We start from the raw sequence: 576716 nt of genomic DNA on the forward strand, positions 1-576716 counted from the left end.
TGGGGTTGTGAGTATGGATTTGCTTAACTAAATAAACTTAAAAAAAAAAAAAAAGCCAAGACTTGATTTGGGAAACTCTCAGGCTAACCAGATCACAGAATGCAAAATAAGGAGATTTGCCAGCTGTCCAGAAAGCAGACCACTTGCTGGTGTTGGAGAGACCAGCCATGTGAACTGTGGGTCCCCTCAGCCACTGGAACAGAGGCCCAGGATGGTGATGGGAGAACTCAGGAAATGTCTGTGGAGGAAGCTTGTGTTTATGGTGTCGCACCTGTGACATGCACAAGGCGTTGGAGAATCCTGTGTCGGCAGAAGCCTGCCAGCTCAACCTGAAAGAGATAGAGGATTAGAAGGCCATCGGGCTCCCTGCATTCTAGAGGCAGTAAACAGGCTGGCAAATCTGCTCAACTACCCCTCAAGAAAAAGGAACATGACTCAGGGGGTCCTGGAGCCATAAAGGATCCCTACTGGGTCTTGCGACCCAATAGAGTTTACCCAGATGGATTTCACAATTGCTTGGGGCTGGTGATTCCTTTCTTCCTCCATTTTCTCCCATTTGGAATGGGAGTGTCTGTACCTGTTATCCTGTGTTGGTCCCACAATTGAATTTTGGAAACAGTTAACTCGTTTTCTAGTTTTACTGGTCCACAGACAGAAGGGAACTTTGTTCCAGGATGCACCATGCCCAGGGTCTCCTCCTTACCTGATTAAGATGATGCACATGATGACATTTGGAAATTTCAGACTGGGGAAATTCAGACACGATTTGGGGCTTGAGTTGATACTGTCATGGGTTGAGACTTGGGGATGCCAGAACGGGGTGAGTGTGTTGCATGTGGGATGGACGTGAATCTTTGAGGGTTGAGGGCTGAATAATGCCCCCCACTATAACAGGTCCCAATCCCTGCAACCTGAGTGTTGCCTTATGTGGATAAACAAAAGCTCAGTCCTCCTCTGGTCTCCCACTACCACCCCCATGATGCTTCTGACACCAGACTTGGTGGGAGCATTCCCCACACTGAGCAGTTCCATGACACCAGCAGCATGTCCTACAATTTGGCTTGATTCTTTTTATTTCTTTTAAGATTTTATTTATTTATTCATGAGAAACACAGAGAGAGAGGCAGAGACATAGGCAGAGGGAGAAGCAGGCTCCCTGTGGGGAGCCTAATGTGGGACTCAATCCTAGGACCCTGGGATCATGACCTGAGCCAAAGGCAGGTGCTTAGCCACTGAACCATCTAGGTGCCCCTCGGTGTTTCTTTCAAGTGCTCAGACGCTGTAGGACCAGGAACATACATGGGATGGTGATATCCTCCTGATGTGTCTCTTTCACTGTCAGAAAATGTCCTTCATCTCTGCTAATATCATCATACAGTTTAGGGAATGGCCAGGGATTCGAGGTGGAATTTATATATAGATTTGGGGAGCTCACCCTGCATGGCTCCATCCTCAGGTTTCGGGTACCTGACTGTGCATCTCAAAGAAAGTCTGAATGTGGCTGTGACTCTGTCTTTCTGCTTGACTTTTAGTTACCCCATGCTGTCACAGACTGGTCATGCCCCCTGGGAAAAAAACATAAAAAACAAGACCCCACAGTGCAGTTTTCTTCCCCAAGTCAAGTACCTTCCAGTTTCTGCCTGCTTCTAGCTGCTCTTCCGTACTTCAAAATTATGTATTTCTAAAACACCTTGTCTAGAGTTATCATTATTTGCTAGAGGAATAAACTAGTATAGGCTACTCTGTCACTATCATAATGAGAAATCCCCTGAATTACAATAAAAATTTTTTAGACTTCAAGAGTCAGAAAAAAAAATTAAATTGCAAACAGCTGCCTTGGAAAATGGAGAAGTAGAGAGGCTGGCTTGTGACAACTTCTCTGATTCTGGAAGGACAGGGAAAGTAAGAAGGCAGGTGACCTGGTCTAGTCTCCTCATGAGGACATTAATAACTAGGTATTTGCTAGGAGCAGAGTGGTTAGTGATGAAACTCTTTCAGCATGGTGTTAAACAAACATAGGCTCTATAGCTTTATGACCGGAGAAGGCATATTAGTTATACAACTATCTGGGGTATAAGATGGAGATGTCTCAAACCTGAATGCCACCCACCTTCTGTGTGAGGTGCCCTGAAAACCTTGTTAGAGACTTCATATATTACTGTGAGCCAGAGGGCACATGGGAAGAATGGACCTGGGGCCAACAAGGCTTCCAGCTTCAAAAACTACCAGGGGTACCTGGATGGCTCAGTCAGTTGAGTGTCTGCCTTCAGCTCAGGTCATGATCCCAGGGTCCTGGGATCAAGCCCCACATGGGGCTCCCTGATCCATGGGGAGTCTGCTTCTCCCTCTCCCTCTGCCTCTCCCCTCTGCTGGTTCTCTCTCTCTCAAATTAATAAATAAAAATCTTTTTTAAAAATTCTACCAAACTCTCGATGAAGAAAATTGTAGAAGAAATACCAGAAAAAGACATAAGATGGGCAAAGTGTCTTCTACAACGTATACAGTTTTCATAACAAGGAAACTGCTTGTTTTATAACAAGAAATAACTGCTTATTTTTAAGTACCCACCATGAAAACCATAAGTTCATTAAATGAACCTTCCAGAAAAGTTTACAATGAAAAATATTGCATGGAACTATAGGATGCCAAATGTCAAAGGTATAGATCAGATCAGCCTAAGCTACTCTGCAATGACAAATGGCTCTGGGTCTCAGTGGCGTACAACAACGCAGATGTGTTTCCTGCACAAAGGACATGGCCCTCGTTACACTAGCTGTGGATCCAGCCTAGTGGAGCTGCTTCTGTCTGGAACACAGCTGATCTGTTGGAAGGATAAGAGAGCAGGCGAAACATGCCCAGGATGCTAGAGCTTCTGTCCAGAGCTGCCACACAGTACTTCTGTTGACATTGGTCAAAGTCACACTGTCAGTCCTGCTCAACAGGACAGAGAAGTATGGCACCCCAGAAGTGGGTGGTGTAGAATATTTGTGAACAGTAAAAGTCTGTCATTTCAATGTTAAACAAAATCAAGCTCCCACCTCAAATAGAGGAAGGAGGTAGAGGCAGGAGGATGGCTTATATTTGCTGAAAGCCAGTTGTTCTCTGGCCACTGTTATCCTATTTCCCTTTTAATCCTCCCACCATCTTCAGCAGATATCATTATACCCTTCCCAGATGAAGAATGGATGCCCAGCAAGACTAAGTACCTATCCTGGGCCATGCAGTAATAAGTGGAAGAGATGGATTTCTTTTGTTTTGTTTTGTTTTTTAAGATTTTATTTATTCATGAGAGACACAGAGGCAAACATATAGGCAGAGGGAAAAACAGGCTCCCTGCAGGGAGCCCAATATAGGACTTGATGGCAGGACCCCAGGATTACACCCTGAGCCGAAGGCAGATGCTTAACGACTAAGCCACCCAGGTGCCCCAGAAGAGATGGATTTCAAGCCCAGGTGCACCTGGTTCTCAAGTTCATGTGGTCTCCACTACCCCCCACTGTCTCCCAGTGTTAAACACACACACACACACACACACACACACACACACACACACAGACACACATAATCAGGGTCGGGGGGGGGCGGCTGGTGGCACAGTCAGTTAAATGTCTGGCTCTTGGTTTCAGCTCAGGTCATGATCTCAGGACTGTGGGATCGAGCCCCACATTGGGCTCTGTGCTCAGTGCAGAGTCTGCTAAAGGTTCTCTCTTCTGCTCCCTCTGTCCCTCCCACTTGTGCTTTCTCTCTCTCTCTCTTTCCCTCTAAAATAAATAAATAAATCTTAAAAAAAGATTTAAAAAGAAAACATAACCCCCCAGAACACCAAAAAACCTGAGACAGAAGCCATCCCATCTCAAACTGAGAGCAGGTTGAAAAAGACACTTCCCTATCCCTCACAAACCAGCATGTGAAAAGCAGCTGATGGTGATGACCTCAAAGGAGAACCATTAAGGGAATTAATTCATCAAGGATCACTTGACTTAGCACTGCTGGGGCCCTGCCATGGAAGTTTCTAGCAGGGGAGAGAGGTGTGTGGTATCAGGCCAGGCGGACTTGAGTTCCATACTTAGCACTTCCGCTCATCATCTATGCACATTTGAGAAGCTTCCTTGTCTCTGTGAACCTCTGTTTCCTCATATGTAAAAGAGCAAGAACAATGTGCTGCCCCTCACAGAGTTGCTCCAACAATTAACAAATAAAATGTAAAGCACATAGAATTGGGACCCAACCAATGTCCATTCCTGATCCCACCCTTTCTTGCCTTAAAGAAGCTGATTGCATGGCAAGAATCTGAGAAATGGACAATCTTTGTTCTGGAGATTTTCCAAGGCAGTGAGGCAGGCAAGTGAGTAAGCCCTTGTAATAGCTTGCACGGGGAGTTTAGGGTAGCTGGTGGAGCCAATGATGTAAGGGGAAGAGGGCTGGGATGGCTTGGTGTTATTAAGTAAGCTTTGTTTAGTTGCATGTGAGGGAATCACAAAATAACAATTACCTAAACAGATAAAGGTTGTTTTTCCATCCTGAGACTAAGGATGTAAGCAATTCTAAGCTAGTACCTCCACAATTGTCAGAGTTCCTTCCATTTTGTGCTTCACGATCCTCACGATCATCACACTCCAAGAGGGCAGCTTGAGCTCTGGCTATTACCTCTGTACTCTAAATAGGAAGAATGAGAGTAAGGAGATGCCCTTTCTTCTTCTTTTTTTAAAATTTTATTTATTCGTTCATGAGAGACACACACAGAGAGGCAAGACATAGGCAGAGGGAGCCTAATGTAGGACTCAGTCCCAGGACCCCAGGATCTTGAACTGAGCCAAAGACAGACACTCATCTGCTGAGCCACCTAGGTGCCCCAGGACATGCCTCTTCTTGTTCCATCCTTTTAGACAGAATTTACTTACATGGCTTTACTAGAATGGCCTGTGGTATTTCTAAGTGGAACAGTCTGAGAGCAGTTGTCCACATGTCTGGGGCTCTAAGGACTAAATTGGAGACTCAGTGCCAGGCTTCATCAACACAGATGTGGTAGCTCTAGGAGTACTTGGGTTCCCCAAGAAAAGTGTATACAGTGAGGACAGCCCCTCCAGCCCCCAAGGCCTGGAAGCAAGGATGGGCAGTGGAGGTGAAGTTCACAAGACAGGAAGGAAATAAGAAAAGCATAGTATCAAGGACAAAATTTCAATCAATAGTGATCAGTGCTGAAAGTGAGGCTACTCAGGAAGATGTCATGGAAAATGGCAGATAAGAAGCTCCAAGGCTCAGTCCCTCCATTTAAGCAACCATTAAGCTGGCAAACCCCGATAGAATCGGCTTTTTTTTTTTTTTTTTTTTGAACTCTGGAATCTAATAACAAACCTAGAGCAAGCAGGAGCACGTATAATGAGGAAAAAAGCAGCTTAATTTAGTAAAAAAAAGTTGCACAATTTTTGCTTCCTGCCTACCATCTCCTGTTCCCCAGCCCAGCAACAGCCCTGGGAACAACAGCCTGAATCCCTAGTGGGATTCAGATATGGACCTTGTTCTCAAACATGTGGTTGTGCACATTGACCTGGCTGGCAGTTTTCTGAGGGACTGCTGAACTTTGCTTCATCTTCTGGATGGAGCCATTCCCAGGTAGTATCTATTGAAAGCATTTAAAGACATGTACTACACATAGCTGTCTGGGGCAAGGGAAGGAAGATAGGGTAAGAAGCTGACAAACCAGAAAGACCTGGGAAAAGGAGACTGAGGAGGAAGGGTTTTGAAGGGCTACTTCATATACCAGGTAGTCGAGGCATAGACTGTGCCCAGGGCCAGAAAAATGCTGAGAAAAGACCTGAGAGACCCAAGGTATACACCTTTGGCTAATCTCTGGGCTTCATGCAAGCAGAAAGTAAAGGCTAAAGCAGAGTGGCAGGTGTCCTAGAAAGGTGGAGCAGAGATGACCAGCTTAGAGACAATCTTAAAAGATCAAGAGTGTTTCCTTTTAGTTTGGGGTTTTGTTTTGGTCTGGTTGTTTGCTTTTTGTTTTGTTTCTTCTTGCCTCCAGGTGTTTAAAGAAATCTGTGTTTGGCCGGTGGCTGACAGATAACAGAATAGAGACTTCAGTGACTACACATGATAAGGAATACAGTCTGCAAAAAACAGTTTGGAAATATCACTAAATAAATGGATGACTGTAACCCTTAACAAGAAATAACAGCAAACCTTCCAAAGGGGGAACAGAATCTAATTTCCAGAGTTATAATATTCAAAATGTGCAATTTTCAACAAAAAGTTACAAAGCAAAGAAAAAGAAATGCGTAACTCAGGGGAAAAAAATGGACAGAAACCATCCCTGAGGAAGCCCAGATATTGGACTTCCTAAGACCAAGACTTATTTATTTATTTTTTAAGATTTTATTTATTTATTCATGAGACACACACACATACACACACAGAGGCAGAGACACGGGCAGAGAGAGAACAGGCTCCATGCAGGAAGCCTGATGTGGGACTTGATCCTGGGACTCCAGGATCACGCCCTGAGCCAAAGGCAGATGCTTAACTGCTGAGCCACCCAGGCATCCCAAACCAAGACTTTAAAGGAACGATCTTAAATATGTTCAAATAGTGGGGTGCCTAGATGGTTCAATTGGTTAAGCGTCTGCCTTCAGCTCAGGTCATGATCCCAGGGTTGTGGGATCAAGCCCCATGTTGGGCTTCCTGCTCAGGAGGGAGCTTGCTTCTCCCTCTCCCCCTATCCCTGCTCATGTGTTCTCTCTCTTGCTCACTCCCTCTCTCAAATAAATAAATAAAATCTTTAAAAAATATGTTCAAATAGCTGAAAGAAACTTTGGACAGAGAACTAAAGGAAGCCAGAGAACAATCAAAATATAAACAGAGGGTATCAAGAGATATAGAAATTATTAAAAGGAAGCAAATGGAATAATTCTGGAGCTTAAACGTACAACAATTAAAATGAAAAATTTGAAAAGCTCAACAACATTGATGAATCTTTAGGTAAACTAAGAAAAAAAAGGAGAAGATGCAAATAAAATCAGGAATAAAGGTGAGGGCATTACTATAATGCTTGCAGTGGGGAGAAGAGAATACTATGAACAATTGTACACCAACAAATTGGACAGATGAAATGGACAAACTCCTAGAAACACACAAATTATCAAAACTGACTCAAGAGGGAAGAGGATATTGGAACATACTTATAAAAAAAAAAAACAACAAGATTGAATTAGTGATCAAAACTCCCTCCAAAGGCAGGATAAGATGGCTTCTCAGGTGAATTCTACAACATCCTTAAAGAAGAATTAACACTGGGGTGCCTGGGTTGCTCAGTTATTAAGTGGCTGATTCTTGATTTCAGCTCAGGTCTTGATCTCGGGGTCATGAGATCGAGCCCTGTGTTGGGCTCCAAGCTCAGTGAGAATCTGAGGATTCTCTCTCCTCTCCTTATGTCTTCCCTCTGCACTTGCTTGTTCTCTCTCTCTCTCTCTCTCAAATAAATCTTAAAAGAAAGATGAATTAACATGAATCCTTCTCAAACTATACCAAAAAATAGAAAAGAAAATCTTCCTAACTCATTTTATGCGTCTTTATGTTCCATTAGGGCTAAAATTCAACCCCTCACTAATGTACAACACCAAAAGCTCCCAAAACAACAGATCTGGCTGAGCAGACCTTCCTTAGGGATTCTGCAGAGGGTGCTTACATATTAGAGTTAGAGTTTGTGACCCTCAAATGTCTCTTCCCTTTTAAGAACTTATTATTGTAGGGGCACCTGGGTGGCTCAGTTGGTTAAGTATTGGACTTGTGACTTCAGCTCAGGTCATGATCTCAGGGTTATGAGATTGAGCCCCATGTCAGGCTCTGTGCTCAGTGGGGAGAGTCTGCTTGAGATTCTCTCTCCTTCTGGCCCTCCTCTCACTTGTGCATGTGTGTGCATGCATGCTTACATAAATAAATATTTAAGAAAGAACTTATTATTTTGTGATTCTGTTCATTGTAATTCATTTCCCTAATTTATCAAAGATCATTATTTGCATATTATTTTATCTGTCAAAATGTTGGCCTGTACCATTTCCAGCTTGGGTTGGGTTAATTTGCATTTAAGCAGCTTTTATTTTTTTATTTTTTTATTTTTTTAAAGATTTATTTATTTATTTTAGAGAGAGAGCATAGAGGGGAGGGGCAGAGGGAAATAATCTTGAGCAGACTCCCCACTGAGCATGTAGCTCAACCTCACACAACCATGAGATCATGACCTGAGCCAAAGTCAAGAGTCAGACACTTAATTAACTGAGCCACCCAGGTGCCCTGCATTTAAGCAGCTTTTAAATAATATTTGATTTTTTCCATTTGTCTATGGCTAATTGATTTTTGACAAGTGGGCCACAGCCATTTATTGGGGAAAAGACAGTCTCTTTAACAAATGGTACTGGGACAACTGGATATCCACATGCAAAAGAATTAAGCTAGACCCAGGCCTTATACCATATATAAGAATTAGTTCAAAATGGATCAACCACCTAAATAGAAGTGCTCTTATAAAACTCTCAGAAGAAAACACAGAGGTAAATGCTCATGGTTTTGGATTTGATGATAGATTCTTAGATATGACACTGAATGCATAAGCAATGAATGGAAAATAGATCAATTGGAATTAATAGACACTAAAGGCATGTGTGTTTTAAAGGACATTATCAGAAAGTGAAAAGATAACCCACGGTGTGGGAGAAAATATTTGCAAACTGTGTATCTGACAGGCGTCTGGTATCCAGATAGGTAAAGAGCTCATACCACTCAGCAATACAAAAGCTAACTAAATTTTTTAAATGGGCAAAGGAAAAAAATAGGCAAAAGACTTGAACAGATATCTCTCCAAAGAACACACACAAATGGCCAATGAGCACATGAAGATGCTCAACATCACTAATTAATAGGGAAATGCAAGCCAAAACCAGAATAAGGTGTCCCTTCATACCCACTGGGAAATCAATAATAATAATAGTTTTCCAAATAACAAGTGTTGGACAGTGTGGAGAAATGGGAACTTTCTATTGATTGCTTGAGAGATGTAAAATGGTTCATCCTCTGTGGGAAACAGTTTGGTGGTTCCTCAAAAAGCTAAACATAGAATTTCCATATGACCCAGAAATTTAACTCCTGGCATGTACCCCAAATAATTGAAAAAGACACTCAAACAAATACATGTACACATGTGTTTATAGTAGCAGGATGGACAATAACCAAAAGTTGGAAACAGTCCAGAGGTCGATCAGTGAATGAATGAATCAACAAATAGTAGGACATTCCTACAACAGAATATTATTTAGCCATGGAAAGGAATGAAGGCTAAAAACACCACAGGAAGGATGAACCTCAAAGACATTATCCAAATCAAAGATGCCAGACCGCAAAGGTCAAATATTGTATGATTCTATCTATATGAAATGTCAGAATAGGGAAATCCATGGAGATAGAAGTCGATTGGTGATTGCCAGGGGCTGGGGGAGAAGGGGATGAGAAGAAACTATATAACATGTAGGAGGTTTTCAGGGTGGTGTAAAGGTCTGGGAACTACGTACATACAGGTGGCTGGGATCACACAGTACTGTGAATGTACTAAATGCCACTGTACACTTGAAAAAGGTTAATTTGGGATCCCTGGATGGCTCAGCGGTTTGGCGCCTGCCTTTGGCCCAGGGCGCGATCCTGCAGTCCCGGGATCGAGTCCCACGTTGGGCTCCCGGCATGGAGCCTGCTTCTCCCTCCTCCTGTGTCTCTGCCTCTCTCTCCCTCTCTCTCTCTCTATCATAAATAAATTAATCTTTTTAAAAATAAAAAAGTTAATTTTATGTTATGTGAATTTTACCTTAACTTTAAAAAATGGGAAGCCACTCAGAAATGTCAGATGGCCACCATCTCAGCTCTGCCCGCAGACCCGCAAAGCCAGGAGTCACAGCTCCTTCGGCCAATTCCCAGGTCATCGGTCGCAACGTCATCCCTGTACAGTTTTATCGAGAGCTCCTTCCTGGTGGCTCCGAGGCTCTAGAAAACAGAGCAGGAAAATTCTCCTGATGTTAGCTCACAGCAGGCCACGAGAGCTCCGTTAACGTGAGCAAAGCCTTGGGGGGGGGGGGGTCAGAAGGGCGGAAGGTGGGGAGGTCGGGGGACCAAGCCCTCCGAGGAAAGCGATGTCTTCCAGGCAAATGCGCTACTGCTCCAGGGAGCTGCGGGGCCCTGTGCGATCGCAGGCCTGGCCTCGGCTCCTCCGAGTGTCGGTGCCGGGTCAGACGTCAGGTGCACCCCGGCGTCCCCGCCGCGCCGCACCCGCAGGTCAGGCGGCCGCGAGCCACCAACCTCCCCGCGCCCGCGAGAGCGCCCTGCTCCGGGCGGGGCGGGGCCGGGGGCGGAGGGGCGGGGCCGGGGGGCGGAGGGGCGGGGCCGGGGCGGCGGAGGGGCGGGGCCGGGGCGGGGTCTGCGCCGGCGCCGGGGCCCGGGCGGGACGGGCGCTCGGCCAGCCGCGTAAACACCGCCGGGGCGCCGCGGCCGAGCAGGTGAGCGGGCGGGGCCGGGGCGCGTGGGCCGGGCCGGGTCTGCAGCGCGCGGACGGCGCGGGCTGGGGCTCGGCTCCCCGCGCGCCCCTCGCCGCGGCCGGTCGCGGCCCCTTCCCCGGCGCGGGGCTGCGGTGCCTGCGCGCGCGGGTACGGCCTCTGCGGCCGGCGTGGGGGCGGGGCGGGGCGGGGAGCGCGCAGGGCGCCGGCCGGGGCCTGGGGGGCTTAGAGGAGCGCCGGCCGCGGCCCCCCGGCCTGGGCCTGCGCCGGGCTGGGGCCGCCTCCCCGCGGCCGGACCCCGCCGGAGGGCCGGGCGTCTAAAGGAGCAGCGCACGTGGGTCTGGGCGGCGGGGGCGCGCCGGGGCGCCGGGGCCCGGGGCCCTGCCGGGCGGGTGCGGCCAGGGGCTTCCCGCCGGGGTGCGGAACCCGCCGCAGGCCCGGCCTGGAGCCGGCGATTTCGTGATCAGCGGCGCTTGGCCGTTTTATCAGGCATTTACAGATGCAGCTTTTGAAGCCGAAGGAACCTGAGACCGAGGCTGCCCCCCTCCACCCCCACACATTTTATCGATAAGGAGACTCAGGCCACCGCGCTAGCGAGGCTGTCCAAGGCCACCCAGGTGGGACCTAGCGGAGCCAGGCTCCGAACCCGCTCGTGGTCTGGCCTGGCTGCGTGCTGTCCAGCCCTGGCACCAGACCTCAGCCCTCTGGCGCTCGGATGACACGCTCCTGTCTGCTGAATTAATGATGTCCCCTTTTAAAGAAATGAACTGTTGGTTAGGGGACTAACTGCTCCCCATTTACAGAGGCATCCCCTCCAGAACGTTGCAGAGGCAGCTTGACTTAGAATCCTCAGCCTGGGCTCTCAGGTTCTGTCCTGACAGGAACTTGATCAGGACAGACCCTGGCCTCTGCTACGGATGCCCTTGAGGTCTATTCTGTGGACACCTGAGCCTCCAGTGCTTTCCGCCAAGACCTTCAACCCTAATTAAAGGCTCTGGATAAGCTGTTTCAGGTGTGGGAGCCTTAGGTGCCTCTGCGTGCAGGTGGCTATGTGGGAGCCCGGAGGTGTGTCAGCAGCTGTGTTTTCTGGGCCCAGCTGGTGAAGGGGGTTTCTGGCGGCAGCTCAGAGCTGCAGCCTCTGCCATCCATCCAGCAGACAGGCAGGCTGGCAGTCCAGATTCATCCCTGGGGTGCGTGAGGGGGCCTTTAGGTCAGGGGCTGGAAGTAGGGGGCTTGCAGGAGAAGCCATTGCTGCAGAGTGGGATAGAGGTTTCAGGTTTTCAGGGAACATTCCATTTGGTGGGTGTTGAAGTAGCCGTGCACCAAGTCTGGAGTCTTACTTGGTGTATGTACAGGGGATGAATGAGATGAATGCTCTGTTCCTATGTTTGAGAAAGAGCCTGGCTGGAGGCCTGCTGTGTGTTGCCATGCCTGTAACCCGTCCCCTCAACACCTCGGCTGCTCCAGTCTCGCTGCGCACACAGGGTTTGCCAAAGGAGAGGCTCGCTCCTCGTACCTTGGCCTCTGAGTTATTTTTTTACTTTTATTTTTTAAGGTTTTATTTATTTAAAGATTCTCTATGCCCAGTGTCACTATGCTTGAACTCCCGACCCCGAGATCAAGAGTCACACACTCTTCCAACTGAGAACAGCCAGGTGCCCCAAGCCTCTGAGTTATTGATGATGAGCATGAAGTGTGTCATATGCAATGAAAAGCCACTTGGTACAGTACTTACGTCTCTTTACAGTTACAGTCACACTCAAGTAGCTACTATTTTTTATCTGCTACAGATCAAGAAATTGAAGTTCAGGGAGTTGAGCCACTTGTCCTGTTGGGTGACCAGAGCACAAGGATTTGAACCCAGCTGGCTGGGTCTTAATCTTTTGAATTTTTGCATAGGGAAGTTTCGTACATTCACCCCCTACCGTGTCCCTGCTCTTCTGCCCAGGACATTTCTTTGTGCTTTCCATTAGTAACTACTTGACAAAGCAAAATAAAAATAAAAATTATTTTTTTAAAGATTTTATTTATTTATTTATTTATTTATTTATTTATTTATTTATTAGAGAGAGAGTGAGAGCCCCAGCATGAGCAGGGGGAGGGGCGGGGGGAGAGGGAGAAGCGGAATCCCAACTAAGCAGGAAGCCTGATACACACAGGACTTGAAGATCCCAGGACCCCAAGGTCACAACCTGAGCTGAAGTCAGATACTCAACCAACTAAGCCACCCAGGCGTCCCCCAAATAATTTTTTTTTCAACAGATCAAAGCAGTGTGTGTGTAGGTCACATGCATGTTTTTGCCAAAGATATTTTTGGCTGTTTCTCAGCTGTTGCCTTGAGGTTCGGACACTGTTTAGTTGAGGACTGGCAGGACAACCAGTGTTTCTGCAAGTGTTCCCACCTGTTTCCTGACTCCAGCAGCTGAGGGAGGGTTGGTGGAGGGAAAGTCAGGGCTCCGAGGCTGGTGCAGGCTGCCCCCAGCCAGGGCCTGCTGGACATGGGCTTCAAGCCTCGTGTGATCAACATTGGCTTCCGGGCCTGGAGGTGGCAAGGCTGCCATGGTAAAGTCTGGGGAAAGTCTTCTTTCCAGTCAGTTCTCAGGAAAGACAGATGCCAGGATGTCAGGGAGGAGATGTGTTTTGTCCAGTGTTTTTGTTGCCTGGGAGGATGAGTTGCCAGTTCGTCTTTGCCACAGTATGGTCGTCTTCCGGAGCATGGGAAGAAAAATGGGAAGAGTGCTTTCTGCTACACCTTACCCAGGGAATTCTTGACTTTGTAGAGATAAAGGTCACACATGTTTGTTCTAGAAAATTCAGGAAATATTTTTTTTAATTAGCTCTCAGCCCTGAAATATCCACTCTCAGCACGCATTTATTTACAGCACCTCACACACACATGTATTCCTTTATTAAAGCGTTGGAGACAGGAAGCTGGAGATGAACTTTTTTTTAAAAAAAGATGCTTTTATTTATTTATTTATTTATTTATTTATTTATTTATTCATGAGAGACACAGAGGCAGAGGCAGAGACATAGGCAGAGGGAGAAGCAGGCTCCCTCCTGGGAGCCCGATGTGGGACTCAATCCCAGGACCCTGGGCCCATGCCCTGAGCTGAAGGCAGACTAGTTTAACCACTGAGCCACCTGGGCATCTCGGTGGAGATGAAGTTTTGTATTCTGTTTTTTATGCAAATGGTAGGTCTTCAGAATGTTCCCTTCACGGGCATTCTTGTGTATAGAGCACATGAGTGTGCCATCACTTATCTGGAAGCAGTGCCCCGACTCTGGCCCCCTCTGTGCCATGTGGAGCCCTGTTGCCTACAGAGGGTGGGGTGGGCCCCCAGGCTAGGGTTGAGGGGTTCGGGCAGGAGACAGCCTGGGTGAGGCCACAACTAGGAGGCCTTTGTAATTTGGCGACCCCTTGCCTGTGTTTGGAGAAGCTGTATGTTAAAGATGCAGGCAAAGGCTTATGCCTTGCAGGTATGGGCGTGCCCCCAGAAAGCCCACGTGGGGTGCTGTGCTGGCCACCTGTGTGACTATGGCCCTGGGCCAATCCCTGAGTGTGCCAGCCTCATGTGTGCTTGGAGTGGGCAGTCCGCAGACCTGAATCAGAGCTGTGGCTTTGGTCCCTGTGGGCTTCAGTTCCCTTGACTACAAAATAGGGCACTGACCAGATGGCCTTTCAGGTCTGTGCCAGCTCTGGCACGCGTCCTGTGACACGGTGTTCGTGGTGCCCGCATGTTCAGGCTGGGGCTAGGTGGGAATGGTGTCTCCCCAGGGCCCGGGTGAGGGGTGACCTTGGTCTCTCAACTCTTGTGTCCGGAAGACACAAGAGTTCCAGGGGGTGGTTAGCACATCCCGTAACCTTCCGAGGGGGCATCAGCAGCTTTCCTGCCCCTCCTGCCATACACCTGCATCTGTTCCATCTTCATGGTCACTACTGTTTACTGAACACCTGCTCTGCACAGACACCTTGCACAATCTCTCCAGTTTCCACAGGACTCTTGCAAGGTGTGCTCCTTCTGCTTTTTCCAGGAGAGGAGATGGCCACGGGAGGTTAACTCACTGGTCTTGGGCCAGGGAATGTGTGCATCACATCCCATGGCTCCTTGGTCGCTTAAAAGAATCTTTTTTTTTTTTTTTTTCCTGTGCCCTATCCACAGGTGGTGCGTTAGGGCCCTGGCCTCTGCAGCTTTCCCCAAACTGCCACCTTTCCTGGCTCCTTGAGAAAATGAGGGAGATTGATGGGTTTGGACAGTTCTGAGGGCCATCTAGAGCCTGGGTCAAAGTTTAGGAGGCCCCATCAGGATCCCCTGGGGCGTCTGATGTGGGAGGGCAGAAGGGCCCTCCATCCTTTCCACCTGGAGGCATTCTGGCCGGTGAGGCTGCCTCCCTGTTGGGGAGTGATGCACATCCCCATTTGGGCTCAGGTGGACAGATGGAGGAAGGCCAGCCAAGGTCAAATACAGGATCAGCTGCCCTGGGCCTGGGGAGACAGGCAGGCAGGGAGGCTGTGGGCGTTCCTTAAGGGAGTTTTGTCACCGTCACAAACACTTCCGCGGCTTTGAGAGAACCTCGTGGGGGCTGTGGGCAGGCTGCTAGGTCCAGGTGACTCTAGGGAGGGGCTACCCCCTTTGAAAGTGAGGGTCCCCCGTTCAGTTAGGCCTGCTGCAACCAAGAAAGAAGGTACGTTGACAGAACCCTGACCTTTCTCATCGCCCCACTGTTCCTGGTAAATGTGGTAAGTCCCACTTTGCTTTTGGAGTGGCGATTTCCATCTTTTTCTAGCAAAACGCCGGCGCTCACGGTTACTATGGCGTTTTACAGTCTGGCTCTGAAAGCAAGAGAAGGTCAAGGAAACTGGGTGACGGCGGGGTTTCCTTAATCGCAGGAGCTGCTGACACAGGCACACTGGGGGAATTCTCTGGGTCAGACTCGCCTGGTTTGGCCAATTCAGCATTTCGATCCCATTCAGCTGATTAATGGGAGGAAGTGGTGGCTTCCCCGGCTGTGGGGGTTCTGCATTCTAAGGCCTGCGGGCCGCCTGCAGTCCCCGGGAAGGCCGCCCCTCCTCCCGTCCTCCCGCCCGCGGCTCCCGTGGCTCCCTCGGCCCCCTCCCAGCCGAGCCGAGGGCTGGTTGCTACGTGGTTGGTAGGACCAGCCTCGGCGCCCTGGGGAGCCGCCCCGCCCCAGCCCCCCCCCCCACCCGGGCGTTCCTGACGTCACTGGCGCTCAGCGGCCGACAGATACCGAGTAAGATTGTTGATCCGCAGGCATTTAGGTGGTGATTTTCCCTCCAGGGATTTCAGATTGCCGGCAGGCTTCCATTCCGGCTTGGAAGCAGAGAGGTGTGCCTCCCAGCTGCTCTGTTCTCCAGGAGCCAGGTAAAAAGAGGGGCTGTGTCCACCTGCCTGCCCCCATCCAATGAGGGCATGCAGGGGCAGCAGGATGGGAAGGAAGTCTGTCTCGGTGTTGACATTCCGTATTTCCTTTTAAAAAAATAATGTTTTGGGGCGCCTTGGGGGCTCAGTCGATAAAGCATCCGACTCTTGATCTCAGCTCAGGTCATGATCTCAGGTTCGTGAGTTCAAGCCCGTGTTGGGCTCCACGCTGGGCATGGAGCCTGCTTTAAAAATAAATTAATGGCTTAAAAAATAAAACTATAGAGACAATCCATGTTTATAATAGGTTTGAGAAAAGCAGAAAAATGTGCAGTAAAAGTGACCTACAGCCTTAGTGTCTAGAGGTAACCACATTTGGTGTTTTGTCATCTATCTCACCAGTCTTTCATACACAAGCATTTTTCTGAGACCGTTCAGATGGTCGAGTATGTGAAGTTTGACATCTGTTACGTTCAACATCCTGTCGTGTTGTTTCCTGTTATGAACTATTCTTTGAAAAGAGGTTTTTTAAGTGGTCCTATAACATATCCCATTGGACGGACGTGTCGTAGGCCAGAGTTGGCTGTTTTGGCAATTTTTACTTTTTTGGACAATTACAAACAACCGCAACAAACATGTTTTTACAAAAATGTTTTATTATCTCCTTAGAACAGATTCCGAGAAGTAACATTTCAAGATCAAAAGGTATGAATGTTTTTAAAGCTTCCCCTGTTTACTGCCTTCAGAAAGGGCGGTCCAGGTGGCAGTGCCCAAGGTGTGTGAGACCTAGTTTTTCCGCATTCTTGTCCCTGGTGGGCATTGCTTGGGGACTGTCTCTGTCTGGAAATCCCTTTCTCCCCCTGCAGCTCGGTTTGGTTTCAGGAGAAGGATTGTTCTTCCGCTCTGAGTGGAGCTGAGCCCCACCAGGGGACAGGGTGTAGACCATGACCTGACCCATGTTGTCCTGAGCCGGGGGCCAGGCCTAGCCCCCTGACCGTCAGCCAAGGGGCCATCTCAAGGGGCAGACCCCTGGACCTTTGGTTGGAATGGAGCCAGGGATCTGGCCTTTCACCCAGCGGTCTACCCTAACACTAAGTACAGACCCATCACTCACTGCCTGCATTCAGGGGTGACTTTGAACCTGTCATGTTTCACACCTGTTACCTCATCTGTAAAATAGGCAAGAACAGCAGTACCCAGCTCCCCGGTCATTGGGTTTAGTACATGCTCAGGGCTCAGCTGGAGGTGTCCCCCCTCCCCTGCCCCAGGTGGCATGGACCCCTTAGAGAAAGGGCATGTTAAGGGGCCCAGCCTGTCCTGAGTCCTCAGTCCCCTGTCAGGTGTTCACCTGTCCCTGCCCAGCCAGCAGACCAGAGGGTAGGGATTGGATAGGCCCTTTGCCCCCTGACAGCCAACAGGACAGCCCTGGTGGCTGGCAGCCATAGCCCCCTTGCGCCCAGTTTCAGGGCAGGTTTGGGAGGCATTTTAGGGAGCTGGATGAGGGAAGGAATCTGCCCAGGGAGCCTTTGTTTTCTTGCGAGGAGGCCGACATCCCTAAGTTCTGACTCCTTCAGACGTCAGGGAGCCGCTGGGAGGCAGACGTGCCCCCTGGGGACTGCCTTGTTAGCTGCTGGCAGCCGCTGAAGAAATAGAAATTGGAAGGACTAATCCATCCTTCCTTCCTTCCTTTCCTTCCTTTCCTTCCCTTCCTTTCCTTCCTTTCCTTTCCTTCCCTTCCTTTCCTTCCTTCCTTCCTTCCTTCCTTCCTTCCTTCCTTCCTTCCTTCCTTCCTTCCCTTTTTTAAGATTTTATTATTCACTGTCTTATTATTCACAGAGAGAGGGGCAGAGACACAAGCAGAGGGAGAAGAGGGCTCCCCGGGGGCAGCCCTATTCAGGACTCTATCCCAGGACCCCGGGATCACGACCTGAGCCCAAGGCAGACGCTCAACCACTGAGCCACCCAGGCGCCCCTCTTTTTCATTTTTGAAGTATAATTAACATACAGGGTCCCATCCGTCCAGATGGGCAGCGTAGCACTCTGGCAGTCCTGTACGACATTGTGTGTCGCGAGAAGCGTCTCTTCTTCCCCTTCCCGGCTTCCCGTCCCCGCACCCCACCTCCCTCTGGAAACCACCCTGTGGGTCTCTGTTTAAGGGCCTGCTTCTTCGTGCGTTTGATTGTTCTGTTTCATAAACTCTGCCTGGGGGCCAAGTCCCGTGGCATTTCTCTTAATCTTGCTCTGCTCTGTGCCCTGCATCAGGGGAGCCTGTCGCATTTTGAGTCCTGCCTGGGAGCCTTTGGTCACAGGTCCTAATCCGTGAGGTGGGCAGATGCGGGCCTGTCATGGGCGGATGGAGGTGGGGTCCATTCTGGAATGATCCTGGCCAGAGCCCAGGTCATTGGCTTTGATGGAACAGCTGCCGCAGGCCCTGCCAGGGCACACAGAGCTGGCTGCTGGTGGAAGGAACCTGCCTGCGTCACTTGGAGATCACACGTCCTAGGGGGACTGACATGGAGGCTTTTGTCCATCCCCAGCGCCCAAAGCTCAGCCCCCAGGGCCTCTGGGAGTTTGGGGGGGGGGGGGAACAGGTCTGCCCAGGAAGCTGGAGGGGCAGCCAGGTCTGCCAGGGCTTGTCTGAAGCTCTTCTAGGCCTTTCTGCCACGTTGGCCTATAGACCCTCCAGCCCTGGCCTCCCTGGGGTGCCTGCCCTCAGCTGTGTTTTCCCACACATACACCCCGCCCTGCATGGTCTCACTCCTCCCCTGCATCCCAGACTCCTTGTGCCATCTTAACTCATGTAACCCCTTCCCACTCAGCAGGTTCCAGACTCCGTCTTTCCCCTGAGCTGCTTGTCTCCTGCCCATGACTCCATGCTTGGCTGTCATCCTGGGTTCTGGCCTGTGTTTCACTGCCACATCCAGCACTGACTGCTGTCTTCCCAACTCCCTCTGGGTCCGGTCCCCTCCCTGGCATCCACCCTGCTGTCCTGGGTCAGAGCCTGTCCCCTCCCACAGTGGTCTTCAGGGAGGTCACCTTCCCTTCTGTCTTAGGGGATGTGGTGCAGGAAGCCTACACCTCCCCAGGCCCTGACTGGAGTGTCTGTCATGCCCTCTGCCCTTTCCCCTCACCTGGAAAATTCTGTCTCCATCAGGGGTGCTATCTTCTCTAGAAAACATTCTTGATCTCCCTCTTTGTGCTTCTGTACCTCTAGGTGAATGCTTAGATTATATAATGAGTCACATGGGATGGTTGTTGGGCTTTTTTTCTTTTCTTTCTTTTTTTTTTAAGGACAAATGTATTTCTCGCCCATCCTCCTAACCCTGGAGCCCTGCATGGTTGTTAACTGCAGGTGCTCAGCAGATGTTTGTTGATTGAAGAATGAATGTGCTGGCAGTTTGGAATGGCCATGACTTTTCTACCTGGGCCTTTCCCTCCAGAGGCTACCACGGTCCCAGAGGCAACCCATGGGAAGTCCTGCTTTCCAGCAGCTGCTTGACACATGCGTCCTGGGCGGTTGTCAGGCAGGACCTGTGTCCAGGTCTTCTTCTCGCCTCTGGCTGTCCCCTTGGTCCTGTGTGGACTTTGCTTTGCAGGAAGATGGACCAACCTCCCCTGTGCTGCTTCTTCCAGGCGCTTCCCGAGGCAGGGCCATGCTCACATTCATGGCCTCTGACAGTGAGGAAGAAGTGTGTGACGAGAGGACATCCCTGATGTCGGCTGAGAGCCCCCCGCCACGCTGCTGCCAGGAGGCCAGGCAGGGCCTTGAGGATGGAGAAAATGCTGCCCAGTGGGTAGGTTCCTGCCAGCAGTCAGGGGCCTTGAATCCAGGCCCTGGGCTCCTGGCCCTCCTGGGTGGAAGCCAGACGTGCCCTGACACAGGGGGAGGGGAGACTAAGGGAGAGAACAGGTCACCAGGGTGGGTCTCCCAGGGCAGGTTGTGGTCCCAGTGGGTGAGGGCTTTGCATATCTGCAGCCCACCAGGCTGGATGGTTCTGTCCCAGCCCCCACCCCGCAGGCTCCCCTTCCTAGTGCAGGTGCTGTGCCGCGGGAGCTCTGGGAGCATGAGAGTGAGTCTGGATGCTGGGAGGGTTGCACGGGCCCAGGGAGGTAGGGGGAGCGGAGCACTGTAGAGGGCCAGGGGCCAGACTGGGAGCCACAGGACCAGCATGTGTGTCATTGGTGACTGTTGAGCTGTGACGTGCTGTGGTGCGTTCAGGCTACCGAACAGGGGTACCATAGACTGGGGGGGCTTGTACACAATGCACATGTGTTTCCCTCTTCTGGAGGTTGGAAGTGTGAGTTCACAGTGTTGGCAGATCCAGTGTCCAGTGAGAGTTCACACGTGTCAGTGGCTTCTCCCTGGGTCTCCTTGTGGCAGGAAGGCCAAGGAGCTCTCTGGGGCCATTTTATTTTATTATTGTATTTTATTTTTAGTTTCAGAGGTAGAGTTCAGTGATTCATCAGTTGCATATAATACCTAGTGCTCATCACATCACATGCCCTCCTTCATGCCCATCACCCAATTACCCCATTTGCATACCCACGTCCCCTCCAGCAACCCTCAGTTGTTTCCTATGATTAAGAGTCTCTTATGATTCGTCTCCCTCTCTGATTTTGTCTTGTTTTATTTTTCCATCCTTTCCTCTGTGCTTCTGTTTTGTTTCTTAAATTCCACCGAAGAGCGAGATCATACAGTGTTTGTCTTTCTCTATTTCGCTCAGCATAACACCCTCTGGTTCCATCCATGTAATTGCAAATGGCAAGATTTCATTCTTTCTGATGGCTTAGTGGTATTCCATTGTGTACATACCACATTTTCTTTATCCATTTGTTGATGGACATCTGGGCTCTTCATAGTTTGGCTATTGTGGACATTGCTGCTATACAGATTGGGGTGTGGGTGTCTGGGGCCCATTTGTAAGAGCTCTCATCTCATCAGGAGGGCCCCACCCAAAGGTCCCAACCCCAAGTGCCATCACATTGGGGGTTAGGGTCCAACATGTGAATTTTGGGGGGACACAGGGGTTTAATCTTACTTCTGTAGGCCACAGGGCAGGAGGTTATAACTTCATGAAGGCAGGGGTGCCCTGGGGGGGAAGTATCTGGATTAGCCTGAACCCCCACCTCAGTCTTGTGTTTTACAGTATTTAAAACCTTCCATGTGGACTTTTCCTGCCAGCCGGCCTTAGTCCCTATAGTTGGAATTAGAGCTCATTCCTTCCACCCTCCAAGCTCCCAGTGAGCTGGTCTCATTGTCTGCCTCTCAAGGCTACCGCCAGCCGCTCCTGACTGCTCACTTGTCTTGTCTCCCGGAGCTCGGAGCTCGTCTGTGCATTTTAATTGTTGACATTCCCGCTCCTTTATGCTTTGCCATTTCTTAGCTGAGCATCTAGCCTGCAGTTCTCCCTGCAAAGAACCAAAGCAACGTCCTTTTGAATTTTTGTTTTGCTTGGCTCTGTCTTTGGCGGTTAATCTAATTAACAAGGCAGTGAGTGACTGAATTGGCACAATTCTGAAGCAGAAATTCTCACAGATGGGTTTGGGCCAGCGCGTGCGGGTGTCTTGCCCTCCCACCTTCCTGGAGGATGGACACCCCCTGCCCCTCAGGAGCTTGGCGCCAGTTAGCCCGTCTGGGTCTGGTTTGCTCCTGCCAGTTCTGCACGCCCAATATTGTGCGTGTTGGGGGAGTTCCAAGTAATGTCTCCTCCGCAAATTCTGAACGTCTTACCGTCAAGGACAGTCCCCATGTGAGCTCACTATTCTAGGGTGGGTGCAATCTGTTTTCCTCCTTTGTCACCTGGCCAGCTCCTCTTGAATCCTTATGGCTCCTCAGTCAGAACTGAGTAGCATCTGAGTCCCTGAAGTAAGATGGGGGGCGATCCCTAGAAACACTTCAGGCCCATGAGCCGCATGTGCTAGGCCTGCAGGCTGCCCTGTCCTATGGCTGCTGTGGCCCCTTCCTGCATGTGAGGTGGCTAGTGCCGGCTCTCTGCCTTCCCTACTGGTCCTCGTAAACATTTCAGATGCCCTGGCCTCCTGGCACCCGTGCGTCTGGACCCCAGCCCGCAGGCTGGTCCTTCCGTCTGGAAAGCACCACTCAGACCGCCCATGTCCACTTCCACGACACCCGTGCACGGCGTCGCAGAGCCCACCGTGGGCGCAGCCTGTGGCCCTCACCGTGCGGTTTTCCACAGAGAAGCCAGGACAGCGAGGAGGACTTTGAGGATGATGCTGACCACTACGTCTGCGGCGGGGTACCTGGGCAGCCATCGGGCCTGGAGGAGGAGCTGACCCTCAAGTATGGGGCGAAGCACGTGATCATGCTCTTTGTGCCGGTCACCCTGTGCATGATTGTGGTGGTGGCCACCATCAAGTCCGTGCGCTTCTACACAGAGAAGAACGGACAGCTGTAAGTTGGGGAGTGGCGTGGGGAGTCAGGGGTCCCCTGCACCTGCAGCTCCACTCCAGGGGCGTGTGCAGAGCTGGGCTGGTTGCTACCTGACTCCACACTCTGCTCTGTCCACTGCCTCCCGACTACGTGACCTGCAAGGGCTCTTTCCTAGCTGCTCCCTGCCTCAGTTTCCTTGTTTGTATAATAGTCCCGATACCAGGAGAACTAGACGAGTTGATGCACACAAAGCGCTTAAACAGTGCCTGCCCTGGTGCAGCACTAAGGCATGCTGGCTTTCATGGCAGAGGGCATGCTCTCACCCTGTGGCACGAGCGGGGGTCCCAGGCGCAGGGTCATGGGTGCGGGCATGCAATGCCACACAGTGTGACTGGACAGGCGGTTTTCTCTCTGGGCCTCTGCTCTCGTGGATGGAAACCTGAGTGGTGGGCCGGGTGATTTCTTAGTGTGCTTTCAGCCTAGTGAGGGAGGTTTTGATCAGTTGAGTGAGCAGAATACAGACAGGGAGTGGGGAGCAACAGCACAGACAAGCTGCCTGTAACTACCTGCTCTGAACTTTTTACATTTTTTTAATTTTTTAAGATTTTATTTATTCATGAGAGACACAGAGAAAGAGGCAGAGACACAGGCAGAGGGAGAAGCAGGACTCAGTCCCAGGACCCCAGATCATGACCTGAGCTGAAAGCAGATGCTCAACCATTGAGCCAGCCACGCATCCTTGTTTTTATTGTTTTTAGTTAGGGAGCTTTCCTTTCATCTTGGTTTGATTTTTCCAAAGAAAGGGGCAGGAGGAGAAGCCCCACCCTCTGCTGGGCTGGGGTGCAGAGCAGGTGGGAGGGGCACAGCCTACAGTATTCAGGGGAGGTGAGCACTTAGCAGGCAGCAGGCTTCTGCAGTCCTGGGCAGACAGGTGGATAGGGCCAGGGGCTGGCTTCCCAAGTGTATTGGCTGTAGCAGGTGCCACTGCTGGCCTGTGCTGGGTGGGGTAGGGGAAGCAGTGGGCGAGTCCTGGGCTGGGTGTGGGAGGAGAGCACATGGGGAATGGGAGACCTGGGGGAGAAGTGGGGGGAGTCCTTGGGGAGGAGGGAGAGCATGGGGGAGAGGAGAGGGAGGACTAGGGTGGGAGCCTGGTGGGGACGGGGTGGTCTGGTGGGGAGGGGGAGGCCTGGGGGGGCCCCTTCCTTTTCCACTCGGGGCTCAGGCATCAGGCTGAGGCTGGGTGGCTCACGGGCAGGCCCTATGGAGCAGGCAGGGAGCAGAGCCTGCAGCCCGCCATCTCCCTCAGCATCTACACACCATTCACCGAGGACACGCCCTCTGTGGGCCAGCGCCTCCTCAACTCTGTGCTCAACACCCTCATCATGATCAGCGTCATTGTGGCCATGACCATCTTCTTGGTCGTGCTCTACAAGTACCGCTGCTACAAGGTGAGTGCCAGCTGTGCCCCGCTGCCCCGTCCTGTCCGCCCGGCCCCCAACGCCAGCCCTCTGCCCCCCAGCCACCCACCAGGTCACCTACTGCCAAGCAGACGCCTCAGTTCGGTTCTGCCCCACCCTGGCCACCGTGGGGATTGCCCACTACCACCATCCTTGGCGCTTGCACATAATCCCCCCTGCCCAAGCACTTCATTGCTGTGCTCCACACACCCCTTCTCACGTTCAGAAGTTATTTTATTTTGCAGCTTCTTCCAAAGAAGCGAGATGTTCTATTTTCGGGTTCATTCACCCCACACTTCCCCTGCAGGTTTACTCAACCTTCCTATTTTCCTCTGCACAGGGTGTGCAGGTGCCATGTGGGGTCCTGCAGCCCCGAGAGACTGGAGGGCCCTGTAGCTGCAGCGTAGCCCCCAGGAGCAGCGGAGGAGCAGGGGCCCGGGTGCAGGCCAGCCTAGTGGCCCACCTGGCCTGATTGGAGGCCTTGTTTATCCCTGGGCAGACCGTTAACTTTCAGACTAGGGGGAGGGGTTGTTTAGGGTCTGAAACCCTGAGGCCTGAAAGAAAGACTAACTGGGATTGGTGACTTAAAGCCGTCCTCATGCAGGCTGCCTGCTGCCCCCTAGAGCAGATAGAGAGCAGTGAGGAGGCTCAGCCCAGGGCCTGGAGCCCATCCCTGCTGGCGAGATGCCAGGATAGATGCCAGGAGGGCTGTCCACAGGGGCTGATCAGGATGCTGGGGCTGATGAGTGCATAATTACCTGGGGAAATAAGACAATTTTCACTGGGGCTGGGAAGCAGCATAGGGGGCCGCATGGTTGGAGCAGAGGCCACAGTGCCCTTGGAAACAAGCTGGTCAGGGGATTGAGGAGCTGGGAAGCCAGCACTGCTGTGGTCAGTGGGTGTCAGGCAACCAGTCCCAGGACTGGCAGGAGGCAGATTGGTGAGGTTTACCTGCAGGTTCCGTGGCACTCAGGCAGGAGGTGATGGCAGTCCTGGGGGCCAGGGGTGGCTGGGATGAGGAGGGTCAACACATCCCAGAGGTAGCTGTGTCCATAGCATGGCCTGGACTGCTGTTTGTTCTAGGTAGACCAGGTTCCCACTGAGGTCCCTGGTGGCTCAAGCAGGTGACTGACCGGTCCATCCCCTGAGGAGAGGCTGGTGGTCGTGACACCCCTGTGCCACAGACTGCCGGCTAAGGGACTGGCTTAGGATCAGTCTACTGTCATCCTTGACCCTCCCCGGTTGGCCAGGGCAGGAGGCATGGGTCACTCTGAGGGCCTCAGGTGGGAGGGCTCCTCCTGGGGTGACCAGAGAAAGCTCCCTTAAAGGCTGCCCTGGCCACTCCAAGACAGCACCCCAACAGGTCTCCTGCCACTTTGTCCTGACGCTCTTTTGCTCTTACACATATTCACAGGTAGTCACGAGGGCTATGTGTTCCCCAGCTGAGGCCCTCACGCTGACACACGGCAAGTGGGACTCCACTAGCTTCTTCCCTGGAGCCTAGGGCTGTGCCTGGTGGGTGGGAGTCATCCAACACATCCTCTCTTGGGGTTGGGGGGGGGGAAGGTAGGGGGGACAGGGGTCTGGCCGCTTGGACCTGAAGGATTTTCACTCCATGCACTTGCCAGGTGACCTCGAGAGAACTGTAGGAACTTCTTTGCACTCTATATCTGTCCAGTGGCCACTCCTTCCAGCGTCATCACAAAGGAGCCTAATGAAGATTCTTGAAGCTTGGGCGGTAGTCCCACAAGCTGGGTACCCATGCTCACTGTACCCATTTCTGTTGTCTAGTTTATCCATGGCTGGTTGATCATGTCATCCTTGATGCTCCTGTTCCTTTTCACCTATATCTACCTCGGGTAGGTAGCCCTGAGGTCCCGTCAGACACACAGGATCTGGGTGGGGAGGGGCACCCCACCACCACCGGCCTCCAAGAGCCAGACCTCCTCCCAGGGCCTTGATGGGAGGCAAGGGTGCTGTGAGGCAGGCCATATCCCTTTCTGATCCTGATTTAAAACAAATGAACCCAATCACTGTGGAGGAGGATCTCTATGAACCCAAGAGACTCCAGTCTTTGGGCCAGGCTTGGGAACTTCCTCGTTTATGGAAAAGTGATCTGCTCTGTTGCCTTTGATGTGGGTTAGCAGCCTGACCCTGGGGCCCTGAGAGACGGAAGAGACAGGAGGCCTTTTCCCAGGGGCAAAGGGTCTTTCAGGTGGTACCAGCACACCTCTGTGTGAGTTGAGCCAAGCATGAGGCGTTGGTACATTCACCCCCTTATTCCAGAAAATACTTGACGTGATTAGATGTGGGACTCACAGAACCGGGCAGTGGGGTGTGTGTGTGCCTGTAATGAAGCCAGAGGTCAGGAAAACCCAGCTGGGGACTTAATGGTCAGGAAACGGGATTTTGCACTGTGTGTGATTGGGGTCTGACGTCTCTGCTGAGTTTCTTACCTCACGGGCTTGGCTTTGGTCATGCAGGGAAGTGCTTAAGACCTACAACGTGGCCATGGACTACCCTACCCTGTTCCTGACCGTCTGGAACTTCGGGGCAGTGGGCATGGTGTGCATCCACTGGAAAGGCCCCTTGGTGTTGCAGCAAGCCTACCTCATCATGATCAGTGCCCTCATGGCCTTGGTGTTCATCAAGTACCTCCCCGAATGGTCTGCCTGGGTCATTCTGGGCGCCATCTCTGTGTATGGTAGGCGGGTGTGAGTGGGCCCAGACCCTGGCGGTGGGTGGCGGGGGCAACGTCCAGGATGACGAGTCCTCACTGGTGGATACAAGGGGCGGGTGCTGAAAGGTACCCCCTTCCTCCCTGACTAATCCTTCGTGAGGCACGGGGGCTGTTGGACTTGGGGCCATGGATGTGGTTACTGCTGATAGCACGTCTGGTAAGCCCTAGGCACGCTGTAAGCATTCACTCCTCAGAGCAGCTGTAGGGCCGGGCACAGGACCTATAAATAATGAGCACCCAAAACTTGAGTATTAGCATGGTTTTGTCTCTTGTGTCTCTTGGAAGTGATAACTTCCATTTTAAAAGGGTAAGGAAAAAATAAATAAAAAATAAAAGGGTAAGGAAAGGGAGGCTCTGGACACCAAGCCCACCATGGGGTCCCTGAGTCACATAGCAATTCCCTGTTTGCACTCCACCCCGTTTAGACCCCATTCTGGGCTTCCATCAGCACAAACTCTTAAGGGTATGGCTGTAAACCAGTGGGTTGGGAGCTGGCATGTGGGACACACTCTGAGCCTCACTCTGAGGCTCGGGGCTATGTTTCCCCAGGTGTTAGCAGGCTGGCTCCTCTCTCTGTGGGCTGCTTGGGAATAAATGTCACTTAGCACATGCCGTGACATCTTGGCTCTTGCAGATCTAGTGGCTGTGCTGTGCCCCAAAGGGCCTCTGAGGATGCTGGTGGAGACCGCCCAGGAGAGAAACGAGCCCATATTTCCTGCCCTGATATACTCCTGTGAGTGACCTCTGTTTCTGCTTTCGAGCTGGGAATCAGGGGCTGCTTCCCCGCTGCAGCTTTCGGAGTTCACTAGGGACTAGTTGTCTTTCCTCGATTAAAGGGGAGGAGGTGGCCTTGGTGATCCTGGGGTGCCCCATCCTCCAGGGACAAAGAAGGTGCATCTCCATCTCATTAGAAGGTGCTTAGAGAGTTGAGGCTGGCCAGGGCTGCAGAGGACGTGGTCTGCCCCACAGTTCCATCCCATCCAACTTCCAGTGGCGTGTGGGGAGTACTGCCCATGGCCGCCCACTTAGCTCTCCACATTTCTGAGAGGGTGCTTTGGAGAGGGGCTGTCGATGGCAGGGTTATGGGGGAGCAGAGTGCACCTGCTTTTCTTTTCTTTTTTTTTTTTTTTTTTTTAAGATTTTATTTATTCAGGGACACCTTGGTGGCTCAGCGCTTGAACATCTGTCTTTGGCCCAGGTCATGATCCTGGAGTCCCGGGATTGAGTCCCGTGTCAGGTTCCCTACAAGGAGCCTGCTTCTCCCTCTGCCTATATCCTGTGCCTACAAATAAATAAATAAAATCTTTTTTAAAAAAAGATTTTATTTATTCATGAGAGACGCACAGAGAGGCAGAGACATAGTTAGAGGGAGAAGTAGGCTCCCCGTGGGACACCCGATGTGGGACTCGATCCTGGGACCCCAGGATCATGACCTGGGCCGAAGGCAGATGCTCAACTGCTGAGCCACCCAGGTGCCCTGGGTGCACCTGCTTTTCACTGTGCTTCCTTGACAGCTCTGTGGCTGGGTGAAATTAAGTCTCTGAAGGGAAGTCACACGGGTTTGCTGCTGGCTATAGGGCCGGTGTGTAGGGATTTGGATTTATATGCTTATTCAACAGATGTGTGTCAGATCCCCACTTTGCAGCAAGCACAGTGCTGGGCTTTGGGGGTGCAGCAGGAAACAAGACCCTCGTGGCCCCTGGCCTGACAGGGCTCACAGCCCTGGGGTCCTGATGGCCTCCCATCTGTTGACAGGCATATTTACGTCATGAGCCTGAATGCTGTGGCTCAGGCGTCTGCAGCGTGGACAGTCTGGATGCAGAGTGCTGGGTTATGTCTACAGAGGCAGGATGGAGTCTGGAGTGGACATGTCAGCAAGGGCCCGTGGCGTGAAAGCAAGTTGGAGGCACGCTCTGAGGAGCAGAGACCCTGTGAGATAGGGCTCAATCCTGCATTCACCATCTCTGCTCCGGGGGAGTGCACATTGTTGGAGGGGAGATGTGCTTGGTCAAAAGTGAAGTGGTAGGGGACCCGAGGACTTTAGGGTAGTGGGGGGTGCTGTTGTGTGGCAGGTGGTCAAGGAAATCTCTGTCATAGGTGGCATTTGACCGGAGACCTGCCTCAGGAAGCCCAGGGGACAGAGTTCCAGCAGACGCCCCAGGGGAGCTGAATCTGGCAGGGGGCAGAGGGGAGGAGGAGGCAGATCAGGATAGGGAGGGGAGATTCCCGGGCAGATCCCAGGGTGGGGAGCAGGTCCAGGGACACTGGGCCTTGCAGGCCATGGTGAGAGCTCGACTTTTATTCCTGGGTGAGCTTCACACTCCTGGAAGGTTTTGGACTGAGCTGATGTTAACATTTTAACAAGATCACGTAGGTTGCTAAGGGGGCAGAAAAGACATGGTGGCAAGAGTGGAAGAGGTCCTGGGTTAGGGGGGTAACTAGCACCCCAGGAGGTTGGGGGAGCTCAGGCCCCAGGGCAGCGGTGGAGGCTGTGAGACGCAGATCGTTCTGAAGATATTTTGGAGGTAGAATTGGCAGGTTTTGCGACGGCAAGGGTGCGAGCTACAAGGAAGAAGCCAGGACGTCAGTGGGGGGCCGGCAGGGCCACCATGGGGAATGTTCTAGTGTTCACGGGGTGGCCAGATAGAGACTTGGAGACACTGTGGGCTGGGAGTTCAGGCAAGAGTTTCTGGGCCAGGGAGACAGAACCCAGGGGAAACCCCTGCCTAGCGAACCTACCCTGGATGGAACCCAAGGGAGCTGGAAAGTTGGTGAACACGTGCCATGGACTATCATTCAGCCCTAAAAAGGGAGGAGTTGTGCCACATGCCCTGTGGATAAGCTGGAGGCCACCAGGCTGAGTGGATGAAGCTACTCATGAAAGGATGCGTGTGATCCACCTTTCTGGGGTGTCTGGAGGAGTCACGTTCATAGAGCTAGTATAGTGGGGGGCGGGGGGAGGAGAGGAGGTGTCCAGAGGGTGCAGTCTCAGGGCTGGAAGGAGAGCAGTTCTGAGGTCTGATTCAGTGACGTGAACATACTTCATGTGTATGGTTAAGATGGTACCTTTCAGGTTGCATGGTTTTTTTGTTTGTTTGTTTGTTTGTTTGTTTTTAACCACAATAAGACAAAATTCATTCACCAGCCTGTTCATTGTCTTCATGAGGAGTGTCTTCATGTGGAGGCAAAGAAAGCCCAGGAAAGGCATGGTGTGCCCACATCTGGCCAGTCCGGACCCCTCCCCGGGGCCCCCTAAGGAAGGGCAGGTCCTGCGCGGGCCCCAGGGGCAGCTGCCCTTAGCAGCGCCTGAGGCACCATCTTTGGCACCACCTTTTGTCCCCACAGCCGCCATGGTGTGGACGGTGGGCATGGCCAAGCTGGACCCTTCCTCCCAGGGAGCCCTGCAGCTGCCCTACGACCCAGAGATGGGTGAGTGTCCAGAGACTGGCAGCCTGTCGTCCTCAAGGGCCGCTGCCCACCCGCGTGGCCTGGCCTGGCCTCCCTGGGAGGTGCGGGGTCAGAGGGGGCAGAAGGGAAACCCACTCTCCTGGTGGGCCTGTGCCAGGCATGCGGCAGCAGGGAGACTTCCAGCTCTGTTTCCCTTCCCTTGTTCCACGGAGTGGGGAGAACCTGTCTGTCTGCGTCAGGGCTGGGCTGGCTGGAGGGTGGGGGGCCAGGGAGCCCGGGGCTCAGCCTCATTCCTCAGAGATCAGAGATCCCCCTGACTGGGCTTTTGTCTCTCTCCCTTGCCCCCGCCTCACACCATGATGGTTGCGTTCTCATGGACACTCAGAAGAAGACTCGTATGACAGTTTTGGGGAGCCCTCGTACCCGGAAGTCTTTGAGCCCCCCCTGCCTGGTTACCCAGGGGACGAACTGGAGGAAGAGGAGGAAAGTAAGGTGGTCGTGCCCAGATGGGTCTGCATGGGCCCAGGGTGGGGGTGAGGGTGGAGCTGGGGCTCCCTGAGACCAGGGGAGTGTACATGCAAAGAAGCCCCTCTTCACATCAGAGAGAGATGGGCGCAAGAGTCCAGGAGAAGCCGGCAGAGGTGGAGTCTTGGTGGCAGGCCATGGGACTCATGATCTGGCTAAGCCCTATATTTCGCAGACGTGAGTGTGGACTGTGTGTCTGTGTCGGGAGCAGGGAGTAATGTAGGCCTGGCTTGGGTCTAACGGCTATGGACCCTGATTGCCCTCCCTAGGCCCGGGTCACAGTGACCCAGCTCCTTGACCTGGTCTCAGGGGCTCCGGGAGTTACCTGAGGTGGGGACCTCGGAGCTGAGCTCCAGGGTTGAACTCTGGGTCAGGGATGGCAGGGGTGGAGGTGCGGGTAGTGGTGTCGAGGCCGTGGGGTAGGCAGTCCATAGTGAGTTAGAGGAAGCACAGGCAGGACACCCAGATCAGGAGTGCAGACATGGGACTGGCCAGCTTGTTGGGGCTCAGAGGGCCTCCCAGAGATCAAAGTGAGGGCTCTGGTCTATGCACCATGCACAGTAGGGGCCACTGTGTGTGTGTGTGTGGGGTAATTTAGTGGGAGGAGGGATGTGATCCAGAGAGGGCAGAGTTGCAGCTGGTGGAGAATTCTATCCCAATGTGTACTGGCATGGCCTGAAGGAGGCCCAGTGTAGCCCTTAGGGCACAAGGTGTGGTGTCTGGGCCTGGGGACAGGCTGGGCAGGGCACTAACAGCACTGTCCCCACGCTCAACTAGCCATGGGCTCTGGAGCATAGGACAGAATTGGGTGGCGACCCCCAGGGACAGACCGAGCTGGAGGGACCCGTGTAGAAGACAATCTTGAAGACACACCTGGGGACATGTTCCCAAGGACACTAGGACACGCGTGGGGCCCACTACTGTGTGCCGGGTGGCCTATGGGACCGAGGGATACAAGGTGTTAACCTTTGCTTTGCGGTGGGTGCCCTGGGGAGGGCTTAGGTACAGGGGAGTCAGGGCAGGTGCAGGGAAGAAGGCCTGGTGTGGGCCATGGAGGATGAGCTGGCGGTCACCCCGCAGACAGACGCTGGCACCAACCACTGGGCTCAGCACAGGCCCCACTAGTTACAGGGCACAGTCCATGGCCACCCCAGTCACAGGTTTGGGGAGTCTTCAGGCCACTGGCTACAAATCTGGGGGTCCCACACTTTTCCAGTGTCAGTAATTCACTAGGACGACCCACAGGGCTCAGGGAAGTGCTGTATTTACGGCTTTATTATAAAGGAGACAACAGAGGGCTAGCTGTATGAAGAGACCCAGGGGCAGGTGAGGGAGGGCCTTGAATGCACAGCCTGTGTCGTCTCTCTCCAGGTGGCATCGGGACAGGTTATGCCCACACACCTGGCACATGGATATGTTTGTCAGGCTTCAGAGTCTTGCTGGGGTTGTGTCATGTAGGCGTGATCGAATCCTCGCTCGGGGCCTAGCTTTGTCTCCAGGCTTGGCCCAGTCCCAGCCCCCTTCTCACACACGTGGTCTTTCTGGTCTGGCAACCCCTCCAGCCCCTCCTACTTGCATGAACTCAAGTGTTTAGGATCCTGAATAACAGACACTCCTGGTACTTGGGAAATTCCAGCGATGTGGTCTCCCTCCCAGGAACCAGGGCCAGAAAAATTCTTTATGACCCAGCAGCCCTGGCAGAGGCTTGAGGAGGGAGAGGGGAGTCCCAGGGAGCTCAGAGAGCCGCTCAGGAGGGCCTGCCAGTGGGGGGTGTGCTGCACCCAGGGAGTGGCTCCAGTTCTGCCCCAGAGGCAGCAGGGAGGCCTTCGTGGTGTGTCGGCAGGGACGTGAAATGAGCAGAGCCACGTTCCAGGTGGACCCCTGGCTGCAGAGGGAGCTGACCCTGCGGGGAAGCTAGGCCCCTGGTGCAGGCAGGGCTGGGAGGAGGTGCTGTGGGAGGGGCCGGGGAAACGTGGGGGTGACCCAGGGGAACGCGGAGTGGGTGGCTGGAAGCACCTCAGGACCTCCAGGGGGATATGCAGCAGCCACACAGAGGGTCAAGGCCAGGGTTGGAGTCAGAGTTGGCATCATATATATGTTGAAACCTGGGCTTGCAGGGGGATCCTGGGGAGGGTTCAGGGTTGGAATGGAGACAGAGGGGCCGCACCCGGGTCTTGCACAGTGAGGATGAGGGGACAGTGCCAGGGGAGGATCAGAGGAAGATGGGAGCTGGGCAGGGAGCAGCCTGAGGCCATGTGCGTCTACAGGCTGAGTACTGGCCTCCCCTCTGTGCACAGGCTGGTGGGTTCCCCCAGCTTCTGGACCTCTCAGGTGCACAGGACGGGAGCATGGAGCTCTTTGGGGAGAGAAGTGATGGAAAAAAGAAAGAAGGAAGAGGGGAGAGCAGGAAAGCAGGGGGTGGGTGTGAGCAAGAGCGAGACCTACAGACCACAGTGAGGAACGGGGTGCAGACAGGTACAGGGCTGAGGCCACAGAAGTCAGGCCGAGGGAGGCGGTGGACTAGAGGCATGCCAGTGATCTGGGGGCAGGAGCCAGCCAGAGGGGGTCCTGCCCCAGCCAAGGAGCCCCGTGAGCAGGAGGAGGCAGGAGAGGGGCCTACGAGGCACATCCTTGTTCGATAAGCTTTCTTACTGTTCACGGTGAGCCGTCTCCTGTAAACGAGCACACCAGCAGCCTGCCTAAGGGAAACGAGCATCCTGTGAGTTCTCGTTTACCACCAGCAAGAGATAAGCTAATTACCTGTTAAGCTGCCCTATTTTAAAAAAATATTTTATTTATTTATTCATGAGAGACATGGAGAGAGAGGCAGAGATACAGCAGAGGGAGAAGCAGGCTCCCCACAGGGAGCCCGACATGGGACTCGATCTCAGGTCTCCAGGATCACACCCTGTGACTGGGGCTGCCCCAGCTGCCCTATTTTTAAGAGGAAGGGTTGCCAGAGGAGCTCTGAGCATCATGTGTGTTCTTGAAATTAAATTTCCTACAAAATACTCATAACTTAAACTTAGAACTGAATCGTACCGCCTCCCACCAACCCCTGATGATATATTTTATTTGTTTTTTTTTTCTTACTCAACTAAGTGTCAAGCACCAGTTTTACCTGAATTGTCAGAAATGCCAGCTTTTCACAGCCAAGGTGGCAGGTTGCCCAGCCCAACGGCCCCCTTTACCCACTGGCAGCCAGTCCTTGTCCCAGAGGCCAGGTGAGGTGGGCTGGCGGTGACACTGCCCCACCTGACCCCCATGGGCCACAGGACTCTGGCCCCCAGGGTCCCATGGGCCAGGCAGAGCGGCCGGGCTGTGGACTGGTGTCTGCCTTCTTTGCCACTTCCTCTTGGGGCTCCCGACACCAATGGGCTCGCCGTCTTCCCTGCACAGGGGGCGTGAAGCTTGGCCTGGGGGACTTCATCTTCTACAGTGTGCTGGTGGGCAAGGCAGCGGCCACAGGCAGCGGGGACTGGAACACCACACTGGCGTGCTTCGTGGCCATCCTCATTGTGAGTGGGCTGGGGGTGCACCTGCCCCGTCTCCTGGGTTGGGGGTCCCTGGATCCCTGGGGAACTTTCAGATGCTGCTGCCCCCTGGAGGGGCAGAGTGATGGGGGCTGGGCAGAGCTGCCAGGAGACCCTTGAGATGAGACCAGGCTTTTGGGAGGGTCTGGACAGGGCAGGTGTGGCTGAGGGGCTCTGGCATTACTGACCATGCGCACAGCAATGCCAGTGGCTTGGCCAGGCTTGTGTGCTGTGAGGTAGGGAGAGGCCCCATCACTTTATACCCAGGCAGTGACTCAACGAGGTCAGGTACCCGTAGTGGGGGAAGGAAGTGTCCTAAGAGGGTGGGGAGGCTCCGAGCGGCATATACTCCATGCCCTGGCGCAGGAAGGCTGAGGCTGTGTTCCTGAGAGATTGCCTACCTGCTCACAGCATGGTGGGCCCCCCAACTCTTCCACCTCTGTACTGTCTGACCTGAGGCCCTACCCAACCCAAGGACAGGGCGGGTGCTCTGGTTCACCGTCCCTTCCCTGGACCCTGTCTACACCAGCCTGGTGGGACAGGACAGCAGCCACTTCCCAGGGGATGGGTTCCACAGCATCTTTGGTTCCCTCCATGCCAGTTGCTGAGACCCTCACTGATACTTCTGCAGAGCTCATCTAGTTCTTTATAAATACGTGTCCCTTAAGGGGAGCCTGCCTGCCACTGGTCACATGTGCTGCTGCCATAGCCAGGCAGGGGAGGTGGTCTGAGGGCCAGGGGGCTCACGCATTAGCATGCAGTGTTAAACGAGAGTGAGAGCCCCCCCCCCTTGGGCACATCACAGAGCTTTGAGGGGACCTGGGAAGGTGGCATGTCCAGCGCTGTTGTCTGACCCACCTGAGCCCGGGGGAGCCCTCACTGGCTGCCCCCCCATCCAAACTGGTGGTCACCACCTCCCCTCTGTGTTCTGCAGGGTTTGTGTCTGACCCTCTTGCTGCTTGCTGTGTTCAAGAAGGCACTGCCCGCCCTCCCCATTTCCATCACATTTGGGCTCATCTTTTACTTCTCCACGGACAACTTGGTGCGTCCGTTCATGGATACCTTGGCCTCCCATCAGCTCTACATCTGACATGAGGCCAGGCCCTGGGCTGGCAGCCGTGGGAAGTTGTAATGGGTGCCCTCGTGTCGTTTCACACTCTAGTGCCATATGTTTTTAAGACTTTCCTTTCCTTAAAAAAAAAAAAAAGTATCGTGTTTACTTGACGAAGAGGAAGAACCAGCTTTTTGGTGCTAGTGGTTTTGTCACCTGACCACCGCTCACCGACTGGAAGCACCGGTGGTCTATCCGTAGGAACCGAGGACAGCTGTGCCACGTGGGGAGGGTGTGAGAAGCTGTCTGGCCTCGTGCCACAGTCCGGGATGCTCCAAGGGCCAAGGTGAAGGAGGGGACCAGGAGTTTGTGCTTGGGATGGCACCTAGCACCTGCCTGCTCTGGTAGGAGAAGAAAGCCAGTTTGCCCTGCGTGGAACATCCCCAACGCTTTGTCTATGATGTCATCGTTATTTTATTACCTTTAGAAACCAAGTCCTGTTCATGTCACAGCAGATACTGCTGGGAAGTGGCTTAATATTAATATAAATAAATAGATGAATCCTCTTGGAATTCTTGGAGTTTGGTGTGTTTGTAGGTGTGGACTCTGCTCTCTGCATCTCATGGCCGCTCCTGGGAGGACCTGTGCTGTGAGCACAGACGGGAGATTGGCCCCATTACAGAGGAGAGAGGTTAACCACTCATGTCTCTCCGCAGTCATTTCTCCAAGTAGAAGCTTCCTGAGCTGGGCCATGTGGAGCCGGGACAAGCAGTATTGTGCCTCAACAAACCAGCGCACTGGGGCTGGGTGGGGGCAGGGTTTGAAACCCCGTGGTCATCCCTTCTGTGTCCATCTCTGGGTGCTGTGATTGGGGCATGGACTGGTTGGCTTTTCCCTTTCCTATCCATATTGTCCCAGGCCACAGAATCTCAGTGATGCTTCTCTCATACGTGGATATAGGTTTTACCCCTAATGTGTGATACAGATTACCAGCGTATTATGGTTTGGCTTCACCCTACATGTGAGATCATGGGCAAGGAGCTTATTTTCCTGACACTTGTATTCTTTAAGATGTGGATGCATTATCGACCTAATAAAGCTCCTGTGAGAAACGAGATAATGTATGTGATGTGTTGCACAGTGCTTTGCAAATTGACCACTTTAATAGATATTGGTCCGAAAAAAAAAATGCCATGAGGGCTGGTCCCTGGTGGTCTAAAGGGGAGGAATACCTGGGTTTAACTTGTTCAATTTGGCAATTGAAAATAGTTTGGGGGGCAGGGGGCATGTCCCAAAGATGAGCTACAGTAAGTTCCAATTTTTTGAGTGTGGATAGGTCTTTGTCAGAGGCCTGACCAGGGTGCTGGGGGTACAAGCTACATTTAGGGGTGCAAGCAGAAGGCAGAGGGCCTGCATCCATGTGAGCAGGTCACAGGGTGGGAACTGTTGCAGGGGACATAGCTACTTGAGGAGGGCAGCCTGGGGAAGCTGTCCCCATAGCTGGCAGCAACCTTGGGCCCCAACACAGTGTGGGGCAGGAGGAGGAGGACACCAAGGTGATTCTGACATCCTGGAAGGAACAGAGAGGGGCTACCCCTGCCTGGGTCTCCCCACGTCCCCAACCAACTAGTCCTAGTATTTTTTCCATGTTTGCTTCAGATTTGTTTTTAGAAATAAAACCTTATGATCCAGAAGTCATATTCACTTTATAAAAATGATTGCATGCTGTCCTCACTTGACAACTTCTGAAATTTTATTACTTTGTTCCTGAGACATGAATGTAGCGCAGGTTCAGTTACTCGAGGTGTTTAATGTTCTATTGTGTGACGGTCCGCCGTGGACTGGTTACACCATTGATGGACATCGTGGGTTTGGCAGGTTTTTGAGTTAGAACCATATCGCGGGGAGCAGCTGCTTGGTGCATCCGGGTGAGTGCACACAGGCCCCTCCCTGACAGCATGTTCCCCTCCCTCCCCAAGCTTGTGGGGCCCTTTGTCCTCAGCAGTCTGACAGCTTCTGAGTGGCCATGCCAACAGCAGATCCTTACCCAGGCATATAGAAAGTGAGTTTGTGTGGTTAATACCTTTAATCCCGGGACGCCTGGGTGGCTCAGTGGTTGAACGTCTGCCTTCAGCTCAGGGCATGAACCAGGGGTCCTGGGATCGAGTCCCATATCAGGCTCCCGGCAAGAAGTCTGCTTCTCCCTCTACCTATGTTTCTGCCTCTCTTTCTGTGTCTCTCGTGAGTAAATAAAATCTTCAAAAAAAAAGAATCTTTAACCCTCATACCCGGGAAAGTGCATTAACATTGCCTGGAGAGAAATTAGGGTATCCACCTGCCAAGGGAGGGAAAGGAGCCAGTGGGAGGCCCACAGCTGCACTGTGGTGTGACCTCACCCGAGCCCTGAGACTTGGTTTTGGGGATGCACCTTGTACAGTGTGCGCTGGGGACTCCAGAAGCTGGGGGTCAGAGTTCCCTCACCCCCAGGTGCCCTCTCCGTAGCCTCGTGGCCCTCCTGAGTGAGCACTGTGTCTGCTCGGAGCTTGAAAACATTCTCCTATTTCCTCAGCTCTCACTTTGAGGAAGTTTTATTTATTTATTTTCTAAAGATTTTATTTATTCATGAGAGACAGAAAGAGAAAAGCCAAGACACAGGCAGAGGGAGAAGCAGGCTCCATGCAGGGAGCCCGACGTGGGACTTGATCCCGGGTCTCCAGGATCACACCCTGGGCCGAAGGCAGGCGCTAAACCGCTGAGCCACCCAGGGATCCCAGGGAGTCTTATTTTTGAGACCTCTGTCAGATTTCTCAGGCTGTTCCTTGTTTTCTCTGAATGGTTCTCTTCTCTCCATCCCTTGTGTCCCCTCCCTGCCCCCATTCTAGAATGGCTCTTTCAGCCTTGCAGCATTTTTTTTTTGGCAAATATATATATATATATTAAAATATATATGTATAAAAATACATTTTAGATTTTATTTGCTTATTCATGAGATACACAAAGAGAAAGGCAGAGACACAGAGAGAGAAGCAGGTTCCCTGCAGGGAGCCCGATGCGGGACTCAATCCCAGGACCCAGGGATCACAGCCTGCGCCAAAGGTAGATGCTCAACCCCTGAACCACCCAGGCATCCCTAGCAATTATATATTTTTATTTTAAGTAGGCTCCTTATCGAAGGTGGGGCTTGAACTCAAGACTCTGAGATCAAGAGTCACGTGGTCCACTGACTGAGCCAGCCAGGCATCCAAGCAATCATATATTTTTAATGGGGGTGTCATTGCTGTTACATCTGAGCCACTGCATGCAGCGGGGAGGCTCGGGACTTGCCTGTGCTGTGCAGTGACCCACCCCATGTCCAGCTGGCACTGTCGCTGTGATACGGTTACAGGATTGTTGCAAGGAAAGGCGATCATTTTAAAATTTCCCAAACCATCCATCTCCCTGCTCCTCCCCTGTGGGACCAGTCATTTTTCATATAGGCTATGTCTTTTCAGATTTCCCTGGAAAAGCAAAGTCCCTTTAATTCCCGGAATCCCATCAGTTTTCTCCACAGTCGTCTCAGTCTGCCTTGTCCTTTCCTTTCTTTCCTCTTCTCAAATGGCCGAGGGTGGGATTTTTGAGTGAAGAACTAGTGCAGGTGCCGGCCCTGACATCCCCGTGTTCCTGGGAGGCTGGGGGGCAGTGCTGCTCAGGTGCGCCCTCTCCCGGCCCTGCTCCAGGTGTGCTTCTAGGGGGCAGCTGAGACCAGTGCCTCCCCCGACATCACCTGTGGCCCCCTCCCTTCTCATCAGGCAAAGAGACCATTCCTAACGTGAACGCATGTGAGACTCCCCCATAGTTATGGTTCCCTAAGAGTAGAAGAGTGAACATAACCAAATGCATGTGAGTTTGGTGCCTAGAAGGCTGATTCCTGTTCTGCCACCAGTTCCTGCCACCCGCTGGCTAGTTCAGCTCTCTGGGCCTCAGTTTCTCTCATTTGTAAAGTGAAAGACATAAAACATGTTAGTGATAGGGACATCTGGTGGCTCAATCAGTTAAGCGTCTGGCTCTTGGTTTTGGCTCAGGTCATGATCTCGGTCCTGGGATTGAGCCCCATGTCGGGCTCTGGGCTTAGTAGGGAGTCTGCTTGACATTCTCTCTCCTTCTGCCCCTCCTGCTCATGTGCTCTCTCTCTCTCAAATAAACAAGTAAAAATCTTTTAAAAAACCACACATATTAGCGATCCTCATGCTAGTGATTTGAAGTGTAGTGAAGGTGATCCTGATGGCATTTTAAGTTTTTAGGAAGCTCTGATGAGGCTGCTCAAACTGTTGGCTAGTACCTACAGTGAGTCCTAAGACCAGAATGAAACACAGGGTGGGTGAAGGACACAGACCTCTTGGAGCGGGGAAGGAGGGACCCTCCACACCAGTGGAGCTCTGCCCACCCCTGCCCCTCATGGAGGACTTGTGCTCGCTGCCCCAGGCTCCGCCCTACTGGGGGCCCCGTATGTAGGGGGTGGTTTGGAAGGGCTGGTACAGGCACAGGGAGACCCAGTTGTCACCACAGACACTCTTCCATCTGCTCTGATCCAGGAGGGGATTAATTGATTCATCCCAGAAAACTTCCCGTACTTGGTATATTCCGGGCAGTGTGGAGATACAGAAATGAGAAGTCTCTTTTTAAGGGGCTTGGAGTCTGGTTCACTGAAAGAATTTTTAGTTTCCAGAAGCCCAGGCCAGATGCAAGAGGGCCACGGTGGCAAAACCAGCAGCAAAGTGGAGCTGTTTGGAGATGCCTGCATGGGCCCCCAGGAGACCGCCTGAGGGCAGAGTCTGGCCTCCCTGGCTCCAGGAGGCCAAGGTGAAGAAGTATATCAAATGTTCAGGATGCTTTGGCTGCAAGCCCCTGCAGGCCCTCATGGAGGGTAACAAATTGGTTAAATTGCTTAAGCCTTGGCTTAATTTAGGCTCCAAGGGGCTCACACTGTCAGGAGTTTCTCTCCCAGGATAAGAATGGAGTGCACTGGTCTGGTTTGCTTTATTCAGCAGTTCAGTGAAATCCTCATTGATAATTCCCTTCTTCTTTCCATTTCCCTCTCTGGCGTTCCCACCTGCACAGAGCCAGTTGCACAGAGACAAGAGGGGAGGGAGAGGTGGAGAAGGAATCTTCCTCTGTCATTTCTTGAGGTCAGTGGAAATCACCCATAGCAGCCCCCTAGGTGGGCTTCCTCCTGAATCTCATTGGTGGGATCTGTGTGATTTCCTTAGATGACAAGTGTGGGCGTGTCATGGCCAGTGTAGATCAGTCAGGACATGACCCTGAGTCTTATGGGGGCACAATGTGCACTTGAGTAAAATCAGAGTTCTGGGACACCTGGGTGGCTCAGTGGTTGAGCATCTGCCTTCAGCTCAGGTGATGATCCTGGGGTCCTGGGATCTAGTCCCACATTGGACACACCACAGGGAGCCCGCTTCTCCCTCTGCCTGTGTCTTTGCCTCTCTTTCTCTGTGTTTCATGAATAAACAAATAAAATCTTTTTTAAAAAATCAGAGTTCTGATTTTTAGTGAGGAATGAGAGAGGAGAGGGAAAGCTCTACATGGACAGCCACCAGCAGCAGCAACAGTAACTTCCTCACTTTCCTGCAGCTTCAACCTCATTTTGTTTCATGTTGGAAAATAAACTGGCCAACTCAGTTTTGTGAGTTGTGCCCTGCTCATGTCTCCCAGGAGTAGCACCTGTGTGAGTCATGGGGCAGCCCTGGTTTTGGGGCACACCTGTCACAAAATGTATCACTTTAATCATCTCACTGTTTCAGGGCGATAGTGTCAGGGGCTTCACCTAGTGGTGGGGAGGTCTCCAGAAATTCCATCCTGCAACCCTGAAACAATGTACCCAGTGACAACTCCCCGGTCCCCTCCCCCACCCCTGGCAGCCACCATTCTGCTTTCTGTCTGTGTGATTTGGGCTGCTCTAGATGCCTCCTGTAAGAGGAGTTGAATGGTATTTGTCTTTTGGTGACTGACCAGCTTCACTTAGCATAACGTCCTCCTGGTTTATCTATGTTGATGAACTTGTGACAGTATTTCCTTTGGTTTTAAGGCGAATAGTATTTCATTGTGTGTATAGGCCAAATGTTCTTTGTCCATTTGTCTGTCACTGGACGTTTGGGCTGCTTCCACCTCTTTGCTACTGTGAATAATGTAGTGAACATGGGTGTGCAAATGCCTCTTGGAGACCTTGCTTTCCAATCCTCTTGGAGGGACCCGAAGTGAGATGGCTGGATCCTGGGGGTAGTTTTATCTAACTTTTTGAGGAACCTGCATACTGTTTTCCCCAGCATCTGCACTAGTTTGCATTCCCACCAGCAGCACATGAGGGTTCCAGTTTCTCCACACCCTCACCAGCACTGGTGATTTTCTCTGTTTGGTTGTGTCCAACCTAACAGCTGTGAAGGTAGTAGCTCTTTGTAGTTTGGGTTTGCATTTCCTTGGTGAAGAGTGATGTTGAGCATCTTTTTATGTGCTGGTGTGCCACTTATGTATCTCCTTTGGAGAAATGTCCTTTGCCTATTTTAAATCAGATTGTTCTTTTGTTGTTGAGTTGTAGGAGCTCTTTGTATATTCTGGGTATTAACTCCTTTTTAAAAAGATTTTATTTATTTATTCATGAGAGACATAGAGAGAGAGGCAGAAACATAGGCAGAGGGAGAAGCAAGCTCCATGCAGGGAGCGTGATGCGGGACTCGATCCCAGGACTCCGGGATCACTCACTGAGCTGAAGGCAGACACTCAATCACTGAGCCACCCAGGTGTCCCTAAATAAATAAAATCTTAAGAAAAGAAAAAAAAAGAGAAATATGAAGATGTAACTAAGTGCCACTCTTTTCATCAAAATGTAGCTATTTTTCATAACCATGTAATTTATGGTAACATAAAATATTTTTTTAAAGGAATTGAGACATCACTACTTAAAAAAAATTCTCAGCTGTAATTTCTAAATAGGATAGAACTATTCCACATAACAGAAGACCTCTGGAGCCATCAGGAATATTCTTGAGCATACAGGGGTCCTGAACTAAAATGTTGGCAGGACTGCTGCTTCCATCTGGCGGCTTTCCATTCAATCGTCCTTCCACCACAGTTTCCCACCAAGGCCCAGATCCCCAGGGGCTCCATGTGCCTGACCAGCCTCTTTCGTTAAGGGCCCCAGTCACAATGGCCACATGAGGGCAGCAGATTCTTTCAGGAGTCAGGGTTTCAAGGTTCGGCCTGCAGCTCTGGATTCCTGTCCAGTCCCTGGCTGGTGGTGCTCCCCGCCCTGAGGTTTGCCCAGGCCAGAGCCTGATCGCAGGGCAGGATTGACATGGTCAGTGAATGAGCCTAGCTCATCATCTTGTGCAGCTGAGCTGAGAAGCCAGTTTTCTACACTCTCAGCATCTCCTGGAAAGGCTAGTCTTTCCGTTGCCTGCGAGGGAAGGGCACCCCGCATTCCCTTGTTACCAAGAGGGAAGTAGCTCTTTGTTATCATGCAGGAAAGTGGGGAGGCAAGGCCGGGAGCAGGGGCATTCCACCTCCCCTGCATCTCATCTTGCACGAAGCTGGTGGTAAAGGGACATATGTGGATTTTACACAAACCTAGGATCTCGTTTCTCTTTGGTTGTGGACATGGACACCTCTAGCAATGGGAAAGGATGCCTGTGGCCATTTAACACAGATAATCATCTCCCTTCCTTTTAGCTCTTGCTTCCAGCGACCTCTCCTAACGACCTTAAGGCAACCTGGCACGTACGGCTGGCTCCACTCCTGGTCGGTACAAAGGTCTTGTGCCACCGAAGATTGCAAGACAAGTCTTCAAGGCCTGAGACTCCTGGCTACTGTGCTGGGTTCCCTCCCTTTTACCTGTAATGCCAACCCCACATTGGTTTTGGTCCCAAGGATTTGTCGTCCTATAGAGTCAGCCCAACGATACACAAAAATTCAGCAATTTTTTTTTTCAAGATTTTATTTATTTATTCATGAGACACAGAAAGAGAGATGCAGAGACACAGGTAGAGGGAGAAGCAGGCTCTATCCAGGGAGCCTGATGCGGGACTCAATCCCAGGACCCCAGGATCATGCCCTGAGGCAAAGGCAGATGCTCAACCACTGAGCCACCCAGGTGCCCCCCAAATTCAGCAGTTTTTGTTCACATATGTATGGCTTGATGTAGTGTAGGGCTTTGAAGGAGCAGGCCAGTAATACTCCTGGTTCCACCGTGTGTTAGCTTTGAGACCTCGGGGAAAATGGTTTCACTTCAGTCTCAGTATCTCTGCCGTAAAATGAGGATTAGGGAAAATGTCATGAGTTTGCTGTGTCATAATGCTTTTCATAACTAACGTGCTTAAATCAGGGCCTGGCTCATGGTAAGGAACTTGTAAACATTCAAATGTAAACTACATTTGAAATTCATAACTTTTTCAGATACCAGAGTCTGAAAGAATCTCAAAAGTCATCTAATTCAGTGTCCTCTGAAATGTGTTTGAAATGCTCTCTCCCTTAAGATGTTCCATGAAAAAGGGTTCTGTGGCCAAGCATGATGGGGGATTTAAATTTCAAATAGTATATTAAAGGCTCACAGAGTTCACGGGGTCAAGAAACTGTTCAACTCTGTTCCAGCATTGGTCAGGCTGATCGACCACAGGACCTTTACACGTGATTCCTTTTAACTTCTGCGTTGCTGGTATCGGCTCCTAACCATGCAGTAGTCTGTCTTGTGACTCCACCTGTTAGTGATCATGCAGATTCTGTCAGGACATCCAGCGATGAGGCGCTGTGTCCTCATGAACACCACTGCAGATAGCAGGTAGCAGCAGGGGAGGGTTTGCTGCACACCAGGCACCATCATAGGCACCAAGCATGCATTCATTCTTACAATAACACTACGAGTCTATCTTCTTCTGTGTTTGAAGAAACCAAGGTTTAGAAGAGTTCAGTAATCTGCCCGAAGTCATGTGGCTAGAAAGCACCAGGATGCAAACTCAGGTCGGCCTGGCTCCCTGTGCTGCTTCCTGTAGCCTCCGTGTCCCCTCCTTCTGTTGGAAAGCCTTCCCTTGTCTCGAGCTACCCGATTCCCACTGCTCCCCTTTCTCCCCGATGCACACACATCGGTTTCGGTTCTGACATCCTCTGTTCGCTGTTGTTTCTAGAGCTTTAGCCATTCTGCTCCGTTTTCTCCTGACTTAGGTACTTTGTCATCCCTTTTGGACTAAGATACTCAGAACTGAACACAATTCCGTCCACTCCAGTATTGTACGATAATTGCACTGGTAGGGAATCACACATTATCAAAAAAACATAAGAAAAAAATTTTTGGACGAGGTTGAGGGATAGAAAGTTTTAGATGTTCAGGAACAAAAATTTTCCATCAAGACTTTCGATGACAGCTGTTTCTCATAGCTCCAGTGGTATTGCTCTAGAAGCTTCAGCCTCACTTGATCACCCCGGCTTCTGCTCTGCCCTGCCTCCCCCAGCACTGGTTTGCAGTTTCTCACCAGGCTCACCCCTTCTTTTATCCTCATGACTCATCGTTTGGTAAACAAGGCAAAAGCCACTAAAACCTAGCAGCTGGGCTCTTCCTGACAGGCTTTCCTCTCCCGAGCAGCTGTGATCTGCTTATAACCAATAGCAGTGCCCAGCAACACAAATTGCTCTTTTCTATTTAATCAATCGTATTATAGCCAATTCTAGTTCTGAAAACACCACTGAAGGAGAGCACTGGCACTCTCAGGGTGATTTGACCCTCGTTCTGAGCCTTCTACTTCATTAATTCAGCTCAAGAGCTTCACTGTTTTGGGGAGCTGTGTTACCCCAAAGACCCACATAGAGCTCGTCTTCAACCAAAATTAATCCCCCCACAATTCTGGCATCCACCTGCGGGTAAATTTTGGAGGTCCCAATGAGGATAGTATGTTTACATCGGCTCAGGTTGCTGGAGACCCAACTCTAGACTGGAGATGCTCCTTCGGTGCTTATCAACCACTTAGTGTTTATAAAAATTGAGTTACACCTTCATAGTGTTGGACTTTGCTGGATGCCTTGTGAAATCCACACCTGCCACATACGTGCAGCTGCCCTGTTACACCAACCTGGTGATTATTTTTTAAAGAAAATAGTTGTTTTTTTCTATCTGTAGAAGTAATTCATGCCCACTGTGGCAAAATGCAGGAACGTGCATCAAGGAAATTATCAATGACCCATAATCCTGCCATCGGATACAACTACTGTTCACATTTCAGCACATAGCCTTCGTCTCCCTTCCGTGGTGGTATCTTCATATCACTGAGTGTATATGTTCTCTGATATTTGCATACTGATTTTTTTCATTACCAGTATTTCATAAGTACTTTCTCTTATCATTAAACATTCTTCCAAGACAGTCTTAAAGGCTGTATAATAGTTCATTAGATTAATGATTAATAATTTGCATAACCATTCCCCTACTGCTGTACTTTTGGGTTATGTCTTTTTTGCTATTATAAATAGAGCGACGGTAATATGTTTTGGTCCAAAATAGGTTTGTTTATACTCCACATTGATTCCTGAGCAGTATGAGTAAGTCTGAGGATATGGCCATCGTTAAAGCGAATTCTTTCAAGAGAGGATGGGAAGTTAGCCTGGACCACATGCTGGCTCTTTACAGTCAGTGCTTTCCTTCCGAATGTGAATGTCCCGACCCACCTATTGATTCTCTCGTAGCCCTCATCCCACGTTCACGTCAAGTCCACCAGAGGATGCTTCTTTGATTCCAGTTCCCTAGCCTTTGTGAAAATCAGGGTGACACTGTCCTCTTCAGTTCTCCAGCAGCACTTCTGTGTATTAGAGTTCGTTGATGAGGAGGTCAGCTTGTTGTGAGTCCCCTCAGTACCTTCATTCATCCTGTGTTGTCCTGCTGCCTCCTTCTGCACTCAGAGCTTCAATTCTTCTTGCTGGTATGGTTCTTCCACTTTCCACACTGGTTTCTCCCTAATAAGGAAAGTGGAAAGAGCTTGAGGCAGAGACTGCTCACCACTGGACAAAATCTGCATTCTTCTCCAGCTTCTGAACACACACCTGGAAAACATTCCCCAGATCCCCACAGTTGGGTGGCCATGTGATTGAGTTCCAGCCAATGGCCTGGCCCATTAAAACCTATCCTGTGGGATGGCCCCATCTCCCAGGCAACCCTGGAAGTCACATGATGAAGATGCTAGTGCTTCTGTTATTGGGTGTGCAAAGGAATACCCTGCTGACCTATTCGCCCAACTATAGTTGTGTTTGATTGTGGACCTGCTTTCCTCTTTTCCCTCTATGGGATCATCTGCAATTTATAACTTCATTTAGTCCTGCCTGAGCTGTCTTTCCTTTATTCTTGGATCGTGTGATCAATCAAACCTAACTTTTCGCCAATTATCTTGGAGGATAGTTGGAAGATTCTCCATCCTAAGTCTTGGCACACACTTGACCGTCCAGTAGGCCCTCCTCAGCTGTCCCAGATGCCTGGATGACTGGGAGCTTTCTTTCACTGTACCTTACAGACAGATGCCCCTGATTCAATGTGGAATTTGATCCTAAATCATGCTCCTCTTCATTTTCTTTGCTTTCTAAGGAATGGAATTGTCAATGTGGCAAAAACTTAGCAGAAATTGTATTGTAGTTTTGATCAAGTGAGGAAAAAACACTGATAGCCAGAACTGCCTGCTACCTAAGGAAGGTAGATTTTGCTGAGTGGAAGGGCCATTCCCTGATGGGTCTGATGGCAAAGTTTACCAGGAGGAGTGGTAGACGAACACAGAACTCCACAGAATACGGTGAGCATTTGGTATCCTGGAGGCCATCTGAAAGGGAGAGTTAAGGTCGAGTGGTGGGCTGGGGGGACAGGAGAAAACTAGACCATGTCCCAAGGGGAGTCAGCTGCTAGAAGTCCTCAGAGGAGGGGCACCTGGGTGGCTCAGTGGCTGAGCGTCTGCCTTCGGCTCAGGGCGTGATCTAGGGATCCTGGGATCGAGTCCTGCATCAGGCTCCCTGCACGGAGCCTGTTTCCTCCTCTGCCTGTGTCTCTGCCTCTCTCTGCGTGTCTCTCATGAATAAATAAATAAAATCTTAAAAAAAAAAAAAAGTCCTCGGAGAATGAGATAGCCAAAGAACCCTGGGGAACAGATGTGTATAATAGCGACCGTGCAGCTGTCTAGATCTCTCCATTTCCTTAAAGGGCTTGGCTCAGCTCTGGACAGGGACAGCATGCAGATGGCAGGATGACCACGGCCTGATGGGACTCAGCAGCTGCAGGAGCTCAGGGCCGGAGGTGACCATGTAGATATAAGCCTCCTCTTGCCTTCTGCCCTGGCCTCCCAGGAATTGGCCAAACTTCTGGGGAGGATGTTGTGAACCCATTTTATTTAGGGAGGCTTCAGCTGACATCTGAGATGCAAAATAAACCTAGCCATTGCTGAAAGAAAGAAAGAAAGAAAGAAAGAAAGAAAGAAAGAAAGAAAGAAAGAAAGAAAGAAGAAAAAGAAAGAAAGAAAGAAAGAAAGAAAGAAAGAAAGAAAGAAAGAAAGAAAGAAAGAAAAATCATAATATCATAAAGTAAAATGAAGAATTAAGTAGGTGGTCAGATATTTGGCATCTCAGAACACTGAGGCCACAGAGAGCTTCCATGATGTGCCTAAGGGACCTGGTGTGAAGGCAGAGCTTGGCTCGTTCTTGGGTTCTCTGGCTCCTGGCCCCTTGCTCTCACAACGTGCCTGGGAGGAGAAAGCAGTGCTGCCAGGGTAGAAGGGGCCAGCTCCTCAGGCACCTGGTGCTCCCGAGTCCTCATGGACTCAGCTCTTCCCTAAGCGGCTCCCACAGGGGCTTGGGGTTGATAGCGCAGAGCTCGGGGGTGCCTGGTGAGAGTGCAGAAGGGGTCCTTCCCCTGGGGACATAAGTGTTCCCCAGGAAGGAGAAGCATGTAGGAACCAAATTCAGGAGTAAGCCCATCAGGATCATAAGACTCTCTCCTGAATGTCAGAAACTTTCTTCATTTCAGTCAAAGGCTTTGGGCTCCCAGCCAAAAGTATGGAGACATTGGGGCCATTCAGGCAGCCATGGAGGAAAAGAGTTTATCAGACCCACTGTTCTCTGTTCCAGATAAAGATGTGTGTTGACTGGTGTGGAGAGGGGGAGGTTTCCTGAGTGCAAAGTGCCGAGGTGCAAACCCTGAGATAAAAAGTCATAAATAGACTGAGGGCCTGACGGGTGCCAAGCTCAGTGCCCTTGGGCCGGTAGGACACACAGGCCAGGTCCCAGGTGGGGGGGCTGGGGGCTGAGCAGCTGCTGTGGAAGTTTCCACGGGCCATCCACCAGCTCTTGGGAAACTCTGAGGCTCCTGACAGCATGGGGTTATGAAAGAGACACAAGACGTGGTCCCGGCTCGCAAGGAGCTGGGCCCCTGGAGAGGAGGCTCAGGGATGCTTGCCAAGAAAGCAAGTGAATGAGCAGGTTGGAAGAGCTTAAATAATGTTAAGGCGTGGGACCAGTCAAGAAAATGTCAGTATTTCCTCCCAAGAATCAGAACCCTATCTCACCTTATAAGGAAGATGTTGAAAATACAAACTTCACATTACAGTAAAAGAGGATTTTGGGGTGCCTGGCTGGCTTTGTGGGAAGAGCATATGACTCTTGATCTCGGGGTCATACTCTTAGGCCCCACATCGGATGTAGACATTACTGAAAAAAATAAACTTTAAAAATAAAGCTGAGTTTATTACTTTAAGTCCTAAAAAGGGTCACGAACAATATATTAATTTTTTTAAAGGAAAAATATTTTACAATTTGTTACCAGTTGCTAGAATCTGAGATAGTTTTAAGAATTCAGGTTAAAATTGCATAGTCATTTTTAAAAATATTTTATTTATTTATTTATAGACAGCATGTGTGACTGGGGGGAGGGGCAGAGAGAGAAAGCATCTTAAAGGAGACCCTCTGCTAAGTGGGGAGCCCTAGATGGGGCTCGATCTCATGACCCTAAGATCATGACCTGAGCTGAAACCCTGAGATCACTGATTGAGCCATTCAGGTGCCCTGCAAAATCTTTTTTTTTTTTTAGATTTTAAGTTTTTTAGAGAGAGTATGTGTGTGCATGTGTGCACAAAGGGGGGAGGGGCAGAGGGAGAGGAAGAACAAGTCTTTCTTTTTTTTAAAGATTTTATTTATTTATTCATGAGAGACACAGGCAGAGGGAGAAGCAGACTCCAGGCAGGAAGCCCAATGTGGAACTCCATCATGGGACTCCAGGGCCAAAGGCAGGCACTCAACTGCTAAGCCGCCCAGGCGTCCTCCCCCAAATTCATTTTTAATACAGAAAAGTATTAAAAGACATCAGTTCCATGTATTAGTAATTGTTACCAAAGGAGGTGTGTGTGTGAGGAGTTCCTCTCCCTGGTGAGGTTGCATGCGTGTGTGTGTACATGTGTGAACCCACAACACTCACCACAATGCAGCATTCCCAATATGCTGGTTAGGATGATGCTTTGGGTTGCAAGTAAGAGAAATCATGAAGAGAATTTATTGGTTCACATGGCTCAAAACGTAAGCATTAGGGCAAGCTTCCAATATGGCTTGACCAGAGCTCAACTATGATTCTCTGATTCTCTCGGCCCTGTCCTCCTTTGTGGACCAGATTTCTTTCTAGGCTGGCTTTCTCCCTGGTGGAAGATGCCCACTGGAACTGGATGGCTTGTTCGGATTTCTTGACAGCTAGTCTGGGGAGAGTGGGGCTATTGCTTCCTGTAACCAGTGAGCACAAGTCCTGAGTTTCCTTCTGGCCAGACCACCCAGGGCCAACAACTATGGACATGCCACGTGCTGATCAGCTCAGGCTCAGAAAAACCTATCTCCTGTGGCAAGTGGGTGGAGGTTGGCTTAGACCACAGGGGACCATGTGTGGAATTGGGTGAGGCCAAGGCCTCTGGCACTGGTGGTGACTACACTGTGGGGAGGAGGACAAGAAGTATTGCAAAGGCATTCCCTACAGCTACCACACCTTGGTAGCGGTGTTTTGTAAGATTTTATTTATTTATTTATTTATTTATTTATTTATTTATTTATTTATTTATTTATGAGAGAGAGAGAGAGAGAGCTCACATGTGTGCACAAGCAGGGGTAGGGGCAGACTACCCTATGAGCAGGAGAGAAGCAGACTCTATGCTGAGTGCAGAGCCCGACATGGGGCTCGATTTCATGACCTTGAGATCATGACCTGAGCCAAAATTGAGTCAAATGCTTAACCAGCTGAGCCACCCAGACACCCCACAATTTTTTTTTAAATATAAGGGATACTTTCTAGGTACAAGGCCCTATGGGAAATATTATGATACGTGGTTTTTTAGATATAAAAAGATGAGCTGGCTCCTAACTACAACACACTATTACACGGAATGTAAAAAAGAGGCACGCACTTGCTAAAGCAAAGTCCTCCAAAAGTGAGAGGGGATGGGTCACATCTAGCTGAGGCGACCAGAGAAGCATTGTGTAGCAAATAGTGTTGGAATTCGGTCTTAGAGAGTGAGTAGGAGTGTGAGGGAGGGCATGGGAGGCAGGGGGCAGTAAGAGCAGAGCCTCACAGTCAGAAAGCCGAGGGGAGTGGCAGTCCAGGGTGGCTGGGCGCATGTTCTAGAAGTTGCTGCCAAGGCAAGAAGTATGAGTTCAGGACAGAGAGATCCCTGGGTCAGGTGGTACCGGAGTGAGTAAGATGAACCGTGCCACCAAGTCAGGGTACGGGGTGATCTTGCCTTGTATGGACCCCCATAAAAAGCTGGCTTCATCCCCCATGTGCCTGACTAGCAGCAAGTTTAGTAGGTCTTCAAACCTGGGCACTAACACATCTGACCGGCCGATGACAGTGGGGACTGCTGGTCTGTAGTCCAGCAGCCCTCCTACAAGTCCCTGAGTCTCTGTGAGCCCTTAGGAAGGACAGTTGTCCTCCTGTCACTTTGAGCTTGGTGCGCAGTACCCATCACCTGTGGTCCAGAGCTGGGATCTCAGAGCTCTGCATTTCAGGTAAATCCATGGCTCCCTACTCCCCGCCCAGGCAGCTGCTGCCCCAGGGATCTGGGTAAGAGATACTGTAGGGCACCCCTGTGGATGCAGAGCTTCTGCCCTTTCCCCTTCTCTAGGGCCCCAGCACCCAGCAGGCGGGGAGCTCCTCCAGGCCAGCTGAAACTCCCCACCGGTCTTCTGCCCTCCCTTCTACCACGGCCTCTCTGCACACCCTTCCCCACCGCACACACTCCTGGGGGCCCCGAGGTGGGAGCAGCTGTGTGAAATGCTTTGCCACAACCAAGCTGACTGTCTCACATCTATTTCTTTCTTTTTAAAAAAAAGATTTTATTTTTTTATTTATTTGACAAAGAGTGAGAGAAAGAGTGTGCACACAAGCAGGGGGAGCTATAGGCAGAGAGAGAAGCAGACTCCCCACTGAGCAGGGAGCCCCATGTGGGGCTCGATCCCTAAGATTATGACCTGAGCCCAAGGCAGACACCCAACTGACTGAGCCACCTGGGAACCCCCTGACGTCTGTTTCACTGGCACAGAAAAAGGAAATAGAACCCAAAGTTCAATCGCAAGGGGGACATGTTGCAATACCCAGATTAGAAGTTTCATGCCTCTTTGTTTCCCCGTGGAATGCTTGCTCTACCTTAGGGAGCCAGGCTCTCTCTGCCCCTTCATTGAAAGCTCAGATTGACTCCCAACCTCCTTGGTCATTGGCAAAATGGAGTCCTCTTGGCCTGTCCTCACCTCCAAGTTGGAATTCCTTTCCCTGTAGGCCTCCTCCCTGCCTTGGGCACCCAGCTCCTGCCTGTCTCAACCCTGGCTCTGTGTGTCTCAGAGGGACGTGGTATGAGACCACACACTGTGAGGCTCCACCCATGGATGCCAGGTCCCAGCACGTTGCTGCTTCTCTAGTCTCTGAACTTGGGGCCCAAGTCCAGAAACTACACTAAATACAAGAGAATTTAGAAATATGTTTAAAAAATATATTTATTTATTAGAGAGAGAGAGCATGAGCAGTGGGGAGAGGGAAAAGCAGACTCCCCAGTGAGCAGGGAACCTGATGCAGACCTCGATCCCAGGACCCTAGGATAACTACCTGAGCCAAGGACAAATGCTCAACACTGAGTCACCCAGGCGCCCCCACCCCCAACAGAAGAGTTTTGAGAAAGTATCCAGTGGCTGAAGAAACAAAGACAAATATATAGTCAGCAATTAGGATGGCTTCCCACACAAACTCCATAATTTAAGGACACAACAATGAATTACATACCCTTTTGATTCAGAGGACGTTCCTTCCCAATTCCTGTCATATGATTAGCTATTTCTCCCTTAACCAAATCAGCCTAGAACAGTTGTCTGGGGTGAGGTGGGGGGTGCTTGGGAAGAGAGCATGGAGGAACATTTTGGAGGGAAAAGAATTGTTCTGCATTTTAATCAGGGTGTTGGTTGCATGATATATTCATTTGTACAAACTGGTGAACTCTAGACTTAAGATCAATGCACTTTACTACATGTAAATTATATCTCAGTTTAAAAATAGGAAAAAAATCAAACCAACAAATAGGCTTACTTGGCTAATGTCCATAGGCTACAGTGGGTTGACAAGAAATTAATCAGAAAAAGAAAAATAACACCCTATTGAGAAGTAAGACATGTGTGTCAAGCATAGGCGGGTGTACTTCATGGGCTGGGCTGGGCTGTCTCAACTTGCGGGGAGCCTCTTCTGTAATATGCTTAATTACTTCCAATTGTACTGTCAGCTAATTACAGTCATTAGTTTTCTCTTCACTGAGCAGGTGTGGGGTTTCCCTGAACTCATTCTCTTAGCAAGACCGGGTTGGATTTTCCCAAGTCTGGTGACCTCCTCAGATTGTGACCTGTGATAGTGCATCTCTGGAAATGATCTGTTTTCACCGCAGGGTGTTTGGGGGGATGTGTGATTAATCTCGGAGTCAGCGAGTCATGCATGTCAGGCCTCTGGGCACAGCGAGGGTACTCGTGGGTCCTGCCCTGGCATAGCACTCTCTGCCCGCCAACCCAGCTTCACCCAGGTCCAGGCTAATCATACCTTGGAAACAAGGGTATGGGATGCCTGGGTGCTCAGCAGTTGAGTGTCTACCTTTGGCTCAGGTCATGATCCTGGGGTCCTGGGATCGAGTCCCATATCGGGCTCTGGTCATGGAGACTACTTCTCCCTCTACCTGTGTCTCTGCCTCTCTCTCTGTGTCTCTCATGAATAAATAAAATCTTTTTTTTTTTAAAGAAACAAGGTTATTCATTACAGCACCATTTGAAATAGCAGAAGAAAAGAGACAGTCTGCACATATATTGGTGGGAGACTAGTTAAAGAAGTAATGGCCCATCTGAATAATGGGATACTGAAAAAACAGTGAAGATTCTTCTCTGTGTACACATTTGGAAAGTTTCAGGCTGTATTGTTCAATGGAAAAACAACAGAGTGTATAATATGACTGCATAAAATATGAGTGTGTTTGTCTTTGCTCATATATATAAAGACACATTGAGGAACGTTTGGGAAGCGCAGTTCGTTAAACTTCTGACTCTTGATTTCAGTTCATGATCTCAGGGGTGTGTGGAGCATTGGGTTCTGGGAATCGAGCGGGAGAGAGAGGGGCCAGGGGAGACTTTAAAATAGTTTTTAAAAAGTCACACGACTATGTTACCTAATGGAATATGGAATACAATGAGTAAAATGTTCAAAAGTTTTTAAAAATAGGGAAAACTTTCAGGGGGAGGAAGACCCTCATGATTGCCTGAACCAGCATTTTCTACACTGTGGGTTGTGAAGATGTCGTGGGAAATTCATGTATTTAAAGTAATAATGGAATTTGTTTTAAGCCCTACTTTCTTATATTCAGTGAATGAAATGGTTATTAAACAAGTGTGTTAAAACAGACACATAGATCAATGGAACAGAATAGAGAATCCAGAAGTGGACCCTCAACTTTATGGTCAACTAACATTTGACAAAGCAGGAAAGACTATCCACTGGAAAAAAGACAGTCTCTTTAAAAAATGGTGCTGGGAAAATTGGACATCCACATGCAGAAGAATGAAACTAGACCACTCTCTTGCACCATACACAAAGATAAACTCAAAATGGATGAAAGATCTAAATGTGAGACAAGATTCCATCAGAATCCTAGTGGAGAACACAGGCAACACCCTTTTTGAACTTGGCCACAGCAACTTCTTGCAAGATACAACCATGAAGGCAAGAGAAACAAAAGCAAAAATGAATTATTGGGACTTCATCAAGATAAGAAGCTTCTGCACAGCAAAAGAAACAGTCAACAAAACTAAAAGACAACCTACAGAATGGGAGAAGATATTTGCAAATGACGTATCAGATAAAGGGCTAGTATCCAAGATCTATAAAGAACTTATTAGACTCAACAGCAAAGAAATAAACAATCCAATCATGAAATGGGCAAAAGACATGAACAGAAATTTCAGAGAGGAAGACACAGACATGGCCAACAAGCACATGAGAAAATGCTCTGCATCACTGGCCATCAGGGGGATACAAATCAAAACCACAATGAGATACCACCTCACACCAGTGAGAATGGGGAAAATTAACAAGGCAGGAAACAACAAATGTTGGAGAAGATGTGGAGAAAGGGGAACCCTCCTGCACTTTTGGTGCGAATGTGAACTGGTGCAGCCACTCTGGAAAACCGTGTGGAGGTTCCTCAAAACGTTAAAAATAGATCTGCCCTACGACCCAGCAATTGCGCTGCTGGAGATTTACCCCAAAGATACAGATGCAGTGAAACGCCGGGACACTTGCACCCCGATGTTTCTAGCAGCCATGTCCACAATAGCCAAACTGTGGAAGGAGCCTCAGTGTCCATCAAAAGATGAATGGATAAAGAAGATGTGGTCTATGTAAACAATGGAATATTACTCAGCCATTAGAAACGACAAATACCCACTATTTGCTTCGACGTGGAGGGACCTGGAGGGTATTATGCTGAGTGAAATAAGTCAATTGGAAAAGGACAAACATTATATGGTTTCATTCATTTGGGGAATATAAAAATTAGTGAAAGAGAATAAAGGGAAAGGAGAGAAAATGTGTGAAAATATCAGTGAGGGTGACAAAACATGAAGGACACCTAACTCTGGGAAATGAACAAGGGGTAGTGGAAGGGGAAGTGGGCGGGGGGGTGGGGTGATTGGGTGATGGGCACTGAGGGGGGCACTTGGCACGATGAGCACTGGGTGTTATGCTATATGTTGGCAAATTGAACTCCAATAAAAAAAAAAAGTGTGTTCATGTAATGCCACACTCTCTGAGAGCCCTGCAGGCATAGGGGGAGCACACCAGGAGGCCTGCGGAGAGGACTCCTGTACAGGCTGTGACTCAGTGGCTCAGGTATATTCCTGCTTTGGAACAAGTGCTTCTGCACTGGTGGTTTTGACTATCACACAGTTTTGAGTTTTTTATTCTTAGCCACAAGTTGTTTGATTTCTACCCCAAATGTCCCAGGAATTGGCAAAGGTTCTTTGCTTGATCAAATTTTAGTTGGGCTCCTGAACCTTCTTCTAGGCTGATATGTGCACTTCTGTGTAAATCCAGAAAGTTAGGGGAAGGTAGCATTGTCAACTGCCTAGGTCAGTGTCGAAGGCATGCCCCATCATGCACACAGTCCATCACCAAAAGCTGGGTGATTTGTTGGTTTCAGGCATTCAAGGAAACCTCTGGATTATCATTTGCTGGCCACTAAGGTAACTGAATAGAGACCACATTAGTGGTCACATACAATGAAATTAGACTTTACTGAATTCATTTCCAAAAGTCACTTCACAAAGAACAGCAGCTTTGTTAAGCAGCAGCAAAAACAAACCTTGGGAGGAGGAGAATCTGTATTCTCAAGATGCCACAGTATATTGCTTAAAATGTTTAGTTTTTAATAAAAAATTATGAGACAGGCAAAGAAACTAGAAACCATGGCCCATGTATAGAAAAGAAAGCAATAGAAGCACAGAAGATGTCCCAGATGTTGTGCTTACTAGCCAGATAATTAATTAATTAATTAATATTTTATTTATTTGAGAGTGAAAGAGAGAGTGTGAGCACAGGAGTGGGAGGCTGAGGGGCAGAGGGAGAGGGAGAAGCAGGCATCCCACTGAGCAGGGAGCCCAATGCAGGACTTGATCCCAGGACCCTGACATCATGACCCGAGCCCAAGGTAGATGCCTCACTGACTGAGCCCCAGGCACCCCCAGACTTAATTTTTTAAAAAGATTTGAGAGAGAGAGAGAGAGAGAGAGAGAGAGAGCAGAGGGGAGACTATTTAAGCAGACTCTGCTGAGCACAGAGCCCCAAGTGGGCCTTCTCAGGACCCTGAGATCACGACCTGAGCTGAAACCAAGAGTTGGACACTCAACTAACTGAGCCACCCAGGCACCCCTACTAGCCAGGCTTTAAATCAGCTATTTGAAATATATTTAAAGAGCTAAATGAAACCATGTCTAAGTAATGGAATAAAATTTTGAGAATGTTATCTCAACTAGAGAATATCAGTAAAAAGATAAAATGAAAAATAATCAAGTAGGAGTTCTAGAGTTGAGAAAAACAGGAACTGAAATGAAAAATTCACTACTGGGGCTCCACAGCAGAGTTAAGCAGGCAGAAGAAAGCATCCTGACTTGTGGAAAGATCAATTTAGATGATCCACCTTGAAGAAAACTAAGGAAAAAGATTGAAAAAAAATGAACCCAGTCCCAGAAATGTGTGAGATGTCATCCAACATACTGATATACATGTAATGGGAGTCCCACAAAGAGAAGAGAGAGAGAGAAATGAAGGATATAAAGAATGTTTGAGGGGCATTTGGGTGGGTCAGTTGGTTAAGTGTCTGACTCTTGATTTTGGCTCTGGTCATGATCTCAGGGTCGTGAAATTGAGCTCCACACTGGTTCAGTGGGGGATTGGCTTCCCACACTCTTCTTTGGTCCCCCCACCACCACTCACTCTTTTCCTTTCTCTCATAAATAAATCTTAAAAAAAAAAAAGAATATTTGAGGGGCACCTGGGTGGCTCAGCCAGTTAAGCATCTGCTTAACCGGGGATCAAGCCTTGCATCAGGCTCCCTGCTCAGTGGGGAGTTTGCTTTTCCCTCTCCCTCTGCTGCCCTCCCTGCTTGTGCTCTTTCTCTCTCAAATAAATAAATAAAATCTTGAGGGAGCAAAAAAGAATATTTGAAAAAATAATGGCAGATAACTTCCCAATTTTAATGAAAAACACTAAGCTATATGTCCAAGAAGTACATCAAACTCCAAATAGAATAAACTAAGGGATAGGATAAACACCTAGACACATGGTAATTAAACTGTCAAAAGACAAAGAATATTGAAAACAGAGAAGAAGCCATTCATTGTGCACAAAGATTTTCAATTAGATTAACATCTGATTTCTCAACAGAAACCATAGAGGCCAGAAGGCTGTGGCATGATGTATTTAAAGCACTGAAGGAAAGAAAACCTGTCAACTCAACATTTTATATCCAGTAAAACTGTCCTTCAAAAATGAAGGACAAATTAAGACTTTGCCAGATGAACAAACACTGCCGGCATTCATCATTAGGGCACACCTGCCCTGTAAAAATAAATAAATAAATAAATAAATGGTGTCCTTCAGGCTGAAATGAAAGGACGTCAACTCAAATGCACATGAAGAAATAAGGAACCCTGGTAAAGGAAACTATATAGGTAAATAGGCAGCATTAATATATTTTTTGTTTGTAACTCTTACTTCTCCTGATTTTTAAAAAAAGACTTGAGAGAAAGCACGAGAGAGAGAGAGAGAGAGAGAGAGAGAGAGAGAAAGAGAGAGAGGGAGAGCACGCACATGCAAGGGAAGAGGGAGAAACAGGCCCCCCGCTGAGCAGGGAGCCAGACATGGGGCTGATCCCAGGACTGGGAGATCATGACCCAACCTCAAGGCAGACACCTCACCAACTGAGCCACCCTGGGGCTCCTCTTCTCTTGATTTGAAAACAACCACATAAAGCAATAATGTTAAATCTGTGTGTGTGGGGGGCAGACAATATAAAAAATGTAATTGTATGACAATACCAAACAGAAGAGGAGTAGGATGGAATTATATAGGAGCAAAGTTTCTGTGTATTATTGGAATTAAGCTCCTATTAATTAGGATCAGGATGTTAATTATACCCCAGGGCAATCACCGAGAAAACAGAAGGCGTGGCCACCCCTGTCACCTGCCACCATAGTTTAGATGAGCCCTGAGGACAGACTGCCTGGTCTGGCAGCCTGGAGGTCACAGGTCACAGGTGCACAGTTCTGGGGGACATGCGGGGCGGGGCGAGAGCTGACCAGATGGCTTCAGGCAGAATGGGAGAGAAGGAAGCAGAGAAAATGAATGCAGTTACTTCTTCCATAAGCTTTGCTGAAAATGGGAGCAGAGGTGGGGATGGGGCAAAGGGTGAGAGGTGGCTAAGCTCATCGCAGGCTGGTGGAAAAAACATTAGGAAGAAATCTGGAGATCGCAGGGGGATTCCTGGAGCATCCTGCTTCTCAGCGGAGTGTCCCATCTGAGTCTGCGGTTATGGGGGGGTGAGCACACACGTGCGCAGGTATGCACACCCACGTGGCACGACACTCCTATCCTGGGGGCAGGGGAGGAGGCGTGGGGGGCTCCGCGAGTCCCGGGCGGGAGCAGAGGGCGGGCGGAGGTTCCGTCCCGGGGCTCACACTCATCCCCCCGTCCTCCGCCCCCCGAGCCGAGGGCAGGTGGAAGGCCCCGGCCCCGGGCACAAGCCCACCAGGCGGCCCCCAGGCTCCGCCCCTCGGCGCGGCCAGCCGTAGAGGTTTCCCAACTAGGGCAAAGGGCAGCGCTGAGCGCCCGGGGGCCCCCCATTGGGCGCCCCTCGCTCCGCCCTCGGCTCTCATTGGCCGCGGCGCGCGCGCACGGGCCGAGCACGCTGCTCCGCGCCGCGCGGCGTGTGGCCGGGCACGGCGGCTCGGCCAATGGGAGCGCCCGCGGGGCGGGGCCGTGGCCGCAGGGGGCGGGGCCGCGGGCGGGGAGTCTGGGCGCGGGCGGCTAGGTAAACAGATCCGGGGCGCTTGCGGCGCCGGCCCTGCGGCGGGTATCGCGCAGGCGGCGCGAAGGTGACCCAGAGCCCCGCTTCCTGCCGCCGGGTAAGGCCGCCGCGCGCCGCGAAGGCACGGCCGGGCTCGCCTTCCGCCTGCGCGCGCCCCTCCCTCCGGTGCCCCGCGCCCGGGCGGCTGCCCCCGCTCCCAGTTCCCTCGCGGTGCTCGCTCCCAGGCCCACCGCCCGGTGCGCGGGGTTGGGCGTGCCGCCTGCTGCAGGCTCAGGTCGGAGCTCCGACTCCCGGGTTTCGCAGGTGGGGGTTCGGGGTGGACTTGGGAAAGGGGCCCTTCTTGCTCCTCTGCTCCGTTCGCTTTTCATGGGCCCTTCCTCCTGCTTCTGCAAGCACTGGGGTCCCCGGAGTGCCTGAGCTGGTGCCTGTCCCTCATCCCAGCCCTCTGCCCCACGCAGTGTGTGCGCGGGCCTGGGGGACCCGGAAGGCCGCCAGGCAGGTGTGGGCGCTGGGGGTGCCAGCCTCCTGAAGGGCGAGAGTCCCTCGGCTGCTGCCTGTCAGCCTGTCCCGGCACAGCCCGTTGGAAAACTTGGGCTCGTTTGGGCCCTGGGGTGTGCGTGACAGAAGACCCAAGAGCTGGGCCTGCCACGCCTAACGGGTTGCCAGAGGATCCCAGCAGCGTGATACTCGCCTGCCAGTTGTCCTGTTGTGGATGGACAGGTCATCCTGGCAGGATGGCCCTTCTCCTGAGAGGAGAAGAGGGGGGTACTGTTGGTTCACAGGAGCAGTGTCCTTAAGACTCTGGTGGTGGCTCTGGGTATTTTGTTCAGTCTTCTAGACAGTGCAGGGTTATTACAATTTTTGGCCTGACCTTGGGCAGCTTGAGGGAAAAGTGACCCAGGTGGTTTGAGCACTTCCTATGTGTCACCGCAGACAGGTTTCCCCGTCTTCATACTATTGACGTATGGACAGGACAGTTCCTTGTTGTGGGAGGGCTGCTCTGTGCATTGCTGGATGTGCAGCAGCATCCCTGGTCTCTGTCCGCTATGTGCTGGTAGCAATTCCCCACCCCAACCACACACACTGGTTGTTAGAGAAATCAGAAATTTCTCCAGACGTTGCCAAATGTGTCATAGGTAGCAAAATCGCCCTTGGTTGAGAACTATTGAGCTAAGACTATAAAAAGAGTCTTCTCATGCTGCTGGAGAGACGTGCTGGGACCTGTGAGTGAGTAGTTGAGAGGCTTAGACAAGAGATAGTAGTGTGCCCCCTGCCCTGAACCAGTGATAGAAGCCATGTAGATGGGCTTCAAAAGGGACCCCCCCTGACCCCCCCCAGCACCCCCTCCCCCGCAACTGGAGGGAGAGGAGAACCATAGGAGGTAGAAGCTCATGGGCATTGCCGGGGCCTGCTGGATGTGTGGCAGTGACGGTCCAGAGCGAACAGAAGTAGAAGCCTGGTGGTTTCTATCTTTGGAGACTTTGCAAGACAGTGGGGGATATGCATGTGGAGTAACCATGGATCAGTTTTAAAATAGTGACTAAACAAGTTTCAGGCTTCTGTATCTTGGCAGAAAGGTCAACTCCATTATCCACAAGTGGCTCTTCGAGGTGATGCTTTGGTCATCTTCTTGTGTCTTATGATGTGGGAGGGGACCAGCCCTGTGTGCAGAGAGTAAGTGGCTGCATTTCAAGCCTCTGTGTGGGGATGCTGACATGAGCTGTGTGCCCCTCATGAGAGGCACATGTATCACTTGTACAGTTCCTTTATGGTTGATTGAAATGTCAGTGACAAAGATGCAGAGAAAGATGCTTTATTTTTAAGTCTAGATTTTGCCTTCAGTCCAAAAGTTCAAAATTTATGCCCCAAAGTTCAAAGTACCAAATCGATGGGATGCAGAAAAGCTGAAAAACAGTGATTATTGCCTAGGGCAAGGAAAAATATCCCAAGCCCCGATCTCCCACGATTTCTGTCTTGTTAATTGACTCATGTGGATGTGTATCAGGATTTTCCTGTAACATTCCTTGGTTTAGTTAGGCGGCCTTTTGGGTGCCCTTGGTTGCCAGTAGAAAAGGATCTGGACAGAGAGGTCACTTCTCCTTTCTCAAAACGAAGCTTAGAGAAGTCCAAACTTGGCAGGATAATTTTCCATCAAGAGTCATGGACACTGAGTCATTATCTTTGTCAGTTGAAACAAGAGCTGTGTGCAAAATTAGACAGGAATATTTAGATAGAGAGTTGTCTTGATCTGACAGTGGCATCTGGAAATAGTCCGTGCATTCCTGCCGAATAACGGCCAGTCCTTGACTTGGAATCAGCAGAAGGGAGAGAGTGGCATGGGGAGCACAAGGACCTGCTTCTTCCAGTGGCGCCTGTGGGGCGGGAGAGGTCTGGGGATCCGCAGGCAGGGCCAGGATCCTGGATACGACACATCCGCAGGACATGAGAGGCTGCTTCTCCCTACACTTTGCAAACCTGAGTGGGTGCCCACTGGTCCATCCACAAGCACGTTGTCCCTTGTGGGTTGCAGGCTCCTAAGCCCCAGACCATTTCTTTTGAGGTCAGGGGCCCACGGGGGATTTAAAGTCAGAAATGACCCTGAAAATGTCCTTTTTTATTCTTCATATTTGGGAGTGAGTGATTCATTTTCAGTGTGTGCATGTAGAGAAGATTCGCAGTAGAGCTGAATGTTTTTCGCTCAGATAGACGTTTCAGGGTGTTCTAGAATAGTGACTGCGTTCTTGTCCCAAGAGCCCTAGACTTGTGGCAGTTTTGGTTTTTGTTTAATATCCTCCTGTCCCATCTGGGCAAGGGCAGCAGGGCTACATTTGGTCCCTGTGTGCCCTGCGGGTCAGTGCCCCTCCGCATCCTGTCCCCTAGGGAAAGCCACTCTGGAATCACAGGCAGATACGGTTTTTACTCCTTGCTGAGCAGTTATTGATGGATCGACTGCCTCAGGCGTGGTGTTGGGAATATTGAAGTGGACAGTACTTTCGTCTCCAAACTCGGGGAGCTTGTAGTAAGGGGGGGTGCAGATCCCATCTCAACACCCTCAGTGTGGTTTGGACAGGGGGCTTTGGGTGGAAACTGTGAAGGATTCTTGGAGGAGCAGTGTTGGTGGGGAGCTCTGCGGATGAGCAAGATTTCGGCAGGAAGAGGCAGGAGTTTGGAGGGTCAGGGTGCTTCCCAGAGTCCCAGTGACAAAAGACCGAGTTTGCTGTAGAGCAGTGTGTTCACAAAGCACAGTAAATGGAGATGCTTAATTGCCATGGAAGTTTCTAGGCACTCACTCCGTTTTGGGGGTGGCCCCGCCCTTACAGTTTGGGTGAGTTTGGGTGAATTTGTGTCAGGTAGAGCAGTGCTTCCACGCATTTTGTCTCAGCAGTGGCCTGGGGGCCAGGAAGGCTTGGCATTGCACTACTGACATTTTGTTGAGGCCTCAGAGGCACTCACTGCTCATGAGTGCAACTGCAGCCTAGAGAGCCCCCAGGGAGAGACAGTGAGATAGAGTGAGAGACAGCAGCGAGTGAGCGTGAGCTCCCTGCCTCAATATGGCACGGTCTGTGGCCCGACTGTGCAAGACCCACAGGACGGTACCAGGCCTCTGCTGTGGGGACCCAGGGCGAAGCGCAAGCTGGATCTGCTGGACAAAGGTGGAGAAAGTGCTTTCTATGGCATGAGGCCCAGGTGCTGGGACCCAAGGGCCATATGCGTGTCCCCCAGAGAGAGAAATGCTTAGAGGCTGGGACCCAGAGGGGTCAAAGGTCTGGCCGCCAAGGGACGTTGCCATGGGGGGGTGCCAGGGTGGGCTGGCGTTTGCAGAGCAGTCGGACGGCAGGTCAGGGTAGACAGGCAGGGGGCCCAGTGAGGTGGTTTGTGAGAAGTGAGGGTGGCCTGAGTCCCTGGTGGTGGGGACCGGGCTGGGAGCATTGTAGAATGCAAGGCGCAGATTCGAGAGAATATAAATCTGTGCAGGTAGAGTGTCCAGGTTAAGTGGCTGGTTGGCCACTGAGGGCTGAGGTTTCTAGTTGTGGGGAGGATCTATTTGGAGTGGATGGTGGTGTTACTGCAGAAAACCGAGGGTGCAGGAGGAGGAGGAGCTGGTTTGGGGGGAGATGGTGATGTTCCAGACAGGAGGGGGTTGAGGTACCTGTGGGATTCACCTCCTCTTTTTTTGGTTTTGTGTTTTTTTTTTTAATGTTTTATTTATTTACTCAACAGAGAGTGAGCAGGTGAGCACAGGCAGGGAAGCAGCAGGCGGGGGCAGGAGAAGCAGGTTCCCTGCTGAATAGGGAGCCTGAAATGGATCTCGATCCCAGGACCCTGAGATCATGACCTGAGCCGAAGGCAGGTGCCCCCTCAACTGCCTCTTTTTATAAAGATGTAATTTGTGTGCAGTAGCTTCCCCCTTTCTAGTGGGTGGTTGTGCCATTTGAGAAGTGCACGTGGTCACAACGCGCCTGGGGGGTGCTTAGGTGGTTGGGCAGCCAGCTCTGGATTTTGGCTCAGGTCATGATCTTGGGGTCTGGGACTGAGCCCCACCTCAGGCTCTGGGCTCAGAGTGATGTCTGTGTGAGGAGTCCATCTCCCTCTGCCCTCCCCCTGCTCATGCTCTCTCTCTCTCAGATAAATAAATAAATTAAAGAAACCTCACAAATGCATAATGTCACATAACCATTACCACAGTCAAAGTGTAGAACGATTTCATCAGCACCACTTTCCCCTGTGTTCTGTCATCAATGTCTGTGGGGCTTGGAGGGGTTACATGGTGTGTGTGTGTGTGTGTGTGTGTGTGTGTGTGTGTGATTGGGTTGGTTCTAGAACTAGCTCCCTGGCAGAGATGGCCTGCCTGGGCTGAGAGCAGAGATGTACAGACCCGGGACAGCCCAGAGAACGGGGGCAGTCGGCAGGGAGCATGGGGGTCAGGACTGGGCCCAGGGCCTCCCTGGCCTGGGTGGGAGGTGGAGGAGGAGGCACTGATGTAGACATTGGTACTGGACCGGGATGAGAAAATGAATCATGGGAGCCAAGGAAAGGCTTTAGGGGAGAGAGTGGGGCTGGTGGGAAACCCAGAGGGGAGTGATACTGGATGGGTCAGGTGCCCTGAGCTGTGGGCTGGGCCATTGAGAGCATCAGGGAAGGGCTTGGGGTCCACAGTGTGACAGACAGGAGGGCACGGGAGGGGCAGCTAGTGGGGGGATCTTTGTATTTGGTACACGAAGGCTGAGGGAGAGGGTTTGTGGACGTGAGGAGGTAAGTTTTTGTGGGAGGAGAGAGTGAAGGCAAAAGCACAGCTGCGTGGGGAGAGTCCTAGTGGAGGATGGAGGAGGAGCTGGGCCCAGGGAGTCAGGAGAGGGTGTCCTGCTGTGCCCTCCTGCCCATTGGGCCCTGCCCCTGCCCGCCACTGGGGCCCTGCTTATTCCCAGTGGGTGAGTGAATGTGTGTCTGTGTATGTTAGTGTGTGAGTGGATCACGTGGAGTGTGAGTGCACGAGTGTGAGGATGTTTGAGTGCATAAGTATGAGTACATACTTATGTTTGAGTGCATGAGTACATGAGGTGTGAGTGTGAGTGCACAAGCCTGCATGGGTGTATGAGTGTGTAAGTGTGCCGGAGTGTGAGCGCACAAGTGTGTGTTGGTGGGTATGCATGTGTGAATACAAATGTACGAGTGTGCAGGTATGTAAGTGTGTATGAGTGCACACGTGGATGTGTGTGCATATTTGTGACTGTGGGTGTGTAAGTCTGATATAAATAGGTGAGTGCATGGTGTGTGAGTATGGTGGAGAGGCAGGGAGGTGGGTTGCCCAGGGCTTGTGCCCCGAGACATACCCCTGGGAGGAGCAGGGTCCACCTCTTCACACTTGGTGTCCCCGATGCCTGGCTGGGCCAGCGCTCTGGTTCTTCAGAGCGTAGGTCTCCCTGGGTCTGGACAGCCCTGGCCATGCTCCCGGATCAGCCTTCTGCACTCGGGATAAAGGGGTGCTAGTCTGCAATTTGGACACCATCACGGGAAGCCACCCCGTTCTGTACAGGAGGAAACGAGGCAGTGCAGGCCCAAGGAGACCAAGTACCGAGATCATACGTGGTGGGTGTCCCGGGGGCCTCACCGTCTGTCCTCCCCCGTCCACCGTCCCCAGCTGCCCAGGTCTGGGAACTAGGGGCCCAGTGGCAATGTCCCGCTGTCATGGGGACTGTTGACACACAACTCCTCAGGTGAGGGCCAGAGCCTGAGGTCAGGCCCGGTAGTACCTCCTCCCTCCTGGCACATTCTGTCTTTGGTGCTGGTCCTGGCTGGGAGGAGGGTGGAGGTGAGGATGGATTGCCCTGTGAGCTGCGGGAGCCGGAGTCGGAGTAGACATCTCCCATCTCTCTGAGGTCGAGGAGAGATCTCTGGCCCTGGCTCCTGCACTCATTCACTGCCAGCAGTTGGTAAAGTGTAGGGCTGGGCCCTGCGCATGGTTGGGCCTGAGTGGACTTCACCGCTGCTGGGCCAGGCCTGCTGGTTTGCCCTCTTTTCCCCTCTCGATTTTTTGTCGAGAGTGGGCACAATGGCCAGTACTAGAAGCGCCACCCCACCTGGGGCCCCTGTGCACACCACCTGTGGCCTCATCTCCGCCCCCCGCCCCCCCCCCCCGCCCCCCCGTTAGCACAGGGGATACTGCTGCCACCATGGTGATAGCTGTGTGTGGACAGGACCCCCTGGTTCTGGGTTCTAGATGTTGGGGCTCCAGAAGTTAGGGAGTACCCCAGGTGCAGACGGGTATTCGGCTCTGGGGGTAGATGAGGTGTGGAGTGGGCCTCTGTGGGGAGTAGAGGACCAGGTAGCAGAGGCCCTTCTTCTTTTTTCTTTTTTTTTTTTAAAGGTTTGTTTATTTATTCATGAGAGACACAGAGAGAGAGGCAGAGACACAGGCAGAGGGAGAAGCAGGTGTCCTGTGGGGAGCCCGATGTGGGACTGGGATCACGACCTGAGCCAAAGCAGACGCTCAACCACTGAGCCACCCACGTGCCTAGGAGAGGCCCTTCTCCAGAGGCTCACCGTGTGGTAAGGGGTCTGGGCTGTGTGTGGTGTTGGAGGGGCAGTTGACAAAGTCTGGTCCTGGGTGTCCTTGTGGCAGTCTTGAGGGCCACGTACCCAGCATCTCCTTCTGGCTCCTGCATACCCTGAGGTGGCCCTCAGTGTGGGGCTCCTGCCTCTCTCTGCCATTTATGTCTGAGACCAGTACGAGGCTCAGACCCTGGGGGCTAGGAAGCCAACACTCTTAGTTCAGGTAACTGGGGAGTTTTCCAGAAGGGGCAGTCTGGCCAGATGGCCTTTGAGAGTCCTGCCAGTTCGAAGATTTCTGCAACTCATGATTTTTGCAACCGGGTGGATATGCTTTTCAGGGCATGAACCTTGCTGTGTCTCCAGAAGACTGGGTTTAAAATGGTGACTTATTGATGTGGGGGCAGATTTCTTACCTGGTTTTCCCTTAGCGCCCTGGGCAGCAAGGGGAGGACTGGAGCCTGGAGCCAGGCCATGGTACAAGGGCCGGCACCTGGCATTTCTGGGCCTCTCAGGACATTTCTCCCCCTTTCTGAGCTTTCACTCCCCCGCATATGGGGAGCACACCTGTTTCGGTAGGGCAAGGAGTGGTGTAAGGGACAGGCACACAGGGGACCTGAAGTGGTAGCCACTCATTACTAATACTGTTTCACGGGAAAAGTAGATGTGAGGTGGAGGTGTCTTGAAAGATTAAGAGGGTAAAAGCTGATGAAAAGCATTTTGACAGTGGGGAGCTCTTCCTTGGACTTAGCGCCCCCTGCGGCCTTAGCGGCCCCTGCGGCCCCTTAGCGGCCTTGCACAGTGCTTGGCATGTAGCAGATCATCAGCAACGGTTTGCATGTGGACCTGAGCCTCAGGAAACATGGGTGCATTGATCCTGAAAGCTGGCAGGAATCTCATTGGGAACGGGGGTGTGTTTTGAGCTGGCTGTGGGTAGTCCAGAATCTGGCACTTGGTCGGCACTCAGTGCTGCTTGTGGGGTGACCACACCAATTATTTTAGAAGAATGATTGGGAAAGTAGTCTAGAATACAGCCCAGCCCTCTTTCCAACCCAGCGATTTGCTATTTAAAAATAGGCCCTGTATTCAAGTTTCCTATGGCTGCTCTGACAAAGGACCACAAACCCAGTGGTTTAAAACACTGCAGATTTATTATTCTATGGTCTGGAGGTCAGAAACCCAAGATGGATGTCAGCAGGACCAGTCCTTTCTGGAGGCTCAAGGGCAGAAGTGGCCCTGGCTTTCCCAGCCTCCGGGGCCCAGCCTTTTTCACACCTGCACCCCAGGCTCTGCTGAAACACCTCCTGCTGGCTTGGACCTGCCTGCCTCCCTCCCATAAGGACCCTGTGATTAATTGGGCCCATCCTGACAATCCACCCATCTTAAGGATCTTTAACTGAATCCCATGTACAAAGCCTCCTTTGCCACGGAAGGTGACATAGTCATACATGGCAGGGCTCAGAGTGCGGACATGTCTGTGAAGTCCCTGCTCAATCTGCCACATTTAAACACAACCCTTTAGATACCTGATTTCACTGTAAAGGAAACCCCTCGACCACAGCTCCAGGGTTGCCACCCAGGGTCCTGTCCCCCTTCCTGAGTGACAGTGCAGTGACACTTGTCGTTCGTGTGGTCACGATCAGTCTGGGTGTCAAGGTGGGTGGGTCAGCCTTGGAGACCTCCAAGAGGGCCTAGGAGTTGAGCTGGAGAGAAAAGGCATGTGTGCACTGGGGACATAGCGTACAGAGCAGGACAGGATCTGGCTGGCCTGGGAGGTGAGGGCAGTGATGGGAAGACGCCTGAGAGCACAGGGTCAGGTTGGGGCCCGTCTGGAAATATGCGTCCTCGAGTAGATGTGGTGTGTTCGTACATTTCAGGGCTCTTCCACCTCTCCTGCTTAGATCGGATGTTCTGACAATTGATGCTGTGATTTCTAGGCGAGAGACAGGTTATGGGGTGGTTCAGGAACAGGCCTGGAGCAGCTGGCCAGTCAGGGCAGAGCTGATCCCCAGGCCCCGAGGCTGGTGGCACACACACAGGGGTGTCCATCTGCATGGCTGGTGGAGGCGTGTTTTCCATGTGCAGAAGCCAAGGGGTTGGAGTGATGTTCCCTTGGCACCGGTGTGAGTGGAGGCTGGCCGGGAGGCCGGGTCCTGACTGTGATGCCCGCAACCTTAGGCTCAGGAGCTTGGGCAGGTCCTGTTTATCCTTTAGACAGCTAGGAGCCATTGGAGTAGGGGCTTAGCATGATGAAGTGGGCTGCGGGAAGATTATGCTGGTGGCGGAGTGTGCCATGATGTGCAGACAGAAAGGTCATGGGGATCAGAGAGCTCCCCCAACCTACCCCCTGCCCCCGTACTGTTCCTCCCATAAAATACCAACGAAAGTTCCTATTTTCTCCTCTGGGAGTGGCATTGACCATGGTAAGGATCACCAGTGGGTATTTATTTCTAGCCTCCACGTGGGCTCTGGCACCACAGCATAGACAAACCACGCTGGTGCCTGGAGAGGGCGAGATGGCTCTCCCTGAGTCAGACGTGATAGATACTGTACCCGCCTGAGTGCCTGGATATAAATAAGTAAGATTGTCCAAACTGCTGTCATTCATGTGCCCTCTGGTCTCCCCGGGCTGAACCTCATTCCAGAATGTCTGCTAGGTGATGAATGCCTACTGTGTGCCAGTTCTTGGGGTCTTAAGTGCCACTGTATGGATTGTCTAACCTACTTCTGTTGGGAACAGATGGGGAAACTGAGGCACAGACACTTTTACAGCAGAGTCAGGCTTTGAACCCTGGGGCGCCAGGCTCCAGAGAATCTTGAAGCTTCATCAGCCTCAGTTCCTGAGACAAGCACTGTTTTCATGTTTTTTATTTTTTAAAGATTTTATTCATTTATTCATGAGAGAGACAGAGAGAGGCAGAGACAGGCAGAGGGAGAAGCAAGCTCCTTGCAGGGAGCCCAATGCGGGACTCAATCCCTGGAGCCAGGATCACTCCCTGAGCTGAAGGCAGACACCTAACCACTGAGCCACCCAGGTGTCCCTGTTTTCATGTTTTTTTTTTTTTTTTAAGATTTATTTTTTTTATTCATGAGAGACACAGAGAGAGGCAGAGACATAGGCAGAGGGAGAAGTGGGCTCCCTGTGGGAAGCCTGATGTGGGACTCGATCCCAGGATCCTGGGATCACACCCTGAGCCGAAGACAGACACTCAACCACTGAGCCACCCAGGTGCCCCTGTTTTCATGTTTTAAGCAGAAAACTTTGATGAGATTTTAGTCAGATGATGATGTTGCTGTCAGGACCCTGTGCTTGGCAGGTGGGCATTTAGGCCCTCCTTTGCTTACCAGAGGGAGGAGGGGCTGCTCAGGACCCCCTGTGCTCCAGAGCCCTGGGCATCCTTGGGGTGAGGGAGCCTCTCCTGCTTCTTTGAGCACCCACCCCCCAGCCTGGTGCCCACCTAGGGCAACATACCAGAAAACCCAGACCATCCTGATCTCCTAGTGGCCAGGAGTGGAGGCTTCTAGCCTGAGATACTCGGACACCCTTCAGCTTGGTTTTCTCTGCTTTCCCTGTTAAGTGGTTGCCTAGTGTCTGAGCCCATAGACTCAAGCCCTTCCTGGCTCCAGTTCTCATAAGCTGTGTGACTTTGGCCAAGTTATGGAATCTCTCTGTACTTTAGTGCCTTCATCTCAAACACGGACATGAAAATAGCACCTAGCTTATGAGAACGATGGAGGGAGAATGCAGAGAACACTCAGCTCTCAGCCTGGTGGATGGTAAAGTCTCAGTGAGGACCTCCACTGTGGCTAGCACCCCGGGCCTGTCTTCTGCTCCTTGCAGAATGGAAACACTTGGGGACCTGGCGAAATGCCCTGGAGTGGAGTGTCAGAGTGCCTGCTGCTCGGCTTGCTCATGAGTGTGCACTTCTCACCAGCTCCGAGAAGCAGCCCTCGGGCCAGGAAGCCTCTCCCGAGGGAACAGGAGCTCCTCTGCCTAGGAGATGCCCTGAGTCCCCTTTCCTCTCTGTGTCTGGCTCTGCTGCTGCAGGTGCGGGGGCTCCCGGGGTGACGTGGCCCTGATGGCCTGTACTCTCGTGGAGAGGTGACCCTCCAGGCCCAGCTGCAGCTGGCAGATGTTGGGGGCTGTTTGTCTCTGTGTCTTCCCTGGTCTTTCTTCATGTATTCGGTCACCAGCCCAGGAGGCTGTCTCTGAAGCTGCTGGCGAGAGCCTGGGTGATCCTCACTGGCCGGAGCCCAGAGCCTGGAGCCCCTGCTGGAGGCCAGTGCTGGGCCCCGGGTGTGACTTTGAAGGCTGAGGCCAAGGGCACAGCTGCAGATGGTCCTGGATTTGGATCTCAAAGTTTGGATCTCCCTGGCTTGCACATTCCTCGGTCCCCTGAGTCACCTGCTGTTTTCGTTTACTTAGAGTGGAGGAAAAAAACTTTCAAGCGTGTAAAGGAACTTTTCAGGGCCCACACAGGCTGAAAATTGAGAAGGTTCCAGCCCAAAGTAAGGCTTGTTCTTGCCGAGGAGGGGGCAGAAGGTCACAGGCAGCCCCACCCTGGGGCCTCCCGAAGAGGACAGTCCGGGCCCTGTGGGGAGTGACAGTCTGAGGCTCCTATCTTTAAGCTCATTCATTTCTTGTCCAGCTTCTTGAGGCAGTAACAGAAGAAAGTGCAGGCCGGGGTTTCCACGGACCCAGAAGCCAGGTTCGGGGAAGGGGCAGCGGAAGAAACTTTTGGGAAGGATCTCTGCCACCTGGTCTTGCCTGGGCCACCTCTGCTCCCTGTCCGCCTGGTCCTCCAGAATGGGGATCTTGAGCTGGGGCTCCAGCACGAGCAGCAGCCCCAGGGAGTGTGCGAGCCATGCAGGTTTCTGGGCCCCTGAGAGCCAGGGCCGGCCCAGCAGTTTGTGCTGTACCAAGCCCCCTGGGGACTCTGGTGTCCCTGCCTCCACCAGGCCCCCTGGGGGCCTTTGATTCCAAATCTACATGAAAGCTGCAAGCAGGTGTGAGCCCGTCCCACAAAGGGCAGCCTTCGAGGGACTCGAGGGACTCGTTGAGTTCATTCGGTTTCAGGGTTATTGATTACCTGCCTGCTCTGTGTTGAGCCTGGAGCTGGGTGCTGGCGATAGAGCATGGGGAGACAGGTGTAGTCCTTGCCCTGCCCTGGCCGGTAGCCCCTGGGGGAGGAGATGGTGATGCAGGCAGGGGTACAGCAGGCACTGCCATCCTGGGGGAAGGATGGCCTGCCTCAGGAGAGGTGATGTTTGGGCCGGGAGTGGTGAAGGGAAAGAGCGTGATCCCGTGCCCAGGCTGGCCGGAGAGTTGGGTGGGCCTGACTGGGACACAGTGAATGGAGAGGACAAGGAGAGAAATTGGAGTGTGGGGTGGCCAGGTCACAAGAGTTCTTTCAGCCCCTTAGGAACCTCGGAGAGGTCGAGAAGCTGGGGAGTGGTTTGGGAGGGGGAACAGAGACTAGGAGCAGCAGGGTTAGCAAGGGGCCAGGGCCAGGGGAGGTGAGGGGACAATTGGAGAGAAGTGGTTGGTGGTCGAATTCCTCAGGATGGGGAGCCCAGGAGGGGTCTGGGGGTGGTGATGGCCATTTGGATACACGGAGCTTGATGCTGGTGGGACATGGGGGTGCCGTGGGGGGTGATGTGTCCGTGGGAGGGGATAGACAGCTGGATGAAGCTTCACACATTCCCCAAGACAAAGAGCTTTCTGTGCAGCTTCCTTTGGGGTCCTTCTACCAGCGACCCTGAGGCTTCAGGTCCCCTCAGTGTGGAGGAGACCAGAGTGGGGTTGTGTGTTGTTGGAAACAGAGCTACCCTAGCTCTGGTTGGCTTTGTTCAGATGGGGCTGCTCTGTTATGCCTCACTTTAGAGCCATGGAGGGGATCTAACCCTGGCTTGGTAAATCCCCACCGTGTCTCTGGCTGTCCCCTTGAGAGGAGAGACGAGTGATTGATGGTGGGTCCTGGCTTCAAGTGGGGGGTGCTTGGGATGTGTGTGGGAACTCTCCCCGAAGATGCATTCCTGCTAGTGGGAGTGGACAGGTGCTTGATGCCTTGCTTTGCTTTCTGGCTGCAGAGCTGCCTGTTACTTTGATCTTTTCAGGAGAACACAGTCATTCTCCTGCTGATACATCTTATTCTGGCCAGGTAGGTGTCCCTTTGTGGGTGTTCTTTCGTTTTGGAGACCAGATGTGAAGGTCCCCACGGCCCAGATAATTCCCTGCAAATGTGTGGGTCTGAATACCCAGGTCTATCCTCTAGCACGAGTGAGCTCATATCCCAAATCTTGGGGAAGGTCAGAGAGTGAAGGTTCATTAGGAGAATTCTTGGAGCTTGGGGACTGTGTTTTTCAGCCTCTCTGCCCCTGGGGACAGTGAGCTGTGTCTGTTCCCGTTCTCTCTCTCTCTCTAGATAACATCTTTATTTACATCCCTTATGACAGTTTAGCATGTTAGGACCAGAAAAGGGGAGCCACCCAAAGCCGCCTCCTGCTGGAGAGGGATGTGTTGGTGAGTGATGCACTTAGCGTTAGCAACCCTGGCAGATGGAACCCTGTGTCCTGCTCCCAGGACCATCTTTTCTGTCAGTCAGCGGCCTCCTCTGCACCTGACCCTGGTGTGTCAGCCTCAGTTGTCCTCGGCCCTCTCCCTGGCGTCTGTCTCATCATAGAAGTGCCTGCATGGCACCATGGCTGGGAGTGCCCTGAGGCCAAGGGCAGGTTCACCTGGGGCCTGCTAGGACCGGCCCAGAACCCCAGGAGGGGACCTTCGTGAACATGTGCAGTGGGTGACTGAATGCCTTTGTCTTGTCCCTAGTGGGCACCCCCAAACGGGAGTGCTGCCTCCCCCAACTGCTACATCTATCTGTTGGCTTACCGAGCACTTCTGGCTGTCCCCTCTTCGCCGAGGCATTCTGGGGCCCGCCTACCAAGTAGGCAGAGGGCCGGACACTCAGTTGCTCTGTTACTTCTAGACGAGGCCCGAAAACCTGCTCAGCGAGCAGTGGGCTCTAATACTTGTAGATGAAATGCTGGTGCAGGTAAACTTTTTGCTTGTTTGTTCGATTTAAAGGTTCTATTTATTTTAGAGAGAGTGAGTACGAGCAGGGCGCAGGGACAGAGGGAGAATCTCAAGCAGGCTCCCTGCTTAGTGCTGAACCTGACTCGGGGCCCAATCTCACTACCCTGAGCCAAAGTCAAGAGTCAGACAGTCAACCGACTGAGCTACCCAGGAGCCCCCAGCTAAGGTCTTTAATTGGTGTATTAAAAATGTTTTTTGGGGGCTTTTGCTTTTATTTAAGATCATGATGAAAACGCCTCTTGGTGTAGCCAAGTGCCTGGATCTTGCATTCCTGCAGGGGTTTTGCAGAAAAATTTCAGGGTAGCTGAATTCTGAGTCCCATTGGGATGCCTCAGATCCACAGGACCCACTTTTTGAAAACAGAAGGTGAGAAATGTTCTGGAAAGGTACTGTCTTCTGGCAGCCGTTGCTGTTCCTGCTGCCCGGGGGTAGACACTCCTTAGCAACGCGAGTACCTGGCGTCAATGAGGGTGTGAACGGCTGACTTTGTACCCAGCAGAGCAGCTGGGGGAGGTTTGGGTACAGCCTCTGCTCCTTAGATAAATAGCACTTGTCAGAGCCCGGGCAGGCCCACTATGGTTTTGAAAGACTCATCGGCGTGTGAATCTGCTCACAAATGACAGTATATTGATTAGTAGCATCTGTTGACTTGAGGAAAGCAGGTTTTGGCCCACAGCGAGCAGGGAGGTGGTTTCTCTGTGATGTGATTTCCGCCTGGACAGGGCCTGCCTGGTAGAGCCACCGGCTGGAGTCCCCTCCTCCCCTCTCTGGTGCTCACTGGTTGGGGTTGCACTTGTCCCCCACTGCAACATTGCTGGGGACAGGATGCAACTGTTTGCACAGGAAGAAAGGCATAACTAATTAGGTTTTTTTTTTTTCTTTTTAAGATTTATTTATTTATTTGAGTCGGGGAGAGAGAGAGAAAGAATCCCAAGGAGACTCCCTGCTCAGTGTGGGGGCCATCGAGGGGCTTCATCCCATGACCCTGAGATCAGGACCTGAACTGACCGACCCCCAAGGTGCAACATAGCTAATTACTTTTTAATGTGTGCTATTTTTAGATGACTTTCTTCTTGTCACTTTGAAAGTAGTATATATGAACTAAAAAAGTTAGGAAAATACTGGAAAAGACCATAGTTACTCATACCGCACAGATGCAGGAATTAACAAAAAATATGGTCAATTTTTGTAGCATTTTTTAAAGGAATTTTTCTTTTCTTTTTTTTTTTTTTTAAGATTTTATTTATTCATTCATGAGGGACACACAGAGAGAGAGGCAGAGACACAAGGAGAGGGAGAAGCAGGCTCCATGCAGGGAGCCCGACATGGGACTCGATCCCGGGACTCAAGGATCACGCCCTGGGCTGAAGGCAGGTGCTAAACCGCTGAGCCACCCAGGGATCCCCTAAGGAATTTTTCTAATGCATCATTGTGAAGTAGTTGTAACTCTGGCCCGTTCAGCAGCTGGGCCCTATGTGCCTAGAACTGGGGACTGAGGACTGGACTCCAGTGGGTCCTAGGCCTGCGTCTGCAGCGAGCGCGGGGCCAGAAGTGGGCTTTCTGGATTGAACGTCCACGGATCGGAGCGGCAGGTCAGTCAGGCCAGCACTGAGTGGGCGGACTTGCCCCACATCACTTCTCAGCTCTGCTCTAGTGATGCTTTCATTCATGCTCATAATTTGGATGAGAGATTCAGACAGTTAATTTTCAGCTTGGAAAAGTCTGAATTAAATAGGCCTTAGGAAGCTCTATGGGAGATGTGGTATCCATTAATAGACAAGGGAGGTTTGGAATTATCGGAGCCTGTGGCCTGTGGGAGGCTTCTGCCTTGGTTAGCTGGATTGGACTGGGGGGACCTTGGGGCAGTGGGGTACGGTGGATGCCCTGGGGCCACCAGCAAAGGGTCTTTCTGAACAGTGTGGCTGGGGCCCGGCCTCCATCCCTCCTCGGAAGTCCCTAATATCTCCTTCAGAAATCTCCTCTCTCACTGGGGTGTGTGGGCTGTGATGGGCGCCTCGCCACTTGACAAGGGGTGCTGAGACCAGCGTATCTGTGTGTTGGAGTGGGGCTGGGGGGCTGGCCAGTTTGACCACTGGCAGCAGCCCTGTGTGAGCTCTGATTATGGATCTCATGCCAGGCCTGTTTATTGCCATAAAGTATGGGATCCCAGATCAGAGCCCAGGGTGTGAGATGACAGCAGGAGGTGGGCCCGGCTGGCCCACTGTCCCTTTCAGGGGTACGGTCACCTTCCAGGAATGCCCTTTGCTTTGATGAGAGTGTAGGCAGCCTGTTTGTGCCTGAGCGGGGCCCTGGCCCTCCACTGCTTGGAGCCGGTGGGCCACGCGTTTGGGGAGTCAGCATGGTGTGGTGAGCACAGAACAGAGGAGAGCCAGGGTCTGACCCCAGGGCTGGACCCCAGGGCCACCATTCAGGACACCACTTAGGATAGTTAACCTCTCTGGCTTTGGTTTTCTCCTGTGTGAAGCAGGAACAATGATACCTGTGTCACCAAGCTGTTTATAAAGAATTGAAACAGATGAGAGTGTGGAGTGCCCAGCCTGGTGGCTGCTGTCGGTGACAGTGACGGTGAGAGCAGGTGATAGTGGGTCATCTCAGCTCTGCAGGCTCCTGTGCCTTCATGGGGTTCTCTGGCCGTCACTGCAGTTCTTGTATCTATGAGTAGCTGTACCTCCCGGGCTCAGGGAGAGTGGTCCCTGCAGGCCTCCCTGGCTGAGTGGGGCTGCCCTCCTGGGGCGGGCGTTTCCTTCAGAGCCGGTGCTTCCCTTCCTTTGCGTGAGGAGAAGGCTGAGTCCGCAGACGTCTGTGTGCCCACGGTCCCCTCCTACTGCTGGGGCCTCCAGCCCCGACTCCATGGAGCCTTGGGTTCTGTTCAGAGCCTGGGCCGCGCAGGGGAGGGGCTCACCCAGAACCGTCCTTGAGCCCTGACCCGCCCTCGCTGTCCCCTCCCAGCCTGGATCAGACGGGGGCCAGTGGAAGGACCAGACCTCCTGTTGCCTCTGCCCAGGCCTTTGCGTGAGTGTGGGACGTACCCTGACTGGCCCTCTCTCTTCCAGCCCTGAGGATGGCTGCCATGCTGGGGGATGCCATCATGCTGGTCAGAGGCCTTGCCAAGCTGACCCAGGTGGCTGTGGAGACCCACCTGCAGCATCTCGGCCTCGGCGGGGAGCTCATCCTGGCCGCCAGGGCCCTGCAGTCCTCGGCCGCGGAGCAGATCAGCCTGGTCTTGGGGCAGGTGCAGGTGAGGAGGCCGGTGGGAGGGGCTGGCTCAGGGGACCTGCTGTCCTGTCCTGTCCCAGGTGTAGCGGGGTCCCCCATGGGGCTGTGGCCGCATGACTCAGGTTGTAGTTCAGGAAACCTCACGGAGCCGGGACAGCCCTCGGGAACCGGTGGCCCAGACCAATTCACCTGCCCGGAGACACAGGCTGTGCACCAGCTGGTCCAGGCCCGTCCTGCCCCCTCCACCTGCCCTCCTCATTGCTGCCTGGCCCCTGTTCCGTCCCTGGGCCTCTCCTGAACATGCTCAAGAAGCCTTTTTATTTTTGTAAATGAAAAAAATCACAAATAAAGCAACATCCACCTGTGTTCTTATGGGAGGCAGCTGTAAGGAGCCTGTGCTTCCTTCACTGAAGCAGTTCCTTTGGGAGACCGAGCACCTTCTCCCTGTGTATCTGATAGATGTTAGCAGTTTTTTTGTGAGGTTGGTTTTGGTACAAAATTGGCAGAAGCTGCGCAATGTATAAGCTGAGAGCTCACGTGTCCCTGGATGTCACACTGCAGCATCGAGTGTCCCCAGACTCCAGTGTCCAAGGCCCTTCCCGCCACGCCAGCCACGCCACAGCCAGGGCCACACTTCCCTGCTTCACATCCGTGGGTCTCCAGGCGCTGACTCGGGCTCCGCTCCTTTTGGGGGGGACGCTGGTGCAGCCTCATCTCCCGCCCCACTTCCCTCTCACCTTTCCTGCCCTGTTCCGCACCCCGGCCTGGGAAACCCCTACCTTTCCCGCCCAGCGAGAGGCTTGTAAGCGTGAATGAGTGTGGGGAGGTGGCTATCAATAGGGTTTGCCACGTGGGAGCGCTGTCTGCCTAGGTGTCACCATGTCACCATGCGTGCCACCTGCCCTGTTCCTGGGAGTCCCTGCAGGTGGGAAGGAGACAGGGTATGAGCTGCAGACAGTACCTCACCTCCTCCTTCTATTTCTGTCCTGTGCTTGATGGCCTTCTGCATGAGGCTCCTCTAGGCTATGAGGCTGTCGCAGCCCCCAGGCCTCTGGTTGGGGTTTTAGGATTCCCAGCCCTCCCTCTTGCTCCCTAAGGGTCTGGTGATGACACCATGTCTCTGTCACCCCACAAAATTGCTTTTTAACTTACAGAAATCTCAACCCCGTGATTCCCCCTGCCCCACACCTGAGCCCAGCTGCTGTCCTGGGCATCACCCCTTCTCAGATGGGAAACTGGTCCCTGACTTCTGAGTGACAGGGCCTGAGCCCTGGGCAGTCCTTCCATCTGGGGTCTCCTGGCCCTGCCCCCCCCGCCAAGCTGTCCCAGGCAGTGTCCTCCCTGGTACAGAGCCATCCCCTTCCTGGTGTGTGTCTTGCCTGTGAAACACCAGGAATAAGAGCATGCTAGGCCTGCGGGGGGCCTTCTGAGACCTACTGGGGACCCCTCGGTGCCCCAAGGACAGGCCGGGCATCTCTGGCAGGATCCCTTGGAGGGAGGAGGGAGTGCAGGTCCCACCACAAGGGAGGCACTGAGTGGGGTGATGGGCCTCAGTGTGCTGCTCTTTCCCTAACGCTTAGATCATTGGGGCATCTTTCTCTCTGAGGGGATGGGGGCCACATAATCCAGAATGCCCCTCCCTCTGGATGTTCAAGGGCTTTGGTCACCTCTTCATTGAGTGGACACTGAGTTCAGGGCCACTGAGGTCCTGCGGGCCAGGAGGCCATGGTAGGAGTCCTGGGGTAGAAGGAGGCCCTGCTGGGGAGCTTCCGCGGCCTCTCCCAGCTTCCCTGGCTCCAGTGCTTCCCCAGCACCTGACCAGAGCTGCTGAATCCAAGTACAGGTCACCTGTGTGCAGAACAAAGTGCTGTCGGGGGTCACAGGGCAGCCAGTGGGACTGGCGATTCCTGCTCTGCTGCTGCGCTGCTAGGCCTTTACTGGATGACGTCGGTTCTCCCAGCCTCACTGTCCCCTTTATGAAGGGAGAGTGTCGGTCAGGCTCTCTTGGTCCTCTGGAGGGCGAGTAGCAGGACGGCAGCGAGCAGGCTCGGGGGGGTGCCCCGTGTGACCCCGTGCCCTGAGCCCATCCCTGTGGCCCAGGGCAGCCAGCCACAGCCCGGCCCTCAGGAGCCGTGCCGTCCCCCCAGCCCTGTCTGTGGCCCATGCAGCTCCGTGACCACGCGCAGCCTTATTTCTAGATGAGGAACTGGCTCAGGGTTACTCAGGGTTCAAACAGGAACCAGGCCTGCAGTTTGGGTCCATGTGACTCTTAGAGGGAAAGCGTGGTGCCTCCCTCCTGGCCTGTCCCTGCACCCCCAGCTCCCAGGGCCAGCGGTCCAGCCCTGCTGAGAGCCTCTTAGGGGAACGGCCAGGGAGCCGCATCTGCAGTGAGGTGCTGGCCTGGGGTGGTGGGTGGATCCTCTTGGTGTGCTGGTCTGGTGAACCTTTTACTTCTCTGAGCCCTGCCTCCCCCTTCTGCTGGCCTGGCTCGCTCACTGGGACCTCGAGGCCCCTCCTGAGCCCCAATTTACAGATGATGAGCTTGCTGCCTGGAGCATGGTGGTCACTCACCTGGGCCTGGAGAGGCACCCAGCAGGTGCTCAGCGACCTCCTGGCCTCCCTGGGACCAGAGCGGAGCCTGTCAGAAGCAGGGCCTCACCTGGCTCTCCTAGGTTGGGGTCAGGAAGGTGCTCACCTGTGGGACTGGCTGAGGGCCACTTACCCTGCGGAGTGTGTGTCGTTCTGTGCAGAGTGGGGTGCACACAGGGAGGAACTCTGGGCCAGCTCTTGCTCCTCTCACACTGGCTTTATTTCCATCATAGGGTCAGGATCAGCGCCCAGAGTCTTATGCTGAGAGCCTCAATGATGTGGAAGTGGAGTTCTCTGGGCCTCAGACCGCGGGGGCCCCCCCAGATTTCTCTGCAGCCACCTCCCCTGACCGGGGAGATCACACTGGAAGTGAAGGCCCGGCTCCTGCCTACGTCGCTAGTGGACCCTTTAGGGAAGCTGGGCTCCCGGGCCAGGCCGCCTCCCCTCTGGGCACAGTCACCAGGAGGCTCTTTGGAGACCCCAGAGCCCCCCTTTCTGTCCCGGGCCTTCCTCGAAGGTTCTTCCACCAGGACCAGTCCCCTGTGGGGGGCCTCACTACGGAGGACATTGAGAAGGCCCGGCAGGCCAAGGCTCGCCCAGAGAGCAAGCCCCACAAGCAGATGGTGCGTCCCAGAGGGCCCTGTGGAGCGGGGCTGGGGTGGCTGCTGCTCGCTGTGGCGCTGGTGTCAGGCCCTCCCGGGGCACCCTCTGGATGCCATGGCCTGCCATTTTCAGGGATCCAGGGGCCTCCTCTTGGGGGAGTGTGCTGCCTGCCCGTGCGGCTGCCTGTGGGGGTGGGGAGGGCTCCTGGGGGGCAGTGTGAGACCCTGCAGGGCGGTCCTGGGCCTGGTCGCCGATGGTGTGAGGTCTCTATCCTTACTCCTTCTAGCTCAGTGAGCGGGCTCGGGAACGGAAGGTGCCAGTTACACGAATTGGGCGCCTGGCCAACTTCGGAGGTAAGCTGGCTAAGGGTCCCTGTGCCACTGCACCTGCCCTGGCGTGCCCTTGGCGGGGCCTTTGTGGAGGTGGGAGAGGGTAGGGACCAGGGTGTCCTGTAGGGGGGCGCTGGCTCCTGTGCTGCCCTTCTGACCCTGTGCTCTGAGGGAGGAGCATGGGACTGGACTCCACTCTGCCTCCGCTGGCCCCTGGGGGTGAGCGTGCCTGACACTCTGCTGTGAGCTCCTTGGGCCACCCTCGGGTGTGCTGTCTGTGATGTCAGCCCTGTCCTCTTGGCACCACCCCGGCCACGGAGCCCCTCTGCAACCAGTGGACAGTCGTCGTCGGGTAGCTGTGCTCCCACAGTGGTTTTGGTCCCTGACTGGCAGCACGGGGCTTCGTTGGCTGGACCCCCACAGGCCTGCAGGGTGTCAGTGGGGGGCTCACTGGGGGCTCTGGCCTTGAGCTGCCATCCAGAAATCTGTGGCTGGGAGCTTGGTGTGTCCTTTTCCATGGAGATTTAAGTACTACTGTGTCCAGGCTGCCCGTGCCGAGTCGAAGGTGATTTTAGAGCGAAGGTTTATAGCACTCGGACCTGCTTTTATGACCTTGTGTCGTCCTTTCTATCGCTTGCCTCCTGAGCAAGATGCAGGTCACCGTGTGTGTCTGAGCTGGGACCTGCTCGCCTTGTGCTTTGCTCAGGCTGGCTTCTGAGTCCCCCTCCCGTGTGCCATCACACACGCCGTCCTCAGCCACCCCTTCTCCCAAGATGCTGTCCTGCTCCTTGTTTGGAATTGGCTCTGCGATGCCCAGGAGCCTGGCCTTGTGTGGGCTCTGAGAGCATGGTCATGCTCCGTCTTCCTAGCATGCAGGGCCCACTGCGTTCATTGGATGGAACTTTCTTGAAGCTTTTGTTCCATCATCACAGTCTTAAAATTTGGCAGCTGCTGCTCCTTAGCAGCTCAAGAATCTGGCTGAAAGTATCATCTGTGTTTTAGGACAGAGTCTGTGCTTTGTTTCCTCATGTGGGCTTGTGTTCAGCCAGTTCCTCGCAGAACATTGTAACTGCCTGGGGTGCTACTACCAGGACACATTTGAGAATCTGCGCTGGCGGCCTCCATTGGGGGGCTCAGTCCGCGGGATGCTGGGCATGTGGGTAAAGGGTGGTGTTGGTTACCAAAGTGTGTAGGCCCACTGCCAGAACTGTCCCTTCCTGCTCTGTGGCCTTCCTCTCCAGCCCTCTCCCCACCACTCGAGGTTGGCTCACCAGAGGCTTTGCCTGGCTGACAGGTTTGGAGTGATGCAATTCTCCCCTGGGGGTCTTTGCGGTGAGGCTAGTTGAGGGGGTGTTTGGGACAAGTGGCCAGAAAGAAGGTCGTGGGGGTAGATTAGAATTTGGTGGAATGCCATGAATTCTTGGGGAGAGGGCAGAGCCAGGGAGAGCAAGAATTCAAATGCCATGAATTCTTGGGGTCGGGGGCTGAGGAAGACCAGTGAAGTAGGCAGGTGTGTGGGCACACAGGCAGCCTTAGCAAGGCCCAGTGCAGGGCTCCCCTCAGGCCAGATGCCGCCCAGGTAGCAGTCGGGGTTGGGGTGAGCAGGTGCTCTTAGCCACCAGGAGCCTCTGGAGCCCTTGCTGACAGCTTCCCAGGGCCCCGAGCCGTCTTCGGTGTGCGCTGGAGGGTTGCCCAACACTTGGTGGCTGCTGTGTCAGGCTTCCAGGGGGTGGGTGGTGGCAGGGAGCGGCTGGGTCTGGGAGGAACGTGTCACTTGGGCTCCTGAGTGAGTTCCGGGCCTTCAGCCTCACCCCGAGGTTCTCACAATGTGTGTTCTGACCCTTCCACGGGCGGGAAGTCAATGTAGTGGGCTAAGGCAGGAGTTTAAAAAAGCAATAGAGTGGAGTTGAGTAGAAGGCAGTCGGAATTAATATCCTGGATCCTTAGAACCATGTGTGTTGCAAAAAACTGTTTCCAGAGCTGCAAGCATCCCTTTTATGTGGCTCTTCACTGGGTTGCGAAGTGTGTGGTTTACCGGCGGGTCGTCATCCAAGCAGAGTGAGGTAACATTCCCACTTTGTTCTTCTAGCAGACACCGCCGACCTCTCTTTCCCTCGTGAGGGTGCGAAGCAGACCGACAGATGTCGGATCTTTCCCGGGGGGGGGGGGGGGGAGGGGCATGAAGGAAAGGGGTGATTCTAGACCCCTGGGAGGCAGGCCCACCTTTGAAAAGGTCAGCAGTGGGTGTCTTACAGCCCATGTGTTGGGAGCAGAGTGATGTGTGGATGTTGGGTCTTGTGAAGGAGTGATATGGAGATGGGGTCAAAGACAGGGTTTGGGGTCGGGACTGGGCTTTAGATAATCACAGTATCTGGGTTACAATTCCTGCCCTACTTCCTTGGGACTTTGGAGCCTATCTACTTTCCCTTCTTTAAAATTGGGGTCTTTTTCCAGAACCAGTAAGGTTTTACTTATTCATTGTATTTTTCCCCAGGGTAAAGAGAGAAGGGAAAGGGGTCAGCGTGTGTTACAAACACCAGTGAGTAGGAGGATGTGCCCACCAGGCAAAGTCAGCCGCTCCCTAAACTGCCTGGAGGTGGAGGCCCTGCTGCCCTCGGGAGCTCGGTGACCTGCAGTTCAGAAATGAGGGAAAGAACAGAGAGACACAAGCTTTCCTCCCCCCGCACCGCCCCATCCATTCGAGATTTCACACACAGGAAGGGAGGGCGCCTGTCTCCTGTTAAACTGTCTGTGGCCACCTGGATGAAAGTTTCTCGCCCCCACATGGAAGTGCCCAAATGACATGGATGTAGCTCATCTTCTGTGTCTCAGTCTCCTGACCGTAGTTCATACATGGAAGCCCCCCCCCCCCCCCCCCGCCATTGCTTCTCTCTACCCTGACTGAGATCAGGACTAAAGGGGATTGGTTCCATCATAGAACAAGTACATTGGTATGAACCACATCCAGGAATGGTCTTGACACAGGAGATTGGGAACAAGGCTTGGCATGTTCGTAGCTTCTTCAGACGTGTGTGTGTGTGTGTGTGTGTGTGTGTAGGGCAGTTTTTGGGAGTGGGAATTAGAAGAGGGGCTGGGGTAGGAGTCAATTGTTTAGGACAGACCTGGCCGAAGTACGGAGGGAGCACAAGAGAAAGGGAGGTTCAGCCCCCACCTCAGGGGCCCCCAGGATGTGGTCCAGATCCATTCCTGGCACAGAACTTTTGGTCAGAGATGCTCTGGCTCTTTTTCTCAAAATGAAAAGTTTATAAACAATAAAACCCCAGAGGAACAGGGAGAAGACCAACATGTTTGTCTTTTGGAGGCCAGACAAATACGATCACCAGAGTGAGCAGCAAGTGAACGCGTCACCCCAGGTGCTCTGTGAAGTTGTCCCCTTCTGGCACAGGGAGGGAGGTTGGTGGGGCTCTCCTGGCACAGGAATGGAGCCTTCTCTCCTCCTCACGAACCCAGCCACTGCTGCGGCAGGCAGGATGTGGCTCTGGGCACCAGAGAAGTAATGGCTGATGGTCTCTCTGGAAGCTGACAGGAAAAGCCCAGAATTTATAAAGTAAGAAATGTAGGCTTTGCCTCAGACACCCATCCCTGGGCAGCTCAAGAAGGGTCCCGAGGTGTTGTTTCTAAACCTGTCCTTACCAAATCATTTTTTAAAAAAGATTTTATTTATTTATTTTATTAGAGAGAGAGAGAGAGAGTGCACACACATAAGCAGGTGGGGCAGCAGGGAGAGGGAGAAGCAGACTCCCCATTGAGCAGGGAGCCCAATTCAGGGCTCGATCGTAGGACCCCGGGATCATGGCCTGAGCCGAAGGCAGATGCTTCACTGACTGAGCCTCCCAGGTGCCCCCCCCCCCCAAGTCATTTTTAACACACAGATACACAGACACACACATAGACACACACACACACATACACACACACACACACACACACACACACACACACACACCCTGTTGTGCATGGTAGGCCCCGCACAGTCCCGTGAAGGCTGGATGTGGTAGGAACAGTGAGTCCTGGGCTCTGGGACTAGAAGTCTGGAGCAGGAACCCTCTGTGACATGGATAGACAACCCTCAGTCAACACTGGCTTCCCCTTGGCACCACATGTTCCTGTTGAGACCAATTTCCTGACTTCCAGGAGAAGATCAGGCCGCAGACAAGTTCAAATCTCCTCTATCTGGAACACCACAGGTGGAGGGAGGGCTTTCGAGAGGACACTGTGGCTGAAGAGCTGACTCCAGTGCACAAATGAGGTGGCTCCATAGGCTTCGCCCTACACATAATTGCTGTCCCTGGTGACACAAGTATTCTGCTGTGTAGACCTGGAGCTGCTGCCCCCTGACCCCTGGGATCTCTCGTGTACCTGAGAACACAGCGTGGGAATGAGAGCCTAATACAAAGCCAGGATATTCATATTATGGGGAAAAAAGGTTAAAATGCACATGATCCATCATTTGCACGGAGCTTGTGGTTGGCCTCCTGGAGAGAGAGGGCCTAGGGTACGGTCATCTAGGGGAGCAGATAGGATCCTGTGGGCCCAGAATGAGGTGGGCATCTGCAGAGGAGCAGCTGCTGCATGGCCCAAGGCTTGGGACAGTTCTCAGGGTGGGCTAGGCAACAAGATGGCATAAGAGCCAGCCTCACCCCTGGGAGAGTTCCTCCCACAGGATGGAGGGACTCCTGGCTTGGGCTGTCCGTTTGGTGGGCCGCAGCGTGGGGAACATTATGATTCCCCCGTGCAGGCCACTTTCAGAAGCTGCAGACCTGGGAGCAGAGACTCTGATAAAGCCCAGCAGGGAGGGATTTTGCCCACAGTGGTTGGCAGGCATTCGCCTCCTTCCTCCCCACACTAAGAAGGAAGGGGGGTGATGCTGCGGACCCCAGCCTGAGCAATGTGGCAGAGCCAGCCGCCCCTGCCTGCCCTGTCCCCAAGTTCTCCATTCTGCCGGCTGCTGCCTGCTTCTCATGACCCCCTGTCCACCGCAGCTCGGCTCTGGGCCTCTGGGAGCAGTGCAGGCTGGGATGTCGTCTTCCTCCTCCCAAGAGGAGGGTCTGCTGGGCCTTCTGTGGACACGAGGCCACCATATGGCGAAGGCTCTGGCAGGACTGGCACTTCTAGGGCTGGGGTGGCCTAGACCTCTGGACGTAGCACCTGGCTCCCTTTGTTCTGCACGTTCTTCCCGTTGGGCGCCTCTCACTCCCGGGATGGGACACTCCGCTGGACTGGCGACCCGGATTGACTTCAGACCCTTTGTGGACTTCGTAAACGTGGACTCTGCTGCCTACCCGCCTGTCAGGCTCCGGAAGCCCTCCAAGGGCAGTTGGCCGTGTGCTCAGAGACATCCGCCAGAGGTGGCGGGGTGGGGGGGCGGAGTGGAGCCCCGTGCACATGGTGACCGCTTACAGGCGTGCTCTGGCGTCTAGGCACCACCACCTGCAGCCTGCTGGGTTGATACAGAGCCCACAGTTGTGGCTGAGCCCTGGGCCGTGGGTGGACGCTGGCCCTGCGGAAGTCCCAGGCCCTGGACAGTACAGGTCTTGCATTGGCTTCAATGAGGATATTTCAATCTGTGGCTTGATACATCTGTTGTCAGCATCAGGAAGTTCTGGTCATTTCTTCAAGTGCTGCTTCTGCCCTGTTCTCTCTCCCAACACATGTTTGACGTATAATGTGTCCACGGTCCTGTGTGTCTCCCACGTTCTTATCTGTATCTTCTGTCCCTGTTCCAATTCCCGCTTCAGAGGAGTTGTCTTCCCAGCCTCCTGTGTGTCTGGAAAATGAAGGAGGCCTGAAAGACAGAGATGAGACTCCAGTGGGTCAGGCTGGCCTCCGAGGAGGCTGATCTCCCAAGGAGCTGAGCGCCGCTCGTTTGCGCATGTGGCAGCCAGAGGCCTCTGCCAGGAACCTGCAGTCCTGCCAGTGAGGCAGCAGCGAGGGGGTGCTGAGGGCACCAGGACGGAACGGGAGGAAACCAAACATGTAGAAGCAGGAGGAAATAGGGTGATGTGATGTGTAGGGCCACTTGCGAAATCCGATCCAGGGAACAGATGTGAGAAGACTGTGCCAGGAATGGGGTGTAGAGCAAATGGACCCTTGGGAACCCTAGTATTTTTAGAAGGTGAAAGGTTAAGGTACCCTCAGTCCCAGAAAAGAGGCTTTGCTTTAAAAAATAGCTCAGGAGGGGCACCTGGCTTATCAGTCAGAGGACATGTGACTCTCAGTCTTGGGGTCGTGGGTTCAATTGCCACGTTGGGTGTGGAGTCTATTTAAAAAAAAAAAAAAGACTTGACCTCAGGAAGGGGCAGGGGCACTGTGGGACTCCTGTGTCACCCGTGGTGTGCTTCGGTGACCACGTGATGCCACTTGTCCATGTGTGGTTCTGCTGGTGATCACGGATTCCAAATGTGAAAAAAGTGAATAATGTCAGTAAAAAAGAGATATATCGAGAAAGAGAGAAGGCCACAGAGGTGTATCCTGTCGGAAGACAGGGTGGCGAGGGTGGAGGTGTGCAGCGGAGGCTGCCGTGACTCTGACCCGCACGGAAGGGGCAGGGGCACCCACATTCCTGTGTCTCAGAAGATGTGTTACGAAAGCGAGGCCCCGGAACAGTGCCTGGCGCGGTCTGTCGCCCGTAGAGATCTCTTCGCCCGCGGCTGTTGCGCAGAAGCCCCCACGAGCCTTGCCCGTAGAAGGGGGCCGGGTTTCTGGGCGCCCAGGCCAGAGTCACCAGAAACCTGCGCTTCCTCTTCCCGCGTGGGGCCCCTCTGCGCCGCCTTCCCATGGTGTTCGTTCTTCCTTTTCTTTTCCTCTGCTGCCTGTCTGGGAGGAGCCCAGTGGCTGCTCCAGGGTGGCCTCGTTTGGCTCTGATGACCTCCAGAGGGACTTCAGGGAGCAAGGGCCTGGGCTGGGGGCCTGGGAAGCTGGCCCAGGGCTCCGCGGTCTCTGGGGGAGCCGCCTACTTCCCCCGCGTTTCTTGACGGCAGAACCTCTGCTCCGGAGCGAAGCGCCAGCAGCCTTCCTGGCAGAGCTGGCTGTGCCTCGGGGCGGGGCCGGGACGGCCGCCAGGTGTTGCCGGGGCCGCGGGCTGCAGCGCTGGTTCCGCCGGGGCTGGTCGTCTTCCTTGCTGGCAGGCCGCGTGGGCCAGGCGGGCTGATGGGGGATCACGGCACGGAGGGCAGTGCCATCCTGGGCCTTGTGCTCCCCCCTCCACGGGGCTCTGAGAATGGCCTGAAGCTCGCCGGGTGGTGGCGGGGGACCGGGAGCTCCTGAGGCCAAGGTCAGGGCGGCCAGGCTGGCTGCAGTGGGGAGCCCATCAGCTGGCAGCACATCGGGCCTGGCGCTGGGCAAGCTCCCCGGGGAGCTTGGAGGGCCACAGGAGCCGCTGAAGGCCTTCTCTGCAGAATGTTCTTTTGGTGATTTAATGACACGCCCTTGCACTTGGAAAGCTTCGGTCCTGCCTGGTGGCCTAGAAATGGCCAGGGAAGGGTTTGACAGAGCATCTGGGGGAGATGAGGGGCAGGGGAGCTGGTGGGCCGCCTCTGCTTGCAGAGGCCAGGCTGGCTAACCCTGGGCTTGTCTTTGGACTTGATGCAGGCAGAGAAAAGTCTAGAAGCAGAGAGACCGTGGGGCAGGTTACTCTTGTTTGAAAGTTAACCTTGCTTGTTATCACTTAGTTTGCAAAGTCAGATACGGTGCTGGGTGGGGTGAGGTGGGCAGGCAGCAGGGGAGTTAATATTTAATTGGCATGGCTGCTCTCCGCTCCATGCCCAGGGCCTTCCAGAGCCGGTTGGCAGGATAAATAGGCCCTGGCACCTGTGTCTGGGTGGGCGTGAGGGCCATTTCCGGGTGCCTGGCTCCTTTCTGTGGCTTCCAGAGCTCGGCTCATCCTGCGCTGCCCTGTGCTGTGTGCTTGAGCGCCTGAAGCATCGCCAGCCCCAGCCAGGCCGGGGGCGGGGGTGGCGCTGTGTGAGGGCAAAGTACACACTGGGTTTTGAAGACTCCATACAAAACCAAAACAGAACAGTGAAACACCTCTGATAAGTCTTATACACAAGAGGACTTCCTGATAGTATTTTGGATGTATTACGTTAAATAAAATACACGTTAAATAAAATACACGACATGCATTCACTTCCCACACTTCCTTTTGTCTTTTTGTCTTTTTTTTTTTTTAACGTGGCTACTGGAAAATTTGACCTTGTGCACATGGCTGGCCTTGTACTTCTTTTGGGCAGCCCAGTTCCAACCATCTTGAGCGGAATTAGTGACGGTAACAGCAAGCACCGGAGCGCTGCCGGTGCCCGGCCCTACTGGGAGCTCTTGCCCCGACCCGTGGGCTTCCAGCTGGTGACCTGGTGGCTAGGATGGTCACTAAGCACATTGTAAGGTTAGGTTACCTTGAAAATTGTTGTTCACTTTTACCACTTATTTGCTATTATTTTTTGTTAAATAACATTTTCAATAAATGCAGTAATATTTTTCATAACAGTAATACATGATCATTGTGCAAACCTTGGAAAACACAGAAGCACGTGCTGGTTTTCTCACCCGCTGAACAAGGTGCCCGGGGTGAGCTCACCCCTCTGGGTGTGGGGGCTGCTGTGCCGCCCGCCTCCCTGGCCCACAGACCATCACTGGGCTGTGTCTATGCCAGGAAACTGCATCACACTTGTGCGCTTTCTAGCCTCTTCACGGGTCTCACAAGCAGGGGTGGAGTGGGGGACGCCTTTTCCCACAGGCGCCCACTTGGAGCCAGACATCTGAAATCAGCGCCTGTGTACCTCCTTCCTTTTGTCCCTTTTCAGAAGGTCTGGACTGTCAGCGAGGGTCCCCAGGAGCTAAGGCGGGGCCACGTGGGGCCGTTCTGGGCCTCGTGGATGTGGGGGTGGTGGGCAGGCCCTGCACCTGTGCCCAGCGCCTCGTCTCCTTGCAGGTCTGGCCGTGGGGCTAGGCTTTGGGGCTCTGGCCGAAGTAGCCAAGAAGAGCCTCCGCCCAGAGGACCCTTCAGGTGAGCTGGGCCCTGGGAGGTGGGCCAGTCAGCTCCCAGCACCCCCGTCCCCCAACCCCGTTCTGGAGTGTTGACCACCCCCCCACACCCAGGGGCTGCCTCCTGCCCCATGTTCCACGTATATGGTGCCCCTGTGTCTGCTAAGGCCTCAAGGCTGCTCTGCTTGGCCCTTCCTGGCTCCTCTGGTGGTGGGCACACCCACCCACTTCCTGTTGGAGCCTCTGTTTTGGTCCTGCCTCTGCCCTGCTCGTGGGGCTGTTGGGGTGCAGGGCTCCCCATGGGGCTGTGGGTGAGGGATGTCTAGGCTACTGGCACAGACCCTTCAAGCCCTGCTGCCCTGGCCCAGACACCCACAGCGGCCCCTTCTCTTGCCCTGGACCCTCTTGCCCTGGACCCTCTGTCTCCGAGGTGAGGATCGCAATTCCTCTGTCCCCTGCCTTCCTGGGCCCATGAGGTCCCAGCCGTCAGCCCCCTAGTTGGGGTGGCCTGGTCGGGGTGTACTTCATGGAGAATGTTCTGCAGACTGGTGGTTTTTGTGACACTGGATCTGGGGGCCCCTGGAGGTCCTCTCATCGACCTGTCTGGGTGCTGGGCTGGGTGTGCTTTCCCTTCACTGGGGCCCCAGGGGCATCGAGAGCAGGGCTAGTAGAGGCCTCTGCTTGGTGAATTTCCCCAAATGTATTTGAAGATCTAAGCTGGGTGCCCCTGGCCGTTCAGGGGGCATCAGCTCCTTCCTCTTTCTGTGGGGACCCAGGGACTCCCACTGTGCTATTTTACTGTGGCCCCCGAAAGTCCAGGGCTGGGCTCCACTGGGGGCTGCAAGGGGGCCTGCCGGACACCTGGATGGCCCTGCTTCACCTGCAAGAACCCCTGTGGGGATGAGGGGCCTCCTGGAGGCAGTGGTACACAGGGCACACCGAGCGTCCTTGGAAGGAGCCGGAGGACAGAGAGGGTTTAGTGAGGGTATTTTTAGTGTTGGCACCGAGATACTTTGGGAAGCAAAGATGGGCTCTCTCTGGAATGAGAAGCCAGTGTTCTCTGGGCACAGCCCCCACCTGTCCCCCTGGAAGCTGGCTGCTCTCCGGCCCACCTCCGCCAAGCAGAGAACTGGCTCCAGGGTTACAGCTGGTGACCTTCGTCAGGGAAGTGGGGACCCTGACTGGGGGTCAGGGGGCTTAGGGAGCATGGCCCTAGAGCTGCTGGGTGGCCTGGGCAGTCCCGAGGGGGCTCCAGAGCCCCTGACCAGCATGGCCCGGTCTGCCCCAGCAGGGCCTCCCGTGAGTGGGGGGACTGCCTGCCGTGGCCCGGCTTCGCCAGACCGCTCTCAGAACCGGCCATGCCTGGGCTGTGGGGGTGCTGTCTGGAAGGCCTGGGAGGACTGAGCATGGTCCCCAGATCTCAGGAGCGCCCCAGGCAGGGGCTGTGTGTTGAGGGCCAGTAGCCTCCCCACCAGCCTTCTCCTCCCCGCTTTTCCACAGTGGATTCGCAGCTGCTCTCAGGGGCTTCTCATCTGCAGACTGAACGTCCCCGGGGCCTCCTGCCCCCCCACCCTCTCCCACCCCCCTCACCTGTGCCCTTCCCTCCGTGAGGACATGGCTCCCCTGTGGAGCGCTGGGCCAGGCCGGTGGTGATGGCGCCTGAGGACAGTGCCTGGCACCATGGGGACAGTGTGGGGACAGATCTGACTGGGCTCACAGGACAGAGGGCAGGGAGAGCAGTGGGTGCCCCGGGCTGGAGCAGCTGGGGTGGACAGGGGCAGCGTCCCAAGCAGGTGAGGTGAAAGCCCTGCTCCGGCCTCTCCCTACTTCAGAAAAAGGGGACTTGGTGTTTGGGCTGCGCTGGGGTTGGGGTGGGGGGATGGTGTCAGCAGGCCCTGATGCCCTGCAGTCCTCCCCCCCCCCCGCCCACCAGCTCCTTGCCCTTTCACCTGCCACCTGCCACCCCTGCTTGTGCCAGATGGAGGTCATTTGCACCCGGGGCCTCCTGGGTGGAGGGAGGGGTACACCACCACTGCGCTGCCCTGGACCCTGTGCTTCCCTTCCCGGAGGACTGTACTCTCCTGCAGCCAGCTGCCCATTGTCCCCTACCTGGGTGGGAGGGACAGTGACAGTCATCCTCACGTTGGTCCCTCAAGGTCCCTCTGTCCTTGTACCTCTGCCTCTGAGCAGCTGAGCATGGCCTTCAGTGCTACCCCCGGCAGGCCCTAGGGACCACTACGGAGGGAGGGAGGGGCTCTGTGTGTGTGTGTGCATATGTGTGTGTGGGTGTGGGCGTGTCTGCGTGCATGTGAGCATGTGTGTGTGCATGTCCGTGTGCATGTGCCTGTGTGCGTGTACCTGTGTGCATATGCATGTATGTATTGCGTGTCTGTGTAATGTGCATGTGTATGCATGTGTGTCTGTGTGTGCATGTGTGTGTATGTGCATGTGTGCATGTGTGCATGGGTGGGTTCCAGAATCAGGCCTGGGGAGAGCTGGGTGCCCGGGAGGCCCTTCCACAGCACCAGGTAGGGTGTCAGCAGCATGCTGGTTTCTAGGAAGTTTGGGAGGCCGGAGCCTGTGTGTGGCCCCGACATTCCGTACTGTCCCTGTCTTCATGAGGCGTGGAGCCCCGGGAGGCACCCGGGCTCCCTGGCACCCACAGACACCCCCAGCCCCTCAGGGCTAGCCTCATCCTCCTCGGGCTGCTTGGCCAGGCCAGGTTGGGTCGGATGAGGTGTGTGGACACCCGAGAGGGGCCGGTGGATGCGCACTGACCTGGCTCCTGCCTGCAGGGAAGAAAGCTGTGCTGGATTCCAGCCCCTTCCTGTCTGAGGCCAATGCGGAGCGCATCGTGCGCACGCTGTGCAAGGTGCGCGGGGCGGCGCTCAAGCTGGGCCAGATGCTGAGCATCCAGGGTGAGTGGGCGCCGGGGGGCGGGGGCACGGCGCTTTGATCCCCCTCGGGAGGGGACGGGGGTGTGTCCCCACCACTGGGCCCTCTTGCTGGAGTCCTGGCTGTTAACCAGCCGGATGTGTAAGAACATCTGAAGTAGGAGCCTGTGCTCCTGTTTCTCGCCTCGTGGGTTGTCCTGACCTCTCACAAGTTGGTGAGGGTCCCCCTGCTGCTGCGTGTGTGGGTTGGAGGTGCTGGTGGGGGAGGTCGCAGGCTTGCCCCCGCAGGACCCGGGGTATGCGGGCACATGGGCCCCAGATCAGGGCCACGGCAGGCGGGGAGTGCCCCCAAGGCCTGGCTCCTGCGAGGGGAGTTTGAAGACAAGGCCCCTCCTGGCACCGCAGGGCTCACGGGGGGCGTGAGCTGGGAGTTAACCCCCTGGCCAGTGGGGTGCCTCCACAGCCCTTCTGTGGGCCAGCCCCGAGTCCAGGACACCCTGTGTCGTGGCCCTTCACAAGGACAGTGTCAGAGATGTGCACCGGGCTCTGCGCAGGAGGAGCGTCCTCTGTGGTCCTGGACACACAGACATGTAGAATGTTCAGGACGCCCACACCACGAGAAACCACCGTGGGGAAAGCATGCTGCAGCGGCCTCCACGCAGCGTGACCGCAGCTGTAGGGTCAGAGGGAAAAGGAATAGTTCTCTGTAGGTGGGCAGGCTCTGTATTTTTGATACCTTATTTCACTTTACTTCCAAAATTTGCTTGTTTTATAATTCTGAAAAGCATCTATTATTTCTAAGAAGCTGCCCTCAGGTCGCTGGGTGAGCTAGTGAGCCCACCTGCTGCTGTGCAGGGGCCCTCAGGCTGCACGGACGCCCCCTGCGCCCCAGGTGCCACTGTCTTGCACCTGTGTCGGCCGCAGTGCCTGGGTGCGTGCCCCCCTGGGGCCTCCCTGGGGCTTCGTCCATGGTCCACGGCCTCGGGGGCTGGTATACTGGGTGGGGAGAGGCTCCTGGCTGCACGGGGGAGTTGGGGGGCTGCACTGTGGCCTCGGTTGGTGCATGGAGCAGCACGGTTGGTGCATGGAGCAGCGCATCTGCCTCCATCCCGGGGCCGCCCCACAGTGGGACTGAGGGGGCTGCGCTGGCCCTGCCCCACGCTCCTGCCCTCTGAGGGGTGAGGCCTCTGCTCTGTGCCTTCTGGTGCCTTCTAGATGATGCTTTCATCAACCCCCATCTGGCCAAGATCTTCGAGCGGGTGAGGCAGAGCGCGGACTTCATGCCGCTGAAGCAGATGACTGTGAGCAGGCGGTGCTGGTGATGGGGGGGCGCGGCGTCTGGGTCCTTGGCCGTCCCCCCACCCTTGGGGGGCAACTGCAGTAGCCTGGGGGGACAGCCTGGGGGTGCTCGTCAGGGTGTCCCTGGGGCGGGCTGTGCTCACGGCCCCTCCCTCACCTCTCCTGCCAGAAAACTCTCAACAACGACCTGGGCCCCGGCTGGCGGGACAAGCTGGAGTACTTCGAGGAGCGGCCCTTCGCCGCGGCGTCCATCGGCCAGGTACACCTGGCTCGCATGAAGGGCGGCCGCGAGGTGGCCATGAAGATCCAGGTAGGCGCCCGGTGTATGCGGCCATCCTCGGGGGCCCTGCAGTGTTGGGGTGTCCTCACCCTCCACCCCTGTGTGCCCCCGCTCTGGGGTGGGGCCTGGGTCTTAGCATTTCCGTCCCCAGCACCTGGTCAGCACTGGGCACTGGGCAGTACACACTGAGAGTGACTTCTGGTGGCACAGCCTCCCTGCAGACTTCGTTTGGGCTGGTGGCAGGGAGGGGACAGGTCAGTGTCTGTCAGAGGGGTGGGGCCCTGACTGGGGAGGTGGGGGGAGGCACAGTGGCATGAGGGCCGCTGGTGGGGCCTGGGCGTCCTGGCGCATCATAGGTCCCATCTGTCACTCACCCTAGTCATGGGGTCTGGGTGGGCCTCGGCTGGGAGAGTGGGGCTCCCTAGCGGGGCCCTGCCTGGGACCCCTCTGCTTCCTCGCAGTACCCTGGTGTGGCCCAGAGCATCAACAGTGACGTCAACAATCTCATGGCTGTGCTGAACATGAGCAACATGCTTCCTGAAGGTCAGGGGCAGGCCTGCAGGATGGACTCTGGGAATCCGAGGGGGCCACCTTGGGGAGCCCTCAGCCCCCACTGACCCCCTGCTCCCTGGCGCAGGCCTGTTCCCCGAGCACCTGATCGACGTGCTGAGGCGGGAGCTGGCCCTGGAGTGTGACTACCAACGGGAGGCCGCCTGCGCCAAGAAGTTCAGGTGGGGCTCATGGCTGGGGGCTCCCGTGGGGGACACGGGTGACACGCTTGAGGCAGCCTCCAGGGTGGGGTGAAGGCCCCTGCGGCTCTGAGGGGCAGGTGGCTGTAGTTGGGACCTGGGGTCACTGCCGCATCCTGCCTGGCTCCGTTCCTCAGTGCCCATATTGGGGGTGAGGGTGGGAGGCTCTGGCATCAGAATGTGACCCCCCCAACCCACCTTCAGGGAGCTGCTGAAGGACCATCCCTTCTTCTATGTGCCTGAGATCGTGGACGAGCTCTGCAGCCCCCATGTGCTGACCACAGAGCTGGTATCAGGCTTCCCCCTAGACCAGGCCGAGGGGCTGAGCCAGGAGATCCGGAACGAGGTGTGTGTCACAGTGGCCGTGTCACCGTGAGGGACACGGTGGGGAGGGAGGGAGGGGTCACGGGGGGCTCTCAGGTCCCCCTGCTGGGGACACTCAGCATCGGGAGTCCTGATGTGTGCAATGGGGGAGGGCGGCTGGAGGGGGAGGACAGGAGGTGGCTCCCTGGGCCCCAGACTGGGCCTGGTGCCACCATGCCCCCCCCCTCCCCAGATCTGCTATAACATCCTAGTCCTGTGCCTGAGGGAGCTGTTTGAGTTCCACTTCATGCAGACAGACCCCAACTGGTCCAACTTTTTCTATGACCCTCAGCAGCACAAGGTGAGCCCTGGGCACTTCCCTGGGGGCCCCTGAGGTCGGGGTCCAGCCCTGCTGTAGCAGGTAAACCTCCCTCGTGTTGCTTGTTCCAGGTGGCTCTTCTGGACTTTGGGGCGACTCGGGAATATGACCGGTCCTTCACGGACCTCTACATCCAGGTTGGCAGGGGCCAGGGGTGCTTGGAGGCTGGGAAGGGGGCGAGAGATGGGTTTGCTGTCCTCCTGCATGGTGTCTGGTGTCCACTGGGAGACAAAGCCCGGTGGCTCCCAGGCCAGAGCCTTGGAGGGAGTGTGGGGGGATGCCTCCTCTGTGCCACTCACTGCCTCTCCCATGTGCCCAGATCATCAGGGCAGCTGCCGACAGAGACAGGGAGGCGGTGCTAAGGAAGTCCATAGAGATGAAGTTCCTCACTGGCTATGAGGTCAAGGTCAGCGGCCCATGGCTTCCGGGGCTCCATGGGACTTCGTACGGGGAGGGTGGGCAGCAGCTGCTTTCCCCAAACCCTGACTTGTGAATGGATGAGAGGTGTTGGTGTCCTTGAGGACTCCGCCTGGCCCAGCCCTACCTCCCCCCCAATCCCACCCTACCCACCATTCATCAGTCTCCTTAATAATCACACACCCCCCTTAACCTCCCCTCGCCTTCACCGCCACTCAGTGGGAGAGCTTCGTGCCAGGGTAACCCCCCCTCACCCCTTGCCACGCCCCGCAGGCCATGGAGGACGCCCACCTGGATGCCATCCTCATCCTGGGGGAGGCCTTTGCCTCGGAGGAGCCCTTTGACTTTGGCACGCAGAGTACCACTGAGAAGATCCACAACCTAATCCCCATCATGCTGAAGCACCGGCTCGTCCCGCCCCCTGAGGAGACCTACTCCCTGCACAGAAAGATGGGGGGCTCCTTCCTCATCTGCTCCAAGCTGAAGGCCCGCTTCCCCTGCAAGTCCATGTTCGAGGAGGCTTACAGCAACTACTGCAAGCAGCGGGCTGAGCAGCAGTAGCCGGGCTGCCCCCTGGGGTCCTCGGTGCCCCCGCAACCATCCCTGGCGCCCAGACCCTCCCAGCTGTCCCTGGCACCCCAACCTCCCACAGCCGGACTGCCGTCTCAGCCCTGGCTCCTCTGGGGTCTGCTCCGTGTGCGCTTAGCCTCTGAAATGAGTGAAGACAGCAGGTTTCCCCCTTTTCCTTGTAATGGTGGTTCTCCTCCTGGGAACGTGAGGAGCCCTTGGATTCCCTGCCACCAGAAATAGAGAAGCCCCTTTAGATTTTACCGAATGTTCGTAGAGGTAAGGCTTGCGTGTCTCTGGGATGAGGTGTGTGTTTCCTCTGCCTGTGCTCCGAGCGGTGCCGGCAAGTATGCTTCCCCATGTGAGGCCCGGCCTGCTCGCTGGCTGGGCTCAATGCTCTGGACAGTGGAAGTTTCTGGAGATCTGCGGCCGCCCCTGGGAGGGGTGAGGAGCAGTCTGTGCCAGAGATTTGTGTGCAGGGCCCCTCTTTCCTGCTCCAGGGCAGGGGCTTTTGTGGAAGGAGGTGAATGTGCAGATGTCACCTGGTTAGACCCGAGGGGTCACCACAGGCTGTTCATTTTTGTACAATTGTAATTGTTTGATTTGTTTCAATATTAAAAAACCTAAAACCCACTCTCCTAGAATTGTGGTGTGACTTCTACTTGTAAAGGGCGCTGGGCTGATTGTGACCTGTTCGAGACCGGTGTCACACAGGTTGTTGGGCCCAGATTGATCCTTGGTGGGGAGGGGAGGGCCGGGAGGGGAGGCACCCACCCCATCACATGCACAGAAGAGCTAGCTGGGACGGCGGTGACCCCTGCCAACAGGGTCTGCCCACCTGCATCTGAGGGGACAGCCATGCTGAGGGACAACACCCCCTGGGCTGTGGCTTTTCCCAAGCCAAGCTGAATCCTCTGCCTGGGCATTTGTGAGCATTGCTGTGGGGCCGTCACAGCTGGCAGCCCCCCAGTGGGTGTGCAGCAGGCAGTGATGAACACGGGGAGACGGCTCCGCAACAGGACAGGGGTTGGGCTGGTCTCAGTGACAGCAGCTGGGAGCCTGGCACCGGAGCTGTCGAGGCTCTTTTGGAGGCTGCTGCATTTTTGACAGAGGTTGCGTGTTTACAAAGGAGTGCCTTCTGTGGCCGTCAGGGCGGGCACATATGGGGCAGGCTCAGAGCCCACGGGATGATGGGCAGGCCGCCGGGGACCCAGGTCTGGAACGAGACCGGACACGCAGCCCGAGCTCCCCATCCACTACTCAAGGGCTGGCAGACTGCAATTTGTGGCCATGTGGGGCCCTCTGTCTATGGGCAAGTCATCTGGGGACACAGTGGCCACATAAGCCCGCAGAGCTGACCCTCCCACCGGCCTCTTACAGAAAGCCTGGAGCTCCCCCAGAGCATAGCACCCCTTGGGTGAGACAGAGGGTCAGATGTGGCAACACCCAGGATCTGCCAGGGACATCAGCTGCTGTCCGCTGCATGTGAACAGGACTGGGGGGGGGGGATTGAGGGGCTTCAGATTTCCTTAGTAAGGCCCTGAGGCTGCCTGGTGTCCCCAGATGTGCCATTCTAACCAACTCAGGATCACAAGCACAGCGGGTACACCAGGCAGCCCCCAGGTCTGTACAGTCAGAAGTGACAACTGGGACGGAAACCCGGCCGCACAGGGGGTCCCAGCGTGGCAGGTGCATGCGGAGGGGGCCACAGAGGCCGCCGACAGGCCTGGCCTCGTTCACAGCCACCCTTACCTGAGCTACAGGGCGAACTTGCAAAGTCCCTGGTTAAACTAATCCCGCATCCTTCTGCAGGCTAAGGAGCACGCTGGGATGAGGACGGGGACGACAGGAGGCAGGATCTAGCAAGATGAGGAGTCAGTCACCTTTCCTCCATCGCTCAGACCTTGCAATCAGGAAAAGAAAGACAAGACCGTCAGGTCTAACAGTTCCCTGTTTTATTGCAATACATCAAATTCTGGTTAATATTAAGTGATACCAACATAAAATATTGGTGAGGAGTCTTGTTACATTTTTGACTATCCCACCTTAAATATTTCTGTGCAAAAGAATCCACACCATTGTCTGGTAGCAGAGAATTGCTTATAAACCTCCTCCTATAAGACATTGAGGGTGTAAAACCAAACAAAAGTCAATAAAGAGGAGAGGCCAAAGCATCTTTTTCCCTTCCATACACACATTTGTCAGCATTATATTCTAAACAAAAAAATGATTACACCTAGGCCATGCAAAACTGTACAATAATATTACAATGAGAAAAAACCCTAAAAATTTATAAAATAAATGATATTACACTATCAAATAACAAGGCAGGTCATTTTGTTTTCATGAAATTTCCAGGTTTGTTGTTCAGCGGCCCTCATAAGTGACGTGGCTCCTGTGTGTGGCGATTGTCCTCCCTGGGAAGGAGGGCGGGGCAGGCCTGCGCCAAGGGGTGGATGGCACCCGTGCAAGCCAGCCCTCCTCTCCAGCAGGACTCTGCAGAGGATCTCACTTGAGTGATCATTAAAGTCCTAACAAGGAAAGAGGCCTGACGGGGTCGGTGGAATGTCCTGCAGCTCACCTGTACGAACTTGGGCCGGGCAGGGAGCCAGGGACGCAGGGCCCCGTGGACCCGGGCAGCGGCCAGGTCCAACCACTGCCGAGAGTGCCGCTCCGGCCAAAGCCGTGATGGGGAGCTTTCAGGGTCCTGCTCAGCCGGGAGGCCACAGAGCTCGTGACCACCACTACGGGCTGACACGTGGCCCTACTGGGCTGCTTGGGATGTCTGCCTGCGCCCCCTCCGGCTCTTCTAGGCAGATACCGGAGAGTCGGTTTAAATGCAACCTGTCTTCCACAGAAATAGATGTGGCCACTAAGTAACAAAATGACATGACTCTAACCATATGGAAGGCAGAGAGGCCGAGAGCCAGACAGGAATGACAGGCTGTTGCTGTCAACAGAACAGGGATTTCAGATTCGTCCCAGAAGCCTGGGGACAAGAAGCATGGGGGCCTGTGCATCTCCCGCTCCGAGCCTTCAAACTGTGCTCTCGGAAACGGGCCTGCCTGGCTGAAGGGGGAGCATGTGCCCGGAACTACAAACGTGAAATCTACTAATCGTTTGACAAGGAGGAAGGCTTTTGTTTTTGGCAAAAGGAAAGAGATCTGTATATGCTGGATGATTTTTCTATACCCAAAGCACACGAGACTAAATTAGAATTCCAGGATAGACAACAAATTGGCTGGACATAGCACCAAAATACCAACACATACAGACTATTCCAGAAATGCCCCACTGATCTGTCCTTCCTACTGTGAAATGTGTTCCTGCTGCCATATGCATTTTTCAAAGGTCTTGCAAGAGAACAAAGGAGGGCTTCAGGCAGCAGTCCTTCCTCCTGAGCCCTCTGAATGGTCCCTCTGTTTCCCTGGATCCCATCCTGTCTTTTCAGATCCTTCTTCTCAGAAGCTTCTGAGGGTAATTGCTTCATATCTGCGTGTGGGGTAAGCCCTAAGCCCTGAAGGATCATTATCTCAGGAAGACCCGCCCCCCTAAACTATCACCTGTGGCAGTGTTTCCCCATTCCCAACAGGACAGCTGTTGGAACTTGTCCTGCTCAGAACTGACCTACACGGCCTCAGATTGTCGAGGGAAGACGCGGAAGTGCCAGGGTGCAGGTCCCCGGGTCACCACTGCCTCCAGGGTCTCTCTCCTCTGCCCTGTGGTGACTCCCTGAACTGCTGTCCAGACCGCAGGGAGGGTGACACTTTGACCCTAAAAGCATCCTTTACAAAATAAGCACCTACAGGCCACACCAATTCACGTAGTTGTCGAAGCTACAAACTAATGCCGTAGTGCGGAGTCCTGTGACCCCTGGCCCGGGGGAGGGAAGTGAGAGCCAAGGGAGGGTCGGGAGGGTGGGAGGCAGCCACTGGCTGGGGGCCTCTGTCCTTGCTGGGAAGTGCTGAGTTCCCAGGGCAACTGGGTCCCAGGGCAGGAACCACTCATGGCCTGGTCCTTGACACAGGGATGTCCAGGGGTATTTCACATGACACGTCTTTCCCCGCAGCAAAAGATTTAGAGAGGAGAACTGTGTGGTGGCTCGTGCCCCTGTGTGCAGCAAATTGTCAGCAGCTGGCCTCCACTGGGCCTCTGTTCCCTCACCGAGCATCGGGCATGTCTCAGAGCAGCGGCAGCCTGGACCGGGTCCCAGCTCCGCAGAGGACTATGTGCCACGGGGGTCACGGTGCTCGGGAACTGCGGTTTAAAAAGAGGAGGAAATCTCGCTGCCGGTTCTAGGAAAAATTTAGATAAAAAGTAAGAGAGCCAGATTCTCTTCACTTCCATGAGATACTTTTATTTCTTTCTCTGCTCATGTGCTTAACTGATGAACTACTCGGGAAGATCCGAAGCCCCTGGGGCTGTGCATTCGCCTCCTGAGTGGTTCGAACAGCAGCAGCTCTACCAGGCGCCCGGACCGTAGTGCCAGGGCCAGGGCCACGGCTGCACCTGCCACGGCCCCACCTGCCCGGCTCTAGGAGCAGTTCTGTTCTCCCCCAGGGGTGGGAAAGCATATTTGGTTAAGGCTGTTCAAGTTCTTGCACGTCAGGTTTTCTATTATTTGGTAATTAGACTCTCAGGCTTCCCCCAAGGAGTCCAGCCAGGGACCGGAGGGGGGGGGGGGGGGGGGGGGAGCGGGCTTAGCCCGGGGGAAAGCACTTCCAGGAACCTGGGTAAGGACCCTCGGAGGCCGTGCCATCCCTTGCGTGCTTTCAGTAGAAGGACTTGGGAGGTGACAAGACTGCATTTCTACATTCTTCTGCAGAAGATACCAAAATACAATAAAAACCAAGGAGTGTGGTTTGAATTCTACTGCTAGTGAAAGACGTGGAAGTGTTTTTTGCTGCCACTGAGGCAGCTTCCAGGGTTAAGTCTTCAGCGCAGGCCACAGCCCAGAGAAGCCAGACGGGCTTTCAGAATGTCTTCCTGAAGCCCCCGGGGGACTGTGGCCCGACCGCAGGGAACTGTCTTGTCTCCCTCTCTGGCTACCAATGTCTACGAACGTCTACGAACATCAGCGTGAGGCCTTCCTACCCTTGAAATCACTTAGCTGGAAAACAGACAAGAAACAACACATTTCTTTAAATTAAATGATCTCTCTCTTATATAGGAATCCATCTTTGTTGAATACAAGATGCTTTTTACTATGTACATTCAGTATTTAACCTCTACATTTGTGTACTTAAACTCTGTATTGTAGTAAAATATGCACTGTTGTAGTGGATAAGGATTTACTGGCAACGATCAGGTCGACTGGCTGTGGGCGCAGGGGGGAAGAGGGGGCAGGCGGCTGGGTGCAGGGCCCGGGGGCAGTGGGGACGACGGGACGACGGGACGACTCTGCAGTGGGAACAGATCTGCCGGGCCTCCGTCTACTTGAGCTACCTTTGGGGAGGGGACACGATGATGGGAAGCAACTCTAAGTGTAGGAAATGGAATCAATAGTCCTCGAAGCTGCTCAGTGAGTCTGCCTTTAGGGCTGTTGCTGTTAAGTGGAGGGAGCATGGTGGGGGCAGAGGGGGCGTGGGGGGAGGGCAGCACAGAGTGGGGCAGGGGCTGCAAGAACTATGTCACTGTCCCGAGCTCCCACTCTGCTCCTGCAGCAGGCCCTGGGCCTTCTGGGCAGGGGTAGGGGACTGACGTGGAGACAGGGCAGCAGAGGGGGCTGAGAGGGAGGAGCCGGAGCCGGTCAGGGTCACGGGTCCCAGGTCCCACGGTCGGTGCTCTCCAGGGACAGGCTCTTGGTCTTCCGAGGTGACACTGGGCTGGGTGGGCTGCTGAGGTTGGAGCTGTTGGAAGCTGTGGAGTGCCTCGGAGAATCCGAGTCCTGTAGGCCCGAGAAGACAGTAGTGAGAAGCAAAGGACTGGCATGGGCTCAGTGCTGCCCCCCACAGGTAACCTGCAGGCACCTAGAGCAAATAACTGAGTGACTGGTCCACGGTCAGTAATGAGGTCCCTTTTCTGAGCCCAATAAAGGGCATGGAATATGACAAGCGTTCACAGCCCTTCCTGCAGGCCTTTGGAAATGTGGGTCACTTTCACACAAAAGCTATTAGAACATCTCTGCAAAACTGCAGTGTGTAGCCTGGGTGACTGGCCACATCAGGCCTCCCCAAACCTGCCCTCACTACAGCTGAGGCCATTCTTAAGGTGGTGGCATCCCTGCGGTGAGTGTGTAAATCTGTTTAACACACGACTTCTCCAGAACAGACACAGTTGCTGCCCACACCCCACTCACCTCTCCGTCATAGTCCCTGGCTGGGGCGTCACTTCCCTGGTCCATGCCTCCGGAAGACAAGGAGCCCTCTGATGGGGAGGGCATGGGTTGCCACTTAGCATTATAGCTTCCTCCGGAGAATTCTCTCTTTAATGCACTGCCATTCTGTGCAGATGACCCTACGGGACAGCACTGAGGTCAGACCTCACACAGGTGGACAAGAGAACACCCTGTGCAAGTGTGTTGACCTGGGAGGGCGGTGGTGGTGAGCCGGTAACCCATGGGGGGCCAGCCGGTGAGGGGCAGCCTTCTTGAGGTCTGTTAAGTGCTGGAGCACCCAGCACCTTACTGCTAAAGGATTTGCATACAGAGTGAGGAACCCGAGAGCATCTCTATCCTGCATCCATCCCGCAGGCCCAGAAGCCTGGGCTACAAAAGGTGAGCTTCCTGAAAATCACACTCTGGTTCAGTGTCAGAGTGGGGGCACCTAAAGGAGGGACCAGCACCATTTGGAGGGAGGAGGATGGAGACAAAACCCTCGGAAATACTGGGGAATTGTTCCTACTTGTTCAAAGCTCTTGGTATTCCTTATTGTTTTAAAAAATATTTTATGTATTTATTCATGAGAGACATAGAGAGAGGCAGAGACACAGGCAGAGGGAGGAGCAGGCTTCCTGCGGGGAGCCTGATGTGGGACTCGATCCCAGCATCCTGGTATCACACCCTCAGCCAAAGGTGACACTCAACCACTGAGCCACCCAGGTGTCCCATTCCTTCTTCTTTAGTATTTTTCCTAAAAAACATTTTAATCTTGCTGAGCTTCCATATTAAAACCACTTGGACTGAAAAGACTGCTGACTTGTCCATATAAGATACAGATTATGACTGTTTCCACTTGCTGCTGGTTGAAAAATAAATCTCCCCCCCCCCCAAAAAAAATCCCAATCTAGTGGTTTTACATTAAGAATTCTGTAAGAGCATCAAAGACGACTGTGTTAGGCACCTCATGACGATGAAGACACAAAGTCTTCTCAGCCTGGGAATGTGCTCTAGGCCCCCCACATGTCCAGAGTCACCCCTGTCCCGTGTTGGGGAGCTTACAGATGCCCCAGCCTGGACCTGTCACTGACCCACAGCAGCAGAACCTCAGGCTTCCTTGTTGGAACCTCTTGGGAGGATTCGGGGGGGGGCCCTCCTCCTGCACCCTGGAACCTGCCCCCCCAGCACCCCATTTGCTGCAGAGGTCACTCACTAGCCACTCACTGATCTTCATGGTTGCCATGAGGGTGCTCGTCGCTCCTTGGAGGTGGCTCTTCTGGGCCCCTGGGTCACCACCTTCCCAAAGGCTAACTCATTCCAATTCCCTATTGCTTCAGGGCCACGGAAACTATCCAGTACGTTGTTTTTATAAAAGTTTGTTATTCTGAAGAGAACATCTGAAGCACCAGAGGCTTCTGTGGCTGTGCTTATTAACCATGTGACTTCAAGTACCTTCTTTACCTGGGTCTCTGTTTCTACCTGTAGATAATGCCTAATTTCTGCTTTATGGGATTTCTATGGGAACAGCTTAGCCCCGGGTACATGGAAAACCCCAGAAGCAGAAGGCACACCGTGGGGCCTGCACCCCAGGGGCAGAAAGTGCATAGTGGGGCCCACACTCCCAAGAGTGCAAGGTGCACTTTCGTGGGGGGCTCTCTCCAGGCTGCACCTTCTTCTTAACCGTCTCCTTGCCTTCATTCGAGTGCCATTTACAGAACACAAGAAATTCATGCCACCTCCGTGATGTACACTTTTTTTAAGAACGAACTTTGGCAATGTTCCTTTCAAAGAAAAGTCACAGTGGACCACTCCAATCTTAACACATTAAAGCAAGGCTGCTGTGACAGGCCAGCAGAAGGGGCCTGGGGACAGTCTGAGGACTGTGGTGCGGCTGAGACTATGTCCTTGGGCACAGCCTCCTCTAAGGAGCACTGGCTGATGGCTCTGGGGCTTGGGCAGCAAGGTCTCTGACTCTGCATGACCTCAGGAGAGGTGAGGCTCCCTTGTGAGTCGGTGGCTGACAGGAGTGGGTCTTCCTCTTCAGGGAGACCGGGACGGACCGGGACGGAGCCACTTTGCATCGTGAAGCCATCCTGATTCTGGCTCTGAAAGATCTGTGCTTCTGGTTGTGGAGACTGACAACAGGGTTCTCTATTACTTCTTGTGTCTCTCGCAGCTGGCTGTCCTTCTGGAACCTTCTGGAAACTTCTCACATGACCTGGACTCTTCTGAAAGCCAGGAGGTGGCACCTGACACAGAAGAAGCCCCTTGGAATTCCTGGGAGGGCCTTCTCCCTAAGGATCTCAAGGACAGCACCCCTGATGGGTTCCTGAGAGGTGGCGGCCCCGGGCCCTTCACAGCCTTCCATTACAGGGCCCATCTTTACCTGATGTTCAGTAAAACCAAAGCCCTGAAGACGGAAAGTGTTTTCATAAGCTTGATGTGAACTCATGCGGTGGCAAACCTAATCTGAGCTAATTGGAGGCTGACTAGAGAGCTTATCTATTTACAGCTCATGAATTTGGCTGTATAAATACTGATCTGTTTGTGGGTGTTGTCCAGATCTTGCTAGGAATGTAACATATTATACAGCAGATTCCTTTTGTGCGTGCGTGTGTGTGTGTGTATACATATATATATTTGGAGCAGGGATTATACACAACTGTTAATGCTGTAATACTCTCTTTGCATCTCAAATCTTGAAAACTTAATTATAATGTAAATCCACTATTTATGTAGCCAGCATTAATAAAAAGAAAATAAAATGGTTATTACTTTTCCAACTGGCTAGATTTTTCACTGTCAGGGCCCTGCACCCAGGGCAGCGATGCTCTAAGGAGGCAATGACAAAGGGTCAGAAGTTGACGCTGAAAGCCCCATGCATGGGAGCCTCCCCTCTGGGGGCTTACACCTGCCGGTAGTCTGAGGACTCTACAGCGCACCACAGAGGGGTGGGGTCTCCCCAGAGAAGAGCTTATAAAAATGTTGCCATTTCCATCTACCTGCCTCTCTGTCTACCTGCTCTGGGGGAAGCAACCACCATGGCACAAGGACATTCAGGGACCATAGAGACAGGCCTACATAGTAAGGAACACAGTCCCCGACCACAGCTGCACGAGAGGCTGGCTGGCTCTCGCTCCAGCCACAGCCATGGGGACCCTGACATGAGTCAGCCAGCTCAGCCGCTCCCAGATCCCTGACCCTTAGAAACGGACAGAGATGATCAAGGATCATTGTTTTTCTTTTCTTTTTTTTTTCTTTTCTTTTTTCTTTTCTTTTCTTTTCTTTTTTCTTTTCTTTTCTTTCTTTCTTTTTTTTTTTTGAGAAGGAGAGAGAGAATCCCAAGCAGGTTCCATCCCATCACCCTGACAACATGACCTGAACTGAAACCAAGAGTCAGCTGCTCAACTGACTGAGCCACCCAGGCACCCCTGATCATTGTTTCGATCTAAGTTTCAGGGTACCACTTTCTGCACGAGAAGTAACTACTATACTAGCCCCCATCTCTGTATCGCCAGGGCCTGGAAGCAACAGGCAGCACAGAGCAGGGTTGACTCCAACGTCTGCTGCAGACACAACAAACTGGATCCACAGCAGGAGACTGCCTCTCAGATATCTACTGTTCAAGGACGGGAGGCAACAGATACGATTTCTGACTGAGAAGTTGTATTCAGATATGATTACTGACGATTTCTGAATGTGAGCTCGTGCCCCCAGAGACCAGCTGTGGGCACGGTGAGAGGTCTTGTTAAGGTTATGCTTGACACAATTGGAATGCACTTCTGGTGGCACCTTGCACGTACAACCTCCAACCTCTAGGCCGATGTCAAGCTACTTTTGCAAAACAGACAGAAAAGCAGCCCTTGGCTACAAACAGTCTTCCCTGAGTCAGGAGCAGTGCCGATTGTCTAACAATTTAGCTCGCTGTTTGTGATCCAGGAACTCCTAAAGATCTCAGCGGACTCGAGACATTTCATTGTCATGATCAAATACTGCCTCTCTGCACTCCTCTTATTCTGAGGCTGGCAGCTGCTAGCATCCCTGAACCTTTCCTGGGACAAACAGTACCTTTTGACACCCCCCACGCCCTGGCTCCTGAAGTTGCTCTGACTATAGGGGGACAAGCCCAGTGTGGAGCAGAGTTTTCTCTCCGTGGCCCCTGAGCGCAGGGCTTTGTGTGAAGTAGAAGACCAGTGGTGCCGAGGTTTGGGGTGGAAGGAGAGAAGCTGCCAATAAAGACAGCAAGCGAGCCACCTGAAAGCAGGTGCTCGATTGCATATGACAGTGCCCCAGTGCCCCAGCAGAAGACTTGCTGTCTCCTGGATGGTCACTGGATGAATGACGAGTGCCATCCTGCTCATGTGTCCCCGGTCTCCTTCCTCATGTCCTGCCAGCCATTCCAGACCCTGGCACCCACTGTTCCCACAGGAAACTGAGGGTCACCTGTTACTCTTCCATCTCCTTCACCTCCCACAACTAATGCCCTGCCAAGCCTCACTGTTTTCACCCTTGAGTGGCTCCCTGTTGCCTTCCCTTCTCCTCCACCGCTGTCCCCCAGGCCCTGTCACTCCTGCTGCCCACTCTGAGCCCTACAAGGAGGCACACTTCCACTCTTGCCCTGTATCCAGTCTCCATTTGGCAGTTGGAGAGGTTTTTTAAAAATGTGAATTGGATAAAGGTCCTTCCATGCTTAAATTTTTCAGAGGCTTCCTGTTGTATTTCTAATAAAAATGTCTCTGCTTGCTCTGCAAGTCTCTGTTTGATCTGACCGTTGCCTATACCACTTGTGCTTTTTGTCTGGGGTCACTCCCTGACTACTACACCAGATAGCCACACTGGCCACCTCTGAATCAATCAAAAGTGACTAAAACATGGCATCAACCCTAGGGTAGGCCCGTGACCTTCCTAATGAATCTCAGTGTGAATCACCCCTAATAGCCCCCTGCTTGTTACTCTGTCATGGTGCCCTGTTGATTTCCTTTGGGGCATCTATCATCACAGATTGAGGTGTTAAGCATCTGTCTCCAGGATGGACTGGTAACTCGAAAAGGACCCCACGATCACTTGCTAAACACAGTGCACCCATGCTTCCTGGCCCCCTACCCAGCAGGCCACCAGAGCATGCATGCATGGACGAGGCCAGAGCAGGGGCACCCAGGGCAGCACTCACTTGCCGAAAGGCCGCTGCTGGCGCTCATGGAGCGGCCGGGCTCAGGGCGGGATTTAGTGATGGATGGAATACTGACTGAGCCGCTGAACACGGTCCGGCTTTCCTGAGGCCGAGGGTTCTGAAAACAAAACACAGAGGAAAACTCTTCAGCCAGAGAGAGAGAGTGATTTTCAGCAGAGATGTCTATTTTTCACTTGCATTTTAGCAAAGAAATGATCTTGACCAGAGTGATACAGAACAAGGAAGAGACTATATAATCCCTCCTGCCCCCAGAAGTACTGAACCCGAATGGAAGCAAACCTCACCCCAGTCAAGGATAAGTGCTCATCCTTGTATGGATTGAGATGGTTATTGGCAAATAAGAATACTCTTTGTTGTGAGAACAGTGAGTAAAAGTTACGTGGTTAGAAGTGACAGCGAAGCTCAGAATTACATGGACATTTGCAGATAATGAGACAAAGCATTTACTACATACTACGAGATTTTTATTAGGATGACTCCATTAGCTGAAGAGAATGAGCCCACTTGGAGCAAAGTCAATTTAGAGTCTATTTTTCTCCAGCCAGCAGATGTTTTACAGTATGATACAGAATGTGCTGTGTGAGCAGCACTGTGGCACATCTGGCACAACCACAACCGGGGTGAAGCAATCTCACCAGGCAACTCTGGTTTGGGAAGTTTTCTATCACATTATGGAATGGTTTTGGGGCTCCAGGTAGAAAAGTGGGCCACTGGGTACCTTGGAAGTCATACACAGTGAGAGAGGAGGCTACTAGTAAGAGCTATCTGAAGTTGACTGAGAACCCAAACCTGTGAGACCAGAAAGAGGGTTGGCTGACTCCTGAGAGAAGGTTGTGTCAGAACAACCAACGTCAGGCCAAGGTTGGCAATCAGGGAAACACGCACTAATACTGCGTGAAGAACTCCAGATCCTACATTCTGAGCAGCCACGCCAGCTGAGTTAGTGGGCTGGTGGGCCGCAGAGCCAACCACTGCCATTTTGGTCCACATATCGAATCTGCAAAGTCCACTTAATTCTTAGTGTGTTATTTGTTCAAAGCAAATGCTTTCCCCTTTTTTTTCTCTAAGAAAATAAAACGATCAAAACTGAAACAGCACCAGCATTTTAACATTCAGGCGTAGGGAAGCAACCCTCTAAGACATGGTGACAGGCAAACAGTGCAGCAAAGGAAAGATCAAAAGAGATGGGAAGATCAGTTTCAACCTTCCAGTTCTTATTGTTTCTGCTGTAAACCATAAGATACCTGGGGGGGGGGGGGGTGTCCTTTCCTATAGAACAAACCTAGCCTAGAATAAATGGCCTAAATGAAGCCTGTAAAAATATACCAGCTGTGCAATAATCAAAGACTACACACAGAAGAAATATTTTGTGAGAAAAAACCCACAATGGAACAGTTTACCATTCATTCAGCTGGAGTTTGACGTCAGTCTAAAGTGACAGGAAACCAGCTTTGCTGGGCTTTTTTGGGCGCAAATACATTTCAGATCAGGGGAAAACTTTGACGGCAGTGTTTTTACTTGCAGAGGACTGACTTACAGGACATCTCTGTCCTCTTTCATTGGAAAAATTCTTGACCGATTAATTTAGACAATAGTCCTCTGGAATGCACTCCCTGCAATGTTACCAGGCAAACTTAGGCTTGTTTTTATCATCGTTCATCTTATTTTGTTAAATAAGATGTTTAAATGACATTATGGTTTAATGTCAATGACTTTTCAAACATAATTTAGGGTAATTTCATAATGCAAACAAAAACACAAAAATAAACTTCATACCCTATGGTTAGTTTTCTATGCAAATAAAAAATTGGTGCTACTGTTTTGCTAGTAAGTCAGGGGCGCTGTGGGACATGGGTATACATGACGGAATCTGAGTGTCTTGTTTGTAAAGTGAACTTGAGAAAATGTTCCTGAGGACTTAGCTAAGCGTGTATTTCTTGAGGGAAGCATGGGTAATCTGCTTCAATGGCCACCAGCTCTCCAGCCATGGCAAGGCCACTGGATTCCAGGATGTCAGGCCAAATTGCAGGGGCTGAGAGGAGAGAACACAGTCCTTCCCAATGCAGCCACTCTGTGTTTGTTCTCTCTCTGATTTAGTTGTCATATCTCGGATCCTGGCTGAAATTAAAGGTATAGCAGCACCTCGACTAGTGAGATTATCTTTTTTTAAAAAACTTTCCTGTTACTCATTAATACTATTATAATTTTTACCTGGGAGATTTTTAAGCTTTTCAAAAAGGGGTTTATTGTGGAAAGAAGGCCTGTGGCTAGGCCCTATCACAGACCTCAATGCCACTAAATGAAAAAATTTTCTCTGAGTTGAACTGGTTCTAGTCTAATGAGCTATAAAAAATTAAGATATTCTGGGAGACCTCTTTTGTCTGTTTAAACAAAATAAAGACCCATGCAGGGGCTATTTTTAACGATGGTATCTGTAAAGGGAAAATTGTGATGGGGAAATCATCTATTAAACATAAAAAACTCTCCAATACTGTTTAAAAACTAAAAGTGAGGGATCCCTGGGTGGCGCAGCGGTTTGGCGCCTGCCTTTGGCCCAGGGCGCGATCCTGGAGACCCGGGATCGAATCCCACTTCGGGCTCCCTGCATGGAGCCTGCGTCTCCCTCTGCCTGTGTCTCTGCTTCTCTCTCCTCTCTGTGTATTCTCATGAATAAATAAATAAAATTTAAAAAAAAACCCAAAAAACTAAAAGTGAAATCCTCCCCAGTCTTCATGCTTTTCCTCAAAAGAAGAAACGAGCTAGAGCTTGAAGAGTAGGAGGAGGATACAGAGGTTTGGCAAAAGAGAAACAGGCCAAAGGAAAGAGTCAGTCACAAAATGCACCACCCTCAGCAGTGTTACTTATCAAGCCAGGTATAGGAGGTCCGCACACGGTTAGTGGAGTTAACACCTGACTCAGCTGTCCATACCCTCAGAGTCATAAAGCTTGGTGTACCGGGGACAGAGCGCAGAGACGGGGAATATGCAGGGTTTATGGAATCAGGAGAGAGAAATTTTTCAGCAGAATTAACAGTCATGTGATAGATGTGCTCAAAGTTGATCGGAGAGGAGATCAGACCGGAGTGATGATTTGGGGATGGATAAGGGAAGCCTGGCTATCAAAACAACAGAAAGAAGAAAAAAGGTAACAAGGTCATGAAAATGGATTCACTGATTATATATGACATTTCACACGGCATGCATGTAGAAGAAATGATATATCTCACATCAGAACTGAGTCCTACATGAAATACTTTCACTTAGAAAGTTAAATTTTTTAATCCCCCTGCCAGTAACTGAAACAGCCGATGTGCAAAAGATCATTCATTTTATAAAATCATTCTCTTTTATTACTATCATTAAATGAGCAGAAACTGGACTCTGGGAGGTGCAAGGAGACATTCAGAGTTTAGTTCAGTATTTTCTTATGTGATAGAATCAAAATATGGCAAAAACATACCAATAACAAGGACAGAAAAAACAAGAAAGTTAACAAGGAGCAAACCTAAAACCAACCTCTCGCTGGAAGTGCTATGAAACTGTTTCCTCTAAAACCTAAAACCATTTCCTGGTATTTACAGGCTCTGACATGTGTTTGCTTTCACTGATCTGATTTTCCCCCAACAGGAGCAGTGAGTGACTGAGGAAGAGCCTGATTACAGGTGGACCTCTCAGAGCCTGTCTCCACTCAGACATCCAGAAGGACATGTTTGTTTTTAACAAAAAAAAAAAATCTGCCCTTCAATATCTGGGTGTATTAAAACATAAAAGAACGTAATACTAAAGACACAAAAAAAAGCTTTTCACGTGGAGGACTCTAGTTTTTCAGTCAGAATGACTTCTGAGTAATTTGGGAGCCTGTCACTCAACACCCAGCTGCCTTCTCTGAGGGGCATTTTCAGGGTTCAGGAGTTGGAGGGGAAGGATTTTTTGGGGGAAGCCTGGTGGAACATGTGCCCTTCTGAGCTGGGATGAGCTAGCTTTGCTTATTAACAAAATCTTGCAAACTATGGAGACTTAAAAAAAAAAAAAACTCTTACATGAGATGTTGGTTTAAGTTTAGAGATGTGAATGAGCCAGTGCTTTTGGAAGTGATTTCCAAAAAGAACACACTAGTGATGTCAAAGCAACTTTGACCTGATGAAGCAGTATTACTTGATAGAGCTCTCAGGGATCCTCAAGCTAGAAATGCGGTCTTCGTTAACCATGTTAGGGACGGAAAAAAGGCACAATGTCATGTGCCAAAAATAAATCTTCTGGAGGTAAAACAGTATTTCTGGATTCAACTGGAGAAAAATCTGCCCTCTCTTGCCAGCAGCCACTAATGAAAATAATGACAACCAGGAATGGAGAAGCTAAAGCAGGATGTCCTTCAAGTCCTGCAAGCTGCTCGTACTGACTGCGTGTGTTCTCAGTAAGACACATGTGAGGAGGGCTCATATCTGACTCAGGAGAGAGAAGGAAGCAACGAGGACTCCCTCATCTCGATGGTCTCTTGCACATCCGTGAGGCAAACAACCCTCTCTCAGTATCATTTTAGTGCAGAGAAAAGCCTCTGAAGACAACCATGAGCTCTCTAAGCTCGCAGGTATTTCCTAGGAAAGAACTGATATGAGTAAAACAAAAAAAATGTCTGTGGTACATGCTGCTCTTTGCACGATGATAACATGTAACTTTGGGATCTGAAAGCTCTTTTTACATATGTAAATGATAGATGAATTTAATTTATCTTAATTTTTGGAAACAGTTCTTTAAACAGATAATTCCATTTCAGTGGAAAGAACAGATTAAAATCTGAGAACATAATAAAATATCACACATTTCTCAATAAACATATAGACACACAGGTACATGCATGCATACAATTAATTTTTTTCAGATGTGCATACTATATGTTGTTTACCAGTGTCTACCCTGAGACAAGCATGGGGCTGGGTGGACCATATATCAAAAATATTGGTTAGGTCATGAAATGGGTGCCTAGAAACAGCCCCAGCTTGTACGTCCCCTGCTAGTAAAGGGAAGAAGGCCAGGTGAAAATAAAATTAAGGCAAAGAAATTGGTTTAAAAAATTTATACCAACTTCTTGTCCTGGAAATACAAAAGTGCTTACAGGGTAAGAAAGGGATGGAAGAAACATTAAAAACTGGACTTCATTCTAGGACAGAGAGGCACTTGCATCAATGACAAAGAGAGCCAATGAGGCAGTTGTCGGGTCAGCAAAATTGGTGACACGAAGTGCTAAAAATCAAGAGGCCTAATGGGGACACAAGGCCAACACAGAAGCCCATGTGTCCTGGAGTCAGGTGGGGGAGAATCTTTGGGAGATGCTGTTGGAGCTTGCTGTACTCAGTAATTAAGACCAGACCTTATTTTGAATTAAATATACATAAATAAAAGAGAGATTTCTTTTACTTTACGTGGTGGGAGGGGAAAGGGGAAAGGGAGAAACAGTGGAGTAAGGAGGGATGATGCTTTGAGATACAAGTCCTTATAATGTTGGAAACCTGGCATTTCTTTTTATGGTGCTCATGCAGGGTGTATATGGTGATTACATCTTATTGTATATGAAGGCCTGAAAAAATTTTGGAACATTAGCAATTGGTTTTTCACTTGATGGCAGAAGACTACCAAGCAGAGGAATATTTTATGAAATCCTGAAACTATTTCACCTTAAGGAAAATATTGTAATTTCTGGGACATAATAGAATATATAGAAAATTTTTTTTTTTAGAAAAATTCTTTATAATTTTGTTGTGGGAATACAGAAGATAAAAAAAACACCGTGTATATTTTTTTTTTTGGTGCACCAAAATGAAACACAAATGAAAAAAATTTTAATTTAAAAAGGGTAATACCTATTAAAACTTTGTTAACTACTGAAATAATTTTGTATTTGTTGATATATTGCTTTGCAACATATTCATGTTTAAGATTTGTATCTCTCCAAAATCTGAAGTACATATCAGGTGTTGAAAAACCATTTACCAACAAAATTAAAAAAACTTTCATTAAAATTGTACATGAACACTTGAGCAATCAAACAGAAGCTATTCACATTTCCAATGTTTATCAAAATGGAAAAATTCTCTCTCAAATGACAGAGGCTTTGGACTGTATGGAACATTATGTCATGTTTCTTGAGAATAAAGGAAAAGCAGCCTGAGGACTTTCAACACATGCTCAGAATGGGCAAAGAGTGGAGAGAAATCTGAAATCTCACTCCCAGGCAATAGATGAAAAACCAGTGTAAGTTTTAAATATGATAGGTATGTCTAACAGTTCAATACTTAATATGGTTGGTCTTAGATTTTTTTTACTTAGTTTTAATTACTATGTGTAATCTTTCTGCACGCTTTATTTCTATTTATCTGGCACAGCTAATGAAAATCTCCATTCTGGGAGGATAAATGGCTATTGTTAATGATTTGAACTCCCTATGGGAGGGATGACACTAGGTCATCGGGATGCCTTGGTGGGGACAAGAAGAGCACTGTATATGTTCATAAACAGGGTCAACTGGTTGATCGGGATACTTACAAAGAGGAACTCAGACTCAATGGCTGTTTTTTTTTTTTTTTTCCCCCGTGGAACAAATGCAGAACTATCTTCAAAAGCTTAATGGTTATTTCAGAAAATGTGACTGCACACTAAACTTATTACCTAGCATTTTTTCCTGTCAGTGATGGACACCTGCATTTCCTGTCACGGCAGAGCTGGTAACGTGCGCAATGAGACAGACTCCCTTAGAAAGAGCTCTGGGTCCAGACTCACAGATCTAATGCTACCACCAGTGATCAGAGGCTCCTATTAAAGTTTCAATAATTTGCTGAGGTATCGTAATACTGAAATGTTAAGTATAAAGAGAGCCTGGAAAATTGGCTAATTCCACTAATATTCTTTCTTAACATAATGGGTCCAAGAATCTAATCTTCAAGTGAAAAACAAGTTTTCCTATGTTGTACTTCCGTGTGTAAGATGGACCAGGCGGCTTGTCTGTAACTGGGCAGAGGAGGAAAATTTGACTGCCCCGCCAGGCAACAGGTGTGACCATTACTGACCAACCTAACATGGCTCTGTGTGTGTGTGTGTGGGGGGGGGGCAGGGTGCAGATATCTGTGTGGAATTGCTAAAACATAGTGAAATGTTAAGAGATTTGATGAGCAAGTTCTGAATCTCAGATCAGATCCTCTCGAAGTCCACCAGTAAAGTCTGGATATAGGACAGGTTTATGGGGTGTGTAACTAAGCAAGAACTGGATCTGTCTGGTTTCTCAAAGATGCCCAAATGCCGAGTTTTTCTCATCAGGTATATATCATCATGCACCTTACACATACTGTGATGTATGGACACAAATGTCTCATCATCATACTAACATACCCTTTTTGGTCTGCATATGGCTTTCAGCATACACGTACGCTTTCTCCCCCTCTGTCCCACTTGTAACCATGTTCCCATTCCCGCTTCATTTCTCTTACCATGGGCAGGTCTTTTAGGATCTGTATTCCATCCCCTGGGCCCATGTGTGCTATGTGGTTAAAATTAGTTGGGTTAGAAATTAATTTATTTCTCATTTCTGGATCTCGTAGCATCTCTCTGTAAGATAAAACACCTGTTTAGATACTTTTTCTGTGATCTATCTGGATCACTTTAGAAAAATATTAAGCATCCTTTATTTGTTCACAAAAATAAAACCATGAAGTCATGTTCAATAAGGACAGAATAATAAAATTCACTCAATTAAAACTTTACTTAGAAACTTTTGTTTTAAATAAAAGATCTTGTGCATTTTGATGAGAGAGGGTTCACTTAGTACTGACACAGCAAAGCTCTGTTTTACAGATAGTTCTGACCATCTTATGTGTGTCTTTTAAAATAATTGATAACACTTTAGAGATGTTTTTATATGTGATTGGGAATACTATAAGCCTTTAGGCTGTTTGCTCATGAAGAGAATAATCTGAAGTTCCACAGACTATACAGGTATACTACATGCAGATATGTTCTGTCTATATTATTACACAAAGGCCCATATTTAGAAAATTGTAAGTATTTCATATACACAGAGAAATGAATTAAAATACGGTACTTTAATCCAATGCATACTCACATTGTGGAGAGTATTAATTAAAATTACACTGAGAAGTACATTCATTACTGCAGTTTTGACACCAGAGATGCATGACAGATTTTCAGAGAGCAAGTCTGCCTTCCGCGTCAAATACCAGTATTGTCACCACGTAGGCCCAAGGTCGCACCGGCACTCATAGACGGGGAGCACAAGCCGCGCACCCACCTCCTCTGCTGCATCCTCTCCTCTTCTGGGACCCTGAAGGAGAAGCGTCGCTTGTTGTTGATGTTTCTAACCATCTGCTTCCGACTATTGTCCGATGTTTCAGGAACCACCAGTTCATCCCCTTCTGTTAAAAAAATATGAAGAAGAGTGATGTTCTTTAAAGCCCTAAAATGCGTCTCATCCATTAATCTCCAAGATAGTACCAACAATTCAGTCATAGGACCTACATAACTCTCATTTTTAAAAGCTGTGTGTTGATACAGTAAATAATTTACATATGTGCCAGGACATATGTAAACAGGGATATAAGAAAATTAAACATAGCTTACAAAGTATAGTTTCACTTTTATTTGATTATTAACATAAAATGGTACAATTTTAGTGGAAAAAAAGAAAAACACAGTTGCCTGAGTGTCCTGTCACTTTGCAGCTCCCCTGCCCCATCTCTCTACATTGTCTTCTCCTGCCTCAGCACTGATTCCAAGGCTTAAGGGGTTAAAAAGCTTCCCCCGTGAAGCTGCACAGCAATCAGGCAGAAATGGTAAATTATTCATGTAAATGATAACTAAAATTATTTTGACATAATAAAACATTTCCTTTGCAGGATCCAGTCTGCCAGATGTGGAGAAAGAACAAAATCTCATGCTCCCACCAGCTTCCTTCACTAAAGGTAAGACTGTTGCTATTTCTACTCTTCTAATCTTGGGGAGGTGATGATACTTAATTGTATTGCATCAAGTTTCAATTTTAATACCTAGTAGTAAAACCGTCAGCCAAGGGCTTCCCAGACAAGCTGAAATTTCTGAACATGCTCTAGGAATCAAATAGACAGCTGTAGTCACACAACACAATGGATGCCATTCTCTAAATAAGGAATGGGAGAAAAGGATTCGCACCAGCCACAAAGCTGAAGTGAGAAAAAGCAGGAGGGCAGGAGCCTACAAGCAAGCCAGGGCAGGTGATCAGCGGAAAGCAATGTTCTTCTCGAATGGAAATAATGTAGCTTCATCAGCTTGCTTTCTTAACTATGGGGGAAACACAGTTTTGGAATTTGAGAATGGTGAGTGCATAGCAGGTCTGGGTGGATTATGGTGATAGCCAGGAGGCACAGCAGCGCTCTGAGTCCCTGAGAGACGAGGGACAGAGTGAGACAGAGAAAAAGAAAGGGCCTCTGGGGAGTGGGGCCCCTTCCTTCTCCCGAGGACAGGACACCTTTGCTGAAATTCGGTCAGGTCTTCTGTTGTTAAGCTCCGCCTCCACTGCCAGCTCAGGGCAGAAAGCTGAGAGCATGGGGAACACATGTGGAAAAAGGCTTCATCCTGCGAACTCGACCCGGGACATGGACATATTCTATGATCATCATAGCCATACACCATGAGAACAGGGTGGAGCCAATCCTACACAAATACCTGGACTTCCTCTAAGAAAAAGATGCAAAAGCAAGTGCAGGCCCTTAGGGATGAGAAGTGTAAAGCTCAAGTGTCATTAGCTTCACAGTGAATCCATCACTGAGTGGGAATCACTTCTAAATTCTGAATCTCCCTTCTCAAATCTTGGTGGAATATCCCCTATTATGTAGGACCTCTCCTATAGCCACCAGCCTGTAAAACCAGTAACCTCCAGAGCTCTAAGAGCAGACACTGGCTACAAACTGCAAGGCAAGCAGTGACTGTGAATACGGTCCTTGTCCTCTCTAGAGCTCCCATCCCAGGGGCTCCTGTTCCTGCTGCTCCTGAACCTGCCTCTCTGTGGTCCTTGCGTGTGCCAACACAAGCACTTCAGAAGCTTGAAGCCCTAGGCATTGGTAGAAGGTATTCCTAAAGTTCCCGATCAGAACTCTTGATTAGTTTTCACAATTTTAGAGCCACACCTTGGGTTAGGTTTTATAGTATCAAGAGTACAGAAGATACATTCAACTATACTTTCTTGACTTGACTCAGTACTCCACAGAAAATAACAGGTAGGTCAGAAACAAGTATTTTGTATATATAGTTATGCAAGATTAAACGGACTGCCTTTTTGTGCAGACATTTATCCTAATACATTGAGGTGAGTATGATAGTAGCCAAGATCATAGACTTTGGAATAAGAGAAACCCAAGTTTAAATCTGGTCTCTGTCACTTACTGATTATCTTAGGCAGTCAGCTTAGAGAGAACATTCCCATGGAAGCTATCCCATTAATGAATGTTTTCTTACCTGCCATCTTATTTTTGAAATATATTAATCTAATTGTCTCCAGTCCTAAAAGGTTTAATGATCCTTCACTGTTTAAGGGTCGAACCTAAAATAATAAAAAATAAAATAAAATTAGTATTTCAAAAACCTTCAAATGAAATAATAAAATCTCTGGCCTATTTAGAAAGCACACACTAGTGAGCCTTTCCATTAATCCTTCATCTTCAAAATATGGCTCCCTCGGAAAACCAAGAAGAGATTAACATTAATTCTGATGGGAAATGAGTATAAAGTTATCTAATTTGAACAAAAGTTATAATAAGAACATTTTAAAGGAAGAATATTCTGGGGGAAATAAAGCAGAAATATATTTAAATTTTAATTGACTTTTTAAGGCCATTAGTGACTAAATAATTATGCTATGAAGATATCAACGCAGCCACTTTATGAATGTGGTTAGAACTATAAGTCCACATACGACAGAGATGAGACTGTGTATCCCTGGAGAGAGGAAGGCTGTCAGTAAATGCTGACAGAGAAACTGCTCACATACATGGAGTAGATGAATGGAGTCCCTACCTCACACCATGAATCAAACACAACTCCATGGAGATTAAGGACATAAATGTAACAGGTACAACTTTTAAACTTTTGGAATAAAGGTCCTATCTTTATGACCCTGAATTAGGAAAGAGTTTCCTAACAGAAAAAATATAAGCTTAAAAGATAAGAATGATACATATAATGACATTAGAATCTATAACAATAACCCTTGAAAATAATAATACACTATGTTAACTAACTTAAATTTAAATAAATTCTAAAAAAATTATAACAGTAAGTTTTCAGTAAAAAAATAAGTTATTGTTATTTTATAAAAACAAATGTTTAGTAAAATACACAATCAAAATGGGTAGGTCATAAATGGAGATTTACCCCACCCCTTACTAACTCAGTATTTACAATATATAAAGAATTTCAACAAATTAATAAGAAGCCAGTCAAATAGAAAAAGGAGCAAAAAGCATGACTAGTTTTCACAGAAGAAGAAATAAGAATGAATAAACATAAACAAAAATGAGATGAATAACCATACAAAGATTAGGGACAAGCAAATTCATGCTTCAATGGGACAGCATTTTATGACCATATAATGGCTGTAAAACTATGAACTCTGAGAATGGCAAGATCAGAGAAGATGTGGGTCAGCAGGAACTCCTCTGTACTGCTGGGGGAAGTATGAACTAGTACAATTACTCTGGAAAATAGTGACACTATTTTGTAAAGTTGAACCCCTGCATTCCCTGTGCCCCATCAATTCTGCTCCTAGACATGTGATTTAAAGAAACTCCTGCACATGTAACCAAAGACACAGGCATCAGTATTCTCTGTAGCAAAACCTGGAAAGTAATTCAAAGTCTGCTAATCAGAGAACAGAGAAATGAACTGTGATCTAGTCTCTCAATAGAATATTTTTATAGGGGATCCCTGGGTGGCGCAGCGGTTTGGTGCCTGCCTTTGGCCCAGGGCGCAATCCTGGAGACCCGGGATCGAGTCCCACATCGGGCTCCCGGTGCATGGAGCCTGCTTCTCCCTCTGCCTCTCTCTCTCTCTCTCTCTCTCTCTGTGACTATCATAAATAAATAAATAAATAAATAAATAAATAAAGCAATGGGCTATCCACAGCACAGAGAACAACACAGATGAACCTTGGAGTATGCAGGAAGACAGCAAGGCAGATGACACATAACATTTCCATAAAGCTCAAAAACAAGCAAACTGAACAGTACAAAACAAAACAACTGTTTAGGAATATTTAAATATGCCCCATATCCATTCTGTATTTTAAGCAAAGCAATGATACCTACATATTCAGGACAGTGATTTTCTCTGGGGAGGGGCAGGGGTATGGGATATGGGAAAAGGATGGAGGTAGAGAGAGTGACTGGTAATGTTCTGGCCTTAAAGTTTAGGAGGTGGGTTCATGAGCGAGCAGTTAATTATTGTGCTTCACAAAGGTCATATTCTTTCATACACACCATAAAATTCACATGATAAAAATAAACTCGAAAACGAAATGTAATCAGCCCACATACAAATCAGAGGGCCATATTTTAGGTGCTTTACATAAAGTGGGAGTATTTGTAAGAGTTTTCATTGCTGATGTGCTTTAAAACCAGGCAGATTTTGAAATATGACGTGTTACTTTCTTGTACCTATTCTTCTAAACCCTGCCCCCTGATTGATGATACAAGCTATATATCTGTATGAAATGATAGTCTTCACTTATGCAAGACAATTGTTCTATACCTGTAAAAATTCTTTCTGTTATCATAGGGAGATATTAAAGGGAAAATCATATTTTATTAGGAATATATAAAGCCTTTACTTTTAAATCATGAGAGGCTTAAACAGTTTTGGTTCTAAGTTTAATCACACCTCTCTAGCATGTGAGAGCTGTCTCAGGATTAAAGCCTGCATACCATTATGTAAAAAGCAGTTACAAGAAAAAATGACAGCATTCTCCTTCAGAGCTCCAGAAGTAGAAGATGGCGCTGGCATTTTACGTTAAGGTTATATCCTGATGGCTCACTGTAACAATACTCCTATCAATATAGTAAAACTAAATGTGACAAAAATAGTATGGTATTGAGCTACCTACAAAAGTAACCAGCTTGACTTCTGTTTCTAGTTTTTCTCCTCTTAGCTAAATCCCAAATTACCGATTGTCAGAAAATGCTTGATTAGGGAAATAGCTAACTAGTCACATTAGTGTTTCACTACACTCATTAGTGTGCTGAGCCCATATTTTAATGTGAAGTTACCTTTTTGAGTGGGAGAGTCTGAATCCATTCCATGGAGTTCACATCGAAGATATCAACTGCATTCTCACTATACACTGAGAGATATGGTGCGTTGTAACCTGAGAGAAGGGAAGGAGGAACAGTTACTTTTCCAGTACTGTTACAGTTAATTACTTCTAACCCATAAACCCAAAACATTTTGAAAGATCTATGCCAAATTACTGTAGAGTGGAATCACACCCAAACCCTACTGTGTTCATGTAGTAGCCATGTCAAAACATTTTTGAGGCAGGCAGAACATAAGTCATCGATGAGCAGGTGACATGCCATGAGTCAGCTCAGATGGTGGCTTTAACACATAGGGATTCTGCTAACACAGATGGGAGAATATTCCCTTCGCCAATACTAGTTCTATAAAGGGATGTCAGTACATTTTAAAGTATTTGATTCCTAAACCAGTTAAGCTGTTGAGAGTGAAACAACTTACAAAGCAGTCTTGGGTGACACCTGCAGTCGCATCTACGAATGTATGATCATGCACCTGGCACAGGAACATGGCGGGGGGGTGAGTGCTCAAAACTGCTTACTGAAGGAATGAACAGCGGGAGGCGGTGACACAGCAAGGAGAAATTAGATAACTGACCTCAATGGAGGTCATGAAGGACATCACTGGCCGAGCCATTTGTCAGCCAGATATTCTGACTCCACATCAAAAAAGAATACTTTGAATTATTATTTGACCAGGTTACAAAACACCTTTATTCTACATAGGACACCACAGATAAAAATACATATTTTAGAAGAAACAAAACTTTAAAAATATTTAGGTCTGGGTGGGTAGGATTTACAAGGATTTTTCTTTTTTTAATCCAGATTTTCTAACTTATCTGTAATTAGCATGTACAGCCCTCCTAACATTTCTTTCACTGAACCTTACCCTTGACTGTATCATGCCCATCATTCCTCCTACCTGGTTTGAGCAGTAGCGATTTCACGCCTCCTACTCCAAATCCTTCCCCCTGAGTTCTGAATTCCAATCTCTCTGGCCTCCGTGGAGATTTTGCTCTATTTCCTGTGTTTACCACATAGTCAACCTTTCCCTAGTTCCCTAGTTTAGTATCAAGCATGCTTAAGTATCTTCCACTAAAAACAGAGCATTTAGGGTCAGATCCTCCTCCTGCAGGCCTCCCCAGAACTCTGTACTTTTGCTACAGAGCACTTCTAACCCACTGCAACTTCTAGTTTGTCAGGAATCTTTCCTACTTTATACTATGCTCCAGCAGAGTGAAACTGCCTGCTGTGCTGCTGGCTGTATCTTGTCCAGTGGGATGGCATGGAAGGAGTATCCAGTAATTTATTAATGTCTTAATATTTCTTGAAAGAGTGCAACAGGCAATCTCAAATATCTATTTAGATAAAACTATAAAACAGAGAAACACTTCTTACAGATGCTGTGTTATACCTTTACATAATTGATTAAATAATTCACTTAGTAACTACTTCTCCAGAGTAAGGCTCATGAACTATTAATGCTCACAAGCCCTATGTTTTGGGGGGAACCATGAAGATAACTGTTTAGTGCTACTTCAAAATACAACATGAGTTAAAAATCTCCCTAAGTAAACTATTCTATAGAAAGAATAGCTTCAACTACAAACGAGGTAATGTTGACCTGCCGGCCTAGGTCAAACTACGGATAGTTACTTTAATGTTGACCTGCTGGCCTAGGTCTAACTACGGATAGTTACTTTAATGTTGACCTACTGGCCTAACTATGGATAGTTACTTTACATAATTAAACAACGTAACTGATACTTAGGCAAAACCTTAAGGATGACTTAAAAAAAACAAGCTGTTATTAATAGTGAATGTATTTAGGAGATGAAGTCAAAGGAAAAGGAAAGGGACAAAAAGGTAAAACAGCTGAAAGTAGAAGGCTCTTACAACAAGAGGAGGGATTTGACGGCCACATCAACTCCTGCTGTCTCGATCTCCGGCCCTGGCAGTCAGTGTATATCCCAATGCTGTTAAAACACAGCAGATACTCTTTACTGGAAATCTCAACTGCGCAGATGGCATCCATTGGCTGGTGGGCAATAAATGACAGTGTGTGGTCATTTGAATGGAGCATACTGTACGGGCTTCCCTCTCCGTTCAACGGGTATCTTAGGAATCCCGACTGGAATCCCACGCAGAGCTGTTCACTGAAGATTGCCATCCATTGCACGTTATATGGGACTTGAATTTCCTTAAATTTCCTGTGACGGGTCTTGCTCTGAAATAGTTCATAACAGAGGACCTGCCTTTTCATAGCCACACACAGGCATGTGAGAGCTCCATGGCACACTTTGCCCGAAGTTATGGTCTGACACCCTTTAGTTTCTGCCAGCTTATAAAAATCAGTCTCTCGTCCATCCAAAGCTGATATAGGAAAAAGTCGTACGTGACGATTTCGTCCTGAGATCACAGCAACAAGCTGATCATTTGGAATGAGTTCAATCTGATGTATCTTCTTATTATCACCAACTCTAATAATTTCTATGCAAAGAAATGATAATAAATCAAATGCAGAATGTTTTATTTATTAATTGTATCCTAATTATGCTCAACTCAAAATGATATGTCAACTTCTAATCAAAACACAGATACACACAGAAGAATATGGGATCTGAATCATGGAGAAAGAGGAAGATAACCGTGCCCATTATAAGGTAATTGCACACACTTATAGTGAAGTGTTAAATTCAGCACTACAATTTCCAGCAACCAAAGCAAAATGTCCCTGTGTGATAAAGCATGCCACATCTGTAGGAAAAACCTTCTTACTGGCACTAAATTCTCAGGAACTTCACCATGGTACTCCTATTTTAAAAACTGAGTAAGGCATATTTTACTGAAGGTATTTCATTCATTCTTTCTCTTTTTAGAGACAGAGAGAGACAGAGGTTGCATGAGCACAAGCAGCAGGGAGGGGTATAAGGAAAGAGAGACTCCCAAGCAGGCTCCATGCTGTGTGGAGCTTGTTGCAGGGCTCGATTCCAGGACCCTAAGTTCACAAAGTGAACAGAAATCAAGAGTCCGATGCCTAACTGACTTAGCCCCCCAGTAACAAATGGATACAGTTTAAATGCACTGTTCTCCCACCATCTCACTTGATCTGAAAATCGGTTCCTTTTTATTTCACTTAGTATTTAATTTTTCCCTGGGAAAAAATCTGTTATTTTAAGTGTGGGGGGAAAAAACACCCCCAACAACGAACACATTTTAATGACTGCCATGTCTTCTAGTGCTAACAGAGCAATGAACAAATCAAGCTATTATCTTTCACATCCATTTTTAGGTATGCAACCTGAGTTTGTGCAACAGGGCTGTTAAACAAGTGACAAAAGAAACACAACACAGGGCAGCCCAAGTAGCTCAGCGGTTTAGTGCCGCTTTCAGCCCAGGGCGTGATTCTGGAGACCTGTGATCGAGTCCCACGTCAGGCTCCCTGTATGGAGCCTGCTTCTCCCTCTGCCTGTGTCTCTGCCTCTCTGTCTCCTGTGTTTCTCATGAATAAATAAATAAAATCTTAAGAAAAAAAAAAGAAACATAACAACACATACTTGCAAGTTTAAGAACTCAGGAAGATTAAAGAATTTTAAAAGTTATCTTTTGATTTATAAACACATCAAATTGGTGTGGAAAATTTCAATTATAGAATATATAAGAGCAAATCCTGCTCTTCTTAGGATTTAGAATCTAGAGTTTAGAATTGTCTACCAGTATCTAGTTGAAAGTTACTCCACAATAATTAAGTTTTGTCTTACCATCTTTGGTGACGTGCACAACAAACAACCCTTCTTCATTGCCCAGAGCTATCCTTTCGTGATCTATGGAAGACATGGATACGGAACACTGTTAACAGGTAAAACTATGTAAAACTAATAGAACAAAACAGATAATAAAAAAATCTGGTGCATAAAACTGAAGTAAGTAACTTAAAAATAATAACAATTTGTACTATTAAATCTCCTTCCAGATTACAGTGGTAAATGTTACCTCATGTCTTTTTTAATGGAACAATCATTAGAAAGTATATCAATACTTACAGAAAGAAGTAAATGTTTATTCAATAAAGGGTGAAAAAAATTAAAAATCTAGTTTGTTAGCACCCTGGATCTAGTTCTATTTCTTGTTTTGGAAGGGAAAAATTGTGGCAGGCATTTGAACCCTACTCATTAGCTTTTCATTATTTACTAGAAAGTAACAGCCAGATGTGTACAAAACAAGACAAAAATTTAAACCTCCAGACACAGAAGCTGCCATTTTTTTTTAGGGGATTTGATATGCAGGGTGTCCTGTGTCACGTGTCCTGCCTTCCTGAAACCTCCCCATAACTTCTGAGAGGTAATCGGAACCTGCATCTCACCTAGGAAACTCACACACTAAAAAGTTAAACAACTTGCTCTATGTCACACAGCAGAAAATAGATGCAAGCCAGCCCTGCCCACAGGGGAGGTCAGTCAACAACTATGGTAACACTGTCAACGGGGCAAATCCGTACCTATGATTGCAGCTGCCTGGGTTGTTTTAATGAGGGGCAGAGTGCTGTCATAAGCCTCCTTGGGAACATAGACGGAGCGGTCTCTGAATTTGCTTTTCTTCAAAATCTTATGCAGCTCGTTGAGCACGCCCACCCACTTGTTCCTCTCGCTCTCACTCTCTGCGAGCATTAGGACCGAACACCTGCTGTCAGATGCTGAGAGCTGGGAAGCTGTGACCTAGGAGAGTTAATCAGCTTCTGTTAGGAAACAAATCATGCCGGCTTCATGTTGATGATGACTGGCCAGGCTTTGGCCAATAAGGTGACACTCATTTGATGACACCCTTACCAGAGGTCAGCTCTCTTCAGGAGAATTACTAGTCTTTGCATTAGAATTCATGACAAAACAAAGGTAGCAGATACCTCTATCTATCTATCTATCTATCTATCTATCTATCTATCTATCTATCTATCTATCTATCTACCATTTTAAACGTTAGTAACCATTTTTTATTTTCTTTGCTATAAAGTGCCAGGCTGCCATCACTAAGGAACTCATTACCCACACTCATACATCAACAGCAGCTGATACTTATACGGAGCAATCGCTGAGCAGTGATTGGAGACTTTACAAGTATGAGACAGATGTTGCTATTATATCCTGATTTTACATATGAAAATACTGTGGCACAGAGTTACAGTCTCTAAGGATGTCCCACCAGACTGGGATCCAGGTTTATGCTCACAAGTACTACATCCAACTGATTTTCAACTTATTTTAAAAAGTCAGAAATGCTTAGACATAACATTCTATGTTACTTCATAACAACTCATTATCTTAGAGAAGATCAGCTCACTTGAGTTAGTATTTACATGAAGATTTATCACTACACAAACAGCACTTAAAATCAGAACAGACTTAAATTTTATAAACATAGATCCCTTCTTAAAAGTGATTTCAGCAGCAGTGACCATAGAGTCCCATTATGTGGGGCACTTGGGTGGCTCAGTGGTTTGTCTTTGGCTCAGGTCGTGATCCCAGAGTCCTGGGATTGAGGTCCCACATCAGGCTCCCCACTGGGAGCCTGCTTCTCTCTCTGCCTCACTCTCTGTGTCTCTCATGAATAAATAAAATCTTAAAAAAAAAAAAAAGAATCCCACTATATGAATCAGCTCCAGGCAAGAGGGCCTCTTAGGCTCTCTTGGTGACCTTCCTTGAATACAAGATTCATAGCAGGCACTCAGTATATAGGCATAACACTAGGGCAGTGGTCTTTTTTGTTTTGTTTTGCTTTGTGTTTTAAACCTTTATTGTCTTAATTTACCAATCCAAGATCACCCTGTGGGAGGGCAGACAGCCTCCAGAGATGGCTAATCAACAATTCTTCCTCTGGAATTAGATTCTTCTCATCAAGCTCTGGAGTCTATTTCCCCTCCCCTTAAAAATCCAGGTTGACCTCATGACAGCTCTGACCAACAGAAAGTACAAGAGTTATGCCCGTTTTGGCCTGGTCCTTAAAAGAAAAGTCTGGCCGTTTTCTTTTGTTCTCTTGGAGGCCAGCCCCATAGAGCTCAACCAGATGGTTGAATGAGAGACCACATGGACAAGTTCACAGAGAGAACGGAGATTGCCAAGCAAACAGGCAACAACAAAGCCCCAGATATGTAAACAAAGTCATTTTGGGATATTCTAGCCCCAAGTCAGCTCAATGTAGCCACGGGAGTGATCCTAGTCGACCTTACTCAAAGTGGATAGCTGCCCCACAGTGGCAAAAAATAAATCATTACTGGTTTAAGCCACTAAGTTGTGGAGTCATTATTACAAAGCAATAGAAATAATATTAATTTTAAAAAATTTTTTTAAATTTTTAAAAAATATTTTATTTATTTGAGAGTGTGTGAAAGCATGTGAGAGAGAGAAGGGGGGAGGGGCAGAGGGAGATCCTTCTGGGGAGCCCGATGGGGGGGCTCAATCCCAGGACCTTGGGATCACTACCAGAGCTGAAGGCAGATGCTTATCCCACTCAACCACCCAAGTTGCCCCAAAACATTAATTTTTTTAAATGAGATTTTATTTATATATTTATTTTTATTGATTATTTTATTATTTTTTTAAAAGATTTTATTTATTCATTCATTAGAGACATGGAGAGAGAGAGGCAGAGACACAGGCTGAGGGAGAAGCACGCTCCCCACAGAAAGTCCGATGCGGGACTTGATCACACCCTGAGCCGAAAGCAGATGCTCAACTGCTGAAGCACCCAGGTGTCCCTTAAAAGAGATTTTATTTTCTTTTTTTTTTTTCTTTTTTTTTTTTTTTTTTTTTTTATTTATGATAGTCACAGAGAGAGAGAGAGAGAGAGAGAGAGAGAGGGGCAGAGACATAGGCAGAGGGAGAAGCAGGCTCCATGCACTGGGAGCCCGATGTGGGATTCGATCCCGGGTCTCCAGGATCGCGCCCTGGGCCAAAGGCAGGTGCCAAACCGCTGCGCCACCCAGGGATCCCAAGATTTTAAAAGAAATCTCTTTTTTTTTTTTTTTTTTTTTCAGAAAGGAGAGAAACTTTACACTTACTCAGTTTTCCACATGGTATATTTATTTGGAAATTGTAGTCAAAAGTATCACCCAAGATGAAAACTAGTTTAGAGGCCAAATATTTATGCTTTCTACAGGTCTTTTACTAATGAAATATTTACTTAGTGCTAATTGTCTATACATTCAAGTACTGGATAACACAAAACACATTCAGGAATATAGGACTTGGTACTATTCCTAGTAAGTTTATGATCTATATGGAGAGACAAAATATATAATCCCTAAGAACACATAATCTAGTGATCAAATTATAGCACACAACTTACTCTGAATATACAGGGTATATCTTTTCGACTTGCATGAATAACATCAGAAGCCAACACTGAACTCACAGAAAATTCTTCATCCCTGAGAAAAGTGAAACATTAAAAGTTGGCATATGTAGGTATATATGTGTTGTGTTTTGGGTGTGTATCCAAGTAACACACATGGAGCAATCCTTAAAATTTAATTGCACTAAACATCCAAATCGAATTTTAAAAGTTTTGATTTTTCCACCATTGTAAGTGATAGTGCTCGAAGTAATTTATCAGGAGCAACTCAGCAGTGGTGATCATACATTGAGCTAGAAAAGATTGCTGCTTCCCATTGCAAGGCCAGTATCTGTACATGCGAAGAGGGATCTGAACCCTCCCTAACAAGGGGACCCTCTTGCCTCTCGCAATACATCTCACATACCCACAACATAGCTTATCTGACATTTCACTATTCTTTCAACACCTGAAACAGAATTCTTCCACAAGAATTTACTCCTTGTGACTCCCTTGCTTTGGTTCCTAGTGCCATCACTCTCCTCATCTTGAGGACTTGATGCCTTAGTCTTAGCTTTAATTCTCCCTGCATTTCTGTAGCGAGCCCCTGAGCAGGCTCTGTTGGACTTTCTTTGCTAATATTTCTCACACCTATCTCCTTGTATTCTGTATCTGTGGGGAAGAGGATGTGCCTGAGGAGCTGGTGGTATGAAATGCCACTGTGTGCCATTTCTGGAGAAAGAGCTGGATGCAGGCCCACGTGGGACTCATCAGCACAGAGGTGAGAGCTGAAGCTCTGGGGGTTCATGTCACCCCAGGAGAGTGCAAGAGTTAATAAGAGAGGTAAGGGAGAGCACTCCATGGGGGAGGGGAATAGCCTGAAAAGCAAGAGGTGTACTCATTCAAATGTTTGCCTACTCATTATATGTTCCAAGAGCCTACCTGATTTTGAGATTTCTGCTCCCTTTCCTCACACTGGAATTCCATTCCACACCTTGAGGCAATGATTGAACCATCACACATTAGGCCTTCATTACCCCAGCCAGCTTTACGCTGGTCTTTTGGATTCAAACTTTAGTTTCTTTTCCCTGACCCCAAGCCCCATCCCTCTACACACACCAACCTGTCCTAGAACTACACCTTGCTTCCTGGTCTTAATTATATTACTCTGGCAATATTAGCCAATTAGATTATTAACATGAAATTATATTCAAATAAAAATATGGCAATATAATTAGGTGAAAAATCAGACACTTTCAAAAGCTCACCTCATGTCAATCACCTGACTGACCACAACGCTGGGCTGAGATGCTTTTCCTTCAGCGACATCATACAGGAAGAGTTTAAAGTCACAAACCACAGCCAGGGCTCTCTGCCATCCTTTCTTTACTCCAGCTGGTTTCGGAATCTTCGGCAAACAGACAGATAGAAACAACTCACACTAAAATGTCAAGCGCAGCCCCCTTAATTACCTACGGAACTGCACAACAGAAACCTCAAGACACTGCACACGTGCTCTATGTCTGCGGCTCTTATTGGTAAAGTGCAGACAGAAACACAGACCATTAAAAAAACATGAAAAGTCAACGGTAAGAATAATTTCTTCAAATATGTATGACTTTTTATTCTGAAAAAACTTTTAAATGGTACCATTTTAACTTTCACTAGTAATTCATTAAAATAACATTCACAGATTTTTTTTTTTTAAATTTTATTTTAAGTAGGCTTCATACCCAATGTGGGGCTTGAACTCACAAGCCTGAGATTAAGAGTCGCATGCTCTACCAACTGAGCCAGCTAGGGACCCCATGGATTTCTTCCTAAGTAGCATAAAAGTCAAATTTGAGAGTATAAGGAAATGCAGCTTATACTTTGAATACTATTCAAGATTACCAGTAAGAAACACCCTGATAATATCTCAGGCTTTGTAAGCCTATGCTACATCTCCAGGAAGACCAGGGGCAGAGACTAATTTTTGGAGATTCAACATCTGTTTGTTACAAGATAGAGATAGTACAGAAAATTTTAAGACATTTTGGAATTTATTTCTAAGCAAAGGCCAGGTTTTTGTTTTCAAATCACTCTGGATAAAATACAATTATTAGATGAATTTTATTTGCCTAATTTTCTGACAAGGAGTATGTTTGTAAAGTGACTAGACTCTATCCTCAGTCATTAATCAATCTCAAAAGATGAATCTAAACCCAACCTAATTATACTTACCCTGACATGACCTTCATAGGCTGTTCCTATTCCTTTCTGTGGATCTATCCCCAGAGGACCTTTTGTCTGCTCAGGAGGGACTGGACAAGCAGTTGGAGCTTTGTTTACACAAGTTATATGACATGAGAATCCGCACACTTTTGAAGAGGTGGGAAAAAAACCAATGTTCAATAAAAATATACTTTTACAAAAAAGAAAATTCACTGAGCACTCATTATATACAAGGGGCTTATCTGTGGTTTTGTTTTAAATAATTGTTCTGTCATTTGGGGAGCTGATTCATTTGCTTATCAATAAGAATTTCAATGAGAAACAGTAAAGATTTTTATTATTGTAATATTATTGTTCTGTGTTAATAGGAGTAATCAAGAGGAGCACATACATAGGAAAAAAATCTAAATTTGTGACTACAACAGTGATTTTAAACTTGGAATTCCAAAAAGTGGTTTCTAGAGTTCTAACTCTTCATCTTGCCACAACTTAATATCTGCCCTGAAAATTTCTCTTGCCAGGCTCACTAATGGACATGAAATTACTTGACATCTTTGCAATATCTGGAAAATTTTATCAATCCTTTTTGAAAATGAAATTGTTCAATGATTAAAAAGGTACAAATTAAGGATAATCTTTAAGAGTTGTTAATATCATTATAGATTCTTCAGCTATAACTAAGGTCATAATAATGGTTAACTTAATTGAATGCATTTAATTTTTCTATAAGAGAGGTACAGTTACTCCTATTTACGTATGACTTGCCCTGGTCACAGGACTCAAAAGTGGTACTGCTGGAATTCAAACCCAGGCAGTCAGGCTCAGAGCCTGCCCTACCTACCAACAATAGTGCCATGACCTCTACCTGGTACTCACATGATGAACCTGAAACTCTAAGAGACAGGATAAACAAAAATAAGTATGTAAGTTTCACCGAGACTTGGTTGGGTGAACTGAAATATTGAAAGGCACCTGGGTGGCTCAGTTGGTTAAGCCTCCAACTCTCTTGATTTCAGCTCAGGTCATGATCTCAGGGTCATGGGATCGAGCCTCACACTGGGCTCCACACTCAGCTTGAGATTGGAGCTCAAGCTATGTCTGCTTGAGATTCTCTGTTTGCCCTCCCCCCGCCACTCGCTCTCTCTCTAAAATAAATAAAAAAAATCTTTTTAAAAGTTAAAATATTTAAAACAAACAAGTTTGTTGGAAGGGACTGAAGACTAAGAGAATCCATTTAGACAATTCCTACTCTAAGGCTCAGTGCTAGAGAATATTTGGGAAAGATTAAGAGAGGAGCTAAAGGGATACCGTTCTAGGAGTGCATGCACATGGGAAAATGTATATATACATCACTGATGGGCATTATGAAGCCATCAGAGGGGCAGGATGAACTAGTACTGACCTCCAAAACCACCAAACTTCTGTTAGACATCTCATTCACTTATAAGTGGAATGTCTTATAATTATAACAAGTTATAATCTGTTTTACTAATAGGCAAAACCTCACCTCCAAACAGCAGCGGAAACGACAAAATAATTGTCCTTTACAGGATCTAACTTAAATCAACCAAGAAGAAATTAAAATGATAGGAGTCTTTTGGAAGCTGTAACCGCATTACCATAACATTTATAAAAGCCTAGGCAGAGTCTAATGTGTCCCCACAGTGTATAGGGCAGAGTACTAAGGGTCTGTGGGAAAGACAGGCACAATTTCATGACATGAGACTCTAGAAAGGGGCCTGGGGAGATCCAAAAAATCCTACCATGTAATTATTATTTTTTTTTAATTTTTTTTTATTTTTTTAATTTTTTTTATTTATTTATGATAGTCACAGAGAGAGAGAGAGAGAGAGAGAGAGAGAGAGAGAGGCAGAGACACAGGCAGAGGGAGAAGCAGGCTCCATGCACCGGGAGCCCGACGTGAGATTCGATCCCGGGTCTCCAGGATCGCTCCCTGGGCCAAAGACCGGCGCCAAACCGCTGCGCCACCCAGGGATCCCCCTACCATGTAATTATAAATGATTCTGATGCATCAGAAAGGATAAGGGATTAATACCAAGTAGCTATCCAGGATTCTTTCTGATAAACAGATTTTAGAATATTTATCTTTATTTGCATTTTATTTTTTAAAAGATTAATTTATTTTAGAGAGAGAGAGTGAGAGAGCTGGGGAAGTACCAGAGGGAGAAGGAGAGAGAGAATCCTGAAGCAGACTCCCCACTGAGTGCGGAGCCCAATGCGGGGCTTAATCCCAGGACCTTGAGATCATGACCTGAGCCAAAACCAAGAGCCATCTAGGTGTTCCTAAAAGTGACACTTGTAAGTATTGGCTAAATCCAAAATGGGACAAGGCTTAAAAACTGTACAAATTCTCTCCTTTGGCTTCCATCATACCTTTCTGGTCAACGACATAGATTATTCCTTTTTCAGATTACTTTGCTGTCTTTACCTTTTACCTCCTCTGAGCAGTTTCCTAAGGCTCTGTCCTCACACTTGGTTCTCTTTTCACTCTGCCTGTTTCCTGGAAAACGCCATTCCTGTTCATCACTTTGTATGATCATTAGCTCTAAAATCTACTTTTCAACCCAACCATTTTCTTTGGCTCTAAACGCATGTATCTATAAGACTATTGGAGATGATGCAGTCTGGATCTTCTGCTTTGACTGTGAGAACTAAGCAGACATAGCATGCACTGTCTTAAGATGCTACTGACATCCCCTTAATTCAAAGTGATCAAATATAGACTAACTACGAGCGCATTCTAGAAGGGTCACAGTTGCATCTGAATGGACTCATGACCTTCTCTTCCAGGTCCTTTCCAACCCTAAGGGCTAAGAAATGGAAACTCATAATTTGAATTAGCAAATATTTTATCTTTTAAAAATTTTTAAATTATTTTTTTTAAAAGATTTTATTTATTTATTCATGAGAGACACACTGAAAGAGAGGCAGAGACACAGGCAGAGGGAGAGGCAGGCTCCACGCAGGGAGCCCGAGGTGAGACTCGATCCTGGGACTCCAGGATTAAGCCCTGGGCCGAAGGCAGGCGCCAAACCACTGAGACACCCAGGGATCCTCAATATTCTATCTTTTTCATAAGACATAACAGTAAATGATATATAAGGCATTGTTACAGTGATAAATTTCATTTGATTAAAAAAAGTATATTCCTAAGCTATTCACAAATAATGTATCCCATTATAATTTACACCATATTCATTTCAGAAGTCTTAGGGAAAGTAGAGTGGTGCCCAGACAAGTATACTTTGTTTTCTGTTCAAATGAGCCCTGGTCTTTCATCTCTCAGAATGTGAGCTCCATGAGGGCAGGCTCCTAGTCTTTCTCCCTCCATGACTACATCCTAGGGTCTGGAAGGACGGGGCAGGCATTCCAGGAACATGCAATGGATGAATCAAAGAGTCAATGAGTGGTAGGGAAAACCCAGTGCTATGAATACTGGGAATAACGTATCTTTTGAGGCAAAGTGGCAGACACTTAATATTTCCGAAAAGATACCAAACTGGCTACTTTTGAAGAACGATTTCTCTTATTAGAGAAATTAAGCAAGGTGAAAATTAAACAAACACATTCAAGGATAACTTTTATGTCTTCTGTCACTCAGTTTAATGCTTTGCCGAAACCACGAATTCACCCAAAGAATGAAATAAAGACTGATAAAGTTCTCCCCTGTTTCTAGGGGCCGTCTATATTCTCCCATGTTCAACATTTAGCACAGTGTTTGGTTTATTATCTGTACTCCAGTTATCAGAAAAAAGCAAAGCCAGCAGATATTTAGATGTGTTTTAAGGAGAATACGGTTACGTGATCACAGTTGAGGTAGCCTATGCTAGGACCCTAACGTCACACTCTCCTGTCATTTTGTTCTTACCCTCACAGGAACAGCCTTGTCTTATCAAACCAACCATCAGAGAGGTGCACTGGTGACATCTGGTAGGTGTTGTGAAAGATTTGACAAAAAACTGATGAGTCTTGCGCTGCAAAACAAATGGATGAAAAAGACGCTGATGATCAAAAACATCAATTATTTAAAGGATTTCTGCAATGTGAATCTCTGGGCCTCACATGAGCTATTAGGATGTTTTCTAAATATAAGTAGAATCAATTGTTTTCATTTCTCACATCTTTTTGTAATTTATGCTCCTTATATATTTTTACTAGGCAATACAGAGCTAGGTTATGCTAAAAATAACATAGGAAGTTACATGATAGGTTAACTGCTCTTGAATGCCATTTGAAAAGTTATAAATTGTAGGTTTTTATTTTTGTTCACAGATTTTGATTCAGGATTTTTACAAATTCTTCAAATGATTCTTCAGAAAAAAGTTAAATGAAACATTACATATTTATACTTTCACAAACACAAAAATTTAATATGCTTTTATACCTTCTTAGGAAGAACAAAGAGTAACTGAAAATTCTGGTCCCTGCTAGAAGTACTTCATTCTCTGGGACTAAGAATAAAGAGTATACTTAATGAATCTGTTTCCTTCCATGAAAGCAGTTGGTACTCCCCTTCAGTAGACAAACATACAGATGTACCATCCTAGAGACAGATGGCAGCCTGAGACTTCTTACTGCAAACCCAGTAAAGTTCTCCAAGGCTTATCTGTTCTATCTGGTTCTAAGTCACTAGACTGTAGCTCTCCAGAACATGCCTCTTCTCTCTTAGAAGGTTTTAATAATAAATGAATTATAATAGCTATTCTTCCACTCAACTGTATGAGCCTAGGGACAACTTACTTAAGTTCTCAGTGTCTTACTTTCCTCATTCTGTAAAACAGGATCAATAACAGTATCTACTTCATAGGTTGTTTAAGTAAATATGTGAATATAAACAAAGCCTTTTGAACAGTGCTGGCATGGAATAAGCATTCAGAACACAGTTAGTTACTTACTTTTATATATATATAAATATATATATATATATAATTTTACTGGAGTTCAATTTGCCAACATATAACACCCAGTGCTCATCTTGCCAAGTGCCCGTCACCCAGTCACCCCAAACCCCTGCCCACCTCCCCTTCCACTACCCCTCGTTCGTTTCCCAGAGTTAGGAGTCTCTCATGCTCTGTCACCCTCACTGATATTTCCCACTCATTTTCTCTCCTTTCCCCTTTAATCCCTTTCACTATTTTTTATATTCCCTGAATGAATGAAACCATATAATATTTGTCCTTCTCTGATTGACTTACTTCACTCAGCATAATACCCTCCAGTTCCATCCACGTTGAAGCAAATGGTGGGTATTCGTCGTTTCTAATGGCTGAGGAATACTCCATTGTATATATAGACCACATCTTCTTTAGCCATTCATCTTTTGATGGACACCGAGGCTCCTTCCACAGTTTGGCTACTGTGAACATTGCTGCTATGAACATTGGGGTGCAGGTGTCTTGGTTTTTCACTGCATCTGTATCTTTGGGGTAAATACCCAGTAGTGCAATTGCTGGGTCGTAGGGTAGCTCTATTTTCACCTTATGTTTATGATTTGAGATCTGACCTTCATTGCCTAGTTACAAAGAATTTCTCCATTTTCTCCTACCCATGTTTTTAATTTTTTAAATCTACATTTTATTTATTTATTTATTTTTTAAAGATTTATTTATTTATGATAGACAGAGAGAGAGAGAGAGAGAGAGAGAGAGAGAGAGAGAGGCAGAGACACAGGAGGAGGGAGAAGCAGGCTCCATGCCCGGAGCCTCATGGGGGACTCGATCCCGGGACTCCAGGATCGCGCCCTGGGCCAAAGGCAGGCACCAACTGCTGAGCCACCCAAGGATCCCCTAAATCTAAATTTTAAAACTAATACACATACACAGTTTAAATAGTAAAATAGTATCACAATGCTTAGAATAAAAACTGAAGTACCCTTCCACCCCAAGTCATCCTTCCTAGAGGCAATTTCATGTAACTCTTCCAGCTGTTTGCCTCCTTCTTTATGTATCTCTGTAATTTTGGAGGAGGGTGAAGCAAGTCTATTCTGCTATTTCTTGATTTGAGGCATTATACTGATTTCCTGTCATGGAAGATGAGGATTTGGCACTGTCACACCAACTACTCCCTTCATGGTCTTAATATTGGTATAGCACAGTTTTGGGTTAAATTTTACATTTAATGTTTAAGTTATTATGACCTTGAATTTTTAACTGAGTCGAGAAGTATACTATAGTTACATGTTTTTTGTGTCATTTTTTGACTTTTCTGAAACTAATGATGCCCTCCCTCTTTTAAACTTAATTTTCTAGGTCTCTCTCATGACTTACCCCCAGACTCTCCAAAGCAACCGCAAAATCCTCTCAAATCTATGTACCACATGGTCAAGCAGTGAGGAAGGAAGGCTTCAGTATTCCTCTGCCCTGTGTTATTGACCAGAAGTTTCTCCTGGAGCCTCTCTGCTTTTCTGTTGAATGTTCAGCTGCAGGGCTTGGGTCCTTCTCCCAACTGACCTGTATGCAATTCTCTCCTGTGGACCCTCTGCCTTTCTCTTTCTTCACCTCCTCCCTTGCTTTGATGGAAATCATTTCTTAGTAGTTTACTTAGGAAGCAGAACATAGGTGAAAATACTTTGAGAAAATCTAAATCTTCTGAAAATTTTATTATTTTCCCCTAAATTGATTAAATATTTGCCTGGGAATCAAAAATTCTAGCTCAAAATAGTTTTACAATTGTCCTTTCCATTTTGCTGTTAACAAGTATGATGCCATTTCGATTCCTAATCATTTGAATGTGATGTTTTTTCCCTAAAGATTTATTTATTTGAGAGAGAGAATGTGCAAGCCGGGGGAGGGAGGGGGAGTAGCAGAGAGACAGAGAATCTCCAGCAGACTTCTGGTGGAGTGTGGTACCCAACATGGGGCTCCATCTTCCAACCCTGAGATCACAACCTGAGCTTAACTGACTGAGCCACCCAGGAGTCCCTCATTTAATGAATTTTTAAATGCCTGTCTTATTTTTAACTTTCAAAGGACTCTATTTTTCTGGTTATTCCTTTTTAAAAGTTTCCTCTTGCTTTGGCAGTGCCTCTTTTTCCTTCAATGAAAATAGGAAATCTGTTTGTTGGGATCTTTTTCTTTTGCTAAAGGATTTCCTAAAATGTCTCCTGATCCTTGGGAATTTGTTCATATTTAAGTGTGAGTCAGTAAAAAAGCTGAGTTGAAAGTGTTTTGGTTTATATTTTGTGCGGGTGCCCACGCACCATCAATGAGAACCAAGCTGTCTCACTGGGACTCTCAGCTGCCATTATCTGTAAGTCTTTTCTGGGTGAATTTCTTCAGAGACTCCACTGAAATCCTCCCAGGAGGCTAGAGGGAAGGAGGAGGCAATAAACCCAACTGCCAACATTTTGGGAGCTACACAGGAGAGAGGGGTTCAGAACCTCACTTTTAGGTTGCAGACTTCTGCAAGATCTCACGACTCCTAGCTCAACACCTCCTCTTCTCTCACCAACCACTGATGTCCTTCAGTTTGTGGTCTTTCAGTGACCCCACAAAGTGAATGCACTGCTAAGTTGGTGGTACACTGTCTGGTTTTGAGAGATGCTCTAACAGTGCTTCATGTGGACTTTGAACCAATTCCCCAACTCATTCTAGACTCCCTTTCCCACTCAGACTCCTCAAAGGTATCAGGTGTCTTATTCTTCTGCATGATGTGAAGTTTGTCCTTCATGTGTTCCCCCAGAAGGGCTTTATGGGAACAACAATCCTTGACTTCTTGCACATTCTTAATACTTCTCCGTGGCTTTTATTTTTGAATGATGCCTTATTATGCTTAAAAACTCCAAAACTCTTAAAAATCTTTGACATTCTAAATTCATCAAATTGTAACAACTATGTGCAGTTTTTTGTATACGAGTTATACCTCAATAAAGTTGTCAAAAAGAAAGTCACAAAGGAGGGAAAAAACCTTGGACTCACACTTTCCTTGGGTATTTTAAATGTCATCCAATTGTTTTCTGGCATAGTGTTGCTATTGAAAAGTCTGACAAAAAATTCATTCTTTTCTTCCTCCTTGAGTTACTTATTACACTTCTGTCCAATGTTTTTTTCTTTATAAGCCAAGGGTTTACTAGAATGTGTTTTCTCTTGTCTGAGTTGATTTTCTTGGCTATTCTGGGTGCCTCCATAGTATGAGTTTCAAGTCTGCTTTATTTTAAAGAATATTTTACTTACTTATTTGATGGAGAGAGTGAGCAAGTGAGAGCACATACACAAGCAGGGGGAGCAGGAGAGGGAGAAGCAGCCTCCTGGCTGAGCAGGAAGCCTGATGTGGGGCTTGACCCCAGAACCCCAGGATTATGACCCAAGCCAAAGGCAGACATGCTTAACCAACCAACTGAGCCGCCCAGATGCCCCTCAGGTCTGCTCTATTTTAGAAAATTTTCCTGAACACAGATTTTAGAATTTTCTGTTACCTTGGTGTTCTCTATCACAGACTCCTATTATATAAACATTGGCCCTTCTATGTTATTTTTTTCCACACTTTTCTAAAATCCTTTTTACCTCTTTCCTCATTTCTGTTTAAAAATTTTTATTTATTCATTTCAGTGTGGAAGTTAGAGAGAACATGCTCGAGTCATGGGAGGAGAAGAGGAAGGGAGAGAGAGAGAATCCTTAAGCTGACTGCTGAGCATGGAGCCTGACATGGGCTCAATCCCATAACCTCGAGATCATGACCTGAGCTGAAACCAAGAGTTAGAAGCTTAACCAACTAAGCCACCCAGGAGCCACTCCTCATTTCTTTCTTTCTTTTTTTTTTTTTTTTATTTATTAATGAGAGACAGAGAGAGAGAGAGAGAGAGAGAGAGAGAGAGAGAGGCAGAGACACAGGCAGAGGGAGAAGCAGGGTCCATGCAGGGAGCCCGACATGGGACTCGATCCTGGGTCTCCAGATCCCACCCTGGGTCGAATGCAGCACTAAAACGCTGAGCCACTGGGGCTGCCGCCCTCCTCATTTCTTGATTAAAAGAAAAAAAACTATTTTCTATTTTCATAAGTGATTTATTGAATTTATTTACTCCCAAATTCCTTATGTGCCAGTCTGTATTCCTTCAGTCTTATTTTACCTTAATTTCTAACTCTTTCCCTAGATTCTGTCACCTTTCTTCAAATCTTGCTTTCTTCAACACTCTCATTTCTAAGGTTTGCTATTTTAAATTTTTGTTTCTTCATAACTTCTACTGTTTCCTTAATTTCTTCTGAATATTGATTGTTGGTTTCGCAGAAATGTTTTCTGGCATACTTTCATTTTTAAAGATGACACTTCTCTTTTTTGTGTATGTGAGATTTGACTGTGGCCACTTCCCTCAGTTTAAAAAAAAATTAATGAGAGACACACAGAGAGGCAGAGACATAGGCAGAGGGAGAAACAGGTTCCCTGCAGGGAGCCTGATGTGGGCCTCTATCCAGGACCCTGGGATCACGTCCTGAGCCAAAGGCAGATGCTCAATCACTGAGCCACCCAGATATCCCCATTTCCCCCATTTTTAAGTGAAATGACTTTTCCTATACCTCTATGAGGGAGAGATGGGCCAGGGTAATCTTTCCAGCTCCATGCCTTTGACTCTGTTTTCTATCATTTTCATTAAGATGATTTTTTTTAAATGACCTCATTCTTTCCAAGCTCCTCCTTCCCTCTTCTTAATCATCTGGACTTTCTCTTTCCTTTTCCTGCCTTGCTCAATTCTGAACCCATTTCCTACTGACCCTCCTTAGGATGGGGCTGTGATCTGGAAGAGTATTCTGACCATCTGGTTTTGAGAATTTACAACTGCAGCACTGTCACATCGTCCACTGTCTTGCCTCCCTGATCCTCACCTGCAGGATGGAGCTTGCAAAATTCTCTTGGTTTCTAATGTTCTTGAGATGCCCAGCAGTGCTTGCTTGTGTTCTGGTGGTTTTCTGGCTCTGAGATTACCACGAATCTCTCTGCTTCACCTCCATTTTCTCTAGAACAGTGTTTAATACCACGGGGAGTCTTATAGATGACTGTTTTTCCTCCCTATCAGTTTATATTTTGGAGTTCGTGGGAAAATCTCATCTATTGTTCAAGTGTCATCTGTCAGGCTTTTTTTTTTTTTTTTTAAAGTTTTGATGCCTATCCAGTTGGTCTATTTTTATGGAGAGATTCTCTAAGATTAAAAAACCATGCCACCACTGCAACCAAGTTCCCAGAATCCTCTACCCTCTACTCACTGGATTCTAGACTCAATGACATCTATTTTTCATTAAAATGTTTTTAGATTGCAATTAAAAAGGTGGTACTAATTCATATTTCCACCATAATGTTTCAGTATCCTCCTGATAACAAAGACATGTATACCACAAATGTAAAGAGGTAGCTCACTGTAATCTGCTTTTCTCCAACTCCTCCTAAGTCTGATCATCTTTTCACTCTCATTTTAATTTATTTTTCATCAGCCTATTTCTAGCTTTTGTCCAGTTGACTATTGCATGTCCATCCCCTTGCTTATAAAAGCTCTTGGCACATGCAGAGATTTACCTTCCATCCTCTGCTCTGCATTTTCTCTATTATATTGTTTGTCTGAGTTAAAATCTCCATTCTGTCTCTAACCTAGTTCTCCTGAGTTCTTAGGTCTTGCTTTATACAGGTTAGGGCATAAATGTGAGAATCATATACATTCATGATCATTATCTTCTGTATATCTGTTATTCCCTTTGTTAGAATACAATGTCCTCTTTTGTGCCCTTTGGTATTTTACACCTTAACCTCCGTATTACAGTACGTATCTGTGATCTATACTTTCTTTTATTTTCTTCCCTTCTATACACCTTTGCTTTCAGCCACACAACTCCTCACTGGCTCTTGTGTTAGGCTCACTCTGGGGAGTCAGCTGCCATGTAAGAAGATTGAGGCTATCATCTGGACAGACCCTATCAGCTGCCTGTCACGGAAGCAAGCCATCCTGGACATGCAGCACAGCTGAACCTCCACACATCTGCAGTCTCAGCTGATGGCTGACCATACCCACATGGCAGACCCTCGGTGAGAGCCTTCCCCTTAAGCCCTTCTCAAATTCATACCCACAAAATTGAGAGACTTAAGAAAATTTTTAAGCCATTAGGATCTGAGACTATTGCAGTTAAGAGCACCAGGTTATCATGTTTTTCATTCTTCCTTTTCTGTTTCCTGCCTCCATTCAATGAATAGCATTTCCTTCTGCAGGTATGAAAATTACACATTTTATATGCCAGTCTTCTATTTATTCCTTTCAACTTGTTAAGATTTATATTTGGGCTTACTTTCCTTATCAAGTTATCAATATTTATTTAAACATTTATATGATACTACTATGTCAGGTACTGTTCTAGGGTGTTTACAAATATTAAGCTTCTTTCTTTATTTTTCAAGATTTTATTTATTTATTCACGAGAGACACAGAGAAAAAGGCAGAGACACAGGCAGAGGGAGGAGAAGCAGGGTCTATGCAGGGAGCCTGATGCAGGACTTGATCTCGGGACTCCAGGATCACACCCTGAGCCGAAGGCAGATGCTCAACCACTGAGCCACCCAGGTATCCCTATTAAGCTTCTTTAAAACTCCAAAGAATTCAGTGAAATGGATACTAAGATTGTACTCATTTCTTTTTTTGAAGATTTTATTTATTCATGAGAGACACACAGAAAGAGAGGCAGGGACATAGGCAGAGGGAGAAGCAGGCTCCCTATGGGGAGCCTGATGTGGGACTTGATGCCAGGACCCTGGGATCATGACATGAATGGAAGGCAGATGCTCAACCACTGAGCTACTCAGGCATCCCTGTACTCATTTCTGATGAGGAAATGGAAGCAGGGAAAAGTAAGTAACTTGCTCAAGTTCATACAGCTAGTCTGTGAAGTAGCTGGATTACAATTTAGGAGGCCCTGGTAGGAACACACCGTAACTACCATGCTATGATCCTTACCCTTACTTCTACTGTGCTTGTATTTATATTAATTCTGGACCACTGTGAATATATATTTCCTTTGTCTTTGGTTTTGGTGCTTGCTTTTACAGACCACAATAAAATCTCTGAGATACACCTTTCACCCTATTTCCCAAATCTCTTACAGTGGACTTGAGGCTTTGCAGCTCTTTTTGATGGAGAACATCCTCCAAAAAGATTTACTTTCTTTCTTCCACTTTTTTAAAGATATAACTGACATATTAAGGTATACACCATGATGGCTTGATAGATGTATACAATGCAAAATGATTATCAAAGAAGTTAACATCCATGAGTTCATATAGTTGTAATCTTTTTTCTTGCGAGAATGTTTCAGATCTACTCTCTTAGTAAGTTTCAAATATATAATACAGTGTTGTTTACTATAGCTACTATGTCTTCCATTTGTCCCTAGAACTTACCTATCTTGTAACTGGAAGTCTATACCTTTTCCCTCATCTCCCAACCCCACCTCTGGCAACTAATATGTTCTCCGTTTCTGTGAGTTCAAATTTTTAATATTGTACATATAAGTGAAACCATACAGTATTTTTCTCTGACTTAATTTCACTTAACATAATGCCCTCAAAGTCCATTTGTGTTATCACAAATTGCAAGATTTTCCTCTTATGGCTGTATAATATTCCTGTGTGTGTGTGTGTGTGTGTGTGTGTGTGTATGTGTATACACATTTTCTTTATCCCTTCATCTGTCAATGGACACTTGGGTTACTCCCATGTTCCGATTACTGTAAATGCTGCTGCACTGAACATGGGGGTACATGTATCTCTTTGAGATGGTGATTCTGTTTCCTTCAGGTATATACCTAGAAGTGGAGTTGCTGGACCAGATGGTAGTTCTACTTTGAATTGTATGAGGAGCCTCCATACTGCTGTCCACAGTGGCTGAACCAATGTATACTCCCATCAACAGTGCACGCGGTTTTCCTTTTCTCCACATCCTCCCCAACACTTTTGGTATCTCTTTGTTTTTTGGATGACAGCCATTCTCACAGGTATGGGGTGATACCTCATTGTGTTTTTGTTTTTGTTTTTTTTTTTAAAGATTTATTTATTTATTTATTCAGAGTGAGAGAAAGAGAGGCAGAGACACAGGCAGAGAGAGAAGCAGGCTCCATGCAGGGAGCCCGATGTGGGACTCGATCCCAGGTCTCCAGGATCACACCCCGGGCTGCAGGCGGCGCTAAACCGCTGCGCCACCAGGGCTGCCCCCTCATTGTGGTTTTTTTTTTTGTTTTGTTTTGTTTTTTTTGTTTTTTTTTCCTCATTGTGGTTTTGATTTGCATTTCCCTGATAATTAGTGATGCTGAACACCATTTTATGTACCTTTGGCCATTTTTTTGTATGTCTTCTTTGGAAAATGTCTATTGTGGTCCTCTGCTCATCTTTTAATTGGATTATGGAGTGTTTTGTTTGTTTGTATTTTTGGCTATTGAGTTGTATGAGTTCTTTTATGTTTTGGATATTCACCCCTTACCAGATTATGATTTACAAATATTTTCTCTCATTCCATAGCTTGCCTTTTCATTTTATGGTTTTCTTTGCTTTGCATTAATTTTTTACTTTGATGTAATTCCACTTATTTACTTTTGCTTTTGTTTCATTGTCTTTGCTTTTGATATCAAATCCAAAAAAAAAAAAAAAAAAAAACATTCCTAAGACTAGCAGATTACCCATTGTTTTCTTCTAGGAGTTTTATGGCTTTAGGTTTTATGTTCATGTCTTTACTGTTTTGAGTTAATTTTTGTGTATGGTGTGAGAGAGTGGTCCAGTTTCATTCTTTTGTATGTAGGATATCCAGTTTTTCCAGCACCATTTATTGAAGAGACTCCTTTCACCATTGTATATTTTTGATGCCTTTGTCATAAATTAATTGATCATATGTGTGTTCAGTAAACAGACATATGCATATTCATTTCTGGCTCTCTATTCTGTTCCATTGATATATGTTTCTGTTTTTTTATGCCAGTACTATACTGTTTTGGTTACTATTGCTTTGTAATATAGTTTGAAATTAGGAAGTGTGATGCCTCCAGCCTTTTCTTTTTAAGATTGTTCTATTTGAGGGGACAAATTTTAGCATTGTTTTTTCTATTTTTGTGAAAATCTTAATTGTTTTCTTGCTTAGTGTTGCTGTTGAGAAGTTTGATATCAATTTGATTTTTCTTTAAAGATGATTTACTCTTTGAAAAATTTTAGGATTTTCTCTTGATCTATGATCTCCATAAATTTTACTATAATGTGTCCAAGTGTGAGTTTTAAAAAAAATTATTCCACCTAATGATGTATTTCAATATGAGGGTTTCCTCTTTAATTACTGGGAAATGTTAGGTGACTATTTCTTCAAGTGCTTCTATTTTTTCTTTCCCCTTCCAATCCTATTACAGAGATACTGAAACTATTTCTCTCATGTCTTATATCATCCATGCCATCTTCCCCCTCCAACTTGTTCTGCTATATCCAGTTTGCTCATTGCATTAGAGCAATCTGCTGAGTTCTTTATTCCAGCAGTTACAGTTTCACATGAAGCACTTGCAAATTATCTTTCTTCCTAGGTGCCTCATCCTGTTCCATCCTGTTCCATACTTTCTTTTTAAAAATCTCTTTCAAATATGTATTGTGCCTATTTTATTATTATTATTTTTTTTCGTTTCATTCTAGCAGATATTTTTTTTTAATTAATTTTTATTGGTGTTCAATTTACCAACATACAGAAAAACACCCAGTGCTCATCCCATCAAGTGTCCACCTCAGTGCCCGTCACCCATTCCCCTCCAACACCCGCCCTCCTCCCCTTCCACCACCCCTAGTTCGTTTCCCCGAGTTAGGAGTCTTTATGTTCTGTCTCCCTTCCTGATATTTCCCAACATTTCTTTTCCCTTCCTTTATATTCCCTTTCACTATTATTCATATTCCCCAAATGAATGAGAACATACACTGTTTGTCCTTCTCCGATTGACTTATTTCACTCAGCATAATACCCTCCAGTTCCATCCACGTTGAAGCAAATGGTGGGTATTTGTCATTTCTAATTGCTGAGTAATATTCCATTGTATACATAAACCACATCTTCTTTATCCATTCATCGTGCCTATTTTAAATTCATATTTTGGCCTCAGAATTTTGCTTTATCTAGTGAAGGTTATTCAGCTAGTTTTTCTTTCATGCCAATTATACTTTTGTACATTTTATTAGCTTTTCAGATCCACCAACCTGTCTCTCATTCTGTGGCTTATCCAAGGTTTCTGTGCTGGGGAGAGAGGTCATTTGTTTTCCAGTTTCTAGAATTTCTTTGTAGGAGCTTGAGATAAGCAACTAAATCTTCATGTTCTACCATAATCAACACTTTAGTCATAGTTATGTTGAATAGAATGAAAAAATAATTCACCTGAATTTTTCACTAAATGTTTCTCTTTCTCAGTTATTTGTCAACTTTGATCTTAGATTCTTCTGAGTGGCCTCAACTTAATGTCTTTTTTATTTTTTACAATGCATTCTCTAAGCACTACTCCTTACAATAACAGACTTCAAAATACTGAATTTAGGAAGATGGAAACAAGGAGACCACAACAAAGAAAGCAAGAATAGAAGCAATAGTTTCCATTCATTCTAAATTTCCATTTATTGTACTATATACATGTACTAACTATGCCAGATACTAAGTAATGCCAATCTGTGTTTTCTAAACCCCAAACCTTCTCAAATTATGGTGCAATTATGTACTAATTTTATTTGTTAGTTGTATATCTAACTTTAATATTAGGTACTGTTTAAAAGAAAACATTTAGAAACATACAGCTCTACATGCAAATATTGACATGTAGCTTACTATTTCTGTAATATTTGGAAACTTAATTTCTCAAAGCCTTAGTTTTCTGCTCTATGGAAACATATTAGATATCTTCAAATGCTGTAGTAAGAACTGAATTAGAAACTTTTAGATATGTGATAGAAATACTAGTGATAGAAGTAATGATATAGTAGGTAGATAATGCCTGGAGAATAGTTCTATTCAGTAAGTTGTAGATATAATTATCAAGTTGCTCTTTATATTATTTTTTATTGATAATTTAGAGATCTTCTAAAATGTTTAATCCCATAAATATTTATTTAAATAGTTCTAGAATAATGTCAAGGCTATTTTCCTGTAGATACAAAAATAAAAGTATAATCCCAAGGAACTAGAAAAACACAAACCCAGCATTCTTCTGAACTTTGCAGATCTGCAGTCTTTCTCCTGAATCAAAACTGCATTGAGTGCAAGCTAGTGCTGTGCTTATGGTATATTCAAGTTGCATATTCTTTCACTGTGTATTTCATGTTTTACATTTTAAAATGAGAACAATTGATGAAAAATTATATGGAATTTTGAAAAAATTGGTTTATCAATCATTTTATTTCTCCTTCAATTTGTTAGTGCCCAAAATGGATCTGAAAAAACATTGAGAGCATAAAGTAAAAGGAGAATATACTTCAAAAATAGTAATCTTTCAAAAACTCAGAAATTATAAAAAAGGGCAGAAAACTCCCAACTTGTAGGCTTTTCACTAATAAATAAAACCAACCAAACCAAACTATCCATTTCAATATAGCCCTCCAATCTTCAACTTTTATAATTTTTCATTTTGATTAAAATTATTAAAAAATTGAAAAAAGATGGAAGAAAAATTAAATGGAACAAACTTTACAACACTCTTCCTACCTTTCTTAGTGGTGGTTATTTCCAGTCACATAAAATTTATTTTCTTTCCAAGCTTTTATGTTTGTAAGTTTGAGAAAAATAGCATAAATCACAGCAAATACAAAAAGCAAAAGAAATCCATTATAGTATTTTTTTTCAGAAGTATATATATTGAGTACCTTAGCTGGAAAGCCAGTTGAACCAGGACATCCCTTTTTCCTTAAGGTTGGTGTGTGAGCTGGAAGAGGAGTACTGTCTACAATCTGAATTCAGGAGCAAAAAAGGAAATAAATGTCATGAAGTATTCCATCTGTTTCAAACATCACTAAAAATAAATCAAAGTAAATAAAGCCAAGCAACATCAATAAGGCAAAAAATATCTCAATGAAGCTAAAATTCTCATAGTGTTGATAATTTAAATTTCAGCCTGCAATGTCTACAAATGAAATAGTTCTTCAATTAGCAAAAAAATATTGGTCTGGAAATTTAAAAAGAAATGATTCAGAAAAGAGAATTCACAGAAGAGAACAAATGTCACAGCACATTGCCTACGTAAAAATGAGGATATTAATCTTCAAGTTCATCTTAAAATGTCACATTAATTCTTAAAAGTATCTGATTTTTTAAAAGCATGATTTATAACCAAATACTTAGAAGATTCTCTTAACTCTAACTTCTATATACAGAATGTATGTTGCATATATGGAACACAATTCAGTGGATTTGTGTGTGTTTGTGTATGCATGTGGAGGGAGAGAAAGAGAGACTGATTAGTGGGATTTTGTGCAGAAATCAATTTCCAAAGAAGGGAGTTAGAGTATTTAATATTATTGGAATTCAGAACTTAATATACATATTTAAAAGTTAAAAGCCATATCTTTATAAAATATTAATGTATAATATTACTTTTAATGAAAGGAACCAGTGATTTTACTGGAAAAGAGACAGCACTTATTTAGCAAAGTATTAAAAAAAAAAAGGCATAAAGAATTACTTCATTTTAGGATGCTAAGCAAGCAAACAAAAGGAAAAGGCTAGCTTTGAATAAAGTTATAGTTTAAAATATTAAAAAATAGATGACTCTTTGCCTTTGTTATTATATAAACAGAGTATTTTATATGCCCTATAACCTTAGAATGGAACCTCTCAGAGTTTTCTGCTTAATTGTGAGTTTAGTTCTAATTTAAATTTACTTTTAAATAGCTTGAAAAAGCTTTGAACCAAATATACAAATTAATGTTTCAACAGGTAAACATGAGAGATAAAAGAGAGGAACAGTGAAAACCTACACAAAAGTTAATTAAAAAAAACAATTAATAGGAAACAAAAATGAGGGATCCCTGGGTGGCGCAGCAGTTTGGAGCCTGCCTTTGGCCCAGGGCGTAATCCTGGAGACCCGGGATCGAGTCCCACATCGGGCTACTGGTGCATGGAGCCTGCTTCTCCCTCTGCCTGTGTCTCTGCCTCTCTCTCTCTCTCTGTGACTATCATAAAATAAAAATAAAAATTAAAAAAAAAAAAGGAAACAAAAATGACATTATAATTTACCCAGAAAATCTAAAAGAAGTTTAGAATAAAAAGGAGTGAAGTAAGGGTGCTGGATACAAGATCAACAGAGTTCACAAAGACCATAAGAATGTATATTTGGAAAAGATCCCATTCACTGTAGCAACAAAAACTTTAAGGTACCTAGGAACAAATGTAACAAGCAATATGAGGTAAATTCATAAAGAAAATAACAAAACTTTACTGAAGGATATAAAAGAAAATCTAACTGATATGTATACCATGTTCATAGATGGAAAGACCCAATCACAAAGATGTCAATTCTCCTCAGATAAATCTGTAAGTTTAATGCAATTCCAATCAAAAGCTCCACATGGAACTTGACAAACTGATCCTAAAAGTCAAATGTAAAACTAAAGGGTCAAAAAGAAAAGGAAAAACAAGGTGGGTGGGAGTGGCTAATCATACCAGATGAAGTATTTTAGGGTCATAGTAATTAAGACAATGTGATATTGATGCAGGAATAGATACAGAGAACAGAAGAGAATAAAACTCCCAAACAGACGCATATATATAAAGCAGAGAATGGTTTATAAATCAATGGGGGGAAATGTAGTAGAGTTGTTCATATGAGAAAAATAGATGTAGAACCCCATTTCACATAATATGTAACAATAAATTTCAGTTAAGGTCGTAAACATGTAAAATAAAAGTTTTTAAGCTTTTAGAAAAAAGTATGGAAGAAAAATTTTAAATGCTGCATAGGGAAGAACTGCTTCAGAAAGATATAAAAAATAGAAGTCATAAAGGAAAAGATTAATAATATATATAAGCCTACTTTAAAATAAATAATGTTGCAAGATGAAAAGATACCAAATAAAAATTTAAAATAAGCCACAGACTGGAAGAAAATATTTGCAGTGCACAGAGCCACCTAAGGATTAGTATCCAGATTATGTAAAGAACACTTACAAAAGAATAGGAAAAATAATTCAATAGAACAACAGATGAAAGACATAAACAGGCAAACCACCACTGATCAATAAACATATAAAAAGATGCTGAATTAACAGTTGAGATCAGAGAAATGCAAATTTAAAAATGCCACTCCATACCCATCAAGTTGGCAATAGTTAATGTCTAACACTACCAAGGGTTGGTAAGGATGTGGGAAAATGGGGAACTCTCACACATTGTCGGTGCAAGTGAAAATTGGTCCTACCACTGTAGAAAATAATTTGGCAAAATCTAGTTAAAGTTGAAAATGCGTATACCACACAACCCAATAATTCAGCTTCCAAGTATATACACTAAACAAACTGCACATTTGCAAAAGCAGACAGCTACTAGGATGTTCACATCAGCACTGATTGTAATAACAGAAATTGGAAACAATCTAAATATCTAGCAATAGGAGAATGCATAAATGGTTATATTATATTCATACAATGAAATACATAACAGTTATAATAATGAACTAAATGGACATGTATCTGCATGAGTAAAGCTCAAAAGCATAATGCTGAATGAAAGGAGTTACAGAGAGATACAGATGCATGTTTGCATAAAACATAAATATAAAACAAATGTTCTCATATATCGTTTATGGATGCAAATAAAGTGAAATGTAAAACCAAGGAAGAGAATGCACACCAATTTTAAGGTCTTTAGATATGTCTGAGAAAGGAGAGAGGGGAATAGTATAGGGAAGGGTGTTTCAATTGTGTGGAATATTTTTTCTTTGAAAACAGAGCTGAAAAGAATGGCAAAATGTTCACATCTGTTCAATCTGTGGATGGTGGTTACATGTGTTTATTATTCTCTGTGTGCTTGAAATAGTTCAGCATTTAAAATGTATAAATTCAAAATATTAAAACAATGATTTAAAAAAAGCAGAGACTCATCAGCTTAACCTGTCTTAAGGTAGTCTATCATAGGGTTGTAAAAAATCAAGTCAGAATCTAACTACAAATCACACTTCACTTCAGATAGCTTTCCAAAGTGAACTATCTGCTTCTCTTGGAACGCTAGACACAGCTCTAGAGATAATATGGGAAACAAAGGGGCTATGTCAGAATTGCAAGCTGAGTGAAGAATCTAAATTGCATCTTGAGGCAGGAGGCATGACACATTCTTCTGACTCATTGAGGAAATGACCTCTGTTGAGAAAACAGGCTGACTGGCTGTTTGAAACCACTGACTGACGTGAGGTGCAAAACAACACTGGTTTTTTGTACTATTACAAGACATTTCATGGTTGAATGTCATCTGACTGAACAGTTAGAATAAACTATTCAGTGACCAGCAGTGGCAATTTTAATTTTAAGCTGTACTAAGTAACAGTTACGTATGTCTTATTAGACTTCTGAGATGAATTAAAATAGGAGAATGGCACCTGACACTGCCATGTGCCTACCAGGTTTGTATCTGACAATTCTAGAATGTAGATAACTCTGCCCTCTGATCCACAGTTCTCTACTTAATGTTAAGATTACCTTTATAATTAAGTAAATATTGTTTATTTTAGGTTGAATCTGAGGGGTGATTTTCTATTTTTGTTTTACAGTCCTATTTACATTATCAGTGAAATGCAATGATCTCCAACATACTGTGACTTATTACATAATAAATTAGATTAAAAGAAGAGTCAGATTTCACTTGTTTTTTGCAATTCCCTCTTTTCTGACACAAGTGAAAAGTTGAGGAGCATGACTGCTCGAGTGAGGCACCTTAAGTGGCTCAGCTTCACTAGATGTAGAAGGAGATGTGGACCTTGACTGGACGTTAACCTTGACGTTCGGATTCCGTACATATGTTCTCTCAACGGGGTCGGTCTAGGAAGATAAGTCAGGAAAAACAAAAACCCAAGAAATCACTTTCAAACAATGTGCAGCTCTTAGCAAATTTCTGTAAGGCATCATCATGATAACATTTCTTGAGAAGAGGAAAACGAACCTCAGTTTGAATATTCACCTTCAAGATCTGTCATTACACAAAAGCATAACCTCTAGTTCTAATGTAAACAAAGATAAAGATAGCAACAGTTAATAAAATGCTCCCATCTTCACTGCCTGCCTCCTGCTTTGGGCACTGGTCTCTACTATATGTTCTTGACTTGTATTCTGCAAATGAAATACATGTGAACTAAGTGCAGAGTACTTAACAGAGTATGTGCTGCAGATCAGAGATAATTTTGTCCTTCATAAGAAGGAAATCGGGTTGTCTACCAGGCATTACTTGATTGTAAAAGAAACTAATTTATCAGCTTTGTGTTTGTCATTGGGGACAACACTGCCCTTTTATTCTGCAGCAGGAGAAATACCAGCACTTAAATTCAGTTGCAGCCTTTTAACCAAGTGTTTTTAGAAACTCAAAATGCTTGGGGTTAAAATTTAGCATTCAAGATCTTATGGAGCATACTGATGGATGATATATTCAGCTTGGCAATTTTCAAAATTACCAGGACTGCATTTTTGAAATGAAAGGCAATGAAAGCAAGCTGGAAAAGAGGCTGGAGGAATTTGTTTCAACTGTGCTGTACAGAAAGACCAGGAGTTACAATTCAGTAAAAAGAACAATCAGCTTCAGGATTTTAAACATGTATTTTTACTGAGGTGGACACTTGACGGGATGAGCACTGGGTGTTTTTCTGTATGTTGGTAAATTGAACACCAATAAAAATTAATTAAAAAAAATAAAATAAAATATTTTCTCTTTTCCTTTATTATTATTATTATGGTTATTCTTTTAGGGACTGGCTAGTGGGCTGGCTAACACTGCAGGAGTCCTCTACTGGGCACAGGCAGGCAGGCAGATATTCTGGCAAACCACAGGGCAAGATTTTTGTGGGGATAACTCACATGGTTCCCAACCAGGCTTTATATCTTGAGTTCCTGCACTCAGGAGAAGTGGGGGAGAAGAGGCGTCCTAGGGAGAACATCTAAGGAACTTGCAGCCACAGCTATGTACCATCAGCTAAGGAAGTATTCCCATGTTTTAAAAATGGGGAACTGAGGCATACCAGCTGTACATCGGCTCTGAAGTGTGCAATGTGGCTAATTTCATAAAACTAGTACATTTTTCAAGTGGGAGAGCCAGGCCTGAATCTCACTTGTTGACCTCAAGTTCAGTATTCTTTTTGTGGTACAAAAGCATCTCCACCATAAAGGTACTCAGAGCAACTGAACAGTCATGCAGAATGAGTTACACTGTCTCTTTTCCTGACTGAACTTCCACCAGGAATAGAAGAAAAAGAAAGAAGAAAATAAGACTCTTAGACATATTTTGCCCAATTCACAATTTCACTCAGGGACAGTCATGGAGAAGGTACTCCTTTTAATTATTAATCTGGAATATAAATCTGGGCTGGAAATAAGGCCAGAAAGATCCTACTTCCTAAACATCTCCTCCTTCTAGTTTTCATGAGATTACAGAAATTGCAAGCTGAATAAGAATTCATGGGGCAGGGGGTTCAGTTAACATGGAATTGATAAGCAAAGCAGTACTGATGCATCTTACATTAATAAGAATTTAAAATGACCTCAAATAATCAAGTTAAGTAGCTCATAAAGTATTTAAGAAGTGTCCAAGTAGGGGATTTACTAAGTGCAAAAAATGGGTCATTTTAAATAAAATTTAAATTTCTGACCTGTCACTCCAAAGCCTTTATTATATTAGCCCACAATTTGAGTGAAAGACATAAAAGCAGACGTTCCTGTGCACAGGATAATGCTATGAATGGGACTGAATAGCTAATAGTGGCTTTTCTACCTCTGAGTCCAATTACTTTAAAACCACTTCAAAAATGAGAAAGGCAGGAGCTCTCTGCTTTCAGTAGTACTGGCTGACAATTTAAAGCAGGTCTGCTCTTTGAGCCCTGTGAATATGTGCTGCCCAGAACTGAGCAGGCAGTTTTATTACTTACACTTACTTGTGCTGAAATTAGAACACACTGCCTTAAGACATTTTGTCAGTATGTGCCCTGGTGAAAGGTTTACTCACAAAAATCATCACACCTAAAAACCAATCCCACTTCCCATCCCCACTCCATAGTTGGTCCTTAAAACATTTACCATCATGCTTTATGACCCCATGAAAATGTGACATGATGACAGGGTGATATTGAACAAAGGGAAAAATATACCATCAAAGTTTAATCCTTGATTACAGAAGTTAATGACTCTTAAGAACTCTCAAGGCTTTAAATACATACCTCTTGGCTGTTCTTTAGAATTATTGCCATTTATAAAAAATCTTTTCCTCCTAACAAGTTTTTACTTATAAATAAAAAAGAAAACAACAGGAATGAAAATAGATTTTGAAATTATTTTCTTAGTTGCATGAGGTAAATAAACCTGGTTATTCAAAAGAGGAAACATTTAGATTTAAAAACTAACCCAATATCAACCTAATAAAAGAGAATAAGGAAAATTAACATACTAGCTTTTTGGAACTATATGCTCTTAAAACAAATTCCAGAGATTAAACAAAATCAGGTAGTTTTTGTTAAAACTAATTAAAAATAAGTAAAAATATTTAAGTAATATTTTGAGATGACATTGAGTATATTTAAAAAGCTGAACTATGCCATTTACAATGATACTCTGATTTAAAAAAAAACCCCCCCAAAAAGAAATAAAATAAAAAAAATAAAAAAAAACCCAATTATGGATTTTTTTTCACTTAATGTAGAACTGAAGTTCAAAAATTACCACTTTATTTTTCAAAAGTATGTTTCTTAGAAAGACAAGGAACAAAGTTTGGTAAAGATGAAATATCAGAAAGGGAGACAAAACATAAAGACTCCTAACTCTGGGAAATGAACTAGGGGTGGTGGAAGGGGAGGAGGGCGGGGGGTGGGGATTAATGGGTGATGGGCACTGAGGGGGGCACTTGACGGGATGAGCACTGGGTGTTATTCTGTATGTTGGTAAATTGAACACCAATAAAAAATTAATTTATTAAAAAAAAGATGAATAAAACTCTTGGCAATAATGTTTTGAATATCAGACTAAAAAATTTTTTTCCCATATCTTCTAAAAGCTATTAGCAGCTAATACCAGTTAAATTAAGAGATTTACACATTTAATTTCCTTTATTGATTACTGCCAGTATAAACAATATCTCAAAAGAGGTTTAACAGGAAGAATAAGAAAAATGTAATACCACTTACATATTTTCTATATCAAAGTGTTAATTATCACCAACAGGACTGGTTTTTTAAGATGTTATTAATTTTATCTATAATTATATGCTTACTGATACATTTATAATTAAGAACTTATTCTATCCACTAAAAAGCAATTAGTTTTACTGAACTTTCAGAATACTCAATAACTATAAGCCAGACTTTGCAGACAGCCTAAAATTAATTTAATAATTAATTGGCAATGATGCAGATATAACATGGCAGCAAAGCAACTGATTAATAGCACATCAATTATGTTTACCTTCTGAACCTTTATCATGGTTATAATACAATCAACAATAGTACACTTAAATCATGAAAGTGAAATTCTTTGTGTTTTGAAAAATTGTATAGCATTACATGTAAGCAATGACTTGAATTAGTAATCAGGAAAAGCTGATAAATATGATATACATCAATAGTAGAGATATCACAATTCAGTAACTGCGTTATGGTTGTAGAAAGAATGATAAGGAAAAAATAGTGGAAAGCAATATGTAATACTAACTGGACAGGACATTCTAATAGTATTTGGAGGAAGATCTTGGAAAAAAATCTTAACTGAACAGTATAAGCAATTCACTCAATATTTCTTTTTTTTAAATAATAAATTTATTTTTTATTGGTGTTCAATTTGCCAACATACAGAATAACACCCAGTGCTCATCCCGTCAGGTGCCCCCCTCAGTATTTCTAAGCTGCACTCTACTGAGAAAGATGGGGAATATCTTTATGTAGCTGTGATTTTTTTCTATTTTTTGGTTAATTCTTTTTTCCTGAGTAAGCCTACTTCAAGGCATTAGAAACACCTACTTCCTCCAATGTGGTTTTTTACCTACTGCTCTACTGTTTGGGAAAAAAAAGAAAAGAAAAAAAAATAAGCTGAGTTATCAGCAGTATCATCCACAATGCCTAACACTGTCATGTAAAAAGTCTATAAGGCTTCCTGAATCTATTAGGATTTCCCTATCAAGTGATTTACAAAAATGTAGTTTTAGGGTACTTCAGTAAAATAGAAAAGTTTTCTTTCCCCCTAGGATTAGGTATGATTTTTAGGTGAACTTCTCAAATTATGCAGTATGGTGTTCTAATAAATAATAAAAACAACTAAGACAACTCATCTTGAATGTGTACCAATGGGCCTTTTCTACTTCAAAAACAGAGATTTGAACAAATACAAGAAGCAAAACACTCATAAGAAACCTGGTTTTAAAATAAAGGATACCAAGATTTGATACAGATTATAGATTTTTTAAAAAAAGCTTACACTAAAAAAAATAAATAAATAAATAAATAAATAAATAAAGCTTACATCTAACATGTTGTCTTGTATTTGTAAATATAAAACAGAAAAAATATAATTATCATCAATTAACTTTAGCCAGAAGTATTTTGGATACAAAGTGGCAAGTAATCCAATTTTTTGTATTCAAAAACACTTTATAACCTCAAACTTTCACTGATATAATTTTTAAATTTTTTGTTAATTGCGCTTATGATAAAAAACAGTATTATGGAAATACCTTATCATTTGGAAAACAGCAAATCTTTTTATCATCCTAATAATAAACCACTGAAGACTACAACTAGTAAGTACAATCTTACTAATTACAAATAATGTAACTTGCTACTCTTTAAGAAAATTCTCCTTACTTTCAAAAGATCTATTTGAGTATTCTGTAGAATTTACAAATGTTCTCGGAAAACAAAAGTTAAGCTACATGTTAGCTCTTTATAATCTCTGTTCCACTCTGAAGGAATAATCTAAAATGAAACATTCAATGTGTCTCACTATTAATGAGAACACTGTGGACCCTTCCATAACCACTTATATTCAGGCATTAATAATAATATTAGTAACAAACCTTACTTGTGCTATGCCTAATTGAATAATGCCACTTATTAAGTATGTAAATGGAACCTTATAGCAGACTGGAAATAAAAATATAGCAAACCCTAAATAGTGATACCTCATTTATATGATATATAAGAGTCACTTAAAGAATTTTAACTATTACCTATTGCTCATCTGAAAGCACTGTATAATACACAATCATATGTCACTGTTGGATTCTAGACCACTGTTAGCAATGGTAGCCATCTATGTCCTACTGTAACACACTGCCATCTCTCAGGACCACTGAGGTACCTCACTATTGCCACTGAGATGCTTCTCTGCATCTGCTGAATACTTGGTGATTCTTCACTCAACTCCTTCAGAGATACCACTTTTCAGAGGTGGTTTTTAAACTTTTTCAGATATATAACTAAGAAAAAATTGAAGAAAGCCTGGAAAGCAGATTATTAAGCCTATCACAGCTGTATTAAAAAAACCCATATATGCATCAATAGGCTCTAGTTAAGTATGGCTTATTCATACCCTACAGAATGAAGATACAGACTAAATAGTAGGAACCTTATAATAGCTCTTTCCTTCAAAAATTTCTCCTTATATTAAGATTCACAGAAGGGCTCTAGGAGCCCAAAGCCCCTAGAAATCTGCAAGGAAGTGAGATATAACTAATCTATATGTAACCAGAAAACTAAAATCTCTCTGAATTATAACAATATTTTTAAAAAAGAAACTAGCTAAAAATTCAGTCAGTTCAGTCTGATGATTTGAACCTAATAGAATTGGGCATATAACATTTTGGTCTTCCTTTCTAGAGGTTATATGATATACTTAACACATACTCAGATTAATTTGATAAATCCAAGCACCCAAAGGTTTTAACTCTCTAAATGTCAAAATCATTAAAAAAAATCAGTTGAATGGCAATCTTTCCAGAAACTTTATCAATCAATGAGATATTAATTGAAGTCATAGTTTCCATCTGCCACACCACTGGTATCTGATCTGCTTATTCACTACTGAACAGTAGTTTGGAAATATGTGCTATGTAAGGGTTAATCATATTTATTTTGCCATCAATGCATCATGACATCTGAAAGATAAGAGCACCAGGAAGCAGTGGGTGACCCTACTACTCCCCATGCTCTTTGTAAACCAGAGTTTACAGAATTCTCAAGAATTCTGGATTTAAGGTGTTGATCAATACCAATGATTATGAAGCTGACAGGTGAAAGTTTCAAAGCTTGTATCTACCACAGGTATTCCTTTTAATGCTACTATTTAACATGGTGTGTGAAAACCAGAGCAAACAAAACCAGCTAGCCCACTGCTTCTCAACTAGGGAGCGTGTATGTTGTATATATTGATGTTGGGGTGGACGTTGGTTTAGGAAAATTTGAGATCTTTCTACAAACACATTCCCCATTCTGGGGCATAACAGAATCTTGCAGGATAGAGGCAGTGGCTAGCCCATTTAATATTGAGAAACACTGAGCTAGCCTTAGCACAGGATGATGCTTATAGTTTGTTATCAATTCATACAGAAAGAATGTCATGATATTTAAAAAATCTTGGTATCTTAGAATATAAACAATTTATTATTAATATTATTGCCTTAAATCTATAAATAAACTTAGGGATATTCCTTTGAACTACATTAAGTAATCTATCAAAGATTTCTGCAGAGATTTTACATAAAATTATAGTCAATAAAATCTATAACTTGTCCCAAATTCTTTTGAACTCTGAATAATATGAATCATCAAGTTTTTTTTCCCAAAATAATTAAGATCTGTAGGAAATCTCTACATATTTGCTTATACTATATTCTTATTTAGAAAGTCATTAACTCTGCATGTGATCAATTTGCAAAGCATATGTTAGGATCACATTTTACCCCTAATAAAAATTTAAAAGATACCTTATCATTTTAGCAGTTCGGTTACTGAAATATACGAACATTCCTAAAGCTCTACGGCCAAAGCCACAAAAAGAAAAAAAAAAAGAAAGAAAGAAAGAAAAGAAAAAGAAAAAGAAAAAGAAAAAGAAAAAAAATGCAGAAAGGCAGAGTAGCAATAGCAGGAGCAGCAGCACACAGCATGCAGTAAAGGTAATAGTACATCACGGAGACGTTAGCGTGTTCTGCAACCACAGGCAAGAAGGGTAAGAGACAGGGTGGAGGGCATGGGGTGGGGACACACAGTGTAGTAGTCTCTTACACGTCTGCCTTTGCTAGCTGGAGTACAGGACGGAGAGCGCTTCAACAAAGAAAGGAGAATACTACACGTTACAAATACTCACACATGACTCTCGATGGCTACCGCTGTATTAACAGACAAAGTATATCAACATACACATAAAGACATATTTTGCGATACGTTGAAAGTACATGTATTTTCAGGAAAAACTGGAGGGTAGGACAGTAAAGAAACAGTTGCTCAGACTTGGCCTATGATGACAAGCTTTCACTAGACCCTGCACAAACAGTGACCCACAGAATAACACTCCATCAAGTGATGGATAATTTCTTCTCTGTAAAGGTTGGCAGTAGCGGCTGGAAACATGAAAAAAGAAAGGATTCAAATAATTCTGATTTAGTGCCGGGTAGCATTTAATAAAATACTTTAGTCTTTTACCTACCAAGGTCTTACTCTTTTCCAAGATGCTTCTTTTAAAGTATAAAAGTTTAATTAGGCCTTCAGAATTACTGATAATGAATTAAATCAAGAAGTCACTTCACCAATACTGTTCAACCTGATTAGACATCAGGCTTAAGTCAAGAGGGACCTTCACCTTTCTGACGTTAAAGATTAAGTAATTAGGGTAAAACAGCAGTAACAACAAGCAGTTCATAATTAATTGTACTGAAAAATCTTCCAAGTCTCTGGAACTTGGTGATGTACGAACAGCAGAGTTTTACACAAATAAACTGTATCTGCCTTGGGCAATTCCCTATACGCAACTGAACCTAACATTTGTTTACTGAGGGTTTGCACTACGTCAGGTTTTTAGAAGACACAGAAGGCATACTATTCACAGACTGGTGGGGAAGACACCATGCCATCAAGTGTGATGAATGCTGGGACAGAGGTGAGCTGCAGAGTTTTCCAGGTAGCTGGGGGTGGTGGTGGCATGTACAAGATTTGTAGGGGGACTAGAGGATGGATTTTATCAACTGAGTCTACAGGAGCCAAAATTTCAGAGAAAACTTGAAGCATGACAAACATCCTTCCAGATGTTCAGTGTTACTTGTACAATAGGGAATTTTATTTCTTTCTAGGCGGAGGGAGCATGACCTGACCACAAATTGCCAAAGTGTTCATGGCAAATCAGGATTAGAAGGCCTGCAGATTCCTCAGCAGGCTTTTGTTTCTTTGGTCATCCTCATTGCGTATGCAGAACTATCCTTCCCAGCCCGCCTAGTGCACACTCGTCTTTCACAGCTGCTCTTGCTCTGTGGACTACACCCGTCCATGTGTAAAGACCCCGCTCAGACACTGGCTCTTTCAGAAAGGCTTCCTGCAGGCGTCTCGTTCAGTCAGATAGCTCTGCTTTATACTCCCATGATACACAGGCCATACCTTTTATTAGCGTGCTTCTCCCAATTGTGTTATAATTATTTATTTACATGTATGGTTTTTCCATCAGACTCAGATCCTTAAGGATCTAGAATCTACTAGATTCTACTTCTTCTGATTTATCTTAGCAGCTACCATTGTGCAAAGTATGGTACTGCATGTGTAGAAAGTGCTAAAATGTTTAACACAGAGAAGCTTTTACTTACTGGGTATCCCTACACTTCTAGAACAGATTTGGGAGTGTACTGAAATCATGAAAAAAAGCATGACTAGCTCGAAGTAAATATATTACCACTATCCTAAAAACATGTTGACATGTCTCTCAAAACCATCTTTCCATATGAAAGACAACACAGTGTCTAAACTGGCACAATATAAAGCTAATAATGGTATTAAGTTACCATAGTGACAATGTTCTTCCTAGAGCGTCTACCTAGAAATCAAATAGCTATTTTTATATTTTCAATAGAGAAGGGGAAATTAGACTATTTCCCGATAATATAATTGGAGAACACACATTGCACACACTTTTTCTTATACACACTCACCTACAACCACGGTGTGAAACTGGTCTCATAGCATACACTGGGAAGCAGTATGCTGTTTTCACAGACCATTTAAAACTATGCATTTTATATATGGTGTATAAATTGCCACCATAAATTTCAGACTGATTATGGAAGCAAGGCAGAAACCAAAAGAAGTAATTTATCTTACAGACACATAATTTGGAAAACAGATTTTAAGATTCAGTTAAAAAGGTCTTTTTAAATAAGATACTGAAGAGTAAAAGACTAGGTAGTCATGGTTTTTTCCCTCTAGATTGCCTAAATATATTAGGATATAATGTACAATATACCATACAAAACATATATATAAAATAATATATAATACTGCCTAAATTAGAGAAGGATACAACAACCTTCTAAAATGTGAGAGTTTCAAGTTGGGTTGTATTTAATATGTGGATGGAAGATTTTTTTAAAAAGCATTGAATGAGGAAATATCAGGAATGCCATAATTTCTCAGAAGGATTTAGGCTTGGTTTGGGTCATAGGATTAAAAGATCTTTTTAATCCATGTTTTAAAATTCTGTCTTCCTTTGATTTTTACATATGGTCAGACCTCCCCAGATATAGCTACACAAGGCTTCCAAGCCTCAGATTTCTGTGATGGGTTAGGACAGAATATGAAAGAAGCCAGAAGGAGAGAGAATGCTAAAAGCCAAGAGATGAATGAAGGAACCTAGGAGCCAGGACTGAAATTAAATATTTTAGGACATCTTAACAAGATTTTATTAGGAGGCCAAAATGAGGCACAGAAATCAGCTTGCCAATACTCTCAGACTATTTGCTGCTTGTAATATGCCAGGATACAAGAAAGCAGTATTAGGAGGACCAGACAGTTGGACTACTGGGACTAAGCCTATTCCTTGATGTCTGACCTTTTCATTCACACCTTTAATTCCTGGGTTTACTATTTCCTTAGTATGCTAGATTAGGAAGACAGCCTCCAAAAGCAAGTTGGTACACTCATTTGCCAGGTAAGAGGGCAATTTACATTTTTTGTGAATTTGGCCTAAATGAACAGTGTATAGAACTGTCATTTAAATAAAATTCAAAACTTACCTGGCACAGATTTAATAAATGACAATATGTGTACCAAATATAAAGAACAAGTAGTTCATTTATACAACTATAATTAGTAGGACCTTTAATACAGTCAAACCAAGTATTTTGGGGGTTCAACTAAAAAGAAGAAAATGAACTGAACAGGATGGGAAGTGTGTAAGCTTGGTCTAATTGTGCCTGGACTTGCCACTGGAATGCAGGGAACAGACGGGAGAGAGACTGAGCTGGTGAGCTCCACCTGCCCCTCACTCTCTTTGGTGTTGGGCCTGACACGGAGCCACCCCCAGGCAGTCTAGGGTGTGTGAGGCTGAGAGAAAAGACAAGGTCAAGAGGAAATGATTTCCGTAGCAGAAGGACCCTGGAATCTATTCTACTCTGTCACTGGTGTCTCACCGCACATGGGAATGCCTGATCCAAGAGACAAAGTGTTCAGAGTAACGTCAGTTTCTTTTACCATGAGCTAAAACCCCCTTTTATCTACCATAAACAGTGTCATCCATAATCCTGTTGCCACCACTTCCCTCTTCCTCCAAAGACTGAGAGTCATACAACTTTACTAGTGGGGGAGCAAACGATCCAGTTTCTTAGTGGGAGAATGCTGTGATCAGCAACGGTCACAACCACTGGACTGAATATTTTCTCCAGTTCTTTTCTCTTTCAGAAGTCTATGACTCTACATGCAGAAAAGCCCAACCACCTGAGCTGCCCTGAATTACAGAAGCAGGGTTTGGGAATATCTTCTGCTTCACCTGAGTCGGGGGAAGGATGGGACCTGTGTCATACACACTGCTCTCCTGTCAAGACTGCTCTTATTAGACACTCGACTCAGAGAAAGAGCTGTCTAAACTATGCAACTTAAAAGGAAAGCTCAGCTCCAAGTGTGTTCCCATATTGCCAGAAATTCTGGCATTCACTTGAATTTTGAGCTAACAGGCAAAGCACACGAGGAAAAGCTGTGGCATGAGAGTGATTCTGTGCACTATGTTATGTGAAAAGAATTACTGTGTTAAAGGCCGATTAAGGGAGCGCTAAGGGAAAAAATAAGGGGTAATTTTGGAGGAGAGGAGGTACTGGTGGTATGTTCCTATGAGGTCACTAGGCCATGGGGAGCAGACAGGGAAGATCAATGATATGGATACCAGAGAACCCCTCATTTCCAGATGCAATTCAAATTCTAGGTCTTCAATGTAATCTACTTCTCTTCTATTTCTACAAGATAGAAATGAGCAAAGAATGACCAGAGGATGTGTTGTATGAGCTAGTTAAAGGGTCAGAGTCCACTTACTACAGGGGGCGGTCATGCACAACACTTCACTAGTTTTGGTACAAAGAACAATCAAGATTTATCCTATCCTATCCTACTCCTAAACAGAAGTTTAGCTCCATACCAAGTAAACCAGATGCGGAACATAAGCACGCCAAGGATCAAATATTATTTTTTCAAAACATCATCATTCTACTCTGGCCTTGAGGATGAAATGAATGGTAACTCTGGGAAGAGTGGTGATAGTCATCAACGATAAACAGAGGTTAACACCATAAAATACGAAGTTAAGAATACAATATATATATATTTTTTAAATGGGAGCTCACTGCTAGCCTTCTCCTTGACATGTGAAAATCAAATATGGTGGTCGTGTGGCTGAACAATTCGGGGTGCAGGGTGCAGTGACTCAGACTAGTGCGGGGGTTTGGGGACGGAAAGGGAGCAGAAGGCCAAGGAAGCCACACTGGATTCTTAGACAAGGAAGGGAGCAAAAGGGAACACAGGAAGGAGGGGTGAATGGCCCCATTCCAAGTAAGGACAGAGTCACTAGTGTTCCTGAGGACTTTCCACATCTTGTTCCTTTAAATTCTCAAGTCACTGCTTAGTCAGGACCCCTACTATTACCCCAATTCTTCTGAGAAGCAAGCTGGGGTTTACCTAACAGGAAAGGCTGAATGACTTGCTCCTGGTCATACATCCAGAAAGTAGGAAAGGCAGAATTCAAGTCCCCTTATGTGCTTAACCAGTAAGAAGAGAATTCAGGAAGCAAATGAGGGGAAAACATTTTAGGCTTTTTAGGAGCTGGAGCCTGATGCGTAAAGCTTCACCCTGTGTGAACCCAACACCTTTTCACTTTATGAGAGGAGTTCCTTCATGCTGGTTTAAAATTCAGTCCTATAGGCTGAGTGCTAGTGGATGAAGGATAAGAAGGGGTTCTCCCAGAGGACTCTGGAAGCTTCTATGCTACAGCTGGGTGGCAGTGGGGAGAGCAGAGACAAGGCAGGCATGGGACAGCATGTATTCTTGCAAACGTGCTGAGCAGAACAAACCTGTCAAAATACACATGACTTCTAGGTTTTACATTCAGAACTTTTTTGTGGGAAGAAAGGGGATGTAGAGAGGAGTTTGTTAGGAAAAAAAATGGAAATGGTTTTCTAGGGAAAGGAACAATAAAATATTTTAATCAAATTTTCTTCCCATTCCCTCTCATGTGAATAGTGTTTCTATGGATGTGCTATATTGAATATTTAGTACAGTGAAACATACAGTGGATCATAACATGAAATATTTTTGTACCTCAAGAAAGTTCTCTTTTTATTGCACTGTAGAATTAACTAAAACTGTCTCAAGAATAATGAAATAGTTTCCATTCAGAATGGAAAGTAGTACACTTGGGTATAGTATTTCAAAGACAGAAAAAAACCACTTAAAAGTTTTTAAAAATCTAGATCAAGAGCTTTCTTTAGTGGAAAATTATGCGAAATATTTTTCCAAATATAAGAACTATATTTAACACAACACAAAAAATAAGACATATAAAAATTTCTCTGGTTTAAAAACTGTTGCTATGTAGAACATTTGCATTTGAATTCATTTTATTTTCCGGTTTCTAGAGAGATTAAGTGTTCGACATGACAAGGATTTTTGTGCCATTTAATATGGAACAGAGAAAATGCATACATCTGGTATTTCAGTAAAGAGAATAAACAATATACATTAGGGATTTCTCAATTATCAAATTGATAGAATTAACTTAGAAGAGAAAATGGTAGTGCAGTCAATTTATAGTGCATGTAGCACAAATGTTAACAAAAATCACTTTCCACATTAGAAGAGAAATTCTCTCAGCATTAAAAATGGATTTGTACTCAATCATGTTACAGTAAAAGCAACTGAAAGATTTAATAAAACATGTCATTTTAAAAATTTTACCACCAAAAGTTTACTTCTGACTAACAGATAAATTAAATAGCAAAGTGCCAGAAACGGGAATGTGAAATAGAAATCACCATGAAAAATAAAAATGAGCATTTTATATATATATATATATATACGTATATGTATATATATATATGTATATGTATATATATATATATAGTGACAATAATCAAGTAAGCATTCCAGTCTTCAGAATTGTTGCAATGAAAGGAAACACAGATTCTCTGATGGCCAAAGCATTTTTTAAAGTACATTTCATTTTCTGATGTTTAATAAACTCTTTATTATATTTCAGGTAAGAAGCAAATTTTGTCTCAAATAAATTACCAGGTGTGATAGTTCTAAAACTGACTGCATTACTAGGCAAAATTCTTCAATTCAATCCACTGATGTCTTTTACTGAAGGGCGCATTGGTTTGAAAATCAAAGACTTACGTCATCCAAAAAATCAATCAGTGAAGATGAGGAAGAAGAAAAGGAATCCTATTTAACGAATACAGCAATAAAAAATAGAAAATATGGATGAAGCAATTTAATAAGAACAAATAATAAATCAAAATTTTGTAAAAACAATTGAAAGGCAAATGACATTAATTCAAATAAATAAATGAGGAAAGCAGTCATTGGCATTGTTTCTCAAAAAACTCAGAAATTCATTAATTACTTTTTAAAGCGTGGTTCTTTTTCTCTTTCCCAAAGGAATGAAATACAATGCATATATTGTGCTCAAAATGTAATAAAATGAAGCGCATGGCAAATCATTAATAATCAAATTAAATGAAGCACTTTAGAAGGGTAACAAAAGTGAGCAGCAGAACCTCTCCGCCTCTAGCTGTTCCCACTGGAATGTAACCTCTCTGAGAACAGGACTTGGTGAATGTGGTCACTACTGTTATCTCCAGCAACTAGAACAGTGCTCTGCACAGAGACTTATAATTATTTAATAAAGATAGAATCATGAACTTAAATTTTCTGAGACAAAAATATACTTTATATCATAAAATTTGTTTTTTTTTTTACCAGCAAAGAACTTGAGCACCAAAGAATGACAGTCATAGAGTCACTATTTCATTATTATGGAATACATTGCCTAATATCCTCTATGTAATGCTTTTTACAAAAACTATTCCTATCGTAAACTTCTAAAACAACTGAATTGATTTGGAGCTTGAACCAGCATTTCCATATTATGAGCTTTGACCTTTTTTACTTTTTTTTTTTTTTAATAGTGGCTCTATACTTGGGAGATTAAAGTGTCAAAATTATTTCAGATTTGCTCTGCATTTACTGTTTCTCAGGGGAGGAGACGAAATTTCTTTTAAATCTTATGAGTCTCCTATTTAGACCTTTCTTAGATTTTTCTTAAATACAAATGTGATTATAGTTTCCAAAAGAATGCAGAACATACTCCTTTCCTTATATGTTATTGTTTATATAAGATTTTAAGTCCTTTTATGTGGGAAGCAATAAAAGTTTCCTCGAAAATGAATTTTAAATCACAAAGTGAATTCTAAATGGACTACAGGGAATACTTGAAAAGTTTAGTACTTACTTCAAATTGATCCAGAGCATCGGTAGGCGTATTCAAAAATGCCAAGAAAGAATGCTGTGAGTCTTGGTGCTCTATACCTAGAAGACAGCAGCAACTTTTTTTTAAAACTAGAACAATTTAAACTAATTTTCATGGATAACCTTTCCTGTCTGAATCTACTAAGAGCTGTTCATAAACTACCACATTGTAAAGCTGATCAATATTATTAACTCTACATATTTAAAAAATTATGTTAGTGATTCTTGGAATATCACTTAGCAGTTATAGTAGTCTCCATGACATACTTGTTTCCTGACTCGAGTTCCTGAATTTCTTTCTTTTCCATACAGCACATCATAAGAAATACATTAAATCTTTGTAGATTTGAAAGAATTTTAAAAATAGGGTTATATCTGACTATTCTAAGCTAATTTATCACCAAACAAGGTTTCTGTTTTGAAAAACTCTTACCAAACTTATAGTACACACTAATATAAAAAATCTCTTATAATAATCTAGTGATAAAACAAATATATTTTGTTATGAAAAAACTTTTGTTGGGCAGCCCAGGTGGCTCAGCAGTTTAGCACCACCTTCAGCCCAGGGCCTGATCCTGGAGACCCGGGATCAAGTCCCACATCAGGCTCCTTGCATGGAGTCTGCTTCTCCCTCTGCCTGTGTCTCTGCCTCTCTCTCCCTCTATCTGTCTTTCATGAATAAATTAAAAAATAAAAATCTTTAAAAAGAAAAAAACTTTTGTTAAGACCTTAATCTGATTTCAGGCACTGCTTTAATTGACAGAATAAATAACTTATACCCTAGTTTTTCCTCAGATGAAGTTTTAAAAGTTAAAGCATATTTGTTGGCTATGGTATTAACTTTAAATGTAAGGCTTCCAAAATAATTCTTAAAATATATATGCAATGATAAATACTAGAAAGGAAAGAGCAGAAAACAACCAAGCACACATTTTCGATTTCTATATCCTTAGGAAGTGACATCAACTATTTTGTGTGGCTTTCATCCTACTCTCTAATAACACACCATGGATGCCAGATGAGGGGCTATGTTCAGAAATTCATCCAAGCAATAAATATTTATTGAGAGTCTATTATATGCCGAACCTTGTCTAGATACCAGGACATATTAGTAAGCATAGCAGAAAAAAATCCTTGCCCTCTTTTTAAGATTTATTTATTTATTTATGATAGACATGGGGGGCGGGGCAGAGACACAGGAGGAGGGAGAAGCAGGCTCCATGTCGGGAGCCCGACGTGGGACTCGATCCCGGAACTCCAGGATCGCACCCTGGGACAAAGGCAGGCGCCAAACTGCTGAGCCACCCAGGGATCCCTGCCCTCATTATATATTACATTTTACTATTAAGTAGTATATACAGTACATTACAATATGAAGTGAAATTTCATGACTCTCCAATGTTCAAAATCCAAATAAAAGATATAGGCACATGCTGTCATAAAGCAATGTGATAAACTTATTTCTTTTGCACATTTAGATATATTTTACAAAGGATGGGGTCAGTCAGTGACATGGTATGTTACAGTCACACTGCACTGATGTCTCTTCTACATAAACTGTCTCTGGGGATGCCTGCCCTCCAAATCTTATACATTCTTCTTCCTTTACTCACTAAATAATGCAGCTTTCCACTCTTCCCATCTGAAAAGTCTGCTTGATTCTCAATTTAATGTGAAGTCCTAATTCACCTTCCTTTCTTGTTCACCAGGAAATTCAATCAACAAAAAAATTGTCTGAACATCTAGTATTTTCAATGTTTTTTTTCCCCATGTCAATTCCTTTATGTGATACCCTCTCACATGGAAACAGAAACTCAACCAGCTTTACATCACTGTGTGTTACAGGACTGAGAAATTATGGGGAAGCAACACATCACATAAGTGTAACATAAAGCCATTAATTAGTTCACTATTTGGTCAGGAATACTGATGTTGTCATGACAGTGAACTCCTTCCTTCCTTCCTTCCTTCCTTCCTTCCTTCCTTCCTTCCTTCCTTCCTTCCTTCCTTCTTTCCTTCCTCCCTCCCTCCCTCCCTCCTTCTTTTTTCTTTTCTTTTCTTTTCTTTTTTCTTTCTTTTCTTTTTTTTTCTTTTTTTTTCTTTTCTTTTCTCTCTCTCTCTCTCTCTCTTTCTTTCTTTCTTTCTTCTTAAAGTAGGCTCCATGTCCACAGTGGAGCTCAATGCAGGGCTTGAACTCATGACCCTGAGATCAAGAGTTGGATGCTCAACTGACTGAGCCACCCAGGCACCGAGGACAATGAATTTCTAATAACTGCATAAAAGAGATCCCTTCATTGAGAAAACAACACTCCACATTTTTTTTTAAATTAAATCTTCACATTCTTAATGTCCACATTATGGAAAGAAAGTTTAAAAGAAGTTTCTGTAATGGCCACCACATACTCTGAGTTACTTTTCACATTAATGGAAGCATGTTCAGGTAATGCTTTTAAGAAAATGGGAATAAATCCTGAGAAATCCTGCAGGGCAGGAAGTTTAAGAATCAAACTTGGAAGAAAACAATTAAGTACCAAAACAGTTCATCACTGAATTCCCTTTTAAAACAGGATTAGATCAATCTTTAGTTACTTCATACATTATTTCCTCAACTACTCTGGAAGTGAATCCTACAACTATTTGAAGAGGGTATAAAGTATACTATAAAAATAAGTTTGTTTTTTTCCCAATCACAAAAATCTTATTTGTGGAATAGTCCATGACATTGAAAAAACAGTCCCAATTTGTGGCAAAATGAATTCTTCTGTTATTATGAAACTTTTAAACAATGCATATTAAGTATGACAAAATGACTCAGAGACCAATCCAGCGAATGTGTGCATCACCTATGTGGATATACATCCAGCAGTGAGTGCCAGCCAGCGTGCTTCGTGTAAACAATTCTCTGACCTACACATGTGGGTTCTCGGGTAATAACACGTATTCACAAAGAATAAGCCCTGATTGATGCAAAACACATTCTCATACCCTTTTCAGATCTAAGCTCTTCAGTGTCCTTTATCAGTTGTTCGATTTCTGAGAGGAGCTCCAAGTTCTTCTTCTCTGAATCTTTTAGTTTACTTCAATGAGGAAAAAAAGGGAAAACTGTCATTATTTTTTCTGCTGGTTGGTGAGCCATCCTACAATATGTAGCTGGAGTTTTCTGGTTTAAATGTCAGTCATGTCAAATTAGGGAAGTACAAGCTACTGCAGGAAAGACACATCCAGAGGGTGGTCTACTCTTGTGTAAACAAACCATTGCAACACAGCCAAGCTTGTTCATTGACAGATCTGTGGCTGCTTTGCACCACAATAGTGCAGTTGATTAGACACAGATAATATGGCCCAAAAAGCCTAAAATATTTTAGTATCTGGCCTTTTATAGAAAAAGATGCTGACCCGGAGTTAAATGATTCAATTTTAAAATGTCATAAAATCAAAGGTTAAATTTAGAATTTTGTTAGGCTCTTCCACAGAGAACCATGAAAGTGGAGCATTTTTATGAGTACATCTATAGTTTCCAGTTTCATTTAGTCTGGTTTATGAGTGGATGCACAAATGCCTGTGTCCCAGGTACGGGAAGGCTGCTCATACTCATTCCAATTACAACACAGAGAATGACATTCAGTAGATCTTTGTGCCAGAATCGAGTCACATTCTCCAGAAAATGTTCTCTTGCATTTTTAATGTCACAATAGCACTTTTAAGCAAAGCATACTTAAATTTATGTCTGGATTATTTATTACAAGAGTTTATAATTTAACGAGGGTGCCAGGTATATGACCTCCAATTGGATTCAAAACATTAATGATTACAGTTTAAGGACTAAAGCTTCACACCATTACAAACTGAATTTATGTGACTATATTTCTTTTCATGATTGAATGCCTTTGGAACTTCGCTATTCCAGTGCCAAATGATTTTTTTATTTACATGGTGATTTGTAACATGAACTTTCTATTGTTCCTCTATATCACCAAGACTTATTCTTGAAGCATGTTCATATCCAATCCAATTAAGATCTTCATTTTGTCATTTATTTATTCAGAATATAATTTGCTCTACTGTTGTGATGAGGATTGAAGGAATGTATTGATCTGGTAATTGTCTCAGACTGTGGAGGACATACTTTTCTCAAAACATAAAAGAACATGAAAAAGCAACTATAAATAGAATATACCATTATGAAATCTATCATCAAGAGAAACTCCATTTGTAAAAAACCAATGGTAGAGGACAGAATTCCCAGATGACTGTCTTTGTTCTGAATATATATGTTGCATTTTATACTAATATGATATTCTTGAACATGAGAGAATTTTGGATTTAATGGAACAGAATCTGAGAGTCAACTAAAATTTACTTATAAATAAGGGGAAAAATAAACAGTAAAATATTAATTACCACTATTAATTTTACTTTATGGACAAATCAGAGGAAAATGAGGTTGTACTAAAATCCCAGTACTGCACACAAGGCCTGAAAGCATTTATTTATTTTCAAATATTCATAATTTTTTTCTGGTCATTACTTAAAAGAAAAGGTGATAGGTATGAACTAAACATGTAACTACTACCCAGATAATTCTGGATCAACTTAGAAATTATTCTAGTAGACTCTATTATTCAATCTTACCATTCTGTGATGATGTTAGATGCTTTAACTTTATTCAGTTCTTCTTGGATGGCCTGTTTAGCTCTTATTTCTGCATCCAGAGCTGACTGCAACTCCAGTCTAGCTGACATATCCAATTTTGCAAAACGACGCATTTTCCAGGGCATATCCTACAAATAAGAGAACTGTTGTTAGCTCCATCCTATTTTTTCTTTAAAATTCAAAATTTAGTAATGCAAGTAAATTTAGAAACTAATTACAAGTACTCTCTCTAATAAATGAGTAGAACTGAAACTACTTGTACAAATGTATCATTTTTCATTAAATTCAGAAATAATTACAGACTCACATATGAGTTTATTTTTCATCATTATTACCAATAATGGCTATCTATATAACTTACAGTTGAACAAAGATCTGTTATGATATCCTAAACTGGCAAAGACTTGGACTAACTGAATTCTCATGAGAAACTTTACAGTTAGCTTAAAGCCTAGACAAACTGATAGAAGTATTCAGACTTATTATAGTGTACTGGAGCTTCCCCACCCAGTAGGATAATTCTCTATGCAAAATGGCAGAGCTTACTGTTGCTCGTGCACCCAAGCTGGAATTCCTCAAAGCTTCCAATTCTTCAGTCATTTTAGAAGCTAAGGCCTGGAGATACCCTCGTGCATCCTTTTCATCACTGACCCTAGAATAAACAGACAAAGGACAAAAGTAAAACAAACAGGAAAACTGTAGTGAGTTATATATTGTTTTTAAAGCATCACACAAGAAATAAGTGAAATAAATATTTTCTTTCAGAAGATCTACGACAGCACTCCTGCCTATCAACAAATGGGAACAGGTTTACTAAACTCTCTGTTATCTGAATGAAAGCTGGTCACACTTAGGGTCGTTCAAATTACTTATATCTGATAAATTAGTAAAATTGTGCCCTTAAACCAGAGAATTAATACTCTTTTAATCTACATTAAAAACACATATATTTACATAATTTCTAAAAAATATTAAGATTCCCCGTTAATTGAGTTCTGCCATTTTGTCTTATGAAAACAAAATGCATCTTTCTTAAAACTGAAGTACCCTATATTTAGAAAATTTAAAGTAAAAATACTCTGCTCTGTGAAAATCAAGGTTGTACTGCAATAAAACTCTGTTTTCTAACATGGTCAATAAAATAATCATCAAAAGGAAAAGATTAGAATCTATTGAAACTCACAACTGTCTTAACACTATCTTACTGATGCAACTGTTATGATTCTAGATAGAAATGTTTTCAAATTATATTCAATAACACAATTATACATTTAAGAGTTTATCAAAAGAAAGTTTGTGTTTTGTTACATCTTCAAAATAAGGTCAAGAGTAGGATAAGGCCTGCCAGCATATGAAAATCTACAAAAGAAGGTCTATCCTCAAGAAGAATGAAAACAACTGGTATATAGAAAGCTAAGTGTATATATATGTATGCATATATATATATATATATATGCATACATATATATAAAGATATATAAAGGAGTACAAATCTGCAGTGCTTAGAAGTGTGTTCTAATGCACCCTGGGGAACATTGTTTGCCTTTGGGAAGGCTGGCTGTTTTAATAAATACAATTCAGGCCACTGACTAGTGATGAGGAAAGGATATTTCAGGTAAACTAGTTAAGTATCTGATGCATACAGCAGACAGATTGAAATCTCGAATTGGCTTTAAGATCTTCTAGAACTTATAATCCGGAAGAGCCAAATTCACATCTATCAATGCGTCTATCTTAAAGAGGCCCTTTAGGAGGGATTTGGTTTTCTTTTCTCTCAGCTGGGAAGGTGTACTGAGGACAAGGGGAAGAATCTAACAATCTACAAGTGATACAATCATCATAAAAAGTTGCCCAGCCTAATTAGTTACATATTTTTAGGCTCTACATACATGTATGTATCTTTATTGCCTTTTATAAAATATTGTTTATGTAGGCGGGAGGCTGTTTCTTCCAAAATTCTTTAACTTTGGACACCACACATGACTACAACAACCTTCTGATGTAATTCTCTGATCTACAATATAAAGAATAAGTAGAGATGAAGGAAGATTATCTTTTTTTAGAGTAGCAGAAAGACACTTAAGAAAACTGTATTATCATTTACAGGACCAGGTTAATCGGCCTGTTGCAACCTGTACTGCTTTACTGTCTACCACAGCAATCTCTGCTTATGCACATTCTAGGAACCTAGGAAGTCCCATTTGCTTTATTAACTCTGGAAATCAGTAACTTCTTGTACATGTGTTTCATGTTGTTTAACATTTCAAGTAAAAAACTCTCTTGTAATTTTGTTTTTATTTGCATGTTGAGTATGTTCACATTCCCTGACTCATGTGGTTTCCCTCTAAGTCTCAATTTTTTATTAAAGCTATGTCTATTTTCTTGGCTACAGAAAATTAATGAAGGGAAGGGTTAAAAAACAAACAAACCAAAACCCAAAACACTCGGTCAGTTACAAAGTCTAAGTTCTACTGAGCCCTGGTCTCCTACACTTCCTTTTCAGCATCATTGCTATTTGTTTCCAACCTTCAGCCTACTTCCCCTCTGCTCAACACCATCTTGCCCTTCCTCTACTAGGCTATCTGGATAAGATGACTCATGCTCATTCTCTTAACTTTTTTTTTTTTTTTAAGTTTTAGAGGAAGTCCCTCATCTTCTCTTTAGCCAAGTCATTTAAATGTATTCCTCGTCCCACATTTACCTTCTCTGAAAACTGCTTCTGTTTTCAATTTCATCATTTTTTTGGCTGCTGTAAACATATACGGACTTTTTCTAATCCAGAAAGGTTCCTGTCCCAATCCCACTCCTTGTCATTGTGATACAACCTGTATCTAATTATGCTTGTATTTAACTCCTCACTAACTCATAATACTTTCTGAAGTCTGATTTACACAACTGTTTTGCTGAAACCATAGTTTATTCAAGTAACTACTCAACTACAAAAGGCCAATTTTGATCGATTTTGTTCTGCCATAGCTAGTCCTCTCCTCCCAATCTCTTTCAAATAATTAATGCAGAAATACTTATTACTTCTATTATGTGGGGCATCCTCAGGAAAGAGAAGATTTAGAAGATAACAGTTCTTAAAACGTCAAGGACATAAAATATACATAGTAGCGTCACTTAAGGACTTGATTCTTGAGTCAAACAGACCTTGGTTCAAATCCTAACTCACTGCTCACCAGCTCCAGGACTTGGGCTAAGTCATTTAACCCTTCTTGCTCTCTGCTATCTCACCTACAAAATGGAGATAATAATTCTACCTCATAGGACTGCTGTGTTAACTAAAAGAGAATCCTGTACAAGTAGATTTTCAGCCCAATGCCTGGAATGTACTGTAATCAGTATAACCTATGACTATCCACAAATGAAGATTAATGAATGAGGAATAGTTCAAATAATAAGAGGGAATTTAAATAAAGGGAAATAAAAGTGTTATTATTGAAACCCTTTGCTGATTGTGAAAACACTTTCCTGCTGCCCTCACTAAATTATCCTTTCTTCTGTGCTCTTTAAAAAGAACTCAACAACTTCAATGGCTTTACTGACTAGGACTTAAATCCCCAAATTTACATGCTCCACCCTAACCTTTCTGTACCCTTTTCAAAAGTGTACTGGAACTCTGTACCCAGATGTCTCAGGATGAGTTCAGACATACCAGTAAGCAAAATAACACAAACAAAACTGATTATATCTTCCCCAAAGTTGGTTCCTTCTGACTTTCCTACTTATATAATATCATTTTCTTAATCTAATTCAGAAATACTAATTCTCCCTCAATTCTTGCCCTTCCTATAGATTCTTCTCTTACAACATCTTCTCCACCATTTGTTCAGTTTTCCCCAAATTTCCCTCCATTTCACCCTGAGCACCATTGTAAAGAATTGTTTTCCTTTTTTTTTTTTTTTTTTAAGATTTTATTTATTTATTCATGAGAGACACAGAGGCAGAGACGCAGGCAGAGAGAGAAGCAGGCTCCTCACAGGGAACCCGATGTAGGATTCGATCCCTGGACTGGGATCATGCCCTGAGCCAAAGGCAGACGCTCAACCATTGAGCCACCCAGGCGTCCCAAGAATTGTTTTCCTAATGCATCATCTAATTAATACCTTTATCCTTGCAAAAACCCTCTCTTTCTTATACATAAATAAAGCTAAAATTCTTACCCAATATTCATGTACCTTCACTAGTCTTATTTCCTATTGTTTTATATGAAATCTCCAATTCACTCAATGTACATACAGGACCCTTTATTAACCTTAGGGTTTTCAGAAAATGCATTACAGGTTCAAATGATTACCCCCCATTCTCTCAAGCACCCAGTCTAAGGTAACTCTATAATACTATAGGAAAATCAGTATTGAATAATGCATAAGGCAACTTAAAGTCTTCTAACTGATCTCCAGATATGGTCACATTAGTTTTTAAACTTTTCAGTGGTATGGTATAAGCTACTTGAAGGCAAAACTATATTTTATAGGCCATTGTACCTTTTATTATACCAGAAAAGTGCATTATATGTGAGGAGATGCATTTAAAAAAATCAGTCTCTGGACTAGCTTATGAGTCTGACCTTTCTTTGTCAGTTCATTTCAAAGAAAAAGTGAAGTATTCTGATGAGCCAATGGTGAGAAGAAAGGCCCCTACTCTAACACAGTGAGGAGCAACAAGGTCTCACTTCCCTAAAAGTTATTCTTTCATATGAAAGGGATACTTCATAGGAAAAGGCAAAGGGGGCCAAGTAAGATGTTAGAAATGCATCCAAATGAGGTCTTATATACAATAGTGCTTGTTCTGTTTTAAAGCTGTTTTTTGAAAAAAAAAAAATAAAGCTGTTTTTTGTCCAATGGAAACATTTAAAATACTGTGTATCACAAGTTCCTAAAACCTTGTCTTGGCATCATTTCATTTTTTAAAGTTTTAACTTAAATTTCAGTTCATAAACATACAGTGTAATATTAGTTTCAGGTGTGCAATATAGTAATTCAACACTTGGATATGACACTCTGTGCTCATCCAGGTAAGTGCAGCCCATAATCCCTATCACTTATTTCACCCATCCCCCCTCCCACCTTCCCTCTGGGTAACCAGCAGTGTGTTCTCTATAGGTAAGAGTCTGTTTCTGGATTTGTCTCTTTTCCCTTAGCTTGTTTTGCTTCTTAAATTCCACATATGAGTGAAATCATATGGTATAGGTCTCTCTCTTACTGACTTATTTTGCTTAGCATAATACACTCTAGCTCCATCCATACTGTTGCAAATGGCAAGATCTCATTCTATCTTATAGCTGTGTAATATTCCTCTGTGTGTGTGTATACACAGATACTTGGGCTGTTTCCAAAATTTGGCTATTACAGATAATGCTGCTATAAACATAGAGGTGCATGTATCTCTCTGAATTAGTATTTTTATACCCTTTAGGTAAATACCTAGTAGTGTGATTGCTGGGTCACAAGATAGTTTTATTTTTAACTTTTTGAGGGACCTCAATATTGTTTTCCACAGTTGCTGGGCCTGTTTGCATTCCCATCAGTAGTCCATGAGGGTTGCTTTCTTTTCCACATACTTGCCAATTTGTTGCTTCCTGTGTTTTTGATTTTAGCCATTCTGACAGGTGTGAAGTGGTATCTCATTATAGCTTTGATTTGTATTTCCTTGATGATCAGTGATGTTGAGCATCTTTTCATATCCTGTGGTGCTCTGGGTGCTCTTCCTTCAGGCCAGTCACCTGCAGAGGCTGTCCTTTCCTGCTATGGGCAGTGTTTGATCTCTGGCCTGAATGTGGTAAGTTTTCACGGGGTTGGGTGGTTTGCTTTGGTCTGCTTGTGAAATGAAACCAGTCACCATATCCACTGGAACTGAGGCACTGCAGAACTCTCTGGTCAGGAGATGTGGTATGGACAAGGGTTTGTGCTATTCTTCAGGGTGGAGGGACCACCACACTACAGCTAAGCTAAGTGTGACTAGAAAGAATGGTTCCATTAGAGCACCTAGGGGTGGGGCTTGGTGGAACCAAGTTAGGCAGCCAGTATTTTCCCACAGGTGGCTCTGTGTTTATGCTGAGGGGCAGGGGTGGGACATGGTGCTGGCCAGCTCCTTTTATTCTCAAGAGAGGCCTCTCCATGAATGCTGTCTCTCTGGGCTGCACTACAAGAAGAGAAAAAAACCGGTGTCTGTCCACCCCGCTTCCCCCAACCCCGACCCCAGGCTGTTTGCCTGCCTTCTTTCCAAGAGAAGTGCAGTACCCTCTAGGCTCTTTCTAGCCAAGCCTGCTGACCTTTAAAACTCCAGTCTTCAAACCCTGCTGGCTCCAAGAACTCACGAAATTTAGCCCCTCTTATTTTCCAAGCCAGCAGCCAGGGTTTGTTTCTTTCCTAAACCACATCTCCACACTTCCTACCTTTTTCAATGTGGCCCCTTCTCTGCCTTTAATTGTGGCATTTGTTTTGTCAGTCTTCAGTGTGATTTCTGGGGTATTTATTATAATTTGACAGTTATCTAGTTGTATTCATGGGATGAGGTAAGCCTAGGGCCCTCCTACTCCACCATCATCTTCCTGTCTCTGGCATCACTTCATTTTTTAATATACTAAGACTAAAAAGCTGGGAATACCCTGAGACTCTTGACCTTCTTTTTTTTTTCTTTTTATTAATTTTTTCATGAGAAAGAGAGAGAGACATAAGCAGAGGAAGCAGCAGGCTCCCTGTGGGGTGCCTGATGTGGGACTCTAATCATAGGACCCTAGGATCATGCCCTGAGCCGAAGGCAGACACTCAACCACTGAATCAACCTGACTCTTGACCCTTTTTTTTTTTTTTTTGACTCTTGACCTTTTTAAGCATGGACAGAACGTCTCAGATTTAACATTCTAGTAGGTGAGAACTCTGAGAACAATACCCTATTAAGTATTTAATAATTAGTTATGTAATATATTAGCCCATTTCTTTTTGTTTTTTTTCCCCCCAAAATTATCTATTTATTTATTTAGAGAGAGCATGAGCAAGGGGAGAGGCAGAAGGAAAGGGAGAAAATCTCAAGCAGACTCCGTGCTGAGTATACAGAGCCCAACATCAGGCTGAATCTCATGACATGAGACCATGACCTGAGCCAAAACCAAGAGTTGGACGCTTAACTGACTGACTGAGACATCCAGGTGCCCTAATATATTAGTCTATTTCTAAATAACAACTTTTATGCAAACTGACTTGCTTACATTCCTGGTTTCTTCTGCACATTTCACTTGAATGTGAAAAGCCTAAAATGAGTGTTTTGTAGTATCATGTAAAAACTTTCACCTTGGGATGCCTGGGTGGTTCAGATGGTTAAGTGTCTGCCTTCAGCTCAGGTTATGATCTCTGGGTCCTGGGATTGAGCCCCTAGGGCTCAGGGGGGAGCCTACTTCTCCCTCTGCCTCTGCCTCTGCCTCTCCCCCTGGCTCCTGCTCTCTGTCTCGACTGAATAAATAAAATCTTTAAAAAAACAAAACAGGAAAAAAAAAAAAAAAAGAAAAAAAAAAAAACAAAAAAAACAAAACAGGGACACCTGGGTGGCTTAGCGGTTTAGCACCTGCGTTCAGCCCAAGGTATGATCCTGGAGTCCCGGGATCGAGTCTCATGTTGGGCTCCCTGCATGGAACCTGCTTCTCTCTCTCTGCTTGTGTCTCTGCCTCTCTGTGTCTCTCATGAATAAATAAAATTAAAAAAAATAACCCTTTCATCTTCATCCTTTCTACTAACCCTTTCCAGAAAGTCTACATTAAAAGCTTCTTTCTTTTACTAGAACCACTTCCCATTCCATCTGAACCCATCATGCCTGTTGCTGGAAAAAAATCAATGGTCTAGGAACTCAGGCTCTGGCCACATCATCTTTTTCTTCTGTAAAAAGTCATTTTCAGCAATTGCTTAATTATACATTTGATTACATAATAATGGAGCTATAAATGAAGAGTTATAATTTTTGATATTATAATCTTGGATAAAGATTAGAATGATTTTGCTTCAGAAATGAGCAAATGTCCTTGTCATCAAGGACATAAATTTAACATTAATGAACTATTAACTGTATTATAGTGTTTGGAACACAACAAAATTTCCACAATTTGGGCATTTTCATTTAGATATGCACTGTATAGTCACATTCATGAGCCACAGATGACTGAACATAGGAGTTCTATAGTTAAGTCTATATCAAAATACTTGAGTTATTTGGGTAAGATCACTTAAAAAGGCAGTGTTTATCCACCTCTGATTTTATTTAAGATGGAGGGTATTAATTTGCAATAAGTAGGAAAATAGAAAAATTGCTTAAGGAACCAAAGTAAGAGTACAAGAAACTAAAATTCCTACTAAATGCTTGGTCTATAGATACACAAAGAAACAGTTTTCATATAAATTAAACCTCCATGATGTGCCAAAAGGAATAAAAAAGTTGAAAAGTAAATATTAAAATTCAGAAAATATGTTTTCCTTAGAAGATAAAGTCCCTGCTGAATTCAACTTTCTTCATAAAAATATGCATTTTTATAAATGCCAGAATCATTTCATGAAATAATGTGGAAAGTTATGGAAGTAATTCATTCTACACTGAATCCTGAGACCTTAAAGAATAGTTAATAAAATGAAACTATAATCATTTAAGGTTTTTATGATGACATGTATACAACAATCTGCTGTAATTATGAAAGAAGATGATAGGACAACATCTTCAGGTTCAAAATTCTTCTCCAGACTGTTTCTTAAAATAATTACAAATATAGCAATTTTGGTCTTAGACAGGAACTTCTATTGCTAGTCAATGAGTTCCTTCAGTTCTTTAAGAACCAACAGTCTTAAAATAATAGCTTTCAATGAAATTGTGGAGAGTTGACATGGGATACTTGATGTAGTTGCGGTTTTCCGCAGAAAAAACTTAAAAGAAAATAAGAGAAACTTAAAAGAAAATATAGAAGGATGCAGATGAGTAACAACAGGTCAATAATAAAATTATGCTTTTCAGGGAAACTTATTTTTTAAAGCAAAAAAATAAGAAAAAATGTCATGTTAATAGTCTTCTGGAATTCATGCCAATCTGGCCATATGTCCAAAATCACCCATAAAAACACATTTAAAAAGAGTACTCACCACTGAATTATTTCTGTGATTTGGGCTTCCCAATGTGCAACTGATTCTTTCTTGTCTGCTAGGTCTTTCACCTCTTCTTCTAACTGCTGGTTGCGCATACTTACATTTTCATACAAAGTGGTGAGCTGAAAAGCAGTTTTAAAGACACATGTGACTTTTAGGAACAGGAATACAAGGTATGCAAATACCTCAAGTTAAATCTGATAGCTCTCCATATTCCACTAAAAAATGCTTGCTTCCTGATTTCATATTATATGAAATCTGGTCACTGCATTTGGAAACATCAAATATTCTGAATTCTCCTCTGCCCTTGCTTTTCCTTTACCCCCTTACACCGAATTACTTCCATTTATGAACATTCTTCAGTTGTCTGAAAATTTCCCATGTTCTATTGGTGACAACATCTTTATTCTTCTTTTTTTTTTTTTCTTGGTCTGTAAATGTCTCCATGTTATCCTCTTTTTTAAAAAATCTTACAAAGAATTTCAAGCATATACAAAAGTAGACAGTATAAATTAATTCCCATGAGCCCACAGCCAACGTCAATATTGAATTATCACTTCAATGACAGTCATTTCACTTGCATTCTGTCTTCTTACCCCTTCCTCCTGAATTATTCTGAAGTGAATACCAGACATCTATAACTTTACCTATATGTATTTCTGTGTATGTGTCTAGCAAATAAGGCTCTTTCAAAATATAACAATATAATCACACTTAAAGAAATTTAATGAGTTTCCTTATATCATCACAAAGGTAGTAATTGATCAAATTCCCAGTTATCTTAGAACATCAAAAAGCTAAACAGTTTACGAAATTGAATCATGATATCTACAAGAAACCACAGCTTAATGGTTCCTGTATCTTTTAAGTCTCTTTTATTTTTAAGCTCTTAGTCCATTTGGGTCCCTATACTAGAATATCAGAGATTGGACACAAAACATTTATTTCTCACAGGCTGGAGGCTAGAGTCCAAGATTGAGGTGCCAGCACATTCAGTGTCTAGTGAAGTCTGCTCCTGGTTCACCGATGGCTGTTTTCTGGCTGTGTCCTCACAAGGTAGAAGGCATGAGGGGGCTCTTCAGAGTCACTTTCATAAGGATAATACTCCCACCATGAAGGCTCCACCTCACGACCTAATCACTTCACAAAGGCAGCACCTCCTTACACAATCACATTGGGGGCGAGGTTTCAACACATGAATTTTGAAGGGACACAAACATTCTGTCCATAGCAATTCTGCTCCAGCACTTTTTTCTTATACTTTATTTGTTGAAGAAAATAGACTGTCCTATAGTCTGCTATAGTTTCAATTTCTGCTTTCATTTTTGAAAGACATTTTTTTTTTAAAATGATAGTCACACACACACACACACAGAGAGAGAGAGAGAGAGGGAGAGAGAGGAAGAGACACAGGCAGAGGGAGAAGCAGGCTCCATGCACCGGGAGCCCGACGTGGGACTTGATCCCGAGGCTCCAGGATCACGCCCTGGGCCAAAGGCAGGCGCTAAACCGCTGCGCCACCCAGGGATCCCTGAAAGACATTTTTTGCCATATATAACACTCCAGGTTGGCAATTATTATCCTTCAGCACTTTGAAAATGTCATTCCTTTTTATTCCGTTTTGATTCCTTTATGGATTTCTTTTTTTTTTTTTTTCTGGTGGGAAGTCAACTTTCAGTTTAACTTTTGCTCATTTGAATATAATGTGACTTTCTTCTCTAGCTGCTTTTAGGATTTTCTTTGGCTGCTGGTTTTTAGCAGTTTTTCTATGATGCCTCTAAGAAAGGATTTAATTTCTATTTATCACCTTTCTTGAATTTGGCATTTCTTGAATTTGTACCTAAATGCTTCTCATAGGTTTTGGAAAATTATGGGCCATTAATTCTTCAAATACTGCTTCTGCCAGTCTTTCTGTCCTTTCCATCTGGGAGAACAAATATTTGTATATCAGATCTTTTTGTCACTTTGGTAGTAATTTGTCACACCCTTGGTCTTTGCCCTCTTTTAAGTATTTCCATCCTTTTTAATCTCTACCCATACTTTAGTTTGAAATTTTTTTACTTGTTCACTCTTTACTTCAGCTATTTTCAATCTGCTGTTAAAATCTTCCATTGAGTATTTTGGCTATTTTAGATTTTACTTCTACAAGTTCCATTTGACTCTTTTGCATATATTCTAGTTATATGCTGAAATTCTTCATGTCTTCCATTTACAATCATACAGTTATTTTAAAATTTAATATATGGAAATTCTGATGGGAATCCCTGTGGGCTTGCTTATACAGACTGTCTAGCTTTCTTTCATTTTTCTTTCTTTTGTTTTTGCTATTATATTTTTAGTCTTGGTTTTCGCTGATTTAGTTTTATCTCCTGGTATGCGTGGTAATTGTTTAATGTATACCACACATTTGTATAAAAATTTTAGAGGTAATCTGAGGCTCTGTAGAGTATCTTCCTCCAGGAAGTATTTACCTTTACTTCTGGCAGGCATTGGACTCAAGAGAGGTCAGGTACTGAGTTACTTGGAGGCTATGTATCAGTCAGTGAGAGGTTTCATCTCTTTCTGGTTCACTCTTATTCCTAAAATGTAGCCTTGCAATGAGTCCAACTGAGAGCTTGTATTCATCTCTCTAAACTTGTGAGACTGTGGAATACTGTGCTCAGCTTCCTGGATACTCAGCTACTGCTTTCATATCAGCAAGTGTCTCAGGAAGAAAAGCAACACTGAATGCAGAGCTCATCTCTTTGCACTTCTCTATAGGATCTTGGTCAGTAATGATGGCTGCCTTTTTATCTCTCCAATGCTTTCCTGCATATAAATGCTGTAGGAAATAGTCTTAGCATATTAAGATAGTTTTTACAGGAATCTAGCTCTTGGTGAGGTGGTGGGTATGATGTAAGCTAATCTGTCACAGAAGCAAAAGTTTCTGCTTGAGTAAGTTTTAAAAAACTAATAAAATATTTGCATTCAGTTTTTATCTCACAGTTATGGTTTTTCTGATAAATGGTTTTTCTGATAAAAGTTTTTTAAAACTTATAAAATATTTGCATTCAATTTTTATCTCACAGTTATGGTTTTTCTCACAGTTAATCTGCATTAGTTATTGCTATTCCTTTCTTGATTTGGGGGATGTTTTTAGAGATACTGTGTTCATTTCTTTTTGAGTACTCAACCTGAAGGAGGTGATTTTTTTCCTAGAAGAGCTATTTACAGGTTTGTGGGGATGAGGGGTCAGGTGATGGTTAATTGGTTAATTTTTGGTGTTAACCTGACTAGGCCTCAGGCTGCTAACACATGTGACCAAACATTCCTGAGTGAAGGTGTCTTTGGATAAGATCAACATCTGAATCAGGAGGCTGAGTAAAGCAGATTGCCCTCCCTAAGACAGTGGGCCCATCCAATTATCTAAAGGCCTGCAGAACAAAAAGGCTGACGCTAGTAAGATGAATAGTAGGGAGCTTCTCCTCCCTAAATGAATGTCCCTTCAAGCTGGAACATTGGTTTTTCCTGCTTTGGGACTGTTATTGAAACAGCAGCTCTTCCTGGGTCTAAAGTCCTCTGGATTTGGACTAAGACCACATAGGCTGTCCTGGGTCTCCAGACTGCAAACTATTGATCTTAGGACATGTAGCCTCCATCATCAGATGAGCAAATTCCTTACAATAAATGTCTTTATATATATGTGTGTGTGAGTTTGTATGTGTGGGTGTATGTATACATGCATATGTGTCTATGTTTGGTTCAGTTTCTAATACAGGCCAAAATCATGTTCTACGTGAGGGGTCTGCAAACTTTCCAATGAAGAATTAGATGTACATAGTTTTGGCTTTGTGGGCCATGCATGATCTCTATCACATCTTGTCCTTCTTAGAAAAACTGACTTAAAAGTGTAAAAATTCTTCTTAGTTCGTGGGGCATAAAGAAACAGTCTGAGAGCTGGATCTGGCTAAAGGTCATCATGTGTCAACTTCTCCATCAAAACAGATGGAGGAATCTTCCTCATGAGCCAGGGTTTTCTCATGTATTTTTGGCCTGTACTTCTGTGAGAGAGACAGTCTTGGCACAAGTCCCAATGCAGTTTTATTTCTTCCCCTCTACCAAAGGAGCACAGCTGTAATTCTGTTTAGCTTTATCTCCAACCTCACTGTCTTCCCAGAAGGCAATGGGGTCCAGAGAAGCTATCACTGCCAACATACACCCTTATCTGCTTATTGAGAATACGGGATTTAAGTTCTATATCCCAAGGTACGCCATATACCTCTGTTCTATAATTTACATAGAATAAAATTCATCCATTACAAGTGTATGATTCAATGATTTTCAATAAATTTAAACAGCTGTACAATCACCACAATCTGGTTTTGGTATACTTCCAACAGGAGAAATTTTTCCACTGCTGGTTTGCAGTCAATTCTGGCTCCCAACCTAAGTTCAGGCATTGCTGATTTGCTTTCTATTTCTATAGTTTTGCTTTTCTAAGAAATTTAATACCAATGAAGTCACAACAAGTAGTTTTTTTCTTTCCCTCATCACAATATTGAGGCTCAATCACAGTATTGCATCAATCAGAAAGTCACTCTTTTTTACAGCTGAGTAATACTCTATTCTATGGATAATAGTAAACTTTAGTTGCTCATTCACTAGTTAATGGGCATTGGTACTGTTTCCAGTTCTTTGCTCTTGTGAATAATGATGCTATGAACATTCATATACAAGTTTAAAAGGACTAGGTTTTCAGTTCTCTTATATAAATATCTGTAAGAATTTCTGGGTCATGTGGTAAATGTATGCTTAACTTTTTGAGAGCTTTTGAAACTATTTTCTAAAGTGGCTATACCACCACCTGACACTCCCACAAGTAGTATAGGAGTTCCTATACTACTTCTGATTCCTCCACATCCTTGCCGATAGTTGGTATGGTCACTCTTATTGATTCTACTCATTCTTGAGAGTATACAGCAATATATGGCTTTAACTCACATTTTTCTAACGATACTGAACATCTTTTCACATGTTGGTCATTCACAGATCTTTCATGAAGTAACTACTCAAATTTCTCCTTATTTTTTCACTGAGTTGTTTGCATTTCTTATAATTGAATTTTAAGTTCTTTCTATATTTTGAGTATGTTTCTTATCAGGTCAATAATTTGCAAATGTTTCTCCGTCATCTGTGTATATCTTTTAGTTTTTTTAAATGTTATCTTTAAACTGTGATGAAGTACAGTTTATCGTTATGTTTCTCTCACGGGTTGTATAATTTCTATCTATGAATCTTTAACCCTAAATCATGAAGATTTTTCTCCTATGCTTATCTCTCATGTTTCATTTTATGATCCACTGAGTTAATGTTCTTATATGGCATAAAAATTTAAGATAACTTTTTTACACATGGATATCCAAATGTTCCAGCACCATTTGTTAAAAAGATTATCTTTTTTCCAGTGAACTGCCTTGGTACTTCTTCTTTTTTTTTTTTTTTAATTTATTTGTTCATGAGAGACAGAGAGAGGCAGAGACATAGGCAGAGGGAGAAGCAGGCTTCCTGCAGGGAGCCCGACGTGGGACTCGTGGGACTCGATCCCCATCCCAGGACCCTGGGATCACGACCTGAGCTAAAGGCAGATGCTCAACCTCTGGGCCACCCAGATGCCCCCGCCTTGGGATTTCTGCTGAAAAATCAACTGGCCATTAATATGAGGGCTTATTTTTAGATCATTACTCTATGGTTCCATGATGCCAATACTACTAGTAAGTTTCAAAATACTGTCAGGTAAATCCTCTAATTTTTGTTGCACAAGGCTATTATATAGGTCTTTTGTATCCCCAAATAAATTTAAGGATAAACTTCTCCATTCCAACAAAAAGCCTACCAGGATTTTGACAGGGATTTCCCTGAGTTTATACACTGTAGGAGAATTGAGCTCCTATAACAATTCCTACTCTTTTGTCCCATTAACAGGGTACATCTCTCTCTCTGTTTAGATATTCCTTCATTTATCTCAGCAATGTTTTGTAGTGGTCTTCCTCTGGTTAATCCCCAGAGCTCCTAAATAGTTGTTTTTGACAACTGTGTCCACTTTGAAGTGTTCTTTTCTAGAGAAGATTCATTAATCTCTTCATTTTAGCATAAACAGAAGTCTACCAATTTTTTTGTAGATGCAATATCTTTGCTAATTCCTACATTATTTTTTATTATCTTTTGACAGTCCTTTTTGACAGCCCTTCTAACTAATTTGTGAGTGAGATCAGCTAGACATTTTCAGGAAGGAGAGGAAATGCAGATTTTGCATAGCCATGTTACAACAGTTAGAAATAGTTTTAAGTAGATTTGTTTGGTGTTAGTCAAAGAAATGCTAATCTTTTCATTATTATTGAAAAAGAGCATGGACTCTGGAGCCAGACTGCCTGTGGTCAAATTCTATCTGGCAACTTCCTGGTTCTCTGATTAGGAAAGGAGCCTCATCCTCCTCTGCCTTGGTCTCCTCACCTATATAATGGCTAGAGTAACAGGGTACACCTCACAGAGTTTTTGTGAGGATTAAATGATTTACACAAAGTAACTCAGAAGAGGACTTGCACTTAACAAATTCTACCTAAGTATTAGTTCATTTTGCTTGTTTGGGAATGAGACGGTTTCACTATTTGTAACTTGACATATCTGGCTTATAGTAATGAATAGTACAGTATAATATAGAATATGGAAACATGCTCATGACATTTTAAATGAAAGGCATATTAGAAAATAGAATGCAAGTATAACTGCACCTATGTAATAATATATATACAAACAAAACCTGGAAAGGAACATATAAAACTAAATAATAGTTGTTTTGTAAAAAAAAAAAAAAAAAGTTGTTTTGTAGTGATGAGATCATGGGTAGCTTTTATTTATTTTTATAATTTTGCTTTTTTGTAAGATAATAACTTAAGAACAAGAAACAATACTTTTCCTTACTAGAAACCATTTCCTTTTACTCCCTAACATATATGGTTAATATATGTTTGCAAAAAAATTATCTTTTAATAAAAAGTAAAACTTAACAGGGGCACCTGGGTGTATCAGTTGGTTTAGCATTAGATTCTTGATTTTGGCTCAGATCATGATCTCAGGGTCATGAGATCGAGCCCTCCTTCCCAATCATGTTGGGCTCCGAGCTGGGTGTGGAACCTGTTTAAGATTCTCTGTCTTCCTCTCCTTCTGCCCCTTGCTCTCCTCATACTCCACTTGTATATGCTCTTTCTCTCTTTCTTAAAAGAAAAACTGAAACTTAACAGACTTCTAAAAAATATTAACAAACTTTTTTCCAATTTCTTTTTTGGAAAGGAAGCCCAAGGTGGGGCTTGATCTCATAACCCTGAGATCATGACCTGAATTAAAATCAAGAGCCTTACACTTAACTGACTGGGCCATCCAGGTGCCCCTTTTCAATTTCCTTTTAAATTTAAATTTTTGGAGTTTAAAAATGTGAATGTGAGAACCTATTCATAATATTAACATAAGTTTCAAAATAAACGTAATAGTTACTTTCTGGCTTCTATACCAGAAGTTCTGGTGAGAAGAAATTCTGCTTTGAATCTTCACTCAGGTTCCAGACAGAAGAGCTGGTATAGCAATGTTACGTAAAAGTATTCTTTGGTTATCCATCTTGGTGAAAACACACAGTTCAAACCAAACCAGAAAATGAATGAACAAAAAGAAACAGTAAAGATGCTCAGTTAAGGTAAACTGAGAGTGAAGCAGAAAGAGAAACAAAGGCTGAATAAAAAGAACAGAAACAGGGGAGAGGCTTAAAAGGTTGCAGCAGAACCCCAATCCGTCTCTATTTCTCTAGGAATAAATATTTCCTTGTTATCATATGTCATTAAATACTTGCCCACCATATAAATTTGCTTTCAAAGTTCTGCTCATTCTTCATATGTTCTAATTTAGTTAAAAAAAAAAAAAGGTAATGTTCTATTTATTTTTAAAAACTTAAGAGACAGGCTTTAATTTTTACCCTTCACGTCTCATCAGAATCAAGACAGTATTGCTTATAAATTATCTCTAAATATGTATTTCTGGTAAACTGGGCAGAACTTTACGGTTACTAACAAAAAAAAAAACAAAGGGTGAATACAAGATTTGATCTACATTCATGTTGATTATTATTTAATTCAATTTCTCTTGAACTACATGTATTTTTCTTATTTATTTATTTTTAAAGATTTTATTTATTTATTCATAAGAGACATACAGAGAGGCAGAGACATAGGCAGAGGGAGAAGCAGGCTCCCCCTGGGGAGCCTGATGAGGGAATTGATCCTGGGACCCCAGGATCATGAATTGAGCCAAAGGCAGACCAATCACTCAACCACTGGGCCACCCAGGAGCCCCACTATATACATTTTTTACTAGGTAATTTGTTTAGAAACTACATGCAGAGGCTTTCTAGAGTTTAATTACATTTCTTATACCTCAAAGTAACTCCTTACAGAATCTTAAATTCTGTCTAATTGACAGAAATAATGCATGCATTATCTTTTAAAAGATTTTATTTATTTATTTATGAGCGACACAGAGAGAGAGGCAGAGACACAGCAGAGAGAGAAGCAGGCTCCATGCAGGGAGCCCGATGTGGGACCTGATCCTGGGTCTCCAGGATCACACCCTGGGCCAAAGGTGGTGTTAAACCGCTGAGCCACCCAGGCTGCCCAACACAAATAATATTTAATTTTATAGTCATATTAGTTAAACACGTGAAATCACAATTATGTGACCCATTTGGATAAAATTCAAATATCCAATTTAATTTTAATTTTCTTTTAGCGGAAATAACTAAAAGTTACACGATAACCATCATAAATTCTTCATACTTAAAGCATTCATGCTACTTATTCTCTTTGGCCACATCCCACAGTGGCTGGGTAAATCAGCTTCATAAGATTTTACAAAATAGAAAATGGAGTGGTTTCTCAAATAGTTTTCAAGCAAAAAAGCAAAGTCATTATTAAATGTGTAAAGAACCAATTAGTCATGGAAAAGTAGTGAAAGATGCATGGAATATAGGGGAAAACTGAGAGAGAATAAAGAGTCTCTCTTTTATGACTACTTAGTCATGGTCTTTCAATCTGTTATTGGAATAACTAATAACTGAACAAAATATTTTTGCTGAGGGAAAATCCTAGAAATCATTATAAAACACAATTATCCAAATGTTCTTAATTAAATATAAATAAGATTACTGAAACATCTGGATAACATTAGGGTTTTTTACAGCTGTTTGTTAAGACCTGACAAAAGAAACGCAGAATGATGGCAATTCAAGAAATTTCAGCTACTAATTGGAAAAACATTCCTTTTAAGTATCTGGAATTTTGTTCATAAATCTGGCTAATCTATATGGTTCTGCTCTTTACTCAAGCTATAGCATTTAGGCAGTTGGCTTCTCTGGATTCCAATCTACCAATGCTATAGGTTGTTCTCCACCATGAATATGAATCACAGTTGTCAAAACTTCTCCAGTTTGGTCTAAGTGTTCCTGCTCTTGCCATGGGCCAGCTTAACTCCAATAGCCATGACAGAATTAAGTGCCAAATATGAGAGGGAAGAGTGAAAATGAGAATAGATGGAAAGTGAAATAAAGCATAGAGGCTAAAAAAATAAATGAGACAAAGAATAAGATGAGATAAGCAAAACCCTCTCTCCAGAATTCCTGTACAGACTGGTGTAACTGGTGTAATGAAAACTTGCCTGCACCATCCAAGTCATCTTTGTATATAAGGAGGAGGAATATTAAACCCAAACTGTGCATCAAATATAAAATTATATCTACAATTTCTATCACGGTGCTAGAACATATAGCATGCACTCAGGGAACAGAAATTGTATGGTATCACTCACCTTATCAAGTTCACTTGTCAGTTTTTTATTTTCTTCCGTTAATAATACTTTTTCTCGTTCATATTGTTGTTTGAATTCATTTTCAAATTCTTCCCTTTCACTTTGACTAACATAATTCGAAATGTAAGGAAATAAAAGAAACTGAATTAAAGGTAAAGTAATTGTATACCATATGCTTCTATTCTGAAAAATAACATATCATAAACATGCCAAATCCCAATCTTCCCCCTTAAAATTAAAAGTCATAGTCATTTCCTTTTATTTAATAGACTTGTCTGCCTACCAACATCTACTTTGTTTTTCGTTTGAAAACCTTAGGAAGACATTTGTGATTTGCAGACTTTGTGACTGTGTTCACCTTACTTGGTTGCATACATACCAGAAAGTACGGGAAAATGAGATCAGGGCAAGAAAGGGACACGTGGGCCCCAATATGATTCATATTTTAGTATCTATGCTGCCAAAGTGAGCCCTCCAATGTGATTCCTTATACCCAGCTCAAGATTGCTAGCAAACCCTTAATGAAATTTTCAACAGTTCTCTAAATATATTCACCCCTCCCTTCATTCTTAAGTACCTACCTACCTACCTAACACATCCATGCATACATACATGACACATTTAATATTATAAAACTTATTTAAAATGATAGTTCTGAGGGGCACAAATAATTCACCCTCAGAGGTAAACTCAGTGCTAAGAGACTTTTTGTAAACTAAGGGAGAAAGGGTAATCTCATATTCTAAACAACCAAAGAACCAATGAGGAAATTAAAGAAATAAAATACATGGAAACAAATGAAAATGAATACACAATGGTCCAAAATCTCTGGGACATAGCAAAGGCGTTCTAAGAGTGAAGTATCTAGCGACACAGGCCAACTCAAGGAGTAAAAAGCAGCTCACACAAACAATATAATTTTATACCTACGGTAATTGGGGGGGAAAAAAAGACAAATGAAACCCAAGGTGACCAGAAGGGAAGAAATAATAAAGACCAGAGCAGAAAAAAAAAAAATGAAATAGAGATAAGAAAGAAAGAAAGAAAGAAAGAAAGAAAGACCCACAATGAAACCAAGAACTAGTTATTTGAAAAGACAAGCAAAATTGATAAACCCTTACCTAGACTCATCAAGGAAGAAAAAAGACTCAAATACATAAAATCAGATACAAAAGAGAACATCTGACACCACAGAAATACAACCAGTCATAAAAGAATACTATGAAAAATTACATGCCAACAAATTGGACAAACTAGAAGAAATGGATAAATTCCTAGAAACACACTATCTTCCAAACTGAATCAGGAAGAAACAAAATATCTGAACAGATCAATCACTAGTAACAAAGTGAATCAGTAATCAAAACACTTCCAAAAAAAAAAAAAAAGCAAAAACAACAACACTTCCCCAAAATAAGTCCAGGTCCAGATGGCTTAACATGTGAACACCACCACACATTTAAAAAAGAGTTAGGGACGCCCGGGTGGCTCAGCAGTTGAGCGGCTGCCTTTGGCTCAGGGTGTGATCCTGGGGTCCTGGGATCGAGTCCCACATCAGGCTCCCTGTATGGAGCCTGCTTCTCCCTCTGCCTGTGTCTCTGCCTCTCTCTGTGTCTCTCATGAATAAATAAATAAAATCTTTTAAAAAAAAAGAGTTAATACATACTTTCCTCAAACTTTTACAAAAAAACAGAAGAGGACAGAAATTTTCCAAATATATTCTACGAGGCTAGCATCACCCTGATATCAAAACCAGACAAAGATACCACAAAAAAAAGAGAACTACAGGCCAAAATCCCTGATGAACCTGGATGTAAAAATGTTCAACAAAATACCAGCAAACCATATTCAACAATACATTAAAAGGATCATTCACCATGATCAAGTGGGATTTATTCTGGAATGTAAGGATGGTTCCATATGCACAAATCAATCAATATCATAAACCACATCAACAAAATAAAGGATAAAAATCATGTGATCATCTCAACAGATGCAGAAAAAGCATGTGACAAAATTCAACTTTGTATTCATGCCAAAAACTTCCAATAAAGTGGGTTTAGAGAGAACAGACCTCAACATAAAAAACGTCATCTATGAAAACCCCGCAGCTAACATCCTCTATAGTGGGGAAAAACTGAGATCTTCTCCCATAAGGTCAGAAACAAGAAAGACATCCACTCTCAGATCAGTGGAACAGAGATACGTGAAATAAACCCACACTTAAATGATCAATTAATCAATGACTAAAGAAGCAAGAATATACAATGGGAAAAAGACAGTATCTTCAATAAATGGTGCTGAGAAAACTGGACAGCTACATGCAAAAGAATGAAACTGGACCACTTTCTCATACCATACATAAAAATAAACTCAACACAGATTAAAGTCCTAAATGTGAGATCTGAAAAAATTGTTAAAGAGAGTACAGGCAGTATTATCTGACATTGGCCATAGCAACACTTTTTTAGATATGTCTCCTAAGACAGGGAAAACACAAGCAAAAATAAACTGTTGGGACTAATCAAAATAAAAAACTTGCACAGTGAAGGAAACCATCATCAAAATGAAAAGGCAATCTACTGAATGGGAGAAGATATTTGTAAATGACATATCCAATTAGGAGTTAATAACCAAAGTATACAAAGAACTTATACAATTCAACACACACAAAAACCAAGTAATCCAATTAAAAAGCAAGAAGAGGACCTAAATAGACATTTTTCTAAAGAAGACATACAGATGGTCAACAGACACATGAAAAAGATGCTCAACATCACTTATCATCAGGGAAATGCAAATTCAAACCACAATGAGATTATCATCTCACACCTTCAGAATGGCTAACATAAAAAAAAAGAAGTAAGTGTTGGCAAGGATGTGGAAAAAAAGGATCCCTCACGCACTGATGATGGGAATGCAAACAGTGTGGAAGACAGTATGGAGGTGCCTCAAAAAATTAAAAACAGAAATACCATATGATCCAGTAATTCCACTACTGGGTATTTATCTAAGAAAAACAAAAACACAAATTTGAAAAGATATATGCAACCTTCTGTTTACTGCAGCATTATTTACAAAACCAAGATATGGAAGCAACCCAAGTGTCTATCAATAGACAAATGGATAAGGAAGATGTGGTATATGTGTATATATATACACATTGTGTATATGTATATACACAATGCAATATTACACAGCCATAAAAAGGGTTGAGATCTTGCCATTTGTAGTAACATGGATGGGCCTAAAGGGTATGAAGCTAAGTGAAAGAAGCCAGACCTAGAAAGACAAACACCATATGATTTCACTGACATGCAGAATCTAAAAATCAAAACAAATGAATACACAAACAAACAAAAAGCAGAATCAGACCCATAAATACAGAGAACAAATAGTTGCCAGAAGGGAAGGACAGTGGAAGATGGGTAGAATGGGTGAGGCAGAGTAGGAGGTGCAGGATGCCAGGTATGGAATAAATAAGACATAGAAATAAAAGGCACAGTCTAGGGAATACAATCGATGTTTATTGTAACGGTGTTGTACAGTGACAGATGGCAGCTGCACTAATGAGCACAGGTAAGATTGTGTGTCAACCTAAACTCAATTTAAAAAAATTAAAGAGGCTTATATCTTAGCAGTAAATGAAATTCAATGTGGATCTGTTCTGGGTAATTTCATATGACTGATTCCAAGTCAACAAAGAACATAAGTAATGGCTGATTTTAAAAATGAAATCTTAAAAACCTCTTCTATCACTGTATTAGTGAATATAAATGAAATTATAATTTAAGTGATAAATTCTGGGAAAATAGACCATCCTGTGTGCAAGCAAATCTGCCACTTTAAAATGTCCAATTGATGGATGAATGGATATAGAGGATGTACACACACACACACACACACACAGAGGAATATGACTCAGTCATCAAAAAGAATGAAATCTTGCCATTTGCAACAACATGGATGGAACTGGACTGTATTATACTAAGCCAAATAAGTCAGTCAGAGAAAGACAATATTACATGATTTCATTCATATGTGGAATTAAAGAAATAAAACAGATGAACATACGAGAAGGGAAGGAAAAATAAAATAAGACAAAATCAGAGAGGGGGACAAACGATAAGAGACTCTTAACTCTAGGAAACAAACAGGGTAGGTGGAGGGGGGGGTGGTCACTGGGTGATGGCATGAAGGAGGGCACCTGTTGTGATGAGCATTGGGTATTATATAAGACTGATGAATCACTGAGCTCTACCTCTTAAACTAATACTACACTATATGTTAACTAACTTGAACTTAAATAAAATTTTAAAAAATCTTCCTTGATTCAGAAGAAACTTCAAATAATGATAAAAACTTGAAAAATGACAAAGAAGCCTTTTAGAAAAACATCTACACAAATAAACTGAGCGAAATTTCTATGTAAAACTTTTTTTTCCTACTAGCATTACACAAAGCTAAAGTCTCTTCCATACGAAAACAAAACAAACACACTCTTCCCTGAACCCTATGTCATGCTTCATTTTCCAATTCCCTGACTTCCTGTTCACTGGAAACCATCTGGAAACCTTGAACAGGTGTGCTGTATCCACTTTCTCATTACCTAACTGTTCTTCACAGGAATCTGGCTTCTGCCAAGCCACAACCACAAAAACTTGTTCTCTCACAACCAGCTGCTGTTCTGTTATCACATGCAGTCCATTGGACACCTTGGACAGTGTCATCCATTTCCTCCCTCTTCAAATGCTACCTTCTCTTGGCTTAGGTAACACCACACTCTATTTCCAGACTTCAGCTCTGCCTTTTTGGTCTCCACACTCTTTCTGTGCTTCCTGTAAGTGCCCATGCTCGACTTCTCTCTCCATACATTTCCCCTGAGCTGGCTCATTTACTGCACCACCTGAATCTAATGACCTGTGATGCTGGTGAACTCTGAATTTAGTTGAACCTCTCCTGGGCATATCTAAACTGCTGGCTTGGTATCTCCACAAAGATATCTTGCCAAGAACCTCAAATTCAACAAGCCCAACTCATGAGAGCGTGACACATAACCAAGTTCCTACTACCCTGTTTACTGTTCTCATGCACTCTACCCTCTTCTCTTTCCACAGGTGAGAAGCACAGCTAAGCATCTGCTTGAGTACAGTTCCAATACTTTTCTCCCTCTCTCTCCTGAATCATCTGTTGGATAATTTCTATCAGATTATAAATAAGCTTGATGTTATTTCTTCCATCTAAAAACAGCAACAAAAGGCAAAATAATTTCTTTTGGGATAAATTTCTCCTCCAGCTACTGCTGCACTGCACTACTTGCTTTTCAGAGACTCCAACTACTACTCTATTTTCCAACTGCACCGCTTCAAATCTTGGATCCCACTGTGGGGTTTTTGCCCACTTGTTCCACTGAAATCGTTCCTATCAAAATTACCAATGAGTCTCATCTTGTTAAATTCAATGATCATTGTTTGGGCCTCATCTTACTCAATTCAGAACTCATCTCATTTAACACATAGACTGATTTGATATGTTTTCATGACATGGTTTCCAGGACACCAAATTTGCCTGGTCTTCTTCCTATCATTCTGTGCTGTCCATTTGGCTGTTTCTTCCTCATTTCCAAACTCCGAAAGACTGGAGCATGCCAGGGCTCAGTGCTGGACCTCTTTCCTATCAATAGCAATCACTAAGTGACTTCATATAGTCTCAATGTTTTAAATACTGTGTGAGTATAAATACTCCCAGGATTTTCTCTCTCACCCTAAAATCCAGGTTGATCTATCCAATGGCCTACATGACAAATCCATGTGAGTGTCTATAAGCATCTTAAACATAACTTTTAAAAAACGAGCTCCTGATAATAGTGCTATCTCAAACGTACTTCTCTAACACTGTTCCTCTCTAAATGGTAACTACATTCTCCTGTGAAGGTCCCAAACCTCACTATCATCCTTGATTCTTCCTCTTCCTTTCTCACTCCACATCTAGTTCATCAGCAAAAATCAGTCTTTACTTTTAAGGAGTATCAGAATTCCAACATTTCTTAGCACTGCTTCGGCCTCCACCCTAGGCCAACCCACTGTCCTCTTTGGCCTGGGTATCGTGGACAGCCTTCTAAATCATTTCCGTGCTTTTATCTAAGTCAGACTGTTCTTAACCCAGTAGCCAGAGTAACCGTGTTAAAACACAATCCAGTATTTGTCAGTTTTCCACTCAAAATCCTGTAGTATGTCCCTGCAATGGTTTTACTCAGGGCAAATAACCAGAAGTTGGCTGTCACAAAGCCTTGTATGATCTGATCCTGTACCCTCTCCTAGTCTTTCCCCTTGAGTCTACCTTGGCCATATTGGCCTCATTATTTTTAATAGACTTTTAAAGAAAAGTTTTAGGTTCATATCAGAGATTTCCCAGAAAACACAGGTAGAGCCTCCCCACAACACCCCCACCAGAGTGGAACAGGTGTTTTGTCAGTAAACTTACAGTGGACACATCACCACCACCACTCAAACTTCACAGCTTCTATCAGGGTTTGGACATGTGTACGATAGCATGCACCCCATCATCATAGCATCATGCAGAGTAGCTGCGCTGACCTGGATATCTTCATGGACATCCTCTGCCCTCCCCCAAGCCCTGGCAACCACTGATCTTTTTACTATCTCTATAGTTTTGTCTTCTCCTTATTTCTTTTACCAGACTGTTTTCTGTGTAGAGTGTACTTCTCCTAGATCTGTACAGGGGCCCCCCTACTTTCTTCAGCCCTTACTTCAATTACCTTCTCAGCATAACTTGCCCAGACTGGCCTATACATACAATTAATCTCCCCCTCAGTGCTTCACGGGCTGGTCCTGTGCCATATTTTTCATTCTTGACACTTATCATTACCTAGTGTATTCTATATTTTACTTATTTTGTTTGTAGTCTTTCATCTAACTGAAGGAAAGCTCCATAAAGATGGAGATTTTTTTGTCTGTTCACTGCTATGTTCGCAGGGCCTATAACAGTGCTTTACCTACCACAGGTTCTAAAAAAGTTTTGTTGAATGAATGTACCAAACTAAATAAATTTTGGCTTTCCATAGAAGTTGAGATTGACAACAGCATATATTCAGCTGCCTAAAATCCAGAAACAGGAGCATCACTAGCAATTTTTCACATCTGGCCATTATGGCACCCAGGTTCTGGCTCTCTGGGATCTTCTGAGCCCACACGCTTCCCTCCACCTGCAGGGCCAGCACCTGCAGTCCTGCTCTTCTCTCTTGGCCAGGTTCCTACCTGCCAGCTGCTCCCCTCAGCCCCGCCCCCAAAGAAGCAAGGGTGATCTTTCATGACCATGTGTATCACCCTGTCACCTGCCTTCAATGGCAAAAGGATAGAGTCCAAACTCTCTGCCCTCCTTCAGGATCTTGCCTCTACTTCCTTCTGCAGACTCACTTATCACCCTCTCATCTTTCTACAACTCCCCGGTAGGGAAGAGCCTTTGTCTTCTGAATGAGCCTTGCTCTTCTCTTCCTCTCCATCTCAACACAATCCTGCTACTTCTGTCTGGACACTCTTCCACAGTTAGGTATTTTCTTATTTCTTTGGTCTTGACTTAGATACAATTTTGTCCAAAACACCCAGACACACCAAAGTTTCCTTCTGTGTCTCGTGCACGGGTGCTCCTGCATCTTCCTTGTGCTCCTACTATTCTGTTTGCTTTCCCATCAGGCTGCGTTATAATCTACTATTTACCAATCTAGGGCTGGGAGATGGAGACTGCCCATAAATCTCCAATCTCTAGCATACAACAGGCACTCAAGGAATATTTGTGAGACAAGTAAATGACTTGATTCTTACCTCTCTCTTCTGTTTTTCTCTAATTTGTCTTTCAAAATCATAATTTCCTTGTTGAGAGCAAGTTGTTGGCCTTCTGAATCATGAAGTTCTTTCTTCAGATTTTTAATTTCATTTGCATGTATTCCTTCTCTTTTAGACAATTCCTCTTCATAAAAGATACTTTTCTTTTCCAAATCCGTCTTTAGTTTGGATATCTCCTGCTGGTGTTCTATGCTGCACAGTCCTGGGGAGTAACTAATTTGTTTCTGCTATAGAAAAAATGACAAAAAATTGGTTCATCTGTAAGAATAATAAAATATCAAGTAATAACTTCTTTCTACAATATAAAAAACTGTATAGCTGAACATTATTTTTATATATTATCACCTAAAAATATTTTCTTTACTAAGGCTCTTAATCTTTTGTCTGCCATATGCTATGACTCTCTTTCTCAGTAGGTATTCCTTTATCATGTTGTATTTTACAGCCTTCTTCACACCAAGATTATATATTTATCTGTAATTTCTGCTCATAGCTATATAATTATATGTTTATATTTTAATTTCTAGTTCATACATAATTATCACTGGTATATGGAGTACCAGAAAAATCTAACTGCATCCTATTTCCGATGTGGAACTAATAAAGGATTATAAAGATGTGTCTTTAGACGATTATACTGGGGTAAGAAATGACAGAGCTAGAATGTACAACAGGAAAGAGAGTGCTTTTCCAGTGGTCCAGGAAAACAGACAAAGGTTTAATCAAACATCTTCACATCCACTAGAATAAATGATAGGTTACTTGGCATTTATGTAGGGCATTAGGGACAAGAAATTTAGTTGAAAGCCAACTTTTTAGAAATTATGATGAAATATATTCTCAGTAATAAGGTGCAAGAAATATACAAAGTCCAAAGCTCCTTCCAGACAATGGCTAAACGGTGAACAGAAACATACAGAGATTACACTGAACCTCCTGAGCTTTATAATTTTTCTATTACTTTGCTATATGCTATTTTCCCAGGTGATAAAAAAAAAAAAAGTTTGAAACCCAAAACACCTATGGGTTTATGTTTAGTGACAACAAGGAATCATGCTCTGGAGGATGTGGTCCTTTTTTTGAAAACAGTATTAAGGGCTGAAAAACTGTTAATAGCTGGTTTAAAGTTGAGAGAAAACTATCCTCACTTCTTCACATAATTAAAAAAAAGACATCAATTGTTCTGGAGATATGTCTCTGGGGTATTCATTGTAGTATGCAAGACTCAGACTGTCCAGCAGTTTCTGTGGCAGCCTGGCACACAAAGCTCTGCTGGGACTGGGAGGAGCCACAGCAAGTCAGATTCTGGCCCTACACATCTCTACAAAAAAGAGGCCTAAATCCGCATCTGTGGCACTGACCACTTACCTATACTACTCTTTCATTTTTGTAATCAACTAAAAAACAATCTTAGTTTGCTGTTCTGCTTAGTAGAGCTTGGCTGTTGGAATGGTAGCAGCATACACTAAGTTTCAAACAAAAATTACCCTGACATCAAAACCTAATAAAGATATCATCAAAACAAGTCATAGCCTCAAGTCACTTGTTGATAAGGTTGTAAAAAAAGTCAAATAAAATGCTGATAAAATCAAACCTTATATAAGAAAGAACAATCTACTACCATGAAAGAATAGGTCTTATTGCAGGTATTGAAGGTAACTTAATACTGGTAAACTTGTTAATTAAAGATACAAAAATTGCATTACTTTAATAGATTAAATTAAAATAAATCCAGATGACAATCTCAGTAAGTACCTATGCCCAAAACTATTTGATAAAGTCCCATACCCATTCCGAATACTACCTCACATCCCACAATAAAACAAAACAAAACAAAAAAACAGTAAAGTGATTCTCCTTTACCCATTTTCCAGCTATCAGACAAAATAATACCTACTGGTGAAGCACCAGAAATACATACAAGAGATTTAGGAATAACAACCAAAATGGTGTCTACCACTACTTCTTACTTAGTATTTAGATACTGTCTGAATAAGTAACGTGCAATACTTACAAGAAATGAGTATCAGAAAGAAAAGTGATAAAACCATTATAATTTCCATAAAATTGCCCACAAAATGTAAATAAATCCACTAAAAAGTGTTGTAACTGATAAAGCTGAATAAAGCAACTGCATGTAAGATAAACATAAATCAACAATACTTCTGGGTAGTGGAATGAGCAGTAATAAAACAGTAAAAAATTTCATTGTTTATAGCAAAAACAATCTAAGAAAAAGTATCAGAAACTAATACATGCAGGGGGGAATAACAATAGTGAGTAATTTGAATTATATGAAGAAAGGACAAGTTTATAAAAGACATAAAAGAAGACTTGAAACAATATAGGAAAATATCCACTACTTTAAAGGAAAGACTAAATGTAAATGTATTCAATATTTCTCATATTATACTCCTTGTAAATATAATAAAAAAATAAATATGGGAGATGGTGCACGAGTGTTCCTTGTATACAAGAAAAATACACTTGTAAAAAATGCCAAACAAAACCCTGGGGGGAAAGGGAATAAAGAGGGAGAGAGAAGAATGTTCTTTTCAGATATTAAAACATACTATAAAAATCTCTAATAAAGTCTCAGTATAGTAAAGCTCTATCCCAAAATAATTCAATATATGAGACGTCTTCAGTCACTGAGGAAGGCAGTGATTAACAGAATTGGAACCACCAATTAGTAACAAAAGAATAAAATTATTCTCATAACATCCCATCCAGCAAAACAAATCCCAAGTAAGTTAGATTTAAATATATTTAAAAATATATAGAAGTATAATTGACTAGAGTTAAATATTTTTAAACCCAATAGAAACATCCAGGAGAAGGCAGAATTACATACTTAACAAACTAAAAAAAGGACAAGCCAAGTTTTGAAGCAGTAAAAGAAATAGTAAGGAAAATAAGAAAAAGTCTCCTGTAATCTGAAAAGGAAACAAGACCAAAATTAAAGGGCAAATGATAAGTGAATAAATAGTTGTGGAAAAATGGAAGGAAAATATAGTTTTCACTATGCAAAGAGTTTATATGAATTTTAAGAGAAACAGCCTGCAAATTAAAAAGGCAAATGACAAAAAGCAGTAATTCACAAAGAAAAAAATACAATTAATAATCTAATAATGCAAGAAATGCCTCTTATACTTGCAACAATTTGTGGCCTGCATCAAGTGCCTTAAAGTGATCTGACAATTTCATTTCTAGATATCTAGTTTAAGAAACAATATCCAAAAATGCAATGCACAGAAGGGCTCATGGTAGTGACAGTGTTGAAAAAGTGAAACATAAATATTCAATAGTAGAGAACTGGACTAAGTGGATATTCTTCTATACTCATTAAAATCATGTTTGTGACAGTTAAAGAGCGTAAACGCTTGTATCACACTGTCAAGTGAATAATTACATGTGTTAAGAGCTGAATTTTGTCCTTCCAAAATTCATGTTAAAGCATGTTAAGCACTAGTACCTCAAATAGTCTCAAATACTGCATGATCTGACTTATATGTGGAATCTAAAAAAGTCAAACTCTTAGGAGCAGAGGGTAGAATGGTGGTTGTTGGGGGGTGGTATGGAGGAAATGAGAAAATGTTGGTGAAAAACAAATTTTCAAATAGGATGAATAAGTTCTGGAGATCTCAGGTTAAAGTAGGGTGACTAAAGTTAACAGTACTGTACTGCATACATGAAATTTCTAAGAGGGTAGATCTTAATTGTTCTCAGCCAAAAAAAAAAAAAAAGTGACAGTATGTTAATTACCTTGTTGTGGTACATATTTCACAATGTATACAGATATTTAAACATTACATTTTATACCTTAAATATATATAATTATTATTTGTCAATTATATCTCAATAAGGCTGGAAAAAAGAAAGTAAAAGTAGGGTCTTTACAGAGGTAATTGACTTAAAAGGAGATCTTTAGGGTAGGCCCTATTCCAATAAAACTGTATCCTTATAAAAAGAAGAAATTTGGACTTGCAGTCTTGCAGAGGGAGAAGGCAGAGATCCAGGTGATACATAAGCCAAGGAACGAATGCAAACCATCAAAAGCCAAGCCTGCCAACACTTTGATTTCAGGTATCTAGTTGCAATAATTGAGACAATAAATTCTGGTTTCTCAGGCTACCCAGTTTCTGGTAATTTGTAGCAGCCCAGCAAACTAATACAACAGGGTAAAAAGTTCTTGTAGCATATGATCACAATTGAAAAGTTGTTTGTTTTTTTAAAGAGCCTTACTGACATACTATTCATATACCATACTATTCACCCATTTAAAGTGTACAATTCAATGGTTAATTTTAAGTAGTAAATATATATATATATATATATATATATATATATATATATATATACCATGAAGTTTTATCATTTTAACCATTTTAAGTGTAGAATTCGGTAAGTATTAATTACATTCAGAATGCTGTGCAACCATGACCACTATGTATTTCCAAAACTTTTCATTATCCCAAAGAGAAATTCTCTAACCAGTCAAGAATAATTTCCCATAACCCACTCTACCTGGCCCCTGGTAACCTCGTTTACTTTTTATCTCAATGAATTTGCCTATTCTAGGTGTTTTATACAAATAGAATAATACAATACTTGTTCTTTTTTGTCTAGCACCTGTCACTTAGCATAATGTTTTCAAGATTTGTCCATGTTGGGGCATGTATCCTTATGATAGTTGAGTGACATTCCACTGTATTGATTTATTTACTTATTTATTTTTTTAAAGATTTATTTATTTATTTATTTATTTATTTATTTATTTATTTATTTATGATGGACAGAGAGAGAGAGAGAGGGAGAGAGAGAGAGAGAGGCAGAGACACAGGCAGAAGGAGAAGCAGGCTCCATGCTGGGTGTCTGACGCAGGAATCGATCCCGGGACTCCAGGATCGCACCCTGGGCCAAAGGCAGGCGCTAAACCGCTGAGCCACCCAGGGATCCCCCATTCCACAGTATTTAAAAACCACATTTTGCCTTTCCATCTGTTAATGGGCACTTGAACTGTTTCTACTTTTTGGCTATTGTAACACTGTTTCAAAGAACACTTATACAATTATCTGTTTGAGTTCTTGCTTAAAATTCTTCAGGGTACATACCTAGGAGTTGAAATGCTGGGTCATATGGTAACTCTATGTTTCCCTTTTTGAGGAACCACCAAACTATTTCACATCCTTGCAAACACTTGTTTTGTTTCTTTCCCCACCTTCATCTTAGCTATCCTAGTAGGTATGGGAGTGGTATCTTGAGTTTTTAACTTCATTTCCCTAATGACTAATGATGTTGAACATCTTTTCGTGGGCTTATGAGCTATGAAAATATCCTCTTTAGGGAAATGTCTATACAAGTTATTTGCCCATTTTTTGATTGGGCATTTTGTCTTTTGTTGTTCAATTGTAGGACTTGTTTATATATTCTGGATTTCAAACTCTTATTAGATACTTGATTTGTAAATAATTTTTTCCATTTCCTTAAAAATGTCCTTTGATGCAATGCACACAAGCTTTTATTTTGATAAAGTTCAATTTATGAAAAAAAAAAACCTTTTTTTTTACTTATGCTTTCAGTGTTATACCTAAGAATCCATGCCATGGTCATGAATGTTTACCCCAATGTTTTCTTTCAAGAGTTTTATAGTTATAGCTCTTTTATTCAGGTTGATCCATTTTGAGTAAATTGTTTTATATGGCATGGGCCAGGGATCCAAATTTGTTTGCATGCAGAAATACAGTTGTCCTGGCACATATGCTAAAGGGACTGTTCCTTCCTCTCTGAACAGATTTAGTATGATGTCCAAAATCACTTGGCAAGAGATGCAAGAGATCCTTTCTCAACTCTTAGCTCTATTCCAATGGCTTGTGTTTCTATTCTTGTATCAGTACACAATCTTTTTGTTACTGTAACTTTGTAGTCAGTCTTGAAACTGGAAAGTTTGAGTCCTCTAATTCTGTTTTTCTTTTGGTTTGGCACTTGGGGCCACTTGCAATTCCATTTGAATTTCAGGATTATATTTTCCATTTCTGCAAAAAGGACTGTTGGAATTTTACTAGGAATTGTGATGAACCTGCACATCACTTTGGGTAACACAACATCTAAACAATATTAAGTGATACTGACCATACACATAGGATGGATGTCTACTTGTCTCCTTTAATATCTTTCAGCAATGTTTTATAATTTTCATCACACAACTCTAACCTTCTTGGTTAAATTTATTCCAAGAAACTCTATTCTTTTAGCTGTTATTGTAACTGAAATTGCTCCCACAATTTCCTCTGTGGATTATTCACTGCTGGCATACAGAAACACAACTATTTATTGTGTGTTGGTCCTGCAACCTCAGGGTTATTTGTTTTCTAACTATTGAGTTTTAAAAGTTCTTTGCATATTCTGCACAACAGTCTTTTATTGGATAGGTCTACAGTTTTTTGCAGTCTGTGCTTCATCTTTTCATTCTCTTCACAATGTCTTTTGCAGAGCAAAAATATTTAATTTCAATGAAATCTAGCATATCAATTCTTTATTTCATGATTATGCCATTGGTGTTGCATGCAGGAAGTCACTGTCCTACCAAAAGCAATCTAGGTCTTCTATGTTATCTCCTAGGAATGTTATAGTTTTACATTTTACATTTAGGTCTGTGACCCATTTTGAATAAATTTTTATAAAGGGTACAAGTTCTATGTCTAGATTCATTCATTCAGTTTTGGATATCTAGGTGTTCAGCACCATTTGATGAAAACACAATCTCTGCTCCATTATATTGCCTTCGCTCCTTTGTTAAAAATGACTTATTGGTATATTCATTTGCCACTAGCACACAGCCATGATTACTGCAGACTTATGGTAAATCTTCAAGTCAAGTACTGTCAGTCTTTTCTGTGTTCTCTTCCTTCAGTATGGTGTTGGCTATTCGTCTTTTGTATTCTAGGTCTTTTGTATTTTATTTCTGTGGGTACTAATATTAATATTATTGAGTTTTAAATGTCAAATTCCACTTGTTTACTGGTCATAAAGGACAGTGACTGGCTTTTGTGTATTAAAACCTTGTATCCTTCAACCTTCCTAAATGGCTTATTAGTTCCAGTTGTTTTGTCAATCCTATTTGATTCTCTATGTAGATGCTCACCTCATCCCTAAACAGTTTCACATCTTCCTTCACAATCTGTATACCTCTTATTTTGTCTTTGTATTAGCACATTAGCTAGGATATGCAATACAATGTTAAAAGGCAGTGGTGAGAAGGACATCTTCACCATGCTTTTGATCTTAGTGGGGAAATGTCAAGCTTCTCACAAGTATGATGCTAGCTCATTTTCTGTTAGACATTCTCACGTTTAGAAATTACTGACAGCTTTTTATTTGAACAGATGTTGGATTCTGTCAGGTGCTTTATTTGCATGTATTGAGATGATCAAGGGATTTTTTTAGTCTATTGATGACACATTTTATTTGCTAATTTTTAAATGTCAAACCAGTCTTGCATACATGGGGTAAAAATACCACTATGGTATCATGTGTAATTCTTATTACACACTATTGGATACAATTTATTAATATTTTGTTCAGGATTTTTGCATCCATGTCTATAAGGCATATTGGTCTGTGGCTTTTTTCATGTAATGTTTTTCCCTAGTTTTAGTATTTGAGTAATGCTGGGTCATATAATGACTTAGTAAATATTCTTTCTGCTTCTGACTTCTGAAAGAGATTGTAGAAAATTACTATGACTTCTTACTTTCATATTTTGTACAACATACCTGGGCCTGGTGCTTTTCTGGAAGGTTATTAATTATTGATCCAATTTGATAGAATCCTTTTTAGATTATTTATTTTTTTCTGTGTCAGCTTTGGCAGCTTGTGTCTTTTAAGGAACTAGTCCATTTCATCTAGGATATCAAATTTGTGTGTATGAAGTTCTTCACACTATTCCTTTATTAATCTTTTGATGAACATGGGATATGTAGGGATGTCTTCTCTTTGATTTCTAATATTAGTAGTATCTTCTCTTTTTTTCTTTGTTTTTCTTTTTATTTGTATTTTATTTTATAATAAGTGTTTAAAAATATAGCAGAAAGAACAGCATGTAAAACAGAATAAGCATATTCTTTGCAAAAAGATTTACTACAGAAAAGAGAAGAAAACTTTTTTTTTTTTGAGAAGAAAACTTTTAACAAAAAACTAGTGTCAAGAGAAATGCAAATGTGTGAAATAATATAGACTATTATCTAAAGGTAATCCCCTTCTTTTCAAGTATCTGGGGAGGTTATTAAATTTACATAAAGTACTGAACCCTGGGGAAGAGGGCAAGATGGCGGAAGAGTAGGGTCCCCAAATCACCTGTCCCCACCAAATTACCTAGATAACCTTCAAATCATACTGAAAATCCACGAATTCAGCCTGAGATTTTAAATCTCAGAGAACAGCTGAAACACTACAGTGAGAAGAGCTCGTGCTTCTATCAAGGTATGAAGACGGGAAAAAGAAATAAAGAAACAAAAGGCATCCAAGGGGGAGGGGCCCCGCTAGGAGACCGGCTAAGGCCGGGGCGAGTGTCCCCAGGACAGGAGAGCTCCGTCTGGAGAAGCAGGAGCTGCACCAATCTTCCCGGGTGGAAAGGCGCCCACAGGGAGTTAGAGCAGGACCCCAGGAGGGCGGGGATGCCCTTAGGCTCCCTGGGACACTAACAGACACCTGCAGCGCGCACAGGAGGGTGCACCGAGCTCCCTAAGGGCTGCAGCGCGCATACATTGACCCGGGAGCAGCTCGGAGGGGCTCAGGCGGCGGCTCCGCGCGGAGGGGGCTGCGCGGCTGGGAGCGCGAGTACAACAGCGCAGACCCGGAGCACAGGACGCTGGGACACAGCCAAGGATCCGGCCTCCCCCCGGGACAGGCAGAGGCCGGGAGGGCCCAGGACAGCAAGGACGCTCCTTCCCAGAGCTGAGCAGATCAGCGGCCCCGCCCGGAGCCTCCAGGCCCTGCAGACGGAGAGCTCTATAGTTACTGCGGGGGCTGAATCCAGGTTTCCAGAGCTGCCGCAGCCACTGGGGTTGTTCCTCCAGGGGCCTCACGGGGTAAACAACCCCCACTGAGCCCTGCACCAGGCAGGGGGCAGAGCAGCTCCCCCAAGTGCTAACACCTGAAAATCAGCACAATAGGCCCCTCCCCCAGAAGACCAGCTAGACGGACAAGTTCCAGGGGAAGTCAAGGGACTTAAAGTATACAGAATCAGAAGATACTGCCCCGTGTTTGTTTTTTTTTTCTTTTTGATTTCTGATTGCTTCCCCCACCCTTTTTTTTCACCTTTCTTTCTTTTTCTTTCTCTTTTTCTTGTTTTTTCCTTTTTTCTTCTTTTTTTTTTCTCTCTTTTCTTTCTTTCTCTCTCTCTCTTTTTCTCCTTTTCCCAATACAACTTGTTTTTGGCCACTCTGCACTGAGCAAAATGACTAGAAGGAAAACCTCACCTCAAAAGAAAGAATCAGAAACAGTCCTCTCTCCCACAGAGTTACAAAATCTGGATTACAATTCAATGTCAGAAAGCCAGTTCAGAAGCACTATTATACAGCTACTGGTGGCTCTAGAAAAAAGCATAAAGGACTCAAGAGACTTCATGACTGCAGAATTTAGATCCAATCAGGCAGAAATTAAAAATCAATTGAATGAGATGCAATCCAAACTAGAAGTCCTAACGACAAGGGTTAACGAGGTGGAAGAACGAGTGAGTGACATAGAAGACAAGTTGATGGCAAAGAGGGAAACTGAGGAAAAAAGAGACAAACAATTAAAAGACCATGAAGACAGATTAAGGGAAATAAACGACAGCCTGAGGAAGAAAAACCTATGTTTAATTGGGGTTCCCGAGGGCGCCGAAAGGGCCAGAGGGCCAGAAAATGTATTTGAACAAATCCTAGCTGAAAACTTTCCTAATCTGGGAAGGGAAACAGGCATTCAGATCCAGGAAATAGAGAGATCCCCCCCTAAAATCAATAAAAACTGTTCAACACCTCGACATTTAATAGTGAAGCTTGCAAACTCCAAAGATAAAGAGAAGATCCTTAAAGCAGCAAGAGACAAGAAATCCCTGACTTTTATGGGGAGGAATATTAGGGTAACAGGAGACCTCTCCACAGAGACCTGGCAGGCCAGAAAGGGCTGGCAGGATATATTCAGGGTCCTAAAAGAGAAGAACATGTAACCAAGAATACTTTATCCAGCAAGGCTCTCATTCAAAATGGAAGGAGAGATAAAGAGCTTCCAAGACAGGCAGGAACTGAAAGAATATGTGACCTCCAAACCAGCTCTGCAAGAAATTTTAAGGGGGACTCTTAAAATTCCCCTTTAAGAAGAAGTTCAGTGGAACAATCCACAAAAAACAAGGACTGAATAGATATCATGATGACACGAAACTCATATCTGTCAATAGTAACTCTGAACGTGAATGGGCTTAATGACCCCATCAAAAGGCACAGGGTATCAGACTGGATAAAAAAGCAGGACCCATCTATTTGCTGTACACAAGAGACTCATTTTAGACAGAAGGACACCTACAACCTGAAAATAAAAGGTTGGAGAAACATTTACCATTCTAATGGTCCTCAAAAGAAAGCAGGGGTAGCCATCCTTATATCAGATAAACAAAAATTTACCCCGAAGACTGTAGTGAGAGATGAAGAGGGTCACTATCTCATACTTAAAGGATCTATCCAACAAGAGGACTTAACAATCCTCAATATATATGCCCCGAATGTGGGAGCTGCCAAATATTTAAACCAATTAATAACCAAACTGAAGAAATACTTAGATAATAATACACTTATACTTGGTCACTTCAATCTAGCTCTTTCTACCCTGGATAGGTCTTCTAAGTACAACATCTCCAAAGAAACGAGAGCTTTAAATGACACACTGGACCAGATGGATTTCACAGATATCTACAGAACTTTACATCCAAACTCAACTGAATACACATTCTTCTCAAGTGCACATAGAACTTTCTCCAGAATAGACCACATACTGGGTCACAAATCGGGTCTGAACCGATACCAAATGATTGGGATTGTCCCCTGCATATTCTCAGACCATAATGCCTTGAAATTAGAACTAAATCACAACAAGAAGTTTGGAAGGACCTCAAACACATGGAGGTTAAAGACCATCCTGCTAAAAGATGAAAGGGTAAACCAGGAAATTAAGGAAGAATTAAAAAGATTCATGGAAACTAATGAGAATGAAGATACAACCATTCAAAATCTTTGGGATGCAGCAAAAGCAGTCCTGAGGGGGAAATACATCGCAATACAAGCATCCATTCAAAAATGGAAAGAACTCAAATATAAAATTTAACCTTACACATAAAGGAGCTAGAGAAAAAACAGCAGATGGACCCTACGCCCAGCAGAAGAAGAGAGTTAATTAAAATTCGAGCAGAACTCACCGAAATCGAGACCAGAAGAACTGTGGAAGAGATCAAGAGAACCAGTAGTTGGTTCTTTGAAAGAATTAATAAGATAGATAAACCATTAGCCAACCTTATTAAAAAGAAGAGAGAGAAGACTCAAATTAATAAAATCATGAATGAGAAAGGAGAGATCACTACCAACAGCAAGGAAATACAAACGATTTTAAAAACATATTATGAACAGCTATATGCCAATAAATTAGGAAATCTAGAAGAAATGGACGCATTCCGGAAAGCCACAAACTACCAAAACTGGAACAGGAAGAAATAGAAAACCTGAACAGGCCAATACCAGGGAGGAAATTGAAGCAGTCATCAAAAACCTCCCAAGACACAATTCCAGGGCCAGATGGCTTTCCAGGGGAATTCTATCAAACATTTAAAGAAGAAATCATACCTATTCTACTAAAGCTGTTTGGAAAGACAGAAAGAGATGGAGTACTTCCAAATTCGTTCTATGAGGCCAGCATCACCTTAATTCCAAAACCAGACAAAGATCCCACCAAAAAGGAGAATTACAGACCAATATCCCTGATGAACATGGATGCAAAAATTCTCAACAAGATACTAGCCAATAGGATCCAACAACACATTAAGAAAATTATTCACCATGACCAAGTAGGATTTATCCCCGGGACACAAGGCTGGTTCAACACTCGTAAAACAATCAATGTGATTCATCATATCAGCAAGAGAAAAACCAAGAACCATATGATCCTCTCATTAGATGCAGAGAAAGCATTTGACAAAATACAGCATCCATTCCTGATCAAAACTCTTCAGAATGTAGGGATAGAGGGAACTTTCCTCGACATCTTAAAAGCCATCTACGAAAAGCCCACAGCAAGTATCATTCTCAATGGGGAAGCACTGGGAGCCTTTTCCCTAAGATCAGGAACAAGACAGGGATGTCCATTCTCACCACTGCTATTCAACATAGTATTGGAAGTCCTAGCCTCAGCAATCAGACAACAAAAAGACATTAAAGGCATTCAAATTGGCAAAGAAGAAGTCAAACTCTCCCTCTTCTCTGATGACATGATACTCTACATAGAAAACCCAAAAGCCTCCACCCCAAGATTGCTAGAACTCATACAGCAATTTGGTAGTGTGGCAGGATACAAAATCAATGCCCAGAAATCAATGGCATTTCTATACACTAACAATGAGACTGAAGAAAGAGAAATTAAGGAGTCAATCCCATTTACAATTGCACCCAAAAGCATAAGATACCTAGGAATAAACCTAACCAAAGAGGTAAAGGATCTATACCCCAAAAACTATAGAACACTTCTGAAAGAAATCGAGGAAGACACAAAGAGATGGAAAAATATTCCATGCTCATAGATTGGCAGAATTAATATTGTGAAAATGTCAATGTTACCCAGGGCAATTTACATGTTTAATGCAATCCCTATTGAAATACCATGGACTTTCTTCAGAGAGTTAGAACAAATTATTTTAAGATTTCTGTGGAATCAGAAAAGACCCCGAATAGCCAGGGGAATTTTAAAAAAGAAAACCATAACTGGGGGCATCACAATGCCAGATTTCAGGTTGTACTACAAAGCTGTGGTCATCAAGACAGTGTGGTACTGGCACAAAAACAGACACATAGATCAATGGAACAGAATAGAGAACCCAGAAGTGGACCCTGATCTTTATGGTCAACTAATATTCGATAAAGGAGGAAAGACTATCCATTGGAAGAAAGACAGTCTCTTCAATAAATGGTGCTGGGAAAATTGGACATCCAAATGCAGAAGAATGAAACTAGACCACTCTCTTGCACCATACACAAAGATAAACTCAAAATGGATGAAAGATCTAAATGTGAGACAAGATTCCATCAAAATCCTAGAGGAGAACACAGGCAACACCCTTTTTGAACTTGGCCACAGTAACTTCTTGCAAAATACATCCACGAAGGCAAAAGAAACAAAAGCAAAAATGAACTATTGGGACTTCATCAAGATAAGAAGCTTTTGCACAGCAAAGGATACAGTCAACAAAACTAAAAGACAACCTACAGAATGGGAGAAGATATTTGCAAATGACATATCAGATAAAGGGCTAGTTTCCAAGATCTATAAAGAACTTATTAAACTCAACAGCAAAGAAACAAACCATCCAATCATGAAATGGGCAAAAGACATGAAGAGAAATCTCACAGAGGAAGACATAGACAGGCCAACATGCACATGAGAAAATGCTCTGCATCACTTGCCATGAGGGAAATACAAATCAAAACCACAATGAGATACCACCTCACACCAGTGAGAATGGGGAAAATCAACAAGGCAGGAAACAACAAATGTTGGAGAGGATGCGGAGAAAAGGGAACCCTCTTACACTGTTGGTGGGAATGTGAACTGGTGCAGCCACTCTGGAAAACTGTGTGGAGGTTCCTCAAAGAATTAAAAATAGACCTGCCCTACGACCCAGCAATTGCACTGTTGGGGATTTACCCCAAAGATTCAGATGCAATGAAACGCCGGGACACCTGCACCCCGATGTTTATAGCAGCAATGTCCACAATAGCCAAACTGTGGAAGGAGCCTCGGTGTCCATCAAGAGATGAATGGATAAAGAAGATGTGGTTTATGTATACAATGGAATATTCCTCAGCCATTAGAAACGACAAATACCCACCATTTGCTTCAACGTGGATGGAACTGGAGGGTATTATGCTGAGTGAAGTAAGTCAACCGGAGAAGGACAAACATTTTATGTTCTCATTTATTTGGGGAATATAAATAATAGTGAAAGGGAATATAAGGGAAGGGAGAAGAAATGTGTGGGAAATATCAGAAAGGGAGACAGAACATAAAGACTCCTAACTCTGGGAAACGAACTAGGGGTGGTGGAAGGGGAGGAGGGCGGGGGGTGGGGGTGAGTGCGTGACGGGCACTGAGGGGGACTATTGACGGGATGAGCACTGGGTGTTATTCTGTATGTTGGTAAACTGAACACCAATAAAAAATTAATTTATTAAAAATACAACAAAACAAAAACAAAAACAAAAACAACAACAAAAAAGTACTGAACCCTGTGCTTACAGATTTGAAAATCAGTTTGGAAGACACTTTCACTGGAAAAATGAAAGTGAACCAAATTGTCTCAAAATGAATGAAAAATAAAATAAAGCAGTAATAGGGGAGGGGCAAGATGGCAGAAGAGTAGGGGTCCTCAACTCACCTGGTCCCACAAACTTACCTAGATAACTTTCAAAACATCCTGAACACCTACGAATTCGACCTGAGATTTTCTTTTTTATATTTTATTTATGATAGTCACAGAGAGAGAGAGAGAGAGAGAGGCAGAGACACAGGCAGAGGGAGAAGCAGGCTCCATGCACCGGGAGCCCGACGTGGGATTCAATCCTGGGTCTCCAGGATTGCGCCCTGGGCCAAAGGCAGGCGCCAAACCGCTGCGCCACCCAGGGATCCCTCGACCTGAGATTTAAAGAGAGAACAGCTGGAATGCTACAAAAAGAAAAGTTTTTGCTTCTAACAAGGTAGAAGGCGGAAAAAACTAAATAAATGAAAAAGAGTAAAGTGGAGGAGGGGAACCGCGAGTAGCCGAGATAAAGCAAAAGCCTCTGGGACAGGAAAGCCCAGCCCTGGAGAAGCAGGAACTTTAAAACTCCCCGCTGGAGTCTTCCTGGATGGAAAAGTGCTTAGCAGGGAAACTGGGCAGAATTACAGGAGGGGCAGTGAAGCCTCTAGATTCCTGGAGTCACTATAAGAGGAGGGGCACCTGGGGAAAAGCTCACCACAAGCCACAGTCCGATACGGGTAAAGGGCAAGAGCATCGCAGCCCTCTGAGGCATTTGGGAGAAGCCAGTCAGTGAGGAGGGCCGGCTCTGGGCAGAGGTGGCTGTGCCCCATTCCCTTTGGGAGAGGTGGCCCCCAGGAGCACGGTTCCAGCAGAACAGGGCCCTGGATCTCAAGGTGCCCAAGCAGACAAAACCAGGGATCCTGCATTCCTCCGGGACCAGCAGAAGCAGGGAGGGCACAGGACAGCGAGAACTCTCCTGCCAGTGGGTCTCCAAGCTGTGCAGATCAGTGCACCTGTGCCATGCTCCCCCGGGAACATCTAGGCCAGTGTGGACTAGGAAACTGCAGTTAGTTACTCGCAGGGAGCTCAACTCCAGAGCTGAAGATGTGGCCATCACCATTGTTGTTCTTCCTCAATTGTTTCACTTTGTGCCAGGGAACAAAGGCCTCATGGGGATAAACAGCTCCCACTGAGCCCAGCACCTGGCAGGGCGTGGGGCATCTCTCACCAGGCACACACACCTGAGAATCAGCACAGCAGACCCCTCCTTCAGAAGACCAGCTGGAAGAACAAGGTAAGAGCAAGTTTCTTGACCAAACAGTCCTGGAAAGCTCCAGGACCAAGGGAAAGTTGAGGGGAAAATAGTATATAGAACTAGAAGGTCCCCCCCCCTTTTTTCCTTTTTCTATTATGACTCGTTTTTATATCACACTAAAATTTTCCAATATTTCTTTTTCTTTTCCCACCTTAACTACAGTATTTTACCAACTTTTTATTTTTAAGTTTTTTCCTTTTTGACTTTCATATTACAATTACATGTCTTAGATATAGTTTTCACTTCTAGATTCCCTTCAATGTATTCAATTAATTTTGGGATCTATACGAGATACGGGTTTTTGTTTTATGTTTTTTGTTTTTTCTGCCTTGTTTTGTTTTACAATGTTGGAAGCTAATATCTTCTAAAACAAGACCAGCATACACCCAGGATCAAGTGGAATACTGCGCTGGTTCATTCTGTGAAATTATATTCTCTCTTCCTTCCCATTCTGCCTCTCTCCTTTATCTTGTTTATGTTTTGGTGGTCAATATTGGGGCTTTCTATAAGTATTGCTGGTTTATATAAATTTGGGATTGAGCATCTTCTAACATACAGAACAAAATACACTCAGAACCAAGAGGATCACCTTCTAGGACCCCTCAGGTAGACTACATTCTCTCCACTATCACTTCTTCACCACCACCATCCCCCAGCATACCCGCTTTTTAAATTTTTTTTCTTTTTAAATTTTTCTTTTTTCTTCCTTGTCGGTTTTGGCCTTTCATTTTTACTACTTTGTTTTAAAATTTGTTTTTCACTTTAGTGGGCCTTTTATTTTGTTCTGATCTTCTTTTTCATTTTCTGGTCTCTAACCTCTTTGAAATCATCTACAGTGTATTTTACTTAGGTTGTGGTTGATATTTTTGACTCATCCCGCTCGTACAGCCACTCTTTACTGGACAAGATGACTAGAAGGAAGAATTCATCACAAAAGAAAGAACCGGGGGCACCTGGGTGGTTCAGTTGATTAAGAGTCTGACTCTTGGTTTCGGCTCAGGCCATGACCTCAGAGTCATGAGATCGAGCCCCACGTCAGGCTCCACACTCAGTGAGGAGTCTGCTTCAGGATTCCCTCTCCCTCTGTCCTTCCCCCCACTCACATGTGCTCTATCTCTCTCTCCGAAATAAAGAAATAAAATCTTTAAAAAAAAAAAAAAAAAAAAAAAGAAAGAAAGAACCGGAAACAGTACTCTCTGCCACAGAGTTACAGAATATGGATTTCAATATAATGTCAGAAAGTCAATTCAGAAGCACAATTATAAAGCTACTAGTGGCTCTGGAAAAAAAGCATAAAGGACTCTAGAGACTTTGTTTTTGCAGAATTTAGATCTCATCAGGCTGAAATTAAAACCAGACTAAATGAGATGCAATCCAAACTGAATGTCCTAACTGCTAGGGTTAATGAGGTGAAAGAGAGAGTGAGTGACATAGAAGACAAGTTGATGGTAAGGAAGGAAGTTGAGGAAAAAAAGAGAAAAACAATTAAGAGACCATAAGGAAAGCCTTAGGGAAATAAATGACAGCCTGAGAAGGAAGAACTTACTTATAATTGGGGTTCCAGAAGAGGCCGAGAGGGAGAAAGGACCACAAAGTATATTTGAACAAATAATAGCTGAGAATTTCCCTAATCTGGGGAGAGAAACAGGCATTCAGATCCAAAAGATAGAGAGGACCCCCCTTGAAAATCAATAAAAACTGTTCAACACCTCAACATTTAATAGTGAAACTTGCAAATTCCAAAGATAAAGAGAAAATCCTTAAAGCAGCGAAAGACAAGAAATTCTTAACTTATATGGGGAGAAATATCAGATTAACAGCAGCCCTCTCCACAGAGACCTGGCAGGCCAGAAAGGGCTGGCATGATATATTCAGGGTACTAAATGAGAAAAACATGCAGCCAAGAATACTTTATCCAGCAAGGCTGTCATTCAGAATAGAAAGAGAGATAAAGAGCTTCCAAGACACACAGAAACTGAAAGAATATGTGACCACCAAACCAGCTCTGCAAGAAATATTAAGGGGGACCCTGTAAAAGAAAGAGGAAGCCCAAAGAAATAATCCACAAAAACAGGGACTGAATAAGTATTACAATAACACTAAATTCATCTTTCAATAGTGACTCTGAATGTGAATGGGCTAAATGATCCCATCAAAAGATACAGGGTATCAGACTGGATAAAAAAGCAAGACCCATCTATATGCTGTCTACAAGAGACTCATCTTAGACCTAAGGACACCTCCAACCTGAAAATGAAGGGATGGAGAACCATTTACCATTCAAATGGTCCTCAAAAGAAACTTGGGGTAGCAATCCTCATATTAGATAGATTAGAGTTTATACCAAAAACTGTAGTAAGAGATGAAAAGGGACACTATATCATACTTAAAGGGTCTATCCAACAAGAAGACCTAACAATCATGAATATTTATGCCCCTAAAGTGGGAGCTACCAAGTACATCAATCAATTAATAACCAAAGTAAAGAGATACGTAGATAATAATACACTAATAGTAGGAGACTTCAACATGTCCTTTTCTGCAAATGACAGATTTTATAAGCAGAACATCACCAAAGAAACAAGGGCCTTAAGTGATACACTGGATCAGATGGATTTCACAGATATATACAGAACTTTGCATCCGAACGCAACTGAATACACATTCTTCTCAAATGCACACGGAACTTTCTCCAGAATAGACCAAATACTGGACCACAAGTCAGGTCTCAACCAATACCAAAAGATTGGGGTTGTCCCCTGCCTATCTTCAGACCACCAATGCTTTGAAACTAGAATTCAATCACAAGAAGAAATTTGGAAGAAACTCAAACACATGGAGGTTAAAGAGCATCCTACTAAAAGATAAATGGGTCAACCAGGAAATTTAGAGAAGAATTAAAAAGATTCATAGAAACTAATGAAAATGAAGATACAACTGTTCAAAATTTTTGGGATACAGCAAAAGTGGTCCTAAGAGGGAAATACATTGAAATACAAGCCTCCCTCAAAAAACTGGAAAAAAACTCAAATACACAAGCTAACCTCACACCTAAATTGGAGAAAGAATAGCAAGTAAAACCTATGCAAAGCAGAAGGAGAGAGATAATAAAGATTCAAGCAGAACTCAATGAAATAGAGACCAGAAGAAATGTAGAACAGATCAACAAAACCATGAGTTGGTTCTTTATAAGAATAAGACAGATAAACCCCTAGCCAGCCTTTTTAAAAAGAAAAAAGACTCAAGTTAATAAAATCACAAAAGAAAGAGGAGAGATCACAAACAATACCCAGGAAATACAAACAATTTTTTAAATGTGTTATGAGCAGCTATATGCCAACAAATTAGGCAATCTAGAAGAAATGGATGCATTTCTGGAAAATCACAAATTACCAAAATTGGAACGGGAAGAAATAGAAAACCTGAACAGGCCAATAACCAGCGAGGAAATTGAAGCAGTCATCAAAAACCTCCCAAGACACAAAAGTCCAGGGCCAAATGGTTTCCTAGGGGAATTCTATCAAACATTTAAAGAAGAAATAATACCTATTCTACTAAAGTTGTTCCAAAGGATAGAAAGGGACGGAATACTTCTAACTCATTTTATGAGGCCAGCATCACCTTGATTCCTAAACCAGACAAAGACTCCACCAAAACGGAGAATTATAGAGCAATATCCCTGATGAACAAGGATGCAAAAGTTCTCACCACGATACTAGCCAATAGGATCTAATAGTAGTAGATTAAGAAGATTACTCACCATGACCAAGTGGGATTTATCCCCGGATGCAAGGCTGGTTCAACACTTGTAAAACAATCAATGTGATAGATCACATCAACAAGAGAAAAAAGAAACACTATCCTCTCAATAGATGCAGAGAAAGCATTTGACAAAATATAGCATCCTAATCAAAACTCCTAATCAAAACTCCTAATCAAAACTCTTCAGAGTGTAGGGATACAGGGAACATTCCTCAAGATCTTAAAAGCCATCTGTGAAAAGCCCACAGCAAATATAATTATCAATGGGGAAAAACTGAGAGCCTTTCCCCTATGATCAGGAACATGACAGGGATATCCACTCTCGCCACTGTTAGTAAACATAGTACTAGAAGTCCTAGCCTCAGCAATCAGACAATAAAAAGAAACAAAAGGCAATCAAATTGGCAAAGAAGAAGTCAAACTCTCCCTCTTCTCATCTGACATGATACTGTATAGAAAACCTAAAAAACTCCACTCCAAGATTGCTAGAACTCATACAGCAATTCAGCAATGTGGCAAGATACAAAATCAATGTCCATAAATCAGTGGCATTTCTATACAGTGACAATGAGACTGAAGAAAGAGAAATTAAGGAGTCAGTCCCATTTACAATTGCACCCAAAACCATAAGATACCTAGGAATAAACCTAACCAAAGAGTTAAAGGATCTATACCCTAAAAACTACAGAACACTTCTGAAAGAAATTGAGGAAGACACAGAGATGGAAAAACGTTCCATGCTCATGGATTAAAAGAATAAATATTGGGAAAATGTCTGTGCCATCTAGGGCAATGTACACATTTAATGCAATCCCTATCAAAATACCATGGACTTTCTTCACAGAGTTGGAACAAATAATCTCAAGATTTGTGTGGAACCATAAAAAATCCCAAATAGCCAAGGGAATATTGAAAAAGAAAATCAATGCCAGGGGCATTACAATGCCGGATTTCAAGCTGTATTACAAAGCTGTGGTCATCAAGACAGTGTGGTACTGGCACAAACACAGACACAAAGATTAATGGAACAGAATAGAGAACCCAGAAACGGGTCCTCAACTCTATGGTCAACTAATATTCGACAAAGCAAGAAAGAAATATCTACTTCTGGAAAAAGGACAGTCTATTCAATAAATGGTGTTGGGAAAATTGGACAGTCACATGCAGAAGAATGAAACTATATCATTCTCTTACACCATACAAAGATAAACTCAAAACGGATGAAAGATCTGAATGTGAGACAAAAATGAATCAAAATCCTAGAGAACACAGGCAACATCCTTTTTGAACTTGACTACAGTAACTTCTTGAAAGGTACATCTATGAAGGCAAAGGAAACAAAAGCAAAAATGAACTATTGGGACTTAGTCAAGATAAAAAGCTTCTGCACAGCAAAAGCAACAGTCAACAAAACTAAAAGACAACCTACAGAATGGGAGAAGATATTTGCAAATGATGTATCAGATAAAGGGCTAGTATCCAAGATCTACTAAGAACTTATTAGACTCAACAGCAAAGAAACAAACAATCCAATCATAAATAGGCAAAAGAGGGGATCCCTGGGTGGCGCAGCGGTTTTGCGCCTGCCTTTGGCCCAGGGCGCGATCCTGGAGACCCGGGATCGAATCCCACGTCGGGCTCCTGGTGCATGGAGCCTGTTTCTCCCTCTGCCTGTGTCTCTGCCTCTCTCTCTCTCTTTCTGTGTGACTATCATAAATAAATAAAAAAATAAAATTAAAAAAAAAAGGCAAAAGACATGAACAGAAATTTCACCAAAGAAGACATATACATGGCCAAAAGGCACATGAGAAAATGCTCCGCATCACTTGCCATCAGGGAAATGCAAGTCAAAACCACAATGAGATACCACCTCACACCAGTGAGAATGGCGAAAATTAACAAAACAGGAAACAACAAATGTTGGAGAGGATGTGGAGAAAGGGGAACCCTCTTGTACTGTTGGTGGGAATACAAACTGGTATAGCCACTCTGGAAAACTGTGGAAGTTCTTCAAAGAGTTAAAAAGAGAGCTACCCTAAGACCCAGCAATTTCACTACTTACTTACCCCAAGGATACAGATGTAGTGAAATTTTAGGACACCTGCACCCCAATGTTCATAGCAGCAATGTCCACAGTAGCCGAACTGTGGAAGGAGCCTCTGTGTCCATCGAAAGATGAATGGATAAAGAAGATGTGGTCTATGTATACAATGGAATATTACTCAGGCATTAGAAAACACAAACATCCACCATTTGCTTCAATGTGGATGGAACTCGAGGGTATTATGCTGAGTGAAGTAAGTCAATTTGAGAAGGAAAATCTCATATGGTTTCATTCATATGGGGAATATAAGAAATAGTGAAAGGGAGTATAAGAAAAAGGAGGGAAAATGAGTGGGAAAAATTAGAGAGGGAGACAAACCATAAGAGACCCCTAACCCTGGGAAACAAACAAAGGGTTGTGGAAGGGGAAGTGGGTGGGGATGAGGTAACTTGGTGACAGGCACTGAGAAGGGCACTTGATGGTGTGAGCACTGGGTATTATATAGTGTATATTGGCAAATTGAACTTCAATAAAAAAAATAAAAATAAAAAATAAAAATAAAAGTAAATAAAGCATTAATAAAGCTACAGTATAACAAAGGAAAGGGAAAGCTTCACTTTATATAAAGTTAACATAACCCTGAAACAAAACCTGACCAAGAGAGCATACAAATAATAGAACCACAACCTCATCTCAGTATAAATTTAATAAAACTTCTTAATAAAATGTAAGCAATTCTAATTCATTGCTGTATTGAAATTGTATTATTATATGAGCAATTGATTCCCAGAATGTAAGAACAGTTTAATGCTTCAAGGCTTGTTAATATAATTACTCTCAAAAATAGATAAAAGGGATCTTTTTCTTAATGAGCCTGCCAAAAGACTTCCTGATTTTACTATCTTTTCAAAGAATAAGCTTTGATTTCATTGATTTTTTTCTATTGATTTCCTGTTTTCAATTTAATCAATTTTGGCTCTAGTTTTATTTCTTTTCTTGTTTACTTCAGATTTAATTTGTTCTTTTCTTTCTAGTATCTAAAGTGAAAGCTAAGATGACTAGTTTTAGATATTTCTTTCTTATATATGCATTCAATGCCATAAGCTGCCCCTAAATAGTGCTTTCACTTATATCCCACAAATTTTGGTAAGTTAAATTTGTTTTCATTTCTATTTAGTTCAAAATATTTAAAAATTTCTCAAGGTATTTTCTTTGACATGTGTTACTTAGAAATATTTTGGAATTTTTCCATCTGTATTACTGGTGTTGACATCTAATTTAATTCCACTGTGGCCTGAGAGCTGCCACGGTAGGTTTCCTACTCTCATAGGGATTTGTTACGGTTTGTTTTATGGACCAGAATATGTGTTCTAGTTTGGTAGATGTTCCATGTGAGGTTGAGAAGAATGCATATTCTGCTGTTATATGAAGTAGTCCGTAGATATGTCTTATATCCATGTGACTGATGATGTTGAGCTCATCTATGTCCTAACTGGTTTTACGCCTCCTGAATTCATTCACTTCTGAAACAGGGGTGTTGACATTTCCGTCTATAATAGATTCATCTATTTTTTCCTTGCAGTGCAAGGAAATGGTTTTGCTAAGATCAGAGTGAAGAAAAAGAGGCATCAGATTCAGATTATAATTTAGTGTTACAGAAATAGGACATCAATTTAATCCCAATTCTCTCACTTTGACAGACGCATTATCACAGCTAAGAGTTGCTGAGCACTTTAAAAATGTATGCATATACTCCTTACATAAAACCATTGAGATAGGGTTTTACAGATAGAAAAATTAAGTCCAAAAAGGTTAAATGTTTTGTTCAGCATTACATGGCTAGTAATTCATGAGGCTAGGGGTTAAAATCAAGCAGTCCAACTACAGCTGGTACAAGGATTACCCTTGCTAACACTTCTGCTCAGATGGTTAGCCCAGGTCCATTATCATCCCATTCCAACCTAAGTATCTGTGGAGCTACCCCTGAGCCTCTCCTATGCCATTTATAAGATAGAGGGTCTGGGTACCTAACCATGTCTCCCATGCAGATGACTGATACATCTTGTCCAGCTGTGCAGCCCTTCCTAAATATTTGAACTCTTTCCTGATAGATTTCTTCTCCCCACTAAACTTAATCTTCCCTTTCCTTCCAGAATGATGAGGAAGTCTACATTAGCTTCCTACTAGTAAGAAAGAGAATTAAGAATACTAGGTTTGAAGGATAGCCAGTTTTCACTCCACATCAAAGAAAGTACATAAACTAACACTTCTGTTAAACCTAAAAAGAAGAAAATTAATTCAACTTCACAAATATGAAATCAAACCCTACCTTTAGACCCTCCAATTCATTTTCCAGTTGCTTAGAATAATGCTCACTCTGTTCACGCAGTTTCCTATCTTTAGATGCTTCAGCAGCCACAGCTTCTGTATGAACTTCCAGCTTTAAAATAAAATGAAAAAAGCAGATGTCATGGTTATAATTGTTTTTCCAATAAAATGCTTTTCCCCATGGGAATTTACCTTGTAACAAGAAGATAACTCAAATGTTGATATCATATTAAATAAAACTACTAAACTAAAAAAAACAGTTTTCAACAATTAAAGAATGAGACATGATTTCACTCATCTGGAAAAAGCAGCTTTAATCACTACCCCGTGAGCACTAGAAAATCTGCCTGACTACTAACCTCTTTTTTGGCTCTCTCTGTCCTGCGCAGTTCTTGCCTTAAGCTTTCAACTTTTTGCATCACCAGGTCCACCTCTTCTTCCTTATCTCGGACATGGCGAGCAAGTTTCTGTTTTTGGGTGTGCAATTCTGTTAGCCGCTCATTGATCTCCATGAATTCCTGCATGGCCAGTTTCCTTTGACAGTGTGCGTCTTTCAGCTCTTTGGACTGGTTTTTTAATCGCTCACTAGCCTGGACTAGTTCCTACAGTTTTGTAAAAAGAATATAAGTTACCAATTCTGCAAGCTAGGGACCAATTTTGGCCATCAAAGTAGCTATCATGAAGTCAAGAAGAGCCAAAATTATTCATCTCAGGACAAAATTAAAAGAAATTCACTACTTCTGAAAAGATATTAAAACCAAGGTGATCTGTTCATATTCTCAATTTCTGATGCTACCATGCTGTGATGAAGAGTTGATTTAATTCCAGTATCTTAGTTTCCACAAATAAATAAAGAGTATAGGAATACCAAATAGGATGGTTAAAATAAAGATTTTGTGAAATGTAATCATTACAAATGATAAAAAACAAGGAATGCTCTTATGTGGAGGTTTAGGCCAGAAGCAAGGAGGAAAGGCTAAATAAACTCCCAGATCAAAGTGAGAAACTTGGGAGTGAAAGCACTCTAGTCTGCCTTCTGGCAAAAGGAAATGCAAACCGTTTTTGAGGAAAGAGCCTCAACAAAATGTAGGATTTTTACGAGCACGAAAATATGACTTCACCATAGATTTCCTAAACACCCAAAGAACAAACAACCATAGCAAAGAACAGAAACAATAAAAACAAACTCCAATGATATTTGGACATTAGAATGATCAAATATTAACCTAAAATTGGCATGTATGAAACATCTGAGGAAGTAAAAATAAATAATAAAAATAGGAAAATGACAAAAGACTACTAAAAAACGACCAGGCAGATTTATAAAACAACTGTGCAGAACATTTAGAAATGAAAAAATGGAAGTGTTTAAAGACTTGAGTCCATCAATGCAGTAAGTGCTACATTTATAAAGCAAGAAAAAATTGTTAAAGCTGAAATCCAGAAATTAAAAAAATATATTGTATAGCACCAAATAAAAATAAATGTCCTTAAATCAATGAAAAAAAGACAAATCACCTATTCTCCATCCTTAAAAACAAAAACAGACTAAGAAGTAACAATAGAAACACAGAGGAAAATGTTTCTAATGAGGTAAGAAAATAATTAAACTTGTATATCCAGAAAAATCCCTTTCAAGTATGAGGCTAAAATAATTAGATTCATATAAACAAAAACTGACAGAGCCTATCACGATCAGATCTCCGCTAATTAGGAACCTCTAAAGATTTACTTCAGGAAAAGGAAAAATAATTTTAAAAGCAAATGGCAGAGAAATGGAGGACTAAGAAACTGGTAAACATAAATGTGCATGTAAACAAACGTGTATGAGACTGTATTATAAAAATGTCTCATTTGGACAGCAGAAAAAATGATACAAGTAAAATATTAGTGAAAAACCACACTGAAGTTGGGATGAGGTAACAGAGTTAAAGGTCCCTAAATTGATTGGGAGGTGTGGCTTAAGATAGTAAATTTAGACTTTGTTAAATATGCATGATAAAATTCAAGACCAACTACTAGAAACTGTTACAAGTAGCAAGTAAAGTGGGAACAAAAACACACATTTCAATTAAAATTCAAGAAAAAATTTTGCAAGATGAAAACAATTTTGGAGATTGGTTGCACAACAATGTGAATGTACTGTACACTACCTAATTGTACATTTTAAAAATGGTTAGCACAGATTTTATAAAATATATATTTTACCACAATTTTTAAAAGGCGAGAAAGGAAGCAAAGATAGGCACAGAAAAAGCATGACAAGTATAAAGCAGAAAGTAAGTTGGTAGAAACATATCTACATACATTAGTAGTCAAAATAAATAAGAAAGAGTGAAGGCTGTTATAATAAATTACAAAATAATATCTAGACGTTAATTTAAAAAAGCATTAAGGAGAATGTCCTACGCAATGATAAAATTCAACACTAGAAAGAAATGCTATTCTAAACTTTTATGTATTCCACAAGGTACACTCAAAATAGATTACAAAGAAATTCCAAGATCATTGAAAAATTGGTAAACACATGATCATAAAGAGAAATTTCAATTTGACAATCATTAATAAACAAAGCAGTTAAAACATAGTGAATATGATCAAAAGATGATTAAGCTTCATATGTAGAAGCTTGCATCCAATATTGGAAACATACATTCTTCTCAAGTATACAGTGAACATTTAAAAATGGTTGGCACCTGGCTTGTTCAGTTGGTGGTGTGACTCCTGATCTCAGGGTTGTAAGTTCAAGTCTCATGTTGGGTGTAGAGATTACTTAAAAATAAAATCTTAAAAAATAATAATAATAAAAATAAATAAAAGGTAAAAAATGGAACAGTCTGTCTAAGCTGTGAAACAAGTCTCAGCAGATTTCAAAGAACAGATATTAAAAATCAAGTTCTTTAATATCATCATTAAAACAGAAATCAAAAATAAAAAAGCTAATAAATTCCACAACAACTCACTGGTCAAGGAGAAAAGTCATAAAGAGTGTTAAAATATTTAGCACTTAAAAAAAGGTGAAAAATAACAAAAAAAAAATAAAAATATTGAGTACATATATTATAACTTGAAGATGCAATAAAAGGTTTACCTAGAAGATTTATAGCTAAATACTTATATTGAAACTAAAAAAATAAAAAGTAAAAAAAATAAAAGGTTTTAATTCAATGAAATTCCACATAAAAAGAGAGAGAAAACACATTAATACTTCTGCCAATATGAGAAGATAATAAAAATCAGGACATAAACTAATGAAACAGAAATGTTAGGATAATGAACATCAACAAAGGCAAAAGTTGGTTCTTTGAGAAAAATAATAAATAGGAAAATAAAACAGGAAAGTATCTAGTGAGATCAAGGAGAGAAGAATAAATGCAAAAAGAAATATTAAGAAAGAAAAAAGGTTGTAACTACAAATCCAGAAGAGATCAAAAAAGCGAACAAAAAAATACAATGAAACACTTATGCTAGTAAATTTGCTAATTTTTGAAATTAATGAATCCCTATAAAAATACAATTTATCAAAATTGTTTCACCAAGAAATAGAAGGCTAAATAGTCCTTTAATAATTAAAGTACCTAAATCAATAGTTAACAAACATTCCCTATCCACTCTGTGGGAGGGAATTTCCGAACTCAGGTGGTTTCACAAGTGATTCCTTCAGTGTTTCAAGGAATAAAAACTCCTCTTATACAATAATTTATAAAGAAGAGAAAAAGAGGCAATTCTACCCAACTCATTCTATGAGACCAGTGTAACCTTAATATCATAAAAACATCAGAATAGAAAAAAATGACAAGCCAATCTTACTGAGGAAAACAAAAAATCCAACCAAAAAAAGACATAAGCAAATCAACTCCAGTGACATATAAGTTGATAAGCATGAACTCTGGACCTTGACTCCTTGTGTTGAAATTCCAGCTCCACCACTTTCTAGCTCTATGAAGTTGAGCAAGCGTACTTGACTTCTCTGTGCTTGGTCTCATCATTTATAAAATGAGAATAGAATAATACCACCTAAATCACAAGGCTCCTATAAAGATTAAGTGATCTAATACATGTAAAGCACTCCAGTAACAATGCTATTTCATTGTTTCATAACTAGCATGTTATTATTTAGGAGATAATACACATTATTTAGGTTTAACCCAGAAATGCAAAAATGTCTAATATTAGAAAAAGTCCATCGGGGCACCTGGGTGGCTCAAGTGGTTAAGCATCTGCCTTCAGCTCAGGTCATGATCCCAGGGTCCTGGGATCAAGCCCTGCATCAGCTCCCTGCTCAGAGGGGAGTCTGCTTCTCCCTCTCCCTACCGCCCCCCCCCCCCCCGCCCCGTTAATGCTTGCTCTGTCACTCTCTCAAATAAATAAATAAAATCTTTAAAAAAAAAAAAAGAAAGAAAGAAAAAGTCCATCAATGCAATTTACCAAACCAAGTTATTAAAGGACAATTATATAAATACATCAATAGATATTAACAAATTCCTAGAAATTAGCTGCAACAGTGTACAGAAAAGTGAATTTATTAAGTCCAATACTCATTCTTGATAAAAATGATTAGCAAAATAGGAAGAGAACTTTCTTAACCTGATAAAAAATATTTACCAAAAACTTACATAAAACATTAGTGGTGAAACAGTAAAGGCATTTTCTTTGAAATCAGGAATAAGACAGGGAAGCCTGCTATCACGAGTTCTATTCAACACTGTACTGTGGGTTCTAGCTAGTATAGTAAGACAAGGAAAGAAAGAAAGGTCATAAAACCAAAGGAAGAAACAAAACTGTCATTATTTTCAGAGAACCATAAAGAATCTCAAATATTAGTACAATTAATAAGAATTTAGCCATGTTGCCGGAGCAAAATATAATTTTAAAGATACCATTTAAAATATGAAAAAATAGAATAATAAATTTAAAGAAAGAGAAATAAGACATGCATAAAATTTTATGGAAAAACATTTTAAAATGTTTTTGGTATATGGAGAATACACCATGTTTCTGGATAGAAAGACTGTAGGGCTCTAGAGAAAATATTTTTATGTTTTTCTACAAATAGGCCTTCGTAAACAAATTTTACTGAAACTTGGGACCTGGGCTCACAGCAAGCCTTGTAGTTTAGGACTAATTAAGAATAAGCAACTCCACAGCAATGTAACTGCTGGAAATATGTGCTTATACTTCGACAGGGGTAGGGAGAGAGAGAGGAGCCTGGATCAGGGAGTGATCCCCTTTATAGAGCTTGAGACTCTGGGCTTATCTTTCCACTGGAGTGATTCATTTATATTCTAAAGAGTCCACTTCCGATCCTTCTCTTTACATTTCCAAGGAGACTCTCAGAAGGGTGGGTGGAATTGGCAAGGAGGAGGGGAATAGGAAGCATCCGCCATTCTCCTTTTTAGGAAAGCTCTAGACTCACTTTTTCGGGGTTCCTCACATCCACAAGAGATTCCATACATGTAGGGTTTCGTCTATGTAGCTCTCATTGCACTGCCCCAGAGGTAAGAATTAGCATACATAGGAAGGATGTGGTTATTTCTGCTCTATGTATATCACAATACTACACTCTGCTCTTGAAATCTTTGTGAGTTTGGAATGATATTAATATATATGAATTCTAAGAACTTAAAGACTCAATGCTATAATGATGTCAGTTATCTTGAAATTACTCTACAGATTTAATGCAACTTTCATCAAAATCCCATCACAGTTTTTAAGGAATGAGATATAGACTCATTCATAAATGGAAGTGTAACATATGACAGAAGTGACATCACACATCACTGTGGGAGAGACTATTTAGTAAATGAGCAACTGGTTAGCTACACAGAAAAAACTGAAATTAGATCCTTATCTCACATGATATGAAAAAATAAATTTTTGCTGTATTAAAAATTTAAATATGAAAGATCGAACTTTAAAACCTCAAAATAAAAAGAAAGTGAGCACTTTTTTTAAGAAAGTAAGCACTTTTAACCTCAGATTTTTACACAAGCCAGCAAAACTTTAAAGAGTGATAAATTTGACTACATTAAAACTAAGAATTTCTGTTATACAAAAGACCCCATTAAAGAAAGTGAAAAGACAAGCACTGAGAAATATCTGTAACATACACAACTGACGAAAGATTAATATAAAATTTTCAAGAATTCTTAACCAACCAATAAGAAAAAGACAACCCAAGAGAAAAATATACAAAGGGGATTGAGAGGTACTTCACAAAAGAAGAAATATAAATGATAGATAGGCATATGTAAGAGACTCAAACTCATTAGTAGTTAGAGAAGTGACTTATAACAACACATAATTCTAGACTCAAAATGTCAATTTCAACTAGGTTGGCCAAAATAATATACATCTAATAATATGAAGTATTGTTGAGTATACACTAGGTGGTGGGAGTGGGAGTATAAATCAGTATAATCAGTGGAAAGTGATTTGGCATTATCATAAAAATAGAATATTTGCATTACTTATGACCCAGTTATTCTCCTAGTGTTTGTATATGCAAGTGTATGCATTTCAGCATATTGTTCATGAATATTCATTTATAGTAGTGGTCAAGTATAAGCAACCTTGATGTCTATATATAAAAAAAATGGAATAACTAACTTCTGGAGTGTTCACATAATGGTTTACTATATAGCAACTAAATGAATGCTCTTAGAAATATAAGTGAAATAGACAAATAGCAAAAAGCTGCATATACTATTTTACAAAGCTCAGAAACTAGCAACACTAATACATATATATTTAATTTCCCATGGGATCAAAAATTCTTTAGCCACCAAGTTTAATGGCTATACACTATTTCATCATATGAACTGGTTGGGCATTTCAGTTATTTCTAATATTTTTCTTTTATAAATGTGGTGAGAAATTTCTCTGTGAGTAAATCTTTGTTTAAATGTCTGATTATCTATTTTTTTAAAGATTTTATTTATTTATTCATGAGAGACACAGAGAGAGAGGCAGAGACGTAGGCAGAGGGAGAAGCAGGCTCCATCCAGGAAGCTCAATATGGGACTCAATTCCGGGACTCCGGGATCATACCCTAAACCGAAGGCAGAAGAACACTCAACCACTGAGCCACCCAGGCATCCCTGATTATCTTCTTAAATTAAATTTCGACAAATGGGAGTTTACTATGTCAAATATTTCAGTATTTTATAAGGTTTTAGATACTTTTTGCAAATTAGCTTTCCAGAAATAATGTATCAGATTATAATTTCATCTTTAATATTTGTCACTGGTGTTTTTATTTTTACTGAAATATAATTAACACATAATGTTATAGTAGTTTCAGGTGTATGACACAGCATCAACAATTCTATACCTTACTCAGGGCTCACCATGAGAAATGAGAAATGTAGCTACCATTTGTCACCATATAAGTTTATTTTATTATATATATTAGTGATATATTAGTATGTAATAAAAATTTTTTTTCAATAAGGAAATGATTGACATAAAATTCAGAACAGTGATTACCATTTTCAGGGAAGTAAGGAGAAAGGGATTAAAAAAAAAACAATGGTCCAGGGGCTATGCTACAAAATTGGTGATGTTCTCTTCCTTAAATTAGATGGTAGGTTCAGAGGTGTGCATTTATATTAAAACTCATATAATGTTACATTTGTTCTTTTATATGTATCAGATGAAAAAACTCTTAAAAGGAGTATCTGCTGCCTATAGGATATTAAGCAAATCACTTAAGATTTGTTACCAATATAATGTTACCTTTCAGCACTACCCTCCTCTCAAAATATACTAAAAGGATTTTTAATATTAAAACTTATTAAAATTGGCAAGATACTCATTACTATAAATCTAAATATCAGATTTTATCCTTTTTATGTTTACTAAGTTTGGCTGAATAATCCCACCTTTAAATACATAATAATTAGTACTAATATTACCACATTATTAGAACAGATAAGACATGTTATGAATTCAAAATATTTTTAAATTGACTTTAAATTTAAATGGATCTGTACACAACACTGCTTGTAACTGTATTAAGAAAAAAGTAAAAATATACTAATCTAATTCAATTTAACTGTTATAGCTTTCTCTGTTAGTCTTTTTGATTATCTTCATCAGCAAATGTTGTTTTATTTTTAATTGCCTCCATTTCTTTACTGGCAGCAAGACTTTAAAATCTTTCCCCAAAATAAATTCATTATATTATCAATTATATTCTGTATCATTGAATACTATTTATACTATGCCCTAAACCAATCATTTCTTTTTGGTGTTGGCTAGTATTAATTCCAACATTTTAAATTTGTTAATGAAAGGCAAAGTCCATACACTGAGTGATTCAGGTAAAGTATTCTCTGGTGTTTGAATATCATTCCCTACTGGATGTGTTAGAGTGTCTTGGCTATTAATAAATATTGCTGATGTTACAATGCTGTTTAAGTGTTACATACAGTTTTTATGAAAATAACTTTTGCCTGTTTATCCATCATTTGAAAAACAAATTGACATTTCAAAAAATAATTAAAACATTAAAGAAAATTTTGTTATAATCTTTTAAGAATGTTCAGATCAGGGGATCCTGGGTGGCTCAGTGGTTTAGCACCTGCCTTTGACCCAGGGCGTGATTCTGGAGTCCTGGGATCAAGTCCTGCATCAGGCTCCCTGCACAGAGCCTGCTTCTCCTTCTGTCTGTCTCTCTTTCTCTCTCTCTGTGTGTCTCTCATGAATAAATACATAAAATCTTAAAAAGAAAAAGAATGTTCATATCAAAATCACAATGAAAATATGCCTATATTTATTTTTCCATAGACACTAAAATATTTTACTATTTGCTTATTCTTTTTTAATATTTTTCAATTACATTTACTTTTAATCAAGTCCTTCAATTATTAACTTTTAAAAAGAATAAATGATTCTAAACTTTAAAATCTTGAGAATATAAAAGTTTCTTCATTGCCAGCTACTAATCAAATGACATACACCAAAATAATTGTTAAATTTTTACACCAATATTTTACAGACAGAATATACTTGTTGTAATTCACTAGGAAAGCTTTCAGTATACAATTAAACAAGGTTAAGAATCCAAAAGCATTGGGCAGCCCAGGTGGCTCAGCGGTTTAGTGCTGCCGTCAGCCCAGGGCCTGATCTTGGGGATCCAGGATCGAGTCCCACGTCAGGCTCCCTGCATGTAGCCTGCATCTCCCTCTGCCTGTGTCTCTGCCTCTTTGTTTCTTTCTTTCACTGTGTGTCTCTCATGAATAAATAAATAAAAATGTTAAAAAAAAAAAAGAATCCAAAAGCAGCTTTAACAATCTATCTACATATTTTTACCTTGTTTAATTCTTCCCTTTCTTGTTGAAGTGTTCTGATTTGTTTTTCATAAGCCTTGATTTGTCGAAAAGCATCATCTAACTCTCTTCTCACAGAGTTGGCTTCTTCAAGTTGTTGTTCCAAATGACTTGATTCTAAAAAGAGAAGATAGTAATTATTTTATTATTTGTATAAAAACAAATGTTTGAAACCAAGGTTTTATACAACCAAATTAAAAAAAATAAAGTATTTTGAATTTGGTATTAGGCTTATGGACACCACATACCCCTATGACTATGACTCATAAATGTTTTTAGCAAGTTCACCGTAAGGCTGGTGAGTAGCTAATAGTGAAAGGGAATATAAAGGAAGGGAAAAGAAATGTTGGGAAATATCAGGAAGGGAGACAGAACATAAAGACTCCTAACTCGGGGAAATGAACTAGGGGTGGTGGAAGGGGAGGAGGGCGGGTGTTGGAGGGGAATGGGTGGCGGGCACTGAGGTGGACACTTGACGGGATGAGCACTGGGTGTTTTTCTGTATGTTGGTAAATTGAACACCAATAAAAATTAATTAAAAAAAAAAAAAGACTTGTGTGCAAAAGTGCCTTACATTTCTATTAGAAAAAGAAGTATAATATTTCAAAAAAAAAGTAACTTTAGAAACAATTAAAAGCTTAAAACTAACAAAAACAATAAAACAGTTTTCCTCTAAGGAAGGTTATTAGCATTTGTGTGCTGATGTCAGGTTACTTGTAAGATGGCCGTGCTTCTATTGGTTGCAGACCCCCAGCCCAGTTTCACTAGTGGTTACCTGAAGAACAAACTCTGGTTTGTGAAAGCAAGTATTTGAAAACCTCTGATCTAGAAGAAGACACTGAAGCCCAACAAAGGGAATATCTAGCCTGAGGTCACATTGCTAAATGGGTATCAGAGCAAAGACTACAGCTCAGAACTCTGGCATCAACCTAACTGGGAAAGTAATGTTATTAAAGGACACTTAACATCATCACTTCAGGAGAGTTATTAGGAAATGAAACAAAATTACTATTTTAATACATGCTTAAATAAAATTTAATAAATTGATACAAAACATTCCTGGCATCAAAAGTAAATTAGCAAATTAAAGAATTGAAGCTCATAAAAACAGAGAAATCTAAACACATTCCTTGTGAATTTTTGTTCTCGGTATTTTCTATTCTATACAACCTTGTTACTCTTAGTGTCCTTTCCAGACAAGTAGCATTAGCATCCTCTGGGACCTTGTTAGAAATGCAGTATCCCAAGCCCCATCCCAGACCTAAATGAATCTGATCTGTATTTAACAAGATCCCCAAGTTTTACATATTCAAGTGTGGGAACAGATGCATAAAGTACTGCACGTTGTTGAGTTCAATGCTTTCAATAAATGAAGTAGTGATTGTAATACATTAGGCCTACTGAAAAGAGCGTTTCATGTGTATAGATAAGTCCTGTGGTCAAAAAGTCACTAACATGCATTAGTGTATCGTATACTAACTGGTGCTACATTGCTTAAATAAAATAATTTACTGATATTCAGTGCCCTAAACTCATAGATTTAGTAAGAGCTTATTTATTGTAGGTATTTTGAAAGTCTAGATACATTTATGGATACCACAGTTGGTTTTTTTTAACAATTTTCAAAAATATCTGCAAAGTTGCATTTAACTAGTTTTCATTTTGTCTTAAAACTATGATTTTAATGGTCTAACTTAATAAATGTTTCACTTGAAGAATGTTTCACTAAAAGATCATTGATGCTTACTTTTAAAGATAACAGGGTATGTAGTCATACTCAGAAGTTTTTATTTTATCATTTTCTCAAATTTTGGCATTTCGTGTTGGAATTTTTCTGCCTATACTAACTTCTTCGAAACATTTTAAGTGCTATTTTTCTTGAAGTTTTTAACACTGTAAAAACTTAATTTCAACAATTTGTTATTTCTAACAATTTGGAGTCAAAATTTAGTAGGTGATGTGGCTAACCTCAATCCCATTTTATGGTTAAGGGCATTCTCTCTCTGAGAATGCCCACCTCCTTTCTTTTTTTTTTTTTAATTTATTTTTTATGGGTGTTCAATTTGCCAACATATAGAATAACACCCAGTGCTCATCCCGTAAAGTGCCCACCTCAGTGCCTGTCACCCAGTCACTCCCACCCCCTGCCCACCTCCCCTTCCACCACCCCTAGTTCATTTCCCAGAGTTAGGAGTTCTATCTCCCTTTCTGATATTTCCCACTCATTTTTTCTCCTTTCCCCTTTATTCCCTTTCACTATTTTTTTATATTCCCCAAATGAATGAGACCATATAATGTTTGTCCTTCTCCGATTGACTTATTCCACTCAGCATAATACCCTCCGGTTCCATCCATGTCGAAGAAATGGCCCACCTCCTTTCTGCACTCCGAAGAGCTCTTCCCCAGTTATGTTAAAGTTTTTTTTTTGCAAATTATTGAGTCATTTGCTTATCTCAGCTGCTTTTTGTTAGAAACAAAACTTTCTGAAATCAGTGTTTCATAAAATTGCATTACATAAAAGTTTACAGCAAAATGATTCCATGGGACCACTTTGACAGCCTTCAAGGATGGTTGTCTTTTTTCAGTTTAGGTTAAATTCTAGTTTTATCCCAGCCATTTTGCTTTGGCTGCTTTGCAATGGCGTTGTTAGGTATATAATATGAATCTTATGTCACATTTTCATGTTTCACATAGAAAGGCTGAAGAAAAACTCACTTGATTATTTATAAAATCTTCCAATATGAAGAGAAGTAGAACACTTGTATTTGATATACACAGAATTTTGCATTCCCTAAAGATAAAAATCCCAAATCAAGAAAAGTCCAGAATGCACTAAACTTCGCCAACCACTCTAAAATGGCTAAGGTACGGGAATGTTTACTTTCACTATAACAAACAGTGAATGGTTCAAACTTTGTGAGAAATCCTCCAAGACTATCAAAAAATATCTCATGCAACATGATGAACCATGCCATTTAGATGAACAATTAAAAAACAGTTTTAGTGAATAGAAGAAGCAGTACTAGCAAAGGGGGTTATTAGCTCATCCCAACAAAAAGGTTCTTAACTCACTGCTGCTAATACAATCATCAGATTCAATCTCTTAGTAATAAGGATTTAATAATGGATCAACACACAGTAAATAAATTTTCTTTGCACTGTGTAGTGTTTAAAAAAAATATAAAATAGAGTCTCTGCTTTGAAGGAGATGACCAACTCAGGAAGACAAGAGTAACAATCTTCAAATGATAAATGAAGCAGAAAATCAAATGTACACTGTGTGGCAGGTTATGGCAGCTCAGGGAATCACTCAGAGTGGAGTGTGGGTGTGCTCAGGGGAGTAGAACCACCAAAGCACCTCACCCTGATCCACAAGGACACAGTGTCACAGCTTCTCCCTTATGCTCCTACTCCTAAAATAATCCATAACTCTTCTGAAATGTGAGGAGATCTGACTTTGAATCACAATGGGGGAAAACAGGTTCCTCTATTTTCGACCTCCTCCCTCCATTCACTATCTTTCTCCTTTACTTACATGATATAGGGAAGTGTGTGTGCAAGAGAGACAGCCAGACAGGGAGAGAGAAAAAGAGAACTTAGTGTTGAAGAGACAGGACGTGGAGGCACAAACCACTCATCTCAAGGCAACAAAAGAAAGGGAGTTAAGAAGTACATTACAGGTTATGAGAATTATTTTATTTAGGAAGAAACTATTTTCTCATGGAAAAATATTAAATGAGAGTATGAATTTTTATTTTTATCAGCAGATGGTCAACAAGTATGTACTGACTGACTGTTGGATGACACAAGGAAACTCTGTCTTACCCTCCTGGGAATTTAGAGTGGGATGAGGAAAGCAGATTTTAAAAAGAAATTGTAAGTAATTTTAAACTTACAGGAGTTTAAATATTTGTAAAAGATTGCCATAGGGAAGAAAAAGATAGAAAGACACTGATGATGCATATTTGTTCACACAAAGATCCTGCTTAAGAAGTAGCTAGAGGAACATCATTTAGAAGGTGATTTGGACACTTTTCCTTTACAGTCACGACTATAGTTAGGGCTACTCATCAGGCAGGTCCCTAGGGAGCCTGTGCTCTATCTCTAGCTCTTATTATCAACTGTTTAAGGCAGCGTGGGTGTAATAATGAATGAGACACAGATAATAATCACCCTCAGCCTTATCACTATGCCTTTGGTACCTACTATAATTTTTGGTACAGAGTAGCAACTCCATAAAAAGGTTTATGGATTGAATTAAGAATGAATGAATGTTGCTGGTGGGAATGTAAATGGAAAACAGTATGGCAATTCCTAAAAACATTAAACACAGAATTTCCATATAAATTCAGGAATGCCACTTCTTGCTATATGCCCCAAAGAAGAGAAAGCAAGGACCTGAACAAATACAGGTACCCTCAGCATTATTTACAATAAACACAAGGGAGAAGCAATCCCAGCACCCATAAGCAGATGAATGAATAAACAAAATGGAGTATTGATACATACACAGTAGGATGCTGTTATTAAGGAAGGTCATTCTGACACCTGCTACAACATGGATGAATTTTGAATAGACTACGCTAAGTGACATAAGCCAGCCACAAAAGCACAGATATTTTATGACAGCACGTACATGAGGCTCCTAGAGCTGTCAAATTCAGAGGAACAGAAAAGAGAATGGGATTGTCAGGGGCTGTGGGTGGGAGGAATGGGGAGCTGGCATCTGATGGGTGGAGAGTTTCCAAGTGGGAAAATGACAGGCCATGGAAACAGCAGGTGATGGCTGTACAGCAATGTGAATGTGTTTAATGTCACTGATCTGTTACTTAAAAGTGGTTAAAATGCTAATTTTTATGTTACTTACATTTTACCTCAATAAAAAAAGGTTTTAAAAAAGAAAAGGGCTTAAAAATGAACGGATGATACTGGAGAGATGGAATGGAATCATGGTGCAGAGAATAGCACCTGACCAAGAAAAGAGAGGCTGAGAAAGAAGAATACTAAAAAGATTTCCCTTTCCCTCAATGTTGTTTTCACTGGTTCTGTCCCAGTCCCAGGAGAGGCTGAAACACACGGAGTGAAGAGCAGTCATGTAAGCGTGAGCTCAGGGAGAAGGCAGGAGTAAAGAAGGAAATCCCAAGTGCCAGGAGTTCAATGGTAACCAATCTCTCCATTAGGAGGACTCTGGGCACTGCTGATTCATACATAAGGGAAGAGTGCGGAGCTGCCTGTAGAGGAATGTAGGAAGACGCCTCAGGATGCAGTCAGAGGTTTCCAAGAGCAAAGTTTCACTTAGTCACTCACTCATCCACAAATACCAACTTGGGTTTTTTTTTTTTTTTTTTAACATGTCAAGCAGTCTGCCACACACTCAGACATATCAGTGATGAAAAGGGTCAAAGTTTCTACTTTCAAGAAGCTTAGTCTAGCAGTGAGGTGATGGAAGTAAAGCAACATTCAAATAAAAAAGTCAGTGGTAAAATATATCACAGAGGAGTGTGAATGTGCCAGGTAAAGTGTTCCCAGCAAACAAGCAAAAATGAATAAACGAAGAAGGAAGGGAGGAAGCAAGAGGGCATGGAGAAAGAAACGAGATAAAACAACACAAAATATGTGAAAACCCTGAAGGTGAGCGAGCAGACTAAGAGTACTTCACTATGGCGGCATAGCTGCTGGGCAGTAGTAACAAGACTTGAAGCTGGAGAGGCAAATATGCTCAATAACGAAGGGCCTTGGAAAGAACACAGAAATTGTGAGGATCCTTGGAAGACATTTGAGCATGTGTGCTGAAGCTGCGAAGTGACCAGATTTACACTTGAAGAGCTTACTCTAGGGACTTCTGCTTCCAGAAAGATGGAATAGATGCACTTTCCCTCTTCCCATTAAATTCAACTAAAACTCCTGGATATTAACATAAAACAAACATAAGAAAACTGAAATTTGGGGAGAAAAAAGATGACCGACAAGGACAAGGGAATGTGACACAGTGGTGTCGGGAATGTGGACCAACATGGTGTGATGTTCCCTGGGTTTTCTTTCTGATTTCTATTTCCCAGACGCAGAGCTACAGAAACCAGAAAGCCAGGAATGCCAACAAGCCCCAACAAAAGCCTATTCTTTCTACCCAAAGGACCAGGAAAAGAGCAAACTGCTAAGACAGAACACTTTCAGTAGACAGAACCATTCTACTCAGGTTAAATAGCACAGAGATAACTTGCCCCAGGAACACTTCTGTCAGCAAAGGACATGTGACATATTTCCAATCACATAAGGCTGGAACAAAGTGCCCCAACACGCTGTGCAGGTATCCAGAGGAGGACTGGTAAAGGGCCAGGATTTTCAACTCCACCAGTTGGTAACAAGACTGTCCCACATATAGGGTCAGTGGAGACCACGTGGCCAACTAGCATGTCCGCCCCCACCAACAGTAATGAGGTTCTCCACCATCCCCACCCTGGGGTGGTGTCAGAAGAAGTGAGAACTTCCACCACTGCCCAGGGGTACTAAGGCCATGCCTACCACAGTGTCAGTAGAAACCAGATGGGGGCCTAGAACACCCCATTCCTTCCAGGAATAATGAGGAGACCTTCTTAGATGTGAAGGGAGGCCAAGTGGCAATACTGAGCTTTTTTTTTTACCTCAACCTGGCAATCCACCACTGCTGGAGGGGTGTCAAGGAGAAGCAAACTAAAAATGGAAGGCTTAAACAAAATCCAGAATCACTAATTGAAAATCACTCATCCTATCAGGAACCAGGAAAATTTCAACTTGAATGAGATTAGAAAATCAACGGATGCTACACTAAAATAGTAGAGATGCTAGAAATATCTGACAAGGGGTGTCTGGGTGGTTCAGTCAGTTAAGCCTCCAACTCTTGATTTTGGTTCAGGTCATGATCTCAGGGTCTGAGACTGAGCCCCATGTCCAGCTCTGATGAGTGTGGAGCCTGCTTGAGATTCTCCTTCTCCCTCTGCCCCTCCCCCTGCTCACCTGCCCTCTCTCTCTAAAGCAAATAAACAAAATCTCAAAAAAGAAAACAAGAAATATCTGACAAGACATTAAAAAGTTATGATAAAAATGCTTCACTGAGCAGTTATGAATGTATCTGAAAGAAATTAACAAACAGAAGAGCCAAGTAAAGCTACAGGAAGTCTCAGCAAAGAAACAGAAGTTTACAAAAAAAAAAAAAACAAAACAGAAATTTTAGAAATAAATAAGACAAAAATCTGGGTAGATGTATTCAACAGTACAAAGGAGGGATCAGAGGAATCAGTGAAATGGAAGATAAGACAGTAGAAACTGGCCAATCTGAACAGCAGAGAAATAATGGAATGAAAACAAAAATGAACCAAGATTTGTGAGATCCAAGATTTGTGGGTTGATAACAAAAGATCTAACATCCATATCTTCAGAGTCCCAGAAAGAAAAGAGAAAGTAGGCAGGTCTGTAAAAGTACTCAAAGAAGTTAGGTCTAAAAACATCCCAAATTTAGCAAGACACATGAACGTACAGATTTAAGAAGAACAAATCCCAAACCGAATAAACCCAAAAAAATCCATGCAAAAACACACCATTACACATCAGAAAACTATAAAAGGAGAAGAACCTTGCAAGCAACCAGAGGAAAAAAATACTTTAGATAAAAGAAAAAATACTCAGAATGACAGTGAATTTCTCTTCAAAGACCAGGGAGTCCTAAGAAAGTGGTACAGTATTTTTCAGATGCTAAAACAAAGTAACTATTAATCCAACACGCTATGCAAAAATATTCTTTAGTAATAAAGAAAAAATTAAGACATTCTCAGATGAATAAAAGCTAAGAGAATTTGCTGATAGCGGGGGTATCTTTAAAAAATGGCTTAAGGGGTTCCCTGGGTGGCGCAGCGGTTTGGCGCCTGCCTTTGGCCCAGGGCGCGATCCTGGAGACCCAGGATCGAATCCCACATCGGGCTCCCGGTGCATGGAGCCTGCTTCTCCTTCTGCCTATGTCTCTGCCTCTCTCTCTCTCTGTGACTATCATAAATAAATAAAAAAAAAAAATTTAAAAAATGGCTTAAGGAAATTATCTAAACAGAAAATAAATAACAGAACAAGTAGCTCAGCAAAATATATCAGAAAGCAAGCAAGTGAGGATGGCATAGAAAAATATGGGTAAATCCATAGGGATTTTTTTCCTCCTCTTAAGTTCTCTAAATCATATTTCACAGTTGCAGGAAACAGTATAACCTTGTCTGATGTGCTTTTAAAACATATAAAGAAAAAATACTTGGGATCCCTGAGTGGCTCAGCGGGTTTAATGCCTGCCTTCACAGCCCGGGGCATGATCCTGGAGTCCCAGGATTGAGTCCCATGTCGGGCTCCCTGCATGGAGCCTGCTTCTCCCTCTGCCTGTGTCTCTGCCTCTCTTGCTCTCTCTCTCTCTGTGTGTCTCATGAATAAATAAAATCTTCAAAAAAAATACTTAAAGCAATTATGCAATAAATAGGGAGCAATTGGTATCAACATACATTGGTATCAGCTCGTTATAATTAAGGTATTTTGTATTAGCCTCATGATAACCAAAAAGCAAACAACTATAGTAGCTATACAACAGATAAAGAGAAGGGAATCAAAGCATAATACTACAGAAAACCACCAATTTACAAATGAAGTCAATAAAGGAGGAAACTGAAAAACTCATAAAAATGTAGAGATTGAACAGAACACTCCCTGAATGGATCACAAAAAGAAATTAAAAGGGGAATTAAAAAATATTTTTAACAAACGAAAGTGGACACACTATAAACCAAAACTTATGGAATATGGCAAAAGCAGTTCTAAAAAAAAGTTCATGGTAATAAACACCTACATTAAAAAATGAAAGATCTCAAACACCTAACTGTATATATCAAGCAGCTAGAAAAACAACAAACTAAACCTAAGTTAGCAGAAGAAAGGAATTAACAATGATCAGAGCAGCAGTAAATGAAATAAACATCAGGAAAACAAAAGAAAAGATTAATGAAACCTGTTTTGTGAACAGTCAAAATTGGCAAAATTTCGGCTAGACTGAAAAAAAGAGAAGACTCATATAAACAAAATCAGAAATGAAAGAGAAAACATTTAAATGGGTATCACAGAAATACAAAGATCCTAAGAGACTACAATGAACAATTACATGCCAGCAAACTGGGTAACCCAGAAGAAACTGATAAATCTACAGAAACATAGAACCAAGTATGACCAAATTAGAATTAAAAAATCTGAACAAACCAGTAATGAGTAAGAATGATGAAAGGAAAACCCAGGACCTGATGGTTTTATTGGTGAATTCTACCAAACATTTTAAGAGGAATTAATATCAGTCCTTCTCAAACTCTTCTAAAAATGGAGGAGGAGGGAATACTTTCAGTCACTTTATAAGGCCAGCATTACAATGATACCACAGCCAGACAAGGGGTACCAACTGCAAAAATCAACAAGTGGGACTTCATCAAACTTACTTCTGAACAGCAATGGAAACCATCAACAAAATAAGGCAACCAACAGAAGGGAAAAAATAATTGCAAATCATATATCTGACAAAAAATCCAATTTAAAAAATGGGCAAAGGATCTGAGTGGACAATTTTTCCAGAGAAGACATATAGATGGCTAACAGATACATGAAAAGATATTAACATCATAAATTACCAGGGAAATGAAAATCAAAACCACAGTCAGAGATCACCTTGCACCTGTCAGAATGGCTGTCACTCTAAAAACAAGAAATAACAAGTTCTGGCAAGGATATACATAAAAATGAATATTTGTACACTTGTGCACTGTTGGAAATGTAAGTTGATGCAGCCACTTTGGAAAACAGAAAGGGGGCTCCTCTGAATATTAAAAAATAGAACCACCATAGGATCCAGAAATTCCACTTCTGAGTATTTATCCAAAGAAAACAAAAACAGTGAATTGAAAAGATGTTTGGTACAGCATCATTCACAATAGTAAATAGATGTTTGGTTCAGCATCATTCACAATAGTAAAGACACAGAAGCAATCTAACTAAATGTCCATAGACAGAGAAATGGATAAAGAAAATGTGGGGCATATGTACAGTGATATATTACTGAGTCATTGAAATGAATCCCTTGTTAATTGCAACAACCTTGAGAGATTATGCTAATTGAAGTAAGTCAAAGAAAGACAAATACTGTATGATCTCACTTATATGTGGAATCTGAACTCAGAGAACAGATTGGTGGTTGCAAAGGCGAACAGGGTGAGTTAAGGGGGAATGGTGATCAACAGGTACAAACTTCCTTAAATAATAAGTAAGTCTTGGAAATGTGATGTACAGCACAAGGATTATAGTTAATACTACCATACTATACATTTACAAGTTGTTAAGATAGTAGCTCTTAAAAATTTCTAATCACAAGAAAACAATTCTGTAACTATATGTACTGATGGATGTTATGTGGACTTCCTGTGGTGATCATTTCACAATACAAATATTGAATCATTATATGTACACCTAAAACTCATATAATGTTGTATGTCAATTATATCTCAATAAGCAAACAAAAAACCAAAAGAACAAAAACAAAGGCAAAAGAAAGAAAGAAAGAAAGAAAGAAAGAAAGAAAGCAAGCCAAAGACCAACATTTTTCACACATGCAGATGCAAAAATTCTTCACAAAATACTAGGAATAAAATTTAGTAATATATAAAAATAAACACCATGACCAGTGATGTGTATATTCCAGGGATATAAGTTTGGTTCAGTATTTCAAAATCAATCCATCTAATTCATCATATTAACAGGCTAACTAAAGAAAAAAAATCACATATTCACATCAATAAATGCAGAAAAAATATTTGACAAATTTCAACACCATTTGTGATAAAAACCCTGAGAGATATAGGAATATATGGGAACTTCTTACTTGGTAAAGAGCATCAATAAAAAAAAAAAAAAAAAACCCTAGCTAACATTACCCTGTATGCTTTACCCCCTAAGAAAGCCAGGATGTCTGTTATCAGCTCTCTTCCTCAACATATGTTGCAAGTTCTAGCCAGTGCAATAAAAGGAAATAAAAAGCACAGAGATCAAACAGGCAAAAATACAACTGTTCCTGTTTGCAGATGCATGAAGATCAGCCCAGAAAATCCTAAGGAATCAATTAAAATAAAATAAAAACCCTCTTAGAGCTTAAAAAAAAAAAAACCCTCTCAGAGTTAGTAAGAAAGATGGGCCTATGAGTAAATCATCCCAATCCATACTACCTCTTTGAAGATAAATCACTGACAGTCCCAGCTGGTCTACTCCTTCTTCAGTGTCCAAGAATTCTAACACATTCATTGCTATTGATGCTTTAGTATTGATAGCAAAGCAAAGGATTCTGCTTATCATTTTCCTAATCTATCTTAATTTTGGGAAGATACAGAAATTTGATAAGTGGATCTCTCTTAGGAAGGGAGCCACTTAAAAAAAATAGAACAGCATAAATTACCAAATTCAAGAGCTCCATGTATATTCAAGCAAAGTATTAACATGGTATTTTAAACAGTCCTTTTTATAAAAGAGACTCTATCAGATTCTTTCTTCTCCATCACTTATTTTGGTCTTAAAATGGTATTTCTGGAGGCCTAACTATCCTAGCTAAACTAGTACCTTTGTACACTTGTGCACTGTTGGAAATGTAAGTTGATGCAGCCACTTTGGAAAACAGAAAGGGGGCTCCTCTGAATATTAAAAAATAGAACCACCATAGGATCCAGAAATTCCACTTCTGAGTATTTATCCAAAGAAAACAAAAACAGTGAATTGAAAAGATGTTTGGTACAGCATCATTCACAATAGTAAATAGATGTTTGGTACAGCATCATTCACAATAGTAAAGACACAGAAGCAATCTAACTAAATGTCCATAGACAGAGAAATGGATAAAGAAAATGTGGGGCATATGTACAGTGATATATTACTGATACAGTAATATACAGTGATATATTCCCTGTCTCTCTTCTTATATTTTGGTAAGGTGCCTTGCTTCTAAACCCTGCAAAAAGCTCCTATTACACTGAAAGAAAAAGCCAAGAACCTTTAACAGTCAGGCTCCCCAGACCTTTACTTCTCTAGTCTCACCTCCTCCACTCTCCCTTGCTTGCTCCTGCTCCAGCCATATTGTCTGTCCTCTGGTTCTAACTGCACTCATGAGGCACATTCTGACTCCAGGGCCTTTGCACTGGCTAGCTCTTCTGCCTGGAACATGTTTCCCATTTAAATGCATGGCTAAGTTCTCATCTTCTTCAAGGTTTTGTTCACATGTCACTTCCTCCATGAGGCTTACACCCAGACTACCCTACCGAAAATTATAGAATTCCTCATCTTCTACATCTGACCCATTCTCCTTATTCTGCTCTATTTTTAAGTATTTCCCACCTTTTAACATACTATATCATGTACAAAGTTATACTGTTCCTGTTCTATGTCTGTTGTGAGGCTTCCACTTCAGCAAAAACAAAGATTTTTGTCATTTTGTTTGGTACCAAATTCCAAGAGCCTAAAACAACACCTGGCACACAGTAGATGCTCAAAAAATACTTGCTGAATGAGCAGAATAAGTGCATGAATGGATGTAACAGGCATATCAACAGTTGCCCAAATTAATTTTAATTAAATCTCATCAATATGCTGAAAGTAACTATTACAGAGAAAATAAATTTTCACATGCCTTGATGTCAGCATACATGTAGTTCCCTTATCTACACTGTCCTTCCTCACTCCTTACACTCCTTCCCCTATTCATATCTATGCTATGCCAGAAAAATCCCAACTAAATGTCACAAACTAATAGGTCTTCCAAAACATCATCTTTGTTAACTTAAACCATGGTTAGGTGCCCCTCCTAAGTATTCTCCATGTACCTATGCTTCTTTTTCTTACAGCTTTTTCATAGTATTGCAAAAACTATTTTTTCCCCAGATCAAAACATGAGCTCGTTGAAAGCAGAAACTTTTTTTTTTTTTTGAAAGAGAGAGACAGCACACATGTGCAAGGGTGGAAGGCAAGAGGGAGAGGGAGAGAGAGGATCTTATGTAGGCTCCACGTCCAGCACAGAGACCAGTGCAGAGCTTAATCTTATGACCTGAGCTGAAATAAAGAGTTGGACGCTCAACTGACTGAGCCCCGATAGGCACCTCAGGCAGAAAACATTCTTACTTGCTCTTCCCTCAGTGCCACAGAGCTCCCATCACATAACACATGACAGGTACCCAATAAATGTTGTGTGTCAATAAAACATTTTTTGAAAAACCTACTCAACTGAATTAATAGTGAATCACAGAAATTTACCTCTTATTTGTTTCCTTAGGTTTTCAATTTCTTCTTTCAAGGTTTTTATTTCTAAATCTTTGCTTGCTGTTAGTGGGCCATCAGCAGTTGAATACTGTAGAGCTTGGACAGTCTGTGTTGACTCTTCAAAAAGAGGAGAACAGAAGAAAAAATGAGAAATATGGTCATACTTCAAGTTTTTTAAAACTAATATATTTATTTCTAGAGAAAAAATGTAATTATACTGATCAAAACATCTACCCATTGACAAAAAGCATATAAATACATCACAATTAGGTCTCAAAACTCCAATGCATGTTTTTTTTAAAAAGTATAATAGACATAGGAAAGGATCTGCCTACTAACATGAGATTTTCTGTTTCAAACACTGCACATGCATGTGCACACATACTCTGCCCCTCTCTCAAAAAGAAAGAAAGAGGGATCCCTGGGTGGCGCAGCGGTTTGGCGCCTGCCTTTGGCCCAGGGCGCGATCCTGGAGACCCGGGATCGAATCCCACGTCGGGCTCCCGGTGCATGGAGCCTGCTTCTCCCTCTGCCTGTGTCTCTGCCTCTCTCTCTCTCTCTCTCTCTCTCTGTATGACTATCATAAAAAAAAAAAAAAAAAAAAAATTAAAAAAAAAAAAAAGAAAGAAAGAAAGAAAGAAAGAAAGAAAGAAAGAAAGAAAGAAAGAAAGGTAGGTTGGGAGTAGAAACAGGGAGATATAAAAATAGCCAGTTGACACGAGTAACAGCTACTTTTTCTCCTAGATTCCACCTCCTGCAGGACTTGGAGGTGGGTAGGCATCCTGGCTCCTCTTTGCTACCTCTGTCTACCCTGTAAATCCCAGTCTGCTAAAATGCCCATTACTTGTCTGCTGGAGTTATCATCTATTGTTTTTCTTATTCTGTCTTTGACTAACAATTTCACATATTGTTCACTGCCCTTCTTTTCATTACAACCCTTATTATTCTTAGTGACTTTAACATCAAAATAGACAATCCATCCAACACTCTAGCTTCTTAGGCACACATATCCCCCATGTAGACACTGCTGGGGTTTTTGCCCTCCTGCTCATGAACCAAATGCAGGTATCAGGTTACAATGTGCATTGACAAGGTAGGCTGGCCAAATTGGAAGATAGTTTAAATCAATCATGGTGGACCCATTCTATGTTGCCAGTACTGGTTAAGAATTAGGGATGTGACCCAGTGAGTATTAATAGTTCCTAGAAAAGAAGTCCACCGGAAGGCTTCCTGGAAAGGTATAAATCTTCTACACAGTGAGAGATGAATGAAAGAAGTGAACCTGCTTCTTTTGGTCTCTACATGTGTGCAGACAAGAAGCCGGGAATTTTAGCAGTATGGTAGAATCATGAGAGGAAAGCCATGAGAATCATAGAGAAGCTAACCCCAGTATTGGCACAGTCTACTTCTGACTCCCTACATGAGATAATAAATCCTTATTATTTAAGAATTCTATGATTTGCAGCCCAAAACAACCTAGCTGGTTGACCTCTCTCCAGGAAAACCACCAAATCTACTGGTCACACTCTAGACCCGTGATTCTCAAGTCGTCGGAACTTAGAAATGTGTATGTGTGTACAGAGGGGAGCGAGGGGTGTTGACACTGGTGTAGCTAGGAGATGGCTAAGTGTATTCAGTGTCTGGGAACCAAGAAAGCTCAGTATCTTACAAAATGTGGAACAGTCTCCCCCATCAAAGAATCTCCTTGCCCCAAATGCTAGCAGTCCACCTAGTGAGAAATGCTACTGTACAATTTTCCATTACTTAAAAACTATATATGGCCTCCTAAATCTTGATTTCAAGTACACCATTCTCTATCTCTTATCTTTACAGGTGCTTACTCCAGGGATCACTTCAGCGATGCTTCATTCCCACCAAGAGATCAAATCCACCGTCCTAAGGTTAATCAGTTTTTTTCTCTTTTCTTCCTTACTTACCCAGGTTGGATTCCATGGTCTATCACTACAATACCTGCTTTGTGCACAGACCTTGCACCTCTTTGACCTCTTCTCCTCCATTTCAGCCACCCTAGAAGGCCCCAATCTTGGCGGACTCTGACTCTCTGACTTGTGCTCCCACCCCAGAAGCTGACAAAGTGGCTGAAGAAAACACAGTCACCTCAAATTCAGGTCTACTGGCATCAAACAGCTTGGCATGACTGGCAGTCCTCGGCTGTGTCCCTAGACCATTTATTCGTTCCACATATTCTCTTTTTCTTGTCAATAATCTAATACACTCCCCACTTTCCTCATTCTCAGCTGATGGTCTTGCTCTGTATTTGACTTGGCATCTGTCTCCTCAAAGTAGAATGTAAGCACTGCATGGGCAAGTATTTTTCTCTTTCTCTGCTCACTGTTACCTCCCTAGTCATGTGTAGAACAGGCCCTGGGTCATCAGTGTTCAAAAAATAGCTGACAAATGCATGAAGCAGCTTGAATGAAAACCTATGCCACTGCATGAAACAGGAGTTAATACAAAAAGGCAATGATCCCACATTTTCATTATGCTTGCTTTGTGCAAATGATACCAATCACAGATAATGATAGTTTCTAAGAACATGATAATTCAAAACATCAAAAAAGCCTGGTATATAAGAATTTCTCATTCAGAATAGGAAGGAATAGGAAGCACCTGGTCTATCACTCCAACCACAAAAAGTAAAAATACGTGACTTGCAAAAATCTTATTTTTAAAGAAGTCATGTATCTAAGAAAGCAAAGAGGACCAAGTACAATAAAACAGAGGGGGATGGACCTTCTGAGGTGGGAACTCTGGCAGCTGCCTCTGACGTATCAACTTTACCCAATTCTGTAAGCAGGCTTAGACTCTAAGTTGCCCTAAACTGAGGGATATCATGCTGGAGTAAAAACACAGGACAACTTCTGGAGAATGGGTGGGGCTGCAGAAATAATTTGGAGACTTCGAGATCCCTAAATATGTGGTGCTGTTTTCATCGTGGTGCATTTGTTGTATCTGGAGAACTGCATAGGAAGTTAGTAGCTTCTAAAATTCAGACTGAAGTCTCCTCCAGTATTAGAGTATTTCAGAAATAAAAGTCTTGCCCAAGGAAGAGAGTCTGTCTCAAATACATGGTCAGTCTCCCCATCAACACATTTGCCAGATAAAGAAATGTCATGAGGTAGGAGACATAAGGGCAGAATAAATTTTCCACAATTGACAGACTGAGGAAGAGAGAGCCCCAGCCAGGCTTTGTCCAGATCTCCTTTTGTGGTATTTAGAAACCAAAGGTAGGCTGAGTTCTGAAAACTGCAAACCAGCCTTGTCCTAGCTCCATTCTGGGTTAGACAGAGCGCCAAGAGAAACTAAAAACTTGTGCTATGGCGCCACCTTCTGGAAAACAAAACAAAGGCTTCTGATTGACAACCTGCTGAACCCTCCCTTAGAATCAAATCCAGGGAGAAAAACTACCTAAACAGGAAAGCTGTTTGCTAGCAAACTCTAAATGTGACAGCACAGGTACATTTCATGATACATTATGAAAAAAAATCACAGTAATAAGGTCTCACAAAAAGAAAAGGACTATTCTCCAGCAATCAAATTCAAAGACACGAAACACGGTGTTCTCACTGATAAAAGATTCAAAAATAGCAGTTATAAAGAGATTCAATGACCTACAAGAAAACTCAGAAAAGCAATTCAATGAACTCAGGAATAAAATTAATGAAAGAAGTTAAAATTCTGAGAAAAAAAAAACAAAAATTGTGGAGCTGAAGGACTCAATATATGAGATGCCCTAGAAAGCACTAGAGAGAGTAGATGGGATGGAAGGGAGACTCTGTGAGGAAGAACTGAGATTTTTTAAAAGTGAAGAAATGCTACAAGAGTTATTCTACTCTATTAGACAGCCAAGCATAAGGAAAATGGGGATATCACAGGGAGGGTTATATAAGACATAATAGTTGAGAACTTCCCAAAACTAGGGAGAGAACTAAACACACAAGTCCACACACCTAAACAGAACACCTTCCTAACTCAATATAAAAGGACTTTCACTAACACATCTTATAACAATACTGTCAAGAGTCAATGGTAAAGAATGTTAAAGGCAACCAGGGAAAAAGGATGTGATATACACTCATGAGAGTATCAGCAGATATCTCAGCAGAGACTACAGACCAGGAGAGAGGGGAATGACACATCCAAAGGACTGACATAAACACCCAGGCCAAGAATATCCCATCCAGCAAAGCTATCCTTCCAATATGAAGAGAGATAAAGGCCAGACAGACAGACAGTAGCTGAGGGGGTTCACCATCACCAGGTCTGCCTTACAAGAAGTGTTGAAAGGAGCTCTTAAAACTGAAATGAAAAACTGAAAGCACAGAAAATTCTGATTAAGATGATAAACATTCAGAATTAGAAAACTGTGACTCCATTTCAGAACAGTGTTACATACCTAATTGTAGCATAAATGCTAAAGGAAAGGGGCATTAAAAATATAACTGGTGTCCCTGGGTAGCTCAGTTGGTTAAATATCTGTCTTTGGCTCAGCTCATGATCTCTGAGTCCTGGGATCGAGCCTCAAGTCAGGCTCCATGCTCGGTAGGGAGTCTGCTTCTCTGTCTTTGCCCCCCCCCCCCCCCCTCTGCCCCTTGCTTGGGTTCTCTCTCTCTCTTAAAAAAAAATAACTTTAACTATCATAATTTGGTAACAAATTCATAGCAAAAAAGAGATAAAATTGTGACACCAGATATATAAAAAAGGAGTCATAAAAGGATGGAACCTTTATAGGTGAATAAAGGTAAGTTGCTTTCAGCAGAGAAACGATTGGTTTATCTAGGAGACATTTTATACTAACCTCATAGTTAACGCATGGCAAAAATTGAGAGCAGAAACACAAAACATAAAAAAAAGGAAAAGAAGCAAATCACCATGGAAAACCACCAAATGGCAAAGAGAGAAACAAAAGTTAAAAAGAAACAATGGAAAGACAAAATAACCAGAAGGCAAAAGATAAAATGGCAATAGTAAGTGCTTAAATAAATATCAATACTCACCCTGAATGTAAATGGATTGAATTCCCAATAAAAAGGCACAGAGTGGCTGGATGGATTAAAAACAAATAAACAAACAAAAACCCCAGGAGGTGCCTGGGTGGTTCACATAGTTAAGACCCTACTCTTGATTTCAGCTCAGGTCATGATCTCAGGGTCATGAGATGGAGCCCTGTGCTCCGCACAGAGCCTACTTAAGATTCTTTCTCCTTCTTCCTCTACTCTTCCCCCTCCCCTTGCTTGTGCATGTGCACACTCTCTCTCTAAAAAACAAACAAACAAAAACAAGACCCAAGTATATGCTGCTTAAAAGGTCATTCATCGGCTTGGAAGATATACATAGGCTCGAAGTGAAGGGATGGAAGATAATACTCCAAGTATTCAAGCAAGTGAAAATCAAAAGTGAGAACAGCCATACCTACATCAAACAAAATGGACTTCAAGCCAAAAATGGTAATGAGACAAAGATCATTTTATACTGATAAAGGCATCAATATATTAAGAAGACATAATAATTATAAATATATATACTCATGACACCCAAGCACTGGAATATATTCAGCAAATACTAAGAGATCTTAAGGAAAAAACAGACAGTACAGTAATGGTAGGTGGCTTCACTACTCCACTATTAGTAATGGATGAACCATCCAGACAGAAAATCAGCAAGGAAATGTTGCAATCGGACCCTACTTTAGAACAAATGGACTTAACAGGTATTACAGAATATTCTACCCACCACCAGCATAATACACATATTTCTCAAGTGCACACAGGACATTCTTCAAGACGGATCATATGATAGGACATAAGAAGAAATTATATCATCTTTTCTGACCATGATGGTATGAAATTGAAATCAACAAGAGGAAAGTGAGATCTACAAATATGTGGAAATTAAATATTCTAAACAACTACTGGGTCAACGAAGAAATAAAAAAAGACATAAAAAGTTTCTCAAATGACAACAAAAATACAACATACCAAATCTGTGGAATGGATGGATTAAAGCAGTTCTGAGAGAAAGTTCAAATGGATGGATTAAAGCAGTTCTGAGAGAAAGTTCAAGCAACAAATGTACATATTAAGAAATTAGAAATATTTCAATTAATCTAATTTGCACTTCAAGGAACTAGAAAAAGAATAAATTAGCCCAAAGTGAGCAAATGAGAAGAAAAAATAAGGTTCAGAGCAGAAACAAATAAAACAGAGGCCAGAAAAACAACAGACCACAATGAAATGTTACAATGCTCATACCTGTCAGAACAGCCATCAAGAAGAAGACAAGAGATGACCTGTCATAGGTGCTGACAGGGATGTAGTGAAAAGGGAATCCTTGTATGCAACTGATGGGAATATCAACCGGTGCAAACACCACTGAAAACGTTATGCAGTTTCCTTAAAAACTTAAAAATTGGGCAGCCCAGGTGTCTTAATGGTTTAGTGCCGCCTTCAGCCCAGCGCATGATCCTGGAGACCTGGGATCAAGTCCCACGTAAGGCTCCCTGCATGGAGCCTGCTTCTCTCTCTCTGCCTGTGTCTCTGCCTCTCTCTCTCTCTCTCTGTCTGTCTCTCACAAATAAATAAAATCTTTAAAAAGAAAACTTAAAAATTGATCTGCCAGACCATCCAAAAATTCCACCTCTGGTTATATACTCAAAGGAAATGAAAGCAGGGTTTCAAAGAGATATATGTGCCCCCATGTTTACTGAAGCATTATTCACTAAAACCAAGATATGGAAACAATCTGAAGGCCCATGGGGGCATATGTCCACAATGGAATGTTAGTCAGCCGTGAGAAAGGACAGTATCCTGCCATTTGTGACAATACAGATGGATGGACCATGAGCACACAACGCTCAGTCACAGAGAGAAAGATAAGCACATGTGATGTCACTCATATATGAGATCTAAAAAACTTGTGAAAAACTAAGAGTAGAGTAGAACTGTAGTTACCAGGGGACAGGGCAGGAGTGGGGAGATAAGACTGATCTCGTCTAAGGGTACCAACTCACAACAGGTAGTAAATAAGTCACAGAGATCTAATGCAGTGTCATAATATGGACAAAAACACTATACACAGGGGTACACACATTATCTAATGTGACAATCTCATTACGGTATACAAACGTATCAAATTAACAAGTTGTATATCTTAAATTTACACAATGACATATGGTAAAGACATTTAATTAAAAATCAAAACAAACAACTTGCAAGGAAGAAGTAATACACATACACAAAAAAAGAAGTAATACACATGCACAGATCTTAGCAACTTATTGAAAAATAGAAAGCAGTCTGTTTTACTGACGTCTGTAGTTTTTTTCTCTACTGGTATACCAGCAAAACTTTATTGTAAAACTTTGACTCTTTCTCTCTTAAAAGCTATAAGCTTTTTGATTATTTATACATACATTCCTTCATTCACAATAGAAGTAAAATAAATTGTATGTTATGTCCTTTATTCTGGAGAAAATACAGCAGGAAAGGGGGACAGGACAGTAAGTGCTGGAGATAAAGCAAGATTAGGTTTCAAACAGAGTGGTCAGGGAAGGCCTCACTGAAAGGTAACACTCGAGGAGGAGCCTGAAGGAGGAAAGGGAATGAATCATGTGAACACCAAAGGAAGAAAATTTAAGGCAGGGCAATAGATGGGTCAAAGGCCCTGAGGTGGGGACATGCCCAGTTTGTGGAAAGAACAGCCAAGGAACCCAGGGTGGCTGAAACAGAAAGAGCAATGGGAGAAGAGGGAACAAGGTAAAGTGAGGGAAGCAGCTAGAAAGCTTTAAGAGAAGGCAGGAGACAGTGGTGGTGATGCGAACAGCGTGGTAGCTGCAGAGTGAGCAGTGATCAGACTCTGGATCTTCTGTGATGGCAGAGCTGCCGGGGTTTGCTGGCAGATGAGTCATGAGGTGTGACACAAGGAGAGGGCTTAATGATGCCTGGAAGGTTGTAGCTCTCAGCAGTCAGAAACTGGACAACTCTGCAGGACCTGGACATTCAGAGGTCAGAGAGTCCAGGAAAACTCAGGAAGCAAGACAGAGTAACTGGTTTGTGAGGAAAAAGAAAACCAGGAGATTCAAGTGTCCCAGAAGCCAAAAGCAGAAAGAGCTGTCAGGAGGGGGATAAATAGCTCAGTCAGAGGCTGACAGGTAAGAAGGTGCAGCCTGAGAAATGCTCCCTGAGAGTCGCCTGGAGACCCATGCAGGTCAATCAGAAGTGCCACCAGTCAGTACCTGGCCTGTCCCAAGTACAAGACCTCCAGAAACGTGGTTGCAGGCACCTTAGCAGGCAAGGGAGTGGGACAGACAGAGCAATGGACATGAGGATCCATCGAAGGTTGGCATGAGGCATAGGTGACAGTGTAGCTGAAGGAAGGCAGGAGGTGCCTGGAACTAGCCCACCACCAACAGGAAAAGATGCAGGGCTTGCTTGAAATGGAGACTCATAAAGAATCTCAGATACTGCAATGTCAAGACCCAAGCAGATGAGGTCAGGCAGAGGACAAGATTATTGGACGTGTAAGGGACCAAGAGAAGTCATGTGCAGTTTCCAGTCATCAGGTATCACAACAGGAGTGCTCGTGCAGAGAAGGCCAGTGTTTGCCAGGAAGTTGTGCTTGCCAGGCTAAGGAAATAAGACAGTGACACAGAGCGCTACCCTGGATGGGAAGGGCTCCTTTCTCCCAATGAGCCCCATCTCCTTCTCCCAGGGGGGTGTTCCCAGGCACACATACCCAAGGAGAGATGATCGATTTGTTGTGGGTTACTGCTCATATCATGAGTCTACATAAACAGTATTACTTTGTATTCTGCATAAGTGTATTCAATTGCATGTGTTTCACCTTCATACAAAAATCTCAAGATACAATGACCCCCCATAATCAACAGTTCTTCAAATTCTGAGTCCAGCCCCCAAAAGGAAGACGCCATCGTTATAACATACTTACCTTGAAGCTTCCGACTCAGCTCCAGCTTCTCCTGTTCGAGGCGCTTAATTCTCCTCTCATATGCCTCAGTGGCCAGGTTGTTGTCTAGAGTCCGCTGGACACTGACGTCAAGGTCCAGGGACGCAGGACCAGCCGTGACCCGTAAACAGCTCCGATCAGAAAGAACACTGAAGAAACAGACAAATGTGAGTTCACACAGAAGAGAAAGTCCGAAGAAGCAAAGAGAGCCTCCTGCAGCTGTCTGTTTAAAACATGGACTTTAATACCTAGCTACAGGTAGCCATCTCGGGAGACAGGAAAACACACTGTTGGCAAAACTCAACACAAACCACTTTTTAGAAGCATTTTTAAAAAATGAAAAGTAGTCCCAAATATTTTTTTATTTCAATAACTGCATATTATAAAATGATGTTCACTGAAAACAAGGTGACCATGTAAGTGAAACAGGAGTCAGAAGCACACACATGGTCCTCTTCATCAGAATTTGGACTCAAAATTGAAATGCTTCCTTTAATTCAATACAATTTAGCTAAAAATATTTGAAGTGCTGGACATTGAGCAGTGAGCAAAATTGGCACTTGCCCGATTTACAACTTATGCTCCCATGACAGAAACAGAGAAAAACAAAATAAATAAGCAAAATATTCAAGGCATCAGATGGTGCTGAATGCTAGGGAGAAAAGCTGCAGAAGAGAGGTGAAGTATGAGGGGGAAGAAATAAATCTAGAAAAAGTGGCCAGGAGGCTATCACTCAGAAAGGAATGTTGAATAAAGTCAGGAGGGAGGAAGGGGACCAATCCAGGGAATAACAGGGGGGAAGAGCATTCCAGGCAGATGGAACAGAAGTAAAAGCCCTGAGACAAGAGTGAGTATGACATGTTCATAGGCCAGAAAGAGATGTATGCGGCTCGAGTGCAATCAGCAAGGTCAAGAGTAGTGGGAAACAAAGATAAAGTGAGCCAGTCATGCAGGGTCCTGTTAAGAATGTTGGATTAAGATACAAGCCACTGGAATTGGGGGGCAGTGGGGATTCATCCTGAACAGGGAAGTGACACGTTCTGACTTTTTTTTTTTTATTTTTTTTTTTATTTATTCAGAGAGAGAGAGAGAGGCAGAGACACAGGCAGAGGGAGAAGCAGGCACCATGCGGAGAGCCCGATGTGGGACTGGATCCCGGGTCTCCAGGATCACGCCCTGGGCTGCAGGCAGCGCTAAACCGCTGAGCCACCCAGGCTGCCCCTGACTTATCTTTTAGCAGGACCAGACAGGTTCAGAGAAATCTAAGAGACTAGATTATAAACATGTGAAGGAGATAGTTCAGAGAGATTTTAAGTAGGAGAGAGCAGAAGAGTCTCACAGTCAGAGGGCAACAGCAAGTATCTGGGAATGCACCACAGTATAAATGGAAACGGACCCAAGACTAAGCCGTGGGGCACAAGAGATCAGGAGATCAGAAGGCATCAGATGCAGAGACAGAGAAGGAGTGGCCAGAAAGGTAAGAAGTCAGGCAAGTGCTCTGGAAGCTAAGAGACGGAAGTGTTGTGATGGGAAGAAGCCACAACAAACCAGATGAGACAAGTGAGACACGGCTGACTGGGAGTCCCTCCACCCCCAGTATCATCCACACAGACGAGTGCTCAGGGCCAGAGGCAGGCAGGTGATACACGTGCAAAGGAGCCTGTGAAAGCTGTCTGCCTCAACCTCTCCATGCAAGAGGAAGTGAGATCAGGAGACAGCAGAGTAAGAGGTTTCAGAGGCAAGTAGAGAGTATGGAATAGTTGTCCAGGAGAGCAGGATAGTGAGCACAGGCAGCAAAAAGGGTACTGGTAATCATGAACATGGAAGGTGAGACTAATAAGAATGGTCAGGTGTTTTTCTCTGGACGCTTTGAAATGCACGGGTTTGGGCAGGAAATTGAACTGTAATGATGATGTCAACTCAGCAAAATTGTATAAGAGAACAAGAGGCAGGTGAAGCACTGAGGTAGCACACAAGAAGTGATTATTACAATCATACTCAGCCCAAACCGAGGAAGGAGGACTGGGAAGTGGGCAGTGTAATGACAACCCAAGAAAGCATGGCTAGGATTGCTGGTCTTGGTGGTTGGTGCCTGGAACATATTTGCTCAATAGCCAGGGACTCTTCTGATTCCTGCCCCACTGCTAAGAGGAAGATTCTGAGCTCTACTTGTCCAAAATGACTTAAGATTCTCCCATGTTCTATTCATCACAGAACATCTTTTTCCGGCAGTAACTTCAGCCTATATTTAAATTTTTTTTCGACTTATAAGATTCTCTTACATATTTTTTAAAACCTCAATTCATCTTAATTTGCTTTAAGTTGTCCAAATTATGGACTGTCCAAATTATGGTAACTTTTCCAACTTACCAGCTACTGGTATATGTGAAACCAACAAATGGCAGGTGGTGGCCAGAAAATGCAGTATGTGTGGGTGGGGGCATCGTTTCCTGAAGGAGGAAAAAATACCTGGTAAAAATCAGTAACTGTGACCTGGAGGTTGGTCTATAATATTAACTGTCAGTAGCAAATAACATGACTGTTGGATTTAGAAACATAGATTAAGTGTGGTGCAGATGTGCAGTGATCTCTAGAATCCAGACAATGAACACTAACATTCTGATAAAATTAAACTCAAGACTTTAAGTCTGACATTGAGAGCACATGATTATTCACGTATGCATATGTGCAGATTTGCCTCGTCACTAAAAGTTATTTGTAACCCAAATCAATATTCACAGTACTTCTGCAATCACTCACAGACATATCCAAAGGAAAACAACAAAAAAAAATTTAGCTGCTGGATGCCTAAGTTTCCAGCTGGGCCTAAACAAGGAGATGTTCTGCCTTACAAATACATGTCTGTTAGAGGAGCTTTGCTCAGGCATGAGTCACACTGCTGTTCACTTTGAATGTGATGTTAATCAACAATATGTATTAAATAAGGTGTCTTTAAATAGAAACATACATAAAACAAGGTTATGTACTGACTGGCTCATGACATGAAGCGGCTCAGAAGAACCTAACTCTGAAATCCCCCCTAGGAACAGGAGTTCAATACTCATACTGTGTACATGGGAACTTTATTGAACATATAACATAGAACTAATCAGAATCAATTGTACTACATATTTAACTTGGAATGACTCAAATTTCTGTTTATAGTAAATATAATTCTTTTAATTCCTATGATAACTGATGAGGAAACATCATTTCATTTTTTCTTGGAGGCCCAAAGAGGGAAGCATAAGAAGTTCTTACCTGCCTTACATATGCTACATACTGGGAATGAAAAGTGATATAAAATCAATATAAAAATTCTTAGTGCAGAATTAAAATCATAAGAAACAAAATAATGGGTGGGGGATGCCTGAGTGGCTCAGTCAGTTAAGCCTCTGCCTTCAGCTCAGGTCATGAACTCAGGGTCCTGGGATTGAGACCACATCAAGCTCCCTACTCAGTGGGAAGTCTGCTTCTCCCTCTCTCCCTACACCTGCCTTGCTTTATGTTCGCTCACTCTCTCTCTCAAATAAATCAATAAAATGTTAAAAAAAATAAAATAATGGAATAAAAAATAAAGTTCAAATTAAGAAGGCTAAAAAGGCCTTCAACAACCATAAAATTTTATGTTCTCATTGTCCTAAATTATAACAGAACAACCTAAAAGTTTAGAGCAGAGGTTGACGACCTATGCTGGCTCACAAGCTAAAAAAGGTCAAATGTTTGGCAACTCTGCCGGTTTGCCACTCACCTCAAGTGAGGCTATAACCTCAGGATAGCAAGGCTGTAGATTTATCCCCCATTCACTTCCTACCAAGTCTGCTATTTTTGGTTACATCACCACTGGGCATGGATAGCTCTTCAAATCAAGTCAGCCCAAATAAGCAGCCTCCTGCCAGCAGCTCTACAGCCCCAACCAAGCTGATGGAAGGGGGTGGGGGGCAGTTTTTAATCAAAGTCTGGTTTCTCCTGAATAAATGCTTCTCAATTTATTTACCTTGACAAGGGTTGAGTTGTCAAACAACCCCAAAATGGTTGTTTCTGACAATTCTGTCCAGTATTAAGGAGCTTTTTAAGGAGAGATTTGCCAATCTCTTCACTCTGCCATCATGAAGTCCACTTTTCTAAGCATCTCATTTCCCTTCTTCCTAGGAAGCCTCACAGTGTAACTGATCTAATTAGCAAATCTGTGAATTTTAATTTTGCTCCTTGTCATGAATAAAAATCTTCACCTCAGTGAATTCTCCTCATTTTTTGATGTATAAGAGAACAGACACTAGAAGCCATGATAAATGTCTGACTGGGAATTGATAAGGAGGTCCATAATTGCTTTATAACCACATTGGAAAGAATGAGAGGGACAGAATTTCTTTGCAGTGTCATACTTACAGAATTCTTTAAACAATCATCATCCACATCAAAATTCGATGTATCTGTTGGGCTACTAACTTCTGGAATATAAGGTGCTTCACAGTTTCGAATATTATCCCAATCAATTCCATTGAAAAATGGGTGTTTCTTAAAGTCTTCTATTCCATTTTGGCCAAGTCGATGTTCTCGGCTGCAAATGAGCCTACGAATCAGATCTTTAGCATTTTCAGACACATCAGTCACTTGAGCTGGAAACTGAAACCTCTCCTAAACACAGAATAATCAAAACGGAATATAAATCATTATTTAACTCCCTAAGTGGATTGATTGGTATTTACTTTCTTAAAAATGCATTTTCTTTTAAAAATGTCCAATAAGTGTATGCTGGTACAAAGTTACTCATACTACAAGAGAAAAGAGCACTTTCCTAAAAGAATTTTTTAATTTTATATGTGACTTAGTCACACATGCACTGTAGAAAGAACAAATTAAATGCAAAAATCCCTCAAACTGTTGTCAGAATGAAGAGGACGTATCAAAAGTAGCATCTGACTCAACATTTCAGTCGAGTGCATACAACTGATGAGGTTCCTAGACGTCACAAACTAGGGATTACGTAACAGCAGTAAACACCTGTACAGAATGGACCACGCACTTGACTCCTGGATGTGCTTAACACCCGTAACCCTCACAGCAATCCTCTAAGGCAGGTGCCACCATTAGCCTGATTTTACAGAAGAGACACAAGGCCCAGGGAGTTCAAGCAAGCCACTCCTGGTCACAAGATTTCTCTCTGTAATGCTTTCCGTGCTCTTTACAACCCTGCAGATAGCTATTCCCAGTCTTCCAACTCTCCATAACTACCTAGCAAATTATCCTGGCAGCCAGGTATAAGAGTGTTAACTCCACAGAAGGGTGTCAACTGGTTTATTTGTAGGTAAAGCAACTGCTCACAATGGTCTCACCGTCCTCTTACAGGATTTCTATTCTAGGTGTTTGCAACTGCTCACAATCTTCTGAGACCAATCAGAACCTTCCTCTTTTAATTACAATTTACTTCTATTTTGCTTGGAACTCAATGGATGAAGGTTCTATTAATTTGTTCCTATGGTGAATCTGGATTGTCTTCCCTGTTTTGATTGTAAATAAGACTAGAACAGGTATCCTCGTACATACATCTTGTTTAAACTGAGTATTTCCTTAGGGCAGATTCCTAAAACTGAAGTTGCTCAATCCCAAATTCTAATCATTTTTAAAGGCTCTAGATGCATACTTACAGACTTGTTGACAGGAAGGTCACATCAATATATTTTCCTATCAACAATATCTAACAATGTCCACCTCGCTGGGTTACTCAGAGTACAGAGTATAATTTTTCTTTTCATCTTTGCCAGGGGGAAAAAGAACATCTCAGTTTTATTTTGATTTGCATTTCATTTATTGTGGCTAAGGATGAGAATTTTTAAAATGTATTCTAGTCATGAGTATACTTAGAGTAAGGACATAGGTTATCTGCTTACCAACTCTGTTATTCTACTGGAGAGACCATTTAATTTCCTATTTATTAGCATTTCTAATAAAATGTAGGAGACGGTTAGAATAATTTTATGTATAATTTATGGATTTTGATTATTCATGTTCATCATGTCCCCTATTAGTATAGAAATTAGAATGCTCATTGTTTTTAAAAAAGATTTTCTTTTTAACTATCACATTACTTTAAATTTATTGTATGTACCATTTACCACATTCATTTGAAAAACAGTAAAATATACTAACTTTATGATTCATGATTTTTCCATAGGTCTCCACCAGAGATTCTGCATAAAATGGTGTTTCTCCATAAAGCATTTCGTACATACAGACCCCCAGAGACCACCAGTCACATTCAGGCCCGTATCTTCCTTTCCCATCTTCCATGGCTTGAAGGATTTCAGGAGAGATATAATCTGGAGTTCCCACAGCCACTGAGGACTGGACCTGAAGAAGTTCACACATTTTTAGTAATCTACTATATTAGAAACAAATAATTTTTAATTAAAAATATTTACACTTACATACACAACAAACATTATTTCAAAACAATTACAATTTTGTCATACCTGAATTTAACCTCCTTGTACATTAGTTAAATTGTACATAATGTCCACACTAACAGTTCTCCAGGTTCCAAAATACTATAAAATCTTTATTTTTGCCAGTAGTTCATTGACTACACTTAGGGTAACACTACAGTCATTAAAAACAAACTGAATATTTAGTACAGAACACTCTTATTATTGGTATTATCTAACCAACACATTCATATAAATAATGGAAGTAGGAAAATTCTACAATTTGTTTAAAAGAAAATTAGCCTGAAAAAACAGGCCAATACTTATAAGCAACCTGGAAATTATTTTGAAACACCTTAATTGAAATCTAAGGAAATAAATATTGATAAAATACTGCAAACTACTTACTAATTAAAAATTACAAAGGGGTTTGAAACATATTCTTCAAAAAATTAAGTCCCAATAGAGAAAAATAGTTGGGCATATAATTATGGGAAGTTAGATGCAAATAAGAAAATAATCACTAAAAATGATCCTGGGCACACTTTTTTTTTTAGAGCTAAAGGAGAATAATTTATTTATAGGATGTACACCTTTGAATGAATTATCCCCAAATCCCATACAATTATAAAACAGAAGCACTTAAATGAGTTCAATACAATAGAACAGAGTGAACCAATCAAAAAGAATATCCAGACAATGGGTCTCGATTGACTGTTTAAAGCGTGGACCAGGAGAAACCCATTTCTAAATGGCTTTTGAATAATCAATTATTTTTTTGTGTATATATTTTTTATTGGAGTTCAACGTGCCAACACATAGCATAACAACACCCAGTGCTCATCCCATCGAGTGCTGGGCACACATCTTGTAAGGTACTCAGAAGTAAAAGAAAATTGTTTCTTTGCATGCTTTAAATAAGCATATCAAAAAAAGAACATTCTCAAGATAGAATAATTGTTAATATTCTGGAAAAAATCATTCTTGAAAAAAATATCATTCTTAGTAATTATTAGAATGGACTTCCTCTTTGGTAATACTAAGATAAAGTAACTTGAAAACTCTTGCATTGGGAACTCTTAAGAATACAGATAAAATACAACAACCATTTTTATAAACATATAAATGAGCTCTTTAAAAAAAAAGATATTCTTAGGGACCAGTAACCAAATGTTTGAGAACCAAGGTGATAATAAGCATTACAGCAGGAGTGGAGTTGGGGAATGCTCGTTTCCATTTTCTTGGTATTTGGATTTTAATATACACATGAGGACAGGAGGACAGTCCTCAGCTTATATGTTTGAAGCAAGAGGCTACCCCACATGATAGCCTCTACTCTACAGGGTATATTGTAAGTGAAAAGGTATATTATAAAAATCTGCCAATATTTGTCAACTAATTATGACCTACCAATTAGGATTAAGTACAGACATTTTCCACAAAAAATGAGTGAATTTCCAGGTACAGACTCTCTCAGATAGACCTAAGGACACACTTCAGGAAACAAGAAATTTAACCCATGTGTAAGAATGTGACAATAGAAGCTATTGTGAACAAAGATATTAGTTCATACATATGGTTGTTAATTAGATAAAACAATGTCAAGTGGATGAGGACAAGGAGGAATAGGAAAAAGAGAAGGAGAAACACAGATGGCAAAGGAGGAGAGAAAAACCATCTAAAGGCTGAGAAATCAGATGGAACTAAAGTACCAGAAAACAGTAACGTGTTACCAAGGGAACAATTAGGATTCAAGTGGTTTAAGTTTCTTGTTTTCTCATCTTTATTTTTCACTTACTTTTCAATTATTATTTTTAATTGTGATAAAATACACACAACATAAAATTTACCATTATAACCATTTCCAAGCATATACTCCAGTGGCATGAAGCACATTCATGCTGTGGTGCAATCATTACCACTTTCCTTCTCCAGAACTCTTTTCATCTTGCAAACCTGAAACTCTGCATCCATTGAGCAATAACTCCCCACTGCCCACCTCCCACCCCACTCCAGGCCCTGACAACCACCACTATACTTTCTATCTCTAAATCTGACTACCCTAGGGGCCTCAAGAGCCATGAAATCATACAATATTTGACATTTTCGTGTCTGGCTTAAATCACTTAAGATAACATTTTCAAAGGTTACTCATGATGTATCATGTGTTAAAATTTCCTTCTTTTTAAAACTGAATAATATTCCATTGTATGTAAATACCATTTTCTTCATCCATTCATCTGCTGATGGACATCTTGATTACTTACATCTCTTGGATATTGTGGATACTATGAATGTGGGTGTATAAATACCTCTTAGAGTCCCTGCTTTCAATTCTGCAAAGTATATAGCCAGAAGTAGAACTGCTGGACCATACAATAATTCCATTTTTAATTTTCTGAAGAAGTGCCATAATGTTTTTCAGAGTGGTTACAGCATTTTACACTTTACATTCCTACCAACAGTGCACAAGTTCTAATTTTTTCACATTTTCACCAACAGTTCTTATTTTCTGTTTTATTGCAGGGTTGTGGGGTTTTTTGTTTTGTTTTGTTTTAATAGTAGCCACTTATTGGGAATGAAGTAGTATCTTTGATTTGCATTTCCCTAATGACTAGTGACGTTGAGCTTGCTGGCCATTTGTATATCTTCTTAGGAGAAATGTCTATTCTAGTACTTTGCTCATTTTGAATTTTTTATTGAGTTACAGATATTCTTCACGTATTCTGAATAATCAGCCCCTAAGTAAGATATATGATTTGCAACTATTTTCTCTCATTCTATTGGTTGCCTTTTCACTAAATGACTATGTCTTCCAAAGCAAAAAAAAAATTAATGGTGGTGTAGTCCTATTTATCTATTTTTCCTTTTACTGCCTATTGTCTGGTATTATATCCAAGAAATCATTGCCAAATCTAATGTCATAAAGTTTTCCCCTAAAAAAAAAAAAAAAAAAAAAAAAAAAAGTTTTCCCCTATCTTTTCTTCTAAGAGTTTTATAGTTTTAGGTCTCATATTCAGGTCTTTGATTAATTTTTAGTTAATTTTTGTATATGGCATAAGATAAACTGAGTTTCTTGTTTGGCTTAGGAATATGGTGGAAAATCTGAGACTCTAGACTTTTGGTAAACTTTAAACGTTAAAAATTTAAAGATGAACATTAAAATATTTGAAATAGAACGTACAGCTTTCAAAGAAGCAAATAAAATGAGAAATTAAACTAAACTTGACAAAGTCAATAGCAGGCAGAAAAGGTGGGGGGGTGGGAAGGGGGGAAGCATGCATGCAAACAAGCAAGCAAAACTTACAGTAAACAGTACAAGATCAGATACTAAGAATAATTAAATAAAAACAAATGCAAAAATGCAAAAAATAGATAATAAGAATAAATACAAATGTATTATCATGAAATTCCTAAATGGATTAAAATTTATCTATTAAAAGACAGCAATATCACACTGGGTGACAAAACCAAAATGAACAAATATTTTTTAAAATTAGCAATAATCTGTTTAAAAGGGATATACCTAAACATTGGACACAGAAAGGTTAAAAGTAAAAGGATGGAAAAGACACATCAGGCAGATGTTAAAAGAAAGTTAAGGGATCCCTGGGTGGCACAGTGGTTTAGCGCCTGCCTTTGGCCCAGGGCGCGATCCTGGAGACCCGGGATCGAATCCCACGTCGGGCTCCCGGTGCATGGAGCCTGCTTCTCCCTCTGCCTATGTCTCTGCCTCTCTCTCTCTCTGTGTGTGACTATCATAAATAAATAAAAAATTTAAAAGAAAGTTAAGCTAGCTATATTTCTATCAGTTAAAACAGATTCCTAGGGTAAAACTGTTATTAGGATTTTTAAAAATTCATTAACATAATTGTAAAAGAAAATACTCTGGAATAGTAATTCTGAATAATATACCTAACAACGTAGCTACAAAATGATTATGAAAACATTGATGATGACAAGGAAAAATTAATAAGTTCAGTATCATGGTAAGACTTTTTATTTATTTTTTTAAAATTTTTATTTATTTATTAGTCACACACACACACACACAGAGAGAGAGAGAGAGAGAGAGAGAGAGAGAGAGGCAGAGACACAGGCAGAGGGAGAAGCAGGCTCCATGCACCGAGAGCCCGATGTGGGATTTGATCCCGGGTCTCCAGGATCGCACCCTGGGCCAAAGGCAGGCGCTAAACCGCTGCGCCACCCAGGGATCCCATGGTAAGACTTTTTAAATAAAGATGATATAGCAGAAAGAAATAAAACTGGTAAGAATATAAAAAATTTGAACAACAAATTAACAACTTCAATCTTATGGACTTACATAGAAACCTGCACCCAGAAATTAAAAAGAGTGTATTATTTTCAAACAAGCAAATAACACTATAAAAACAAGCCTGTTATAAAGCAAAAAGCAAATCTTGACAAATGCCAGAAAAAAAAAAAATCAAATCAGCCCATTCTCCAGTAAAGTAAAACTGACAGAAATAACCAAATAAGTAAATACTATACTATTGATATTAAAAGGTACGTATCTAAATAATCAATGGTCCGCAGAGGTATTCCAACTAAAGTTGGAAAATATTTAGACTGAAAATAGTAAAATGCGCTATATATCAAAAATGATGAAGGAAAAGAAAAGCACAAGCAAACAACATTAGGATTGAAAAAAAAACATATAATAGAGACTTTAAAGCTAATAAGAGTACAATAGGAACATTATACCAACAAAATTGAAAACTCAGAGAAAATAGACAATTTTCATAGAAAAAGAAAATAACTTACCAAAACTGACTCAGGAAGAAATAGAAAACCAAAGAGACCTATAACCATTAAAAAATTTGAATCAATAGTATAAAATCTACCTGGAAAACAAACCAAAAAAACCAAGAGGAAAACAAAACCTCACCAACGCAAAGATGATTTAAAAGTGAATTCTACCGATTTCATAGGAAATAAACAACCCCTGTATTATATACACCGTTCTAAAGCCAAAATGGATAAGGGTAGAGGATATGACTACTCCCCTATCCATTTTATAAGGATAAAATAACCCAAATACACAAATCAGACAAGAACAATGAGAAAAAAATCATACTGCAATCTCAGAATAATCAGTCTCAGATACGAATCTTAGGTAACAATCCAATATAAAATATTAGCAGAGTAAATCCAGCAATTTTCAAAAATAACATCCTCACGATAAAGTTACATTTGGCCAAAGAATGGATGATTTAACATTAGACAATCTATCATTCATCAGTATAATAGATTAAAGGAAAAACACCCTTATATCATATTCTCGATGGATGCAAAAAATCATTTGATTACAACAATAACAACCATAACAACACATTCTTTTGCTAGTAAGAAACAGAAATTTCATAAAAAGAAACAAAAACTTTCTTAATCTTGTAAAGAATATCTACCAAAGGCTTACGGCAAATATCATACTTAACTTGAAACTAAAGAAAAAACACCAATCAGCATCAAGAACAAGGCAAAGCAGCTCCCTAATACCATATCTATTTAATATTGTACTGAAGGTCACTGATTGCATAAGGGGGGGAAATAGCATATGTAAGCATTTGTAAAAGACAAAACCTAAAGCTGATCATTATTTGTGGATTATATGATTGTGTACAAACCTAGAAGAATCTACAAATTATTTTGAACTAATAAAAGAATTAGCAAGCTTGCTAGTCTGGAGATGAGCATGCAAAAATCAGCTGTGTTCCTAAACAAAAGCAACAAGCTATTAAACTGAAAAAAATTTAAAGTTACCATTTATAATGCTCCATGCACCCAAAATCCATAGCATGCCTAGGAACAAACTTAACAAATAAAGGTAACAGATTTACAGTGAACATGATTATAAAACTTCAATAACAGACATACAAGAAAACCTAAAGCAAGGGAGAGAGACACCATGTTTGTGAAAGGGAAGATTTCATGTTATGGACATAAATTTCCCCAAAATTCACCTCTAAATTCAATGCAAGTCTACAAGCTTGTGTTTCTGAATGGGTATTTGTATATATGTAGATGTATGTATGTAAACCAATAATATAATTCGAACAATCATATGGAAAAGCAAATGGCCAAGAAAAGCCAAGACAATTATAGAAGAAGAAAAAGAACTACAGCAGGACATCCATCTTGGAAACTGACTTCCTACAAAGGTGTAGTGCTTAAGATGGCATAGTTTCAACTCATATGTAAGAGCCAAAAAGCAAGCTGACACTTGATTTGGAAAGTCACAAAATTTGGGAAAGGCTAAAATTGAAGCAGTTGCTGAGGTGATAAATAATGACCCACACAAAGTCATATAATCATAACATTTCAGAACACTGGGGAAAACAGAATGTCCCAAAAGCTTCTAGAAAAGGGGGGGGTAGTTTTAATAGAAGAACTGAGATTCAGAATGGTACCAGATGTCTCAACAATAAATTAGAAGACAATGCAATGCCTGCTAAATTCTAATAAAACTCATTTGAAATCTGTAATATTATGCCCAAACAAATTATCAATCACGTATGAAGGTAGAAGTGAAAGCATCTTTTACACATGCAAGATTATAAAATATTTACTTCCATTGGAACCCTTCTTGGGACCTACTATTAGATGAAGAGAAAGGTAGACATGGATTCCAGGAAACAGAGGATCCACTGCTAGACAGCAGCACAGTGATTTTTAAGATGAGTAAGATAATCCTTGTATATCATTACTACAACAGCCCAACAGAACAGTCTAGATTAGGAAGGGAGAAGGCAAGACTCTAGTATAGCTCTCTCCAAAAGACAAAAGAGAACCACTAGGTTACTTAATGTGTCTGAATGACAAAGGAATTATGGGCTGGAGAGTTTGGGGATAAACTGGTGAGAGTTATAGAGAAACAAGGAAAAGTGGTCACTTACACCAACAACAAAAAGATGTTCAAGAAAAGTATTGAAATTACAATCAACTGCATGGCAAAACTATGCATAATATTTGTATAGAATCACAGGGAATTGAACAGGATTTAAGGGAAGGCTTACAGTAAGAATATAGAAAGCATACGGGTTGGATGAGATGATATGAAATTAACAGGTAATATATAAAAGTAAATAATCAAAAGATAGTAGCACGAGTATGATAAGAAATCTTTAAGTAAAGGAAGCAACAGAACAAGCAGCCAGCAGTCTGAAAGTGTTTGCCAATAGTTTGAAAGTAAAAGAGATACAGAGGCAGAAAGAATAGAACAAATGAATGCAGTTTTTAGGACAAACCTTCTTAAAATACATATAAATCATTTTGATAAAAAAAATAATAATAGACACAAAACAAGTAAAAACAATTGTTCGTTAGTTTTCTAAATGGAGAATAAACATGCTATTATGTCCAGGAAAATTATTTTGAGATCATTAGTAAAGAACAAGTGACTAAGAATCCATCCAGGATTTCATTTTTAATTTTTTTTTTTTGTATTTATTTATGATAGTCACACAGAGAGAGAGAGAGGCAGAGACACAGGCAGAGGGAGAAGCAGGCTCCATGCACCGGGAGCCCGACGTGGGATTCGATCCTGGGGCTCCAGGATCGCGCCCTGGGCCAAAGGCAGGTGCTAAACCGCTACGCCACCCAGGGATCCCTCATCCAGGATTTCAAAGAACAAACTGGACACTGTCTTTGGGCTGATCCGTGGTAGACGTTTTGAGGGCAGCTGACCCACAGCCTATGCGCCCCACACCACCTCCCATGGAAGACTGAGCTGGCTGTGGAGCTTTCTCTCTTTGTCTCATAACCATGTCCACCAATGAGAATGCTAATTCACCAGATACCCGCCTTAACAGATTCAAGAACAAGGGGTAAGACAGTACAGAAATGAGGCAGCGCCAAATAGAAGCTAATGTGGAGCTGAGGAAAGCTAAGAAGGATAACCAGATGCTGAAAAGGAAAAATGTAAGCTCATTTTCTGATGACACTACTTCTCCACTGCAAGAAAACAGCAACAACCATGTCACTGTAAATTGGTCTGTTGATGACATTGTCAAAGGCATAAATAGCAACAATTTGAAAAGCCAACTCCAGGCTACTCAAGCTGTTAGGAAACTTTCTAGGGAAAAGCAGCCCCCCATAGACAACATAATCCAGGCTGGTTTGATTACAAAATTTGTGTCCTTCTTGGGTAGAACTGATTATAGTCCTATTCAGTTTGAATCTGCTTGGGCCCTCACTAACATTGCTTCTGGAACACCAGAACAGACCAAGGCTGTGGTAGATGGAGGTGCTATCCCAGCATTCATTTCTCTGTTGGCATCTTCCCATGCCCACATCAGTGAACAAGCTGTATGGGCTCTAGGAAACATTGTAGGTGATGGTTCAGTTTTTTCAAAACTTGGTTATCAAGTATGGTGCAGTTGACCCACTGTTGGCAGTTCCTGATATGTCATCTTTAGCATGTGGTTACTTATGTAACCTTATTTGGACACTCTCAAAACCTTTGTCGCAACAAGAATCCAGCACCCCCGTTAGATGCTGTTGAACAGATTCTTCCTACCTTAGTTCGTCTCCTGCATCATGATGATCCAGAAGTATTAGCAGATACCTGCTGGGCCATTTCCTACCTTACTGATGGTCCAAACGAACGGACTGAAATGGTTGTGAAAACAGGAGTTGTGCCCCAACTTGTGACACTTCTAGGAGCTACTGAATTACCCATTGTGACTCCTGCGCTAAGAGCCATAGGAAATATTGTCACTGGGACAGATGAACAGACTCAGGTTGTAATAGATGCAGGAGCACTTGCTGTTGCTGTCTTTCCCAGCCTGCTAATGAACCCCAAAACTAATATTCAGAAGGAAGCTACATGGACAATGTCAAACATCACAGCTGGTCGCCAGGACCAGATACAGCAAGTTGTGAATCATGGATTAGTCCCATTCCTCATTGGTGTTCTAAGGCAGACTTTAAGACATAAAAGGAAGCTGTGTGGGCTGTGACCAACCATACAAGTGGTGGAACAGTTGAACAGATTGTATATCTCGTTCATTGTGGCATAATAGAACCATTAATGAACCCCTTAACAGCAAAAGATACCAATATTATTCTGGTTATTCTGGATGCCATTTCAAACATCTTTCAGGCTGCTGAGAAACTAGGTGAAACGGAGAAACTTAGTAAAATGATTGAAGAATGTGGGGGTTTGGACAAAACTGAAGCTCTACAAAACCATGAAAATGAGTCTGTGTACAAAGCTTCATTAAACTTGATTGAGAAGTATTACTCTGTAGAGGAAGAGGAAGATCAGATTATTGTACCCAAAACTACCTCTGAAGGCTATACATTCCAAGTTCAGGATGGCACTCCTGGGACCTTTAACTTTTAGATTGTAGAGCTGAGACAGAAAGTTGTTTGTTGTGTACTCTGTTTGGTAGAAGTTTGTCTTATTGTTTCTCTACTAAGAACTCTTTTTAAATGTGTTTTGTTATTGTAGCACTTTTTACAATGAAACTATACTTGACCAGTTCCGAACTGTACAAACTGTATGAAGCTCCTCTTCTCAGTGGGTTTCTTATTTCTTTTCTTTTTTTAAAGATTTATTTATTTATTTATTTATGATAGACAGAGAGAGAGAGAAAGAGAGAGAGAGAGAGGCAGAGACACAGCAGGAGGGAGAAGCAGGCTCTATGCCGGGAGCCCGACGCGGGACTCGATCCCAGGACTCCTGGATCATGCCCTGGGCCAAAGGCAGGCACTAAACCGCTGAGCCACCCAGGTTTTCTTATTTCTATGCGGAATCTCCTATCTTACAGTGTCCTATAAATAAAGATTAAATTCCAAAAAAACCAAAAAAGAACAAACTGGATCAAGTTAACCCCTACAGACACAGTCCTCACTGCATTCTGGAACGCACGGGGATTTGGAAGGAAGGTTGCCTGCCTACTAGACTCCAGGAGAAGGGCCCCAGCTTTTGAGTGTATGGGGCGTACGACCTGCAGGACTCGGGAAACACTAGCTCTTCCCCTAGAATTCTTCTTCAGTCTAGCACTCTGCTCTACAGAATCCTGATCCCAAACTTCCTGATGCCACAGCCTCCCTGACTTGACTCTGTGTTTTCTCAGCTCGGCAAGTTCTCCCTTATCACGTCATACCTGCTGTTATCTGCTGCCCACCTGACGCTTCACATTCACACAGGTGTCCCAAAGCAGCACAGTTCCATAGACACAGTTTACACTGTTTGTGTTACTGCTTCTACAAGTATCATAGCCCTACCTGATGGTGTGATTATTTTTGTTTTCACACCCATCAGATGGCTTTTATGTAAATTTTGAAGAAAAGATGAGAGTCTTCTCTTTATCCTCCAGATCTTATTTATCATATCTGATATTCTTTATCCTAGGGATCTAAGTATTCAAATGGTATCCCTTCCTTTGGATTAAAGAACATTTTTTAGCATCCAAGCCTGCTGGAGATTAGTCTCTTTCATTTAACTGAAAGTCTTTTATGCACCTTCATTTCAGAATATTTTTGTTTGACATAAAATTCCTAGTTTACAGATTTTTTTTTCTTTCATGACTTTAAAGATACCATTTCATTATTTCTGATGAGAAACCTATGGTTATCCTTATTGTTTCCCCAAAGTATGTAATAGGTTTTTAATTCTGGCTGCTTTTCATTTTTCCCCCCCTTACCTTTAATTCTCAGGAGTTTAATTGTGGACAAGTGTGGTTTCTTTTAACCTTGAGGTATACTAAGATACTTACATTTCTGTTTTTCATCATATTTGGTAAGTCTGAGCCATCAATCCTACAAATTTTGCTGCTCCTGTTTCATTCTCTTTTCCTTCTGGTATGCAAATGATGCAGCTCCCTGAGCCTAGATGTATTTTGCTTCAATTTTTTTCCTCTCTCTTCTTCAGACTGGATCATCACATGACCTTTCTTCAAACTCACTGGCACTTTTTTCTCTTATTTCTAATCTGCTGTTAACCTCCTTCTGTGAATTTTTTATGTCTATTATTAAACTTCGCAAGTTCTAAAAGGTCCATTTGATTTCTTTTCCTTCTGAGATTCCTTATCTGAGCCATCTTTAAGACTATACTTTGATTCCTTAACGATATTTATTTTAAAAAAACACATTTGGGGATCCCTGGGTGGCTCAGTGGTTTCGTGCCTGCCTTTGGCCCAGGGCGCGATCCTGGAGTCCCGGGATCGAGTCCCGTGTCGGGCTCCTGGCATGGAGCCTGCTTCTCCCTCTCCTCTGCCTGTGTCTCTGCCTCTCTCTCTCTATGTCTATCATAAATAAATAAAAATAAGTTTAAAAAAACACATTTATGATAGCTTCATTACATCTCTGTCTGCTAAATCCAACATCTGTGCTACCAAAGTTTCTACTGACTACTTTTATTTTTTAAGTCTGTATTACAATCTCCATCCTATCCTCATTTTTGTTTGATCTGGTGATTTCTGATTAAACGTTGGTCACTGACAGAATTATTCAGAGGATGGACTCTGTTGTCTTCCACTGAAGATCCTCAATTATTATTGAAGCAGATTAAAAAAAAAAAAAAAACCACCACCTGATCTCCTTGAATAAGGGTTAGCTTACAATTACACTCTTTGGAGCAGCTTTGTGGAAATGCTAAGATTCATCTCAATCCCCCTGACTTGGAGGACCACTTTTCAAACTCAGTAAATTTTATCAGGACTTGGATTTAGACTGTTAGGCTTAGAGTAAGTCTCACATGTTATAAAGGTGTTAAATAGCTCTCCAGCCAAAACCCCAGTGTCCCCACGTGCTATGTCTCCTCCAGCACTGCTTGACTTTCAGCAACTTGTTCAATTTTCAGATGCACAGCATCTATTATTTGGTACATCTTACGTCTTATACTGCATATCCACAGACCAATCTTCAGGAGACAGCCCCATCGGCACACTTCAGGCCCTCTCTCTGAACAACTTCCTCTTCTCCAATATTAAGAGCTACAGACTAACAACTAAGTCGGTCCTGATGTCTTCCCCCTCAGCTCTGGAGGACTTCTACCCTTGGCTCTAACTCTAGCTTTTAGCATAGAGCCTGCAAACTGCCCCCGTTCTGGGAAACTGTAAGGTATATCTCATGGATACATTTCTCTTAAAGATAACAGTCTTATGTTGCCTATTTTCCACTGCCTGAAAACAGCTGTCCCAAATATTATGTACAGTTTTACAGTTGTTCATAGTGAGAGGACAATTTGGTACCAATTACTCCTCTCATCATGGCCAGAGGCAAAAGTTACATAATCTGTTTTGTTTTTTTTTTAAGTTTATCTCCTTAAGATGAATTTTCAGAAGTCAAATTACTGGTCCAAAATAATAGGACATTTTCATGGCCTTTGGAGTGTATTATGCTAAACTGCTCTCCAAAATAGTTTCTGCCAAGTGAAATTATATCTATTTGGACCTCTGTTATACAGCCAGGAAACTGAAGTAAAAACAAAACAAAACAAAACAGGGAATAAAATTGGGGCATATAATCTTTTACATTTATATGAGGGACCCGGGGTTATTAGAACTAAAAACAAATGGGAATGTAAAACTAAATCAATGTTGAGAGTGTTCTGATGAAAGCATTCACTTGTTTGCATATTGTCTCTCAAAAAAAACTTGACAACTAGGAAAGAAAAATCTAAAAAATAAAGGTGAAGAAGCAGCCACATTTTCTTTTTCCGACTGGGACTTATTTTTTCACCTCTCTAAAAATGACAATATTTCAAGTACAGTAACAAACAGTTCAGCTAAATAAGAAACGAAGTTCTCATAAAAGATACACGCATCAATCTTAAGCTCATTAATATAAGAATGAAAAATGGCATAGGACTTTATAAACAAACCCTACTATGAATAAGTATGCCTAAAAGCCATTGTAGGAAAAGTTGGAGCATAGAAAGACAAGTGGATGGATGGATGGATGATTACGTAACATAAATAGACATTTTCTAAAACAGAGAAGACAAGTAGCAACAGAATTATCTGTTGGTAAAATGGCTTAATATTTATCTTTATTTACCGTTCCATCTTCCATCAGCTTCAGACAAGAACCAAAATCTGCTAATCGAATATGTCCATTCATATCCATCAATATATTGTCTGGTTTGATGTCCCTGAAAAGACAGACACATTCAATTTTTAGTAGGGAAAAATAAATATAACCATTTACTTGATAAGATAAAAATTAGCCTGAAAATCTCAACTTCTTTTAAAATTAATACTCTAAGAACACCTATTTGACTATGTTATGGGTTCAAATCCTGGCTCTGATCCATATGGAAACTTTCTTTGAAACATGCACTTTCAGTGTTCTGGAGATAAAAAGCTTTTTGGCAGTTTTTTGTCTTTTAAGGTTTTTGGTTTTGTTTTTAAGAAAGGGAGGGCAGGGCACAGAGGGAGAAGAAGAGAAGTTTTAAGCGGGCTCCACCCTCAGTGTAAAGCCCAACACAGGGCTCGGTCTCACAACCCTGAAATGGTGACCTGAGACAAAAATCAAGAGTCGGACACTTCACTAACTGAGCCACCCAGTCGCCCTTTCTCGGCAGGTTTCATTCAGATTAAATTAATTTAGATTTGCACAGATTCCAATAAGATCACAGTAGGCCTACTTTCTGTATACAGAGAAGAGCCATAATTACTTGATACACACAAAACATACTTTCCTCTAGCCCATGAAATTGGAGAGGGAAAAATACACTTCTTAGACCTTGAACATAAATATAAATAAATAAATTTTCAATTGCTTCAGGTCAAATTGCAAAGAAATTGCTTCATAAAGCTAATTTTGAAATACAACTGACACAACTGCTTAGTAGTATTTATGTTATATAAAGCTATTTATAGATGTTAATTCAAGATATCTAAATCTAATTAACAAATTAAATCACACCAGTTTTTGTATTTGTTTCTACATTTGAAGGAAAAGGGGTGTAAACCCCTTTTAGTAAAATAATACATAAAATGATTCCTTTAAAGAAGACCCATCAAAGTGTTTTCTAATCACAATCTAAAGATTAATTCTGGGATCCCTGGGTGGCGCAGCGGTTTGGCGCCTGCCTTTGGCCCAGGGCGCGATCCTGGAGACCCGGGATCGAATCCCACGTCGGGCTCCCGGTGCATGGAGCCTGCTTCTCCCTCTGCCTATGTCTCTGCTTCTCTCTCTCTCACTGTGTGCCTATCATAAATAAATTAAAAAAAAAAATAAAATAAAGATGTCCCAAGGACAGAGGAGTCCTTTAAAAAAAAAAAAAAAAAAAAGATTAATTCTGAAAAATTAAAAGGTTAAGCCCTCTCCACATATTCTACATGTAAAGAAAAATAAAGAATCTTCTATGAACATCACATACACAAAAAGAATTCTATTACCATGTGGCTAGGGTCATCTTTTCTTTTCTCATCTTTTTCCTTGACTTATTTATTTTATAACTAAGAAGTTTGTACTTTTTAGTGTCATTTACTTATTTCACCCATCTCCTGACCCACCTCCCCTCTGACAACCATCAGTCTGTTCTCTATATTCAAGAGTCTTTTTTTGTTTTTTTTTCCTCTTTGTTCATTAGTTTTGTTTTTTAGACCGACATACAAATGAAATCACATAGTATTTGTCTTTTTCTGACTTAACTTCATTTAGCACAATACTCTCCAGGTACATCCATGTTGTCACAATTGGCAAAGTAATATTCTTTTTAAGGCTAATATTACACTGTGTGTGTATATATATACACATATATGTACATACTTATACACACACACACACACACCTTCTTTGTCCATTCATCTATCGATTGACACTGTGGCTGCTACCTTAGCTTGGCTATTGTAAATAATGCTGCAATAAACATAAGGATGCATATATCTTCTCAAATTAGTGTTTTTGTTTTCTTTGGGTAAGTACTCAGGAATGGAATTGCTGGATCATAAGGTATCTCTATTTTTAATTTTTTTTTTTGAGGAACCTCCATGATGTTTTTCAAAGTGGCTACACCAATATACAAATCCGACCAACAATGCATGAGGTTTCTTTTTCTTCATACCCTAGCCAACACCTGTTATTTCTTGTCTTTTTGATCCTAGCCATCCTGACAGGTATGCAGTAACATCTCATTGTGGTTTTGATTTGCATTTCCCTAATGAGTGATGTTGAGCATCTTTTCATGTACCTGTTGACCATTTTGAAGTACCCTTTGAAAAAAGTCTATTTAGTTCTTATGTCCATTTTTTTTTATTGGACTGCTTGGGTTTTCTGTTGTTATAATGTTATAGGAGTTATTCATATATTTTAGATATTAACCTCTTACTGGATATATCATTTACAAATATATTCTCCCATTTAATAGGCTGCCTTTTCATCTTGCTGATGGTTTCCTTTGCTAGGCAAAAGCTTTTTGTTTCAATGTAGTCCCAAAAGTTTATTCCTGCTTTTGTTTCCCTTCCTTGAGGAGACATATCTAGAGCAATGATGGAGGTATCACAATCAAGATATATTACAAAGATTTAATAATCAAAGCAGTATGATACTGGGACAAAAAAAGGTCAATGGAACAGAATAGGGAGCCCAGAAATAAACCTAATTTTATATACCCAATCAATCTGTGACAAAGGAAGCAAGAATATACAATGGGGAAAAATATGGTCTATTCAGTAAACATTGTGAAAACTAGACAGCTACATGCAAAAAACCAAAACTGGACCACCTTCTTACACCATACGCAAAAATAAACTCAAAATGGATTAAAGACCTAAATGTGAGACCTGAAACCATAAAACTAGAAGAAAACATAGGCAGTAATCTCTCTGACATTAGCCATGGTGACATTTCTGTAGGTATGTCTCCTTAGGTTAGGGTCCTTTAACCTGAATGATACCTAAGGTCTCTATGCCTCCATTTTCCCATTTGCAATAAGAGGGTATTATTGAAGGAATTTGTGTGTGTTATACATCATAAATTGGCAAAAGCTGACCTAGAGGCTAAACCCAGCCCACTTTCCATTTTTGTAAGTAAAATTTTATTGTAAATAAAGTCACATCTATTCACTTATAAGTATTATCTATGGCAGCTTTCCCACTACAATAGCAGAATTGAGTAGTTCTGACTACAGACAGCATGGCCTTCAAAGCCTGAAAGATTTCCTACTTGGCCCTTTACAGAAAAAGTTTGGTGACATCTCTTGAAGATGACAGATGATGCTTAACAAAGAAAGGCAGATAGATGAACTGAAAATAACAACTTTTATAGGAAATTGGCTTCATTATCCTCAATGTTTGAATTTACCCCACTGTCAGGATGGTATATATATAAAAAGATATTTCTGTTGTTTGGAAACACCAAAGAAGTATATTTTATTTCTAGAAGGCATCTTAGAAATTACCTAATCTATTTTTAGATGAGTGTAAAAAGTGGATTTTATTCTTTATTTTTAAAATATTAAGCTATATAGTCACTACACATACTGCAACTGGCATATTTCTCAGATTTTAAAGAAGACCAAATAAATTACAGAAAAGGAAAACTGAAAGGATTCATAATCATCAATAATATTTTAGGCTATTTGAAAATAGGAAGTAGTAAAACTTAGACAAATAAATTATATTTATAACAAATAATAAGTGATGAAATGGAAATTATTTAACAGCACTGTATTGACACTCCCCAAGTATCCCATTACCCTTCCATATTATCCCCTTCATCCACTCCCCACAGGTTAGCAATCGCTGCCCTGGCATTTACTATACCTACACGTATTTTATATTATTAGTATATAATGTGTGTGTGTGTATATAATGTGTATATATATATATATACACACACACAACCATGAGACTATGTCTTTTTATATAATATAAAAAATATATTATAAATATATAATATACTTATATTTATAAATATATATTTATATATTAGTATATGTGTGTGTGTATATAATGTGTATATATACACACACACACACACACAACCATGAGACTATGTCTTTTTCTGAATCTCTTTAAACTTTATAATTGATGCCAAACTGTAACAAACTGTGTGTAACTTTTGAAACGTAGTTTTATTCTAATACTGTTTCTAAAACACATTACCCACGTTGACATACATTGTTCTAGAATGTTAGTTTTAATTGCTATATGGAATATTTTCATAGACCAAATTTATCAGTTCTCCTTATTCTAGAATTTAGTTTCAAACAACTTTAGATTGTTGTAAATTATTTTACTATTATACAAAATCCTGAAATGAATACTCTTACCAATGTCACCCAGTGCTCATCTATATGTAGAAGTGGAATTGCTATGATGAAAGACATGCACATTTTCAACTTTATAAGCACGAGTACTAGTAAGACTAAGAATCTTTTTACATTATCACTAGTTATCTCACATTCTTATTCTGCAAAAGGTCAGTTAATATCCTTTGTCATTTTCTTATACTGCCTGTGTGCTGTTTGTTTTTTGGTTAATATTCAGGAATTCTGTTTACTCAAACTTAGTTTACATGTGTTACAAATCTCCTCTCTCAACATGCAGGCTTGTTTTCCCACATTGTTTATAATGTCTTATTTGTAAAAAAAAATTATTTAATGTCAGTACAATCTTATAATTTATAATTTTTTCACTATTTTCAGCTTTATTGAGAAATAACTGATAAAATTGTCATATATTTAAAGTATACATCATGATGATTTGATATACACATGCACTGTGAAAGGATTCTCACTATTGAGTTAATTAACTCATCATGTATTCACTTTTGTTTTTCATGGGGGTTTTTTGTAAAACACTTTATTTCTACTCTCAGAAAAGTTCAGTTATGTAACACAGTTTTATCAATTATAGCCACATGTTAACAGTAGTTTCTTAGAATTAATTTACCTTTTTTTAATAAAAAAATTTTGTTTATTGGTGGGGAGGGGCAGAGGGAAAGAGACAGAGAGAGACAGAGAGAGAAAGAGAGAGAGAGAAAGAGAGAGAGAGAATCTCCAAGCAGACTCCTTGCTGAGCAAGGACCCCACCCTCACTCCCCTGATAAGGGGGCTTGATCTCACGACACTGAGATTATGACCTGAGCTGAAACCAAGAGTCAGATGCTCAACTGACTAGCCACCAAGGCTCCCCAAGATCTTATTCATCTTGTAACTGGAAGTTTGTACCCTCTTACCAACCTCTCCCTATTTCCCCAGACCCTGGCAACCACAATTCTACTCCCATTAATTTATGGTTTATCCCCTAGGAAATCTCCCTTACCTTCTCCCAGAGGTCATATGGATAATGTCCTATGTTTTATAAGTTTTAAAGTTTTATTTTTCAAGTCTCTAGTCTCCCTGGAATGAATGTTTGTAGTGTGAGATCAAGGCCCATCTCATTTCTTTCTGTCCCAACATCAATGACTGAATGACATCCTTTCACCTCACCACTGATTCCTATCACCACTTAGGTCATAAATCAAGTGGATCTGTTTCAGAACTTGCTAAAGCAAATTCCCTGAACAGTCTTCAGGGTAAAAGAAAGCCTATTAATAATCACCAGAACAACCATAATCTGAAACTGATCCAAGCAAACAGATACATGATCACCCTATGTATACACCTATACTAGACCAGTACCACAATATCTTAATTATGAAAGCTCTGTAATGACCTCTCTACACCAGGAGACCAGGTTTTTTAAAATGTCAGGGTTCTAGGTGAATGCCAGGATTAACTTAATATGTTCCATAGAATAACAGATTTTGATGGGAATCACAATGATTTTATATATTAAAGAACTGATTTCTCTATAAGACTCTTCCCATCCATTTTTACAGAATATCTTACTTAGGAGTATTCTTTTATGTCTTTCAATAATACTGAATGTTTTTTGCAGAAAAATTTTATCATCTATACAGCTATTATTTATCTTTTATTAACTATGTATCTATGTATTTATTTTATATATCTATGTTTTATGATCTATAGTTTTCAGTACCTTACAGTTTTGTTGCTATTGTGAATAGGATTTTCCTCAAAGAAGCATTCTCATTTGGTTTCCAATTTACTGGGAATGCTTCTAATGTTTCACTGTTAAGTATGATCCTTGGTTTAGATTTTCAGTAGAAATTCAATAATAAGGTATGAGAATTTTTTATGGACATTTTACAATTTTTTATTATTTGAGACAGAGAAAGAGCATGCATGTGGGAGAGAGAGAGAGACAGAGAGTGAGAGAGAATGAGAGAGAGAGAGAGAAAGCACTTGCAGGAGGAGGATCAGAGGGAGAAGCAGACTCCCTGCTAGGCAGGGAGCTGGACGAGTCATGGGACTTGATCACCCTGAGATCACAACCTGAACCAACGGCAGACACTTAACCCACTGAGTCACCTAGGCACCCTACTTTTTTTTTTTAATATACCATGTATCACAGAGTCTAAAATTTCATTGATTATAAAGATGCACCACTATGTCATGTGCCACTAAGAGAGAACACATGACTATAATTTCAGAAGTCATTTATTTTAAAAAGCATCCCAATTTCAGAGACATTAAATTGAAAAACAAGTTTGTCTTACTAGTATTGATAAATATAACATATACAGTGCTGAATTTGATTCAATTTCTTCTTTAGGACTTTGCTTTTATATTCATAAGTGATACTGTTCTATATTAACATTTTCTTCTTGTACTATCCTCAAGTTTTGTTATCAAGGTTTTACTATCTTCATAAAGTAAATGGCTTTTCAAAAACTTTCAAATTTTCTGAAAAAATTTATATAGAATTCAATTATTGCTTTTATTTTGTTTTTAATGATTCTATTTATTCATGAGAGACAGAGAGAGAGAGAGGCAGGGACACAGGCAGAGGGAGAAGCAGGCTCCACGCAGGGAGCCCAATGTGGGACTCGGTCTTAGGACTCTGGGATCACACCCTGGGCCAAAAGCAGCAGACGCTCAATCGCTGAGCCACCCAGGTGTCCCTCAATTACTGCTTTCTTAAAAGAGAACTTCTTCATCCACAAAACCATGTGGAGTAAAACAATGTCCCTAACACCTATATTGTAATAGCTCAAAACTGGGGGAAAAAAACTCAACTGGCTATCAACAGGTAAATGGATAAATTGTCATAAATTTATATAATGGAAAACTACTCACCAATAAAGAAAAATATATTATCATATACATCAAAATGAATGAATCTCAAAAACTTTATGTTGGTAAGAAGACATCAAACAGGGCAGTCCAGGTGGCTCAGCGGTTTAGCACTGCCTTCAGCCCAGGGCCTGATCCTGGAGACCCGGGATCGAGTCCCCACATCGGGCTCCCTGCATGGAGCCTGCTTCTCCCTCTGCCTGTGTCTCTGCCTCTGTGTGTGTGTGTGTCTCTCATGAATAAATAAATAAAATCTTTTAAAAAAGACATCAAACAGAAAAGAATACATGATGTACAATTCTATTTATAAGAAGTTCCAGAACAGGTAAAGAACTAAGTTATGGTGACAGAAACCAGAACAATTGGTGGCTGGAGAAACAGATGTTAACCAGAAAAGAGCACAAGGAAGTTTTCAGGGTGATAAAAACATTCTACATCTTGACTGCAATGATGCCAATACAGTCATATCCACTGTCAAAACTCACCACTGCACATTTAGCACTTGTGTATTTTATATGTATTTCAATGTTAAAAATAAAGGGGCAAAGGGTACAAAAAGCCTAAGAATATGAGATTGAAGTCTTGTGGAAGAACTTCCCATTACAGACTCAGTTTCTTTAAATGTTCTTAGATTATTCAGATGGTTTCCATTTCTTCTTGAGTATATTCAGTGGCTTACAGCTTTCTAATGCACACTTCATCCTTCATCCACATTTTCAAATTTTATTGGAGTGTAGTACTCGCTGTACTGTTCTTATCTTTTAAATCTACAACATACAGTTCTGTTCCTAATATGACCTCTTTATATCTTTTTTTTTTTGTCCTGATAAAAATAACACCTAAGGCTTATTTAGTACTTTCTATTTCCCATGCAGTGTTTTAAGTGACAGAGATTTTTTTAGATCAACAAGTAAAAACAATCGCTACATACGTAAGAGATGCTCAAAATGAAAAGAATAAAAATAAAATGAAAGAAAATCTGAGGGATATGAATACCATTATTAAAAAGCTTGGTATAGGGCAGCGCCAGTGGTGCAGTGGTTTAGAGCTGCCTTCAACCCAGGGCCTGATCCTGGAGACCTGGGATCGAGTCCCCACATCGGGCTCCCTGCATGGAGCCTGCTTCTCCCTCTGCCTATGTCTCTGCCTTTCTCTCTCTGTGTCTCTCATGAATAAATAAATAAAATTTTTTTAAATTAAAAAATAAAATAAAAAGCCTGGTATACCTGTATTTTACCAAGCAAAGTAAATTTCAAGGCAAAAACAAAATGCCATAATGTGATAAAAAGGATCCCTGAATTAGGATAAGCCCCATCTAACAAGTATGAATTTGTATATTCCACTTTCCGGGAAAGAGGAAGTGAGGGAGAATGCTGGTTTAATAATATAATCCCTTCCTCACCCCATCCTCCCTATCTGATGCAGGGCCCCAGGACCAGGGCTGCACCTGCAGGTGTCATAAGCAATAAATTCCACTTATGCCTTTAAATCCTAATGTCAGCATCCTTAAGGCCCTGATGGGATGAGTCACACCTTCATCCCATCTGGCAAAACCAAGATTGGCAGGGAGTATCGCTGGACTGCCTTGTTGAGACAGCCCACTAATTCTGTATCTCTATAACCCTATAATGAATGAAGGCACTGAGAGAGAGGTACTTGCAAGATGAGCACTGCTGCTGGCAATTTGGACTAGCACTGTGGTCAAACCGAACATCCCTTCCAAAGGTTGGAAAAGTTTGGGGAAAATAAGTGATAAAGAGAGAGAAGGAGGAATAATAACTAGGGATTAAAAAATGAATAAATGGGTTATGCAATGAGGCAAATCCAAGATTACACAGATACTTTGTGAGAGGCTCAGAGCAAAAGGTGTTATTGTCACCTAGCTTAGTAACACCAGATGCCTGAAGGGCTGAAGCCATATGTCGCCAAGAGCACTTCTGCTTTTGTTACCTGACACAGTCAAATGGAAACCTGTAAACCTGGGTGGCATTGCTCTGGGAAACATTTAGTCACACGATATGATGATGAACTAGATGGTTAACAGCTTAGTGGCACACTGGTAATACGCTAGTACTTTTCAGCTCTTGTTTTTCAAGTTACGCCTACTGCCATACTGCAGTATGGTGTGACATTGGCCTGGCTGGTTGAGATTCAGTTATACTATGTAAACAGGTCTTATGATAATACTGATAATTAAATGTGTTAGGAGATTTGATTAAAGCCTCCTCAGGATCTAATAAAATGATAAGCCTGAGAAAGAAATAGATCTAGCTAATCATGAGCTAGTCTATGCTAAAGAGTTCTGCACAAATTTATCATACAGCAGAAACAGTAGATTAAAGGGAGAAATAAGTAATTAATTAGTTCAAAAATATGAAAATGCATGTAATGACCTTATAGGATGGGTAACTGGTTAAATGATATATTCATTCTATTGCTGTGTAATATAAATGGTATACTAAATGTAGATGTCCAAACAACTGTGATCATTTTGCTATGAGAACACTTTGGGTTAAAGCCAGGGGTTGTCCTATGTCATGAAGAAGTAATCTTATCCAAGGTCTGGCCTTTGCTCAGCTACTGGGAGGTGATCTCTAGGCCACTGGAATATCATTCCTGATATGTGTATCTTTTGCCTGGAGACTCAGACCACCAGACAGGCTAACAATGTAATTTATGATGTAATTTATTTGGGCCACATGGTATCAGTTTTAACTCCAGGAGGGATAGAAACTAATGTTACTAATGTTTCCCATTCTCAGGGAAAGTTCAATCATGGAGGCAGTACATGATTGAGCCCCCCAAAAGTTCTGGAAACTAAATGTTCAAGTAAGCTTGCTTTGGTTAGCAGTCCTCATGGCACACTGTCACACACAAATGGCAGGAAAGCACAACTGTCCCACCTCCACAGGGAAAGGAAGACAGAGGCTCTCCTGAACTCTGCCGTATGCACTTATCTGGCTGATTGTAATCTGTTCCCTTTCCATGTAGTAAATTCTGGGAGTCCTTCTTGCCAATTACAGAAATTCAGAACTAGAGAGTTTACCATTGTCCTCTTCTATATTGAATTAGTTATCTCCTCTCTTCTGGACCAAGAGGCCTGATTCTTAAAGACCCAGGGGATAACAGAATTGGAGTGCACCCATTTGCTTTATTTCACATTTACACACAACAATCTCAGAATAAGGATGCCTGGGGGGCTCAGTCAGTGAAATGTCTGCCTTCAACTCAGGTCATGATCTTGGGGTCCTGGGATTAAGCCCCATGTCAGACTCCCTGCTCAGCGGAGAGTCTTCCTTTCCCTTTCCCCAGCTTGTGCTCTAATAAATAAAATCTTTAAAAATAAAAATAACACAACAATTTCAAAACAACATTATTTATACTAGCACCAAAAACCTGATGACTGAAAACAGCTGGAAAAACTTTCTATAAATTCTCCCAATTACCACCGACTTTTCTAGCCACACCATATGCCCATTACTAGAACATAAATAGCCATAAATACTGTTCTCTTACCCTCCTTACTCGTTTTGTTTCAGTTCTACATCCTACTTAATGAGTAACTCCAGTCCTTAAGTTGATGTCTCCCCAGTCATTTTGGTTTTCGGTAGCTCATTTTTGCATATTACTAGATTCTTCAGGAAGAATGCACAGGATTGATATTCCCAAGCAAGTTAACGACATTTGTGAGTACTCTTTATAGCTGGAAAAGTGACTGTGTTCCAGTTCTCTCTTCTGGGGTATCATAAATACTTACTGCATTTTTTACCTGTCATAAAGCTTTGTTGTTGAAAAGTCTAGTAATAAACTCATTTTCTTGCCACTTGTTCTTATAAGTGACTTATAAGTCACTTGTTCTTTTTGTCTCCATAGGATTTTTTCTTTAAAAAGATATTTTTAAAGGTCTATAATTATACTAGAATTTGTTTATGCTCCATCTCTGTGTTAGTTGTCATACATATTATATATTTACTCTCTGAATATCTATCAAAACAAATTTCTTTAAACAATCAAGTATTTAAAGAACCTAAGGGGGCGCCTGGCTGGCTCAGTTGGTGGAACACAAGACTCTTGATCTTGGGGTTGTATGCTTGAGCCCCATGTTGAGTGTAGAGATTACTCAAAAAATTTTTTTAAGAATTTAATCTTTAAAAAAAATACAGAATTTAAGAGAAAAAAGTCTTATATACACTGAGATGTTTTATTTTGCCATTTATTATGTTCTTTCTCTAAAACCCTGAGAGACTCCTAACTCTGGGAAACAAACTAGGGGTGGTAGAAAGGGAGGTGGGCGGGGAGTGGGGGTGACTGGGTGACGGGCACTGAGGGGGGCACTTGATGGGATGAGCACTGGGTGTTATTCTATATGTTGGCAAATTGAACACCAATAAAAAATAAATTTATAAAAAAATTACAAATAGAAATATATTAATATAAAAAAACCCTTATTTTCTTCTGCTGACACTTCTCTTCATTCTGAAATGCCATTAGCATTTCTTGGAAGATTCTTGAGCAATAAATTCTCTTGGATTTCATGTATCTGAAAACATTCTCTTAACTTTATTGCTGAAGGAAATTTTCATTGGGTACAAAACTCTAGGTTGATAGTTTTCTTCCTTGCATAAGCATTTTGTTCAATTATCTTTTAGCCCCTGTGGTCTTGATGAGAAACCAGAGATCTTTCAGATTGTTTTTCCCCTGTATGTAAAATGTTATTTTCCTCTAGATGCTTTCAATACTGTTTCACTGACTTTTTCTCATAAGTCGTCTTTCTGATACAGAAGCCATTCAGTGAATTTTTACTTGAGACACTGTTTTTTTATATTTTGAAGTTTTCATTTGGTCCTTTTTTTCTATTTCATTGCTGAGATTTTCTGTCATTTCATTTCAAACGTGTTTTCCTTTGTTTCATGAAGTATGTTCAAAATAAGTACTTTTTTAAAGATTTTACCTGATAATTCTTATAATTCAAAACTCAGTGACCTGGGTCATCCTGAGCTATCAGTCCACTTTTTTCTCGTAAGACAATCATAATTTCCTGAAGACTGAATAATTTTGGGTTATGCTATGTACACTGTGATTCCCTGTCAAAAATCCCTAGGAAATCTTGTTTTAGTTTTACCAGGCAGCCAACCTGGCTGAGATGCATACTCTAGTGAACTGTACAACACGATTGAACCTTGAACACAATATGCTAAGTGAAAGAAGCCACTCAGAAGAGACCTCTTATACAATTTAATCTATGTTAAACGTCCAGAACACATAAATCTACAGAGAAAGAGAGACTCATGGTTCCTTAGGATTGAGAACATAAGGGAACAGGGAGGTGAGAGCCTAAGGGTGCAGGGTTTCCATATGAAGTGATGAAAATGGTTTAAAATGGACTGAGATGATGGTTAAACATATCTCTACAGTGGGCGCCTGGGTGGCTCAGACAGTGAAGGATCTGTCTTTGGCTTAGGTGATGATCTCATGGTCCTGCGGTCAAGCCCTGCAATGGACTCCCTGCTCAGCAGGGAGTGTATTTCTCCCTCTCCTTTGCCTCTGCCCCTCCCCCTGCTCATGCTCACTCCCTCTTGCTCTGTTCTATTTCTTATATAAATAAAGCCTCTAAAAAGCCCTGTACATTTTAATTGACTGAATTGTATTGTAATGTGAATTATATCTCAATAAAGCTGTTAAAAAAGACTATTTACAATTAAATCTTAAAGCAATTTTTAATAAAGATCCCCTGAATAGGGCAGCCCCGGTGGCCCAGCGGTTTAGTGCCACCTTCAGCCCAGGCCGTGATCCTGGAGACCCGGGATTATGTCCCACGTCGGGCTCCCTGCATGGAGCCTGCTTCTCCCTCTGCCTGTGTCTCTGCCTCTCTCTCTCTCTTTGTGTCTCTTGTAAACAAATAATAATAATAAAAAAAAGATCCCCTGAATATCACTGGCAAATAGTATAAAAAGGTAGAGATCACTTTTCTTCCTGTAGGTGAAAAAAGTTTGGAAAAAAATTAGTACCGTATCAATAATTACTTAATAATGTGAATTATCAAGGATAACATCTAATGCTACTACGAGTATAGCCAATAAAGAAGTCTGTGAGGCAGTCCTGATGGCTTGGCGGTTTAGCACCGCCTTCAGCCCAGGGTGTGATCCTAGAGACCCGGAAATCAAGTCCCACGTCTGGGCTCCCTGCATGGAGAACTCTGCCTGTCTCTCTCTCTCTCTCTGTCTCTAATAAATAATAATAATAATAAAATGAAGTTCGGGATTTTTAGATCATTTTTTAAAACTGAAGGGTTTAAAATGAAAAGATAATTCTTTTTTTTAAGGCAGGGGAGGAAGGGCAAAGGGAGAGAAGACAATGAGAATCTCAAGCAGCCTCCACACAGTGCAGAACCCCACCTGGGGCTCAATCTCATGACTTTGAGATCACAACTTGAGCCAGAATCAAGAGTCTAATGCTTAACCAACTGAGCCACCCAGGCACCCCAAGAAAATTCTCCATTTTTAAAAAAAGATGTATTAATTTTAGAAAGAGAGAGACTATGCACATGTATGTGAGCAGGGAAAGGGAGAAAGAATCTTTGAGCACACTCACACTGAGCATAGAGCCCAATGCACGGCTCAAACTCAGGACCTATGATCATGCATGACCTGAGCTGAAATCAAGAGTCAGACGCTCAACCAATTGAGCCACCTATGCACCCCAAGAATTCTCCATCTTAAAAATTGGTTTCACACTCTACCATTACCTATGGTATACAATATATGAATATATGAATATATATACAAATATATATAGGTACAAATATATGAATACCTATTTCCACTAAGAACTATAAAATGACAGGTGATATAAAATAAAGAAAGGCCCTTCTCTCTGTACATTATATACACATATCTAATTCTCTCTAGTCAACAAGTTTAAAGCATTAAATATTTTATATCATCACTAATCTCTGTGACAAAACATCAATGCCAATCATAGATGACCTTCCCTTCTCTACCAAAGAAGTTTCTAATAATGTGGTTCTAGTTTGGAGACCATATGAGTACCACTCTTAAAATGGTGATATTGTAAAACCTACACAAGAAACAGAAATCAAGGTAAGATCCTGGCTACTGAATACACAATACTGGCTGGTAATATTTTGGTACCAGAATCAACCTTCTGATTATCTACATAGTATTTTAAAACACCACAAACATCTTCCTCTTTCCACTTGTATCATCTAAAACTATGTAACAGGATAATCAAACACAACATTCTAGTCAGATCAAGCTTATTTTTTTGTTGTTCTAGTAGGATTTTGTGTCTTTCATTATTACTAGCATGCTTGAAGCTGCAGCTGACAATTTAAATAACATGTCTATTGCTGAGTTTAATTAACATATTTAGAAATAAGTTGGGCTTTTTTTTTTCAACCTACAATTAGGACTTAATTAGCACTTGCTTTACTTTAACCCAACATTTGACATGTACTTAATCAGAGTCAGATATATGTCACATGATACTGTTTAGTTGCTACAAATAATCTCTCTCATAAATTTTGCATTTAAGAAAATAAATGGGGCAAGCTGGGTGGCTCAGCAGTTTAGTGCCGCCCTCAGCCCAGGGCTGGATCCTGGAGACCCAGGATCGAGTCCACATCGGGCTCCCTGCATGGAGCCTGCTTCTCCCTCTGCCTGTGTCTCTGCCTCTCTCTCTCCCTCTCTGTGTGTCTGTCATGAATAAATAAATAAAATTAAAAAAAAAAAGAAAATAAATGATTGAAAAGAAAGGACACACTCTTAAAATGCAAACTGCTTATTCAGCAAATCAAAGATGAAAACGTTGGCATTCAGACTTTAAGTTGAAAATTAAAGTGCGTATACAGCAAGTCTCAAATCTGAGTTGATAGATTGAAAATAAGGTATTTAGTGACCACCCAAAACAGCCATTTTGTTAAAAGCATTAAAAAAATATGGACATGTCTTTACAAAAATGTTTTTACACTGTGTTTTCTAAGTATTCAAATGATATCTTTAACATTAAAATAATGATATAATTTTATTTCTGAACCTTAATGGTCATTGTATATCTTGTTTACCTTGGCCCTCCTTCCTCCAATCAGCTATTAAAATCTGCTTTTTCCCCCAGAGGTCCTCCTGATCTACTTGTTCATGACATTATTTACTCTTTAATTCTACCTCTCCACAGTGGCTAGGTATATAACTCATACTGCTTTTTTTTTTTTTTAACCTGTTTTTTGCTGTCATTCAATTGCTCTCTATTATTATAGTTAAGCTCATCTCAAAGTAATTTCTCAAGATGAGGACAGATTTCCTCACCCAAGAAAGTAGGCAGCATACTGGAAAAACAGGACTGCTTGAACACTACTTTCACAATGAATGAATTTACAAAATTAAAAATCTGTCCAACTTGGGCACAGCTATGAAGTAGAAATATTTCTTAAACTTAGTCTTTTTTCAAAAGACAATAAATTGAATGTAAAGAGCATATTACTTACATAAAAGTATATTACTCACAGAAACAGCCGCCCCCACTGCCATTCCCAACACCCAGGACACTAGTATCCACAAAAAAGGACATTAAATGTTGGCTTGAAATGCATCACCTAAGACATTAATGTAATTAAACATAAAGGGAAAATTGATTCACTTTTATTTTCCATTTGACCCCTTATGTACACTCTCATTATTTCCTCCTAATGTTCCTTCTCAGTGTGCTTTGTTGGCCACTCTTACTGTACCCAATCTTGAAATACTGAAATTCCTCAGGGCTCAGTCCTGGATCTTCTTCACTACTGACCGTTCCACTAAGTGGTCTCAGCTCACCTTGTGATCTGCGTGTCATCTATCTGCCACTGACATCCAGGCACCTGGATTATAGGCCCCAGCCTTATAGATGGTAAGAAAATGCAGGCCAGTAGCTAAGCAAATTGGCATCCTTAAGGAATTCACCAAAATTTATGCAAATTGCAGGTGTGATATGATGGAAATTTTCTTGGGCTTGGTTTTCAGACTTTACAAAAGAAAGTAATAGAGGTATTTTTTTCTTAAAACTTTTTCATTTTGGGGCAGCCCCGGTGGCCCAGCGGTTTAGCGCCGCCTTCAGCCCAGGGCCTGGTCCTGGAGACCCGGGATCGAGTCCCACCTCAGGCTCCCTGCATGGAGCCTGCTTCTCCTTCTTCTTGTGTCCCTGCCTCTCTCTGTCATTGTGTCATGAATAAATAAAATCTTAAAAAAAAAAAACAAAACACAACTTTCTCATTTTGAAATGATGAAGGATTCAAGAAATTGCATAATGCCCTTTGGGTCCACCCAGGTTGCTGTGTGTTATTAGTACTGCATTCCTTTCTCCTGACAGTAGCAATCCCTTGTATGCATATAGCAGCTTCAGCAGAGGTGTCCAACCCACTGCCCACCGACAGACTTGCAGGCTGCTTCCCGTATTTTGCTATTACAAATAAAGCTGCCACAAACAGGTTCAGGTTTTCAGGTACAGGTTTTTCTGTGAATATAAGTTTTAATTTTTCTGGGATAAATGTCTACCAATGTAATTGCTGGGTCACATGGTAAGTGCATTTTAATTATTTATTCATTCATTCATTCATTCATTTTTATACTTTCAAAACTTTCCAGATCAGCCAAATCATTTTACATACTTACCAGCAATGTGTGAGGGCTCTACTTTTTCCACATCCTCACCGGCATTTAGTATTATCACTATTTTTAATTTTAGCAGTACTAAGGTCTTCTCACTGATAACTCATTGTAGTTTTTTTTTTTTTTTTCTCATTGTAGTTTTAATTTGCTTTTTTCTAATGTCTAATGATGCTGAACAGCTTTTTATGTGCTTAGTTACCATTCGTCTCTTGGGCAAAATGTCTCTTCCTTTTGTTCATCCTATAATTGGATTGTTTGAGGTCTTTTGATTACGTTGAGAGTTCTTTATATATTCTAGATATAAGGTCTCTGTCATACATATGATTTGTAAATATTTTCTCCCATTTTGTAGCTTGCCTTTTCATCCTCTTACCAGGGCCTTATAAATGTACACGTCTTTAATTTTGATAAAGTCCACTTCACTAATTTTTGGTGTCCTATCTAAGAACTCTTCACTAAGGAGGAAGATGAAACCCTAAGTCCAGAAGGTGCTCTCTGATGTTTTCTTCTGGCAGTTTTACACTTCTATGTTGTGTATTTAAATTCATGATCCATTCTGAATTATTTTTTCTAGATCTGTGTGAGGTTTAAGGAGATTTACTTTTTGTCTATTATTCTAGCACCATTTCCCAAAGATTATCCTTCCCTCCACTGAGATGCTTGTACACTTCTGTCAAAATCAGCTGGGAGTATTTATGTTCTTCTGCCTGGGTTCTCTATTCTACCCTGTGATCTATGATTTTATTCCTCCACCAATACACAATGTCTTGCCTTAGGTAGCAATATAATAAGTCTTAATATCAGGTAGTTATTCTACCTACTTTTTTCTTCTGTTCCAAAACCATTTTAGCTACTGTAGTTTCACTGCTCTTCCATATAAACTTTGAAGTAAGCTTGTTTTTATCTTTAAAAAAATCTTTACTCCTCTAAATAAAATATCTATATGAGCTGTCATACATGTTGAAAATGAGATGTATTAACGTGTAGGTAGGTACAGCTGTTCAGGGACAAGCCAGTAGCCTGAGGCCTGGAAGCAGCTGCAAATAGAAGAGCAGGAGCTAGAATCATTAACGATGGTTAGCTCAACACTAATACTTTCACCTGGATTGGGAAAAAAGCAAAACTTTACTGCAATTTTGATAGGGATTGCATCAAACCTGCAGTTCTTTGGGGAGAACTGACACCTTTAATCTTTAAAGATTTCACATCCATTAGGCACTCTACCAACAAGTGCTCCAACACTCTATTTCTTCCCTCCTCAACCCCACTGCGCCCTTGCCCTGCCTCCAGTGAAAGGGGAGAAGCTGATGGGGTATGCCTCAGAAAGTTAAAGTAATAGCACCATAAACGTTCACCTTTATAGCACACAACATTCCCTGATTTCTCAACACAATGACAAGGAAATGGTCTGTGTGCCAGACAGCAGCTAGTCATTAACACTTTAATAAGCATCATCTTTTCATCTTTACAGGAAGTTTTTTGGTTTTGTTTTGTTTTGTTTTGTTTTTTTAGAAAAAGTTCTAAGTTGCTGTAATCTCAATGATAAATCATTTGGAATCTAAATTTAAAAAGCTTGTGGAGGAGCAAACACAGTAAATAAGTCTCCTGGCACCTCGTTTAGTGCTTCTTCACTGCAATATCGTTACTAGAAAACATTTTTACTTTATTGGGTCCTTGTATAGATCCATTTTTACAGCTATTCGGAGTCAATCTCTTTAATTTGTATTTCCATGTTCCCATTCGTATCTTTTTCATCTCACATTAAGATCTCTTTTGAAAACAGGTAATAGGATGCTTTACATTGGTTTAATTTCAATGAAAGTTGCAAATGTTCTTGACTGAAATAGGACAATGTGCTGAACACTTGGAAGCTGTGCACATATGATTGATTACTCCTATCATTCACTACTTTCCACTGCTCATTTCTCTCTCGATAAAAGCATGCATAAGTGAAAACAAAATTCTCGTATGAAAACGTTTGTGCTATTAGAAGACCAATTACGTATTTTATGTCTGGAAATAAATTTATTTTAAAAGGACACACAGGGAAAAATGTATTTCCTTCCCCGAACACAGTCTCCACTATTCCCTTTTTGTATTCTCTAATTCCATATGCTTGAAGTTCAAAATTATAAAACATTCTGAAATTTGGAAAAACATGAAAACTCTGATGTTCAATTTACTGTAAAACCAACTAACTTAACACACAGTTTGAGTCAAATACTTCATTCCCTAAGGTTATTGGTAGTTTGATGGTTACAAAGATACCAAGTGTACAGCACAGTATTTAAGTGTTTCCACAATAGGGACTGAAATCGCTCTTCCTCAGCTCAACACGAGCACTCTTCTCCAGCAGAAGCACCTACCAACCCTCCTCCAGACGTGCCCTTTGCCTGCTTATGACCTTCTCCCCTTCATCCTTTCTCTAGAATACCTTCTTCTCTGCCTACAAAAAGCTTCCTCATTCGACAAAGTCCCACCAAGAAAGCATTCTCTTATGCGCAATATGATGTTATGTCAAAGCATATTCTGGCATCAGCCTGACGTAGATTTTAATCTAAGCTATGCTAATTATGGACCCATGTCTCTGAATCTGGGCTTCCTCATCTATAGAATGGAGCCACAGCTATTTTAGATGACACCCAAATCACCTAATTACTGTTAGAATTAGAATAATATAAAGTCCATAACACACACTTAGTTAATAACCATTGGAAATTATCATTAGAATTAAGCTTATTACTTGTTTCTCTGAGTTCATTGTAATTTGCTTGTATAATTCTATTAGTAGTTGTTCACAATCTGGGCTCACTCCATCTCTTATACATTTGCCCTAATTGATTATTTAACTTCTACTACTTTAGTTTATACTTGTGTCTTGTGTTTTGTGTCCCCAAACAGGCTGGAAGCTTCTTATAAGTCAGGAGTATATGCTATACTTACTTAAAATTTTATGTAATTTAGCACAGAGCTATTTATAAAAGAAGACTCAATGAATATTTACTCAGTAAAGCATCTGCTGAAATAGTCTTTCAAAAGGGAATCACATTTTATTCTTTTAATTTTTTATTGGAGTTCAATTTGCCAACACATAGCATAACACCCAGTGCTCATCCCGCCAAGTGCCCCCCTCAGTGCCCATCACCCAGTCACTACAACCCCCCACCCACCTCCCATTCCACTACCCCTTGTTTATTTCCCAGAGTTAGGTGTTTCTCATGTTTTGTCACCCTCACTGATATTTTCACTCATTTTTTCTCCTTTCCCTTTATTCCCTTTCACTAATTTTATATTCCCTAAATGAATGAGACCATGTAATATTTGTCCTTTTCCGACTGACTTATATCACTCAGCATAATACCCTCCAGCTCCATCCATGTCGAAGCAAATGGTGGGTATTTGTTGTTTCTAACGGCTGAGTAATATTCCATTGTATACATATACCCCATCTTCTTTATCCATTCATCTTTCGATGGACACTGAGGCTCCTTCCACAGTATGGCTATTGTGGACACTGATGCTATAAACATCAGGGTGCAGCTGTCCCGGCGTTTAACTGCATCTGTATCTTTGGGGTAAATCCCCAGCAGTGCAATTAACTCTTTGAGGAACCTCCACACGGTTTTCCAGAGTGGCTGTACCAGTTCATATTCCCACCAACAGTACAAGAGGCTTCCCATTTCTCCACATCCTCTCCAACATTTGTTGTTTCCTGCCTTGTTAATTTTCCCCATTCTCAGTGGGGTGAGGTGGTATCTCATTGTGGTTTTGATTTGTATTTCCCTGATGGCCAATGATGCGGAGCATTTTCTCATGTGCTTGTTGGCCATGTCTATGTCTTCCTCTGTGAGATTTCTGTTCATGTCTTTTGCCCATTTCATGACTGCATTGTTTCTTTGCTGTTGAGTTTAATAAGTTCTTTAGAGATCTTGGATACTAGCCCTTTATCTGATACGTCATTTGCAAATATCTTCTCCCATTCTGTAGGCTGTCTTTTAGTTTTGTTGACTGTTGCTTTTGCTGTGCAGAAGCTTTTTATCTTGATGAAGTCCCAATAATTCATTTTTGCTTTTGTTTCCCTTGCCTTCATGGATGTATCTTGCAAGAAGTTGCTGTGGCCAAGTTCAAAAAGGGTGTTGCCTGTGTTCTCCTCTAGGATTTTGATGAAATCTTGACTCACATTTAGATCTTTCATCCATTTTGAGTTTGTTGCCATTTTGAGGGTGTTGCCTGTGTTCTCCTCTAGGATTTTGATGAAATCTTGACTCACATTTAGATCTTTCATCCATTTTGAGTTTATCTTTGTGTATGGTGTAAGAGAAGAATGGTCTAGTTTCATTCTTCTGCATGTGGATGTCCAATTTTCCCAACACCATTTATTGAAAAGACTGTCTTTTTTCCAGTGGATAGTCTTTCCTGCTTTGTTGAATATTAGTTGACCATAAAGTTGAGGGTCCACTTCTGGATTCTCTATTCTGTTCCATTGATCTATGTCTCTGTTTTTGTGCCAGTACCACACTGTCTTGATGACCACAGCTTTGTAGTACAACCTGAAATCTGGCATTGTGATGCCCCCAGCTATCCTTTTCTTTTTTAAAATTCCCCTGGCTATTCAGAGTCTTCTCTGATTTCACACAAATCTTAAGATTATTTGCTCCAACTCTCTGAAGAAAGTCCATGGTATTTCAATAGGGATTGCATTAAATGTGTAAATTGCCCTGGGTAACATTGATATTTTCACAATATTAATTCTTCCAATCCATGAGCATGGAATATTTTTCCATCTCTTTGTGTCTTCCTCAATTTCTTTCAGAAGTGCTCTGTAGTTTTTAGGGTATAGATCCTTTACCTCTTTGGTTAGGTTTATTCCTAGGTATCTTATGCTTTTTTGGTGCAATTGTAAATAGGACTGACTCCTTAATTTTTCCTTCTTCAGTCTCATTGTGAGTGTATAGAAATGTCACTGATTTCTGGGCATTGATTTTGTATCCTGCCACACTGCCGAACTGCTGTATGAGTTCTAGCAATCTTGGGGTGGAGTCTTTCGGGTTTTCTACGTACAATATCATGTCATCTGCGGACAGAGTTTGACTTCTTCTTTGCCAATTTGAATGCTTTTTATTTCTTTTTGCTGTCTGATTGCTGAGGCTAGGACTTCTAGTACTATGTTGAATAGCAGTGGTGAGTGGACATCACTGTCGTTTTCCTGATCTTAGGGGAAAGGCTCCCAGTGTTTCCCCATTGAGAATGATATTTGCTGTGGGCTTTTCGTAGATGACTTTTAAGATGCTGAAGAATGTTCCCTCTATCCCTATACTCTGAAGAGTTTTGATCAGGAATGGATGCTGTATTTTGTCAAATGCTTTCTCTGCATCTATTGAGAGGATCATATGGTTCTTGTTTTTTCCCTTGCTGATATGATCAATCACATGGATTGCTTTACGAGTGTTGAACCAGCCTTGCATCCCGGGGATAAATCCCACTTGGTCATGGTGAATAATCTTCTTAATGTATTGTTGGATCCTATTGGCTATATCTTGGTGAGAATTTTGGCATCCATGTTCATGAGGGATATTGGTCTATAATTTTCCTTTTTGGTGGGTCTATGTCTGTTTTTGGAATTAAGGTGATGCTGGCCTCATAGAACAAGTTTGGAAGTACTCCATCTCTTTCTATCTTTCCGAACAGCTTTTGTAGAATAGGTATGGTTTCTTCTTTAAACGTTTGATAGAGGGAATCACATTTTAAGAAGTGCATTGATCCACCAGAGCATGTCCACTGAGAAGCAAATGTGGGGGGAGACAAGGAAGGAGGATGAGGAGGTATGGAATGGGCACAAGGTGAGGGCACACATATGTATGTGAGATAGTGGGAGAGAGAAGGTGTACATAAATTTTGGTAACAGAGAAACTAGATACCTAGATGTTTATCCTAAAGAAAAAAATGATTTTTTAAAATATTTTTTTCTTTATTTATGATAATCACACAGAGAGAGAGAGAGAGAGAGAGAGAGAGAGAGAGAGAGGCAGAGACACAGGCAGAGGGAGAAGCAGGCTCCATGCACCAGGAGCCCGACATGGGAATCAATCCCGGGTCTCCAGGATCGCGCCCTGGGCCAAAGGCAGGCGCCAAACCACTGCGCCACCCAGGGATCCCCAAAATGACTTTTTTAAAAAAGATTTTATTTATTTATTTATAGAGACACAGAGAGAGAATGAGAGGCAGAGAAACAGGCAGAGGGAGAAGCAGGTTCCGTGCAGGGAGCCTGATGCAGGACTCGATCCTGGGTCTCCAGATCACACCTCGGGCTGCAGGCGGCGCCAAACCACTGCGCCACCGGGGCTGCCCAAAGAAATGACTTCTGAAGGCACGTTAACATAAATTAGACTATTATATGTGGTTCTGAAGGCAAAACTGGGACCAATGATAAGGCAAAAAAGTTCAGCTTAATATAAAATAAAATTCTATAACATTATAGCTGTCCAACAATGAGATACATAGGACTCACTTAACATTAAGTACCTTGCAAAATTATAGGTATTTAAGCAGAGCTCGGGGTTAAAATGGCTTTCCAAAGTCAACATCAGAAAGATAGTTGTCATCTAAAATGCTGTGTTGAAGAATTGTAAGACTGCATATACAGTTGGTAGGAAAGGGTCCTGTCATCAGTCAAGAGTACTTGTCACAACCTTGTAGAAATACCTCATATTTACTATCTCCCATTTAGACAAATGATTTTCCAAAGTAACCATTCCCTATTGAGAATTTAGATATGAACTAGAGAAAGTTTCACTGAACTCACTGAATCTAAGACTAACATTCTTTAAAAAAAAAAAAAAGATTTTATTTATCCATCCATGAGAGACAGAGAGAGAGAGAGAGAGAGAGAGAGAGACAGGCAGAGGGAGAAGCAGGCTCTATGCAGGGAGCTGGACGTGGGACTCGATCTTGGGTCTCAAGGATCACACCCGTGGCCGAAGGTGGCGCTAAACTGCTGAGCCACCCGGGCTGTCCAAAACTAACATTCTTTAAATGTTCAATAATGATACCTTTTTTTTTAAATTTTTTTTTAAAATTTATTTATGATAGTCACACACAGAGAGAGAGAGAGGCAGAGACACAGGCAGATGGAGAAGCAGGCTCCATGCACCGGGAGCCTGACGTGGGATTCGATCCCGGGTCTCCAGGATTGCGCCCTGGGCCAAAGGCAGGCGCCAAACCGCTGCGCCACCCAGGGATCCCAATAATGATACTTTTAAATGACAGTCATCAACTAGGATCCTGGGTTACTGTAACAAAAGCACTTTAGTTTCTCATTCTATAATTGGTCTTAAGACTATAATATTATTTTAAAAACTGTACTGTATTTTATAATTTTCATAATGTCATGTTTTTATTCTAAAAAAAATTGGGACTATTAGATATCAACAGAGAAACACATATGAATATGCAAGAGCCAAACTGAGATCTCATAAACACAAAATTTTTAATCAAAATATTCTCCCTTTAATAATGTCCCAGAAGTTCATTACTAAATAAATCAACCCACATCTTTAAAAAAAGACACCCACATCATAAAAGAAAAACAAAATCAACACTAAAACAGAAATTTTCTCTTCTATCCATGCTCCTGTCCTGTGCATTACCCACAACTTCAAAGGAACAGTCGCTGCTGTGTTTACTGAGCAGAAGTACTCAAAGTGTGGTGGCCACAGCAGTGGTGGCAGCAGCACCTAGGAACATGTCAGAAATGCCAATTCCCCAGCCCCTCCAACCTACAGACTGAGAAGCCCTGGAGCTGACTCAACAAAGTGTGTTCCTTCCCTCTAATGTGGCAGGCCCTTCACCAGCTTCTCCCCAGCGCCTCTTCATTCTTTCTCACATTTTGCACAACTCAGTTTCTCATTTGAATGATTAATTCACAAGTAACTCTGTGATGGTTTCTTAGTTTTTAAAAAATATGAGTCTGCGTTTTAAACTATCCAATACTTTTAAAAAAATTTTATTACACATAAATTATTATAAGCTGTTAACATTAGAAAGAGATTTTTAGCCTGCGTCAACAGGTATAAGAATAACCCGGTATTGGGAGAAAGGAGAACCCTCGTGCACTGTTGGTGGGGATGCAAGCTGGTACAGCCACTCTGGAAAACTGTATGGAGGTTCATCAAAAAGTTAAAAATACAAGTACCCTATGATCCAGTAATGGCACTACTGAGTATTTACCCAAAGAATACAAAAACACTAATTCAAAGGGATATATGCACCCCTAAGGTTTACTGCAGCATTATCTACAATAGCCAAAATATGGAAGTAGCCCCAGCGTCCACTGATAGATGAATGACTAAAGAAGATGTGGTTATGTATATAGGTACATATATACACACACAATGGAATATTACTCATAAAAAATGAAATCTTACCATTTGACAAAGAGGGAGCTAGAGTATTATGCTAAGTGAAATAAGTCAGAGAAAGACAAATATCATAATTTCACTTATAGGTGGAATTTAAGAAACAAAATAAATGACCAAAGGGGAAAAAGAGAGAGAGAAGCAAACCAAGAAACTGACTCTGAACTCCAGAGAACATACTGATGGGTCAGCAGAGTGGAGGTAAGTGGGGGGATGAGGTAAACAGGTGATAGGGATTAAGGAATGCACCTGTCATGATGAACACTGGGTGTTGTATGGAAGTGTTGAATCTCTACACTGTATTCCTGGATTATACTATATGTTAACTAACTGGAATTTAAATAAAAACTTTAAAAAAAATAATGCTGAATAAAAAATCATTTTGTAAATAGGCCCACTTTTTTCTTTTCATTCCATCTTAAGCTGTACATAATCAAACACACATTTGTAGGAAGACTTTAAATAAATCACTGTACCTGTCAAATAGTTTACAAAGACAAAATTATCCCATGGCCATCAAGAGTACAGTTTCCAACAGAAGTATCTCCGTGACATTCACACAACCCACTCTTGCATGGCATCTTACCTATGCACATAGTGCAGCTGATGAACAGAATCGATTGCGATCACCATCTCGGCCAAGTAAAATCGAGCCATATCTTCAGGCAATCGATCTTCAAATTTGCTGAGCAGAGTAAGCAAATCCCCACCAACATAATAATCCATGACCAAGTACTGGGAATGAAAAAAGAAAAAGTACTCAATACATAATACGGGTGAGAGACTAATATATGTAATGTAATTCAAGGTCAAATAGCACCGGGTCAGATACTTTTGTTGCTAATTACAAGAAACTACGAAAGACAATTAGTACAAGGTTTGCAAATTTCAGGAAGCAGTAAAATAAAATTTAAAAACCTGAAGCAGGGAACAACACACCCTTGTTTTGTTTGTTGTATTTCACAAAGTAACAACATGGAAAACATCATCATCACCACCTGTAATAGTACGTCACAGTTTGACCAACATTTCATAGAGGAAACATATGAATTCTCCAAAAATGATTAAAATAACTCAGAATATAAGACAGTCCTTTACTATGCTGAGCAAATTCATTTTCATCATCACTACATTTTCCTTTATTTCTTGTTGGACTGCTAACAACTTTATCAAACCAGCACCTGGACCAGTACTTGGAAAGCACTAATATATAGAATATAATAATTTCCATCATATACATATTTCTATTTTCACTCCTGACAGTACAGAAATATAAGAATGGACTTTTCTTAGGTATGTATAAACAGAAGTAAACTAACTTTAGAGTTTGCAGTCTGTAGAGATACAGACTCTCATGAGTCTATTTGTAGGATACTGTGATTTATAATAAATAAATATACTGCATATATTAATATAGCTATATTGTATATAGTATATTAATGTAATTATTATATATTATATTATATTATATTATTATGTTAATTATATATATTTTGGCAGCGCTCCTAAAAACCATTAGAATCTCCTAAGTAGGGGTACCTGGGTGGTTCAGTCATGATCCTGTGGTGCTGGGATAGAGCCCATGTCAGGCTTCCTACTCAGTGAAGAGTCCGCTTCACCCTCTCCCTCAGCCCTGTTCCCCTCCCCCTCTGCCTGTCCCCTCTCTGTCCCTCTCCCTGCTCGTGCTCTCTCTCAAATAAATTAAGTCCTTAAAAAAAAGATCTCCTAAGCGATAAGATAAAGGTAGCTTTTGTTACTTATAACAAACCCCTTTTCAACCACACTTATGTTTATATTAAGGAGACTTCTGGAAAGCCCTTAGGTAGCCTAAGGATGGGGGCTGGTTGCCAAGGGAATCAAACAAGACTAGAAGGTTGGAAATTTCTAGGGAAGGCCTGGAGGCTGAATTAATCAACATCCAATGACTTGATCAATTATGCCTATCTAATGAAGACTTCATAAAAACCCAAAAGTATAGGGTTTAGAGAGCTTCTGGCTTGGCAAACAAATGGCGGCGGTGCGGGAAGAATGGTGCACTTCTGCAGAGGCTTCATGCCTCTTCCATCATATCTTGCCCTGTGCACCTCCTTCATGGAGCTGTTCCTGAGGCAGGGGAGCAGCTCTAGAGAATCAAACATGTCTGAGGAGCAGGGAATCTCCAATCTTTCATCTGTGAGTCAGAAGCACAAATAATAACCTGAACGTGTAACTGGGGGTGGAGGGAGTGAGGAGGGGGTCTTGTAGGACTTGAACACTTAGTCTAGGATCTGATGTTGTCTCCAGGGAGACAGTGTCAGAACGGAGTTAAACTGTAGGACACTCTGCTGGTGTCGCAGAATTTCCTGATGAGTTGAAAACCCACACATCTAATGTCAGAAGTGAAGTAGTATTGAGGGAGTACCATGTGTGTGTTTGCCAAAAAAGAAAGACAAGTTGGAGGCACTAAAATGTTCACAGGGATTAGCTCTGGGTTGTTAGATTATCCCTGGTATCATAGCTTTTTGATATTGTTCTAGATTGCTTTATATGCAATGCATGCATCTCATATGAGTGTGCATATTATATTACACATATATTTTTTTTAAATGAGTGAAAATGAGACGCAATGGAAAGAAGGCCTTTGTAGTCAGAGACACCTGTATTCAAATTCTGACACTGGGTTATAAGTGACTTTTGAAAAATTACTTAATTTCTTTGACACTTTATTTTCTTATCTTTTTTATCTATAACAATAATACCTTCTTCAAAGTACAGCACTCAGCGTGAAGGATAGTAAATAGAAGATATTTAAATGTCACTTACAACACCTTGAAGTTAAAATTATTTTATTACCAAATGAAGATATTACTTCAGTGATATCATCAGGTTGACATTTAAGATTTAGATTCTTGAGAAAATTCATATTCTTATTACTATACATTATAATTATAAGCATGGGTAATTTTTGTTAAATAAAAGAAACTAATTTCATTTTTTGAATCCTTGAAAATGAGAAGAACAATGTATTTCAAATCCTGGTCTATGGTTGACTTGCTCTATTTACTAGGCCTCATGTTTAAGAGACTCCATCACAAAGATTAAAACTAATCTAATGTAATGAAACTGTGTTAGCATAAATATGTTGCAAGAAGTGGCAATGGTTGTGGAGAAGAAATCCACATGTACTAGTTTAAAGTACTCTGAATAGAAGAGCAAACACAAAAACTTTTCAAATAAAGATGTCTGCTATTAAAACTGAAATCGAATATTTACATATAAACAGTCATAAATAATATAACTCACTCTTTCAAAAAACAGTCCCTAGGTGCAAATCAGGATTTTTTTTTGTACTAAACATGCAGAAAAAACCCAGAAGATAAAAAGACAAAAGGCTCCTTGCATCAAAAGCTTTCCTGTCTGGACGCGTACAATAGCTACTCCTGCCACCCCAGGCTCCTGAGGTCTAAGTACGACCATCCACCAGAAAACTGCTACAAAACATTCATCTCAACATTTCTGCTACCGATGGTCATACTCAAAATTGTGTCATTGTCTATCACCTACTTTCTTTTTTTTTTTTTTTTAAGATCTTATTTATTTACTCATGAGAGACACACAGAGAGAGGCTGAGACACATGCAGAGGGAGAAGCAGGCTCCATGCAGAGAGCCTGACGTGGGACTCGATCCCAGGTCTCCAGGATCACGCCCTGGGCCAAAGGCAGCGCTAAACCACTGAGCCACCCAGGTGTTCTTATCACCTGCTTTCATCCATAATCTGCTTCATGCTTCCTCTTTACAAACCCTGAGCCCCTGGATCCGTTCCCTTCCAGCCTCTCCATGTGCCTTACTGAACCTCTTCTCCAGTAAACAAATCTCCTGAGATAGCATAAAAAATTATAAATACAAAATTATTCTGTTTTCCTTTGCTGCTGCTGCTGCTAAACAGAGTTCCAGTTCTGTCTGCTCATATTCTTTCCTTACTTTGCCCTCAGCGGAAATTAGCTGTTCCTAGGACAGAATTCAGCAACTAGAGAAAGCAACAAGCTGAAAATACAAAAGAAAATTCTCAAAGAAAAGTGATGATTTGAAAATTAACTACACTTGTAATTGGGTTTTGGTGTTAAAGAGATAAGATGCATCAGAAACGGCATAAAAATAAAAACCCCACAGGGGAAAAAAGCTCCTTTTCTCCATGACATTTCCCAGCAAGTATCTCTAAGAGCTATGAGCCATTCTTTTACTTTCTCCTTTGTTCAGAACAACATCTAACTAAATCACCATAGTCATGTTGGGTCTACTTCCTACTAAATCTCCATGGAGTCCATCTAACCCTACCCAAAACCCCTAATCCTGATCCAGGCCCCTGGCCTGGCTTGACCTTATTACTAATACAAGTTTAAGGGCAAAGTAAAGAGCTTGCCACATTATATTTTATTCTAGATGTAACTTTCTTGGGAATGGAAGATAGAATACAGAACAAACAGGGAACAAAGCGGCTCATTAATTCCACAGATATGGAGTACCCACTATGTGCTAACATCACACTATGATTGGAGGAGCTACGATGAGTAAGATGTGGCTCCTGCCTTGATGGAATTTACCATCTAATGGAGAAGAAAACACAAATCATTGGGCAACTTCAGTGTAACATAAATACCATGACAGAAATAAGCAGAGGGTGCTGCTGTAAGGTCTAAAAGGAAAAGAACCTAACCTTTGAATCACGTTCATTCATTCATTCATCTAAAATTTCTTTTTGTACAAGGTGTGAAAATTATTCTCTTATTTATGGAGAGTCAATTATCTAAAATAAGTATCCACTTTTTTGGATATCCATTTTTTGGGAAAAATATCCATTTTTTCCAATTCAACTGAAATACTCCCTTATCCTAATTTAAGATCCAAAATATACTTGGATCTGCTCTTGGACACTCTATTCTGCTACAGTTGCACTCAGTGATTAGTCAGTAAAATGTAATACCTGGTACAACAACCTCCTACTCATAAACCATCTTTGAAATAGTACCCAATATGGCTAAGACGCCTTTAAACAAGTTTAAGAAAAATACAGACTGAGAGGTAACGTTCATAAGCTATGTCAAGGAGAGGATAATCCTAACATAAAGAGCTCCCACCAAGGATTAAGAGGGCAAGCAATCTAAAAAAAAACCTAGGCTGAAGCGATTAACAGTTAATTCACCTAAAAGAAAACACAATAAGCCAATCAATACATGGTCAAAACCAAAGCAACAATGAGATACCACTCTACACCAATCAGATTAGCAAAGAGACCATTCCTACGTTGGGAACAGTGAGTTGAAACTGCTTTCTTGGGCATGACGACTTACTGCAACTGCTCAGCAAAGTGACTTCATAGTATCTACTGAAATTTAAAAGGCACATAACCCCTGGACCTAGCATTCCACTTTTAGGAATACGTCAATTAAAATAAAAACTCCAAGAGTAGGGCATGTGGGCTCATATATTTACTGCACAGCACTCTGAATAACTGCAACAAATCAGAAACAATATGAATAGAGTCCAACAAGGAAACTATTAAATGTGTCCATCCAACATCCAACGGAATACTGTACAGCCACCAAAAGGAATAATTAAATAAATATGCCCATGAGCTCTTTGAAGGACACCAGTGACCTGCAGAATAATACAGGCTTTGTTTTTCCATATCCAAACCTCTGTATTGTAGGTGGGAAAGAGCTAGTCACAAAGAGCACAATTCTGCAAAGGGCCAAAGGCTATGGAACAAAAGTCAAGGGCAAATATCTCACCCACGCTGAGAGAGAAGAGGACAACAGGTGCAAATACAAATAAATCTGTATACATATAGGGAAAAATGAAAGAGAACACAGACCAGAGTATGGAAAGTGAAAAGTTCATGAGTAAGCAAGCAGTGGTTCCATTTTCTCCATTAGTAGGAGTTACAGAATGAGGGTACAAGGATGTTTATATAAGGTCCCTCTACTGCAGGCAGGGATCATAGCTGCTATGCCTGTTTTATGACTGTGTAATCAAAGGCATAAAAAGTCCACTGATTTGCCCAATCATACCCTAGACAGTGGGAAAACCAGAAGTCCGGGTTCTTGATCCTTACATCAGTCTCTTTTCACTCAGAGTCAGTGTCCAGTAAAAAAGCTAGCTACATCCATGACATGACACCAGACTGTATGTTCTGTATGTACAGAACACCAGAAAAATAAAAAAATAAAGATACAGATTGAGTCTGTAGCAATCTTTTATCCCTCTAAAATAAACAGACCTCTAGGTATGGGTATAACACACCATAAGAGTTTCTAAATTTCTAAAAAAAAAATCTTTATGTCAGTTTGTGCTTTGTAAGAAACTACATTCCAAAGAAACAATACTAAAACATCTAAAACCATACAATATGTGAACTGTGTTGGAGAGAAAGAACATCTCCTAGAACAGATATGCTTTTAGAAGTCTTCTTAGGGAGAACAGGAAGCTCATTTACTCATCCTGCTGTCAAAGACATTAATAGTTAATCCTTAGAGCCCACTCTGTATTCATCCCTCCTTGCTTTCTCCTAACAATTTCTATCTTCAGCACAAACTGGATTCCAAAAGAGTTTGGAATTCACAACACTATCTAACATTTAAATCTCTTTCAAAAAATAAATAAATAATAAATAAATAAACGAATGTCTTTCATACTCTAAACAGTTTACAAATGCTAACTCAAGAGGTAACATTGTTGTTTTAAATATTTCCCTGGCTTTGTTTTCCTCCAGCATAAAATAACCCAAACAGGAAACAGAGGACAAGAAAATATGGAGAAGAGGCAAATTTCACTGATTCATAATATTCTAAATGATATCTAAGTGATAAGAATTTTATGTGACAGTGTCAATGCAACTAAGTAGATTTGTATTTAATATTAGAGTTTTTCCTACGGGAAAAAAAATGTTCTAACAACATTTTAAGATCATTTGTTTAATTATGCCACTTCTCGGGATCCCTGGGTGGCGCAGCGGTTTGGCGCCTGCCTTTGGCCCAGGGCGCGATCCTGGAGACCCGGGATCGAATCCCACATCAGGCTCCGGTGCATGGAGCCTGCTTCTCCCTCTGCCTGTGTCTCTGCCTCTCTCTCTCTCTCTCTGTGACTATCATAAATAAATAAAAAATTTAAAAATAAATAAAAAATAAAAAATAAATAAAGTTTTTAAAAAAAATAATAATAATTATGCCACTTCTCCAACAAATAAAATGCATGTAAACTAGGACTCTATATATTTTTCATAAATTGGTTTCAGAGATATTTGAGCAGTTATAAATGAAAAAAATTATTCATCACAGCCTTCTTGAATCGTATGGCACTACAGATCACTGTAGCCAATTATTTGGCTAATTCAGGGGCTATGAAAGTTAACAGTCATTTTGGAAAATAACTGTAAAATAAAATTTCCCTTATGGAATCTAAAACTAGATTTGCCAACATTTCTAAATGATTTTATTTTCTAATATTTTATAAATATTCAAAAGAAAATATTTGATAACAACCAACGTAATTTAGGACTCCTACTCTTCAGACTAACATACCACAAGCTTCTTCTAAACTAAGAAAAACCAGCAACTTAAAGGAGATTTGACTATAGGAGTATTCAAGTCCTCCTCCAGTTACGCTGTGCTTTTTTCTAATATAATTAATGACTGGTATATATAGACTATTTCTCAAGGAGAAATGCCTCCGGAAAAAAATGTGAATTCTAAAGTCAAATGCAAAGGGAACAGATAAGACTAAACTCAGAGGAGAGAGAATTGTATGTCAAGCTGTCAGTGAAAATTAGGCAAAATTTTGCTATACAAAATTTGATACTTGGGCACTCTATTTCTGTACCTATACATTTCTAAGTTTCAAACAAAATGCAGATTTTTAAGCAATCCATACACTACAGCGTTACACCTACTTACAACAGAAAATACTGTCATAGTGGACTTTAGTCCTTATTACCTAAAAGCTTTTGAAAATCCATCACAATAAACTGCTATAAGAAAATAAATAAATAAATAAATAAATAAATAAATAAATAAATAAATAAACTGCTATAAGTTTGCTAACCAAATACGTGGCATGTGTTTAATTTACTCTTACAAATTTTGCTGACAAATCTCTGTAGATTATATCCGCATTGATACATTTATCCCAAAAATCTCATATACATATGGGAAATCCAAGTCAAGTATCATTCCACTCAATTTAACAAAGCAACTAGAACGTGCAAGCTCTACATTAAAAGTCATATTTATTTTTTGTTTTTATAGATTTTATTTATTTATTCATGAGAGACACAGACACAGAGAGAGAGGCAGAGACACAGGCAGCGGGGAAGTAGCCTCCATGCAGGGAGCGCAACATGGGACTCGATCCCAGGACCCCAGGATCATGCCCTGGGCCGATGGCAGCACCAAACTGCTGAGCCACACAGGCTACCCTAAAAGTCATATTTAAACAATTCTGACTGAAACCTACAATAATATGATTTATATGATGATTCAATACATATTATAAAAGAAATAAACATCACAAAGCAATAATCCCTCTTACTGCTTGAACTCTGTCATTTTCTATTTTATTTAAGTTTTTAAATGCTGGTTGTAGCCCACTAAATTGATTTTACAATCCACCCACGGGTCACAATCTGAAGTCTGAAACACTATGATAACCTGCAAGCGTGTAAGGGATATAAAGATAAGTAATGGTGATAACACTGTTTGACCCCCTGGATCTGCCTATATCAGATAAACTCCATGACTACTAAGTTACACACCCCTGGAAGTACATTATAGCTAAAGACAGAAGGTTCATATCATTTATTTAATTTTAAGCTGTACCCCCAAAAGTCAGAGATGTATATGTATTTGTACATTAGTCATATAATAGCAGTACTAAAAAAAATGCAGAGCTAAAATGAAATGAGAAAGATTACTTCAAACTGGGAATTCTGGAGAAGACTTAAAATGCGGAATTTGAGACAATTCTGGAGTATCAGCTGGACTTCCACAGGACAACAGGGAGAAGAACAGCCCTGGTCTGGAAAGTACCAGAGATAACAGAAATAAAGGCAAAAGTAGAAGAGTATAGACAATGTCCAAGAACAGAGGTATTCCAATGAGGCTGAGAATAAGATTTGTGGGTGGGCATGACATTTCCAGTTTATCTTAAAAAAAAAAAAAAAACAACTACTCTCATGTGTCTAACACTACTGAGAAATCATCCCTCCACCTCGACAAACTCTCTTTTGGTTCAATGGTGCAGAACCTTGTTTCTCTTTCTTACTCCTTATTAGGTCCTTGATCTCTGTCTTCTCCAGGCAAACTTTTCTCCTTGTACAAGCACCAGTTATTCTCATTTACCACTAGTATTCACTGTTATCTATAAGAGGAGCTGGCCAATTTTTTTCTATAAAGGGTCAGAGAGTAAACACTTCAGGCTTGGCAGACCAAGGGGAAAAAGAAAGATAGTAAGACAGAAAACAAATTTCCATACATTTTTATTGGCAAAAGTCAAAATAAAATAATAAGTGATTTTGAGTTTTGTAATATAGGTGTATTAACCAAAAAATGTAATTCTTTTTGTGGGGAAGGAGAGTATGTTTGCTTAATTGGAGCTCAAAGTCAGATTTTTTTCCCTATCATCAAAATCTTATGGCTAATGTTCCTCTCTCCAAGTGTTGATCTGCAATGAGAGTTAACATATTTCATCTGTGAAAATATCCTCACAAAGACGGCTACTGGTCGCAATTCATGAGCATATAATTTAATTGAGCATATTCCTCACTTGGAAGGCATTTACAGAATGCTATTAGATTCTTCTCCTGATACTTGTGGTTCCAACATGCTGATACACTGCAGATGAATCACTTCTAACTAAAGGTTAGGTGGAGGGTCACAAGTGCCAGTAACCGGGTTTTGAGCTATGGACATTTCCTTAGCTCTTGCATCAAATCCCAAAACCTGATGCTAACTGTAGTTAGATCTCAAAAGGTCTATCTGCTGCAAATCTGTGGGAAATAGAGATCTCATCTTTTTACTTGTGACGGCATGAGAATTAGATAAAGCACCTTGACATTACTTGTGATTCCTACAAATGTTAGCTGTCAAAATTACTTCACCAGAGTGTAAGTTTTACATGTAAGTGCGGTTTTGTCTTATAATTCTAGATAAAATTTATTTTTAAAACATATCAAGTCTACAGAAAAGCTCATTTCAAAGATATTCAATATTTGTAATAATGGTTGTGGGTGAGATTTTTTTCTTCATCAATGTTTCAATCGTGGCCCTTTGCAATAAAATATTAACACTGAAAAAGCACTGGATGGCTGAATGTATAGCAAGTGAGGATATTCAGTTTTGATTTCTCACAAAAATTCACGGATATGATAACAGTGCTTCCATAAGACTAAATGAAGCTCTTTGGTGATATTACTGTTTCAAAAACAAATGACAGATTCAAATCTACAGAGCCGGAAAAAAAATGAGAGATTCAAATATTTGCTGCCAACCACCTGCCGATTAATAAGTGATGAGTACCTATGGGGTTTGGGCATCTCATATGTTTACATAATTTGTAAAGCTGTCTGACCGAGTCTCTTCCTGCTCCACATGTATTTTTACCACTCTGAGTTGTAATACATCATAGCAAACTCCAATGCAGGTTGTAGCAAATTAGTGTTTCCTCAACTTCTGTGAACATATTATTGGCTATAATTATTCCACACGAACTATTAATAAAGGCTATTCCTCAGGACTACCCCTCAAATCACAACGAAAGAGCAGGACCTGTAACCTCTTTAACTTAGAAGCCAAAAGCAACCCACTCAAAATCATTTCCTGGTTTTAAAATCAAACAATGATGTTTTTCCCAATGTGCCCCATTCTTAAAGCAACTGTTCCTGCCAAAGCGCTAATAGTGCAAGACAAGTTTATTTTCCGTGAACACATTTCTTTGGCTCCGGCAGTCAAATGTGATTTAATTAACTCAACACTGGTAAATGGCCTTCCTGCCTGGCTAACAAACGAGCCACTCAGGAGCTCACAATGTGGCTCATTTTGCCTTTTTGTGAAAGTTCTGCTGTGATAAGATATTGTTTTATATTTTTTAACTTTCATGATGGCTGCCTTCCTGTGCACTGGGAAGGCTGCAAGGGGTGCTCGGATTGGCCACGTGGACGCCCGCCATACTAGCAGGACAGCCTCGGTGTGGATGCACAGTAACACTAGGCTGCCTTTTAATTTGTTAACAATATAACCCACACTCCACTGTGCCTGAAAAGTAAGGTGTGAAGTCTGTGTGTGTACTGTCAATAACAAGAGTATTAAAATCATAGTATAGCAATATGTATAGTACCAGAAATACTATGAAGTCATAACTGTCACAGAAATTTGTAAGCTGCTGAGCAGCAGTGCACAGCATCTAGAGTTAGTGCATATATATGGTGTTCCCCTCTATCATAAGAAGCCAACTCTGCCATCATCGTGCAACATACAGATCAGCAAGCATGGCTGCATCCCAACAGAACTTTACGGACACTGAAATCTGAATTTAATATAACATTTGCATGTCACAAAATATTCTTTGATTTTTCAAATATTTAAAAATATTACAATTCTTAGCTTGTGGGCTGTACAAAAATAGGTGGGTCAAATTTGAGCTGCAGATTGTAGTCTGCCAAAAACTGATCTACAAGATAAGAGCCCTATACGATATATATAGTGCTATTTACCCTCAGGAGCACCAGACTTATATCCCTAACTCACTAGTGGATCACACAATACTCAAACCTAATACATAGCAAATTAAACTAATCACCTTCCCTCTGCTCTAAAGTTTCCCTTCCCAAATATATTTCCTAACTCAATTCATCGACGACTAAGCACTGAAAACCACAAGTCAGACGCTGGAGAACTAATAATTTTTCACACTCTCCCCTGAAGCCTTTCCTGAAATCAGAATCGATCCTAGATCCTCAGCATCCACCATTGTCTGAAGCACCATTTTGTATTCCCTCCCTTTTGCTACTGTAATCACACTGGCTTCTTCCAGTCCCTCAAACACATCTGTCCCCTCCCACCACAGACTTTCCACAGTCCTCAAACAGCAGTTTCACACTTTGCTCTGTGTGAGACACCTAAGTCATCACGAGGGGAGGCAGAAGGAAGAAGCTAAGAAACCAGTTAAGACCTCACTGTCTTGGCTTGCAGACATAATGTCATTCTAAAATATACACAAGAGTTCCATGACCAAGAAAATCCCATTGTTTTGAAAAACATGGCTGTAAAAGTCTAATTTCTTTACTGTAACATGTAAGGTGCTATATGATGTGACTCTCTGATCTCTCCAACCCCAACCCTTCATCCATCCTTTTCAGTGCAAACGAAACGAGCTTCAATTTCAACATTCTGGTTCACCAAGCCCTCTGCCTCTTCTCCCTTCTTGGTTTAACTAATTTATATTTGTCCTAGAAGTGTCCCCATTGACTTCACACCTTTGAAGAAATATTACACATTCTTCATCTGAAATAATCTGAAAGTATTATTTACTTGACTTTGGATTCACTATCTTACCTTGGATCCTTTGTCTTACTACTGAATCTCCAGAATCTAGAGAACAATGCCAAGCAGATGGCACATGTCCAATAAACACCCATCATGTGAATAAGACATCTTATTCATTTTATGCCCCAGTATACAATGTTGTGTCTGGCACACAGCAGGAGCTCAACACACATGCAAAAAAAAAAACTCAAAATGAAAACTTGGGCCTGGAGATCAAGAGCCTCGATCAGTAGGCCCAGGAGTTGTACACCCAGTGGTGGTGGATTCCCTGTTCCCTTGTTGATCCCTTCAATCTTCAATTAGCTGTGATTCTCATATTTCAATATTCCTCTGACCTCATTCCTAACTTCCTCTGTCATGTGGTTTGTGATGTCCATATAAAATCAGATGAAGTATAGATTTTATTTTTTTTTAAGATTTTATTTCTTATTCATGAGAGACACAGAGAGAGGCAGAGACATGGGCAGAGGGAGAAGCAGGCTCCCTGTGGGGAGCCTGATGTGGGACTCAATTCCATGACCACAGGATCACGATCTGAGCCAAAGGCAGAAGCTCAATCACTGAACCACCCAGGCGTCATGCAGCCTAGATTTTAAATGTGGCTCTCTGCTTCAAGCAGCACATGGCCACTTTGAAAAATTTGTAAAGTGCCAAATAGCCATAGAATACTACAAATAAAACATATTGGGGAAAGCACGAAAAGAAAAATCCTGAACACCTTTTAAAGAATCTGAATGTTGGGATTTAGTTTAGACTTGTTTATTAAAAAGGATACAATATTCCAGTGGAAAGCTATCAAATTACTCAGGGTGGGAGGATATATTAAATACACAATTTATATGCTGTGAAATTCGTGGTTTTCTAAATAACAACTACATTTAAATAATGCTTAGAAGAGAATAATACTAAATTCTGCCAATAAAAATTTAATAAGAATATAGAAACATATAGAAATGATTCTTACTAAGTTATTGTCATCCTGGAAAGCATAATGCAGAGTTGTAATCCATTTATTATCTCCATTCACTAATACATCCCTTTCTTCACGAAAACATGCTGTCTGAAAAGGAAAAACAATTTTTTTTAGTCAGAGGACACTTTATGTAAAATATATTATGCAAACAATTGCTTAATATGTTTATTATACTTTCTGTCCTGGAAATGGAGTATGTTTATTATACTTCCTGTCCTGGAAAAAGAATATGTTTATTATACTTCCTGTCCTAGGAAAAGAATACATCCAATATGGTATGACTTTTCAATAAGTCAAGCTCTCTCAGAGAGCAGACAATGGGAATAGTACACTTGAAAACATTTTATATTAAAAAATATGGCTGTAGTTTTTAAAAAAAAAAAAAAAACAGAAAAAAAGCATATATGCATTTAATGACCGCAGTCCAACCTACCATTCAGATAATATAAACGTTAACATTTTGCCACCTTTACTTCTGTTATTTTTAAGGAAATAAAATACAAGTAAGTTGTAGTCTTCCTCTTCTTTACATATTTCCCTTCTTTCTTCCTGATAAAATGAATAATCCAAAGTTACCATACACACTATGTTCTTTCCTTCATATACTTTGATCACACATTTTTCTGTCTAAAACAACAGAATTGTTTTGCATTTTGAAAGCTTACATGAATGTCATAATTTTATCTATCCTTCTACAACTTGATTGCTTCTTATTCAATGATGGCTATTTTCCTTTTTTTTTGTTTTTGTTTTGACTATTTTCCTTTCAATTGCTATGACATTCCCTTGTCTGAATATACCAGAATTTATGTATGCAAACCCCAACCAGGAAAACATAGGTCACTTTCAATTTTCGTTTTATGATGTTGCAATGAATATATTTGTACAAATGTACAAGAGACTCCTCGGGGTGTACACTTAGAAGTCAAAATGCTAGCTACAAGCATTTTCCACTTTACCAGACATAGCCAATTTTCTCTAAGTGTATATCGATTACTACCCTCAACCCAGTGTAGAAATCTCCTTTACTCCTCCACATCCTCAACTGCATTTAGCATTATTAGGCTTTAAGTGTGTCAATAGGATGGCTGTAAAACTATACTTCACTGTTCCTTTCATCAACATATTCATAATTCCCCATGCAGATAAACAGCTTTACATATGCTTTTTTTACATCTGAACTTTCTCTATGAATTGTTCATTCCCTTTGTCCATTTTCTCTAATGAATTATCTTTTTCTTTTTGATTTGTAAAAGTTTTAATTTAATTCTGAAACCCTATTTCCACTATTATAAGGGTACATTCTGAGAACCTTACAAATGTATGGCTAACAATAATAATTTTATATGATACACTATAATTCTATAATCTATCATCTTCAAGGTTTCAATTTTTAAAACCCCACTATGCTAGCAAGCTCAAAAAGAACTGACAGGTAAAGTAAAACAAAAAACAAAAAACAGCCCCATACTCACATTGTCACGGGTGTCCAGAGGTCACCACCAGCTACTCTGCTGAGTATTTTCTCAGAAAATTTCTCTGTAAGCATGAACATGAGCACGCACATGCACACAGACAATATTCATGTGGTACCTCTTTTCTTCACACAAATCAGATCATAGTGCTCCATAAGTTTCTTTTTTCAAGTATACCTGAACAGTTTCAAGTATACCTGAACAGTTTTTTCAATATACCTGAACAGTTTTCCACACCAGTACAGAGACCCACCTACCTCTTCTTCATAGCTGCATGATATTCCATGCACACTGAAAAATCATCACACAGTATCCTATCTACAGGAAATACTTAGTTACTTATTCCCATAAAAAATTAATAATTATGTTTGCTATCAACATTATTTTACCCTAATTAGGTACCTTAATTTTTTTCCAGGTATTCCCATAAATTTTATTTGATGGGAACTTCCAAAAGTCATGCATGAAATAGCACCAGAGAAAAATTTTAAAACAATTAAAGCTTAAACCAAATAAATGGGCAGTTTTACCTGCCAATTCAGCTATCTAAATCCACAGCATTATATGCTGGTTGACACACTCACTGCTAAATTGTGTTTTACAATTTTAGTGACCTGGATTATAGTTTGCCACTAATGGTTCTGAGAGGGGTAAAGATGGTCAGAGCCCAGAAAGCCTTCATTCTCCTGGCTTTATCTTATTATGACAGCCTTCTGAAACCTCACATTCTAGCTAAATTCTAATAAACGTGATTGGTGGCTCCAAACTCAATAAAGCTCCAAAGACTTTTTTGTCAATAGATTAAACTTTAGTACATTCTCATCTATTCCAAACTCTTCAGTGAAAAAATAAATTTAAAAAAATTAAAATATAAGCTATGACCTAAAACTTCAAACACATACAAGAGAGAAGAGTAAAAGCACCTTCTTCCCACAATGGCCTCATCAACCAGCCAACTTCAACAATGATGTTACCGTTCAATCTGGTTTCATCACGTACACCCTCACCTCCTCAAACCCAGTACCGCACCCTTCACATACCACGACCCTCCCTCCATGTACATGTGTGTGTATACACATGTATACACATGCACAGGGTTTTTTCTTTTTTTGAAGCAAATCCCAGACGTCATGCAATTTTATCCCTAAGTATTTAGGCATTAAACTATCCATAATGATGCCTCAGATACTGAATTTAGATGTACAGCATCATGTTCTTTTCTGCTTCAGTATGTCTCATGGTCCTCAGCTGTCACAACTAGGGGATGTGAGGGTAACGGCAATCTACTAGAAAGAGGCCAGGGATGCTGTTACACATCCTACAATGCACAGGACAGCCCCTACAGTAATCATCTGGCCCCAAATGTCTAAGTGCCAGTGCTGAGAAACCCTGTTCTATATCAATATTAACCAAACCACAATGCATGCATACCACAAGGTTCATGAAGTGGTGCTGAGGGCTCCACATGGATAAAGGCTATAATAACGTCTATTTCTACCTTTAAAAAAATTTTTTTAATATCCTCCTTTAAAAGTAGAATATGAATATATAAGAATGTAATAAATATGTAGGAAGGGTTACTGGAGGTAACAGAGCTTCTTCAGATTCTGTCACAGATGAGGAGACAAGAAGGGATGGTTGACACACTAACCAAGTTTGTAAATGATCAACAGCAGGGCCAGGCGGCTCTGCACCTGTAAAATTAGTTAGCAGGTATTCAGCCACCCAGGAATAGAAAGAGAGAAGGTATCCTGCTACCTTCAAATAATGCATGTCCCACTAGTTCTATATTTGTTATATGCCTTAAATGGAAATAAATACAGCTAAAAAGGTTGGAGGTATGTCTTTGAAAAAGTGTATAAAGCATCAAAAACACACAGGTTACAAATCGAGACATTTTGCTGCTCATCTGTAAGTGATTAAGCATCACTGGTAGGCCCAGTTTTCCAAAGCCAGATAAACCATGGTCAGAACAGGGTTGTTTTTTTTTTTTAAACATTTGTTTAAAAAAGGACTTGATAACTCAAGCATAGAAATACAACTCCACTCTACTCCTACATGAATCTCTCTGTAAAAATTTTAATGTAGAATTTCTTCCTAAAAGACAAAAGTTTCAAGTAGTTTGAGGAGGGTTCCTTTCAAATATCGAACTAGCCTTTTTATACCTGAAGTAAACGCCACTGGGTCATGGTGTATGCACAAGTCTTTTCATACACTGCTGAATTCTATCTGGTAACATGTTGGATATTTTTATCTATGTTCACAAGGCACTGTGGTCTTTAATTTTCTTTGTATGGTCCCTATTTGGTTTCTCTATTGGAATAACACAGAATGAGTGTTGCCCTCAGGCCCCAAGGTCCACCTTCTCCTGCCTTTTAGAATCTCCTTAAATTTCTTTTATATATAAAATGTCAAGGGTCTCTAAAACTGTACTTAGTGGGAGGAATATGAAGAAATATACCTATTCCATCTCATCCCAGAAAGAGAATATATTAACGGTTTTTAATTCAATAAAATAATTTAATTTCCAATTGTTCCTTATCTTCAACTTTGCCATTTCTGTAATAAAAGCTAACCCTGTGATCCTTCCTTTTCTTCTAATTCTCCCCAACACCAACTTCATAGAAAATAGCACAAATTTTAACTCATAAAAACTTCTAATGCTGAAACACTAAGCTTACTACAATTATGATTTCTGTGAAACAATTAGAACAGACTTATTTGCTATTTCTTACTAATAAGATTTGTTGTTCCAGCTGCTGGCAGTGCTGCCAGCACCTGCAGGCTCTACCTCAGCTCCAAGTGCTCTATGATCCCAAGGCTATGTCCTCCTGTGGATGGCCCAGAGTCCATGAATGAATAAGGCAGGTGCGAAAAAGGTCAGTCCATGGGCCTCAGGCGAGACTCCGAAGGACCGTTTCTACTCCACAGCTCCCCGTGAGACAGCTTGATTTCCCCCTGAACATGATGTTTCACCTTTCTCTCTATCAACAGCCATTTCAGAAGAACACCCTAATTCAGTCTCCCTATGGGATTCCTGGAAAATCCAACCAGTGACAATAAGGCAATTTAGTCTTAAGGAAGTTCAATAGAGTCAAAATAATGCCAGAGAGTGATGTAAAAGTTTCCAAATACTTTTCTCATCACAACACTGTTCCACGGAGGCTACCTATGGGAGGCAGGGAGGGGCTGCACCCCATGGGGTGGACTCAGAGAGGGCTTCTATTTTATCTGTAAGGTGGCACCACTTGTTTTTATAAATACTCTATGTGTACTTCTCTTGTGCAGGTTTTGTCAGGAGACTCACAGAAGACAAAGCTGAAAGCAAAAACTTGCCCCAAAGGTTAGTGATAGATTCTACATGATGGAACATAAATGATTAGCTTTCACTTCAAGCTTTGTTACATTTTTCAAATTTCTCCACAGAAACAGATAAGGTATTTTACTACTGCCACATCTATCATCAAGGGAACCATTTTTACTTTTCTCTATATGTTCAGGTTTTTTTTCCCCCCAGGTTGCTACCAGTACTGGTGGATAAAGAAAGGTTTCTAAGGGCTAATGTCTCATTAGAGAAATCTTACTTCCAGAGCTAATGTTCAGTCTACACAACAGTGTGATCCTCCTACAAATTCAAATACTGAAATACTTCCACACTGAGGCCCCTGAGGACCCTGTCTGGATACTCACCATGATCTCACAGAGCAGGAGACCCCCAGAATCCCTCCCCAAATCTATGTGTAACGTCAGTTCTGACCATAGCATAACAGCTATGAGATAATTTTAACATCACTCCCATCATTCCCTCATATCTAGCATCAACATAAAAACACTGGTAACTCTTGCAATAGATTTTGCTACCATCCTTTCATAATATAAAAAACATACATTTAACTGTATAATTAGCAATAAACAGAAATCTTAGAGGACACATTCAAAACTCCTGTTGACTTCCACTTTGAGCAGAACACAGATAAATACAGAATAATATAAACGAGTTACATCAAGTTGGAAATGCATTATTGCAAAATTTCTCCCTATAAAATAAACTGGTTTCCACACCTCCTTTTCACAAAATATACAAGCCCCACATTTAGTTTTCAGACAATATGAAATAAGCATCACAAATTATAACTTTTTATGTTTATTTTTTATGCATTATAACTTTTATCATTACTCTGTCACAATTGTAAATTGTAGAACTTATCTCATATGTCTTAAAAATAAATGCCACCATAGATACAATGTTAGTAAATGATATCTATAATTTTATAGGTCTCTAAAATTACTTCTGAAACATTAAACATTCCAATAAACAGAATCTTACCTCAGCCCTTTTCAGCATTTCCCATTTATTCAATATTTTCATGGCAAATACTTTATCTGCATTTTTTAGTTTCACTACAGCAACCTAGAAAAGGAAATACAACTTTTAAAATACAACAATGTAACAAATAAAACTTTTTCAGTCATCCATTTTCCTTTTTCCTCTCTGTAAGAAAATAAATACCAACATTATCAATGATTTCCATGCAGTTCATACTCTAAGCTCCGAAATCAAATAATATTGTCAGTTGAAAAGGTTACATTAGTCAACATGTGCCAAACATGTTAAGTGTATTTTTAACCCTGTATCACTGTTACATCCTCTTCTTCAAGTTCTCTGCTCTGGAATTTAACTTGATATCTACTGTCACTAGGAAATTGACCAAAAAACACTGAAATAAGGAGAGCTTACTGAGTACTGCATGCCAAATTCCAACACAGTGCTACAGGAAATGCAGCTGCCAAAACAAGTATGTTTCGTGGGAATCAAATAGTATAAAATAAACTGAAAATGATATTATTTTTCACACCACATATTCTTACCCACTGTACAACCCCCCACCTCTCTCTCTCTCTCTCTCTCTCTCTCTCTCTATCACACACACACAAACACACACACACACACACACACAAACACCCCTGAAGATCAATTAAGGCTAATGGCTCTACAAAATTGCAGACTTCACACATTCCTTTCCAACATTAAAAGGAACAAATATTTTTGTATTTTGTAATTCAGTTATGGATCAAAAAACTGTCAAATTTAAATAAATAAGCCTCAACAAACTGACTCCATTTGTTTTTACCTCTCTGCTTTGGTTTTACTAGCTGATCTCCAAGGGCCCTTCCAGCTCACTGGGGATGCTGCAGGGCTGAGATAGCACTGCAGGAGGGGGAATCAAGGTTGTTTCCAGTCACTCGGGGCCAGGATGAGGAAGACAAATACCCTAACATGTGACAGGAGAGAACAAACTACATACAGCATGTCTTCAAACAGATAAAAGGGATCCTGCCAAGGATGGAGACTGGGTTTAAACTCAAGTGTTGAAATTTTTTAAATCTTAATGGCAAATGTACATATTAGGAACATTTAATAAATTTATATTTGGATTAGATTACAATAAAAGTAATATGACCATATAATTAAAACTACTGTATAATACTATATAAACAAGGATATTTCTTGGTTATTATCATAAATGGTTATAATGACTTGTGATTATAGTTTTTCACAGTTAAAATGGTAGGAAAGAAGACGGGTATCTCAATTTCAAGTGTAATCACTTCAGTCTTAGTCATTTCTGGTCCTATCTACAGAAATGATGGGTCAGTTAAATTGTTCTCCCATTGCTTCATGCTCAAAGAAAGAGGACTGTCCGTGACACAGAAACAACCTGAATGTCCATCAACAGATGAATAAAGAAAATGTGGCACACATATACAATGGGATATTATTCAGCCATAAAAACAGAAGAAAATCTTGCTTTTATGACAACATGGATGAACCTGGAGGGCATTATGCTAAGTGAAATAAGCCAGACAAAGAAAAATAAATACTGCATGATCTCATTTACATATGGAATCTGAGAGTCAAACGCATAAAAACAGAGACTAGAATGAGGGTTGCCCGGGGCTGAGGAAGATGGGGAGATGTTGGTCAAGGGGTACAAAGCTCCAGTTATAAGATGAATACATTCTGGGGATGTGATATAAAGCATGGTGACTACAGTTAACAGTATTTTACTATATACTTGAAAGTTGCTAAAAGAAAAGATCTTAAATGTTCTCACCGCAAATTTTTTAAAAAGGTAATTCTGTGAGGTGATATTAACCTTACTCTGCTAATCATTTTGCAATATATACATGTATCAAATCATCACTTTGTATGCCTTGCACTTACATAATGTTACATGTTAATTACATCTCAATAAAGATGGGGGTAAAATAAAGGAGCCTATGATAGACAGCAAGGAAAAACCTGAAACATTGTTTCACCAAATCCTCTGAAAGGCTGGAAATAAAGGTTTAGCTGCTCTGTAGACTCACATTATATGTTGAAAGTAAGCAAACAGGAGCACTGAGCTCAACATGCTTACATTTAGGACAGGGAAGAGATTCTATCACTTAAGCCATCTTCATTCTGATTTAGGGAGGAATGGCTGAAAGACTCTAACACTTAAGATTTCCCATCCTCAGGTCCTTGGAGAAGAGTACTCCTAGCTGTACATATCACTAGTTCTCTGTGTCTGAGGATGTATCTAATAACTGGTAGGAGTACTAGTAGTAGTACCCATGAACACATACTAAGTGTGCTCTAAATGCCAGATACTCTCAATAGGGGGTTTTATGCAGGTTCACAATCCCTTACCTGCAATTCTAAAGCCAAAAGATGTTCATAATTCACTTGGCAGCAGGTACTGACATCAGGCTAATTACAATTTTTTTTTGGTTTTTGGTTTTTTATTTTCATTTAGTATAAAGACAAATATGCTTCACTGCAGAAACACTAACACGTCTGCTTTTGAGGTGCTGCTCCAAACCCCAACAGAAGTCCTATGTAAACAAGAGCATATGCACTAAATTATCTTTCTAAAATCCAAAATAGGGCAGCCCCGATGGCTCAGCGGTTTGGCGCCACCTTCAGCCCAGGATGTGATCCTGGAGACCCAGGATCCAGTCCCACGTCGGGCTCCCTGCATGGAGCCTACTTCTCCCTCTGCCTGTGTCTCTGCCTCTCTCTGTGTCCCTCATGAATGAATAAATAAAATCTTTTATAAATAAATAAATAAATAAATAAATAAATAAATAAATAATAAAAATAAAATAAAATAAAATCCAAAATATCCTGGAACCCAAACCACCCCTGGATTATAGAGCTGTGAAGTGAATTAGCATTTCCTGTACAAACACTGAGCCAGCATTTACTGTGGCTGTTCAGGGTAGCGGTAATAGCATTGCACTCTGCAGCCAGACCATTTGGTTTTGAATCCTGGTTGTGTAACTCTGGGCAAGTAACTTAACCTTCCAAAACTTCAGTTCTTTTATCAATGTAATAGGATTACTAGTAGTACTCATATAATTGTAGTAAAGATTTTAAAAATGTAGTAAAGATTAAAATAATTAATACAAGTATACAGTGCTTACCACTTAGCAGTATTCAATAACTCCAGCTATTGTTATGTGTCAGGAATTGCACTAAAAAATAAACACATTCTTATCCAATCTCTTAACCATGATTTGCCCAACCCACAATACATAGCAGACATTATACATCCCAATTTATTCAATTTCTTTAACTGTGAAATAACTCTTCAATCTCTCCAACTCCAATCTCTTCAACTTCTAATAAATTTATACCCATGAAGCATAGAAATACAGCTAGGAATGTCCTCAACTAAAAAGATGTATAAGTAAAAATGAAGCCACAACATTTACTATAATGTGGTTTCCAAGAGTAATCCATTAGTAATAACTTAAATATTCCAAAAGATGAAATTTAATAAACATATAATAAAATAGAAAATTAGTCATATTTTAAGAATATTTTTTAAGAATATTCTTAAAGAATACTATTTAATAGGCAAAAATGCAGAATAATATTCTACTTGTAAGAAGTTTATTAAAGCTGGCACATTGATTACTTTTTCTGTATATATACAAAATACATACCTATGAATTTCTATGTCAGGTGCATAGAGAGAAAGACAGGAACCAAAAATTTTAAAGATGAGGTATTTCCAAGTGATATGATTTCTATTCATTGTTCTATGTTTTCTGTATGGAACATGCAAAATTTGAAGTATGGAATAGGACTGTGTGAAATACCACACCTCACCCTGGTCAGGAAATGACCACTAATTATTGGGGTATTTAGTGCGGCCGGTTAGGGCCCAAATGGGACCCACTCTGAACACATGTGGCAATTAAGAGTGCCATGCTGCTGCACGGTGACAACCATTCTTCATGCTACCTTTACAAAAGATTTATGAACTGCCTTAACTCTTCTCTGAAATGTGGTGGGATATAGAGAAATTTTAAAATATCAGTTCAGGTAATATTCGTGAATTATCGAATTGATGACATAATAAGACAAGACCATGAAGCTAATGAAATGCTAAAATAAAATAAAATAAAACTCATCTTGCTTTTCTCCTCTAACACTACAGATCATTTTCATGTTCATGGCAGCAGCAAGAGACTCAGAAAAAGAGGCTTCTCCCAGAACTCTAACTTCAGGTTCTAGATTTTTAAGAACCACAGCCAATTGACATGCAAGAGGGCATGTATGTTAAAATGTCCTTTCTTACTTAACTTGATCAAAATAAAAAGTCCTCTGAGTATGGACTGAAAGTAAAGATTGAAGTTTAACACAGAACAAAGATGTACTTTATAAAAACACTAAACACAGAGATCTCTCTAAAGGCTTCATATTCGAAGTACTATGCTGGAAAAACTGTAAACACTACAGGAAAAAAAACCAGGTGACACATGTTAAGAAATGAGTTCTTAAATACAGTTTAAGTGTCTGCACTTATTGCTACAACATTTAACATAGGATTTATCACACTATATTAAATAGAATTTCAATCTCCAGTAACAGTTCCCATGCAGGCCTCAAATCTACTCTATGTTAAACATACCCAGAATTCACCTCCTCCAGTCCCTCCAAACAACCTGCCTTCATGTTCTGTCTGGACCATCCACTGGACCAGCCCCTCCACTCCTGCACTTAACCCCCACGATCTATTCTCAACCTGGCAGTCATAATGATCCTATTTCAATGTAGCTCAGATGGTGACACTCCTCTGCTCCAAAACTTCAACAGCTTCCCATGTCTCTCCAAGTAAAAGTCAACCTACTCTAACTGATAAGGCCAATGTATTCTAGTCATCCAACCTCCCAGATCTCATACATTCTCTCAATCTAGTGCACTCTGCTGCAGACACAATGGTCACCTGGTTCAATCCCAACTCCACGGCCTTTGCACTTATTGCCTAGGTCTCAAGTAGGCTCCCCCCAGAAAGTCACATAGTCTGTTCTCTCAAGCTCAGCTGAGAAGTGTCTCTTTGTAAACAGTCACTGTCCTGTCACACTTTCTATACCACCTCTCAGTTCCTTTTCCCCTTCACTATTATTATTTAATAAACTGTTACGGCATCAATATTATCAACTTCAAGTATACTACAAAAGTGATACTGAAACTCAAGTAAGAACAAGGCATTATGGGGCACCTGGATGGCTCAGTCGGTTAGGCATCCGACTCTTGGTTTCAGCTCAGGCCATGATCCCACGGTTGTGGGATCGAGCCCTGCACTGGGCTCCACACTCAGTGCATTGTCTGCTTGAGATTCTGTCTCTCCCTCTGCTCCTCCTCCTGCTTATGCTCTAACATAAATAAATGTTTTTGAAAAAGGGCATTATGGTAAGATATATAAGTGTGTGTTTTAAAATTAAGTGTTTGTGTGTGAGATTATTCTAGCCCATGCTGCTCTCTTAATGACATGTGTGGCTTTTAAGTCTTGACTTCACAACTTAGTCTTTATCTCCTTTTCTTTATTTCTAATGTACAATACCTACCATCATTTATTATTAATAATAATAATAATAAAATAAGAACAACTCTTATTTACAGAGAGCTTACTCTATGGTTGGCACTGGGCTGAGCACACTGCATCGACGACCTCAATGAGCTCCACTCTGCAGTACATCCTGCCGTGCTCCCTGCCCCGTTATATCACTAGCGCTTTTTACTAGTGTAACTACTGAACACCCCTAGAGGCCCTGGACAGACCTTGCCACTCATTATGCCTATCATCTTGACACCTATTAACATGTTAACGGTCATCAGTGTTAATCTGTATGGAAATCAGTGTTTGTTTTTTATAATGTTCTGATAGTGATCAGTCTGTGTTAAAAGTATTTACTAGGGGGAAAAACAGTCTCTTTAGCAAGCAAACTAAAAACACAACAAAGAGTTTACTAAACAGCTACAAGATACTCTCCTTGGAGACACAATCTATACATAAGTAGCAATAGTCAGAATATTTAAAAACTGGCACAGCTTGGGCATCGGCCACTCAGAACAGACCTGGTTACCTGAATTCGGTGTGCCCATGACAGTGCACCCCTGGGGACTGAGGATCAACCCTGTAGGTGTAGGGGCTGCCAAAGTTGAATCATGCAGGAGAACTTAACACTGCTTTTACTGTCCCTCGAATCCCAGGAGAGCCAGGGTGCAAGAATTTTTAAGGAAGAACGAACAGCTAAAAATAATTCTCCCTTCAGACCCTAGGACTAGGCTATGCAGACACGTAAGGGCCTAGTTATAGTAAGTAGAGGAAGCAAGCTAATTAAAAGCTTTTTGACACCTGAAGCAGGGGTAGCAGGCCAAAGCAGCAAGCTTTCCCAACAAGCTCTGAAGCCCAGAAGCCTTGAAGCTGCCGGAGCAAGGCTGGAGCAGGCAGAAGCGGTGAGCCACCAGGAAACTGTGGACAGGCAACACCCAGGGCGTAAGTTAAAGGTTTTCCTGAAAGCAAAAAGGAAAACCCAGCGTTAAGTTAAGCAGTAACTGACAAGTGAGTCGTAGAGAAGGTTCTTAACTGGCAGAGCTGCTGATTTTCTATTATATCTTGCTCCTTTAGTGTTTCCCATTATTTATGCATTTCTTGAAGTAGTTACATAGATTATGCTTTTATTTTCATAGTTTTCGTTTTTTAAGAAAAAGCATAATTGCTAGAAATGCTGCTCCTATCAGATATCCATGCCAGAGGTGAGCCAGAGGCATATATAAACCTACTTACAAATTCCTGATAGAAGACAAAATACCACGGAGGAAATTGTTATCTCTGTAGGGTTGTCTTTGCACTTTACAATCTATCAGTTGAGAAATACAGGGACCTAAGGCCACCAGAGATACTTTCATCAGGAATGAATATGCAGTCAAGAGCTCACAATCCAGCCAATCCTGCCAATACTACTTTTCTATTCAAAATGCCCTCTGTCTTAAAATAAGTAAATTATGTGCAATCTGTTACTTTTATTTTACATATTTTAACTGATATTCATATAGTACAAGAATATACGAAAAAAAAAAAGGAAGAAAAAAAAGCACCTTCCCACACTAACTCTCATATATCGTCAGCTGTGCATGAAGTCCTCTGAGTTGACTCTGGAGGTCACCAGCCCACGCCAGGCAGGACCTGTTCCTGGTCTCCGATGGCTGCACTGTTGTCTGCCACAGCATGGTCCCCGGGCCTTCAATCCGCCCAAGCATTAGACCTGAAGGACAAACATCACTATCTGCCTCACTTAATCCAATGTGTAAGTATAAATAATTCTCTAGTGCCCTATCCTTTTTTCAGTCCTTTTCATGAAAAAAAAAAATATATATATATATATAAAATTTACTTTTACTATTGCTTTATTTCCACAGCTCAACCTTCACTGAACCCTAAAATCTACCTGCAGTCCCACCAGTAATACTCTGTCCTTACCAATCTTCTAAAATACCCTGGGCCACCCTGTCACCACCATCTATCCTACCTTGTCCTATCCACCTGTCACCCCACAATTAATGACTGGTAGCCTACTTCATAGAAGATAGATCTTCACATTCCCTCACAACACCTTTAAATGTCTCTGTATTTCTACTTATCCTTACTTCTTTTCCTTTTTAACCCAAGGAAGAAAAGTCCCCACTATTCTCAAGGCTAACGACACCTCCCAAGACCTTGATTCTAGGCCCCCTCTTCCTTCTTACCCTTGTTCCATTAAAGATTTCTTTTTGGACTTCAAGCCCCCTTTCTTCTGCTTCCTGAATATCAACTGATAAACTTTTCCAAGACCTTCTCCCATCCGAAAACAAAAAAATAAAACCAGAAATTCACCACACTGCTACCCTCCCCTCAAGGAGCTGATATTACATCTCTTTTGCATTAGGCATCATTTCTCCATAAAGCACATTTTTAAAGAGTAGTATGTGCTTGCTTTTCCCACTTGTTCATCATTTATTTGCTTCCCAGTCTCTTCCAATCCCTTATTTCCATCTAGTTTCTATTTCACTCCACTGGACCAAAATTATTCTCTCAAAGATCCATAATGACCTAATTTCCAAGTAAAATCTATTGTTCTCAATTCTCATCTACTTCAACCTTTCTTCCACTGAACACTAATGATAATCAGTATATTTTCCTACTTTTCTTTTACTTGTTAAATGTTCCCCAATGATCCCTACTCCACCTTTTTATATCCCTTCCCCTTCCTGACTTCTCTATTCCAAGTGCCCCAGCTCACACCTATCTGCTCATGACTCCTAAATCCTGATCTCCTAATATCTATACCCATATTTCTAACTACCTACCAGTCATGTCTAAATGTTTAGCAAATATCTCAAATTCAGCAAGTCAAAACCCTGTATACCAAATTCCTGTACTATGTTGCACGCCTCAACCATCCATAACTTCTACCTGTAACTCATCTATAAATCCAAGTGACTTCTTTCCAATCTGTCTCTCCTACCCACTCTTCTCCCCCACTACCACTGGCCTGGTTCAACCCCTCATTATTTCATCTAGAAAATGATAACTGGAACCCTTTTGACCACCTGATTATATGCCAGACATTATGCTAACTGCTGAGAATACAAAAATAAAAGAGCTCTTGACCTCAAAAATCTCACAGGTCAATGTAGGAAATAGACCTAAATAGACAATTACAGTACAACGTGCAAGAGGTAAAAACAAGATCCTATAAAAAGCACAAAAGACAGATTCCTGACACAAAAGGTGAGAGTGAGGGAGGGAGGTATGGAATAGGTGAATATATCTGTTACAGTGTCTTGGAAGAGTTGACTGACACCCGAGTCTACACAATGCACCCCTCAGAAAGGGGACCAGGGGGTCTGACTGCAGGAGAGGATTCTGGGAAGTGAGTACAGATGAGGAACACCCAGAAGCCAGAAATATCTGTGTGGGGGAGAGGAGTGAGGATGTTCAGGACAATGAAAGATTTTCCTCCTAGGAAGGAGTAGCAAGAAATGAGGCTGAAGGATCCCAATGATGGAAGAGCTCGTATGTTGTGTTAATCAACTAGAACCTTAAAATAGGAATAATAGGAAACCATTCTTCAGAGCTGGTTTTAGTTAGATCACTTCAGCAGCTCTATGGAGAGTGGCTCTGAGGCAGGGAAAGAAATGAGAAACTGAGGTTAAAGACACCGAGGACCTGAAGGGGGAGGAGAGGAAGAAATTCAAGGAATACTTAGGATATAAAAGTTGGTGATGAATTAGACACGGAGCTGGAGAGTGAGAAATCCAGGCTTTCCATGCCTCTGGTCTCCCCTCTCTCCACTCCTTCCTCAGCACTATCACCAGTACTGTGCTTTTGATTGTTCCAACTCTTTCACACCTCCACTTACTACCTACCCTCTGCTCTTCTTCCATTCCTACAGAAGAAAGTTCTTTAGCATAGCACATGCTATGTGCTATCACTCACATTCAAGTGACCTTCCAATCCTCAGCCTGTACCACCACCACGAGAAACTCTATATTCCACTTACAAGATCTCTAACTGCTCCCCGAATTGAAAGAAATGCACTTCAGTTAAAATAAAATTTTTAAAAACCTCTTTAATCCTAATAGAATTATTGAAAATTTATAAAATCAAAGTATTAAAAAATAGAAATCCATAAATAATATTATTTCATAAAGAAAAGAAAACTACTCTGAAGTCCTATAACTTTGTCCATACCCTTTCACCAGCAAGATCCTCTTCTAGAAATTTATTCTGGAACAAATTATTTAGAAAAACCATTTGAAATGCAGTGAAAGCATTATGTGCAAACATACTTTAGAAAGTATCATTTATAATATAGAAAAAACAGAACCACCTAAACATTCTTCACTTTACAAATACTTATTGAGCGCCTGGTATGTGCCAGACCATACTGTGCCTCAGTATGGCAAAGAACTGATGGAGAAAATCCTTAAATTCACGGAGTGAACCTTCTAGCCTAATGTTACTGTTGAGTCAATTACAAAACAGCTATGTAAGGGACTTCTATGAAGCCATAAAGAAACCAGGTTTGCCAAGAAATATTTCAATACATGGGGAGAAGACTTAAACAATTTGTAAGAAAAGCCAGTTAGGTATTAATGTTGACAAAACTATCTCAATTTTATTATCCATGAATAGAAATAACATTAGAAAGAAATGCCCCAATATTTTAAAAGTAGATCTCAAAGTCCTGTAACCTTTCCCTCTTGCTGGGTAAGATGGTGACTCTAACCACTGAACATATTTGGATTACGGTTCATGATTAATAAGTATTATTTTCATTAGTCACAACAGAGAAGCATTAAAGAAAAAAGAACCTCATTTTACTGCTTTTAATCTAATAGGGAAAATTAAAAGCACTGTGCTAAGTACTTAGCCTAATGAATAAAGAAATTCTATCCTTGCCTTCACTTGCAGTCCACAGAAGACAAACATTAAGCTTAGAAATAAAAAATTTGGGCAGCCCCGGTGGCACAGCGGTTTAGCGCCCCCTGCAGCCCAGGGCGTGATCCTGGAGACCCTGGATGGATGTCCCATGTCGGGCTCTCTGCATGGAGCCTGCTTCTCCCTCTGCCTGTGTCTCTGCCCCCCCCCCTCTCTCTCTGCATCTCTATGAATAAATAAATAAAATATTTTTAAAAAAGAAAAGAAATAAAAAATTTTAAGTTAGAAGTATATACTTGTGGGGATCCCTGGGTGGTGCAGTGGTTTGGCGCTTGCCTTTGGCCCAGGGCGCGATCCTGGAGACCCAGGATCAAATCCCACATCAGGCTCCCGGTGCATGGAGCCTGTTTCTCCCTCTGCCTCTCTCTCTGTCTCTCTGTGACTATCATAAATAAATAAAAGTTAAAAAAAAAAATTAAAAAAAAAAAAGAAGTATATACTTGTTAGGAAGCAGTTTACAGGGGTTCTCACCTTCCCCATTAGAAAGATAAAAGTATCTTACAACTTTACTCCCATTTTTATAAACACATTCCATCCACTGATTTCACTCTCCCATTTAGTTTCTTTATGGACTGCATTCTGCCATCAAGTATTTCATGGACTTCCAAATATGGAATGATTATCTTTAAGATTTTATTTATTTATTTGAGAGAGAGGAGGGATGGAGGGAGAGGGAGAATCTCAAGCAGACTCTATACCGAGCATGGAGCCTGATGCAGAGCTCGACTGCACAATGCTGAGATCATGACCTGAGCCAAAAATCAAGAGTCACATGCTTAACTGACTGAGTCACCCCAGCCGCCCCTGGAATGATTTAAAGAGGCAATAGGTGATAACGCAAAACATTTTGTTTGGCAGGGAGGACCTCTGTTTTCTCTGAAAACATATAACCATTAATATTGGCCTTAAATATAATGCATTAGTCATTTCAAAGTATCTGCAGGAATTGTTTCAAAAGAGATGAGTGGATGGGCAAATTCCCTTTGCTCTTGAGTCTTCTTAGGGCTCAGAAGTTAGGAGTGAATGGAAATGGATATACTTTACCCCAAGAACAAGAAAGGCTCTATCACCTCTTAAAGTCAAAAGTCAAGTACTGAAAAACCAAAGTGAGTAACTCCCCTTCACTTCCATCCAAACAATGAACTCGATTAAGACTCAAGACTTGTCCACTAGCAATCAGTTGGGAGGCCCATTCCTCAACACTCTCTGTTCTGCTGGCAAATGAGTTTCTAAGGTGCACTGGAAACCTCAATTCAGCCATCTAGACACACATACTTTGAGTCTATTTTGAGATCCAAAGTAGGGAACTGAGGTTTATACTTGGGGGAAGGTACCCGGAAGTCTCCAGTTTGGCTCCAAGTTCACATCCTGATCCCTCTAACAGGGGATCCTGATAACTTGAACCTGATTTGGTTCCACTGCACTGGTTAAAACCCACAGGCAAAGAGAAAACAGTAAATGGAACATCCCCTCCTTGCACTGATGCAATTATCTTGTAGCCCAGAAATAAAAGTATCAAAAACATCCAAGATCTAGAGTATAAGGACTGAAGACATTATGAATTATATGCACAGGCAGGAATAGGGAAGATGTGGGATTCTTAAAAAGTGGAAACACTTAAAAATAATATAAAGAACCTCAGCTGTGAAGACCAGCCATGAAATATTCAATTATTGAAGAACAAGAACCAGGAACACGGAATTCTGTTAATGTTTTCTTTTTTTTTTTTAAGTGAGAAACCATTAGAGAGTTTCTAAGATGGCAACTAGGGAAACTCATTTACTTCACTCCTACCCTCAATCTCACCAAGTGACAGAAAATATAAGTTGTCTAAAGGAATAAAACCATAACATTAGAATGTAAGGAAACAGGACGCCTGGGTGGCTCAGCAGTTTGGCGCCTGCCTTCGGCCCAGGGTGTGATCCTGGAGACCCAGGATCGAGACCCACATCAGTCTCCTGCATGGAGCCTGCCTCTCTCTCTGTGTGTGTCTCTGCCTCTCTCTCTGTATCTCTCATGAATAAATAAATAAAATCTTAAAAAAAAAAAAAAAGGAATGTAAGAAAAGTAACAGGTGATAAAATATTTTAAAGAACTCCTAAGATCTAGGATGAATGAAACGGGGTTAGACAGGTAAGAACAGAGGAACCAAGGCCCATACTTCACTGCAAAAGAAAATTCATGCAGTCTGAAGATAAAATCAATAAGCTCAAAGAGTAAAATGGGCTCAGAGGGAAAGTGTCACCGTACATTGCAAATTTATCATTTATGGTAGAAAACATAATTATATACTGAAAAGGGAATACAATGATAAATAAAAAGGAAACTGTAAGAAACAAGGTAATTTGCTAAGGTAGCTGGTAACAAAAGTAATATTAATGAAGTAATATACATAAATAGCTTTCTTATTTTCCAAGAAAAAAGAAAATGAAATTTAATTGCAGAAAATATCCCACCAATAGAACAGAAGAGACAATACCCAGTAGTTAACATAATAAGAAACGAACAAAAAGTTTTTGAAAACTGCCCATCTTTTTTCTCTGAAATTCAATAAATCATATTGTAATCCCAGAGAAAACTAGGCATCAATCCTCCTTTAATCTGTAAATTTAATATTACCCAAAATGAAAATAACAGTGTAAGTAGACAAGTGGAGTCTAATATTCATATAGAAAAATAAACACTTCTATTTCTAGTGGTATATGGAAGATCACATATGTAGAATGAGCTTCCTAAACATCATAAATGTGAGAAACTATGGAACGTTTTAAACACATTTCAGAGAGAGGATGAAAGAAACTGGCACAGCCTCAAAACTAAATACATCTAAGAATACTAGAGAGTAAGCAAGCACAGCTGGCTTTCACCCTGAACTCTGGAGACTGATTTTGCACTGTGGTAGCTGTATAACAGGAAGGAATGGGAAATAAAGACCAGGTAGCATACAAGGTGAATAATCTAACAGAAAGCCAAACCTAGTGAGTGGATTTACAATGATCACAGGATATGAGGTCCCTATACAAAAAAATTAATTGCATTTTGATGCATCTATGCAGTAGTAAATGCTAAATGCTCCACATATACTAGATAAGGAAGGATTCATCAGTCATTGATTATAGTGTTCTATACCAAATGAGTTTGCTGCTGTTCACATCTTTTATTCCTTACTGATCACTGTCTACTTGTTTAATCAGATATTAAATCAGTGTGCTAAAATCTCCTACTACGGGGTTCATATGTGAATACTTTTACTTCTGTCAATCTTTGCCCTATATACATAAAAGCAATTAGTTAGGCAATACAAAGCTATGATGGATGCGGTATAATAAAATTAAATATTTGATCTTTGTCCTCAGTTCCTGGCACACAGTTCCTAAAACCTTTGGGATTTGTGGAGAGAGAAGACTATCTTCTGTATGTTAATGAGATGACTAGCAGCTGGGGGCCTCAATAGCTTTAATACAGGGGCTGGTAACCAGAAACACTAGGATGCAATGAGAAGCTTATAACTCTCAGCCCCAGCCCCAACCTCCAGAGAAGGAGACAGCTGCTGGAGGTTGAGTTGTTAATGGCCAGTGATTTCATCAATCATGCCCATATAACAAAATCTCCACAAAAAACCCTAAATGAAGGAGTTCTGGAAGCTTCCTGGTTACTGAGCACATCAAGGCACTGGGAGACTGGCACACAGCCAAGGAAGCACCACTCCCCTCCTCCACCCCTAGCTCTGTGCATCTCTTCCACTTAACAGTTCCTGTATCCTTGATACTAAATCAGTGATACTAAGTGAAGTTCCTGAGTCCTGTGAGTCCTCCTAGCAAACTGTTAAACCTGAGGAGGGACTGGTGGAAACCCCTAATTTACACCTGGTTGGTCAGAAGTACCCAATGGCCTAGGACTTTCTAATGGCATCTTGTGGGACTGAGCCTTTTAACTTGTGGGATCTCCTGCTAACTCCAGGTAGGCGGTGTCAGAATCAAACTGTTGGACACCCAGGTCGTGTCTAGAGAGTGGGAGAATTGGTTGGTATAAGAAAAAGAAAAACCATACATTTGGTGTCAGAAGTGTTATGAATAAAACATGTCTAATTTCCTGAGGTATGATCTTAGCATGTAACATTCCTTTATTTGTGGTTAGATGGAGAAATACTTCTGGACTTAAAGTCTACTTTGAGTCTTAGACCATGTTACTTTATTTTACTATTTGCACAGTAAGTGCAAACATTTCCAACATTTAATTTGTAACTTTTTAATATTCTTATATTGAAGATGTAGATCTTCTTTTTTTTTTTTTTTTTTTAAGATGTAGATCTTCTAATCAGATATTCCTGAGTTTTGTCTCTTTAGCTAAGTGAACAACCTTTTACTTGGATTTTTTTTAAAGATTTTATTTATCTATTCATGAGAGACCTAGAGAGAGACAGGCAGAGACATAGGCAGCGGGAGAAGCAGGCTCCCTGCAGGGAGCCCGATGTGGGACTCGATCCCAATACCCCAGGAGCAGAACCTGAGCCAAAGGCAGACGCTTAACCACTGAGCCACCCAAGTGCCCGTACTTGGATTATTTAAGCTGTTTACATGTTGGATAACTGCTTAAACTTTTGGGTATATTAATATTTTGATGTAACTGGTCTGCTAACTATTCCACTGTATTTCCCATCATTTATTTCCCATCTCGTAACTCATCAGTTGTACACGCTAATATTTTTCTTTCATTGGCTATCCCAAATATTATAATTTACAAAATCAAATTAGTCTTCTTGCCATCTCCTAGACAATGATTAGATCTTAGAACACATTAAGTCCATTTCCCTACCTCCTATCCATTGTGCCACTGCTGTCAGGTAACCTTTCAGATGTACAGATGTGCATGACTGAAACTGTTTTATGTTATCAAAAGATACATTTACCCTTTCTGAAGCTCTCCATCCCTTCTACATTCCCATGCTTTATTTAGGATTGTTTTCCTTCCACCTAAGGTTTCCTTTAGTATTTCCTTTAGTGTAAGTCTACTGAGGACAGAGTCTCAGTTTTCTCTTTGCCTAAAAAGGCCTTTGTCTTCATTTAAAAAAAAATGGAGACATAAATCATATACCATATAATTCATCCTTTAAAGTGTACAATTTGCTGGTTTTCTGTATACTCACAAAGTTGTACAATCATCACTATGTAATGCCAGAATATTTTCATCACTCCCCCCAAAACACCCCACACCTAGAGGCAAGCATGCCCCACGTCCCCCTCCCATCAGTCCCTGAAAAAAAATGATCTATTTTTAGTCTCCATGAATTTCATATAATTGGCATCAGACAATAAGTGGCTGTTTGTGTCTGATTATTTTTACTTGGCATGATTTCGAGATTTACCCACTGTGGCAGATTCGAGTTATCTCCTTCCTTGTGGCTGAATAATATCCCAGCGGATGGACAGACCACATGTGCTTTATCCATTCATCAGCTGACAGACACGTGGACTATTCTCTTTTTTTTTTTTTTGGCTATTATGACTAAGGCTCCTATGAACATTCATGTCAGGGTTGTGTGTTTGTTTTCAGTTCTCTTGAGTATGTACCTAGGATAGGATTGCTGGTTGAATGGCTGTTTTCTAAAGCACCTGCACACTTTATATTCCCACCAGCAAAGTACAAGAGTTCCAGTCTTTCCACATCCTCATCAATGCCTGCTACTATCTTTTTATTTACAGCCATCTTGCTAAGTGAGAAGTGGTATCTCGCTGTAGCTTTGACTTGTATTTCCCAAATGACTAACGATATTGGGCATCTTTTCATGTGCCTATTGGTCATTCTTATATCTTTGATGGAGATACGTCTATTAAAATCACTTGTCGATTTTTTAGTTAGGTTATTTGCATTTTTATTATTGAGTTGTAAATATTCTTTATAGGTTCCTGGATACTTGACCGTTTTCAGATATATAATTTGAAAATATTTTCTCCCATCCTGTGGACTGTTTTTTCACTTTCCTGATAGTATACTTTAGAAGCACAAAGTTTTTAATTTTGATGAAATCTTATTTACCAATTTTTCTTTGCACTGTCATTTTAGCATAGACTTAAGAAACCACTGCCCAACCCAAGGTCACCAGAATTTATACCTATGTTTCCTCTAAGAGTTCCAGTTTTGGCTCTTAACTAAGTTTTAGCTTTTAGCTCTTTGGATATATAAGGTAGAGTCCAACTTCATTCTTTTCACGTGGATATCTAGTTGCTCCTGCACCATTTGTTGAAGACTATTTTTTTTTAAATCCCTTTGAATATTTTTGGCACCCTTGTCAAAAATCAACTGACCAGGGGTGCCTGCCTGGCTCAGTCAGTAGAGCGCATAACTTGTGATCCTGGGGTTGTGAGTTTGAGCCCCATGTTGAGGTAGAGATTGCTTAATACGTAAAAGTTAAAAAAAAAAAAAAAGTCAGGGTGCCTGGGGTAGCTCGGTTGGTTAGGTGGCTGACTTCAGCTCAGGTCATGATTTCAGGGTCCTGGGATTGAACTCCACATTGACCTCCCTTCTCAATGGAAGAAGAGGCAAGCAGAGTCTGCTTGTCTCTCTAACACTCTCCCCAAGCTCATTTCTCTCTCTCCCTCTCAATAGGTAAATAAAATCTTGAAAGAAGGAAGGAAAGAAAGAAAAGAAAAGTCAACTGACCATAAAGAAAAGTCAACTGACCACAGACATATGGATTTATTCCTGGACTTTGAATTGTATTCTATTGATCTACACGTGATCCTTAAGCCAGGACCACACAGCCTTGATTACCAATGCTTTGCAAAACGTTTTAAAATCAGGAAGTGTGTGTTCTCCCACTTTGTCCCTTTTCAAAATCTTTTAATTGTTCTGGGTCCCATAAATTTCTACATAATTATTTTTTTATTTTTTTATTTTTTATGATAGTCACACAGAGAGAGAGAGAGAGAGGCAGAGACACAGGCAGAGGGAGAAGCAGGCTCCATGCACCGGGAGCCCGACGTGGGATTCGATCCCGGGTCTCCAGGATCGCGCCCTGGGCCAAAGGCAGGCGCCAAACCGCTGTGCCACCCAGGGATCCCCTCTACATAAATTTTTAAATCAGCCTGTCAATTTCTACCCAAAAGGTAGCTTTTGAAAGGGATTACACTGAAGCTGTACATCAATTTGGAGAGAAGTGCCATCTTAACGGTATGGAGTCTTCCATCCTGTGAATGAATACATGATGTCTCTGATTTGTCTAGGTCTTCTTTAATTGCTCTCAATGATATTTTATAGTTTTGCTTTCATTTAAAAATAAGTATTTTTGCTAGGTGAAGAATCATAAGTTGACACACTTGGTTCCTTGAACAGTTTTAACATTTTCCATTATCTTCAATTTCCATCATTACCCTTATTAAGTGAATTGTCTTCTCGTTGCTTTTTGGAAGTTACACATCCTTTTTTCCCCAGCTGTTATTAAAACTTTATCTGTGGTTTCAGAAGTTTTACTATCCTACGCTTGGATGTAATATGTACCTTGATGCATTTATCCTGTCATGGAGATATAGGAACTCTCTGATTTATGTGTAGATTTCTGTTCTTAGTTAGCTTTGAAAAACTGCCACAGATGATTTCTTCAGATACTATTTCTGTCCCATTTTCTCTCTTGTCTCCTTTCTGGAACTATAAATACATACATATTAATTTTTTCACTGTGTCTAATAGGAATCCTAATTTATTTTTTAATTTTTCATCCACTTTTTTCTCTCCATATTTCAGCCTAGATATTTTCTATTGACCTAGTTTCCAATCCACTAATCCTCTCTTCAGTTTTCTATGGTTGCTATGAAACCTATCAAGTTTTAATATAAGCCACTGTATGTATGTTTTATTTCTACCCTAGGGTCAGATCATCTTAATACAATCTGGGATTGATTTGATTACAACAGAGATTCCATCTTGTGAGGGCTGGCCTATTTCCATTTGTCCTTCCACTTAAGGGGAGTACCCTTCAGGGTCCCCCATTAAATACCTAGAATATTTAACAGAGCCCTTCTCTTCATTGAGCTCTAATCTCTAATTTTTGTTTTCCCCGAACGTGTAAGATTTCTAGAAGTTTTCTTTAGCTTCCCTGCCCCCAGACAACTGCCTGCAATTGAAAAGGTAGAGCTAAATGCTCACATCTCAACAGACCTACTTCTCTGACTCGTAGCCTGAGTCCTTACTGATTTTATAGCTCTACACTTCTGGATAAATTTATACTTTAATCAAGGTTTTCTAGTTGTTTTAAGAAGAGGTGCTGCAATACAAGTGTGTCATAACCAGAATTTCCATGCAAATTATTCAGTGTGTCAAATCTCTCTAAATACTCTACAGGGTTTTGATTGGCATTTAATAGAATTGATAGATTAAAGAGAACTGACATATTTACAAAGAAGTTATACCATGTTTGAACACGGTGTATCTCTTTTTCAGGTCTTTTTTTTTTTAATTTTTTTTTTATTATTTATTTATGATAGTCATACAGAGAGAGAGAGAGAGAGGCAGAAACACAGGCAGAGGGAGAAGCAGGCTCCATGCACCGGGAGCCTGACGTGGGATTCGATCCCGGGTCTCCAGGATCGCGCCCTGGGCCAAAGGCAGGCGCCAAACCGCTGCGCCACCCAGGGATCCCTCTTTTTCAGGTCTTTTTATCATATACTCTGTTATAAGAGAGTTTTAAATTTGCCTCCCTGTAAATCTTGGCCATTACTCATCAGGTTAAATTCTAGCTACTTGATTGATTTTTATTATTGCAAATGGTATCTTATACCATCATCTCTTCTAGTTATTTTGAGTACAGAGGAATTCTGATTTTTGTAAAATGACCTTTTATTCGAGAAATATTAGATTATCTTATTAATATAAAATCTTATCTATTGCTTCTGTAAATTTTTATATATAGGTGATCTATAAATACATTTTTATCACTTCCTTTCCAATTCTCTTAACTCATTTCTATTTATTTTCTGAACATACTGGCCAGGAACTCCAGTAACATGAAATGCTGTAACAGTGTTAACCATATTTGTCTTGTTCCTGATCTTAAATGGCATGTGTCTGAAGTTTTTCCATTAAAAGTTTGCTTCAGGGATGTCCATGTGGATCAATCAGTTAAGCATCTGCTTTTAGCTCAGGTCATGATCTTGGGGTCCTGGGATAGAGCCCTGCATCAGGCTACTTGCTCAGTGGGGAATCAGCTTCTCTCTCTCCCTCTCCCCTCCCCATACCTTGTGCACTTACACTCTGTCTCCCTCTCCCAAATAAATAAAAAAAATCTTAAAAAAAGAGAAAAGTTTGTTTTAGGTTTTGGCACATATCCTTCATCAAATTAAAGATATTCTCTTTATTATTTTTAGAATTTTCATAATACATATGTATTAAACTTAATGCTTTTTCTGAAACTGAAATAATCATGAGCCATGACCCCAAAATTTTTAAATATACTACTTTTTTTAAAGAATCAATTTTGGTTTTGATAATACTACTCTCTATTTAACAAATTTCCAGCCTTACTTTTATTATTTTTCTCCTTCTTATTTACTTTGTGGTTCTTTTTCCAACTTCCTGAATTAAAATTTGGGTCATTAAGTACTATATTAGTTTGCGAGGACTGCCATAACAAGGAATCACAGATTAGGTAACTTAACCAACAGAAATCTATTTTCTTTTATATTTCTGGAGACCCGTAAGTCCAAGATCAAGGTGACGGGGTAAATTACTTCTGAGTGTCATGAAGGAAGGATCTATTCCAGGCCTCTCTCCTTGACTTGATATGACCATCTCCTCCCTGTGTCTTTAAATCGTCTTCACTCTCAATGACTGTGTCCAAATTTCCCCTTACAAGGATACCCATGATAGTACAATAGGGCCCACAGTAAAGACTTCATTTTAACTTAGTTACCTCTATGAAGACTCTATTTCCAATTAGAGTCATATTTGAGGTACTAGATGTTAGGACTTCAACATATAAATGATTCTGAGGGCTTGGAGATAGAGCCACAATTCAGCCCACAGCACTTAGAAAAGTTTCTTGTTTCCTGGTAAATTAATTGTAAACTATAAATCTCTCTTTAAATATCTCACAAATTTTGAAATGCAGTATTTTCATTCACATGTAATTATCTTATAATTTCCCTTATGGTCTATAGTTTTAAGTGTATAAACATATAGGTCATTTTTAGCTGACGGATATTAATTCCTTTTTTAAAAAAAGACTTTATCTACTTGAGAGACAGAGTGGGGGCCGGCAGAGGGAGAAGCAGAGAGAGAATCTCAAGCAGACTCTCCACTGAGCATGGAGCCCAACATAGCCTCGATCTCACAACCCTGAGATCATAACCTGAGCTAAAACCAAGAGTTGGATGCTTAACCCAGTGAGCCATTCAGGCACCCCAATTTCTAATTGTATTTTATTAAGGTCAGAGATACTGGTCTGCATAATAATGATAATTTTTGGAAGTTTCTAAAGCAACCCTTCTGATCTAGAACATAGTAAGTTTTAAGAATGATCTGTATGTGCTAGAAAAGAATGTGTATTCTCTACTGGATACAGAATTCTTTATCTATTAGGTTCATGATAATCATGTCATTAAAATATTTTACATCTTGTCCCAGTGGCAACAATGACAGACTAGGTTTACAGAAAGCAGGCACAAAGATTAGACATGGCAACTATAGGCTCAGGGTCCCCAGAACTTCAGTAAATCCAAGATCCTGATCCCAAAGCGAGGTGGGCCCTAGCCATCCTTTTATGCCTGGTGGTACTGCTTACTAAAACAGACCCCATTTTGTACCCCTGCAGATAAACTGTTGGGCCTCCATAATGGGGACATCAGCTAAATGGTTGGTCTTTCCTGGATAGACCAATCAAAGCTCCCTCAGAGAGTACAGTTTGCTAAGAAAACAAGTCTGCCTGAAAAACTGGGATATCCAGAAACAGTGGCTGAACTATCTAAACATTCAAAAGACATCATCAACAGAATTCCTGTTTCTTCCTAGCTGTTTGGGCCATGAAAATCATTTCTGACCAGCACTGCATTCACACCCATGCAATTGCCAGTGTGGAGACTAGGGCCCGCTGAAAAGTACTCCTCTGTTTGGCTGGTGGGGGTATGACTGTATTGGGGGGGCGCTTTCCTCCAGAGGCTGGAATTTCTGGACCAAGCCAGGCCTGGTCTCTGATGGCCTCATTATGATCCCCACATAGGCTGCAGAATCCACTCTATCCCCACCATGTGAGAGCTATTTCAATGGCTCTTAGCCACCAGGAGATGGAAGTGGAGAGACACTCCCAAGTGCAGAAAGGTCTGTGATGTGAGCTGGCTATCCTCCCTCCTACAGAGATAACAAGGAGCTACCACTCTAGTTTCTGGCCATCCCTTCCTGCCCAAGTATCACAGCTGGTGTTTACAATCAGGGCCCAGCAGAGGGAGCCTTCCCTGTGCCTGCCCACGCCTGGCGTCCTGAAGTTCAACATGTCACCAACAGAGTAAAGGGAGGCCATAGCACAGGCCTCTGGGATGGACAGTGCGGAATGCCATCCCCTACTGGCCAGTTGTCACTCCTAAAACACTGACTATGGTGACAACCACTTCTTCAAATTCTCTGGGGAAAGGCTACTGTGGAACCAATCAGAAACTGGTAGAATCTCCAGTACTGATCAGCACCACAAAACTGTTGCGGCCTACTGAAGCCTGCTTGTTGTTTTTCGTTTTTTTATAAGGCTGGTAGGATTAAGGTAGGGATGGCAGTGGGAACTCCTTTCATTCTTTCAGTTGAGAGAGGGATGGAGAGCTGAGTGGCTAGTGTGCTGTGGGGCCTGAAAGACGAGACCAGGCCCCACCTCGTGTGTATGGTAAGGTGGCCTTCTCTGGGTTAAACAGAGCTCTCCTACACACGACAACTCCCCACCCTGGCTGCATGCAGTCTTTTCAATGAAGTGATCCTCATGGCTGACAGCACACTGAGCCCTTTCAATATCCTAATAAGGACTTTGGCATAGATGTGCCTGCTGCTCCAAATCCTGCTCTGTTGAACCTCCAGACTCTTACCTCCACCCCAACATCTCTCCTGAGCAGCACTGAGTGAGAACCTACAGGGTCTCATTTCAGGTTTTCCAAAAGGAAGGTAAATGAAATTCCTAACAATGATTTAAATCCCTACATATATTCAGTACCTCTTACCCTGTAGTTATTTTCTAGATTTGGAATAAGAAGACAGATGACAGACAGCCCTTTCAATGAAGAAAGCCACTCTGTCCAGGGGTCCCTCAATCTGTTGAACCTTCCACTGCGGCACACCCTCTCTGTTCTTGTATAAACAAGTTTTATCTGCAGTGAATCTGATCATGTGAATGAACAATTTCAACGTTGGCTAGAATTGCTGTGCTGGTTGCAGAACAAAAATCCCAACAGAATAGCTTAAACAAAACAAAAGCGGATCCCTACTAGATACCAATTTGACTGCCTCTAATCCCTTAGTGAAATTAGTTTAGGAGAAACCAATTGTTACCATTTTTAAAAATCACTGCAATTGTTTTAACACAGAACAGAATAAATATGCCATTAAAAAATTCCACCTACAAAAGGTGAAAAAATCTAAGTCTTGATTTATCTGCTTGACTTGCCAATTTCTGAGAAAGGAGAGTCAAAAGTTCCATTTTAAACTGTTCTGAGTTTTTGTATACCCCTACGGAAATTTTATCATTTGTTACTGTGTATATTTTAAAGTTCATCTGTTAGATGAACATATATTCCATAATTATGGCTTTTTATAAATTACTTTGTAGTATTTGTGATACTATACAGAAGACAAAACAAAAGTAGAGTTAAATACATTTATAAAGTGAACAACATATAACTAAAATGGAGATCAAGAAACAGAACATTGCAGTAACCCAGAAACTGCCCATGCCCCTCCACCCTCTTACCATAGACAACCATGATCCTGACTTTTGTCATAAAATCAAATCATATGTGTATGTGTTCTTTCCTAGGATGCCCTTCTTCGACTCAACACACTGTCAGGTTTTAGAAACTAGGTTATTCTACCCTCATCAAATGGGCTGGGCAGTGGTCCCTCTTTTTCTATTATCTGGGGAGGTTTACATTTAGAAGTACTTCTTCCTTAAATTACTCGCAGAACTTGCAGATTAATTCATCTCAACTTGGAAGAATTTCTAGTGATTTTTTAGATAGATAATAAGTTCAAAAAGAATTTATTAGTCAATAAATAGCAAATGATTAAAAAAATCAAAACAAAAATGTTTCTACTTAGAAGAGTGACTTCTACTCCTGTCAGTGTCTACCTGTACCCCATTCCCTCTTGTCCTTGTACAATGTTACTTTATGAAAACATAAGTATGAATTGTAAAATTTCTACAATTTTACAGCATACTACATATACACTACCCTATAGCCTATTTTATTCACTTTGTAATATATCCTGGCGATCTCTCCACAGAAATAGAGTGAACTCCTTCTTTACTGCAGTTGTACGGTGTCCCATTATGTGGATATGCCATAGTTTGGTCAATCTATTTTGGATATTTCTGTTGTATTTGTCTTATTTTTTATACTTGGACATGTGACCCATTTGTAGTTTGTCCTGATATATAATATGAATTTTAATTAGATCCACAAATGGACCCTTCCAACTGGCTATCCATTTTCTCAAAACCATGTATTAAAACTGCACCAATTAGAGATGCTGTCTTTACCAAACATTAAATTACTACGTGTATATGAGCCCACTTCTGGATTTTTTATTCATGTGCTATTTTGCGAGGTTTTACAACATGTTTTAATATACAGCAGGTCTGTTGCTGCTCCATTTTTCAAGTGTTTTTCTGTTAATTCCTAATTATTTTCCTATTAAGAATCAGCCTAGTAACTACCATATGTATTGGAATTATTTAATGTTAACTAATTTAGAAATAATTAACACTTTTATGATGTGGCAATTTTAAATATATTTTCCTCTTCCATTATCTTCCAACTATGGTTGTTTATACATATAAAAGTTCATGACTTGTGTGTACATATGATTACTATGGAATTATCTAATTTATACTAGTTTTCAGCATTATCTTGGGACTTTTAGATATATAATAATATATTTGCAAACTGAGGCTCTAGCTCTTCCTTTTTAATTCTTATACCCAATTGATACAGGGTTTCTGGCAAAAATTATGTGCCTGTGTTTGGGTCATTCCAATTCATTTTTGTTTGACCCTAATTCTGGGCAATTTATGTGACTCCATCCTCTAATTTATGCAGTAGCAGAAAAGTAGAAGAAAGAGAAAAATTATCAACAAGAAGAAAACTGACACTGATGTTTCTGTAATGAATACGAATGTTGTGATACTGAAAAGATGCTGAACTCCTGGAGTGGGGAAAAAAGATCCATATTAAAGAAAAACTATTATGAAAATAATGCAAGGATGTCTGGCAAAGAAGTCAATACAGAAATCAAAAGAGGAGGCACCTGGCTCAGTGGTTGAGCCTCTGCCTTTGGCTAAGGTCATGATCCCAGGGTCCTGGGAACAAGTTCCATATCAGGCTCCCCAAAAGGGGGCCTGCTTCTCCCTCTGCCTATGTCTATGCCTCTCTCTTTGTGTCTCTCATGAATAAATAAATAAAATCTTTAAAAAAAAGACATCAAAAGAGAACATTAAAAATTATTCAAATAACCCCAAAAAAGACAGGAAGAGAACAAGACAAGAACAAGGAGGGAGCAAACAGAAAACAAAAAAAATGACATATCTATATATACTTATAAATATATCTATAAATTGTCATTAAAATGGCCTAAACCAGGCCTCAGCAAACCATGGTCCAGAAGTCACATATAGCCCAATACCTGTTTTATAAATAAAGTTTTATTTGAATACAGCCAAATTCCTTCATTTATAAATTGTCTACAGCTATGTTCACATTCCAATGACAGTGTAGTGTACTTGCCACACAAACCATATGGACTATGAAATCCAAAATATTTACTGTCTGGCAGATCACAGAAAAAAAATTTGTTGACCCATGGTCTAAACAGTCCAATTAAAGTACAGAGAAGACCAGAATGTATTTTAAGAATGCAAAACTTAGCTATATGCATCCATAAGAGATTCACTTTTTTTTTTTTAAGATTTATTTACTGAGAGAGAGAGAGAGCAGGGGGAGGGGCAAACAAGCAAACTCTCTGCTGAGTGGGGAGCCCAATGCAGGTCAATCCCAGGACTCTGAGATCACGACCTGAGCCAAAATCAAGAGTCATATACTCAACTGACTGAACCACCCAGGTGCCCCAAGAGATTCACTTTATACACAAATGCAAAAAAGAAAAAGTTCAACCCTTAAGAAAGCTGACTATATTAATATAAGAGAAATTAGACGACCTGACAGACATAATACCTTACAAAAAAAGTCAGGCTCTCTGCATGGAGCCTGCTTCTTCCTCTGCCTGTGTCTCTGCCTCTCATTCTCTCTCTGTGTCTCTATAAATAAATAAATAAAATCTTAAAAAAAAAAAAAGACACATTCCATAATGATAAAAAAAAGTTGATGTATCAGAAATACATAAAAATTGAGAAATCACGGGATCCCTGGGTGGCGCAGCGGTTTGGCACCTGCCTTTGGCCCAGGGCGCGATCCTGGAGACCCGGGATCGAATCCCACATCAGGCTCCCGGTGCATGAAGCCTGCTTCTTCCTCCGCCTGTGTCTCTGCCTCTCTCTCTCTCTGTGTGACTATCATAAATAAATTTAAAAATTTTAAAAAAATTGAGAAATCGTATGCCTGTTTTTTGAGTTTCAAAATGTATGAGGTGGAATCATAATTATATTTGAAGATACTATATTATATTCTATATTCTATAATCACAATTGTATTTGAAGATTCTAATACTCCTCTCTCAAAATAAAATAAACCAAATAAAACTCACCAAAGTATGGAAGATCTTATTGACAGTGTCAACCATCTTGACCTGACATTTATAAAAGAATATAAGCAACAAATGTAAAATTATAATTATTTTCAAGTACACATATTGATAAGCCATATTTTGACCATAAAATAAATTTCAAAAAACCTGAAAAGTACTGAAAACTTAGAGCATGATGTCTGACCATAACAAACATAACTTGGACATCAATAAACAGTAAAATAACTCATATAGTCCCAAAATTATTAAAAGTAAATGCTCCACTTAATAACTCATCAAAGAAAATATCAAAGAGAAAGTTAAATAGTATTTTGATATGAAAGATAATGAAAATATGGGATCCCTGGGTGGCGCAGTGGTTTGGCGCCTGCCTTTGGCCCGGGGCGCGATCCTGGAGACCCGGGATCGAATCCCACATCAGGCTCCCGGTGCATGGAGCCTGCTTCTTCCTCCGTCTGTGTCTCTGCCTCTCTCTCTCTCTCTGTGACTATCATAAATTAGAAAAAAAAAAAAATTAAAAAAAAAAAAGAAAGATAATGAAAATATAACATCAAAATCTGTGAGATATACCTAAATCATGCTCAGGGGGAAATTTATAGTTTTAATGCTTAAACTGGAATGGAAAAGAAACAAAGATCTAAGTTTAAGTTTCTACCTTGAGAAGCTAGAAAAAAAGATAAGCAAATTGAATCCAAACCAAGTATTAGAAAAGAAATAACAAAGATTTTTAAAAATTTAAGTTAAAAAGTGACAAAAACAGAAGTCCTTGGGTGGCTCAGTCAGTCAAATATCTGTCTCTTGGTTTTGGCTCAGGTCATGATCTCAGGGTTGTGAGATCGAGACCTGTGTCGGGCTCTGCACTCAGCACAGAGTCTGCTTGAGATTCTCTTTTTTTCCCTCTCTCTCCCCTGCTCTGTCCCCTCCACATTTAAGTGTACTCTCTCTCTAAAATAAATAAAGTCTTTTTTAAAAAGTGACAAAAATATAATAATTCACAAACCTAAAGTAGCTTTGTTCAAGATTAATAACACTAAACAACCTCAACATGACTGACAAAGAATGAGAGGAATAAAACATAAGTATGAGCAGTGAAAGATAGAGTATCACCTCATATTCCATAGACATCAAAAATAATAAAGGGATATTATGAACAACTTTGTATTTAAAAACTTAAGTAAAATAAACAAATTCCATGAAAAATAAAATTTACTGAAGCTAACACAATAGAAAATAGAAAATCTGAATAGCTCTTAACCATCAAGAAACTAATTTAGTAGGATTACATGCCCCACCAAAAAATCCAAGTCCGTATGGTTTCATTGGTAAATTCTATCAAACATTTAGGGGGAAAAAATGCCAAATATACATAAAATACTTCCCAAAAAAGGGCAAACTCTCCACCAGTTCATTTTTTTAAGTCCGGTATAACACTAACATCAAAATTTGACATCAACTCTATAAAAAATTCTCCATTAATTATAAATGATATGAAAATAGCTAAGAAAATACTAAAGACATCTCAAAAGGATAGTAAGTCAATATCTCAAAGCATAGTAAGTCATGACCAATTGGAATTTATCCCAGAGATTAGGCTAACATTTGAAAACCAATCATATATACCAAAGGCATAATCCATGAAAGAATTAATCGATAAGCTAGACTTCACCAAAATTAAAAGCTTCTGCTCTGTGACGGACACTGTTAAGAGAATGAGAAGATAAACAAGGGAGCAAAATTTGCAAAAGACTGATATCTGATAAAGCACTGTTATCCAAAATAAACAAATAATTCTTAAAATTCAGCATTAAGAAAACAAACCACCCCATTAAAAAAATGCGCCAAAGATCCTACCAGACATCTCACCCAAGATGATTCATAGATGGCAAAAAAGGCATATGAAAAGATGCTCAACATAACCTAGGGAATTGCAAGTTAAAAAACCCATGAGATACAACTACACACCTATTAAAATGGCCAAAATTTAAAATATTGAAAGCCCCAAATGCTAATAAGGATGTGGAGTAACGGGAACTCTCATTCATTGCTGATAAAAATGCAAAATGGTACCAGCCATGTTGTAAGACATTGTGGCAGTTTCTTACAAAACTGTAACAATACTCTTATCATTCCATCCGGCAATTATGCTCCTTGGTATTTGCCCAAAGGAAGTGAAAATTTATGTCCACACAACAACCTGCACATGGATGTTTATGGCAGCTTTATTCACCAGTGCCATAAGTTAAAAGTAACCAAGATGACTTTCAGTAAGTAAATGGATAAATAATAATAGTGGCACATTCAAACAATGGCATATTATTCAGCACTAAAACGGAATGAGCTATCAAAAGCTATGAAAAGACATAAATGAAACTTGAATAAACATTACTACATGGAAGAAGCCAATATGAAAAGGCTACAGCCTATAGAATTCCAGCTATAGGACATTCTGAAAAAGGCAAAACTGTAGAAGCAATAAAAAAATGAATGACAGCGAGAGGATGAAGGAAGGATAGGATGGTAAACAGAGTATACAGGATTTTAAAGGCAATGAAATGATCTGTGTGACACTATAAGGGTGAATATGTATCATTATACATTTGTTGAAACCCATACAATATGCAACACCAAGAGCAGATCCTGATGTAAATTATAGTGTTTCGGTGATAATGATGGGTCGATGCAGATTCACAGACTATAACAAATGCATCACTAGAGTGCAGGATGTCAACCATGGAAGAGGCTGTGCACAAGTCGGGGCTAAAGGTAAATGGGAATTCTCTATACTTTCTACTCAATTTTGCTATTAACATAAAAATGCTTTAAGAAATAAAATCTATTTTTTAAAAAGTCAACCAAAGTGAGTCACTGTATTAAGAGAATAAAAGGACAAATCTATATGATTATTTCAATAAATGCCTGACAAGCAAATGACAAAATTCAGCATCCATTAGTAATTAAATTCTTTTTAATTCTTAGCAAACTAGTAATAGAAGACAGTATCTTCAATTGGATAAAAGGCACCTATACAAACACCTACAATTAATACCATGTTTAACGGTGAAACACTGAATCCTTTCTCCCAATGCTCAGGAATAAGGTAAAGATGCCTATCCTCATGACAACTATTCAATATTGTACTAGAGGTCCAAATTAGTACAATAGGATAAAGAAATAAAATGTATAAAGTCTGTAAAGTAAAAAGGAAATTGTCAAAAAAAAAAAAAAAAAAGGAAACTGTCCCTAGTCTCAGACAGTATGATCGTTCACAAAGAAAATCTAAGAAAGCAACAACTAAAACAACAAAAAACTATTTAAAAAATAGTAAGTGAATTTAGGGAATAATGTCAGATACAAAAATCAGTGGTGTATCCAAATATTAGCAGCATTCTATCTGAACATAAAGAGTTTTAGTATCATCTATCATAATATCAAAAAGCATAATTTACTTGGAACATATTTAATAAAAAAAATGAACAAAAACCTATACATTAAAATTATAAAATATTCTTGAGAAAAAATACACCTTAAAAAAAAAACCTAAGGGCAGCCCAGGTGGCTCAGCAGTTTAGCACCTTCAGCCCAGGGTGTGATCCTGGAGACCCAGGATCGAGTCCCGCGTCAGGCTCACTGCATGAAGCCTGCTTCTCCCTCTGCCTGCGTCTCTGCCTGCATCTCTCTCTCTCTCTCTCTCTCTCTCTCTCTCTCTCATGAATAAATAAAATCTTAAAAAAAAAAAACTGAGAGAAGGGTGCCTAGGTAGCTGAGGCAGTTATGCGTCTGACTCTTGATTTGGGTTCATGTCATGATCTAAAGGTCATGAGATTAAGCCCCACATCAGGCTGCGTGCTGAGTGTGAAACCTGCTTAAGATTCTCTCTCCCCCTCTCCCTCTGCCCCTCCAAGTCCTTCCCTGTCCACTCACACAGGCTCTCCCTCACTCTCTCTTAAAAAAAGAGAGAGAGAGAAATACATTGTTTACAGACTAACTAGTAGACTCAACATTGTTAATGTCAGTCCTACCAAAACTGATCTATAATTGAATGCAAATTCATTTTCAAAACCAGTAGGCTTTTTCGGAAACTGACCAGATTCTAAAATTCATGTGATAATGCAACAGTTCTAGAATAACAAAAATGATTTTGAAAAAGAACCTAGTAGGAATTAGACTCAGACTTCACTATATGCTCTCAACTTTATAGTATAAGGCTATAGGAATTGAAATAGTGTGAGACCAGCATAGAGACATAGAGACCAATGAAATAGAACTAGACAGAACAGAAAAACATCAAGACTTACATGGTCAACTAATTTTTTTGGCAAAGGTATTAAAGTGATTCAACAGAAGGGAAACAACCTTTTCAACAAATGGTGTTGAAACAACTGAAAATCCATTAGGAAATAAATGAACCTCAATCCCTATCTCACATCATATACAAATTAGTTTAAAATGGATCACCAGTCTAAACATAAAAGCTAAAACTATAAAGCTTTTAGGGAAAAACATAAATGTCTTTGAGACTTGCTGGATATGAACAAGAATTTCTTAGAACAAACACAGAAATTAACTGTAAGAGAAAAAAATTTCAATTATATCATCAAAATTTAAAACTTCTGCTCGTAAAAAAACATTTCTAAGAAATTTAATAGGTAAGCCACACAGCTTGTGAGAACATGTATCTGACAAAGGACTTTTATAAATACAAAATATAATGAACCCCTACAACCTGAATAGAAAAATTTGCCAGTTTCTTTTAAATTTAAACATGCATCTACCATTAACAGAGCAGTGCCAGTAGTAGATATTTATCCAAGGAAAATATAAATGTATTTCCATAAATACTTGTACAATAATATTCATTATCAGCTTTATTCCCAATAGTCAAAAAACTAAACACAGCCCAAATGCTCATTAACCTAGGAATGGATAAATTGTAGTATATTAATAAGATAGTATGCTAATCAGCAACAAAAAGGGAATATTGATACATTCAATCACAAGGATGGATCTTGCAGAGATCCAAATTCTGAGCAAAAGAATTTGTATACCAAAAAGTACACATGGTATGGTTCCATTTGCATGAAATTTTCAAAAACCCAAAACTAATCCACAGTTAAAATTTAGAACAGTGGTTATCACTTTATGGATGTTATAGGGAACTAACAGGGAAGGAAACTTCCTAGGGAGATGGAAATGTTCTATATCTTCAATAAAGGTGAGTCTATTTGTCAAAGCTCACAACATTATACATATACACAATTAGTGTATTTCAACATATATAAGGTTTACCTCAAAAGAGACAATCAAAAAGAAAAGAAATTGCACTCCTATGGTTTCACTAGTTTTCAAAGAAATAATACTAGTCTTATACAAACTTTCAAAAAACTGAGAAACCAAGAACACCTCCCAAGTTATCTTGTGAGCTAAGCATATCATTCACAAATATTAAAAAATTAACAGGATAGGTAAAGGCCAATCTTTCTCATACAAAACAAAATGTAAGCAAATCAAACCAAACCATACATTTTTAAATGATACATGGGAATAATTGGATTTATACATTAATGTAGTATTAGGTACATGTAAAAACTAACCAAAATAATCCCCAGAGTAATCAAATATAGAAGTTAAATCATATCAACAAAACACATAAAGAAAAAGGCTTCTGATAAAAGTTAACTCTATGCATGGAAAAACTCTTAAAAGACTAGGACTAGAAGGAAAATTCCCTTAACCTAAAAGAGTAGCAATACAAACAAAAAAGCTGCAGCAAACTTCAAACTCAATAGTAAAATATTGAACACTTCCCCCTGAAATCACAAACCAGATAAAAATTCTATTTTCACCACTTGAATTCAACATTTTATGGAAGATCCTCTCCACCGCAATAATACAAGAAATAAAAGGCATAAAGATCAGACAGAAAAATAAAAGCTGTCATTATTTGGAAATAAAATTATGAAAAACTGAAAAAACTTACATATAATCTAGAATTAATAAATATGTCAAGATTCTTAAATACAATATTAATATACAAAAATCAATTGTATTTCTATTCTAGCAACAGAGTTAGAAAACAATTCTATAAAAAGCTCATCCACAAACATCAAACACTCATAAATAAATGTATAAAACCTACAAAGAATAAAAGGAACCTTGACCTATACCTCAAGAAACAAATAATCAATACCAGATGGATGAGAGACTAAAATATAAATGTTTTTTAAAGACAACAGAAGGTAACACAATATCTTCATGACCTTGGAGTTGGGGGAAAAAAACCTCTTTAAAGGAATATAAAAAGGACTAATCATAAAGAAAAGTTTAATTAACTAGACCTTCACTAAATCTAAGAACTTCTCACCAATCAAAGATCTATATGGAGAGGGAAAAGCCAAGCCACAGAAAGGAAGAGATATTTTATTTAATACACACACAACACACACACACACACACACACACACACACACACACACATTATCTCCAACAAAGGACTTGTATCCAGAATTTACCAATAAGTTAAACAACCCACTCCCAATTCCCCAACCTCAGAATGTGCACTTCATGGAAAAAAAAAAAAATCTAAGTATGTAAAGTGATATGAAAATGGACTTATAGAGCTATCAGAAAATGTGAAGTGAAATCATAATTCAATATTACTACTCACCCACCAAAAGAAATAGCTAAAGTTAAAAAAAAAAAAAAAGGCAAAACCCAAGTATTGGCAAGGTAGTGAAACAATTGGGACTTTCACACATTATTGGTAGATGGAATGGTGTAAACTGGTACACTAGGAGCCATTTGGGAAATCATCTGGCACTGCCTACCAAAGCTGAATATGCCTACTCAAGGACCTACCAATTCCACTCTTAAGTTTATATCAAACACAAATGAATGCCTCTGTCTCCCAAAAGACATGTACAAGAATGTTCACAACATTATTAACATGGCCAAAAGCTATAAACAACTTGAATACCCACCAACATTAATATGAGTAAATAACTTGTGGTGTATTTATACAAAGGAACACTGTGAACTAATACAAAGAAAGATGAATCACACAGGCATGATGTTGAGCAAAATAAGCCAAAAACAAGAGTATATATTATATAATTCCATCAATATAAAATTTAAAAACAGGCAATGTAAGTCAACAGTGATAAAGTCAGCACAGAGGGTTCTAATGGAAGCACTTATTCACATAGGGGAGGCAATGGGTGCCTATCTAGGTCTGCATAATGGCTACACAAACACATGCAAATGTAAAAATCCATTGAGTCATGCATGCATATAACTCAATTTTTTTTAATTTTATGACTCCAAAACAAATGTATTTTCAGACAAATAAAAGCAGACAGTTATCAGCAGACTTGACGTAAAAGGAATATTTAAGTCAAAATGAAAATGTTATCAAAAGGAAGTATGTGAATGTGAAGAGCAAGAGAAAATGTAAATATATAAGCAAATCTAAATGAATAGGGACAGTAGTTTTTGAGATTTTAAATATATATAGAACTAAAGACATAGCAGCAATGACAAAAAAAAAAGAGTAAGTCAGGTAAATCAGAATTGGCAAAATACAAATTTACGAAGGATACATGTGGCAATCTCTAGGGAAACCAACAAGAAGTAAAACTAAGAAATTAATAAATGAGGGAGAGAATAATTTAAAGTACTCCATTACCAGGAAATGAGAGACACATAATACAGGATGGGCAAGACAAATGGACAACAAATAGTAATAAATAATTACATTGCATATCCACTGACTATATATTCCAATGACAAAATGAGATTATCAGAAAGGATTAAAAAACAAAAACTAGGGTGCCCAGCTGGCTCAGTCAGTAGAAAATGTTACTCTTGATCTTGGGGTAGAGATTACTTAAAACACACACACACACACACACACACACAAAAAAAAAAAAAAACTATATTTTACTTATAGTAAACATATCATAAGATTATAGAAAGCTAAAACTCATAAGGATAGAATAAGATATTTAATGCAAATACTAATAAAGAGCTGGAATCATTCTATTAATATCAAATTAAGGAAAATTTAACTCAAAAAGCATTACTTAGTGACAACATGGATCATTCAATTATGAAAAAAGAGTTAATCACCAGGAAGATAGAATAACTCCATATTTGTTATCCGTGAAAACTAAAAGAAACAAACAAATCCTCTCTCAGAAATGACAGATCAAGCTGAGAAAATAACAGAGATGTGTAAGATTTAAACAAGGTTAATGATTTTTAACCTGTTATTTACACAAAAATGCACAGCAAATTTCAAAGGACTGAAATTATGCAGTGGCTGTTATGGAATTCCACTGCAACTCAGGAACAGAAATATACCTAGAACAATGAAATTCTAAAGTAATAGAGAAAGAAAGCAAGAAAGAAAAGGGGAAAGAAAGAAAACAAATAGAAATTCAAAATCACATTGGAAATGACACTACATTTCAAGTAAAACAGCAATGAAAATATGACCTATCAAAACTTATCAGCTGTAGCTAAAGGTGCTTAGAGGAAAACGTACAGCCTTCAATACACATTCGAAAAGAAAGGCTAGACATCAATGATCTAAGTATCTATCTCCAAAAGTTATGAAAAGAATAGCAAGTTAAAACCAGAGAGAAGGAAGAGCAGCAATTAGTAAAGCAGAAAACAAATCTACAATAGAAAAATTCAAAAGGCAAAAGTTAGTTCATTGAAAAAATTTAAAAACTGATACAGCTCTAGTATGACAAATGAAAAAATGAGGTAAAAATAATAAATACAGTAATAACTGAAAAATTAGATGACATGGGTGAACTCAGCAAAACCAACACATCAAAAATTTAAGCTGATTTTCACTAAAGAAATTAAATATATAATTTAAAATTTTCTCACTGGCAACCTCTAGGCCCAATGGTTTCACAAGTTAAATCTTCTAAGCATATGAAGAAGAAATAAAAACAATCTTCCCAAACTCTTCCAGAGAACGGTAAAAGAGGCCAGTATAACCAAAGTACCAAAATCTAATCAGGATTCGAAGTAGGAAAAATTACAGGCCAGTTTCTCTCAAATAATCTAAACAAACAGACACACACACACACACACACACACACACAGAGCAAGCCAAGAGCAATGAGATATAAAAAGGATAATATAAAGTTAGGGTTTATCTTAGAAATGCAAGGTTAGTTTAACACTTGAAAACAAAACGTTGTAATTCAACACATTCACAGAATAAAGGAGAAAAGCCTAAAGTGTCTCAAAAGTACTGATAAAACATTTTCTTAAAATCCAACATAATTCAAAAAAATCCAACATAATTCATAATTGAAAAAGTAAAATCAGCTGCATTCCTAGGTATGAAGTCAAAATTACATTATATTTCTAATTACTAGCAAAAGACAATTAGAAAATGGAATTTAACAATTCTAATTAAAATAACAAAGAATATCACATTCCTTCATCGGCCAGATGACTCAGTATTATGAAGATGTCAATTATCTACATAATTGATCTCCAGCGTCAATGTGCAATCCTAATCAAAACTGAAGCAGATGGATGAGTGTGGCTTTTTAAGAGTAACTCTGAAACTGAAATACTCGTTGTAAAATTACATGAAAATATGAAGGGCCAAGAACAGAGAAGGAGAAAGCTTGAGTACATATACCATCAAATATTGAGATTCCCTAATTTAGAGTAATGTAAGACAGGGTGATATGGCATCAGGAGAGACAAATAAACCAATGGGACAGAAGAGTTCAGAACCATGCTCAAACTTACACTACCATCTGAAGAAGAAAAACATCTTGGAAAAAAAATTCCAGGAAGAAATATTTCATTTAAAACATTAATATATTTTCTGACTATTCATATTAATTCTGATAGCAAGGAAATCATATTTCAGTTAAATTCTCTCACAAACTGTATAAAATTGCTTCCAAGACAATCAGCAGAACTTCTCTAAAAACCTTCTCTCTTACCTCTCCAAAAGCTCCTCGACCTATCACCTTCAATATCTCAAAGTCTTCTCTATGTAGGCGCATCTGTTTCACTTTAGAAGTAAATGGTTTGGCTGAAACAAAAGAACAACACCAATTATTTTCTTAATGAAATGTGATGCAAATTAGATATGTACATAATGGCATTTTTTAAACAATAAAAATTCAGATTATGATTAAGAATGAAGTCAAACTATCTCATAATCCCTTCAAAATATATTAAGAAATACATTCCATAAGACAATTCCCTTTCTTACATGTGAATTATATTTTTGTAAGAAACATATTTTTAAACACCTACTAACATGAAATAATGCAAAGTAACAGGGATGTAAAAATGAGACCAGTTCATTTTCATGTTGACACTGTATATTCTAACAAAAACACTAGACAATATTTTAACACAAATGTCTGAGAAGTAAAAGCAAATTATCATGGAAGTGGGAGTTTCAGCAATTCCCACTAAGTAAATTCAGATTTCTTTCATACTCATTCATTTATTTATCCCTTTAACACTCCTTTAACAAGAGTCTATGCTACATAAAGCATGGTGGCAATCACTGGAGTCTAACAATTATGAGAACATGGTACCTTCCTTCAAAAAGTTCTCACTCTTCAGAGCAGATAGACAGTAAACACACACACAAAATGTAACAATGTGATGAAACTTCAAATAGAGGTAAATATAAAGCACTTCAGGATAAGTAAGAACGGAACACTAATACTTCACAGATGGAGTAACACAGTAAGTGGACCCTAAGGACCAAGTAAAATTTTGCTACTCTGCCTGGGTTTGCAGTGTAGACACTGGCACAGGGAGCAATATAAGCAAATGAAGAGAGGCAAGAAAAGGACCTTGAGGTAATAACTGTAAATATCCCAGTGTTGTTACAGAATTTTGAGAAGAAATGCAAAGCAATTGGAGCTGGAAAGTGGAAAGTGTAAATGGCCTTGAATACCATACAAGGGATTTAGATATCCTATTAATAATAGGGAATAAGGGGATCCCTGGGTGGCGCAGCGGTTTGGCGCTTGTCTTTGGCCCAGGGCGCGATCCTGGAGACCCGGGATCGAATCCCACATCAGGCTCCCGGTGCATGGAGCCTGCTTCTCCCTCTGCCTATGTCTCTGCCTCTCTCTCTCTCTCTCTCTCTCTCTCTCTCTGTGACTATCATAAATAAATAAATAAAAATTAAAAAAAAAATAATAGGGAATAAATCGACTTTTTAAAAAATCCTAAAATCAATATACATTCGGCTGCCTCTAAGAGAAATGTATACCTGTCTCCTTTCCTCCCCTCATGTCCTTCTTAATTTTCACACAAAAAGGAGTAATATGATTAAAGGGTCATTATATGGAGGTACAGCTCTCTTCCCTCCCTTCCATGGGGAGAGAGTATGATTTATTTGAGCATTAGGAGAGTAAAATAGGCAAGCCAGCTTTTATAACTTGATTTGTTCTGAAGGTATTTAGCTCGATTAAGTAATTTAGAAAAGAAGGGTAGTCCACATTGCACTCAGTCTAATAGAGATTTGTGTTGGTGGTTTTTTTTTTTTTTTTGTGTGTGTGTGTGTGTGTGTGTTGGTGTTTTATGTAATAAGGAAAGAAAATTGAGATTGGCTCTCTGTTTGCAATTCACAATAGAGAAGGTGATCAAAGGAATATCAAATCTGAATAAAGAGATGGAGGATCTCACCCAAGGAGAAAAAGAAAATACTTTTCAATGGCACCAAACGAGGTGAACACTGATAAAATGACTAAGACACCTTGGTGTTGAACAAACCAGACTGGACAAATTGTTGAGACTATGGTCACTGCGTACCAGTCAGGTCCCCATTATCATAATTGGAGGAAAGTTTATTGACAAATAGGCTATTTGCTAAGGTGCAGAAGGGATATAAAGGAACTGCAAGGAGGAGTAATAATCTATGTAGCAGTAGGAGTGCCATTATCTATCTAGCAGTAATCTGAGACTACCGTCTCTCCCTTCCCAGCTTCTATACCAGCATTTCAGAAATACCTGCTTAAGATGGGTAGGTAGGGAATATATGAATTAGAAATAAAGATGTGAAGCCAGCCAGTCTGAGACTAGTGCTGGTACAGCAGCCAACTATAGCTGAAAAAACATCACATAGCAGCCTAGAACAGTTAGCACTTCTTTAAATACATCTACTACTTCACTTTATGTTCCCCCTACCTCAAATGTCCCAATAACCCTAAACCCCAAATAACGTACATGCTCTATATTGTTTTCTCATTATCGACCCCAAATCCAACAACACCAACTACAGTTATTTGTAATCTAGAATAGTTCCACGTATACCTTCTTTTGGGTAACATCCTACTTACCTAACTAAAAGGTCAAAAATGTTGCTTTTTCAAACCTCTGAAATACTGTTGCAAAACAGAAAAAGAAACTATTTCTACCAACCAGAGTAAATGAAATACAATTCAGGAAAGCAAATGGTTGTTAAAATCATCTTTTACCAAGGGTACAAAGGAAGATAGTACGTAAAAAAAAAAAAAAAAAATCATTTTTCTACAAAGCAGCTTCTATCCTGAAGGGACCAGATGATGTAAAATCATATGTAATTAGGATTAATTCCCAAGTTTTATGGGAGCCTAAAGGCATTAACAGAAATTTTAAAAATAATCCTATCTAGTCTTTATTTCCTGGAACCTGCTGGTAAAAATCCCATTTCTCTGACATTGCAAAACTATTCTTTTTTAGGCATTCAAAAATGAGTTAAGTCACAAATTTCTTCAGAAGGCTCATAGTTTTCCTAATCATTTACTCAATTCAAGTATCTTCTAATACCTGCTGTATGCCAGCTATTATTTAAGATGCTAGAGATACAAAAGATAAACAGTCCCTGTGCTCAAGTAAACAAATCATGCAATAAGTGTTACTCTTCTGTTTAAAATGTTCAGTGTGAAAAAATAAAATAAAATAAAATAAAATAAAATAAAATAAAATAAAATAAAATAATAAATAAAATAATAAAATAAAATAAAATAAAATAAAATAAAATAAAATAAAATAAAATAAAATAAAATATTCAGTGTGGGGGCACCTGGGTGGCTCAGTAGGTTGAGCATCTGTCTTTGGCTCAGGTCATGATCCCAGGGTCCTTGGGTAGAGATAGATCAGGCTCCCTGTTTAGCAGAGAGCCTGCTTTTCTCTCTCCCTCTGCTGCTCCCCCAACTTGTGTTCCCTTATTCTCAGTCAAATAAGTAAATAAATGTTCAGTGTGAATACAAATGGCTAATAAACAGAAAATGGTACTTAAATCAGAGAAACACAAATAAACATGCTAGAAATATACTATTGTTTACCAAACAAATGGGCCAAAAATAAAAAATGTGAAATCAAGTGTTTGCAAGTGTGTGATTAACAGGTATTCTCATATATAGCTGGTAGGACTGTTAGTTACAATCTCCATGAAGAGGATATGGTTTTCTATTTCATTCTTTTAATTTGGCATATTACTTAAAAAGATTTTAAAAGTTGAAACTATCTTTATATGCCTTGAGATAAACCATACTTGATTATAATGCATTTAATACACAGACGACTCTGTTTTGCTTTGATTTTATTTTTAAATTTTATATCTGTGTTCATAAACAATGTTGGTCTACAATTATCTTTTTTCTATACTGTCTTCATCTGGTTTGGGACAAATGATAAATCAACCTCATTAAGTATGCTTAGTAGCTTTTTCTCCTTTTTCATTCTCTAAACAAAATCCAGATTGTTTAACGATCTCAAGGTGAAAAACAAAACTATAAAACTTTCAGAATACAAAAGCAGAGACTCTGACTGTAAGGTCTGGTAAGAACATGCTAGTGAAGATATCTTTTCAGTGGACTTTTAATAATTGACTTCTGTCATATTATTGTCATTTTCATAATTTCTATTTCTTTCTGTGATAACAGTGTTAATTATATTTTCCTACAAAATTATAGATTGCACTGAAATTTTCAAATTTATTGGAATAAAGTGAAATAATATCCTTTTGTTTTAAAATACTACAATAGGTTTGATTCCTTTTTAGATGCTAATACTGTATATTGGGTCTACTTTCATTGTTTTTCCTTACCAATATTGCTAGAAATCTGCATATTTTACAATCATTCTCCCAGATACATAATATTTAGATTTGTTGCTCCTCTCTAAAATTCCGTGAAATTTTTCTTGCTTTAGTAGGTTCTTCCCCAAATGTATGCAAAATTTCAGAAAAAATAAAGGCTAATATTAACCCTCACCCTCCCATCAAAAAACTAAGTTAGACATATTAATAATAGACAAAAAAGATATTAGGGGGAAAGGCATTAGTAGAATAGAGATGAAAAGGAGCCATACATAGAGTTTAAAAAAAAACAGTAAATCAAACTAGCCAAGACATAATGATTCTAAACATGTATATACCCCATAACATAATCTAAACTATATAAAGCCAAAATGACAGACATAAAGGAAGAAATAAACTCACCTTCATAGATTTTACTATAACTACCAGTAATTGATAGCTCAAGCAGGTTAAAAAAAAAAATTGAGCACCATGCATGTAATGCTCTACCTTATGAGCTGGAGAATATCATTATAAAACACACACAGCACATCTACAAATTTTGACAACATGCCAAGACATAAAACTACCTCCAACAAATTTCAAAGTACAAGGAACATAAAAACCAAATTATATGATTACAGTTCAACTAGAAATCAATAACAGAAAAGTTATCAGAAAAAATCATAAGCTCTGATATCCAAAAGTAATTTTAAAGAATAAGATAATTTTCAGAACTACATAGTAATAGCATACTATACATCAAAAGTTCTAGAACACAACCTAAACCAGTATGCACTGGAGGGAGGGAGGGGGAAGCTCTCAAATTTACACTGGTAAAGAAAGACAGCTTAAAAATTAAGATGTTAAACAGACAATGAAGTATTAGACCAAAACAATAAACTCAAAGTAGAAGAAAACAAAAATGTAAGAAAGCAAAATAAATAAAATTAATTTGAAAATAAGCTTATGAAAGGCTCATCAAGGCCAAAGGATGGTTCATTGAAAAAAACTAACAAAAACAATTGAAAAATCAATATTGGGAATGAGAAACTGGACAAAAAACTTCAGATGCTGCTGAGATTGAATGAGTGGTAAGAGAATATTATTAAAAGCTTATGTCAATAAATTTGAAAATATAGAAGTGAACAAATTCCTAGAATGAGTAATTGATTTCTTAAAAAATTTTTTTGAAAATATGAACTGTCCAATAAATAAGCTGAATCAGTAGTGTAAAAATCTTCCACAAAGGAAAGACCAATCCTGAACAGCTTTACCTGCAAGTTCAACTAATTAAACACATTAAGAAAGAGGTAATTCTCATATTAAATCAAATTTCCCAAAGAATAAACCAAGATGGAAAGCTAGCTAACTCATCCAAACCTCATGCCAAAAATACAGATAATATTGTTCATGAACATAGATGCAAAAGGTCTCATCAAATTATCGATATAATCAAACAATTTAAAAATAAAATAACATGACCAAGTTGGGTTTATCCCAAGAATGCAAGGTTGTTTTAATATTAGAAAACTGATTAACATGATTCATCACATTAATACATTGAAGAAAATATCAGTATTTCAATAAATATATCTACATACACTATTCAACAAAATTATACAACCATTTCTATTTTTCAAATCCACACTCTTAACAAATGAGAAACAAAAAGGAAACCTCCGCAGCCTGATCACTGATAGTTACAACAGCACCAGCAGAGTAGCAAATGGAACACTTAAAAGTAAGATGTTAAAAACATTCTCTTTAAAATCAAGAGGCAAATAAGGATGTCTTCTATTAAAATAACCATTATCACTTCTAATTAATATCTTAATAATGATATAAGTCGGTGCAGTAGGAAAAGAAACACATAGGATTGAAAAGAAAGGAAGGAAACTATTTTACTATGTGCAGATAATATAATTATCTACATAGAAAATTCCACAAGCAAAACAAAACCATAATGAGGTATTATTTCACACCTGTCAGAATGGCTAGTATCAAAGACAAGAAGTAACAAGTATTGGCAAAGATGCAGAAAAAGGAACCCTCATGTACTGTTGGTGGGAGTGCAAATGCGTGCAACAACTGTGGAAAATATGAGGGTTCTTCAAAACATTAAAGAGAGAAATACTATATGATCTAGTAATTCCATTACTATTTATCCACAGAAAATAAAAACACTAATTCAAAAAGATATATGTATTGCTAGGTTTATTATAGCATTATTTACAATAGCCAACATATGGAAGCAATCCAAGTGCCCACTAATAGATAAATGGATAGAGAAGCTCTGGAGGGTTTGTGTGTGTGTGTGCACATGTGTGGGTTGGAATATTACACATCAACAGAAAGGAAGAACTCTTGCCATTTGCAACAGCATGGATGGACCCAGAGAGTTAGGTGAAATAAGTCAGTCAGAGAAAGACAAATACAAAATGATTTCACTCATATGTGGAATCTAAAAAACAAAACAAAACAAATGAATAAACAAACAAAAAGCAGAATCTGACCTATAAATACAGAGCACCAACCAATGGTTACCAGTGGGGAAAGAGGTGAGGGGATGGTGAAGATGGGTGAAGAGGAGTGAAGGTACAGACTTAAAGCTATGGAATCAGTAAGTTACAGGAATAAAGGACACAGCATAGAAATAGTCAGTGATATTTCAACAGTATTCTATGGAGACAGATGATTGGGCTGGTGAACCCAGCAAAGAGAAGGTGAATCAGTATGTTGTATACCTGTAACTACATTGTGTCAACTACACTTAAAAAAAAATTGTTTAAGAAATGTATGTATTAAAATTATCTTCCAAAAAATATGCTTCAAATTAAACTAATGTATAAATCCATAATATTTTTAAGTGAGCTCTCTACTCTGAATGCAAATTAAGTATTGCAAATATATAACCACTTGCAAGAAATCCCAGACTGTTAATTACAGAGAACCAACTGGTAGCTGCCAGGGGAGGCGGGTGAGAGCATGGGTAAAATAGGCAAAGGAGATTAAGAGATACAAACTTCCAGTTATAAACTAAATAAGCCACATAGATGAAAAGTATAGCACAGGAAGGAAAAAAAAACACAAAAAAATCAATATGCATCATGACTGTAATGACTGAGTCAAGCAAGTTGCTGGACAGAAATAATACGCAAAAGTCAATTTCACTCATACATCAAAAAAAATTTTCAAAAATAATCCAGAAAGAGATTTATGATGGCAGTTTTTAAAGGACTTATCAATAAATCTACCAAAGATGTATATCGGCCCTTAATATACTACAAATGTTTCCTGAAAGATCTTAAACACCCAAATAAAAAGTACATGGATAGGAAGGCACAGGATCATTAAAAGGACAATTCTCCCTCAAGTATATCTGCAAGTTAATGTAATTAAAATCAAAATCTCAACCAGGCTTATCATATATTTATTTTAAAGATTTTATTTATTCATTCTTGAGAGACACAGAGAGAGAGAGGCAGAGACACAGGCAGAGGAGAGAAGCAGGCTTCCTGCAGGAAGCCCGATGTGGGACTCAATCCCTGATCCGGGGATCACGCCTTGGGCCAAAGGCAAACACTCAACCGCTGAGCCACCCCAGCATCCCCGGCTTTTCATAAATTTTACAAGCTAATTCTAAAATTTACAAAGATGAAGAAAGGACCAAGAAAAATCAAGATACTTTCAACCAAAAAAAAAAAAGAAAAAGGAAAAAGACTTACAGTATTAACAAACCAAGACTTATAATAAAACTATGATAATTAAAATAGTATGTGTTGGCAAGAAGATGGACAAATTGGCCAAACAGAGAGCCAAGAAGCAACCCATACACATATGCATATAATTTATAACAGACTGGCACAGTACAATTGTGGGAAAAGAATGGACTATTTAACAAATGACACTGGGACAATGGTCATTTTCAGGAAAGAATGCAATTGGAATAGTATTTCACACAATATACAAAGATATTCCAGATTGTTTAAAAGACAATATACAGGATACTATCACTTAGGGCTGGAGAACACTTTTTTAATGAAGATAAAGTTACAAGTTTATTTAAAAAATTAATAAATTTGACAATTTAGAATTTTTTCATCAGGGAGCCTAGGTGGTGCAGTTGGTTAAACATCCGACTCTTGGTTTTGGCTCAGGTTGTGATCTCAGGGTCATGAGACTGAGCCCCACATCAGGCTTTGAGCTCAGCACAGAGTCTTAAGGCTCTCTCCCTCTGTCCCTCCTACCTGTGCTTGCTCATGTGTGCTCTTCTCCCTCTCTCAAAATAAATAAATATTAAAAAAAAATTTTTTTAATCAAAAAGCACCATCAAGACACTAACTAGTATTTAGCTGTGACTGAAAATGGACTGATACCCAGAATACATACTGATCTCCTAGCAATCCATTTAAAAGAAACAAACCATTTGTTATGATGAGCACTGAGTGTGGGTTTTTTTTTTGTTTTTTTGTTTTTTTGTTTTTTTAGCACTGAGTGTTCTATGTAAGTGATGAATCACTGAATTCTCTTCCTAAAACCAATACTGCCCTGTATGTTAACTAGAATTTCAATAAAAATTTAAAAAGGAAAATAAATAAATAAATAAATAAATAAATAAATAAATAAATAAACAAACCAATTAAAAAGCTGTGTATTTCATAGAGAAGAAAACACAATGGCCCATGAACTTGTTAAGACAGCCAACTCCGGGGATGCCTGGGTGGCTCAGCAGTTGACCGTCTGCCTCTAACTCAGGGCGTGATCCCAAAGTCCTGGGATCGAGTCCCACATCGGGCTCCCTGCATGGAGCCTGCTTCTCCCTCTGTCTGTGTCTCTGCCTCTCTCTCTGTCTCTCATGAATAAATAAATTATTTTTTAAAAAAAGACAGCCAACTCCTTGTAAAAATCAAACAAATGTACCACGATGACCCACAATTTCACACACATCTGACTGGCAAAAATTCAAAAGTCAATAAAACCAAATGTTGGAAGGAATAATGTCTTGTCCACTGCTAGTGGGAATGTAAATGAACACAATTACTTTAAGTTTCCCAGTCAACTATTTCAATAGATTATATGCATAACCTGCTACCCAGAGATTCCATCTTAGACATGTAACAGCACCTAGAGGAACTCTTGCATATGGGAATTGGAAGACAGTATTATTTAGCATTATCCACAATAATGAAAACTTGTAAGCAAATGTCCATCTATATGAAGATGGTGCATTCATACAACCAACTAATATAAAGAAGTTAAAATAAATGAACCATAGAGATTTTTTTTTTTTTAATTTTTATTTATTTATGATAGTCACAGAGAGAGAGAGAGAGGCAGAGACACAGGTGGAGGGAGAAGCAGGCTCCATGCATCGGGAGCCCGATGTGGGATTCGATCCCGGGTCTCCAGGATCGCGCCCTGGGCCAAAGGCAGGCGCCAAACCGCTGCGCCACCCAGGGATCCCTGAACCATAGAGATTTTAAGTGAAAATTAATAAAGGGAAACCTCACTAAAGTGAATTCCAGATGCAGGAGAGACTGGTCACACTAGTCAAAATCGCAAAAATTAACAAGTCAGGAAACAACAGATGTTGGCGAGGATATGGAGAAAGGAGCACTCTTCCACTGTTGGTAGGAATGCAAACTGGTGCAGCCACTCTGGAAAACAGTGTGGAGGTTCCTCAGAAAGTTAAAAATAGAGCTACCCTACGACCAGCAATTGCACTATTGGATATTTATCCAAAGGATACAAACACAGTGATACAAAGAGGCACATGCATCCCAATGTTTATAGCAGCAATGTCCATAATAGCCAAAATATGGACCTCCAGATATCCACTGATGGACAAATGGATAAAGAAGATGGGGTACATTTATACAATGGAATATTACTCAGCCATCAAAAATAATACAACTAGAGGGTAATATGCTAAGCAAAACAGGTCAGAGAAAGACAAGTATCATAAGATTTCACTCATATGGAATTTAAGAAACAAAACAGATGAACACAGGAGAAGGGAAGGAAAAATATAATAAGATGAAATCAGAAACAAACCTGATAAGGTTTGTTTATCAGGAGACAAACCATAAGAAACTCTTAACTTTAGGAAATAAATGAAGGATTGGTGGAGGGGAGGTGAGTAGAGGGATGGGGTAACTGGGTGATAGGCATTAAGGAGGGCATGTGATATAGTGAGCACTGGGCATTATATGCAACTGATGAATCACTAAATTTCTGATAAAATTTTGATAAATCACTAATTTCTACTTCTGAAAATGATAATACACTATATGTTAATTAAATTGATTTTAAATAAAAAAAATTAAGTGATCGAAAAAGTGAAGGAAAAAAAAGAAGGGGGGCTGGAAGGTGGAGCTGTACCCCTCAACGCCAATAGGAAGAACTGTCAATTATAGACCCCAAAAGAAAAATCATTAACAAGAAAGAATCATGAATTACAGGCCCAAACGGGAAAGATGAACACAGCATCTCCTACAAGAACTGACCACCCCTGCAGCTTAGCCAGTGAGAAACCACTATCACCTTAAAGTCCTGTTTTTCTCCAAATAGATTTTTGTTCAAATCAACTCCCAACTTCCTTATTATCCATAAAGTATCATTCCTCTCCTTTGTTGGATTTACCTATAGTTTTGCCATAATTTGCATACCCCAAATTGCAATTCTCTGTTATTCCCAAATAAACTCATTTTTGCTAGTAAAATAACTGTTTCATTTTCAAGGTTAATACAAGCAATGTGGATAAATGTCAAAAACATACTAGTTAGGAAAGAAGTTACAAAAACATACAGGATGATTTCTTTTACATAAAGTTCAAATACAGGCAAAAATAAATAACATTCTATAGGAAATTATAAAAGAGATAAATTTATAACGAAAAGCAAGCAATTTCATGGTGGTGATTTATTCTGAAGAAAAAAGAGAAACACGCTGACACACAGGATGTTTCTATAATCCTATTCATATTTCTTAGCCTGGATCAAAAGAGAGATGTTCATTTTATTATCATCTTTCGAATTGTACAGAAAGCTTTACATACTCTTTTACATACATTCACAGGAAAAAATTTTAATAAAAATTTTTTTAATTTGTATAATGTGAATGAATCAATAGTTATGTTAATGAAAATGCTTAGCTCAGGGATCCCTGGGTGGCGCAGCGGTTTGGCGCCTGCCTTTGGCCCAGGGCGCGATCTTGGAGACCCGGGATCGAATCCCACGTAGGGCTCCCGGTGCATGGAGCCTGCTTCTCCCTCTGCCTGTGTCTCTGCCTCTCTCTCTCTCTCTGTGTGACTATCATAAATAAATTAAAAAATTAAAAAAAAAAAAAAGAAAGAAAATGCTTAGCTCAAAAATTCAGTTATTTGGTCAGAATTCTTTTACAACTTAGTGTTCTTTCAAATTTGAGAAACGATGATGTTTTTAATGAAACCTGATGATACATCTTCATTTTAATTTCAGTGATCAAGTTAGATGAAAATAACTGGTCATGAAAAAATGGGCTGTGAACAACTTTAGGAATAAAAAAAAATCTGTTCATATATTACTAAGAAGCACTACTCAAGAACTTCTGGGCAGAGGAGTAGGGGATCCTAAGCTTGTCTCTTCCCTTGAACATAGCGATATAGTTATTAGCAAATCATTCTGAGCACCCAAGACATCCACTGGAGATCTGCCAACAAAGCTGCAAGTCCACAAGCAGAAAAGTAACCACATTCCAGAAAGTAAAAGGTGTTTAAAGCTGGGGGAGATAGAGCGGTGGATGAGGTGGGAGGCTGCCACAAACTATCCGAACCTTTACAAATGCGTGCCTTACAGGTGCTCGGCGGTGAAGCCCAGCGGAGCCCCAGGAGTGACAGCGCCGTCTCAGGATCCCCCGGGGCACGAGAACGGATGGTGCCACAAGCTGCACTGCTCCCAGGCACAGAAGCAGAGAAGCTGGCTGGGAGCAGCGGTCTCTGGGCCAGCCTTCTGCTCTGTTTTCCCATTAGCTAAACTGCTGCACGGTACTGTGACCCCTCTTTCTGGGGCCCAAGGAAATGGCAAAAGCTCGGGGAGACCCTCCCCAGAGGAATAGTACAGGTCGAAGCCCCAGGAATCCCTATAATTTGTAGTTCTGAAACTCATTTACACATCTGAAATATCAAAAAGCTCAGACACAGGCAGGGAATGCAAGGTTCAGATGGAAACTGGGGACACAGAGGGGTGACTGCCTGCCCTTCCGTGAGGTTTCACTGAAGAGTGGGGGTGCAGACTTTCCAATCAGGTTAGAAATCTGAGTATGCCACGCCCGTCCCACCCATAAGCAGGGAAACTTCAGTGAGCAGAACAGCGCCTCCTAGTGGAGTCATCCTCACTGTAACAAGTCAGCCTGAGAATCAGCTCAGCAGGACCCCCCCCCCCAACCCACCCGGTTCAGCACAAACAACTCATTCACAGAGTTTACTGATCATAGAGGGCTGCAAACCTTCAGCTATAAGGGCAAATGGGATCTACCTTTTCACTTTCATTCTTTTTTTTTTAATTCCTTTTAAATTTTTTATTACTAATTTTTAAATTTATATATATATATATGCTTTATTTTTGTTTCTTTTACTTCTTTTTAATTTTTTTTTTAATTTTGGGATTTAGATTCTTTTAACAAGCAGACCAAAACATACCCAGGATCTAGTTTTTCTGTTTTGGAGTTGTTTTGTTCTTTCTCTTTTGGATTTTTTTGTTTTTATTTTCTTTCCTCTTTTCTGGACAAAATGAGAAGATGGAGAAGTTCACACAACACAAAGAACAGGATAGGATGTAGAACTCACACCTTGGGACTTAACGAATACAGATATAAGAAAGATAGCTGAACTAGAACATAAAACAAAGATTAGAAGGAAAAAGCATAGAAAACAACAGAGAATCTATTACTGCAGAGAGAAAAAAACTACAATCTAGTCAGGCTGAAATTAAAATGCCACAACCAAGATGCAATCCTAAACACAGGCCATAAAAAAAAAAGGGATGGACAAATCAAAGTAGCAAATCAGTGATACATTAGATAAAATTATGGAAAATAATGAAGCTGAAAAAAAATAGGGAAAGAAAAGTAATGGACCACAAAGGCAGACTTAGGGAACTCAGTGACTTATTAAAACATAGTAACATTCGTATCATAGTAATCTCAGAAGATGAAGAGAGAGAAAAAGGGGCAGGTTTATTTGAAGAAATAATAACTAAAAACTTCCCCAATCTGGGAAAGGACATAGATATCAAACTGCAAGAAGCACAAAGAACTCTCACTAAATTCAAAAAAAGCCCAACCATGGTCAAGATGTATCATAGTCAAATGCACCAAATATATAGATAAGGAAAGAATCCTAAAAGCAGCAAGGGCCCGGGGCGGGGGGAGGACTTAGAAGGGAAGACAGATAAGGTTTGCAGCAGATCTGCCCAAAGAAACTTGGCAGGCCAAAAGAGAGTGGAAGAAGAAAATACTCAACATGCTAAATGGGAAAAATATGCAGCCAAGAATTCTTTATCCAGCAAGAGTGTCATTCAGAATTGTAAGAGAGATAAAGATTTTCCCAAACAAAAACTAAGAGTTTGTGATCACTAAACCAGCCCTGCAAGAAATTTTAAGGAGGACTCTGAGTGGAGAAAAAAAGACCAAAAGCAACAAAGACTAGAAAGAACCAGAGAACATCACCAGAAACATCAACTCTACAAATAACACAAGGGCATTAAATTTGTATCTTTCGATAATGAATGTAAATGGATTAAATGCTCCAATCAAGTAAGATCCATCTTTATGCTGCCGCAGCCTACAAGAGACTTATCTTAGACTTAAAGACACCTGTGGAAAAAAAAGACACCTGCGGAAAAAAAAAAAAGACACCTGCGGATTGAAAGTGAGGGGATGGGAAGGAACCATCTATCATTCTAATAGACATCAAAAGAAAACCAGAGTAACCAAACTTTTATCAAACTAGATTTTAAAACAAAGACTAGGGCAGCCTGGGTGGCTCAGCAGTTTAAGTGCCTGCCTTCAGCCCAGGGTGTGATCTAGGAGTCCCAGGACCGAGTCCCACGTTGGGCTCCCTACATGAAGCCTGCTTCTCCTTCTGCCTGTGTCTCTGCCTCTCTCTCTCTCTCTCTCTCTCTCTCTATCATGAATAAATAAATAAAATCTTAAAAATAATAATAATAATAAAACAAAGACTAGAGCTGAAGAAGGGAACTATTCAGGGCATTACATCATAGTAAGGGTTCTGTCCATCAAGAAGATCTAACAATTGTAAATATTTATGCCCCCAACTTGGGAGCACCCAAATACATAAATCAATTAATAATAAAGAAATTCATTGATAAAAATACAATAAAAGTAGGGACTTTAACATCCCACTGACACCAATGGACGGATAATCTAAGCAGAAAATCAACAAGGAAACAATGGCCTTGACTGACACACTGGACCAGATGGACTTACCAGATATCTTCACAACATTTCTTTCTAAAGCAGAATATACAAAAACACATTCTTCCCAAGTACACAGGGGACATTTTCCAGAAGAGATCACATGCTAGGTCACAAATCAGGTCTCAACAAGTAAGAAAAGACTGACATCATACCATGCATATTTTCAGACCACCACAGTATGAAGCTTGAAGTCAACCACAAGAAAAGATCTGGAAAAATCACACATACATGAAGGTTAAAGAACATCCTATTAAAGAATGAAAGGGCTAACCAAGAAATAAAATAAGAGATTTTAAAAATACATGGAAGCATATGAAAATGAAAACACCACAGTCTAAAAACTTCGGGATGCAGCAAAGGCAGTCCCAAGCGGAAGTACTGCAATACAGGCACACCTCAAGAAGCAAGAAAAGTCTCAAATACACAATCTAACCTTACACCTAAAGGACCTATAAAAAGGAACTGCAAATAAAGACTAAAGCCTGCAGAAGAAGGGAAATTAATAAGGATTAGGGCAGAAATAAACAATATAGAAATTAAAAAATAGAACAAATTAATGAAACTAAGAGCTGGTTCTTTGAAAGAATTAATAAGGTTGATAAACCCTCAGCCAGACTTCTCAAAAAGAAAAAAGAAAGGACCAGAATAGAAAAAATCATAAAAGAGGAGAGATCACAACAAACACCACAGAAATACAAACAATTCTAAGAGAATACCATGAAAAATTATATGCCAACCAAGTAGGCAATCTGGAAGAAATGGACAAATTCCTAGAAATCATAAACTACCAAAACTGAAAAAGGAATAGAAAATTTGAACAGACCCATAACCAGCAAAGAAATCGAATCAGTATTTTTTTTTTGTAATCAAAAATCTTCCAGCAAACAAAAGTCCAGGGCCACGTGGCTTCCCAAGGGAATTCTACCAGACATTTAAAGAAGAGCTAATATTATCCTCAATGCGGAAAAAACTGAAAGCATTTCCCTTACAGTCAGGAACAAGGGAAGGATGTCCACTCTCACCATTACCATTTAACACGGTACTGGAAGTCTTAGCCTCAGCAATGAAACAACAAAAAAATAAAAGGCATCCAAACTGGCAAGGAAGTTAAACTTTCACTATTTGCAGACAACATGATACTCTACAGAGAAAATACGAAATTCTACCAAAACATTGCTAGCACTAACACATGAACTCAGCAATGCTGCAGGACATAAAATCAATGTGCAGAAATTGTTACATTTCTATACACCAATAACAAAGCAGCAGCAAAAGAAATCAAGGAATCAATGCCATTTACAATTGCACCAAAAACAGTAAGATACCCAGGAATAAACCTAACTAAAGAGATAAAATATCTGTATTCTGAAAACTATAGAACACTTATGAAAGAAATCAGAGAGGACACAAAGGAACACAAAAGCTTCCATGCTTATGGATTGGAAGAACATTGTTAAAATGTCTATACTACCAAAGCAATCTACACATTTAACGCAATCCCTATACCATCAGCATTTTTTCACAGAGCTAGAACAAACAATCCTAAATTCTGTATGGAACCAGAGAAGACCCCAAATAGCCAAAGCAATTCCGAAAAAGAAAAACAAAACCGGAGGCATCACGATTTCGGATTTCAAGGTGTATTATAAAGCTGCAGTCATCGAGACCATATGGTACTAGCACAAGAACATACATACAGATCAATGGAACAGAATAGAGAACCCAGAAAAGGACGCACAACTATATGGTTAACTAATCTTTGACAAAGCAAGAAAGAATATCCAATGGAAAAAAGTCTCTTCAACAAATGGTGTTGGGAAAACTGGACAGCTACCTGTAAAAGAATGAAACTGGACCACTTTCTTGTAAAGATACACAAAAATAAATTCAAAATGGATGAAAGACTTAAATGTCAAACAGGAAGCCATCAAAATCCTAGAGGAAACACACCAGCAGAAACCTCTGACCTCAGCCACAGCCAACTTCTCACTAGACATGTCACCAGAAGCAAGGGAAACAAAAGCAAATGAACTATTGGGACTTCATCAAGTTAAAAGGCTTCTACACAATGAAGAAAATAACCGAAAAAACTAAAGGGCAACCTACAGAATGGGAAAAGATATTTGCATAAGACATATATGATAAAGGGTTAGTATACAAAATCTATAAAGAACTTCTCAAACTCAATACCCAAAAAACAAATAACCCAATTTAAAAATGTGCAAAAAAAAAGATGAATAAACACCTTTCAAAAGAAGACATACAGATGGCCAAGAGACACATGAAAAAGTGCTCAACATAACTTATCAGCAGGGAAATACAAATCAAAACCACAATGTGATACCACCTCACACCTGTCAGAATGGCTAAATTAACAATGCAGAAAACAACAGGTATTGGTGAGGATGTAGAGAAAGAGGAACCCTCATGCACTATGGGTGGGAATATAAACTGGTGCAGCCATTCTGGAAAACAGTATGGAGATTCCTCGAAAAGCTGAAAATAGAACTACCCTACGATCAAGCAGCTGCCCTACTAGGTATTTATACAAAGAATACAAAAATACAGATAGAAAGGGTACACTGCACCCAATATTTACAGCAGCATTATCAACAACATCCAAACTATGGAGAGAGCCCAAATGTCCATCGACTAATGGATGGATAAAGATATAAATATATATGTGTATGTAATATATTCATACTGGACTATTGGACTATTTATTCAGCCATCAAAAAATGAAATCTTGTCATTTGCAAAGATGTGAATTAAGCTAGAGTGTATTATGCTTTGTGAAATAAGTCAGAGAAAGACAAATACCATATGAACTCACTCATATGTGTAATTTAAGAAAAAAAAAAACCAGATGAATGTATGGAAAGGGGGAAAAGAAAAAAGGAGAGAGGGGAACAAGCCCTAAGAGACTCTCAAGGAGACAGAACAAACAAGGTTGATGGAGGGAGGTGGGTTGGGGAATGGGCTAAATGGGTGATGGGTATTAAGGAGCCCTGGGTGTTGTATGTAAGTGATAAATCACTGAATTCTACTCCAGAAATCAATAGTGCACTGTATGCTAACTAAAATTTATTTTTTTTTAAAAAGGAGCTTCTTACTATTCTACTTGTCCTCATGATCCTACTCTAGCTATACCTACAACATATTCCTCTGGGCCTCTCACTCTTCCGATTGCAACTAATCTAACTGACACCACTAAAAACTCAGATTTATTCACCTTTAACAAAGACTAAAACAAGCCAAAAGATGTAACTGAAACAGATTCCATTAAACCTTCACAGTTATGGTCAATTGATTTCAACAATGTTGCCTAGATCATTCAGTGATGAAAGGGGAGTCTTTTCAACAAATGGTGCTGGGAAAGTTAAACATCCATATACCTATGACTGAACATGGATCGTCATTTTTTATACCATATACAAAAAGTAACTTGAAATGCATCAGAGACCTAAACTTATAAGCCAAAACTGTAAAACTTAGAAGAAAACATAGGGGAAAACCTTCATGATTTTTTGGATAACACCCAAAAGGTGCAGTCAATAAAAAATAAATAAGTTGGGCTTCATCAAAATTAAAAACTTTTGTACATCAACATATGTATACTATCAAGAGAGGAAAAAAAACTCACAGGATGAGGAAAAAAATATCTGCAAATCATCTGATAAGGGACTAATACTAGAACATTTAAGGAACTATAACTCAACAACAAAAAAATTCTATTTAAAATTAGGTGGAAGTTTGAACAAAGTATTCTCCAAAGATATACAAATAGCCAATAAGCACATGAAAAGATGCTAAACATTAACAATAATTAGGGAAATGCAAAGCAAAAATACAAGATACCACTTCAAACCCTCTAGGACAGGTATAATAAAAAAATAATAAAATATAAAACTTAAAAAATAAGTATTGGCAAAGATGTAGAGAATGTGGAATCCTCCTGGTGGGACTGTAGATGGGACAGCTGCCTTAGGAAACAGTGTGGCAGCTCCTCAAAAAGCTAAACAAAGATATACCTTATGAGCCAGCAATTCCATCTCTAGATAGTACACCCAAAAGGAATTTAAAGAAGGGATTCAAATGGAATCTTGCACACCAACGTTCTTTACAGCATTATTTACAATAGCCAAAAGGTAGAAACAACCCAAATGTCCATCAATAGATAAATGGATAAACAAAACATGGTATATACATACAATGATAAATTATTCAGCCTTAAAAAGAAATCAAAGTCTGAAACATATTCTAACATGGATGAATCTTGAAGAGAGTATGCTAAGTGAAATAAGCCAGACATTAAAAAGACAAATACTGTTTGCTTCAACTTACAGGAAATATCTAGAACAGGCAAATTGAGAGAGACAAAGTAGATCAGGGGTTACTAGGGGCTGGGGGAAGGAAGAAAATGGATAGTAACCAGTTAATGCTTACAGAATTTCTCTCTGGGGTAATGGAAAAGTCTGGGACATAAATATAGTTGTGATGGTTGTACAACACTGTGAGTGCCATTAATGCCAATGAACTATATACTTTAAAATGGTTAAAATGGCAGATTTATATCTTTTACCACATGTTAAAAATGAGTGAGATAATATATCAAAACCACTGAATTACACATTTCAAATGAGTTAGTATGTGAATTATATCTAATAAAGCTTTTTTTTTTTAAGGAAGAAATCTTTAAAAAAAAAAAAAAAGAAGTGCAATAAACTGGGTTGATACAGATAGGCCTATCAGAGCTGAAAATGGGAGCCTAAAAAACTGTAAAGCCAATCTCCAATACTTAAAAGGAACTCTACTTTCAACTACATAACAGGATCACAAAACAAAGGTATCATTCACCCATAATTGACTTCCTCCCAAGGCTAAATCAGAAATCCAGAAATGGGGTGCTGAAAGCTGACACTTCAGACAAATTACATCTCTGATTATTCTAATTTATGGTAAAATGAACAAGGAATTAGAACTAGGAAATATCTATAGAGGGGTAAATAGTTACCCTGTCATATTATGATACTCAAACAGTATAAATAAAATGACCTAAAACAATCTGTATTCATGAGTACTCCATTCACAATGTCTGAGACAGCTGAAAGATGCTCTAATACATCAGAGCTGAGAGTTCAGAAATTAAATGAAATTATGATATAGAGCCGGACAATTTACAATTTAAATTACTTGAATATTTCTTATATCTATACTGCATTTGAAAAAACTGATTATACATCCAACTGACTCAAAATTTCATTAGCAATATTTAACAAAAATAAGTAAGAAAAAAGCCATGAATTCTATCCACAAGGCCATCTCAGGCACTCAGCATGATTAAAATAATTTTGCACATATAAAACAAACTGCGAAAAAAAAAAGCCAACTTTATATTCATTACAATAATTGAAAAAGATTTAATAACAACTGTATTACTGCCCTTGACAAAAATCAGGGCTGTATCATTGGTCTGTTGTACTTCTAGACAATAGACACATCTGTACTAAGATGCCACTAGGTTCAGTGACATTTCACAAAGGACTACACCACCTTTTTTTTTTTAAGATTTTATTTATTTATTCATGAGACACAAAGAAAAAGAGAGAGAAAGAGGAAGAAGCAGACTCTATGCAGGGAGCCCAACGCGGGACTCAATTCCCGGTCTCCAGGATCAGGCTCTGGGCTGAAGGCAGCGCTAAACCGCTGAGCCACCTGGGCTGCCCCAAGGACTACACCATCTAATGAGACCAATACCATGACTTCCCTTAAGGCTGCACATTCTCTGTGAGATATCTGCCATGCCACCATCCTCCCTTTCTCCAAAAATCCTCCTGATTCTCGGGGGAAGGTCAAGTGTACATGGTGGAGCCCCAATTACATGTATTGGTGTGGGAAACTGACCAAAGCCGTACAACAAATAGTTTAAAACTGCACTCAGAGTCTCAGGATGCTTGGGTGGCTCAGTGGTTGAGATCCTGGGGTCTGGGATCGAGTCCTGCATTGGGCTTCTTGCGGAGAACCTGCTTCTCCCTCTGCCTATGTCTCTGCCTCTCTATCTCATAAATAAATAAACTACATATTTTTTTTAAAAAAGAAAGAAGAAAGAAGAAAGAAAGAGAGAGAGAGAGAGAGAGAAAGAAAGAAAGAAAGAAAGAAAGAAAGAAAGAAAGAAAGAAAGAAAGAAAGAAAGAAAGAGTTAGTCTCTGCAGATGGTTCTAAGCAGCAGCACATACCCTCAGGAGGTACTGGGGCAAGCATTCTACCAAGAGAAAATAATTTGAAAAAGAAAGAGATAAGTGAAGCACATGCATGAGGAAAAGCAAAGATGAGTGACATGAGCTCTAAGAGCTCTCTCTTATACCAGGTTCAGGCGGATTCCTGGACATTTGCTTGCACTCCTGACTTGAATTCCTTGAACGCCACTCATGTTATATGTAAATAACCTGTTTCTTCGCTCATGGCTAGTCAGGGGTAGCATCCAAACTAATACCTAATTTATTGATCATAAAATTCCCTATTATAAACATTATTAACCCTTCTTTAGTCTGAGGCCGACAAGCAGTAGGCGATATAACCAGTAAGTCACAGTACTTCTATGCCACAGCTGGTTCAGAGAAGGCCACATCAACATAAATCCTGAAAACCTGTCCCAATTTCAAGAACATGAGGTTTAAAAAAAATCCCTTCATTGTTGTCTGAGTGTACCCCATTTTTTAAAGGGAAACAAAATGATTTAGTGCTGAGGACAAACTCTGTGTGATAACAATGACCATTAGCAGGGACCATTTCACTGAAAGCCATCTAAGGCAAAGACCATGCTATGCACTTGTCCTACATTATCTTTCATTCTCATCATCATTCAGAATAAGTATTATTATTCCCATTTTCGGGAAAAAAAAAAAACAGGTTCAGAAAGGTAAAATAAGTTGCTGAAGATCACACACTGCTAATCAGGAATCAAAGAGGATTCAAACTCTGATTGATCAGGCTCCACAGCCCTGCTAGTATTCCATGCTGCCTCCTTCTTCCCCAAAGTTTTGAAATAAACACAGATGCTAAAATTAAGAGATTCAAATACAAAATAATTCTAAGTTAAAAAAAAAATCTCTGAAACAGGAAAGACAAGAAGAAAGCCTATTTCCATCTGAGCCCCCAGCATACTACCTGGTTCACTGTGCACTACTGAGTAAATGGATAAATGAATCAATTATTCTACAAGACAAAGATTCAAATCACCAATATGAAATGCCAGGTACACCTTGCAAGGTAAGCCTTCCCTGTGGAATGCAGCCTGAGATCTAAACATGGAGTCCCTTCAATCCAGTCTCCGGCCTCCTCCTCCTCACAGCTGCTGTCCAGGCCTGAGAATAGGAACACTGGCTGCAAGCCACGGTGACAGCTACCATGGACTGAGAAAAGAAGGAACCAAGTTAGAGGTTCCAACAGAAAAAGAAAGTGGGGAAGAAGGGACAAGTGAGCAGCTGGGATATAAAAACAGAGCCCCAGGGCACAGAGGCCTGGACAGGGAGAACTGGAGCCAGAGATTCTAAGCTTTCCTTCGCCATAATCCCTGCTTCCACCCTTTTCTCTCAGGCTTCTCTATCTTCCTCCCCCTTGTGCTTTCCATGGCACGTCCTTCCACTATGGGTGCAACTGCCAATCTTCAGTGGAAGATCAGGAGAGGCAGGACCCATGCCAGTGCACAAACAGGCAACCATCAGGCAAAGGGGTGAGCTGACAGGAAGTACGAGGGCACAATGACAAGAGTAGCTTCTGAAGCCACACTAAAGCTTTTATCACTGTAGCAAGTTCTAGGTCTCATATCTCAAGTAAAACATACTAGGTACTTTACAATTACTATAGCTAAATATCTGTGAAAGAGAATGTGGGTATGCACTAGTCCTTTGTAATCTACAAAGAAAAAAGTTACTATGGTATGTTTCTGCGATTTCTGCCAACTACAAATACTTGGGAGCAGGTGTAAAACTGCCTCTTACCCACTTTGAAGCAACTAAAATAGGATCTTTGGTAGAGTGGGCTTTTTTTTTTTAATTTTTAACAACTGAGTTATTATTGAAAGAAATTTCAAAGTACTCCATGTGGTTTTGGCAACTTAGTAATGAGCAAAAGTAACACAAATTCGCACACACACAGAACCATGGAACAAACACAGAAAACAGAAACCCTGAACCAAACTGACAACAATGAGAAATTTTAAACATACATTCAAACTCAAATAGAAAGAGAGAGGAGAAGTCCCTAAGAGCCAGACCTACAGAGAGAAGTTCAATCAAAATTTTAAACACAGGAACAAATGCTAGAAAAAGTTTAAGAGAATATGGTCCTGGACATGCGCCATACTAGACAGACAAGGAAACATGAGGTATTGCTGGTGACCTCAGAGAAGCAGAAGCCTGGAGTCAAAACCCCTAATGAAAGAACTCAGGACCCTTTCTCCATGTAAGAAAACAACAAATATTCTAAACCCCCCCCAGGGTGGGAGCTAGGGGTAGTAGGAAGGAAGAGCACGCAAGAGTCTGGAGCCTGAATCTACACTGCTCAGGTGGTCAAAGAATCCTTAGTTGAGAAATTAATATTAAAGTTAGTTTCTACCCCACAGAGCAAAAGCACTCAAGAGCAACAGAACTCAACCCAGAAAAATCTACCCCAATCAAAAGTGAGCTCACAATCTAAACCGTTAAACCTGATGAGGAAATAGTCCATAATAATAGAAAGCTGGCAATCAAAACAAACGGATCAGTACCCAGAAACTCAAGAGAATAGTACAATCTGAAAACATCATAAAGAGGGTAACAATGATTAAAGAGATAGAATGTAAATGATAAGGAAAACAACTTATGAAAATAAACCAAATAAAACATTAAGAAATGAAGTAAATGAAGTGTCACCGAAATTTAATGTCTTAACATGTGCCTATCAGATAATTTAAGTCACCAACTTACTTCTCTGTACCCGTTTTAGGTATTCAAACCTTATTTAAAAAGAAAAACAAACACTCCAACCAGTAACTCCAAAACAGGAAGAGGGAATGGGGAAGGAGGGGGGATGTGCCCATTAGGGGTAAACCATGGACCTCTTCAAGAATATGGTGTAAGATTATGAACTCCTCCCCAGAAAAAAGCAGGACATACTTCAAATCTTAAATACTACGGAAAAGATTACTAGGTATCACATATACTTAGAATAAGAAATCATGTTCTAAAGGGTATTAAGTATATAGACATATTTCAACATTTACTATTTTTAAAGATTTTATTTGAAAGAGAGAAAGAGAGCACAAGCAGGGGGAGGGGCAAAGAAAGGGAAAAAGAGAAGCAAGCTCCTCACTGAGCAAGGAGTCCAATGCAGGGCTCGATTCCAGGACCCCAGATCATGACCTAAGCCGACAGCAGACGCTTCACACCTGAGCCACACAGGCACCCCAATATTTACTATTAAGTATAAATTTTTTAAGTATAAATTTTTTTAAAGATTTTATTTATTTATTCATGAGAGACACACAGAGAGAGGCAGAGACACAGGCAAAGGGAGAAGCAGGCTCCATGCAGGGAGCCCGAAGTGGGACTCGATTGCAGGACTCCGGGATCACACCCTGAGCCAAAGGCAGATGCTCAATAATGGGATGCGTGGATGGCTCAACGGTTAAGTATAAATTTGTATGTCATCACAAAAAAATCACCTGCTTAAAAAAAATAAAAATAAAAAATTAGCCTTTTAAGGCACAGGATATCCTGAGAATGTCCACTAACCTATACCCAACCTTAAAATTATACTTCCTGTGTTTAGATGACAGGGTAAAACTTAAATATGCTGCACAGATTTAAAAACATCTCACCTAAACATTAATCTAAAACTTTCCCACTTCTACAATGTGACTTTAATAACAGCAAGTGACTGCAAGTAACAAAGCAGCTACTTTATTCTACAGAGTTTTAGCAATTTTCATTAAATCCCTTTCTTACACAGAAAACCTAAAGGAAGAATTTCATTTATATGAAAACAGAATGGTTAACTGTTAGTGGTTAAAAGTGTAGGCTTTGTGGGGAGCCTGGGTGGCTCAGTGGGTTAAGCGACCAACTCTTGGTTTCAGCTCAGGTCATGGTCTCAAGGTCGTTAAATTGAGACCCATGATGGGCTCTGTGCTCAGTGGGGAGTCTGCTTAAAGATTTTCTCTCCCTCCTTCCCCTAACTCACTCACTCTCTCTCTCCAAAATCAATCAATCTTTAAAAAACAAAAACAAAAACACATAGGCTTTGGCCTCAAAGCCCTGAGGAAGTAGTCTGACTCTTACTACCTGTGAGGCTGTGCAAAGGGGAAGTTTACGCATCTATACAGGCATTTGCATCTTGTAATCTTCAGTCATGGGGACATAATAAGGAACTAATCTAAGTACAGAGGGTCCCCAACTTAAGATGGTTTAATTCAACAATTTTCAACTTTACAATGGTATGAAAGCAATACACAATCAGTGGAAACCATACTTGGAATTTTGAATTTGGATCTTCTCCCAGGCTAGTGATTTGCAGAAGATCCTATCCCAAGATGCGGATCCCAGTCAGGCCCACAATCACGACTGCAAACAACCATGATTGTTGATGACCATTCTGTTGATCACTTTCAGTACAGGAGTGGCTAAGTGATGTCAGATACTCAGGACTTTTATAGGCTTAGTGTTAGATGATCTGCCCTCATGTAGGCTAGTGTAAGTGCTCTGAGCAAGTTTAAGGTGGACTAGGCTAAACCAGGACGTTTGGTAAATTAGATGTATTAAATGCATTTTCAGGACACCTGGGCAGCTCAGTGGTTGACCATCTGCCTTTGGCTCAGGGCATGATCCCTGGGTCTTGGAATCGAGTCCCTCATCGGGCTCCCTACAGGGAGCCTGTCTCTCCCTCTGCCTATGCCTATGCCTCTCTCTGTGTCTTTCATGAATGAATAAATAAAATTTTTTTAAAAAATTTAAAAATAAGTAATGCATTTAAAATGAACTAAGAAAATGCACTTTCAACTTAGGATATTTTCAAATTACAATAGGTTTAGTGGGAAGTAACCCCATCGTAAGTAAAGGAAAATATGTAATAAGCCAAGTACCTGGAACATATAAGGATTCAAAAGCTATTAGCGGTATTATTAAAAGAATGTTTAGTGGCACTTATTATCTATTCAATCTTAAGGGTACTACCTGTCTGGACTCCAGACTCTCCTTTTCTCTGAAACTCAAAATACTAATGCAGAGTTGCAAGAGTAAAATATTTTGAAGCTGAACTACGTTTTTCCAAGGATCTCAAAACATGATGAGGATCTGAAAAACCTGATGATCCAAAGAAAGTCCTTTAACTAAGACATATGATGAGCATTCAGGGCACAAGAAAATGCTTACATAACATTCTAACAGCAGCATAAATGAAAAGAAAAATGACAAGAAAAAAAGTCTCATGAATTCAAGGGAATAGATCTGTTTTATTCACTACTTTAAAACTTGTTACTCTGTAAATCATTGTAAAATAAATGAACATTGGGACATCCTGGCAGTCTAGCTACTTCCTAACAACTATTCTTCCTCCTCACTAGGGAACCTTATTTTGAGGTGGTAGTCATATGCTCTACCCCCAATGCTGATTTATAGTTGATACATGCCAACCACAGCCATCCCTTCCCCCTTTGCCTATTGTCTGGTCAGGCCTGCTTGCAACCTGCTTGTGGCCAATGAGGTAAAGGGCCTGAGGGCCTCAGAAATTTTTTCTCCCTGATGAGTATGAAGAATAAAGAGAAGGCCCGTTCCCAAACACTCCCTTTCTACTGAGGCTGTTCCAGTGACTGAGCTTCTCTAGGAGTGGTCCTGCACCCATGAGGGAAGTCCTACCTATCTAACCAACTCTGTGACTGCCTGCCTCAAGACTTCTTATTTAACAGTAGATGTCCTTATGCTTTCAGCCACTGTTAGTTGGAGCCTCTGTCACTTACAGCTAATAAGCACACCTTAAGTGTTACAAATATCAAGACGCCTTTGGCTCAGGACGTGATCCCAGAGTCCCAGGATCGAGTCCCACACCGGGTTCTCTGCATGGAGCCTGCTTCTCCCTCTGCCTGTCTCTGCCTTCTCTCTGTGTCTCTCATGAATGAATAAATAAATAAAATCTTTAAAAATAATAATTTTTTAAAGAGTGTTACAAATATGAAGTACAAATTTGACATATATTTCTATCCTGTGACAAATAATATTCTGTAGAAATATTGTGAAGTTCAACCCTAATCAATAATGTTATCTCTGCATTTACTAACTGAAACTACACATATTTGTAAGCACTCTTCTAGCTTCTCCCAAATTAGGTCATCAGAATAGTATTCATAATGTTAAGATTCATTCCATCTAAGAAGCTCAGCATTTTATATTCTTCCTCTCCTCAATTTTTTTTAAATTTTAAATTTAAAAAAAAAAAACATAGGCATAATCCTTATTTTATCCCTAATCTTAAGGGATCTTAGACACCAGACTAAAATATGGGAAACAATTTTTAAAAACCAGCACAAAATAATAATGATAACTCCTAACTAAAAGTTTACTATGTAACAAGTTCTGTTTAAATTCTTTGCATAGGGACGCCAGGGGCAGGGGGGGGGGGGGGGGGGCGGCCTCAGTGGTTTAGCACCTGCCTTCAGCCCAGGGCGTGATCCTGGAGTCTTGGGATCGAATCCCACATCGGGCTCCCTGCATGGAGCCTGCTTTTTCCTCTACCTGTGTCTCTGCCTCTCTTTCACTGTGTCTCTCGTGAATAAATAAAATCTTACATACATACATACACACACACACACACATACATACATAAATGCTTTTTGCATATACCAGCTTGCCTCACAATAACACATGAGGGTAGGCGCCATCATTAGCTTCAATTTAGAAACCAGAGAACAAGAGAATTTAAATTATTTCACTTAGTTTTGGTTTGTTGGCATTTTTTTTTTACTATTTTTTTTAACTAATTTTTTATCATTTTGCTGGCTCTTAGTCAAATAAATGAAGGAACTGGGATTCGAACTCAGACTATCTAGCAGACTGTCTTTAGTAGATCAAAAAGGGCAGGAAAATGTTGATTAGGAGTTGTTGAGGAAGGCCTAACAAGAGAAGTAAAATTTTAAATGGCTATAGCAAATTTCAGAAAGAATAGTCAAACTAACCTATCAGATAAAGTCTGCTTGCACTAAGAAAATTAACATACTTTGTTTATATAGCTCCTTCAGCCAAGAATTCATATTTAGCATTGAATGACATAACTAATTCATAAATGATATCCCTACTTCCAATTCAGTTCCAGTCACTCAGAGATACACAGAATCATGTATGCAATTCACATAGATGCCATCAGCTAAGGGGTGACAGAGATCTGGTAATGAATATCTACACCTAGCTAATATGCAGTCTGAAGCAAAAGATACAATACAAAGAATTCTGAACCATTCATACAAATAGCATTCACTGATCATCTATCATGTGCCAGGTACCATGGCTAGTACGGATATATTTTTTTTAAGTACTGATATTTAATCAAATACTTTAAGATTTCAAAATTATAATTCAAATGTATCTAATCTCTTTGAAAAGTTTTACTTTTTAAAGTATGCATTAAAAAGAAATCCCAAATATGATATTTGATTGAGGTTGGCAGCTATTAGCTGCAAGGCAAAATGCAGAGTAACCAAAGAAATATTTTAAATCAAAGATGGTAGAGAGGTAGGGGTTCATTCCTATCAGATATCAAAATATTATATAGTAAATAGAAAAGTGTGGTAAAGAGAGATTCATACAGAGGTTGGCAAATTTTCTATAGAGGCCACTAAATATTTTAGGCTTTGTCAAAACTCTGCCCTTATATAATGAGAGCAAATAATAACAATGTATAAACAAATGGGCAGATCTATGTTTCAATCAATCTTTATTTACAAAAACAGGCCATGAGCTTTATCCAACATGTCATATTTTGTCATTTTGTCATATTTTGCTGAACCCTGAACTAACAAAACAAAAAGCTCAAAAATAGGTCCACAATTATCTGAAAATTTAGTGTAAATTCAAGAGGAATTTCAAATCAGTGGGGGAAAGATAGACTACTTGGAAAAATAAAATCAATCCACACTTCTGACAACTCAAAAAATAATACAGTAATTAAAGGAATAAATGTTTATAAAAACTGTAGTATTGCTAGAAAAAAGTACTGGAGCATATTTCTGTAATCTTGAAGTGCCAGAGATTTTCTTAGCAAACTAGAGCCATATGGCCAGAAGCCATAAAAGAAAAAATGTGCTAAATTTACTTATATAAAAACCTAAGTCTTATATAAGGTTGAAGTTAACATGGACAAAGTTAATATTAAAAAGCTGAAAAAAAATATTTGCAGCAAATATTTATTTAATAAGAATTAATATACAGAACTTATAGTTTACACATTAATAAGAAAAACACTAGTATTAGAAAAATGAACAGGGCATATGAATGGGTAATAAAAAGAAACTATGCATATGAAAAATTCCTAACACCTGGAAGTATATTAGAGATTTATATATTAAAGTAACAATTATTGACCATGGGTAGGAAGGGAAAAAAAAGATTAATAATATCCTGTTCCTGGAAAACAGGCATTTACCAATTACCATTTACCATTACTGCAAGTTTAAACTGGTATCCACTTTTGGGGAAGGAAACATTGCAATAACTTTTAATATTTTAAATGTGCGTTCCATTTACCTCGCTTCTGTGTATCTACTCTTGAGTAATGCACAAAGATACACGAACAAGTCCTATAACACCATATGTTAGAACAAAAATCTGGAAACTATCTAAGACAAACAAGGAAATTGCATCAAATTATACCATAAATTATATAATAAAGATTATGTAGTCGATAAAGAGAATGAAGTAGACCTATGCGAATTAACAGGGAAACATCTTTAGGGCACATTAAATGAAAAAAGCAGTCAGTCACAGAATAGGTAGAAAATTATCGCAATTACATTAAAAAAGGGAAACAGTATACACATATGTAAATGTACACATATAATTAAGTGGATATATAGGAAAAAGCCTTTAAAAATATAGACTATAATTGGGATGTCTGGGTGGCTCAGTGGTTGAGCGTCTGCCTTCAGCTCAGGTCATGACCCCCCAGGTCCTAGGACCAAGTCCCACATCAGACTCCCTGGGAGGAATCTACCTCTCCCTCTGACTACACCTCTGCCTTTCTCTGTATGTTTCTCATGAATAAACAAATAAAATCTTAGAAAAAAAATATGGGGGCAGCCCAGGTGGCTCAGCGGTTTAGCACTGCCTTCAGCCCAGGGCCTGATCCTGGAGACCTGGGATGAAGTCCCACATCAGGCTCCCTGCATGGAGCCTGCTTCTCTCTCTGCCTGTGTCTCTGCCTCTGTGTGTGTGTGTGTGTGTGTGTGTGCACGCGCGCGCCTCATGAGTAAATAAAATCTTTAAAAAAAAATATATATATATATATATATATGGACTATGAGGTCAGTCATACTCAGGTTCAAGGCTAGGGTTGGTCACTTCATTAGCTATATGATCTCATACTAGTTATTTATCTTTTCTAAACCTCATTTGCAAAATGGAAATAGAACCTAAGCCAATGGGTTGTTTTTTCACTTTCATTTTGTGGTAAATGTATAAAACAAAATATGCCATTTCAACCACTTTTGAGCATATATCAGTGACATTAACTACATTCACAGTGTCGTGCAACTATTCCTGGTATCTATTTCCAAAACTCTTTTTATCACCCAAACAAAAACTATGCAACTATTAAGCAGTAACTCCCGATTCCTCTTTCTCCCTCAGCCCCTGGAAACTATAATCTACTTTCTTTCTCTATGAACTTGCCTGTTCTATGTGCCTCATACAAGAGGAATACAATACAATAATATGTAGCCTATTGCCAGCTTATTTCATTTAACATAATGTTTTCAAGGATCATCCATGTTATAATATGTATCAGAACTTCATTCCTTTTTATGGCTAAATCATATTCCATTTATATGTAATATATGTTACTTCTATGTGATTTATAAATATACAAAACATTCTTTTTATCAATTCAGTTAATGGACATTTGAGTTGTTTCAATTTTTTAGGTTTTGTGAATAATGTTGCTATGAATATTGGTGTACAAGTATCTGAGTCCCTCAAGGGTTGTTTTATAATTAAATAAGAAAATTAAATACTTAGCATGTTCACTGCCATATACAAAGGCTCCATACATTTTAACTATACTTCTGTATTGTTTGAATGGTTTAAATAAACGTGTTCATATACAACATCTAAATTTTTTAAAATATCTGCTAATTTAGAGCAAGATCTGATGAAAAAAATCATACTGCTATAGAAAAAAATGTTTCCAAGAGGAAGACACTGATCTAAAGAGAGTATCTGTGAGAAACCTAGGTACAGATCCGATTGATTTTTTTTTCCACAGACAAGTGAACAAAATATTAATTACTTGACATGTCACTCCTATCACAGACTATGAGAACTTAAACCCACTAGAGTAATTATCCTTATTCTAATTCCATTGTTTAAGCAAACTTCTGATAAAATTTTTCCACAGGGGTAAAAAAAGCACCAGTGGAGCTGACACAAATGACTCCAGTGTTTAATAGATAAGTCTTTATTGTAAATTATTAAACCAGCATTGTAGTACATCTACTATGCCTCTTATAAATCAGTGAGATTAAATATATTAGCATACCTGATTTGATAAGTTCTATAAGGTTGAGACTGTGCTTGCTTCAACAGCACATATACTATTTAAGATTGAGACGTAGAGCCTCATAAATGCAACAACATAATGTCTTCATTAATCATCATTAATTACAAATACTCTAAAGTTTAAAAAAAGGTAAATTACAAATAGGGAAATATCTATAACCTATGATTGTGAAAGGGCTGCCATCTTTAAAATTCAAAGAGCTCTTGCAATGCAGTTATGAAAAAGGAGAGAGCGCATTATAGTAGAAAACTGGGCAAATGGGTAATTTTTTTAAAAATTAGTACAAACTGATTTAATATATACATTCAAAAAGCCTTAAATCAAATATACCAAGTAATTTAGAGCTCCAAATTTAGTCTTCACATTCAGAAAGACCTGAGTTCCAAACCAGACTATAGCTGAAGAGCTATGTAAACATGGGATTAATTTCTTGACCTAATTCTCATTTCTTCATAGATACTAAATTATTTATTAACTCAAAGATCATAGTAAGATAAGTATTTTATAAGCAGAGGAGATGAAAGCCTCAAAAAGACAGGACCTGGCTGTAAGATGGCTGAAAAAAAATGGGGAAGAGTTCAACTTGAAATTTAAAGAATGATGAGCAGTGATGACTTCCAAATAATGTCTTAGCTTAAAACATTTGGGTGTAAGCAAACAGGTGGCTTATACACATCTGTCCGTGGTCCTGAACCTCCATTGACTGTTAGGGCATAGTTCATTCTAACCTGGGTGACCCATTCAAAGTTCCTAGGAATTCTCAACCAGATAAATACTAATGGAAAAGAAGGAAATGTACAAGGGAAGAGACATAAATAACCCAAGCCTTCTGAAACAGCACAGCCATGGAGTCAAGACCACTATGGGTGGGTGGGGGACTTGCTTTGATAGGTTTCAAATATTCACATATACAAAACATAAGGGGGAGAAGAGGTAGACAGGAAGGAGGAAAGAAAGGAAGAAAGAGCAGAGGAAGAGGCTCCCACCCCCAAAATTTGTGAGAAGTCTTACTGAAAGTTTATGGAAGTACTACATTTGGGTTTGCTGCAATTCTATACTAGACATCTCCTGAAAATGTTGATAAAAGTCCATAATATATGGTGCAAGAAAGGAGAAGCAGGTGTGAAGGAGGTAAGAGAGAGAAACCCAGGAACCATATCTCTACTAAAATTCTCCCTCTCCCCAACACCTTACAATAGCTATGATCCAGAAGGAGGCACCTGACCCAAGCTATCCTGATCAGAGTCTCTCATTAAAAGAAACAGAGACCAGGAGTCACAGGAGAGGATCCTTGAGAAAAACATAAAAGACTATGATTAACTTCACACTTTGATAACTTACATGTATAAGTTTGAACTAGGTACCTCTGAAGGAAGAGAAATGGAGTGTATGTCATCCTAACAAGTAGAGGTAGAAAATGGTTCAGGAAAATATACTGAATTAATCCAAAAGAACATATGGAAAAAAAAATTTGTAAAGTTTTATTTTTAAAAAGGAAAGAAAATAAAGAAGTAAATACAAACAAATCTGTATTTACAATAAATGTAAAAGGAATACACACTACAGTTAAAATATAAAAAGACTGCACACTAAGGGCAAAAAAATCCAGTTATAGCAAAAACCCTTAGTAGAAATAATAACTGCCATTGGATAAAAGGTGCAACTCATCAGGAAAAAGCAGTAATTCCGCACTTTACATATTTAATTAATCTAGCCTCAAAGTGTATAATGGGCAAAAACTGATAGAGTTACACGGAAAAACTGGCAAATATGCCATCAAGATAGATGACGAATATACATTCTCAGTAAATAAAAGATGAAGCAGACAAAAATCTAAACAATCTAAATAACAAGCTGGGACATAGATACAACACAATTGCAGAAGAAACATTATTTTGAAAAACATGTGGAACTTTTATAAATATGCAACACTGGGCCATGACAGAAATAAGTTAGAATTTTTTTTAATAATGCATTTTAGAAAAAGCATTTGGAAATTAAAACATACCTCTAGACAACTCACAGTATAAAGAAGAAAACAGAAATAGAAAATTAGAAAACATTTAAAAGGGAAAAATAATGAAAAGACAACATATCAAATATGTAGGATATAACCATAGTGGCAAATAGAACTAAAGCCTTAAAATTCATACTAGAAAAGAAGAATGATAAGAATCAATGAATTAATCACAGAACTTTAAAAGATAAAAAAATAATAACAGTAAATGAAAAAATAATATAGATGAGAATAGGTATTAACATTACAAAATATTGGTTCTTTCTCAAGATTGATATAACTAAAAAGAGATCAAGAAGAGAGAAGAGAGAAGTAAGCAATATTAGAAATGGAAAAATGTATACAATTACTGCTCTTCAGAGATTAAACCGAAAATCATTATTTCGAGCAAATTTATCCAAGAAATTTTAAAACTAAAATTAAATGGGCAAATTCTTAAGAAAACTCAACTTCTAAAAACAATAAAAATAAAAAAAAAGAAAACTCAACTTCTCACAAGAACAGGAAACTTAAATAATTCTATATTTAATAAAGAAATTGAATACCTACTTAAAAATATTCAAGAAAAATTCCAGATGAAATAGATCTATCATTGAATTCTGCCCAACTTTCAAATACCTAAAGTAGAAATGACACCAACATTACAGGAGGGAATACTTTTCAACTTATGAGGCCAGCATAATCTTGATACCAAAACCTTATACACATTATAGGAAAAGAAAAGTACAGGCAGGACACCTAGGTGGCTCAGCAGTTGAGCACCTGCCTTTAGCTCCAGGCATGATCCCAGGATCCAGGAAGGAGTCCTACCCTGGGCTCCCTGCAGGGAGCCTACTTCTCCCTCTGCCTATGTCTCTGCTTCTCTCTATGTCTCGGATGAGTAAATATATAAATCGTTAAAATGTGTGTGTGGTGCGTGCACGCACGCGAGCACTTTAAAGAGTATTCCAACCAAAACTACAATTTGTGAATAATTTAAGGGAAATGTCCACCATATAACCTACCTGGCAAAGTCAGTCCTCACTATCAAACCAATCAGCAAAAATCAGACTTGTTTTCCATTAGAAAAAGTATGACTCTAATTTTTACTTCAAAGGAGTATGTCATTACATAGTCCAGTATTAACCGTTTTGTTTCAGAGTTCTGAGAAAGATGAATGGCCGACAGAACTCTGCCACCAGTTTATAAACTAGTGAAATAAAGCACCTGCTTCAATACTTTTCATAGAAGTTCTTTTGTTTTGCCCTCCCTCGGGAGCCATGCAGAGAGTCAAACAGTCTCTTGTTTGGCACCCAGGAGATTTTCACAATCTAAGGCAATGCACCATCACAAGATTCAAGACAGCTTATAAAGCAGGAGAGAGGCAATTGTGAAATAGGAGTGGAAAAAGAAAATCAGCAGACCACAGTGTTTTTAAACAGATGGATTTTAGGAGAGAATACTTAGGGAAGTATTCTTCCTAAAGATTTGGAATTAGGTTCCCATAAAACTGTATGTACCCCTTGAGAAGTCTTCATGCACCGTGGGTACAGACTCTTCAGTTTTGAAGACTGCTGCATTGGATCCCCAGAATCCTGAGCTGCAAAATGTCAGCAGATATTTATAAAGTGAAGTTGATAATTTTTATTTTAACAAAAAAATGTTAATCTGATATGAATTCTTGGGTATAAGTGAATGATGGATACCTTAAAAATGGACTCCATCCTGGCAAATTTGTTTTCTAATGGTGATCACCTGCAGTCTGCGAGAGGGGAGTGTCTTGGCTGGAAACAGAGACCATTTTCTTAGCCCTCTCCCTCTTCTCATCACACTGAGGTGAGCTTGCTAGCCCAGCAGTGTGATTCAGGGGGTCAGAGCTGTCTCTAGGGGCAGAACTGCCTCTGAGGTCCCCAGGAACAGACTTGTGGCTAGTGGCCAAGGCTCCATCAACAGCTGGGGAGAGCCTGTCCCACAATTCAGATACAGTGCCCAGCCTGCTGCCTCCGCACTCACCACATTCTCCTGAATTCAAGACCTCCACATCCTCGAAGAGTATGACATGTGGGAGTGTGGGGAATGCTGAGCACAGGAGAATCTAAGCCAAATCAAACTAGGAAAGTCACTCGAGTGTCCTATCAAAACCCCTTTAATAGTCACAGTTAGAAAAAATACATTTTTTAAAAATCTTTTAAAGTGCTTGCAAAAAGTGGTCACTTTTCTATCTGCAGAATTCTTAGATTTCAGGTTGAATTCACAGGCATTCAGAATGATTTGAGAGGTATCTAGCTGTATTCAAGGGACCAGATGAAACAAAAGTCACCTACTCTTCTGCCATCTTCCCTCCTCCTTAATTTTTTAAAAGTCCTTAGAATTCTTTTTCCTGACTGGCTGCTCTGGTTTTATGTAGAACCAGGTAGGGGTAGGTAGGTTCAGAGCCCCCCCTGACTCCTCAGCTTTCCTTTCTGTCCTTACTTCCCACCTCAGGCTTGCCTAGGGACCTCCACAACTTCTCACAACACAGCTCTACAAGATATCCTCAGGCTGGTCCCCCAAACTGTGGGACAGAGGCACTCGGCCAGTCAAGGGCCACAAGACTCATCCCAGCCCCTGTGATTCCAAGAGCGGGACCATAAGGCCTCGCAAATGTGAGCCCCTTGGAACAGCTATCTCAGGGCATGCAGAGCAGCCCAGAGCTCACAGGCTTGCCCACTTCTGGCCGATGAGTCCCCGTGTCCACACCAAGCCAGGGGGATGGGACCTGAGGTCCTGCCCTGAGCACCAGGCACCAATTTTGTCTCTCAGAACCTCCACCCACCACCCAGATTTAGAGCTTTTCCAAATTCTCCAACTCAGACAATTGAGAATTTGAGAACAAAGCCTGAGGCAGGGGAGAAGAGTGGGACAGAACACTGCCCAAAGCCTCAGGAGACCTGAACTTCTGCTCTGGCCCTGCCATGAACTCACAAATCACCATGGGAAAGACATGGCCCTTAATATAAAAAGAAGAGTGAGAGCAGTCAGAAAAAAGAGTTCTAATGATAAAAAGAAAAATTAAAAGTGAATGAGTAAATATTGCCTAGGAATCTAATATTAATATTCTTGGGGTGAGAACAGTGATTTTCTAAAAATTACTATTTTTATGGCTCCTGTACAACACTTATGAGTCTAAACTAAAATTAAACAGCTGTTTACATAACACCCTAAAATATCTGTACAGAAACTAGCAGAATCACTTCCAGTGTTTACGTATCTATTACTACACATGTATGATACAAAAATTTTGATGGGGGCTCAGTAGAAAAGGCAACAGAATTTCTCAAACACAATCCTGTAGCAGCAATGGAGTCTCTGTTACTATCTGCAGTTATCAAACATTTTGCTTAATATATTTTTGAAATACAAATAATAAACGGTTAAAAATGTATTTAAGATAGTAATACTGTTCACTTAGGAGCAGGTAAAAGGCAAAGAGCAGAAAGGCAGAACACTACCTCACTCTTTGCTAGTGGTTCTTACATTTATTCAAGCACAGAACCAGGGAAATAAGCCAGTCAAAAAAGGACATATAGTATGATTGCACTCCTAGAAGGGATTTAGAAGAGTGAAATTCATAGACAGAAAGCAGAATGGTGGTTGCCAGGTGCCAGAGGGAGGGAATAATGGGGAGTTATTTTTATGAGAACAGGTGGAGCTTTAGGAAGATGGACAAAGCTCTGGGAACAGACGGTATGGAAGGCTGCATAACAACATGAATGCAACTGACGACCCTAAGCTGGACACTTAAAAATGATTACAAAGGTAAATTTTGTTATGTCTTCTTTTATTACAACTTTTAAAAATACCTATTTTTTTCAGTCACAAGGGGAAAAATTTTAAATTGAGAAAAATCCTACCCACTGACTCAATCTTTACTGTAAATTAAAGAAAAATTTCCGTTATTCTATTTTAGTAGCAGAACGTGAGTGCTCTAAGAAACATGATCCACATATTAATGCAATAGCAATGTCCCAAAAAGATACATATAAATTAGTTTCATAAATATTTTTACAAGCAAAGAGTTGTAAATCTGTTGATATTAAATGATACAGAAAATTTCTATATAGGCTCTCTATATGCTCATAAACAAGAGAAATATAAATGAGCAAAAAGTATTTAACCCACCATAAAAATGAGGTTTCATTCACCATTGTGAAAACACTTTCCTACAATATCTACTACTACTTCTAAAAATTTTGTCTTACTCATTTACCACTCTTTCTGCATTAAAAAAAAAATACTAGCAAATGTACAGCAGACCCAACCAGGAAGATTCTATTTGTGGTGAAAATGTTTTTGCCACAAGTTTGTGATACTTACTTTCAAAATGCTTTACTACATTGCTTTATGTAACTAATAAACAAACCATAAACTACTTTTCTTCTATTTAGGAAATTAATGTATAGAAAGTAATGCCTTCTTTTGCCACATCAGCTATGATGGTATGATTTGATGGGTATTTAATAACACACCTTAATATTTTGTAGCTGAAAATATCATTAGGATTCTTATTTCCTACAAAAATTACAGATTTACTTTTTTGCATTTTATTCTCCTTGAAATGAAAAACTAAACTTCAACCAGTTCACAACTTATGAATTAGTCATAATCAGAAATTTATTTGCAAATAATTTGAAATTTAGAGAAAAATGTCACAAGTACTGGTTAGTTCCCCAGTCAACCACACATAGGTCTGTAAGCTTTAAACCTGAGGCCCAACAGGTAATCATTAATCCTTCCATTTACCATCACACTCAGGAGAGTGAGTGCCTGAACTTAATAGCACCAAAGAAAGTGTACTAATTTTCTCAATCTAGGACTCGTAAAGAAATACTAAGTCCCCGAGCCTAAACTTTAGAGCAACATCTAGTTGTTTCTTGTTATAAATCAAAGCTCTCTCAACCTTTAGAAATCCATTTAGTTCTAGACAAGCCAACAAAAATATTATTCTCTGTCACATGACTCTAGGTGGAGAAATGCGGTCCAAACAGTCCTCTTCAGTCTTCACAGCCAGACACAAGGCCGAATATTACAAAATTCTCCTAATTTCTTGTATAAAACAGGGAGCAAAACAAGCTGCCTACACAGGTTTATTGATGGAGAGTCCAACACTTACCAAGATTCAGCTGACATTCTCCAGCCTTCTTAAACAGAAGTGCACATTAGAATCAACAGGGAAGCATTTATAAAATTCACATACCCTGGTCTCCAACCTGAATTAGCTGAATCATAATCTCTGGAAATGAATTAAAATCCTACATATTTTGAAAAAGCCATGCAAGTTAACTGGATATATATCCTATCTTAAGAACCGCATCTCTCAAGGACTTCACAAGTAATTGCTCAATAACCACAAACATCTACAAAAAAGCAAACCCTAATCTGCATTTCTGGGTTCCAGTCACCTGTCTCCAAAGTAGCAGAGTCAAATGCCACCCTCCAGCCCCAAAATAACTGGCCCAAAACCAAACCAGGGAAAAGGACCCCCAAAATGTCACAATGAAAAGCTGTCAGATCTGGTGGTAGGAGCACCTGGAGAGCTTACTGGCTGAGCATCTGCCTTTGGCTCAAGTTGTGATCCCAGGATCTAGTCCCGCATCAGGCTCCCTACAGGAAGCCTGCTTCTCCCTCTGCCTATGTCTCTGCCTCTGTGTGTGTGTGTGTGTGTGTGTGTGTGTGTGTGTGTGTGTGTCTCATGAATAAATAAAATCTTAAAAAAAAAATAGGATCTGGTGGTTTGCTTCTCTTAAAGATAAGTTATTCCTTCCAAATTCTATCCTCTGTGAGTCCTGCATGCTCGAGAGAATCATTTAGGACATACCACCAGATTAGCAACTAAGAATCAAATCCAAGAAATCATTGTCTCTGTCTCAGGCTGGACTGAAAAAGGGGCAACCCAATTTTTGCATAAGTCAAATTATTTTGGTACCCTAGTTAAAACTGCAATTCCACCTGCCCCTGCACAGCTAGATGCAGCTAGAAAGAAAAAAAAATCACAAACATACCACGGATTTCATATGAACACAATATTCCTGACAATCTCCCAGATGGTCACTCTCCCACCCTCCAAAATCACTATGTCACATATTGTGCTGGAAAGAGGTAGCTTCAGAGGGCAATGGCTGCTATTCTTAAAAAGGCCTGCTTGCAAGATTGGTGATGATTAAGTAAGATAATCCATGAAAATTGCTTGGACATTGCCTGGCACACTGTAAATACTTAATAAATATTAGGCTGCTGTTACTCATCTAGTTGTCCAGGCCAAAAACCGGGGCTCTGTCCCATGACCAACCAATCTAAGTTACCACCCAAATCACTCTGTCCTGGCATACTTTTCTTTACAGCTCTCACTAATATCTAAAATAATCTTCAACCAAAAATAAAATAAATAAAATAAAATAAAATAAAATAAAATAAATTAAATAATCTCCTTTATTTTCATGTTTATTTCCTGACTCCTCCCCCATCCCAAATTATGATGTAAGCTCCATGACAGGAGACACCTCACCTGTCTTAGTCACTGCTGCATCTCCAGAAACTGGTACCCACCCACCACAGAGGAGGTATGCAATAAACATTTGTTAAAATGAGTTAATTAGCTTACTCTAAAAACATTCTATTGTAACAAAAGACTACAAATCTTAAGGTTACTTATGTTCTGATAGAAAGCAATTTCCAAGTCTCCTTGCTTTAAAAACAAATATATATTCAATGGCTTTACTTCAGAGTCAAATCCAACTCGTGCAATAAGCCTTCTGAAATGGCCCCAATTCACCATTCCAAGTATGTTTCCCACTATTCCCTCACCCTGCTCCAAGCACATGCCTTGGAGCTCTCCTGCCTCCCTACTCTCATACTCTTGGTTGCACTGTTCCTCTCTGCCATCTAAAATGCCCTCCTGGGGATCCCTGGGTGGCGCAGCGGTTTGGCGCCTGCCTTTGGCCCGGGGCGCGATCCTGGAGACCCGGGATCGAATCCCACGTCGGGCTCCCGGTGCATGGAGCCTGCTTCTCCCTCTGCCTATGTCTCTGCTTCTCTCTCTCTCACTGTGTGCCTATCATAAATAAATAAAATTAAAAAAAAAAAATTAAAAAAATAAATAAAATAAAATAAAATGCCCTCCTGTTATCTCTGATTCATAAGGCACTTCTCACGGGTCAGCTCCAATGTCATGACTGATCCTTCTGTTCTCCACTCTCCCTATCAAGAGAAATCTCTCTCGTGCCTCCTTGAATTCACTCCTTGAATATTCTCCTTAACTCCTTGAGGGCAGGAGTCACATGCTGTTCATCTTTATTGTTCCCACACTCCATTATACACATAGTAATTCCCACACCCCATTATACACATAATATTTATTATACACTATAAATGTTCATTGAATTAACTTTAAACAGACCTCCTAACCACACCTTCTACAGACATCACTAACCATAAATACATACTGGAATTTGTGTTAGAGATGCATTAAGAGATGATCCTTGGGGTGACATATATAAAAAGATAATTAATAATCTAAGATAATTCATACTGGCTGCCAAACTAGCACCATAAACAAATTTTATAGACATTCAGAAAAGGGAAGTCAACAGAAGATGACATGGCTGAGAAAAGTATTTTAATAACCATCTGCAATTTTAAAATTAAAATTTAATCATGGATATCTATAATGCATCCTTTTCTCTCTTCCGCACAATAACACTGACTCGGAATCATTAAATCAAAACCACACATTAGAGAAGGCATTACTTTGAGTTGGTCAAGGCTAAGGCAAAGAACACATAAAACTTACTGTAGCATTAATTATCCCTAAAGAAAACATTATGAATACATTGCAAACTACAAAGCCAGCTGTAGTGGAGACTGTTTATGATTTACCTAGAATCCATTTCCTCTTCCTAAATAGAATCCTAATATTATTATTTACTTATTTTTGTACTTCCCTCACACAGCCCATGTACCTTAATAATCCCACCAATGCAACAACTAGTTCAAGAGTAGACATGAGACCTAATTCTGACCACTAAGAGTTGACTTTCTGGGTGTTTCTGTGAAAGGTAAAGTCTTGTTCCTCCTGAAAAGGCTATAGGAAGCCATGTCTCTCTTCCACCAGAACAAGGATGTTGTTCCAATGCCATCCTACAACGTTGGAGAAAACAGAGTTAAGAGAAGACTACACTCTATGGCAGCAGGGAGACTACAAGAAACTCGATATAACACTGTGAGCCGCCAAACCAAGAAGCTTACCCCACACCTCTACTAGTGTTAGATAAAATACAGCTTAGCTAAAATATTCCCTATTACTTAAACCAGTTTGCATTGGACTTTCAGTTATGTATAGCCAAAAGCACACTATCAACCCTTCATTTTTGTTGCACAGTCAACAACCTTTTCTCTTTATTTTACTAGCATTTAAATGGTTTCTCTTTATACGAACCACTGAAGTCAGGACTTGTACCATTAAAAATTTGACCTGTTTCTGCTACAGAATCATAAACTCAAGAAATAAAGTACAGATGTTCACAAAATTCCGTTCAAGTTCATTTTAAAGGAAAGACAGTTTAAAAATAATGTAAGGGACGTCTGGGTGGCTCAGCAGTTGAGCAGCTGGCCTTCAGCTCAGGGAGGGCGCGGTTCTGGAGTCCTAGTTAGAGTCCCACATCGGGCTGTCCTCAAGGAGACTGCTTCTCCCTCTGCCTATGTCTCTGCCTCTCTGTTTCTCTCATGAATAAATAAATAAAATCTTTAAAACAAAATAACATAAAAGCCTAAAGTCTATAACAGACCTATCATAGTTTTTGAAGTATCACTGTTTAAAAGAAATATAAAGTCTAAGATGGTTTTAAATTTCAAATGATAACTACACATCACTAAATATATACCACTATTTTTATATATATACAAGTATTTCCCTATTTTTATCCTAAGACATACAAAAGTGAGCTAGGGATCATAATTATTATGATATTATTCCAATTATTTTTGATAGAATGGTAGTAAAACAAGTATTGTGAAAATACATTTATTAACAAATAAGTCACCAAGAAAATTCACTGAATTCAAATCCTCTTCTATTACTAGAAGATACTGTGAAAATTCAACAGATTTTAATAATAAAATCTGTTGAATAATTAATTTGGTCATAATCTTACTACTTTCCACTGAATACTAAAATCTAAATTTGTTAACATTTGGCTTATAAAGAGGATTATGGAGGCTAAAAATATTTTAATAATATATTTCTTTCTACCTTCCACAACTAATACAATTATCTATCATGAAGTAAACATTCCATAATTGTTTGTATTTATTACTGCCATTATTAATAATGACCACTCTTTGACCTCTGATCCATATTTCTGCCTCCTGAACATTCTACTTGAATGTCACTATGATTCAAACAAAACCAAAAGTCTAGGCTTAAACATTTTGATATTTAGATTGCCCTCTTTATCACATTTTATTTCTTTCCTGATTTCTACAGAATTGCTTTAAAGTAGGAGTTCTAGAAGTTTGTAACAATTGACTCAATGTTGAGATCTGACTGTATTAAAATAATTTTGATTTTATTGCCTATTTACTCCACTGTGCATTTACCAATTCCTTCATCTATCCAATAAATATCTGTGTAACTACAATACACCGAATACTTTTGCTAAGTATTGGGGGTGAAGTGATAAGCAAAACAGACCCAGTCCCTGCTCTGGTAGGGAAGATGAATATATTAATCAAATAACGAAACAGGGGCGTCTAGGTAGCTCAGGGATCCTGGGATTGGGCTCTCTGCTCAGTAGAGAGTCCACTTTCCCTCTGCCCTTCTCCCCTGCTTGTGTGCACACACGTACACACACACCCTCTCTCTCTCATAAATTTTTTTTTAAAAAAAGGACAAACATATAATTTAAAATAGTGTGTGTTGTACATCAGGGATTGTGGTATATTTTCTTGAAACTGGTATATTTTTAATCACCTTTTAATCTTCATTGTTTACAATTTCTAAAAATTATCACAAAAAGGAAAGTCAATTAAGCTGAATCCTACAGCTCACAGAATTTATAATGAACGTGCAATCAGAACAAGTTATACGATCTGTGACTAATATGATGTATTGTGAAAGAAGTCTGCATCCCTAACAGCCATCAGAATCATATGCAAGGTTATTATGATAAAGTCATTAAAAAAAAAAGACCTATTTCACATTTTTGTCACTACTGCATTGTAAAAGCTGCTTTGAAAAATGGCCCTCACTTGTAATAAAATCACATTTAAACAGATCAGTCAGGACACCTGGGTGGCTCAGTGGTTGAATCTGCCTTTGGCTCAGATTGTGATCCTAGGGTCCTGGCATTGAGTCCCACATCGGGCTCCCCACAGGGAGCCTGCTTCTCCCTCTGCTTGTGTCTCTGCCTCTCTCCCTGTGTCTCTCATGAAAAAATAAATAAAATATTTTTAAAAAATAAATAAACAGATCAGTCTATAACAGTATTTTTTATAATAAAATTGGAAATACCTTAAATATTGAAAAAACATTGTAATGTCCAATAAATAACTGTATATCTATTTAGTAGAACAATAGCAGACTTGGAAAATAGTAATCATGAAAATTCTACAATATAGAAAAAGGTTATGATTATATAATATTGGTGATGATAACTAATACCTATTGAAGGCTTACTATGGGCCAACATTTTCATATTACATATTAATAAAAAATGATTTCACAGTTAAATTTGCAAAAGATATTTATACAGTGCAAAATGTTTACATTAATCACAGTCCCAGCAATTCTGGCAATGTATTCTCTTCCTCACTCCCTTCACACACTGCACATAAAGAGACAACAAATTAATAGAGTAGGAAAAGTGTATCAGTTGAGATTAAGTTCAGCTCTACCTAACAGAAAACTCAAACATACCTTAAACAAAATAAAAAATGTATTTCTTTTTCAAGTAAAATAAGTCTGAAGCTAAACTAAGTCCCTGGGAAAGCAGCTTGACAAAGCTGTCAGGAACCCAGGATGCTTCCGGTTCACAGCTATGCCATCCTTGCAACGTGGCCCTCACACCCCCAGCCTCATTGTCCAAGCTTGAACATGTCACATTTGTTCTGTGCTGCAGAAGTGAGTACAGTGGGGGAAGCCCCCCACTTTCAATGAAACCTCTGATAAATAACACGCATCACTTCTCCCTATATCAACTGACCAGAACTAGTCATATGGTCACAGCTAACTGCAAAGAAAACTAAAACCTGGTCAATCAACTTGTGTTAATAAAGAGAGGGAGCCCTATGAAAACTCCAAAGTCATTTTTTGCAGAAATGGAAAAGCCAGTCCTCAAATTCAATGGAACTGCAAGGAACCTAGGACAGTCAGAAAGTCTTGAAAATGAAGCACAAAGTTAGAGAACTTACACTTTCCAATTTCATAATTTAGAACAAAACTACAGTAATAAATTGGGTATGTGGTACTGGCATAAGGATCAACGTATAGATCACTCAGAGTCCAGAAATAATCCATACATCTATGGCCAGATGATATTTGAAAAGGATGCTAAACCTATTCAATGGGGAAACAATAATCTGTTCAACGAATTACACCAGGATAATTGGATTTGCACACACAAAAGAATGATGCTAGACCTCTATATCACACCATATACAAAAATTAATTGATCAATGATTTAAATATAAAAGCTCAATGATAAAACTCTTAGAAGAAAACACAGAGCTAAGGCTTCATGATAGTGGACTTGGCAATGATTTCTTGGATAAGGCACCAAAGGCACAGGCAACAAAAGAAAAAAACAGATAAACTGAATTTCATGAAAATAAAGAAATTTTGTACATCAAAAGACAGTATCACTAAGTAAAAAAAAAAAAACCCACAGAATGAGAGAAATTATTTGCAAATCATATATCTGGATAAGGGATTAATATCTGTAATATATAAAGAATGCTTATAACTCCAACAACAGAAAGACAAACGACCCAATTTAAAAATGGGCAAATAACTTAAATAGACATTTTTCCAAAGACTTATAAATGGCCAATAAGCACACTGGCCAACACAAAGCCATTATATATATTGCAACACAATGCAAACACAAAGAGGCTCAACATCACTTATCATGGAAGAAATGCAAACTAAAACTACGAGCTACCATTTCACACATTCTAGGATGGCTATAATGAAAAAAATGAAAAATACTACGTGTTGACAAGCAGATAGAGAAACTGAAATCTCAGTACATAGCTGATGGGACTGCACAACGGTGAAGCCACTTTGGAAAAGTCTGGCATTTCCTCAAAATCATATGACCAAGCAATTTCACTCCTAGGTACATACTCAGTAGAATTTTTTTTTTTTTTACATAATCTCTATGCCCAATGGAGCTCAAATTCACGACCCTGATATCAAGAGTTGGACAGTCTACTGACCAAGCCAGCTAGGTGCCCCTCAAAAGAATTCTAACAGGAAGTCAAATAGACACTTACACACCAAGTTCAGGGCAGCATTATCCTTAATAGCTAAGAGGTACAAACAATGCAAATGTTCACTGACTGATGGACAGATAAACAAAATGTGGCAGATATCCATTCAATGGTATGTCATTCAGCCTTAAAAATACATGAAATTCTGATTCATGCTACTAACCAGAATAAACCTTGAAAACAGTGTGCTAAGTGAAAAAAGCCAGATAAAAAGGATAAATACTGTATGATTCCACTTCTATGAAATATCCAGAATTGGAAAATTTATAAAGAAAGCAGATTACAGGTTACTAGAAGCTTTGGGGAGAAGGCAGAATTAGTGCTTTTGGACACCAAGTTTGTTTGGGATGATAACACGGTTTTAGAAACAGAGCAGCAGTGACGGTTGCACAGCACTGGGATTGTAATTAATGTCATTGAATTATATACTCAAAAATAGTTACAGTGACAAATAGCTATACTATTTTACCACAAAAAGAAAAAACTTGAAAGAAAAAAAAAGAAACGAGACAGAAAGTTGGGGAAATGACAGAAAACTATTTTCAAACATCTGAACACAAATACACACTCACATGTAAGAAGGTAAGAATTTTAGGCAGGTGGCATTTTCAAGGGTCCCTCCCTCCCAAGAATTATACCACAATTCCAAATTCATTCATAGTTCCAAGGCACAGGGAACAGGGAGCATTCTGATTACATTCAACACACACACATGCACATAAAATAACCACTAGTTAAATTGTGACCAAATAGTACCAGAAATCCGACCATTATAATTGCCCTCACTCACCTTATATCTTTTTTGTTGTTATTATAAGTAGACTCCATACTGGGCAGAGCTTAAACTCTCAACCCTGAGAACAAGACCTGAGCTGAGATCAAGTGTCAGATGCTCAACCAACTGAGCCACCCAGGTGCCCCACCTTGTATCATTTTTTGTAGCAGTAACCTAAAGAAAATCATTTAGTTTTACTAATTTGGCTAAAAGTACATGTAAATTAGATAGTGACATTTGTATGTTGCGGCTATATAGCCTAAACACTCCAAAGAAAATTTGTGAAAACTGGGCAAAATACATTGGTCATCTACAAAACTCCATATCCAATCTGCGAGGATATCACATATGATATCATACAACTCTTCCCATTCTGGAGGCTGGTGACCTTGAGAAATGAACATTAAAGTAGAAGAAATATAAATCATCTGAAGCACTTAAATAAAGTGAAAGTCCTTCTGTGAAAGGACAGTAAACTGAACTAAACATTTCCTTGGTATTTCTTTGTTTTCTGGATTTTCAAAAAAAGGGAATTCAGACTCAAATACAATTTGAGCCACAAGAAGACAATTTCAGGGGAAAAAATGTTAAAATGGCTTTACCTGAAAAATCTTAGTGTTAATAAACACTTAACAAAGCTATTTAAAATCTAAATGGCTTCAACTGCCAAACTACATACTTTCACAAAAATCATCTGAAATATAAGTAAGACACTGAAATATAAGTTAGACACTGCTGCAAAGGAAGTATCACCATGCCTGGGGAGAAAATCCCTTTATCATTCCCAAATACTAGTTACATGACATCATTTCCTTTTACTTCTTTGTCTCTTTAAATGGGATTGGTGAAGTTGTATTTTTTTAGTGACATATCTTACTGAAAACAAAAATACACTAGACTACCATAAATACTTTATTCTGACCCCAACTAACTATTTAAACTGTGGATGCCATGTTCAAAGCATTCTGCTTAGCATCTACTTTAAATTCTTTTCATTTCAAGTAAAGGCATTAAATCTAGACACTAAAAAATAATCACCAATTTAAGATATAAATATTTATGATTTTACTATTTTTAATGTTTTCTTTTTCCCTTTTAGGTAAAATGTGAGAGTAAATACAGAAGTTTTTATATTTTTAAGATTTTATTTATTTATTTTGAGAGAGAGAGAATGTGAGTGGAGGCGAGGGGCAGAAGGAGAGAGAATCTCAAGTAGGCTCCATGCCCAACGAGGGTCCCAACACAAGGCTCAATCTCACAATCCTGAAATCTTCTTAATCTCTACACCTAATGTGAATGTGGGGCTCGAACTCACAACCCCAAGATCAAGAGTCACATGCTCTACTGAGTCAGTCAGGTACCCCAGAACTTTTTACTTATTTTTTTTCTTGGAATTTTTTAAATACACAATTACCAACAAAATATATGACCAACAAATTGGAAAACAGAACCAAAAAGACCTTGACAGCAGAAGCAGTCAACAAACTGATCAGAAAAATATTATTTTAGTCCTTTGGGCTGCTGTAATAAAATGCCACAAACTGGACAGATCCTACACAACAGAAACGTCATTTTCTTACAGTTCTACAAGGTAAAAGTCTATAATCAAGGCGCCAGCACAGTTGCATTCCAGTGAAGACCCTCCTCCTAGTTGCTAGCTGGCACCATTTCACTGTATCCTCACATGGTGGCAGGGCTCGAAAGCTCTCCCAAGGCCTTTTTCATAAAGGTTCTAGTTCCACTGCTGAGGGTACCAGCCTCATGACTTAAGCACCTCCCAAAGGTCTCACTTCTGAATACCATCATCATCTGTGGGGGTTAGGATTTTAACATGCAAATTTTAGAGCAACACTAACATTCAGACCACAGCAATAATTCAGTAATAATTTGTTTGGAGGTGTGCTTTTCAACATGCACCCTAAAGTTCACATTAAAAATGAAGTCATCCCCCAAAAACCTGACCCAGGAGCAGTCAGAAATTTGACCAGTTTCCCAGTTAGGCCTATGTCTCAGCAACACTCCAAAACAAACTTCTCTTAACTCGGCCCTAAAACAGAAATGAAAAGGATGGCTCAATTATTTAGATTTCAAAAACTCTGTGAACAGGTAAATTCATTACAAGAACCTCATTTACTGTGAGGCATTTCTTAGCATTTGTAAGGACCAAATTAGATTTCAGAAGACCCAGGAGCAGTTGAATGCTGCTACAACAGAGCTGCTCTACAGCTGTGTACTTGACAAGAGTTCTGATGTCCACTCTCCAGTACCTGGCAGCTTACTAGGTGACAGAAGTGATCATCACATGCACCATTTATATCACTTGTGTGATATATTTTGTCTTTATGCTGTTATGTCTTTTTTGCTATTAGAGTTCTTATGGTCTGTGTACAATTCAACAAGGAGAACTAGTGTGTGCTTGTGTAACCTCTGAAGGATCTGTGCACCATTAAATGTAAATACATAGAACTTATCCCACCTAGCTCTTTCAGGAATCAACCACCCTCCCCAGACAGGCAAAGACTTTATAAATTGTCATCTATGAGAATAATCACTAAAGAAGAAAAAAGATTGATTTACTCAAAGAATATCCTGATGAATTCCAAATCCCCTATTTACTGTATTCCGTCTTGAGCTCCTCTGTTACAGGACTTAGAAAAAAGTCTGAAGATAAGATCATGAGGAATGAGTACAGGAATTGGGACTTTTTAACTCTGCAAAAACTAAATCCATTTAAGTTTCCATTTTTATTAGTTATTCATGAACACAGATTCAATTGTCACTTTAAGAAAAACATCATGGGTGCCTAGGGGGCTCAAACAGCTAAGCATCAGACTCTTGGTTTTGGCTCAGGTCTTGATCTCAGGGTCTGGGGTCGAGCCCTGAGCCATGCTCCATACTCAACACAGAGTCTGCTTGATATCCTCTCCCTTTCTCTCTCCCTATGTCCTTCTCCCCTGCATGCATGCAGGGGCGCATACACTCTCCCTCTCACTCAAATAAGATCTTAAAAAAGAAAAAAAGAAAAACATCAGGCCCCAATAAGCACCATCACCCTTACTAAATAAAACTTTCCTTTCCCATACCATCCTCCCAATACAGTTATAACATAATTTTGGCTAGATCGATACCAAGTGCTTCCATTACTATAACCATGTAAATTATTATTTTTCTTTCCTCAAATTTTTATGTAATAATTGCTTTCTTATTTGCTTCGTTTTCTAAGCAACTCTGGACTCTCCAGACCTCCAAATCTCCCCTCAAGATGTTCATTCGCGTCAGCGTAGAAGTCTCTTCTCTCTGGACTGATGACAGACCTCAGTGTTCAGTGCAAAGCTGCCCTTCTGTGTTTTCCCTTCACCATCATCCATGGAAATCCCTCTTCTCTCCTCCGTATTATACTGCCTGCTTCCTATATCCTGCATTTCCTCATCTTAATTTATTCTCCTATTTAGTTTCAGGCTAGGGTGACCAACTCGTCTGTCTGCCTAGGACTTTCCTGGTTTTTGCACAAGTCCCAAATATTGAGAAACTCCTCAGTCCTGAGGAACCCTGGATGGTGGGCTGCTTACCCTACCGGGAGCCCACAGATTACAGAAAACAATTTTTTTTTTTAAACTTGCATGTCTAAAGACAGCCATAACCCATTCTCACACCTGATTTAGAATTTAGGTATAAAATTCCAGGCTGGAAACCATTTTTCTTCAAACGTTAACACAGTCTTCTAGCTTCTAGTCTCTGCTGAGCAGTCCAAAGCCTCTCTGATCGCTGATCCTTTGTTCTCTTTCTCTGTTGTTTGTCCCAAGTTCTGAAAATTCCCCAGTGTTCTAGTTGTGAATCTTGACATGAATTTATTTCCATCCATTGTGCTGGGTGGGGCCCCTCTATAGAGAAACTCATAACCTTCAGTTCTGGAATTTTTTTTTAATTATTTCATCGATGAATTCCTCCCCTCTGTTCTCCTGTTGAAATTCCCATAATTCAGAACTCCTAAAGTAGCTTATAATATTCTTCTATCTCCTCTTTTCTCTTTGTAGTTTTTGCTCTATTTTCTAAGAAACTTTCTGCTTTACTTTCCAACTCTTCTGCTGAGGTTTTAATTTTAGCTATCGTATTTTTAATGTCAGAGAACTTTTCTCATTCTCTTTTATTCCCTTTTATAACAGCCTGATTTATTTCATGATTCTCTCTTATCTCTGAGAATAGGAATAGTTTTGTTTTTGAAGTTATGTTTTCCCTATAGGCTCTGTTTTGCGTAAGTTGCTTCTTTTGTTTGTTTGCTTGTTTGGAGCTATGCCTTTTGCATTAGAGGCTTTCGTTGGATATCTGGCCATCTTTGGTGTCCTATTCATTCATCCCATATTCAGTATGAGAAAATGAAAAGATGATCTGAAGCTCTGAACCCCTTGGTTCAGAAGCCCACTGAACAATGATCTTCACTGTAGTGTGACTGCCTCGGTACTCTACTGAAGGATCCCTGATATTTAAGACTTTTCTAATATGTCTTTTTGTTTTGTTGTTTTTAAGTAAGGCTCTATCTCCAAGATGGAGCCTAATGCAGGGCTTGAACTCACAACCCTGAGATCAAAACCTGAGCTGAGATCAAGAGTCTGACACTTAACAGACTGAGCCACCCAGGCACCCCTTCTAATCTGTCTTTGTGATAAAGGCCTGTTGCCAGTATTCTGGGAGCCAAGTAGAAGTAAATAAACATTTATTTAATCTTCTTTTCAGTATGAAATGCCCACTCTAAACTACATCTACTATCACTCAATCCAGAGAACCTCTATTTTGCTGAGAAAAATCACCCAATCTTTGAGGAGAAAAGACAATACTAGTCCAGTAGCACAGAGTAGGTTAGGGCCTCAGAGTTCCTACTGGTTAGGAACAGTTCAATCAATCATACATATTTTACCTCCACACTGTGCCATTAGATGGGGAAGATCAAAGCAGGCATGGGTGGCGTCAGAAACCATGGTGGACCAGAGCAGGGTGCTGAAGGCTGAACTAGACAAAGAGGACGTCCACATAAAAGGGCTGCATGGGATCACTTCTGAGATATTCTTGCCAAAGATTTATCATTATGAGGAAATAAACCCAAATCTAGGGTTACCACAAATGCTGCAAAATAACTAGCCAATAATTTTCATAAGTCTCAATCATGAAAGTTTAGGAAAATCTGAAGACCTAGTCCAGAATGAATGAATACTAAAAGGCATGACATCCAAATGCAACATGTGATTCTGAACTTTTGCTATAAAAATATTACCGGCAGGCAGCCCCGGTGGCATAGCAGTTTAGTGCCGCCTACAGCCTGGGGAGTGGTCTTGGAGACCTGGGATCGAGTCCCACATCAGGCTCCCTGCATGTAGCCTGCTTCTCCCTCTGCCTGTGTCTCTGTCTCTCTCTCTCTCTCCCCGTGTATGTCTCTCATTAATAAATAAATAAAATCTAAAAAAAAAAATTATCGGCACAACTGACAAAATCTGAATGGGCTCTAAAGATGATGATAGTAACACATCAGTGTCAATTCCTTGATTTTAATAGTTGCATCATGGTTAAGCAAAAAATATATAGAAAATACACATGAACATAGTTGGGAATGATAGGAAATCAATAGGTAACTAACTCTCAAGTGGTTTAGAGGGAAAGACACTGCACTACAGTTGAATTTTTCTGTAAGTTTTGATATTGTTTCAATTTTTTGTTGTTATGAAAAAAATTAGGAAAATAAACAAAGACTGTAGCATTAAAAATTCCATATGCCATGCTAAGGAGTTTAAATGTCATTTTGAAAACTATTAGCAGTCATTGTAGGATATTAAGCAGGATGTTGACGTGATTAAAGGATCATGTTTTTTTAAAAAATCTCATCTACTAAGCAAAGCCCTGGGTAGGATTCACAATATTTAGGGGTTAGGGACACGTGGAATAATGAGGTTACAGATTACTTAACGTTTAATGGAGAAACAAAAGTGTGATTAAAAGGTCAATAAGATCCAGGAATGGAATCCATTTAGATACGTTTCATACAGGCAAGTCAACTGAGCCACATATACACAAAGGTTGAATATGGGATAACCCATACTTAATTGAGAGTACCACAGGAACACAGGCTAAAGAAACAAAAATGTTCACACTTAATCATAACCTCATGCAACATACCACAGCAGCATGGTCTCCTGGAGAAAACAGTAACCTCACATGCATCAGTCAGAAACAGGGTGACACATTACAAAGACACACAGCAAAAAGGTAGAAATTGAAATCACACTAGACTTGCAAATACTACTGTGGTTTTAACCATAAACTCTAGGAAAATCTTTGTAAGCTTGGAGCATGGAGAAGCTTTATGTTATCATACCAGTATGTCAGCCTGACCACATACCTGAGTTTTCAGTCTGGTTTTAAATGTTTCTTAGTTATAATTTTTGGTCAGGGCAAGGCCATACTTAGCTAGCAATACAGTCTTAAAATGGAGTTGTAGCCACTGCAAGCTTTTCCTAATTTTTTTAAACAAATATTTTTTTTAACAGAAGTAAATGCATGACTGCTTTTAATAAAGCAACCTGGGGCATTAGCTGCTCCCAGGAAACCAGATATCTAAGGATGGGATTCTGGTTGTAGCAGAAAACTTTGTTCTGTTTCACAACAGCCACTACAATCTCTCAAAATCTGTACCAATGCAATGGTTAGAGAGGTAGCTGGATTAAAAAATGATCAAATTCTATTGAAAATATAAATTATTAGGTTAGGCAGGAACATCTTTGCACACCAAGAACCACACACATAAACTCAAAGGCATGCATCAAGTGTTATTGTGCTTTGTAAATACATCCATCCATCCAATGCAGAACTCCACAGTAACCTAATAAAGACTGCCAGACTGGCTTCTAGGTGCTGCAAATGAAGTGCTAAAAATGTTAAGCAGAGAAAGGATAAAGGCCAAGTCATTCAATCCTTCACCTTTGGAGTCTGATGTAAATCATGACAATATTCAAAACACTATGTGACAGAAGATTTTAGTAACAACCTTCTGTCACATAACCAGTTCAAAGGCTCTGACACTGCCTATGGAATCTTAATGTGACTTAGGCAAATTCTGGGTGAAACAAAGTTAACAAGTTTTCTGTACTACAGAACTTTAAAAAAAAAAAAAAAAACTTTTACTCTGATAATGTGTTTTATAGCATCCCAAGATGCAATAAAACTATTTCACAATGGGATCCCTGGGTGGCGCAGCGGTTTAGCGCCTGCCTTTGGCCCCGGGCACGATCCTGGAGACCCCGGATGGAATCCCACGTCGGGCTCCCGGTGCATGGAGCCTGCTTCTCCCTCTGCCTGTGTCTCTGCCTGCCTCTCTCTCTCTCTCTCTCTCTCTCTCTCTGTGACTATCATAAATAAATTTAAAAAATTTTAAAAAAACCTATTTCTCAATCTTACATATTCTCCAGAACATTCATTTATATCCCTTGATATATAGTTTAGGAAACACTAGTGTATACTGTTCATGTTCTTCATACTCAGACCACAATACATGTACTTATGGGTGCTGCATAATATTTAAACCACAAAAAGTCCTAAGTGAACAACACATCAATGTCCTTTCAGGATTATTTTCATCTTCTAAGTCGAGATCTAGAACTCTAGCACTCACTTGCAGACTGGAGCTATATAAATATAAAAACAAAACATAACTGGCCATTCAATAATATTTGCTGTTAGTGATGCAAAGAATGGGTACTGGCTTGATATTTGCTAAAAAACAGTTCAGTTAATAACAAGATGTTAAACCAAAATATCTTGTCCTAAAAAAAAAAGAATAAGACGCTGTATAGTTACATAAGGAAAGACATCTCCAATGCCTATAATTTAAATAAAATATTATCAGTAAGACGAATATTTGTTACTGATAAAATGCTTCCTAGTATTAATACAGTATACATTCCAATAAAGCTTAACCAAAAAATAGTATTTTCGTTCTTCCTTTATTGTAACACTAGACAAAAACTCAGAAAGAAAAAAGGGGTGCCTGGGTGGTCAGTCAGTTAAGCGTCTGCCTTCAGCTCAGGTCCTGGTCACAGGGTCCTGGGATCAACCCCCATGTGGGCTCCTTGCTCAATGGGAAGCCTGCTTCTCCCTTTCCCTCTGCCTATCCCCCCCTGTTCATGCTCTGTCTCTCAAATGAATAAATAAAATCTTTTTAAAAAAAGAAAAGAAAAAGAAAACTAGGGGGAAAAAAGACAGGAAAATATAAATCACCAGAAAAGTTATAAACCTAAACCGACTTTCAACCTTTTGGCAAAATAAGCTGTTACTATTACATCCATTTTTTCACAGATGATAAAAGAGACTTAGGTTCAGTCACTTGCTCACATCATTCAGGCAGTAATCAAAGGAGTCGTTCTGAATTCAAAGCTCCTGCTCTTTACCCATATATTTGTTTAGAACAGGAATATTTCAAGTTAAGGTATTCCACTTGTAGATCTTCACCATGGAAACTCTAAGTAAATTTAATTAAGCTTTATCACTATGAATAGAGCAAACAAAATAGGTGGGGTTTTTTTCACTAATTAAGCCTACAGTGATGTTTAAGCAATTTGAAATAAAACCGAAAGTTAAATGAGTGCACATGACTGAACTAATTCACATGTATTCTTAAAAGACTGTTTTCATCTGCATAAGTAGTACTTTCAAGCATAATTAGATTGGGGGAAAGAAGAACAATGCTGACGGGAAAGAAGGGAAAAATAAATATGTATCAGAGGAGAGAAGAAAAGCTAATTAATTTATCCCCCTATAAGCTATTTATCTTTAAATAATCAAATCGAACTATCCTCTAATCTTATTATCTGCCACCCTGAAATCCAGAGACGTTTATGGTAATCACAGAACTGCTCACATAGGGCTGAAACAGCACCAATTACAGTAGTCTTCCCTCATCCATGCGGCATATATTCCAGGATCCCGGGTAGAGACTGCGGATCGTACTGAACCCTACAGACACTACGTTTTTTCCTATACATATATACCTATGGAAAAGCTTTATTTATAAAGTTACAATAGTAAGAGATGAACAGTAACTAAAAATATAACCATCATAAAAATATACTGTAATAAAAGTTATGTGAACAGAGTCTCTCAAAATCTCTCCCTGTACTGCACTCACCCTTCTGGTACCCATGTGAGATGATAAAATGCCTATGTGATGAGGTGACATGAGGTGAATGTCAAAGGCACCGTGACATATATGTTAGGCTATACTACTGACCTTCTGATGATCTGTTATTTTACTGTGCTTCATAGATATTGTCTTTTTTCTTTTTTCTTTTCACAAGTTGAAGGTATATGGCAGCATTACATAAAGCAAGTCCATCTGCACCATTGTTCCATTTACTTTGTGTCTCTGTGTCACATTTTGGTAATGCTTGCAATATTTCAAACTTGTCATTATAATTGTATTTGTCATGGTGATCCAGTGACAGTAAAACTGTTTAGGGACACTGCAAACCACGCCTGTAGAAGATGGAGAACTTACCCAAAACATTGTGTGCATTCTGACTATTCCACCAACCGGCCACTGCCCGGTCTCTGTCCCTCTCCTTAGCCTCCCTATTCCCTGACATGCAACAATACTGAAATTAGGCCAGTGAATAACCCTATAATGGCCGCTAAGTGTTCAAGTGAAAAGGAAGAGTCGCCTCTCACCTTAAATAATAACTAGAAATTACTAAGCTGAGTGAGGAAGTCATGTTGAAAGCCAAGATAGGCCAAAAGCCAGGCCTCTTGTACCAAACAGCCAACTTAAGAACACAATGAAAAAGTTCTTGAAGTAAATTAAATGTGCTACTCCAGTGAACACATGAATGATAAGAAAGCGAAACAGCCTTGCTGCTCATATGGAGAAAATTCCGGTTGTCTGGACAGAAGATCACACAGCCATGACATTCCCTTAGGCCAAAGCCTAACCCAGTGCAAGGCCCTGACTCTCATCAATTTTGTGAAGCCTCAGAGAGGTGAGGAAGTTGCAGAAGAAAAGTCTGAAGCTGGCTAAGGATTGGGGTTCATGATGTTTAAGGAAAGACGTCACTTCTACAGAAATGGAAGGTGAAGTAGCAAGTGCTGCTGTAGAAGCTGCAGCGAATTATCCAGAAAACCCAGCTAAGAGAATTTTTGAAGGTTGCCACACTAACCATCAGATTTCAATGCAGACCAAACAGCCTTACACTGGAAGAAGATGCCATCTAGGACTTTCATAGCCAGAAAGGAGCCAATGCCTGGCTTCAAACTTTCAAAGGACAGGCGGACTCTCTTGTTTGTTAGCGGCTAAGGCAGCTGTGACTTTAGGTTGTAGTCAATGCTCATGGGCCATTCCAGAAATCTTAGGACCCTTAAGAATTATGCTAAATCTACTCCACCTGCGCTCCAGAAATGGAACAAAACCTAGATGTGGAACAAAACACATCTGTTTACAACACGGTTTACTGAAGATTGTAAGCCCACTGTTGAGACCTACTGCTCAAAAAAAAAAAAAAAAAAAAAGATTTTTTTCAAAACATTACTGCTCACTGACAATGAACCTGGTCACCCAAGAGCCCTGATGGAAATGGACAACGAGATAGTGTCTCGTTGAGATTTCATGTTTGTGAGCACAACATCCATTCTCAGCCCTTGAATCACGAAGTAATTTTGACTTTCAAGTCTTATTATTAAAGAAATACACTTCATTAAACTATAGCCGCCATAGATTGTGATTCTTCTGATGGATCTGGGCAAAGTAAATAAAAACCTCCTGGAAAGGATTCACTGTTCTATTGCATCTACTCTAGATGCCATTAGGAATATTTGTGATTCATGGGAAGAGATCAAAATATCAACATTGACAGGGGTTTGGAAGACACTGATTGCAAGTCTCAGGGATGATTTTGAGGGGTTCAAAGCGAGGAAATCACTGCAGGTGAGGTGGAAAGAGCAGGAGAACTAGAATCAACAGTGGAGCCAGGGAATGGGACTGGCTAGCCACAATCTCATGGTAAAACCTGAATGGGGGATCCCTGGGTGGCGCAGCGGTTTGGCGCCTGCCTTTGGCCCAGGGCACGATCCTGGAGACCCGGGATCGAGTCCCACGTCGGGCTCCCAGTGCATGGAGCCTGCTTCTCCCTCTGCCTGTGTCTCTTGACTCTTCTCTCTCTGTGTGTGACTATCATAAATAAAAATAATAATAATAATAAATTGCTTTAAAAAAAAAAGAAAATATGTTTAAAGAAAAAAACCTGAATGGATAAAGAGTTGCTTTCATAGATGAGCAAAGTGATTTCTTGAGATGGAATGTACTTCTGTTGAAGATGCTGTGAAGCTCCTTGAAATGACAATGAAGGATTCAGAATATCCCCATAAACTGAGTTGATAAAGCACCAGTAAGGTTTGAGAGGACAGACTCCAATTCTAAAAGAAGTTCTATCATGGGTCCGATGCTATCACAGCATCACATGCTACAGAGAAATCCTTCATGAAAGGAAGAGTCCATCAATGAGGTGAACTTCACTGTTGTCTTATTTTAAGAAGTTGCCACAGCCACCCCAACCTTCAGCGCCCACCACCCTGACCAGTCAGGAGCCACCAACATAGAGGCAAGACCTTCCAGCAGCAAAAAGATAGCAACTCCCTGAAAACTCAGATGATGGCTACCATTTTTTAATAACGTATTTTTTAATTAATGTATCTCCTTTTTTTAGATATAATGCTATTGCCCACTTAGTAGACCACAGTATTATGTAAACATAACCTTTATATTTATATGCACTGGGAAACCAAAAAATTCATTTGAATCAGTTTACTATGATATTCACTTTATTGTGGTGGTCTAGAACCAAACCCTCAGTATCTCCGAGGTGCCTGTAAATATGTTTTTCTCTTTAATAAAAAGATGGTATTTTCTAGTTTCTTTACACCACATATAAATAGGTGTTGACACTTAAACCCTTACTTTCACATACAGTGTTGTAGGTAATAGGGAAATTCCACACGACACCAAAAATCTGAAACCAACAGGTTAGCTAAAATATTATAAGCTTAGATAAAACAATAATACTCTAATGAATTCTAAAATTGCCTAATTTGCAACGTGTTAACAATTATAGTAACTAAAGCTACAAAAGATAAAGCAAGAATTTCTGTATTTATTGTGAATTCTGTATTTATTGTGAATGCCTATACTTGAAAAGCAAACTTAATTAAAACACAAAAGGCCATAAATAGTCTTCTCAGTAATTTCAAGGACGGAAGGGTTGACAGCCCTGGTTCATTATTTTATATCTAATTTCACTGTATTTTATAAGGTGCTTTTCCTAGATGCAATTGTTCATCCTCATCACTCTTAGGCTAGACCACCATGATCAAGTTTCTCTCTCAGGTCACATGACAATCACACAGAAGACAATTAAAAGTCCACAACCACTAAGTAAACGACAACTTCTTCAGGTTTAGATTCTCTCTCAAACCACAAAGTACCCCAAAGTTTCCCAAAATTATCTCTTTCTGACCCTTATACAAGGCTCACCATGACCTCATACTAAAAGTACATTTCCCAAAGGGTGTTCCATGGAATACTGGTTGCCATACATCTTCCAGATATTCTAAAAAAAGATGGTTCTATATTCATACCAACTGTATAAATTCTAGGATAACTGGGAGTATTTCTGATGTTTAATTTTGTTTAAAATAGTTTCCCAAATTTCTTTAGCCACATAAACATCTCCCTCCCCTCCCTAGCCACAAAGCACCTATTAATATTCCCTGGGTTTCCAAAACACATTTTGAAACTAGGGATGGTGCTAGAGTAAAGAAGCCCTAATTCCAAAATAGAAGCAAAGAATTCATAGCAGGAAGAATTAAGGGGCAAGCAGCAAGATGGGAAAGTGGGGAGCCATGGGAGCCAGGTCTTCACGCCTTCTGTTACCACAAAAGCTAAAGTGCTGCTTTCCTATAGCAGCAGATAAAAAAGCATTAGAAGGGGGATAGGAAAGCTAGCTAATATAGGGCTAGCCATTCCCCATGTACTAATTGGAAAAAGGAAGTGGACACAAGAAAGAAAGTATGGAACAGCTAGCTAGGAAGAGCGATTCTGATGCTCTGATGGGCATCAGTGGAAAAGAGAAAGAAATTCCTCTTGATCTACAAAAGAGTTTTGTATGCAGTGACACAACAACAAAAAAGGCATTCTCTGCTCACTTTCGGCAGCAAATATACTAAAATTGGAATGATACAGAGAAGATTAGCATGGCCCCTGCACAAGGATGACAAAAAAAAAAAAAAGCCATTCTTATATCTGGGATGACCTATAATTACAGTATGGGTCATTCAAAAACAAATATCATTATGTAAAGAACTTCTTGACTCATTAACATACAGCAAAAGCAACTGAGCAAATACTTGGCCATAACTTCTGAAAACTTGAAGTCACTCCCACTGGTAGTTTCATGAGTAAAAGGATCAGAAAATCCATGGAACTAGCAAATCCTTCTCACTTGCATCTATTCTAGAGTTCATCTGGAGTAATGGGGAAGATATAACCAAAAACCTAATACCAATGTCTACAGGTCACATGATTATCCCTCTTGTTCAACAAACTTCCAACTCTGACAATCAATAAACCAACATCCAAGAGCCCAAAGTCAGAAATGGAAAAATGTCAAAGGAAAAGGAAATGAAGCATCAAAGACTCAAAGACACTACAAAGGAATGAAGTCAATTTCTCTGTTCACTAAGTTCTTATAAATTAAACATATCCGTTCACAGTGCAGACTTAAGTAGCAACTCAGGACACCACCATATTCACACTCATTTTTATCATTCACCCTTTCTCCCATTCTCCAACCCTCCCTTCCAAGTTTCTTGCCCCTACCTAAACTCCTCTGTATTAACTTCTTCAGTCTGTCCCTAACTTTATCATGTCTGCTTTTTGGAAAAAAAAAAAAAAAAAAAGGAATTACATCATCTTTTTGCTGTTAAAATATTTTAGCTTCATCTCCACTGAAGTTTCAAACTTTTAGGATCCCATTCCACAACAGAAATACAGGAAAACACAAGAGTTTTCCATGAAAATACTCTTTCTAAACGCAATGTCCTTGATTTTTTCGATTCTGATCTATTTAACTTTTTAAATGCTTGGACTTAGTAAATTGATTTTTAAAATCTATCTAAACCAACAGGATGAAACACAATGAGCTACATACACAACATAGCGGCAAAAGATTTCAGAGAAATGTTTTGCCTGCCATTATAGAGTAGTGTAGTAAAATATTAATTTGTACCAAGTAAGGTTCCCTACCCTAAAATAGCTTGGGCTTACTCTGTAATACTAATCAAGTCCCAGGAATTATGAAACATTTCATAAAATTGCCAACATTATGCTATTTGTTTTTACATTGCGAAGGTATGCCTTACATATCCATATGAAAAATAAATTACTAAAAGTCTTAAAACCGTTAATCTTAATATCCCCATTCTTGCTCCCCATTCTCTTCCTAAAAGAGAGAGACACAAAATACCATATGATTTCACTCATATATGGAGTCTAAAAAAACAAAGGCAAACAAAGACAAACAATAAACAGACTCTGAAACACAGAACAAACTGATAGTTGCCAGAGGGGAGATGGATGGTGGGCATGGGTGATACAGATAAAAGGGATTAAGAGTAGTTTTATCTTGATGAGCACTGAGTAATGTACAGAATTGCTGAATCACTGTCTTGCACACCTGAAAATAATACAACACTGTATTGTTAACTACACTTCCATTAAAAACAGAAACAGAAAACAGAGAAACGGCTAAGTAATAGCCACCACTTATCGAGTATGCCTCTACCATGTACCAGCATTGTGCTAGGTCAAAAAATCATACTTCCTCACTGTTGTTCTTACACTAGAATATTAAGTGACTAGGATAAAGGAAACGAGTGCTCAATCTGTATTTCCAATGACATTTATGACAATCCTAAGGACTAACACAAAAATAAACTTAATCAATTATATGAAATGAACACTTTGATAGTTTGGTATGACAAATTCTCCTAAAGTAAAGCTAATAAGAAACAACAGAAGTGTAGAATGAAGTGTCCTAGAAAAGATTCAGATCCTTCTAATCAAGTCATCATCACCTCACTTAATTGACCCACATCTGAAAAAATGTAAGTTTTAAAATTACCCAATGAAAGGAAAAGTTTAAACCACAGTACCCACTGAAGTGCTCTAGTAATAAGTTTATTATTAATCTTTTGGATATATCTTATGGATATATACACTAACCTATAAAACTATTAAGGATAATTTTAAACGAAAGATTACAAAGTACAAGATTCAAAAAGCATCAAAAAAGTTATCCACGTACAGATAGCCTTGTACACATCTTTTGTATTGAGTAACAATATCTTACATCTATTCTTTAAGTACGTTGGTAAAGAACTGCCAAAAATTTCAATTTCCCATTTTAAAATAGAGAGTAGGGATCCCTGGGTGGTGCAGCGGTTTAGTGCCTGTCTTTGGCCCAGGGCGCGATCCTGGAGACCCGGGATCGAATCCCACGTCGGGCTCCCGGTGCATAGAGCCTGCTTCTCCCTCTGCCTGTGTCTCTGCCTCTCTCTCTCTCTCTCTCTCCGTGTAACTATCATAAATAAATAAAAATTAAAATAAAATAGAGAGTAGCCAATTCAATGAATAATGCACTCATTTAGTCACTGCTAGCAACTTAGTTTATAATATAAATGTTATTTTTACTTCCACAACTCTTATTCAAGAGTTATACTACTGATATCAAAACTATTATTTTATAAACAAATGTACAAATCATTATCATTTCACCAGTTAAAAAACAAAGACACAAAAGTCTTTCAAATCTTACCGGATATAACTGGGACATATGTATTATTAAATTTCATAATGGACCTATGGGCCTAAGGCACTCTTATCCCCTTGCTCTACTGCTAGTTGCCTTCATTCCTTCCCCCTCTCTAGAACTCTACTTATTACCTCGCCCCAACCATCAGCAAGAGCAAGGAATGCTGCCCTCCCTCAAAACAAAAACAAAAACAAATCTGAGTGAAATGCCAGTTTTCTTATTCTCATGATACTGTAATGAACAAAACATTAACTATACCAATATAAAAGTGAAACGGACCATAACTAGGAATAAAGTGAAACTGATGGAAATGAACCAAAAAGCAGACAGAACCTTGGCTGACTCTATTTTTTAAAGTAGCCTATCATCAGCAAAAAACTAAGGCATAGCAAGCAGGCATGTTCATTAACATAAACAACCAAACACAAATATATAGCATGTAATATAGAGTATTTAACTACTACTGCTCTACTGTTGCAAATATTGGGTCTTTTAAAACTAAAAATTTACAATCTAAAAATTCTATCTTTTACCACAAATCATAATGATCATATTTAAACCCTACAAACAATCCCTATAAATTTCCAACACCAACCAAAAAAGCAATGTTTAAGAAATTAAACTGAGGTCATTTCACTATCTGGAAACTTCATCTGTGTTTTTATATAATGTTAGATACTAAGAATCACATAGGACATTTCCCCAAAATGTAGTAATCAATTCAGACACAAAACAACAGCTGATCTATTTCAATACTTAAATGGAGAGAACAGACTGGGATTCTCAACCTAAATTCTCAAATAACTTTAAAATAATAAATAATACAACTCAAGATACATCTTTTGACAGTTTTTCCATTCTTAACTTTTTCTTGGTCCTTACCCAAACTTCTGCAGTTGATAACTCCCACTTTCAAGACCTCCTACTTAAAAATGCCTGACTCGACACTGCCTAGCCCCACAGCGTACAAATTTCTCAAAAATTCTAGTCTCTTTTTCTCCACTACAGAGAAAAACAATACAAATTTACTGGAGACTGTACATTTTTGTTACATTATATCAGACATTATAAAAAAAAAAAAAAAGCAGAATACCACTAAAACAAACTGTGCAAAGTCCCTGGTTTGAAATTACTTAAAATATATTAAGAAAAATAAAATATATTTGGCCCAATACTTATTTGACCTTTGGCTTATTTGGCTTAAGTTAAATATGCATAAGCAATTTTTTAAATAGAGATGTAAAAAACAAAAATCCAAGAAAACATCTTTAGTGAAAAACATACACAAATTATTCTGGCAAAACAACAAAATACCTTCTTATATAAAACTACTATGTAAACTCTTAATAACCAAAAGGCAACTGAGGATAGGATTTTCTCTTTTATCATAATTTTAAAATTATACCTATTACTGATACATAGAGTTCTCCCATCATTTTGTATATGAGAAGGAAGAGATTCTAACAACAATCATGATCATTGACAAAGAGTGTCGCTATGGAACCATAATTCAAGAACTGAAACTGTAAAAGTACCTAAGCCTTTTTTTTTTTAATTTTCAAAAGAAACACTTAAAAAAAAAAAAAACCTCTGAGTGTAGGAAACATGAAATGTAAAACGACGTATGCTTTACAAAATATTTTACTCTATGCATAAAAACAAAAGACATACAAAACCAGTACCAAAGTCAATCAAAATGGTGTTACTCTTGAGACAGATGACTTAGAATTCTTACATTCCTAGTATGAGCCTGGTAGTCTGTTTGTAAAAATCATCCCATTCACACTTAGGAATACACACACATTTTAAACACCTCATGACAAGTTGCTAGGAAACTTCTGATACTGGCAAGTTAAATAATTAAAAGTATCCTAAAGGCCATCTTGAATGTGATTTATCTGAAAAACCAATTTTCAACAAATTTCTAATCAAATAAATAAATAAATGAAATAACCACCACTTGACTTTTACTTCAAGACAATCGAGCTTTACTGGGAACAGAGACATTTTAGGACACCTTCCAACAAACTAAAATTATTCATTCGTATTCCAAAGATACAAAACGCTTCTTTAGCTAAAAGCCAATGTACCAACACAGGTGCGGGTGGTGATGCGGGTTCTCCCAACAGAGACAGCCGCTGGATGCTGGAATGTGCTCTCTCTAACAAGGGAAGCAAAACTGAAGCCAAGCCTTCCAGCTTGAAGGTCACATGGACCTACTGCGCTCATCTCTGATCTATTCCACTACAGCGGGTCTTCTAAAGCTCATCTCTATTTAGGGAAGTGAGGACAAAAATCTAACCGGTTTAGGTTTGCCTTAGATTTATAATCTATCTAACCCTCAAGTGGGAGCTGTTCCCAAACATTCTCCACCAACTACTATCACAGAATTTTTTGACTATTATGTCATGCTATTCTACAAACATGACAATTTTTGGAAAGCCCATGTTTAGTAGTTTCCTTTGCTTGCACCACATGGAGATGAAATAAAACCCCGGCCGAACGCCACCTTCCAGATCTCATTGACCTAAGTAAGACATTTTACTATCTCCTCCCATTTCAAGAGTGATTCCCAAAGTCTGGGAAGGAATGTTTCCACCAATAAATACCTTTCCACTGAATGTGTGTTATTCCGCCATGCGTTAGGCAACTGTAAGCAATAATCCATTTTGCTCATCACAGAATTATTCAAAAATCTCTGACTGCTGACCTAAAAAAAACTTAAGTTCTCCCTCCTGAATTCCACATCAAATCAAGCCAATCATTGAGCAGCATGGTTTTAGTCTTGGGGAAAATATCTACCAAAAACCTAAAAAATCTGGAATAACTGGTATCTATTTCTTCATTGTACATGCATTTATTTTTTTTCTTTTTTTTTTTTTGTACATGCATTTAAATGCACGGCCGGTACCCATCATGTATTTAAGTCTCTGTTATATTATAAACACACGTTAACACGAACACGATAGCTACCTCTCCGTGTGCCGATTACAGGGTCGACAGCTTCCTCCGAGAACTCCTCGCCAACAATTAAATGCTAATGCCCACCCAAAGGGAGCTTGCTGAGAAACACAGACTCACCCCATTCCAGGTATTCAAGAATGTTCTTCTCCCTCCGCAGCGGAGAATTGTTGCATTCATCGTAAAGGCAGATGAGGATGTCCAGCAGCGTCTCCACGCTGAAGCACTGCCCATTGGTCTGAGCCGGCCCGTCCAAAATGAACTGCTCCAACTGCCGCAAGCGCACTTCTCCAGACATGGTTGCTCGGGGGGCCGCCGCCTTCCACTTCCAGGAGCCGTGCGGTTTGCACTCGGGGACCCGAGAGCCTCCGCTGTCAGAGGCGCGGTTTGCACAATCCGCCCCTCGCTCCGCACACGACGGTCATGCACCGCGGGGGCTGGGTGACACCCCGCCGCGCCAGGAAGCTCACTTCACCCGAGCGTCTCGGATCCCGCACCCGGGCATGGATTTGCGGGGAGGAGGGGGGAAAGTTACCGTAAAAGGGATCTTTAACGCATCTTAGAACGAAGAATACAACCGTGTGCCGTAGGTTTAAATAAAATAATAATTAAAAGTACGGCGAACCCAATAGTCGGGATTGCTTTTTTTAAAAAAAAAAAAAGAAAGAAAGAAAGAAAAGAAGAAAACCACAAAACCCAACTCTTCTCCTTCATTCAAAACGCAACTCGTGCCACACCATCCCGCAACGAATCCGGCCGCATCGTCCAGGAACGGGGTCCGATCCGCATCAGCAGCTCACTTCCCAGGAAGGAGGAGGACGGGAAGGGAGGAAAGCCCCAGAAGGTACATGGGGGAGGGAAAGGCTCCGCGCTGCTGCAAAGGCGGCCGCCGCCGCTGGGAGAGCGCCCCGGCGGGCGGGGAGGGGGCGGCGGCGGCGGCGGCGGCGCGGCGCGGCGCGGCGGCGGGAGGGGGACCGGGTCGCGGCCAGGCCCCCGAGGCAGCCCCTCGGCTCGCCGCCCGCCCGGTCCCGCCCGGAGGACGCGCTTCCTTTCTCCTCACGGCTCGGCGGCGACTCGTCCCCGCCGCGGACTCCGCGCCTCACTCCTCATCGCCCTCGCGGCGTCCGCCGGGGCCTGACGCGCGGCGCGGCCGGGAGCGCAGGCTGCGGCGGCGCTCGCCCCGGCTCCGGGGGCTGCGGCTACTCCGCCGCCCGCGCCCGCCCCATGGCGGGGGGTCTCCGGCCGGGGGCCTGCGCCGCGCCGGGCGGACAGCCGCTCTCCCCCTTCGGCCGCCCCGAGGCTCCCGACGCCCTGGCGCGGGAGGGCGGGCGGGGGCTCCGGATTCACAGGACGCGGGCGGCGCCTTCTCCCCCTTCTTCACGCCCCGGGGCTCAGGGCATCTTTCCCCGACGAGGCGCAGGAGGAGGGGTCGGAGCCGCCGCCGAGGCGAGCAGAGGCTGCGGCAGCCCGGCTCGCAGCCACTCCCTTCCTCTCCGTCCCACCCCTCCCCCGCCTTCCCGGCCTGGCGCGCTCGCGCCCTGGGCTCCGCGGGGCCCCCGCCAGCCCCCACGCGCGCGCCGGCCGGAGGCGCGCCGCCGCGCCCGGATCCAAGATGGCGGCCCGGCCGCGCGCGCCGCCCCCCGCTCCCCGCCCCGCCCCCGCCCGAGCGCGCGCGCGCGCAGCCGCAGGGGTCGAGTGCCGCGGCCGCGCGGAGCAGAGGGGCGGCCCCGGCGGGAGGGCGGGGCAGCGGCGGGCGCGACGTGGAGCGCGGGGGCGCGGGGGCGCGGGAGGAGCGGCGGAGCGCCACCTGCCCTCGCGTTGGCCGTGGCGGGGCGGGGGCGGGAGGAGACGAGGGGCTGCCCTGCGGAGCCCCGTGCGCGCCCCCGCCCCCGCCCCCCGGATGCGGTTCCCGCGTGTCGTTCCCAGGACGGACGCAGTGACACGCTCGTGTGCGCCAAGGGCACAGCGCCCACCTCCTGCCCCGAAAGTTCCCCGCGCGCGGCACTGCGCTTCCTGCCCGGGGCCCCTCCGGCGGCTGCCGGTCGGACCCCCGGCGCTTCCACCTACGGGGGAGCCGCGGTGGGGTGTCTGCTCGGGGGGAGCACGACCCCCGGCCCCGGGGGCGCCCGCGCGCGGTTGGCCCGGCGGCACCGCAGACGCCCGCGGACCGGAGCCTCTCGGCGGCTGAGCGGCCCCGGCGGCCCCGGCGCACAGGAGCGGCGAGGGCCTTCCCGGTGCCTCGGTGGTGGGAGCTCTGTTTACACGGTCCTCCTGCAAGCCCCCCACCCCCCACCCCCCCCCGCAATGAAATGTATCACCAAACTGGGTCACTGCCTTTCTGTCATTTCCTCTCAAAATTGCCATCTCCTTTATCCTTTTTCTTTTTTTCCAAAATACAATTATGTGATGTGCTCTGCCTATGCCCGCGGGCCAGTTATGTTTTCTATTAATGCCCACAGTGGCATCTTTTTACATCTTCATAACACGGAAGCTGAAGAGCAGCTAGAAATGAAGCCTAAGAAATGAAGGCTAACAAATTATTCAAGTTGCTGCGAGTCGCAAAACAACGATGAATTTTGTGTGAAATCTATGCTCGCGAAGTCTACGCTCGCCTGGCATCATTTCCCAGGTGCTGCTCACCCAAGTGTGACACTTAAACAAAAGATCAATCGTTTCTAGCCATGACATCGTTATGTGTGTGTGTTGACTGATTATAAAAGTAATAGGCAAAAACGAGATGTGTAATCCTAACATAATATTTTGGTGTTTATTCCCATGCATTTTAACAAAAGTGATACATAATAAAAACAATTATATAGCCTCCTCTTTTTTTTGTTGTTAAATATTTTTTTTTATAATTTTTATTTATTTATGATAGTCATACAGAGAGAGAGAGAGAGAGAGAGAGGCAGAGACACAGGCAGAGGGAGAAGCAGGCTCCATGCACCGGGAGCCTGATGTGGGATTCGATCCCGGGTCTCCAGGATCGCACCCTGGGCCAAAGGCAGGCGCCAAACCGCTGCACCACCCAGGGATCCCAAATATTTTTTATTTATTCATGATAGACATAGGGAAAGAGAGGCAGAGACATAGAGGGAAAAGCAGGCTCCATGCAGGAAGCCTGACGCAGGACTCCAGGATCTCCAGACTCCCAGGTCTCCAGGATCACACTCTGGGCCAAAGGCAGGCACTAAACCACTGAGCCACCCAGGGATCCCCTATAGCCTCCTCTTTTCACTTAGCAATATACTATAAACATCCCTTCAGGTGAGGCCAAGACATTTTAACACTCCTATCTGACCTTGGAAGTGGGGTAGCAAAGAAAGAAGCCATTTCGTCTGCCTTTCCACCATAGAATGGGCAGACTCTAGGATACCTACTTACCCAACTTGTAAGTAACTATAAAGAAGAATTTAAAAGGGAGAACCTAAGTAGTGTCTGGGTGGCTCTGTTGGTTGAGCCTCTGCCTTCAGCTCAGGTTATGATCCCCGGGTCCTGGGATCAAGCCCCATATTGGGCTCCTTGCTCAGTGGGGAGTCTGCTTCTCTCTTCCTCTGCCTGCCACTCCACCTGCTGTGCTCCCTGTCAAATAAATAAAAAAAAAATCTTTTTTCAAAAATTAAGAAAAGAGAAAATCTAAAACATGTTAGGTCTCTGTGAGTGCTAACTAATGATGGAAGTATGTGAGATACAGGTAAGTTTTTTAACAAAAGAGTCAAGCTGCCAGTCCACTCTCTACCTATTCTGTTAGCAGTTGGGTACCACCCACAGTCCAGGGTATTGATGGTTGCTTAATAACCTTTTCCACATTATTTAGAGAGTAAAGGGGAGGACTTATTTAAAAAAAAAAAAAGGCACAAAGAGAAGGAGGAATGTTGGGCCCAATCAATTTGGCTTGAATAATTCAAGCTCAGAGACTTAATAATTAACTAGACACTAAACACATTGTGTGGGCGTTATTTTAAATGTTCCGGTTGAAGTGTGAACATGCTTGTTAATGAAACCGGTCTTAAGCCAAAGAAAGGCGCAGCCCCAGCAGCCCCACAGCGCTTGAAGTGCTCCTATAAAGCCAGAGTGGCACAGGCGGTATGGCACAGTGTTGTCTGGGAAGGGAGCCTGGAGGAAGTCTTTGTGAAATTCTGCTTGGGGGCCTGGAGATCAGATGTAAGCTACCACCAACACAATTTGTTTAAAATCATCAGAAAAAGTTTTATATGAAAGTGCCGGGAATCATTCTAACCCTTCAGCAAAGAAAGGGAATGGGACAGGACCAGAAGACAGGAGTGAAAAGGATAGGACAGGATGGGAGTCATTAAGCCTAGTCTCCAATGCAAGCTCCATTCATTTATCTAATCCTCAGATTCTGGCCTAAGAGTCAGAGAATCAATGCATCATTGAATATTCGTAGTGACCAACCCCACTCTTACCTTGATGTATCTTGCTCCGGAATGACTTTGGTTCAGTGATGGAAAACAGGAACCAAAACAAGGTGCATGTCACATCACAGTCCCTTTCTGCCCAGCACAACCTGACCTAGCAAATGAATGACTAGGTTTATCAGCCTCTGAGGAAGAAACCCCACCTTGTCCTCACTTTACACTGGCTCCCACATGAGTAACACGGACTGCAAAGACTAGGGTTTTGTTTTTTGTTTTTTTTTTTTTTAGGGAAGACTTTGTAATTGGTAATTGCTTCCTTTACAGAATACTGGCACTATATAAATACTGTCCTGAGTCCTTTGGACACGTTATTCTATTCAATCATGATAAACATAGGAAGTAGAAAAATTACCATCTCTGTGTCATAGACGAGAAAACGAAGCCTAGGGAACTTAGATCCATAACTAGCAAGTAAGCAAGGAACTATACAGGTCAGCACCAGGCCCACACAGCTCATGCCAAGTTCCGTGGTTTTATTTTATTTCTTTTCTTTCTTTTTTCCTTTTTTCCCTTCTTTCTTTATTTATTTTTAGATTTTAATTTTTAAGTAATCTTTACACCCAACGTGGGGCTTGAACCTACAACCCCGAGATCAAGAATCACACGCTTTACCAACTGAGCCGGCCAGGGAGCACCAGGGCCCATGGTTTTAACCACTACACAAGTGAGGTCTGAAAGTCTGCAGAATTCTGTAAACCCAGACTCTTGTTGCAACCAGGAAGCAAGGAGATAGAGTTGTTAGTTCACATATTTGGGCCTTAGAAATTGACACACAGGCAGACGAAGGAAACAAGTATGATGTGTCAGGGTCCAACCAGAAAACCAGAAATTGCCTGTGTATTTATACCAGGGAAACCTTAATTCTTGGAAATGATTTCAAGCCCTGGGTGATAGCAGGGCTCAGGAAACAAGGAAGAGCAAGTTTTTACCCAAACTATTACAAAAAAAAAAGTTTTATCTCTGAACGAACACTAAGTAGGTTTTGAAGTGCCTGGTTTTAACATAGGAGCAATTTTCACTCCTCTCTTTTCATATTTATTTTGCCTTTTTTAAATCCCTCAAAAAGGTTAAAAAACCAAACAAACCCTACTCATCTAGGGCAAGTTTAATTAGGTTCAGAGAACTAATGTTTCCCACTTGCTCATCAATGGATCTTGCTTATCTTTAAATCTCTTGTTTAAACTTCTCATTAAAGCTCTATGTAAACAAGCTCTACTATAAATGGAATTTTCAGAAATACCCTGTGGGTCAAACATTATGATTTAGATATTGTCCACTATTGGACCTAGTTAGGAAATTTGAACATTAGAAAGAGAGATGGTCTTCTCTTATACATTCCATCAGCAGGAAACATTTGGCAAGACTCCATGGCCATGTGTGATAACAAATCTCAAGTCTGCTAAGCCAGTATGTTCCTCTCAGGCCTGAGGTCCGTTGGAGGTGACATAGCTGAGACCCAGGAGCTGGCAGCCAAAGAAGTGAGAATTGGAGAATCCTGTTACCACACATGGAAATTGCTCTGGTACAGGTTAGCAGTGACTTCCATGTTACCAAAGCCAACAGTCATCAATCCTAAGTCCACTTTTCATCTGACCTTTTAGTGGTACTAGACAGCACTCATCACCTCCCCTTAACCGACACACTTTTCTTCACTCTTTTTCTGTGCTCTCTTGATTTTCTCCTATCTCACTGGCCACTCCTTCTCAGTCTTCTTTGGCATGTCTTCCTTGTCTTTCTGATGTCTACAAACAGGACGCCCCAAGGACCAATCTTTGAGCCTTCCCTCTCTTCTATCTACACCCATTCCCTTAGGTGATCTCAATTGGTCTGAAGGATTTAAATATTAGGGCACCTGGGTGGCTCAGTCGGTTAAGCGTCTGCCTTCAGCTCAGGTCGTGATCCCAGGGTGCTGGGATTGAGTCCCACATTGGGCTCCCTGTTCTACAAGGAGCCTGCTTCTCCCTCTCCCTTTGCCTCCTCCCCTCTGTCTCTCATCAATAGATAAATAAAATCTTTTTTTTAAAAAAAGGATTTAAATGCTATATATGATGGTTTGAAAAACATGTCACAAATTCTTCATCATTCTTCTCATCAAGAGGTTGGGTCTCTATCCCTTCACCTCGAATCTAGGCCAATCTTAGTGGTTCCCTTGTAGCAAATAGGAGACAGTGGAAGTGACTGTTTCACTTCCCATAAAAGATCACATAGCCTCACCTTGTCCACTGGAATATCATCACAAGAACACCACACTGCCATGTGAAATGTTCAACTATTATAAGAAGTCCAGCTGTCCCCAGGGCTACCATGCTAGGAGGGAGCCCAAGCCATAAAGAAACCCCATGCAGACACTAAGTTGGCAGCTCTAGGCAGCATCAACTGCCAGACATGTGACTGAAGATGTCTCTGGAGGATTCCATCCCCCAGCTGTCAAGTCTGGGGCTCCACCCCAACCAAGACCTCAAGTCTTCCCAGTGAAGGCTCCAGGCATTGTGGAGCAGCCAAGCCATCTTCACCATAGCTTTTCCAATTTCTGATGTACAGCATCCATGAATATAATAAAATGATTATGTTAAGCTGCTACATTTTGAGGTAATTTGTCATGCTAAAATAGCAACCAAAATAAAATATAAATGCTGATAACTCCCACATTTATTTTTTTTTATCTGACTCATCAGCACCTAGTACCAGGGACCCATGTACTACCTTCTAGTAGGCTTTGTCTATTTCATATAACTCCCTCAGAGAACCAGGGGCAGGCACTGTCTCTTTCTAACCAAGAGGGAAATGAAAAGGCATTTTCCTAAGAGACTCCCCGTTGAGCTGCCTACTAAGAGATGCTACCTGAAAAGATAGTAAAGCTATTATTCCTCTGGGAGCTTGATGACAGGTACATCAAGTGCCCCAAAGAGGTGGTCTTTCAAATCCTGTCATCATATCAGATAAAGGGGTTAGTATCCAAGACCTATAAAGAACTTATCAAACTCAACACTCACAGAACAAACAATCCAGTCGATAAATGGGCAGAAGACATGAACAGACATTTCTCTAAAGAAGATATCCAGATGGCCAACAGACACATGAAAAATGCTCAACATCACTCAGCATCAGGGAAACACAAATCAAAAACACAATGAGATACCACCTCATACCAGTCAGTTAAAATTAACAAGACAGGAAACAACAAATGTAGGCAAGGATGCAGAGAAAGGGGAACCTTCTTACACTGTTGGTAGGAATGCATAATGGTACAGCCATTCTGGAAAACAGTATGGAGAGTCTTCAAGAAGTTAAAAAATAGAACTACCCTATGAACTACTAGATATTTATGCCCAAGATACAAATGTAATGTTCTGAAGGGGTACATGTACCCCAGTATTTATAGCAGCAATGTCCACAATAGCCAAACTATGGAAAGATCCAAGATGTCTGTCGATAGATAAATGGATAAAGAAGATGTGGCACATTTATACAATGGAGTATTACTCAGCCATCAGAAAGGATGAATACTTAACATTTACTTCGATGTGGATGGAACTGGAGGGTAATATGTGCTGAGTAAAATAAGGCAGAGAAAGACAATTATCATATGGTTTCATTCATATGTAGAATATAAAAAGCAGCGCTGAAGATCCTAGGGGAAGGGTGGGAAAATTGAATGGGAAGTAATCATAGAGGGAGACAAACCATAAGAGACTTTTAACTCTAGGAAACAAACCAAGGGTTGTTGGAAGGGAGGGGGTAATTTTGTGATGGGCATTAAGGAGAGCATGCAATGCGATGAGCACTGGTTGTTATAGACAGCTGATGAATTATTGAACTCTACATCTGAAACTAATGACATTGGCTAACTGAATTTTAAAAAAAAAAAAAAAAGAATCCTATCATCCTAACATTACAACTCCCCGAATTCCTAAAGCATAAAGTAATAAAAACACTATTCTTTGAGAAAGGTAGGTGGTTTGTCTACAAATTTTTTAATGAAAGGATAAAAAATCTTTAGATAGGTTATAAATTTTGAGAAAACAAGATGGGATATCAGTGTCCTCTGCTGTGCAATAATCATTAAGCAGCAGTAATGACAGCTAACACTGAGTGTCTTCTATGTCAGCACCAAACTAAGGACCTTACATCCATGGAATCATCTTAAGTGGATAGGGCAGAAACTACAATCATTTTCCTCAGCTCAGGCTGTTATAGCAAATTGCCTTGATTGCAGGGGGCAGGAGAGTGGGGGTAGGTGTTAAACAACAAACATTTATTTCTCACAGTTCTGGAGGCCAGGAAGTCCAAGATCAAGAATGCTGATGGATCTGATTCCTGATGAAGCACCTTTCCTGGTTTGCAGATGGATATGGTCTCTCCAGGATCTTTATATGGTGGAGGAGAGAGAGGAAGCCTGTATAAGGGCATCAATCCCACCAGGAAGCTCCACCTCAAGACCTAATCACCTCCCATGGGCCCCACCTCCTAAGACCATCATCACATTGGAGGTTAGGATTTAAATGTATGAAGGGCGGGAGGAATGGAGATACAAACCTCCAGTCCATAACATTTCCATTTGACTAAGGACTAGAGAAGTCAAGTAGCTTTCCCAAGGTTATAAAGCTAATAGACAAGAAGGTTAGGATCTCAACCCAGGTGAGAATAATCAGAAAGCCCATGCACTGAAATGCTTTGCTAAATACATCATAGCAAGCTTAGAGACACTATTATTGGTCACCTGATTAATCATTAGATTTAGCCCATTGTAGGGACGCCTGGGTGGCTCAGAGGTTGAGTGTCTACCTTCAGCTCAGGACGTAATCCTGGAGTACCAGGACTGAGTCCCACATGGGGCTCCCTGCATGGAGCCTGCTTCTCCCTCTGCTTATATCTCTGCCTCTCTCTTTCTGTGTCTCTCATGAATAAATAAATAAAATCTTAAAAGAAAATGATTTAGGGATTGTCTAAACAAAAGAAAAGAAAACTAAAATGACTTTATTATAACCTTAAAGCACAGAAGACATTCTCTTGCAGGAATTTTGGTCAATTATTTCCCATGTAAAGAAGAGCTAAGCCAGAACGAATCATTTTATTAAAACAGGATTTGTTTCATGTAGACAAACAGAAACTCTTAATTATCAGGATGGCAAACCCCAAAATCAGACGCAAAGAGATTGTGGAGTTGTAATCTCTGATGATCGTAAAAACCATCACTTCAAATCAATTTCAACGGCCATTTTTCTTGAATAGTTTGGAATCCACCTGACAGAAGGTAAAAGGACCAGAACAGATGCACTCTCCAGGCTCCATTCAGCAAGAAGATTCAGTGCTTCCACACCAGTACGGGAGACTAATTAAACCCACAGTCATATGGTGGAGCCAGTGATTACGTTTTAGAACAGACTGTGACCTCTCTCTGACCCAGAGGGTAGCAGCATCAGCACTTACAAGCAAATGAAATAAGGCACTGTCAGCAATGTTCCTCATGATAAAAAATGTAACAATAATAATAATAAAAAGTATCAAGACATAAACCCCCAAATAGGATGGTATCTGGAGCACTCCAGGCATTCATGTGAATAAAGGAAATGAAAACTCAAGAAAATTAAATCTGAGATATCAAGAGGGGCTTTCCTCAAAAAAGGCCCCCAATGTCATAAAATACCAAACAAAAATTCATGCAAATGATAAGAGACAATATAAAAAACTTTGTAAGTATTGAAACTTGGCCTCATTCCAAACACTTCTTCAGATACTAGCATGGCATAGGTCAGGGAAAAATCAAAAAATATATTAGAGACTTATGTTAGAAGAGACAAATTAAGTATTTTTCTCTACTGTAACATTAGATATTTCCATTCTTTGAAATTTTGTTTCTCGTAATGATGACATGTTGCCCTATATAAACAATTGATCATTATTATCTTAGCAATGGAGTTGAATTTTCTTTGAACCACCCACACCCTTTTGCCCACCCTACCTGTGAGAAGATCATAATTTATCTCATGACAAGCCCAGTGCAAGCTACCAATATAACTATGGAGCAGATAATTTCTCTACATAATGATAAATTGTCTCGGCAGTAATAAAACTACTACTTTGTCTTCTCCAAAGAAGACATACAAATGGCCAACAGACACATGAAAAGATGCTCAACAACACTGATCATCAGGGAAATGCAAATCAAAACTACAATGAGAAAAAAAAAAAAAACTACAATGAGCTACCACTTCACAGCTGTCAGAATGACTAAAATAAAAAACACAAGAAACAACAGGTGCTGGCAAAGATGTGGAGAAAAAGGAGCCCATGTGCACTGTTGATGGGAATGCAAACTGCTGCAGCCACTGTGGAAAACAGTATGAAAGTTCCTTAAAAAATTAAAAATAGAATTATCACATGATCCAATAATTCCTCTACTGGGTATTTACTCCAAAATTATGAAAACACTAATTCAAAAATATTTATTCACCTCTATGTTTATTGCAGCATTTTCTATAACAGCCAATTTATGGAAGCAGCTTAAATGTCTATCAATAAATGAATGGATAAAGAAGATATGGTATGTATATGTGATGGAATATTACTCAGTCATAAAAAAGAATGAAATCTTCCCAGTTGCAACAACATGGATGGAGCTAGAGAGTATAATGCTAAGTGAAATAAGTTAATCAGAAAAAGAGAAAGACTATATGATTTCACTCATATGTGGGGTTTAAGAAACAAAACAAAAAAAATAAATAAAAGTAAATTAAAAAACAAACCTTTAACTATAGAGAACACACTGATGGTCACCAGAGGGGAGGTGGGTAGTAGATGGGAAAAATAGGTGATGGGAATTAAAGAGTGCACCTGTTGTGATAAGCACCGGCTGATGTATGGAAGTGTTGAATCACTATATTGTACACCTAAAACTAATATAACACTGTTAACTATAATGGAATTACATTTTTTAAATAAAATGGGTAATTTTAAGAATGACAGATCATAGGGGCACCTGGGTGGCCCATTCCGGTTGGGCGGCTGATTCTCAGGGTCATAGGATTGAGCCCTGAGTCAGGCTCCGAGCTCAGTGGGAAATCTGTTTCTCTCCCTCTTCCTCTGCCCCTCCCCATGTGCATGCTCTCTCTCTCTCTCTCTCTCTCTCTCAAACAAATAAGTAAATCTTTTTTAAAAAAAGAATAACAGATAATAAAAATGTCTGAAGAAAAACAATCACTGCTTTGTCCTCATTAGTACTTCACACTTAGGACAGAATTAACCATCTCACAAAAGCATTAGCTAATCATTAATGAGCATACTAGAGAAACCATTCCCAATTTTCTTAAACCATTATTAAGCTGCTTTCGTTCATTCTTTCATCAATAGTTATTTACCAAGCCCCCAAATTACACCAAGGACAGAGCAAAAGTATAAGTGAATGATGACCAACTTTCACTGTACAAATCCCCCAAAGACATAAATTGTAAGCGAAGGTATCACAACATGTTAGTGTCCTTTTGGTTGGAAGAGGAAGGTAGAAGGTGGTAGGAGGTGAAGAAACTGAGACATTTTCCTGAGAAGTTCAAAGAGAGTATACCTTTTGGTAAGCTTTGGATTACTCACACAACAGAGCAGACAAAGGGGATTTTTCCAAATAGGGAGGAAATAAAAAGCCAACTTCAGGCTGTAGGAAGCATGCCAGGACAGAAGAATCAGGCTGCTCTAGGAAGGGACAAAGGAACAGACAACCAAATCCAAGCTAGGCTAAATGAAATCTGTATAGGTGGTTTAACATTCAAGTGGCTGATTCGATGAGGACAGGGTTGGGTAGAGCCATGTCTTGGAAGCAGTGATGGTTGTCAGTTGGATGCTAAGATTATAGATGATATTGGTCCTTCTAGGTTAGGGTGGTTTGGTTAGCAAAAGAGGTGAGAAGAAGAGACAAAGGCAGGAGCCTGTGAGAGGTTCCTGGTCTTGGCCAAAAGGGATAGACTAGTTTCAGCAGAGAATTGGAACAGAAACCCAAACCCAAGATGCCAAGACTGACGCATGAGCTGACTAGGCAAAATAGGGGTTAGATAGAAGCTCTCCAAGGTGTCTGGGAGCTAAATGTTACTTTGGCTCCATTAGACCCAACATACAGAAGCAAGGATCTTTTTTTTTTTTTTAATTTTTATTTATTTATGATAGAGAGAGAGAGAGAGAGAGAGAGAGAGAGGCGCAGAGACATAGGCAGAGGGAGAAGCAGGCTCCATGCACCGGGAGCCCGACGTGGGATTCGATCCCGGGTCTCCAGGATCGTGCCCTGGGCCAAAGGCAGGCGCTAAACCGCTGCGCCACCCAGGGATCCCCAGAAGCAAGGATCTACATCACGATCTCGCTACCTAATGGTTAGAATTGTTGGTGTGTGCTATGATGCCACTCTTGCCCTGTTCAGGTCCTCTATGAAGTGAGCCTGAGTGAAATCACTGCTGGCATGTGGTCAGGACTGGAACAGCCATGGACTGATGCCACCTGCCTAAAACTACCTCCCTTACTACCTACCATGACGCCACAGCCCCTTCTACAGTCTGACCACTGCTTTGGCTTAGGACAAAGTAGGGAAACGTCTGCCTTCCCTCCACCCCCTCACACACACCGCCCCCCTCCCCTGCCACCAACTAGTGTATGGATACTTACTACTTTGAGCACTAGAGCTAAAGTCCAAACAATGATTTCTTCCCTACAAGCAAATTGGCCTTTTAAAGGAAAGTCGATAGAAGAGACAGCCAGGATATAACACCCTCAGCCTGAAGAACAATCAGGTGGTGATCAGGTGCCTCAATGACACTTTAGACTGAAAGCTACCACCTCAGCCCCTTCTACACACTCTGTCATTCAGCACACATATATTGAGCACTGACTGTATGCCAGCCAGTGTGTGCTACATGCTTCCCAGCCTCCATGAGGTTTGAGAATACAAACCATCCTTTCTGTGGCTCTTTCTCACTCCTTGTAGAAACAAAGCCTACCTTCACTTCAAGCTCTGCCAATGTAACTTTGCTGGCAGTTTCTATTTATCTACTGCTCCCTCCACCTTTTCCTGTGCCTACCTTCCCTCCATCCTTTTCCTCCTCCATTCTGGCCTTTCCCTTCTGTCTTTCCCTTCTTTCTCCCATCCCTTCCTGCTACCTTCTTTTCCCTTAACTCATCATCATCATCATAAATAAAAATAGATTTTAAAAATATTTTATTGGGATTCCCTGGGTGGCGCAGCGGTTTGGCGCCTGCCTTTGGCCCAGAGCGCGATCCTGGAGACCCAGGATCGAATCCCACATCGGGCTCCCGGGGCATGGAGCCTGCTTCTCCCTCTGCCTATGTCTCTGCCTCTCTCTCTCTCTCTCTCTCTCTCTGTGACTATCATAAATAAATAAAAAAAATTAAAAATAATAAAATAAATAAAAAATAAAATAAAAAAATATTTTATTTATTTATTAATGAGAGACAGAGAGAGAGAGAGAGGCAGAGAGAGACACAAGCAGAGGGAGAAGCAGGCTCCATGCAGGGAGCCCAATGTGGGACTCGATCCCGGGACCCCAGGATCACACCCTGAGCCCAAGGCAGATACTCAACTGCTGAGCCACTGAGGCGTCCCAATAAAAATAGATCTTAAAGTATTTATTAGCTATAACCAGTCTCGGTGGGGAAAAATATGTGTGGTTTCCCGTATGCTCCTATGAGTTTTGTTAGGACACATCGCATGCAGGTAGCCCTTACTGATCCATGAATGTAGATTTAGATGAACTCCCTTACCCAGAGGGGATAGGCTGAAGGAAGGGAATGCCAAGTGTCATTTTTTTTCCCCAACAATCGGTGATGGAGAGAAGGATGAAGAAACGATCCTATGCCTGGGACACTGCACAGGGTGGTGAAGAATGGAAAAATCTGAGCAGACATTTCATGGGGACATTCTTTTGAATGTCTTGTCCATTTCATCCTTAACATTCTTCTCACATCCTCTCTGTGTTCCTCATGATGTCCCTTCCAACCAGGCAGCATTATTATTTCCAGATGAAAAAACAGGTGTGAAAGTTAGTGGCAGAGCTGGAACCTGGACCCAGTCTGCCTGATACCAAAGTCCATGGTGACAGAACAAAGAGAATCTTCGCCAGCTTCCTAGCTGTGTCTGCTTGAACAAAGCCACTCTGTAAAAGGGAAACACAGTCAGGATTCTGAGGGCTCACAGTCTCATTCAGCTTCACACGGTGGGCCCTGCCGTGTGCGGGTATAGACTTGGGGGGTGGGGAATGCGTGATCAGGGAACACATGAACAGGGTTCAAAGCAGTAAGCATTGAAATTTCTGAACTAGAAAAATCATTATCTTACCTAATTCAGGAGTCACACAGCCTCTCCATAAACATTCCCAAGGACAATCCTCTGACAAAATAAGAGTCACAGTTTGGCCACATTTTTGATACTTCAAGGCCTTAGGCTCCCATGTATGCAGGGGCTTTAAGATATTTTTCTGATACTCCCACCTTTGTAAAATTTTATCTGTCATTAATTCTTTAGAAATCACCAGAGTGCAATGTGAGTATACTTAACGCTACACTTGAAAATGGCTAAGATGGTACATTTTAGGGTTGTGTGTTTTTGCAAGTAATGTTTTAAATAATCATGAGAATGTAAATCATCATGAATATGAAATACACATAATCATCAAATATGCATCATGAAATTTGGTGGCATGGACAAGTAGGTTATTCATTTTATGTCAGAAAAAAATTAAAATCTAATGGATGACTAAGCAAGTCTGTTTGTCTGAAAACTTGGCTTTGAGCTGTTAACTATGCTGGATGCCCAATTAGTGCCACTCTCTTACATCTATTCTCTCAGAAATTCAAATAACTCCTCTTTCTCTTCGGCTTCTATGTAAACATAACTTTAGATTGTCTACAATAGTTAATATCTTACAATTTAATTCAGTTTACTCATTTGTGCTCTAACATGATTATTTCTTCAATAAGATCTTTATTTGGGGAGATTCATGCCTTAGGTAATGTATTTTCTAAGATTTTCTTCTTAAGGGATCCCTGGGTGGCGCAGCGGTTTGGCGCCTGCCTTTGGCCCAGGGCGCGATCCTGGAGACCCGGGATCGAATTCCACGTCGGGCTCCCGGTGCATGGAGCCTGCTTCTCCCTCTGCCTGTGTCTCTGGCTCTGTCTCTGCCTGTGTCTCTGGATCTGTCTCTCCTTCTATCTCTCAAGAATAAATAAATAAAAAAAAAAGATTTTCTTCTTAAGAGATTTATTCTCTTCATGTGTTAGTACTTTGTGTGTAGATGTAATTTATTTTGAGTTCTCCACTCTTTGGAAGAAGTATGTGATTAGTCTACACCAAGTCTCGGGATGGAGGATTGTCGTGTCCATTGTACTGATCATAAAACTAAGACTTGGGTGTAAGGGACTTTCTGAGGTCCAGCAGTAACAGCAGGAAGAATTTAAAGACAAAACCATGGCTGAGAAGTCGGTACCCATGCATCAGAATTTATCAATTCTGTTACTCTCTCGGCACACGACCAGTTGGTTTTATTCAGTCCTCACTCAATGGTCTTTACTAACTTGGGATATTTTCATGCTAATGTTCAGATATTGCATGTATGGGAAGAAGAGAACAATATGTTTTTGAATGTGTTTATTTGCATTTAGAATGATAAAGAAATAAAAGTATAATAATACAGGAATCACAAAGCCTCTGCTCAGAGATCCTGGTGATAAGGATCTTACAGCTTTTTTTTTTTTTTTTTTAGATTTTATTTATTTGAGAGAGAGAGAGCATGCCCTAGCAGGGGGAGGGGCAGAGGGAAGGAATCTTCCCCAGACTCCATACTGAGTGTGGAGCCTGATGAGGGGCTCAATTCCACCACCCTGAGATCATGATCTGAGCTGAAACTGAGAGTCAAATGCCCAACCAATTGAGCCATCCAGGCACCCCGGATTTTACAGCTTTTCAAGTTTGGCTTTATTGCTAAATAAGTCTATTTTTTATTATGAATAATAAATAATATATCACACACCACTCAGCAATTGCTGCTATTGCATAACAAACCACTTCAAAATTTTGTGGCTTACCACAATCTTTCATGTACCTCATGATCCTAGAGCCAGCAGGTTAGGCTCTGCTTAGTGGTTCTTCTGCTGAGTTCCTTCATGCACCGGTAGCCAGCTATAGATCAGTGTTGTTGGTGGTGGGTGGGCTCTCACACATGTCCAGAGCCTCAGCTGGGACCACTGAGCTGACTCAGCACTCATCCACACGGCCTCACATTCTTCAGCAAGCTAGCCTGGACTTTTTCACATGGCAAGGTAGGAGTCCCAATGGAGCAAGTAGAAACACATAGGCCTCTAAAAGTGTTGGCATTGGCACGGCACCACTTTCACCATCTAATATTGGCCAGAGCAAAATCACAAGTCCCACCCATATTCAGAGAGTAGGAAAATGGACTTCACCTCTGAATGGAAGAAGACACACAATAAAGGGCATAGATATGCATAACTATGAACAATCATGGCCATTTTGCCACCTACCACATAGATCATAAAAAGTACATTTGGGAGATATTGGGTATGATGCTGAGGATATAAGAGACGATGTTTCAGATGTCAAGAGGACAACCCATAGGGCATAGAAACTAAGTATCCAGAATGGATGATAGCTGGAAACAACAGATAATATGTACTCACTGACCTGAGGAGGATGTGACATTAAAGATGATACTCAAGTAGAAAGCCAGGACTGCCCAAATTCCCAAATTCCACCCTTTTGCAGAAGATTCCCACGACAAATACATGCTCTAAAAATACAGCCAATTACCTCGTCATTGGCAGGAACTTTGGTCCCAACTCCTAGCAAAGAACTCAAATTATTTTTTAAAGATGATTTATTTATGTATTTATGTATTTATTTATTTATTTATTCATGAGAGACACACAGAGAGAGGCAGAGACATAGGCAGAGGGAGAAGCAGGTTCTCTGTGGGAAGCCTGTTGCAGGACTCTATCCCAGGACCCTGGGATCATGCCCTTAGCCAAAAGCAGATGCTCAACCACTGAGCCACCCGGGTGCCCCAGCTCCAATTTTTAAGATTGCATTTATTTATTTGAGAGAGAGTGAGTGAGAGAGAGAGAGCATGAACAAAAGTAGTGGGGAGGGGCAGAGAGAGGGGTGGGCAGATTTCCCACCCAGCAGGGAGCCTGATGTGGGGCTGGATCCCAGGATGCTAAGATCATGACCTGAGCTGAAGGCAGACACTTCACTCACTGTGCCACCCAGGTGCCCCAGCTCCAACATGTTTGATCCAGTGTCAAATGATGCAAGGACCAAATGCCAGAGAAACAATATCTAGCTGACCTAGTTTAATTGCATGCTCATCCATTGGACAGAGAAAGGGGTGGCACGTAACAGAGGTCTAATTTGAGCAGAAAGGACAGATTTCTCATTTTCCAAAAGAATTGGAAATTTTGCTGGGCCATCCCAAATAGTTCTGCTGTAATACAATAGACACAGAATCATTAAAATACTGAGTGAAGAGATTCAGGGAGGGTAAGGTGTCCTGGGTACTATAGTACATAATAGGTTAACAGGCAGCCTCAGAAAAAATCTGTCAAGTTGCAACAGTCTATGTGGATAGTTGAAAATTTTAGTATATTTGCATAACACTATTGTTCTATAAATGTACCAGGGACTTGTTCTGAGCATGTACAAAAATGAAACATGAAAATGATTGCAATGAAGGAAGAATTTTTTATTATTATATTTACAATCCCCTAGGAATAGGGGACATGCCACACTATGCCACAGCATGCAGGGCCACACAGGGAAGTAGCAAAGCAAGATGAGCAAGCAGAGAGAGGGGAACTGTGGGCAGGAACTTCTATAGTGCTTTACACAGAAAGAATGGGAGAAGCAAGGTAAGCAAGCCCTCCAAACATATGATTGAGTAGTCTGAATGATCTTTGGCAGGCTCAGGGCTGTAGGAATAGTGTTCGGTTGTCCAGTACCTGACCCCAGGGTGATTAGGACAGTTTAGTGTCCCAGACCAAAGTGTCATCAAAGAAAATGATCACAGGGTGTGGCAGGGTGTGGTTTGGATATCAAAAGTGTGCTCTCAGGCAAGTTGTTGTCTCTAGGAATCAGCCTGAAAAGGGTAATTCCCCAGGTCTGCAAAGCCCTCAGTGCCAGAGCATCAAGAATACAGAAGCTAAGAAAATATAGCTAATGCAACTATATTCTTTGGGCAGACACGTGAAGCCATGTGAAGATACTGGCTAAGGAATATGACATGTGGAATGAAGCCTATAGAGCTCCATTCTAAGTTCCATTTTGATGATCATCCCATATGCTTCAGACACAGTCTGTTGAATCTCTTCCCACTACTCCAGGTCCTCTCTTCCTTTCTTCTAGTCTTGTTTATCATGCCCAAACTCTAGGCTTTATCAAGGCAGTTGCTATAGCCACAATTATTAGATGAATCCATTTTTAAATATGACAACATAGCGCATCCAAGCCTATTTTAATCATTCATTTTAAGATATAAACAATTCTTTTTTAATATTATATTATAGATGTCATGTATGTATGGTCTCACATTGATGCCAACATAAAATAAATTCCCAGTAATTTAAAATGTCTAGAATGTGAAACTAGTCTCATTTGTTTCTACTTTGATGTCCCTTCATCTTCACATTTGTTTCAATTTCACTACTAGAGTCATATTCTTATTTATTTTTTCTCTGCATTCTTGGGATATTTCTGCTCCGTAGAAATTCAATATCAAGCTTCACTATTTTATTAAATATATCAAACAGCAGATTCTCTGGATAGTGAGCCGAAAGTTGCCAAGGGATGTATTTCTTTTATCTGCTGTGAATTATGCCAGTATGCTCAACAGAGTGGTAAAGACTGGGTGTTTTATATTAAGTGAATATGCAAGAGTGGATCCCTACAAGGACGTGATTATCCTGTAGCCGTATGCCATCACCAAGAGAAATTTAAGCATTTTCTTTTTCTCTGCAGATGAAGTGTATATTTTCTTTGGCTTTACTTCTACTGAGTTTAGTTAATCCCTTTCAAACCGGGAACCTCAGACTTAATGTATATAGACATTTGCACAAAACCTTCTATATCTTGCATTTACTGACACACGGTTTACCTGTCCTTTTCATCGCACTCACACAAATTATGCTAATTTATACTTAATGGACCAAATTTTATTTGTGTTTGTTTTTTGATTTTCAACAGCGTTGAAAGTGAGCTGGCATAGTGCTTTGAATGGTTTCTTTTGTAAATAATGACGACACAACGTTCCTCTGTGACTATTTCCTTTAAAGTTAGTTAGTTTTCACACTGATAAAACAGGAAACTCTGCTAACTTTGGGCCTCTACTTTAATTTTCCAGTGCCTGCCCATGACTATACTCATGTGATTACATTTAAGCCCCCCTAAATCTCAGGTTTTTAATCTGATTTTTAACACTGACTTATTGCATAGACCTGCAAAAATTAGTGTCTTGTATTATTTCCATTTCCCCATATGTAAAAGAGTTAACAATATAGCTGCCACAGAACATATGGTGAAATTCAACCAAGAAACCACAGCAATCTGTTACTTTGGAGAGGGGAGGACCTCCATAAATAATGGGTCACACCAGTATTCCCCTACCAGTTCTCCAATACGCCCACAATTCTGATACACAGATTTCTGCCTTGCTCTAGAGTTTCAGACTTTCTTCTTTTATGAAGTAACCATTCCCTGTGAAGTTTAGTCCCATGCTACTCATTTTCTCTGTGTCTCCACTTCCTAAAGAAAGGTGTGGAACTGATCCAACTCCCGAATTCTAGGAACTGCTATAAACCAAGATATGTTTAAAGAAAACTTGATGAATCATAATGCTACCCCACCCCCACCAGACTGTGGAATGTTAGCTTTAAAAGGAATACAGAGAACATCCAATCCAAACCCTGCAATGAGAAAACTGAGCTTGGGGGAGCTTCAGGAATCTGGAGATTTGGCCAAAGTGACAAAACTAGTAGGCAACAGATCCATATATTTATAATTTCAAAAGCATGCCTATTGATATTTATTTCATTTTCCTTAGTTTTTTTTTTTTAAGTATATTAAGACTAATATATCCTGGTTAAACCTTTGAAGACTCAAACCACAACGATAGTAAACTGTTGTGACTCACTTATTTATCCAAGAATAACTACTAAGGCTCCTTTAAGAATGGTTTCTAAAGGGGATCCCTGGGTGGCTCAGCAGTTCAGTGCCTGCCTTTGGCCCCGGGTGTGATCCTGGAGTCTCAGGATCTCTAGTCCCACGTCGGGCTCCCTGCATGGAGCCTGCTTCTCCCTCTGCCTGTCTCTGCCCCCCCCCCCCCCCGTCATGAATTAATAAAAACTTAAAAAAAAAAAAAAAGAATGGTTTCTAAGGAATGGTCCACTCAGAGGTGATACTTAACACATTTAACAACAGTACATCAAAGACATTGCCCCACGATTGGTGTGTCTGTCCTGGTTCAACCAGCTGCACATAAGCCTGAATTTATTACTCAAAAATGGACACTTCCCATGCTAGAAATAAATAATCCTGAGAGGTGGTTGCAACACAATGAAAATATAACCATACCTAGTAATGCTACAAGGTTTTCATTATCACATTTGTTGAATATGCTCTTTCTCAAAAATCCTTCGGGGAAACGAAGGATTTTTTCTTTCCCACATGATATTTCTGGTGGACTAATCATTAGGTTTAACTATTGGTAACAGTAACAGAACCAAAGTCCAGGAACTGGAAAAATCAATTGCCTCAAGTTAGAATTTTTAATGTTACAAGATAAACTCTGGCTGTTGTTATCATGTATATGATTTGTAGAGTTGTTAGGTGGGTTTGGGGAGTGAGGACATAATCTGCTTTATTAGCAACCTGGAGGAGGGGCTAACTGTGTGTTTGCTGATTTACTTCATAAACAATAGTGATGCATTTTTTCCCAAAGTCAATATGGAAATACACCACAGTGCTTGCTTTACTGAACAAGTCTGAATTTGTGGCAGGAACACATTCAGTTTTCCTGTGTTTCTCTGTTATTTGGAAGAACCAGATGGAGTGTTCTTTTAATCCTTTGATCCCAGCTAGAAGAAATTTTTAAAAATCATGAAATATTAGTGTAATAGAACTTTTCACACAACGAAAAAAAATCCCTCCCGTAGCATTCCTGAAAATTTTTGATCCAGCTGCTTCTTGAATACTTTCAGTGATGGGGAGTTCATTGGTTAATGACATTGCCTGTTACTTATGAACTGGTTGTATAAAGGTCTGTGTTAACACTTCACTGGCATTTCTGAAAATGTAGTCTCTGGACCAGCAGTGTCAGCATTACTTGGGAACTTGTTAGAAATGCAAATTCTCAGGGCACCTGAGTGGCTCAGTCAGTTAAGCATCTGCCTTCAGCTCAGGTCATGTTCTCAGGGTTCTGGGTCCCTGCTCAACAGGAAGTCTGATTCTCCCTCTGTCCCTCCCACCCGCTCATGAACACGCTCACTCTCTCTCTCAAATAAACAAATAAAACCTAAAAAAGGAAAAAGAAATACAAATTCCCAGATCTCTACCCCAGATTGACTGAATAAAAAATTCTAAGAATAGTGTCCAGCCCTGTTTTAACAAGTGCCCTCTCCACCCAGGTAATTTTGTTGCATGCTCAAGTTTGAGAACCATTGTCCTATATACAACCCCATGCAATAGAATTAGCAAAGACATTGTATTATGTATGATTTGTTGGGTTGGAGACATTAGAAATGTAACTTTATATTTAGCGTTAGCATACAAAGAAAATATCCTAGTTTATGAGGCTCTGGATAATGGAGTACCTTGTAGATAGATCAAGGAGGTTGATTGGACCTGAGGAACCTTCTGGAAGTGGAAAGAAGACAAGGAAGGTCTCCCTCTCCTTGCCTAATCACTAATGCTACACTGGCTCCCCACTCCTGTCAGCCCATACTTTGCTCATTTCTGGCTCTGCTTGATTTTGTCTTTTTCTACAGATGGACTTCCACTCATGATGGAAAAGATGGCCACCTGTCCCACCCTCTCACTCACCCACATACCTTCAAATGCCTGTGGCATCTGACTCCAGAGGCAACATAGTTTCTTCTTAGGCTGCCAATCAAGCTATCCCAGGGAAGGACTCCCAGGACCCGAGAAAGATGTTGGGAAATCTTGCAGGGCAGACAAATAACAATGGTAACTGTAGTCTATTACATAAACTATTGTCAATTTTACTTCGTGAAAAGGACGTTTAGAAAAACCAGTCACCTTGCCCAAATCATTCAAGTCAGTGAAAATCAAAACCAAAAATATTTTAAAGTAATAATATTTAAAACTATAATATAGTCACTCATCTACTGAAGACCTTCCTAGAAAAATTCAGTTTGGGTTTTAAGTCAACATGTTTGTACTGAACTTTCTTCCTCCATGGAAAAAAAAAAAAACAGTTTTATAAAAATAGCCTCATGAACTTGCAGTAAAACAATGGTGAAAGAAATATAATTTTTCCTATTGCAGACAGACGGTTGAGATTTTTTTGCATTTATGTCATTCAAAAATGATTGTTACAAACTTCCAACTTGGCAGGAGTGCACTCCCAATGGAGGAAGGGGAAAAAAATCAAGCCAATCTAAAGTCATAAAGATTTAAATAATGTATGTAAGAACAAGTACAAAATAGAACAGTTTATTTATGGGCTTTTCTAGAACTTTGACTTAAGGCTTCCTGATTCAAAAAATTGTAATTTAGGGATTTGACTTTAGCAAAATGATCACTTTGTCTTTTGATAGACCTTCTATCTAAATCTAGAAGAAATGATAGTCATGAAGCATATGGGTAAGGAATCTATGTGATCAAAGTATAAGAAATTCCACAGGTTTTCATAGCAATACTCAATCTCTTCAGCCTTAAGTAAGTCTTCCCATTTTTCCTTCAAGTGGTATATGATAGCATAACACATTATAATTTATATTTTCAGGATCTATTATTTAAACTATTTTAAATGTGCTATGTAGCTGAATTGATATAAGAACTGTTACTCTAGAATTTCCTGATTCTTGAATGTCTAAGTTCATGCTATTGTGTTATGCCATTTAAGGACAGTTTCTAGAGAACAAGCACCACCTGCTAAGTTTTGTCTTTGCAGCTGTTTCCTGCTACCAGTTGAACCAACATGGCTCTCTGAGACAGCCTGAGACAAGAGTTTGTGTAAGCAGAGTCGAATGAATGTGGCACGAAATAGAGTGTGAGATGGAAGCTCTTATTAATATTTGAAGAAGGCTCTATGTGATGTTGTTGTGTTTTAAATCTTAAAATCATTATTGCCTCCTCCTACAAATTTCCATCAGACAATCAAGCTGGACCAAGGCTTGCTGTGTAAACGAAGAAACATCAGTGCTTTTCCATAAAGGTCAAACTTTGGTAAAATATGAGCTCTCTATTTTTCCATGACCATTTGCAATAAATGTGGAATCTGAAACTATGTGAAACAGAGGGATTAGACTTGGTTTACCCTTACTCACAATCCCATCTTAGTAGACAATTGATAAAAATAAAATCAGAGAGAGTCATTGTGTTCTCTATTTCCGACACCAAATAAACCCAACCATACCATTTTGCCACAAGAAGAATGTGTGAGAAATGCTGAATTAAAAACTGATATCCTCAGTATAAATATTCCAAAAAGCATCTGGTTCTATTCTTGTCACTTTCAACTGGAATTCAAAACTGCCAACATTCTAGAACCGGTCCCTATTTTAGCAGGAACATACGCCTCCAGTTGGGGTCAGAATCTTGTATTAGGATGGTTTTTCTTTGTGGTCTCTTGTATGCTGGTTCTGTGTATTAACTTTCTTCTCTCTTCTAAATTCCCGAGTGAGGGCTAATGTATATGATGATCGTTTTGATGATGAGTGTGATGTTAATGATGATGACAATGGTTTCACAATCATCCAGGAGCATTTGCATCTAGACAGCCTCTATACTAAGTACAGTCTGCTCTGCTCCAGCAGAGCAGGTATGTAATGCAAATTAGCTCATACATGAATGGAAACAGGAATATCTATATAACTGAGATTGCTTTGATTCATATGTGATTTTCATGTCAATATTTTGTAGCTCAGGACACACATGCTAATATTTTACAGTTCAATGCACACTATTCAATAAGCATTAAGAAACCACCGGAAGTCATGAAGTAATCCAGTGCTGAACAAGGTGCCCATTCACCCCACTGTCTCCCTCTTGGCTCTGTCTGGTAAGCACTCACTGGGAAATTTTCCTGGATCTTGGTGCAATTCACCCTCATATCCGTAACTTGGCAGCATCTACTCTTACTCATACCCTCTTCCATCAAGCAGCCATCACCTTTTCTTAAAGGCAAGTCTTACATTTACTTAGCATTTTTTAAAAGATTTATTTATGTAGTTTAGAGAAGGAGAGAGGGTGCAAGTGAGGGGGGCAGGACAGGGGGAGAGATAGGGAGGGAGAGAAGCGTAAGCAGATTCCACACTGAGCGTGGAGCCCAATCTGGGGCTTGATCTCAAGACCCTGAGATCAAGGCCTGAACCAAAATCATGAGTCAGGAGCTTAACTGCCTGAGCCCACCCAGATGCCCCTACTTAGTATTTTTTTAGAAGTGTAACCTGAGGGCATTTTATTGGGATGGGAATTGTTATCGTCAGTGGTTTGGTGACAAAATTACGTAGGTTTTGGGCCACCTGTCCCAATCCTGCCCTTTCCATAAACTCTCTTATATTTGGTGGTCAAGTTTGCAGAATGAGTGGTTTGTTGTTTCTGCACACAGTGAAGAAACGCTCATTCTTTGCCCATATAGTCCTATTCAGTGCTTGCCACTGTTGTACAACATATAGGTATTATTTCCATTAGCTGATGAAAGGGTGCCAAGGCTCAGAGAACTTAAGTAACTTGATCAAAATCTCCCAGTTAATGAGAAGGCAAGATGACGTTGAGTCATTATGTACACCCTATTAGTTCCCTGGCTTCTGTCCAGTCTTACATGGGACCATGGAGAAGGCCCGGGCGGTGAGCCGCAGACTCCCTGCAAGAGGGTCATGGCGAGGTGGGACCACTGACCTACCCTGATGTTCTGCAGGAGTGATACTACTTCCTCTTCATTTCTTGTGGAAGATAGGCCCCCAACGCTTTTTTTGTTTGTTTGTTTTGGTTTGGTTTGGTTCCAGAAAAAGGCTCCATAAAAATAAATTAAATATGTGGGTCAGCTGTAGCAAGCTCCTAGTAACATCACATGATGGGGGCTGTGGATCTGGGCAGCGGGAAAGAGCCAGGCAGAGCCTGACCCAGCCCTGGCTTCGCGCTGCAGTGATACAGCACATTCCAGGAGAAGAAAATAGGAGGTTGAGGATTCAAATAAAAAATAATCCCAGAAGGGATTTTCTGTCGTCCATTGGCTTCCTTTTAGAAATTGAATGTGATTTGAGGGAAGTACTACTGTTCTTCTCACAGATGAAAGCCATGCCTTTTTAAACAAAATTGTCTTGCACAGCATGATCCTGTTTTTATTAAAATAGAATACATGCACACAAAACCTTTGGACAGTAAACATCGACATTATAATGCAATTACTCTCTGGATGGTACAATTGTGGGTTGGGCCCCCCCCCCCCACCTGCTAATTTGTATTTTACAAGATGTCTAAAATTCTTCTCCCAAAGCAGAATGATAAAAGTCACTTATGAAAACAAATTATCAGGATAATTTGGGGATTTTCTTTCCCATAAACAATTGATTTTGTATTGGGAAAGGCATTCATGATTTTTCTTTTTTGAGAGGGATCAGTCTTTTGGTATCTCTCAGCTTTGCTGTTCTTCCTATACATGTTGCAGACTCATTGATTCTTTTGTTCTATTCATTCATGTCAGCTTTTTACAGACTGGCTTCTCCCTCTTTCCCAAGCTCACCTGCTTTCCAGGATCCCCACCCACCCCTGCACTGCTGCACTTCCCTGCTCCTCCTTCTCCCTGCCTTTCCTTGGGCATCCCTGCTTCCTGGGGACACCGCCACCCCAGTGCTGACTCAGGTATCCTCTTCAGACCTGGCCAGCACTCACCCCTGTTGGTGCACTCCTATTATTTTATGCATCTTCCCCCCACTTGTCTGTCTGAACAATAGCAGTGGCTACTTGTCCATTTCTAAGGAAACCATGTCATTTCCAACAACTAGAAAGTTATGCCCAACACAACAAATTTGTATTTCTGAGGTTTTTCTGTTGCCTCTCACTCATTTGCTCCTTAATTGCAGCAGCAGTATAGTCATCCCTAAAAATCAGCAGGCACCCTCAGTAAACACATGAAAGGTTATTATGGACTACCCTCTCAGTGCCTTTTCCTTATATTATCTGTTACAGGTAAATTACAATAATAACAGGACCTAATCTCCCTAGTAGTTTTATAACCTCTGTGGAAGGTGGCTGTAATCGTCAGAGCTTGTCTGCAACGACATCTTATTCCAGCCACAAGTCCTTGCGGTGTTGACGATCTCGTCCTTTGACACACGGGTTTGACTAGGACATTCAAAATCTGCATTAATTCCTGCTCTCTGAATCAAAATGAGCATAACATCATTAATCTAACAGCTCAGCGTGATATCCTGCCTCCGTGGATGATCAAAATGGTCAAGGTCCCTGTGGGCTGTATTGTCACAGAAGGAAAAAAGAGTTAACACAGCCCTGTGGCAAGACAGGGACTGCCTTGTAAAAGCAAACTGGTCTTGCTTTTCCTTTACTGATGACAGAAAGAGCACATTCACCGCATCCATAGCTGCACTCCAAGTGCCAGACACTATGTGATACATCACAGTAAAGATGTAATATCTGATACAACAGGTGCAACTGAGTAGACCCAGTCACGGCCTGCCTTGGTCCATCTGGTTTCCACAAGGACCATACAAGTGGATTAGATGGGGTATGATCAAAGCCACTTCCTCTGCATCCCTCGGCCTAGCTGCACAGTTCTTCTTGGGATACATAATTGCTTCTGATTTACTACCTTGGCTGGAGGAGGGCAGTTTTAAGGACCTCCAAGCTTCCTACCAGAGCTCTAACTCCCCCATAGATCAGAATTCCAGTGTAAGGATTCTGCTTGCTGTTATGTATATGCATCCAAATTATGCACTTGGGGACTGGGGTAGTAGCCACAGGTGGATCTGCAGACTCACTAGACCCACTGTCAGATGGGTTTATGCAGGATTCCATTTATCGCCTGGCTTCCATAAGTTTCTACCAAGACCAGGGGATTGTCATGGTATTTTGAGTCCCTTATATCCAATAGCCCCCCCAGAGGCTTGGCAATTTCCCTTTTCCCTCTCTATACTGATTCTGGCATATGACCACGGGTCATAGAAGAATGAGGGAGTTCTTTCATTAGGAAGAATTGGTGGAAACGATGTCTATTCCAGTAGCAGCATCGTAGGCTCCTTTCTCAAGTGGACCCAGTCTCTCCTTCAGTCAGTGATCTCTGTGAGTGGAACTAGCTCAGACCTGGAAACTGGACAAGAGGTCATGATTTTCCGCTTCTTCAACTGATGTTAGCCTTCTGCTCACCAAGCTCTCAAGTATTTCTGGTTATGTAAGCGAAGAAGCATTTCAATCAGCCACCCATCTATCTTGCCTCTCTAGAATCACTATGGTCTATTTATTAGCCATTGTCACAAAACTCCGAGAGGAGGCATCTGTTCTAGGCTCTCACCTTGCAGCCTGATCCTGTTATATCCACCCTGCCCTTGTCTGTTAAGTGCCACGCCTGGGCTCTGCTATTCCAGAATCCCCTCACCTCCATTCATACTGGAGAGCCCAGTTCTACTCCTGCCCTGTGGGGCATAACCATCACTGGGCTTTCCAAAGACGCAGGTGCCCTTCGTTAGCACATCCTTATTGCTTTAGTGGAGGGGATGTTCTAGGGACTGCATGCTCATGGATGGGTTCTCCGTATCATATAATAAATCCATTCCTGTATTTCTATCTCCTTGAGCTTTCTAACCCTGTTCTCAAGACTCTGAAAGATAGTTCTAGCATCTCTCCCTCATTTACTGCTGGTCACCAATATGTTCAATATTTATATAGAGCAATCCCCGCACATTAACAACTGATTCAGATGAAACTTCTAATCATAGAACACTGTCAGGTCAACTAATTCTCCCCCCTTTCCCCATCACCCCCAGCCTAGATCCTGCCCTCCTAGCCCAGTTCCATCAAGATCTGCCTCCAGCTATGCCTTCCCATTTCCTGCCAGTACCTATTAGCCAGATCTTGTGGCAACAAAAGGAAGCAGGAGGAGATCCAGAGGAGGACATTCATCTGTGAGGCAAGAGCCTCAAGTAAGGCCTCTGAAGAGTCTCCAGGAGAGAAGAGGCTCCCCTCCTCCAACATGGAATTTTGAGCTACTTCCACCAACCTGGAGACCTCAAGGGAATCAGGGGGCCAAATTTCTCTAGTTCATCCAAACCGGTGTTCCCTTTCCATTTTCCAGGGGCTCTGACTCTGGCATTTACTCTCTGTTGTGGCTCTGTATCCTTATAATTAAATCCCTTTTCCAGTATCACCATGGAGGCTTTCTGGCTTTCCCTGAATGTCTTAAGTGGATATTTGATTAATCTAAGCCTGTCACTTTCCTTTTCAGGACTTCTGATGCTGTTAACAAGACTCGGGCAACTGCACACCCACATAATATGCATTGTTCCCATACCATTTGGGTGCCATTACTGTGGCATACGAGTGTTCCAGTAATCCCATCTGCTCCTGGTGAAATTCTTTATGATTAGGATGCTGCTGCAAGCCAGGGACTGCTGTCCTCCCACTTAACACCAGAGGTCCTTGACTGGTGAAAGATCCCCTCTGAACGGGACTTCTGGTTCCAACTGTCTTTGCCTGGGTTTCCCTAAAAAGTCCAGCCCAGGAAGAGAGTTTGCTCACATGTAGTTTATTTTGGAAAATGATCCCAAGGAGCAGGAATAAGACTGGGAAGAGTAAAACAGGCAAGGAGGAAAAACAATCTGCAGGTGTGTTATAAAGCTGGCCATTTGGCTCAGGATTGAGCAACTTTTGAAGGGGCCCATGTAAAATGCTCCTCAAACCTGTCCACCTGAGCATCTCCCATTGGGTCGGGGGCTTCCACAGGCAATGAAACTCCCTGCCAGGTTTGCACAACCATTGTGTCAGGATGGCTGAATGGGTTCCTACAGACATCCCACAGGGCAGAAAGTGCTAGAAGTTGAGAGGTATGTGATAGGGCTGAGGTGAGCTGCTGTCAGGTTGCACCTGCACATTGCCAAGGATGTTCTCACTGATCGGGATGCAAGCCAGCCCCACTGAACCCCACACAACATCAGTTATGTTAACGGCCAGAATATAAAGGTGGGCTGAGGGGATGTAGGACACGCAGGATGTCTCCCATATATTCTCTCCTAGAGCATTGCTACCTAATCCTCTTTGCACAAACCTTCTATTTCACCTCCATCACTCTGATTCCCTTCTGGAAACAGTCCCAACAGGGAGTCTTGCCCTGTCTATAAAGCTCAACCCAACAACACTCTTCTTACCTCTCAGCACTATTCACTATTCTGTGCCATTTCCTTTATAAATTATCAGATAATGACTCTTTCCTCAGCTTGTTCCTCATATTATTTAACTCTCCCTGGACATAAATTGTAATAAATTTACAACAATGTTTTCTTAGGTCAAATCCCCTGGGACACAGACTTTGAAACAGATTTGTGTACAGGAAGTTCACTGGGGAGTGTCTTTGGGATCAGCACCAATGGAGACCCAAGGAAGTAGAAGAGCTGAGCTGGGATGTATAAAAGCCAGGCTGCAGACACAGGAGTGCTGTGCAGAGCCTGCCTTGTCCCACTTTGATGCAAAGAGGTTAGACCTTTGTATCCCCCATCCAACGATCTTTGGTTGGAAACTGGCCCCAGGGAGGGTATGTTCCTGGGCAAGGAATGAAGAGCATTTCTGGAGAGTGACTCAGCTGAGAGCCTTCAGCCGCCAACACTTCCAACAGCTGGAGAAATGGTATCTCAGTCCTGAAGGGAAGATCTGGACAGTGAGTGTATCACAGTCCACCCTTTCTGCTGCCTGCGTTATTTTCTTTGTAAAGCAAGTTCTGCAATCAGTTCCTCCAGGATTCTGGCTGGTTTTTTTTTCCTGGAAAATTTAAGAGGAAGAACTATAACCTGTCACTGCAGCAATGGGTCCTACGGTGCCAATAGATCATTTCCCTTTCTACCACCTGTTCTAGATTCCCCTCATCCTTGACTGATGACTCTGTTGGTCTTGGTGGCTCACTTGGTAGGGAGACCTAGACTCTCATCCCTGATAGGTCTGAGACCCTGGTTGCCATGTCCTTCTCCAGCTTTGATTATGGCATCTTATCCACTTACCATCAAATTTGGGGAAAGAAGTACACGAAATTCTCCTGGAGGCGATATGGGTGCCAAGCATATCCCTCCCCCACCGCATCCCCGGCACCATTGTGTATCAGCAGCCCTGCCTCCTCCTGATGACCACAGTCGATGACCCCTGCTGTGTCACTAATATTATACAACCCCAGGGTGACCATTCCTTTTCTCTTCTTGTCTCTTACAACAAGGAGCCCGAAGTGATTGGGCAGCAACTATAGCTTAATGTTTAATGGAACCATTGCTGTGTCTCCTGATGGAAGTGGTTTCCCCTCTAGGTACAAGACCTCTAGGTCCACAGAGTCCAGAGTTTTGAGGACAGAAAGCACAAATTCCCATTAGTCTCTGACAGTGATGATAAACCCAGCCACTCCTACCACCACATTGTTTCCCAGACCCACATATTCTTCCCTCTGGGGACATAGCACACATAGTGCTAGCTGATTTGGGGTATGTTCTGCAACCTGGAGGATAAAGCCCCATTCTGGCTGCTTATCATCTCCAAGCCTAAGCCTCAGCAGCCCCTTCAAAGGCCATTCCACCCTTCTAGGGAGCAGGGTCCCGTTGACCCCATGGTCACTTGCCTACTTTTACACCCCTTTTGCTATAAGGTGGGTGCCTCAGATTGATAAAGCGTCACATGGTTTTTTTTTTTTTTTTTTTTCGTCACATGGTTTTATATCAAACCATCTGTGATCCTTCAGAGGGTGGTGCTGGCTGACACTCTGTGGACAGGAAAGGCAAACCACATCTCTATGTATTGATTCCTGCCAAGATGAATTGCCACCCTTTCCAGTGTAGAAGGGGGCCAGTGTTGATAAGTTGCCATGAGTAGCTAACAGGTCTCCTTGAGAGATGGTACCATACTGGGGACTCAAAGTCAGCTTATGTTGCTGGTGGTTGGACATTTGGCAGTTCCAGTACCTACACCAGCCTTGGTGAGTGAGAGTCCATGCTCTCAGCTCATGTGTAGCCCTACTCCTGCCACCATGGCTATTTGTTCCTGTGCCTATTGTGCCATCACTGATTTGGTTGATGATGGGCTGGCTGATAACTACCAGTTGTCATTCTTTCTACTTGGTTCTGGCACCTCTTCCTTGGTGGATATTCTCTGCTGGGCATTAATGGTAGGATTTAAAACCCATCACACTCTGGGCCACGCCCAGAGGCCCACCAACATGCCTCTTCTACAGATGTCTTCATCCTCAATCTCCTAATATTGTCAGGGAAACTAACCACCCAAAGTAGATGATTACAAGCACCATCCAGAAATCTGCCAACTGGTAGGATTTCCTTCTTTGTCTTCCAGGGTCTCCCCCACATGGCTGTCACACAGCAGTAGTGCAGGAGGGTCCCTTTTCATCTTGCATCCAAACTCCAAGCAGACCCTATGAATTTAGCATGACCTTTTCCCTCCCAATCAACTGGTCATAGGGGCACTCCATGGTCCTTAGGTATGAGCTGAGGGAGAACCAGCGGCTGGTGACCAATGAGTAACCCAGTCCCAAATCCATTTTAGAGTTGGCTTCTTCAGATCCTTCCTGGAACCAACTCTCCTAGGTGAAGCTCCCCAAGAAGCAGACTCTTTTTTTTTTAATTCAATATTTTTTTTATTGAAGTTCTATTTGCCAACATATAGTATAACACCCAGTGCTCATCCAGTCAAGTGCCCAAGAAGCAGACTCTGAGCCAGGAACTAGCATACATTAGATTGATAAATGGAGGAGTGTTATCAGGTCAAAACAGAAAGGAGACAAGGAAAGAGGACTGAGGGATAGAGGACAGGAATTGCTCTGCAATCATGGTGAGGGCCTCAGCTGGTCCCAAAGGGAGTTCTGGGCTGGGCTGTGGGCCACCCAAGTTGAGAGTATGACTTGGGCAAAATGGCTCACTTTGACTAATGGCAACTCACAGAAAATCATTCAAATCAGAGCAGCCAGTGCTCCTGACAACTGGGAGAATGAGTGCCTCAGTCTTAAAAAGGCCCACAGACACCACATCGTAGCATCACTGTGTAAGGCCACACCTCTCTCAGGAAAAAAGATCTAATCAGTACATAACTTTCTCTATTATAAGGGAGGGGACTTAGCCCAGAGACATTAGGACCAGCAATATCAGCAATGTTAATAATATGGTAGCTGCTAATTGCTTCATGTAAATCCAAGGTTGAAAGAGCAAAAATATATTTTCTCCCACCCCCAAATGTCCCTGTGGTATTTTGCATATCCTTCCCTGTAAGAGGGGTATGATGGAGAAACAAAGATTCTGTCTTCTATATTTCCTATAAAATTTTTAAAATATTTTATTTATTTATTCATGACAGACAGACAGACAGACAGACAGAAACATTGGCAGAAGAAGCATGCTCCCTGCAGGGAGCCTGATGCAGGACTCAATTCCAGAACTCCATGATCACGACCTGGGCTGAAGGTAGACACTCAACCACTGAGCCACCCAGGTGCCCCTCGTATAAACTTTAAATATCACTCATCTGTAAAGATGAGACTTTAAGTCTGTCCAAGTGTTGAAACTGACCCCTTAAAAGCTTATTTTCCAACAAAGTTGGGGATAGGCTAGCCTTTCTAAAACATTCGTCTCTGGATGAGTGCCACTGTTTTCACACCTGCGCACCTTTGCAAATTCACTCTTTTGCCAGAATGTCTTTTCTTACCCTTTGTCATCCTCCAGAATTCTTTAAAACCTTCATCAAGTATTCATATGTTCATAGGATTGCCAGATTTCATAAATAGAAATACAGGACACACAAATAAATTTAAAATTCCAATCAACAAGAAATAATTTTTTAGTATGTCCAAATATTCCATGAGATGTACTGATACTAAACAATTAATATTGTCATTTGTTTGAAACTCAAAAGTAACTGGACATCCAATATTTTATCTAGCAAACCTGTTCATCCTCCAAGTATTTGTGGAATATCTACCACATGTCAGAAAGGATTCTAAGCATCAGGAATATAGCAGTGAGTAAAATAACTCAAATTCCTGCTTTCATAGAGTTTATATTCTAGTGGAGGGAATTAAGCCATCATCAGATCCACAGGTAAATATACATAATATTGTTAAAGCATAAACAAATGTCATAAGAAGAATACAGGAGAGGACAGTGTAATGGGGAATTCTAGGGTTGCAAGTAAGACAGTACTGTTTTATAAAAGTTCTCCCTCACTCCATGAGCCCTGAAAGAAGTGAAAAAGAAAGCCACGAGATTTGGTGGGGGTGTACATTCTAAAGGGAGTGAACGCCCAATACCAGTGCTGGAAGTAGAGGCGTGCTTGGCTTCTTTGAAGGACAGCAAGGAGACCACTGTGGCTGGAAGTACAGTGGTCAAGAATGGGCTGCTCAGAATGAGGTCAAAGGGGCATTTTCAGCTTTTTGGCCGCAGAGAGCTTTGGCATCTAGAGATGCAGCAGACACTTGGCAGGATCTCACATTTCAAACAGAGCACATGTTGCATTAATAAATATTTGTTAAGGGGCGCCTGGGTGGCTCAGTGGGTTAAGTGTCTGCCTTTAGCTCAGATCATGATCTCAGGGTCTTTGGATAGAGCCCCATGTTGGACTCCCTGCTCAGCAGGGAACCTGCTTCTCTCTCTCCCTCTGCCCCTGCTTCTGCATAGTCTCTCAAATAAATGAATAAAATCTTTAAAGTAAATAAATAAATGTTAAATAAATGGCTTCTACATTGAGAATCAATCCTTCTTTCTGGGACAGGGAGCCAGAGAAGAAACAAGGAGATCAACAAGGAGGCCAATAAGACAACCCAGGAGAGGGGGGGATGAAAGGATTAGGACTCTAGTCATCGTGGTAGAGATGGTAAGTGCTTGGAGCCTGAGCGTACCATGAAGATACAGCTGACAGGATATGCTGATGGATTTAGACATAGAGTGTGGGTAAAAGAGGGGAGGCTGGAGTCTCTAAAGAGATAGACATTTACAGAGGCAGGAAAACCCACAAGAGGAGCAGGTGTGATGGTATGTCACTGGGGCAGAGGCAGCAAGCTGAAGTGCAGCCTGAGACTTGTTATTTGATATGCCTGTTACCCAACCAAGTGGAGATGTGGAGGCAATGGCTGGGGTTCAAAAGGGAGACGCAGGGGTGCCTGGGTGGCACTGTCAGTTGAGTGTCCAACTCTGACTTTGGCTCAGGTCGTGATCTCAGGGTCATGAGATGGAGCCCTGCATTGGGCTCCACGGTCTGCACAGAGTCTGCTGGAGATTCTCTCCCTCTCCCTCTCTCCTTTCCTGCTCGTGCTCTATCTCTTAAATAAGTAAATCTTTTTTAAAGGAGGGAGGGGGAGGAAACAAATTTGGGAACAGTGAGCATACTAAAAGCATGGGTCTGGATGAGATCCCCGAGGAGTAGGTGTAGATGGAGAAGAGTTCTAAAGACTGAGCCCTGGGTCTCCAGGCTGTCTAGAGGTTGGAGAGACAAGTGGAAACAAAGAGTCATCAGTTGAGCCAGAGGAGAACCGAGAAAGAGTGTCCCAGAAACCAAAGCAAAACAGCGTTTCAAGGAAGAAGGTGTGATCGTTGTGTCAAACGCTTCTGGAAAGTGAACTTAGTTGGCGCCTGACCATTGAGTTTGGCGCTGACCTCTCCACGAGAGCTATTTCAGTAAGACAGTGGAAAAGAAAGCTGGACTGGAGTGGGTTCAAGAGGAATGCAAGGAGATAAAAGGAGTTCTGCTGCAATATGGGGATGATGCCAAATCCGAGATGAGAAATAATTGTGTTGGAGCTGAGGGAAGCCAGGTCTGGAGTGCTGTCGTCCAACAGGGGACAGAGATCGGGAGCTGGCACATGAAAGGAAAGGTTGGCTTATGACAGTTCCCTGGGAGTCCCAGAGGGGAGTGGGAGAGGCTGTGTGGGGAGCAGGGCAGGATGTGGCATGTGGGAGCCTTCTGCTGACAGCCCATCTCCTGACATCAGAAGCAGGGTGGGGTGCGGGGGGGAGATGTGTTAGCTGGGGAGGGGGGCAGAGGGTGGGTGCAGGGACTACACCTGTGCAGGAGGAGGGCCAAGCAGCATCAGGGCTGATTGAGATCAGTGGTTCTGTGTTTAAATGTGGTTGTGCGTCTCCTCCGGTCACACTCAGCTGTCCAAGCACAGACAAGGTGTAGGCAGACAATCGGATATAAGCAGGGGTGGAATTTTGGCAGGCAAAGACATGAAAGCAAGAGAGAGGCTAGGGTGTGTTTACGACGATTGCCCAAGAATCTAAATTGGGTGAGGAGGCAGGCGAGGCCATTGGGGATGAAGGACAGTGCACAGGTGGTGAGGCCAGTGGATTCAAGGACCCAGGGGGACTGGAGGATTGCGAGCATCAGGCCCTAGAGAGTGTACTGGAAAAATAGAAAGTGGTGGACGGAGCGCGAGTCTGGAAAGCAAACGTTCCAGAGGACCTGCAGTCATTAGTAATGTCGGGGTACATTCTGGTGAAGGGAATGAGTTGCGGAGGTAGGATAGAGTCCCTGGAAGAAAGGGAGAGTCTTTGTGTCTAAGGAAATGGCTGGGAATGGTAGGTTCCCAGGAATGAGTGAGCCAGCATCTTGGGTCCCTATTACTGCTATGACAGATCACCACAAACCTAGTAACTACAAACAATACGATTTATTGTTTTACAGTTTCAGAGATTAGGAGTCTTACTGGTCTTTGGTCAGGAGGTCCCAGGGCTGGTTCTTTCTGGAAGCTCAAGGACAGAACCCAACCTGCTTCTCTCACATCTCGGTCGGACTCGGACCCTCCTTCCTCTCTCCTGTGAGGACTCTGAGACTACATTGGACCTATCCAGATAATCCCTCCTGTCTCAAGATCTTTAACTGAATCCCATTTGCAAAAGTCCCTTTTGCCTAGGAGCTTGGATAGCTCAGTGGTTGAGCGTCTGCCTTTGGCTCAGGTTGTGATCCCGTGGTCCTGGGATCGAGTCCCACATCAGGTTCTCTGTGGGAAGCCTGCTTCTTCCTCTGCCTATGTCTCCGTGTCTCTCCTGAATGAATAAATAAAATTTTTTTTAAAAGTCCTTTTTGCTACTTACATAGTCACCTGTACTGGAGATAAGACACAGACATTATTGGGGGACCGTTACTCAGCCTACCTACATATTTTTTCCTCTTTGAAGATTTCTCTGATTCTGGTCTTTCCGCCCCACCCCAGGTTGGGTTGATAAGAATTCTCGTACCTTCTTAGAACATTCCTGTACCAGAGGATATGCATTCTTCATTGGAGTATTTACTGTGTTAAGTTCTGAGTTAGTTACTGTTAACATAAACAGGACACAGCATCTTAAGAGTCCTCCCCCTAATTGCCAATGTCGGCTTATCCCTCTATCTCCCCAGGTAGATACCGTGGATCACGCCAGGACAGGAACCACTCACAGTCATGTCCCTGTGCTTGGCGCCTGCCATGGCACCTGCCATATGATATGTACTCAGTGGATCTTTTCAAATGATTAGATGAGCTCTGGTTACATTTAGTAACAGAAGTGCCTTCTCTAAGTGAACACATGCACATGAAAAAGACACTACTCTCATAACCCTAAGCCAGCTTCCCGACAACGCCTGTGCCTTAACATACACACAGATCATTTTACTAATCTGTATGCTAATCCCTCAGATGTCTGGAACCAACTGCTGGTCTCCTGAACACTGTGTATTTTTACATATCCACCAGCTAACATCATAACTTAGGAGCTCTTGGACATCGATATTTACAGTGGTTCTGCCAAGCCTGCTCGTTTAGGAGGTTTAGATTGGGTCATATCTGCAGGGAAGTTGCTTGATTTAAGAAGGAAAAATATCATCTGTCTTCTGTTGAACCACAACAATTGAACACCAGTAAGAATCCATCAACAGTCAGACGAGAAATGGATCCCTCAAAAAGCAGCCTGGTAAAGTAATAAATGATATTAGACACAAAAATTACCTGCCAACACTTAGGAAATTCATGTCCATTTATAATTGTTACCTCAAAGAACCTGTTGGGAGCAGATTCCAAGGAAGACTTTGGTATCTACAGTTAACGGATAATGGTGAAATTAGATTCTGGGACAGAGTCCATTGTAAATCTTTTGTCAATGGAATTATCAAAGCATAAACCATGTTTTAACCAGGCATATTGCTTTCTTCAGCTGTGCAGCCTTACAATTGCAGGCGTGTCTTTTGTGCATCACAGAGACCTAGAGACCTGTAGTGTAACGCCATCTGAACAGCTGAGCTGCCACGCAATTGGAAAAGCTCCAGAAGACTGCTATTATCAGAATTATTTAGACCCTATAGTGCTTTATGAGCCCCAGTCCTGGCCAAATTATTGTCCCTAACTAGCAGTAGGGTTAATTTCCCTCGGAATGGTTAATTTCCGTCTCATTTTTTGAAAACGCTCCTCGGGTTTTAAACTAGTATACTAGATATTTCTTCAAATTCCAGGCTGATTTCCTTTCAACAAAATATAGGGTCGTAGTTTCTAAATTTAGACTTTATGTAAAGAACAAAGGGACTTCAGGCATTGAAAGAGCACCAGTGACAGTTACTCTGTTTCAGCCTGAAGACAACAACAAAATGCCAAACAACTTAAGGCTGTTGGCAGCATTTATCAATCATTCATCAGCCTTTGATTCCTTAGACAAAAGCCATCCAAAGGCCAAGTTCTCCTGAACTAAAAGAGCTAGAAAGCACTTGTGCTTCTGTGGAGCACCAGTCTGCCATCGAAATCAAAATCAGGATGGGTCTAGGCATCCACCCTAGAGAACTGCAAGCACACCTGAACGAAGGGTCACATCCAAGTATGTTCACTAGGATGCTGTAGGGAACAGCAAAAGCAAGAGAAATTAGATTCCATCTACCTTTGGGGAAACGTGGTGGCTGGATGGGGCATGTTCTAATTCTTCAGGAGGGGGGCTGATTATACAAATGTATTTAGTTTTGGGAAATATGATGATCTGTACATTCTGTACGTAAGTTACACTTCAATAGAAAGCTTTTGTAAAAAATGATCACAAACCTTTGCCTGGCTCTCAAGGAGTTGCTTGTACATTCCTCTGAACTAGAATCTAGGTTTTAACAGGATCCTCAGGTGATCCGAATGTACAGTAAAATTTGAGAAGCACTGACCCAGGGCATAAACACACAAGTATAAAAGTACATATGAAAGCATAATAAAGAGAATGATGGAAGGACACACAGGGCAGTGAGGAGGCTGGAAGAGGCAGCCCTCACCAGACCAGCCCAGGTGGCCCCTGACTCTGCTACTAGGAATATCCAACTGCCAGAAATATTAGCCCCAGTTTGCTGCCTCTCTTATTTATGGTTAAGCATTTTCGAGCAGTAATTGACCAGAATCAGTGCAAAAGAAGCCTGAATTTCAGGCCAAGAAAGTGCTGCTGTCATCCTGCAGTTGTTGAACAAGATAAATGGTCTCTATAGCTGAGGACGAAGAAAAGTAGGGCAAGCACGAGGAGAACCCGATAGGGAAGTGCATTGCAAATAATTAGTGGCTAATTTTAGCTCATCAGCTTACCTATTTTTTCATTATTCAGTAAAGCTAAGTTCCAGAGTCATAAAATCTGACCCCACAGAAGAGTCAAAAATCACACAGAAGATCTTGCGATGCTGTCTCGTGTGACGGACACCGAAGGCAGGGCCCCAGGGGCGCCTCCCGTGGGAAGAGCTACCATTATCCTCCTCCTTCCCTGTGTCACATCTACCAGAAGCAAGACTATCTTTCTCTAGGATATTTGTTCATTTTATTTTTTTAAACTTATTTTTAAAGATTTTATTTATTTATTCATGAGAGTCACACACAGAGAGAGAGAGGCAGATACACAGGCAGAGGGAGAAGCAGGCTCCCTCCTTGAGTCCAATGCAGGACTCAATCCCAGGACCCCAGGATCACACCCTGAGCCGATGACAGATGTCCAACCACTGAGACACCCAGCACCCCTAGGATGTTTGTTCTTTTTAAAGTGAGATCGTAACAAATGAACTCCAACTACTCATAGTGCTCAAAGCCATGAAGAGATGACTTCTTGTCTCTGCAAGGTACTCTCCCTTTCAATTACCCTCAATCACAGTGAATTGTTTTACTAATGAAACTACATCATAACTCATTCAGTTCACAGTCTGACGTGGGAGCACTTTCTCCTGCATTCATGACTCTGGTTTCATGCCCCCTTGAGTGGATATTCCTGACTCCTAAAGATGTTTTTTTTTTTTTTCAATTTTTTATTTATTTATGATAGTCACAGAGAGAGAGAGAGAGGCAGAGACACAGGCGGAGGGAGAAGCAGGCTCCATGCACCGGGAGCCTGACGTGGGATTCGATCCCGGGTCTCCAGGATCGCGCCCTGGGCCAAAGGCAGGCGCCAAACCACTGCGCCACCCAGGGATCCCCTAAAGATGTTAACATGCATTTGTCTCTGCTGTGATTAGGAGCAAATTTTGGTTTCCATAGACAGAATTTTTGATGTTTCAAAGGCATGCCACTGTCTGTTCCTAATATCCAAGTTGATTGTATCCCCTCCCTGCAAATGGGGGCCCTCTCCTAATTTAGTGAATACTTTCAATATCTTTGTCCGAATTACTGATAAAGAACTAACCCCCAAGGATGTCCTTGAGTTGATAAGGAGTCACTGATAATCATTGTTTAGGAATTTTCAATGGGCCAACATAGAGTTACTGGCATCTCAGCTTCTGGTTTAGGGCATCACGTGACATAGAATCTAGAATCGACAGCTTTATTTACATCCACAGGGGTCACCTCCCCATCCCCCACCCTCCGCCAGCCGCCATATATCCTGCCCCTTTAGCCCAAGAGGAAATAACTTTGGTCTGGCATAATCCTCTTCTTACCAGTCCAAGCCTTGGCATTAAAAATGTAAGGAAATAAGGCCATTTTTCCCTGCGTCATAGCCAAGGCTCTTTGCAGCAGAGCCAGTGTGCTTTCTGAGCAGCGTTCAATAAAGGGAACAGAAAACAAGCCAGATCACCCGATGCCCAGAAACACACACAGGGTGAGATATTTATTAGTAAAAAGTGGCAGGAATGATTCAAGATCTGAGGTCACCAGGGTCTGAGAACAACCCATCAGCCACCGTGGATAGAGCCTGACCTTCTTCCATTCCCACTCAGCCCTCCGCTGGCTCTGAACAGGCTAGAGTATCAGCCAAGGGAAGCTCTCAATTTTTATCTGAAACTGAAATGCAGACAATCATCAAGTGCAGACAACGACTCACTCTGTAACAAGAATACATACGTTGGTCTGTGTTAAATTAGACCTCAGCCATGCACAGGCAGGCCCTGTCGAGGCTCGATAATTCTACTCTGCTTTAACTTGTCCTGATAATTTACTTTTGGGATAAAATCCCTGCCATTATCGTGGGACTCCCTGGGGCATGATTTTCATTCACTGGAACCACCTCCTTTGCAAGAAATAAACTTCATTTTTCCTTCACTGCTTCTGACTTGACCATAACATAGGCAGACTGTTCAGGGTCACATACCAGTTCCTTGGGTTCCTTATCAGTGTCCGAATCACTGTTTCAATTGTAAGCAGCAGACGGACCTTCAGAAACTCTGTGTATGTGTGTGTGTATAAATTCTTTTTTTTTAAAGATTTTATTTATTCATGCCAGACAGAGAGAGAGGCAGAGACATAGGCAAAGGGAGAAGCAGGCTCCCAACGGGGAACCTGATGTGGGACTCAAGCCCAGGACCCCAGGATCATGACCTGAGCCAAAGGCAGACACTCAACCACTGAGCCACCCAGGCATCCCTATAGATTCTTAATGTAAGTGGCAAAAAGAAAGAGACTTCAAAGTTCAGCATTAGAACATAAATAAAGCAGGGAATTAATTTCAGGGTTAGAAATTCTTTTCTCGTGGAAACCAATGACTTGAAATTGCTGTGTTAACTGTGGCAGGGGACAGCAGGCACTTGTCCTCCTCATGGCTGGCGGAGCTGCGGAGTGGCCAAGGCTCTGTGCTGCCTGGCTACAGCTGTGACAGCGCCCACGGGCTCCAGTGCAGTGTTTCTAGAACAATGCCAGAGGTCCCAACCCTTCATCACTTCTTTCCCAACGACTAGACAAACGCCTGGGAACCAAAAGTCTCTAATCTAGAAGGCCACCCAACTCCCAGACCCAGCTCCCTCCCCCTTATTCCTACTTTCTCTAGGCCTCAAACCCATTGGGGTTAGAGGCCCAGTGTTCTCCCTGCTCAGTCTAACCCTCAATTTGCCTCTATGTCCTAATCTGTACTTTCTTGACCCTATCTTCTCCAGAACGCATCTCCCCAAAATAGAATTCATGACACAGAATCACACTTTAAAAAAAAAAAAAGTAGGCTCCTTGCCCAGCATAGACCCCAAAGCGGGGCCTGAACTCAAGACCCTGTGATCAAGACCCGAGCTGAGATCAAGAGTCGAATGCCTAACCCACTGATTGAGACACCCAGGTGCCCCACAGGATTTCACTTTTTAACCATTTAGCTGGTAGGGGATCTAAATCACTTTTGACTTCCACAGCTAATCATTGATTGCCCCTGATCAAAAGGGATTTGTAGCACCACAACAAGACGCCTAAATCCTGCTGTGCTGTGATGTGTTTATTCTTGCATCATCATTCATTCACACATACATATGCCCGTGTATTTAACCACGTATTTTAAAAGTATTTCGGAGCACCTGGGTGGCTCAGTGGTTAAGTATCTGCCTTCGGCTCAGGTCATGATCCCGGGGTCCTGGGATCAAGTCCTGCATCAGGCTCCTGGCAGGGAGCCTACTTCTCCCTAGCACTATGTCTCTGCCTCTCTCTGTGTGTGTTTCATGAATAAATAAATAAAATCTTAAAAAAAAAAAAAGATTACCCAGGTAATCTGTTAGGGGTACCGAGGTGGCTCCGTGGGTGAAGCATCTGCCTTCAGCTCGGGTCATGATCTCTGGGTCCTGGGATGGAGCCCTGTGTTAGGCTTCCTGCTCAGGGGGAGTCTGCTTCTCCCTCTCCCTCTGCCTTCTTGTGCTCTCTCTCCCTCTCTCGCATAAATAAATAAAACCTTAACAAATAAATAAATACCTGATTAGGATTTGTTAAACATTTGCCTTGTGCTAAGCAAGGAAGAGGTAAATAATTTAATATTGCTAATCCTCAAGAAGCTAACAGTCTAGTAGTAGAGTCAGATAAATAAGGATAATTACAGTTATAAAAGAATAAGGAAATAGCAATATTGAAATGCAAAGGGTATTTTGAGAAGAGGTATCTCATCCAGCATGGAGAGGCTAGGAAAGCCTTTTGGACAAGGCTGGGGTAAGACCCTCTTTATTGCTAGCCGTAAGGCAAAGCTAGAATTAAGCAGCAAGTAAAATCAAATTACATCTCAGAAAATCAAATTATAGGTCCATAAAGGTTCAGCCAACATATGGAAAAAATTTTTATTATGTCCTTGACCGAATGCATCCAATCTTCAGTAGGCAGCGTCTTGCTGTGAGCACAATTAAATGGCATAAAGATGTTGGTTGTTGTAGTCTTTACATCCTTGGGAAATGTTTTGAGGATTCGAGGTCCATGTTCTCTGCCCCTGGCTCACTATTTTCATAACAGATCTTCAGAGAGATCTATGTGCAGGAGACCTAGCTATTTCTAAAAGATGACCTCCAAAGTCAGAAAAGTTGAACACAGACTCATGGAAGGTTTGCATTGGACTCTGCCAACAGAATCACATCCAGAATCTTTCATATCTGAAAATGCCCGGAAAAGAGACATTAGCTATCCATATGTATACAAGCCACAGTGCTGATCTACTTAGGCCTGCTGCTTCCCACAAATAGAAAGAGAGGGAAAAAACAGCTTCTAGTCAAAATGAGATCAGCTCATCTGACCCACAAAAAAAAAAAAAAAAAATCCAATTAATTTACAACAGGACAATTAAGGCAATTCCCATGGAATAAGCTAGCTTGAGCTTTTAACTAATCCTGGGGAAGGCTTAGAGGCCAAGTTGATTTTAGACAATGATCCAAACATTTACATGCTTATTTGGAGGTTGGATCTCTTTGATTCATAAGAAAGGTTCTTGATATTTTCTTGGTGAAAACTCCTGGCATCTTCCTAATTTTTGTCAATGCCAAGCCTCTGAATGGCAGGAAGGTATCTAATTTTTTGTATCCCCAGTGTGTGACTCTTAGAACAATTTTATCAATGTTTATGAGCACATTTAAAATACCAAATTTAGGGGTGTCTCGGTGGCTCAGTGATTGAGCGTCTGGCTTCAGTTCAGGTCAAGATCCCAGGGTCCTGGGATTGAGTCCCACATCAGGCTCCCTCTCCCTCTGCTCTTGGGCTCTCTCACTCTCTTGTTCTCTCTGTCAAATAAACAAATAAAATCCCAGATTTGAAGAGAGGGTAAATGGAGAGGAGGGGAGGACATAATCCAATCTCTGCAGAGAGTGGTGAATCTGGTACCCCTGGATTGACTCCAACCATCTCAACCCAGAACGTCAGGACAAGTCTTAATCCCTGTTCAGAATGTCAATATTTCAAACTACGTGTGTTTGCTGGGTAAGGTCTCTGTTTGTTTGCCTGTGTTGTGCAGTCCTGTTTGTCTGCCCTTTGACGTGTTTGCCCACCCTGACAGGAAGCTCCAACAGAGCGGAAATGATGCCTATTTTAGTGGCTTCATGGCACTCAAGTGGTTACTTAAAGACGCTATTCCGAACAGAGCTTTTGAGAGACCCCGGTGAGTGACACCACTCTGAATGGACTGAAATGCCAAAAGAACAGCTTTGTCTTTGGAGGAAGAATACTGAGTGACATCACTGTGTTTTCAAGGCACAGCACCATCATTTAGAATACATTGCTCAGTGCTTTGGGAGTCTCTTCCCTTTGCCCCAGTGCCCTCTTCCGCCCAGGGCCATGTTCAGGGTCAGCAGAGGAAGGGGAGGCAGCCATGGAGGACCACTGGGTGGTAGCTTCTTCCTCAAGCCAATCTGTGCTACATACACATAAGTGGTCAGCACATGAATGCATATTTCTACCCACCACCTCCCACAAACCTCCTAGCAGTGACACTTGCTTGGGTTGGGGCATCAGGGCAATTTCCGGTTTGCTCAGGCTTGCCCTCCCCACGCCCCTCTCACTGTGAACCAGCGCTAGAAAGATGGAATCACAGAGCTGGAGGGGGTTCAGAGAGTTCCTATGACATCTGCACTTCCCAGGGTCTGTTGCTAGACCGTGGTCCAGTGGGTCCGACGTATGGCCTGGAATTTATTATATATTTAACAAGAACCCCCCAAGTGAGTCCCAAGATTACTGATGCCTACCCAAACACTTAGTTTTACAGATGATATTGGTGATGAGACCAAACTAAGGACATGGCAATGACTTGGCTAGGGTCACACAGCCCATCTTTCTTTTAGCCTCAACTGGGCCACGAGGAGCCGCTCTTTTCACTTCATCCCAAATGTTGCTACAGCAATACTGTAATTAACCAGTCTCCTGGAAATGACGCTTTTTCATACGCGAGTTGGTCACACGGCCTTCAGGAAGCACATGAGGCAGAGCTGACACATGTCATCTGGTGTGGTTTATCCCCACATGATTTGCTGCGTAAGACGAAATACCTCCATGGGTAGCATCTGCTTCCAGGCTGTGCTTAATTAAAGGTAATAAAAACCAATCCCCCAAGTGCAGAGGGATTTGTAGGAAGAGAAAGCAGGAAAAGGAGTGAAGAAACAATTTGATGAATGTTAACAACAACAACAACAAAAAATACTTTAACATATTTCAATGTCTGCATTCTAATCCTTATACTAACAAAGTAAACTTTTTTTCCAGTGGGAGAGGTCCTGTAAACTCTCAAAGGCATTGTCTTAGAGCAAAGCCTAAGACACAAATTTGGGAGTCCCCTTTCTTCCTTTCTATTTTCTTTCTTTCTTTCTTTCTTTTTCTTTCTTTTCTTTTCTTTCTTTCTTTCTTTCTTTCTTTCTTTCTTTCTTTCTTTTCTTTTCTTTCTTTCTTTCTTTCTTTCTTTCTTTCTTTCTTTCTTTCTTTCTTTTCTTCCTTCCCTCCCTCTCAAAGATTTTATTTATTTATTTGAGAGAGCAAGAAAGAGAGCATGAGCAGGGGGAGGGGCAACGGGAGAGGAAGAAGGAGAAGCAGACTCCCCACTAAGCAGGGAGCCCTATGCAAGTCTCAATCCCAGGATCTTGAGATCATGAGGAGATCATGAGTGGCCTCTTCCTGCCACTTTAAAGAAGGTGACTGCTCATTTATTATTGAAGAATTCTATAATATAACACAAATTTCAAAGCATGATTTTAAAAAGACCATTGCTAGGGAAGGATACACAGACAGCAGACATGTTCCAAGTACCCCTTTAATCCTACCAAACAACCAATCAGCCCCATGGGGCCAGCGTCCTGCTCCCAGCCTCCCCATCTTGAGCATCTCAATACTCCTCTTTCGTGCTGTTCTCACCCTCTCTTTTTTTTAAAAAAAAAAAAGATTTTATTTATTTATTCATGAGAGACACGCAGAGAGAGGCAGAGACATAGGCAGAGGGAGAAGCAGGCTCCCTGCGTGAAGCCTGCTTCCCTGGACGCTGGGATCACAGCCTGAGCCAAAGGCAGATGCTCAACCACTGAGCCACCCAAGTGCCCCTGTTCTCAGCCTCCTTCCTACCAACTTCGGTCTCCTTTCTCTCTTTAAGGATGGCTCCAACCCTACTTCACAGCCCTTCTTCACTGGCCTCCTCCTGCTGAGTCCCTCCCCTGCTCCTTTCACCAACTCCTTTCATCTTCCTGCATCTTCAGTGAGCCTCCTGACTTAGGCCTCTTCTATTTTGACTCAATATATTTCCCTTGGATGATGCACGTGCTTCGAGACTTCAAGGTCCACCTATAGACTAAAGATCCTCAAATCTGGAGGCGCCTGGGTGGCTCAGTCAGTGAAGTGCCTGCCTTCAGCTCAGATCATGATCTCAAGGTCCTGGGATTGAGACTTGCATAGGGCTCCCTGCTTAGTGGAGAGTCTGCTTCTCCTTCTTCCTCTCCCGTTGCCCCTCCCCCTGCTCATGCTCTCTTTCTTGCTCTCTCAAATAAATAAATAAAATCTTTGAGAGGGAAGGAAGGAAGGAAGGAAGGAAGGAAGGAAGGAAGAAAGAAAGAAAGAAAGAAAGAAAGAAAGAAAGAAAGAAAGAAAGAAAGAAAGAAAAAATAGAAAGGAAGAAAGGGGACTCCCAAATTTGTCTTAGGCTTTGCTCTTTCTCCTGAGCTCCAGGCACGTATATCCAACCACCTGAACACTCCATCTGGATGTCTTGCAGGCATAGCATGTTCCACAACAAACATGATATCCTCTGGTCACACCTACCCTTTCGTCTACACTGTGGTGGCAGGAAACTGAGCCTCCAGCCATTCCGTCTCTGAGTTTAGAAACTCCTGTCCTCTCAGCTGCCTCCCTCTTGAGCATCCACTCCATACATTTGGCCAGCCTGTCTCCAGAATATTTCTCCTGCACCCCCAAGCCACCATCCCTGATGCTCCCTCCCTTGTCACCTCTGGCAAGAGCCTCTGGACCAGCTTCCCTACCTCCTGCCTCTCCATCCTACACTGTTGCAGAGTTACCTTCCTTCTGAGAAGTTGGTTGTCTCTTTGGTCTGGGTCCCCTTTGCCTTTAAGTTAAAGCTGGGATTTTTACACATGATTCCTTCAGCCTAGATTTGTTCATCATTTTGACGAGTCTCTTGACTCTCCCAGTCAATGCATCCTCTTGCCAAATAAATGTACTCTTTCCTGAAAACTCCGGGCTTTTTTGGCACTTTGTGCCTTCACATACTCTGCTCTCAGAGCCTGGACAACCCCCTCCCAAGCCCCCCTCATTCTTCTTTCATAGTCTAGCAAACTTCTACTTGTCTATCACTTCCTCTGGAGTTTCTCCAATATTTTGAGCAAGGTAACATGTTCTGCTTCCAGAATCCTTCAGCACTTTGTTTGAATTTCAGTTTCTATGTTCATGTGTTTGGATTTTTTACTTAACTATGAGTTTAGGTGCTCAAGGGCCGCAGCATGTTTTGTTTGTCTTGGCATCTGAGCACATAGCAGTTGCTCAGTAAATGGTGGGGGAATGTGATACTGAAAACAGGCATGCATTTCTTTTTTTAAAAAATGTTTATTCTATTTATTTATTTGTTTGTTTGTTTATTTATTTATTTATTTTTCAGATTTTATTTATTTATTTGGCAGAGGAAGAGAGAGCACAAGCAAGGGGAGCAGAGACAGAGAAGCAGGCTCCTTGCTCAGCAACTCAGGGCTCAATCCCAGGATCCTGAGATCATTACCTGAGCCAGAGGCAGATGGTTAATGGACAGAGCCACTCACGTGCTCTTATTTATTTGGGGGTGAGGGAGAAAGAAAGTGAGAGAGAGAGTGGTGGTTTGGAGCAGAAAGAGAGGGGGAGAGAATCTCAAGCAGACTCTGAGCTAAGCATAGAACTGGACACAGGGCTCAATCCCACAACCCTGAGATCATGACCTGGGCTGAAACCAAGGGTCAGACACTTAACCATCTTGGCCACCCAGACACCCCACCAGGCATGCATTTCTCATTAAAATCATTTAATAGCAGCTTTATGAGGTATCATTTGCACCCCACACATACCACCTGGGTAAAGTGTACAATTTGATGTTTTTAGGAAGTTCACAGGAGTATGCAGTCATCACCACAATCTAATTTTAGAAATTGCTGTCCCCTCAGAAAGAAACCCTTAGGTATCCCCTCTCACCTCATTTATTGTTCCCCCAGCCCTAGGTGGCTACTGATCTACTTTCTTTCTATATAGATTTGCCTATCCTGGACATGGAATGACAAAATATATGGTCTTTTGTGGCTGGCTCCATTCACATAACATACTTTCAAGACTCATCCACGTCATAGTATGTACCAATACGTAGTGAGTATCCTTCCCCTTTTATGTTCAGATAATACTCCATTGTATCTTATCTAAGAAACCACTGGCTAACCTAAGGTTATAAAGATTTACCACTAGGCTTTCTTCTAAAAGTTGTATATCAGATCCATTTTGATATGATCCATTTTGTGAATGGTTTGAGGTAGGGGTCTAACTCATCCTCTTGTATGTGAACATTCAGTTGTCCCTGAACCATTTGTTGAAAAGACTCTTCCCTCCCCCCTTGAATTGTCTTGGCACTCTTGGGAAATCAACTGACCATAAATGTAAGGGTTTATTTGAGGACTCTCAATTTTATCCATTGAGCTATATGTCTATCCTTATGCTAATACTAATTGAAACATTAATTATGGATCAAAAGGTATTGTCTCTGTCATTAATTAAGCTGGACACAATAAAATATGAAACTCAGAAGAGTCCCTAAAATTGCACTAAGCTCAAGGTCCTGAGACAAATCTTGCCCTAGAGAAGGCAATGGGCTTCAACTGCTGGAAGTCTCCTCTTGGATACTGTTTACATGAGGGAATCAAGCATAGGTCATCATTCTTTGGAACTGGCTGCATCCCTGCTCAGCAGACTTCATCTTTCTGGGGTCCCACTGAAAACTCTCATTCTTCTTTTGCTTTAAAACAAGCCCCACTAGGTCCTAATCTCACTCTCTCCTTTATGCCAAGGTTCATATTTTGAGTTTCCCCATAGATACAGTCATCAGAAACACATAATTCATTTTTTTCAATGTATATTTACTAAGCAAATTTCTGTGCCAGTTGTGGTTCTTGACTCAGAAAATACACTAATTAACAAGAGAAGACTCCTTGCCCTTAAAGAACTTATATTTTGGAGGCACAAGTAAGCAAAAAAAACAAGCGATCAAACAAAAGAAGTAACTCCAGATAGTGATAAGTGCTATGAATAAAGTAGAGAGAGAGAACAGGATCACAAGTGAAAGAGGAGTCCTATTTTAGACAGACTGGTAGAAGGGAACCTCCTCAAGGAGGTGGTATTCTAGCCGAGTCCTAAGCATTGAGAAGGGAACCATGTGAAGATCTAAGAAGGTGAAAAAGGACATCAGCTACCTCCATTTTGACCTCAGTCTGTACCTTCTAATTGATTAAATTCTTTTTTCCAGTTTATCTCTTAACTTAGGCAAAAGATCCTGCAGGCAAAGCAGCTCTCCTTGGGAACCTAAACTACCCCCTCCAGCAATAGTGGCTGCCCTGAGCCAGCAAGACCTCTTGTGACTGACCTCAAGAAAATGACCGACCTGACCTTTGTGGCTCACCTGCGTGGACCCGCCGACCTTTGTTTCACACTTTCCTTATATAAACCTAGAAGTATCTTCAGCACCTTGGAGACAGTCTTTTGAGATACTAATCTGCTATCTTCCCGGAGTGGGCCTCACTGAAATAAATTCCTTTCCCATGTCACCATCACTTGTCTTTCTGCCTTAAAACTTTGTCAGTGGCCAATTGCTGAGCCTGTCGTGTCTAGGATCCCAGAGTCAGATGCTCTTGCACTTTTGGACCTATATAACAAGGGAAGTGATTCAGATGGAGGTGACAGCCAGTACAAGGGCTCCAAGGAGGATATGTGGAATGGCAAGAAAGCAGATGTGGCTGGAGTGGAGAAAATGAGAGAGAAAAGGGCATGAGGCAGAGGTGGAAGAAGCCTAGGGTAAAACCATGCAGGGCTTTGTAGATCAGGGATAGGACTTTAGATTTTTATTCTAAATATGAGGGAAAAGCCTCAGAGCAAGGTAGTGGTGTGATGTGATTTACACCTTAAAAATACCACTCTGCTAGAAGAAAACAGATGAAAATCTTTGTGACCTTGAGTTAGGCATCAATTTCTGAACTAAAGCACACGAAAGCTTGATCCATAAAAGAAGATATGGACTTCATTAAAATTAAGAATTTCTGCTCTCAGGGTGCATGGGTGGCACAGTCAGTTAAGCATCATCTGCCTCCAGCTCAGGTCACAGTCTCAGGTCCTGGGATTGAGCCCTGCGTCCAGCTCCTTGCTCAGCAGGAAGTGTTTCTCCCTCTTCCTCTGTATCTCTCCCCACTTGTTCTCTCTCTCTCTCTCTCTCTCTCTCAAATAAATAAATAAAATCTTAAAAAAAAAAAAGGAATTTCTGCTCTCTGAGAAACACTATTTAGAGGATTTAAAGACAGAGCACAACCAGTCCAGTATGTAAGAAGCTTCCATCCTAACAAGTAGAGAGCTGAACAAATTTTAAAAATCAACCACTGTTCTTACATCTGTTAAAAAGAAACAATAGGAACAGACCCAAAATGGAGCCACTGTGCTAAGCCGTACCAAGACTTAATACCTATTCTAACTGCAGTGTCAGACTCTCTAAGGAGTGGAATCTCAAACCTGCCTGGAGCTCTCTGGTGTCACTAGTGAGGTCATCTGCATGATGAGACCTCCTGCCTTCCCCTAAGGAAGGTAATGAGCTTACCTGAAATCATCTGCTCTCAACTTCCTAATCTACCTTCTTCTGCCTATAAAACCTTCCATGTTGTACAGTTCCTTGAAGTGTCTTTTTACTTGCTGGTGGGATGTCCGATTCATGAGTTGTTGAATAAAGACAGATCTTTAAATTACTCAGTTAAAATTTGTTGTTGTTGGTTTTTTTTGTTTTTTTGTTTTTTTGTTTTTTTTAGCAGATGCATAAGAGAAGTGAGGTCACAGGACAAACCGCTGCCCACAAAACTTGGAGTGACAGATAGTGACAGATAGTGCAAAGAATCCCAACTTATCTGAGCCGAAGCCCATAAACAAGAACCTCCATGGGAACCTGCACTGTAATTGACAAAGTCCTGGAGGCTCAATGTGAACAAGTTTGGAGGTAAAAACTTCAGGGCAACTGAGTCAGAGGGAGACCCCCCCCCCCAACATACATTTTTGTGAGTTTTGCCTCCAGGAGCTCAAACAGGTGAGGATCAGAAGGAAAAAGCTCTGTGTGCTTCTGGACAGAGGAGCGGGGAAAGGAACCATTTTTAAGAACACCAGAGGATTCCATTCTTCTTCACACAGGCCATCCTCAGCGAAACTATTCAAGTAGAGTATGCTTTGCTGCGGTTTTATCAGAGCCCAACTGACCTGGGGCAGGGGAAATACCCACCTAGCCCACTCTAGCCATCCTGTCCCTTCTAAGTGGGGGACAAGACTGACAAGCACTTGTGAAATTCACAATGCAGAGGCACAGGCTCACTAAAAGCCTGAGATCTAATCCCAGAACTATAGAATGCTTCACTCCACGTCCACCACCCCCCGCCACCACTTTACCACCATGTCACTAAAAGCCTCTTTATACCACTTCCTTTTACCAAGTACGTCAGGTCCACCTATCAAGAAAAAATTATAAGGCATAGTATAAAGCAGAAAACATAGTTGGAAGAGTCAGAGCAAGCATCAAAACTAGGCTCAGATATGGCAGGGATGTTGGAATTATCCAATTGGGATTTAAAGCAAGTAGGATTAAACACACTAGGGATCTATTAGATGAAGTAGACAATATGCAAAGACAGCTGTGCAAAGAAAGCAGAGAGATGTAAATTCTAAGACAGGACCAAAAAGGAAATGCTAGAAATTAAAGTAAACCAGAGTAGCAGAAAGCAAGAATGCCTTTGATAGACTTATTAGTAGACTGGACACAATTGAGGAATTGTCCATGGGCTGCCTCCGAAACAGTAAGACCGAGGACCAGCGCAACGAGGAGAAGGCGCAGCGCGAGGCCAACAAAAAGATGGAGAAGCAGCTGCAGAAGGACAAGCAGGTCTACCGGGCCACGCACCGCCTGCTGCTGCTGGGTGCCGGAGAATCTGGTAAAAGCACCATTGTGAAGCAGATGAGGATCCTGCATGTTAATGGGTTTAATGGAGAGGGCAGCGAAGAGGACCCGCAAGCTGCAAGGAGCAACAGCGATGGAATATATTATCCCTAGATGATGGCTACAGTTTCTCATCTTCCTGGCTTTGTCCTATCACACTTTGCATGCTGGAATTGCCTGGTCTTAGGAACTTCTAATAAGAATACTATTCTGTTGTGGGGGGGGGGGAGGGGGATGGGGCCCTACCACCTAACCTCTAAAGATAACCAAAAACCAAAAAAAATTTCAAAAAAAAAACCACAAAAATTTACAAAAACCCCACAAAAAAAAAATACATGACATGAAATCCTTCATTGGCAAAAACTTAGTGTAACAGCAATCCAAAGGCATTTACGTAAAAGTGACCGTTTACTGTACCAAAAGTTGGCGTTTGAGAACTACCTGACAAGCCCTTAACTGAATCACCTACTGTGTACTAGACCCTTGCACCCTACTAATACCTTGCCTGCACTTCTATCTGTGACTCTGTTCTGCAAGTAAATATAAGAATTAACATACGTGATAAATAAAAATTCTCTGCATGTCTCAGCAAAAAAAAAAAAACAAAAACTGTACTATACTGATCTTGAGGATCTCTCAGTAGAAAGCAGTTTTTAGAGGGAACTTTGTATCATTGCATGCGTATATTAGAAAAGGAGAAATATCTAAAATCACAATCTAAGCTTCCACCCTTAGAAGCTAGAAAAAGAAGAGCAAATTAAATCTAATGTAAGAAGATCTCATAAAAAGATAATGATGGAATACTACGAACAACTCTATGCCTACAAATTTTATAATCTAGATGAAATGGGCCAATTCCCTGAAAGGTGCAATCTGCCAAAACTCACACAAGAAGAAACAAACATCTGAATAGACCTGTATCTTTTAAAGAATTAGAATCAATAATTAATCTTTCTAAAATAGAAAGCACCAGGGTCAGATGGATTCACTGGTGAATTTTACCAAACATTTAAGGAAGAAATTGTCCTAATTCTCTATAATCTCTTTCAAAAGGTATAAGCAAGGGAATACTTCTTAACTCATTTTCTGAGGCTAATATTTTTAAAATACCAAAGCCAGACAAAGACATTGCAACAAAAGAAAACTACAGACCAATAAGTCTCATGAATATAAATATAAAAATCCTCAACAAAATATTAGCAAATAGAATTCAACAATGCATAAAAAGCATCATACACCATGATCAAGTGAAATTTATCCTAGGGATGAAAAATTGGTTCGACATTTGAGAATCAATTAATGTAATCACCATATCAATAGGCTAAAGAAGAAAATTTCCATGGTTATATCAATAGATACACAAAAAATATTTGATAAAATCCAACACCATTCACAATAAGTGAATAAGTTAGGAGCAGATGAGGAATATCTACAAATAACCAACAGTTAACACTATTCTTAAGGTGAAAAGCTCAAAGCTTTTCTATTAAGATTAAGAGCCAGGCAAAAATATCCCCTCTCACTATTCCTTTTCAACATCAAACTAGAAGTCCTAGCTATTGTATTAAGATAAGAAAAGGAAATAAAATGTGAACCTATTGGAAAGGAAGACATAAAACTATTTTTGTTTGCAGGTGACATGATTGTCTAAAAAGACATCAACCCAAAGAATCAACCAAAAAACTGGAATTAGGGGCACCTGGGTGGCTCAGTTGTTGAGCATCTGCCTTCAGCTCAGATCGTGATCCCAGGGTCCTGGGATTGGGTCCTGCATTGGGCTCCCAGCAGGGAGCCTGCTTCTCCCTCTACCTATGTCTCTGCCTCTCTCTCTGTGTCTCTCATGAATAAATTAATAAAATCTTTTTTAAAACACCCACTGAAACTAATAAGTGACTATAGCAAATTTGCAGGATATAAAGTTAGTATACAAAAGTTGGTCACTTTCCTGTATACCAGCCATGACCAAATGGAATTCAAAATTAAAAACACAATGTCCTTTACTTTAGCACCCCAACGAACAAAATAGTTTGGTATATATCTAACAAAATATGAACAAGATCTATATATAAGGAAAACTACAAAATTTCAATGAAAGATATCAAAGAACTAAATAAGTGGAAAGATATTCCATGTTCATGGATTGGAAAACTCAAGGTACCAGTTCTTCCAAACTTACTCTTTAAATTCAATATAATACCACAAAAATCTGAGTTAGCTTTTTTGTGGCTATCAACAGACCCTAAAGTTTAGATGGATGGCCAAATAACAGAATGGCTAACACCATATTGAAGGAGAACAAAGTTCAAGGACAGATACTACCCACCTTCAACACTTACTAAAGAGCTTCAATAATCCAGACAGTATGGTATTGATTAGAAAATAGACAAATAGATCCATAGACCAGAAGGCCCAGAAATAGATCCACATACATACATCTATATCAATATATCTATGTAGGTATATAGATATAGATATATATATAGTCAACTTACCTTTGATAAGTGGCCAAGCAAAATGCAATGGAGAATAGTCTTTCTAGCAAATGGTACTGAAACAGCTATATATCCACATGCAAAATAATGAATCTAGACACACACCTCACACTCTTCACAAAAATTAACTCAAAATGGATCACAGACCTAAAACTAAAACACAGAACTATAAAATTCCTAGAAGATAATATGCAGGAGAAAACCTAGATGACCTTGGGTGTGGTAATGACTCTTTATATATAGGACCAAAGAATTAATAAGCTGTACTTTATCAAAATTAAAAACTTCTGCTATGTGCAACCAATCGGCCTTGCTTTGGTCATATGGGAACCCCTGGCCACTGTGGAGGGACAGAACCTTGACTGGCAGCCCTGCCAACCTGCAAACCTTGTTAAAGAACAACGAAAGTGCTGTTAGAAACTTATAACAAGTTTAATTGCCAAAATTGGAAGCAACAAAGATGTCCTTCAGTGGGTGAATGGATAAATAAACTGTGGTCTATCCAGACAATGGGCTATTATTTAGTGCTAAAAAGAAATGAAGCCATGAAAAGACATGGAGGAACATGAAATGCACTTTACTAAGTGAAAGAAGCCAACCTGAAAAGGCTACTTGCACTATGATTCCAACTAGGTGACATTTTAGAAAAGGCAAAGCTATGAAGACAGTGGAAGATCAGTGGCAGCCAGGCCTGGGGGAGGGGCACAGAGGGCTTCGAGGGTAGGAAGACTAGTCCGTGTGATAATATCATGGTGGATACATGTCATTACATATTTGTCAAAACCCACAAAATGTACACCACCAGGAGTGAACCCTAATGTAAACTGTGGACCTGGGGTGATAATGATGTGTCTGTGTAGGTTTGTCACTTGTAATAAGTGTCCCAGTCTGGTGGGAGCAGTTGACGGTGGGGGAGGCTGTGTGTGTGGGAGCAGGGGGCATATGGGGAATCTGTGTACCTTCTGCTTGATTTTTCTAGGGTATAAACTGGGAGAAAATATTTGCAAAGCACATATCCAAAAAAAAGACTTATCCATACTATTAACAAAACCTTCTAAACTCAATAGTCAGAAAACAAACAATCCAGGTGGAAAACAGCAAAGGCCTTGGCTTATTCCCTAAAGCAGGTATATGAATGGCAAATAAACACACAAAAAGGTGTTTGACGTCATTAGCCACTAAGGAAATGCAAGTTAAAACCACAACAGATATCATTACACACTATATTTTCATTTGAAAAATAAAAGAAACTGGATCCCTTACACACTGCTGGTGGGAATGTAAAATGGTACAGCCACTCTGGAAAGCAGTTTGGCAGTTTCTTATAAAGTTAAAAATATACTCACCATATAACTTCACAGTGCCACTCCTATTTACCCAAAGAGAAATGAAAATTTATGTTCACTCTAAAGTCTATAAGTGAATGTTCCTAACAGTTCCATTTATTATCATCAAAAACTGCAAACAACTTAAATGTCCTTCAGATAGACCAGCTGTGGTGCCACGGGAGACTACATCACGGGGATTCCGTACTATGGAATACTACTCAGCAATGAGAGGGAATGAAACACACTCCAACATGAACGAATCGCAAATACATTGGGATGAGTGGAGGAACCAGAAAGAAGACAAAACTATATGATTTTCTCTTTACATAACATTCTGGAAAAGGCGGAACCAGAACAGCAGTTGGATCTGCGGTTTCCAGGGGCTGGAGACAGGACGCAGGACCAACTACTACAAAGCTTGGGGGCATATTTTAGGATAATGGAACAATTCTCTGTCTTACCTGTGCTAGTGTTTGCAGACTATGTACATTTGTCAAAACCCTCAGAACAAGCGACTGGGTGAGCAAGGATTGTTGTTAACTGAAATGGGGATGACAAAGTGGGGGGTAGTAGCAAGCTTCAGGGGTATAGAATTGATAGTACTTTTTCAGGCATGTTACATTTTTTGTTTGTTTTGTTTTATTTATTTGTTTGTTTATTTTTAAAGATTTTATTTATTTGACAGAGAGAGCATGAGCACAGGGAGTGGCAGGCAGAGGGAGAGGGAGAAGCAGATTCCCTGCTGAGCAGGGAGCCTGATGCAGGACTCGATCCCAGGACCCTGGGATCATGACCTGAGACAAATGCAGATGCTTACCTGGCTGAGCCACCCAGGCACCCAGACATATTATGTTTTAAATCACCGGTCAAGTAGAAATGATATGTATGACCCTAGGATTCAGGAGAGAAGTCAGAAATGCTAGTCTAATTTGGGACTCATGAGCATTTTCATGGTGCTTTTATACTATCAACACACCACCAACAATCACCAGATGGATGTCACCTTCGTTATTTCTACACTGGGCAGTGTAGGTACAGGACTACCAGGTGCATTTTCTTCATTAGCCCTGATAGAAATGGGGATGAGACAGAAATCATTTCCTCTATGTGACTACTAACTAAATCTAGATGTATCTGGTCAAAAATCTGTAAACAGAACTTTTACCTTTGACCCACTTATTTTGTGAACATCAAGGTGAAGCTCAAACCAAGGCCCGGGCCTTGAAAATTTGAACCACCATGAGCTATAAATGACTGCCAGATTTGATTGGTCCTATAAAAGTGATTTATTGTACACATGCATGTATGCATATGATTCGTAAGTATTCTCAGCAAATTGAAAACATATTTGAAACTTACGGAAATTTGCAGAAGTAAAAATGAGCGATAGATAGTAAGTAAGGGGGAAGATCACACTAAATTTGTGGCTTCCTGAACATTAAAAAAAAAATTGCTTAAACAAACTCATCCTATGTAAATAAAAAGTTAAAAGCAAAAGTCAGATCTAATTTACTCTGTTTGCACTTCCGTAGTCAGAAGGCTTTTCATTTTTTGTTTTGTCTTGGAATCAGTTCCCTTATATAACACATGTCAAAATAGCTGGAAAAATGTGATGAACCGGTGCCAGCTGACATTCTTGTCCCACAAGGACAACTCCCTTCTGGCTCCTTATTTTCTTTTCATATTTTGGGCACTGTGAGCTAGTGGTTGGAGCACAGGCAGGCAGGCCGCGTGGCTCAGCGGGAGCGAGAACTCAAGGCTTGGGCCTTCCCAGCTGACGGCGGTCTCGCCCAGGGTGTGGTCAGCAGGAGTCTTGCCAGTTCAATCCCTCCAGGAGCCCAGTTTTGTTAAAGTGTAATTTGGGTGCTTAAAGATGTGGGAAAGATGAACCAAAGTATTTTCAGAGACGTAGGGCCTTTCCCTCAATTTCCTCATCACCAAAGAAGGAAAACATTGTCTATACTCAAGAGCCGACCTTCCAGGGGAGATTCTAGAGAGATAGGCAGCCACATGCTAATCCTGGTCCCACCAAATGTGTCATCTGGAGCATCTAGCAACCCCTCAATTTCTCAGTAAATTCTCTAAAATGAAGCTCATACCTGTGGTTAGAAAGTTCCTTTGATGGAAAATTCTATTAGAAAGGAATACATTCAGGGCCCCATGGGTGGCTCAGTGGTTGAGCGTCTGCCTTTGGCTCAGGGCGTGATCCTGGGGTCCTAGGATCAAGTCTCACATCAGGCTCCCCAGAAGGAGCCTGCTTATCCCTCTGCCTATGTCGCTGTGTCTCTCACGAATAAATAAATAAAATCTTTTAAAAAGAGAGAGAAAGGAATACATTCAAGATGGATAACGGTTTTTGTCACATAGGAATCAGAGAAACGTGTGTTTTTTTTTTTAGTTTTTATTTAGATTTCAATTAGTTAATATACCGTGTACTATCAGTATCAGGTGTACAGTATAGTGATTCAACTGTTCTAAACATCACCTGGTGCTCATCAGGACAGGTGCACTCCTTCATCCCCATCACCCATTTCACCCACTCTCCATCCACCCAAAAAAGGTTTTGGATTGAGTTCCTTAGATGACTGGAAAAATAATTCCAAAGGATGCTTGCAAAAAAAAATAACAGGAAATAAAAAAATAATTTCTTTCTTAAGATTTATTTATTTTAGAGGGGCAGAGAGAGAGGGGGGCATGCAAGCAGGGGGAGGAATAGGGGCAGAGGGAGAGAGAAAGTATCCTCAAGTGGACTCCCTGCTGAGTGTGGAGCCTGACAAAGGGTTCTATCCTATCCATATCCCTGTGGGCTGCATCTCTGAAGCTCCATTAGTAGACTGGTCTGAAGTGGGGTCCAGGGAGCCAAGGGCAGACTGAAGGCAATAAAAAACCTAGTAGACAGGGAGGAGAAAGCAATTGGGTGTAGAGGAGAGAAGAGATATGGAGACAGAGGGAAGGCAAGCCTGATTTTCTCAACCCAAACCCAATGCTGAGAAAGGCAGCCAACAAACAAAACAAGAACATGAATTGACTCTCATTGAACTAATTTTATAGAACCACTGGGGAAAAGGTCTAATGTGTTTAGAATGTTCAGAGATACTGTGAAGGAATAGCTTCCATTTTTTAAAAGATTTTATATATTTGAAAAAGAGAGAGAGCATAAAGGGAGAGGGAGAAGAAAACTCCCCACTGAGTAGAGAACCCCATGCCAGGACTCGATCCCAGGACATGAGATCATGACCTGAGCCAAAGGCAGTTGCTTAACCACCTGAGCCACCAGGGACCCAGAATAATTTCCATTTTATTTTATTTTTAATATTTTTAAAAAATATTTTATTTATTTATTGATAGAGAGAGGCAGAGATATAGCAAAAGGAGAAGCAGGCTCTATGCAGGGAGCCCGATGTGGGACTCGATCCCAGGACTCCAGGATCAGGTGCTAAGCCAACGGCATACACTTAACTCCTGAGCCACCCAGGCATCCTAGAATAGTTTCTATTTTATTTTTTTTATTATTTATTAAAGACACAGAGAGAAAGAGAGAGAGGCAGAGGCACAGGAGGGAGAAGCAGGCTCCATGCGGGGACCCCGACGTGTGGGACTCCATCCTGGGACTCCAGGATCGCGCCCTGGGCCAAAGGCAGACACTAAACTGCTGAGCCACCCAGGGATCCCCTAGTTTCTATTTTTAAAAGAGCAAGACATGATGAGAAAAACTACAGCATAAATGGAGTACCGAATGCATGGGTACTGAAAAGCACAACTTAGAAACATTGGAAATGAAAAATGGAGCAATCAAAATAAAAATCCAATGGGTAAGCTAAGTTCTAAACAGGAAGGAGTTCAAGAGAACATTAGTGAGTGGAGAGGGTGTTGAGTATCTCCTCCAGAAAACAGGACAGAAACAGGGGATGACAATGTGGGGAGCAGAGAAGAGAGAGGATAAGTGGATGGGCCCTGCCCGCGTCCACGAGGGGGAGAGTGAGCATGGTGGTGGGAAGCACCTCCCAAGAGGCACTAGCTCAGGATTTTCAACATTTAGCCATCTGTGGTCTGAGGGGGGAAGGTCTCAGGGAGTGCCAGGAGGGATATACATGAATCCTCACATTTCAGTGAAATTGTGTGACATTAAAGACACATAGAAAACTTCAAAGCCATGCAAGAAAAAAAAGAAAAGACCCATTGATCTCCTAGGAATGAGAGTGAGACCAAAAGCTAACTTCTCATGGGCAGAAAACTAGGAAGCAATGTCTGTGATGCTGAGAGAAGTGGCTGAGAACCGAAAATCTCATACCTCTTTAAATTATTATTCGACAGTGAGAGGTAGTTAAAGACATTTTCAAAAATACAGTGATTGAGGTATTTCAACTCCCAGGCCCTCATAAGAATAGCTAGAAGGGATATGTTTTGGAAAAAAAAAAAAAAAAGAAAGAAGAAAGAAAGAAAGAAAGAAAGAAAGAAAGAAAGAAAGAAAGAAAGAAAGAAACAGAGGTTGGAAATGACAACACAGAAATCAATTAACTAGTTAGTAAATTCAATTTTCTCACAAACCCCACCATTTTTTGCATTCATTAAAAAGGATGAACTCTAAGGGCGCCTGGCTGGCTCAATCGGTAGAGCATGCAACTCTTGACCTCCAGATTGTGAGCTCCAGCCCTACACTGGGTGCAGAGACTACTTAAAAAATAAAAACTTAAAAAAAAAAAGGAGGGGTGCCTGGGTGGCTCAGTCAGTTGAGTGTCTGACTCTTGATCTTGGCTCAGGTCACGATCTCAGGGGTCCTGGGATCGAGCCCCATGTTGAGCTCCCTGCTCAGCGGGGAATCTGTGTCTCCCTCTCCCTCTACCCCTTCTCCCTCCTCTCCCTTGTGTTCTCTCTTTCTCTCTCTCAAATGATTAAATAAAATCTTTAAGAAAAAAAAAGGAAAGAAAAATCATAGAGTAAGAAACAAAGAGAAGGAAGGTGTGTTAGTTTCCTAGGGCCACCATAGCAAAGGACAACCAACTGGGTGGCCTAGACAACAGAAATGTATTGTCTCACAATTCTGAAGGCCAGAAGGAGAGACCCAGGTGGCAGCAGGGCCATGCCCCCTCTGAAGGTGAGGTGGAAGGAATGATTCCAGGCTCCCTGCTAGCTCTGGTTGCTCCAGGCGTTCCTTGCCTTGTAGATACATCACTCCAAACCTCTTCACCTGGCATTCTCCCTATGGGTCTTTACAACATCTTCCTTGTGTCCAAATTTCCCTCCTCTTACAAGGACACCAGTCATGTTGGATTAGTGGCCCATCCTACACCAGTTTGACCTCATGGCAACTTAGCTAATTACATCTGCAATGACCCTTATTTCCAAATAAAGTCACATTAGGAGGTACAGGGAGTTGGTGTCAATATTTTGGGGGAGAAGGGGATACAATTTGACTCATCACAGAAAACATTGACAAAAATAAGAGCAGAAAAGGCTGAAATAGAAAATAAGTCATTAGAGGAAATAAATATAGCCAAAAGTTAGTGTTAGAAAAAAACCTAGCATGAACATGCAGTCTTTAACAAGACTGATCAAACAAAAAGGCACAGATACACAATATTAGGACTGATGAATTTCTACAGCCACAATGCAGAGCAGGTTTACAAAATCACAAGTCACTGAAAAAGAATACTGTGAGTAACTTCATGCCAACCAATTTGAAAACTTATATAAACATGGATAATTTTCTTTCAGATATATATTAGTAATCTGATGAATAAACCGGAGCCCCCATTTGAAGCTCAAGTTCCTATAGCAGTCTTTCACTTTGAATTGATCCTGATTAGATGTTAATTCTAGTCTTCCAGAGTTCATGTTTCAGAAAAAAAGAAAAGCAAAAGATAAAAAGAAAGTGCCATTAAATCATGGATTTTGTCAAATGAAAGCCAGCTCCACTCACTTCACCTAGCACTCATCATACCTGGTTGATTTCACATAGTAATGACAGTGGTCTTGTTAGCAACAGGTCAGCAAAGGAAAAGTGACATTGGTCCGGATGTAAGGGCTTCTGCACAAATACGGGTATGGAGTCCCCCCACAGACTTCACACACAGTTCACAGTCACATTTATGTTTAAAGCAAATTCTATAAATCTTGAACAGGGTAGTGTTTCAATCAGTTTTAAAGACTTATATGGGTAGATGACCATGTAATATCCTTATTTATAATAACTAAGTCTCTTCCCTTGACTTATATTGGAAACTATTTTCAGGTTTTTATTTTTGTTTTATTTTTTACTATTTATTTATTTGTTTATTTATTTATTTATTTATTTATTTATTTATTGAGAGAAAGAGAGAGAGAGAGCATGAGAGTGGGGAGTGGACAGAGGGAGAGGCAGAGAGAGAAACGTAAGCAGGCTCCACACCCAGCATGGAGCCTGGCTAAGGGCTCCATCTCATGACCCTGAGATCATGACCTGAGCTGAAAACAAGAGTCAGATGCTCAACTGACCGAGCCACCCAGGCACCCCTATTTTCAGGTTTTTAGATGAAGAGCAAGGGATGGAGAAATGTGCTCTTAGCCAGTGGGGCTATGGAGACAGAAAAACAATTTCTAGGAACCTTTAATTTGAACCATTAAATAAATATTTAGTGTCCTTGTACATATACAGCATGTACTTTTATCTACTCTAATCTTTCTGTGGGGATATAAAAATATATGTATAAGAAAACAATAATGGTGCTACTGACAGATGCTTTGGTACAGCTGCAAATGGACATGTTTGTCTCTATATTCATATTCACTGTCGAGATAGAGACCTGCAAACCTGCTGAGCTGGTTTCCACTTATGTTCTATACTCTGTCTGCTTCCTAACAAGGGACTCCACATTCCTCATACGATCTACACTTCACTTTAACTACTGTGTTGTTTTTCTCTTTTCATGTCAGCTTTAGCCCTCAACAGCTGGTTGAGCTGTGATTTCTCATCTTTGGACTCTGACTCACTTTTCTCCCTCCTCAGAAATGTCCTGCAATTGTATTTATTGTTTCCTGAAGTGCGGCTCTCACTCATATTTTCCACAAATGACAGCCTTTCCCCAAGGGGACCAAATTAGTGGAATCATTCTCCAGCTCCACTAAAAAGCCACAGTCAAATGCAAATACAATTGCTCCCATTTTTTCTGTTTTGCTTCTCATATATGATCAAAAGTATCAAAACATTACCAAATGAAACCACAAAAGACTCTGAATAGCCAAAGCAGTCTTGAGGAAGAACCAAGTGGAGACATCCCACTTTCTGATTTCAAACCATACTACAAAGCTGTGATAATCAAAACAGTATGGGAGAAAGATAGACACAGACCAATGGAAAAGAATCAAAAGCCCAGAAATAGATCCACGCATATCTAGTCAAGTAATATTGAACAAGGCAGCCAAGTATACTCAAGGGGAGAGGATAGTCTTTTCAGTAAATGGTGTTGGAAAACTGAATTAACACATGTACAAGAATGAAATTGGACTTCACACCACTCCTCAAAATTAAGACTTAAACATAAAGCCTGAAATCATAAAACTCTTAGAGGAAAACATGGGGGGACTTCTCTTGGATATTCTTATTGGCAATTTTGTGGATATGACACCCAAAACACAAAGGACAAAATCAATAAGTGAGACTAGAACAAAAGAAAAAGCTTCTGCACAGCCAAGGAAACAGGCAACAAAATGGAAATGCAATCTATGGGATGGGAGGAAATTTTTGCAAATTTTATATCTGTTAAGGGGTTCATATTCAACATTTATAAACAACTCACACAACTCAATAGCAAACAAACAATTAAAAAAACCCAACCAATACAATAAAAAAAAACAAGCAGAGGAACTGAATAGATGTTGTCCCAAAGAAGACATGCAGATGGCCAGCAGGCACATGAAAAGGTGTTTGACATTGCTCATCATCAGGGAAATGCAAACCGAAACCCCAGTGAGATGTCATCTCACACCTGTTGAGATGGCTATCATCAAAGTCAAGAGACAAGAGTTGGCGAGAATGTGGAAGAAAGGAATCCTTGTGCACCATTGGTGGGAATGTGAACTGGTACAGCCTCCATGGTCAATCATAGGGCAAAGATACAGTCTCCATGCTCCTCAGTGAACTTCGAAGAAATTAACATCTTCTAGAGCAACTAATTAACATTAAAACTGGTTCAGGAGGGACACCTGGGTGGCTCAGTGGTTGAAAGTCTGTCTTTGGCTCAGGGCGTGATCCTGGGGTCCTGGGGTTGAGTCCCACATTGGGATCCCCATGGGGAGCCTGCTTCTCCCTCTGCCTATGTCTCTGCCTCTCTCTCCACGTCTCTCATGAATAAAATCTTTAAAAAAAAAAAAAAGGAAAGGAAATCAGAATCTTAAGAGAGATCTGTCTGCCTGTGCTTAGTGCAGCACTATTCACAATAATGAGGTATGGAAACAACCTCATTGTTCATTAACAGATAAATGGATACAGAAGATGTGATATATGTCTACATATAAATGCTCTTTAGCCATGGGAAAGAAGGAAATCATGCCATCTGCAACAACATTGGTGGACCCTGAAGGTATTATGCTAAGAGAAAGAAGTCAGACACAGAAAGACAAATATTGCCTCTCACTTATATGTGGAATCTAAAAATGCCAAATTCACGGAAGCAGAGAGTAGAATGGTGGTTAACACGGGCGTTGGGGAATGGGGAGATAGGGAGACAGTGGTCTAAGGGTCCGAACTCTCAGCTATAAGATGAATTCATTCTGGGGATCTAATGTGCTGAATGGTGATTATGGTAAAGAATACTATATTATGTACTTGAAAGTTGCTAAGAGAGTAGATCTGAAATGTTCTCACCACAGAACCAAAAAGGTGATTATGTGACATGAGGGAGGTATTAGCAAATGCTATGGTGGTGATCATTTTGCAATAGAGAAGTATATCAAATAATTGTGAGCTTTAAACTTACACAGTGTTGGGCTGCCTGGGGGTTCAGTCGGTGAACCTTCAGCTAAGGTCATGATCCTGGTGTCCTGGGATCGAGTCCCATGTCGGGCTCCCTGCTCAGGTGGGAGCCTGCTTCTCCCTCCCCTGCTTGTGCTCTCTCTCTCTCTCTCATAAATAAATAAATAAATAAATAAATAAATAAATAAATAAAATAAACGTACACAATGTTGTATGGCAGTAAAGGTGGCAGTGAGGGGTGAGGGGGAGGCATGTCATTACCAAAATCTAGCCATTGTTTTGGGGACAGTGGCTTTCAATTTCTTAAAACAAATTTTGGAGCGGGGTTGTCTTAGAATTATGTAATGCTCAGGGACAAGTTATAAGGTGGTTGGGCTATGGTTTCACTTCAGAATTAATCGGACTATTCCATTTCCTGCACACACACACACCTGTCCCTGCCGCTTTGCTTGTGACAGTCACTCCATCTAAAAACTCGTATCTCTTTTTCCCTCTTACTCAATTGCTGAAGAAACAAAGTCATGGGTCCTGACTTACCCCAGGTCACACAGTGAGGATATAATTGAGCCTGCAGATTATCTCTGGACTCCTGGTTTTCAGGGATTTCCCACCACACCCCACTCTGCCTTTTAACAGTTCATTATTTGAACTTCTAAAGCTCATTTCAGAGAATTTCTTGAAAACTTCAAATAGAACTAATCTGTCCCTTCTTTGAACTCCTACGTGCTTTAATTGTACCTTCTTAGGATGCTTATCACTTTGTGTTATGATCATTTGAGTACACCTCTTTTCTCCCCTCCACAAGGCATTCATTAAGGTCCCTGAGGACTGGCATTTGTTCGATTCACTTCTGTCTTTCATGTCACCTCACCTTGTATGAGTATGTCTTCAATGTATATTTGTTAAAGCAATTCAATCCCTTTTGGATTTGGGATACCTTGTCGCCACAGTAGGCAAATGGAAACCAGTTATGCAACACGCCAGTGGGCTTGGGGGGTTCTTTGAAGCTTGGCTATCCTGTCCCCTTGCTTCATGCTTCCTTTGCTCTCAGTCTGCACTGTCCAAGAGAACTTCCTGTTATGATGGAAATGTTTAATATCTGCACTGTCCAATATGCTACCACCAGGCACGTATGGCCATTGAGCATCTGGATGCGGCAAGCTTGGAGAATCGAACATTTAATTTTAGTGAAATTTTTTAAAGGATTTTATTTACTTATTCATGAGAGACACACAGAGAGAGGCAGAGACACAGGCAGAGGGAGAAGCAGGCTCCCTGTGGGGAACCCACAACCCCAGGAACCTGGGATCATGAACTGAGCAGAAGGCAGATGCTCAACAGCTGAGCTACCCAGGTGTCCCTAATTTTAGTGAATTTGTATTTGAGTAGGTGCATGTGACACATGGCTACCATATTGGTAGCACAGTTCTAGACTGTCTTGGCACTCCATTTTGATGAACGTACTTGTCTTGCCCCTTTAAACTTGATTGCACAATTGCCTCCTTAGTGAGAAATAACTCTTATCCTCCAGGCTCCACGCTTAAAGACTCCACACTTAACATCCTTTCTTCCTCTTTTCATGCAAGGAGAAAGATTAAACTCATAAAGATTTTCCCAAGGACTCCAGCCTTCATGGGCCTCCCTGCCTCCGAATCTGACTCTGCCTGCAATGCGTAGATATAATGCTTGCAGCCATTTGAGTCCCAATCTTTCCTGAATAGATTATAAACTTTTTTCGCACAAGGACCATGCATTCGATATCTTCCAGATCTTCTCTGGTGCCTACTATGGAGTCAGTTATATTGTCAATGTTCTATAAATATCAATCAACTGATGGATTTAAAGTAGAGAAAAGGAATCAAGTATGAGCAAGAAAAGAGTTTCTGAGACATAGAAGAGGGGATGTGTCATATCTTATGGTTTACTTAGCACCCTAAAATTTAAAGGCCTTTTAGAAATGATTTCTCTTGGAGCACCTGGGTGTTCAGCTGATTAAGCGGCCAACTCTTTTTTTTTTTTTTAAGATTTTATTTATTTATTTGTCAGGGAGAGGGAACATGAGCAGGGGGAGGGGCAGGCAGAGGGAGAGGGGGAAGCAGATGTCCCGCTGAGCAGGGAACCCAATGCGGGGCTAGAACCCAGGACCCTGAGATCATGACCTGAAGCCTCCCAGGGGCCCCAGCGGCCAACTCTTGTTTTGGGCTCAGGTCATGATCTCAGGGTCCCAGACAACACAGGTGCAGGTACCAAGCCAGGTGATGGACTGCTCCCTTTCTTGGTCACGTGGCAAGGTTCTGTGTGTGTCCTCTCACTCACCTAAGTCCACATTGCTGGAAGCTATAGGCCAGACAGAAAGAGCTTTTTTTTTTTTTTTTTTTTTTTTTTCATGAGTAAGAGGGGCCTGTCCCTGGCTGTGGCTTCAAGCAGGGAACCTGGCTTCAGTCTCCCATCTGGCATGGAACTCTTATTTTAATTTACACTGGAAAAACCAAATTCTGGCTAATATTGACTCATTCCAGATCTAGAGCCCAGTAAGCTTGTGGGTGTCACTTCACTCACAGTTTTGTGTTTCTGTCCCAATTCTGGAACACAGAAATGTTTATTTAGTTTTTAAGCTTGATAAATGCCGTTTGTCATTGCTATGTGTTTGGAGTAAAGACATGTCAAAGAACAAACTTGGAGAACTGTCTGGACTAGGTCTGTGCACTGATTTCTTTAGTAAATTCATGAGTCTGCAATGCATTCAGGTCAATCTTTTTTTTTTTTTAAATTTATTGGAGTTCAATTTGCCAACATATAGCATAACACCCAGTGCTCATACCACCAAGTGCCCCCCTCAGTGCCCATCACCCAGTCACCCCAAGCCCCCGCCCACTTCCCCTTCCACTACCCCTTGTTCATTTCCTAGAGTTAGGTGTCTCTCATGTTTTGTCACCCTCACTGATATTTTCACTCATTTTCTCTCCTTTCCCTTTATCCCCTTTCACTAATTTTTATATTCCCCAAATAAATGAGACCATAAAATGTTTGTCCTTTTTCGATTACAGGTCAATCTTTGGTTCACTTTTAGGCAAGACCAGGACTCAGTCTGTGACTACACGTCTTGGGTAAAATAATGTTAAAAAAATAGTTCTTTAAATGATTTTTCTTAATATCTAAGTATCCAATAGTTAGCTTGTTTACCAAATGATCCAACCCAGTTTTCATGATATTGAAAAGGTCAAACTTTCCACCTTCCAGTTCACCTTCTTATCTAGATATTCATGGGATAGCAAGCATTTTTTTTTAAACGATAAAGCAAGATGGAGGGAAATGTCAACTCCTAGGCCCTGAATTCTAGAATCTTCTAATGATTATTCCTATCCAGTAAATAAACCTAGGAGTAAATGAAATGTGGTTTACTGCTTATGCTTCCTGGAATTTCTTATGGTTAACTCAGAGTTGGAAGAAATTCTTCATACAACCACACTGATTTTTTTTCCTGTTGGTCTGCACCAGATTTGTAAAGATTGGTGACTAATGGGCTAAGACTTTGGGGAGTCCTGTGGCAAAGGTAAAAGCTCACTTCAAAGGAAGTTGAGAGGCTCAGCTGGCTTTTTGAAGACGGATTCATTTTCATGGAAAATACTCTGAAAACATTCTCATGGGAACAGAGAGAGCAGAAAAGGCCGGTCTCCCCCTATCATTTGGCTACAAATGGAGTCATAGTGCCAGGGATGACTTTCCAAGAAAAAGAAAACACCAATTTATTTTATTTTATTTTATTATCAATTAATTAACATATAGTGTATTATTAGTCTCATTGGATTTGCTCCTTACATGAAGTGCTCTCCTTTGTCATATTTGTTAAGGGACAGTGTATGAGCGCGCCCACCGCAGCTGACTTCAGACCAGGGTGTCATGGCTGAACACCCAATCGGGAGATTCCCACAGTAGGGGTTCTAGGAGGACAGGAGAAAGCTTCAGCATTCCGCCATCCTCATGCCAAAGCCAGTGCTTCCTGGACCTCCCCTGAACCCTCAGCTGGCATTCAGCTCAATTGCCTGCACCAGTGTGGAGCCTGGCCCTAGGCCATTCTGTCAGCCACATCTCCTCTCTTCCCTCCTGCCAGCTCTTCCTCCTCCTGACCACCTCTTATCATTAGAGGCCATCAGCTCTCCTCTCCTTGGGGAGCCTGCTGCCCTGCTCTCCCTACACTTTCTCCGCCCCGGGTGATCTCACCCAGCCCCACAGCTTTAAATATCACCCAAAGGCTGTTAACTCCCATATTTTTATCTCCAGCCCAGACCTTTCTTCTGAACTCCAGGCTTGCACATCCAACTGCCTACTCAGATATCTCACACTCAACTTGTCCAAAATTGAACTCAGGATCTTCCTCCTCCCATCTTCCTTATCTCAATAAATGGAACTACCATCTGTTCATTTACTGAAGTCACAAACCCAGGAGTCATCTTTGCAAACTTCCTCCTCTTTGCTCATCAGAACTAACCCGTTACCAAATGCCACCGCTTCCACTTTGCTCGCACCCCACAGACCCATCCGTGGCTCTCTGACTCCATGCCCCTACCACTTCCTCACTGGAATGCTGCAACATATTCTCCTCTTCCTTCCTCCTGTACTCCCAGCAGTGGCCAAGGAGGTCTTCTAAACATAGTGTAAAACCATCACTGGCTTCTCCTTGCATTTAATGGAAAATAAAACATCCTTAAAAGGCCTAGCCTGATCAGATTTCAATTTAATTCTTTAACCTTATTTCTTCCCACGATCCTCTTGATGGTCTTGCTCTGGCCACACAAGCTGTTTTAGGTTCTTAACACAGAAACTCTTGCATGTTCTTGTCTCAGATCCTTGTCATTTCAAGTATCAATCTGATTGTTTATTTCCTGTCTGTCTTTCCCCATAAGTGCCGGGACCAGTCCCCAGTGCTCATCTTACACCCAAGGTCTTGCCTATGGTCAGTACTCAGTATTTGCCCAAAAAAGTAATAAATACGGACGCCTAGGTGGCTCAGTGGTTGAGCTTTTGCCTTGGGCTCAGGTCTTGATCCCGGGGTCCTGGAATCGAATCCCTCAAGGGCTCCCCGCAAGGAGCTTGCTTCTCCCTCTGCCTGTGTCTCTGCTTCTCTCTCTCTGTCTTTAATTAATAAATAAAATAAATAAAATCTTTTAAAAAATAAAAAAGAAGTAGTAAATCAATGAATGAATGAAACCTCAGATTTTCAGGTAAACCTTTTTGGGTGATACATTTGGATGTGGATAAAGGGAACATTAGAATAGCCATTGACGTGAAGCTTCCAGAATATTGTGACAATGGGATAGAAATTCACAGTTGCCCTGAGGACGGCCCTCTCAGAGCAATGTCAAGTTGGAATAGAGAAGATGGAAAATAACCAGGGAAAGATGAGCTTCCCTGTGTGTGACTAAAATTCAAAACAAAACAAAAAATATAAATAAAAATAAAATTCAAAACGAACGACCAAGCAATACAGTGACCAAGTGGCATCGTTTCTATGCAGACAGGTGCTGAAAGAGGGGGTCTAGTGTCGAGCCTAGACTGGCTGCTCCGCCGTCGGAGTAGATCCTGCCACTTTGCTGCTGTGGGAACTGGGTCCACCTCCCAGCCTCTCTGCCATCATGGGCAACACAGGGACGCTCGCAGAGTACTCGTGAGCTGATGGATGGACACACATTCCACCCCCAAATCTGCTCTATTTCTAATTTTCTTAATTTCTCAAAGCCCCAGTACTCTCCTTTGTGAAACAATGGGTTTCTACTTAACTTCTTTCAAGATCCTTTTGGTGTAAAGACTCTGTGTAACACTAAATAACTTTGGTGCTCTACGGCCATCATCTGTACCCTCAGTGGATGTGTGGAGGAAGGACACTGGCTGGGAGGGTCCCAGAGGGCGCGCCAGGGGGAACAGGCAGTATCCGGACACCCCCTGTGAGGGACTGTCTGGCTTTCCCCCACCCAGTCACCAGGTTCCAGAATCAGCTTTAAATTAATGTTTTCAAAGTAGTTATGGGCTTTTCTCCTTCTTTTCCAGAGTAATACATACTAGGAAATATGCTCCATTAGGATAGGCTATAGCCATCTCTCTTGTTCCCTTTTCTAAGTGTATTCATTCATTTTGTTTTGTTTTACTTTTTTAAAAGGTTTATTTATTTATTTGAGAGAGAGAGAGCACGAGCAGGGGAAGCAGCGGATGGTGAAGGAGAAGCAGACTCCTTGAGGAGCAAGGAGCCCAATGAGGGGCTTGATCTCAGAACCCTGGGATCATGATCTGAGCCAAAGGCAGATGCTTAATGGACTGAACCATCCAGACATTCCCGTTCATTCCTTTTAATGAACTTTATTTTCTGCAGTAGTTTCAGGTTCATAGCAAAATTGAGCAAAAGGTACAGATTTCTCCTGGTTCTCCCTTAGAGCACATGACCCTTGATCTCAGGGTCTTGAGTTCAAGGTCTCTGTTGGGCGTGCAGACTACTTTTTTTTTAATAAATTAATTTTTTATTGGTGTTCAATTTACCAACATACAGAATAACACCCAGTGCTCATCCCGTCACGTGTCCCCCTCAGTGCCCGTCCACCCACTTACCCCCACCCCCCGCCCTCCTCCCCTTCCACCACCCCTAGTTCATTTCCCAGAGTTAGGAGTCTTCATGTTCTGTCTCCCTTTCTGATATTTCCCACACATTTCTTCTCCCTTCCCTTATATTCCCTTTCACTATTATTTATATTCCCCAAATGAATGAGAACATACACTGTTTGTCCTTCTCCGATTGACTTACTTCACTCAGCATAATACCCTCCAGTTCCATCCACGTTGAAGCAAATGGTGAGACTACTTTTTAAAAATTAAATAAGTAGGGGGCACCTGGGTGGCTCAGTCAGTTGAGTAACTGACTCTTGGTTTCAGCTCAGGTCATGATCTCAAAGTTGTGAGATTGAGCCCGGTGTGGGACTCTGCACTCAGTGGGGAGTCTGAGCGCAGAGTGTCTGTTTGAGATTCTCTCTCCCTCTGCCCCCCGCCCCACATACACTCTCTCTCTCAAAATAATAAATAAATACATTTTTTGAAAAATTAAATATGTAAATAAATAAATAATAAAACTTAAACAAAAGGAAAAAGGTACACAGATTCCCCATATGCCCCCTGCTCCCACACACACAGCCTCCCCCACCATCAACTGCTACCACCAGACTGGGACACTTATTACAAGTGACAAACCTATAAGGCACATCATTATCACCCCAGGTCCACAGTTTACATTAGGGTTCACTCCTGGTGGTGTACATTTCGTGGGTTTTGACAAATATGTAATGACCTGTATCCACCATGATATTATCACACGGACTAGTCTTCCTGCCCTCGAAGCCCTCTGTGCCCCTCCCCCAGGCCTGGCTGCCACTGATCTTCCACTGTCTTCATAGTTTGCCTTTTCTAAAATGTCACCTAGTTGGAATCATAGTGTAAGCAGCCTTTTCAGATTAGCGTCTTTCACTTCGTAATGTGCATTTCAGGTTCCTCCATGTCTTTTCATGGCTTCATTTCTTTTTAGCACCAAATAACAGCCCATTGTCTGGATGGACCACAGTTTATTTATCCATTCAAGACCAAGAAGGACATCTTGGTTGCTTCCAGTTTGGGAACACATGAATAAAACTCCAATACACATCTGTGCACACATTTTTGTGTGGACACATATTCTCAACTCTTCTGGGTAAATATCAGGGAGCATGATTGCTGCATCATACAGTAAGAGCATGTTTAATTTTGGAGGACATTGCCAAATGTCCTGAAAAGTAGCTGGGCCATTTTGCATCCCCACCAGCAATGAATGAGACATCATGTCCACATCCTCGCCAGCGTTTGACATCATCAGTGATTCGGATTTGGGCCATTCTAATATGGGTGTAGCAGAATCATTGTTTTAATTTGCATTTTTCTGATGATATAGGATATGGAACATCTTTTAATCTACTTATTTGCCATATGGATATCACCTTCAGTGAGATGTCTATGAAGGGCTTTGGCCTATTTAATTCAATTGTTCATTTCCTTATTGTTGAGTATTAGCTTTTTTCACTTTTTCCCCCTTTTTCTTCGCCCCCCCCTTTTTTGCGACTCCATCAGGGCTCAAACCTGGAACTCACATTCACTGTTATCCAAATGATGCTTGCATGTAATTTTTTAAATGGCCAAGTGCTTTATAAGAATTGTTATGAAAATAAGCATTTTTCTGAATCCACCTTTGTTTCCTATGCCTTAGTGATGTCATTTTCAATTGATTCTTCTAGCAATTACTTCCATATTTCTAAAAAGGAAACTTGTCTTGCTACTTTATAATTTGTCAGTTTCAGTTCTTTGCCATTAACTCCCCACCTGGGAGGACAAGGACATGGTATTTTATCCCCATCCCAGTCCTCCACCTACATCCCATACCCATTTCCTCCTCAGTCCTCATTCTACAATGTAGTTAAAATGAAATTTTGGTTAAATATTTGTGTTTATGCTATTTTGATTACATGGCATGATTAAAAGCTAAACCATGTAGTATACTATGGTGACTATCTTTCCTGATCATTTTATTTTCCATGGGATTAATAATAGTCTTGTTTGATTTTTAAAATTCATTCCCCTTTTTTTATGCACTTATAACGAATCATCTCCAAATTCTTCCTTAGTTGTGCAGAGTTCTCAATAGAGGCAATCACATTGGGTCCTCCATTAATTTCATCTTCATGAAGAAGCCTTTCCTGGAAACTCCTGACCTGCTTCCATCTGGATTGGCTGCTCTGTAAACTGTCATCTCTGGCTCTTCCTTTTCCATGTTCTGGAGGATTCTGTGAGCTTCCTCCAAGTTGGACCTTCTGTTTTAGTGATGCCCTGTCTTTCTCTTTGGGTTTATTTTCCTTTTTGGTGAAGAAAAATTGGGGAGTGCTTACATGTCTGAAAATATCTTTAGCCTACCTTCACACGTAACTGAGAATGTGTTTGGGTATAAAATTCTAGGATTAGATTATTTTCCCTCAGAATTTCAAAGACATTGTTCCATTGTGTTCTGACTTCCATTGAGAAGGGGATGCTACTCTGATTCCTGATTCTTTGTGTATTAACTTATTTTCCTCTCGTGGAGTCTTTTCCTTGTTTCCAGTCTTCTGAGATGTTGTGTGGCTGTGCCGTGGTGTGAGTCCACCTCCCTTTGATGTGGTAGGCACTCAGTGGGCTCTTCTTATTTGCCTTATGTTCTGGAAAACCAACTGGATGTTTCTTTCTTTTTAATTTTTTTCTAGGGATCTCTGGGTGGCGCAGCGGTTTGGCGCCTGCCTTTGGCCCAGGGCGCGATCCTGGAGACCCGGGATCGAATCCCACGTTGGGCTCCTGGTGCATGGAGCCTGCTTCTCCCTCTGCCTGTGTCTCTGCCTCTCTCTCTCTCTCTCTGCATGACTATCATAAATAAAGAAAAATTAAAAAAATATATATTAATTTTTTTCTAATAGTATCCTGTTCTTATTTCATGGGTTTAAAATCTTCCCTTATCACTCTGAGGATACTAATTACAGTTTTTCTTTTGAATTATTCTTCTCCTTTCATCTCTATTTCATCAAAATTCCTTTTCCTGTTTATTCGTTTTCTGTTTTCATTTTAGAGGTTTTCATCAAATGTCTGGGGACTTCTGGATGTCCACTTATATGTAAGGAAAATGTGCTAAGAAACAGATTGGAATCTGTATGTATGTGTGGAGCTTGCAAATGGTGGGTCTCACTGCAGACACATAGCCAGGCCATGTCATTAGAAGACACACCCCTCCCCCATCCATATCAGTGTCATTAAATCTTTTCTCAAGGGCTGGACAGATTCTCCAGAAAATACTTTCAGTTTTCTGCTTGGATGGAAGGTCTAAGCAGCTGTCACCAGACTAGGAGCTGATGAATGGAAGAGGTGATACATGGACCAGCATTCAGTGAGCAAAATTTTACTCAGTATCTCTGCTTTTAGTGTGGTACCTCCATCCTGAACCATGTCTGGTGTTCCTTAGTCCAGAAAATATGTTCTTGGACAGGAGAGATAATAGGGACATCTAACCACTTTTTAACAACAGCTTTATTAAAATATAATTCACATACCACCCATTTAAAGTGTACTATTCAAGGGCACTTGGGTGGCTGTTAGTTAAGCATCCAACTCTTGGTTTTGGCTCAGGTCATGACCTCAGGGTCCTGAGATGGAGCCCCACATTGCATCAGACTCCCTGCTCAGCGAGGAATCTGCTCCTTCCACTCCCTTGTCCCCACCGCCCCCCACAAATTGTCTGTCTCTCTCAAATGAATAAATAAATAAATAAATCTTTAAAAAAAGAAACAAGAGGAGATTATTTTAATCTGATTTTATCAAATAAACAGAAGTAGTATAAAATTACCAATATCATAAAGCAATTACAAACAGTTCACTTTAAAAAATATGTGTACAACAAGCTATAAATAATACATAGTGCAGGTCTGGTTTTCTTTTTAGGCAAATATGGTTGATGGCAATATCTGTGCCCTGGTCCCCCCCGACTTTTCCATTTCCTGATCATCCGCTGATCCTTTCCTGTGTCCCACACTGCCTTCCACACCCTCCTCTACCAGGAAGTCTTCCTGGGTGTCAGGAAGCATTTTATACTAATTGCAGAGAACTCTCAGCTTCTCTGTCTACCACCTGCTCCCTGGAGTACACTCTTCAGCGCACCCTCTGCTTTTAGCCAAGCATATTCCCACTCTCCTCCTGAATGGTGCTATATACAATGGAGACAGAGAGATCTGCTCACCTCCAAGATCCAGTAAAAATGACTTTGGCATCTGCCCTCTTCCTGAGGACAGTGTTTTTTTAGTTAGAGCAGGTGATCTTGCAGATGACACAGACCATGTCCCTAGGGCGACATTCCATCTCAGATCATATGTCATACATCACCTGCTGAAGAACAAGACACAGGGACTAACAGGATCAATTACTGAAAACAGCTCCCCACAATCCAATAACCACTGATTCTGTTATGTCCTATGTCTCGTTTTTATGGATGTGACACATGACACATGACATGTCCCTATAATATATCTTATGTTTGTCGTTTGCTGAGCAAATCTCACAGCTGAGATTAGGTGGAATGTTACCTGTGTTCTGTCTGAATCATAACATGTCCTAAATTAGAATAATCCAGGATAAAACAACTTCGTGACCACTCTGTCCCAGCCAGCAATCATTATTCCACCCCGGTGTCCATCACTGTGAGGATTCGCCACCTGGGGTCTCATCTACCCGGGGCTGCGGGCTCAGTGTCTTAGGAAACTTTCCTTAGGACACCAGGCTTACAGTCCCAGGCAGGATGTGGGAATTCCAAGTTCCAATCCAGACTCTTCTTCCAGCTTACTGTGTGGCCTTCCACGAGTCAATTTCCCATTCACGCTGTCATTTCTTCATTTCAACATGGAAGTCGTGTCTGCTAGGCTCTCAAGGGCATCATGAGAAAGGGGCAAGCGCTGGTCAAGAAGAAAATGATCCAAAAGTACCAAGATCTCCTCAGTAGCACTGACCTGCCTGGAGACACGAAAACAGGCAGTACCAGAAAACCCAGCGTGTACACGGCCAAAACCAAAGGCGTGTTGTTGTTACAAAGAGAAAGGAACAATGTCTGATTTTAACATTCACACATTCCAAACCACAGTCTTCCAAGCCTGTGTCCTGCAGCCAAGCCACTTGGTAGGAGCCAGGTCTAAAGGAAAGTTTCCAGAAAGCAGATTTTGGCAGAGGTTGCCTTTAAACCTGCAGAGAATACAGTTCAGTTTTGTTGTGTGTGTGTGTGTGTATGTTTCTTAAGAACATTTTCATTCCTTTTTGTCACAGAATTTCATTGGCTGTGTTTATTTTTCCTTTTCAGGTTACAGTGTATGGATTTTTCAAAGTCCGATGAGAGGAACAGACACATTTCTTTCCTTCCTTACAAAATTCTTCCAACTTGTAGGTGGAGCCAGAGTCAAAGATGATATTTTAGATAATTTTTTCTTATGTTATCATTAAATTGCTTCAGGGGAAAAAATGAGGTACTAAAATCTGCTTTTCAACTGCTTTGAAAAGAGGTAAACACAGCGGAGTAAAAGGAATGATTATTAATTTTAATTTATAGTCCTTGGATAAATGGCCAATGTGGCCCAGAGTCCTGGCACCCAGAGAGGGCAGTGGGCCCTGGGTCTGTTTCAGATAGCTTTGTAAACTGAAAACAACCACTGCAAGTGCACTGGTTTTAGAGGAATGTCCAAGAAAATTGCCCTCCTTCTACTCATAACGTGTCATTACAGAAAAATAGAAGCCCATACATTCCAATCTGATTTTCATTTAACTCTGGAAGCCTGTAAATTTTGCCATGAGGTAAGTGGCTGATTCAGAGCTCCACAATCTTTTTGGTGCCAGAGACACTATTTTAAAATGGATATTCCTTTGGGTTTCTCGATGTTATTCCAGCAGGGGCATGAAATAAATGGGGCTCTGTCTAATGAGAACGCTCAGTCCTGGTAAACAAGAACTGAGGTGCCTTGTGGCCAAAGTAGCAGCCTTGGATTTTGAAGGTTAGGAGTTCAAGTCTCAAGGGTTTGCACTTGAGTTAAAGTATGCAGGTATGGGGATGCCTGGATGGCTCAGTGGTTGAGCATCTGCCTTTGGCTCAGGTCGTGAACCCAGGGTTCTGGGATTGAGTCCTGCATCAGGATCCTTGCGAGGATCCCGCTTCTCCCTCCGCCTGTGTCTCTGCCTCTGTGTGTGTGTGTGTGTGTGTGTGTGTGTCTTTCATGAATAAATAAATAAAATCTTAAAAACCTAAAAAACGCAAGTATGGCTGGAGAAACAGTAACATTGCACAGTGAAATCTGGCCTACCCACACCTGAGTTCTGGTTACAATTAATTAAACAATACTTCCTATGGAATTCTTTACCTTGTAGATCCTAAACAAAGGATCCACATTCCAGAAAGTGCAGAAAGCTTTATTTTCCACACTTCCTACCCTGTACAGTAGATAGACACTTGAATTCCACCACACAGACTAGAGTTCATACTGGACACAGTCAAAATTTTTTGATATGCTTGTAGCCCCAGGCCTTCCTTCCTCTCCTTAATTTCTTTTCTCCTGATTTTCCAGGAAGATAATAATTTACAGATTTAAAGACATACTCTTGGCACTGACAACCAATTGGAAATAGATGCATTGGGAAAAAATATAACCCTGTACTAGGGTGTCAGGGCCTATCATTTTATTGGTCCAACCTTCATAATATTTTGTTTTTCTATAGCATTTTATCTGTTTATAAAGCACTCTACATATATAATCTCCTTGTATACTCATAGTCATGGGTAACTGTAAATATTGTGCCCGTTTTACAGACCCAAAAAATTGAGACCTACTCCAATCCTGACTCCTGACCTTTGCAGCACTAAGTGTCTCCATCACCACAGTGGAAGGGCCTCTACTAGTCAAAAATTGCTAGAGAATTGCATTCATATTCCAGATTTTGTCGCTGGCCCTACCATATTGAGCTATGCTCGGTAATGCCACTGCCATCGCATAAAGAAATATATACCAAAGTTCTCCGCAGATGCTGAACATTTTTCAAAATATTTTTAAATATTTATTTGTTTGTTTGAGAGAGAGAGAGCAGGGAGGGGCAAAGGGAAAGGGAGAGTCTTACCCCAACTCCACGCTCACCCCAGAGCCTGACATGGGGCTCCATCCCACAACCCTCAGATCACCACCTGAGCTGAAACCAAGAGTCGGATGTTTAACCAACTGCACCACCTAAGCACCTCCAGATGCCGAATGTTTAAACGGTAGCAACAGTTGAACTGATTTAATTAAATCATCTGCTATCTCATTCCCTCCTGTATACACACAAATAAAGAGAAATAATTTCAGAATGCCTGAAATTAGATTTACCCCAGTACTGGGACCTGAAGTTGCCTCCACAGGATGTTCTGTTTTTTAAATTCAGACTCCAGTCACTTTCTTTCCAGTAGCTCTTACTGCCAATAGGGCTCTGGGAAAATAATCCCCAGGAAAGCAATCTGTAAGTATATATGGGATAAAGACAATAATGACACCTGTTCCTTACCTACCTGGCACAAGTGTTGGGAAACAACCAGATAAGGTCTATTATGTACTTTGAATGCCTAGAAAGAAGATAAGGTTTACATGCAAAGGTGTAATTATACTGAGACAGCACAACATCATCGTCTATGTTTTACATGCGAGATTGTAGCCTAAGACACTGAGGAGCAGAATGTGGCTCTCACGTTTGATGTTCTAAGGACATGATGATGTTACAATAAATTTGCAGAAGAGCCAAAGTTGGGAAGGTAAGACATCCTCTTCTCTTAAAAATTCCTGTATGACTGACATTTATTTTAGGCTATCTTCTCCAGCTGATCTCACGATGGGGACAGCCCTCAAGCACACCTTTCATTTCTTCATCGGTCACGTGATTCCACTCCTAGGTAGGGTCAGGATGCCGTGACGAGGGGTGACCCGGAGAGGAGAGAACACATGTCCATTTCTACCGGGGGAGTACCAAAATTTGGAAGCCCAAATGTTGGATTTCTATGGCAATGCTTCTGGAAAGTCTCTGCCCCATCAGGTCTGTCCCCCAGAAAGCATCCTGCCCCCCACCTAGCAGGACCACACCAGATGACCTTTGAATCTGTTTAAAAGAATAATGCCAACCATCTGTACAGCTTCCTATTGCTGCAACAACCAATGACCACATACCTGGTGGCTCAAAACAACAGAAATCTATTCTTTCACATTTCTGGAGACTAGGAGTCTGAAGTCGATTGCACAAAGTTGAAGTGAAGGTATTGGCCGGCCAGCACTCCCTCCTGAGGCTTTGGAGAGAATGGGTTGCTTTCTTCTTCTTCCAGCTCCTGGAAGCTACAGGCATCCATTGGTTTATGGAAACATTCACTCTAATCTCTGCTTCCCTGGTTGCACTGCCTTCTCCTCTTCTGTCTGCTTTGCCTGTGTCTTGTGCGGATGCTCAGGATCACATCTAGGGGCCACTTGGGCCATCTCTCTATCTCAAGATCCTTACCTTGATCACATCAGTGAGGTTCCCTTTTGCCACACAAGGTAATATATCCGCAGGTTCTAGAAATGAGGACATGGTTATCTTTTTGGGAGGGTGGGGGCGGGAAAGGTAGTCAGTTGATCACACCACCCCTGTCTGAATCCCTGGGTCTCCAAGCATAAGCTCAATTAACATCTCGATTGAGTTTCTCTTTACTTTCCTTCAAGAAAGCAGAGTAACTACTCTCTTCTTTCTTTAGGAAAGAGAAAAATGGGCAAAATTATGGAAGAAAACTTTTACTGAGCCCCTACCATGTGCTCATTAATTTACAGATGCTCTTCATGATAAGAAAAGCTCTTGTCACCATTTTATAGATGAGTCACAGAGGCTCATAGAGGCCAAGTAAGTTTCCATGGCCTCCCAGCAAGTAAGTTGTAGAGACAGAGTGGGAACATGGATCTATCTGGTCTCAAAGCCCATGTCCTGTCTACCCACCAATGTTCCTCAAATTCCATTAATACTGACACCTTATAAAGGAAAGGCAATTCTCACGGAACCCCATTGGAAAAACAACAGACTTAAAAAGACTATAAGTCTTAGTCCATGAAAACATGAATTTATGCATTCTCAAATTCTCCCCAAATCCCAGCGACACATGTGTGAGAAGCTCTAGGAGAACCATGGCATCCCCATCTTGAGAACTCCACTTGTGTTCGCTTCGGCAGCACATATACTAAAATCAGAACGATACAGAGAAGATTAGCATGGCCCCTGCTCAAGGAGAACTCCACTATAAGGATCCTAATATTAAGAAGACCCAGGACAGCTGCATTTCAACCATGTCACTTTGCTGCTTAGGAAAGGCTTTAACTACTGATAAGATGTTAACCCTAGCAGTCTCTTGGTATTATGGGTGTTAAGTTAATGATTTTCACCACAGAGATGCTTGTGGAATTTCAGTCACAAGGAAGTAAGTGGCTGTGGCATATCCTGAGCTTAACCTAAATGAAAGTTTACCTAGATGTCCCATGGAAGCTTTGTAGATTAGAAATGTCACCGTTGTTTTGGCACGCGCTAACAGCTATGGTAATATTGAAGCCTACTGCTTATCACACTATTATTGATTACAATTCCTCGTGTGCCAGGCACTGCTCTAAGCACTTCACATGAATTAACAAGTTTAATACTCATGAAAATCTTGTGGGGCAGGTCATATTCTTCTCGTCCTTTTACAAATGGTAAAACTAAGACACAGAAAGGTTAGGTAATTTCTTTTTTCTTTTTTTTTTCTTTTTTTAGATTGTATTTATTTATTCATGAGAGACACAGAGAGAGAGAGAGAGAGACAGGCAGAGACACAGGCAGAGGGAGAAGCAGGCTCCATGCAGGGAGCCCAACAAGGGACTCTATCCCCAGTCTCCAGGATCAGGCCCTGGACCAAAGGGGGCTAAAACCGCTGAGCCACTCGGGCTCCCCAGGTTAGGTAATTTCTTAAAGTCATTCTGCAAGTAAATGGTACAGAAGAGAATGAAACACAAGTCATCCAGTTATAGATGCAATATTTTTCTTTTTTAAAAGATTTTATTTATTTTTGAGAGAGAGAGAAAAAGCATGAACTAAGGAGGGGGTAGAGGGAGAGAGAGAAGCACACTCCTCCTGCAGCAGGGAGGCCGACGCAGAGCTGGATACCAAGACCCTGAGATCACCACCTGAATGGAAGGCGATGCTTAACCAACTGAGCCACCCAGGCACCCCAGATGCCATCTTTTAAAATAACTGAGAACTAAGATGCTCACTGTGCCTAATTTCCTGGGCCCTGGCCTGAGCTATGGAGTGTTACACGGAGCATAAGCAGAAGCACTGCCCCTGTCCCCATCCTCCCTCATCCATGGCAGTTTTGCCATTTCAGGCTCTTCCTTGAGATCTTCTGTTCACTGTTCACTGTCCATCTAGTCCCCCAAGGACACAGCCAAAGGTGAAAGGACATTATCTTTGCATTGGCCACTAGAAATTCCAATCCATTTACTGAACACCTGTTCCGAATAGCTTCTAAGGTAAAGGGAAAAAGGGAACATCACCTTCTCCCACACTGTCTCCACTTTGTCCCTTAGGCTACTCTTCTGGGACCTTTTTCCTGGAGAAATATTGAGGTTAGAGAAGAGACATCACGTGACTGGTCTGGATTTTCCCAGGAACAGATGGACCTCCAGTTCCAAGAGACCCCTTGAGTTCTTAAACATTTATTCACTTTTCATGACCCATTATGTGTTCTTACAACTGATCATTAAATCTTGTGTATGGCAGTGGGATCCAGTTCCAAGTGAAAGACTACTTACCTGTACATAACCACACTAAGTTATGGTACTTTCTCACACTCCTAAAGATCTCATCTTCTCTTTCTAAAATTCAGTCCTAGGGAGGAGAGTCAAATCCCACTTCCAAATGTGCCAGAACTCATTCTACCCAAAGAAATGAACTTGGTTTGTTTTATTCTTTGTGTTTCTGGGAGGGATAGGCTGGTTCCCCATCTGACTAAAGAATCTGATCACGCGAGGTTGGAAATGCTTTCTCTGGGAAGATATTGACAGTCCTCAAAAGGTCCCATCAACAACAGAAGCTGTGCAAGTGTCTTGATACTTGAGAAGCAAAAGAGAAGCAACACACTGTGGAAAATTAGAATAATATAGACATTCTCCATAAAGTAACTTTCTAAGGTTCTCAAACTATACCTCACTTACTCCGAGGTGAGCATATCCATATCGGTTCCAAAACAAAGGAATATTTATCGTTTTTTTTAATCACTGATTTCCAGTTACACTCTTGAGACTCCAAACTTGGCCATGATCAAGCCCGACTAAGAATTTGACGGCAGCCACAGACATGTTGACTCTGTCCCTAGACCTCAACTTTTGGTCTTTGGACTCAACCTCAACATTTGGACGCCTGCAAGCAGAAAGAGATATTCCCAAATGAGGAAGTCAACAAAAGATCCATGTTCACATTATCCACTCCTTTCCCATTCCTACATTTGTAGGGCCTTTCTCTGAGATCCTATCAACCTATTTAATCAGCTTCTCTAAACTGTAAGTTCTTCAGAGGAAATAAAAATCAGTCTTTCCAATGCTTTGTTATTCTTTATTTCTCTGGGTCAGTTCCTGTGGACAATCCACATGGCTGACCAACAGAGTGAGCCGCCAACTAGCCTTGAATTGGATAGGAATTCTAAATTTGCCTCCTGGTTCCTTTGGAAAATGCTAATTCTTATTTTATTACTTAGTGTGGCTTTTGTTGAGAGGTCAGGTCTTCTTGAGGGGCAAATGATCAAGAAATCTGGTGGAAGCTTTCCCATCTTAGGAATCTAGGTGAAAGAAAACCATGCATCATACAGCTCCAGGGGGGTGTTTCTCCTTTGATCACGGCTGGTCTCAGTTTGCCCTGTCTCTCCAAGATCCTAGCAGCCCTTTTGCAGAATACCTAAGTGTTATGCATGTTTGTCATTCTGGCTACCCAGCTTTTAAATGACCTTCCCATTTTGGGGAGCCCCAGAACAGAGAGAAGGCAGGACTCTTCTCCCTACTTTAGAAGCCAAAGAAGAGTGCCTGGGTGGCTCAGTTGGCTAAGCGTCTACCTTCAGCTCAGGTCATGATCTCAGTGTCCTGGGATTGAGTGCCATGTCAGGCTCCTTGCTCAGTGAAAAGTTCACTTCTCTCTCTTCCTCTGTGCTTCCCCCTAACTTGTGCTCTCTCTCTCTCTCTAATTAATTTTTTTAAAAAAGAAGAAGCCAAACAGGTAGAATTTGTTCCAGCAACTAGGAAACTATCATATCTTCTGGGCTCAACTAGTCAGAGGCCCCATCTAGGACATGATGTGGTGGATCTGAGTGCCTAGCAGCATGGCAGTCAGTGTCTGAGGCAGCAGAGCCCAGCAGCACTGTGACAAGTGTCCAGCAGTGACAGCACCAGTGGCAGATCCTAAGCTGATCATCCTATGTGAAGATCTTGGCTATGCCTTGCCTCCTGTGATTTTATTCATTTCCAATCACCTGGTTCTCTAGCCCTCCCACCAATTCTGCAAACTGTACAGTACTCTTCCAATAAATTCATCTTCCAACCAGGTCAACTAGAAGAGATTTTTCTAGATTGCAACCAAGAATTTTGACTGGTAGGCCAACCTTTCCTTCGTGGACATGTGATCCAGTAACAACTGAGGATGGCAGGCTGGATTGGGCCAATTCCTGCACTAGAGTTGACCCTCTCGCTGTGTGTAAACTGCTTAATTTTCTCTCAAATCTGAAGGAGCTCGTATACTCCAAGGACAGAACCTTAACAGGCAAGTGGTAGGGGACCCCAAGAACACTGGGACAAATGACTTGTGTGGGAGGAGACATCCAGTGGTTTCTCTGCAGAGAGTTAGATATATTCATTAAGAACAAGTGAAAAGAGGGGATCCCTGGGTGGCTCAGCAGCTTAGCGTCTGCCTTTGGCCCAGGGCATGATCCTGGAGTCCCGGGATTGAGTCCCATGTCGGCCTCCCTGCATGGAGCCTGCTTCTCCCTCTGCCTGTGTCTCTCTCTGCCTCTCCCTTTCCCTCTCTCTCTCTCTCTCTCTCTCTCTCTGTGTCTCTCATAAATAAATAAATAAAATCTTTTTTTAAAAAAGTGAAAAGAATCTTAGATATTGATTCTTCTTTAAAAAATAGTTTCTCATCCCAGATAAAGAAATAATTCATGTTCATCTTGAAAGATATGGGGAAAATAAACATAGAAGAAACTGAATTGCCTGTCATTCTACCAGCCACCAATAGCTACAAGTGAAATTTTGGCATGTTTCTTTTTAATATTTCTTCTATGGAAACTCCTCCATAGTTATTTATACTCACCCTTGTCCATTGCCTGCTTGAATTCTGAAAAGAGCAGAAACATTTCCATTACATGCTGATGCCTATCTCTTTCTATATCCCCAGGCACTAAGTATAAGACCGTAAACTCTACCTTTTGGTGAAGGGAACATTTCTCAAAGTGTGTCCCATGGAATACTTATTCCTTCATTTGTCATCAGCTCCTGTAGATATAATATAAAAGGAGTTTTCCTTAATCAGAAAAATTGGGGAAACACTGAGATATTGAAATACTGAGAAAAAGTGTTTCTTTGTGGCATGAATTTCCAGAGGTCTGAACACATCAGACTCTCAAAGACAGCAGCATTTTTTGAGCATATTGGGCCACAGAAATCCCCTTTGAAAATACTTTTCTCTGGACCAGTGTTCTAGGGAGTGCTGACCCAGAAAACTTAGAACTTCGTATCATTTTACCTTCTTCCCACTTCATTAGTGAAGACCCAGTTCAGCGTCAGTAGGGGAAAAGGAGATTATATCTCAAATATATATAAATGAAATTTGGAAACTAGGAATGGGACCTAGCAAGTAATTTCCTTTGCTGATTTATTTACCTGTAAGAACACGTCCAAGGGAGTGAGGTTTACAGATAAACATCAGATGTTTGTCTGTAAACCTCACGATTCATGCCCGAGAGAACTAGACCAGAGCAATGCTAAACTCTAAGGGAAATTTTACTGTCTGGGGAAATTTCACTGCATAATGGGCTTGAGCCGCGTTTAGGTAGAAAATCCAATGAACTTACTAGAAGGGCTGCATTGCCAGACTAAGGAGACTAACTTCATGTTACTGGAATAAAGTGTGGTGGACACAAGAAACTTCGGCCAGATGTCCTGTTTCTGCCCCATCACTTTCCCAGCTAAATACTGTCTGGCCAGACACATGTGGTAAATCTGCAAGGGAATCTGGGGCTTTGCCTCAAAAAATAATGTATGTGAAGAGAATGAAACACAAGTCATCCAGTTATAGATGCAATATTTTTCTTTTTTAAAAGATTTTATTTATTTTTGAGAGAGAGAGAAAAAGCATGAACTAAGGAGGGGGTAGAGGGAGAGAGAGAAGCACACTCCTCCTGCAGCAGGGAGGCCGACGCAGAGCTGGATACCAAGACCCTGAGATCACCACCTGAATGGAAGGCAATGCTTAACCAACTGAGCCACCCAGGCACCCCAGATGCCATCTTTTAAAATAACTGAGAACTAAGATGCTCACTGTGCCTAATTTCCTGGGCCCTGGCCTGAGCTATGGAGTGTTACACAGAGCATAAGCAGAAGCACTGCCCCTGTCCCCATCCTCCCTCATGCATGGCAGTTTTGCCATTTCAGGCTCTTCCTTGAGATCTTCTGTTCACTGTTCACTGTCCATCCAGTCCCCCAAGGACACAGCCAAAGGTGAAAGGACATTATCTTTGCATTGGCCACTAGAAATTCCAATCCACTTTACTGAACACCTGTTCCGAATAGCTTCTAAGGTAAAGGGAAAAAGGGAACATCACCTTCTCCCACACTGTCTCCACTTTGTCCCTCAGGCTACTCTTCTGGGACCTTTTTCCTGGAGAAATATTGAGGTTAGAGAAGAGGCATCACGTGATTGGTCTGGATTTTCCCAGGAACAGATGGACCTCCAGTTCCAAGAGACCCCTTGAGTTCTTAAACATTTATTCACTTTTCATGACCCATTATGTGTTCTTACAACTGATCATTAAATCTTGTGTATGGCAGTGGGATCCAGTTCCAGGTGAAAGACTACTTACCTGTACATAACCACACCAAGTTATGGTACTTTCTCACACTCCTAAAGATCTCATCTTCTCTTTCTAAAATTCAGTCCTAGGGAGGAGAGTCAAATCCCACTTCCAAATGTGCCAGAACTCATTCTACCCAAAGAAATGAACTTGGTTTGTTTTATTCTTTGTGTTTCTGGGAGGGATAGGCTGGTTCCCCATCTGACTAAAGAATCTGATCACGCGAGGTTGGAAATGCTTTCTCTGGGAAGATATTGACAGTCCTCAAAAGGTCCCATCAACAACAGAAGCTGTGCAAGTGTCTTGATACTTGAGAAGCAAAAGAGAAGCAACACACTGTGGAAAATTAGAATAATATAGACATTCTCCATAAAGTAACTTTCTAAGGTTCTCAAACTATACCTCACTTACTCCGAGGTGAGCATATCCATATCGGTTCCAAAACAAAGGAATATTTATCGTTTTTTTTAATCACTGATTTCCAGTTACACTCTTGAGACTCCAAACTTGGCCATGATCAAGCCCGACTAAGAATTTGACGGCAGCCACAGACATGTTGACTCTGTCCCTAGACCTCAACTTTTGGTCTTTGGACTCAACCTCAACATTTGGACGCCTGCAAGCAGAAAGAGATATTCCCAAATGAGGAAGTCAACAAAAGATCCATGTTCACATTATCCACTCCTTTCCCATTCCTACATTTGTAGGGCCTTTCTCTGAGATCCTATCAACCTATTTAATCAGCTTCTCTAAACTGTAAGTTCTTCAGAGGAAATAAAAATCAGTCTTTCCAATGCTTTGTTATTCTTTATTTCTCTGGGTCAGTTCCTGTGGACAATCCACATGGCTGACCAACAGAGTGAGCCGCCAACTAGCCTTGAATTGGATAGGAATTCTAAATTTGCCTCCTGGTTCCTTTGGAAAATGCTAATTCTTATTTTATTACTTAGTGTGGCTTTTGTTGAGAGGTCAGGTCTTCTTGAGGGGCAAATGATCAAGAAATCTGGTGGAAGCTTTCCCATCTTAGGAATCTAGGTGAAAGAAAACCATGCATCATACAGCTCCAGGGGGGTGTTTCTCCTTTGATCACGGCTGGTCTCAGTTTGCCCTGTCTCTCCAAGATCCTAGCAGCCTTTTTGCAGAATACCTAAGTGTTATGCATGTTTGTCATTCTGGCTACCCAGCTTTTAAATGACCTTCCCATTTTGGGGAGCCCCAGAACAGAGAGAAGGCAGGACTCTTCTCCCTACTTTAGAAGCCAAAGAAGAGTGCCTGGGTGGCTCAGTTGGCTAAGCGTCTACCTTCAGCTCAGGTCATGATCTCAGTGTCCTGGGATTGAGTGCCATGTCAGGCTCCTTGCTCAGTGAAAAGTTCACTTCTCTCTCTTCCTCTGTGCTTCCCCCTAACTTGTGCTCTCTCTCTCTCTCTAATTAATTTTTTTAAAAAAGAAGAAGCCAAACAGGTAGAATTTGTTCCAGCAACTAGGAAACTATCATATCTTCTGGGCTCAACTAGTCAGAGGCCCCATCTAGGACATGATGTGGTGGATCTGAGTGCCTAGCAGCATGGCAGTCAGTGTCTGAGGCAGCAGAGCCCAGCAGCACTGTGACAAGTGTCCAGCAGTGACAGCACCAGTGGCAGATCCTAAGCTGATCATCCTATGTGAAGATCTTGGCTATGCCTTGCCTCCTGTGATTTTATTCATTTCCAATCACCTGGTTCTCTAGCCCTCCCACCAATTCTGCAAACTGTACAGTACTCTTCCAATAAATTCATCTTCCAACCAGGTCAACTAGAAGAGATTTTTCTAGATTGCAACCAAGAATTTTGACTGGTAGGCCAACCTTTCCTTCGTGGACATGTGATCCAGTAACAACTGAGGATGGCAGGCTGGATTGGGCCAATTCCTGCACTAGAGTTGACCCTCTCGCTGTGTGTAAACTGCTTAATTTTCTCTCAAATCTGAAGGAGCTCGTATACTCCAAGGACAGAACCTTAACAGGCAAGTGGTAGGGGACCCCAAGAACACTGGGACAAATGACTTGTGTGGGAGGAGACATCCAGTGGTTTCTCTGCAGAGAGTTAGATATATTCATTAAGAACAAGTGAAAAGAGGGGATCCCTGGGTGGCTCAGCAGCTTAGCGTCTGCCTTTGGCCCAGGGCATGATCCTGGAGTCCCGGGATTGAGTCCCATGTCGGCCTCCCTGCATGGAGCCTGCTTCTCCCTCTGCCTGTGTCTCTCTCTGCCTCTCCCTTTCCCTCTCTCTCTCTCTCTCTCTCTCTCTCTGTGTCTCTCATAAATAAATAAATAAAATCTTTTTTTAAAAAAGTGAAAAGAATCTTAGATATTGATTCTTCTTTAAAAAATAGTTTCTCATCCCAGATAAAGAAATAATTCATGTTCATCTTGAAAGATATGGGGAAAATAAACATAGAAGAAACTGAATTGCCTGTCATTCTACCAGCCACCAATAGCTACAAGTGAAATTTTGGCATGTTTCTTTTTAATATTTCTTCTATGGAAACTCCTCCATAGTTATTTATACTCACCCTTGTCCATTGCCTGCTTGAATTCTGAAAAGAGCAGAAACATTTCCATTACATGCTGATGCCTATCTCTTTCTATATCCCCAGGCACTAAGTATAAGACCGTAAACTCTACCTTTTGGTGAAGGGAACATTTCTCAAAGTGTGTCCCATGGAATACTTATTCCTTCATTTGTCATCAGCTCCTGTAGATATAATATAAAAGGAGTTTTCCTTAATCAGAAAAATTGGGGAAACACTGAGATATTGAAATACTGAGAAAAAGTGTTTCTTTGTGGCATGAATTTCCAGAGGTCTGAACACATCAGACTCTCAAAGACAGCAGCATTTTTTGAGCATATTGGGCCACAGAAATCCCCTTTGAAAATACTTTTCTCTGGACCAGTGTTCTAGGGAGTGCTGACCCAGAAAACTTAGAACTTCGTATCATTTTACCTTCTTCCCACTTCATTAGTGAAGACCCAGTTCAGCGTCAGTAGGGGAAAAGGAGATTATATCTCAAATATATATAAATGAAATTTGGAAACTAGGAATGGGACCTAGCAAGTAATTTCCTTTGCTGATTTATTTACCTGTAAGAACACGTCCAAGGGAGTGAGGTTTACAGATAAACATCAGATGTTTGTCTGTAAACCTCACGATTCATGCCCGAGAGAACTAGACCAGAGCAATGCTAAACTCTAAGGGAAATTTTACTGTCTGGGGAAATTTCACTGCATAATGGCTTGAGCCGCGTTTAGGTAGAAAATCCAATGAACTTACTAGAAGGCTGCATTGCCAGACTAAGGAGACTAACTTCATGTTACTGGAATAAAGTGTGGTGGACACAAGAAACTTCGGCCAGATGTCCTGTTCTTGCCCCATCACTTTCCCCAGCTATATACTGTCTGGCCAGACTCCATGTGGAATCTGCTAGGGAATCTGGGGCTTTGGCCTCAGAATAAGAATGAAAAACTGCTTCCTCCATTAAGCCAACAAGTCTGAATGCCCATTTGACAGATGCAGTAACTGAGCTTTAAGGAAATTTTTAAAAGCCTTGAAAGTGGGTGGTGGCACACTTTACCTGCCTCCTTGGGGTCTGCTCTGTGAACCCGCACCAAAACCCAGCTGCAAGACTCCCACAACACTCCTGAGCTTGGTGTCTGTCATTTTTGTCATTTTCCTAAACTAAGTGTTTAGGAAAGTCTGGGAATTACCAGAGTTCGAAAGTACCTTCTTTCTGTGAAGGAGCCTACAGGATATTCTAAGGCAACTTCCTGATTCTCTGCCTGAGACGTTTGTCGAGCTTCTGTTCGGTGAGCTGTTTGGTTAGCAGACCCCCATCGCTGAGTAGGACAGCAAGAGTTCCGGGTGACCCTCCAGAGGAAAGCAGAATCTGAGAATGTCAGAGCTGGAAAGGACCTTAGTGATCATTCCCGCAGCCCAGCCCCCTCTATTTACAGCTCCAAAACCACGAAGCCTGAAACCCACCCAGAATCCTGAGACTGAATGTCCTTTCCCCTTCTTCTATTTGTGTGCAATTTTCCCATGGCATCCGGCCAGAGCATCTACATCAGGAACGTCTAGAGGATTTACGAGGCCACGCGATCCTCTGGCTTTCTATGCAGACCTAAACAGGAAACCCACACAAGGAAATGCTCTTTCTATTTGCAGGCCGAATTCCCAGGATGCTTTCACCAGAGTGCCCTGGCTGGAACAAAACAAGGCCCTGGCCTTAGATCTGGAGGCAGAGGTGCCCTCCCCACCTCCTCCTCCAGGCCTGCGCTAGCTGATTTCATGAGAACAAGACTTACTCCCCTCAGACCTTGACTTCAGGTTGCTCCATTGGTCTAGATACCAAATAGGGGTGAGTCCAGAGACACCCATCCCTCCAATCTCTGAGTTCAAGACTTGGCTTCTTCGCACCTGCGTGACATCAATTAACCTGGGGAAGGTAGCCGCCCCCGGCTCACCCCCTCCCATCTTCCTGCCCAATGTACTCAGCCTCCAGAAAATGCCTTGGGGCTGAAAAACTATGCACAGTTCCCAGCCCAGGGTCAGCCAGATGCTCCTGGGTCCCTCTGAGTCATCCTGGCCCCTGACGGTGGCCACTCGATCTGACCCAGCTCTGCTCTCCTTTGCTGCAGCCCCAATCTGGTGTTCTTTTTTTTTTTTTTAATTTTTTTTTATTTTTATTTATTTATTTATGATAGTCACACAGAGAGAGAGAGAGAGGCAGAGACACAGGCAGAGGGAGAAGCAGGCTCCATGCACCGGGAGCCCGATGTGGGATTCGATCCCGGGTCTCCAGGATCGCGCCCTGGGCCAAAGACAGGCGCCAAACCGCTGCGCCACCCAGGGATCCCCCAATCTGGTGTTCTATCAAACCTCCTCTCACCAGGTCGTCAGTCCATCTGCCCTCGTGTCCAGCCATTCCAGCCCAGGATGGCATTTGTCATTCTTTTCAACTCTCTGTGGAAGATCTGGAACTTCCGAGGCTGCTGCTCAGGGGTGGACAGGAAGGAAGTGTGTGTGGCTGGCTGGCAGAGAACAGCACACGGGTGACCCTGCTCCCCCTCCCCAGGCATCCTCTGGCTGACACTAAAAATAGACTCCGTTCTCCTTGGTTGCCCCTTTATCCCCAGGGGAGAGGAGACACAGGCTTCTGGTGAGCCTGAGGGCTGACTGTCTTTCAGGAATTACCAGATGTTGGGGAAGGATAATGTGTCACTTCCTCTAACAAATAGTCTGGGCATCTGTGCATTTCCTTCTGAGCCAGCTCTTTAGGGGAATGTGATGCAGTGATGCTGAAGGACAGACCACTCTGGCCTCCACTCTCAGGGGTACTGGGGAAGGTGCTCTCCAAACCCTTTGGTTCCAATCTTCCATTAAGAAACTGTTTCTGGTGGCGGGGGAGGGGGGGTGCCTAGGAGGCTCCCTCGGTGAAGCATCTACCTTCAGCTCAGCTGATGATCTCAGGGTCTTGGGATCGAGCCACACGTGGGGCTCTGTGCTCCATGTGGTGTCTGGTTGTCTGTCTCTGCCCGTTTCCCTATTTGCATGCTCTCTCGTTCTCTCTGTCTCTCAAATAAATCTTTACTGAAAAAAAAAAAAATGCAAGGGCTCTGGAAACAAGATAAAGGCACTAAGGGAAAAAGACAAGTAGCCAAGAACCCTAGGAGTGGACTTGGAGTCATCAGATCGTCCATCTGTTCCCCCAAACCAGTGGTCTCAGTGGGACAGGCATGAGCCACCTCATGGGGGAGCTTGCCCCACCACCCCAGCGAGCCTGATTGAATCTGAAACTCTGGGGATGAAGCTCAGCACCTTTCGTTTGAGCCTTTCAGATGGTTCTGATGGGACATTGAGTTTGAGAATCTCTGACCCTGGATAGATGCACATTAGGGATTTCTCAGAAGCCAAGAGAAAAAGAGATAGTTACCCAAGAAAATGCTTTAGCAACCCCGCAGAGGTGGGACTTACAGGGGAGGCTATCTTGGCAAGAGAAAGGTCCTAGAAATAGAAATGAAGTGACATCAAAGGAAACAAAGATGTGGCAATATCTTTCTTTGCTTATACTGCGCTAATTTGTAGCACTTCCAGAAGATGGTTTAATCACCTAGAGTATATTCATAGAATATTCTTCAGATTAAATACAGTGTACAATGTGGGCCCAATTATGTAAAATGTATGTGTGTATCAGTCGATATATAGGAAAGATATTGGAAAATTATGTATGAAAATGTTAACAGCCATCATTCCCCAGTGATGAAGGATAGATACTTTTTCTTCCATCCCTTAAGTTTTTCTATGTACCCCCCAACTTTTCCAAAATAAATAGGTATTTTTATGACCATTTTTTTTTGTCAACAAAGTAAGAAACTTGTTGGGTCAAAACAGTCCTTTAAACAAATTTGTATGGCCCTCTGCAGAGGCTAGCTCTCCAAGAATTTATGTCACATGCATAATTAGCACCACCTGTTATGCTTGTGCTAAAACGGGGCTTGAAGAGCCACACATGGGGGGGAGGGGGCTGTGAAACTCATGGGCTCCAGTTCAGACCCACACAGCAGGGAGATACCTCCCTCCCCGCCCCTGCAGCACCTGCTGCCTTGGCTGTCCGGCACCCAGAAGGCACAGTACTGGGGTGCTGGGTCTGGGGTGCTGGGTCTTGGTGCTGGGTCCTGGGTCTGGGTCCTGGGCCTGGGGTGCTGGGCCTGGGATGCTGGGTCTGGGATGCTGGGTGCTGGGTCTAGGGTGCTGGGTCTGGGTGCTCGGCCTGGAGTGCTAGGTCTCAGGTGCTGGGCGTCCTCAGCATCCATCTGCAGGGCCGCTGTCCCTCCCACAGGGCCTCTCAGTTTTTACATGGTTTTTACACCCCGATTTCCAGTCAGCCAGGGATAAGCTGGAGGCAAACACAAAGCAAAAACAAAAACACTGAAAGAGCCCTTAAAAGCCTAGAAAGGAAGAAAGGACAATGGAACGTGATGTAAGAGCCGCTGAACAGCCAGTGACTCAGCGCTTCTGCATCAACACCAGCTGCAGCCCACGGTGGCAGCGGCAGTGGCGGCTCACAGAGCAGCCACACACACACCCACCCACACACACACACACACATTCACACTCACACACACGCTGTGCAAACAGCCCACCGCTTGGAGCCAGCAAGAATGCCAGCCCTTGCAGAGCGCAGCAGACAGGACCCAAAGAGCTCTGCAGCTGCCACCCTGGCAGGATGTCGGAGGGTGTCTGTTGCACGTTAATTCGGCCTTCTGTTAGCATCTTTTATCCAGACTCCATCCCTAAGCAGCTGGATGCATGTCCCTGGGGGCAGAGCCAGCAAACTGGAGTCAGTACCTGCCGGCAAGCACGGCTCCTCTCCTGCCTCGGACCCATCCCAGGGTGAATTTGGTCAGTGTGGTCTGTCCCAGGGCTGCCTTCTGCCGGAGGCCGGGCTGGGAGGTGGGGAGGTGGGGAGGTGGGGAGGTGGGGGGGTGGGGGGGAGGTGGGGGGTGGTGCGTCTTCATTCCCCACCCTTTGAGTCAGGCAGACTACATACAGATGGGAGTGGGAATGTGTCCCATGGAATTTTGACTCAGGCAGTGACTCCATCTGCAAACGTATCATCTTATTAAAAGTTGCATTTTTATACTCGGCCTTTACCACAATTCGGAGTCGGTTGAAGGAGCCCCTCCCACGGAGGCGGTTGGGGCTGCCCTGCTCCTCCCAGATGGCTCCGCTGCCACAGGGCCCGCCCGAGGAACACTGCCCGGAGGCCCGCGGTCCTGGAGGCCGGCGCTCCCAGCCAGCCCAGACCCACGGTGCGCCAGCACCACTCTCCAGATTCCATCCAAAAGCAGCTTTATTTTTTGTCACCCATGCTCTCTCAAAATTTATTCCACAGGGAAAGCTCTCTCCTGCCATTCAGTTAAGAACCCCATGAACTCCAGAATTTTTCTGCTGCTCTGAGGTATGAGATCATTGTATGGATGGACGTTCAGATCACAAAACACAGTCTTGTTGCAGGAATTGGGCGTCTGGGCCAAATATCCAGCATATCGACATTGTAATATTCATTCTGAGGTGGGGCTTCACAGCATTTCCTGTGCCTGCAAGGTGGGTAGGAGCAGGGGTCAGGGGATGGCTTGGACCTTATCAGGCTCCCTAGGGACATGGCAATAGTCGGATGACTCTTTCCTGGGTCTGCTTGTTTGTTTTTAGTTTCATTTAGGCACTTGATGCCATCCTCAGGCTGTTGGGTTGTCGGCTGCTCCCCCTGCACAGATTCTCCTCATCCTCCCACCTCTCAGGTTAAGTCTTCTTCTTTTTTTCTTTTTTTTAAGATTCTATTTATTTATTTGACACAGAGAGAGAGAGAGAGAGAGAGAGAAAGAGAGAGAGAGGAAGAGAACAAGCAGGAGGAGCAGCAGAGGCCGAAGGAGAAGCAGACTCACTGCTGAGCGGGGAGCCCGATGCAGGACTTGATCCCAGGACCCCAGGATCAGGACCTGAGCTGAAGACAGATGCTCAACCACTGAGCCACCGAGGTGCCCCTCTCAGGCCAACTCTTGGATCAAATTTAGAATGTCGGCTAGCCTGCTCCCTTCATCCTGAGGCCCACATAAGTGGGTCCCTGCTCTCTGCGGGGTGTAGCTCTGGCTCAAACAAAGCCCTGCCCTCCCTTTTCTCCACCTCTTCCCACTCTCAAGGCTGCTGCTGGAGCTTGTTTTTTTTTTCTCTCTCTCTCTCTCTTCCTCCTGTTTTATTATTTATTATTTATTTATTTATTTATTTATTTTGTATATTTTTTTTCATTGGAGTTCAATTTGCCAACATATAGCATGACACCCTGTGCTCATCCCATCAAGTGCCCCCCTCAGTGCCTGTCTCCCAGTCACCCCATCCCCCTGCCCACCTCCCTTTCCACTACCCCTTGTTCGTTTCCCAGATTAGCTTTCTGAGCTATTCCCCAAACGCACGTCTCAGAGAGGATGTTCTCTTGCAAGACTTGAGGTGAAGGAGGTGACAGCCCCGGCCCCACCTTGCTTAGGGAGGCCAGTGAAGACAGGACTTTCCTGATAAATCCCTCTCTCCTTTCTCTTGATCCTCCTACATCCTTTCATGGGTGACAGTTTCTAAGGGCCATGAAAATCAATTTCTGGACATTTCCTTCAAAAATCTGTGTGTGGAGGTGCCTAGGGGGCTCAGGCGGTGAAGTGTCTGCTTTCATCTCAGGTCATGATCTCAGGATCCTGGGATCCAGTCCCATATCAGCTCTTTACTCAGTGGGAGCCTGCTTCCCTCTCCATCTGTTTCTCCTCCTACTTGTGCTCTCTCTGTGTGTCAAATAAATAAATAAAATCTAAAAAAAAAAAAAAAGATCTACATGTGGTCTGTGTGACAAATACACATGCCTCAAATGAATATACTATTCAGCCAGCCACCTGTGTGGGGCACATAAGAGTCACCGTCTCTAAAATAGGAGTAAACTATCCATCCCCAGGAAGCCTCCAAGGATGCCAGTCTGAGTACATGGCCCTTACATGAAAGCAGTGTTCACCTTCACCTACTAATGGTGTTATGAACCCTCTTTGCTTTCAGTTTCTTATAATGTTAAGATCAGAAACTTTTATCATATCCCATAGAGGATAGAAAACCTCTCCATATTTTTAAATTTCCATTTTTTAATATAAGCTACAGTTTGTAATTCTTAATACTCAACAGCAAGTATCATGACACCATAAAAAAAAAAATACTATCTGACCTCCTCATCTCCTAAATGTGTCAGGTTTTGGACAAGACCAGAGGAGAAGCTCTGGTGACAAGCATATCTGTCAGTGGTGTGTAGGAGTCTGTATCTGTTCCCAGCTCCCAAGTTTTGGAATCTCATTTTGGTAGCTTGAAATCGGCTGTGGTGAGAATATTTCCACCATGGAATTGAGCAAATGCTGCAAGTTAGAGCTTTACCCCCTTCCCCACCCAAAGCTGATTATTAAACACTCACCAACATACCACTACATGCGATTATAATGCAATAAATTTTACTGCTATATACGGTCTGTATCTGGAGGCTACACATGACATGGCTGGAAGATAAGGCTCCGGGTAGAGCTGTGATAAAGAAGAGAGCAGAAGAACGAAGGCTTCCCTTCACAGAGGAATAGCCCTGGGAGTGGCCCCAGAGATGTGCCCAAGGGCAGCACAATAGGATTCTCAGGGCCTGAGGAAGCACCTGCTTTCTGGGAAGAGTAATTTCCTACAGTTGGGGGAGCACGTGGGGGGGGTGTCCTCGGAGTGGGAACACGGGCTGGGATGGCTGGAGTGGCCCCTGTAGGTGGGCGGTCTTGGATTTTGCTCATCTGGCTTGACATCTTACCCTGGGGTGGTGAGGATGGGCCAAACTTGGAGCACAAGGCCAGGGCTGGTGAGTGCTCCAGGCTCAGTATGTGGGAGGCCAGGTCCCGAGAGTCCCTGGAGGGGCCGCAGGTACAGAGGAAAGCCTGTCACTGAACAGCAACATGGCCTACAACAGTGACCCAGTGAATGAGCAGTTTGGCAGTGCTGGGGGTTCCTAAAGGAGCATTAACATGCTGGCGGGAGGGGGAGGGAGGGTGGATCAGAGCCCTTCAGGCCTACACCCGCAGGGCCCATCGGAGAATCCATCTGTTGCCCTGGTTCTACACAGTAGAAAATACACAGCAGATCTGCTCCCTTTTCTCTATTTCTGCAGATTTGGGTTTCTCCTTGGACGTACTATCTTTACAGAAACTAGGTCTGATTGGATTTTTTTATGTCATTTGATGTCATAACTTTCTAATACTGTTTGAGAGTCTCCATTACATGAGAAATTAAGCCAAACTTGCCTTTCTTCAAAATGTTTAAATCTCCACGTAGGTCCCCTTGGCCTGATTTTCTTTTGCCCTCTGGGGCACAGGATTGCTGACAATGACACTGTCTCCCTTGTGGCAGAGACGGGAAGACAGTAATGTCACAGGGCCGTGGATCTAATCCTGAGGAGGGTCACACATCATGCGGGGGGGAGAAGTTGCCCAATGCTAGCCTCGTTTGCTTTTTCAGTCTCAGCTAAGGAGAGCAGAGACAGAGGGAAGGGGAGAGGCCCTTCTAATGGAAAGATAAGCGTTTGTACTTGAATGTTGGGTACACAGCCGCTCCAGCAGGGAGTAGTGATAAATTATACATTTTGACATCTGAATCTTAAAAAGAAGTGAAGCCCAAAGCTGTTCGGAGGACAGAATGGGCAGAACAGAGCAACACCTTCAACCCATCTGAGCATCGTTCGGCTTTAACGGGTAATCACTCCAGATCTGGAGGTAACAGGGCTTCCAGCAACCACTAGAATGTTCATAGCCTCAGTGCCTCCTCTGACTTCCCCTGGAGTCTCACTCAGAGGTCCCGGGCCCCAATCTGCTCTGCTGGGGCTGGTGAGGACCTGATGATTCTACTAAGCAGGCTTACATCCCTCTGAGCTTAGTTAAAGTGGGTGGGCACGCCTGGGGGGCTCGGGTGGTTGCGAGTTTGCGGTCTCTTGATTTCAGCTCAGCCCATGATCTCAGGGTCCTGGGATGGAGCCCCACGTCCAGCTCCCCACTCAACAGGGAGATTGCTTGAGATTCTCTCCCTCTCTCTCTCTCTCTCTCTCTCCCCCCCCTCGGCCCCTCCTCCCACTCGCACACACACTCTCTCAAATAAATAAACCTTAAAAGATTAAAATAAAATGGGTGAAGACGCCCCAGATTGTCATGTGTGTTGCTATACTGCCATCTAATGGTGAGGTGCATTAAGACACAAATGTCACCCAGTCCAGGGACCACTGACTACTCCCAAATGTTTTTCCATGGCAAATAGTTATAATGTATCTCTCCATCTCCCCAGACAAGTCACCAAATGGCCCCCAGAGGTCACAGAAAAGAAAGTAATGAAATCTCTAGTTGCACCATCTGAGAAAAGGTAGTGTGAGCATCAGTGAGGACAGAAAGATTTCTAAAACATTCCCCAAGTGTGCAAGGTAAGAAAGGACTGCTCTTTTAAGAAAGGTGTTGTTGAAACTTTCCTCTACATGAGACTCTAGGAACAACAGGAGGATCTTCCCAGTACAGTATGTGTATAATGAATTATTATCTTATAGAACGGAGGATAAAAATTTCAACCATAGCCCCAAACAGAAACTCACTGCTCTAAAAATAAAGTCCTACTGCACAAATCAAGTTCCATTGCTATATAAGAAAACAATAACATATAACTGACCCTTTGCCCTCTGCTCCAGCTAGTCAAGATTTTAGATTATTCGTTTTCCTCCCAGTGCTAAATGTTGGAAGCCGAGCTTGTTTGGGGGAAATTTACTGAGCAATGAAAACAGAGATTGCCCCCACCTTCCCCGCACTCTCCTCTGTTTCCAAACACACAGGACACACATATCAGGGATTTTTCCACTTCCTGAGCCATTCCATTAGTGTCACTGATAACTCAACTCTGAAATCACATCAGAAGCTAGCTGGAACCCCAAGAACTCCCGGATGCTGCAGAACCCCCAGGACTCCACGGGGGCGGGGGGCAGTTGGCATAGATTGTTGACAACCGGACACTCAATAAGGTTGAGTGGAACCGAGTGCCATGGGAACAGAAAGCATGATGGGTAGGTAGAATTAGGATCCCCTGAAACATGCTTCGAATACCAATTATGCTGTGCACTGTTGAGAAATACCGTTAGCAAACTTACAATGTAGAAATGCAAATTGCAAGTTGACTGCTAGGCATGGAAGTGGGTCACCATTAGACCAGAGAAAATACCTTTGGGTTGAGATCCACATTGATGTGTCCCTTCCCAAACAGTGCCACTCCCCAGCTGTTGGAGCACAGAGCCCCAGAAAGGTGTGCTGCTCTGTGGGCCTAGGTTATAAGCATACCTAGAAGCATAGAACAGTGCAAAAGTACCCACATCTCCTCCTCTCCTGCCTTTCTTTCACCCTAGCACACAGATAGGATAAAACTAACAGACCTATCTTCTAAATTACTGGTTTTCTTTTTCTTTTAGGATTTATTTATTTATTTATTTGAGAGAGAGAGAACATGTACAAGTGTACATGAGCAGGAGGGGCAGAGGGAGAGGGAGAGAATTTCAAGCAGACCCCTCGCTGAGCGAGGAGCTCAGTGTGGGGCTGGATCTCACAGCCCTGAAATAATGACCTGAGCTGAAACCAAGAGTCAGTTGCTTAATCGACTGTACCACCCAGGCATTCCTAAATCTGTCATTTTCTAAATGTTGATCCCAACAAGCAGCAGCAGCAGCAACTTTACCTAGGAACTTACTAGAAATGCAAATTCTGTGGCCTGACACTCTTCCTACTGAATACACAACTCTGGCATGTGGGTAGAGAAGTCAGTGTTTTAACAAATATTCCAGGTGATTCTGATGCAGATGTGAGCTTGAGAACCAGCGCATGAAGGATGCAGTTTGCTGGTTACCAGATGGCAGATGAGGTTGTGACCAAGTCTGGTGAGAACCTGAAGCTCTAGAATCAACACCTCGGCCCTGTGCTCCCAGCTCCCTCTGTGTCAAGCAACGTGTCATCCTGGCCCCTGAGCACCCCAGCAGCTCTGGGCTGGTCTCTCCCCATCCTGAGCCTGCTTTGTTCTTGATGCGAACCAGTGCAAAGCTACCAGAGCCGCTCTAAGTAATCCACAGTGGAGTAGAGCAGAGAGGTCCCTGGGGATGCCCTATCTCCTTATTTTGTTTCTTAATCTTCAGCATCAGTGGTTCACTTCCAGGTCCAGCAAGAATGGTTGGCAAGCACGATTGTTAGGTGGGAGAACTGGCCCGGAACACGGAGATCTCGCTGTGCTCAGAGCAAACAGCTCGGACCCACTCACCGCTGGGGTGCGGAGACAGCAACAGGCCCAGCACCACCCGGGAAGAGGACCGAAAGGGACTGATTTGAGGGGTTTGTGTTTTTTTCCAATGAAGTTCCAGAAATGTCTAAATGATCCGTAAAACCCTGCATTCTCACCAACTAGAATGAACAACTGTTAACACTGTGCCAGATGAAAAGGCTGGTCTACGGGGCTGTAAAGTGACTGCAGGCAGTCTGGGAGAACACAGAGCAGCTGGAACAGGGCAAAGCAAGGAAGTTTTTCCAAAAAATCATTTTTAACAAAGGACATCCTCATTCTTTTATCAGAAAACATCTCCGACTATGAGGTTTCCACACAGCTACTAATAACAACTTGTGAATTTGCCTAGCTGGAGGCTGGAGAGTTGGGATTTATGAATACCAAAGGGCAGAGAAAGAGCTGAAGAGGAAGCCAGCTCTTTTCCTTGGGAATAAACACAACATGCTTTTGAACAACCCTCCCCTTCCCTCCAGAGAGAGCAGGAAAGAGATCAGGCTAGGCAGAGAAAAATCAGGCTATAGATCATGAAAGTGGAATGCTTTTCCATCCCCGTTTATGGAGTCAGAGCCGGATGCAGGAAGCCCCAACAGGAGAGAACCACCACCAAGGACATTCCCCTCCCTGGCTGACCTTGAACTATGTTTGGCGCCACCCATCAAAGCCCGGGAGGCAGTAAGAATATGGGCTGAAGTCACTAGTGCTGGCTCCCAGGGTGGGGAAGGGGTGGGGGTGTCAAGGCTAGAGGGCTGGTTACCAAAGAGGACAAAGTCCAGCAGGGCAGGGCTGGCAGAGGAGCAGGTAGGAGGGGCTGTCACCCTTGCTCTGACTCAGTTTCCCAGCAACATTTAGAACCCCCGAAATGAAATCATCTGTAGCACTGAGGACCTGCCTTCTGTTCTTGGATAAATTCAATCCTCCTCAAAGGAAAAAATAAATGCGTAATAAAATATTCATCTTCCACTTAACCTCGCCTGAGAACCTCATCCTTGCTGAGAGAAACCCATTTCCCCTGCAGGTAGAACAAAGACGGTGCGAGGCAAGGGAGGCCTTCGGTCTGTGCAAGAAGGTGGGGGTGCCTAGACCACATACCCACTCGGTGCCTCCCTTTTGTGTCCCTTTTGGTAAAATGAATATATTCATTGGTGAATTTATTTTTTAAAAGATTTTATTTATTTATTCATGAGAGACACAGAATGAGAGGCAGAGACATAGGCAGAGGGAGAAGCAGGCTCCCTGTGGGGAGCCCAATGTGGGACTCGATCCCCAGACTCGGGATCACACCCTGAGCCAAAGGCAGACGCTCAACCACTGAGCCACCCAGCCATCCCTCGTTGGTGAATTTAATAAAGTTAAGCATGCAGCTCAGCTGGGCAGCCTCAGCAAGCCTTCCTGCACCCAACATCCTCCCCCAGCAGGTGCACAGCTGTGTTTCTATCAGCCGGCACCCCACTTCTCAGAGAAACACTACATGTTGTCATGGTCACGGACTTTATGATGACCACCAGCTCCACCACCCACCACACACACACTGGTTGTGCTCCTTCGCGGATCCCTCAGAACCTCCTTAGAGGCAGTGGAAACCTGTTCGCTGCTGCCAGAGCACAGTGCCGAGGAAGCCTGCAGAAGTATTCAGGCCCATTAAAAACCAATAACAAGAAATGGGTTTTTCACCTGGTTTCCCATGGAAAAAAATAATATGGGGGAGGGAGAGGAGCACTTAGAATACACGTGTGGGTGGATGTGCGAGTGTTGTTCTCATGCCAATTAGAAATTCAGCCAATAAACATTCTTGGTACCTACTGCATGCACAGCTCTGTGCTTTCCAATGACAAATGTGAGTGAGACACAAGTCCCTGACTTCCAGGAGCTCACAATCTAGAAAAGAAAAATCACACATAAAAACTAGAAAATCGGGCAACCCCGATGGCCCAGGGGTTTGGCGTCACCTTCAGCCCGGGGTATGATCCTGGAGACCTAGGATCGAGTCCCATGTCAGGCTCCCTGCATGGAGCCTGCTTCTCCCTCTGCCTGTGTCTCTGCCTCTGTGTGTGTGTGTGTGTCTGTCATGAATAAATAAATAAAATCTTTAAAAAAATAAAAACTAGAAAATCATATGCTAAGTTGTATAATAAAGGCTCATTCATCTATTCAACAAAGATTTATTGTGTACGATGTGCCAGCCTTAAGTATGAACAAATAATTTTGAGAACACAGGGGCCAAATCTAACTACCATTCCTCTTTCGAGCGGGAAAGATGCAACAGGAGAGCCGCCACACACACTCTTTGAGGATAGGGTCCTTCTTTTTGCACAACCATCTCACCTGGTGTGTGCCCGCAAACATCCAATAAATACTGCTCTTCAAGGTTGGATTTCCTGTCCTCCTATTCACTAAACAATTTCCACCCGATCTTTCTTTGCCACTCACTCATCTATTCGATAAACACTTAGTGAGCACCTATCGTATGCTGTGAACAGGGGAAGGGAGCTCAGTGTGGGGAGCAAGCAATTCACTGAACACCATGTGGCCGATTCTAGAACACGGAATCCCTGTGAAGGCTGCAGAGGGAAGTCCATCACCAGCCTGAGGCTGGAGGGAAGGCTTTCTGGAGGGAAGTCTGAACTGAGTCTCAGAGGACATGTGAAAATAAAATCAAGTTGCGTGTGTCTGAGGGACAGCTGGGGAAAGACCAGAGAGATGCAGCATGCGCATGGAGACCACCACCTGATCCAGCATCTTAAGCCTGGTGATTCCAAAATCTTGACCTTGCCGCTATTGTTTGGAGTCCAGTGAGCTTCCAGGAGCCAACCCCTTTCTTGAGAGGATGGTGTAGCAGCTAGAATGCCAGCTTCTTAAGTCAGAGTGGCTGATGGGCCATGTGGCTTTGGAATCCGGACATATGCAGAGGGATGCTGAGTGAGCGTGAAATTGGAGCGAGTTGCAAAGCCAGTGATCTTGTCATCAACTTAGGGCAGCTGCGGGCTCTGTCTGGCTCCCACCTCTCTCCCCTCCCTGCAGAGCCAAGCTCTGAGCCCTCAGCATCCATAGCCCGCAGTCCACCCTAGTCTGGATGCCACCCCACCCTCCCTGCACCTACCTCCGCAGAGGCCACCAGTCCCCCTGGTTCCTGGCATCTCTGCAGCCTCTGACCGTAGACCTGCTCTCCAGCTTCTGTGTCCATTCAGCGCTTCTTCCTGCTTTCCCTCCTATGAATCTGGCAGCTACGGCCCACGTCCCTCTGCATCCTCCTTTTCCTCTGCCAATCCCACATCTAATCACTTCCCTCTCCCAGTTCTCTCTCCAGGTGAGATCACAGATTCAGATGCCATTGATGTGCTCTAAAAATTCCCTAATCCCCATCCATGGCTCAAATGGCCTCTTCTTTTTTCAATGTGGTAAAATACATTTTAACATAAATTTACCCTCAGAATCCTTTTGGGTCTTCTTTTAAGCGTACAGCTCAGTGGCACAAAGCACATTCACACTGTTGTGGAACCATCCCCACATCTATCTCCAGAACTCATTTGTCTCACAAACCTGAAACTCTGTAACTGTTGAACATTTCCCCATCGCTGCCCTCCCAGCCCCTGGCAACCGCTGTTCTCCTTTCTGTCTCTGTAAGTTGGCAGGCTCTAGACACCTCATATAAGTGGAATCACAGTGTTTGTCCTCTTGTGACTTGTTTATCTCACTCAGCATGATGTCAAGGTTCACGTATGTTGTAACAGGTGTCAGATCTCCTTCCTGTATCTTTTCTTTAAAAATTTTATTTATTTATTCATGAGACCAACAGAGAGAGAGGCAGAGACGTAGACAGAGGGAGAAGCAGGCTCCCCACAAGGAGCCTGATGCAGGACTCCATCCCAGGACCCCAGGATCACGACGTGAGCACTGGCAGACGCTCAACCACTGAGCCACCCAGGCACCCCAGATTTCCTTCCTTTTTAAGGATGAATTGTATACATATACAAATAGACTTCCTACATTTGGTTGATCTGTTCATCTGCCAATGGATATTTGTGTTCCTTCTACTTCTTGGCTATTTGAATAATCCACTAACATGGGTGTACAAATATCTTTTTGAGACCCTGTTTTCAATTCCTTGGAATATATACCCACAAGTGGAACCACTGGATCGTATAATAATTCCATTTTTAATTTTTGGAGAAACTGCCATACTGTCCTCCACCATTTTACATTCCCAACAACAGCACACAAGGAACTCAGCCTCTCCCCATCCTTGCCAAAACTTGTGATTATCTGTTTTTTTGATATTAGCCATCCTCATGGGTGCAAGATTCCAATGGCTTATGTCAACGCTAGACTCACATAGCCAGCTGCCTACTGGACATTTCCATCTGAATATCCCAAGGAAACTTGAACTTGACTTGTTCAAAACTAATCTTTTCCCCCCACACCTGACCCCCTCTGGAGTTCCCTGTGGGAGGAAACCACCACTGTCCCTCCAGATGCCAGAGCCACGTGCTAGACAGCACGCTTGTCAGTTCCAGCAATCCTAGCTCCTTGATACATCCTGAACCTTCCCTCTTCTCCCCCCTTGATCCTGAGGCTTTCATCTGAGTTCAGTTCAGGGTCACCTCACATGGGAATGCCCACACAAGTCTCTGCCTTCGTCCCGCTCCCTGTGACTTATTCTTTCCACTCCAGCCCGACTTATCTCTTTAAAGTGCCAATTTGATCCCATCTTCCCTGTTTAAAATCCTTTGGTGGCTCCCCAGTGTCTTTAGGATCAAGCCCAGACTGGTTAGAATGACGCCTGCAGGGTGGCCCTTTCAGATCTGGACAAACCTTATCTCTTACCACTCCCCAGCTCTGTCCTCTCGAGTGCATGTTGAATAGCCATGAGTGGCCCGGATGTGCTACAACTGCAATTCCTTTCACCAAGAATCCTATCTAGAACATTCTCCCCTGCTCCAGCTTCCTCTTGCTCCTAATGCTGTTGAAGTGTTACTTGCTCAGCCGGGCTGAGCACTCTGTCACAGCCCTCACCGCACTGCCCAGACCCCCAGATGGAGAGCACTTTGAAGTCCTATGCTCTATTTATCTTTGGGTCCCTGTGACTAGCATAGAGCTTGGCACCTGCGAAACACCATCTGGGCAGCCAAAGCAGGCTCTTGGAGGAGATGACAACTAACCTGAGCCCTAACAAATGGTGAAAAATTGGCCAGATGAAAACAGGTCAGGGAACATCTCAGCTTAGGTAGAGGCAACAAGCAAAAAAGGATGCAGGCGAATGGTTCAGACCAATGCATCAGAGAAATGCACGTCGTGCAAGGTGGCTGGAGAACATGTCACCCAGGTCGGGCATATTTGCTGATGGACTCACAGTGGAAACACTCTCAGGCCGTCCTGGCCAGGGCTCCAGGGTGTGGAGCTATTATATACAACCAGTTAAGGGATGCCTGGGTGGCTCAGTAGTTGAATGTCTGCCTTTGGCTCAGGTCATGATCCTGGGGTCCTGGGATCAAGTCCTGCTTCGGACCTTCCACAGGGAGCCTGCTTCTCCTTCTGCCTATGTCTCTGCCTCTCTCTGTGTGTCTCTCATGAATAAATAAGTTAAATCTTAAAAAAAAAAAAAAAAAAGACCAGTTAGGGAGGACCCCAGAGCACCGGCATTCAACATAAGGTGCTGCTAACAGATAAAAGCACTATCCTCTCAGAAGTATGTAAACTTGAATAAGTGGTGGATCGGCCCTTCCCCAGGTGGATCTTCAGGATGCCCTCCCTGTGTTGAACTGAACCAACAAAAGCATTAACCTAAAAAATATATATATCAATAATAATAATGAAATGTCTTACGTACCCTAAAGTATAATCAGATAGTATTAATGAAGTTATGAAATGAAATTTTGGTGCTTTGGGAAATCAGTCGGAGGCTGAGGGAGATACTGTCTGGAGATAACGAGGCCCCTGAAATTGGGAAGCACTAGTTCTTCCCACTCTCTGAAGATGAAAGGGTTGGAGGAGCTAAGGATGGAAGCAGCAGGGGTGGGAACAAGGGAGGAAAAGGTGTCACCTGAGTGGGGAGCGTTTGTCAGAGAAGAGCCCCAGCGGGGCTGGGGAATCTTGCTGCACCTGCCACACAGAGGAGCCCTCCATGCTGCGTTCCGTCAGCGCAAGGGCTCTGAACGACGGTGCACAGGTGGCCGCAGACCTTTCCACTGTCTATAGAAAGCAGTCCCCAGCATCGGGTCAGATGGTTCTGGATTCTGACCCGGTTCCTCCTGGAGCTCGGGTGCAGGGGGGGTGGGAGCACCTGGCTCAGGGGTCCCAGACCGACCGGGTTCAGACGCTCCCCACGGACAAAATCAAAGGCAGAGGGTGAGTGATGGTGACACAGGAAAGGAGTTTATTCCAGGGAGGCCCAGACCCTTCAGACAGTGGACTAGACTCAAAGAGGGTCTCCGAAGTGCTGAAAGTATATCCAGGGTTATACATGGAAAATGTGGGACAAAGGGCGGTGGGCCCGTGCAGGTGGGCGGTGGGAGTGGGGTCTACCGCCCATCTTGGGGCGCTCAGTGGGGACTCCCGAGCCTCGGTAAAGCCAGGGCAGCTGGTAATAAAGAGGCGCTGGCCTCATGGGCTCCACGGAGGCAGCTCAGAAAGGCTGGGGAAAGAGGTCTTTTCTGGGAATTGGGAATGGGGGGGTCAAAAGCCAAGGGTGGGGGGGCGGAACAAAGCCAAGGCTGCAGGAAACAAAGTGGGGGCTGGGGGCTGGGGGCTGGGAGCTGGGGGCTGGGGGGGGCGGGGCGGGGCGGGGCGGACGCGTGACCGACCAGCGTTCGTCTGCTGCCGCCTCCCGGGGGACCTCAGAACTGCAGGGCCCCCTCCCGGGACCGAGCCGCACCGGGTCTGCGCTGTGCGCCCCGACGTGGGCTGCGCAGACGAGCTCCCCGACCCTGCTGACGCTGGGCTCCGGATGGGACAGGCCAGCGACCGAGGGGAGTGTCCCGGGGCTGCTCGCCACCCCCGCCCGGCGATCCGTCCAAGTCATCAATTCCAAGCCCCAAATACTCCCCAGGTCCAAATACTCCTCCGCGCTTCCACTTTCCCTTCTCTTGGTCCACATCTCCCTTTTGCCTTCCCTCCTCCCTAAATATTCTCTTACTTTGCCTCCATCACGCACAGCAGGCTCTGAAAATCATCCAGTACCTCGTGATTGCGCTTAGGATGGAGACCAGGGCCGCTGCGGGTGGCCCTCCGGGTGCCCTCCTCCTCACCTCCATCAGCTCTTCCTTGCCTTCCGGATCCTGCCTGCCTGTCGCTGCCATCAAGCATTCTCTCCCTTTCCTCCTCCGTCTGTGTAATTCTGTCCCCCCCCCCCCCAGGGCAGCTTGAACATCACCTCTTTGGAGAAACCTTCCCGGACCTGCAGTGACCAGTCCTTCTGCTAGCTACACTAGAACGTTCGGGTCCCTCTTGGCAAATATGATTTAATTACATACATGCCCTTCAGTGGACCTCTGTGTCCTTCCCCCAAGCCTGCAAATGCAACAAATGTATCACCAGGGCTTCCCATGGTGGCTGCCATTTAGTAAATGCTGACTAAATCTGTATGGCATGAATCTGAATGGACCTGTGGACCTCTTATGTGGGAGAAGGGAACAGTTTGGCTTGCCGCGTGAGCATAGAGGTATATTCCCCACGGCAGGAGTAGAGCAGGGCCAGGATTCCCCTTGCCACTTGGTGGGATGCTTTAATTGTGGTGGTGCCTCCTGTAAGACTCAACATTGTTCCATCCTGAATGGAGAGTCCCCAGAATGGGTCACTGGTGGAGGGAGGGGGAGACTAATGATGCAGGGGGTGAGTATAGGGAAAAGTAGTGGAGAGAGACCATTAAAATCAGAAGGCCTCTGGATTCATTACCTCTAAAGCAGCTCAGAGTGAATGATGTGTATACACTGTGGGGACAGAGTTCTGATCACCTACTTGACATCATACCCCAGGGCTCTGGCTGGTTGGATTCATTCATTCTACAACCTTTAGGGAATTCCCCTCATGACCAAGAGGTCATACCCACCCAGGGCCCCCCGGAGGGCACCCTGGATCCTGCAGTCAGGGGCTGACCAACTTCCAGGGTCACTGGGCCCAAATGTGAAAGCTGCTGAAGTCAAAGCAATCTGATTATGGAGCAGGCTGGGTGGGGGAGTGTAGGAGAGTGAATGTCTATTCTGTGAGCTGAGATTCCTTGAACAAACGTCTCCTTTTGTTGGGTTAGCTAAAGTTGGTTTTGTTGCTTGCAACCAAGGAGCCATGACACTTTATCATCTGGTTTGTAACTCCCAGTTGGTCATCCATAGATAACAGAAGCCAACCTAGCAAAAAACAGATACACTCAGATTCTGAGTAGCTCAGAGAGCAGCTGGAAGGATGGGAAGGGATGCATGTGGAATAGACAGGAATAGAAAGGAAGGCCCAGGCCCCTGCAGGGGGAGGGGAGGGGAGGACTCTGCTGACGCTCCCAGAGCCACCCCAGGGATGCTGGAGTGGGTGTGGCTGTCACCTTGTCACAACAGAAAGACCCTTGCTTCTCCATTTCATTAACTCCAAATTCTGAATCGAGGGTGTGCTTCAGGTGGGCTGAGTCTAAAAAAGAAAAAGAAAGAGGGCACTTGGGTGGCTCAGTGGTTGAGTGTCTGCCTTCAGCTCAGGGTCCTGGGATCGAGTCCCATATAGGGCTCCCCCCACAGGAAACCTACTTCTCCCTCTGCCTGTGTCTCTGTGTCTCTCATGAATAAATAAATAAAATCATTTTTAAAAATTAAAAAGATAAAGAAAGGAAGAAAAAAGAAGAAAGGAATCCAGTATATAACTCCCTTCTACCTCCATAAATGCTAATTCTTCACTTTCCTTTTATTGTCTGAATTCTTCCATGCACATGCCTCAGAGAAGAAATCTTGGCTGCCCCTCTGCTTTAGAGGCTACAGTGCCCTCCCAGGCCCTCCTCCCAGCTGCCCAGCTAACAGCCCACAGCGGCCCCATCACCTCCACTGGCCAGGGGAGCTGCCTGGTGATGCCTGGGATGGGGAGCCCCAGACAGAGTGACTGGGACCCAGGTACAAACGCTGGCCCCTGGCCTCGGGCAGGTTATGTCCCAGAGTATCCTCCCTCATCGGCCTTTACCTGAGACCATACCTGTCACCTGAGTTAGACCTTCTCTGGAACCCCATCTTCACCTGAGTTAGGCCTTCCCTGAGACCCCAACTGCATTTGAGTTAGTCCTTCTCTGGGTCCCCATCTTTACCTGAGTTAGACCTTCCCTGAGACCCCAACTACACCTAACTTAGACATTACCTAAGATTGCATACTTCACCTGAGTTAGTCCTTACCTGAGATTTCATATTCACCTAAGTTAGACCTGACCAGACCACACCCTTCACCTGACTTAGACTTTACCTAAGATCACATTCTTCACCTGAGTTAGACTACCTAAGATCATATCTTCACCCAAGTTAGACTTTACCTAAGATCACATTCTTTACCTAAATTAGACTTCACCTAAGATCACATTCTTCACCCGAGTTTGACTACCTAAGATCATATCTTCACCCAAGTTAGACTTTACCTAAGATCACATTCTTTACCTAACTTAGGTTAGGTAAAATCTCATTCTTAACCTGAGTTAGACCTTCCCTGAGACCACCTCCTTGCTTGGTGCTCCCTTTCCCGTACCTATCTGGTTTTCCTTCATCCCTTACAGGTTTTTCCTGAGAAGAGCCCCAAGGTAAATCACAAACACCTGAGTTAGACTACTACCTGTCTTGGGCTCTGCTTCCCCAGCTGCCCTCGGACACCCCTTTGTCAGGGTCACCTGTCTCCTCCCTCCCTCAGAGCTCTACAATCTAAGAGTCTCCCTTCTGCTCCTACCCAGGAGTCACAGGAACAAGCCAGGCAGGAGGGAGGAGTTGGGTCCCAGGGGGAGAGCGGTACTAACCCAGGGATCACAACCCAATAAGCCTGGTGCAGGAAGGGCAAGGGCATATGCCCCATGAGAGGATCCCATGGGTGGAAGGGCAGGGCCAGCCTCCCTGGGGAAGCCAGATGGGGCATCCTAGGCAGAGGGGCCTGCACAAGGCTCTGTGGCCAGAGGGAATGAGGGGACAAGAACTACACCTGAGGGCACCAGCCAAGACTCACGGACACAGACCTGAGCAGGCTACTTGGCATTTGAAGGAATTGGTCTTCATCCTAGAACAAAAGGGAGCCCTGAAAAGCTTCCTGCTCCTGAAGAGTGACAGCGTCCGCCTGCCTTCTGGAGGCTCTCTCTGGCTGCAATGTTAGGAATGCATTTGGAAAGGTTTGGAAAGGGCCCGTCAGGTAGGTGGGGAGGGGCTGTCCAGAGCCCAGAGGAAAGAAGGGACGGCTCTGCGGGCACATGAGTGGCTAGGGAGCCAGGCGGGCAGATTTGGGAGAACTTTCAGTGTGACATTGGAAAGGTTTGGTGAAGGACACTATGGGGAGGGGAGGGAAGAGAAGGAGGTGTCAAGGATGACATCTGCATTTCTAGATTTAATAACTGGGGGGAGCGGATAGGAAATGCAGGCAGGCAGAAGGGCAGGCTCCCCCACAGATCTCTGCATTCCTCGAGGGTGAAGAGAGCCAGTTCCAGAATACTGTCATCCACACACGATCACTCAGTATGTGTGGCTGGTCATCCAACATGGACATGGAACTTACCACCCATTGTCTTGGGTGACAAATGGCTTCCCTTGCATTCAGATGAGTTCCTCTCTGGGATCCTTATGTTCTTTCCTACCAGTAACCTCAGCTGGAACCTCCCCAGTGCTTCAGAGGACTCAAAGTAGAAGTAGGATTGAGGTCCGCATTCCTTGCTTCTTGAGGGTCCATGCCCTGACCTCATGGCAGCCACAGAAGCAGTTCTCCAGACACAGGGCTTTTCTCCTAATTCATGCAGGGTTCCTCATTATTCTGAAGTGATTTCTTTCTTTCCTTAATTTCTCATTGTGCTTTACCTGAAATGATGTGTGAGAACTTGATTTTAACGCTGGGAGATTTTGCAAGGGACCAAGTGGGGTGGCCAAAAGTTTGCCAGGGGTTTGAGCAACAAATAGTGATGGTGACTTTGATGATCTCTTACCAAATTGTTGGAAAGCCTTATTGAGAGAAAAATCAAACTCCAGCTTCTCCTGATTAAAAAAAAAAAAAAAAAAAAAACTATGACAAGCCCTATTCATATCAATAATTCCCAAGACCTGGAAATTTCTGTCTGCATTTGTGTTCATGAAATTTGTCTTAATTCTTAATTTATAACTTTAGAGCTCTCTACCTTTCCTCCATAGATATTTAGACAAAAATCTTTGGAGACCTATCTCCAGCGTTTTGTACAAGTTGTTTCATGATGTTATATTCTTTTAGAGCTGGACATGTAACAAGAAGCATTTGTATGAGGACAAATATTTATTATTCACAGCGCATATAATAATTGTTTCCTTGTTGCTTTAATTGCTTTTCCACCAAAATTGGTCTTTTGAATGTACATAGTTATTCTTTTTTTAAAGATTTATTTTTTTAGAGAGAGAGAGCACAAATGGGAGAGGGAGAGAAAATCTTAAGCAGATGCCCCACTGAGGACAGAGCCTAATGTGGGGCTTAATCACATAAGCCTGAGATCATGCCTTAAGCAGAAACCAAGAGTCGGGGGCTTAATCAACTGTGCTACCCAGGTGCCCCATATTTATTCTTTAAAATAAATGCACTCACCGCAAAATATTCAAAAGTTACAAAAACTTAGAACACTTGCTCTACAGCATCCTTGGTGTGGGGGTGTTTACTAGGGAAAAAGCAAACAGCCTTAGAACATGTAACACTGTGTTCTATGTCACTGTCACTTAAATCTTGGTATTTGCCCAGATCTTTTTGTGAAAATGAGCCCTTGGATTTGGGAGTCTTTGAAAGGACCAGTCAGCTGAGAAACATTAGGGGACAGCAAATGGAGAAAGAAGACTGGAGAGCCAAAGACCAAGGACATCTCAGCATGCTAGTGATGAGCTGGGAACCTCCACTGGTCATCAAGGACAGGGCTGATAGACGCCTGATCCTTGGGGGCATCTGTGTTCCACCAGGTATCCAGCTCCTTGTCCCATGCATTGCAGAAGTAGATGAGACTTTTTCCTCATGCAGACCTGTCTCTTCCCAACTGAAACTCCAATCATTCTTTAATTCAACAAGTATTGAGCACCAAATGTGCGCCAGAAAGTACACTAAGTGCAAACAAGCACCCTGAGCTCATGGAAGTTACATTCCAGCGGGGAAGACAGACCATAAACAGGTAAACAAACAAACAAAAACAAGATAGTTACATATCTGAAGTGCACTGAGGAAATATTCAGGTGATGAGATATGTGAGGGGGAACAGGAGCACTTTAGAAAGAGCCTTCAGCAAAGTTGTCTCCAATTAGGTGTTATCTGAGCTCTCTACCTGATGGTGAAGATGAGGTCACAGACACAGAAAGGTCTGGCCTCACTAAATTCCTGGAGGAGAGCATCCCATGCAGAACACACGCCAAAAAAAAAAAGGGGGGGGGGAGAAGAAATGCGTAAGGCCCAGGAGACAGGGAAGAGCTTCCTAGTAATGAACATCAGGCTGGAGCAGCTGAGGAACAGTGACTGAGGAGGAGGGCTGCGTGAGGTACGACTGGTAAATTTGGAGGACGCTGATCACATGGGACCCTATGTTGCTCAGTGTCTAGTCAGGAAAGAAATCACACCAATTTTTTAATTTTATTTTTTGTTAAGATGTTTTATTTACTCATGAGAGACACACAGAGAGAGGCAGAGACACTGGCAGAGGGAGAAGCGGGCTCCCCGTTGCAGGACTCAATCCAGGGCCCCGGGATCACACTCTGAGCCAAAGGCAGATGCTCAAACACTGAGCCACCTAGGCTCCCCTCACACCAATTGTTTTAACAGGGAGCATTTGGTGTACAGAATCATTGACGAGGTAATTAAAGAGACAAAACCATACAGTAAGGTATCACGAAAGTAGCAAGCTGAGGAAGCAGCTAACACCCCTAGAGCTGAGGGGACAAAGGGAAGAGGTTGGTATCATTAACATATGTGAGTCTGGAAGAGAACCCCACTGGACTGATACTCAGACTTCCAAGAAGGGGGCACAGCTGGGCTCATGTCGATGTCCCTAAGCTCAGAAGGGAGACCCCCTTCTGCCTAGACTCGAAACTCTGAGGGGGTAAGAGCCAACTGGTCCTGGTATTTCTGTAGGTCATGATGAGGCTGGTACTGGATGAATTGGAAACACTGCAAATGAGACCCAACTATTGCTATGGGAAGAAGCTATCACGGACAGAATTGAGCGATGTTCTCAGAACTCTTGTACCCTACTGGGCATTAAAACACACACACACACACACACACACACACACACACACACACACCAAAACAAAACAAAACAAAACAAAAAGCAAAGTACTGCCCAGTTTAGAAATATAGTTCTTAAAAATCCCAAGCCTAGCAAAACAAAGTTAGAAAAGAAGGATGGGTTTGGAGCTAAGAGCCAAATAAACCAGCACAGACCATGTATGCCACAAAAATGGAAACTTCTGTTTTGTTTTAAAAGCAATGAGAAATCACTGGTTGGTTTTATGTAGGAACTTGATATAATCAGATTTCCCTTTTGAGAATATCTCCCTGACTACCGTGTAAAAATGAGAGTAGAGAAGGGCAGAGGCTCCAGCAGTGACTCTCAGGAGACATGGTCATGGATTGAGTTGTGGATGAAGAGACATGGCCGGATTGAGATGTGAAATGGAAGATCTCACCTACAGCTTGGATGTCGAGTGGGCAGAGATGGCAGAAATGATTAATACACCTGGCTTTCCAGAAGAATTGGATACCAATGTCATTTACAGAAACAACAAGAAGGCTTGGAGAAATGAATGAAGACAGGGAAATCCAGGATACCATTTTGGATCACATCACATTTTCACATTTCCATCAGACAAGCACGTGGGGAGCTCAAGCAGGTAGTTTGATGTGAGTTCGATTTTGGAGCTAAGGGGAAATGGCTGGACACTACAATGGGTGTGGGGCAGGAGAGGTCCTGGGACTCAGATCTGGTGACAATATCTGATCCAGGCAGAGCACTGAGAGAAGCTCCTGCTTTGTTGAATATTTTTGTTATAAAATTTCATGTGTTATACAGATTCTCTCCGTTGAAGGTAACAGAGGTTTGCTCAGATTAACTTAGATAATCAAGGATTAGTCTCATCATACCTGTGGAAATAAAGATGAGGACTTTAGCCCAGAGCTGACCTTATGGTAACCCAGGGACACACAGAGAGCTATTTTAAAATAGTTTTAAGGAGGTTAGGAGGAGCTAAGATGATAGAGTAGCAGGAGGACTCCAGACTTCCCTTGAACACAGCTAGATAAATATCACATCATTCTAAATACCCAAGAAATCAGTCTGAGGACTAATAGAACAAACTGCATGACTAGAGGGAGAGAAGACAACACACTGTGGAAGGTAGAAGGTGTGGACATGAGATTAGGGGAGAAGCAGATCACAGATGCTGTGGAGGAGAGGGACCTCTAGTCACAGAGAGAGAGAGAGATGAGAAAGTGAGAGAGACAGGAGTGTAAAAGGATATGCAGACGGAAAATACTTTCCCAAAGCCATTGACTGGGGAAAATGAGAGGGGCTGATTATCATGAGTTTTTACAACCAGTAGGGCTCAAAGACTGGAGTTGTGGAGATCCGCAGTGTAGTTGGTGTGGAGCCCAGTGGGCGCTGTAGTGCTCCTGTGGAGAAGGAGGGTGGAAGCCCAGGAGAGGGTGACAAGACCTGAGAATCCCCTGGGATGCACTGGGAGAGACAGTTCTCCCTTCTTGAATTGCATCTGGGAGAGGCAGCATTGCCTTTCAGGGGACAGAAGAGCCAGTGGGCATCATTGCACTCCCTGCCCCTTGGCATAGGCACAGAGACACCTGCTGAGGGCGGGTAACCCAAATGCCAGCCTTTTGCTGCGCTTTATTCCAAACCCCACACTAATGTGCTCTGGTGTGACTGCCCTTCTGAGACAAACCTGCATCAGTCCCAGCTTGGCAAGACCCTCCCCCAGAGGACCAGCAGGGGTCTCCACCATGCCAGGTCCCTAGAGTTTGGAGTTTTAAAATCTCCGCTGGCCTGGCTGGGATAGAACACAGGTGCACTGCTCTGGCAGGCAGGCAGACAGCCCAGAAACAGGATGAAGGTAGGGAACTGAGGGATGCCTGGGACACACAAGGGGAGATTGTTCCCTCCTCTGTGAGACTTCCCAGGCAGTGGCAGGCAAAAACTCCCTTTGGCTGGGATGAGGGAGAGGCCTGGTGCCACTTGCCTCCCCCTGTCATCATAAACTAGCTTCAGTAAGCAGCACAGTGCCAACAGTGGCAGCCTAAACCGCTTACACCAAATCCCAGCCCTCCGCACTCAGCAGGTGCTGTTTTTCTCAGTGGGTAAGTGCACCTGAGAACCAGAGCAGCAGGCCCCTCCCCCAGAAAACAAGTACAACACCCCCCCACACACACACACATATACCTCCTCTACTGACCATTCAGTGTTGCAAAGCTTCAGCTCCAGTGGAAATAGCATCAGGTCTCTTAACAAGCAGACCAGAGCGCACCTAGTTAAAACTCACCACACTCTGCAGTCCAAACAGTGCCCACTGCAGGCAAGGAGAAACTCTGCAGAGGACTGACCTGAGGGAATGAGCAGCCAAAACATAGCAGCACAGTACACGCAACACACACCAGGACACTTCCTGAAGCACCAGGCCCTAGACGGTTTATAACTTCCTCTTAATAAAGCCACTACTCTCAGGAGCCGGAAACATAACAGGCTTTCCAAACCCACAAAAGAAGACAGAGACCTAGACAAAATGACAAGAAGGAGAAATTCATCTAAAAAAAAAAAAAAGAAGAAGAAGAAGAAGAAAAGGTCATGGCCAGGGATCAAATTGAAACAGATAGAAGTAATATGCCTAAGCCAGAATTTAAAGCAACAATTATAAGGATACTAGCTGGGTTTGAGAAAAGCACAGTAGACACCAGGAAGTCCCTTATTCCAGAGATACACCACACGACCTAAAAACTGAAATAAAAAATGCTATAACCAAGATTCAAAACTGACTGGATGTAATGACCACAAGGACAGAAGAAGCAGAGGAATGAGATGTAGAAGATAAAATTATGGAAAATAATGAAGTTGAAAAGAACAGGAAAAGAAAAATATTGGATTATGAATGTTGACATAGGGAACTCAGTGACATCATAAAGCATAATGACATTCATATCATTGGAGTCTCAGAAGAAGAGAAGGAAAGGGGGGCAGAAGGTTTATTTGAGGAAATTGTAACTGAAAACTTTCCTAATCTGGGGAAGGAAGCAGATATCCAAATCCAGGAGGAAAAGAGAAGTCCCATCAAAATCAACGAAAGCAGGCCAATGCCAAAACATGTTATAGTTAAATTTGCAAAATATAAAGAAAAAGTCCTGAAAGCAGGCAAGGGGGAAAAAGTCCCTAACTTACAAGGAAAGACATACATAGCAGGTTGGTAGCAGATCTTGCCACAGAAACTTGACAGGCCAGAAGAGAAGGACACGATATGTTCAAGATGCTGAATGGGAAAAATAGGCAGCCAAGAATATTCTATCCAGCAAGACTGTCTTTTCAGAACAGGAGGAGAGATAAAGAGTTTCCCAGATGAAGAGAGTTTGTGACCATGAAACCAGCACTACAAGAAATATTGAAGGGGACCTTTTGAGTAGGAAAGAAATACCAAAAGCAACAAAGACTAGAAAGGAATAGAAAAACTCTGAAAACATGACAGTCCAAAACCCTTGGGATACAGCAAAAGCAGTCATAAGAGGAAAGTATATAGCAATACAGGCCTATCTCAAATATGCAACCTATCCTTATGCCTAAAGGAGTTAGAGAAAGAACAAATGAGCCAGCAGAAGGAGGGAAATAATAAAGATTAGAGCTGACATAAATTATTTATAAACAAAACAAAACTCAAAATGTGTTGATGAAATCAGGAGCTGGTTCTTTGAAAGAATTAAGAAAAGTGATAACCCCCCAGCCAGACTTACCAAAAAGAAACAACAAAGGATCCACATAAATAAAATCATGAATGAGAGAGGCAGAGAGGCAGATCACAACCAACATGACAGAAATGAAAATAATTGTAAGAAAATATTATGAAAAACTATATGCCAACACATTGCACAACCTAGAAGAAATGATTAATTCTGAGAAATAAAATTACCAAAACTGAAACAAAAAGAAATAGAAAATTGCACAGACTGATAACTAGCAAAGAAATCAAATCCTTAATGAAAAAGCTCCCAAAAAACAAAAGTCTAAGACCAGATGTCTTCACAGGTGAATTCTACCAAACTCTTAAGGAAGAGTTGATACCTATTCTTCTCAAACTGTTCCAAAAAATAGAAATGGAAGGAAAGCTTCCTGACTCATTCTACAAAGCCAGCATTACTTTGATTCCAAAACCAGACAAAGATCCCACTAAAAAGGAATATTACAGGCCAATATCTCTGATGAACATGGATGCAAAAATTCTCAACAAGAGACTAGCAAATCAAACTCAACAATACATTTAAAAAGTCATTCACCAAGATCAAGTGGGATTTATTCCTAGGCTGCTGGGTGGTTCAATATTCACAAGTCAATCAACATGATATGCCACATTAATACAAGAAAGGATAAGAACCATATGATCCTCTCTATAGATGCAGAAAAAGCATTTGACAAAATACAGCATCCATTCTTGACAAAAACCCTGAACAAAGTAGTGATAGATGCAACATCATAGGGCCATATATGAAAGACCCACAGTTAATATCATCCTCAATGGGGAAAAATTAGAGCTTTTCCTCTACAATCAGGAAAAGAAAGGAATGTCCACTCTCACCACTGTTACTTAACATAGTACTGGAAGTCTTAGTTACAGCAGTCAGACAACAAAAAAGAAGTGAAAGCACCCAAATTGGCAAGGAAGAAGTCAAACTTTCACTATTTGCAGATGACATGATACTCTATGTAGAAAATCTGAAAGACTCCACCAAAATATTGCTAGAATTGATGCATGAATGCAGTAAAGTTGCAGGATACAAAATCAATAAACATAAACCTGTTGCATTTCTATACACCAATAATGAAGCAACAGAAAAAGAAATCAAGGAATTGACCTATTTACAATTGCACCAGAAACCAGAGAATACCTAGGAATAAGCCTAACCAAAGAGGTAAAAATCTGTACTCTGAAAACTATAGAATACTTATGAAAGAAATTGAAGAGGACACAGAGAAATGGAAAAATATTCCATGTTCATGGATTGGAAGAACAAATATTGTTAAAATGTTTATATTCTCAAAGCAATCTACACATTTAATGCAATCCTTATCAAAATACCACCATCATTTTTCACAGAACTAGAATAAATAATCCTAAAGTTTGTATGGAACCACAAAAGATCCCAAATAGCCAAAGCAATTCTGAAAAAGAAAAGTAAAGCTGGAGACATCACAATTCCAGACTTCAAGTACTATTACAAAGCTGTGATCATCAAGACAGTATGGTACTGGCACAAAAACAGACACATAGATCAATGGAACAGAATAGAAAAGCCAAAAGTGGGGACGCCTGGGTGGCTCAATGGTTGAGATCTGCCTTCAGCTCAGGGCGTGATCCTGGGGTCCTGGGATCTAGTCCCACATCGGGCTCCTGAGAGAAGCCTGCTTCTCCTTCTGCCTGTGTCTCTGCCTCTGTGTGTCTCTCATGAATAAATAAATATATAATCTTAAAAAAAAGAAAGAAAGAAAACGGAAAAGTGGGCCCATAACTATGTGTCCAAGTGGTCTTTGACAAAGCAGGAAAGAGCATCCAAAGGGAAAAAAGACCATCTCTTCAACAAATGGCATTGGGAAAACTGGACAGCAACATGTAAAATAATGAAACTGGACCACTTTCTTACACCATACACAAAAATAAACTCAAAATGAATGAAAACCTAAATGTGAAACAGGAAACCGTCAAAATCCTTTGAGGAGAACATGGGTAGCAACCTCTTTGACATAGGCCATAGTGACTTCTTACTAGATATGTCTCCAGAGGCAAGGAAAACAAAAGCAAAAATAAATTATTGGGACTACATCAAAATAAAAATCTTCTGCACAGCGAAGGAAACAACAAAACGAAAAGGCCACCTTTGGAATGGGAGAAGATACTTGCAAATGACATATCTAATAAAGTGTTAATATCCAAAATCTATAAAGAACTTATCAAGCTCTACACCCCAAAAACAAATAATCCAGTTAAGAAATGGACAGTAGACTGAATAGACATTTTTCTCATGAAGACATACAGATGTCCAGCAGACACATGAAAGGGTGCTCAACATCATTCATCACCAGGGAAATACAAATCAAAACCACAATGAGATACTACCTCACACCTGTCAGAATGGCTAAAATCAACAACATAGGAAACAACAGATGCTGGCAAGGATGTGGAGAAAAGGAAGCCCTCTTACTTAGTTGGTGGGAATGCAAATTGTTGCAGCCACTCTGGAAAACAGTATGGAGGTTTCTCAAAAAGCTAAAAATAGAACTACCCTACAATCAATCCAGCAATTGCACACTAGGTATTTACCCAAGGATACAAAAATACAGATTCGAAGGGACACATGCCTACTGATGTTTATAGCAACATTATTAACAATAGCCAAATTACAGAAAGAGCCCAAATGTCCACTGACTGATGAATGGATAAAGGAGTTGTGTGTCGTGTGTCGATAACACAATGGAATGTTATCCATAAAAAAGAATGAAATCCTGCCATTTGCAATGATGTGGATGGAGCTAGAGTGTATTATACTAAGCGAAATAAGTCAGTCAGAGGAAGACAAATACCCTATGATTTCCCTCTTATGTGGAATTTAAGAAACGAAACAGATGGGGGCGCCTACGTGGCGCAGTTCCTTAAAGTGTTGGACTCAGTTTCAGTTCAGGTTGTGATCTCAGAGTCCTGATGAGATTGAGCCCCACGTTGGACTCTGCCCTCAGTGTGGAGTCTGCTTGAGAGTCTCTCTCTCACTCTGCCCCTCCTGCTCATACTCTCTTTCTCTCTTAAATAAATAAATAAATAAATAAATAAATAAATCCTTAAAAAAAAAAAAAGAAACAAAACAAATGAACATGGTGGGGGGAAGTGAGAGGCAAACCATAAAATAGACTCTTAATAATAGGGAACAAACTGAGGGTTACTGGGTAGGAGGTGGGTGGGGGATGGGCTAAATGGGTGATAGGTATTAAGGAGGGCATTGTTGTGATGAACACTGGCTGTTATATGTAAGTGATGAATCACTAAGTTCTACTCCTGAAACTAATGTTACACTATATGTGAATTAATGGAATTTTTTCTTTTTTTTTTTTAATTTTTATTTATTTATGTTAGTCACAGAGAGAGAGAGAGAGGCAGAGGGAGAAGCAGGCTCCATGCACCGGGAGCCCAACGTGGGATTCGAACCTGGGTCTCCGGGATCGCGCCCTGATCCAAAGGCAGGCGCCAAACCGCTGCGCCACCCAGGGATCCCGAATTAATGGAATTTAAATAAAAACTTGAAACACGGGCAGCGCCGGTGGTGCAGTGGTTTAGCGCCGCCTGCACCCCAGGGTGTGATCCTGGAGACCCAGGATCAAGTCCCACGTCAGGCTCCCTGCATGGAGCCTGCTTCTCCCTCTGCCTGTGTCTCTGCCTCTGTGTGTGTGTGTGTGTGTGTGTGTGTGTGTGTGTGTGTGTCGCTCACAAATAAATAAATAAAATCTTAAAAAAAAAAAACTTGACACACAAAACAAAACAAAAATATAGTTTTGAGGAAATTTCAGTGGGTTTATGTTCCATGTAACCCAATGACCCTAACTAAACCATGATTGTCTCCTACAACACAGAACACAAGGCTAGCACGTAAGTCACCACGAAAAGACAAAACTGTGAGCTATAGGCATGTCTGGCGTACTTGAGAGTCTGGTGTACTTGAGACAATTGTAGATTGAGTAGGGAACTGAACTGACTACATATATTTGAGTCCATCACTCACAAATACTATCTTGCAACCACACTTTTGACATGTGGTCTTGGAGTTTATACTCCCAAGTAGTAACTGAAGTGCCTAGCAGATAGTAATTGTTCCGTATGTAGTTTTATTTTTATTTTTTAAAGATGTATTTATTTATTTTAGAGAGAGAGAGAGCACACAAGTGGCAGTGGAGGGGCAGAGGGAGAGGGAGAAGCAGAGTCCCCACTGAGCAAGTACCTATTTTTAGAAAGAATGAGAATTATTTTATGTTGTTGATTAGAACAAATCCAGATGCTTTATTTTATTTTAATTTATTTTTTATGAGGGAGGCAGAGGGAGAGAACCCCAAGCAGGCTCTACACCAGCCCAGAGTCAGTTGTCAGGCCCAGTCTCACAACCCCAATATCATGACCTGAGCCGAAATCCAGAGTCTGACGCTTAATTGATTGACCCACCCAGGCAAGCCTTCACCATACTTTAATCAAAGGTAGGCCACTTGACTGACCAAAAGTCTAATGCACAAAGAAAGGCCAAAGGAATGTTTGTGGGCAAAGCACATGTTATTTTATAGACTAGTTTTGAGTCCATCCCAGTACAGGTCAAATGGGTAATTGAAGTCCAAACTTCTATGCCATGAAATATCACCATGATAACTTTTGCTCAGAATTTTTTTTACATGAGAATTAACAAATGTCCCAAATAACCATTATGAAGTCTCAATAAAATAGCTGTAGAATGTCTAGTGCCAAGAATATCAATTGGTTCTCTGTATCTGGATGACTTTCTAGATTCTATTTCCTTGGTCTGTATATCTTATCATGTACCATATATAATATAACACACTGTCTGCATGAGTATAGCTTTGCAGTAAACACTAAAGCCCAGTAGTGTAAGTTATCCAAATTATTTCTTCTTTTTCAACTTTCAATTATTCTAGAGCTTTGGGTTTCCTCACAGATTTTGGCATCAGCTTGTCTGTTGGGATTTTTATCAAGATTCCACTGAATATCTAGAGTCATGTGGGGAGAAGTGACATCTCAACAACATTGAATCTTCCAACCCAGAACCAAATTCTCCCTCTCCATTTATTTAGGTCTCCTTTAACTTCTCCCAGCACAACTTTTTGACCTTGGCCACAGAAACTTCTTGCAAGACACGTCTATAAAGGCAAGAGAAACAAAAGCAATAATGAACTATTGGGACTTCATCAAGATAAAAGGTTCTGCACAGCAAAAGAAACAGTCAACAAAACTAAAAAGCAACCTACAGAATGGGAGAAGATATTTGCAAATGACGTATCAGATAAAAGGCTAGTATCCAAGATCTATAAAGAACATACCAAACTCAAAACACCCAAAAAACAAACAATCCAGTCAAGAAATGAGCAGAATACATGAATAGACATTCCTCCAAAGAAGACCTACACATGACCTACAGGTACATGAAAAAAATGCTCCACATCACTTGCCATCAGGAAAATACAAATCAAAACCACAATGAGATACCACTTTATACCAGTGAGAATGGCTAAAATTAACAAGACAGGAAGGAAACAAATATTGGAGAGGATGCAGAGAAAGGGGAACCCTCTTGCATTGTTGGTGGGAATGCAAGCTGGTACAGCCACTTTGGAAAATAGTGTGGAGATTCCTCAAGAAGTTAATATTAGAGCTACCCTATGACCCAGCAATTGCACTGCTGGGTATGTACTCCAAAGATACAGATGGGACAAAGATACAACAATTGGGAACATCTGCACCCCAATCAATGTTCATAACAGCAATGTCCACAATAGCCAAACTGTGGAAGGAGCTGAGATGTCTTTCAACAGATGAATGGATAAAGAAGATGTGATATGTATATATATATATACACACACACACAATGGAATATTACTCAGAAAGGATGAATACCTACCATTTAAATTGACGTGGACAGAACTGGAGGGTATTATGCTGAGTGAAATAAGTCAGTCAGAGAAAGACGATTATCCTAGGGTTCAGTCATTTGTGGAATATAAGAAATAGTGAAAGGGACCATAAAGGCAGGGAGGAAACTGAGTGGAAAAAAATTAGAGAGAAAGACAAACCATGAGAGACTCTTTAAATCTGGGAAACAAACAAAGGGTTACAGAAGGGGAGGTGAGTGGGGGGATGAAGTAACTGGGTGACTGGCATTAAGGAGGGCACATGATGAGATGAGCCCTGGGTGTTATATGTTGGCAAATTGAATTTAAATAAAAAAAGAAACTTCTCCTGGCAATGTTTTGTTATGGAGGTCATCCCATATTTTGTTACATTTATGCTGGTGAAGCAACTTTTGGGAGGTGTCATAAAGCCCCAATTTGTTCTGTGCCAATTTCTGTGTGTAAAATAGCCACACCATGATCAATTTAGATCTATCAATGTGATGTCTCTAAGTGGTTCAGAAGAGATGAGAGAATATGCTCATTTCCTACATATGCTGGATACACCCCTAAATATTTCACAGGCTTTGATGCTATTTTAAATTCCTGACATTTAAGTGTGATCCTGTTGAGTGATGGGATTTTATAGTGTCCCTTTACAGAGTATTACAGTCTGTTTTCTTGGGCAGTTAATTGCAGATGGGGTTGATCTTTGTTAATTTGTTTGTTTTAGGTCTTTGCTATTGGGCTAACTCAGTTCTCCTATGATGCAGTGATCCTTCTGGAGTCTTTACTCAAGACCCCAGGTATTCAACGGGGTGCTCCACTCTGGAGGGCAGGGACTCAGTTTCCCAGGCCTGCCTGACCTTTGGGAGGCATTGTTCTTTCTTGGCCCTAGGGTGTTTCACCCTATATATGCCCAGAGTGGTCTCCACACAAAATCTCAAGGAGCACTTTCTTTACATAGCTACTTTCTCTTCAATCTTTTGCCCAGAAAACTGCAAATCACCTTAGTGCCACCCTCCCTACCTCAATCTTTATCTCTTCAATTCAGCAAGGTTTCTTATGTTCTGCTTGGGTTCCCTGCCCAGCAGTATAAAAATTGCCTTCAGGCAGCAAGCTGGGGTGATTTAGGGCTCACCTAATTTGTTTCCCTTGCCTCAGGGACCACGTGCCACATGGTCTAATGTCCCAGTATCTGAGCAGTCATTTCATATATTTTGACCAGTCTTCTAGTTGTTTATGCCAAAAGGGCAAGTTCCACTTCAATGACTCCTTTGAGGCCAGAACAGAAGTTTTTGGTTTGCTTTCTAGTCTGAGTCAACACATATTTAATCTAAAACATCTGTGTTCAAAGGGTTGTTTTGTGTGCTAAGGGCCCTGACAGCAAAATAACTCTCCAGAGTTATGGGAGAACCAGAGTGCATCCTCTGAGTGAGGGGAGAGATGGGGGAAGGCTTTCAGGAGAAGACGCTGGAGTGATAAAATATCCCAAACTTTCCAAGTCCAACTCAAAATTCCTGATCTACCACCCAAAACCTGCTCATCCAAGTCTTCTTTATCTTAACTAATGGCAGCTCCATCCTTAGGGCTCCTCATACCAAAAGCCTTGACCCCATTCTTGTTACCTTTTTTTCTTTTGTATCCCACATCCAACCCTTTGGCAAATCACATCAGACCCACCTTCACACTATACCCAGAGTCCAGCCAGCCTCACTACCCCTGCTACTACTGCCCTGGTCCATGCCACTTCCATCCCTATCTCACCACCCAACAGCCAGTGTGATTCTTGCAACTTGTAGTCCCTCTGTTCAACCTGCCAGTGATTCCTTATCTCACAGGGAGCAAAGCTTTGCAACACTTTTTACAAGGTCTCCTTGTCTCTCGCTCTGACTTTTGCTATTCTCCCCCTTACTCGCTGTGCCCAGGCCATGCTGGCCTCCTTCCAGTCCCTCCCACATATGAGGCATGCCCCGATTCAGGGGCTTTGGTCTTGCTCTTCATTTTTCCCTGAATGATTTACCCAGACACTCACTCAGTTTGATCCTTCACTTTCTTGTCTTTGCTCAAATGTCCCTTCTCAGTGAGGCCCTCCCTGACCACTCTATTGAAAACTGTGGAATGGCTCCCACAGCCATTGGGGCACTCCCCATCCTGCTTCCCTGCTTTGTTTCTGTCCATGGCACTCCACGCCTTCTAGTTTGTTTTATGCATTGTTCAATGTCTGCCCCCTCCCACCATCATCACCACAACGAGGAGGTAAATCCTAAGTGTCAGGAAGTTCTATCTGTGCTGTTCACTGATGCCCAGTACCTGAAATAGTACCTGGCCATGGTAAGCATCAGTAAATCTTCCACAAATAGGTGAATGTTGAAGCACATGTAGAGGTCATTAGTGGGCATCAGCCATGTGGGGAGAAGGAAATGGCATGGACAAGCACCCTAGGGGACAATTGTGTGATGTGATTAGGAAACAAATTGGGGGGATGTAGCTGGAGTAAAGGGCATGTGGGAATGGGGACAAGCATTAGGGCAGCATGCCATGCTGATGTGTTTGCACTTCAGCCTGACGCAAGGAGGTTCTAAGCTGGGATTGAGTCCCACATCAGGCTCCCTATGGAGAGTCTGCTTCTTCCTCTGCCTCTCTCTGTGTGTCTTTCATGAATAAATAAATAAACCCTTAAAAAAAAAGAAGACAGTGGCTTAGAGGCAGTGAAGTCTAGACACAAGGAGACAAGGTTCTAAGTTCAGCAGCTCAGGTGATGAATGATGAGGACCTGGATTAAATCAGTGGCAGAGCTGGGAGTTTTCAGGGAAGATAGAGGTGAAGTAGGAGACCCCTAGGCTGGCCTCGTCCTATGAATACAATGAAATACTATCAATTCATCCCAAATATCCCCAAAATTGGCCTGAACACTGACAGAACAAATTCCACAACTAAAGGTAGAGAAAAGGTCACATCGAAGAAGGTAGGAAGTATGGACACATAGTTTGAGAGAGAATTGGATCATGGCTGCTGTAGTGGGGAAGCAGCCATGGTCTTGTAGAAGAGCAAAAGACAAACTAGCATGTAGGGGAGCTCACAGGGAAAACAAACCACCATAGCAATTCGTTTGGAAAGCTGGAGGGGCTGAATTTCATGAGTTCTTGTTACCAGTGGGGCTTAAAGCCTAGAGTTTTAAAGGTCAGCATGCTTGGATCTGGGAGAGCTCAGAGAACATTGTGGACACTCTTGGGGAGAAGGCAGGCATATAGACATACAACATAGAAAGAGCAATCTGAAGAGAACCTGGGACAACAATGGGGTGGTTAGTTGCTCATCTCAGAGTATGTCCCAGAGAAGCAGCATTCATGGAGAAACCTCCTCTGGGAACAAAGGAACTGTCCAGAGCCATTTCCCTTCCCTGCATCTCAGCATAAGCACAAGGCCAGCTGTGGGAAGCAGTGTAGCGCCAACACTCACTACTTACCAAGCCCTGTTCCCCCAACACTCTGGTGGAGCCACCATTCCCAGTCATGTTTACCTGAGTTCCAGTGTGGCAGGCTCCCTCCCCCAGAAGAGTGGCCCAGATCCCTAACGACACCACATCTTCCTACCCAGGAGTTTTGCAAGGCCTCAGTTCTGGTGGCAGTGGTGGCAGGTCTCATTTCACAAGCAGAACAGAGCACACCTGGTGCGACCAGGACACAACAGCAGAGTGCACATAGCACACACAGCAGGCACTCCTAAAATGCCAGGACCTAGAGAGCAGGGGACACTACATGGAAGGGCACTACACAACCTCTTCTTCATAAGGCCATTACCCTCAGGAACACGAAATGTAGCTGACTTTCCTAACACAGAGAAATAGACAAATTTAGACAAAATGAGAAGACAGAAGAATTTCCTAAATGAAAGAATAGGACAGGATCATGGCCAGAGATCTAATCAAAACAGATATAAGTAATATGCTGATGGAGAAATTTTTAAAAGAATTTATTTATGTATTTATTTATTTATGAGAAAGAATGTGGGGGGGCGGGCAGGGGAAGAGGGAAAGAATCCCAAGCAGATTCCCCATTAAGTGAAGATCCCAGCATGGGGCTCAATCTCACAACCTGAGATCATGACCTAAGCTGAAACCAAGACTCGGGTGCTTAACTGACTGAGCCACCCCGGTGCCCCCACATAATGGAGAATTTAAAGCAATGATCCTAAGGAAACTCACTGGACTTGAGAAAAGAGTGGAAGACCTGAGCAAGACTCTCAACATGGAAATAAAGAACAACATAGCAGAGATAAAGGACACAATAAGCAAAATGAGAAATACACTTGATGCAATGAACAGCAGGCTGGAAGAAGCAGAGGAATGAATTAATGATCTAGAAGACAGAGTAATGGAATGTAATCAGCTAAATTAAAAAGAGAAAAAAGAATTATGCAAAATGAGAATAGACTTAGAGAACTCAGTGACTCCATCAAATATTATAACATCTGTTATAGGAGTCCCAGAAGAATAAGAAAGAGAAAAGGGAGCAGAAAATTCATTTGAAGAAATAATAGCTGAAAACTCCACTAATTTGGGGAAGGAAACAGACATACAGATCTAGGAGGCACAGAGAGCCTAAAAAATAATAAATAAAAGCAGATCCACATATGTATTTATGTATTTATTTATGTATTTATGTATTTATTTATGTATTTATTTATTTATTTATTTATTTATTTATTTATTTATTTATTTTAGAGAGATAATGGGAGTGTGTATGAGTGGGGAAATGGGCAGAAGGCAGAGGCGAAAGGAGAGGGACAAGCAGACTCCCAGCTGAGTGTGGAGCCCAAGATGAAGTTCAATCAGGCAGCTGAAACCAAGACTGAGCCACTTAACTGGCTGAGCCACCCCGGAGCCCCAATACCAAGACATGTTGTAATTAAAGTGATAAAATATAGTTATAAAGAAAAAATACTAAAAGCAGCAAGACAAAAGAAGACGGTTACCTACAAAGCAAACTCCATTAGGCTATTAGTGGGTTTTCAAGAGAAACATTCCAAGCCAGAAGGGAGTGGTATGATATATTCAAAATGCTGTATGGGAAAACCTACAGCCAAGAACACTCTATCCAGCAAGGTTCTCATTCAGAATAGAAGGAGAGATTGTTTCCCAGGCAAATAAAAACTAAAGACATTCATGACCACTAAACCAGTCCTACAAGAAATGTTAAAGAGGACTCTTTTAGTGGAAAGGAAAGACCAAGAATGATCGTCTGAAGGTAGGAAACACAGTGGTAAAAATGAATATTTTTACTGTAAGTCAGTAAAAAAAATATCAGTCAAGGAGCTCACAGAATAAAAGGATATAAAATATGACACCATATACCTAAAAAGTGGGGAGGAGAGGAGTAAAAAGTGGGTTCAAACTTAAACCATCAACTTAATATAGATGCTATTTGCAGAAGAGGTTATATACGCACCTAATGATAATTATATATCAAAACAACTAATAAATATGCAAGTAATAAAGAGAAGTAAATCCAAATATATTACTAAAGAAAACCAACAAACCATGAAAGAGAGGAAGAAATGATCAGAATCTTTAGAAACAAACAAAAAAAGTAATAAGATGGTAATAAATACATATCTATCAATAATTACTTTGAGGTGATGAATCACTAAATTCTACTTGTGAAATCAATATTACACTATATGTTAACTAACTAGAATTTAAATAAAAATTTGAAAAAAAAAGTATTATTTTAAGGGACACCTGACTGGCTCAGTCAGGATTAAACATTCCAATCAAAAGACAGGGTGTCAGAACAGATTAAAAAACAAGACCCTTCTATATGCTGCCTACAAGGGACTCATTTCAGACCTAAAGACACCTGCAGATTGAAAGTGAGGGAATGGAGAAACATTTTATCATGCAAATGAATGTTGAAAAAAAGCTGGAAGGGGATCCCTGGGTGGCTCAGCGGTTTAGCGCCTGCCTTTGGCCCAGGGCGCGATCCTGGAGTCCTGGGATCAAGTCCCACGTCGGGCTCCTGGCATGGAGCCTGCTTCTCCCTCCTCCTGTGTCTCTGCTTCTCTCTCTCTCTCTCTCTCTCTGTCTATCATAAATAAATAAATAAATCTTTAAAAAGAAAGAAAAAAAGCTGGAAGTGTGGCTGGGTGGCTCAGTTAAATGTCTGACTCTTGGTTTTGGCTCAAGTCATGATCTCAGTGATGTGAGATTGAGCCCTGTGTCAGGCTCTGCTCTGGGTGTGGAGCCTACTTAAGATTCTTCCCCCTTCCTCTATCTGCTCCTCTAGTCCTCCCCGCTCTCAAGTGTGTACTCATTCTCTCTCTCTCTCTCAAATAAATAAATACATAAAATCTTAAAATGAAAAGAAAGCAGGAGTAGCAATATTTGTATTAGAAAACTAGACTTTAAAACAAAGACTATAACAAGAGACAAAGAAGGACACTATATAACCATAGAGGAGACAATTAAATAAGAAGATAGAACAATTGTAAATATTTATGCACCCAACATGGGAACACCCAAATACATAAAACAGTTAATAACAAAAATAAAGGAACTCAATGATAATAATACAGTAATAGTAGGGGACTTTAACAGTCATCAATGGACAGACCTCTGAACAGAAAATCAACAAGGAAACATTAGCTTTGAATGACACAGTGGAACAGGTGAACTTAACGTATTCAGAACTTTCCATCCTAAAACAGCAGAATACTCATTCTTTACAAGTGCACATGGGACATTCTCCAGGATAGATCACATATGAGTCCACTGAACAAGCCTCAATAAATTCAAGAAGATGGAAATCATACCATGCTCCTTTTCTGACCACATGATGAAATTATGATGAAATTATGGGGTCAACCACCAGAGAAAATCTGGAAAGAACATATATACATAGAGTTTAAATAACATGTTACTTAACAATGAACGGGTCAACCAGGAAATAAAGGCAAAATAAACAAGCATATGAGAACAAATGCAGGGCACCTGGGTGGCTCAGTGGTTGAGTGTCTGCCTTAGGCTCAGGTCATGGTCATGGGGTCTCAGGACTGAGTCCCACATTGGGCTCCCTTGTCTCTGCCTTTGTCTATGCCTTTCTCTCTATGTCTCTCATGAATAAATAAAATTTAAAAAGAAAAGAAACACAAATGAAAACACAAAAGTCCAAAACCTTTGGGATGCAGCCAAAGCTGTTCTAAGAGGGGAATTTATAGCAATACAGGCCTACCTCCAGAAGTAAATAAGCAGCAGAGGTACTGAAAGAAAGAGATAGATTTCAATGATATTTAAGAAGTGAGGCCTGGGGCGCCTGGGTGGCTCAGTTGGTTAAGTGTCTGCCTTTGGCTCAGGCCATGATCCCAGGGTCCTGGGTTTGAGCCCCAAGTTGGATTTCCTGCCCAGTGGGGAGCCTGCTTCTCCCTCTCCCTCTGCCTGCTGCTTCACCTGCTTGTTCTCTCTCTCTCTCTCTCTCTCTCTCTCATCCTCTGTCAAATAAATAAAATCTTTTTTAAAAAGTGAGGCCTTAAGGACTTGGTAAATAAACTGGTGTGAAATGGGGCAGAGGTGGGGTTTAGGAGGACTACCAGATTTCCAACTTGGGTCACCTGAGGGATGTTGGTGTCATCTGCCCATATAGATGTAAAGCAATCACACAGCATCATCGACTGTCCTCCTGCTACTGGGTCACCAGGACCTGTGACACCAAGCTGGTGGCAGGAATTCTGACCTAGCACCATTAGTCACAGTCTCCCTTTCATTATGAAAGACTAAGCCCACGATATAAATATTGCTTTAATTTGTTAGTCAGGGTTTTGTGGTTTCTTGCCCTACCCCAACTGCCCTCTGAAGTAACTGGAGAAGGAAATTATACCTGGGTTTCCCTAAGGAGAAGTTTAGATTTGTCTAAGGTAGCAAAGGTACACAGGAGGGAGTCATTATACCAAAATCTGCTGTGACAACAAATATTTATGCAAAGCACAGTACCAGACACTAAACTAAGCTCATATGCCCTTGAGGTAGTATTTTATTCCTTTGCCTTCTGGTGAAGATCTTTCCATTAATCAAGTGGTGGGAAGAGTGGTAAAGCAGAGCTTTTGTAACCAGCCTGGTCAACCTTGAAGTCAGTGATCACAGTGGTCAACTCACCTTCACTACCAAGCCTGAGCTGTCTGAATATCCCTCCCAGGCTGGGACTGGCTGTCCTTCCTAGACTGCAGGACAAAGAGCACAGGACCAGCACCCAAGAAAAGAGTGCGAAGCATCTTTCATCTAGCAAAGAGACCAGGCCAATGGGTTTGAAGAAAAGGGACTCTAAGTAGAGTTTGTAGGGAGGCAGTGAGTTGACAGGAGAGTAGAAAGGAAACATCCTGGAAATATTCCCTGAGGGTCTGGGAAAGAGAAGCAGAACTTACCAGTGAGTACGGAGAGTGCTGTTTAAAACAACTCACTTGAACACAGCAGCTTATACAGCTATGACCCTACATTTCATGGAATGAAAGTGGTGGAGAGTGGCAATGTGGGGGTTAGGATATAAAGACATGAAGGTAGTGTATTTGTATTCATGTATTTAAAAATATTTTATTAATATCTCCAGGCACATAAAACAATAGGTGGCAACACAGGACTGCCACATTAATGGGATAAGCAGATTAGAGGCTGGTGCCTTTTAGCACATGTGTAACTTCTAATGAAAGGTTGTGCCTAATTAGAAAAATGTATGTAATTTCTTTTCTAATGATACTGTCAAAGATGGCAATCTTGAGTTAAGTATACATTCTGTAAGAGTTTTATCCCACGGTGTTGAGGTAGTTAATTTTTCTTGAACATTAACTGACCCTAAGATAAGTTTCAATAAGTGAATCAACAACAAGATACTAGCCAATAGGATCCAACAACACATTAAGAAAATGATTCACCATGACCAAGTAGGATTTATCCCCGGGACACAAGGCTGGTTCAACACTCGTAAAACAATCAATGTGATTCATCATATCAGCAAGAGAAAAACCAAGAACCATATGATACTCTCATTAGATGCAGAGAAAGCATTTGACAAAATACAGCATCCATTCCTGATCAAAACACTTCAGAGTGTTGGGATAGAGGGAACTTTCCTCAACATCTTAAAAGCCATCTACGAAAAGCCCACAGCAAATATCATTCTCAATGGGGAAGCACTGGGAGCCTTTCCCCTAAGATCAGGAACAAGACAGGGATGTCCACTCTCACCACTGCTGTTCAACATAGTACTGGAAGTCCTCGCCTCAGCAACCAGACAACAAAAAGACATTAAAGGCATTCAAATTGGCAAAGAAGAAGTCAAACTCTCCCTCTTCGCCGATGACATGATACTCTACATAGAAAACCCAAAAGCCTCCACCCCAAGATTGCTAGAACTCATACAGCAATTTGGTAGCGTGGCAGGATACAAAATCAATGCCCAGAAATCAATGGCATTTCTATACACTAACAATGAGACTGAAGAAAGAGAAATTAAGGAGTCAATCCCATTTACAATTGCACCCAAAAGCATAAGATACTTAGGAATAAACCTAACCAAAGAGGTGAAGGATCTATACCCTAAAAACTATAGAACACTTCTGAAAGAAATCGAGGAAGACACAAAGAGATGGAAAAATATTCCATGCTCATAGATTGGCAGAATTAATATTGTAAAAATGTCAATGTTACCCAGGGCAATTTACACGTTTAATGCAATCCCTATCAAAATACCATGGACTTTCTTCAGAGAATTAGAACAAATTATTTTAAGATTTGTGTGGAATCAGAAAAGACCCCGAATAGCCAGGGGAATTTTAAAAAAGAAAACCATAGCTGGGGGCATCACAATGCCAGATTTCAGGTTGTACTACAAAGCTGTGGTCATCAAGACAGTGTGGTACTGGCACAAAAACAGACACATAGATCAATGGAACAGAATAGAGAACCCAGAAGTGGACCCTGAAATGTATGGTCAACTAATATTCGATAAAGGAGGAAAGACTATCCATTGGAAGAAAGACAGTCTCTTCAATAAATGGTGCTGGGAAAATTGGACATCCACATGCAGAAGAATGAAACTGGACCACTCTCTTGCACCATACACAAAGATAAACTCAAAATGGATGAAAGATCTAAATGTGAGACAAGAGTCCATCAAAATCATAGAAGAAAAAAAAATCATAGAAGAGAACACAGGCAACACCCTTTTTGAATTCGGCCACAGTAACTTCTTGCAAGATACATCCACAAAGGCAAAAGAAACAAAAGCAAAAATGAACTATTGGGACTTCATCAAGATAAGAAGCTTTTGCACAGCAAAGGATACAGTCAACAAAACTAAAAGACAACCTACAGAATGGGAGAAGATATTTGCAAACGACATATCAGATAAAGGGCTAGTTTCCAAAATCTATAAAGAACTTATTAAACTCAACACCAAAGAAACAAACAATCCAATCATGAAATGGGCAAAAGACATGAACAGAAATCTCACAGAGGAAGACATGGACATGGCCAACATGCACATGAGAAAATGTTCCGCATCACTTGCCATCAGGGAAATACAAATCAAAACCACAATGAGATACCACCTCACACCAGTGAGAAGGGGGAAAATTAACAAGGCAGGAAACCACAAATGCTGGAGAGGATGCGGAGAAAAGGGAACCCTCTTACACTGTTGGTGGGAATGTGAACTGGTGCAGCCACTCTGGAAAACTGTGTGGAGGTTCCTCAAAGAGTTAAAAATAGACCTGCCCTACAACCCAGCAATTGCACTGTTGGGGATTTACCCCAAAGATTCAGATGCAATGAAACGCGGGGACACCTGCACCCCGATGTTTATAGCAGCAATGTCCACAATAGCCAAACTGTGGAAGGAGCCTCGGTGTCCATCGAAAGATGAATGGATAAAGAAGATGTGGTTTATGTATACAATGGAATATTACTCAGCCATTAGAAACGACAAATACCCACCATTTGCTTCGACGTGGATGGAACTGGAGGGTATTATGCTGAGTGCAGTAAGTCAATCGGAGAAGGACAAACAGTGTATGTTCTCATTCATTTGAGGAATATAAATAATAGTGAAAGGGAATATAAGGGAAGGGAAAAGAAATGTTGGGAAATATCAGGAAGGGAGACAGAACATAAAGACTCCTAACTCTGGGAAACGAACTAGGGGTGGTGGAAGGGGAGGAGGGCGGGTGTTGGAGGGGAATGGGTGACGGGCACTGAGGTGGACACTTGACGGGATGAGCACTGGGTGTTTTTCTGTATGTTGGTAAATTGAACACCAATAAAAATTAATTATATAAAAAAAAGAAAACCCAAAAGCCTCCACCCCAAGATTGCTAGAACTCATACAGCAATTTGGTAGCGTGGCAGGATACAAAATCAATGCCCAGAAATCAATGGCATTTCTATACACTAACAATGAGACTGAAGAAAGAGAAATTAAGGAGTCAATCCCATTTACAATTGCACCCAAAAGCATAAGATACCTAGGAATAAACCTAACCAAAGAGGTAAAGGATCTATACCCTAAAAACTATAGAACACATCTGAAAGAAATTGAGGAAGACACAAAGAGATGGAAAAATATTCCATGCTCATGGATTGGCAGAATTAATATTGTGAAAATGTCAATGTTACCCAGGGCAATTTACATGTTTAATGCAATCCCTATCAAAATACCATGGACTTTCTTCAGAGAGTTAGAACAAATTATTTTAAGATTTGTGTGGAATCAGAAAAGACCCCGAATAGCCAGGGGAATTTTAAAAAAGAAAACCATAGCTGGGGGCATCACAATGCCAGATTTCAGGCTGTACTACAAAGCTGTGGTCATCAAGACAGTGTGGTACTGGCACAAAAACAGACACATAGATCAATGGAACAGAATAGAGAATCCAGAAGTGGACCGTGAAATGTATGGTCAACTAATATTTGATAAAGGAGGAAAGACTATCCATTGGAAGAAAGACAGTCTCTTCAATAAATGGTGTTGGGAAAATTGCTTCCACATGCAGAAGAATGAAACTGGACCACTCTCTTTCACCATACACAAAGATAAACTCAAAATGGATGAGAGATCTAAATGTGAGACAAGAGTCCATCAAAAATCCTAGAGGAGAATACAGGCAACACCCTTTTTGAACTTGGCCACAGTAACTTCTTGCAAGATACATCCACAAAGGCAAAAGAAACAAAAGCAAAAATGAACTATTGGGACTTCATCAAGATAAGAAGCTTTTGCACAGCAAAGGATACAGTCAACAAAACTAAAAGACAACCTACAGAATGGGAGAAGATATTTGCAAACGACATATCAGATAAAGGGCTAGTTTCCAAAATCTATAAAGAACTTATTAAACTCAACACCAAAGAAACAAACAATCCAATCATGAAATGGGCAAAAGACATGAACAGAAATCTCACAGAGGAAGACATGGACATGGCCAACATGCACATGAGAAAATGTTCCGCATCACTTGCCATCAGGGAAATACAAATCAAAACCACAATGAGATACCACCTCACACCAGTGAGAAGGGGGAAAACTAACAAGGCAGGAAACCACAAATGCTGGAGAGGATGCGGAGAAAAGGGAACCCTCTTACACTGTTGGTGGGAATGTGAACTGGTGCAGCCACTCTGGAAAACTGTGTGGAGGTTCCTCAAAGAGTTAAAAATAGACCTGCCCTACGACCCAGCAATTGCACTGTTGGGGATTTACCCCAAAGATTCAGATGCAATGAAACGCCGGGGACACCTGCACCCCGATGTTTATAGCAGCAATGTCCACAATAGCCAAACTGTGGAAGGAGCCTCGGTGTCCATCGAAAGATGAATGGATAAAGAAGATGTGGTTTATGTATACAATGGAATATTACTCAGCCATTAGAAACGACAAATACCCACCATTTGCTTCGACGTGGATGGAACTGGAGGGTATTATGCTGAGTGCAGTAAGTCAATCGGAGAAGGACAAACAGTGTATGTTCTCATTCATTTGAGGAATATAAATAATAGTGAAAGGGAATATAAGGGAAGGGAAAAGAAATGTTGGGAAATATCAGGAAGGGAGACAGAACATAAAGACTCCTAACTCTGGGAAACGAACTAGGGGTGGTGGAAGGGGAGGGGGGCGGGGTGTTGGAGGGGAATGGGTGACGGGCACTGAGGTGGACACTTGACGGGATGAGCACTGGGTGTTTTTCTGTATGTTGGTAAATTGAACACCAATAAAAATTAATTATATAAAAAAAAGAAAACCCAAAAGCCTCCACCCCAAGATTGCTAGAACTCATACAGCAATTTGGTAGCGTGGCAGGATACAAAATCAATGCCCAGAAATCAATGGCATTTCTATACACTAACAATGAGACTGAAGAAAGAGAAATTAAGGAGTCAATCCCATTTACAATTGCACCCAAAAGCATAAGATACCTAGGAATAAACCTAACCAAAGAGGTAAAGGATCTATACCCTAAAAACTATAGAACACATCTGAAAGAAATTGAGGAAGACACAAAGAGATGGAAAAATATTCCATGCTCATGGATTGGCAGAATTAATATTGTGAAAATGTCAATGTTACCCAGGGCAATTTACATGTTTAATGCAATCCCTATCAAAATACCATGGACTTTCTTCAGAGAGTTAGAACAAATTATTTTAAGATTTGTGTGGAATCAGAAAAGACCCCGAATAGCCAGGGGAATTTTAAAAAAGAAAACCATAGCTGGGGGCATCACAATGCCAGATTTCAGGCTGTACTACAAAGCTGTGGTCATCAAGACAGTGTGGTACTGGCACAAAAACAGACACATAGATCAATGGAACAGAATAGAGAATCCAGAAGTGGACCGTGAAATGTATGGTCAACTAATATTTGATAAAGGAGGAAAGACTATCCATTGGAAGAAAGACAGTCTCTTCAATAAATGGTGTTGGGAAAATTCTTCCACATGCAGAAGAATGAAACTGGACCACTCTCTTTCACCATACACAAAGATAAACTCAAAATGGATGAGAGATCTAAATGTGAGACAAGATTCCATCAAAATCCTAGAGGAGAATACAGGCAACACCCTTTTTGAACTTGGCCACAGTAACTTCTTGCAAGATACATCCACAAAGGCAAAAGAAACAAAAGCAAAAATGAACTATTGGGACTTCATCAAGATAAGAAGCTTTTGCACAGCAAAGGATACAGTCAACAAAACTAAAAGACAACCTACAGAATGGGAGAAGATATTTGCAAACGACATATCAGATAAAGGGCTAGTTTCCAAAATCTATAAAGAACTTATTAAACTCAACACCAAAGAAACAAACAATCCAATCATGAAATGGGCAAAAGACATGAACAGAAATCTCACAGAGGAAGACATGGACATGGCCAACACGCACATGAGAAAATGTTCCGCATCACTTGCCATCAGGGAAATACAAATCAAAACCACAATGAGATACCACCTCACACCAGTGAGAAGGGGGAAAACTAACAAGGCAGGAAACCACAAATGCTGGAGAGGATGTGGAGAAAAGGGAACCCTCTTACACTGTTGGTGGGAATGTGAACTGGTGCAGCCACTCTGGAAAACTGTGTGGAGGTTCCTCAAAGAGTTAAAAATAGACCTGCCCTACGACCCAGCAATTGCACTGTTGGGGATTTACCCCAATGATTCAGATGCAATGAAACGCCGGGACACCTACACCCCGATGTTTATAGCAGCAATGTCCACAATAGCCAAACTGTGGAAGGAGCCTCGGTGTCCATCAAAAGATGAATGGATAAAGAAGATGTGGTTTATGTATACAATGGAATATTACTCTGCCATTAGAAACGACAAATACCCACCATTTGCTTCGACGTGGATGGAACTGGAGGGTATTATGCTGAGTGCAGTAAGTCAATCGGAGAAGGACAAACAGTGTATGTTCTCATTCATTTGAGGAATATAAATAATAGTGAAAGGGAATATAAGGGAAGGGAGAAGAAATGTTGGGAAATATCAGGAAGGGAGACAGAACATAAAGACTCCTAACTCTGGGAAACGAACTAGGGGTGGTGGAAGGGGAGGAGGGCGGGGGGTGGGGCGGATTGGGTGACGGGCACTGAGGAGAACACTTGACAGGATGAGCACTGGGTGTTATTCTGTATGTTGGTAAATTGAACACCAATAAAAATTAATTTATTAAAAAAATAAGTGAATCAAGCCAAGAGGTGCACCTTCATGATGTTTTTAAATGATAAATGAAATAAAAACATTTGCACTCTTGGGGTACTTAGGTGGTGCATTTGGTTGGCGGCCAATCCTTGGTTTTGGTGCAGGTCATGATCTCAGGATCTTGAGATGGAGCCCTTCATCAGCCTCCATGTTCAGCATAGGGTCCGCTGGTGATTCTCTCTCCCTGTCCCTCTGCTCCTCCCACTCCTACTCTCACTCTCCCTCAAATACATAAATCTTTTTAAAAATTTAAAAAAACATTTGTGTTCAAAAGATCTTCATGGATCCTTTGCTTTTGCAGCAACTTATACTGTTCTTTGGAGGAGCATTAGCTTCCTTGCACTATTGAGAATTGGCCTGAATTAGTGGACAGACATGAAGACAATAGCTTGTCCAGCATGGCCAGGCAGTTCTTGTATAGCCTTCATACTCCAGATGGAAATAAATTGTACTCTGGGGCTTTTATATATATGGAAACATGGGTGTTATTTCATGTTACTGCACTCACCAACCTGTCTTTGCTTTTACATGTATGACAAATAGCATTAAAGAAAGTAGCAAGCAAAAAATTCTATCAATAGCTAGAGAGAGAGACTGATTGATCTTTAACAAAACAGTAATCATACCACCTACTCTCACACAGCAAAATGCATCTGGGTCACTGAGAAATTTCAGGGTGGTAATGTTGTTCTCTCTAAATATATTAGTGTTTCAGATAAAACCACTGTTCCCTTTTTGCTGATGTGTTTACAATTTCTTTGAGCAGAAAAGAGGAAGTATTACAATATGATCAAGTTTCCTTAAATAATGACATGGCAAAATGTGTTGACTATGCTAGGAAAAGTAAACAATTATGAATTCTTCACGAAATTTCTCCAACTAGCATTCTGATGAAAGAAAGAGCAACTTTTTTCAAACCAGACTTCCTGATGCAGCTTGTTTTGTTTCAAAGAGCACATTTGTGAAGTATATAATCTGATATACTTACAAGGATTGGCTTGAGGTGAAACTATTTATTTCATGAGGACAGGAACCTACCAAAAATATCTAATCCTAGCTGTGAAAACTAATACAGTTGTCATAGAGTTAACAAGTTAGAAACACTGAAGGCACCTACTGTGTGCTAATCAATGCTCCCAAGGACACAGCAGTGCTCTCAGGAGCTTATATTCCCTTATATTCCAGATAGATAGCAGAAAAGAGCTGAGTTTGGAAAAGTTAAAAGTGTTATGTAAATACAGGGGATTGTCACTTTATTTTCAGGGGACTGAAACAAATCTTGAAAAAAAAATCTTTTATACAAAAGAAAATGGATTTGGTGATGGCTGGGTGGCTCAGTTGGTGAAGTATCTGCCTTCTGGTCATGATCTCAGGGTCTTGGGATCAAGCTTCCCACTGAGCGGGGAGCCTGCTTCTCCCTCTGTCCTCTGCTCCCCCTGCTTGTACTCTCTCATGCTCTGCTCTCTCTCTCTCTCTCTCAAATAAATAAATAAAATCTTTAAAAAAAAAAAAAAGAAAGAAAATGGGTTTGAATTAAAATGAAACCATTTCTGTTCTTTGTAGATTTTGGCAAACTAAGTGACAGGAGGAGCAATGCTGAACAGATTGACAATTTTAGAGTATATTTATTTTTTAAAAGATTTTATTTATTTATTCATGAGAGACACAGAGAGAGAGGCAGAGACACAGGTAGAGGGAGAAGCAGGCTCCATGCAGGGAGCCCAATGTGGGACTCCATCCTGGCTCTCCAAAATCACACCCTGGGCCAAAGGCAGCGCTAAACCGCTGAGCCTGCCCCCCCCCCCCCCCGCTGCCCAATTTTGGAGTTTAGAGTATATCAAACACAAAGGTAAAAAAGGGGTTCTTCTGCTCCTAATTAAATAAAATTACATATGTGCATTTTGTCACATCATATTGCTGATTTTGACATTCTCGGTTATTATCCTTCTAACTCTTTAATAAGCAAGAAACCCACATCACAAGAGAGATGGTGAGGCCCACAGAGGTCATCTGATCCAGGTTCCGTGTTCTGACAGATGATCTCACCGGTGACCCTTGCAGAGGGATTTGCTTGGAACTTAAGGCTCTAAATACACTTGGTTTTTCCATGCAGAAGCCCCATTCCAAAGTCTTGCAATCAGATAAGACTGCCAGAATTTTGTGTTACCTTGATCTATGTTCTTCATCTTACATTATGTGAATTTTTCTGACCGTCCTATGATTGCCGAACTGGTCGGGCAACCTCAGTGTGACGCTGATTGCCAGTCTGGAGATTGTCTTAGGCCACCAGGAGGGTGTGTGTGTGGAGGGGGGTGTCTTCTTTTGCAATCTGGGCTGAATGTAAGCAAAGCTGAGCCTTAGATCATCTTGGGGCCTTTCCCCTGGAACAGCAGACAGACATGGTGTGTGAAGCCTTTGGCTTCAAGTTGATGGGCAATGTGGTTGGGAGTGTGCACCAGTCCCGGGGGATTTTATTCTTCCTGTTGTAACAATTGCTAGCTCTATTGGCTCTCAGGGAAATTCAGGACAAACTCCTTTTGTGACTTCAGGGTTAGCCTGACTGGCAGGAGGTTCTGTCCAGCTGAGCACAAATTGAAGGTATTTGTTTATTCATGGGCTAGGATCCCTGTGTCCAGGAACAGTTGTTCTAATGGTGGCAAAACAGGGGACGTCAGAATTTATGATAATGTTGAATGGCTATCCTCTTGCAGATACTTATGGTCTTAGCAAAGTCCCATGTGCCACACTTTGCCTGACTTTCTTTGCTACTGAGGATATACTGCAGTTTTCTTAAAATAAACAATCAGCTTCTAGATTCAAATTTACAACTTTCATGACCTTCCAGAATTCATGAATGAATGGAACAATAGTTAGCAATGTCACATTAACCTATTAAAATCTACTGGAATCTGCCAATGTTCTCATGGTCCTCTCCAAAGGAGGCCTCACATTGGTGCGCAGGATAAGGAAACATTTAGTACAGTAGAGCAAAGCCAGTACTGAACCAGGATTCTAGGAATGTGACAAAACCTGGTTATTTGGAACTGGGGAGAATTGAGTGGGATGTGCCCCTTCTAGTATGGCCCAGGCCAGGCCAGATCCTTTTCTTAGGTTTTCTTCAGCATGGCTAAAAAAGGTAATACTTTCCCAAAAGAAGTTACTTAATGCTGTTGGGGGATGGGGAGGAGGAGAACAGATGAATCACACATAGAGAATGAAAAAAACTGACACCTTTCATTCAATCATTCATTTCAAAAATATTCAGTGAGCATCTAGTAGATACAGGAGACACAAACAGTAGATAAAACTTTAGAGAAAGCTTGAGTGCCCACCACCAGCCCTCTGAAGCTTGTAGTTTTAAATACCCTTTGCTGATTAAAAAGACAAAAACTGTGTTCAAAATATGGGGAGATGCATGAAAAAATATTTTTTTTACAATCACCTGTGCAAAGTATAGGGGACACGAGAGAACGTTCGATAAATATTACCAGTGGTCCTACTTTCCCCACACAAAGGACCCGCCTCATGGAAGCTGGTTTTGCAGATCACTTGGATTCCTCCAGCTAAGGACTGGCACTTCTCCGAGGTTGGCTGGAGACTTGCCTCTTGATTTTACTTTCTGGTCCAGGAGCCTGGATTAGTTTTCTAGGGCTATTGTAACAATGACCACAAGCTGAAACTTGCTCTCATGCTGTTGTGAAGGTTAGAAGTCCAAAATCAGGGTGTCAACAGGGTCATGCTTCTTCCAAAGCTTTCAAGGAAGATCTTCCCTTGTCTCTTCTGGCTTCTGGTGGCCACGGGTATTCCTTGCTGACGGCTACATCAGTCCAATCACTGCCTCCACAGGTACACTTTACCGCTGTGTCTGTGTCTCTTCTCTTCTTAAAGGACATCAGTCACATCCATTCTACTCCAGTATGACAACAGACCTAGTCATATCTGCAATGACCCTATTTCCAAATGAGGTCACATTCTGAGGTACTAGGGTTAAGGCTTCACCATAGCTTTATTTCTTTTATTATTATTTAAGTGTAGTTGACATACAATGTTATATTGGTTTTTGCACAACAAAAACCAATGTGACTCAACAATTCTATACATTACTCAGTGCTCACACAATAAATACAGGCACCTTCAGTCACTGTCTGACATTATTGCAATGTTATTATCTTCCCTGTACTGTACTTTTCACCTCCCTGACTTACTTATTTTATAACTGGAAGTTTGTAGCTTTTAATCCCCTTTACCCATTTTGCCCAGCAACCCCCAACCCCTGTCCCCTGGTGGCCACCAGTTTGTTCTCTGTATTTATGGGTCTGTTTCTCTTTTTTGTTTATTTGCTCATTTGTTTTGTTTTTTAGATTCCACATATAAGTGAAAGCATATGGTTTGTCTTTCTCTGATAGACTTATTTCACTTAGCATCATACCCTCTAGGTCCATCCATGTTGTTGCAAGTGGCAAGATCTCATTTTTTTTTATGGCTGAGTAATATTTGTGCATGTGTGTGTACGTACCACATCTTTATTCATTCATTTATCAATGGACACTTGAGTTGCTTCCAAATCTTGGCTATTATAAATATAGATAATGCTTCAATAAACATAGAGGCAGATATATCTTTTCAAATTAAATTTTTCATTTTCTTTGGGTAAATACTCAGTAGTGGAATTGTTGAATCATATATGGTATTTATATTCTTAATTTTTAAAAAATATTTTATTTATTTATTCATGAGAGACACACAGAGAAAGGCAGAGACATAGGCAGAGGGAGAAGCAGGCTCCCTGCAGAGAGCCCGATGCAGGACTTGATTCCAGGATCCCGGGATCATGACCTGAGCCAAAGGAAGACACTGAGCCACCCAGGTGCCCCTTCTATCCTTAATTTTTAAAGAATCCTCCATACTTTTATCCACAGGGGCTGCACCAATATACATTTTCACCTGCACTGCATGGGAGTTCCTTTTTATCCACATCCTCATCAATATTTGTCAGTTTTGTCTTTTTGATACTTGCCATTCTGACAGCTATGAGATGGTATCTCATCATGATTTTGATTTGCATTTCCCTGAGGATGAGTGATGCTGAGCACATTTTCATGTATCTTGGCCATCTTGATGTCTTCTTTGGAAAAATGTCTCCTCGTGTATTCTGCACATTTTAAAATCAGATTATTTGTTTTCTTTGTGTGGAGTTATATCAGTCCTTTATTTGTTTTAAATATTAACCCCTTAAAAATAAATATTAACCCCTTATCAGATAAGTCATTTGCAAATATCTGCTCCCTCCTATTCAATATATTGCCTATTTGTCTTCTTGATGGTTTCCTTTTTTGTGCAAAAACACTTTACTTTGGTGTAGCCCTCACAGTTTTTTGCTTTTGTCTCTCTTGCCCAAGGACATATATCCTAAATAAGTTGCTAAGGCTGATGTTAAGAGATTATGTCCATTCTGTTTCAGGAGTCTTGTGGTCTCAGGTCTTACAGTTAGGTGTTCAATCAATCTTGAGTTTGTTGTTGTGTGTAGGGTAAGAAAGCAGTCCAGTTTCATTCTTTGGCATGTGGCTGTCCACGTTTACAAGGACTATTTATTGAAGAGACTGTCTTTTCCCCTTTTTATATTCCTGCCTCATTTATCATTCATTAATTGACCATATATGCATGGGTTTATGTCTGGGCTCTCTACCCTGTTCCGTTGATCTGTGTCAACATATTTTTGGGGGAGGACACAATTCAACCTAAAACACAGGCCAAGCATCCAGGCAAGGATTTCCCAAGCAAGTGACTGGGCCTGGAGTGATTGACATCATGGCTAAATGAGCACATACCCCGAGAATTTCTTAGAACCTCCATAGAAGGCTGACTACATGACATTTTGATTGTGTGAAAAGCACAATATTCCTGCTATATGAATAACACCATTCTGTCCTAAGATAATGATTAATGTCAAACTCTTGTTTTCTTAATATATATATGTTGATTAGTAGTAAACAAGTGAATGTGGATTTGAAGAAACTAGAGGCACCTGATTAACTTTCTTAAATGTATAGTGATCATAGGGATAACTAATACTTGTTAGGTGGCAAGTACAGTTGACCTTGAACAATGTGTGGATTAGGAACACAGTTGAGAATCCACACATAACTTTTTCCCTTTCAAACTACAAATACACTACTATTGACTGGAAGTCTTACCAATGACACAAATCATCAATTAACACATATTTTGTATATGTATTTTATACTGTAGTCTAACAATAAATCTAGAGAAAAGCAAATGTTATTAAGAAAATCATAAGAAAGGGGAACCTGGGTGGCTCAGTCAGTTAAGCGTTGGACTCTCGGTTTCAGCTCATGTTGTGATCTCAGGATCTTGGGATCGAACCCTGACTTGAGTTCTGTGCTGAGTGTGGAGCCTACTTGAGATTCTCTCTCTCCCTCCCTCTGCCCCTCTCCCTGTGCATGTGCTCTCTCTCTCTCTCTCAAATAAATCTTAAAGAAAAAGAAAGTCATAAGAAAGAGAAAATACATTTATAGTACTGCACTATATTTATTTTTAAAATCTGCACATAAGTGGATGCATATAGTCGAAATCCACGTTCAAAGGTGAACTGTACCATTCCTAAGTGTTTAATACAAGTTAAGACATTTAATTTTCACAATAACACAATAAGATAAAACTACTATATTTTTGCATTTTTCAAATGAGGACACTGAGGCATGGAACATTAAGTAATGCCCAAAGACACTCAATTAGGAAGTTACAGAGCTGTGTGGGACAATAAAATGTAAATCCCTGTAATTTTTACCTGTATCTGTACTAGAAGCATTATTTTAAAAGGACTGTGTACAATCACAATGGTAGCACATCTGAATCTCTTTGGTAATTACTTTTAAATCATTCAAGAGCCCATCTTAGTTACACATTCAAACATTGTCCTTGATTGTAAGCAAACACCAATTTTGTCTTTCTCCTAGATGATCACAAATAATAAAATTAAGCAAAAGCAGGAGGCGACTAGATAAAAGTGGTCAGCAAAGAGCCTTTCACATTGCGTTACATCAACAGCACATTGGCTCCTTTGGCTTCCAGTAACTAAAACCTGGTCTGTGACTTTAGTACAAAAACTTAATTTTTTTTTAAATGGAGAACATGGACACTTAAAATTTAAATGCAAATGCTATCTCTTCTTGTGGCATGAGATGAAGAAACATTATTCATGTGATAATTTTTTAAAGATTTTATTTATTTATTCACAAAAGACACAGAGAGAGAGGCAGAGACACAGGCAGAGGTAGAAGCAGGCTCCCTATAGGGAGCCTGATGAGGGACTTGATCCCAGGACCCTGGGATCACAACGTGAGCCAAAGGCAGATGCTCAACCGCTGAGCCACCAGGTGCCACTCAGGTGATAAATTTTAAAGCTGAATTGCTTCCATTCCCTATACATAAGGGAATTTCTCTCATAAGATGTACCATCTATAAACTTATATTAAGGGACACCTGGGTGGTTCAGTTGGTTGGGCATCCAACTCCTGATTTGGGCTCAGGTCATGATCTCAGGGTCATGAGATCAAGCCCCAAGATGGGCTCTTTGCCCAGCGCAGAGTCAGCTTGGGATTCTCTCCCTCTCCTCCTGCCCCTTTCCCTCTGCTCTCTCTCTCTCTGAAAAGAAAAAAAAAAGAGAAACACACACACATACACAATTGTTACTATATACTGATGGTTATGTTATATAGTAGAGCAGTAATTAGTCTTTGCCATTACTTTGCAATGTGGAAAAGGTATTAGCAGTCACGCTGACCACACACCCAGTAAGAAGGCAGGCAGAGGAGGTGGGAAGGATCAGTCACTCTGGGGACATGTAAGAATAAGGACATTCAGCTCAGTTAGAAAGGAGAGAGCTCTGTAGGAGACATGTGTCTCATGCAACACGACGGTATTGAGCCATAGTTCAAGTTTATGTGCTTCTTCTAGCATTAAATTAGGAAAAACACCACGATATGCTATTTCTATTTTCATTCTTACCAGCGGGGTCCTTCTACTTTGTTCCTAACTTTATTTTATGTATGTATGTATGTATGTATGTATGTTCTGGAGTCGCTGTTCCTTCTTGAAAACTTTTGCATATGGTTGTTTCCCTGAATATTATGCTACCATTCTTGGAAGTATCCTCAAAGCCAGTCAAAATGAAGGGAGAGAACTAGCATTTATTGGGCCCCTACTATATGTTTGGCACTATCCTGGGGGTTTTACATAGGCTGTGTACTTTAGGTCTGAATGACCACTCTATGTGGGGGCACTATTATCACCCCAGTGTCCACATGAGAGAGTAGATGCTGAGAGAAGCATGCAAGGGGCTGCAGAGTCCTGGGGAGCATGGCAGGTGTAAGTAAACCCTCAGCCTCCTGCTTTTCTTCCCTTCTGTGAGACTGTTGCTGGGTTACATTCACTAGAAAACCTCTCTGTCAGTGCTAAACTATGCAACAATAACAACAAAATAACAAAACAGACAACTATGCATTGTACTCCTGGCGTGTATCATGTGTCATCATTAATTTTATCCCTATAATAGGAGTTCTACTTAGTTGGTATTATTTCCCAATTTTATTGCTAAGGAGCCAGGGCCAGAAGGTAAATCAATGTACTGCATTCTTCACTGAGAAAGTTTCTCTGGGGAAGTACCCGTGTGGCTCAGTGGTTGAGCATCTGCCTTTGGCTCAGTTCGTGATCCCAGGGTCCTAGGATTGAGTCCTGCATTAGGCTCCCCGCAGGGAGTTTGCTTCTCCCTCTGCCTATGTCTCTGCCTCTCTCTGTGTGTCTCTCATGAATAAATAAATAAAATTTATTTTAAAAAAGAGAAATTTTTTCTGTGTGAATGATTTCACATTCTGGTACCAGCATCTTAATTCCTTGAAGACCTATCTAGACTGTTTGAAGACCTCACTTAGAGTAGCACTGGCTTAAAAGGTCGGGTAAATCACTCAGGGTCTCACAGAGAATGAGTGATATGATTGACCAGGATTCCAACCCAGGTCAGACTGTGCTCTCTCCTCATGCTCCCAGCACCACTCAGTCTTCCCAGTATTCACAGAACGAGGTGATGGCTTCAGCAAACAACTCTGTAAAAATGAGCTGCCTCTGCAGTGCTTTCTCTCTCGCATTCCCTGCCATGATTTGACTGTAAATAGGTTACAGTAGGAAGAACAAGGGCTTTTATAAGTGATCTATTAGAATTATAGAAGGGTTTATGGGGCCCCTGGGTGGCATAGTCGGTTGAGCTTCTGACTCTTGGTTTTGCCTCAGGTCATGATTTCAGGGTCCTGGGATCCAGCCCCACATTGGGCTTCATGCTCAGTGTGGAGTCTGCTTGAGATTCTTTCTCCCTGCCTCTGCCCCTACTCCCACCTCTGTTCTCTTTCTCTCTCAAATAAATAAACAGATCTTGAAAAATAAAAAAAAAGGAAGACTGCAATATTGGTCTGTAGTAATGCATAGAAGTGAGAACCAGGTATCCCCTAAGAAAATAAGGGAAATCAAATTGTCCTTTGAATAACAAACAAATGAAATTCACACATATCATGGATAGACTTGACCAGCAGTGGGAGAGAATTAAGAGACCAGATGAATACATGTGGGTCAAGAACTGTGAAAACACCCATATATCACTCACAGAGCCCTGGAAGCAATCTTGAGGGGCCAGCTTGGTGATTTCACCAGCAAAACCCCAATGCATCATACTGGGCCATGTCTGGACTGACCTTGCACTCAGATTGGCAGCAGTGAACCTTTTCTCCCTGGGAAAGGAAGTCAGGGACCAGGAGTTGGCAGTGTTTATTCAGCACAGACTGTCCTCTGTTGTGAAGCAATTGTGAGTCATTGGACTTCTTGGGCCTGGATGAAATCTCTCTCAAAACAATTCCCTCCCCCAAAAATGGAAAAAAAAAAAAACAATTCCCCCCTTCAAATTTTGATTTCATGTTCATCAAGCAATCTTTTGATTATTCTACTTCCCAGATACCTCACCATCAGAAAAGGGGGTGCTATAGAGAGAAGTTATGGGGATCCTAGTGAAAGCAAGGAAATCTCCACTACTGTAAGTTAACACATTAGAGTTTGAGTTTATATATAAACTTCTTATGACTGTGGTTCCTACAAGTCAGTCTCCTTGAGACAGACAAGCTCCAGGAGTCCTGGCATGGCCTAGTTCTGGACCTCCACAGCCAAGACTGCAGCCGGGTTCATGGTGCTGTCACTCCAAGAAGGTGTGAGGGGCTCCCGGCCAGATGCCCTTGCTCTCAATGCCATTCCTTCCAGCCTTCAAGGACAAGCACAACAGTTAGCTAGAACAATACCAGGAAACTAGGAAAAGCCCAAGAAGATTAGCAAACTTTTCAGAAGGCTAAAAGGGAATCAGATGACACAGGCATAGAGCATTTACTAGGAACCAGGTAATTCAGAAAGGTAGCAAAAGGAAAGAAAAAGCTTTGGAGGAGAATGAAAGTAAAAGCATACTGTAGGAAATAGATGGAAAATGTTGCGGTGTCCACAGGAGACTGTCACACAGCGGTATGGTACATAGGCCTAAGAAATGTCGGGAAGCACTCAGGTGGTCAGGTGCTCAGTGGTGGGGTGGGGGTGGGGGGGTAGGGAGATGGGGTCAGGAGAGCCATAGGGCTTGAAAGCAGGGGACTGAGGATGATGCCTGGACTGGTAGGTGGGAAGGGTTTGCCATTTCCACTGCTCACTTGTAGGGGAAAGAAAATGAGCTAAAACAAAAACAAACAATTGAAAACATCTGTATTTATGGAACTACGGCATAGCTTTAGATTTCTCTCATCTTGTGATCACCTCAAGCTTCTCAGAGCACTAAGAACTCAAAACAGGAATAGTGGAAGACTTCCCTACTTGAGATAAGTCTTCATTCCAAAACAGTGGAGCGTCGCCATACAACCTGCACCCAGAGAGTGCCTCAGTGTGGACTGTGAGCTGCCCTAAAAGAGCCCAGCAGAGGCTGTGCTGATGCAAGAGGCTGATGGCAGGTGCATCCTCCCCGGCCCACCCAACCAATGTGGCTGTGTCCGCGTGAGCTGCAAATTAAAAGCACGTCTCTCCCCGCATCTAATTCTCATTGACGGTAAAGGGAGAGTTTCCCTATGTTTGTTTTTACAGACAGATATCTCTATCTTTTTTTCTTTCTTGCTCTCCAAATCCAAGAAAGAAAAGAAAACGTATTCATTCATTTCTTAAAAAAAAAAAAAAAGTGAATGCCTACTAGATGGTAGGTTCTTTGAGGAGTGTTGTGGAAAAAGTGACAGAGCCCTTGCCTCTGTGCTAACAAAGCTCTCAGTGTGGTCAGGAAGATGATTAATACAAAGTAATCAGAAAGTGTCAGAGATGCTGTAATGCATCCCTGAACCCTCTTTGTCCTGTGTCAAGACACCCAGCTTGTCAACCAGTGCAAATAGCAACATCGGTTTGTCCTGAGTATACCTTCTGTTACCTTGCTGCCAGCACACCAATAGTAGGAGCAATTATGGAGATTTTTTTCTTTCTTTTTTCTTTTTTTCTTTTTTTTTTTTTTTAAAGATTTATTTATTTATTCATTCAGAGAGAGCGAGAGAGAGGGAGAGACACAGGCAGAGGGAGAAGCAGGCCCCATGCAGGAAGCCCGATGTGGGACTCGATCCCGGGTCTCCAGGATCACACCCCAGGCTGCAGGCGGCACTAAACCGCTGAGCCACCAGGGCAGCCCGAGATTTTTTTTTCATTCTAGTTCATTAAGCCAAAAATGCTTTGCTTCTCTTTCATATCTCAACTGTGTTTTGTTGCTTGTCTAATTACCCTTGTTGATGTTTGAAAGTGGGCAGGAGAATAGATTTTATTTATTTTGTTTGCGTAACCCTGTGGGTTGTCTTGTTTAGGCTTGCTGAAATTAAACATGACTTCAAGCAAAAATCCCATTGAGACAGGCTGGACTAGGTAATTTCAAAGGGTCCTCTCACTCTGGTGACCTATGATTAATATATGAAATTATACATTGAATGGGTTAACATTAAAAATCAATGACTAGTAGCCTAGAAGAAAAATCTAGAGTGATGGACCATAGCCTGATATTCATGAAGAACAATTCACCTGAAACATCAGAGAAACATGTTCCGTATCGTCACACATTGTTCTTTAAATAAGTCATCTGATGTCAGGCAAAGTGTCAGCAACAGCAAATAGTTGGTAGAAGCTCAAAGTTAACTGCATGTTTTTACACATAATCCTCATAACAGACAAAGACATGGAGCCTTGGACAGCTTAAGGTCTTTCTTCACGGTTACAGGTAGCAAAGGTAGCACAGGTCATCGGGATGGACATCTGCTCCCTGCGAAGTTGATGCTTTTGTGTGTGTGTGTGTTTTTAAGATTTTATGTATTTATTCATGAGAGACACTGAGAGAGAAGCAGACGCATAGGCAGAGGGAGAAGCAGGCTCCTTGCAGGGAGCCTGTTGCAGGACTTGATCCCAGGACCCTGGGATCATGACCTAAGCTGAAGGCAGAAGCTCAACCACTGAGCCATCCAGGTGCCCCAGTGCTTTTGTGTTTTAACACACTACTCCCCAAAGTGTTTCACATTTCAAGAATATTCTCAGGAGAATGCTACTTTCAACTACGTGCTAGAGACCCTGCCCCCATTGTGTTTGAATTGATGCTGGTCTAGAGCAGGATGTGCCCAGGCTGCGCTGGCCTGTGGGCCTGATAGTCTATGGGGATGCAAAGGCTGATGTGAAGTTGGGAGCCACAGTTTCAGATCTCCTCTTCTCCAGGAGGCTGACAATACACACGTTTGAAGTGTGCCAGCAAAAATAGGCAAAGGAAAGAAATGACTCTAAATATCATCAACAAAGTCACTGGGTTCTTAAGGACCCACCTGACAACTGTCATCGAATGATTTATGGAGATTTATTGTACAGAACAAATGGTTTGCAAATCAGCTGGAATCATACCCAAGTCCACCAGTTCGTTTTCACGCATCACTTTGTCCTTTCATGGTTCTGCCCCATGAGTCCACCCAAGTCTTTTTTTTTTTTTTAAAGATTTTGTTTATTTATTCATGAGAGACACAGAGAAGAGGCAGAGACACAGGCAGAGGGAGAAGCAGGCTCCACACAGGGAGCCGGACATTGGACTCAATCCCAGGTCTCCAGGATCATGCCCTGGGCTGAAGGCGGTGCTAAACCACTGAGCCACCTGGGCTGCCCCCAACCAAGTCTTATAGTATCAGTGGGAGTATATTTTATTCTTTGAAATCTTCATGATCTTTATTTTTTAATTATTTTTTTAGATTTTATTTATTTATTTTAAAGATCGAGCACACAAGTGGGAGGAGGGACAGAGGAGGGGAGAGAGAGAATCTCAAACAGACCCTCCACGGAGCTCCAAGTCTGATGCGGGGCTTGATCTCATGACGGAGATTATGACCTGAGCAGAAATGAAGAGTTGGATTCTCAACTGACTGAGCCACCCAGGCACCCTCTTCATGATCTGCATTTTTATTTTTATTTTGGGGGTGGGGGAGAAATCTTCATGATCTTTAAACCAAGACAATCTTGATCTTCTTTTCTAATTTTTGAACTCTAACTCAAAGAGACAGGGATTCTTCCACTATGGCTCTGCTGTGTCACTCCTCACCCTCTTCTTATAAGGAAGTTAAAGCTTCCACTCTACCCTGCTGAGGAGATAGCTCCCCAGCCTTATTTACTAAAGATTTATCAAGTGTCTTTTTCAAAAGCTGGAATGCAACATATATTTGTCTGACATGGGATTAAAAGATCGCATGAGTGGCTGTAGCAATAGTCCAGAGAATATAAAAACCTCCCAACTATACAAAAACATAAACGCTGTGGGAACAATGTATAGCAAAAAGGAGCTTTGTTACTCATACTTTAATCAAAGTGTTGGATTATATTTAACACCTGAAATTTGCCCAGTATATTACACTTTCATGTCCACAATCTGTGGCAAAGGTAATGAAGGGTAGTTATCCAACTTTAAAATTAGGCCCTTTAAGGGTCTCCTGGGTGGCTCAGTCAGTTGGGCGTCCAACTCTTGATCTCAACTCAGGTCTTGATCTCAGAGTCATGAGTTCAAGCCCTGCATTGGGCTCCATGCTGGGTGTGGAGCCTACTTAAAAAATGAATAAATAAAACTAGATTCTTTAAATAAGAGAATGTAGAATTATACAAACAAAAGAAATATGGAATTATAGACCTGCCTTTCAAAAACACACCAAACATAAAAGTGGCAGGCCTTCCTTAAAAGTGCCTCTTGTCCAACTGATGGAAAATGGGTCTGTGACCCGACCAAATCTATTGAATACATGACTTGACCAAAACCAGGATGTGAAGGTAAAATATACCTATCACTAACTAGGACACGGAGTATGCATTAAACTATCAACAAGATATTTAAGAGTCATAGCTTTTCTTTGATTTGAAATGAAGGTTTAGGTGGCTCAGTTGGTTAAGCATCCAACTATTGATTTCAGCTAGGTTGTGATCTCAGGGCCTTGGGATTGAGCTCTGTGTTGGACTCTGGCCTCAGTAAGCAGTCTGCTTGGGATTCTTTCTCTCCCTCTGTCCCTTCTCCTGTTTGTCCACACATGTGCACTCTCTCTCAAATAAATAAATAAATAATAAATAAATAAATAAATAAATAAATAAATAAATAAAATTTTAAATGAGATTTTATTAAAATTTTTTCTTTATTTTTTTAAAGATTTTATTTATTTATTCATGAGAACTACAGAGAGAAAGCCAGAGACTATAGGCAGAGGGAGACATGTGAGACTTGATCCCAGGACCTTGGGATCATGACCTGAGCTGAAGGCAGATGCTCAACCACTGAGTCACCCAGATGCCCCTAAAAAATATTTCCAACAAAAGGTAATTTTTCTTTTCATTATGTTGTCCTCATTGCATTGCTGAAGGACACAGATACTGGTCTTAACAAGCTTTGTATCCACAGTGCCTTGAGTAACCACCAGCCTACTACAAACTTTCAATAAGTATTTGATGGACAGACTAATGAATGAATGAATGACAGGGAACTGAAACAAAACTATACTGAACAATGCTACTTGAGAGTTCTGATTTAGAATCTTAAGGATGTAATTTTGATTTTATTTAAGTTCTGTATCGTTTTCTCTACCAACCAGGAATTCTGTGGCTGCTTATAAATAATTCACTTCTAAACCCTACAGGTCTTCTATATTTAAACTTATTTTCAGAAGAATGCTCTAGGGTATGCTGAACTTTATCCTGGACATTCCATTGCCGGCTCTCCACTTAGGGCATCCTAGTGAACATCTTGTTTTGATTTTCACAGACATTTCATGGTAAAAAATGGATACTACGTCACCTACGCCCTTTTCTAATCAAATCCAACAAATCTTCTTGAAGTTTATTAAAAAACCGTACAGAATACCCAAGAAGGAGCAAAGATCAGAAAAGGCAAATGAGGAAAAAATCTACAGTTTATAATCTAAACCATGTAGAACTATTTTTTTTTTAAGATTTAATTTATTTATTCATGAGAGACATAGAGAGCGGGAGAGACACAGTCAGAGGGAGAAGTAGGCTCCCTGCAGGGAGCCTGATGTGGGACTTGATCCCAGGATCCCGGGTTCACGACCTGAGCCAAAGGCAGACGCTCAACCAGAGTCACCCAGGTGCCCCGAGCTATTGTTTTGACTAGCAATTTAAAACACTTTGAAAATTAAAGCACTATGTAAACGTCACAGTTCCTATAGGACATGCAAGCTCGACAGGGTGAAAATAAGTTCATGAGAAAAAGTAAGGCTGAGAAGCCAATAAAGTAGGCACAAAGCAACTGTTAAAATGGGTGACCTATCCCCTCAATGGAATATCAGACTTGGCTGTGCTTGGTCCATCACTTCTCAACTCTGTAGAGCCCACTAGCTGGGTTTCCTTAGAGGCAGGAGTTGGGACAAGTGAGACATTTGTGACTTATGAGCAATACTTGCAACACCACTGGTTAAAAGAAGCCTGTAGCTGTTACATGCCCTCTGGAATCTGGTATAACAATCCTATAAGGCAATCGTGAATCTCGAAAAACCAAAGGTTGAAAAAAAAGCTCACATGATAGTGAGCGTGTGGTAGAAGATCCATTATTAATGGTGTTTTCTGGGGATTAAGGAACAGAGAATTCAGAAGCTTGATAGTTTCAGGGAAAATATATACAGATTTTGGAGGCACCAGGGTGGCTCAGTTGGTGAAGACTCTGCCTTTGCTCAGGTAGGTCATGATCCCGGGGATCCTGGGATCCAGCCAGCATCTGGAAGTATAGTGGGGAACAAGAAAGATAGGACTCTTCACTCACTAAGCTAATTGTCAATTGGGAAAGTCAAAGGTGAGGCAACATTCGTTCTAACCAATAATCTCTACAATAATAATGAAAATGTAACTGTTAAGGACAGAGGATTGCCTCTTATGGAGACAGAAAAGCTCCCTTTGTTGTTGTTCGAGTAGGAAAGTCCCCCACCCCCACCGATTTCTTTGTAAAACAAACAAGATCTAAATCGAGCACTTCAATGAGATTTTAAGATCTCTGAAATCACATGGTTGTCTGTTGCTCCCAGGATGTGGTGAGGTCTTGAAACACTACCTCTTAAAACATTCCAAATGGAAATATGAGGGAGGGGCCACACTAGACATTACCATTTTGTAGGCTTTTTTTTTTTCCCCACCCCCAAACCTATTGACTATATAGATAGAAAGGGAATGAAGTTCTGAGCTGGGCACATGCTTCTCTTCAATCTCTGTAAGAGCCCTAGAAGGGAAGGAAGTAACGTTCTCCTTTCTTTCCAGATGAGAGAACAGGTTCAGAGATGAAAGTAATTCAGTTAAAGTCTGGTTGCTATAAAGTAGAGAAAAAGATTAAAACCCAAGTTCAAGTTCTGACTCCAAATTACTATATTGTTGTCAGGACAGAGTGCTTCCTCCAGGAAGGGAAAGCTTTGAAGCCAGGGTTACCAAGGTCCATTCTGGGGAGCACCCATGAGGCCAGATGATCTAAGAATATAAATGGAGTCCACTGTCATGTAACTTTGGGGAAATGTCAAGCCTATTAAAGGTTGTGAAGTATATATAAGAGAAATGTTTGATTTTATTCAGTCAGCTTTTCCCAAACTCATTTGATTACCAGACTCAGATTTCCCCCCCATTTAATAATTAACGTCTCTTGAAGCTAACAAATCAATTTACCATCTGCTTAAATGACTGAAAAAGACGAAAAAGGGTTGAAGGGAGCTTTAAAGTGAAGATTCAGTTTTCAAAAGGAATTTAAAATAAGCAACTAGCAGTTATGAGGGTAACATTAAAAAGTGTGACATACAGTCTGCTCTCAGGATGATGGGGGTTGTGGGGGGAGGGAGGGAGTCAGAGGCAAACAGGGAAACAGACATAAAATCATGCAGTTAGCATAATTTTCAGTGCAAGTTCTTAGTAATGAATGTGGGCTAAAGCTGAAGGGAAGATTTGGGAGAGAAAAGAGGCTTGAGCTGTACCCCGAGGGATGCTGAGATTTAGATTAGGGGAGAGGCTGGGAGACACTGAAAGGCAGGAATATGTTTGGAGGATAGCTGATGTGAGATCATCAAGTGCAATGGTCAAGGAAGAATTCTCGAGACGTTTTTGGTGCAAAAGGTGTTTTTATTATAGCATGGGGA

At 41.8% G+C, this 576716-nt stretch overlaps 4 protein-coding genes, 2 long non-coding RNA genes, 1 other non-coding gene and 2 pseudogenes across 28 annotated transcripts; 6 read left to right on the plus strand and 3 right to left on the minus strand.

Moving 5' to 3' along the window:
* Nucleotides 1-293: 293 nt before the first annotated feature.
* On the minus strand, nucleotides 294-10077 carry LOC121499867. The gene is made up of 3 exons (XR_005990252.1): nucleotides 9851-10077; nucleotides 4557-4656; nucleotides 294-329 (listed from the first exon to the last, which is right to left on the minus strand). It is a non-coding gene; the product is annotated as an uncharacterized LOC121499867 (long non-coding RNA).
* A 372-nt stretch (nucleotides 10078-10449) lies between these two features.
* Nucleotides 10450-36133, plus strand: PSEN2 (presenilin 2). Of its 6 annotated transcripts, XM_041771055.1 has the most exons (13): nucleotides 10450-10535; nucleotides 15833-15916; nucleotides 16583-16618; nucleotides 19547-19707; nucleotides 22111-22325; nucleotides 23560-23752; nucleotides 25553-25620; nucleotides 26245-26465; nucleotides 27136-27234; nucleotides 29847-29930; nucleotides 30295-30396; nucleotides 33834-33952; nucleotides 34902-36133. In XM_041771055.1, the coding sequence occupies exons 4-13, from the start codon at nucleotides 19567-19569 to the stop codon at nucleotides 35055-35057; spliced, it is 1398 nt and encodes a 465-aa protein (XP_041626989.1). In that variant the 5' UTR covers nucleotides 10450-10535; nucleotides 15833-15916; nucleotides 16583-16618; nucleotides 19547-19566; the 3' UTR covers nucleotides 35058-36133. The 6 variants fall into 6 exon arrangements, with proteins under 6 accessions (XP_041626989.1, XP_041626970.1, XP_041626994.1 ...); XM_041771036.1 differs by lacking the exon at nucleotides 16583-16618; XM_041771060.1 differs by lacking the exon at nucleotides 16583-16618 and having other exon boundaries at nucleotides 30298-30396.
* Nucleotides 36134-59116: 22983 nt separating this feature from the next.
* On the plus strand, nucleotides 59117-96565 carry COQ8A (coenzyme Q8A). 3 transcript variants are annotated; one of them, XM_041750207.1, is made up of 15 exons: nucleotides 59117-59240; nucleotides 76358-76542; nucleotides 79343-79732; nucleotides 79999-80065; nucleotides 88992-89066; nucleotides 91840-91962; nucleotides 93154-93239; nucleotides 93407-93547; nucleotides 93979-94060; nucleotides 94155-94248; nucleotides 94471-94612; nucleotides 94823-94930; nucleotides 95020-95085; nucleotides 95268-95354; nucleotides 95639-96565. In XM_041750207.1, the coding sequence occupies exons 2-15, from the start codon at nucleotides 76366-76368 to the stop codon at nucleotides 95924-95926; spliced, it is 1926 nt and encodes a 641-aa protein (XP_041606141.1). In that variant the 5' UTR covers nucleotides 59117-59240; nucleotides 76358-76365; the 3' UTR covers nucleotides 95927-96565. The 3 variants fall into 3 exon arrangements, with proteins under 3 accessions (XP_041606141.1, XP_041606154.1, XP_041606147.1); XM_041750220.1 differs by lacking the exon at nucleotides 59117-59240 and adding an exon at nucleotides 59298-59417; XM_041750213.1 differs by lacking the exon at nucleotides 59117-59240 and adding an exon at nucleotides 66068-66190.
* Nucleotides 96566-97865: 1300 nt separating this feature from the next.
* Nucleotides 97866-420317, minus strand: CDC42BPA (CDC42 binding protein kinase alpha). 15 transcript variants are annotated; one of them, XM_041750340.1, is made up of 40 exons: nucleotides 419661-420317; nucleotides 354030-354121; nucleotides 317616-317699; nucleotides 311805-311900; nucleotides 298854-299002; nucleotides 273099-273192; nucleotides 259795-259995; nucleotides 258034-258282; nucleotides 256015-256094; nucleotides 253627-253793; nucleotides 244654-244776; nucleotides 231311-231444; nucleotides 222355-222597; nucleotides 221997-222107; nucleotides 197993-198240; nucleotides 190152-190257; nucleotides 180267-180391; nucleotides 171694-171799; nucleotides 171127-171275; nucleotides 169480-169571; nucleotides 166478-166554; nucleotides 165361-165408; nucleotides 158731-158769; nucleotides 151202-151306; nucleotides 147146-147229; nucleotides 134190-134295; nucleotides 130310-130446; nucleotides 129355-129494; nucleotides 128102-128183; nucleotides 125262-125478; nucleotides 124525-124587; nucleotides 122660-123253; nucleotides 120737-120834; nucleotides 117933-118017; nucleotides 115735-115858; nucleotides 114917-115034; nucleotides 110369-110554; nucleotides 107419-107536; nucleotides 102231-102388; nucleotides 97866-101819 (listed from the first exon to the last, which is right to left on the minus strand). In XM_041750340.1, exons 1-40 carry the CDS (start codon nucleotides 419836-419838, stop codon nucleotides 101688-101690), a joined length of 5538 nt encoding a protein of 1845 aa, XP_041606274.1. In that variant the 5' UTR covers nucleotides 419839-420317; the 3' UTR covers nucleotides 97866-101687. The 15 variants fall into 15 exon arrangements, 14 of the variants coding, with proteins under 14 accessions (XP_041606274.1, XP_041606175.1, XP_041606168.1 ...); XM_041750241.1 differs by lacking the exon at nucleotides 165361-165408 and having other exon boundaries at nucleotides 197993-198237; XM_041750234.1 differs by lacking the exon at nucleotides 165361-165408.
* Nucleotides 267740-269512, plus strand: LOC121488076 (annotated as a pseudogene).
* Nucleotides 413906-414013, plus strand: LOC121474789. Its single transcript, XR_005983529.1, has one exon. It is a non-coding gene; the product is annotated as a U6 spliceosomal RNA (small nuclear RNA).
* Nucleotides 420318-472102: 51785 nt separating the features above from the next.
* LOC121472537 (guanine nucleotide-binding protein G(s) subunit alpha-like) lies at nucleotides 472103-472398 on the plus strand. The gene has a single exon (XM_041723723.1). It carries the CDS (start codon nucleotides 472103-472105, stop codon nucleotides 472373-472375), a length of 273 nt encoding a protein of 90 aa, XP_041579657.1. The 3' UTR covers nucleotides 472376-472398.
* A 28432-nt stretch (nucleotides 472399-500830) lies between these two features.
* LOC121474945 lies at nucleotides 500831-500931 on the plus strand (annotated as a pseudogene).
* An 8289-nt stretch (nucleotides 500932-509220) lies between these two features.
* LOC121482015 lies at nucleotides 509221-510654 on the minus strand. Its single transcript, XR_005985489.1, has 3 exons — nucleotides 510519-510654; nucleotides 509422-509491; nucleotides 509221-509333 (listed from the first exon to the last, which is right to left on the minus strand). It is a non-coding gene; the product is annotated as an uncharacterized LOC121482015 (long non-coding RNA).
* Between the last annotated feature and the right edge of the window lie 66062 nt (nucleotides 510655-576716).

This window comes from Vulpes lagopus, chromosome 1, assembly GCF_018345385.1.
Source record: "Vulpes lagopus strain Blue_001 chromosome 1, ASM1834538v1, whole genome shotgun sequence".
Lineage (NCBI taxonomy): Eukaryota > Metazoa > Chordata > Mammalia > Carnivora > Canidae > Vulpes > Vulpes lagopus.

Excerpts from the sequence above, each read along its gene's own strand:
- CDC42BPA (XM_041750340.1), bottom strand. The coding sequence starts at position 419,838 with ATGTCTGGAGAAGTGCGCTTGCGGCAGTTGGAGCAGTTCATTTTGGAC. Across the intron at positions 125,479-128,101 it reads ATATACCCTGTATATTCAGA|GTCACAGCTTCCCAGCTCTC; the intron begins GTAAGTTGTGTG and ends TAACTCTCCTAG. Across the intron at positions 110,555-114,916 it reads TCCTAAAAGACCTGCCCATG|CCAGGCTTCCCTTATCCATC; the intron begins GTAAGAGAAATG and ends TTGTTTTGATAG.
- PSEN2 (XM_041771055.1), top strand. The coding sequence starts at position 19,567 with ATGCTCACATTCATGGCCTCTGACAGTGAGGAAGAAGTGTGTGACGAG. Across the intron at positions 25,621-26,244 it reads TTCACCTATATCTACCTCGG|GGAAGTGCTTAAGACCTACA; the intron begins GTAGGTAGCCCT and ends TTGGTCATGCAG. Across the intron at positions 26,466-27,135 it reads GGGCGCCATCTCTGTGTATG|ATCTAGTGGCTGTGCTGTGC; the intron begins GTAGGCGGGTGT and ends TGGCTCTTGCAG.
- COQ8A (XM_041750207.1), top strand. The coding sequence starts at position 76,366 with ATGGCTGCCATGCTGGGGGATGCCATCATGCTGGTCAGAGGCCTTGCC. Across the intron at positions 93,548-93,978 it reads AGGTGGCCATGAAGATCCAG|TACCCTGGTGTGGCCCAGAG; the intron begins GTAGGCGCCCGG and ends GCTTCCTCGCAG. Across the intron at positions 95,355-95,638 it reads TCACTGGCTATGAGGTCAAG|GCCATGGAGGACGCCCACCT; the intron begins GTCAGCGGCCCA and ends CACGCCCCGCAG.
- LOC121472537 (XM_041723723.1), top strand. The coding sequence starts at position 472,103 with ATGGGCTGCCTCCGAAACAGTAAGACCGAGGACCAGCGCAACGAGGAG.